This window comes from Boleophthalmus pectinirostris, unplaced genomic scaffold (assembly GCF_026225935.1).
Source record: "Boleophthalmus pectinirostris isolate CB_2022bp ecotype Guang Dong unplaced genomic scaffold, ASM2622593v1 HiC_scaffold_23, whole genome shotgun sequence".
Taxonomy (NCBI): Eukaryota; Metazoa; Chordata; class Actinopteri; order Gobiiformes; family Gobiidae; genus Boleophthalmus; species Boleophthalmus pectinirostris.
Window position 1 is genome coordinate 12,014,230 of NW_026571207.1, and position 568,099 is coordinate 12,582,328.

The 568,099-nt window shown below is 37.1% G+C and overlaps 10 protein-coding genes across 15 annotated transcripts; 6 read left to right on the forward strand and 4 right to left on the reverse strand.

Moving 5' to 3' along the window:
- The first annotated feature begins 33,248 nt into the window (after nt 1-33,248).
- Nucleotides 33,249-49,866, forward strand: qdpra (quinoid dihydropteridine reductase a). Its single transcript, XM_020917638.2, has 7 exons — nt 33,249-33,484; nt 33,599-33,691; nt 35,245-35,341; nt 35,888-36,028; nt 43,935-44,043; nt 47,175-47,258; nt 48,033-49,866. The coding sequence occupies exons 1-7, from the start codon at nt 33,401-33,403 to the stop codon at nt 48,133-48,135; spliced, it is 711 nt and encodes a 236-aa protein (XP_020773297.1). The 5' UTR covers nt 33,249-33,400; the 3' UTR covers nt 48,136-49,866.
- Nucleotides 49,867-137,622: 87,756 nt separating this feature from the next.
- ldb2a (LIM domain binding 2a) lies at nt 137,623-310,658 on the forward strand. 4 transcript variants are annotated; one of them, XM_020917635.2, is made up of 9 exons: nt 137,623-137,992; nt 186,416-186,518; nt 243,736-243,908; nt 262,560-262,682; nt 271,207-271,290; nt 284,653-284,776; nt 289,296-289,349; nt 292,096-292,232; nt 308,656-310,658. In XM_020917635.2, exons 1-9 carry the CDS (start codon nt 137,861-137,863, stop codon nt 308,884-308,886), a joined length of 1,161 nt encoding a protein of 386 aa, XP_020773294.1. In that variant the 5' UTR covers nt 137,623-137,860; the 3' UTR covers nt 308,887-310,658. The 4 variants fall into 4 exon arrangements, with proteins under 4 accessions (XP_020773294.1, XP_020773295.1, XP_055015494.1 ...); XM_020917636.2 differs by having other exon boundaries at nt 292,096-292,226; XM_055159519.1 differs by having other exon boundaries at nt 289,296-289,348; nt 292,083-292,232.
- Nucleotides 310,659-312,101: 1,443 nt separating this feature from the next.
- On the forward strand, nt 312,102-342,648 carry tapt1a (transmembrane anterior posterior transformation 1a). Its single transcript, XM_020917653.2, has 14 exons — nt 312,102-312,429; nt 314,280-314,410; nt 319,750-319,868; nt 322,916-323,078; nt 323,579-323,714; nt 324,053-324,150; nt 324,588-324,657; nt 324,739-324,819; nt 325,706-325,815; nt 325,949-326,008; nt 326,976-327,044; nt 327,130-327,206; nt 330,805-330,980; nt 337,095-342,648. Exons 1-14 carry the CDS (start codon nt 312,234-312,236, stop codon nt 337,424-337,426), a joined length of 1,818 nt encoding a protein of 605 aa, XP_020773312.2. The 5' UTR covers nt 312,102-312,233; the 3' UTR covers nt 337,427-342,648.
- A 5,040-nt stretch (nt 342,649-347,688) lies between these two features.
- Nucleotides 347,689-468,835, forward strand: prom1a (prominin 1a). Its single transcript, XM_055159627.1, has 30 exons — nt 347,689-347,801; nt 348,035-348,306; nt 348,426-348,662; nt 391,303-391,361; nt 392,817-392,843; nt 406,776-406,981; nt 431,862-431,982; nt 432,834-432,897; nt 433,881-433,970; nt 436,664-436,893; nt 438,899-438,973; nt 439,046-439,109; nt 439,182-439,341; nt 440,530-440,682; nt 440,759-440,882; nt 441,019-441,122; nt 441,805-441,889; nt 446,720-446,866; nt 451,391-451,462; nt 452,552-452,644; nt 454,668-454,721; nt 455,597-455,677; nt 456,492-456,560; nt 456,915-457,004; nt 458,007-458,122; nt 459,084-459,107; nt 459,422-459,490; nt 463,881-463,966; nt 464,546-464,578; nt 465,843-468,835. The coding sequence occupies exons 1-28, from the start codon at nt 347,689-347,691 to the stop codon at nt 463,948-463,950; spliced, it is 3,069 nt and encodes a 1,022-aa protein (XP_055015602.1). The 3' UTR covers nt 463,951-463,966; nt 464,546-464,578; nt 465,843-468,835.
- A 1,622-nt stretch (nt 468,836-470,457) lies between these two features.
- On the forward strand, nt 470,458-472,053 carry fgfbp2a (fibroblast growth factor binding protein 2a). The gene is made up of 2 exons (XM_020917662.2): nt 470,458-471,291; nt 471,735-472,053. The coding sequence occupies exon 1, from the start codon at nt 470,610-470,612 to the stop codon at nt 471,282-471,284; it is 675 nt and encodes a 224-aa protein (XP_020773321.1). The 5' UTR covers nt 470,458-470,609; the 3' UTR covers nt 471,285-471,291; nt 471,735-472,053.
- Nucleotides 472,054-476,967: 4,914 nt separating this feature from the next.
- On the forward strand, nt 476,968-477,537 carry fgfbp1a (fibroblast growth factor binding protein 1a). Its single transcript, XM_020917612.2, has one exon. It carries the CDS (start codon nt 476,968-476,970, stop codon nt 477,535-477,537), a length of 570 nt encoding a protein of 189 aa, XP_020773271.1.
- Nucleotides 477,538-495,888: 18,351 nt separating this feature from the next.
- anxa5a (annexin A5a) lies at nt 495,889-513,387 on the reverse strand. Its single transcript, XM_020917611.2, has 12 exons — nt 513,374-513,387; nt 510,163-510,247; nt 507,760-507,854; nt 505,474-505,587; nt 504,519-504,609; nt 501,497-501,576; nt 501,161-501,211; nt 499,506-499,599; nt 498,663-498,758; nt 498,452-498,510; nt 497,952-498,074; nt 495,889-496,006 (listed from the first exon to the last, which is right to left on the reverse strand). Exons 1-12 carry the CDS (start codon nt 513,374-513,376, stop codon nt 495,947-495,949), a joined length of 951 nt encoding a protein of 316 aa, XP_020773270.2. The 5' UTR covers nt 513,377-513,387; the 3' UTR covers nt 495,889-495,946.
- Nucleotides 513,388-521,880: 8,493 nt separating this feature from the next.
- On the reverse strand, nt 521,881-524,665 carry ccna2 (cyclin A2). Of its 2 annotated transcripts, none has more exons than XM_055159482.1 (8): nt 524,173-524,665; nt 523,587-523,737; nt 523,402-523,508; nt 523,117-523,340; nt 522,835-523,039; nt 522,633-522,746; nt 522,431-522,564; nt 521,881-522,365 (listed from the first exon to the last, which is right to left on the reverse strand). In XM_055159482.1, exons 1-8 carry the CDS (start codon nt 524,371-524,373, stop codon nt 522,314-522,316), a joined length of 1,188 nt encoding a protein of 395 aa, XP_055015457.1. In that variant the 5' UTR covers nt 524,374-524,665; the 3' UTR covers nt 521,881-522,313. The 2 variants fall into 2 exon arrangements, with proteins under 2 accessions (XP_055015457.1, XP_055015456.1); XM_055159481.1 differs by having other exon boundaries at nt 523,587-523,812.
- Nucleotides 524,666-524,801: 136 nt separating this feature from the next.
- bbs7 (Bardet-Biedl syndrome 7) lies at nt 524,802-532,740 on the reverse strand. The gene is given in 20 exon segments (XM_020917660.2): nt 524,802-525,450; nt 525,529-525,652; nt 525,730-525,833; nt 525,943-526,052; nt 526,432-526,596; nt 526,720-526,859; nt 527,160-527,225; nt 527,300-527,374; nt 528,149-528,341; nt 529,560-529,662; nt 529,748-529,832; nt 530,152-530,282; nt 530,367-530,474; nt 530,952-531,024; nt 531,110-531,198; nt 531,201-531,295; nt 531,793-531,968; nt 532,063-532,125; nt 532,199-532,264; nt 532,359-532,740. Coding segments are annotated over 20 exon segments (2,136 nt in total). The 5' UTR covers nt 532,395-532,740; the 3' UTR covers nt 524,802-525,316.
- A 284-nt stretch (nt 532,741-533,024) lies between these two features.
- On the reverse strand, nt 533,025-536,880 carry tmem33 (transmembrane protein 33). Of its 2 annotated transcripts, none has more exons than XM_055159637.1 (8): nt 536,770-536,880; nt 536,185-536,257; nt 535,191-535,285; nt 534,914-535,101; nt 534,748-534,815; nt 534,442-534,575; nt 534,287-534,370; nt 533,025-533,912 (listed from the first exon to the last, which is right to left on the reverse strand). In XM_055159637.1, exons 2-8 carry the CDS (start codon nt 536,233-536,235, stop codon nt 533,783-533,785), a joined length of 750 nt encoding a protein of 249 aa, XP_055015612.1. In that variant the 5' UTR covers nt 536,236-536,257; nt 536,770-536,880; the 3' UTR covers nt 533,025-533,782. The 2 variants fall into 2 exon arrangements, with proteins under 2 accessions (XP_055015612.1, XP_055015613.1); XM_055159638.1 differs by having other exon boundaries at nt 536,185-536,254; nt 536,770-536,863.
- Nucleotides 536,881-568,099: the final 31,219 nt, after the last annotated feature.

A 568,099-nucleotide genomic window follows, 5' to 3' on the forward strand; every position in this document is an offset into this window, starting at 1 on the left:
GGTTCTGGGGGGTTGGAGAGTGTTAGTGGCTGCAGAGCGGAGGGTGCGTGAGGGGGACTGGGGAGTGAGGAGTTCCTTAAGGTACTGGGGGGAGTGACCGTGGATGAACTGGTGAGTGAGGAGGGAGACCTTATACTCAATCCTGAGTGTGATCGGGAGCCAGTGAAGGGATTTCAGGATGAGGGTGATATGGTCAAATTTTCGCACCCTCATCAGGATCCTGACAGCGCAGTTCTGGATGTATTGCAGTCTCTGGATGCTCCTGCCAGGTATCCCAATGAGGAGTGCGTTACAGTAGTAAGTAGTTTAAAAAAGTGTCTCCGACACATCTCCAACACTCACTAGGAAATGAGGCCCTATGTCCAAAATTCCGGACTGTCCCTTTAACATATTTACATATTGAGATCACTGTGTTACCTTTTATTGTTTTGAAAATGCCATATTCACTGTAAACAACATATTAACTTGTTTAATAAGTTTCATTACTGACATTCTGAATCTCCCTTTGCTCCCCACGCTAAGTCACTCCCCCTTCAGAGCACTATTACAACACAATCAGCGAGTTCCTCCTGATGAAAATACTGCACATCGAATCAGTTTTGTCACATGTTTTTGAATATTTATGGAGAATTGTGGCGTGGGAGCATGGATAATGGATAGGCTTGTGGACTGAGTATTGTCTGACTCTTAAAACTAACCGTAAAGAGGGTTCAAATATTGCATGGGAGAGATCACTAAATTACTGAAACGTGCATGGATGACATCAAAAGTCTCATATGGAATGTTTTTGATGAAGCAATATTATATATAACATGGTAGAAAGCTAAAAGAATCAATTTTGCATGATACCTCCTCTTAAAATATTCTTTTTATTATCTTCTTTTCTTTGGGTTTGTCCAGGATTTCAGAAACAAGAAATTAATATTAGCTTTGTTGTTTGTTTCCATCAAAACCTCCTACAAGTTTCTATCAATCCATGTCTCAAATTCTGTTTAAATTCATTTTGTATCCTTTGTCTTTGTGTTTTGTTTAGTTACAAAATTCGGGGCGCTTTCAGGGTGAGAAATAACTCCGAGTTTGGTGAATTCAAATGTTATCTGACCTTTTTTCTTTTGACGTGTATGAAAGGTGAACAATCAAAGTAGTAGGAACAATGCCGGCGCTAGGCAACATGAATAATGAATGTATTCAAATGTATTCAAATGTGGTAAAGTTCCACACTGCTGCAGAAGTTTAATGGGAGTTTGTGCGTGAAGCCGGCCATTCCGATGTCTAGTTATGAGAATCAACCAATTCACTTCTAAAATGGAAAAATATATTGATACAAAAAGGCAAGGACAGACACATAACCAGTCAAAAGTTTGGACACACCTTCTCTTTCAGTGTTTTTTTGTTTTTTTCTCCTTATTTTATATACATACAGGACACATCAAATCTATTAAGTAAGATGAATGGAATTATGTACGAATAAAAGAGGAAAACAATTTTAACAGTCACCAACCTTGGCATCACCTTACAGTGATTTTAAATTTGACAAGCAGATAAATGGCATTTTAAAATCAAGTTTTTATCATTTGTCAAAGTTAAACCTTTTTTATCTTTTAAACTTTTTTGAACATGCTTTTATTTCATCACGCCTGGACTCCTGTAATGCACTTTATTCCAGCATCTCACAAAACGCACTTTACCGACGACAGTTGGTCCAAAACTCTGCAGCGCGACTTTTAACAGGAACCAAAAGGAGAGAGCACATTACCCCAATCCTTGTGTCTTCGCACTGGCTTCCTGTTCATTTTAGAATTGATTTTAAGATTTTATTGTTTGTTTTTAAAGCTTTGAATGCACTGGCCCCACAGTGCGTCTCAGACCTCATCCAAATTTGGACAGCTGTACGTGCTCTGCGGTCTGAGGGCCAGTTCCAGCTCTTGGTGTCTAAGACGAGACTTAAAGGTTGTATGGAGGATTTTTTTTTTGTTTCAAATTGTCAATGAAAGTTTAAAATACCATTACAGAGACGCAGCAGCCTTGTAATTATGATGACCAAAAAAAAAAAAGAATGAAAATTTATCAACTGTGGACGTGTTGAAGCCAGATAAACATCAGCCAATAGAAAACGAGGCTGCCTCTTTATCTATTGGCTGTCAGGTCATCAATCAAACTCCCTACGTTTCTAGTGTAATTGACTCGTCGGGATGCGGGGATCACGTGGTTTATGCAGCGGTTCTTAGAGGCTTTTTCAAACTGTCGCTTCCTCACATTTCGCACAAAGTTTGTTGCGATGGCGAACGAGAATCCACGACCAGTTTGCCGCAAAAGAAAGTCGGTTTTTGAGGTCGCTGAAAGAAGAAGAGAAGGGGAAAAGGAGCGAAGACAAACCGAGGTGATTTTTGGAGATTCCTTCCAGCGATTGCGCGAATGAAGCGGACGAAGGGTCTAAAAACTGACGCATCGGTTGCTAAATTATTTCTAGACAGGTCATTTCAACAGTAATTCTGAACGCACACTGGCTGTAAAAAAAAACGTGATTTTTAGAGTAAAGAGGCGGGAGGAGGTGTTTCTACTGAGGGAGCTGTGGAGGATGAAGGTGGTGTCACGCATGCACAACATTTGTAAAAGAACTGTCACTGTGTTTCTCTTCCCTTAAAAAAATCCTCTATACAACCTTTAAAACCAGGTGGACAGGGCCTTCCCTGTGATCGGCCCTAAGCTCTGGAACGCTCTGCCCCTCCATGTTCGAACAGCCCCGACAGTGGAGGGTTTTAAGTCTCGTCTTAAGACCCACTTTTATTCTCTGGCTTTTAACACCGCGTGAGTTGTGTGGTCCTCTGTGTTTTTTATTTATTTTATTTATTTTTAATGTATTTTTATTGGTTTTATTTATTTATTGCTATTCTATGGTTTTGCTCTTATTTTATTTTACTGGTTTTATCATTTTAAGACTAGTATGATTATTTTATCATTTCATTGTTGTTGTTATTATTATGTATTTGTGCAGCACTTTGGAAACTGTTTGGATTGGGTAAATGTTGTGTTGTTTTTAAAAAGGCAATGCGGCAAAGTGTCTTCCCTAAGGACACAACAACAGTGGCACCTGATATTCCCAGCAGTCTCCAAATACTAACCAAGTCCAGCTCTGCTTAGCCTCTGACATCTGACGAGATCAGGCTTTGACAAGGAGGTTTGGACATAAAAACATGTGGACCCTCTCTCTGTAACTGCTGCTGTGAGCCTCGTCATTTTGGCCTTAAAATGTTCGTATTAACCCCCTCAATGTGATCCTGGTGTTTTTATTTCACTATTTTGTCCATTTTAAAAAATCTATTTTAACCGTTAACAATCTAACCGTTAACATCGCAAGCTTCATTTGAGTTGAGACAAAAGCTATGAAATGAACATTGAAATGAACAATGAAATTTAAAATGTAAGCTATGATTTGACAGTAATGTTCAGTCTTATTTCGACTCAAGAACAAGTAAATATGAAGCGCCTTCTGCTACATCAAACGTGTCATAGATGTAGCTGGCCGCATCATCGCTGTAGCAGACCTTAGTTCGTTGTCATGTGGGAGGGTGGCAGAAATACGCTGCAATTTGTTTAAAAAAAAAAACGCTAAATCAATCTAAAAAACACTTCGGCTACATACACAAGGCCCACACATCACTCTTAGGCTACGTTCAGACAGCAGGGCGTAACGCTCAATTCCGAAATCTGATGTTTTTGCGAGGTCGTTCACATTTCCAATTAAATGCAACTTGTATGTGACTCCAGTGTGAACAGTAAACGGCTCAAAAGTGTCCCGCATGCGCACTGGAGGACACGATGACGTCAACCGCAGCGAGCGTGCTCTGTGTTTACAGAAGTTGTCCAAACATGGACGCGAGCATTGAGCACCTGGCGATTTTAAAGTTCCTCTTGTACCAGAGCCAGAACATGAACAATTTACTTGTTTTAAGGAGGAGACTGAGAAGGAGAAGGATGAGGTTTTTGGCTGTGGAGTTTTGTGACACTGAGTTCATTAACAATTTTCTCCAACTTCAGCGCAGAATAGTGATGTTTGTGGCTTGTTGATAACGTGTAGGTCGAATGAATGCGCTTTGGCCGTTCACACTGAAGTCGCATGTCAAAAGATCGGATATGTATCAGTTTCAGGACCACATATCCAAGTGGCCTGGGTCGCATTTGAAAAAATCTGATCTGTGTCGTTCAGACTGTCATTAAAAGATCGGATACAGGTCACATAGGGGCCAAAAAATCTGATTTGGGTCACTTCAGGCTGCAGTCTGAACACAGCCTTAGAAGGTAGAAAGCTCTGAAAAGTTTATTTTGCATGAGATGGGCCCTTTAAAGTGCATACTTTGTACTTTTACTTCACTGCATTTGAGTGAAGATATCTGTACTTTCTACTACAGTACATTTTTGAACAGGACTGAAGTAAAAGTGTTTTTATATTATTATTTGAGATCTGATGAAAAGTGTGAGGGTTTATTTTGAACACATTTGTAGTTTGAGCAAACAAAATATAAAAAGACAAACAAAAAGTCAACACAAAATCTCCTGTTTAATTTTTACACAGGTTCTTTAATATTTTTACTTTAGTAGATTTTTTTCATATGTTACTTATATATATATATACATTTACATATACATTTACATGGAAACAAACAGGTGGTGGACCCTCCTCTAGAAACACAGAAGAACTTCTGAGAACCTCTTCCCGCACTGTCCCCAGGAAACCAAAATCATGTTTTAAAGGGAATTAAAGCCAAGAGATTCATGATGTGTTTTTTCGATGTGTCTTCTTTAATTATGTCCAACTCACTTGTGACTCTCAAGCACCTGTCTCCTGTCTCCCCCTCCACACCTCCCACTCCTCACACAGACGTATCACTCTAACACCCCTCTCTCTTCTCTCTCTCTCTCTCTCTCTCTCTCCACTCCCTCTCTCCATCTCTCCACCCCGGTCCTCTCTCCAGCTCTTTCTCTCCCCCTCTCTCTCCACCCTTCTCTCCCTCTCTCCAGCCCCTCTCTCTCTCTCCAGCCCTCTCTCTCTCTCCACCTCTCTCTCCCTCTCTCCAGTCTCTCTCTCTCCCCCTCTCTCTCTCCTCTCTCTCCACTCCTCTCTCTCTCCCTCTCTCCAGCCCTCTCTCTCTCTCCAGTCTCTCTCTCTCTCCTTCTCTCCAGCTCTCTCTCCTTCTCTCCAGTCCTCTCTCCTTCTCTCCAGCCCTCTCTCTCTCTCCCTCTCTCTCTCTCCAGCCCTCTCTCTCTCCCCTCTCTCTCTCCATCCCTCTCTCTCTCTCCAGCCCTCTCTCCTTCTCTCCAGCCCTCTCTCCTTCTCTCCAGCCCTCTCTCCTTCTCTCCAGCCCTCTCTCCCTCTCTCCTTCTCTCCAGTCTCTCTCCCTCTCTCCTTCTCTCCAGCCTCTCTCCTCTCTCTCCTCTCTCTCTCCACCTCTCTCTCTCTCTCTCTCTCTCTCCAGCCCTCTTCCCCTCTCTCCACCCCTCTCTCTACCCCCCTCCCCTTCTCTCCTTCTGCCTATCCCTCTCTCCAGCCTTCTCTTCCTCTCTCCAACTCTCACCCTCTCTCCACCCCTCTCTCTAGTCCTCCCTCTGCCCCTCTCTCCTTCTCACCAACCTTCTTTACCCCCTCTCCTTCTCTCCACCCCTCTCTCCAGACCCTTCCATTTGGATAGTTTCCCCGGCAGCTCAATAAACACCTGCCTGGGTTCCATTCCCTGGGACTTCACCTGCAATCTCCCTCTAATCACACTGTCTCCTCCGAGCTTCCCCCTACGCCCAGCCTCCCAGCTCTGCTCTCGTCTGCCTTATTACTCCAACTTACCACAGAGCCAGACCCACTGTAGCCTCCAATTCATGTTTTTCACCCGAGGAAGATTTAAAGGGCCCATATTACTCTACTTTCTGATCTATGTTAAAATGTAGTTTCCTTATCAAAAAGAGACCTGGAGTTGTGTTTTGTTTCATTCGCGCCTGTTTAACACACAAATCCTGCATGTTTAGGCTGAGTTCTTCTCTCATACTCCACATTGTGATGTCATGTGGTGATACGGGAAGTGCTCCACTGTGTTTTTAAACTGTATACACCTTTACTAGATTAATTTGGTTGATTTCAGCACTGGAATTGACAATCTCTCCTGAAACTAAAGGTAAAAGAAGCTGTTCACTTAGAAACTAGTACTGCGTCATGACATCACAAGGTGGTATTTTGAGTTTTGGAGATGTAGACAGACTGATAATAAAGGTTTACTCAAACATGTGAATGAAAATGAAATGAAATGAAAGCTCAAGAGTCAATTTTTGATATATACACAGCAAAAAGTGGAGTAACTGACTCTCACCGAATCAAATTTAACATTTTCTCAGGGTTTATATTTATATCAAATCTGTTCTAGAGTTAATTTAACATTTTTGGAAATGTTCATTAAGTATCACTGGACCAAAGTTCCTGTTTAACCCCAAAATCAAGAGTTATATTCATGTTTTGAGAGTAAACGGATAACACTTTGTATAGGGTTATCCTGATTTAGCTAAACAGCACACAGTGGTGTTTTATTTTTACACTTTATTTTAGTTAATTTAAGATGAAATTATGTACAAAACTGGTTCAAACTGGTCTTCTCTCACGGAAGTCGGAAGTGGTGGGTGGGAGGTACCAAATTAACACTAAGGGAAGTTCAATTAACACTAGCAGAAGTTGAATTATACATTATTAATTCTAGCAAATAACCCCAACTTGAACCCCCATTTAACTCTCAAATTGTTAAAATAACACTTTTTGTGTTAAAAACAACTCTGTTTGCCAGGAACGTTCCGCTTTGTTAAATTGATTCAAATTGTTTTACAGTTTATCATTTCTTTGTCTCTTGTAAAGTCAAGGTGCAGAACTGGGGGCTCGTCCTGGATTTGACCAGTAAGAAAATATAAATTTTTTTATTATTCCAAATTCCCATCATGTTCCTATCAATCCATGACTGATTTTTTTGTTAAATTAATTCATATTTTGTTTTGTTTTTTGGCTTGTTTTCTCTTTTTTTTTTTGTTGTTCTAGGGTGAGGCTCATCCGGGATTTGATTTGTGAGAAATTCTCCTCCAAGTCCTCTTTAGTGGAAGGACACCAGCTGCTTATCTTCATAGAAATGTTCTTTTATTTGCCAGGAATGTTCCACTGTATGGCATCACACAAGCCAGCAGGTCAGATCTGTGGAGAGGCAAACTTGCACACAATAAGATGTATCATGGTACTTTTTAAGCACAGCTCCAGACAGCGGTCATGAGGAGAGGACATCATAAAAATATTACTATTAATTTCTTAATAAATTAAACCTAAATCATACCTGAATTACACTTTTTAATCATAAAGCAGAAAAAATGTTGAGTAATTCCTCGTTTGTGTTGCTGTGAAATGTGGCTAAAGCACAAAATTTATCGTCAGCCTTTTATTGCATCTTCTCTGCTCCTCTACTCCATGTTTTAACGTCGCTTTATGTAATGCGTTGGGTTGGGTTGATGTTAGATACATTAAGAACTGTAAGACTTTTGACTTCCTGACTGATGCTTTTAATGTAGATGGTCTCTGTTTTCATTTTCTTTGTAATGTCTCAGATGTGTTCATGTGAGATCATATCATGTGTCTGTCTTTTGTCTCAATGTTTCACGTCTTGTAATGTCAGGTCATGTGTCTGTTGTTTAATTCAACGATTTCAACAGTTTTCAACAATACGTGGACACGTATTGTGCTAACTCCTGCATATTTACATTGAGGCTGCTTGCTGACACATTGATGAGTACAAACCCTATGCCGCCTGTGCACTGCAACACAATTATACCAGATTCTTATTAAAATGTGTAGTCTGCACTCTCAGTTTAAAAAGGAAGAACAATTACAGCTGAACCTGGGTTGATAGTGTCTAAACCTGCAGACAGACTGATCACTCTCAGTATATGGACATATATGGTGATATATTTATGTAAAATTGACTCTTTAGGACAGGGGCGTCAAACTCAAATTCACAGAGGGCCAAAATTAAAAACTGGGACTAAGTCATGGGCCAAACTAAATATTTATTGAAAAATTTCAACAACATCTGCTTGTTTTCTCTTCTTTCGAGATATGTAATGTTAAACTTTTCTTATTAAAATAAATGTTTAATAATAGTTTTGCTGAAACATTCAATCCAGAACAAGCATAATATAAAATAATAACTAATTTTTAAATAAATAATGTCTTTATAACCTGTATATATTTATAACCTGTAGCCAGCAGGCCAGCTCTGATACATATTAGTTATAATCTCGCTGGCCAAATATAATGGTATAGCAGGCCAAATTTGTATGCCATGTTCTAATGTTGCTACCTCCTCAAAAACATACTTAAAGTTGTGTTTTGTTTCATTTGCATGTTTGTCTACCTCTCCAGAGTTCAAAGTTTTGTGAGGTCATCAAGTGGTAGTTTTCAAGTTAGACTTATAGACTTAGACTTAAACTTAGGCAAAGTTTATTGATCCACAAGGGAAATTATTTGGACTTGGATTAGCTCACACATCACAATATTTAAATCTAAATAAGTAGCAGTTTAAAAAAAGACATAAATTATAGAAATGTATGTACAGTAAACACAAATCATATCGTAATATAAAGTTAACACCTCCTTTTAGCTGTTTAGTAGAAATTGGCATTTCCAGGGCTGAAATCACCCAAATGTTATAGTGAAGGTATATTGACTTTAAAAACACGGTGGAGCACTTGTATTACCACATGACATCACAAGGTGGAGAGAGGGATTTTCCGTTTGAGAGAAGAACTCGGGTTTGTGCATTAAAAACTGGTGAATGAAACAAAACACAACTCCAGATATGTTTGTGATGAGGAAACAACAGATCAGAAATAGTGTACACGCTGATTAGAATCTAATATCTTAATTCAAATAAATGAAATCAACAAAAGTTTGATCTTGACGTGTATCGATAAACAGAAAACAGCTGTTGTGAACGTAGTAGCTTTATTTTTCTAAGCATGTCAACTCAACATATAAATTGCCATCACAGTAAATATGGAAGTTAAGCCAAAGATCAAGTCTGCGTTTGGAGAGAAATTCTTATTGACTGTTTATATCTGCTTTTTGTCATCTTGTTTTTGCCTGAGTCTCCTCTCTCTCTCTTCGAGTCCTTGCACCGGCTCTTGTCAAATTCCAACACCAATATCTAGTCTATAATCCACTATTTTGGAGCAAGATTTGACACTCCCCTACTGCACGATTTAATCCTCTCCGATGTGGAACGCCTGGCTTGTACAGACGCAGGATTTGGGTTGCAAAGCTCTCCTCAGGATGACTGAAAAGCCCTGACGCCCCGGTGTCCACACACTCATCACTGTCCAATCTGCTTAATCTGGTCATTTACATCAATGTTATAGGGCCATGAATCAAGAGCGGGTAATAAAAAGCATGTTTATGGACATATAAAATGGGCTGGCATGCAGGGAGGATCATAAAAGAGTATGGTATGGAGAGAGGGAGGTACACTGCGCTTGAGCAAGTTCATGAGGACATCTAGTGGCCGCAGAAGGTATTGAGCTATATGAGATAGACAACCCGTTTTTTTTTTTATATGGTGAATGAATTCTTCAATCAAGTCAACGGGCCACTGGTTGCAAAGTGATTTTGTAAATAGTTGAGAAGATGGGAGGGTGTGTGTTTATTATATTACACTGTGCAGAATGAAATTTGTATACACAGAAAATAAATCAACAACACGGATTAAAGTTAAAGACCTCAAATGATTCTAGTGACGGTGTTTTTATGTAGTGAATGAATCATTTGTGAGATATAAACATCATTAGGAATCATTACCACAGATTAAAAAAATAATAACTAGGATAATTAGTTTTTATGTGTAAGTAAAATGAAACTGTAAATAATTGAATGAAGAATTATCACACATATTTCTAATAGTACAAAGTAAAGTGGCCTTGACCAAGTATGCATCATCAGGTAGAATATCAAACAGTCAAACATCAGATTAGTGTGAGAAATTGAACACTGGCATTCAATTATCAGCCAGAAAGAGCACTCTGCCAACGGAGCTACTGTTGTTTTATTTTTATATTTACTATTACGCTCTATAACATACACTGTAAACTGGTCAAAGTAATTAAATAGATTAAGTTGTGTATTCTCAAAGTTTAGAAATAGTCCTACTAACTTCATTATGTCAAGTTGCTGTAACATGTTCTTCTTTTTGAGTAATTTTAACAATTTTTTTTTTCAATTTAGGGAGCTATTGTGCGTATAAGTGAGAACAACTTAAAAACAAACACAAAACTTAAAAACAAAACAACATAATGTGTGTACAATGTACTATGTGTATACAATAATGTGTAATGTATGTAAGTATGCATGTGTTATGAAACTATATACGTATTATATAATATTGATTAGCCTTATTATTAGTAGTCAATCCCCTGACTTTCACATGGGGGACCTGGGTTCAAATCCCCCTCCTACGGTGTGTATAATGTGTGTATACTATGATGTGCCTATATGTATACTATAACATGTAGATAAAGCTGTATATGTTGGATTGTGTGTGTACAAAAATCATGTATTACATATAAAACAGAAAATTTTGGACTATAAGTTGCACTTTTATTCATGGTTTGGGTGGTCCTGCGACTTACACTCAGGTGCAATTTATATATTAAAATGTTCACACTATGAGCCACAAGAGGGCGCTCTAGGCTTGTGTGCAGTATCTGCTGCTCCTACTACTCCTGTGCCACTGTCACATCGCTCTACGCATGTCCCCTGCAGAAAGAGCTGCTGTCCTGCTGCAAGAAAGTTTGGAGTGAGCGAGAAACTTGTGGGGATGGAGAACACAGCTTCACTGCAACCAGAAGGGGGCATGCATCATTCAACTTTCCTGAAAGTCACTGGATGGATCGAGAAAGCCTGGACTTCAGTGACAACCAAAACCATCCTGTCGGGATTCAGAAAGGCCGGAATAATTCTAACTGGAACTGATGCTGAGTCTGATGACAACTACGCAGAACAGGAAGCAGCTGCTCTGTTTACCTCCAGAGGTTGGGGAGTTTGCTCAGAAGTGACATGATTTAGTTATTTTGGAGTGAGATGGAGAGTTTGGTAAACTTGTTCTGTTATATTGTTTATGCTATAGTTATCTGAAGAACTGTACAGTTCATGTCAGTTCCTGGTCTCTGATTTTATAAAATAAATTTCCCCTAAAAAGTGTGATTTATAGTCTGGTGCGACTTATATATGTTGCAAGCCATCCAGCCTTTAAAGTTCTGGAAGATTGTGATTTTTAAGTTCTTCAACTTAAAATAATTGTCTCGATTTTTTTGAGTTCTGGTAACTTAATTATTTTATTGCACTTAAGTAAGTATCAGAGGGCCGAGATAGGGAGTAGCTGAAAACGAACATTTTCTGAAAACTCAAGTCTGTTAAGTGCAAGACAAAACAGGATTATTCAAACATGCATGAAGCAATTAAAATACATGTTGAGTGCGGTAATGATGACGAAACACTATTGTAAGATGATTAAAAACATATAAAAGTCGATTTTACGTAATATGACCCCTTTAATCTTTAGACATCTGGTTTGTGGTGAAGTAGGTTAAAGAGATTGAACTTCACTATGAACTCTACAATCTCATTGCCATATGAGAATTAATCCAGTAGGGGGCAGCGGATCAGGACCACTTGTGATATAATGACTTGTCTGCACTCAATGTACCTTCCACCAGAACAGCTGCGTAGCCATGCCATATCTCTCTCTCTCTCTCTCTCTCTCTGTCTGTCTGTCTCTCCTCCGTTATCTCTCCCTCCTCCTTTCTCCCAACCCTCCTCTTCCTCCTCTCCTCTCCTTCGATCGCACCCCACCACCGCCACCATCATCAAACACATTTACAAGTCATAAAAAGCAAAGCAATCAACACAAGTCACGACTGCGCGGGGAAAAACACAGTAGCAAACCAGTGGAAGGATTGAGATGCCAAAGTGGTGGTCCGGGAGGTTTGGACAGATGATTGGAGTAAATCTTTGGAGGATTTGTGTCTGAAAAGCATCTAACGGTGGCTCCCTGGGGAGAGGAGAGAGAAGTCAAGATGGAAGGAAACAGCTCAGATAAAAGGCAAAAGTGCAGCACGATGGAAGCATTACTTACAGTGTCGGTAATGAAATCCCCCGTCCAGGTTCGGAGGAGCTGAACGGAAAGCTGATTTCAAAGTAAAAATGCAGTGTGAGAAAACAACAATGGTATACATTTTGAAGCAGTATACTGGTGTAGTAAATATATATTACTTACCATAAGGTTTAAAGGTGCTTTTTAAGGGGTCTTGTGACCAGAGGTTCGATTTGCAAGTTGTGACAGACTCGAGTCAGACTTCAGTCACCAGTGTTGGGGAGTAACGGATTACATGTACCGCCGTTACGTAATCAGAGTACAAATTATGAGTAACTGTATTCCCTTACAGTTACTGTTTCAATGAGTGGTAATTGGATTACAGTTACTTTGCTGAAATAAGTGGATTACAAGGCGGTATTTTCCTGTTTTCACATTTTGTGCTACATCCCATTTATTTATTTTTTTATTTCGGTAATTCCACTCATTGCCGGAAACCCAAACAGAACGCGACAGTAAGAGCGATGTAAACGTCATGTTAAACGTTGGCGGTGTCAGTCACACAGTGGAAGCAGCAGTGCATTGGTAAAAACGCATTTGTGTCTTGGAAATTCTTCTCCCGATGTGAGATATATATTAAAAAAAAACAAATATAAAATCGAATACAACTTAAATGTGAAACAGGAGCTACTGGCACTGGTGAAAACAACCTGCATAGACTCATAATATCTGCACTACTGTCCTATAGTGACCTGCCACATGAGGGGACGTGCACACAAACACACACAAACACACACAAACACACACCTTCATCATCGTCATCAACCTGAGAACGTGCGGACCACGTCTCCTTCCGTAGTTACTGCGCGGACACCGACGTCTCGTGCGCCGCGTGTGGACTATGTTTTCTCGCGTAAACCGCGCTTCCTCCTGTGCGCCTCTAAACCAGAACTAACACCAGGACTAAACCAGAACTAATCCAGGACTAAACCAGGACTAAAACCAGGTCTAAACAACATGACACCTAACAGTAGGTTGACATAATTTAAGGTGATCTCATATAAAAAATAATTTCTCTATCAATAATATGTTTTAATATGGTGAAGGAAAGGACTGATCTTGTTTACTGTCTTTTAACAGACAAAACCTCTTATATTAAGATGTCGTGGTCTTTGTTTCTCTACAGCAAACAGTTGCTTATTCATGGAGACTTGGGCTCAGACAATTTGAAGACAACAAACAATAATTTTCAGGATGTGGTTGCTACATTCATGTCGTTTAAAAAAACATGACAATATCAAGTAATCCAAAGTAATCAGATTACGTTACTCATTTTAAGTAATTTAATGGATTACGTTACAAACTACATTTTGGGTGTATGTAATCTGTAATCTGTAGGGGAATACATTTTAAAAGTAACCTTCCCAACACTGTCAGTCACTATTTTCAGGACTTGAGTCTTGACTCGATAAAATGGACTAAGACTTGGGACTCGACTTGGACTTGAAGGTCAGTGACTTGGGACTTAACAAAGACTGACCCCACGGGCCACATGACAGTACAGGGAAGTCTTGTACGGACTGTGCACTAGTTGCATTAAATATTATAGATTATAGATAGATGTTTAATGCCATACCATGGAAGATTACAGCCAAAAAAAGTTACAAAGATCCATACTGCTGCAAGTAATCTAAACATTATGTTTTTTGACAAAACATAGGCAAAATATATGATCAAGTGTCAAAACTACAGCGAACAATACAGACAAGAATCTGAAACTCCATGCATGAGATTGGTGAACATCCATTTATTACATTTGTAGCAATGTATTTCACCTAATACAACTCCTGTATTTTGACTTGCTTAAAAGCACAGATTTTTACTGTCTTAAAAATGAGTCAAACTGAACTAGTTCATTTTAAATCTGCCGCAGTGGTCCAAAGTTCCTGCTCACCTTATGCACTCCAAGCATCCTAATTATTCACCCATGATTCACAAGCACTTTTCAACTTTGAGGCTACATTTACACTGAACTAATCACTATATCATCATATCGGAAATGATTTGCGTCCACACGTGTCGTTTTTGTGTCTGCAAGCCTTCCCTATCCACACACTTTTGAGCATATTTGTTCACGTTTTACAGAAACAGAACTACAAAAACTCCACAACAAAAACGACTCGAATACATACTATTGTGGACGGGGCTTTAGAGATCAGAGCAGAATTCAGGTGTGGCAGTAAAGCTAATAATAACTAGCATGCTAATGTGCACTTCCTTATTAACAATTTTTAGTTAGATGCAGACATATTTTTACCTCGGTATATCTACACAATATAACTCATGGGGAAAAAATCAGGTACAGGGCCTTTAAAAATGACACGTGGCAACACACACGCTTTTCTTTTCACATTGCCACATTCTAAACTAATCTATCTAATGATATTTTTGGGTTTATACTCACTACTGAAAACTAAATTGTGACTGATCTGTCCCATTATATTGCTGTATACAAGAGTTTACAGCGCTTACCTGTAAAACCCCCAAACTCTCAAACAATACAGCGCGTCGCTATAGCTGGCATGACCGGATTTGACAAAGAGATTTTCAGCCTTTTTATTCACATCTGCGCAAAGTGACTGGGATGAGCCGCGATAAATTCCGAATGAAAAATGCATTCACCTTGGCCTGCTCCGGCTTCATACGGGCAATCGTCGTGTCATTGAACTGTGATGAAACAATATTTCACACATTGATTTTTGGAGACTTTTCAATGCAAGGTCTTTCCGTAGCTCATTGGGAAGAAAGACATCCATTCTGAGCTGAAAGTGTTGTATATACTCAGAAACACAAAGACAGATGATTGCGCATGTGAGAGAAGCAACTAAAATGTGGTTCATCTTGTGGAGTTATAGTGTTTTCTTCGATCCAGTCAACGGGCCACTGGTTGTGAAGTGATTTTGCCATTGTAAATAGTTGGGAGATGAGAGGGTGGGTGTTTATTACATTGTGCGGGATTAAATTTGTGTACACAGAAAATAAATCAACAACATGGTTTAAAGTTAAAGACCCCACAGTTTTCAGCTTTAGAAAAGAACTCAGCTTAAATATACAGAGTTTATGTGTTAAAATATAAGTGAATGAAAAAAAGCAAACTCCAGATATGTTTTTATAACATAGAAAAAAAGTAATATGGACCCTTTAATGTTTGATCAACAACATAGTTTAAAGTTCAGAAACAGATGAAGGTTTGAGCTTAGGTTAAGGTTTGGCAAGTATTAATTATGGATAAGGTCAGGATCAGTTTCCAGAAAATGAAGGTAGCCTAAGTAAAGTAATGTCCCCGATTCATTCATTCATTTCATTTATTTATTTATTTCGGTCACAGTCATATTTAACATATACAGACCGAAAAGGTGCAGGCTGAAGCTTAAGCTTATTATGCCTTTACCCTTTATTCCTTTGTCAGAGCTTCATCTTGACACCAGTTCATCTTCATAAATACAGCAGGAAGAAACAAGCTAATCAGTAACAGAACAACAAAGTATTACAGCACAAACTAAGTCTCATATTTCATGTATCTGTCCAGAGTTAAACATTTAAACTTCTTTATGGTGCACAATTTTAGGTTTTCTGTACAGTTGTTCCAGAGCTCCACCCCTTTAACAGATATACAAAATTTCATAATGTTTGTTCTGATTTTCTTTTTAATAAACATGGTCGTGCCTCTGAGCTCATATCGGCTCTTTTGGATTTTGAACATGTTGTGTAACGATTTCGACAGGAGATTGTTGTTTACTTTGAACATGATTTTAAGAGTGTAAAGGTCGACTAAATCATAAAATTTCAGTGTTTGAAGGTTTATAAATAATGCATTGGTTGGTTCGTTATAAGTTGATAATGTGATTGCTCTTATTGCCTTTTTTTGTAGGGTAAAGATTGGCTTTGTATTAGTCTTATATGTATTGCCCCAAATCTCAATACCGTAGGTTATGTAGGGCATTACCAGCTAAAACCTGGAACAGTCTTCCTGAACATGTGAGACAGACTCTTCTGTGACGCTGTTTAAATCCAGACTCAAAACATTTCTGTTTAACTGTGCATATAACTGAAAGGTTTTCATTCCACACTCTTCTCTCCAATTTATGTCTCTCTTTTTTAATTTTAATCTTCATGATTATTTATGTTTTGATTTGTTTTTATTATGATTTTAATGTATTTCTTATTCTGTAAAGCACTTTGAATTACTTTGTGTACGAATTGTGCTATACAAATAAACTTGCCTTGCCTTGCCTTGCCTTACCAGCGAGTTATATATAATAAAAAGACTGTTTTTATCTAGGGTATATCTATATTTATATATAATTGCGATCACTTTGGATAGTTTGTTCCTAATTGTATTTATGCGTGATTTCCAGTTTAAATTATGATCTATGGTTATTCCTAAAAATTTATTTTGAAAGACTCTTTCTAGTGGTGTATTATTGAGCATAATTTGTACATGATTTTGTACTTTTCGCTTTGCAAATACCATAAATTTAGTTTTTTTCTATGTTTAGCGATAATTTATTAATATCAAACCAAACTTTAATTTTCTGCAGCTCCCTCTCCACCATTTGAAAAAGCTGCCTTTGGTCTTCACCTGAGCAGTAGAGGCTGGTATCATCTGCGAAGAGCACATAATTGAGCATTTTTGATGCCGAACATAAATCATTTATATACATAATAAATAGTTTTGGCCCAAGCGTCGAGCCCTGTGGAATTCCACAATTTACTTTCACAATACAGATTTTTTATTATTATTTCAACATACTGGTATCGGTTTTGTAGATAGCTTTGTAGCCAGGCATGCACAGGTCCTCGCAGTCCATATCATTCTAATTTTTGTAATAATATATTATGATCGAGGGTATCAAAAGCCTTCTTAAGGTCAATAAAGATACCCACACTGTATTTCTTTGAATCAATTGCTGTAGAAAAATTTTCTACCAATTCCATAACAGCCATTGAGGTGGAACGATTTTTCCTGAATCCATATTGATGGTCACTTAGGAGCTCATATTTTTCTATGAATTTATCTAATCGATGAAACAAATATTTTTTCTATTACTTTTGAGAATTGAGAGAGTATTGAAATTGGTCTATAGTTTGAAATATATTTTTTTCCCCATTTTTGTATACTGGAAACACTCTTGCTATTTTCATTTTATCTGGAAATTTGCCCATTTTAAATGACTGATTACATATATGTGTCAGTGGATCTGCTATGAGCTCTATTGTTTTCTTGATTAGGTTCATGTCTAGGCCAGCTGCATCTTTGGATGTTTTTTGTTTGAATTGTTTTACTATTTTAACTATCTCATTTTCATTTGTAGGATTCATATAGAAGGAGTTTGGATTTCTACAGACTGTATTACATGGAAGAGAGTTCCTGTGCATTTCTATAGATTTTGCCAAGTTATTACCCACATTAACAAAATACTGATTGAACCCATCTACAATCTCTTTTATAGTTTCGAGTCTGGTATTATTATGTGTAAAGTGTATAAGCACAGAAATCAAACATAATGTGAGTTGCAGTAAAACAGGATTTAACTGAAAAAACCCTCATCAGAATTCTAACTGAGTGGCAGAAATAATTGCAGCTACAAAATACAAAATGCTTATTTTTTGTTTGTGGAGCTATGATCTTGATCAAATGTGCTTTTAGGCCCTGTTTACATGTACACGGGTCAAAACATTTCCCTTTGTTTGTACCATCTTTTACACGGAAATGGTGAATTTGCCTCTGAAAATGAATCTTCCTAAAACTCCAACTAGAGAGGAGATTCTGGAAAACTCCGGTTTGACGTTTGCGTGTAAAGTGAGATAAACAGAGTTTTAGGAGCCGACGTGCCAAAAGTGCGACCAGTGTTTACCTTTTGCTCTGATAATGATGATGATGAAGCATTCAGACCAACAGTCACATTTCTTCTGTTGCAAACACTTTTCATGTGTTTGCATTTGCACACACAGCTGATGGATCACATCCATGACCAGAGACGAATGAGGCTTGGAGGACGGAGGTCAGCAATTTTGCCACTTCTTTAACAGATCTGTGGAGAGGCGAGCCCGCACAGTAATGCACGCTTTTTCAAGGTATTTTTGAGTAATACTTACAACCGTAATGAAATAAATGCTACAGGTTTGAATGTAATACAGGTGCCGCCCAGAGGCTTGGTGTAGTTACAATGGAGCTTGATGGTGTATTTATGCGGGTTGATGTAAAAGAAAACTTTTTGAAAATGATGCTATATGCTATGTGCAAAACCAAGTGATGGTAATATCAAGAAAAAGGAACACGAGAAACTTGAGAAATACTAGGGGCTCAAGGAGGAGCTGGAGAGAGCCTGGAAAGTAAAGGCATCAGTGGTGCCTGTGGTGATCGGACACTCGGGGCTGTAACCAACAAACTGGAAGAGTGGCTACAACAGATACCAGGAAAAACAACGGACATCTCAGTCCAGAAAAGTGCAGTACTGGGGACAGAGAAGATACTGCGCAGAACTCTCAGGCCTCTGGTAGAGGACCCGAGCTGGATGAGGGTGAGAGAGACCAACCACCGTGGAAGGTGAGAAACATATATATATATATATATATATATATATGTGTGTGTGTGTGTAAATGTGTAAATGTAGTCTTAGTTTCCATTTAGCCATAGGAAGTATTTTTTCTGTTGTTGCTTCCAGAGTGAAGAGCTAGGCTTAATCTACAACAATTCATTTCCTCAAGTCATGGACGCAGAATTATTTTATTTAAGGAGCCAACAGGAATTAGTCCAATAGTATCATCCCAAAGTCTAGTTTTCTACTATTATCCAGCTAAATATTAAAGAGTTGTGGAACTGTATTATACTCTGTACTCACCATTGACACTCATATTTTTGCTCCTCACTGTGACGTTATCTGTGTAAACTCTTTACATCAGCAGATGGCACAATAAAGAAGATACCCATAAAGAACAGCTGATAACTTTATAGCGAGTTAGCTGCGTAGCTGCGTAGCTGGTGCATATGTAGACTTCAAAAACTGGCAGAAGGCTTCTTTAAAAATGTACAGTCAAACATGTGTGAATGACATAAAACTCTGCGTGTTTTTTATGTTTTTTACACTGTAACAGCTTAATTCAGTTTGCATAATACAGAATCTTTAAACTGCGTATAGAATGACAGGTTAGACAACTTATTTCACCAACGCATAGTTCATCGTTATCAGTTCATGCTGGACACGTGACCTATACCACTCATGTAAACAAATGTCAACGCCAAAGAAAATATTCACAAACTACTCAAACCAAATATCCAAGAAGTCCTGATCTGTACAGTCAGCTGTGATGCAGACATTTATATTGTACAAAAATACAGCTGCATTTTAAAAACCCGGCTTCTTTGCAGTGAGATATTCATTAAATGCTAATGAGTGATTAGCATTTGTGATTAGCATACAGGTCAAATATAATGGAGTGTAAGAAATCTTCTCACCGCTGAAACGTGGCTGCTGAAAGTCTGACACTTTCCTTATGTGTGGTGATTTTGCCAAACTATCACCAGGTTGTATGTGGTGATAAAGCCAAACTAAATATTAAGTGTTCAAGTTGCTTTGATCGTCTGGTGTTTGGATTGTCTCATTATAAGTCTGTAAAGCCTCAGAGCCTCTATACCTGCACCTGCTGCCTTGTGTGACATTTGGCCAAAAGTAGCGCATTTCGCAGAACATTTGTAAACCATTTTGGTGTGTATAAAAAGGCAAAGTAGAAAGACAAAATTGCTTTCTGTAGAAACATTATGGCTCTGAACAAACACAATTTAATTCTGTCATGAACGTGTGATGCACAATGGCATGAACGGACTGAATCTGAACTGAAGACTTTACTAAAAAAAATCTTGCTTAGGTTTTTTTCAATTTTTTTTATTATTATGGCTTAAAATTGTGTATTTTTTCTTCCTGGTTGGACATGGACAGCAGATATGACTGAGGTATAGGTAATTAGACTAATAAAAATAAATAATAACACTTTTTAATATGTTAAATGAATGTTTAAATTGTCAGAATGATGCAAATTGTCTCTGCATTTCAGATAGAATTTTGTATCTTGATGACATTGGTGGAGTTTACTTCTTTAAAACTTAGCGCTACTTCCTGTTTATTTGTACTTTTTGTAAGAGAATTTTAGTAATTTATCTTCCACATACATCTCTCAGTTTAACAGTGACTTACAAAAACTATATTTACACCATGATCTTCCCTTGGCGTACCATTGGCATACCATTATCTAAATTGTGGCATATTGCTGTCTAAGCGGTGTCTAGTGGCCTTCATAGTCTCACCACACTTGCTTTATAAACCTCCTCCTTTGGAAGCAGAGTCAAGAGGATTGAACACTTAAAGATCATTCTATGTTCACTTTTGAAATCATACTATGTTCATTTTTCATGTCCCCCCAGGCCTGTATTATTGTTGGTAAATAAATGTCTCCTTCTTAAGACATCCAGTGGGTCTCCAGCCTTTTACTTCCACCCTTTCCTGGACAAGCTGAAAACTTCTACAACACTTTTCTTCTCAACTTTTATTTTCAAAACTATGATTAATCACAGGTACAATCCCACCAGCTCCTAATTAGAAAAAAAACATGAAACCCTGTCATATGCACTTTAATTTTCCAAAAGCTGCATTTAGTTTTCATCTAACTGAAATTTTAAGACTTCCTCCAGGAAACCAGACGTGACAACTCACTTTCTTTATCTACAAAATGTTATCCAAATGTTAAAAGACCTTTTCTTCCACTATGACGCCTAAACTAAAAACTTTTCATAACAGAAGCCTCGAGACTCTTCAAAGATACAGCGACCCAAAGCATAAAAAATGTATAAATAATGTTTTCTGTAGAACTGAGACACTGTTTATACACGAAAGTTCTACATCTACTCTTCTGCTACCTAGTTTTATCTTATTTAAAGTACACAATTTTTTTCTGAGCAAAATGTGTCTTGCCCCTGTACAGATACATTGTGTAAGCAGCTCTTGAGGTCAAAATAAGGCTGTTGCATCATTAGAAAGCAAAAAATCAGGAAGTGTGCATTGCTTGGTAGTTGTTATTAGCTTTACAGTCATGACAAAACTCTGCTCAGGTTTCTGAGAGTTGTGAAAAGCCTCATCTTGGTGAATAATTAGTAAAGATGCACTGATACAGATTTTTCAGCTCCAGTCCCAATATCGATACTTAGACTTTAAGTATGGTCTGAGAACAGCATTTTCCCCCTAAAAAACACACTTAACTTATTACAAAATTGACCCAATTCAGACCAAATTGGGGAGATCTTATCAAAACCAGGCATTTTTTGAAATGATTGTCAAAGAAATGGCCAGTCGGCCCTGGCTCCAATGTCAACAAAAAATAAAGAGCCTGTGAGCCAAATACAAGGAGACTAAAGACTCAAACAAATGAAGCTGCCTTGGACATGTAACCTGTCCATTTTACCAAGGACTGGACCATATTTTGGGAGACAAGCCCAGCATTTAGGCGACTTCTGTAAACACTGAGCATAATCGCTGCGTGTGATGTCGCCGTGTCCTCAAATGCATTTAAAGTTCACAATGGGGATCACATACAAGTTGCATTTAACTAGAAATGTGAACAACTTCACAAAAAAATCCAAATTGAGTATTAAGCCCTGCACTCTGAACGTAGATACTAGTAAGTCTAAAGTAACTACTGATCAGCTTTGTATGAATTAAAGTTCAAACATTACGAGACCTCCTAGACCAGGGGTGTCAAACTCATTTTGGTCTGGGGGCCGTATCCAACCGACTTTGATCCCAAACGGATTAGAAAAGACATATAAAACCCCAAAAATAACAATAGTTCAAATATTTGTACGCAAATCTATTACAGAAATCTTTTTTAATTAATGAACTGTATGTATGTATGTATTGTATGTAAATAGGAATAAGTCAGTTTTTTGTTGTAAAATCCTGCACTCGGCTACTTTTCTCATTTTTGACATTTTGCTGTATGAGTCACTCAACAGTCAAAACGATCGTCCTTTAAGAGCGTTTGGAAAGAAAACAAGTCTTCATTTGTGCTGCTCTGGTTACAGAACGCTACGCTGATATTAACATTAAACGTAGAAAATCTACAGATTAAAGGTCTTGGAGGGCCGGATCTGGCCCCCGGGCCGCATGTTTGACACCTGTGTCCTAGACCAACATTAGCTAGTAAATATTCTTATTACATCTAATTAAAGGCTCAACCAGGATTTTGTCTGAACAGATATGGTGGAACCTATTTCCGATCCAGTAAGATTTCCTGGATCAGCCCCGATATCCGAAACTAGTATCGGTATCAGTGCATCTCTAACAACTGGAATGCTCTCAATGCATAAGGTAAGTGAGGAATAACTTTCAGACCACTGCGTTTAAAATGAACTAGTTCTGTTTGACACATTTTTACATCTATTAATTATTATCATGACTCGATGTATTCTATAAGCCTCTCAAAATAGAACAGAAATACCACATGGACAAGGTTGATACAGGCCAGATGAACAATAGGAGCAATTGAGCTATTAAATTCCAGTGTAAGGTCTGTGATTGGAGCTTTTCACTTGAAGAATAGCATATATTTTAGTGGGCAGCACTTATGAACAGGGGAGCAGTGGGTCACAAGTTGAATATTTAAATGGGAACAAAGAGCTTTTCTGAGTTAAACGAACCAAGAACAAAGCAAGTGCAAAATAACATTCCAGAAAGGTGTTGATGTAATAATTTGGCTATGACTTTTTTTTTTTCTTTCTTTCTTTTTCTTATTATTTGTTGGGTGAAGGAATGTCAGAATTATTTAGTGAATTGTTAACAGTGATTATTCAGGTGACTTGTTAACCATAAGAGCTAAAAAAAAAAAAAAAAAGGAATAACTGTGATAATTTTAGAAGAATTTTAGAAGTCTTTATATTTCAATCTATAGGCTTATTCTAAAAAAGTAATCAGTAAGCTTATTTCACATTAACACACAAATATTATGCACTATTTTTATTGTTACTGGCTTTTAAACATGCACTGGAGTACCATTACTTTGGCATCTCATGATTTAGAATTTAAAATAATGACAATTGATAGAACAAGACTTTATTTTCCATCTTGCAATCCTCAATCAGGAGCACGTTTCTACCTGTGACACAACAATCCTGGAAAAATACAAAGTGTGTATTATCTGAGGTTTAGAGGCAAAGGAGTTTTTACAGAGGATTACTGAAACCAATGCATAAATAACTCCAGGTATGTTTTTAATGAGAGAACAATTTTATAATATGGTTAAAAGTTAATTTTGCATGATAACGTCTTTTAATTCAAAAAAGTTGAACTGACATGCTTGAGGAATTGTACTGTTTTAGACAACACATTTATTCTTACTTTACTTCAGACACAATAATGGTCTATAGTAGGGTTGTCAAAAATATCGAACATCAACTAGTATTTAAACTAGATACTCATTTGAGCAGGTACTGATACTAAAAAAGTCAGATTCACAGGATAGAAATGAACCTTCCCTGAACAGCTTTAGAATGATCTTGAGCTGTATCTGAATAAGTATAAGAGCACTTAGATTAGTATAAGTCCATGGACCATTATGGAACCATAGACTGTATAAAAAAGTGGACTAAGTGAGTGTGACATCACCCATAGCGTTCAGAGCCACAGAGCCAAATGAAGCTCCCGATGCTAATGTTTACAGGAGCGAATCTGGAATCAGGCTCCATATTTGAAAATCCGACTGCAAGTATCATATAACCACAAGAGCCAATCAGGATTGAGGTCGTTAAATGTGCCCCACCTTCTCACGGGAGAGCGGCAAATACTCTGCTCCACACCGTTCTGCGTTATTCTTGAGAATAATAATGTAACTTTTAGCTTTTATCATCAAGCTTTAAATAGTGTAAATAATATCAGATTAATTTAAATAGGGGGCTTATTTAGCAACGAAACGAGTTAGCTGTCAATCAAACCTGTTAAATGCTAGTGGGACAGCCTCGGGGAATGAAGGCATCTGACTGGTCCGTTATTTATGTTCATGTCTTGATTAAGGAACAAAATAGTGAAATGAAAAATTCATGATCACGTAGAGCGGATTAATACGAACATTTTAAGACCAAACTATGACAAGGCTCACAGGAGCAGGAACAGAGAGAGGAGCCAAAAGATCCCAATGTACATCAATTCAAGCCAGGGTCAGAAGGAGCCGGAAGAGCCTCCTGAACACTTTCTTTTTGGAACACGGTGACTAATGCATTAGCTTTATCCGCTCATATATCCAGTCTATGTAAGGAACCTACCCGAACAACTGACGCATTACATAGATTTAAGGTCACATGATAATATGAAGTACAATGATTTAATATTGAAAATGACACTCTTTTATTTAAATAAAGAGTGTTTTTTTTATTATTATCATTGTGGTATTGAATATTGAATTCCATTCTTTAGTATCAAAATCAAGTTTGAAATCTAGTCTATAAAAAAACACATACAAATGAAACAGCTATTGTTGTAGCTATGACAGAGAGGATATCAAAATATGAAGCCCAAAATCTAGTTCTTTGTACAAAACTCTTCACTCACTCTAAGCCTATTGAGTCCTGCTAAAACCTTGGCTAACATACAAACACTTGACATAATAAACAAGCCTTTGATACTAGATTTCAATCTTACCTCAAGACGATCTCCAAAGCTCTCTATTCAGTACTCAGTGAAGACACAAAGTCCTTAAAATGAGAGGCCATTTTGTTGGCATAATTCTTGTTTTTCAGAGCCGCTCCTGCCATTGAACCACCGAAAGCAACTCTTCTCTCATTAAAAAGTATTCTCAGAGTAAACAACTTCACGACTCTTGCGTAGTTATGGAAGTTTGGGGTTGATATGGTATCTAATTCAGCATTGTCGCGCTGACAGCAGGCGGTGACACTGGGGACTGGGAGAGATGTGACACAGAGCGCTATAGTGCTGTGGACGTCTGGGGGAGTGTGGGGAGGCAAAAGTTTCAGCTGCAGTTTTGGATGTAGTGTGTAAAATGAGGGCAATTCCTGCAGACATTCAATCTGTGAGCAATTACTACAGTCATGAAAAACCACTTTAAAGGGGTTGTGAAATGTTGATTCTAAATTTGAGGTTCTTATTTTTTTTTAATGGCGTTTACTCAGGATAAACATTCTTTCATTCTTTATTTCAGACATAAATATTATTCAGTCCATAGTTAAAATATACAAGGCAACCAAATTAGTCCATAAAGTTCATTAAAGATTAAACAAAAAGTCCTTTACAAACAATATTTTGTGCCATATGTCTCTCAGTTACTTTAAAACTCACAAGCTATAACTCACTCTACAGGTGCAAGTTTCTACCTATGACGCAACAATCCTGGTAACATTTAAAACACGCATTATCTGAGGCTCAGAGGCAAAGGATTTTTTACAGACTGTGTGTGATTAGGAGGAAAAATAAATAAACGTATCCAAATGAGGGCAAGTGCTGGAGACATTCGAACTGTGCGCAGTTACTACAGTCGTGAAACAATATTTTAAAGGGTGGTGAAATGCTGATTCTGAATTTGAGGCTTTATTTTGTTTTAATGGTGCTTGCTCAGGAAGTACATACCTGTTCTTCCATTTGGCTTTATTCTAATCCATCATCTAGTGCAGTGGTCCCCAACCTTTTTTTGCACCACAGACCGTTTTTATGTCTGACAATATTTTCAGGGACCTGGGGGAGACAATATTTTCATGGACCAGCAGCATGTAGGAGGAGTACGCGGACCTCATCTCCACTCGTTAGCCGTGATCTTTGCGACATGGTTTACTGCTTGTTAAATCCTGTTTTAGTCCTGGTTTTAGACCTGGTTTAAACCTGATTTAGACCTGGTTTAGACCTGGTTTAGACCTGGTTTAGACCTGATTTAGACCTGATTTAGACCTGGTTTAGACCTGGTTTAGACCTGGTTTTAGTTCTGGTTTAAAGGCACCAGAAACAAGGGAGGAAACGCAGTCTGTGAAACATGGTTTAGTCCAGGTTAAATCCTGTGGTTTATTCCTGGTTTTAGACCTGATTTAGACCTGGTTTAGACCTGGTTTAGAACTGATGTTAGTCCTGGTTTAGTCCTGGTTTTAGTTCTGGTTTAGTTCTGATTTTGTCCTGATTTTAGTTTTGGTTGAGAGGCACCGGAAACACAGGAGGAAACACAGGAGGAAACACAGTCAGTGCAACATGGTTTATTCCCAGTTTTAGACCTGGTTTTAGACCTGGTTTAGATCTGGTTTAGAAATGATTTTAGTCCTGGTTTAAGTCCTGGTTTAGTCCTGATTTTAGTTCTGGTTTAGAGGCATGGGCAACACGAGAGGATTCACTGTCTGCACAGTATATGGGAGGGGGGGTTTGCGCTTTCACAGCCCGGTACCAGTCCACGGCGCAGAGGTTGGGGGACCCCTGATCTAGTGAATCCATTCCATTCTAAATATCTCAGAATGCACTGCTGATGTCATCTTCACTGGACTAAACTGGTTTTAGTATACATCATGTAAATCACATGGAATATAAATGTCACTAGTATTTTATTGCATTTTAATAGTCACTTGACCAAAAATTACTTTATTTATTGGGTGATTGATTTTCACAGTATCTATTTATGTTATCCCTACAAACTTTATTCCCACAATTTTCAAATTTAACGAGCCCACCCCACACTGCAGTACGACCCTGTACTTACCGCTGCAGCGATGTTAAAGTTAGTTGAGTTTTCCTTCCTGCCACTTTTCCTCCTCAGGCTCCCTTCGCTCTCCCCACCTCCCCTCTGCCAACCTCTCAATCAGGGCACAGTTATGTCGGAGCTCTGGGTCAGGCCTTCTCCGGCGATATCCATTATAAACCCCCCACCTTGCCCTTCACCGCACGCACACCGAAACTTAGCTGACACATACACACCCGGGTCATGGTGCTCCGATTTGATGGTGTTTGTGGATTGGCAGTATAAACCGTAGGATTCTGGGAGCACAGTGGGGCTTGATTATGGTGTGTCTCTCCGTGTTGGAGTGAGGGCGGAGGGAACGGTGAGCCGTGTTACTTGTGCACTGGGCTCACTGAAATTTAGCTGGAAAGATAGTCCGAGGAATGGGTTAACTTGTGTATTTTTATTTTTTATTTTATTTTATGTTTTTTGTGATATATGAAAAAAGTATATTGTTTCAGAGATTATCAAGTTAAATTTTGTGCAAGTAACTGTTCTTGAGCAGATTTTCTTTTTTTTTATTCTTTATTTCAGACACAAATATTATTTGGTCAATAGTTAAAAAGAAAAAACAGGATACAAAAATAAAAGTGGTGTCCTTTACAAACTATGACTTTAAAACTTGATATAGCTCACTCTACATATGCAAGTTTTTACCTATGATGCAACAATCCTGGGAAAATTCAAAACATGCATTATCTGAGGCTCAAAAGCAAAGAACTTTTTACAGACCTCATGTGATTAGGGGAGAAAATAAATAAAATGATCCGTTTGGAATATCTGTGTGTATACGAAGCATAATAGTATAAAAGAAAAATGTATTGCAAGTTTTTCATCATTGAATATTTTCCTACAGAGTCTGGGAAGGAATGTCAAAAATTGCTATGGAAATTTGCAGTTTTTGGCAGTAGTGCAAAAAGTGTAAAAGAGCATTGGAATGACCTGATAAACTGCTGAGCTACTACTGGTGAATATATATGTTAGGAGATCACGTGCCACAAGATCTCACGAGGCAAAATAGCTACAAGATTATGCACACTTGAGAAGCCCTGGTCTAGGTCACTGAACACAATGATCCAAGGGGGTGTAGATATAGCAACTTAAGCACAATATGTGTTCTTCAAATATAATTTAAAAAAAATTGTGAAGCCAAAGTTGTGAACTGGATCAAAACATTTATTCATTCAAAATTATGTTGGACCTCGTGTTTTGTCTCATCTCTTTGAAACTGTGTCTCGTTCCATCTCTAACATCTATCTCTCTATAGCTAAGTTTCGTATTTAGAATCTTAAAATCTCCACTGGTCTAACATTAGGCTCACTGAAATTTCTTTGAGGTGTGGCGTCACAATCCCAAGCTCTATAAAAAGGAGACGTTTTATGTGTACAATTTTCCAACATTTCCTGTAAAGACATGATCTTTTTGATAAATCTTTTGAGATATGAGTAGCTATAGATGTTGCTAGATAAACATAAGATAATATAAATTCCACCTCAGTTAAAACAAATTGTTAATAGTTTAATTTTTCATTTACCGTATTTTTCTGACTATAAGAAGAAAAACATATATAAGTCGCGCTTTTTGGGGGAAATTTATTTTAGAAAATCAGAGACCAGGAACCAACATTTCATCTTGAAAGGCAAGATATAGTAACAATAGAACAGAGAACAACAGGCTGAATATTATGTGTCTGGTATGTTGACGTAACATATTAACAGTTATTCTTATAACTATAGCATAAACAGCAGATAATCATCTGCATAGTTGTCGTCAGACTCAGCATCAGTTCCAGTTAGAATTATTCTGGCCTTTCTGAATCCTGACAGGATGATTTCGGTTGCCACTGAAATCCAGGTTTTGTCGATCCATCCAATGACTTCCAGGAAAGTTGCATGGTGCACCCTCCTGCAAAATATGATTTTCTTTTTGGGGACATTTGTGTTTAGTCTCCTCAGTTGTCAGTGGTACGGAAGTAAAGGTGCGATCGACTGACATGATCCCAGGCAGGACAGTGGCTCTTTCTGCAGGAGACATTCGCAGTAGAGTGAAGTGACAGTGGTACAGGAGTAACAGGAGTAACAGATACTGACACACAAGCCTAGAGCACCCTCTCGCGGCTGTCAGTGTGAAAATTTTAATATATAAGTCGCACTGGAGTCGCAGGTTCACCCATACCATGAAAAAAGTGCAACTTATAGTCCAAAAATACGGTATTTGGTTGACTTATGAGACAAAAACAACACAAAGAACACTCACAAAGTGTGAGAACAGAATCTGCAGCCTTCACAATTGGAATCAGGAAATTTTAATTTTAATTTGAACAATTTTTATTTTCATTTTGGATATGCACTTAAATCACACTACATTAAGGATTCACCCACATGTTTTCCCATACCTCACACTGACAGCCAAGCATGTGAATTGTCTCGCTCGAGGACACAATAGCTTGTTATTTTCTGAATGGCAGATGTCAGGACTCCCTTGTTTACCTGTACGTAAACATGTATACTGTGTTTGCACGGAGCGGTCATCAGACAAAGCAGCAGTGTGTCAGTCGCCATGGCAGCCTGCCCGGTGTGTGGTGAGGAGGTGGGGGTGACAGATCAGAAGCCCGTACCCTGACAGAGGGAGCCAAAGCTGGGACACTTGTTTTATTCATGAGGGGTAGGCTGGATGGATGTATCGCTAGCACTCTGCACTCTGCTCGGGCACTGCTCTGAAATAATGGGATGTTTAGGAGTATGATGTGAGCACCGTGTGTGGTGTTTGGGCAGCCCCTGGTGGGAGAAATCGGCACTGCAGATCAGCCAAGGTTGCAGTAACACATTTGGGATAGTGCTAAAAGAGGCGAAGGACATTGTATTTTGTATTGTGTCCTTGAGTGCTCTATGGGTAACTTATTGTCCAGAATGGTTTGTTTTGGTGTGGGAAAAAAAGTATTGCAGGAAAGAGGCTATAGAGAAAATGCTGTAGCGTACTTACTTTGAATTAATGAAATCAATTCTCTTGCAGCATATTCATACTTTAAATTACTTTATTTTGTGTAGCACATTTCAAAACAACCACAGCTGACCAAAGTGTTTAACAATACAACAGTAAAACCCAAATACACAATGCTTGTCTGTCTCTTGGAACATGGAGACAGTCACATGACTACAAATGAAGCTACTAGGACCAAAAAAAAAAGGTTTTATTAGAGAAAATCAACCTATCCTTCATCCCCCCTACTGGGCAAAAGCTGATGTGGTTTTAAATGGTTTGATAACATTGGTGATTTCTTTTTATATCTTTTTATATTCCTTTTTTATTAACAATTCTGTAGCGGGGTATTTCTTTTGGATGAAACCAAGCAAGCCACTAGGCGACATACCAGGATCATTTCAGCACTCAGGAACCTTTTTTTCTTCTAACTTAGCCAATTTATTTCATCTAAAACCTGATATAATCCAGTGCGTACAATATTTTTTAAAACCTAAACATTGCTGTAACTTGTTTTACAATAGAAACAGTAAGGTAGGCCATGCCAGTTAATATGTGTTATACACCTGTTTCGCAATAAAAACTTGACCATAATAATATTTGTATGGACTGTAGCAGAAAACATGATGGTGATATTTTATTATATTTTACCGTGCTATGTTATTGATAAGCTAAGTTTGTCTTATAATGTAATAGATATTTTATTGTGAGTTCACCTGCTGAGGGACAGATGGAAAGTAGCAGTAGTCAAATCTGGTACAGTTAAAGGGCTCATATTGCACTATTTTCTGGTCTATGTTATAAAGTTGTTTCCTCATCAAAAACAGACCTGGACTTGTGTTTTATTTCATTCACACATGTTAAATGCACAAACCCTGCATATTTAGGCTGAGTTCTTCTTTCAAACCAAAAGCACTGTACCATTACACCTCCACTAGAATCATATAGATAATGTCACCCCTAGAATTGCCCTCTATTGAACTACATGTTAAAGAATTTGAAAACTACTGCTTCGTGACATCACAAGGTAGAACAGAGCATTTTAAGCTTTGGAGATGCAGACCGACTAATAATACAGGATTACTGAAACACATCAGTGAAACAAAACACAACTCCAGGTTTGTTTTTGAGGAGATAACAGCATATGAACATGGCTAAAACCTCACAGAAGTAAGTGCTGCGTAATACAGGACCTATAATCTTTTATTTTGTAAGATTAATACATTTGAAAACTACATTTTCCATAATGACTATAAATTGTGTTCACCTTAGCCTTACTTAGACTTTATTGATCCACAAGGGAAATTATTTGGACACAATAGCACACACACCACATCCATCCATTTTCTTCCGCTTATCCGGGGCCGGGTTGCGGGGGCAGCAGCCTAAGCAGGGACTCCCAGACTTCCTTCACCCCAGACACGTCCTCCAGCTCCTCCGGGGGAGCCCCAAGGCATTCCCAGGCCAGCCGAGAGACATAGTCCCTCCAGCGTGTCCTGGGTCTTCCCCGGGGCCTCCTCCCAGTGGGACATGCCCAGAACACCTCCCGAGGGAGGCGCCCAGGAAGCATCCGGAACAGATGCCCGAGCCACCTCAACTGGCTCCTCTCGACGTGGAGGAGCAGCAGCTCTACTCCGAGCTCCTCCAGTGTGACTGAGCTCCTCACCCTATCTCTATCCACCCTGTGGAGGAAACTCATTTCAAGTGCTTGTATCCGCGATCTTGTCCTTTCGGCTCACTGACCCCAGAAGTCCTCCATGACCCATCCATCCGGTGCACTCGGACTTAGAAGAGCTGATCCTCATCCCAGCTGTTTCACACTCAGCTGCAAACCGCCCCTGTGCACATTGCAGGTCCTGGTTCGATGAAGCCATCAGGACAACATCGTCTGCAAACAGCAGAGATGAAATCCTGTGGTCCCCAACCCGGACCCCCTCCGGCCCCTGACTGCGCCTAGAAATTCTGTCCATAAATACAATGAATAGAACCGGTGACAAAGGGCAGCCCTGGCGGAGCACACACACCACAATATAATATAATAACAAAGAACAAAAATATAAATGGTAATAATAAATTCAAAATTAGTAGCAAAAAAGATGGCAGATGCTATTTGCACCCTGGGTGTAAATAGTTAACATTGTTATTCACACATAGGGCAAATAGCCATTGTTGCTATTTACACCCGGGTGTATTTAGCGTGGCACATAGAAGGGCACTCGGGTGTTCCTAGACAAAAATGCTATTTACACCCAGGTTATTTATTTAAAAAAAAAAAAAACTCACTGACAGTACAAACAAAAAGGCACCAGCCCAGTGAAAATCAGTAATATTTGATGGTTTTTTTTTACTCAAAATGATGCGGAATCATCGATCAATTATTTGCAATCTGCACCTAATGGTTTAGTCCCGATTAAATCCTGTTTTAGTCCTGTTTTAGTCCTGGTTTAGACTTGGTTTTAGTCCTGGTTTAAAACTGATTTTAGTTCTGGTTTTGGTCCTGGTTTTAGTCCTGGTTTTAGTCCTTGTTTAGTTCTGGTTTAGTCCTGGTTTAGTCCTGGTTTTAGTCCTGGTTTAGTTCTGGTTTAGTCCTGGTTTTAGTCCTGGTTTAGTTCTGATTTAGAGGCATGGTCCACGCGCTGTACGGGAGGAAACGTGGCTTATGGGAGCAGCAGGAGACACATACGGTCTATGGGTCCACGGAGCGTATGCGAGAAGGGGTAACGTCAAGGTAAGGGGCCTCTATTGGTTTACGAGGCCCTATTCAATGTGCATACTGCGCGTATTGGGTGAACTGGTACTGACACTGTATCATGCATTGTGACAGAGTGGAGCCATGTGAAAAAATCCACGATAACCAACGGGTCCTTATACGTCCTCGTACTCTTTCGCAGCCGCCATGACCTTAGCGTCTTTGAACTTTTACTGTCTGTTTCCAATCTCACCACCGGTATTTTGTCGTGAAGCGGTCCCTTCGTGGTCGCCGGTGTTGGACCCGTTCGTTGCTCACTGTGGTGCAGGGTATGAAAGATGAGACAGTACTTCGAGCATTTCTTCATCTAATTTAATAGCCAACCTAAATCTGACCATTTTGATAGCTTCATGCGACTGCTGAAGAAAACTGAGAAAACCACACTCCCGCTGAAAAATAAACAACCTAAACAAAAAAATAAAAAAAATATATTAATAAATTTAAATAAATAAATAAATAAATAAAAAACCTCCAGAAAAAAACAGGACATGCGCGCCCTCTATGGGAATGGCGGTGCAATTACAACAACACCAAAACTCACGCAGGGAGCATTAGTTCCCGCGGACCTGTTGCACAATCCGTGTCCGCCCCTCCGTGTGTCCGCCCCCCGCTCCTCTCTGCCCGCTCCGTGTATTTAGCCCGTGCTCCTCTCCTCCAGCCTCCATTCAGCCGCTCTCCACCCCGCTGTCCCCGCTGCTAAACCCGGACAACCATGGCTGCTAACAGGGTCATCGTGTACGGAGGGAGAGGGGCTCTGGGCTCCAGGATCGTGCAGCATTTCAGGTCCAAAGGCTGGGTAAGCTCGCAGGCTGAAGTCCCTCATGCTAACACGATGCTAAATGCTAACACATGTCACTTTTCTACTTTTCCGATCAGCTGCGAGTATAAACTAAATTATGTTTGTTTGCAGTGGGTGGCTAGCGTCGATATGGCAGCAAACGAGGAAGCAGACGAGAATGTCATAGTGAAGATGAGTGAGTCTTTTATGGAGCAGGCTGGACAGGTGAGTTGTGTTGGCAAATTGACAAATGGGATGTTTGCTTTTTTTTCTTCTTTTTTTTTTCCTAGTAATATTTTGACAGCCGTGTGTATGCGTAGGATTAAACAGAGCATGCGTATGAGACATTTATGCTACTGCGATCAAGGTCTGTGATTGTTTAGTGCTTTTCTGTGCATTGATTTGAGTGTGGCACGAGGACGAAGTGCAAGCTTAGACTGTTTAAAGTGTGTGTGTCGAGTTTAAAATGTGTCAATTTAATCCACAATTCATGACATCACAAGGTAGAATAGAGCATTTTGAGCTTTGGAACTGTAGACTAATACTGCAGGATTACAGAAACGTGTTAGTGGAACAAAACACAGCTCCAGGTATGTTTTTGAAGAGATAACAGCATATGAACATGGCTAAAACCTCACAGGAGTAAATACTGCATAATATAGGACCTATAATCTTTTATTTTGTAAGATTAATATATTTGTACAATACTTGGCCCTGGACAAATAAAGAATAATCTAAACTACATTTTCCATAATGACTATAAATTGTGTTCACCTGAGGCTTACTTAGACTTTATTGATCCACAAGGGAAATTGTTTAATGCTTTTCTGTGCACTGATTTGAGTATTGCGTGAGGACAAAGTACAAGCTTAGACTGTTTAAAGTGTGTGTATGTCTATGTATTAAACTTAGTAGATTCTATCCACAAATGAGCACTCTTAATAGTATGTGATTTAAATTTGATAATTCTGCTTTGATTTAAAAAAAAAAAAAAAAAAAAAAAAAAAAAAGCATGCTCTTAATGTGAGTTCCAACATGTTTTATGTTATTTAGCAATTTGTATGTTTAACTTTCTGGAGGTGGCACATCACCTGCATGATTCCATGGAAATAGAGAGTTAAAATATTCTCGGTGAAGATAGATGTATGTTTTATGTCACACTATAGACAATTATAGCCAAAGAACAACTTTTCCATGGAAACAAGCAGGAGGAGGGCTCCTCCAGGCCAAATAAGAGTCAGGTTTGTGGAGATGCAAGCTCGCTCACAATAAGTTATGCAGGTTTTTATGTATTTTAGAGCAATAAACACAACCCAAAAAAGACCCAACTCTTATTTTAGTCTATGTTTTGGCTAAGAAGATACATAATTAAAATCATGATTAACTTAAACTGTTCTTTCTGTAGTGTCAAACGGTAACAGCCCCAGACTTAGAATTTATTAATGTTTTTAAATAATCTTTTCAGATTTCTTGATTTTTTTTTTTTTTTTTTTTTTGGTGGGGACACAACAAGCACCCATATACATGCAGAATAGGTGTTTTAAATTGTTTTTAATTTATGCAGTTTATGTAATTGAATGGAGCTGTAGTTGTTACCAGTATTTGTTAACATCGCCCTAAATGAGCACAACAACATTTGCAAATTGCAAACTCATTTACAAGTGCTTCCATTAAACAATATCAGGCTGCTAGTGTTATGAATGACTGCCCTGCCATGACGTAATTTGGCTGTTCCCTTGCCTTTATTAAACCGATGATATCTGTGCTGTGCTGAGCAGGTGACCGCAGACGTGTCTCAGTTGCTGGGGGAACAGAAGGTGGATGCCATCTTGTGTGTGGCTGGAGGCTGGGCAGGAGGAAACTGCAGCTCCAAAGGTCAGACTCTCAACATTGTTTACTGCTGTCATTATCTGTGGCATTTAGATCAGACTCGTCATTTATTTCAAGCAATGTGCACCAAAACATGTCCAGTTGGCAAGTGTTTTAAAAATAAAATACAAAAATTGGATATCGCTGATTTGTTTTTGTTTTTGCTTTTGATAACATTATACATTATATATTTTTGTAGATGTAGTCTTTATTTAATTAGGTATATTTTAAATTCAACTAACTTTTAGAGAGGACTGAAGAGTAAACTATTTTAAGAATCACAGGCATTTTAGCATAGTGTACCATAACCTGAGAAACTGTAAAACAAAATATGAAAGTACAATGAGAGTCTAGTAATTGTATCCTTTGCTTTTTATGATACATGTTTTATTTTGGCAATGGATTCAAATATTGTTATAATTTTAATCACTAATTTTGTCATAGCTGTTGTATTTTACCTTACACACAAGCACCCAAGACAAAATGACCTTTATTTTTATTATTCTTCATTTTTATTTTATTTTATTATAATTTTTTATTTTTTTTTTTCAGATTTATACAAGAACGCAGACCTGATGTGGAAGCAGAGTGTGTGGACATCCACCATCTCCAGTCACTTGGCCGCTCTGCATCTTAAACCAGGTGGACTGCTCACTCTGGCCGGCGCTAAAGCTGCTCTCTCAGGGACTGGAGGTTTGTGTTCACTCCCCACATCACAATCACCAAAACCAGACGGACATCTCCTCACTTTCCCATCTAGACGTATAAGTTATGTTCTCGTTTTAAAATTTGAAGATGTCCAGGGTTCCCACAGTCATGGAAATCCTGGAAAATTCATGGAATTTTAGTATCTCATGCACCTAAAGCATTCTGTTAAGTTATCTTTAGGCTATTTTGATTATTTCCAAAAGTATGCGCCTTTTGTTTAAAAGAGACGACAATAAATGCACTGACAGTATTTTGAATGTCAAAAACTGTAATACCAAACCATAAAGTGAGTGGAAAGGGTTAACATTTCATATTTAGCCTTAAAAGTCTGATCAATTCTACACATGTAGGGTGCCAGAAAGTCATGTAAAATTCACTTTAGTTCATGAAAAAGTTTAGAAATTCGCCCCTATGCGACCTATATCTGATCTTTTGATGACAGTCTGAACAACACAGATCCAGTTTTTTTCAAATGTGACCCAGGCCTCTTCGATATGTGCTCCTAAAACAGATACATATCCAATCTTTTGACACGCGACTTCAGACTGAACAGCCAGGTCACATTCATCCCACCTGCATGACAGGCTCAGAGTCTAGTCAATGGAGAGAAAGCGAGGTTAGCAAGTTCATTAATATTTAGGGGGATTGCTGTATTCAGGCCAAATTGGAGGGGTCTTATCAGAATCGGGCGGTTTTTGAAATGATTGCCAAAGAAATAGCCGAGCTCGGGTACATTCGATCCTGGCTCCAATGTCAACAAAAAAGAGCCTGCAAGCCAAATACAAGGAGGCTAAAGACTCAAACAAACTAAGCTGCCTTGGACGTGTAACCTGTCCATTTTATGAAAAACTGGACCGTATTTTGGGAGACAAGCCCAGCGTTTAGGCTACTTCTGAAAGCACTGAGCACACTCGCTGCATGTGACATTGTCGTGTTTAAAGTTCACAGTGGAGATCACATGAGTGACCTCTCAAAAAAATCCAAATTGAGCGTTAAGCCCTGCAGTCTGAATGTAGCCTTATATATGCTCACCTTAGTGTATTTAAATGTTGAACTTTGTTATTAGTGAACCTATGAAATCAAAACTAGCACAGAGATGAGCTAGAGAACAGAGAACCAGGTCAACAAATCTGCAATCTGGCAATTAACAGCCAATTCTACCGGATTCTGACCTGTCCTCCCGCTCCATGTTAACATAGGGATTCTTCTTATTACACATACTGGACACTACATTGCGCATATAGGTTGCTGTCTAAACTGTCAATTCGAATAACAGAAGTGAGAGGATGCGCTGCAGGGTTTTGAATGAGGGATGGAGAAGCTGAAGGGAAATGTCGATAAAATGGATCCTTGGAATGAAATAACAAAGGATAGAAGTGAGAAATGCTGATATGTTGTGCAGGAGCAGACAGTCAGCATTCACACAGCCGCGTGGACTAAACGCTGAGCAGTATTTATTGGTTCAGTTATAGCTTCTGTCGCCTTGAACGAACCTGTCAGACGTCACAATTTAGACAAGAACATTTCAGTACAAGAGCCCGATTACTTGTTAGTTGTTTAGAGCAGATAGCGATGTTAAGGCACTCAGAAATGCAGATTACGATTAATTGTAAGACTGTAGTCGACTAAGGAAATTCTTGCTGACAAAAGCTGTGTCATCTGTAGCTTTTGCACAGGAGTTCATGCTAAAGAATTTATGCATAAAAAACATTTCACAATAAATCAAAAGAGCCTCTCCATAATGTACACCATGAGACTGACTTGAGGCCTCTGAACTTTGGCCCAGGCTGCCTCCGTTAGCTTTTGGTGAAGATCATAATACTGTGTTTTGCACAATGATCAAATGTATGTGTGGATTCTGGAGGCTTTGAGCTAAAAATGAGGCCTGGCATTTCCCTTTTGGCTCAAATTGGCTTATAATGTTGATTAAAATGTGTTTCCGACCTCTGGCTGCTTTAAGCTTCCATGACTGTTGAATCAAAAACACATGTATGGCTTGTCAAACACACTTTAAAAATGCTTTAAAATGAAGTATGGCATCTAGGGGTGTGCAAAAATATTGAAATATCGATATATATCGTATCGTTTAATGTGATGATACAGTATCTGTTTTGGGCTGCTGTATTGATATATCACTAAGAGTATTTTTTTTTGGTATATCTTACTAAATTATTTTGTTACAGTGCTACAGTTTTGTTGCTTGTTCAGAGGAAGGAACACATTTGACATTTTCACTGTTTTAATTATTAAAATGTGCATGTTTCATATGAACTTTGCACAATAATTGGTTTAACAAAGACTTTTAGTATCACAGCCATCTTTTAGCCTTTTTATTGAACTGTATCAAATTAATTTGAAATACATCATCAAATCGAAAGGTCTCTGTATCAAGATATGTATTGTATCATGGCCTGTGTATCGAGGGATGTATCGTATCGGCAACTTCTGAATGATACCCAGCCCTAAAGGCATCTAGGGATAACACATGTTCCTCCATGCGTGCCGTGTTGTCATTTAAACCGTTAAAGTGGCGTCCTCCTCTGATGCAGTGAGTCAGTTGCGTCTGCAGGGGTACACCTGTACACACTATCTGTACCTTGGATGTCCTAAGACGTTACGCATGGAGGAGCGCAACAGTGATTATTGACCAAACTGTTCACTTTTTTCCTGAGGGCAGGGCTGTAAAACTAAAAACCATGTTGTTTCTGAGTAAGCGGCTCCACTTTTATTATCTGGCTTGTAATAACACGTGAGTTGTGTGGTCCTCTGTGTCTTTTATTTATTTTTAATGTATTTTATTGGTTTTATTTATTTATTGCTATTCTGTGGTTTTGCTTTTTTATGTTACAGGTTTATTGTTTTAGGACTAGTATGATTTAAATCTGAGCATTTATTTTACCACTTTTTTGATGTTAGTACTTGTTGTTGGTAGTTGTTAGTAGTTGTTGTGATAGTTGCTGTTAGTTGTTGTGGGTGTTATTAGTTGTAGTTGTGGTTGTTGTGGAAGATGTTGTTGTTTGTTGTTTGTTGTTGTTGGTAGTAGTTGGTTAGTAGTTGTAATTGTTGTAGTTGTTAGTAGTTGTTGGTGGTTGAGTAGTTGTTGTTTGTAGTTGTAGTTAGTAGTTGTTTGTTGTTGTTAGTAGTAGTAGTAGTAGTTGTAGTTGCTGGTAGTTGTTGTTAGTAGTTGTTTGTTGTTGGGTGGTTGCAGTTGTTGTGGGTTGGTGTGTGGTGGTGGTTGTTGGAAGTTGTTGGTAGTTGTTGTTACATGTGCTATATAAATAAAGTGAATATTTCAGCTGAAAGCCTCTTTCAATCCAATCCAAACATCGTTCAGTCACTTTATTTTACGTTGATAAGCAGGAATTACAAAAATATGAACTTTTAATGCTGTAAACACACTTTTGGCTTTACTCAGACTTACAAATCCTGTCACTGTCACTGTCACATGATCAGAACCCACCCGCCCGCTGCTGTGTGTGTGGCCCTATAGCCTTTGTCGTCTGTCACATGTGAAGACCAGCTCACCTCTTACCTCCCTCCCCTCCTCCCCTCCTCCCCTCCCCTCATCTGCCCCATGTGACCAGCTCAGGTATAAATCAATGCAACCCCTGTCTCAGCAGAGGGCCTCAAAGCTCATTGGATGCGGCTTAGACGCCATGACTCAGCATTTACAGCCCCACACTTCATCCATATGGACAGGCTCTGTTAACTAAAAGTGTTCAGAGCAGGGCTATCCATTGTTCTCTTCGCACTGTACTAGGCTTACAGTACGGCACAACAGCAGTTTTAGACAAAAGAGGCTTCAAGGAGTGGTCAGAATGCGGTTTAGTACAGAGAGATTGATAAAATAAGCAAATTGTAAAGTGAAGTTGGAAAATTAGAATCCCTGATATTGTAGTCCTTGTTGAATCTAATAGCAGTTTATCAGTCCTGTTTGAAATGGAAATGAATAGTGGTAATTTGAGCCTCTTTGTGGACAGAAGATGATATCGTAGGCTTACATAAAAACAGCAACCATCACAATCACATTAAAGAAAACCTATTATGCACAATCGACTTTATAGAGCTTTTAAACATGTTATAATTTTTCATTCCCATTTATATTCTTGGAGGTTTTGTGCGTGTTTGAGTAATCTCTACTCTCCTGTTTTCAAGACGTCATTGCTCTGATCTACCCGTTTTCCACCCGCTGCTCTCTGCTTACTTCATTCTCTAATTTTATTTTCTTAACTGATGATACACTTAGGATTCGGCAGTTACTTAGTAATTTTGATACAAGTAAAAAAAAACTCTGCCACTATCCATAGGAGGAGCTGACAGCATGTGGCTCTTTGTTGTGATGACGTTTAGGGACATGTACATTTCAATTTAAAATATGCAAATTATAGTATAATGATACAACTATACTGCAAACAAAAGCACAATGTCTTCTTTAAGCAAAGCATTTATGTCATTTATATTTATTAGTTGTCTCCAAAGAGATAAACATGTAACAAAACATTACATAGTGCACCTAAATAAATATGTGTAGCTCATAGGGATGTAACTATAACCAATCACAATATATCGAATTACAAGTCTCTTTGCTTAAATTAAGAGTTATGAAGTAAGTAGCATATTCACACTTTTGTTTGCCTCCACAAAAGATTGCAATAAATATCGTACCGTGAGATTTATATCGTGAAAATATACAGAGAGATTTGGATATTGTAATCGTGAGCCTCCTCACCATATCGTGAGCTTTTCCACGATATTGCAATAAATATCGTACTGTGAGGTTCATACTGTGACGATATCGTATCATGAGTCTTGGATATCGTTACACCCCTAGTAGCTCAGTATTTCTGTTTTGTAAATTAAGTTAGATGAGGATCCAGTCTGTGTCACTTAGGGTCTGTGTCTAAAAATACACTGTAATGCTGTTTTATGGGCAGCAGGACGGCTAATCCAATCCTTTCATTTAGATTTATGGCAACACTGTTACCAAGGATATATTTAGTGTGCAAAATCTAACATCTAATCATTGCAAATGTGTATGGCATTTCCTTTGGCCAACATAACGCATGGAAATGAATAGTGCTTTAAAATCAACATTGTGGTTTATTGATTTTTGTATTGATTCTCACATTACCTCACACCACCTCCAAAGTAGCCAATAAATGCGGGTGCCATGTCCAAATGGATAAAGTAATCATTTAAGCAATTTCAGTATATTTGACTTATAATGCCTTTTTGTGCTCGGACACGCCTTTAAAGTTTATATGACAGGTTTACTTGTTTTTTTGGTGGAATAGTACCTGTCGTAAATATTGATCATAGTTTTACATCAGTTAAGTGGCAAAATTTTACTTATCTGTGCACAAATATGTATTATATAAATTGCATATAGTTTTAGAATGAAGTTGTGTGTCATTTCTTTGTATTTTAACACTAAACACTCAAATGTCCTGCAGTGTGACTCTAACACTGTAACAAAAATTTAGAATGAGAGTTTTGTGTGATGGTTCATAAAGGAGTAAAGGGCATAAAGGGAAGCTTGTGTACATTATTTAATAAGATTTCACCTTTATCGCTGCTCTAAATCTAAAATTTAGATAGCAGTTTATTGCTGTAATCCACAGGGTAATATGAAAAATCACTGACTTAAAGAGACCAGAAGATTCTCATCTGTCTTTTATGCACAAGGAAGAGCTCTGGGGTTAAGAAAATGATAAGTATTCAATTTGACGTGCATCTTAAACCCTTATTTTTGGAGAATCCAACTTTTCTGAAAAAATTTGAACTTCCACCAGTGTGATGTCCTGTGGTGTAACAAAACAAAATACTTTTCTATTTGTTAAAAAGATCATCTTCCAGTGACAGGAGAGGTCATACCGCAGGGCATGTTCAAATGTCTAAAATGAAAAGAGTTACACAAAAAAAATAATGTGATGTTTGTGAAAAGGCTTCTTTACAATTAGTTTTTGAAAATGTTTTGATTTAGCTACAGAAGGATGTCACACCGCAGGACAGAAAAAAGCATTATACCATACATCCACCATGTCCAATCAGGAAGTCAAAAAATTATTACACAACAATAATTTACTATAATGAATAATAATTTGAACTATGTTTTTGTGAAATTAGTAGTCTGTCATATGCAACTTTAATATCAATTTCAATATCTTTTACTTATGTTTTTATTTTTTTATGCTCTCAGACGCCTCTCAGTCTAAACACTATCTTCACCTTTTGTCTAAACCCAGATTTAGCCAAAGCTGGTAGAAAAAGTCTCGTCACCACCCCTCGCTCCTATTGGCTGCTTGTTGGTAAGACTGTTTAGCACGCTTGTCATGTGATTGGTTTAGGGAGATTGGAATTCTTCACTAAGGTTTTATTAGAGTAGAGTAGTGGTTCCAGATGTGTAAGAGGTAGTTATGGTACTTGTGAATGACTCGGTGACTTTACAGTTTTAAAGATTACACAATCAATGTAGGTTATGATTTCACCTCAGCTGGGTTCAAAAGTCTGCTTCAACTTTGCACAGTCAGAATGATCAACTCAAACAGTACAGTGGAGTTGCTTGGGATAAAATGAGAACAAATCCATTGCTCTCGAACATATATATTTAATGTAGTTACCATAGGGCTGGATACAGGCCTGTCAGAATAAATGCTATACTGACTTATGTATGTATATTTTCTTTGCACTGGTGAGAAAATGTTGGTTTTTTTGTTTTTTTTACAATGAAATTTGAGCTGGTTGAATTTTGAACTTATAGATCCATACTAACTTCTTAAGAGTAGCATTCTGGTTTTGTTTTGTTTTTTGTTTTTTTTAATTGCAGCTCATGTTTTTTTTTATTATTACATAAATTTATGATTTATGATTTGGTTTCAATATTATTGTTTATCATCTGTACTGGATTTACTTCAACAATATATTGTACTTCAAAATGTGTTATTGTGAAAGGTCTAGTTGGATTACATATCGCTATTACTACATACTACATACTACATACTACATACTACATACTATTTCTACACACAAGGGATGTAACAATAACCGAAATATCGTGATATCGTATCATCAGAGTTCTCACTATAATATCGTGGACCATCACAATATATCGAATTAAAAGTCTCTTTGCTTAAATTAAGAGTTATGGTGCAGCAATAGCTATAAAAAAGACAGAGGGAACTACACTGACCATGATCCTTTGCTCCATTTCAGTGTAGACGTCAAGAAGAAATAACCGTTCTAAACACTTTTAGTCTTGTCAAAGCATTTTAAGAGGAAAAAGTAGCATATTAAGTTTCACCTTCACAAAGTATCGCAATAAATATCGTCCTCTGAGATGTATGTCGTAAAAATATCGTACTGAGAGATTTGGATATTGTTACATCTTTAATTGTGAGCCTCCCCTCGATATTGTGAGCTTTTCTACGATATGGCAATAAATACAGTGACTATATCGTATCGTGAGACTTTGTGAGATATCATTACACCCCTACTACATACAGTACTTATTCTTATTTGTTCTCCAAATATTGTATTAAACATTAGGTAAATAACAAGTAATATTAGACGGTCATGAAAGTGGAATATTAACTTAGACTTAGACTTTATTGATCCCCAAACGAAAATGCTCGTGCATCACAATAAATTATAATGACATGAAAGCGAAAAAATGTAAATGGTAAAAATAAATTCTAAATAAGTAGCAAAAATGGTACGAGACTGGTGTCCAATAAGTCATTAAGTTAAAACATGTTTTCATTTTATGCTTGTAAAGGACTGAACACGTATAGTTTAAGGGTATTTTTGCAATATATTTTCTTGAAACGTGCGTGGATAGTTCTATACCGCTATAAAGTGCAGCAGCTTACTTAAAGATTGCATGTGATTCCAGGTATGGTGGGTTATGGAATGGCCAAAGCTGCTGTCCATCAGCTGTGTCAGAGCCTGGCAGCCAAAAACAGCGGGATGCCATCAGAAGCTACAGCTGTCGCAATTCTACCGTAAGTACTGCACACAAACATGACTATATTCTCTAAATGTTATCTTGTACTGAGATGAAAATAATTGCACTATAAAAGGCTAGATGAATCTCAAAAGTAATATACAACTTTACAGAAAGGGGGAAGATGCTCACTAACAACTGTGGACTTTTCATTTGTGCGTAAAACCCAATTACGAAGACAATCCACATGAACGCCTCGGGGTCTCAGGCTGAATTAGTGATAAAATGTATCCAAAATCATTAAAAGTTTACTGTGTCATCTGAACGCTTAGTTTCTGAGGGGTTTTGCTTTTACAACTATTACTAAATGCTTTGAAAAATGTATTTTGGAAGGATTACATATGAACTTTATGAGCAAGATTTTAAGTTTTAAGAGATATAACGTGGGAAAAAAAAGTGGTGATAACATGATGTCCATGGCAGAAACATTTGTTGCTAAAATATGTTGTTTAAACTTGTAAAACTGGACCTTTTTAATATGTACGTAACTGTAATCCAAACAGAATGAAAGGTGCACTATGTAAATCTCTGCCACCTGATATGGTCCTATGTTACATGCAGCTAAGTTACTAGTCAAATCTTTGGAGAGGCAAGCCCCCCAACAGTAAGAAAGCAATAAAAACATCTAAGTTAGAATGATAACGTTGATGCCAAATGGTGGAACATTACTTACTAGGGATGGAATAAAGGGTTAGGTGTAGGTGAGTTACATCTCTTAAGGCTGCCACACACTACAGGAGAGTTTTGGCCGATTTTGGCTTTTCTCTGAGTTCGGGAAGGGGAGACCTGACTTTTTGCTTTCATGTGCGATTTTGAAGCCGCTGCGCTCCTCGTGTGTGTGGTGTCCGTGTGACTCTGAGCTGCTCTGTCAGATCCATTCGCACAATTAGCAACACTATGGCAACAGCTAAAAAAAACAGCCATCAGGGGCAGATGCAGTGATGGACACAGTGGCGCAAGATACAAACTCTGGATATAGCGAAACATAGTTGGAAGACTTTTTTACTCGCCTCTCGTTAAGTGTCAAGTTTAAAGTGCAGTATCTCATCCACATTATCCATAGAATTTGTCCTTCGCAAATAAAGACATCCAGTTCACAAAACAGCGCTGTTAATCCAGCTTGAGGCGTTTAAAAGTAAAAAGGCATGAGTAGCTCCTCACGTGTGTCTGTTTACATCCACACAGCGCATGCATCGAGGTGAAGTTGCAAATTAGCGATAGTAACTCTACTTCCTGTGGACTTTATCGCCAATCTTTTATGCTTTCAAAATTATGTATCCGAAGTATTGCACCACATTTCACAAATAATAACACAGTTTTGACGTGTGTCTAAACTAGAAGTGCAATGCTCTGATATTCTGAACACTTAAGAGTCTCAAAGCGAGTGGTTTTAAAGTAGACAGGAAACAGCTGACGCGAGCTGTGGTCCAGTCTTTGTAGCTCGCCACAGTCTTTGTGATCAGAGATTTAAAATTTCGTAAGATTCTCCTCGTGTCTGTGGTGTGTGCTTTTTGTTGCACGTTTAAAAATCATTTAAGACCGAAAAATACTGTAGTGTGTAGCGGCTTTTACAGTTCCAAAAAGCCATACAAAGATGGAAAAAAAAACATATGAAATTAAATAAATAAAAAATTGTGAAGTTAAAATTGAAAACTGAACCATTCAATGTATGCTTTAGGAATTATGTTAACATTTTTGTTTCACTCTGGTGGACCCAATCTCATATCTCGTCTTGAGGAAATTGTGTCTTGTCCCAGCCATATTACTTACCGTGCCAACTTTATTTATAAAGGACTTTAAACACTTTACAGCTGGACAAAGTGCCGTGCACAAATATAGAATAGACAAACCATCATTCCAAGCAAAGCAGTAGCATCTCCATGGTAAACAAGCAGGCGAGAGACCATCCATAAAAAAAAAATGTGTTTTTTCAAACCTTTTTTTAAATTCCATTATATCTCTGTACATAGATATGGATGGGTTTGGGAACAGCCTGTAAATACAGACCCAAACATTCAAAAGACAACACATTACCTCCAATTCACTCACCGGCTTTTTCTCGCATTCAAAGATCCACGATGAGAATAAACCTGACAGCTTATATTGACAATTCTCTTACACAAAATCCATTTCAATATAAATCACGTGGGTGTTTTTTGAATGGATTTTATTTATGAAATTGCCTAGCTTTATTTGTGCTTGGTCACGGTGAGAATGCCAGATTGTGTTCAGTGGGAGTATGTGTCTGTTGGGCTCTGTTTGGTCGTGTTTACTCCATCTCTCCTGTCACATCTGTTTAGCATTAGACCCATGACTTGCATTTTCTGCTATAGCCTCGACCGCGCGGTACTGTTGTCACGCCACACCATCACGTACCAGCATTTTTAGACCACAAAATTACAGAAATTGTTAAAGTGTTAATCGATTAGGGCTTAAAAGAGCAGAAAAGAGAAGTGGGTGAGTTAGTGGAGGAATTAATATTTTTTGGTATTTTTAGTCTTGTGAGTGCAGTTTCGGTCAGATACATAGAAGTTTTGAGCGCTTTTTTCACGCTGCTTTTTAGTCTCTAATTTAGGCAGGACTTGTCTTTTAATCAACCAAGAGTTTCTTTAGTCAACTACAACTAGGCCTGTAACGATAACAGATTTTGCTGGACGATTAACTGATGAAGAATTTATTGCAATAAATGATAATCTTGACATTTTGAGACCATTTTCAACTATTATAATGACCATGGAATAAAAATGCAAATGCACCCTTTCAAAGATCAATAATCTTTACTTTCTAAATGAGAAAACGAACAAGCATGCAAATAACTTTTCTGGCTGCGATAAATTCTATCGAGCTCGTTAAAATTTATCGTACGATTAATTGATTTACTGATTATCGTTGCAGGCCTAACTACAAACCTTGAGAAAAGCAGGCACATGCCAGACCCTCTACCAAAAAAGATGCATAATGTAATGTAAATTCAGTTATACAATAAAGTCTAAATTTAGATCAGTGTGAATGATGTTAGCTGATGTGATTTGTCTGTCGGTCTGTATTGTCCAGACCGACAGCCATGTGCAGTGCTGTATGCAGTCCCCTCCTCCTCTGCTCTGACTGTTACTTGACTTGGTTTGGCAGGGTTACCTTGGATACACCTATGAACAGGAAGTTCATGCCTAAAGCCGACTTCAGCTCGTGGACCCCACTAGAGTACATCGCAGAGTAAGTCTTAAATCTTTTTTAGGCGTGTTTTAATGTGCTTTAAGTCTTTCAATAAGTTGTATGTTGCAACATATCTTGCTATTTTCTTGATTTATATTACATTGTTATCTCTAAGTAATTGCTCAGACAACAGTTGCTGATGATTTCTTCAAAGCAGCGATTCCCAAAGTAGGATCCAGGTATTATTAGATATTTCCACGGAATCATACAGGTGACTTGCCACCTCCAGAAAGTTACATACTGTATCAGATGAATGTTGAATGATGTACGATATGTAAAATGTAAAATGTGCAGAAATGTCACTTCTAATCTTATTTGAAACACTGCAGACAAACAACAGATTGTTTTGTTATTGTAATAAACAATCTACTCAATATTTCATATTTCAGATTAACTTTGTCCCTCAAGTGGGAAATCAGTCTTTTGACAATCCACCTGTGCTGCCATCACTGCTGTGCAATATATGAAAATTAGTCAATAAATACAGTTCAAACTAAAGTTAAAAAGTTAATTACATTTCATCAGTCCATAATTAAGTGCAGTATGCAGATCAACAATTGCTACCTATTCAGTAGCCTTCATTATCTGCCCACATCTACTTGGACTGCACCTTGACTGAAAATGTCCCAAAGTAAACCCTTATTAGGTTATTGTTCATAGAATTACTAAAATATAATGCGTACCAACTTTACAGACATTTATCTTTTTATATGGTTAAGAACTACAGTATATAATATTAATAAGCCTTCTTTCATTCCCCTCCTCTTGTTTCAGATTGTTCTTCAACTGGGCAACAGGGACGGACCGCCCGGCTTCAGGCAGCCTCATGGAGCTGGTGACCTCGGCAGGTGAAACCCAGGCAATGCCAGCCAAGTAGAACCAGGCAGAGAGAGAGAGAAAAGGACTGAAAGAGAGAGGGAGAGTATTGACAAAGGGCACAGCTCAGACAGGAGTTGGGAGAGGGAGAAACAGAGGGGAGTGTGGTGGTAAGCACAGCTCCACAGCACCATCTAGCTGTGGAAAATGGTCCCTTCAATTCATGCCACAACCTAAAAGGGCCTGTACCTGATTTTCTTTTATTTTCGTCAAGATAAATCTACTTTACATGATCAATTGTATGGTGAAAGCTGCTGAATAAGATATTAATTGAGAAAAATAAACCGTGAAATATTAGCTGTTCATTTTTCATAGCGTTTTCTTGGGTTACTAATACAAAAGCTACTGACATGGTCTTCTTTTTCATCCAATCAGGCACATTGTTACTGAGATTAATGGGAAACCAACTAACACTATCTCAGACACTTGTTTCTCTGTCATAGTGGAGTATTATAGTGGTAGGAAAAACTACCTGAGTTGGGGTTAAAATTCAAGTTTCTTGGCTCATGGTTTGAAATCAGGTATAGGCCCTTTAACACTACAGTACAAATTCATGTTTTATTTTCTGGTATACTGTTGTCATGACTGAAACACAACTGTGTTATATGCTTTAATAAGTCTTATTTAAAAAAAAAAAAAAAACTTTTTCAGATACGAATATTTAGTTTCATATATATTTTCAGATATCCTCTATTAGTAAAAATTACAATCAGGTTGGCTATCATGGTCCATTGATAGTATCGTAGCTGGTAACTTTTGTGTTCTTATGTCTAATTTCAGAACGCTCAAGCAACTCACAACATTGTACTGCTTTCCATACTTTAAAGGGGCACTATGTAACTTTTCTGGTGGGTTTGAAACGTGCATATCTTCATGGAAAATGTACTGCCTTGGCTAGAATGTTCCACAGTATCTATCTTGGATTTATTCAGTTACAGGTGTTTTAATTCCTTGAACAAAAAACCCAAACATCTTGTCTTACTGTCTGATTGTTTTTATGGAGAAAGATAAGAAAGATACTTTGGAATATTCCAGAAAAAGCAAAAAGATCTGTATTAGCTTTGTCAGATACTAATCGATACTAAAACTAATATCAAAATTAGATACTCATTTGAGCAAGTATTTATACTAAAAAGTCACAATCATAGGGCTGAAATTAACCTTTCCTAAATAGCTTTTGAATGGTGATATGAAAGAAAGTACTATTATTTAATGTTGAGAAGCACATCCTATTGTCCAAAGAGTGTTTTTTTTATCATCATTATAGTATGGGAATTGGTATTGAGTATCGAAATTGTGAAATTTTAGTATCACGGCTACTCTAACTCATCAGAAAAGTTACGTTGTGCTGCTTTAATTGTAGCTGACCTATTCCTATTAATAACATGGTTCTTGAATCTTTTAGGCAAAGCTTGATTTGCATTGCAGAGTTGAGTGCATTGCAGTGACTAAACCAAATGTTGAATCTTTGATGTGTTAAATGTCTACCAATTGTCTGTAAAGTGCTGGCCATACAGAAAACCATTTGTCTGTACTCTTTTTGCTTGTGTTGTTTTCTCCTCCGTAACTTCACAACTTGTCGAAATGCCGCTGTCTTCTCTCAAACGGACAATTCTGGAAGCGGAGTGGCCTTATAGTCTACCAAGTGTCCTTGTGTCCGATGTCCTCTGTGGGTTTATATATTGTAACTGTGTCAAATTGAAAATGAATAAAGCCTAAGTGTGTGTTTGTAGGACTGAGCTCATTCTTGACCCTGAGAAGTAGTCCGCAAAGTGAATTCTGCCTCAAGGTCTGTTTTATGGCGTGGTTGGAGAAGTTGGACTTGAGGAGAGGAGGCACTAGAGTTTGATAGTGAAAATATAGTAAAATATAGAGATTTTGTGAGAGGTTTTCTGAAACTGCTGTCTGGTACGGTATGACTCCTGTCTACTCCAACTGGGTTTGTACAATGGAAGATTTTATTATTTTTGTAAGGAGTTTCGCAACACGACTCCACTTGTTGTATACAGAATTCACAAAAGCTATTTAAATTGTACAAATTTAGATTAAAAAAACAACAACATAATGAAGAATATGGAGAAAAAAAAAACTATATAACAATGTGTCAAACCCAGTATTACAGAATTCACAATATTTCATTTACTGTAGTTCCCTTATGTTCGGTTTCTTTCCAACCATGCCGCTTGCATCCACTAGATGGAGCTCTTGCATCACCGCCTCTCTGATCCTTTCATACCTGCAATAATCAAATGGCTGAGTCCTCATGTGGATCAGAATATGCTATTGGTCCCATGCTAATACAGTATACTTGCATCAATAGCTCGCATACACATCTGACCCATTCATTCTTTTGTTCCAATTACTTAAGCAAACCTCACACTTTGGCAAAACTCCATATCCGGTAAGACATCCATTTAAAACTTTATGATCAATATATTTTTTGTACCTTTGTGCTATGTGGCTGTTTTTAAAGCCAGACCAGTCGTACATCCACTTGCCTTAGCCTTAAACAACTCTTGCTGTTTCTCCAATGGTTCCTGGGGACTATATGGTGCTTGACAAGCACGGTGTAATAAATCACCATGGCTTGGATTAATAGGAAAGAGTAAAGCGCTCCCCAGCTCAATGTAGCGGCTATGTATTTATTCAATGTGGCACTTCTCAGTGGCTGTGTTTACATGCACACCAAACATTTGATCTGAATTCTGGACATATCAGATAAGTCAAATGTGTTATGTAAACAGTTATATCTGATGGGAGTAATCAGATTGGTTATACCCAAGTGTGCTTAGAAAGGGGCAAACAAAAATGAGAAAAGACAAAAAAAAAGTCATTTTAAAATTCAGTGTACTTTGTCGTGTCACTAAAAACAACTAGCATGCAGTCCATGCACTTCCTGATTATTGGACAATATATAGACATATTTTCAACTCAAGAACTGTTTATACAATATGCAATTTTAGAAAGTTAAAATCATGCTGCAGTATATTCACCATGGAGATAGATAAGCTTATTTATTTTTTATTTATGTTTATTAAGGACATCACAATTGCATTAGACAAGCCAGATGCATTGCTTTGAGTGTTTTAGTACAAGTACTAGTTTTCAACACTTGTCCATATAAGGAAAAAAAAAACTACCTACATAAAAACAGACAAGACAAGACACATAAGTTACATACAGATAAAATATATACAGTATGTTTTGATTGGAAACATACAATAATTTTAACTTACTTTTAAATTTATGCTTTTGGTTTCCAATTTTAAATCATCTGGTAAACAGTTCCACAGTCTGGCCCCTTTAGTAGAGTAAAAGGACTGACCAAGAGTTCTCCTGTACATAGGAACAAATCAGTAGGTACCATTATTATAGTCAAAAGAACAACATTTCCATGGGGAAAGATGGACAATGCCCTCCTCCAGGCCTAGTAAGAGTCAGCTTTGTGAAGATGCAAACCTCTTCAGAGTAAGGATAATTTTCATTGCAATAAACATGTTTAAAGTTTTAGTCTATTTTTGGCCAAAAAGTTACACAGTCATGTCACAAGGTGTTTTGGATGATTCTTTTTTGCATGTTAACACACACTGAAAGTCTGATGTAATGAGTGTACCCAGTGTTCTTTGTATGCACTTACAGGAGGATGCAGCGGCTGATACGACGCGTACTCTATTACCTCCCATGATGCCCGGGCGGCGTGGAGTGGATCGCCTGTGGGGACCGAGTCAATGTTTATCGCACCGAAGCTGATCAAAGATTACCGGCGAGACTCCAAAGTGTTGTCACAGATAAGTTGTCTAGCCGAGTGTCACAGATGCTATTGTGCGCTTATTTGTGTAGTGTAAAACCTACGAGGGCCTGATGATTGGGGATGACACAGGTGCGGCGGCGTGCTAAAGAGAATTTAGCAGGGCCGCAGTGTGTTATTTGGCATCTGAGCTCCGAAGTGACAGGCGTAGTAGTGGGGTGGGGAATAAGTGATTTCATTTAACCACGTCTGCGTGCTGTCGCGTTCAATAATGGTAAACAAGGGGGAGAGGCATCCAAGGTCACGAGGTCCATATAAGGTAATGGGAAGGGGAAACCTATATGTAATAAGAAACGTTTGGGTATAGGCTGTTCGTGGTGTTAGAGTGATGAGAAATTAGGATTGTTGCCATAGCGATTAACAGGTAAAAATCTTTTAAATGAACTAAAATATTGATTATAACAAAACACTGAACCCCATGCCATCATATCATTTTAGAATCCTTTAGTGTTAAGAGTAAAAATTCTATGGTAGGGCATGTAATGTTGTTTCCTCTTCACAAACAAAGATACGTGTAGTTGTGTTTTGTTTCATTCCCACACGTTTAACACACAAACTCTGAAAATTTCCAAAACTTAAAACACTGTTCCACCTTGTGATGTGATTACTCAAACACTGTGATCACAACAACAGTGTGAATGAAACAAAATACAACTCCAGGTATGTTTTTGGATGAGGTAACAACATTTTAACATGGCTTAAAGCTCACAAGAGTAAATTTTGTGTCATATAGGACAAACTGTTAGACTGCAGATTTGTTGACCTGATTTATGGTTAATAGGGGTGTGCAAAAATATCAAAATATCAATATTTCATATTTTTTGGTGTATTTTACTAAATGATTTTCTTACAGCGCTACAATTTTGTTGCTTGTTTAGAGGAAGGAAACTCGTTTATGCAACACATTTGATATTTTCACAGTTTTGATCATTAAAATGATTGTGTTTCATATTAACTTTGCACAAGAAATGGTTTAACAAAGACTTTTAGTATCACAACAATGATTTAGCCTTTATTTTTTATTGAAGCGTATCAAATCAATTTGAAATATATCGTATCGTACCGAAAGTGCACTGTATCGATATCATGCCCTATGTATCGGGGCATGTATCGTATCGGCAACTTCTTAATGACACCCAGCCCTAATGGTTTATATCTTTGAAATTAAAGTTCAACATTTAAATACTATAAATTATGATTAACACAATAGCCTCAGACAGCGGTGCCATTGAAAACAAATCCATTTTAGTTTCATCAAATCTATTTAGGATATATCTTCAATAACAGTAAATCGCCGTTGGAGTTATAGTCCCCTGCCCACCATCTGACATTATGGTATCATTCAATTCTAGACCATGAAGGCAGCCTATAGAAGCTTTCTGTACAGTTAATGAATGGGCTTTTTCTTAAAACTCATTTTATATTGTCACATGCAAACACACATAATTACAGGCATTTTATTTGATCACTTTTATTTCAGCAGTTTTCCTACCTCTTGGACATGTTATCAATGAGCCTATTCACACAAACATTCATACAACAGTGTATGTAGACAATGTAGGGATTGTCGGCTAAGCATCTTGCCCAAGGACACATGAGCAGTATGCACAGACGGGAGTAGGGATCAAACCAGCAACCTTCAGGTCAGAGGGCAAATGATTTGCCAGCTGAGCTACTGCAATATAAATAGTTATTTGTAATGTCCCTGTTAAATGCTAGCTTTGTTGGATGAAAAATGTTTTGCTGTACGAGCAGTGACATGACAGCTGTAGCATATGCTACACAAAGACTCTCTCTTATGACCAGAAATAGATTTAAATGCTACATACACTTTTTTTAGCTTTTTGCCAAGCTACTTATGTAATATCAGTTTGAATAATTTTTGTGGCATCATCTGATGGCAATCCATAAGGTGCTCCTCTGTGTTTTTACAGACAATATACACTCAACCCTAGGGATGTAACAGTAACCGAAATGTTGTGATATAGTATCGTCAAAGGTCTTTCAGTAATATCATGGGCTGTCACTATATACTGAATCACAAGTTCTGTTGCTTAAAAAACATTGTTTTATTTAGTAACAGCTAATAAACATAGGAAACGACATATCCCATGATTCATTTCAGTGCAGACAACATGAAGAAATATGTTTTTTACTTGAATTCTTGGGATTGTGACAGTAATGATTCACACCGAAGTCTTGTCAGAGTATTTTAAAAGCAACAAGTAACCTTTCTACAATTATATTAGCCTCTCCAAAATATCGCAATAAATATCGTACAGTGAGATGTATATTGTGATAATATCGCACCGTGAGATTAGGATATCGTTACATCCCTACTCAATAGCGATGCTAGCAGCTATATTGTTTATAGCTTATTAACTGTAGTAAGGTAGCACAGAACAAGTTTTTGCTCCCAGTACTGGCAACTGTGGAATCTTCTATTCTTAAAAAAAGAAAGATTGAATTTTGCAGTAGTTTTTGAGTGTTCTGAAAAAGGTATTTAAACTAGGTATTTATATCATGTCATTCCAACTGAAATATGTTAAAACACGTCATTGCCCATGGGGTGCAGGAAAGCATTATTTAGAATTATGTGAAATCAAGCATTTTAAAGTAGCTTTTAGGTTACAGTTTAATCTAAATATGTTATGTGTTAGCAGTTAATACCCCATAGAAGTGTAATCTCTGTGCAGTGTTTCAGTAGTTAAACCTAATGGCACCTGTAATTTAGAATAATAACATTTTGCAGAATGCATGTGGAACACGTATTTTTGACAACAACATCGTCCCTTTTTCTTCTTGTGTCTTACAGCCACCGTTCTTTTAGCACAAAATCTAAGAGGTCAAACTACCTCGTGACCTCCTGCTCATATCTCCAACTCAACACTACTATTCTCTTATCACCCATTCATTCTTAACCAGAAACCACTGTCCAAAGCCACACTGTTTACTCCAACCCACGCGTATTTGTTGTTTTGGTTGTTTTTTATCGGACTAGCTGTTAACGCCTTTTATCCGCCTGCTGCATATGGGGGTATATAATAGATTACATAGCTGAGGGAGGAGCTGTGATAGCATTAGCTTTATTGACAGCGGGGTGAGGGCTTTCAACTGCGCGCTGTCTGGGTGATGTATGGTGTTAGCGCACGGAGAATCTAGCGTCCACGCCGCTGCTTACATGAATCCGCTGGAGGTGAATTTCCTGATTAAACCCCCCCTCCACCACCACCTCCACCTCCACCGCCGCCGCTGTCTCTCCCCATCCCCCATAAATGTTCCTGGGAGCGTGCACGTGGGCTTGTGTTGTTTTTGTCCATGCAAGTGTGGAGGTACAGAGTGGTGCATATGGATGGAAAATTCAAGCAGTGGATGCGTGGGCGGAATGCATGTGAAAAAGTTGAATACAGTCAGTGTTGGTTTGTAATTATGTTGTGTGCATAGAAAAATATGGCTGGTTTGTTCGGTGTAATACTTTATAATAACTACTTTAATTAGCGTGATCAGACGTCCCTGTTTACGCGGGATATTTCCAATTTTGAGCCTTGTGTCCCTTGTCCCAGCAGATTTATCCAAAACCAGTGATTTGTCCCAAGAAATGTCCCTGTTTTTGACCAATCTGATCCCTGCCAACTGTAAAAAGAGTCATGAATTGTCATTTGTTTAGGTAAAATACAGAAAAGCTGCTTAAGCACAACCAAAACACAAAGAAAATGTGACCATACTGACTCACATGTTAACAATTTTCCTTCATTACGCACAATTTTATTATTCCCAACCACCAGTTTTTTTAATTTTGAAATCCTGGTCACCCTAACGTTAATTGGACTTAATAACTCATGAAGTAATAATGAAAAAATGGTTTATTAAAGAGCACATGTTACACTATTTTCTGATCTGTTATAATGTTTTGTTTTGCTTCACACATGTTCTTGTTGCTTCACAGTTCTTCTCTCAAACTGAAAACCTTGTGATTTCATTCAGTAATACAGGAAGTGCTCCGTACACCTTTACTAGAATCATCTGGATAATTTCAGCTCTGGATTTGGTCATCTCTACAGAACTAAAGGTAAAAAAGACAGCTGTTAACTTGAAAACTACCGCTTCATGTGTGAATGAAACCAAACTCAACTCCAGGTGTGCAATTTTGTTTTAAAAAGGACCTTCAGGAATGATAAGCTAGCTATAATATAGTATATTGATTTATATAACTGCCCTGAAGGAGTAGATAAAAAAGGAAGTAGTAAATAATATATATATTTTTTTTAAAAGAATGATAAGCTACTCATCTGTAACACATAATAACCACATCTTATTTGGCGTTAATAACGGATGAAGTAAGAGGCAAAAAGAGAAATTCAATTTCTCAACTGAACAAAAGTTTATTATATTATATTATATTATAGGGATGTAACGATATCCAAGTCTCACGATATGATATCGTCACAGTATGAACCTCACAGTACGATATTTATTGCGATATCGTGGAAAAGCTCACGATATGATGGGAAAGCTCATGATTAGGGATGTAACAATATCCAAATCTCTTGGTACGATATTTTCATAATATTCATCTCACAGTACGATATTTATTGTGATATTTTGTGGAGGCTAACAAAACTGGATTAAGTATTGTCAAGGCATTTTAAGAGGAAAAAGTTGCATACTAACAAAGAACTAAAACTTAGAACTGTTATTTCTTCTTGTAGTCTGCACTTAAATGGAGCAAAGGATCATGGTCTATGTTCCTTCTGTCTTTTTTAGCTGTTGCTGCACCATAACTCTTAATTTAAGCAAAGAGACTTGTAATTCAATATATTGTGACGGTCCACGATATTATTGTGAGAACTTTGCCAATACGACATCATGATATTTCGGTTATTGTTACATCCCTGTTATATCATATCATCACTTTTGCTCAGTTGACAAATTGAATTTCTCCTTTTGTCAGGGATTCTACCTGGACAACGCACAGCAAGAAGTAATTCATAAGAAACAAATATATTATTGAGTATAAGTCAGGCTTAGTAGCTACTTCATACAGGAGTTAGGAGTTAGCCTTAAGATTTTAATTACGTAGTTACTAAACGTTGCTGTATATATATATATATATATATATATATATATATATATTTATTTATTTTTTTTTTTTTTTTTTTTTTTTTTTTTTGCTACTGTGGTATAATGTTGCTCCCTCTTTGATAACATGCCTGAAGAAGTTTTACATGTCATCCTTGCATGTTTAAGTAATCTAGTGATCTCTCCCAGGCCCTATTCAAACCCTCTTTACAGTTACCAGGTTAATGTTCAATGCTCCGCCCACGAGTCTACGTCACCCATGCTCCCAAACGTCAATTTTCCATAAATATACAAAAGCATGATACAAAACAATTACTACAGCTTGACAAACGTGATCCGATGTGCAGGAGTTTCATTAACAGGATACACACTGATTGTGTTTTGATAGCACTCCGAAGGGGGAGTAACTTCATATTTACCCATAGACAATTATTTCTAGCCACAGCTGCCTTGGGGCTAACTCACAGAGATGAGACTGATTTGGCTGATTGCGCTCCAATATAAGCAAACTAAGTAAAAAAAGAAAAGAAAAAAAAAAGTAACTCAGAGCCCATAAAGTATGCAGTATAGTAGTATATTGTCAAAGCTGAGCAGTTTATGCGTGGGTGGACAGCATATGAAAAGTAGCATTATGAAAACAATGCTGGTTTGTAATTATGTTGTTTGCATACAAAAATATGGTTGGTTTTGAGGTAATTGAAAACAACAATTTTACAGTAAGAATCTACATAACTCATAGTAAGAAAAAGTTGGTATGGCTGATTACGCCAAAATATAAAGCGACATTTGTAACTGTGTTTTATGTAAATATGGAATGAATGGAAAACAAGAAAGTAACTCCGAGCGTACAGAAGGTGCACATTGGTTAACTAGAGTGAAGCAGTTGAAATTAGGTTCAAAACATTAGCACTAATTGATTCAAAGTTGAGCTGAGGTGAACTAATGTCATGATAGCAATTTGAGTGATGAAATGATCAGAATGTGCCAGGCCTGGGTTACCACTTGATCACAACATGGAAATTGAGCTCTGGAGATGGTCATAGCCAAATATCAGCAAAAATTTAAGAACGAAACAAAGCACAATTCCAGGTATGTTTGAATGATGAAACAACACTGAAACACAAATGGTTTAAAGGACCAATATTGTGCTATTTTCTGATTTCTGTTGTTGTTTCTTCATCAAAACATTCATTTTTTTCATGGATGTTTAGGTTGATTTCCTCTCTCAAATAGATAACACTTTGTTCCACTTTGTGATGTCATGTGGTAATACAGAAAGTGCTCCACTCTGTTTTTAAACTCACCTTCACTAGAATCATATTGACGATTTCAGCCCTGGAATTGCTCATCTCCACTGAACAAACAATAAAAGGTAGCGGTTAAATTTAACACTACCACATCCTGACATCACAAGGTGGAACAGAGCATTTTGAGCTTTGGAGATGTAAACAGACTAATAATAAAGGATCACTCAAACATGTATAAAAGAAACAAAACACAACTCCAGGTATGTTTCTAATGAGGTAACTTTAACCCTATGTCCTATCAATCATCATATCATCTTCCTATGACCTCTTGTATATAGCTGAGATTTTTTTCTATTTTATTTTGACTTGTACATATACATTTATATAATTATGCCTTATTTGACACCTGTCTTTTTATCTTTTTGCTACTCAATACAACCTGAGTGGTCAAATGAATTTTGAAAAACAATTCTCTTGAACCACTCTCAAAAGCATTTGTGTTAGCAGACCTGGAGTAGACTTATGGAATAGTTTAGATGACCATATCAAAGACTGTACTAACTTGGTGCACTTTAAAAAACAATGTAAAAAGCAAATCTTACAGAAATACATAGAAGATTAGATACATTGTCTTCACAAGTAAACCACGACTATTAACTAAACACATGCTTTTCTTTTGCATTACCTTTTATTTTGATACGATTTTGATAAATGATACATTTTGTGCCTTCTTTATCATTATTATTAGCTTGTACAACCATAAACTAAAACCAAATGAGCATCTTTAAAAAATGAAGATAAGAACAAAACAAAAAAAGTGATTGTATTTCTTTTAGAGGGGTTAGTATATGGAACAATCTGAGTGATGATTTTAAAAAAGTCTAACAGTGTAGAAGCCTTTAAAGCTTTTAAAGAGTATAAAGCGTTACGTTTTGAAATATATAGAGCTCTGGAATGAATTAATTATGTATAATATTTTGTTTGTTTTAAGTTATATTATGTTTCTTACATATACAGGAACTCGCAAGTGAAATTGTAAATGCAAACTTGCTGTTCTTACAATGCTTTTCTTTCTTGGAATTTTGTCGTTGTTTAAAATGATTAGGCTTTATAAGTACTTTTGCTTCAGCCTGAACCCTTTCGGTCATGATCCATGGGGTTGTAATCCATGTTTTGTTTTGTTTTGTAGTGCTGCAAAACAAATAAAACGGCTACTACTTATTTAGAATTTATTATTACCATTTATATTTTTACTCTATACTTTACTCTTTACTCTTTTTACTTTATATTTTGTTATTATATTATATTGTGATGAGTGATAATTTCCCTTGGAGATCAATAAATTTTGTCTAAGTCTCACAAGAGTCAGTTTTGCATAACATAGAATCTTTAATTGAACAAAACAATTAGCCAAGCTTTCATCCCACCACTTACTATTAAACAAACCCATTACCACTTAAAGCTACACTGCAACATTCCCCAACAGCCACATGTGTATAGTCTCTCCATACCATGAGGAGGTTATGTCTGGTACACTATAGGGGGGGTTGCATTGGCATGTGGAAGACATTCAAAACTCTGAGCAGTAACCCTCTACGACTACAACTACTAGCGGGCACAGCTGTTAGCAGTTAGCCGCGCGGGTAACCTGAGCGCCCCACCACCACATGTTGTTGCGTGAGAGGCATGCAGTCACCCAAAACCCCGGGACTGCCCCCTGGCTCCTCCGACGACCGCGATTCTCATATACTTCTCATGGGCGCTCTGTTTTTGCAAAGCCACCAATCTAAAACAACAAGTGCGGATCAGACAGGAGCGAGTAGAGGAGGTTCAGACAAAGTAGCATGCTTGTAAAGATGGTATCGTATAGGATATAGGTTCAGGTGGGAGTAGGGTTCTCAAATATTGGGTTATGGTGTGTCTCTGTAAAGAAATGTGAAATCAAAGTGTTAGTAGTGTTTATAAGGGTAGGAAAGTTTTGTGTAGTAGTAGTAGTAGTAGTAGTAGTAGTAGTAGTAGTACAACTGAACAGATTCAAATATTCTTTTGTGCCATTAGCGGTTAATCTGCTAAATTCAGTCTAGTTAAAAAATTTAAAGTAAAAGGCTTAGGGAATGTGCAATCAAAACTGCACATAAGATTAGGGAATGTGCAATCAAAAACTGCATATAGGTCAAGGGAATGTGCAATCAAAAACTGCACATAAGTCAGAGGAATGTGCAATCAAAAACTGCATATAGGTCAAGGGAATGTGCAATCAAAAACTGCACATAAGTCAGGGGAATGTGCAATTAAAACTGCACATGGGTCAGGGGAATGTGCAATCAAATCTGCACATAAGTCAATGGAATGTGTAATCAAAAACTGCGCATAGGTCAAGGGAATGTGCAATCAAAAACTGCATATAGGTCAAGGGAATGTGCACTCAAAACTTGCACGTAGGTCAAGGGAATGTGCAATCAAAAACTGCACATAAGTCAGGGGAATGTGCAATCAAATCTGCACATAGGCTTAGGGAGTATGCAATTATTAATAGAATACAAGATTGTGAAGAGGTTGCCTGTAAAGAGTGACTTAAAGGTTTTGCTGGTGCATCACTCGTGGTCATACTTTTTTTTATTTTTTTTTTAACTTATTTGAAAAGGGACAATGCACATTAATCAACATCAAAACAATGCAAATGTGCCCGAGTTAGCTGATAAGAGCTAATTTGCATCGGTAGTCCCTTTGCCAGATGTCAAAAAGGCATCCTAAAAGAAAATACACTTAAAAGTTACACATCAAAAATTACACAAATGTACAATAAGATTACAAAAATACAACTAAAGTTTTAGTGTTCACACATTTGCGTTTCTAAAAGCCACTTTTTAGCATTTTTTAGCAGAGAATGAGGGAGATGTGCTTCAGGCACAGAGTTCCACTGATGGGAAGCTCTGACGGAGAAAACAGACTGACCAAATACAGTTTTTCTATGAGGAATAATGCAGGACTTGGTCTTCTTATTTATTTATGTTCTATAATGGATGTTTGTTTGGTGCTTTTGTTGTCATGTTGTCCTGTTTTTTGATAAAGCATGTGATCCCCTGTCCCAAGACAATAAAGGACTATCTTATATTATTGTTAGGGGTCTTTCTATAATACAGCGAGCCTCCATTGCAGCATTAAACACACTATAATGTTGTAATATACTTTAACAATTTCATGTTGTGAGATTGAAATATTTTTACATAAAGTGATGTAACCTTCTGATTTAACTTTCATTGGGCTCTAGAGACCAGTACAGTTCACCAGCTTTTCTTTTTCTCTGCTATGGTGAGCAAAAGTACAAAATAGTGTGTAATAAAGTAAAAGACAAGGCAACCCTTTATGATCATGAATTTGTCATTTTATCAGTAAGTTAACGTTTTAAGGTCATGGCTTGATTAGAAGTCTCAAACAAGTGATATTGTCCTACTACTCTTCAGTTTTGTGCAGAAAAAAACTTGAAGCTACCATCTGTAATTAGACTGACCAACCCACCGCTGTTGTATTCTCATTTATCACCACTAGATGCCGTCTACATTACTGCAAATTTATAGTGTGCACCAGTGAGTCTGAGCATAGGCAGTACAGGTTTAGTTTGTGGTTTTAGCGGTGCACTATGTAACTTGGTGAATGTTTTCAATATATTCTAGAAAGTCAAATGCTATACTGTGGAACATTCCAGGCAAAGTAACTAGCAGACCCCACCATATCATAAATTATATATAGTGTGTCTTTAATTTTGTTGAGGAATTTGAAAAAAAATGCTTTATTTCACTGTTTTGTGCAACACATACTTTGCTTTACGGTAAACAAGACTGCTAAGTAAATGAAGGGTATTGTCAGTAATTATTCTTGCCAGAAATTAACTATGAACAAAACATACCAAACATTTAAACAATACATTTCAGTGATTTTTAATATTGCAAATTGAAAAACAAAACTACATTCATGTCTAAATAAGTGTTGCTGTTGTACCAAAACTTCCTATACCTACACTGGCCTTTAGATGGCACTATTTCATAACCAAATCTCTACACTGGCAGCGTAATTAAATGAATGATAAGTCTGTGATTTAATTACAGTAGCCCTTCAGACTTGCACAGTGAGGTCAACATGAACAATGCTTTTTTTTTCCCTTCCCAAATCATAACTAACTTTATCTTTTTTATATGAACTCAACACAGACAGATATGAGAAGTATTAGAAAATCCATAAATGAATAAACGATGTCAGCTCAACTCTTGATATACTGAATGTAAAATTAACAAACTAGGATTCAATAGGTGTAGGTTGTACCGAAAATACAGCTTATATATTTGTCATTATAGCCATATTTTGACAGTGGCTGCTTCCGCTCACTCGTTTTGTACATTCATCAAGTCCTTTTTATACATTTTGGCTTGTAGCATGACAAAAATATTATAAAGTAGGATATTTGGGCATAATTCACTACACCGGATTCACTGTGAGACACTGTTGTGTTAGCTATGTTTAAGATCCTCAAAATTTTGAAGGCATTCAGAGAAAAAAGCGTGACCTAGTTTATAAACTTTAATGGGTGTAAGTTAGCTGTGTTTTAGAGCTTTGCAATTTTGCAGTAAGGCAGTGAGTGATAATCTAGATTTCAAATTATAAACTAGAAATTAATAAGTGTAAGTTGTTGCAAAAATATATTTTAACTGCATGTAGCCTTTTTTTTTTCCAAGCTTCATTATATCTATATTTTGACAGCAAATGTTTGCTACCTTTTGCAAGCTGTTTGTGAGCTCATTTTGTAAATTTTTTGTCATACACATAGGAAAATAGTGTGTACTGTAAGCTATTTTAGACATATTCACTACGCTGTATTCGCTGGATATGCTGTTTGCATGTCGCAGCATATCCTATGTTTTAGAACTTCTAAAATTTGAGCTGAAATTCAGGGTCCACTACATAACTTTTCTGATTGAGTCCTAGTCCTTCTTATACATTCTGGCTTTTAGCATGAGAAAAATATATAAAATAGATTATTTTGGACATGATTCACTTCATTGTATTCACTGATATGCTGTGACATTCTGTGAAATTCAGTGAAAATTTCTGTTAACTGATATTCTTGCTCTAAATTTAATAAACTATAATTTAATATGTGTATGTGGTTGCAAAAATACAGTGGTGTAACTGCGTGTACAATTTTTTTTCTTACAAATTCTCAATATACTATTCATATTTTGACAGTAACTGGTTGCTACCGCTCGCTCATTTGGTAAATTTTTGTTTTACATCTAGTTCTTTTACACTTTGTCTTGTAGCATGAGAAAAATATTACATAGACTATGTTTGATCCTGAACATAATTCCTTACACTGAATTCACTGGATATGCTGTGACGTGTTGGCTATGTTTTAGTGCCTTAAGTTTTTTTTTAGGAACATATGAATTCTTTTATCTAAAACAAATAAACTAGGATTCAATAGGTGTAAGTGTAAGTTGTTGCTTGTCAGTATATCCCTGTTTTGACAGTATGGCTGCTGCCGCTAGCTCATTTTGTAAATTTTTTGTCATTCACCTAGTCCTTCTTATACATTTTGGCCTTTAGCGTGAGAATAATATTATAGAGAGCGGTTAGCTATTGTGGACATCGCAACACTATATTCATTGTGACACGCTGTTCTGCTATGGCTATGTTTAGCGCTTCGAAATGTAGGAATTCGGCTAAAAATGTACACGCTGATATTCTTGATCTAAAATGAATACACTAGAACTGAATGGGTGTAAGTTGCTGCAAAAATACACCGGCATAGCTGTGTGTACAATTTTTTTTACAAGTTGTCACTATATTATCCATATTTTGACATGGCTGGCTGCTAACGCTTGCTCATTTTGTACATTTTTGTCATACACGCAGTCCTTATACATTTTGGCTAGTGACATGAGAAACATATTGTATAAAGTAGGCTATTTTGGGCATAATTCACTATACTGTATTCTCTGGAGCACGCTTTTTTGCTAGCTGTGTTTTGGAGCTTTAAAAAAAATTGTGTAATTTTGGGGAAATTTCTATGAACTTATAATCAGTTGAGTAGGTTTAAGTTGTACAGTTGTGTGTAAAAACCTTGTCACTACAGCATTTTGACAGTACTTGTTGCTAAAAATATTATATAGAGCAGGCTATTTTCAACATAATTCACTGCACTGTTCACTGGATCTGCTGTGACATGCTATGTTTTAGAGCCTCGAAATTTTGTAGGAAAATGTGTTTATTTTTTATCTAAAATACATAAACTAGGATTTAGTAGATGGAAGTTGTTGCAAAAACAGAATTGCATGTACCTTTTTGACAAGCTTGTCACTATATCCATATTTTTACAGTAATCGTTGCTACCGCTAGCTTTTCTTTTACACTTTAGCCTATAGCATGGGAAAATATTATATAAGATTAGATTATTTTGACAAATTTTGTAGAAATTTGCAGGAAAATTGTATATAAATTCTTGATCTAAAATAAATATGAATATAATAGGTGACAATAACAGGCTACTACCACTAGCTATTTATTTTTTTTATTTTTTATTTTTTTGTCATACACCTAGTCTACATCTTATACATTTTGGCTTTTAGTGAAATATATAGGCCTTAAAAGTTGCCTAAAGCCTATCATTTTTGGGTCATATTTCACTGTAGCCTACCGTATTCACTGTGACATGCTGTTATGCTAGCTGTGTTTTAGAGCTTTAAAAATGTTTAGTAACGTTGGGGAAATTTCTATAAACGTGTTATCAGTTGAATAGGTTTAAGTTGTACAGTTGTGTGTAAAAAGCTTGTCACTACAGCATAGTATTTTGACAGTACTTGTGGCTAAAAATATTACATAGAACAGGCTATTTTCAACATAATTCACTACACTGTTTACTGGATCTGCTGTGACATGCTAGCTACAGTATGTTTTAGAGCCTTGAAATTTTGTAGGAAAATGTGTATTTTATAATCTAAAATACATAAACTAGGATATAACAGGTGGAAGTTGTTGCAAAAACACAGTTGCGTGTACATTTTTAACAAGCTTGTTACTACATCCATATTTTGACAGTCATTTTTACGATTGCTAGCTCATTTTTTAAGTTTTTTTGTCATGCACCCAGTTTTTCTTTTACAATTTAGCCTATAGCATGGGAAAATATTGTATAAGATTAGATTATTTTGACAAATTTTGTAGAAATTTGCAGGAAATTTGTATAAATTCTTGATCTGAAATGAATATGAATATAATAGGTGACAATAAGACTACTACTACCACTAGCTCATTTTATTTTATTTTTTTGTCATACACCTAGTCTACATCTTATACATTTTGGCTTTTAGCGAAATATATAGGCCTTAAAAATTGCCTATAAACCTAAAGAATATTTGGGTCATAATTCACTATAGCTTACTGTATTCACTGTGACATGCTGTTATGCTAGCTGTTTTAGTTAGTTGTTTAGCCGCTATCTTTGTTGTTGTTGTTGTTTTTGTTTTTGTTGCGGTAGTAGCAGTAGTAATTAGAGGATTTTTTTTTAAATAAACTTATATTCTTAAGGTAAAATGTATAAACTAGGATTGCATAGGCATAACTTGCTGTACATGCACATCTATTTTTCAAGTTTGTGACATGCTAGCTAGAACTAGCTCATTTTAGATGCTACATTTAGGCATTTTTGTAGCATGAGAAAACAATATTTTGAGAGTGTGATGCTAACTGGAGGCACTGCTCAGTCTGAGGCTCTGTTTGATTTGATTGTGAGATTTGATTTAAAACAATTTGGTCCGACAGAGCTTTTTCACACATAAAATTACCGTCGCAAGCTAGTTAGCGTTAGCAACAGTTTTTAGTTAATCGCTGTCATTAGGTTGACCAAACGTCTCTATTTCCCTGGGACAGTCCCAGTTTTCAGCCCTGTCTACCCTGTCCCTGCAGATTTATCTAAAACCAGAGATTTGTTCCAGTTTTATACAAGAAATGTCCCAGGTGTCCCTATTTTTGACCAATTTGATCTCAGCCAACAGTAAAGAGAGTCATGCATTATCATTTGTTCAGGTAAAATGCAGAAAAGCTGCTTAAAAATGACCAAAACACAAAGAAAATGTGACTATACTGACTCACATTAGTAGGCTACCGATTTTTCCTTAATTGCACACTCGTTTTACAATTTTATTATTACCAATCAACTCAAAGCAGGGGTCTCCCAGTTTTTTATTTTGAAAATCTGGTCACCCTAACTCTCACCCTTTTGTTGAAAATTGAGTTTTCAGCTTTTTTCCCTGTGTTTGCTAATGTATGCATCGTGTCACCATGGTAACCGCTGAACATTCCACCACAGATATACATGTAGAACAGCTTGATATCACTGCAAAGTATCAGTAGGCTATTTTGGGCGTAATTCACTATACTATATTCACGGGCTACGCTGTGACATGTTAGCTATGTTTTAGACCTTGGAAATTGCGTAGGAATTTCGGCAAGAAAAATTGTACAAGCTGTCCCAATTGTATTGTCAAATGTGAATGTAGCGTTCCTGTCATGTTATGGTATCAGTGGCAGCGTCATTACAGCCTGCTGGGCTCATCGCGCTCTATTACATATTCATGATTCTCCAGCAAAGATGTTCCTTAGACGCAGGAAAATGTCAAAAAATAAAGTCGTATTTTGTTGACTAAAATAAACTTGCTCAAAAGGTCAAGCATGGCGGCACGTACTTGGTTTTGTCTCAACATGTTTTGCGTCAGCTCTAATGTAGCGTTGTATGTTAAATTCATTTAATCATGTATACTGAACAGTGCAATGAACAATTAATATAACAAATGCATAAGTTAGAAAAATGCTGAAAGCAGATGGATGAATTTAAAGTGTAAACACAAGTTAAGCCTATATTACGCTATTTCCTGATCTATGTTATAATCAAAAACATTCATTCGTGTGTTTATTTGGTCAGTGTTTAACTCATTACTGTCTACATACATTATATTCAGTCTGATGTCATAAAATAAAACATATTCAGTGTAGGGCTGTGCAAAAATATTGAAATATCGATATATCGTATTGCTTAATGTGATGATAGAGTATCGATATTGTGGGTTGCTGTATCGATATATCACCAAGAGTATTTTATGGTATATTTTACTCTATTATTTTGTTACAGAGCTACAGTTTTGGTGCTTGTTTAGAGGAAGGAAACTTTTTTATGCGACACATTTTACATTTTCACTGTTTTGATGATTAAAATGTTTGTGTTTCATATGAACTTTGCACAAAAAGTGGTTTAACAAAGACTTTTAGTATCATAGACATGATTTAGCCTTTATTTTTATTGAACTATATCGAATCGATTTGAAATATATCGTATTGAATCGAAAGCTCACTGTATCGAGATATGTATCGTATTGTGGCCTATATATACCCAGCCCTAATTCAGTGTGTAGAACAATCAAATACTAAGTAAATACCCATTTCTCCAACGACAGCACATTCATGGACATTAATCTCAGAATGAATATGTCATTAATGCAACATTTTACTACATCATAATTTTTTAAAAATCAACAATTATTGTAATTATAGCAAAAATCTCTTTACTGTCGTTATTCTTTCAAATATTTTTCCATTCCAATTCTCATACATAGAGTTGTTTTGTTTCATTCGCACATGTTTAACACACAAATCCTGAATATATACAGCAGTTTAATTCTTCTCTCAAACAGAAAACACTTGTGATTTCATGCGGTGATACAGGAAATGCTCCACTTTTAAACTCTGTAGACCTTCACTCGAATCATTTGCACACTTAAAGGTAACAGGTAGCTGTTAACTTGAAAACTACCGCTTCATGACATCACAATGTGCACCGGAGTATATGAGCTTTGGAGATGTAGACAAATTCATAATGCAGGGTTACTTAAATGTGTGTGAATGTAACAAAACATAACTCCAGGTTTGTTTTAAAGGATTATTACACATGACTACTCACACCTCATGGTGAAATGTTGTTCCATTTCACCATATAAAATCCGATATTATGCCAGAAATTTGACCCATAACTTATTTTAAACACATCACCTCACATCTTAATCTACTAATTACACTGATAACACATGCTGCTTATCACATTTAAGTGTTTGTGATGAAAAAATAAATATATCTTTCCCCGCTGGAGCCCATGTAGGCGTATATGCACGGTTTCCAGTCAAATCCAGGTCAGAGGAGAGACAGCAGCAGCAGCGGCGGCGGCAGTGGTGGTGGTGGTGGAGGAAGGGAGGGTGGTGGTGGTGGTGTGGGGGGCGTCCCATACAAGTGTAGAAGTGTAGGCGTGGGCGGACGAGGGAGGGGGGTGCATACTACTGGCCGGACAAACGATGTGACCAAGAACAGATTTTTTTTTCTCTCTTTTTTTCTCCTTTTTTTCATACAACCATCAAGATAAGCCTCTCGGGAGCGAATGGGGGATTACGGCTCTTTACTGTAAGCACATCTGTCCACATCTGTCCCATTGTTTTTGCTGTTAGAATTTTTTTTTTTTTTTTTTTTTGAGTGTTGGAGGATTGGAGGAGTGTTATTGTACCACAACTACTACCCCCCCCCCCCCCCCAAAAAAACATACAACTATAGCATCATATAGGCCTACCTCTGCTGGCTTACTCTCCACATCTGCTATTCATTTCCATCGCAAGGTTAGGTTCTGTTGCAAAAAAAAAAAAAAAACTTGGGGGTGGGGGTTGTTGCGTAGCAGTTGGTGGAATGGTGTGTTGGGGGGCAGTGGGGTTAAAAGGGGGGGCTGGATGCAGAGAAAACTACATCTTGGTCCATATGGGGTTTTCCTTTACATTATAAATAAGGAGTGTTTTCTGTATGTGGGTTTACGTTGGAGAACTAGACATCGACATGGGTTTTTCCATGGCTGATGCCAATAAGCTCTATCGATATTTAGGGACGATATTCAGGGGCGATATTTAGGGCCTCTTGGAGTACCACCAGTCACACACCCATGCGTGGAGAGTGTAAGTGTGTTGCCCAATGACACAATGGAGTACGGCATTTGACTGCACCATATTAGCCACAGGTCTTCAACGTAAACAATGTATTTACTGATTATATCTAACGTGTTTACATATTAATTTTCAGCTCTGCTTTCAATGAAAAAGCAGCTACACCAGCGATCCTTTTTGAGGTGACAGTTACATCTTCCATAATGGTTTCTCTACCTCCTCCTAATTAGGCACAATTTGAAGTGGAATTAAACACTACATCTACAGTACATTTTAGCTACGAAACTGTGTAAATGATTTTTGTTTCTTTTGTAAATTATTTGTTTTAACATTATTGTCTATTGTTCCTTGTCCCTTTTTTGTAATGTTAGTGCAAACCACATAAATATGCAGCTTTGTGTTCAAAAAGAGTCAAAAATGTAGTATACGCTGATGCCAGAGGCCATTGCGATTTCAAGTACTATGTGACATCATACAGGACTTCCTCAGTGTGTCACCTGGCTGCAAGGGCGGAGTTTGAGGTGTGGATGTCAGTTAGACCAATCATACTGTTCCTTATTCCCTCAAACCTCACTCCTCCTCCCTCCTCAATCACCCCTACTACTGCCCCTAATTATAGTTCTGCATCGACTCAACGCACACAACCGCTGTCACCTTTTCGCAGTTGTTTTTGCTTTTCTGGATCTGTGTTAAGGTCTATGCGCTGCAAAGTAATTCACCACCACAATGCTAGGAGGCTAGGATTGCGGTCATGTCTACAAAATGAAGCGGGAAAGAGTATCAGAGTCCATTTCCGGAGAACCGGAAATATATGTAGAGCAGTGATAGAGAGGACCAATCACAGGCCTTATTGTCTGCATCGCTTTCCCTCGCTGTCTGGATTGGTTCGATGCGTAGTTACAAATTTTGGGGGGTTTACAGCGACGCAGACTCTCTCTATGTCACAATGCAGACGATTTGATGCACAACCATAAATTGGGGCTTAAGTACTGCGCAGTTCAGCAGCTCTATTTTGAAAAGTGGTTATCTGGAAAATGCTGACCCTATACCAAATAATTAAGAGCTATTATTTCTTATTCTTATTATTTGTATGGTCACATTTTTAATATAACACTTTTCCACTTTTAAGCAAGGAACCACTCACTTGTTCAGACACTGGGGGTGAGGTGGGGTTAAGTGTCTTGCCCAAGGACACAACAACAGAATTCATCTGCGGAAGCCAGAATTATACCAGTCAACCTGTGGGTCAGTGGATCTGACCGCTCAAACAATGATTTTTATGTCGAAAGCAGGATTTGAACCACCAACCTTCAGATCAGTGGACAAACGCTCTACTAGGTGAACTACTGTCACCGTTATATAGCCGTTTCTTAATTTACTTTTGGTTTGATTTCATTTATTTATATTCCTTCATTGTGCTTCATTTATTTATTCATTTTTGCATTTTCAGTATTGATATTTGCTGTGCCATCATACCGGGGGTGTTTTACGTGTATCTCTAATGGTTTTAAGATCATGTGAAAAAAAATACAAAATTGATTTAAACAACAACCATTTCAGGAGGCTGTGATCAATACAAGCGTTCATGGTCCTTATTAGGAGTTTGATTTTCATCTCATCTTGTTTAACAGCAGAAATCAGCTCACCTGTTGTAGTTCCAACTAAGTCAGCTCTTTCTGGTCAGATTGTGTTCAAATAGAGCTCAGATTAAAGTCGTAAAAGTCTCAGATAGAGCAGTGCTTACAGTTAGCATCACACCCCCAGGGAATGTTGACGACATCATCTGCAAAATATCAATACTGTAAACTAATCTACCTGAAATAACCAAGTTCAAAATACCTACCTCCTCCTCCCATTTTTAGTTTTATTACGGAAAAATCATATTAACTTTGCGCTTTTTTCCAGAATCTCACCAGTCCAGTCTCTTCTGATCCGAATAGCTGCGTATGTGGTTCCTGAGTGTATGTCTGCTGCCGCTCCAAATGGTCAGTCTAACCCTGTGTGAGTGTGCGCCTGATGCAAGCGCCTGCAATGCATTGTGGTCCAACAAAGCAGCCAGTGTTGTAGACTGGGACCACAACAATGGACGACGTGGAGCCCAGTTCTAGTGACAGGCTCATTCGAACATAGGTGGAGATGACATGACACCGTGCGACATTTTGTTAAGGAGGACCACCAGCTCAATCACAGACATTTTATTACTATATTACACTAAGCCATCTTATAATGCTGCTCAATCTCCTCAAAAACACAAAAACATACATGGAGTTGTGTTTTGTTTCATTTATACATGTTTGAGGAAGCCTTTTGTTCAGTAGAGATTGGCAGTTCCAAATCTGAATACCATCTAAATTATTTTTATGAAGGTGTATGGAGTTTAAAAACACATTGGAGCACTTCCTGTATTACCACATGGCATCACAAGGAGGAACAGAGTGTTTTCCGTTTGAGAAAAGAACTAAATATGCAGGGTTTGTGTGTGAAACATGCATGCATGAATGAAACAAAACAAGGCTCCAGATATGTTTGTGATGATTAAACCACATTATAGCAAAGATTAAAATTAGTGCCTTAAATTAGCCTAATTCATCAGACGGTTTCACTTTGTCGAAACCGTCTGACCTCACATCATTAGGATTCATTCACTTGATGGTAGGCGGGTACTTTTTTTTATTTAACCAATCGCTGCTATTTGGTTGTGACGTATGTAATGCACCGCTAACAGGGCTAACTGGTATATTAAGCTTTTCCCAAATCCCGTAGGAAGAAGGGCAAAAACATCTTTCCCTTTGATAAAATTCACCAAACATTCTCTTTGTTCCAGCCTTAAATCCTCGATCTTGAGAATCGTTGCCAACACAGAATGTATGGCGCTTCGCTGATTGGCTGGTGCCTGAACTTGCACTTCCAGGGTTTTTGTGAACCGTAGACTCTAGTGTCCAATTCCTGACCTGGTCGCTGGAGAGAAATGAAATTGAGCAGAGGCGCGAGGTGGCGCCAGCCTGGATAGCCTTAAATATCCTATTAAATAATGTTTTACTATGTCTTACTAATGTCTGTGTTTGTTTTTCTTTCACATAATGTAAAGGTGTATCTCTGTGGAAATGTTATCTCTTTTCCTGGAGTGATACATGACAGAATGGTTCTAATGTATCTATCTCCATGAAGACAAGCAAATGGCTCCACCAGGCCAAGTTACAGGTGAGGTCTGTGGAGAGGCGAGCCTGCTCTCAATAAGAATGGACGTTTTAATTTTGTTAATCACCTGTAATTGGATAAATGCAGTATAAATAAGTTTAATGCATAGACTGTATATAAATGCGGGCTCTTCCGGCTCCTTTATCTCCCGTTGACTTACATTGGAATATTGTCGCCCCTCTCTCTGTGACTGCTGCAGTGAGCCTTGTCATTTTGCTCTTAAAATGTTTGTATTAACGCACTCTACATGATCCTGCTGTTTTTTTGTTTTTTTTTTACTGTTTTGTCCATTAAAGAAATCCTATTCATAATATAGCTTCATCTGAGTGGAGCTGAATGCTATTGGTGACGTCACACTCGCTTAGTCAACTTCTATCATTTAATACAATAATGTGGAATATTTCAGGAAAAAACAATAGCTACTAAGACAAGCAGGTGGCAGACACTCTACCAGAAAAAAAGTTATTTAATACCCTCTAAATAACACTTGTATCAGGTATCTGACGCCCTCTTCTGGCAGTATTGGGGAGTGAAACATTTTGTAACAGCAGATTAGCAGCATGGCTAACATTAAGATAATAAATAGATTATTTGTAGTGAATGTTAAAGTCGTCTGTTCAAATGCACAGTGACACTTTTTGGTGTTGCTTTCTGTATAGGGTTTTGAAGAAGTTGACTGAATGTCCCGTGTTTTTATAATACATCATGTTTTTGAATTAGACATGACCAAATTGATAAAAAAAAAAAAAAAGACAACGTGAATATGTTTTGCCACTCATCAGTGTAGTTTCTTCAACTTTGATGAAGCTCCGACAGGGGCCCATTCCTTTCCATTTTACCAATATCTGTTGCATGTTGTGACTCATGTCCAATAACTTCCTGTGTTTAGTCATTCCGCTGTCCAGACGCTGAGCAATATTCTTGAAACATGCACAATCATTTACAATGATTAGTTCCTGTGTATTGTGGTTCACTTTCTGACTAAACTCCTAAACTGAATACTCCTAAAAAAAATAAGAATTTATTTGCGTGTAAAGAATTCTGAGTAGTGTGGCCAAAAGAGATGTTTTTGCTTTTTCTAGAATGTTCCACAGTATGGCATGAAACTTACTTTATCTCCATGGAGACAAGCCGGTCCCACAACAGTCAAATAGAAACTCACCTCAAGGACATATGGTTGTTCTTGACATTTCTCTTTTTTTTTCCTTTTTCTCAATCATAAAACATTGACTATAGTTGTACCAGGAAGTCAGACACTTTGTAAGACTCTGACAGTGAACATTTAACAATATTCTAAGTGATCTTGATTTCTTTTGAAAATAACAAAATGACTTGGTGATACAACCTTACATTAAAACGAAATTGCTATTGGCTGTCTTACTTATAGAGTCACAACTGCACAGAACCAAGGCAGTGACTCATCTGTCCGTGGTGTATGATTTAGAAGCTCAGTGATTGTACAAAATTGCATGAATTTGAAAGATGAAATAAAATTGCAGGTAAAGCCAATTTTGCAGAGAAAGCCTTGAATTCAAATGCTTTTCATCAGCACATCCAAATTTGTACCTTATTGTATGTTTCTTTATCTGCGCACTGACAGTTAATGAATAGATCTCCAAAACAAGGTCCAACTTAAAAATATATTTAAAGGCACATATTAAGCAAGATTGATTTTTAAGCCTTTGACCGTTGCTTTACCTTTCGGCTTTAATGGGTGAATTATGCATTTGTAATCTTTTTTTAATTTTATTTTCCTCATTGTAAAGGTGCTGTACCTGATTTTTATTGTCTTAAAAAATTTGAAAAACTGGACCAGTGCAAATAGTTTTTGTTTGTTCTGAGTCATTCCACACTTTCCTAACATCCTAATTATTCATTGCGATTACTTAAATAAAATAAGTACTTTATACAACTTTCAGTGAAGAGAGTCAACCACTTCCTGGAGGATAAAAAATAGATATACACTACTGGTCAAAAGTTTTAGAACACCACACTTTTTCCATTTTTTTTACTGTTTATTGTGTCATTGCACTTTGAAATGAAAGCATAGAATAAATAAGCAATTGGAGTTGAAAAATAAATCATGGAATCAATTTATAGATCAAAACGTATTCTAAACTTTTGATTCCTGAATGTGTCCACTTTTGGCAGATATAACAGCTGAACACACTCGTGGCTCGTTCTTTTTACAATAGAAATCAAATATTTTTCAGAAAGTTCTTCCCAAGTCTGTTCCCATAAATGTGTGGCACTTGTAGGTTGCTTGGCTTTCACTCTTCTGTCCAGTTCATCCCAAAACCAGCTCAATGGGGTTTAAGTCTGGAGACTGTGCTGGAAACTCCATGTTTTCAAGTTCACCATCTTTTTTCCTGAGGTAGTTTTGGCAGAGCTTGGACTTGTGTTTTGTTATCTGTTATCTTTTTTTTCTGGCTGTTCAGTTCTTACCTTTGTGTCATTTCAAGCTCTTCATTGGACTTGCAAGATTTGAACTGCAATAAATAACTAGAAAATTAGGGTGTTCTAAAACTTTGGACCGGTAGTGTATACATACAGTAAATATAAGACATTATTTTGTTGCAGTAGCTCATGCTTTTTAATTATATTCAGATAACACACAGCAGTCTCATTTTGACCTCAAGATCTGTTAATACAATATATCTGTACTGGGGCAAAACAAATTTTACTTTATTGCAAAGAATTGGGTGCAGTACCTTTTAAGACACTGATAATTCCTTTCTACCCCTACCCCCCATACATATCAACTGCTATGCACTTACTGTGTTCTCCCGTGCATCACCATTTAACAGTGATCTCAAAACTTTTCAAAGACGAGTGGGTCTGGAGCTGTATCCTGTCTCCCTGATTTCAGAGGGTCAATCAGAGAGACACATGGTTCATTTGCATCAAAAACAAATGTGGCTGCTTACACGTGTAAAGGGGAAAAGATGACATAAAGGTAGATTTTTGCACCAAACTATTATTTATCTCGGGTAAAATAAGTTATATATCTTGAATGTTATGACAGTTTTCTTCTTCATTTGAGAGACATAAAATTTAGCAGCTGTGGTTGGATCGTCTTAAGTTTGGACAGAGGCTTTCCACAATTTAGAGGCTCTATTCACACTTACGTCACAAACAAGGAAGATGTTTGGAAACATGCGATTACACCTTCTGGCGGGCTCTGTTCACTGTAGTAAGTCTGACAAAATCTAGTAAAAATGAGAAAATGGCCCAGTTTTCTTCATCTACATGTCATCATAGCATTTCGTTATGTTCGGCTAATCAATAATTACAACCGTACCTCAGTTTTCATCATTTTCTCACTGACACACAAGTCCGAGAGCACTGGGTACATGCGATTAGAAGAGATGAGGGCACCAAATTCAAGATTATTCCAAGATTACATAACATGTTTTACTTCAATGGGTTTTATCTCAGTCTGTCGGTGAGCCCAGTGTCGGTATCTACATCGGAAGTTGCCATCGCATGTTTCCAAACGTCTTCCTGGTTTATGACATAAGTGTCCCTATTCCTCCTGGATTCAGACAGAATGTAGAAGAGAGTGACTGTTCAGGTTTAGCCATTTTGGAGAAAAAAATCCATGGCTCACTACTGTGAACTGTAACTATCTGTATGGGAAGGGCTGTCAGCATGGAGCAGCAGCATGTCTGTTTGTTATGATGACAGTTTTCAAAAAGAAGTCTTTTATGAATTATTTTGGAGCAATATTTTCATTTTCAAATATCCAAAATATATGTCAATGAAGTATAGCTGACAAATAACGTTTTTTGTTTTGTTTTGTTTTTTATCTTACCGATTTTTATGTGCTTCCCACTCCTGTGTCGACATGCTCAATCACACAAGGACAGGCTTTGCTATGCCCCAAAATGAAAGACTTACAAAATGCTCCTTGCCTGATTATTCATGTTAATTTATGCATGCATACCTAACGAACACTGTTTTGGAATATGTGAATTTGCCCTGGTCTGGCCTAATGAGATGCCAATAATCATATGCAAATGAGTCGAATTATTGAACAGCCATGACGGAGAGCTTCTTATTTGTTTGCACGTGTATGTGAAAAATCTGTTTCCTTGCCTCCTGTTCAATAAGTAAACCTAATCAAATAGAGGGATTGATAACGTGGATGCACAAACCTGGTGTCTATATAGTTAGAGATGTAACAATAACCAAAATATTGTTATAATGTATCGTCAAAAGTCTCTCAATAATATCGTGGGCCATCACAATATGTCAAAATTCGAGTCTCTTTGCTTAAAATCATTGTTATGGTGCAGCAATAGCTAAAAGAAACTACATATACAATAATCCTTTGCTCTGTTTCAGTCCAGTTTACACAATGAAATAACTTTTAAATCTTAACTCTTTGGTTTATGACAGAACCAAAGGCTTGTAAAGGCATTTTTAAAAGAAAAAGTTGTATAGTTTTTACAGTATATCCCAATAAATATCGTACCATGAGATGCATATTGTGAAAATATTGTACAGACAAATTTGTATATTGTTACATCCCTAGTAATAGTTCTGTTTGCAGGTTTGGTGAGACGCGTTGTTTACCAGTGTGATCTGTATAAAGTCAGGATGGATCTGAAATCAATACAGTTTATCAAGCGCTCGATAGTCATTACAGCTAAGTACTTATTTTAATTACTCTGTCTCGGTGTCTCAAATGCTAAAAAACACTGAAATTCAAGTTTAAAGATGTTCTAAAAATGTGTAAAATTGACTCTTTTGATTGAGCTTAAGCCAAGTTAGAACGCTGTTACCTCCTCAAAAACATACCTGGAGTTGTGTGTGTTTCAGTGGCAGATGTTGGAGTAATCCTGCATTATTAATCAGTCAACATCTCCACAGCTTGAAATGTTATCTTCCACCTAGTGATGTCATAAAGCAGTAGTTTTCAAGTTAACAGCTCCTTTTACCTTTTGTTCAGTAGTGACTGGTAATTCTACGGCTGAAATTATCCAAATGATTCCAGTGAAGGTCTGTGGAGTTTAAAAACACAGTGGAGCACTTCATGTATTACTATATGACATCAAAAGGTGGAATAGAGAGCCTATAGTCTCAGCCTAAAACACACAAACTCTGCATGTTTGTGTGTTAAACATGTGTGAACAAAACAAAACATACCTTCAGGAATATTTGCATTATGGCATTGAATTTACTGTATCTATATTGCATTTATACAGCTTCTTGAAAAATATACTGGACATTCTGTGAGTGGGCTCCTCTAGCCGTAGATCTGACCTGTAACTTACCTTGACAGCAGATGGTAGACCCTCCATCAGAAACCCTGAACAGCCAGTCCCTCCTACTTCCTGACAACAATGCCATAGGTACAACCTTGTTTTGTGAATTCCCTATCGCACCCTTGAAACAACGTATAATGCAAAATAGACTCTTTCGAGCTTTTATTTTTCAGTTTCTTTATGTCCCTGTATTCAGAATGTCATTGCTCCAATTAACCCCTGTTTTCACCTCCCCCAGTACACATCCACTTCTCTCTACTTGGTGTTATACGTAGGATTTTGCTAGCCTGATCCATCAGCTGGTTTCACTTCGTGGAAACCGTCTGACCTAGCTTTTTTATTTGATCGATTGCTGCTATTTGGTCGTGATGTATGTATTTTGCCAAATCCCATAAGAAGAAGGGCAATAACATCTTTCCCCTTGATAAAATTCACCAAACATTCTCTTTGTTTTGGCTTTAAATCCTCGATCTCGGGAATTGTTGCCAATACCAAATGTCTGTCTTCATCTACATCCATCTCGACCGCTTTGTTTACTGTTGTGCTGTACCACAAAAAGGACCAAGACAGGCGCTTGAGTCTGACGTCATGGCTTCACAGTTCTTTACTGATTGGCCAGTGCACGGTCTACAACTTCCCTGGGTTCTTGCAAACCGTCTAGTGTATTCTTATTCCTGACCTAGTCGCTGGAAAGAAATTAAATTAAGTGGAGGCACTAGGTGGCACCAACCTGGCTAGGATTCTGTAGCAATGAATAGTTATTTTGGTAAAAATGAAAAAAAGTTGCGCATCCATCCATTGGAGGTGCAGACTACTGGATGACTCTTTGTTGCGTTGATGTTACAGCGGGTCAAGCTTCCAGTACTACAGTTTTCTAATGAGGAAGTTAGCGGACTTGTTTCCTTGTTTCATCTTTGATCAACATAACGTAATGATCCTCGTGTGTCATAGATTATAACCAGATACAAGCACAATATGTGTTCTTTAAACAGTGTTAAATGCTTAATATGGGACCTCACCTTTAATATCAGAAAATGACAAAGAAAAAAATGGAGAATTATGGTAGTAAAAATAAGTTAACGGCTTGCACACACACAGTACACTATAGTATCTGTTTTGGTACACTATAGTATCTGTCTATTTGAAGGCGTCCCTGCTCTGTACTGTAAACGCACACATAGTGATAAACGTGTAGAAGCTCAGCACGCTCCTTCCTCCTCACTCTGCCTCCTCTTCCTTGCTCGCTCCCCTGCCTCATTTGCAATGATTATGTTATCAGGGCAGCCAGGCAAAAGGGTGGAGCAACCATAATTTCAGCGCGGGATTAGGCAGAAATAACGAGGTCACCAAGTTACAGTTGCCATGGCGACCACACATCCAAGAACACAGGATGCCATTGCTTAAAAAAAAGAAGGAAAAAAAAAAATGGGCCTATTTTTTTTTTTTTTTTTTTTTTTTTTTTGCTTTCTCTTTTCTCTCTCTCCATCCTCTCACCAACAATGAGGAACGGGGGGTTGCAGTTCAATTCTTTTTTTTTTTTTTTTTCTTTTTTTTTTTTTTTTTGTTTCAGAGAAAATTCTGAATAATAAACTCACAGTCGGAAAAATTTGCATTCTTCTAGTATTCATATTTTGGGGAGGTCTTTGTGGGAGGTCTGTAAAGCTCATTAGAAACCAACTTTTTTCATTTTTTTTTTGACTACAACCTCCCACCATCTTGTAAAAAATAAAATAAAAAATAAAGAAACAAAAAAAAGTGAACTTGTAGTATTTTTTTCGACTAGATTTTCTGTTTAGAGCATATGAATCGAAGAGAAAAAAATCTTTAAAAATATGAAATAACTGGTTTTCTTTTGAGCAAGAGACAATTCATACCTCTTTGGCCTTAGTATTGATTGGTCAGGAGCTTTGGGCAGAGATTCAAACAGATATCCCATGTTACACCTGGCTGCTGGAACAACTGAGGATGTAACAGAATAAAATAAAATAAAATAAATAAATAAACGTCTGGATCTATGCAAAGTCCAATAATCAGAAGAAAGGAGTTTGTGGTGTTATTGATCAAACCTGGGACGGTGTCTATTCCACAAAAGGGGTAAAATATAGCGATTGTTGCTCAATGGGGAACGGACTGTGGCTGAACATGGGAAAAAGGTCAGAGCAAATGGTCGTGTCCAGTTGGGTTTGGACCATAGACTGTATAAAGAAGTGGACTAAGGGAGTGTTGTGTCACCCATAACATTCATTCCAGTCAAACGAAGCTCATTGAGGCTGCAGTGGCGCGAATTTGGAGTTGAGTTCCATATTAGGAATAGGAATTGATTTAAGGACAAAATAACGAAATAAAAACACCAGGATCACGTGGAGCAGGTTAATATGAAAATTTTAAGACCAAAATGAGGAACCTGACAGCAGCAGTTACAGAGATAGAGGCGACTTTGTTTCAGTACAAAGTGAATTGGTGCCAGAGTCGATGGAGCCAAAAGCGCACTCATGCTCACCATTTGGAACGCTAGCAGGTTAGCTTTATCCATTTATATCATAGAACTATAATAAAATCTGAAAGATGAATCTAAGATGGCACCATATTTTTTTCAAGGCCCAAAATTTTTTTTTCATTTCCACATTTACGTCTTCAATAGGGGGCTAGCTCCTCCCACCTATTTGACATCTGTAATGTGCACAGTGTGGAGTGTTTGGACCAATCAGAGCAAGAGCTGCTCAAGCAGAGCTAGTGCAAGCTCAGGCTAAGCCTTACAAAGGTAACTTTTAGGCGCTTTGAGGAATCTAAAATTTTAAAAAGTTTATGTTGTGAAAATAGAAAAAAATCCCCACAAAATCCAACCTTTGTGAAAGTTGTGGATGCCCTGTTAGCCGAACACAGGCAGTTAGAATTCTCAAAAATGCTTTGTGCTTCTATGGGAGAATTCTTTGTGAGCCCATGCTCCCGGGAGCTGCAGTACCTGGAGTGGCCACTAGTCTTTCTCGAGCCTGGAGAGAGTGGGAGTGCCTTGTCCAGTTTGTATTATAGATCCATATATATATATATATATATATATATATATATATATATATATATATATATATATTAGGGATGGGCATGATTAATCGATAAGAATTTCATCGATTACATTAATTTTAATCAACAAACCGAATGTAGGTTGCTGTGCGTAGCGTGACCAAACAGGGGTCCGTACATGTGTCTCTCTGCACTCAGAAGGAGCGGGCAAACACAAACAGTCGGTCAGCCTGCAGCGTGCCGAAGCACAAATGTGTATTTAACGATTATTTGTACAAGAAATTCCACGCTTTCTGTTGCGTTCGGGACAAGTGTGAGTCCATGTGCACAGTGTACAAAGCAGCACATATGTTTCGGTGTCCAGTGGGAAAAAGCTTTACCAGGTGAGAGTCGCGCAATGTCGATGACGAGTCCCCACCTCCCACGGTGTCCTGGTTTTGACAAACGCAAATATGGTCACACTAACCTGTATTCCACTGAATCATGTATTTTAATCCGACAGAAATTGACCGCATATCAGCGACACAAGAGCTGTAGTTTTATCTTCGCTGAGTTTATGCAAATTAGCGATGCGATTTTAAGTTTCGTTTCTGTGAGAGTTGCGCAAAACTGAATTAAACACATTATAATGTCAAATGGATTGATGTGGCTCTAGAGTCGTTATGGTTTATATGTCATAAAGTTGAATTTATTTATGCAGATTAGTAGTGCAGATAGTAATAATAATGATGATCATTTTAATATAAAAACGTTAATGATTCATCTTTAATCGATTGTTAATTCTTCCGACGATCGATTAAGAAAATTTCATCGAATGCCCATCCCTAATATATATATATATATATATACAGTCTGTGGTGTGGATATTTGAAAAACCTTGAAAAATGAGCGTAATAGAGAACTAGCTATGAATTTTCTAATACAATAAAAAAAAAAAAATTTATTAAAATTTAAAAAAACTCTATCAAGCCGCAATCACGGCGTTGTTGTTAGTGTTGTGTCCACAACACAAACATACCTGGTGTTGTGTTTTGTTTCATTTACACATGTTTGACAAAGAAATCTTGCATATTTAGGTGTTCATTTAGGAGTTCTTCACTCAAACAGAAAACACAAGGTCCACCTTGTGATGCTATGTGGTAATACAGGAATTGCACCACTGTGTTTTTAAACTCCATAACATTTAAGCTCTGGAACTGCCAGTCTCTACTTGAACATATAGACCAATAATAAAGGGTTACTCAAACGTGTGAATGAAACAAAACAAAACCATGTATGTTTTTGAAGAGGTAACAGCATTGTAGCCCGGCTAAAGAATCAATTTTGTGTAATATGCAACATTTAAATAAAATCGTATTTGCCCCAAGTCTGCTTCTTTACTCCTCCACACATGCAGGTCAAAGAACTGAAAGGGGGGCTACAAAGTGTTCAGGTGTTTCTAGAAATGTAGTATTACCATAAAAATTTTGCATCTGTTACTGCTGATAAAAACGACCATACATACAACCTCACTCTTGGGAGACAACATCTCATTTACTTTGAGCATTTTGTTTTCAGACATGTCACATTACTCACAGGTTCTTTGCTCTCCGCCACACAAATAGCCCAAACACACTGAAGCTCTGGTAGTTTCCACTAGAGCCCGACCGATATGGATTTTGCTGTGGCCAATATGAAACCGATATAATGGGAGTTGGAGCTGCCGATAGCCGATATAATCGCCGATATATTTAGTGATGTAAAAATTCACTGTAAATGTTGAATTGTTTAAATTTGCCTCTTTACATCATATTTGCAGACAGTAGGTTGACTTAATGGCATTTCTGCATCACATTCTAGACACTAGTGATGGGTATTCCAGTTCTTTTTAGAGAACCGGCTCTTTTGGCTCAGCTCACTAAAAGCTGCTGGTTCTTTTGGCTCCCAAGTGGCTCTTCAGATTGTTTTGTTGCAAGCAGGACTAAAGCACGTCTAAAAGCAGGACTGAACCAGGTCTAAACCAGGACTGAAAAAGGACTAAACCGGGACTTATTTATTTTATGCTAAACTACAGTCAAATATGCTCGTTTTTTTTTTTTTTTTTTTTTAATCCTACGTACACGCAAATTTCTCGAAGTTTCGTTTTTAGCCGCTGCCGCTGTCAAACCACGAGTCTGCACGCGCCGTGAAGAGAAAAAAAGTGAGAGAAAGAGAAAACACGGCTCCCAATAAGGATCAGGCTCCCGTCGTTCCCTTCAAAGAGCCGGTTCTAAGAGTCATTTTGTTCGCGACGGACCCATAACTAGTAAAGAAAGTAGCGCTATTAGCCTTTAGCCGTAAATACGTGCGCGCCGCAGTAATTAATTATATGTGCAAATGTCATAATTCACACGTCTGTTCACAGCTCATTTACATATCAGTGCAGGTCCAGTAACAAATATACAGCCAATATAGTCACTTTAGAACAGACCAATAGAAAACAGTCTGTTTATGTGCGGGAGCTACAGCAGCTAACAAATAACAAATGACAAAAACTAGCTTCAGAGTCGACATATTTCCAACACTCACCGCTCATACAGGCTCCTCCTCACATCACAAATCTGCACTAATAAATGTCCTTTTAATCCAGACTCAAACCGATTGTCCGTAAAAAGAATATAATCTCAGTGTTTGGATCTGTGTCTGCAGGTGTAAACAAACACACGTGAGTGACGCACTCTGTGGTGTGTTCAGGGACAGTACGGACACACACAGACAAATGACTCCGTAGATAAATACTGATGTGGAGCCACATATTAGGACATTTATCTGTCTGTAAATTGGATTAAATGAACTAGAAGTCTAAGTAACGAGTATAACATGCCCACGTGAAATATCGGCCGATAGCCGATATGCCTAAAGTTGCCCATATCAGCCGATAATATCGGCCAACCGATATATCGGTCGGGCTCTAGTTTCCACTTTTACTTAAACGCAGTGGACCAAAACAACACGTTAGTTTGCGGTGAAGGGACAGTCATCTCTGCTAATCTAAAACAAACATCCAAACGCGTGTCATTTTTGCCTGATTGTTTCTTACCTCTTGCAGTTGAATGCCTTATGTAAATCAGAGTGCACTGTTAGTTGCAGTGGGTATCTGAGTACGTACAGACATGTCTCCAGATGTGTTATTGTGACACCTCAAACGTAGTTCCCATGTGTACTGTATACACTGTACTGTGTATATATATATATATATATATATATATATATATATATATATATATATATATATATATATATATATATATATATATATATATATATATATATATATATATATATATATATATATATATATATATATATCTGTCTCTCACTTACAGCTTTGCAGAGGTTAATCCTGGAGCTCAACAGTGACAGTAACTCAAAATTTTCCATAATTTTTCTTTTCCAACACGGAGCCTAAACAGCTATTTAGTAACTAATATCCATAACACGGTTGTTTTAAGTCCAAAAAGCACATTAAAAATGAAAGATTCGTGCAAAATGCTTTAATAACTTTGAGGTTTATAAAGAAACAGAAACAGACTTTAAGTAAAATTATAGGTCTTGTGGTCATTAGTTACCACATAGCTCATTAGCCCTGAGCGAGCTTTGAAACTTTTAATATGCTTTTTTTTTCTTTTTTTTTTTTTTTTTCAGAAAGTCTATGAGAAAAATTAATGTGAAATTTACTACTGGAACTGGTGGCAAGCTGTCATCGTTGTTGAGCTCCATGGGAAAAAGTGCCAGTGTTTGAGCAGACAGCTTCCTGTTTATACGATGCTAATTATTTCATCATTCTGAAACTCTTAAAGCTTATATAATCGATATGTACATTATGGCATAGTCTGATATCAAAGTGCACATACCCAAGACAAAAAATGCAATACAAATATCGCCAATGGTTTTCCTGTTTTTTTTTTTTATCATATAAAGAGTAAACTGACCAGCTGGCATGTACTCACACAAATACTATTTACAATTTTTCTATCTATATATTTCTAATACAGTACCATAACTTTCTTTTCAACTATAAGCAGCGTTGGTAACCCGCTGGCTGACCTGTGTGTTTGCAGGTGTGGGAGGAATTTAAATTACCACCAAGCTACAATCTAAGAGTCCACCACACCCAGCGCTGTGAGCCTGCAGATGCATGCTTCCATCCTCATGACAAACAGATGTTCAGCCATGTTTGTGTGGGAGAATCACAAACACAATATGGACTGAGCTAACCTATTGTCATCCCAGGCATAATTGCAGTCTATTTGATATATGGATGTATGGCTGAGTGGTTCTCAAAGTGTAGTGCACGGGCTTCTCATTGTTGTGCTATTGAGAAGTGGAATAATACTTTTGTAGTAGAATATTGGTGGAAGATGTACTCACTTTTGTTACTTAAAAAGAAGTAAAAGTACAATATAAATATACTTAAAAAGGGGGTATTTTAATTCTATGTAGTATTAGCTCCTAACACATAACATGTTTCGTTCACCAAGTTACCTTTTATTGTTTTGAAAATGCTAATCTGTGAAAATAATGCATTAACATCTTTTGTAACTTTCATTTTTGATGCTCCCCTCACTTTGCTCTCCATGCTAAGTCACTTCCCCTTCAGAGTGGCATCATAATACCATCATAATTGATGTCCGTGCCATTAATGAAACTACGGCACATCACATCAGGATTTTGAAGTTGTTTTCTACAGTTTTGAATAGGTTTAATCATTCATATTAAAGGGACACTTTATAAAATATTCTATCCAGTCCTTGTATTTGCAGAGGTCACTGGTGCTAGACTAGTGCGTTTCAATGGCCATAGTTAGCGTGCCACTAAAAACAGTCTTACCCACTCCACAAAACACCCGAAGCAAAACTATTATTACACCAGACTGTCGATGTAAATGTCTGTGCTGGTAGAATAATTTTAGAAGTAAAACCAATCTTGTATTTGAAGGATTTATGTCTGAGCTGCAGCAGTGAGTTGTACTTCCTGATAGAAAGCTTGGCAGCAGCGGACTGATGTGATATGAGAAAATAGTCCCTCAACATGCGGCGATTCAGGTAATGCAAGGTTGGTTTTATTTCAGACATTATTCTATCAACACAGACATTCACATCAACAGTCTGGCGTAATAATAGATTTGATTTGGGTGTTTTGTGGAGTGGGTAAGACTGTTTTTAGTGGCAGGCTAACTATGGCCATTGAAATGCACTAGCCTAGCACCAGCGACCTCTGCAAATACAAGGAGTGGATGGAATATTTTAAAAAGTGTCTCCATACGTCTAGGAAATGAGGTCTTATGTCCAAAATTCTGGACTGTCCCTTTAAACCAAATAAAGTACAAAATATTGATAAAAAAATATTTTACCAATCAAAAATATTGATTGGTAAAAAGGCATTCACGACTTAATTCATGTCCGGTTTGATTAATGTTAGCTGCTAGCCTATTTCGCTGCAAAAATCCACTTCTACCTTCAATCTGGAGCTTTGTCAATCTGGTAAAAGGCGCAGGGTTTCTTTTATCTTTGCTAATGTATTGATCCTGGTGTGCAACAATAATCCACAACCTCTGAAAATCCGATAAAGTTTGTTTTTGAGGACTACGCATGGTCCACAACATTAGTTTCTATGGGAGTTCTCAGCCGCAGCCACTGCCAGTATAGGATTTGGAGGTGCATGCCGGGACTGTGTTATGACAACTGCAGGAGCTCTGTTGTCCTGTGGGAGCATGGGTGAGTATAAGACAGAATCCTACAGCTAACGGTAAGGAGGGATCGAATACGGCCTGGGAGAGATTGCTAAATTACTCAAACATACATGCATGACATCTGAAACCTCTTTAAGCATGTTCCGTGAAATGCTTTTCTTCATGGAGATGTTATTGCTTTGTCTGGAATGTTTCACGATATGTTATTAAACCTTTCTATCTTCATGGAGACCAAACAAGACCACGTTACAGGTCAGATCTGTGGAGAGGCGACCCCCCCTCACAGTCAGAATGCCTGTTTTTCTAGGTATTTCTGAACTATAAAACCACCTGTAACTGAATAACTGTAAGGTAGAGATGTTTAATGTCATACTGTGGAGCAAATCAACACATTCATAGACCAACCAAAAAGTTACATAGTGCACCTTTAAGTTAAAAAAAAGAAGAAAGAAAGAAATATGTGTTTTAAAAAGATATAGATATAACAAATATTCAGAACTAATTGTCTTGAACGCGCTGAGTAATATCTTCTCAGCCATTTCAGGTGGCCATAAAGAAAGTAATTTTTTTTTTATTTTTTAGTAGTAGTGGAGCAGAAAGTGCATACACTTAAGTAAAGTGTAGATAGGTGCTCTCAAATGTATTGTAGTAAGAGTTTCCACTGTAAAATTCTCATTCAGTAAAGTACAGGTATTTAAAATGTACAGCCTTGTTTTTTAGCAGGTATGCCAAATAAATATCTGTTTGTATTATGTTTGTCCCTGCGGAGCTGCCATACCCAAAATGGCCAACTAACCAAGCATGCAAATAGATGGCACATTTTACAGCACGATAGTGGGTAAGTTCACAATTACAGTGACACATAACTTAAGGAACTTTTTTTGTAAACTAAATCCATATATTAGTACAGATTCTCAGTCATCCACCTTAATATCTATGTATGTATTGTAAGTACTTTACTGCTACTGCTTTAACCAGATCAACTACTAGCAAGTGTTTAATTCCTTACCACAACTAAGCATTGTAAGTATTTTGTTTTTTAATTCAGTCTTTGTTATAATAGTATTCTGGATATGGTGTATGATGCATGCGACCATAGTCTGTACAAATAAAGGTATCTTGGATATTTAGAGTAGTAACTATGGCGGATATGTCCCAGATATGGCAAGGAGCTAAACATTTTTGGTAACATTGCTAATTTAAGACTTTTAAGCCAGTTTTTAACAACAAAGGAACGAGATATACTTAAAATATATGGCACTGAAAGGTGGTTGTATTGGAATAGACTTTTATTTTCCTTATAGGTTTGAAATAATATTACTTCTGGTAGAGGTTTGAGTCATTTGAGAAGGTTGCCGCTCTTATCACATTTGTTATTTGAGTTTGCACATGCTCAGTACAGCAACCAGGATTAGGGGTGTGCAAAAATATCGAAATAGCAATATATTGTATTGTTTAATGTGATAATACAGTATTGACATCATGAGCTGCTGTATTGATATGTTGCCACAAGTATTTTTTCGTATATTTTACTAAATTATTTTGTTACAGTGCTACAGTTTTGTGTTTCATATTCACTTTGCACAAGAAGTGGTTTAACTAAGACTTTTAGTGTCAAAGCTGTGATTAGGCGTTGTTTTTTATTTAACCGTATTGAATTGATTTAAAATATATCGAATTGAATTGAAAGTTCACTGCATCGAGATATTGTATCGGCAACTTCTTAATGATACCCAGCCCTAACCATGATACTTTAAAAACCTGATCATAATCGGGATACTTGTGTGCATGTAAACACAATCTGTTTCAAATCCAACATTCAAGTTGTATACATATTTTTAAGCGTTTGAAAATAAATTGTGCCATGTTTCCAAACCATGGCTAAAGGTGATAACAATAGGTTGATTCCTCCACTGGTAAAAATACTATAAAATCATTAGTTGGACAGGCAAAAAAACTCCACACTTTTTTCCAAACCACTTCTCAACTTTATACCTGATCTGCTTTATCGTTACTTCCTCAGATATAAATCTTTTCCTCACAACGTAGCACAGGCCTTCTTCCTGTGTTATTTTGACACATCCTGACTAACAGTCTCTCATCATCATCCATCTCCTCACAGCTGCATGTATCCTCCTATAGTATATTCTTATGAGAAATGGACATTCTGTGGTGTTTAATTGCTCTTACACATATACAAACATGTGTGTGTTGCAGTTTGTAGCAGTATTGCAGAATTAAACTTAATGGATTAATGCAAACATAGACATTCATTCAGTACCTTGAAAAACATCCTTTCTTATTGTGAGTGGAATCACTTCTCCACACATCTGACCTGTGACTTGGCCTGGTAGCATCACCAGCTGGTCTCCATGGTGATAAATGCGCTCAATGCCATACTGTGGAAGATTTCACGTAAAATTACATAGTGTACTTTTATTTAGGGATGCACTGATATGATTCTGGCCTCTGATATCAGAGTCAATATTGAAAATTTTGATTGGGTATCTGTTCCAAAATATCGGTTCAGTCGGGGGGGGTAACTTCTTTAGTTACTTTTAATGATAAATAACAGTTACAAAACACATTCTTAAAACAAAAGTATCAACACTGGTATCAGAACAGTAAAAGACTGGATCAGTGCATCCCTACTTTTAATGTCACAATATTGCATGCTATTATAGCAGTTGTGTTTACAGTATGTATTGCAATATTTTCCTTTCAAATGCCCTACCAAGTATTTTGTGTATTCTTTAATGTCACACTATGCCAAAGATAAGAGCAAAAAAAAAAAATGCAATTTGCTTGTTGTAATAAATTGAAGCAAAGGATCAGGATCTAGTTTCTTTCACTATACAATAAAACAAAACAAAACAAAAAAATGCAATTTAGCTGAAAGAGCTTCCTTTTTGATTTTGTAAAAGTTCATTCTATACTTTAACGATTACATTACAATTCATTTATAACATTTGCAAACCCGTAGACACCAAAGCCTCTATTTTAACTTTCATTTTATGTTGGAACCATGTCTGGATAGCTTCATTGTGTGTTTGCTTGCTGGAATATTCGCTCGCATCAGGTAGAGCCGAGCTGGTGTGTGCGTTTGTGCGTTTGTGTGTGTCTTTGTGTGTGCGCCTCTGCTGCTCTGTCGGTTTGTGTGGAGGGCTGCTGCCATGCCTACCAGATGGGGGAGGGGAGCCCGAGCACACACAGCCAGCTATTTTTCTTTCTTTCTTTTCCTCCTCAACATCAAGTTTGGTCTCCAGCCTCCACGGAACAGCCATGTCTGCTTATACATATATAAAGATAGTGCCGCACAGGCGATGGAGAGAACTAAATGAATGTATGGATTATGGATTATTGATACAAAGGTTACAGCAGATCACAGTTGTATTGACAGATGTTCAATGTTTACATGTTGTCAGGGAGGAGCAGAAGAATCCTCCAGATGTTGCTTGGTAATTGACAGTTTTGTGTACATAGATATTCGGTAAGAAAAATAAGATTTGCGGAACACTTACCATAGTTCATTTTTGATTGAAGTTAGGCTAAGATGGGGTGGAGTGACCGATCTGTGCAAAAACTACCATATTCAAACAGAAAAAATTGGTTTAGTATTAGAGATAGTCTGATATTCGGACTTTTAAGAGTATTTACCTTAAAAAATGTGATCTCCAGCACAGGCCAATATTTTGTTTTTGTCAATCTGTACTGCTGAAAGTGTAGTAAGTGTAGTAAAAAGGGGCTGTGGGTGAGTTTGTAGTAAATATAAATTAGATAATTTGGGGAAAACAATCACATCGGTATAGACATATCAGCCCAAAAATAACAGCGGGACTCATCGGCCATTGGTTTCTCTTGATTCTAAACAATCAGTATCGGCATTGGCCATGAAAACATCCATATCGGTCAATCTTTATTCAATGATGATACTATATCAATACTGATCATTTGCAGTAACATTATGGGGTGTTTTGAATGTATATCTATGGCAGAATGCTTAGCAGTTACCATAGCACACATTAACAAACATAGCCAAAAAAGTTTTAAGATTGTCTGAAAGTATCATAAAATACAAAATGGGTTTAAATGACACATTTTCAGGAGCTTGTGATCAATACAAGCTTTTAAAAAAGGTGAGAGTGACTCACTGGAAAAACTATTTTCTAATGCTAGCTAGCTTGTGACCGTGATGTTATTTGAGACAGTACAAAATTATCTCACCTGTTGTAGTTCAGTTGTAGTAGTAGTTCTTTATGTCAACAAAGCTTAGATGAAATTCTAACTTGAGTAACAGACGGAGCAGTGCCTACAGTTAGCATCACACCCCCAGGAAATGTTGATGACTTCAGCTACACAGTGTCAATAATGTACTAATTGCATCTGTGATTCAACGAACTTTTGGTTAGAGGGTGATCATTTTGACCCACTGCAACAGTTAAAGAGCCTATACAATGAAAAATATATGTGCTTTTTTTGTTTGTTTGTTTGTGTTTTTATTGCAGCTATGAATTTTCTCTTTATTTATACTGGTTTCCTGTAAATTGTAAATTGAAATTACTAGTTAGAGTTATGGTCAGGCAAGCTATGAGAATACATATTGCATGTATTATTATTATATATATATTTTTTAGCAATAATACCACAACTGAATAAATGAGTCCTCATAAGTCACCCATCATCTATTTAAAATTTGAGTCACTAAACTAACTTCAATACTTCGATACTAGGGATGTAACAATATCAAAATATTATGATATTGTATCGTCAAAACTCTCACAGTAATAGCTGTCACAATGTATCTAATAACATAATCCTTCGCTTAAATGCATTGTTTTATATTACCAGTAGCTAATAAACATCAGGGACTACATATCCCATGATTCATTTTAGCATAGACAACGTGAAGGTTTTACTTGAATTCTTGGGATTATGACAGTAATAATTCACATCAAAATCTTGTCAGAGTATTTTAAAAGCAAAAAAGTGACCTATCTGCAATTATATCAGCCTCTCCAAAATATCGCAATAAATATCGTACCGTGAGATGCATATCGTGATAATATCGTACCGAGAGATTTTTATTTCGTTACATCCCTATTTGATACTAAAACATTCTTTTTTTAGACATGCAGTGTAGATAATGTAAATTTCCACATTAAATCATAATACTTTCTTATATTTTAACTTGTGACCTTACATCTGTGTAATCTGTTAGACGTCCATTTTAGTTCCACAGTGGTCCATGGGTGTATACTAGTCTATGTGCTCTTATACTACTACTACTTGTTCTGATACAGCTCAAAATCGTTCTAAAGCTGTTCAGAAAAGGTTAATTTCTGTCCTGGGAATGTGACTTTTTTGTATTTAGTGTAATATTTAGTTTTGATACTCTTTTAGTCTCGATTAGCATCTGATTTTTGATACTTTTGACAACCCTACTTGAAATAATAATTCTTTTCTGGTGTAGAATGAAGAATTCTGGAGAAACAGAACTTTCCCAGTTTTTATTTTTTGGTTTTGGGTAGTTTTCTCGCAGGCTTGTTGTGATGCCCTGCCATGGAGAGGGAGAGTTAATGAGCTCCCGGGTTCAGCCAAAACTCAAACTCTGCTCCAATCCCTTCAGTAAATGTTTGGTGGAGCAAAAGTCACAGAGCACTTCTGTGACGGACTACATGCATGGACACTACTGACAGCGTCACAGCAAAATAACTGAAATAATGGTTAATTTCCTTATTAAGAACTGCTTACCATTAAACAGAGTTTGGTAGAGTGACCAAAAATGTTAAGTCAAGTAAGAGTAACGTTACTTCAAAATAATTCAGAGGTCCAAACGTAAAGGTTGAAGTTAAACAAAACATTAAATAGTGCACAAAATCTGGTATTTTCAAAGGATCAACCACAAAAACAAAAAAACGCTGTGTTCAAATCACTCAGTATTGTCAACATAAAGCTTTTTTTACTTGTAAACTTACTTACAGTGGGAAGAGTAGCCAAAATTAATAACAAGAACATGTTACTTCAATAAAAATATTACTCAAATAGGGGTTCGTCATCTACTGGCAAGAGAGGGAATTACCATGAGGAAAACAATTAAATGAGGAACATGCCCTGACAATAAAAGCATGCAGTTGTAATAACAGAAATGCTTAGAATGAGTCTGGCAATGATTTATGGACTTAAAAACTGAGCAGAATTTCTGTCTGTGACATCACAATCCTGGGAATTTCAAACAAGAGCATTTACAGAGGATTAATGAAACCAGTGTGAACAAACAACTGAAGTACAACTCTAGGTATGTTTTTGATGAGGGAACAAAATTCTAGCATGGTTAAAAGTTCAAATAAGTAAAATTTGCATAATATTTAATACACATATTGTCTAAATTGACCTGTTCCAGTTGTAAGCATGTATCTGTCTTGTTTCTATTAGTTGTGCTGCAGCTAGACTGAACGAATGCCAACATTATCTGTGCCTGCAGTAACAAGTACCACCATTGAATCACAGAGACCACTGAGATCCACAAACAAGGCCAAGGAGCATGAATCAAGACGAAGGAGCCTACACTTAGTCACACATGTGGGATGCAGTCCTGGAGAAGATGCCAGACAGTAGGGGGAGCAAGCTTCGCCGCACAACATGTTAGCCGTGTACAAAACACGTGACGCTTCTGGGAGGGCTTCGGTATAGGAATACTGTGAAGCAGGTAAGATAATAGTCCTGTCTGACATCACATTCTGCATCATTACGTTTAGACATGAGCACGAAATCACATCTTGAAGTAGTTAAGAACAAGAAGAAAAAGATTTAGATTTTATTTGAAGGAACATAATAAAATCAGATCTGGCAAATGTTTTAAATACTGAGGCTTCCCACTCTTTTTCACTGACAACATTTCAAAACTTTTCCATGACTTTTTCATGACCTAAAGTGAATTTTCCATGAGTTTACAGCACCTCCATGTGTAGAATTGATCATACTTTTTGGGCTAAATATGAAATGTTAACCCTTTCCACTCATCTTATGGTTTGGTTTTATAGTTTTTTTTTAACACTGAAAATACTGTCAGTGCTTTTATTGTTGTGTCTTTCAAACAAAAGGTGCATTTGTTCAGAAATAATCATAATAGTCTAATGATAACTTAATAGAATGCTGTAGTTGCGTGAAAGAGATACTAAAATTCCATGACTTTTCCAAAACTTACATTGAATTTCCAAAATTCCATGACTTTTCCAGGAAAAGAAAATTACATTTTCAATTTCCATGGCTTTTCTAGGATTTCTGTGATCGTGGGAACCCTGTTTATAATTGAATACATAGGATAAAACATTATTAATTATTAATACATGTAAAGGTATAATATTTTTACATAAAATTGTTGTAATAAATGCATAACTTTTATTAACCATTTCAGTCAGCTTGTCACAATGCAGCACTAGTGTACTTTCTACCATTGAGTTTAAAGAGGAGGTGTTATGCAAATGTCCCTACTTGGGCCCTATTCAGACCCTCCTTATGTGTAGCTGCAAGATTCTTTGCAAAGCTCACCCCACAAGCCTACGTCATCCATGCTCCCACTCAACTATTCTCCAAGAATATATAAAAGCATGACACAAAACTACTTGATAAATCTGATGCGATGTTTGGTAGTTTCATGAGCGGGATGCACACTGATTGTGTTGTGATAGCACTCTGAAGGGGGTGAGAGCAAACGGAGGAGAGACTGAGAGCGTGAAAAACAAAACTGAAACCTATAAAACATGTTAATACATTCATTTTTTTTTAGTATGGTGTGTATGATCAGTGAACGCGACTCTGTGCATTGCCCACCCGCCACCACTGATTAGAAACTAGAAAAAGTAAGTAGTTCTCTGGTAATTATTACTGCCCTTGAGCCTGTTCTAATGTGTTTTTATGGTAACTGAGTAAAAGTTGTTAGAGTTGGCGGTGGTGACGGCGGCTGCTTCAATCGCCTCCCAAGCCTCACGCAGAGCCAGATTTTCACAGTGCCAGGTAAATGCCCTTTATGTTGTGTATTTGGTTTGGTGGTTGCTAATGGCATTCTGGAAGTAACCTGTGTTTTTTGTGTAATAGATTGCCCTGCTGATAGTAAATTTGCTCTCAAATTAGTCTCAAATTGCTCTTAAATTCATCTTAAATTTGTGTTATTGTAGCTTGTGACTGCAGTTGTAGTGCTTCTTTATTTCTTGGTCAGGACAGTTAATAATAAAGGGTAGAGGAATGCCTGATTTAGGGTCAGCGGTAGCACAAGACATTAAAGACTTGTTGGTTGTAGGTTCATAGCACTTTGCACTTTATACATCTAAACCTCAACGCACCTTAATCCTTAATCATTCATATAGGCATTTTACACATTAACTCCAGCATTTTATATTGCATTTTGCACATGTTGTTATTATACCATAAAATAAACTCTTTTAATATGATTGTCTAAATAAAAAAATTACAATTCCCACTATATACTGCCTTTGTTCTTTGTTTTGCCAGACTTAGATTAGTGAACACCCTAGTCTTTAGCAGCAAAGTTTTACATGTGTAAAGACAAGCAAAATCTTTTTTAACAGTCTTGCCCAGTGGTGGAACATAACAAAGTAACAGTGCTCAAGTACTGTACTTAAGTATAAAGTATAGGTATATGTATTTTACTTGGATAAATGTTAAAGTGGATACTTTTTTATTTTTACTTTACTGCATTTGAGACCAGGTATCTGTACTATCTACTCCACTACATTTTTGAGCAGAATTGAAAAGTAAAAGTATTTTTCATTATAGTTTGAGATCTGAAAATCTGTGTGAAATACTTTTTTCCTCTGTACGTACATTTTAAAGCAGGTACTTTAATACTTTTTTTTTATGTGATACTTTTACTTTGCCTTTTTGCTCTTGTATCTGTACTTTTTCTTAATTGTCCGCCACTTACTTGTCTCCATGGAGATGTTATTGCTTTGCCTGGAATGTTCCATGGTATGACATCAAACACATTCATCTGGCATTTATTAATTACGGGCGTTTCTATTGCTCAGCTCTCTACACATCTGAAATGTAATGTAGCTTAGTGCTGTAGATAGATAGGTTTAATCTATACTGTGCAACATTCTTGAGAAAAGCAATAACATTTCTATGAAGACAAGCAGGTGACAGACCTTCCACTAGAAATGTTATGCAGTGCACCTTTTAAGTAACAAAACTGAGTACGTCTACTTCCACCACTGGTCTTACATAACCATAGATTAACATAGCACTACTTCTATGCACCTTTTATTTATTTATCTATATCTATATCTATATCTATATATAAATAAACTACATATATATATTCTTCAACTTCTGTTTTAATGCGTGTAATTATAAAGCACAGCCACTGGGCCTAACCTCTCCGTGACCCTACTGGAATGTTGGCAGCCTGTCTGACTGCGTACCACCCCCTTTCTACCGGTACGCAACCGGACCCACATGCAACCAGCCCCGGCTATATACGTACTGACACCCTCCCAACCCGGCCAACCCTCCCCCCCGGCCAATGCTAAGCTAAGGAGAGGCTAGGAGGCAATTGGCAGTTCGTGCATGCTTCGCTTCTATAAGAAAACGCATCCAAAACATCTGCAACGCAGTGCGAGGAGACCAAAGAGAGAGGGAGACGAGAGAGAGAGGAGGGAAGGTGGTTGTGGTGATGAAGAGGAGGAGGTGGAGGAGGAGGAAGAGGAGAGGTGGGGAGGGGGGGGCAGAGATGAGGGGGCGGTAAAGGCAAAGGAAGGCAGGCAAGCAGGCAGGCAGAAGCAGCAGAAAAAGTAGTATATACGAAGATTTTTTGAAAGGCTAAAATCCCAAAGAGAACGCCGGTGCAGTTCGCAAACAAGCTAGCGTTGAGGATTCGAGACAGCCATGGTTTTTTTTTTTTTTTTTTTGGTAAAGTTTTTATTTATTTATTTGTACAGAAGCACGGGTTGAAATAATTAGAATGATAACCTGGGTACATGACAGGGAGGCTGACAAGCTGTTGGGAATACGGAATAATATTTACAATGTAGAAAGTGTATCTCTGTACCAAAAGTGTCACCGTGTTATTATTTGGGAACAGTTTTCATAGCTTCAATGCAAACCGACATTTCATCATTTCATGCTCGAGTACTCCATGATTTTTTACTCTGAATTTTCAGAATCTTTTTTTTTTTTTATGTTTTAAAAGGGATGTGTACAGATTACGTTTAATTTCGAGAAAGAAACCCAATCTGCAATTAGGCCATTGCTTTCACTATACCTCTATCCACACTCACTAGTGATGGGACTTTTGGCTGTTTTATGGCATCCAAATCTTTCAGATCCATTCATCTCAAAGAGCCATTCAAAAGACTGGCTTTTTTATATTTAATTATATGACAGACTCCGTGTAAGAACTTATTTTAACTACAAAACTAATCACAAATGGTTCAAACTGAGTGGGGTGTGTTTACCCGTTTCAAGATCCTGTATTACTCTTGTGAACTTTAAGTCCTGTTAGGTTGTGGGTACTTCATCAAAAACATACCTGGACTTGTTTATTATTAGTCTGTCTGCATCTCCATGGCTCAAAATGCTCTGTTCCACTTTGTGATGTCATGTAGTAATAGTTTTCAAAGTAACAGCTACCTTTTGTTTAATACAGATTGGCAATTCCAGGTCTGAAATAATCCAAATGATTCTAGTGAAGGTGTGTAGAGTTTAAAAACCCAGTGGAGCATTTCCTGTATTACTGCATGACATCACGAGGTGGAACAGAGTGTTTTCCATTCCACAGGATTAGTGTGAATGAAACAAAACACAAATCCAGGTATGTTTGTGATGAGGAAACAACATAGATCAGAAAACAGCGTAAGTATGGACCCGTTAATTTATGCAGAATATAAATTAAATGTTACATTACAATAATAATAAAACTAATTGCCAGATATGTTTTTTTTGTTTTGTTTTGTTTTTTGTGCACAAAGCTCTGACTCGTGCTGTCTCCTTTGCTTTTGTGCTGATTCTTGTTGGTTGGTGTGTTGGTTCAGCATAAATCAGCGTAAAAATGCATAAAAACTAGAAAAATTAAAGAATCTGTTCTTCTTAGTTCCTCTCAGTTCAAATATGCAAATTGTACTTGCATATATATATATATATATATATATATATATATATATATATATATATATATATATATATATATATATATATATATATATATATATATATATATATATATATATATATATATATATATATACTGGGATCTGTTTTACTGATTTTGCATATGATTAAAACTGAATTCTGTGTGCCAAAGTAGTAATTTTTTTTGTGGTATTTAAAGCTGCAGTGTGTAACTTTTCTAGTGAAGAGTCCAATGCTTGTTTGACTCCATGGAGATGTTATTTCTTTGGTCTGGAATGTTCCATAGTATGATATTAAACTTATTTATCTCCATGGAGACAAGCAGGTGACAGGCCAGGTTAAATTACAGGTCAGATCTATGGCAACATAAATACAATTTATTTTGCTTTTCAGTACATTTTTAGCAATAAATTGACTGTTTTTAAAGTTCAATAGGTAACTTTTATGGCAACCTGCTTGTTCCCAGATAGATGTTATTACTTCGGCTGGAATGTTCCACAATAAAGTATTACATGTAACTAGCATTTATCCAGTTATACTCTCCTTATTGCTCAGAAATATCTTGAAAAACATTCTTTCTATGTTCAGCATCATCTCTCCACAGATCTGACCTGTAACTTTGCCTGAGGGAGCTGTAACCCGTCTCCATGGAGATAAGTTAAATGCAAAACATTTCAGGCAAAGCAACAACGTACTGTATCTATGGAGATATTCTTAGTACTCTATGTTGGGGTTTTTTCTACTTTTTTCATGCAGTTATATTTGTTTTCGACACGAATGGGCCATGTGTCTCTCCATGCGTCTCATTGGTTAATCCACCTGTCAGTCAGACCCTCTGAAATCAGATCTCCACATCCACTCGTCTTTGTAAACTTTTATCCCGTACTGTGGCAGGGAAAGCAGTACATCTCCAAGGAGACACACAAGCATCAGACCCTGCAACAGTAAAGTTCACCTTTAAAGGGACAGTCTGGCATTTTGGACATAGGACCTCATTTCCGAGTAGGGTTGCCAACTCCCTGAAAAATAAATAAGGGACCCCTCAATGAGCTACCAGTGTGATTTGAGCGACATAGTGCTACTGTGCATGCGTTGTTCCAGTGTAAATGCCGTTGATTTGAGCTCCAGAGGCAGAAGAGGAGTAACAAGTGAGTCAGAGTGTTGGAGACGAGACACTTTTTAAAATTTTCCATCCAGTCCTTGTATTTGCAGAGGTCGCTGGTGCTAGGCTAGTGCATGTCAATGGCCATAGTTATCCTGCCACTAAAAACAGTCTTACCCACTCTACAAAACACTCGAAGCAAATCTATTATTATGCCAGTCTGTTGATGTGAATGTCTGTGTTTATGGAATAATTTTAGAAGTAAAACTACACATTGCATTTGAAGGATTTATGTCTGAGCAGCAGCAGTGAGTTGTACTTCCTGATAGAAAGCTTGGCAGCGGCGGAATGATATCACCAAAATAAAATTCCACTGCTGCTGAGAAAATAGTCCCTCAACATGCAACATTTCATGCAATGCAAGGTTAGTTTTATTTCAAACATTATTCTATCAACACGGAATTTACAGTCTAGCATAATAATTGTTTTACCTCGGGTGTTTTGTGGAGTGGGTAAGTCTGTTTTTAGTGGCAGGCTAACTATGGCCATTGACATGCACTAGCCTAGCACCAGCGACCTCTGCAAATACAAGGACTGGATGGAATATTTAAAAAAGTGTCTCCGCACATCTCCAACACTCTGGCTCACTAGGAAATGTGGCCCTATGTCCAAAATTCCAGATTGTCCCTTTAATCAGTATATTTAAAATAAAGTATGTATGTATGTGTTTTTACGTGCTATATATTTATGAGTTTTTAAAAGAATGACCTCTTAAAGTTGAGTCACGTACAGATTATTTGCGTAACCACCTTATGTTGAGGTAACTAACTATTTTCTTGTTTTAGCAACAACTTTAAAGGTCCTAAATGACACAAAATTGACTCATGTTAGAATGTTTTTACTGCCTCAAAAACAGACCTGGAGTTGTGTTTTGTTTCATTTGAGTAACCCTTTATTATTAATCTGTCTACATCTCCAACCTTAAGTTTAGTAGAGATTCCAGAGCTGAAAACATGTGTAAATGAAACAAAACACAACTCCAGGTATGTTTACAATGAGGAAACAAAATTAAAACATGGATTAGAAAATAGTGTAATATGGGCCCTTTAAGATGCTAATTGCAAACTTGAAATATGCAGCTAAATTTAACACACAGCCTTCCCAACACCATCTAAAGCTTGTGTTATTTTTCTTTTGTGTATAGTAGGTCCAGTGGCCATTTTTCTTTCTTTCTTTCTCTCTCTCTCTTCCGTTGGAGACATGAATCATCGTCACTATATGTCTGGGTAAAATGATTCATCAGCCCTCTGCCCCTGCCTCCTAAATCTCCCCAAATTCACAAACATATTGACGGACAGGCCAAAAAATAAGTAAATATATAAATAAAAAATAAATAAGAAATAAGAAAAAACATCTTATTTACAATCTCACTATCACATGTCAACATTCACAGCTGTAAAATGTTGCTTCCTGTTGTGCTATTATGCTACACTAACTTATTTTTTTTATTTTTTTTTATCCTCACTCCAGCTTAAATTACTTAAAGCTTTATGCACAATGTAATTTTTCAGGCCGGGGGTACACGTTTGTGTCTTTATGCTCTGTATGTTCTGCCTGAAATGTTCCTCAGTATGGCATTAAACTTATTTCGCATGATTTAAATTACAGATTTTTAACTACAAAAAAAGAAAAAATAAGAGTAATCTTGAAAACCACACGTTCTTACTGTGAGCTGGCTCGCCTCTCCGCAGATCGGACCTGTAACTGTCTGGCTAAATGCCATTCCACACAAAGCAATGGTGTTTCCATGGAGACAAGCATGCAGGTGGCATACCCTTGACTGAAAAATTACATAGTGCACCTTTAAGGTAATTTGCTTTTCGGTTTATGGTTTGTATGTTTGTAATTACAGGGCCTTTGCACATGAAACAAAAAGTTCAGTGTCTCTCCTCCCACCACAAATTAACAAATGAACTTTTATTTATCTTTTTTATATATATATTTTAAATTTTGTGGGATTGTTCAAACCCAGGCAAGATTGTCAAGTGAATAAACTTTACACCACAAGATTAATTTGGCAGATTAAGATTAAAGGTCTTGTATTACACAGAATTGTCTCTTCTGAGCTTTCAGCCATGTTAGAATGTTGTCACCTTCTTAAAAACAAACTTGGAGTTGTGTTTTGTTTCATCCACACATGTTTAAGTAACCCTTTATTATTAGTCTGTCTACATCTCCAAAGCTCAAAATGCTCTGTTCCACATTGTGATGTCATGAAGCAGGATTTTTCATGTTAACAGCTACATTTTACTTTTTGTTCAGCAGACATCGGCAATTCCAGTGCTGAAATCCTCCAAATTATTCTAGTGAAGGTGTATGGAGTTGAGAAACACAACAGAGCACTTCCTGTATCACAACATGACAAAATGGACAAAGTGTTTTCTGTTTTCCGAAGAACTCAACCTAAATGTGTAGGCTTTGTGTGTTAATCATGTGTAAATAAAACGAAACACAACACCAAATATGTTTATAATGGGGAAACAAAATGATAACGTGTAAAATGCTCTGTTCCACCTTGTGATGTCATGAAGCGTTAACAGTTCCCTTTTAGCTTTTGTTTAGTAGAGATCGGCATTTCCAGTGCTGAAATCATCCAAATGATGCTAGTGAAGGTGCATGGAGTTTGCAAACAAGGTGGAGCACTTCCTGTATCACAGCATGACATCACAAGGTGAAACAGAGCGTTTTCCGTTTTCCTAAGAACTCAACCTAAAAATTAACGCTTTGTGTGTTAATCATGTGTAATTGAAGCAAAACACAACTCCGGATATGTGGTAGTTTTCAAGTTAACAGCTACATTTTACTTTTTGTTCAGTAGAGATCGGCAATTCCAGCGCTGAAATCATCCATATGATTCTAGTGAAGGTGCATGGAGTTTAAAAACACGGTGGAGCACTTCCTGTATCACCACATGACATCACAAGGTGGAACAGAGCGTTTTCCGAAGAAATCAACCTAAAAATGAAAGGTTTTTGTGTTAAACATGTGAGCACAAAAACACAAAAAACACAACTCCAGGTCTGTTTACGACGAGGAAACAACATTATAACACAGATTAGAAAATAGCGTAATATGGACACTTTAACAAAAATAATATAGTTTAAACATTTATGCATATTCTTACTGCTTATTTCAAAAACAGCAGATCTCGGATTACGTTAAAAATAGACCCCTGCCGACTTTCTTTCTGTTTCTATAGCATCAAATACAAATATCACCTACAGTATCTCTCCATGTTTATTAATACATACACGTTCATTCTACCCTATGCTGGCTTTTCGGTACCACGCCAGCACCAATAGATGGAGCTGTGGATTCGGGGAGGAATAAAAACTCAAATAGGCTGGAGGATGGGGGTTGGTGTGTGTCTGTGTGCGTGTGTGTGTGCGTGTGTGTGTGTGTGTGTGTGCGTTACTGCTAACTGTACGCCTTCCCTGCCTTATATGTGAGGCAGGCTGTGCAGTGGAAGTTTGTGAAGCGAAAGTGAGAGAGAGAGAGGAGAGGAGAGGAGACGAAGAGCGCGAGAGAGGGGGAGAGGAGGAAGATTCGTAAAAAAAAAAAAAAAAAAAAAAGGAAAAAAATGTACGGGGCAACTCATTAGTGGAGCTGATGTTGTATTGAGAAAAAGGAGAGATGGGGAGAGAGAGCGAGAGTGTGTTTACATGGTTTTGTGCAGCGAAGACTATCACTGCATCTCCCCCAAGACTGTGTCGCTATTAAGTTAATGATGGCTTCTTGATGATTCAGGGGAAAAAAAGAGTGATTTTTTTTTCTCTTTTTTTTTTTTTTCGCGAGGTAGTGGTCACTTTGCGTAGAGAGGGAGATGTCTCTGGAAAGGCACCCACGGGAGCAATGTACGACGTTGTGTACAAAATTGATGTGTTATGTTTGCTTATGTGGAATATACAGTGTCTGATAAGTTTATTTACATGTAAATTTTTAATATTTGCAATGAAGTATTAAAAAAAACTGAATTTAAAGGTGTTACTTTATATCTTACATGTATTCAAACCTGAGTAACTCTTTAATAAACAAACAAACAAGCAAAAAAAAGATCAAAATCAAAGCATGTTTTTTCCTTTTTGTTAGTTTTGCACGTCGTCCTTACAGTGAGCCGACTTGCATCTCCATAAACATGACTCTTGTGTGGCCTTGAGTGGCTCTTCCTTCTTGTTTCCATGGAAATCTTGTTCATTTGGCTATAATTTTCCATGGCATAAACCGCGTCTACCCTCAAGTATTTCCGTGAGTTGCATTGTGTTTTGCTTTTAAAATAACATCACCATGAGCGGGGTTGCCTCTCCGCAGATCTGACCTGTAATTAGGCAACACAAGTTTAATGCCTTACAGTGGAACATCCCCGCAATAGCAGGTAATAGCAGCTCTGTGGAGACAAGCAGCTGGCAGACTTTCAACGAGAAAAGTTACCTATTACACCTTTTAATTCTGAAATAAGGTATTGTTATGAACATATTAACATTATATTAACATAAATTATCTAACAGCACAATAATATTTTGTTTAATTTATGAATTGTTGGAACATAGGACTGGTTTATTAATGAACACGATAAGATCAAGTCCTAATAAATAATGCATTTCAGTCATTAAATATGCTCGAAACATCATAAAAGACAAAAACAAACATATAAAGTTAAAATTTAAAAGGTTACAAATCTCCGGAAGTAGACATACTTTGTAAATAGTAGTACCTGCAACAAAGTTTACACATAAAAGAGCAAAACAACCACAAAGATGAGAAAGGAAACACAGTAAAAACAAAAACAACACACAAAACGTAAACAGTGTGAAGGGAAAACAGCTCAACAAAAACCACAACGTGCAAACAAAACTACACAACAACTTGAAACCTTTGAAAACTAGGAAACAAAAATGAAAAAACAAAAATCCAATAGAAAACATCATTCTCTTAGTTGAAGTTTTTATAATATTTTATGTTGATTGTTAATACATGATAGATGGGGGAAAAAAAAAAAAAATCTCAATACTTTTTCGTAGTACTAGTTTTTTGTTATTTTTCTGTTTTACAATTAGATTTGAGTTGTACAGGGTTGAATTTCTAATAGTTTTTTGGGGATAATCCTGCTTTAGGGTTGTTGTGTCAGTCGTATAAATTAGGTTAGAGGGAAGATGAAAACTATAATTTGACGATAATGCAGCATGAATAAAAATACAACTTTAAATGACCCATAGTACACTATTTTCTGATCTTTATGATGTTATAATGTGTGAATGAAAGCCATATAATTATAATTTTGTTGATTATAATTATGGCTTAAAGCTCTCAAGAGTAAGTTTTGAGTAAATTTTACTTAAAACTCAACAAAAACTACAACGTGAAAACAAAACTACCCAACAACCTGAAACCTTTGAAAACTAGAATAACAAAAATGAACAAAAATCCAATAGAAAATGTTGTTCTCTAAGCAGAAGCACTTAGTTAGCTGGAGGTTTTATAACATATTTTCTTTAAAATTAGCTTTTCCTAGTACTAATGGGGAACTTTTTTTGTTGTTGTTATTTTTCTGTTTTACAATACGATTTGAGTTGTAGAGGGTTGAATTTCTAGTAGTTTTTGGGGGATAATTCTGCTTTTACAGGACATTTAATTGTAAAGTACAGTTCAGTGGGCGGGGATAGAGGGAAGATGAAAACTGGAATTTGAGCATAATGCAGCATGAATAAAAATGTAAATAAAAATAAATAAATAAATAAATACAAATTGTGACGATTATAATTATGGCTTAAAGCTCTCAAGAGTCAGTTTTATGTAATAAGTAAATTTTACTTAAAAGTCAACAAAAACTACAACGTGAAAACAAAACCACACAACAGCTTGAACCCTTGGAAACCTGGATTGACAAAAATAAACAAAAATAACTAAAAATCCAATAGAAAACGTTCTCTAAGCAGAAGCACATAGTCAGCTGAAGGTTTTATAATACTTTTTTTTGTTATTTTTCTCTTTTACAGTGAGATTTGAGTTGCAGAGGGTTGAATTTCTAGTCGTTTTTCAGGGATAATCCTGCTTTATTGTTGTTGCATCAGTCGTATAAATTAGCTACATGACATTTAATTGTAAATTAAAGTTCAGTGGGTGGGGATAGGGGGAAGATGAAAACTGAAATTGCAGCATGAATAAAAAGCAGCTTTAAATAGCCCATATTACACTATTTTCTGATCGTTATGACGTCTAAATGGCATATAATTATAATTTTGATGTTTATAATTATGGCTTAAAGCTCTCAAGAGTCAGTTTTGTGTAATAAGTAAATTTTACTTAAAACTTTACATGACCTTTACATTACTGGTCAAAATACAGAATATTTTAGAAATCCCAGATACCGTTAAACTATATGTCCATCTGTCCATCCTGTCGGAGTGTGTGTGTGTGTGCGTGTGTGTACGTGCATGTGTGTGTGGGGGGGCGTCCCGCTGTGAGCCCCGCGCGCCCAGGGTAAAATTCCATTCTCTGGACGGATAAGGCATTTCTGCATGAGCCAATTCCCGGGAGACAGCGCTCTGCATGTCCTCCAGACAGAGAGAGAGAGAGAAAGAGAGAGGGACGGAGAGAGAGTGAGAGAAGCAAGAGAGAGAAGAGAGAGAGGATACAGGAGAGACGGACAGAGAGAGAGAGGAAAGAGAGAAAAGGACAAAAAGAAAGAGAGAGGGATGGAGAGAGCGAGAAACAGAAGCGCAAGAGAGACAGAAGGAAGAGAGAGCGAGGGAAGAGAGAGAGAGAGAGACACACACACACACACACAAGCGCACGCACATACACAGGCTGAGGCGCGCTTATTAACTGACCTGAGGGGGGGAGGGAGGGACGGGGGGGTAGAGATGGAGAATGAAGGAGGAGGGAGGGAGGGGAGGAAGAGGAGAGAGGAAGAGGAGGGAGAGGGGGGGTTATGGTTCGGTGTGTGTGCGTGTGTGTGTGTGTGTGTGCGTGCGCACTAAGGCTGAGTGTGATCAGGGGTGATGGGTTGTGGGGATACAGGCTCGTGTGTGTGTGTGTGTGTGTGTGTGTGCGCTCGTGAGGCCGTGGTGCGTTTGTGTGTCAGAGGCAGAACTGGTTGAAAATATTAACTCTTTGCTGCCCGCGCCGCTGCTGCTGCTGCTGCTGCTGTTTGGCCGGTGTAAGAGACTGGAGCTGGAGAGAGGAGCGGTGGATGTGAGGATAGGCTTAACAAGCATGGGGGATATGTGTATACGGGTGTATGGGGTAATTTTGTGGCATCACTATAGCAACTGAAAAGATAATGATTTAGAAAAGCATGCTGTTCCAACGACAGTGATTAAAGGTGCGTTGTGTAACTTTCCAGGTGGAGGGTCTGTCACCTGCTTGATGTCAAGAGTTTATGTCCAAGACTGACAAAGAACGTAAACTTTTCCATGAAGAATTTATCCACATTTATCAAGGTAAGAAAGACAAAAACTTAAAGACGAACAACGACTAGCAATAGTGAAAATACTACTAAGCAATTAAGTAATTTGTTTATAAGTAACTTGGTAATTCAGACTATTTTTAGACTTAAAATCAAAAATCGATTTCATGATACATGATTGCTCTGCCTGGAAAGTTCCACAGTATGACATTAAACAGATCTACCTTACATTTATTCAATTACCATGCATTTACTATTCAAAAATACCTAGAAAAACTGGTATTCTGACTGGGAGCAGGGTTGCTTCTCCACAGATGTGACCCGTAACTTTGTCTGGTTTGGTCTCTCTGAAGATAGAAAGGTTTAAAGCCATATTGTGAAACATTCTAGATGAAGTAATAACATCTCCATGGATAAAGGCATTTGACGGACCCTCCACCAGAAAAGTTACACAATGCACTTTTCAAAATGGATTGTGATTAGGGCGAAGGTGCAATATAAACGTGCGATATTCAATAACTAAAAACTTACAAACCAGTACTTAGCCTTTTACTTTCCAAAAACATTACACTTCTGTAAAATGGAGAAATTTGCAAGAAAATATATAGATCGCAACAACGCAATTGTAATTACTGTCTCAGCCAACACTGCAATTTGGATATTTTCATGATATGACGTGGTATTGTGAGGCCCTATTTGAAAGTATGCATCCTGTTTTAGGAGTGGCTTAGTGGTTAGAGAGCTCGTTCAACAACCAGGAGGTGGGTGGTTTGAATCCTGCTTGACTCAGTGCATGTTGTTATTCTTGTCATAAAGATGGTTAGTGTATGAAAGTTGTGTGTGTGCATAAGTGATGCTGGTGCTCAGAGGAGCTGATGGCGCAGACTGACCTTTTTCACTACAGCTTGAAGTCCCGCCCTGTAGGGTTACGGAACTTCCAGTTAATGTTTTTCTATGGCAAAATATTTGTGGAAATGTCTCATGTATTTCTCCACCAGCTTCAGAAATCTGCCCCATCTCCAAATCTTCAAACAACAAGGTCCACAAAGAATATAAACTCTTCCATGAAGAATTTATCCACATTTGTCAAGGTAAGAAAGACGAAAACTTAAAGGCGAACAACGACTAGTATTAGTGAACTACTCCTGAGCAAAACTGTTACTAAATTGTTATAGTAATGACTAACAGAAGTAATAAGTAATTCATTAATAAGTAACTTGACTCAGACTGATTCTAGAATTAAAATTAAAAATTGATTTCATGATGTAGATATTAGCATAGACAGATAGATCTGTGTAGTGTGAATGCTACAGATGTTCACAGATTACAGTCTCACATTCAAACTGCACAAATCTCTCTGTTTATGCTAATAACTACATTATTTAAATTTTAGAGTCAGTCTGAGTTCACAAGTTACTTATTACTAAATTACCTATAACTTATGTTATTCATTACTATAGTAATTTAGTAACAGTTTTGCTCGGACCGTGTGGACCTTGTTGTTTGAAGATTTGGAGATGGGGTAGATTTATGAAGCTGGTGGAGAAACACACGGGACATTTGCACGAACATTTTGCCATAGAAAACAATTAACCGGAAGTTCTGTAACCCTACAGGGCGGGACTTCAGGCTGATTTGAAAAAGGTCAATCTGCGCCATCAGCCCCTCTGAGCACCAGCATCACTTATGCAGTCAGAATTAACAAGTTACTTATATTTTATTCATTACAATATTGTTAGTTCCATAACTCTATCAGGCGGGACTTCTGGCTGTTATGAAAAAAGTTTAAAGGTCTATTAGCAGGTTTGCTTTTGTCTGCCTGCCCCGGGGCATCTGTGGCTTATAATGGCTTACCACCACAGACACTGTCACATACTCAGTGGTGGTAAACGACATATAAAAAGACAGGCATATGTAAATGACTGAAAAATGCACAGAGCGTAAAGCAATACGACTTTGAGCCTCTAACACCCAACTACATACTGCAAAAACTAAAAACCAGCCGAGATGACTTGAATTAAGAAAGTTTCATCATGATTTGAGTAAATTTCGCTTGACAAGTAAAAGGATCTACAAATGGAACAAAACTTTATGTACTTAAAATATGAAAATAAATCTTGCCACACTTAAGATGAGAAAACAACAACTCTTTGCATAAGACAATCAAAATACAATCTAATGTTGTTGTTGCTTTTGTGTTTATTGACTTATACAGAATTTGTACAACATTGACGTTACATCACAAATAGTTAAACAAAAAAGGCTTTTGTTTAACTGTCTGTACAAACTCCTTTTACATCAAAATGCTGCACACACAAAAAACAAATCAACACACTCAGTCTAAATTTAAAAAAAAATAAAAAATGTTACCCATCATGATAATCCTTACATTACATGCCCAAATAAGATAAAAGATCATATTGAACGGAAATCCCATGAAGCAAAATCAGCTACTAGGCTGTCAATTAAGTAAATAAGTAGATAAAAGTGAGGAAAGAAAGGACCTCCTGAAAGAGTTTATCGGGAAGAGAGGGGAAGCTCATTTGTTGTACTATTTGGAAGATGGGGGGCAAGAGTCAGATTTCCTTATTGATTAGTCTGCACTTCATGATGAAATATCCTAAAGGTAAATTCACAAATGTTGAATCTGGTATTTTCAATTACTGACTAAACCCAGAAAATGATTGTATTGCAAGATAATTTTGCGTTTTTGACTATATTAATTTTAACTTTTATTAAATAATGTTGGCCTATAGAATGCTGTGATGTCCTCTGAAACACAACTGTGCCACTTTGTGAACGATGGAGTCTGCAAACTACTTTCTTGCGTTGTTCTACCAGCTTAGCAAGTTTAAAACCAAATGGTGTTAGCTTGTTGTTTCTCGTAACTCCTCTCTCTTTTAATAAACTGGTGAGTCTCTTTCTCGCTGTGCAGAGGTCAGGGGTTAGTTTTCTCTTACGGTGCCAAAAACTTCACTCACAGCAGGACGCACCAGACACACTGAGACAGCATCCTCACAAACACGGTCTAAATTGCAATTTGCAATGCTAACTCCATGAACAGTATTTACATATAAAAACAGGAAGAAAAAACATCCTGCTTAGTCACCTACTGTCACAGATGTTTATAAATAAAAACCAAACTTCATCTCAAACTCTACTTTGAGTATTTATTAAATGTTTTCTGCATTTGGATTACTTGAAATATCCAAAAGTTTAAGCCCGAAAATGTGTACAGTGGTCTCTCGTTTATCGCGGGGGTTACGTTCTAAAAATAACCCGCGCTAGGTGAAATCCGTACAGTAGTCAACTTTATATTTTACAATTATTATATCTGTTTTAAGTCTGTAAAAAACCCCAGCAGACACTTTATACACTTTTCTCAGACAAGACAGTTAACCCTTTTTGCATCCTTCTTAAAACTTATTACTGCTGTCGTTCTTATGTTGTTTTCCTCCTTTATGTAACGAACTGAAAATTAATTTATTCCATAATGGAGCCCTACAGCACAGAGTCCTGCACAGGTCCATTTTTGGAGACCCATTCCCTCGCAGTACAACACCGCACCGGCCTGTTAACCCGAGATTATATCAACATTTTGCACTGCATAGGCCATGGCTGAACCAAGACTAGACCAGGACTCATTGAGTGCGTATACATGCACATCAATAACCCGGTTATGATCGGGTTTTTTGAGTATCCCGGTTTCTTGATGGTGCATGTATATGCAGTAACCCGGTTTCAGTAACCCGGTTATGGCAGTATCCCGGTTATTAGAAACCGGGTTACTGTAGCTGGTTTATTCCGATAGTAACCGGGTTACTTGTGGCATGTATACGCAGTACCCCGGTTACTGCAACATAAAGTTGAGTGCGCATGCGTCCAAAAGACACTTTCCAGCCTTTCACCACAACAGTAGTCACATAAATAAATTGACCAACATAAATAAAGTGACCAAACGAGTGAAATGACTGTAAAATTAAGAGCTGCGCTAAACCTGCACACGTACAATCTGCACTCGTACGACCTGCACTCGTGTGATCGCTGAAAAGCTAAAACATGAACTATCTCCTATACTCTATACGCACGGAACACACTTACCATCATTAGCGCCTCTTCTGTCACAGAAATAACACACATAATCCACAGAGTCGTGTCATTTAGTCCAAAAGAAACTGATCGCATCAGCGGCGCAAGGAGCGAGTTGTTTTTATCGCCGCTAACAGTTTATGCTAATTAGCCTACGGTCTTAAGTTTCGTTTCTGTAAAACGTAAACAAATGTGATCACAGCTGAATTATCTGATCAAACGGGCTGATGTAGCTCTATAGTGTTTATGGTTTATATGTTGTAAAGTTGAGTTTATTTATGCAGAAGATTTTAATGAAGAATCTGCACAGTGGATTGTGGGAGATCTCGTAGCTCCTTAGCTTCTTATGCTAAAGGAGCTCACGGTTTGTATTTTTCCTGGTTTATGAAATTGATTTAAGTAAATTTTTGCGCCTGCGCATTTGTAAGATTATGTCAAGAAACCGGGATACTCCATTTGATCATGTATACGCGGATATGAGTATCCCGGTTTCTCAGTGCGCATGTAACGCAGTAACCCGAATACTGACATAACCGGGATATGGCTAATAACCGGGTTATTGATGTGCATGTATACGCACTCATTGTTGGGACAGGCTCGGAGGTGACCGCAGCAGAAAGGACTGACGGAGAGCTCCGCACTGTAAGCACAACTGTCGCCAGATTGCGCTGCACTTCAGAATCACACTGCTAGAGATCGAACATTTATGTAAATTTGGCGAGGTGGGCACATTCTGTACTGTACAGGAGACACGGCACGGAGGAGATTGATTGACAATGGTCTACAATCCCTCAGCCAATCAGGACGCAGGGGGAGGAACACAATACTCCCCCATACGCAGTAAAAAAAAAAAAAAAAAAAAAGCATGCAAAATTGTACTAAAAATATCCACGAAACTGCAAGACCACGAATGGTCAACAGCAACAGAGCGAGGGATGACTGTATATGAACTAAAAGGTAACTCATTGACAATATGTGAAAGATATATCTAGCCACAGCCCTCATTGTTTTCGTTTTTGTTTTTTATTTTATAGTTCTTTTATTATCCCTATAGGGAAATTGTCTTCTGCATTTCACCCATCCTTTCAGAAGCAGTGGGCAGCACATGGGGCGCCTGGGGACCCATCTGCACCATCTTGTTGCTAGGCTTGGTCAGGACCTTAGCTGGAGGATTTTATCTACACTGTAAACCTAAACGTTCAAAGTAATTAATTTGTGCATACTCAATGTTTTAGAAATAGTCCGACTAACTTAATTATGTTAAGTTGCTGTAACATGTTCTTACTTAAACTAATATTTTTTAATTAAAGGGAATTATTGTGGGTATTAGTGAGTGTAACTTAAAAACATAGATGAGTACAACATAGTAGAATTAAGTAATTAAAAAATATATGTATAATGTAATGCAGCAAACCAAGTCAATCAACATTATTCATAAATCACCAAATAAAGGTGGATTCGACCATTATTGAATATTAATGAGGATGTTTTATTGTTGATTGAGTGATTGTGTCTCTCTGAACAATTAGTATTTAAGTTTTAAACAATGAAAAACAATCACTGAAGGATCCATAAGTTGTCTATTTAAATTAAATGTAGTCCATTTCTTTTTCTTTTCAACATTTTAATTGAACCAGAAATACTGGAGCAAAATAGTCAATAAAATAATTACAAAATGATTAAAAATTAAACAAAACATGTCTTTACATTTCAACATTTCTAATGAGATAGGTGGGCCTGTCTGAGTTTTTGCAGCACGTTCCAGTCCGGGCTGCAGGAGGAGAACGCAACACGCAGATCAGTGTCAGAGCTGTATATTAGAGATCTACAGGCAACCCCCAAAAAATCTCTTGTGACCCAGCTGGGAAACACTGTTATAATGAACTATGTGTATTACGGGTGTAAGGATAGCCAAGTCTCACGATATGACATCGTCACAGTATGAGCCTCACGGTACGATATTTATTGCGATATTGGGGTAAAGCTCACGATATGGTGGGGAGGCTCACGATTAGGAATGTAACAATATCCAGATCTCTCGGTGCAATATTTTCACAATACACATCTAACGATATTTATTGCAATATTTTGTGGAGGCTAAACAGCTAAAACTGTTAATATACGACTTTTTCCTCTTAAAATGCCTTCACAAGACTTAATCTAAAAAACTACAACTTAAAAGTGTTTATATTAGAACTTATTATTATTATTATTTCTTCATGTAGTCTACACTGAAATGGAGCGAAGGATCATGGTCTATGTAGTTCTCCTTTGTCTTTTTTTTAGCTATTGCTGCACCATAACTCTTAATTTAAGCAAAGAGACTTGTAATTCGATATATTGTGATGGTACATGATATTATTGTGAAAACTTTGATGATACGATATCACGATATTTCAGTTACTGTTACATCCCTAATGTGTATTGTATATGCAAGTATGTATTTTTTAAACTATATACATTAAAATTGATTAGAGTTTAAATGGGTTTAAATCCCCCTCCTAGGGTGTGTACAATCTAATATATGTATACTGTGTCTATATGTATACTATCATGTGTTTATAGTAGGGATGTAAGTAACAGTTCTAAGCACTATTAAGTCTTATTTCTTTAGATTAAATCTTGTGAATACATTTTAAGAGGAAAAAGCAGCATATTAACAGTTTTGATAGCCTCCACAAAATATCAGTAAGGTTCATACCGTTTGGATATCGTTACCCCCCTAGTTTATAGTGTAATATATGTATACTATCATGTGTGTAGACACAGATGGATGTACTGGATTGTGTTATCAAAAGGTACAAGTACTTTTAAGTTCTGCAAAACTGTGACTTTTGAGTTCTCGTAACTTATTTGGGTTTACAGGGTATGGTGCATGTTTTGGGTTGATGGAAAACCCACCCAGACACAGGGAGAACATGCAAACTCCACACAGAAAGGCACAGGCGACCCGGGGATCGAACCTAAAACCTTCTTGCCGTGCCGCCACTTCAGTTCATTTAGCAATTTGGTCAAACTTCTACTTTACTCCAACTTCTCGCTCTGTACTCCAACCTCTCTCTTCCTCTTCTTCCTCTGCTCTCTCTATTCCTCCTCATCCTCCTCCTCCCTCTCTCTCACTCACTCTGTTCCCTCTGTCTTCTTCTACCCGCACTTGCACTTTCCTCTCCCTCTCTTTCTCACACTCTTTCTCTCTCCCCCACCACCCTTTCTTCCTCCTCTCCCTCCTCTCACTCTCTCGCCCTCTACTCCCTCCTCCCTCTGTCGTTTTCTCTCTCTCTCGTCCTCTATTCCCCGATTTCTACCTCCACTTCCACCTTTCTTCCTCTACTTCCCTCTCTCCCTCCTCATTTGCCTCCTCTCTCTCTTCTCTTACCCTCCTCCCTCTCTCTCACTCACTCTTTTTTCCTCTGTCTTCTTTTACCCGCACTTACCCTTTCCTTTCCCTCCCTCTCTCACACCCCATCTCTCTTTCTCTCTCTCCCTCTCAATCCCTGTTCCTCTCCCCCACCACCTTTTCTTCCACCTCTCTTTCTCACTCTCTCTTCTTAGACTACTCCCCTCCCCTCTTTCTTCCCTTCTTCTTTTTTGTCTCTTCCTCTGCCCCGTCTCTCTCCCCCTCCTCATCCTCCACTCTTTCTTCCCTTACCCTCCTCCCTCTCTCTTACTCACTCTTTTTCCTCTGTCATCTTCTACCCTCCCTTACCCTTTCCTCTCCCTCCCTCTCTCCCTCAATCCCTCTTCCTCTCTCCCCACCATCCTTTCTTCCTCCTCTCCCTCCTCTCTCTCTCAATCAATCTTTCTCTCTCTTTCTTTCTCTACCCCCTCCCTACCTCTCTCTCACTGCCTCTTCCTCCTCCTTTTCCCTTCTTCTATCCCCCTCTACCTCTTTTCTACCTCCTCTACCATCTCTCTTTCTCACTCTATGCTCCCCGCTCTCCCCCTTCTTCTTTTTCTCTCTTCCTCTACCCCTCATCCTCCTCTCTCTCTCTCCCCTTACCCTCCTCCCTCACTCTCACTCTTCTTCTGCCCTTTCCTTTCCTAACTTTTCCTCCCCTTCCCTCCTTCTCTCTCTCTCAATCCCTCTTCCTCCTCTTTCTTTCTCTACACCCCTCTCTCTATCCCTCTTCCTCCTCTCTCTCTTCCACTGTCCCCCTCTGCCTCCTATTTCTACCTACCCTTACACCTCTCTTTTTCACTCCCTCTACTCCGCTCTCTCGCCCTACTTCTTTTTTTTTGTCTTTCCCTCTACCCCTTCTCTCTCTCCCTCCTCATCCCTCTCCCTCTGTCCTCCTCTATCCCTTCTCTCTCTCCCTCTACCCTCCTTCTCCTCCTCTCTTCCTCTCCTCTCTCTCACTCTCAGCGGGCTTGAGTCACGGCAGCGAGCCTCCTCCTCCTCCTCCTCTTCTTCTTCTTCTTTCTTTCACTTTAGTTCAAAAAGCGGCGCAGCAAATAAGATTTTTCCACTCCTCCACTCCTCCATTACCCAAATAGAAGCAAAACCCTACACTTCCTCTTATTAATCTATTTACATTAATTCATCATCACCGTGCGCAAATATGAGTTTGTAGTTTTACGAGGCGGGCCCGTAATTGCTTGACACCAGCGTGCGATCCGTTTGTCACCGCCATGAGGAAATCGCGTAATTGAAAAGTGCCTTTCAATTACAATTTGTTTAACTTAAATAATGAATTAATATATAGTACATTAAACTTTTTGTATGTTTAATGCCGTCTAGCAGCGAGGAAAGGAGGGATGGAGAAGAGGAGAGTGAGGAGAGTGAGGGAGGTGGGAGACTAGAGGACGAGAGAGGAGAACGAGGAGGCGAGAGAGAGGGGGAAGAAGGTGAAAGAGAGAGAAAGAGGGAGCGAGTGAGGGTGTGAGAGAAGGAAGGGTAGAGGACGAGAGGGGAGGAAAAGGGAGTGAGAGAGGGGGGGTGAGAAAGAGAGAAAGAGGGAGAGAGAGGGGTGGGGGTTACAGGAAGACGGGTGAGGAAGAGGAGGGTGAGAGAGGGAGAGGGGGGGAATCACTCACGGCAATATGCAAATGAGCCTGGAAGCTATTACAATGCTAATGAGATTCTACCACAGAAGTTGCAGCTCCGCCGTGCTGGCGATATTTCATCCATATTTGGAAAACAGTTGTGTGCACTAAACGGGACGTGTTTCTAGTGTTTAGACGCTTTGAACTCTGCACCGCCAATGTCACAGCCCACTCTGGAGTCTCACACAGGAAAAACAAAAGATGATTTTTAAAACATAATTGAAGTATGCTGTTGCTATATCATTAAGCTTTGTTAATTTAACTAATAAAATGTATTTGGGCTTGATATACTGCTGTTGTGTCCTTGGGCAAGTTGCACACAAAATAAGCATGCTTTTGTTTTGTATTACCTTGTAGAAAGAAAAAGAATCACATTATTTGAATATATAATATTGTATAATTAAGCCGTGAATATTTAAATAATGAAATGTGTTCGAGACTTGTCTGTTTTGCTGTGTTGCTGTTGAGTCCTTGACCAGGACGCAGTTTTACGTTTTACAGTTTTATCGACACAAGATTTTGTTGTGTAATACCTTGTGGGGAAGCTGGCCCGATGGTCGTTATAGGGGGCAGACTTCAACCAAAAATTGTCTTTACCAGACAAATGTATTAAAATAAACCACCGTTGTTAATGTAAAGTCACTTAATTACAAAATAAACTGTTGAAACAAATACAGAGAAAATAAGTCACTTCAGTTAAATCAAACATAAAAACCCTGTGCACCCGACTACACAGAAGTGTCTCCCTCTGTGTCCCACAGGGAAATACCATGTTCCTTTGACAGGTAACAGGTGCACATGTACCTGTACATGTAGCAGTATTCAAGGCAAACATTTTAAATTATGAGGGCCTACGTCTTTCTAAACACATGTTTAAACTAAACTAAAAACTGAAATAATTAATTCAAATACACAAAAATAATGAAACAAAAAGGAACTGAAACCAATTCTCCTCTCCATGTGGAGGAACAGGTAAGTAGGTGAGATGTATAATTGAAAGGAATTAACAAACAAAGTATATTTCAATTAACAATGTGATAATTTAACTGAACTAACAAAACAAAACCCAAGATTATATGTACTGGTGGGATATGGTAAATGAGAAATGAACTAATGTGTTAAATTAAATTAATGGTAGTTTAATGGGTCATAAGCCCACTTTGTCACATAACTTTAGCAAAATTAAAATATATATATTTTTTAAATGTAGTAATTTTTTTTTTCACATTATTAATGAATAAAGGTATAAAAAATATAAAAACTCTGCAGATTGTATTGCTGTTGTGTCCTTAGCAAGACACATTAACCACACTGCCTGTCGCAGTAAATTATTAGAGCCAAGGCATCTGACATAAAGTAAACAAATCAAGTAAAGTATTTATTACAATTATAATTATAATTTTTGTGGTAGTTAACACATGACAAAATATACATCAAATCTGATGTATTTGAGCAAAATGTGTCTTGCCTCAGTTCATACATGGTTTACCAGCAGCTCTTGAGGTCTGCTGTGTTCTGTCTGCGTCTAACTATAAAGCATTTTATTTTAAGTGTTAGCATGCTAGTTGTGGTTAGCTCTGAAAGTTGTGAAAAGCACTTATAAACTCATAGCGGTGGATAATAAGGATGCTCAGAAAGAATAACGTACGTCAGGAATAACTTTGGACCACTGCAAATAGAACAGAAAATGAACTAGTTCTGTTTCTCACATTTTGAAGGCAGTAAAAATCTGATACGGCGCCTTTAAGTAATATGATATGATTGATTGTGTCTCCTTGGGGCCTTGTTATATTAAAAAAGAGAGAACATGCTCTGAATTACATGTGATCCAATCTCAATCAATAATGTGTGTCTATAATACTGATGGTTATAAATGTCTGTGAATTCACTGTATGATCACCAAATTAGTGACACATGTCCAAGGTTAAGAATATATAATGAATACAGAGCTGCTGTACAAGTACTTACTGAATCTTACACAACAGAAGCCCTTTAGTAATGTCCTCATTTAAACATTAGACAAATCAAGACACTGTAAATGTGTATTTGGTTTTACACATCTTTAACCATTACAGTATTTCAGCACCAGTAAGCCTGTTGCAACTTTACTTCCTCTGCAGCAGCTCAGTCTAAATTTAGCATCTCAATTGTCAGTCCTTGTCAATCTCTACAACCCCTCTTTTTAATAACATTGAACCGTTCAGTCTTTCTCATCACATCACGATTTGATCATGTTCCATTTATGAAAGAAACCATGTAAAAAAAATCCAAACATCCTTCACGACAATAGCAAAAACAACTTTACATTTAGCGGCAGGGCTGTGGAAGAGGATAAGACTTCAGCGTTGGTGCATTCAGGTGCGAAACCTGTGGCATACACGACTGTACCGGGTGTGTAGTTATAGCGAAGGCGAGGGGAGAGAGAGCAGGCAGGTAGGGAGCGAGATAGGGCCCGTTTCTATGGTAACAGCGAGGAGGGAACCCAGCCAGAAGAAGCACAGTGTCTATATGTGTCCTGACCCAAATCCATTCTCATCCACAAGTGTTTTGTCTGCCTCTCCGCGCCGCCCGGTCACCAACTAAAAAGCTCCTCTGCTTCCGACGCATCCTTGGTTTAGCAAATGGGAGCAACATTCACAGGGACATAGGTGTGTACAAGGAAAAAAAAGAGAGAAAACTCAAGGTAAATTAAAGGCACTGTACCTCTTAAAAATGGGCTTAAATAGTTTGCTGTAACTATACATTTAAATATCCTAATTATACACGGTGATGAGTTTATAAGCACTTTTCACAACTTCACAATAGAGTTTTATTGCCAAAATGACAACTAACAACAACTATCAACCTGAACGCACATGCACTTCCGGATTCTAGGACCTGAATTACATGGTACATGGTGTTTAAGTAATATTTCAATAAATATTACTTCAGTAAAATGTAATAATAACTACTTAAAGCTCCTTCACTTCCAACCGCATCCTTGGTCCAGCAAATGGGAGCAACATTCACAGGGACATTGGTGCGTACAAGGAAACAAAAAAGAGAAAACGCAAGGTAAATTAAAGGCACTGTATCTGATCTGACTCCCTTAAAAATGTGAACTAACAGAACTTAAATAGTTTGCTGTGGTTCTGCATTTAAGCTGCCTAATTATTCACAGTGATGAGTTTATAAGCACTTTTTACAACTTCACAACAGAGTTTTATTGTCAGAGCAACAACTAACAACAACTATCAAGCTAAACACACATGCACTTCCTGATTCTAGGACCTCAAGTACATGGTACATAGTGTTCAAGTAATATTTCAATAAATATTACCTCAATAAAATGTAATAATAACTACTTAAAGCTGCTTCGCTTCCGACGCATCCTTGGTCCAGCAAATGGGAGCAACATTCACAGGGACATAGGTGCGTACGAGGAAACAAAAAAGAGAAAACGCAAGGTTCATTATTCACAGTGATGAGTTTATAAGCATTTTTCACAACTTCACAACAGAGTTTTAACGGCCAAAATGACAACTAACAATGACTAGCAAGCTAACTGCACACACACTTCCTGATTCTAGAGCCTCAATTACATGGTACATGGAGTTTAAGTAATATTTTTCAATAAATATTACCTCAATAAAAAGTAGTTTTAACTACTAAAAGCTCCTTTGCTTTCATCCTTGGTTTAGCAAATGCGAGCAACATTCACAGGGACATTGGTGTGTACAAGGAAAAAAAAAGAGAAAACTCAAGGTACATTAAAGGCACCGTATCTGATTGTTAATCTCTTAAAAATGTTAATTAACAGAACTTAAATAGTTTGCTGTGGTTCTACATTTAAGCATCCTAATTATTCATGGTGATGAGTTTATAGGCACTTTTCACAACTTCACAACAGAGTTTTAATGTAAAAGAAAACTCAAGGTACATTTAGCCCATTCTGTTTTTCTCCCAAGTTTGTGATGTAAGTCAAGACTATTATTATAAAGATTATAAAGCATCTTAATGTCCGAGAGTCAGGAAGTGCATGGCTGGTATGCTGGTGGTTGTTGGCTTTAGGGTTGTCGTCACTGTGAATTCTTTGTGAAGGAAGTAGTTTCTATTTTTCACATTTTTAAGACAGTAAAATGTATTCAGGAGTCAGAAAGTGCGCAGTTAGTATGCTAGTTGTCAGTGTAACCTCAGGTAGGCTTTAAAATAGAGGCAAATCTGGCAAAATAAAGGAAAAACACGGTAAATAGTGGATTTGTACACATTTTTATTTAATCCGTCATATTAAAAAACGGTCAAATATAGCATTTAAAAAGCACAGTTTAAGCACACAATGAACAACACAACAAATTGGGACTAAAATATAGGATATAACTAAACAAAATTCAATTAAATCACAACCAAAACCAAAATGAATAATGCAAAACCAAACGTTAATCCTATATTTCGATAACCCAAAGTGCTACTGCTGTGCAAAATACAAAATAAAGTTTTGCTGTTTTTTAAGATGTAAAGTGTATGTGTTCAGGATGAAGGTGCTTTGAGTTTTAGATGTTGAAAGTGCAAGGTGCTAGCAGCCTACATGGTCTTAAGTGTCTTGCGCTATTCCTGATCCTAAAGCAGACTAACCCTCATTGCACAACTGTTCCGACCAGTAAATACTGTACAGAAGCACAACTAGAGTCAACAGCTACAATGATAAAAATGGGATTTGAGAGCAAAATCTGAGAGCAAGATTACGAGCAGCAGGGCAATCTATTACACAAAATACATATATATAAAGGGCATTTACCTAGAATTTAGAAGATTGCACCCTACATGGGACTTGGAACGCGATTGGAGCAGCCGCCGTCACCGTCACCGTCACCGTCACCGTCACCACCCCGAACTCCATACGACATCTTTAATCCGGTTATCGTGAACACCACAGGTTTTAACAGCAATCACGATCAGAAAACATAACTCCAGCTACTTGCACGTGCTGCTTCCAGCTCCCCGCAGAAAACCCCGACACTCACATTCTGGCACGCTCACCTTTTTCTAGTTTCTAATTGCGGGCGCACTGCGGTAGGAAATTATAGTACCTGTGACCACCTTATTACATCAGCTTGAGAGGGACATGTACTGTATGTACAAGAAAAAAACTGTAAACTCAAGGTACATTAAAGGCGCTGTACCTGATTTTTACGCTCTTAAAAATGTGAATAACAGAACTTAGTTCATTTTAAACAGTCTGCACAGCTGCAATTCCTTAGCCAAGCTGGCGCCACCTAGTGACTCCACTCAATTTCATTTCTCTCCAGCGATTAGGTCAGGAATCGGAATACACTTGACGGTTTGCAAGAACCCCGGAAGTTATGGACCGCGAAATCAGTCAGAGCTGTGAAACCGGCAATTACTCGGACACCACTGAGTGTTGCGGCACTTTACATACGTCTCGACCAAAGCAGTGATTGGTTAAATAAAAAAAGTACCCGCCTACTGTTGAGCAAACGAATCCTGATGCTGTGAGGTCTGACGGTTTCCACAAAGTGAAACTGACTGATGAATCAGGCTAGTTATTCCTCACTTAACTTATACTTTCCAAGCATCCTAATTATTCGCATTGATGAGTTTAGAAGTGCTTTTTTTTTTTCAACTTTCAGAGGCCAGAGTGGAGTTTTGCTACAACGGAAAAGCTAACAACAACTAACCGTGCATGCACTTTCTGATTCTTGGACAATAAGATGTGTTATAATTAGATGCAGACAGTACACAGCAGACTTATTTTGACCTCTAGTTTGTGTATTCTTTAAAAGGTCCATATTACACTGTTTTCTGATGTTATACTGTTTTTTCCTCATCAAAAACAAACCTGGAGTTGTGTTTTGTTTCATTCACACAGGTGTTCTTCTCTCAAAGGAAAAACACTGTTCCACCTCGTGATGTCACGCGGTTGTACAGCAAGTGCTCCACACCTTCACTAGAATCATTTGGATAATTTCAGCCCTGGAATTACCGATCTCTACTGAACTAAAGGTAAAAGGAACTTGAAAACTACCGCTTCATGACATCACAAAGTGGAACAGAGCATTTTAAGCTTTATAGATGTAGAGAGACTAATAATAAAGGAGTTGTGTATAAGAATAACAACTCCAGGTTTGTTTTTGATGAGGTAACTGCATTCTAACATGGCTTAAAGCTCACAAGAGTCCATTTTTGTGTAATATACGACGTTTAACAAATGCAGAAACACATACAGAGGGCCAAAGTAGGGGGGGAAAAAATTAAACCAATATGAACAGGTTACATGTTATATTACTTTGCCACACTCCATCTTGAAATAAACCAAACACCAAAAGAAAAAATACAGATGACTAGTCACAGTGACTCACCAAAACATGATACCAACTGGATATTCACCAGTAACACAGTAGCTATGTTTAGATGCACATCAAAAATCTGATCATTGTCTGATTTTTGGAGTTATCACATTATTGAAATGTCATGTAAACAGTTACATCTGATGAGAGTAATCTGATTTCTTTCTCATAGTTCACACCTGTGCAAGGAAATTACATTGTCTTCCAAAAACTACTAAAACTTTACCTGGTATTTTTGATTTTCTGATTTCCTTTGTGCATGTAAACAAACCAAAATCAGCTCTAACTATTGTTTTGTTTTTGTAAATTATTATTCTAGTTATCCATGTTTTGTTGGCCATATAAATTAACCCACCCTCTCAGGGGTGACATTTTCTTTATTTTTACTACTTTCTATATTTTGTATACGTACAGAAGACATCAAATATAAAGATTTAAAAGTAGCCACCCTTTTTTTTAGTAGAGTTATTTAAAGTTTTCCTTTGCTACATAATTCCATATATCTTACTTCAGGTATTTGATGTATTCGAAAAAATGTAGAAAGTAGTAAAAATAAAGAAAAAACACTGAAAGAGATATTGTTTTGACTGTACTTGACTGTTCCAAACATTTGAATCATTTCCAACAAGATTGTCGTCAGAAGCTGCTTGCGTGATTCACTCTTTAAAGGTGCACTGTGTAACTTTTTCTGGCATCACCCTTATTTATCCATGTGGAGACGGCAGGAGACGCCACAGGGCCAAGTTACATGTCAGATCTGTGCAGTGTTGGGATGGTTACCTTTAAAATGTATTCCCCTACAGATTACAGATTATATACCCCAAAATGTAGTTTGTAACAGAATCTATTAAATTACTTAAGGTGAGTGACGTAATCTGAATAATATGGGTTACTTGATATTGTCGTGCGTTTTAAAACTTCATGAATGTAGCAACCACATCCCCCACACGAGAGGACGGCGGTGTTTTTGCAGTACAGAAGGAGACGTGGTCCACACGTGCTCAGTTTGATGACGATCATGAAGGTGGGTGTCTGTGTGTGTTTGTGTGCATGTCCCCTCATGTCTCAGGTCACTATAAAACAGTACTGGAGATATCATGAGCCTGTGCAGGTTGTTTTCACCATTGCCAATAAGCAGTGTTGGGGAGTAACGGATTACATCTATCGGCGTTACATAATCATTGTACAAATTATGAGTAACTGTATTCGGTTACAGTTATTGTTTCAGTGAGTGGTAATTGGATTACAGTTACTTTGTTGAAATAAACAAAACCAAGACTAAACCAGGTCTAAAAGCAGGACTAAACTAGGACTAAACAAGGACTAAACTAGGACTAAACCAGGACTAAAACCAGGTCTAAAACTAGGACTAAACCAGGTCTAAACAGTATGACACTTAACAGTAGGGTCGACATAATTTAAGGTGATCTCATATAGAAAACATTTCTCTATCAATAATATTTTTAATATGATTAGGTAAAGACTGGGCTTTTTATTGTCTTTAAGCAGACAAAACATTTTACATATCCTAGTCTTTGCTTCTCTACAGCAAACAAATGTCTGTTCATGGAGTTTTGGGCTCAACAGCCAATTTGAAGAGAACAAACAAGAATTTTCAGGATGTGGTTGCTACATTCATGCAGTTTTAAAAAGCAAACTACAAACTACATTTTAGGGTATGTAATCTGTAATCTGTAGGGGAATACATTAAAAGTAACCTTCCCAACACTGCCAATAGCTCCAGTTTGACATTTAATTTGTAGGCAATTTTATATTTGTTATTTTTTTATATGTCACGTCGGGAGAAGTGGGTGGTCGGCATACCACGTCCATCACATGCCCGTCCCTCTCTTCTTTAAAGTGATGTCTGAATTTCCAAGACACAAATGCGTTTTTGCCCGTGCACTGCTGGCTCTGTTCTACTGGCTCCTCGACCTTGTCCATTGTGTGACTGACGCCGCCAACGTTAACAAGACGTTTGCATCGCTCTTACTGCACGTTTCCGGCAATAGTGGAATTACAAAAAAAAAAAAAGAAATATAGCCCAAAATGTGAAAAGAGGAAAATACCGCCGTGTAATCCATTTATTTGTACAAAGTAACTGTAATACAATTACCACTCACTGAAACAGTACCTGTAACTGTTACTCATAGTTTGTATTCTGATTAAGTAAGACCAGTACATGTAACCCATTACTCTCCAACACGGGATCTGTGGAGAGGCGAGCCCACTCACAGTAAGAATGCTTGTTATTCTGTAAATGCTAAATGCACACGTTTAAAGCCATACCAGGACATTCCAGGCAAAGCAACATCTCCATGGAGACAAGCAGATTGCACACAGAAACATTACACAGTACTATCAACATTTTCCTGAAGTAGCCTTTTTTTTTTTTTTTTCATTTATTTTTATTTTCATGCTTTCTCATTCAAAAAACCCACTGCAATCCGCCATGTTTTCCAATTAACGTATAGCTTAGCCGCTAACGCTGTGTACTGTGTTTGCCATAGTCGAGTGGTAAGCGCTTTAGGCTAGCAACCAAATCCTGTTAGAAATGTCAATTGAAAAGGTCTTGAGATATTAAAAATGTAGTTTTTAATTAAAGCTTTATTAATAGATTTTTCAAACTTTTTTTTTTTTTTTTAATTACCCGAGCGGTTGCCTGAGGCGCTTGGATTACAACTTTTATCTCGCCGTATTCAGCCTGCCGCTCCACATTCGGGATTAAAAGTCAGACTTCATAAATGCTCTTCATTATTCCCGTACGGCCAGTTAAAATGCAATGTTTTGGTTTATTTTTAGAAGAGTAGTACAGTGGAGAGCTCGGGTCTAATCGACACGGCGATGAGCAGAGGTTTGTAGCGTCACCAGAATTGTACTCAAGTAAGAGTAATGTTACTTCAGAATAATATAACTCAAGTAGAATTACAAAGTAGTGGTCCAAAAAATTACTTTTAGAGGTCTTTGGGAAAACTGCTACTCAAATAAGAGTAACTTTAACATCTAATTTACATATTGAAGATAATGATTCAAAACATAAAATACAAAATTTCATATTGGCAACATAAAACATTTGTCTTTTGATAGTCACATAGTCTTACTCACAGTGGAAAGAGTAATCAAAACTTTTACTCAAGTAAGAGTACTAATACTTCAAACTACCTCAAAGATATTACTCAAGTAGAAGTGAATGTATGCAGCTAGAAAAGTATGGTCTGATTTATCAGCTAGTTTCACTTCAAAGAAACCGTCTGACCTCGCAGTGTTAGGATTTGTTCGCTCGACAGTAGGAGTGTGCTTTTTTTTATTTAAACAATCGCTGCTATTTGGTCGTAACGTATGTAATGCGCCGTTAACAGGCTTAACTGGTATATTAAACTTTTCCCAAATCCCATAGGAAGAAGGGCAATAACGTCTTTCCCCTTGATAAAATTCACCAAACATTCTCTTTGTTCCGGCATTCTGAAATTCACAGATTGCGTATGAGCTAGAAATTCATCCACCCGTAACTGAACTTATGCCCAAATCCTGTAGGAATAAGGGAAATAACGTCTCTTGATAAAATTCACCAAACATTCTCTTTGTTCCAGCTTTAAATCCTCAGTCTCGGGAATCATTGCCAACACAGAATGTATGGCTCTTCACTGATTGGCTGGTGCCTGAACTCGCACTTCCGGGTTTTTGCGAACCGTCTAGTGTGTTCCGATTCCTGACCTAATCACTGGAGAGAAATGAAATTGAGTGGAGGCAGGTGGCACCAGCCTGGCTAAGAAAACTACTCTGAAAAGTAAAATCTCTTTTAAAAAGTAACTGCGCAAATGTAACTGAGAACTCCCTGAATAGAAAACATAGTATTTTGGTATGACACAAAGTAATGGTAAGGCATATCTGACTCCATGGTCTCTGGTTCTATTCCCAGACTGGCTAGATTCTGTAGAGTTTTGGGTGAACAGTTTAAGAGGGCATAGCCTGCCATGCAAAATCGTTTTGTTTTTTTTGAGCTTTCAGTCATGTTATAACATTGTTTTAGATGTTATCCATGCACGTTTGATTAATTTAGAGATCTCTCCCGGGACCTGTTCAAACCCTGTTTAAGGTTAGCTGTAACATTCTGTATAGTGAGGCAACAATAGCTCAGTTGAAAAGAGCGTTTGTCCACTGATCCGTAGGTTGGCAGTTCCAATAAACATCTCGACTCTTGACATAAACATCATTGGTTGAAAGGTCAAATCCACTGACCCACAGGTTGGCGGGTGCGATTCCAGCTCCCACAGATGAATGCTGTCGTTGTGTCCTTGGGCAAGATGCTCAACCTCTGCGTACACTGGTGTATGAATGTGTGTGTGAATGTGTGAGTGGCTCTTTGATATAAAGTGCTTTGAGCGCCTCGAAGGTGGAAAAGCTCTGCATAAAAATGTGACCATTTACCAAAGGTCTGCCCACAAGCCTACATCACCCACGCTCCCACACGACAATTCTCCATAAATATACAAAAACATGATACAAAACTGTACACAGCAACTTCAAACAAACCTGATTAGATGTGCTGTAGTTTCATTAGCGCGGACGCATGCTGATTCTGAAGGGGGAGTGACTTAGTACAAAGCGCAAAGGGAAGAGTGACTCAGAGCGTGAAAAAGAAAAGTGAAGCTTATAAAACATGTCATTATGTTGCTTTCACTACAATCTAAATCTAAATACCCTCGTTTTTATAATGCTTTAATGTTTGGGTTTGCGTTTTATTTTAGAGATGGGGTCTAATCGTCACGGCGATGTGGGAACATGGAGTGAATCTGAATGTGTCACGGTGTTTAGACGAGAGAGGAGGCAGCGGCGTGGAAATCCTACATGCTACTGGCACATGTCATGGTTAGCGCTGGTACAGATGTATGCTTCTGTTAGAGTCATTCAAACAGCCTATAAAGAGTGAAACATGGAGTAATGGTCTGGAATAGTTTAGCCAGAGGATTAGCAGGCTCGCCTCATGGCAATAAGGTCACTAGTTCTATGCCCTAAACTGGGTAGGGGGTTTAGAGTTTGAAAGTGGGTTTTGTACGTATGATGTCTATTCACCCATCAACATAAAAAAAAACATGCACAATTGTCGGCTAATCCTCCAGCTATAGGTATTCTGGACCAAGATGCTTGTTCAAAGACTGCACTACAAAAAAGCTTAGCCACAATTTCGGATATAAACACTTAAATCTATCAGAAAATGACTTAAAAATAGTGAAATTATCCGTCCATGCCGCAAAATCATTTTACTCGACAAGTTATCTTAAAATAAACGACCTCTAAACTAGAATTAATCAGTCTCAGAACTAGTAAGTAAATGATAAATCTGAAATCAAGATAAATAACCTCATATAAATTTTACAATCCTGGCCAGATCAGAGAAATTTGTAGTTTATGGATGCACTGAAAAAAAAAATCTAGCCAAGTTAAGATGGCTTGAATTAAGAAAGTTTTATCGTGATTTGAATAAATTTCACTTGACAAGTAAAATTATCTGCCAGTGGAACCAGACTTTTTGTACTTAAAATGTGAATGTACATCTTGCTACACTTCAAATAAGAAAAACAACAACTTTTTGCACTTAAACTAAGAAACAAAATCTAATGTTGTTTGAATTAAGAAAACTGTTACTGTTACTGTTACTTGTCAAATTGAATCTACTCAAATAAAGTAAAATGTTCCTAATTTAAATCATTTTAATTTAGATAGATGTTGTTTTTTTCCAGTGTGCGGACGCCATCTACTCCTCACGACTGGTTGAAGAATGGGTCAAATGCAGAAGGCAAATCTCAAAGAGGACTATAAGATTTTGTATGTAAATCATTTTGAGATAAAAAAAAAAACAAAAAAACAACAACTTTGAAATATGCTTTTTGAGAAGGTATATGCCAGAGGTGGGGACTTACAAGTCTTGAAGGTCATTGACTTGGGACTTGACTTGGACTTGAGGCCTGTGACTTGAGAAGACTTGTGTTTCTCTTTACAGTTGATAAATGTGGTGCTTAATTTTACAGGAACAAACTGGAACATGTCCCTCCCACTTCTGTTTGTTACTTTGGATGTAACTGAAGTACTGTGATGTGGTATCCTCAACTGTACTACAGTAGTATACAGTAATATACAGTACAAAACAGTAATATACAATACAAAACCGTAATACACATTAATATACAGTAAACTTTCCATTTCAGTGCAGATTACATAACAAAATAAGTATATACTAATTACTTGGCACTTCCTCCTCTTCTCTTCTGACCGTAACAACTCACAATGAGATCATGACAAGACATTTAAAAAGGAAAAATGCATTTCTACTCATATATAAATATGTGACCGTGACTTTTTAGTACAATTTTAGTTTAAATTTCATATAAACTAGAAAAATCTAAGCTATAAATGACTTGAAGCTCAAAGCAGACAACTTGGACTTCACTTGGATTTATGGGCCAGTGACTCGAGACTTGACTTGGACTTTCCTGGCTGTGTTTGACTTGGGACTTAACTCGGACTTGAGGTCAAAGACTCGAGACTTGCAAAACACCAACTTGGTCCCACCTCTGGTATATGCTCTGGTGGTACGCTGGCACCTCTTCATTTCTTATCTGACCATCCAGAGTCGCACTCTTTGACAAAACTTTACAAATAAGAGTGGATCTGGAACCATATCCTGTCTCCCTGATTTCAGGGGGCGTGAATGACAGGTGGATTAACCAATCAGAGAGAAACGCATGACTGCTTCCATGTTAAAAAGAAGAAAAAAAAAACATATTCATCTTATCCTGCCCAGCCCATTTTTGTGTCTAAGCTCCTAAACAGTGCTTTTTGTGTTGGCACTTCTGGTTAAATGGGGATCCCATTCACGTCAGTGGAGAATCTGAGACAATTTTTCCGATTAAATCTGACATAAAGTAGGTGTGATGTGTTGAGTGTTCAGGTGCATGGCTTTATAACGGCTTTCTAATCCGTATTGAACTTATTTGCTCTTAGGATCAGCAACCCCATGCAAAATAATATGACCCAAATGATGACAGAGGCACCCACAGCAACTTCCAGAATGAGGTGAATAGAGCTGAGAAACAGTGCAGATTTTTACAGAATCAGGAATCGATGCACCAAACTATTTATTTTATTATTTATCTCAGGTAAAAGGGTTATATATTTGTTCTGAATGATACAAGAGATGTCTTCTGCATTTGAGGGGCACAGGCTACAAATTAGCAGCTGTCATTGAACGGTTTGGATGGAGGATTTCCACCATCTTTGGTTCGGTTTGGGTCCCTTTGGATTCAAACAGAATGTAAAAGTTAATCAGGCAATTTAATTTCTAGTAATCACTTATAGTACAGTACATTTATCCACATATTTTGGTTAGAACTACTATCTCAGTAGACTATCATTTGTGACATGGTTTAGTCCTAATTTAGACCTTTTAGTAATCCTTTTAAAGACCTGGTTTAGATCTGGTGGTACCTAGAAAGCCAGACCCCTTTTTTGGTGAAATTTGAGGAGCTACTTTTCACATAATCTGGTGACTGCATGTTTTTTTCCTCTCTGTTTTTAAAGTTCACTTCTCAGACTCATTCTGATCATTTAAGCGCTCCATTTTCCTTCACTACACACCTTAACAATTTATAATGGACTGAACTAGTTAAAATGGCTTTACTCCTCAGAGCTACAGGAGTCCTTGCGCCCTCTGCTGGCTTTTTTTTTTAAACAAATCTTGGAAAATTTCACTTTTTACTACCATAAACAATATAAACTATAGTGAAAATTCCAGATTAAGATGCATCAAAGTAGTTGTCAAACGCAGAATATTGCAGTACCTCAAACTATTTTTAAATACAGCCAGATCTCACCAAATTACGTATTAATTGGCAAAAATTAAAAGGAGGCCAATTATAACCCATCAAAAAGAAATCTGCACATGTCCAGGTCAGTTTGACAAACGCAGTCAATTTGCACACCGCCGTAATTAAGCGTCACCTTGTTAATTTCACTGATCTCAATCTTAATGGATTTCAGAGCACTGTTCCACTCCAATGGCCCTCATTCAAATATCATTGTTTCTGTGGCGATAGTGTTTGGACAATACAGTACTACCTTGTTTATTGTATTTGCGCAGGGCCCATTGATAAAGCAGTTTAACTCATTTATTTATACGGAGGTATTACACGCAGAGTGCAGTGAGGTGTAAAAATAAATACATTAATCAACATTTACATACACACACATACATACACATACATACATACATACATACATACATACACACATACATACATACACATACATACATACATACATACATACATACACATACATACATACATACATACATACATACACATACATACATACATACATACATACACACATACATACTTACAAACATACATACATACACACATACACGCATACATACATACATACATACATACACACATACATACATACACGCATACATACACACATACATGCATACATACATACATACACACATACACGCATACATACATACATACATACATACATACATACATACATACACGCATACATACACACATACATGCATACATACACACGTACACGCATACATACATACATACATACATACATACACATACACATACATACATACATACATACATACACACATACATACATACATACATACATACATACATACATACATACATACATACATACATACATACATACATACATACATACATACATACATACATACATACACATACATACATACACATACATACATACATACATACATACATACATACATACATACATACATACATACATACACACATACATACACGCATACATACATACACGCATACATACACACATACACGCATACATATACACATACATGCATACATACATACATACACGCATACATACATGCATACACACATACACACACACATACACACATACACGACATACATACATACATACATACATACACACATACATACATACATACACACACATACATACACACATACATACACACATACACACATACATACATACACGCATACATACATACATACATACACACATACATACATACACACATAAATACACACATACACACATACATACATACACACATACATACATACACGCATACATACACACATACACGCATACATACATACATACATATGCGCATACATACATACATACATACATACACACATAAATACACACATACACACATACACACATACATACATACATACATACACACATAAATACACACATACACACATACACACATACATACATACATACATACACACATACACACACACACACATACAAACAATATCCAATCCAAACCACTTTATTTATATAGAACATTTCACAAACAGTTTCCAAAGTGCTGCACAAGTACATAATAATAGCAACAATAATAAAATGATAAAATAAGATCTAGTCATTCTAGTCTAGTCATTCATTAATCATTCTAGTCTTAAAATAGTAAAAGCAGTAAAATAAAATAAGAGCAAAATCACAGAATAGCAATAAATAAATAAATCCAATAAAATACATGAAAAATAAATAAAAGACGCACTACTGATCAAAAGTTTTAGAACACCCTAATTTTCCCAGTTATTTATTGCAGTTCAAGTCGTGCAAGTCCAATGAAGAGCTTGAAATGGTACAAAGGTAAGAACTGAACAGCCAGAGGTTAAAAAAATAAAAGATTACAAAAGACAAGTCCAAGCTCTGCCAAAACTACCTCAGAAAAAGAACAAGATGGTGAGCTTGAAAACATGGAGTGCCCAGCACAGTCTCCAGACTTAAGCCCCATCGAGCTGGTTTTGGGATGAACTGGACAGAAGAGTGAAAGCCAAGCAACCTACAAGTGTCACACATTTATGGGAACTTCTGCAACAGACTTGGGAAGATCTTTCTAAAAAATATTTGATTTCTATTGTAAAAAGAACGAGCCATGAGTGTGTTGAGCTGTTATATCTGCCAAAGGTGGACACTTTCATGAATCAAAAGTTTAGAATACGTTTTGTTCAACAGTAAACCGTAAACAGTAAAAAAAAAAAAAAATGGAAAAAGTGTGGTGTTCTAAAACTTTTGATTGGGAGAGTACATACATACAAATACTAGAAGTTGGGATTGTGTCATTACCCCTAATAGAATTTTCAGCTGGGTCAATGTTCAAGCAATAGAGAAGCTAAATACTAAATTTATTTCAAAAGTATTATGACACTAAACCTACCTGTAGTGACCCATATTTAAAAGCAGACGTATTTTGAAATGACAAATGACCAATGCTATGTGGGCCAGCACCAGCGTGATTTTAAGGAAACAAAAAACTAAACCATTAGGGATGTAACAATAACCGAAATATTGTGATATTGTATCGTCAAAGTTCTCACAATAATATCGTGGACCATCACAATATATCGAATTACAAGTGTCTTTGCTTAAATTAAGAGTTATGGTGCAGCAATAGCTAAAAAAAGACAGAGGGAACTACATAGACCATGATCCTTTGCTCCATTTCAGTGTAGACTACAGGAAGAAATAACAGTTCTAAGCACTTTTAAGTCTTAGTTCTTTGGATTAAATCTTGTCAAGCCATTTTAAGAGGAAAAAGTCACATATTATTAGTTGTAGCTGTTTAGCCTCCACAAAATATTGCAATAAATATCGTACCGTGAGATGTATATCGTGAAAATATTGTACTTGTACTGAGAGACTTGAATATTGTTATATCCCTATCATGAGCCTCCCCACCATATCGTGAGCTTTCCCACGATATCGTAATAAATATTGTATCGTGAGGTTCATACTGTGACAATACTGTATCGCGAGACTTGGATATCGTTACACCCCTATAAACCATACTTAGTTAATTAGATAATTTTTATTATGTATCATGTAATAAAATCAGGATCAGGAAGTCCTCCAAACCAAATAGGAGCCAGGTTTTTGTTGTTGCACGTGTGACACGCATTTTTCAGTTTTTTTGTGAAATAAAAACATCTAAATAAAAGATTTAAAAAATGTTAAAAGTTATATGGTAGAGCTTTATAGGCAAAACAAAAAAAATTTTGCTTAGAGGCGTCATTTAACAAACTAAATGGCTGCCTGCTTGTTTCCATGGAGATGTTATTGCTTTGCCTGAAATGTTCCAGGATATGACATTAAAAATATTCATCTAGCATTTATACATTGCAAGTGTTTCCATTGCTCAGAAATTCAAAAATTCCTTCTGTGAACAGGGGTGACTCTCCACAGATCTGAACTGTAATGTAGCTTTGTGCTGCAACCTCTTTGTCTACCTCGTGATAGTTAAGTTTAATCTATACTGTGGAACATTCTAGACAAAGCAATAACATTTCCATGGAGACAAACTAGACTGGAAAAGTTGCGCGGTGCACCTTTAAATCATCTTTACATTTCTGACTTTCTCACGTAACCAACAACTGCAGCAAACTTTTAATATTCACTATGTAGGCTGAGATAGAAGAAAGAATCTGGAACAAAATGTGAAGTGTCTGGCCTTAGAATCAAACTCGTAACCTCCTCAGTAAAGGGCAGTTGCACTAACCGCTATGCCAGTGTGGAAAGTGTTTACACAAATAATCATGATAAGTATAATTCAACATTAATTATTCTACTGTCCTCAAATTTGCCTGTGAGGTCAAACTGAGGGCAAAGAAAAAATGTTGTATTCTATGATTTTAATACATTGTCTCCCATAAAGATTTAAGAGATCCATGGAAAGAGAAATCAATATATCAATATGTTCACTTGGTTAGCATGTCCCTTCAGGGCTACTGTAGATGTTCACAACTCAATTCACTTTATTAATCCCCAAGGAGAAATGTAAGGCTTATGTGTTTGTGGAATTGCAGTTGCGACTATAGATTTGGCTAAAACACAAAAGCATAAAACATTTACGCAGGAGCCATTTTCATATTGTGTTAAAAGGTTTTGTCCCCTGTATCAAATTATGAACACTTTTATATTGTCTGAGAATCAGGAAGAGCATGTTAGCTTGCTAGTTGAGGTTAAAACTCCAATCTGGGCTCTGAAAGTTGTGGACAGCGCTTAGAAACTCATTATGGTGAATAATTAGGACGCTCGAGATGCGTAAGGTAAGTGAGGAAGAATTCTGGACCACTGCAAATAGTTTAAAATGAACAAATCCCGTTTTTCGCATTTCATTTTAAATGCAGTAAAAATTGGTACAGTGCCTTTAAAATTAGATACAGAGGAAAAATGTCCATTGTTGTTGCAAATATTACTTTATTACAGGATGACTGGCGTAGACTGTAATACATAAAAATATTTCAACTTTTGTGAATTTTCTTGTGAATATAATACCTGCCTTGAATATAACCATTTAAACATATAAGTGATAAAATGTTATTAAATTATGATAAAAACTATATACAAATGCAGTTCTATGTATTACTCATTATACTTCCAGACAACATTAAGAGCATAATCTGATCAATACAGGCGTCTTATCTTCTCCTGCAGTTCTCAGTTTGTCCTCTTGGGGCAGTGGTGCTGCTCTTCTGAAAGGTTACTGTAAATCTACTGTCTGAACTGTAACTTTTCAGGAGACTATTTTCTGCACTGGCATTAACTCCTTGTCTCCATGGCGATTTTATTGTGCCTGCTGTTTCACTGAATGGCATTAACTCATCTCTCTTCTTGCAGACAAAGCGGTGACGCCACCACTACCCCGCTCACAAGTTACGAGTCAGATCTGTGGAGAGGCAACCCATCAGAATGAGGCATTTTAGCAATAAAAACAGCAATATGAACTGAACAAATGCAAGATGCAAATTGTTTATTTAAAGGTGCACTGTGTGACCTTTCTGGCAGAGGATCTATCACTTCGACCCCATGTTGTTGTTTTTTACCCTGAAATGATCTACAGTGTCACATTTAATTTAACTATCTCCATGGAGGACATCACTGGGCCAAATCACGGGTCAGATCTGTGGAGAAGTGGACCTGCTCCCAGTAATAATGCATGTTTTTGAGGTAGCTCTGAGAATCAAAAACCCCTGTAATTGAATAAATACAACATATATTTGTTTAAACATCCCAGACAAAGCAATAACATCACAAGAAAGGTCAATAATCAGGAAGTACACATTTCAATGCTAGTTGTTTTAGCTTTTGATCCCAGAATTGTGAAAAGTGCTCATAAACTAATCACAGTGAAAAATTAGGATGCTCAAAACGCATAAGGCAAGGGAATAAATAACTTAGGACTAAATTTTTTATAAGAAAACTCAGACATACTGGACTATTACGCTATGTTGTTTCTTCATTGCAAAAGCATACCTGGAATTGTGTTTTGTTTCATTCACACATGTTCAGGCCGAGTTCTTCTCTCAATTTGAAACCACTCTATCCCACCTTGTGATGTCATGTGGGAAGCACTCCACTCTGCTTTTAAACTCCATAAGTCTTCACTAGAATCATTTCAATAATTTTAGCCTTGGAATTGCCAATCTTGACTGAAAAAAAAATATAAAAAGTAACTGTTAACTTGAAAACTACCACTACATGACATGACAAGTTGAAAAAGGGAATTTTGAGCTTCATGGAGACGGATTCAGATGGCAGACCCTCCACCAGAAAAGTTACACAGTGCACCTTTAAAGTGGTACTGTGGAACATTAAAGGCAAAGCATGGGAAAAAGGAAAAGCAGCTCTATGGAAACAAGGAGATGATGGTCCACAGCATCCGCATCAGATAGGTTACATTATGCACCTTGGTGAAATTGTCTTCCATCACTCAACCTAAGTTTTTGATTAAATATTTATTCCTTCCTCTTCCTTATTTATCTGTGTTATTCTGAATAACATTTATGGTGATAGTGCAATCATAGCCAGAGTAATAGCCCATGGAGGGAGATCTTACAGAATATGGTTTAGATGGAAGTTATAGGCTATGTGCCAAAATACCTTGATACTCCTTTAAAGGGCCCATATTTCATTTTCTGTCTATGTTACAGTGTTATTTCCTCACCACAAACATACCTGGAGTTGAGTTTTGCTTCATTTCCACATGCTTAACACACAAACCCTGCATATTTAGTTGTTGTAATATCCAATCTTTACTAAACGAAAGGCAAAAGGACAGCTGTTAACTTGAAAACTATCACTTCATGACATCACAAGGTGGAACAGAGCATTTTGAACCTGAGAGGCATAGACAGTTAGCCTGATTCATCTGCCGGTTTCATTTCGTAGAAACTGTCTGACCTCGCAGTGTTAGAATTTGTTAGCTTGATGGTAGGCAAGTACATTTTTTTATTTAACCAATCGCTGCTATTTGCCTAACTGGTATATTAAGCTTTTCTCAAATCCCGTAGGAAGAAGGGTAATAACTTCTTTCCCCTTAATAAAGTTCACCAAACATTCTCTTTGTTTCGGCTTTAAACACTCAATCTCGAGAATCATTGCCAACACTGACTGTATGGCTCTTCGCTGATTGGTTGGTGCCCAGACTCGCACCGGTGTAGTTGCAAACCGTCTAGTGTATTCCGATTCCTGACCTAGTCGCTGGAGAGAAATGAAATTGAGTGGAGGCAAGCAAGAAGTTTATTTGTATAGCAAATTCGTACACAAAGTAATTCAAAGTGCTTTACAGAATAAGAAATACATTAAAATCATAACAAGGCACTAGGTGGCGCCAGCCTGGCTAGTAGACAGACTAATAATACAGTAATACAAAATTTCGGGTATGTTTTTGATGAGGTAACAGCATTTTAACCTGGCTTAAAGCTCACGTCAGTCAATTTTGCCTTATACAGAACCTTTAAATACTGGACCAATTAGTAATATGATTTCTTCTAATTATTTTGTAACAACCATATTACTACTACAATTTATGACTATTTATTTAATTATTTGTATCAAGGATTTTTGAGCACTAGAAAGTTTTATTCAGGAGATATGCAGAAGACCCATACAGGCAGATAAAGACACTTTCATAGGTCCTTGCTGGTCCTAATTGTCATGTGCCCAGGCTAACCGCGCTTCTTGGACTTCAGGTGAGCAACGAAAATAAAATGTGTATGTTATTCCTTTCTCGTCTTGATATTTTCAACGTTAAAGTCGAATAACTACATATAAAATAAATATAAAGTATACCCTGGATGAGAATTGCGTTTTTTTTGGCTATATTTCAGTGCAGTAAATGGAAGAAAGTAGACCCTCAACTTGGCGCCATTATCCGACCACACGTGCTCCAAGAAAGTAAGTAGGCCTACATTTGTCACTTTAAAAAGTTTTTACATAGAAGTTTACATTGGGGTAACAATTAATTTACCTTTTTGTTTTTGTCAGTTTAGGTGTTATGGAAAATAGGTTAAACTTAAAATACGTTTGACATTTTTTTCTTTCTTGCTGTTATTGGAAAACCATTGCGCTTTTTTTTTTTTTTTTATTCTAAGCCTTCAATATCAACAACAGATGTAGCCCTAGTTTTTATGTTATTGCAAGAATGAACGTTGCATGTAACTTAAGTCCTATTGCAGTGCGTTTCACACAGAAAACACGCACTTTGACGATATGCAAGCTCGGTTGTGCTACTAAAAACCAAAGCGACATTGTGGTGCGCGACGCAGAGCAGAGCAGCCTTCTCTTCCGCACATGCAGCGCGCACTCACTCTCTTCGTCTCGACTTGAACTTTGCAGGAGAGCTCCGAACAACCGCGCGTGGGTCTTCGGGGAACAGGAAACTCTCCCTCCTCCTCCTCCTCTTCCTCCTCCACCACCACCACCCCGCACCACACCACATTCACTCGGCCCCCCCTCCCTCCTCCTCCCTCCGGTCTCTCCCTCCTCCTCCGGGCTCCACGCTATAGCGGCGGAGCGAAGGGGCCAGCCTGGCACAGTGCAGCTGAGCCTCGGCGACTGCTGCTCTCCTCTCTCCGCGGTGGAACTCCAATCTCGCTCTCTCTCTCTTTCTCTCTTCCTCTTTCTCTCTGTGTCGTTCTCTCTCTCAGCCTTCCCTCCGTTCGCCAGACCTGACCCGACCGCCGCGCTCTCCGCTCCCATGCGCTCCTCCGCCACGGCCGTGCCCGCTTCTGGATGCTGAAACCCCGACGAGCTCCGCGACCATCTCCACCGCTACTACCACCATGTCCAACCCGAGCCACGACCCCTTCTACTCGTCCCCGTTCGGACCGTTCTACCGGAGGCACTCGCCCTACATGGTCCAGCCGGAGTACCGGATCTATGAGATGAACAAGCGGCTGCAAGCGCGCACCGAGGTAGGCAACTCTGCACCGACACAGCACCGGGGCGAACGAGGCTGTTTACCGGGGGAAGGAGGCTGGGATGCGGGGAGAAATTTAGGCGCAAAACTGACCTGGAGACGTGGTGCCAAAAGTGCCAAACATTCTTGAAGTGAGAAGCGGTAACGTGAACTCAGCGTGCTGCCAAAATGCGTGTGTGTTTAGAAGACGTAAGCGTAAAGATGAATTGATTGTTAATAAGTGTGCTATTTCACGTGGCAATGTTTTCAAATGGGATGAAGTTCGCAAAGACACGAGTTTGATCGGAACTTTGACGTGACTTCTGTACTATCTGTGCGTAACGCGTCTAAATCAGTGCTACGCATTAATTAGCGATTGGACAATGATTAAAATCCATTATTATAAAAATACTGTTATGTGGCATGAAAAGAAATGTGTTATTATAGGTATTGAGCAGATATTTTACTTAACAATTAATTCAGAGTAGGTTGAAGTTTTTAACCTCAACTCTGCCATGACTTTTATTCATTATAATGGATGCATTTTAAGTAATTTTCTTTATTTCAGTGTCCTCATTCTCAAGAGATTAATTTAAAAACAAAATGTTCTAACTGTGAATTAAGCTAAGTCATGTGGTGCACATTTCACATTAGATTCTAGGATGCAGTCTCAATTGTCTCAAGTATATTAACCCAAAATGAGAAACTATTTTAGGTTGTATGGATTTGTTAAATAGACTAGCATGTAATTTTTACTCTTTCGTTTCATTTTTAAACTCGTCTCAACATGTTATTCTCACAAAACAAAGGAATTGTTAAAGCATTTAGGTTATTATTTAAAAGCCCTTAGACCCTTAGTACATATTGAATATCAGGTGTAGTACGTTGTTGTCATACATAATTTCTCTTTCTTAAATCAACAGACACATATAAATAATTTCTAAACATTTATTACTTTGAATAATAAGACATTTCCTTTAGAATAGCTTTCCTTTATTTGTCCCACAACGGGGAACGTTTAGGATCGGAAAACAAAGTATAAGAACATTAGAATAAAAAAATATGCAACAAAAATACTACAATATTTAAACGTACTTTTAAAATTAAGACACACAAAGGAGTAAAAATTATAATAATACTGTCAAATGCAACATTGTGCAAGCAGACTGGAACTATAAGATTACAAAACTGCTCAGTAAGTGGGTATAACTGGTTCTACAGTACAGCATATTGACAGAATAAATAAACAAAGTGACTTATAAAGAAAAATGTTCATAGATTAACTCACAGTATGAAAGAGGAATATACTAAGCTCATTGTCAACTCTTTTCTGTATAAACAACAATATTGCAGTTCCTCATACAGTACAGTTAACCAGAAGTGCAGCATGCCTGTGCCATAGTTTCTGTAAATGTCACAAACCTGCTATGCAAGATTCTGCCAGACTTTAATATTTGATTTTCACCTTGTACAAGCGCAATTTACTAAGATATTATAAGAGGATACTGTACTATTTATGTAAAAATTTAACATTGCAGAGAAATAGCTTGCGAGTAAAATACGCAAAGTTTCCATATGCAGCAAGCATTTGCATTTGTTATCACATAGAGGGATGTTTTTGCATAATTTTACATACGCTATTTACATAAAAGCTTAAATTCAGCAAAAGCTATTCAGCGTATGTTATTGATGGTGTGTGAGGTGCTTTATCAATATGTTTTGGTTGACTGGTTTGGTTGCCTTGTCGTAAAGCTAGCAATTATTTTGGATTGAGAAGACCTGATTTTCATATTAGGAGACAAATTTGGGAAAAATGTGAAATTGTGAAGTGAAAAAGAGTGGTTTAGTGTTGTCAAAAGTATCAAAAATCATATACTAAACAATATTAAAACTACTATCGAATCTAGATAGTTGATGATTCACATTCACAAGACAGAAATAAACCTTGTCTGAACAGTTTTAGAATGATCTTGAGCTGTATCAGAGCACATAGACTAGTATATGCCCATGGACCACTGTGGTGCTTACCTGGATCACTGATCTGATTTCGATTCTTATTACGAGTAGACAAATTTAGAAAAAATAAGCCAGAGTTTAGTCCTGTTTTTGTTGATGCCCTGGTGATACTTGTAGCCAAAATATTTTATGACTCGTTTGTACAAAAACACATGACAACACTTGAAGCCTTTGTGATTTGCTTGTGAAACTTGAGATTGTAATTATTTATAAATTGATTGACATATTTCACACCAACTTAACACTATATTTAATCAAATGTTATCTTCTCAAGACTATTAAGTTGTCAACTTGTAATAACTTGTCATGTAAATATATCTAATTATGATTTGGCTCATGAGTAGTGCAGTCTTGTCTTGTATAATGTTAAAATCCAGATTCAGTTCACAGTTCATATTTTTAACTTGGCTACTGGCATTCAGATTTGTTTCCTATAGATTTTGTCTTTTGTCTATGATTTAAAAAAAAAAAAATCTTATTCAGTTTGTGAAGTTTAAATGTCACTCACTGTGTATATTTAATTTTTAAATAGTAATTTTTTATCCAGTGTAGTCTCTTTTATTAGTTTATAGTAATGCCAGGGTTTCCACGGTAATGGAAATACTGGAAAAGTCATGGAAATTGACAATGTCATTTTCCAGGCCAAGAAAAGTCATGGAATTTTGTAAATTCAATGAAAGTTTTGGAAAAGTAATGGAATTTTAGTAACTTTTTCATTCTGATGAGTTATCATTAGGCTATTATGATTATTTCCGAGCGTATGCACCTTTTGTTTAAAAGAAATTACAATAAATGCACTGACAGTATTTTGAATGTCAAAAAACTATAAAACCAAATCATAATGTGAGTGGAAAGGGTTAACATTTCATATTTATCCCTAAAAGTATGATCAGTTCTACACATGTAGTGTGCCGTAAAGTAATGGAAAATTCACTTTAGGTCATTAAAATCATGAAAAAGTTTTTGAAATTTTGTCAGTGAAAAAGAGTGGGAACCCTGTAATGCACTGAGCAACAAAGTCTAATTTTGCTATGCCAATATGTAGTCCAGTTTATTTTAGACTATGCAGGACTATTTTAGAATATGTGGGGTCATCGTCTTCTCCTATATGTAATGTGAAACACTGGAATGTTTTACAGTACTGCATGATTCACGTCTGTTTTTTCATTCGTTCACTACTCAGGACATTATAGTATCTAAACAATTGCAGCCTTTTTGACTTGCAAATTGTTACTATTCAAATTGAGATTTTAATTTGATATTTCATTCATTTGAGTGCAGAATATGACTGACAGATGTACACACTAATTGCTGAAAAACTAAACAATTATAAGTAAGAAACTACAGTGCTCTATCAGGAATAAGGAATTAAATAGTTGCCTAAAATGTATTTGGCTTGACTGGGCAACATAGTATTTTGATTGATCATGATTTTCAATTCCAATTTTGGTCTTTGGTCTAAAAAATAAAAAACTTTCTATTTTCATTTCCTTAAAATAAACAATACAGCCACATTGCCATCGCTGCCATTTTCCTACTAAGTCTAAACTCTGCTCCAAACCATATCTTTTTACTAACAGAGGATTGACTGTAGACCTCTCGATTAAAAAGGCCCAAACTAATCATTGAAAATTAGAAATGACTGAATCTCTGTCTCAATTAAAATTTAATAAAAAGTGCTCTACTGGATTTTTATTTACTGTCCAGACGGTTTGCAGTGGTCCAAAGTTAATGCTCACTTACCTTACGCATTCTGAGCATCTTAATTATTCACTGTGATGAGTTTATAAGCACTTTTCACAACTGTCAGAAGCGAAGTTTTAACGGTAACAACAACTAGCATGCGAACAGTTGCACTTCCATGATCGAACAATAAAATGCTTAAGATGCAGATATTACACAACTGGGGCTTGCCAAATTATGCTCAATTACATGGAAAAAATTGGGTACTGGACTCTTAATTGTTCAACCGTATACTGGCCTGTATGTCCAAATGTCTATACAAAGAGTTATACACCCCCCTTTCCCCGTGCTTTACAGGGGCAGTTGAAGTTGCTCTAATTCTCAGGCCAGGGGTCAATGAAGATGAGATGTTTCTATATGCCTCCATTAAACACTAATCATGTAATATTTATCCAAATCAGCCGAACGTGACCCGGCCACTTTGAAAACACTGCCCACATGGCGGAATTTGCATGTGCCTTTAAATATTAATACACTCCGCTTAGCGTTGGCAGCCAGCTCAGACTTGTTCCTTATAGCATGCCGGTTAAGGACAAATTGAGAAATTAAAGTGTCTGTATCTGCTTTTTTTTTTTTTTCTCCCCATGTGCGCTATTTGTATTGCCCCAGTACACATGTATTATTTTAGCAGCTCTTGAGGTCAAAATATTAGTGATCGATTGATACAAATTGTTTGGAATCCAGAGGAAATGATAAGCTCTGCCGAAATATTGGACCAATTTTGATTATTATCCTCAAATTCTGACATTTAAATTCACTACAAACTCACCCACAGCCCCCTTTTTTCTTACCACAAACTTATAAAAGAGCAGGATAGTCACATTTTGTGCAGTTATCTCTTCACATTAAAGTGTTCAAATAAAGCTTTGTGTGTAGTTTTTACGCAGCAGACCATACAAAACAAAATATTGGCCTCTGTTGGAGATTTCAGGCCTCTCTCTACAAAATATGTCAGAATCATAAAGTGCGTGTTAGCATGGTAGTTGTTGTGAGCATTTAGTAGTGTGGTTTCGGAAAGTTTTGAAAAGTGCTCAGAAACTCATAGTGGTGAATAACTATGATGCTTAGAATAAATTCGTACGACTACAAACTGCTTAAAATGGAGTAGCTCTGTTTTAAGATGGTAAAAATCTGTTACGACATGTTTAAAATGTGGACTCGGGCAAATTGTTTATTGTTGTATATTTGTTTTTGGAGAAATTTGTGATCTAGACTTGCAGTGAGTCATTTCAGTCAGGCCAAGATGTCAGTTGTTGTAAATCCTGTTGAACCAGTTGGGACAAAGCCTAACCCTAACCCACTCTAATATATAAAGTTTTGATGAAGTTGTTGTTGTACTGACATACTCTAAGCTGGAAATGGCTATAGTAATCCGAAATACATGTAGTGGGTATTGTGTACTTTGTGTCTGTATCAGAGTATTGTTACTGTATTCACTTCATAGATTATTATTTATTGAGATGTCGTGAGAACTTTCACTGTATTCTAGAAAAGCTGCACTTCTTATTGTTATATGTATGAAGATTTAAAAGTGTTAAATAGCTGTAGCTTTGTTATGCAAGATGCTGAAACAGAGCAAAGGTTCCCTCTGAGTTTTAGCATAATGCTGCAACATATTGTAATAGTCAACGAGATTTTTCAAGTATAGACCCATGGTAAATATCATTGTATATGGAATAATGATGTGTTATTTGTCATTTTTTAAAATATTATTATTCTTTTAAAATATTTTTGTTTGTTTGTTTCTGTGACAGTACAAGCATTCGTCCACTGACCATATTGTCGACTCAAATCTGCCTGAGGGCTAAGTCACGTGGCTGCTTGCAATATGTGCTTTCAGTGTAAAAAACAACAAAAAACACGTTTCAAAGCAAGGAATAATCTCAGAGATTACATGTATATTTAATCCATATCGAACTTGTAATGAAATTCTAGGTTAGGTTAGGTTGCCTTATTCATACCTGTAGTTAAAATTGTTATGCAGATTTGAGAGGCAGGTCCAACATTTCACCTTTAATTCAGCCACATTATGTACAATAAACACATTAAAAACAAAATTACAAAATAAAGTGTTACAGTGCTCCAGTGCAGAATGGTTTGTTCCATAAACAATTAGTTAAATTCATCCATCACGCTTGGCTGAAATCACAAAATATTACATATATTAAAAACACACAATCTTTACACAAATAGATTACAATTTATTCATAAGTATGATAGATTCTTACCTTTCTTACGAACATTTTGGACATTTCTTATAATTTTATCTATTCCTGCAAAGTTTCAGGTTCAAATCCTAAATTAGTTTTCTCATTGTAAACATGCATGATAAATATTGAAATATCTATATATCGTACCGTTTAATGTGATGACACAGTATCGATATCGTGGGCTGAGTGACTATTTTTTGGTATATTTTACAAAATTATTTTGTTACAGTGCTACATTTTTGTTTGGAGGAAGGAAACTCCTTTATGCAACAGATTTGACGTATTCACTGTTTTGACGATTAAAATGGGTGTGTTTCATATTAACTTTTCACGAGAAATGGTTTAACAGAGACTTTTAGTATCACAGCCATGATTTAGATATTATATTGTTTTGAACTGTATCAAATCGTTTTGAAATATATTGTATCAAATTGAAAGTGCACTGTATCGAGATATGTATCGTATCATGCCCTATGTATCGAGGTATATATTGAAGTATGTATCAAGGTATGTAACTAAGTATGTATCATATCATAGCCTATGTATTGAAGTATGTATCGAGGTATGTATCGAAGTATGTATTGATGTATGTATCAAAGTATGTATCGAGGTATGTATCGAAGTATGTATCATATCATAGCCTATGTATTGAAGTATGTATCGAGGTATGTATCGAAGTATGTATTGATGTATGTATCGAAGTATGTATCGAAGTATGTATCGAGGTATGTATCGAAGTATGTATCGAGATATGTTTCAAAGTATGTATCGAAGTATGTATCGAGGTATGTATCGAAGTATGTATCGAGGTATGTATCGAAGTATGTATCGAAGTATGTATCGAGGTATGTATTGACGTATACAATGAGATATGTATCGAAGTATGTATTGAAGTACGTATTGAAGTATATAGCGAGGTATGTATCGAAGTATGCATTGATGTATGTACCGAAATATGTATCGAAGTATGTATCGTATCATGGCCTTTGTATCAAAGTATGTAATGAAGTATGTATCGTATCATGGCCTATGTATCAAAGTATGTATCGAGGTTTGTATCGAGGTATGTATCGTATCGGCAACTTCTTAATGATACCCAGCTCTAAAGATAAATATTACCGTTGATTGGTGAATCGTTTTGCTCGGCCGCTCCAGCTGAGGTAGCACAGGCCTATAAGTGCTGCTGACTTTCCTAAGTTTAAGGAGCAACGAGCAAGTGAGAGAATAGCGGGTGAGCAGTGACAGTGAGGGAAAGAAAGAGAGGAGCGAGTTAGAGACTGAGTGACGGGGAGAGAGGAATGAGAAAAAGAGAGGGAGCGAGTGAGTGACCGAATTAGTGACAGCGAGAGAGGAATGAGAGAGTGAGAGACAGAGGAGTGAGTGACCGAGTTGATGAGAGTGAGTGAGAGAAAGAGGAATAAGAGAGAGAAGAGTGACTGAATTAGTGAGAGTGAGGGAGGGAGAGAAAGAGAGGAATGAGAGAGTGAGAAAGAGCTAGGGATAGAGAAGCGAGTGATTGAATTAGTGAGAGCGAGTGAGGGAGAATGAGAGAGTGAGAAAGAGCTAAAGAGAGAGAGAGAAGTGAGAGACTGGATTTGTGAGACCGAGTGAGGGAGAGAAAGAAATGAGAGAGAGTGAGAGACAGAGGAGTGAGTGACGGAATTAGTGAGAGTGAGTGAGAGAGAGAGGAGTCACTGAATTAGTGAGAGTGAGGGAGAAAGAGAAAAGAATGAGAGAGTGTGAAAGCGAGAAAGAGCTAGGGAAAGAGAGAGAGAGAGGAATGAGAGAGTGTGAAAAAGAGAGAGAGAGAGAGACAAGTGACTGAATTAGTGAGAACGATTGAGGGAGAGAGAGGAATGAGAGTGAGAAAGAGCTAGGGAGAGAGAGGAGTGAGTGATGGAGTTAGTGAGGGGGAGTGAGATAGTGCAAGAGAGAAGTGAGTGACTGAATTAGTGAGAGAGTGTGAAAGAAAGCAAGAGCTAGGCAGAGAGAGAGAGAGAAGAATGAGAGAGTGAGAAAGCGAGAAAGAGCTAGGGAGAGAGAGAAGATTGAGAGAGTGAGAAAGAGCAAGAGCTAGGAAGCGAGAGAGGAGGGAGTGAGCGAGTTCGTGAGAGAGAAAAAGAGAGAGAGAGGAAATGTTGCTGAGATGCAGCGGGCGCTCTCATGCATTATTCATGTGCAGTGGTCTAAGCCCCAGTGGACCAGACTCCACCAGCACCACTGCACCCCCCCCCACACACACATACACACATACACCACCTCCACCCCCTGTGCGCACACACACGTGTACGCACTCTGTAACATACACACACACGGAAACAGTCACGCACACACACACAATAACAATTACATGCACACACATAATGACACACACAATAACATGCACACACTCACACATGCACACACACACACACACAATAACATGCACACTCACATGAACACACACACAATAACATGCACACTCACATGAACACACACACAATAACATGCACACTCACATGAACACACACACAATAAACATGCACACTCACATGAACACACACACAATAACATGCACACTCACATGAACACACACACAATAACATGCACACTCACATGAACACACACACAATAACATGCACACTCACGAACACACACACAATAACATGCACACTCACATGACACACACACAATAACATGCACACACACACATGAACACACACAATAACATCACACTCACATGAACACACACACACATAACATGCACACTCACATGAACACAACACACAATAACATGCACACTCACATGAACACACACACAATAACATGCACACTCACATGAACACACACAATAACATGCACACTCACATGAACACACACACAATAACATGCACACTCACGAACACACACACAATAACATGCACACTCACGAACACACACACAATAACATGCACACTCACATGAGCACACACACATAACATGCACACTCACATGACACACACACAATAACATGCACATCACATGAACACACACAATAATAATGCACACTCACATGAAACACACACAATAACATGCACACTCACATGAACACACACACAATAACATGCACACTCACGTGAACACACACACAATAACATGCACACTCACATGAACACACACACAATAACATGCACACTCACGTGAACACACACACAATAACATGCACACTCACATGAACACACACACAATAACATGCACACTCACATGAACACACACACAATAACATGCACACTCACATGAACACACACACAATAACATGCACACTCACATGAACACACACACAATAACATGCACACTCACATGAACACACACACAATAACATGCACACTCACGTGAACACACACACAATAACATGCACACTCACATGAACACACACAATAACATGCACACTCACATGAACACACACACAATAACATGCACACTCACATGAACACACACACAATAACATGCACACTCACATGAACACACACACAATAACATGCACACTCACATGAACACACACAATAACATGCACACTCACGAACACACACACAATAACATGCACACTCACATGAACACACACACAATAACATGCACACTCACATGAACACACACACAATAACATGCACACTCACATGAACACACACAATAACATGCACACTCACATGAACACACACAATAACATGCACACTCACGAACACACACACAATAACATGCACACTCACACACACACACATGCACACACACACAATAACATGCACACTCACGAACACACACACAATAACATGCACACTCACGTGAACACACACACAATAACATGCACACTCACATGAACACACACAATAACATGCACACTCACATGAACACACACAATAACATGCACACTCACATGAACACACACACAATAACATGCACACTCACATGAACACACACAATAACATGCACACTTACATGAGCACACACATAAACACACACACACACAATAACACACACACAATAACATGCACACTCACTCATTCTGCATTGTACCTGATCAGATTCTTGTTGTGGACTTGTAATATTGAATTATTTGCTTGCATAAATTTCACCTTTCTGTCGTTTGCCAGTGTCTGCGTGGGGAAAAATGCAAAATCATTATTTGACTGGTTGCTCAGTTATGGTTTGAAAGTAGTGCTGGACGATATGGAGCAAAAATATGTCTCGATATATTTTGCTGCATCTCGATATACGATATATATCTCGATATCTGTACGGGAAAAATAACCTGCCAAATTTACTGCAAAAACAGATATGTCAAATTCCACAAGGTCATTTTTTATTGAATTTTTTTATTGAATTTATTGAAAGAGGCTGTTCATGTAGGAACAAAGTGCTTCTGCGACATTTAAAAAAAATCCCGGTATACAAAAATAATAATATAACTGTTAAATAAATAAATAAATAATACATGTTGCCTTGTTTTCAATAAAAAATAAAACAACTCAACTCAAGCTCACCTTTGCATTAAATCGGCGAAATCAGAATATACGCATTATATCGATATATACGATATGTCAGAATACATTTTGTGTTTAAAAAAAGTCTTGATTTATTTAAAGTTGAATCTAGTTGAATGTAATACATGTATATTGCATTTAAGAAAAAATAAACTGTTTCTGTCCATACACTGATTCATTCATTCAGAGCTTGGTAGAGGCTGATTGGAGGTAGCCAGACTGGCGCCACCTAGTTCATTTCTCTCCAGCAACTAGGTCAGGAAACGAAGTACACTAGACGCTTCGCACAAACCCCAGAAGTGTAACTTTGGGCACCAGCCAATCAGTGAAGAGCCATACAGTCTGTGTTGGCAATGATTCCCGAGATCGTCAGATTTAAAGCCGGAATAAAGAGAATGTTTGGTGAATTTTATCAAGGGGAAAGACGTTATCGCCCTTCTTTCTACTGAATTTGGGAAAAGATTAATCTACCAATTAGCCTCGTTAGCGGCGCATTACATACATCACAACCAAATAGCAGCGATTGGTTAAATGAAAAAAGTACCTGCCTACCATCAAGCAAATGAATTCTAACACTGCGAGGTCAGACGGCTTCCACGAAGTGAATCCGGCTGATGAATCAGGGTGGATTGGAGGAGTAGGTGCAGAGAAATGCTACATTTATTATAATATTGTGAACAGAGCTAATGACTCTATAGAAATTCTACTTCCCCCCCAAAAAGCTTTTCATCATGCCAACTATATACTGAAACATTGCACTGAAATTGAATTTAGAAAAACAGGCATCCTTATTCTTGAGTGGGTTGCATTGCATCTCCACAAACCTGACTCTGATTTGGCATGGAAATATTGTTCCTTTGGCCACAATCATCCACAGTATCTCATAAAATCTATCTATGTCCATTAGGGCTGGGTATCATTAAGAAGTTGCCGATATGATACATACCTCGATACATAGGCCACGATACGATACATATCTGGATACAATGAATTTTCGATTCAATGCGATATATTTCAAATCGATTTGATACGGTTCAATAAAAAACAGGCAAAATCATGGCTGTGACACTAAAAATCTTTGTTAAACCACTTCTTGTGCAAATTTAATATGAAACAAGCATTTTAATCATCAAAACAGTGAAAATATCAAATGTGTCACATAAACAAGTTTCCTTCCTCTGAACAAGCAACAAAAATGTAGCAGTGTAACAAAATAATTTAGTAACACATACCATAAAAATATATCGATACAGCAGGCCATGATATCAATACTGTATCATCACATTAAACAATATGATATTTCAATATTTTTGCACACCCCTAATATCCATGGAGAATGTTCCAAAGTATGGTTTTAGCTTGGGCTCATGACAAGTGTTTGACTTTATCTGAAAGCGACTCTAACCAGTAACCACTATATTCCCATTATCTTACAAATCTCATATTACACGGACATAACGTATGCATCCACAGACCATATCTCACAAGAGAAAAGGCATTTTAAAGGTACAGACTGCCCTTACCACAGCCATTATAGCCACCAATTTTCCTCTGACTAGCACTAAATCATATAATTACATAATCATTTCATATGCTTTCTGCTCGCCAGTGTTTGGGTTGCCATCTTGATTCGGCTCTGTGCTGTGGCGTAGACTGTAATCTTGCTTCTCTTTAGCGTTATGGTTATTGTTGCATTAGATTGCAGGTGGTGTATTTAATGAGAAGGAAATGGTGTCTTATAGCAGCGTGGACTAAATGCAAGCAGTTTGTTTGCATCCAGATGTGTGACACCGCGAGCTTTTAACAAAATTATACCCTAATTATCTCTGTGAATGTGCAACTGTAGCTGACAATTTACAGCAAAAAAAAAAAAAGCTTGTAAAATGAGATAAGAAAAAGGTTGAAAAATGGACATTACAAAGCGGTATATATGTAATTGTGAAGTTAAATACAAAGAAAGATGAATCATAAATCACCAAGGCCAAGAAAATAGAAGAAATATATAGTAGACCAGGGGTGTCCAAACTTTTTTCATCAAGGGCCACATGATGAAGCAGAAGGTTAATTGAGGGCCGTAGACTGGTCCTCAAGACAGTGAATAATTGAAATATGTGCAAGTTTATCACATTAGAATGAGCTATCAGACTTTATTCATGCCAAGATCCTTAAAACCACACACTAAATTAAATTGAATTAATTATATATCAGCTTTATCGAGGTAGATTTTCAACAAACTTGCAGTAAAAAGTTAATTTTTAATTGATGCAAGGTAATTTGGGCCAATTCACCTGGAAGCCCGAGGGCCAAGAAAAATTTGTCTGAGGGCCGCATTTGGCCCACGGGCCATAGTTTGGACATGCCTGTAGTAGATGGTATTAGGTAATTGTTATCTGTCCTAGAGCTAATTTTAACAAAATATTTGAAATTTATATTAGTCTTTGGACTAAAATAAGTTTTGGTTTGGGCAAGATTTTGTAAAATAATTCTTAATAAAAATTTAGTCAGTGGAACTTGGATCTAATCACTAGTTCCTTTTATTACTATTGAAATTATTAGTTTTATTTAGTTTTTTTGTTTTTCATTTTCGTGAGCAAAAACATAACAATGATGAAAACTATTATAATATTATAGTTGATGAAATGAACTCTTAATGACAGGATGTCGTTCCTCATTCTTATCTTCTGTCTGTCACTTTCAGCCAATCACAGCCTGCCACCGTTGCCTCATTTTATGGAAATATACCGTTTTCGTTTTCCTATTCCAACAGTTGTGTGCTACTCCTTTGCCCCAGATATCTTACGTTTAATCATCCGCTGAACTATTAATCTGCACCATGGAGTGAAAAAGATGCTACAAACAATACTTTCATACTTTAATTTTGTTGTTTTTGTGTTTCAAATTATGTAGAATAGGCCTGGTGATGGTGTAGCTTTAGAAACTTGGAGCGATACTTCCTGAATTACCAAACCGGTCTAGTGATGCCACGAGGCTGTACAGAACTTTCTTAAACATGTTTTCAGGAACAGCCTAAATACTCATAATTACTCAAAGCATGTATGGATTTCACCAGCGTTTCTCTGCCTCGTGGTACACAAATAAGTCATAATATATTAGTGTTTCTGTCCTGTTTTGGGTTAATATAGTTATTAATATTTTTTATTATTATTTACTGTGTTTAGTCTCATTTTAGGCCATGTTAAAACCATATTTACCCATGACATTCTATTTGTAGATATGCTGAAAAGTTTGTGAACTAATGAGTTAAACAAAAACAACATCTGTGAACAATAGGAGGTGTGCATTGAGTCTGACGATACGGTACATATCATGATATGCATGTCACGATTCGATATATCGTTAGCCTAATAGCATAGTTGCCTAAGTCATATTTGAATGTTTTTGGAAAAGAAGAAAAAACTAACCTTTTTAGCAGGCACATTGTTATTTTTTTTAATTGATATTGTATAGAGATGACTAAGGCAGGCAGTGATTTTAAACTCTAACAAGCGTTTTGATAGGCTGAGGACATAGGCAATAAGGCAGGGTGATGCAGCAGTGGTCGGATAGTAAAGTTAGGCAGATGTCACAATTTGGCCAAAAAAATAATATATCCTCATACTAAAACAGTGGCTTATATATTGCAAATTATCAGTTATTACTTCTAATAATATAGTCATCTACACCTTCACGACAACAAAATCGTATGAAAAAAATATACTAAAAGTTTTAAATCATGAGAACAGTGAATGTATATAATGAATTTTAGTGAAAAATATTATTTAAAAAATCTATTCGGATGCATTTTGTATCGATTTAAGAATTGTGCGTTGTGTATTTTTCTTACACCCCTGGTAAACAAAGTGGCATTATGCCCAAAACAGTAATTTTATGTAACAAAACAGTCATTTTATATAACAACAAAATGTAAGATGAAACAAAAAACTCTTAATTAGTCTACAAAGTAGAAGTAGGGCTGAACAATTTAGGCAAATATTCAAATTGCTATTTTTCTGACAAGGATTCCAACTGCAATAAGATTTGCAATTTAAGTTCAGAATTTATACGTGTCCAGGAGAATTGACTAAAAGTTTGAGGGAGTATCTGACAAACTCTGCCTGTGGTTTCGATCTGTCCAAACATGTTCTGAAATGTGATTCTAGTTTTCATTTGTCAGATCCTATTTCAGACTTTTTGTCAATGCTCCTAGACGTGTTTAAATTCTGAACTTAAATTGCAAATCTTATTGCATTGGTCACAAAAATCCCAATTCAAATTTTTCCACAAATTGTTAAGCTCTACTTCTGCTTTTTATACTAATTAAGAGTTTTTTTTTTTGTTTCATCTCACCTGTTGTTGTTATATGTGGCCTTTTATATGTTATATTAAGTTGCCTTTACTTGCTAATTGTCTGATTGGGATTAGATTTGCGGTTCATGTTTTAATTAAAAGGATTCTGTTCAACGTTCGCATTTTTGACGTATCCAAGACTGAAATCTGAGCCGACAAAGTAATACAAGAAGAATGTTTAAACAAATCTAAACTACAGAGTTAGTTTTTGTGCAGAATAATCAATATATTTTGTTGTTTGTGTGGGAAATTAAGGTATGGTTTTGGTGATTTGCTAATTGCGTGCATTCAAATTTAAATTTTTCACGTTTATGTACATTTCTTGAGTTTAAGCCAACTCTGTCTCACAGTCCACGGTCCTTTAACATTCTGCACACTTGAACATGGGGCTATGTCGACATCCACGCGGGGTCAGGCCAACATTGTTTCAAAACAGGAAGTTTGGAGTGAACTAAAAAAAAATCTGGATTCCATTAGAAGCAAATAGTTGAATGGTCCTCCTGGATGTTTCACTGAATATTTCATCAAGAGGTTTGCTGCTAGCTGTTTTGCCAAATCCGTACCTTTATCCACATGTACTCTGTTGCTAGTGCTACTTGAAGTTGTATTGGTTTTTATATACCGTCTGAGGAAAGAGGATTTGGTGAATTTGTGGACTAGTTTTTGTAAGTTGTAAGAGTTTTGTAATGTACTATTAATAAAAAAATATATATATATCAAATTAGCAATAAGATTAGTTATCCACACAGTTAAGAGTTTAGAAAAAATATGTACTATAAGCACTGCGTAAAAAACAAACAAACAAACAGACAAAACAAATACATACTTTTTTTTTTTTGCCACGATAGGCTAGTTCACAGGTGCCCAATGTTTTTTGAACCCCAGGAGGACCAACTTTGGCTTACTGACCCCACAAAAGTAACTTAAATTATCATAACTTATAAACTGCTTTTAAATAATTATAGAATAATAAAAAAAACATAAATATAATAAACTATAAAATACATTTTAAACAATTCTGCAGTGGACCTCATTTTCCTAACACATTCCTAACATCCTAATCAACCCTGAATGATGATTAACCAATGAGTTTATAAGTGCCTTTCACAACAACAACAACTAACATGCTAACAGTGCACTTCCTGATTCTTGAACAGTAAAACACTTTATATTTAGATGGACACAGCACGGAGCGATCTCATTTTGAAAATACGTCTGCACTACTACGTTTTGCGCGACTAGATGGACAATAATTGGGTACAATCATTTTAAGTTTTGCACTGTAATTTGTCCATAAAATGCTCAACATTTTTACAAGAAACTCATATTTTACAAAACATCAGAAGTTTAAAGGGCCCATTTTACACAATTTTCTCATCTCTGTTATAATGTTTCCTCATCACAAACATACCTGGAGTTGTGTTTTGTTCCATTCACACATGTTTAACACACAAATCCTGCATATTTAGGTTCTTCTCTCAAACTGAAAACACTTTGTTCCACTTTATGATGTCATGTGGTAAGAAAAGAAGTGCTTAACTGTGTTTTTAAACTCCATACATCTTCACTAGAATCATTTGGATGATTTCAGCCATGGAAGTGGCATCTCTACTGAATAAATGGTCAAATATAACTGTTAATCATTGAAAACTACCTCTTCATGACATCATAAGGTAAAACTGAGCTTTTTGAGCTTTGGAGATGTAGACAGACTCTTAAGTAGTAGCAGTAGTTTTTTTATTCAGTCTTTTTGCAGCACTACAAAACAAAACAAATCATAAACGACAACCCCATGGATCATGACTGAAAGGGTTTAGGCTGATGTAAAAGTACTTATAATGCTGAACCCTTTTAAAGGTTTCTACAGTGTTAGACTGTGCACAGTGTTACTCAAACATGTGTAAATGAAACAAAACACAACTCCGCTATTTTTTGGATGAGGAAACAACATTCTAACATGTCTTAAAGCTCACAAGAGTCAATTTTGCATAATATAACCTTTAAATCATATCCCCAAAACTGTACAATTTAGCCAAAAAAAATTCTAATACAAAAAAAACATGTTATGCTCAAAGAAAACAAATCCAGCATTTATCAGCCTTGCATTGTTGTTTTTCCTCTGTCTCTAGTCACAGTTCAAGGTCTGCAAACTCATCTGATCACTACCCAAGTAAAAAAACAGCTAATATAGTGGAAGAGCCGCCATTGTTAAGGACAAGAATAGCTCCAAGTGTGTTTAACATTCTGCACACTGGTAAAATGACTCAACGAGCTCGGGATATGAACTGATGAAGCCCAGTAAGACACCAGCCCCGAGGAGAAGTCAACTCCCCTGGTTACAGCCTCACAGTGCGGAGTGGGTTGGTAGTTCTGTTGCTGTAATTTTTTATTTTTTTTTGTCAGGGAAGAGAATCATCTAGATCGATATGTACTTTTCTGTATGCTGTGGACCGTGTTGTTTTGGTTGTCTTAATCAATTAATCAATTCAGGTATAATTATGAGATTTTTAGAGGTATGTTTAAAATAAATCTTAACGGTATTTTTTTTGTTTGTTTAATTCATTCTAGGGACAAGTGTCTTACTCGGGGACATGAGACAGAGTTTAAGGAATAGTTAACATGGAAATGAATGGAATACTTACTTAAAGTTACGCAAAATAGACTCCTGTGCGATTTAAGCCATGTAGTAATGCTGTCATCTTTTCAAAAACATGCCCAGAGTTGTGTTTTGTTTCATTCAAACATGTTTGGTAATCCTTAATTATTAGTCTGTCTACGTCTCCAAAGCTCAAAATGTCTGTTCCACCTTGTGATGTTATGAAGCTGTAGTTCTAACATCTCATTTTACCTTTTATTTAGTGGAGACAAACCACAACTCCAGGTATGTTTTTGATGAGAAAACATTATAACATAGACAAACAGATAATGTAATACAGAGCCTTTGAATAAATAGATACTTTTCAGAGTCATTTTTTTTCTTTGCTACTTGAGTATATTTCCAGTAGCAGTACTTTTACACAAGTTAAAGTTCTGGTTAGTGTGAGTACGTGGGCAAATGTCACTGTGTTAACATTTGCGTTTCTTCCACTCTTCAAACGTTAATTAAAAAATCTACATATTTTTGTTGACAATCTTTTTTGCGGCAAATACCAGACTTTGTACATTATTTATTGTACTGCGTTTCAGTTTATATTAATGCTATAACCAACGTCTAGAACTTGTATTTTCATTCAGATATTTTTCCTGATTGAGCCATTTTTCAGGTTATTTCTTTATAATAGTCTGTTTTTACTATTTTATTATTATTTTACCAGTATTTTCTTAATGTATTGTGTTTACATTCATGCTATAACCAACGTCTAAAACTAGTATTTGCATTTATATTCTTTTGTTGATTTAGTCATTTTTCAGATTGCTACTTTTTACTAGCCAGTTTTTACTACTTTTGTAAAAAATAATAAAACGTATTTTAGTGTGGTTGTTACATGTTTGTGTAAAAATACGACCACTTAATGCTTTGACTCAGTAGTCTGTTCAGAAAGGGCACTCAGAGACAAGGGCAGAGTGAAAAAATATCGTTAGTGAATATCAGTATCGAGAATCTCATCAATTCTGTCTCATTTTGTCATTTTTCAGGTTATTCTTTTTTACAATTTTATTATTATTTTACCAGTATTTTCTTAATGTATTGTGTGTCAGTTTACATTAATGCTATAACCAACATCTAGAACTAGTATTTTCATTCAGATACTTCAGATTACTCCTTTTTACTAGCCTGGTTTTACTATTATACTAGTATTTTTACCAGTATTTCCTATATATCTTCATTTTTATACTACATCATAATCCATCTTCCTCTGCCATGACTTGCACTCTTCCATCCGTACCTCATTGCAATCCCATGTGTTTTCACCACCTGTCTGTATCCCTCCACTGTATCTAGTCCCCTCCCCTTACCTACTCTCCACTCCACCCGACCCCTGTATGACCCCTACACAATCTAAACGTGCTTTGATGCCGACTTAACGGCAGCGCGCTGTTGTTCCTGTGCTTGTGTTGGTTTGCTAGACCCGGGCATTGGCCTCTAGCGTGCCGCGATGATTTGTAGGGGAATTTGACACTTAAGCGTATGCAAATGAGGCGGAGCGGATTAGCATGCAGAGGAGGAGCTAGCTCGACCTCAGCCGGCGTAGGGCCATTTGCATAGACGGCATTAATATTCAGCGGTGAGCTAGCGGAGACGCCGGGCAAAATAACAGTATGAGGAAAAGTGCAACGGAAAGGAACAGTGAAGGTGCAATGGAGAGGAGAAAAACCTGTAGAGAAATGTGTATGGTGGGTTATAGGGGCGCTATGTAACTTTTCTAGTGGAGGGTCCGTCACTTGCTTGTCTCCATGGCTTTGTCTAGAATGTTTCATAGTATGGCTTTAAACATATCTATATTATATTCAATTACAAGAGTTTTCTATGGTGAGGAAATTGCATAAAAACATGTATTATTACTGTCACTGAAGTCGCCCCTCCACTAGGGGTGTGCAAAAATATCGAAATATTGATATATCATATTGTTTAATGTGATGACACAGTATTGATATTGTGGGCTGCTGTATCTATATATCACCAAGAGTATTTTGTGGTATATTTTGCTAAATTATTTTGTTACAGCGCTACAGTTTTGTTACTTGTTTGGTGAAAAAAAACTCGTTATTGCGACACATTTGACATTTTCACTGTTTTGAGGATTAAAAAAAAATCGCACAAGAAGTGGTTTAACAAAGACTATGGTTAAACACAGACATGATTTAGACATGATTTTTTTTATTGAACCGTATCGAATCAATTTGAAATATATCGTATCGATCCGAGAGTGCATGACCTATGTATCGAGGTATGTATCGTATCAGCAACTTCTTAATGATTCCCAGTACTACCCTCCACAGATCTGGCTCGTAAGTGAAGTATTGGTAGATTTTAGTGGGACTTTATTCTACCATTTGCAGCAACAGAAAGCAGAATTACTGTGGAACATTATGGCTAAGAGATAAGATGACACCCATGGAAAAAAGAACCTGAATTGTTGTTGTGTTACCACATGACATCACAAGGTGGAAAAGAGTGTTTTCTGTTTGAGAGAAAAACTCAGTGTAAATATCTTTGTTAAACATGTATTAATGAAATAAAACACAACTCCAGGTATGTTTTTGATGAGGAAACAACTTTATATCATAGCTCCAAAAATAGCGTAATATGGGCCGTTTAAATAGACAAATATGAACAAAATTAGAACATGAGTGATAAATTTCATCACATAACATTCATGTCTAAAGCCATTCATTAGACAGCTTCATTGGAATGCAGTTAAAAAATTATGTATTCCTATAATTCTGACGGTTCTAAAATATTGCCCAAATGAATGATTGCCAAAGTAAATGCTCTGTTTGATGCAAAGGACTTTGAAAGAATAATTTACATAATTAATTGCATGCCACCTCAACTCCGCTTATGTGTTAAAGATTATAACTGTGTTCAAAAGATTGATGAAACTACTGACAATGCTGAGGTCAAATACTTTTTCTTTTATTAACTTTTTATATTTTATTTATGTTTTTTTTTTTTTCCATTAACATTTGAGAGAAGACTGAAATCCAATCTGACAAACTACTACAAGAATCATATGTGTTACAGAACACTACAATGTTACCAAGTTTTCATTTTTGTTTGCAGAATAAAATATTTTAAATAATTACAGTCTTTGGAAATTGCTAATTGCAATTCAAATTGCAATTTTCATTTGATTGTGATTAGGGATGGGTTGATATTAGGGATGTAACAATATCCAAATCTCACGGTATGATATTATCACGATATGCATCTCTCTGTACGATATTTATTGCGATATTTTGGAGAGGCTAATATAATTGTAGATAGGACACGTTTCTGCTTTTAAAATACCTTGATTAAGATTTTGGTGTGAATTATTTCGATCATAATCCCAAGAATTCAAGTAAAAAACATATTTATTCATGTTGTCTGCACTAAAATGAATCATGGGATATGTAGTTTCTGATGTTCATAAGCTGTTGCTTCTATATAACCATGCATTTAAACAAAGGAACTTGTGATTCGATATATTGTGACAGCCCACGATATTATTGTGAGACATTTGATGATACGATATCACGATATTTCGATATGGATTTTTTATTTTTTTTTTGGAGCTGATACAGATATCTAATATTTGATCTAGCACTGTGGCCGATAACCGTTATTGATATTGCCCATTTAAAATGTATAGCAAGGCCCACAAATGTACCTTAAGTTAAAGTAACAAGCACAAATAAATTAAAAATAATCATAAAATGTATTTTAGTGGCATTGTTACATGATTGTGTAAACATACAACCACACAATACTTTTCTATTTCCATTTTGACTTAGTAGTCTGTTCAAGAGACAAGGGCAGAGCGAAAAAATATCAGTAGTGAATATCGGTATTGAGAATCTCATCAGATTATTATTACAGAGGGGCTCATTCTCCAACAGGCTCCTACAGCTCCACTCAAACAATGAGAGATACAGGACTACATTCATATAATACTCCCTACAACTGCACAACTGTTTCTCCTCATGACCTCTTGTATATAGCTGAGAAAATATTTCTATTACTATATTTTACTTGTACAAATATATTTTATATAATTATGCCTCATTGACACCAGTCTCTTATTTTGAATGCATTATTAGCACTTTTTTTTTTTGCTGTTTGTTATTATAATATATTGTGATGTGTGAGCTACTGTATCCAAATAATTTCCCTTCGACTTTTAGACTTTAAAACTTTATTGATCCACAAGGGAAATTATTTGGACACAGTAGCTCACAGCATATTATAATACAAAAGAGAAATTGCATAATAAATTTGAAATAAGTAGCAGAAAAAGCAAGAGACTGATGTCAAAGAAGGCATAATTATATAAATGTATATGTACAAGTAAAAATAAAATATAGCAATATAGTAATGCGTATATATCTCAGTTTTATCCAAGAGGTTGCAAGGAAAACAGTGCAAAAATGATAAGATGATTGACAGGACATTGGTTTATCTGTTACATAAAGGATCAGTAAAGTTAAATATATCGGCTGATACTGTTACCGATAAATATCAGCCGTCCTGCAGCCCGACTAAACTCCCGTACGGAGTATCTTCACTGAAGTCATCTGCTCTATCCTCCACACCCCTTCCAGCTTCCGTGACTGACAGTTCCCTCATTGGATCCTATTGCCCGCACTTAGTCGTATTCTCATTATTCAAATCCAGAGCCCTAGACTGCGCCTCCCCTTGTGAACCGGAGAAGTGCGGCGTGTTCATTATGGCCCAATCCCCACGTCCCTGTCCGGGTCTAGTGGCAGTGTTCCCATCTGCTGCCCTGTGTCAGATCAACGTGAATAGGCTTATGATGCCGAGGTCAAGATGGCACGTTCACACCGCTGGATTAAAAAAAGAGAAGAAGGAAAAAAAATCAGTTTGTTTGCCGAGGATTGGCGTGCAAGGATCTCTATAGTTATCCGCTGCTGTACGCTGGAAGTTATTGTGTGTTTTTTATTTCTCAAGATAACATATACAAGTAGATGGTATGTTTACAGTGCTGGATTAAAAAAAGAAAAAAAAAAAAGAAAGGAAAAAAAAGAAAAATCTGTTTCTTTTCTGGGGTTGGCATGCAAGGATCTGTAGTTATTTGCTGTTATACTGCTCAAAATTATTATGTTTTTATTTCTCAACCAAAAATATACAAGTACATGCGGTACATTTACACTGCTGGAGTAAATAAAATAATTTGCTGAGGATTGGCTTGCGAAGATCTCACATTTTTTTGGCAAAAATATTTAAAAAGAAGAAATATAATTGAAATTCATCTAAAAAAAAAAAAAAAGCCACATATTTCTGGTATATGATTTTTACCTCAAATATCTTAATATTAGGGGTGGAATGAGATACAATTTCCACAAGATGAGATGAGACACGAGACTGGATCTACGAGGACGAGACAAGATGAGATTTTACTTTATATAATATTTTTTCTATAGCTTTTTTTGACTACAGCATCTCAAAAATGTATCCACCAATACTTAACCTTTTAACCAATCTGAACGTAAAAACATGGGAAAAAATCTCACAAGATAATTTTCAGCTTGTGTGCAGTTTTGTCTCGCGAGATCTTGTCCCATCCTTACTTAATATGATGTTAAATATAGTAAAATCACAGGACTTTTTCATGATTGAAGATTTTTGAGGTGCAAGAACACATTCTTAGTATTGAATGGCTGAAATTAGCAACTTATTAATTAGCAGCAAAACAGTAGAAACTGTTAATTGCTTGAATTAAGACTTTATCAGGATTTGAGATTTTGAATAGATTTGAGTTGCTTTCACCTAGTCACTTCCCAATTAAATATCCTGTACATGTTTACACAAGAACTGCAGTAAGCGAGTTCTTATAAGTAAGTTTTTATTTATATAGCACTTTATGTAGAATATAACGTCATTTCTAACCTTGATTAGTCAAAATCTAGGCCTATTCAAATCAAGATATTATTTATTTAAAACTTTGTCTAGTTTAAAGGGCCTTTGTGTAACTTTAATGGAGTTGTTTACATGGATATGCCATTGCTCTGCCTGGAATGTTCCACAGTATGACCTTAAACTGGTGTAATTTGGTCTCTATTATTCATTACAGGTGGTTTTATTGCTCAAAAATAGCTAGAAAAAACAGACATTCTGACTGTGAGTGGGGTTGCCTCTCCACAGATCTGACCTGTAACTTGATCTTTATAAAGATAGAAAGGTGTAATACCGTACTGTCAAACATTCCAGACAAATAAATGACACCTCCATGAAGAAAAGTTACACAATGCACCTTTACGCGGCTATAAAAAATGCATTGGATCGACTATTGGTAAACTCTTAATACTCCCACACGGCACAGCACTCATGTCCTTGAACCGGGAGAACCTATCTGGGGGATTGGGCCAATGTCTAAATTTCATAATAATTCATTCCAAATGACTTTTACCACCTTTAAATTCACGTCTTTTTCCAAGCCATGCATTTCCACCTTATTGTAAATATCGCATTAAATACTTTTTTTCTCCTAATCGTTGAATGGACTGCAATTAGTTAGTGCAGTTGTTAGTTAACTTTGCAGCCCACACCATCCACCCTGCTCTCAGAAAATAAGAATCATAATAATAATAGGTCTAAAAGCTTCAGACATGGGCAGGCGTTGAGTCAAAAGAAAGGGAAAAAAGATATGGCCAAAAGGCTGTGGTCATTAGCATTGACTTAGAAGCCTGTCTTTTATAACGAGGCTTTGTGACCGGACAAAGAGGCTGGAATTAAACAGAAGGTGGATGTATAAAGTTTTATAAAAGTTAAAAGATGTTCTTTCAATATTAATAACTTGAATGCTGTGTTAATTTATTATTTTAGTCTAGCCAAAATTCTAGTTTTACACTTTTTAATTAACAAAAACAGCTTGCAAATTTAGTTGACTAAATTCATAATAGTTTTAAAGAGTAATGTCTTTTTTATTTAGTTTATAATAGATTGTATTGCCCTGCTTCATAGGACATACATTTTGTTTGTACATCTTTGTAATTACTATTGCTTCACTCCACAGAGCACACTAAGTTATTGCACCCTCAGCTCATTTTTTAAGTTAGCTGATTTTCTACACATCCCGAGCATAGACTGTATTTATAAATGGGCATAACTAACCTGCTAGTCGCCAAGTCCCAAATAGGAAGTGAGCACGGGCGCTCTTCCAGTTCCATCGACTCCAGTTCACTTTGTCTTCTTATTCTTCTCGTGAGCTTCATTTGACTGGAGCCAAATGCTATAGGTGATGGCACACTTTTTAGTCCACTTTTTTATATAATTTTTCTGGTTGGAGTTCTGCCATCCGCTCGCTCCATAGAGATTCTGTAGTAAAGCATTACACCTACCTATCCTGTATTTATGATATCACAGGTGTACTCTTAGCTAAAAACCTGTAACTTGTTTTTTCATTAACATGAGACTACAGGGGAATAGGAAAAACAACTCCTAAAAAATTAAGAAACGTGACCGTAAATCTAAAATCTGAAGTAAAATAAAAAAATTGCCTGTTAAGTCCAGAATAATGCCGTTATTTTTTATAGAGAGAGATATCAGTCTGGTTTCCACACCCTTTGTCTCACCTCGAGCCAGAACCAAACATGTTTTTACAATCAGCTTCTTTTCTTTTTCTTCAGTAACAAATGTGAAAAGGAGCTCATTGGTCACCTATCATTTAGAATTTTAATGAGTTTTGTACCTAATGTTGCAAAAATTCATTGCAAGTTTTCTTTTTTTTTATTAGATATTTTATGTGTAAAAATGTAAAAAAAAAAAAAAAAAAAGGTGTATTTCTAGCTAAAAACCTGTAACTTGGTTTGGCGGCGTTTCTCAGTGGATTCAAGGCAAATCAAACATCTTCAGGGAGACAAGCAGGTGACACTCCTCCAGAAAAGTTACTTAATGCACCTTTAATGGGCACAAAAGTAGGTTTAAAAGTAAATGGTACATATATATTTTAAAAAGCAGCTCTTGGGGTGAAAATGAGATGATTGTGTTGCAGTGTGCAATCTGTAACTGTTGTTAGTTTTGCCATGTGACAAAACACCGCTCTGACCTCTGAAAGTTGTGAAAAGCTTGTCATGGTGAATAATTAGGGTCTTTTAAAATGAACAAATTCTCTATTTCAAAGTGGTAAAAGCAGATACAGCACATTTGATTAGTATTTGTTTTAGTGTTTTAATTGTAACCTTATTTTATTATGAAAACAATCACAATCCACATCACTAATATTTATGTTTCTTTAATATTGAAACCCTATTGTCTTTCTGTGTAATGTCATCCCCTTCTCACCGCTCTCTGGAAGGATGTCCGTTTGAGGGGCCGCTGGTACTGGTTGGGCCGGGGCGGGAGGGGTCCGAAGGGGGCAGGATGCGTGGACAATGCCCCCACCTTTTTCCTGCCTCTTTCCAGCGGTTCCTTCCAGGCTGCGCTGTGACTCGCTCTAGCCCAGATAAGGCTCTGCTCCGGGGGCTACATGTCCTGTTGTTCCTGGCCTGTCCGTGCGTAGACTGGTGGTCCCTGCAAATTATATCTGTAGGGAAACTATCTATGCAAAATGCCAATTATAATTTGAGTTACGTTATCAAGGAAGGGAATATGAAGTAGCAAGTGGCTTACGCTGTTTAGAATCATTTTGGACACCTTTTACTTCTATGGGGTATTAACTGCTAACACAGCATATATAGATCACCATGTTTTTTGTTTTGAAAATGCTATATTCGCCAAAAACAATGTATTGACATTAGGGGTGTGCAAAAATATCAATATATCGATATATTGTATCGTTTACTGTAGGGATGTAACAATAACCTAAATATTATGATATTGTATCGTCAAAGTTTTCACAATAATATCGTGGACCATCACAATATATATCGAATTACAAGTCTTTTTGCTTAACTTAAGAGTTATGGTGCAGCAATAGCTAAAAAATGACATGGAACTACATAGACCATGATCCTTTACACCATTTCAGTGTAGACTACATGAAGGAATGACATTTCTAAGCACTTTTAAGTCTTGTTTAGGCTTTTTAAGAGAAAAAAGTAACATATTAAAAGTTTTGTCAAAACACAAAATATCGCAATAAAAATTGTACCGTGAGATATATATTGTGAAAATATTGGACAGAGCGATTTGGATACTGTTACCTCCCTAATCGTGAGTCTCCCACCATATTGTGAGCTTTCCCATTGTATTGTATTAAATATCGTTCCGTAAGGTTCATACTATGAGGATATCGTATCTTGAAACTTGGATATCGTTACATTAACGTAATTACAGTATCAATATTCTGTATTGATATATCTAAATTATTTTGTTATTGTTTGGAGGAAGGAAATATGCAACACATTTCACATATACTGTTTTGATTAAATTATCTGTGTCAAATATGATTAATTAATTAAAGTCATATCTATGGTTCTAACTTTACGTATCGAGTTGATAAAATCGATAACCCGTATGTTACTATCAGTTTAACGCAATGTTACAGTATCAATATCTAAACCAGAACTAACACCAAGACTAAAACAGGGACTAACCCAGTTCAGGACTAAACCAGGACTAAACCAGAACTAAAACCAGAACTAAAATCAGGACTAAACCAGAACTAAAACCAGGTCTAAACCAGGTCTAAACCAGAACTAACACCAGGACTAAAACCAGGACTAACCCATTCCAGGACTAAACTAGGACTAAAGTAGGACTAAAGCAGGTCTAAACCAGGACTAAAACCAGGACTAAAACCAGTGATCTCATATATAAAGCATTTCTCTATCAATAATATTTTTAATATGGTTAGGGAAAGACTGGACTTTTTATTGTCTTTAAGTAGACAAAAGTTATTATGTTCAGATTTCCTCGTTTTTGCTACTTTACAGCAAACAGTTTCTTATTCATGGAGACTTGGGCTCAACAGCCAATTTGAAGAGAACAAACAAGAACAACATTTGCAGGATGCGGTTGCTACATTCATGTAGTTTTAAAAAACATGACAATATCAAGTAATCCAAAGTATTCAGATTACGTTACTCACTTTAAGTAATCTGTAGGGGGAATACATTTTAAAAGTAACCTTCCCAACACTGCAGATTAGTAATAGTAATAATAATGATGATACTGTGGAATGTAAGTGACTGCATCTGTTAAAGTTTGTTAAACAATAAATTACTTTATAAAGTCACTTTTTTTTTGTTCTATATCAGTCTTTTGATCTGCCATAGTAATGTAATAATGAATTTAAATGAAAATACCTCAAATTGAAGGCTTTTCTCAGCAATTTTTATGTGAGATTAAAAAGAGATTAATTAGATTAATTAATTACAGATCATAATTAATTAATCTCTAATTTTTTTAATCGCATGACAGCACTAATTAAAATACTCATGTTTCATATTCACTTTTCACAAGAAGTGGTTTAACAGAGACAGCCATGAGTTAGCCTTTATTTTTTACTGAACTGTATCGAATCGATTGAAATATTGAATCGTACTGAATCGAAAGCTCACTGTATCGAGATATGTATCATATCGTGGCCTATTTATCGTGGTATATATTGTATCACCAACTTCTTAATGATACCCAGCCCTAATTAACGTGTTTTGTGAGTTTCACTTTCGTTTTTTAATGCTCTGAGTGTCCCTTCCCTTTGCTCTCTGCTCTATCACTCCAGATCACAGAGCTCTATCACATCACAATTAGCGTGCATCCCTCTAATCCCTCTAATGAAATACTGCAAGGTGTTGTGTACAGTTTTGTATCCTTTTTTTTGTATATTCATGGAGAATTGTTGTCTGGGAACATGGATGATGCTTGTGAGCTGCGCATTAGACACTAACTGCAAGAAGGGTTTGAATAGTCCTCGGGAGAGATCGCTAAATTACTGAAATATGCATGTATGACATCTAAAACCTTTCCGTCATGTTTTTGATAAGGGAACATCATTGTAATAATAATTTTGCATAATAGCCCATCTTTAACAGTTTTCCCCTGTCAACACTAAGATCACTGCTTAGATTCCCAGACTGGGTTGGGTCTTTTTGTGTTTAATTTGAGTTTTCTTCCAGTGTTGGGTTTCCATGGTGCTAGGTTGTCCCCGACCATTAAAAATATCTACAAATCCTAATTATAATCCGTAGAAATGTCTTATCTCATTGGCTAGCAGCAGGAGGAGTGTGGAGTTTAAATGAGGCAATAAACATTAGCTGCATTTTTTAAGTTTTAATAGTGAAAACAATTTTGAGAAAGACCTCTCAATACTAAAGTCACAGGTTCGATTCCCTGATTTGGTGCGGACATGAAAATATGTACAGATTCTGATGATAATCCAAGCTTTAAATGTTTCTGCGTGTTAGGCTGATAACAGTGAGTGATTCAGTGTAATCCGTGTATCATTTGTTCATTCATTTTTCAAAATAAAAACAAAAATAAGAAAACGAAATAACAACAATTTTCTCCATTATTTGGCTCCAAAACCAAAATGAAAAAAGGATAACGATTTGTGAAACTTAAACTGCGATGCCGGACTTTTGCGCTGCATTTGGACTGAACCAGGACTAAAACAGGACTAAACCAGGTCTAATCCAAAACTAAACCAGGATTAAATCAGGACTAAACCAGTACTGAGTGTCGGGATGGGCCCGGAGGTAATCAGGACTCAGACCGGGACCAGACTAGGACTGAGACAGGTTTAGTCCTGTTTTAGTCCTGGTTCAGTCCGTATGCAGCGCAAAAGTCCGTTATCCGTTTTTTTCCATTATTAATTTAAACACAAAATCGAAATCGGAAAAAAACTAATTGTTATCTGTTTTTTCAGTTTGGTTTTTGAGCCAAATAATGAACAAAATAGTTATTTTTTCATTTTCTTATTTTAGGTTTTATTTTGAAAAACAAATGAATGAATGATACATGGATTCAGTGTGTCTCAGTTTTTCAAAGTTTTATTGTGGAAAAAGAAAATGCTTGAGGGTCTACTGAACAGTGAATTGAAATGAAAGGGAGAATAGGAGATTATATGCATTAATCCTATGCAAAATTGGCATGACTTATTTATTCAAAGACTCATGTCTCAATATATCTAATATCAGCTATAAAAAATATTAAATTAAAAATAGTATTCTACTTCATTTTTTAATTAACTACGAGAAATATGCATCATTATTTTTATACACATTTAGTTTCCCTTTTTATTTTGCCTCTCCATGCTTCCCAGCGCGTCCACTTGTCTTATAGCCTTGCTCATGTACACAGGGAGACGCTATAGATGATTCAAAGTCCTTTCATAACTCTTTCTGTGCTCATTATTTACCTCCTCAGTCAGCGATCTGCTTCATAATGCCACGAGTGTGAACACAAAGCGGTGATGTGCGAAAGCCCTTGGTTCAACACAGTCTTAATTGTGAGCTGGATCCGGGCTGTTTGTTACATCTTCTGCTCGTCCTTGTCTCTTCCACGGCGCGGTGAGAAAGAGGCGGAGTTCATTACCACCCAGTCACAAAGACGTCTACTTTATGCATTTTTTTATGTTTATATTATTGGTAAGATGAAACACTGCAGGTGAATTGGAAAAAAATAACTAGTAAATTAAGAGACATGGACATAAATCTAGCAAAAAAATAATTTAAAAATGGTAATTGCCAGAGTCTGTATTTTTTTTATATAGAGAGATATCAGTCTGGTCTTCACCCCCATTTGTTTGTGCTTCGAGTCTAAAAATCTGATTTTTATTTTTCTTCATTGGTCATCGGTCACTCATCATTTTGAATCCAAAGCCATTGAAGAGTTTTGAGTTTTGTGTTTAGCTTTGTGAAAATTCACTGCAAGTTTCACAATAGTTTTTTTTATTTTGAAAATTAGATGTTTTTTGTGTAAAAAAGCAAAAACAAAACAAACAACAAAAACATTGAAGTATATAGATATAGTAAGATATTTTTATTTAATTTCATTGCCATAATATTTGCTAAATATTTCAGTTATTTCTTTTATTGTTATATGAATAAATCATTTTGCCTTGTTTTTTTTTTTTTTTAACATGCGATTTAAATGTCAACAAATCCTTCAGTACAAACCTTCAAAATATTAAGTGCAAGAAAAAAATGTGTGTTCACGTGCTAATCGCTATGTAAGTGTGATAAAAATGCACGTAATTGTGATAAAATGCATTTTCATAAAACAGGCTTAAAAGTTCCAATTTCAACCATCAGTCTATGGGTGGACAATTACTGGAATATTGTGTAGATGGCATTTTTTTGCTTGTTGGTAAAGGTCTATTTTCGAGAGAACAAACTGACCCAAAACTGAGACTGAAAGTAGAAAAATACACTTTGTCTGTGGTGGCTCCAGTAAATCCATCAGCAGAGCACATTTAGTGTAAGTCAATGATGTATTCTGCAGCTATTTCATCATTAGAAGCAGCGATGGTACTTTCTCATCCCAGCGGTGCACTTCCACAGGGAAACACTGGGGCTCCGTTTCAGCTTGTTTCATCATTTTGCTGATCGGCCCCTGCTCGGACTTTAGCGACTTCATGCTATTGTGCACTGGAATGAACTGTAGCAGATTCAGAACTAACCGAGGTCAAAAAGTTGCCTAGTTGTTTTTGTCAGTATTCAGAAAAGTGCATTTTAAGGTATCTGGAAATTGAATAAATGTGATGTGAGATGCAGCGGTAAAGACGAGCCTGGAAGTTATGGGTTTAATCCCTGTTGAGCAATGCTTACTGGAATTGTGTCTTTGGGCAATACACTCAACATATTTTGTACTGTAAGGCTGTGCAGTTAATCGAATTTTGATCGCAATTTCGATTTGTGTGCCAAACGATCTCCAAACTCATATAATGGAGTTGAAACGATAACAATATAGTTTATTTTGGATACATTTATGATTTTCTATGCTTTATTTCATGTTCAAAATATATTTAATCTTTTTTTTTTTTTTATTATACATTACAAAACTGCTCCAAAGTACATATTTGTAGCCTATATTTATTTGCAGTTTGAAAGTTTTGTGTAAATTATCAATAACCAAGTGCTTTTTTTTTAGAGAGAAATCCTGAATAAATGCATCGTGTAACTAAAAAAAAATTCATTTGAATAATCGTGATTTCAATATTGACCAAAATAACCGTGATAATCATTTATTCCATATTCGAGCTGCCATATTGTACTGTATGTCTGAATTTGTAATTTGAAAAAAAAAAAGTGTTTGAGCTTTCAATTGGAAACTTGATGAAAGTTTTTAAAGCTGCACTACTTTGCTTTATTTAGTGGAGGGAGGAGGTTATTGCTTTGTCCGGAATGTTCCACAGTATAGCATGTATCTATCTCCATGGGGACATGTCAGATCTTTGCAGAGTCATAAGAATGCATGTTTTTAGCATTACAAATTGAATACATGTAAGATAGATGTGTTTATTGTCATATTGTGGAACATTGGAACAGGTGGCGGAAAAAGTTACATAGTGCATCTTTAAGTATTTAGTTTTCAGGACAGAGGTTTGCCCATTAATATGAATTATGTTGGTTCAGTTCCCCAAAAACATAATGCATCTTCTTTAACTGCAGTAACAACAAACAGCTACTTCTTAACCCAGAAATATCCTGGACATGTCTACACGTTAGTCAGTAGGGGGCAGTGGCGTGTTGACTGTGCATGTTTATAATTAGCTTCCATGCAGATACTGTTGCCTTGTCTTAGGAGCGTGTCTGAGTCAAATCCTCACCTCATTCTTTAATTTCTCCTGGGTAATTCCACTCTCGCCATTCATGCATTACTTTGTGTTTTTATCATCTCAAATTATTGACATTTCGTTGTGTGTCTTTGCTAATATTGACTATTTTCTGTTTGGCTCCATCCGCGTGAGACAAAGTTTAAGCTCCTTTGGTGTTTATTTTTAAGCTGGGGAACAATATTATTATACATTTTTACTCTTTTATGAAAGTGATTGCAATGTGTCGTGGGGCCGCAACGGTTAATTGACTAATTGTGACTATTTTGATATTTTCATAATTGTTATCTGGACTAGTACAGACTTTAGTATGGCTGCTGGCCTTCATTCGATTAATCGGTTGATGGAGTCTTAGTCAACCAAAATTTGCATTAGTCGACTAAACTAAAATGCAGAAATTTAGGTTATAATGACTTACATAGGACAAAAACAGAAAGAATTTAGTGCGTGAGTAAGAGAGTTAGCTGAGGATTTGGGATTTTTTGGTATTTATATATAAAAATTCTGATTGAATTCATACTTTACAAGTTCAATTTACTTAAAAAAAAAAAAAAAAAAAAATCATAAATAGTTGAACTCCCGTGCAGTTGTAGTCTTGTGAGGGCAGTTTGGGGCAGATACATAGAGATACATAATTGTTTTGAGAGCTTTTGCCACGCCTTTTTGTTGTAGATATAATTGAACAGTCTTTAGTCTTTAGTAAACCAATAATCGCTGACTAGTCAACTACTAAAATACTCATTGCAGCCGTAATTTGTAGCACTGCATATAGTGACAGATAGAGAGTGTGTAGGATGCATTGTGAGAATACAGGTGATGTTAAAGTTTGTGCACTTTGCCATAGGCGCTTTGGCAGGACAGTGGCAGTACAGGAGTACACGGATCGATGGTGCGGTCTGTTGGGTAAACTGTATGCATCTCAGTAAGCAGGGATGTTATGTTCTAAGTGTGCATTTTAGCCTGCTGTCTTCAAGGAAAAGTATTGATCTTAGGGGGGGGGGGCTTGTTGGGCCTTGTTGTCAGTGTAACTTGGTGTAATGTAGCATTAATTTGTAATTCTGCAACTGCTTTTTGGGTTTAATTTGAACTAGAATGAACTAGTATTGCCACTACTGCTGCTGCTGCTGCTACTACTACTGCTACTACTACTACTACTATTACAACAACACTTTACGAACATATGAATATGTTCAAGACACTTTACACACTTTGCTTATGAATAAATTGGGTAAATTGTGATTGAGTGATTGGTTAGTGGTCGAAATGGCTGATGGTGCAGATTGGCAGAAGGGCTGGGTATTATTAAGAAGTTGCCAATACGATATATACCTCGATACATAAGCCATGATACGGTATGTAGCTTGATACAGTGCACATTCGATTCGATATATTTCTAATCGATTAGATACATTTAAATAAAAAATAAAGGTTAAATCATGGCTGTGATACTAAAAGTCTTTGTTAAACCACTTCATTTGCAAAGTTAATATGAAACACAAACATTTTAATCATCAAAACAGTGAAAATGTCAAATGTGTTGCATAAATGAGTTTTCTTCCTCTAAACAAGCAGCAAAACAAGTGCTGGAACAACATAATTTAGTAAAATATATCAACAAATACTCCTGGCGATATATCAATACAGCAGCCAACAATATCGATACTGTACTACTTAAACAATATGAATATCGATATTTCAATATTTTCGCACACCCCTAATTGACAGCTACCCCAGGGCAGCTGTGGCTACAGTGGTAAACTACCACTTGGTGTAGAGTGAATGACTAATACTATATTAAGTGTCCTTGGAGCCATTTGGAGCCATACATTTAAAATGCATTGTTATTTTAATAATTACAGTACTTGTTAAGTCATTTAGCCTTTCGTCTTGTATTCCCTTGTGGTGTAGATACATATAATTATCACTAAATTCAATCCAAGTTTATTTGGATAGCACATTTTATAAACAAGATAGTTTCCAAAGTGCTGCACATAATAGCAATATAAAACAAACATTAATCTCTAAAAGTCAGCAGAATTAATAGAACTAATTAAATTAAGTTAAATACTTAAAGAGCCCATATTACACTGTTTTCTGATCTATGTTATGATGTTATTTCCTCATCAAAAACAGACCTGGAGTTGTGTTTTGTTTCATTCACACACCCTGCATATATGTCATGTGCTCCACTGTGTTTTTAAACTCCATACGCCTTCACTAGAACCATTTAGATAATTTCAACCCTGGAGTCTTTACTAAACAAAAAGTAAAATGTAGCTTTTAATTTGAAAACTATCTCTCTGGGTAGTCTCCAAAACACAACTCTGGATATGTTTTTAATGAGGTAAAAACATTCTAACATGGTTTAAAGAGTACCTTTTTTAGACCTTTAAGATACTGCATACATTATATATCACCTCATCTGAATTTACACTAAAAAATCTTCACTGTAGCTCCCCTAAACAAACTGCCTATTTCTACCTCCCCTGTTTACCCACATATATAACCCAGAGTGGTGTGGCTTGTGTTAGCGTTAACCGTATAAATTCTTTGGCGAGGCAGTGGTCCGTGTTTGTGAGGGGGTTTCGGAGGCTGCGAGCGGGCCAAGGTCAGAGCCCAGACACGCCCACACTGTTGGAGGCTCTCTGCAACAAGAGACTGCGCGCTATGGCTACACACTCCCACGGACAAAAGCAGCTAGCCAGGAGAGAACCGCTGCTAAACATAGGGACATTTGCATTTTACATTCTGTGAAAAGACTCTGCAAGTAACTAGGACTGAAATCTAAAGTGTGGAAATTGGCAATACTGTGTAAAGATTATGTTTTTTTAATAGACAGTTAACTGATCTTTTCCTGTGTATTTCAGAATTGCTCCAATACACATTTATTGCAGTCAAAATAAGTCTACTTTGTGCATCTAGTTAGGAATCATGTTATTGCCTGATCAGGAATTGAGCATTAGGATACTAGTTGTTGTTAGAGTGATAGTCACAGCGAAACTCAGCTCTGTTTTCTGAGAGTTGTGGAAACAGCTTATAAACTCATCGCTGTGAATAATTAGGCTGCAAAGGGTAAGTGCGGAATAACTTCTGGAGCACGTTTTTAAGACAGTAATGAAGGTGCGTTAGTCACTTTTCATTGTCTAATGAGAGAATAATGAGTTAAGAGTTTGACTATCTTAGTAAAACAACCCGATATTACGGCTTTTGATTAGGGATTTGCATTCAATAAAATTTTCTTAATCTCAACTCAACTCAACTTTACACAATATAAACCATAACCACGTCAGCCCGTTTGAGATTATAATATGTTTAATGCAGCTTTGCCACATTTGTTTACTTCTTAAAACCGCGTGGCTCATTTACATAAACTAAAAGCGCTGCTCTTAGCTCTTAGCGCAGCTCTTTACTGAACAGTCATTTCACTCACTTCATTTATGTTGGTCACTTTATTTATTTTGACTACTGTTGTGATGAAAAAACTGAAAAGTGTTTGTCTTTTGGACGCATGCGCACTCAACTTTATGTTGCAGTAACCTGGGATACTGATGTGCATGTATACGCTCTCATCGAGTGGTAGAGTGGTCTTCAAGGAGTTGTGCCATAGCCTAAATGTGGGACTGTGAGGCCACTATGCTATGTACTGCAACCTACATTCGGTTTGTCGATTAAAAATGAACGTGATCGACAAAATTCTTAATGATCAATTATCAATTAGTTGACTAATCATGCCCTTGCCTACTTTAGATATCTGCCAATACCCGATCAACCGATAGCAGTGCAGAGACTGAAAATAAACACCAATGGTGTATGGAAAACAATTATCCTAATGTGTTTTGTAAAGTAATTACAGAACAGCTTTAAAAAAATACAAGTTCAATATCACAAGGTGTTTTGGGCCAATATTGGTAAGTAAATTGTCTTGTTACACCAATTTATGTACCAAACTGGGATATCACCTGAACAGAAAGAACCGTTAATATTCTTCCACCAAAGCCTGAATGCTTCTCCAAACCACATGCTTTTACTGACTGAGAACTGGCTGTAGACTTCTCCATTAAAAAGCCCCAAGCTGATCATAGACTGTTAGTGATGAAACTTGATCTTGATTAAAATTTGATTCATGGCATATCCCTAATTTGTTTACATTATGAAATCTAGAGAACAGCCCCACTTCCCCAAATCTTCCCCAACACTACACTACACCCCATCTCTATGTATGGACATGCCTAGAAAGGACTTAACCCTTCGCTGTGCTGCTATTTACTGACAATCCTTCTTGCTTTGTCTCCCGATGCTTTGGAAAATCCAAAAATCCTTGAAAATCCAGATCTTCGGCTCTTCCTGCTGATTTGTGGTTTGTGGTGAGGCCATTGACACATTGACAAATCCTCCCTTCGATGGTGTGCGATCTCTGGGAATCAATAAACGTCCTTATCGGAGGAGGGCTGTCTCGTCTGGGGGCTTCTCCGGTTCACCTCGGGATCCGGGCATATTGGCGCACATTTGTAGCTTTGACAACAAACATGGATACGGCGCGTGGTTCGTCACAGAGTCCAGAGGCGGAAAGGAAAAGCAGGCCAGTGAGTGACAGGCGGAAATACAATGGAGAGATATGCAGGTCTGGAGAAGGGGAATCACAGACTAAGTTATTCAGGGCACTCCTCAATACCTAACCAGGAAAAATGACATGTTTTTAGTCTTTTGATGATTACAAAATCCACTGGCAGATAAGTAAAAAAAAGTTGTCATAATCTGAGCAACATTTTAAATAAATGAACTAGCAGATCAAATGATATTGTTAAAAATGGCATGCTCGTCTATCAGGTTTACTTATGGTCACTCTAATCCTTTTATTTATTTGGCATTGTCAACTTGTATATGTTTGAGAAATGACTGAAATTGTCTGTGCCATGAGCCCCAGCTACAGGTGCACTGAGGAGTGAAGCAGTTAAAATCAAGACTCAAAACAACCAAACTAGTAAAGTTTCAACATTGGATAGTTAGACTTAGACTTAGACTTAAACAAACTTTATTGATCCACAAGGGAAATTATTTGGACACAGTAGCTCACACATCACAATATAATATAATAACAAAGAGTAAAAAATATAAAAAGGTGGTGTATAAAAGACATAATTATATATATAGTTTGTAGGGATGCAACAATAACCGAAATATTGTAATATTGTATCGTCAAAAGTCTAACACAAAAGTCTCAAATTTGAATTACAAGTTACTTTGCTTAAATGCATGGTGTTATAGAAGCAACAGCTTATGAACATCAGAAACTACATATCCCATGATTCATTTCAGTGCAGACAACATGAAGAGATATGGTTTTATTTGAATTCTTGGGATTATGACGGAAATAATTCACACCAAAATTTTGCCAAGGTATTTTAAAAGCAAAAAAGTGTCCCATTTTGGAGAGGCAATTATATTAGCCTCTCCAAAATATTGCAATAAATATCGTACTGTGAGATTTGGATATTGTTACATCCATAATAGTTAGTAGTAAAGGCTATGTAGGTCAGGTGTGTGGACTTTAAAAACACGAAGGAGTTCTGGACTTCTGGGACATTTTTACTTCTGGAGAAGGAGACTTCCTAAACATAAAGGATTACTGAAAAACAGAGATTATTTAAACAAAACACAACTTCTCTTCTTAGGTGTGCTCTCAATCAGCAAACATTACAGCACAATAGGGATTAACACACAAACCCAGCCTAAATATGCAGGGTGTGTGTGTTAAACATGTGTGACTGAAACTAAACACAACTCCAGTTTGGGGTGACCAGACGTCCCTATTTACCCGAGACAGTCCCAGTTTTGAGCCCTGTGTTTGCCGTCCCAGCAGATTTATCCAAAACCAGTGATTTGTACCAGTTTTATACAAGAAATGTCCCAGGTGTCCCTATTTTTGACCAATCTGATCCATGCCAACAGTAAAGACAGGCGTGAACTGTCATTTGTTTGGGTAAAATACAGAAAAGCTGCTTAAAATGACCAAGACACAGAAAATGTGACTATCATGGCTCATGTTCGTCATGAATGGGCCGAGTGCAGAACAGTTTCCCTTAACGAGGCACTTGAATCACAATTTTATTATTACCAACCACCCCGAACTGAGGGTGTCCCAGTTTTTCATTTTGAAATTCTGGTCACCCCTCTCCAGCTATGTTTGTGATGAGGAAACAACATTATAACATAGAGTAGATCAGAAAACAGAATAAATTGGTCCATTTAAATTGTCATATTGTCATAGAACTTTTTACAACGGCTGGAAGTGCCACGATGTAGGATAAACGTCACTCCCGGTTAATGCTTTCCTATGGCAAAATATCTATGGAAATGTCTTGTGTATTTTCCACCAGCTTCATAAATCTCCCTCATCACCAAATCTGCATCCAACAAGGTCGATACAGGACATATTCTGTCCAAGAAGAATTTATCCACAACTATCAAGGTAAGAAAGATGAAAACTTAAAGGCCAACAACGACCAGCATTAGTGAACTACTGAGCAAAACTAACATTATGGTCATGAATTAAACATAAGTAACTTGTGAACTCACATTGACTCTAGAATTAAAATAAAAAATTGATTTCATGATGTAGATATTAGCATAGACAGAGAGATTTGTTTAAATGCTAGACGTGCAATTTGTGAACATCTGTAGCATTCGAACTGCACAAATCTCTCTGTCTATGCTAATATCGACATCATGAAATTGATTTTTTATTTTAATTGTAGAATCAGTCTGAGTTCACAAGTTACTTATTAATGAATTACTTATTACTTATGTTTTATTCATGATTGTAATGTTTGTTTTGCTCATGTTGTTCACTAATGCTCGTCGTTGTTGGCCTTTAAGTTTACGTCTTTCTTACCTTGATAGTTGTGGATAAATTCTTCATGGACAAAATATGTCCTTTGTCAACCCTGAAGATTTGTTGATAGGGCAGATTTATGAAGCTGGTGGAAAATATGCCCGGAGTGACGTTTACCGTACTTTGCGGCACTTCTGGCCGTTGTGAAAAAAGTCTGTTGTTATAGTAGTTACAAACTTTATAGGTGTTACCAAAAAAATAAATAAAATCACAATTATTGACCAAACAATCTTCACATCCCTTCACAAACAAAAAAATCACTTTCGTACATACTTTTTACAGTGTGATCATTTGCACCAAAAGAAATACATCTTTCCCTTTTGTTCTCTAACACGATTAAGACTTCACACACACACACATGCTCTCTGAATGGACTCACCCTCGTAGTATTTGGCACCAGGCTCCCCGTTCCCATGGCGGCGATCCAGCGTCCAGACTGTTGCTGCACGGTCTTCCTGGCTCCCATCCACCCCTTATAACGTCTTCAAACCCGCTCGCTTCGCCCTGCTCCGCATACAGACGCGTTTCTATCTTTGGCCAGACACACGGTGAAGAAAAAAAACAAAAAAAAAACCCCAAGAAAAAAACACTCCCCCATTTGCGCTGGATTAATGGCAAGCGACTCACGTGAACTCCCCGGCAGAAATAATGGAAAAGTTAGCTTTATTAGCGCGCAAGCTAAATGTGCATTTCATTTACTGAATTTGTAGCGGAGTAATAAAACTGCCAAGTGCTATTTTGTTTGGCGGCGGAGCTAAATGCGATTGGGAGCGCGGTGTGTTTTGCTGGGCTGATTGCTGTGGCGTCTGGGCGAGAGGCTTTTTAACATGGATACTAGCATGTGGGTTAGCATCTGAGGCCGAACCAGGAAGCGCTAATGGACACGCAACAATAGGAACGGCCGCTGTCAAAATGGTCTATTATGAGATGCTTGTCGGCATGAGTGAATGTGTGTACGAGTGTCAAAATAACTACTGGAAATCACGCATGTAAATGAATTAACAGAAAGGTGGTCAGTGGTGAAAGATGGGCATGTGATTGGTAAGGTCGCCCCGTAACTACAGTGTTTTCGGTTCAATTCAAAAACTGTGGGAATGTTTTGGATTTATTTCTTTGGATTCCCATCAACCTAGAATATGAAGAAGGCAATGATTCTAGTTGATTCCGATAACATGATGATAATTAGGGGTGTGCAAAAATATCGTATCATTCAATGTGATGATACAGTATCGATATCGTGGGCTGCTGCATCGATATATCACCAGGAGTATTTTTTTGGTGTATTTTACTAAATTATTTTGTTACAACGCTACAGTTTTGTTGGTTGTTTAGTTGAAGGAAATTCTTTTATACGACACTTTTGACATTTTCACTGTTTTGATGATTAAAATAAGTGTGTTTCATATTAACTTTGCACAAGAAGTGGTTTAACAAAGACTTTTAGTATCACAGCCATGATTTAACCTTTATTTTTTGTTGAACCGTATCAAATCAATTTGAAATATATCGTATCGAATTGAATGTGCACTGTATCGAAATATGTATCATATTGTGACCTATGTATCGAGGTATGTATCATATCAGCAACTTCTTAATGATACCCAGCCCTAATGATAATAAAAAAAAAAAACACTTTATTTAGACAATGGAAAGTAATTTTCAAAATTAAATCATTGTACTTTCCTATATTACCATGTGGTGTTATCCTTCAATCATCCAGGTAGGTTCCATAGTGGTCCATGGGTGTGAATTGTTTTTGTATACTTGCTCAAATGAGTATCAGTGAGTTTTTATTCTATTTTTTGTATTTATTAGTGTCTGATTTTTGATACTTTTGACAGCCCAACTTCAAAAAGACACTTTTATATAATTACGTAGGTAGATGTCAACCAAAAATCTCTATATTTTTAAGCCCATAAACCATAAACAGGCTAATTCGGAGCTGGTAAACGCTTTCCCAATTTAACATCTGCCCTTTAAAACAATGTAAAGATATTACATTTAAAACTAGGGACGCACTGATAATGGTATCAAATATCAGTAACGATACTGAGAAAACTGGTGGATCAGGCTAATTCTGAGCTGGTAAAACACTTGTCTTATTAGAAACAAACGCCTTATCAACTTAACATATGCCCTTAAAAACAGTGTAAAGATACCTCAAACACATTTAAAATTAAGGATTCACTGATACTGGTACTGAATATCAGTGACGATACTGAGAAAACTGGTTGACCAAGCATAGGGGTGTGCAAAAATACTGAAATATCGATGTATCATATTGTTTAATGTAATGATACAGTATCGATATCGTGGGTTGCTGATATATCTCCAACAGTATTTTTTTTACAAAATTATTGAGTTATAGCACTACAGTTTTGTTGCTTGTTCAGAGGAAGGAAACTCTTTTATGCGACACTTTTGACATTTTCACAGTTTTGATGATTAAAATAAGTGTGTTTCATTTTTGCACAAGACTTTGCACAAGAAGTGATTTAACAAAGATTTCCAGTAGAGCCCGACCGATATATCGGCTGGCCGATATTATTGGCCAATATGGGCACATGGAGACATATCGGCTATCGGCCGATATGCTTGCTGATATGGGCCGATATTTCACGTGAGCATGTTATACCTCGGTATAAAGCTTAGACTCTCATTTAATCCAATTTACAGACAGATAAATGTCCTAATATGTGGCTCTGCATCAGTATTTTTCTGCGGAGTCATTTGTCTGTGTCCGTACTGTACCTGAACACACCACCAGAGTGACGTCACTTCACTCGTGTGTGTTTGTTTACACCCGCAGCGGTGCGCAACACTGAGATTATTTTCTTTTTCGGACAATCGGTTTGAGTCTGGATTAAAAGGACATTTATTAGTGCAGACTTGTGATGTGAGGAGGAGCCTGTGAGCGGTGAGTGTTGGAAATACATCGACTTTGAAGCTAGTTTAGGTTTTGTTAATGGTTAGCTGCTGTAGCTCCCGCACATAAACAGGCTGTTTTCTATTGGTCTATTGTAAAGTGACTATATTGGCCGTATATTTGCTACTGGACCTGCATTGATATGTAAATGAGCTGTGAATAGACGTGTGAATGATCCACATTTATGCATATAATTAACTACCGCGGTGCGCAGCATTTACGGCTAAAGGCTAATAGCGATAGTTTACTAGCTAGGAGTTATGGGTCGGTTGCGATCGAAACGGCTCTTAGATCCGGCTCTTTGAAGCGAACAACGGGAGCCTGCTTCTTATTGGGAGCCGTGTTTTCTCTTTTTCTCACTTTTTCTCTTCATGCCGCATGTAGACCTGTAGTTTGACAGCAGCAGCGGCTGAAAATGAAACTTTCAGAAATCTGCGTGTGCATAGGATAAAAAAAAAGTGCATATTTGGCTGCAGTTCAGCATAAAATGAATAAACCAGGACTAATCTTGAGCTCGAGTGCAGGAGAGAGATAGAAACCGAGTCCCGACACTCAGTCCTGGTTCAGTTCTGGTTTAGTCCTGGTTGCAACAAAACAATCTCAAGAGTCGCTTGGGAGCCGAAAGAGCCAACTGCTTTAGTGAGCCGAGCCAAAAAAACAAAAAACAAAACTGGAATACCCATCACTAGCAGCTAGAATGTGATGCAAAAATGCCATTAGGCCAATCTACTGTATGTAAATATGATGTAAAGAGTCAAAATAACAATAAATGTTGCCTAAATAAACCCAATTTAGAATTCCACTAGAGCCAAACCTAAGTTTTTTAATCAATTCAAGATTTACAGTGAATTTTTACATCACTAAATATATCGGTGATTATATCGGCTATCGGCAGCTCCAACCCCCATTATATCGGTTTCATATCGGCCACAACAAAATCCATATCGGTCGGGCTCTAATTTCCAGTATCATAGCCATGATTTAGCCATTATTTTTTATTGAATCGTATCGAAGCGTAAGCTCACTGTATCAAGATATGTATCGTATCGACATATGTATCATACCGGCAACTTCTCAATGATACTCAGCCCTAATCAAGCATCAAGTTTCATGATATCGGTTAAGCTAATGGTTTGGCCTTCAAATGGATGTAATATGACAGTTTACAGGCAAATTTTGGCCTAGAATGTCTCATAATGATTGAACTTTTAGTCAGATGAAATTTAGTAGTGATTTGAAGGATAAATAACAGTTACACAAAACAATTGGATCTCTTGTATAATACGTTAACTGTGTTTTAAGGAAATAAGTGCCATTTTCCATTCCTACTCTAATATCGAGTATCGGCAGACACTTAAAATCAAAGTATCGAACTGAAAGAGCTGGATCGGTGCATGCCTATTTAAAAAACACTCCAATGTATTAATAATATGTTCACTGTAAATTCTTTTTCATAGTCACCCTCCTCCTCATTGATTATACAGCCTACCTATAGTTTATATTCGTAACCAGTCGCCAGTGTCTTTTGTCCCACTTTGTCTCTCCACTCTCACTCTGCTCTTAAACAGATATATTCCGAATGAGACAGCGTTCCGACACCTGCTGCTCTCTTCGCCGGGCTGGGTGAGGGTGAGAGCGGGTGAGGGGGACTGGGAGGAGGAAGGAGGGGGTCTCGGTGGGCACGTGGGGGCACTGGGCTGTGGAAGACTGGCATCACGGCTCCAAATGGAGACTTCAGAGCACCGGCTGTCCGCTTGATTGCTTTGCCACCTCTGCATCTCTGTGTCAGTTTTATCCTCATATCAAACAAGCAGCGGCTCATACGCTCCTCTGTGCTGCAAATGCAATACGGGATTCTGGCATGGGCATGTTTTTCATTTAGGAATTTGTGTTGGATTTGAATTAAAAGATTTTTACTGTCTTTTTACATTTTAGATTCTTTGCAGCAGTTATTCCTCACTTTCTATTATCTTTTATCTGTTTTTATTCAACACAATGAGTTTATAAGAACTTTTCACAACTTGCAGAGACATCACATTAATCTAACAATAAGCATGCCTACAGTGCACCAGCCTTACTTCCTGGTTCACATACTATAAAAACACTTTATAATTAGATGAATGAGGACATGAATTAGGTGCTTTTACAGTATATTTGTATTAGAGTAAGACACATTTTACTTTAATACCTGAAAATAATTAAAGCTCCCTTAATTTAAATTTGCCAAAGTTTGTCAGGAAATTGTGGTAGAGTTATAATTGGAAAAAGTTGGTAGTTTTATCCCAGTTTGATAAGAGCATACAGTTTATGTGTCCTTAGGGAAGACCATTTTTTCCGCGTTCACTGATATAAGTTACTTGTAACGCTGTAGACGACCAAGTATATTGCATATTTTTTGTGTTCATAGTCAGTCAAAGTCTATTTTTATTTAGTTTATTTTTATTGCATGCCAGGTCTTGCAGTTTTTATTGTATCATAGTTTATATTACTATTATTATTCATTGTTTTATGTTGCACCATAACGCTGAAGTAAGTTCCCAGTTTGTGAATTTTGTTCCCTGGCAATGGCAATAAAATTTATTCTAATAAATTCTTGGTCGATTGAAGACACGCTTTGTCCATCAATTATTTGACTAAAAGAGAACGTGGTGTGGTACTACTTGAACAGAGTACTGAAAAGACAGATGACACTGTCCAGTTATTCCCAAATATGTACTTTATTCACTCCATACCTTCTCCTGGTCTATATAAATCTGATGAGCTTAATAAAATAATTCATTGCCTTAGCTGATTCACTGACCAATGAATCAACTAAGCACCAAGTTCTAAAGCCCTAGTTATTTGTTTTGTTTTGCCATTGTGGCTGATATTTAATGTAGATGGGAAGATTTTATGATATGTTGTATTTTTAGACACCTCTTTAGCTTCATTGCTTTTCTATTTCCATTTGAAATCACTTGTCCAAGAAGAAACTGTGGGTACAAAGAGACTATATTTGCCAAAAAAGCACCAATACAGATTTTTCTGTTCCTATACTTTAACTTTAAGCATCCAGCACCAGGGTATAGACTGAAAATATAATTAATTTGTGGTGATCCGATCCATCAAAATGTTCAATATCAGTCCGTGATTGGGGTGATAGTGTTCCCCGCGGCACTTTATAGTTAGGGTGCCCGCCTTGACAAAAATTGCCCACCGCCTTGACTACATCCCTCTGAACTACACGAATCCTTGCAAAACTACTTTTGTTGCGCCCTGGTCATTACTTTCACCTTTCGCTGGCATGGAATCTCCGTACATACCGAACTGTGATTTTTGTGTATCGTTACACCCCTTGAAAATACCAGTATTAGCTCTGATGTACTGTCCATGTTTAGACGGTAACAACTCCTTTTTGAACTACTTACCTCTCCTCCTCTCTGTTTGACTACTCTGTTCCTTGACCCACATTCGCCGTCCATTTGCCCCTAATCAACCAGCTCCTCTCCTGTGCCCTGTGGCGGTATGACTCTCCACGGTTCAGTCCCGGTCGTGTTTGCGTGGAGGTAAGGGGAGGGGTGAGGGGGGGTGAGGGGGGGCGTGACCTGCGGGGCATCCGGGCACTGGTTGTAGCGGGTTATTGGCTTTGACGCTGGCCAATAGTGACAGGGCTAATTGTCACCATGTGGGGAGTGGTTCCATGCCCCCCTCTGCTCGGGCTCCAGCGACCTGGTCATCTGTTGTATCATGTCATGGGGAATTAGAGGCAGATGAGAGCGAGAGAGAGAGAGGGACATGGAGAAAGGGAGGAGATAAAAAGGGAGAGAGAGTGGCGGGGCATAAGAGTAAGAGGGGTCGTCCCACCTTTGTAACTGAGGGCAGTGTTCTTTTCTTTATTTAGTTTCAGTATTAGTAGTAGGCCGATGGTCAAAAAAGTTGACTTGAACTTGACTTGAATCTCGAGCAAGACATATAAAGACATATTTTGGTAAATTCTTGATGCATTGTTAAAATTTTAGGTGTGTAACAGTACACAAAAATCACAGTTTGGTACTTACCTTGATTTTGGTTTGGTTCATTTTCTGTATAGAATGGGAACAAAATGCAAAACCATTTGCTTTTTGTTTATTTGTGTTTTTATTAAACCAACAATTTGTTTTAACATTGTACAAACAGGAAAATAAAATAAATGCAAAATGCAGCTTGGTCATACTAATAAATTAAATAAATGATTCTCAAATAAGCAACAAATGTATGCAATATTATAAAAAATGAATTCCTTTTAAACAGTAAACAAAACAAAATTGTTGTCAAGGCGGCGCCCTAACTATAAAGCACTTCAGAAAACACTGCCACCCCAATCACGGACGACTTCCCTCGTGAATACTAAAGAGCCAACCCTTCCGTGTAGCTGCATATGTGGTGGCGGAATGTAAACACACACAAATTGCATGAATTCACTCATGTACACCCGCACACTGAACCGAACGTCCTGTATTGAAACGGTTCGGCAGGAATACATGTACCGTTACACCGCTATAAAATATCATCTGAGTATCAGGATCAATATAATAGAAATAATATTGTGTTATTCATCTTTGTCAATATAACCTTTTACATTTTACATTCCATTATGCAGCTACCCTGAGATTTAAAGTGCATTGTGTAACTTTTCTTGTGGAGGGTCCGTTTAATAATTTTCTCAGTGGAAATGCTATTACTTTGTCTGGGATGCTTCACAGTATGGCATTAAATCTTTCTATCTTCATGTAGACTGAACTAGATCGAGTTACAGGTCAGATTTGTGGAGAGGCAGCCCTGTTCACAGTCAGAATACCTGTTTTTCTTGGTATTTTTGATCAATAAGAAACGCTATAATTGAATAAATGTAAGGTAGAGCTGTTTAATGTCATACTGTGGAACATTCCAGGCAGAGGAATAACATCTCCACAGAAGCAAGCACATAATGCACAAGTTACACAATGCACCTTTAAGGCTGGGCAATAAGGCAAAAAAATAAATAAATAAAAAATCCTCATACTGATTGATTTTGATTTAATTTCTTCTTCTCAAAAACACAATGATTTCATGGACAATAAAAAGGCTTTAAATCAGTGCCAGTTTACACAAAAGTAGCCAAATGTATTCCACTAAAGTCCAAACTCTGCTCCAAAACACATGCTTTTACTGACAGAGGATTATCTGTGGACCCAAGCTGATCATTGACGATTAGAAATGACTGAATCTTGATCTTGATTCAGATTTGACTCATTTGCTCGGCCGTACCTGGAATAGACTGCTGGAACAGTTCTACCATTCCACGGACATTCGCTCTGACTACCAATCAATCCCAAAAGTCGTGCTCAAACTGTTTGGCCTTAATGATACATGAAACCCTAGTAGTTACATAAAGAATAACGACATGACAATAGAGATTTAACAATAACCAAAATATCGTGATATCGTATCGTCAGAAGTCTTACAATAATATCAAGAGCTGTCAAAATATATAAAATTATAAGTTCCTTTGCTTAAATGCATTGTTCTTTAGTAGGAGCAGCTTATAAACACAGGGAACTATGTGTCCCATGATTCATTGCAGAACAGACAACATAAAGAAATATGTTTTTTAATTGAATTCTTGGGATTATGACGGAAATAATTCACACCAAAATCTTGACAAAGTATTTTAAAAGCAAAAAAGTGTCCTATCTAGAATTATATTGTCCACTCAAAAATATTGCAATAAATATCGTACCTTGAGAGATTTGAATATCGTTGCATCCCTACTGATATCGTATCGTCAAAAGTCTCACTATAATTTCACTGGCTGTCACAATATATCAAATCAAAATGCATTCTTTTGTTGCAGCAGCTAAAACAAACTGAAAACTACATAGACCATGTTCCTTTGCTCCATTTCAGTGCAGACGGCAGGAAGAAATAATAATATTGTTGATAAGCACTTTGTTTTTTTGGATTATGATTAATAATGATAGTAGTATTGACTAGTGATTTGCACCTAAGTCATGTGAGGGGATTTAAAAAGGCAAAAAGTAGCATTCTGTTAAAAGTCTTGCAATAAATATCGTACTTTGAGATGCAAACCGTGGTAATATTGTACTGTGAGCTTTCGTTATGACAATAGAAAGAACATTTTAACATTGACATATGCTTGCTCACAAAATATACATTTAAATGATACCCATAAATTGTATGAAAAAATGGTGGAGAACATCAAGACCTGACTTCATATCAAAATCACATTTGTCTCATATTGAAATCTTGCTCATAATATTGTGTCTTGTCTTATCAGAGTACAGAGGTATGACCATATTGGGTTTATGTAAAATGCAATATGACCAGTTATGAACTACATGGATATTAAATTAAAGAATCACATGTTGTTTTTGCCTCCTGTTTTTAATCCCATTTGTCTTTTCATTTTTCAGGAAAGCGATAACTTGTGGTGGGATGCCTTCGCGACTGAGTTTTTCGAAGAAGACGCCACCCTCACGCTCTCCTTCTGCCTCGAAGATGGACCAAAGAGATACAGTAAGAGCGTCCTCCTATGCTCCTACGGTACTCGGTGCACAACAAATGGCAAATGGAACTACGCAATCATTTTTTTTTTTTTTTTAAGAATTTCATTTTCGCTCTACTCGTCTGCTTTTGATAAGCGGTGCGCTCTAATGATGATAAATGGATGTGTAGCCGTTGTGTCATAGAGGCCCATCAAGACAAATTATAGTGTGGTAGTTACTGAAGGAAGTTGATGATTTGGGGGAAGAAAGTTTGGCTTTCAAGGAAGCTTTTAAAATGACATGTTCGTTTACATGAATTTTGACTAGTTTTTCTAATTTACATTGTTAGTACAGTTAGTAGAGTTTGGGCAAGTATAGGACTGTCACGATATCAACTTTGAAGTCTGATATGTTGCTGAAGTAAACGAAAAACCCACGAGCAGATTTAAACTACAAAAAATTCTAAATGTACAATATCGTAAAAAAATAATTTACCTGTAATAAACTGTAATGAATAAATAAAAATCCCTCAGTGAAATCCCTCAGTGGTCCAGGTAGGATCCATAACAAAGAAGAAATTAAATTCTGTCAACTGGACTAAAGTTTTTTGATCGATGTAAATAGGGTGTACATTCTTTGCTATACAAGACCTGTAATTGTTGCATATAATTATAATATTTTAGTCAGTCTTATCTAGGGATGTAACAATAACCAAAATATCGTGATATCATATTGTCAAAGTTCTCACAATAATATCGTGGACCATCACAATATATCGAATTATCAGTCTCTTTGCTTAAATTAAGTGTTATAGTGCAGCAATAAAGGGCACTACATAGACCATGATCCTTTGCTCCATTTCAGTGTAGATTACAAGAAGACATAACAGTTCTAAGCACTTTTAAGTCTTAGTTCTTTGGATAAAGTCTTGTCAAGGCATTTTAAGACGAAAAAGTCCCAATTAACAGTTTTGTTTAGCTACATAAAATATCGTACCGTGAGATGTATATCATGAAAATATCGTACTTAGAGATTTGGATATTGTTACATCCCTAATCGTGAGCCTCCCCACCATATCGTGAGCTTTTCCACGATATCGCAATAAATATTGTACCGTGAGATTCATACCTTGACAATATCGTATCGTGAGACTTGGATATCGTTACACCCTTAGTCTTATCTAAAGATAAAATTCAGGTATAATTTTTTGCCACAACTATTTTTCTGAATATGAGGTAATAATATTTTGTCAGAGTAAACTAAACAATAAAAATAGGTAAAAACTCACCAGGCACTTTTTACTAGATTTAGGTTTCATTTATTTTTCACTTTATTTTCGCTCTGTAAAAAATAAAGCTTATTAAATTATACAATAGAATGTGATGGATGGTTACCAAAAACCCTCAAGGGGCTTAGCACGTGGCAACCGCCATATAAAACGACTATATTTATCTCTAATAAAAACCGTACAAAATACACATATTTGGAAGCATTTTAAAAACTCATTGTGAAAGCTATATAATTATTTGAGCCACTAATTTTTGGAGAGAAATTTATTACAGTTTAGCAAAATATCTGGCTACTCTACTCACTAAGAAACTCTTTTAGTTAGAGGTGTGCTCAGTTACTTTTTTTTGAGTAACACTGTAAAGAAATTGCACCATTCTAGAGGATACTTTTACTCCTATTTGAGTAATATTTTTATTGAAGTAATAATACTCTTTATTTGAGTAAACAGTTTGATTACTCTTCCTTCTGTGAGCAAGTTTACAAGTGACAAAAGCTTTATGTTGACAATATGACACGATTTGAACATTTTTGTGTCTATCCTTTGAAAATACCAGATTTTTGTGTAGCATTTAATATTTAATGTTTTGTCCTTCAAATTACACCACATTTTGAACTCAGATTTTGAATTATAAATCAGATGTTATGCCCTGAAAGTTATGCTTTAATTTACTTTTACTTGAGTAGTAGTTTTTAAAAATCTCTTTGACCACTACTTACTTCTACTAGAGTAATATTTACTTAGTAATAATATTTACTAGATAGTACAATTTCTCAATTTAATCCACCTCTATTTAACCACTTCAAACTCGCTGTACTTGATTAAAATGATTGTGTAACACGACACTAACTCCACTTCTCAAACACTTCTTTCTCCTAGCTTACATTTGTCCCTTTAACTCCACTTATTGTCCGCGTCTTTATCCTGCTTTTACCCATCCAGTGTCAGGCAGAAAATTGCTATCTCTCTCTCTTTTAACAATAGTTTTCATTTCGAATGTGATTGTTGAACAAGTGTGCGGTATCACACGTAACTACCGGCAACCTTCTTGTCTGCATTTCATCAGAGGGCTCTATTGTGGCTTTTGAAATAAATGTACCTATAAACTCTCAGCGGGGAAAATAGTCAAATGATTGGGTATATCTGCGCCGGTACACTTAACAAAACATTGGCTTTGTGTCAGTGATAGTGCAGTGGACAGGAGGGAGTGTGTGGGTGGGTTTTTATAGTTACAGAAATAGAAAAGAATACTGTAAATGTGGTCGAGTTCATGGTTAATGGAAGCAAAAGTTTGTCCGACTTTAAAAATGAGACACGTATTGTGCATATTCATAGCAGTACTAAAAATAAACGTACATGTAATTAAATGGGGTGTGATAATGACAAAAAACGAAAGGTGCACTGTGTAACTTTTCTGTTGGAGGGTCTGCTACGTGCTTGTTTCTATGGAGATATTATACCTAGAACAACGGAAAAAATGTGTTTCAATCAAAGGTGTTGCTTGTAAAACAGACTGAGTGAAAAAAATCTTAAGCTTCAAAATGTGTTTAAAATAAATGCTAAAAAAGTACAGACCTAACCCTGTATGATTTGTGCACATGTTTAATATCATAAATGCACTGATAAGACACTGGCCACGTTTACATGATGTTTTTAATTCTGTATTAATTGTTCTGATTTAAATAGTTCGAAATTAAAATATTCTCATTTGAGTTTACGTGGAAATAATAATTCCAAATTGAGGTTTACATGGAAAACACGTTAAATCGCCTTTATTTAATTCCGCTCCACGTCTGGGGGTCGGGAAGGGTTCTGATTGGACAGGGACACAAATGAATTTACATCTACCGGGAGAAAACACACACTTCAGTTGCTACAGGCTTTTTTTTGTCATCTCGTTTGCCGTTACGCCACGGACACAAACATGACACAAACTTTTTTCATAGTCGTTCTGATGATAATTAGTTACAAGCTGGAGAGAGAGGAAAAAGCCCTCAGCCCACTCCCACATCCCGCTCGCAAATCCAAAGAGCAGTGGATGAAAGTCCGAAGCGAGGACTGGTGGAGCCGGTATTGTCAGGATCACATTAGAAGGGCGACCCAATGAGCATGTGATGAACGACCAGAATTATTTTTAAGAAGAGTCAACATTTACATGATCGGGGAATGAATTAATGTGGTTTTAAAAAATTGAAATAAACCACCCACTTAGTTATGAATTAAATTTAATTCCAAATAATCATTTTCATTAAGTGTTTACATGCTCTTTTTAAAACTGAATAAATTTTTTATCTGAATTAAAACTCTCATGTAAATGTGGCAAATGTGAATCTGGGTGGAACAGTGCAGGAGCTTCGGAGTGTTTTCCCAAAGTTTCTGTATGTGATGAAAATTGAAGAAAAGTAGAGAAGGAGAAAGTGAGAGAGAAAGTTGGTGAAAGATAGCGAGAATGAGTGGGGAAAAATGCAGAAAGTGAACGATGAAGGTAGAGAAGAGAGTGAGCGAAAGACAGAAAACGAGAGAGAGACAAAGAGAGATAAGGGAAAAAGAAGGTGAGATGAAGGTAGGAAAAATATAGGAGAGAGAGAGAGAAAGGAAAAAGTGGAGAGATAAAGAAATTTAGAGAAGGAAACAAGGAGAGAGAAAGAGAGATGGAGGAAACGAGACAGACAGAAATGAAGAAAGAGAGAAAGAAACAAAATGGAAAGCGAATGAGATGAACAGAGTAAGAAGATAGGGAGAGAGAGGTAGAGAAAGATAGCTGGGAATGAAGCAAGAGACAAAGAGGGAGTTAGACGGGTTAGAAAAAGAAAGAGTGTAACGGAGAAGGGAAGATAAAAAGAAAGAGAGAGAGATGAGCAGAGAGAGAAGGAGAGGCGGAGGGTTGTTGTGCGCTTTTCAAATGTAAAAATCAAAATCCCTGGCGGTGCAGAGCTGGTATCCCAGCTCCGGGCTTAGCTCCATGGCGATGATGAGTCACACAGATCTGTAGCCGTTCTCATTCAGGTGCACTAATATCCAACAGACACATGGAAAAAGGAGCTAACCCTTTGTTTGTGTAGCTTTAAATGTAGGACTGTAGAGTGGAAAATATCTGATTGTGTTTTTGTCTGACAAGCATTGCGATTAGATTTGCGACGTATGTTTCCATTCCAAGTTCACATTTTAAACGGCCAAAAATACTGATCCAACAAACTAATACAAGGACATGTTGGTACAGACGCACACCATTGCAGCCTTTGCGATTTGCTAATTGTGATTAATCTTGTAGCCCTACTTTAAAGGTCCATTATTACGCAAAATTGACTCATGTGAGCTTTATTAAACCGTGTTAGAATGTTGTTACCGCCTTGAAAATATCAAGTTGTGTTTGAGACATAGACTGTATAAAAGAAGTGGACTAATGAGTGTGACTTCACCCATAGTGTTCAGCGCCGCTCAAATGAGGCTCGCGATGCTCATGGTTACAGGAACGAATCTGGAGCCAGGCTTTATGTTATGAATAGATGACAGACAAAATAGCGAAAAAAAAAATTCAGGATCATGAAGAGCGCATTAATACAAACATTTTAAGACCAAAATGACGAGGCTCACTGCAGCAGGTACAGGTGTGACAAGATCCAAATGTAAGTCAATTGGAGCCAAGGTCAGAAGGAGCCAGAAGAGCCTCCTGGTGAACTTCCTATTTGGCATGCGGTGGCTAAAGCGTTAGCTATGTCCACTCATATATGCGGTCTATGGTTTAGGTGTGTTTTGAGTTTTTATTTTTAGCTTTTCTACATCTTCAAAGGTCCAAATACTCTATTCTATGGTAGTTTTCAAGGTAACAGCTTCATCTTTCCTCTCTAGTGAAGGTGTATGGAGTTTAAAAACACAGTGGAGCACTTCTGTATTACCACATGACATCATAAGGTGGAACAGAGTGTTTTTTGATTGAGAGAAGAACTCAACCTAAATATGCAGGGTTTGTTTGTTTAACATGTGTGAATGAATCAAAACAATTCTGGTATGTTTTTAACGAGGAAGACTACATGCGTCATGAACTATGTTAGAAAAGCAAATAGAAGCGGGTTAATTTCAGCAGATTCATGCTGTATACAGATAAGAATTGAATTTTAACATGATCAGACCACTTTTGTAGAGAGAGTTAAAACTGTTTAAAAAGTGATACAATGCGGCACTATTTTTACTCAATATATCGACTAGAAAAAAATCTGAAAGTTTTGCACTGTTGAAAGTCGAACCAAGGTCGACAGCTTGAAGACATGAATTGTTCAGTGCTATTTCTATAGTCCCGACTCCTGCTCAAAATCTCCAGACCAAGACAAAATGTTTCAATTTTCTTAGGTTGGTCAAACCAGATAAAACTTTGAAATGATTGGAAAATTGTTACATTTTGAATAGCTTTAAGATAATAGTATAGTAATAGCATGATGTATCACTTGGGCTAAAAGGACTAAGAATTTGAGTTTGTTTACTGTACTTAAAAATCTTGAAAAACACGCAGCCTTGCTTTGAGGGGGCTTGTTTCTCCACAGACCTAACTTTTCTGGTTAAGGGCCTACAACCTGCTTGTCTCCATGGAAATTCTCTTAATTTCCTTCATTCTAAACTAGTGTGGTAGTACTCGAGAATGGTCTTTGTCTGGAGACCGATCTCGAGACTGTTTTTTTGTGGTCTTGGTCTCGTCTCGAACTTGAGTTTGAACTCGGTCTTGTCTCGGTCTCGAGGTCTGACACTCAACAAGTGATAAAACGGAGATAGATTTATACAAACATTGATATATGTGTTCCGAAATAAAAGTAAAATACAAATAAATGTAGAAAATTTCAAAGATGGTTTCGATTTGGTCTCAATGGGCCATGGTCTCGTCTTGTCTCAGTCTCGGCCTTTAAAAGTCTTGGTCTTGTCTCGGTCTCGACCCTCAGAGGTCTTGGTCTTGTCCTGGTCTTGGGACTCTGTGGTCTCGGACAGGTCTTGGTCTCAATTAGCGCCGTCTTGACTACAACACTATTCTAAACACACTGAAGTATAAAACTGATCTATCTAAGTTTAGTTAAGACTTTCTATCTCCATGGAAACGTTCAGGTAATGCACTTGCCACCAGGAATATTACACAGTGTTGCTTTAAATAACATCGGAATTGATACAATTTTATTAGTCACTATCTGTCTAAAACCTCTCAGTCTGATTCCATTATGAAGCTCATTCTCCGCTGTTGCAATTTCACAGAAGGAAAAATTAGCGTCCTAATTGCTTATATGTTGCTTATTTGTCGCTGTGCTCAGCTCCTCAGAGGAATTACTGACTGTATTACAAACTCCAGTGCCTTCCTCCATTGCTTTTCATTGCACCAGCCTACTTATATAATCTCTCACACCATCACAGATCCTTATATTATATCAGATTCACAGTAGCGACCTCGTGCTTATGGTCGTGCCCTGTATTAAACACAATTACTTCTGTCTGTGACCTCAGAAACAATTACCATGTTCAGCATTGAGAGAAAATGAAAGAAAGTCTGGATTTATTCAGTTAACATTATTGACCTTAGCTGGGCCATACATTTGAATAGGCACCTTCCATAATAATGCATTGAATTGGTTTTCAATAGAGGTACATGTGCTCTTTGTGCCGTCTCTGTAGGTGTTTTTTATTTTACAGTCAGAAAAACAGAAGTCGAATTTTACATGGTTTGCGGTGCAGTTATTCCTCACTTACCTTATTATTCACCACAGTGAGTTTATAAGTGCTTTTTTCAAATTTCAGAGGCCGAAGGAGAGTTTACCATACCATACTATACCAACTTTCTTTATAAAGCACTTTAAAAACTTCACAGCTGCCCAAAGTGCTGTACACAAACACAGGACAGACAAGGACAGTCGCAGTACAACACAATGCACAGTACAAACACAATACAACTACTAACAAACTTGGAAAACAATAAGATACTCAACAACAAGAAATGCACATCTCACCTGTCAGTGAAAAAGGTGCGTTTTTACGTTTTTACAAAAACTTGCATGCTATCCCTGAATTTGTGTATCAAAACTAGATACTTACTTGGATAGTTATCGATATAAAAAAATAAATAAATTACAATCACAAGACAAAAATGAACCTTTCCTGAACAGCTGTAAAATGATCTTGAGCTGTATCAGAGCAAGTATAAGAGCACATAGACTAGTTTACGCTTGAGGGATTATGCAAATAACAACCCATGGTAATATAAAGAAAGTTCGGCTGCTCGATTATGGAAAAATGGTCAATATTGAAATCACGATTATTCAAACGATTATTTTTTAGCTACATGCTGCATTTATTCAGCATTTCTCTCTCAAAAAAACACTTTGTTATTGATAATTTACGCAAGACTTTCAAATTGAAAATAAATATAGGCTACAAATATGTACCTTAGAGCAGTTTTGCGATGCATAAAACATAAAATTAATTAAATATACTTTAAACGTGAAATAAGGCATAGAAAAACATACAAACATGTATCTCTATATTTGAAAATAAAATAAATATACTTATATATTATATGAGTTTGGATATCGTTTGACACACAAATCAAAATCGCAATGAATATTCAGTTAATTGCACAGCCTTAAAAGAAAGTACTTTGATTTAATGTTGAAAATCAGAGTCTGTTCTTAAGTATAAAAATCAAGTTTGAAATTTTAGTATCGTAACAACACTAGTCTGTAGAAAGAAAGAAGAATTTGTTGAAGTTTGTGTTTTATTAATACGTACACTTTCAGTAAGAATTCCACTTAAAAGAACCATATTAATCTGTGCATTGTTTTTTCATCATCACAAAACATACTAGTGTTGTGTTTATTTCATTCACACATGTTAAACACACAAAGAGTTCTTTTCTCATACTAAAAACACTGGCATTGCCAGTGTATACTGAACAAAAGGTAGAAGGAGCTGTGAACTTGAAAACTACCACTTCACAAACTGGAACAGAGCATCTTGAGCTTTGGAAATGTAAACAGACTAATAAAACAACTCAAGGTATGTTTTTGAGGAGGTAACTAAATTTTAACGTGACTTAAAGCTCACAAGAGTTAATTTTGTGTATTATAGGACCTAGGTGCTTGAAGCCCTGTGTCAAAGGTAGCTGTAAGAAACTGTTGTAGCTGGTATTAAAACATGAAAATAAAGCAATATGATGAATGCAAACAAGCCTTTTACAGAGCATTTTCAACATGGTTTGACATTTAAAAAATAACAATCGAGCAATTAAGTCACTAATTAGGAACACACTAATTCGATTGAGTGATACGGCACAATGATGCATGCATAATCCAGGAAAACCAGATCAGTTGTTTTGGCCCATTTGTAGCTTAATTGTTTCCAAAGCATTGTTGTGTCTTTCTTTTGTTAGAATGTTAAATACATACAATTAAATTCTTTTTACAGGTTTAACATGAACTCAATCTGGAAAACATTTTATAATTTTGTCAAATTATGTCAAACCTCATATGTTTTTACAGTAACAATATTCGTGCGCATATAATATTCAGTCATTAAAATGGTTAATAGTGATGTGGAGGGGAGAGAGAGTGTGTTTATGGCTTGAATAGACACATATGAACATTGTAATATTCTTTTTAAGTGAATTGAAAAGATGTCAAAAAGCAGTTTGCACGTGTTCTGTGCAGATATATAAAAATTTACAGATGCCCCTCAAATTTGTACACTACACGCAAATATTAAACCTTTATTTATGTTTTAAAAATCTCTGATGACCGTCCTGTCGCCAACATTCTTCTGTGTGAATTCTCAGAAGAAGCAGTTAGATTTAGTTTAATCTTAAGGCAATATAATTTTAGTAAAGGTACTGTACTTGATTTTTACTGCCTTAAAAAATGTGAAAAACAGAACTATGCATTCTGAGCATCCTAATTATCCACGGTAATACGTCTAAAAGCTTTTTTTCAACTTTCAGAGACCAGAGTAGAGTTTTGCCATCATTTTAAAGCTAATAAGAACAGGCATGCTAACCACGCACTCCCTGATTATTGGACAATAAAATGCTTTCTAATTAGGTGAGAACAGAACAGACTTATTTTGACCTTAATATCTGCTTAAATGATAACACAAATTTTGGGGAATAAACCTTTTAACTGTAAATTGTGATAAAAAATGAACTTGAACACAATATTCAGAACGATTATTTTAGAGCTTTCCTTTCTTCAAATAAGCAACAGCATTTTAGAGCTACCGCAACTTAGTCCTAATTATAAACATACTTAAAAAAAAATCATAACATTTAATCAATACAGCAGGTTGCAATATCGATTAGTTTTTTTTTCCTGTATTTTGTCACACCCCTAGTACACAAGTATGAACAGTAAGCAGTAGTAATAGTAACCGTGTATCTGGCTGCATGTTTCGTGACACAGTAGGCAGCCCCTCTCAGTGCAGTCCTCTCATAAAGACTGATGTGAGCGCAGAGACTCTCCGGCACCTCGTAATCTTTATAGTGTCTTTGGAAATAAAAACGTATTAAACCCCGGCATCACCTACAAGATTGCTTCCATAAAAGTTAATATTTCTAATGTCTGTCATCGGGCCTCATATTCCAGCTGTTACCTTTCCATTTGTTAGCCCCTTGTTTACTCCCAAACTTGTGAGATTATGAGGGCTGCAACCAACAATCATCTTTGTTGTCGACTAGTCAGCGATTCATTTTTTCATTACCCCACTTTTCAAATCATTATTTTTGTTATACACTTTTAAAATACATTATTAACCAAATAAAGGTTGGAATATAGAGTCTGAACGATTCTAGATAGCTGTTTTTAACAAATAAAAGTGTAGGAAATTATTGATGAAAATCTCAAATTCCTTATTCTGTTTGACATTTTGGTTTAACAGAACAATATGTCCAGAGCTCTAGACTAGCACCGTTCCGGGGACAGTAAAAATTGAGGCGGGGACAATCTCGGGATGGACACACCCCTCCCCCGCCTTTCTAACACTGTCACACAGGTGTTTGAAAGGCATGCGGCATCAGTGCATTTACTACCGTAATTTTAAAGAGCTTCACACTGCCACAGAGCAAATATCGCAGTGTTAATGTGAGCCCTGCGTTTGTGCCCGTCAGCCAATCTCTGTCCCTCCTCTCACTCGCCTAGGAGCAGAGGGACACACAGGACAGACTGCTGTGCGTCTGTGTGCTGCACTGCACATCAACCCACTGGAATATGTATTTATCTCGGACCTATCGGAGGCTTTATTTGATTCACTTTTGCGTTTCCAGGAAAAGATGCTCACACGCGACAGCTCCATTAACTTCTTTCAAAACTTTAGAAGTCCTCTGCAGACTAATCATCTGAAAAGCAGCTTTAGTGCAAAATGCTCTAAAACCCCTTTAAACCAAGTCCAGGCTGTATCCATGCAGAGGACAGAGGCGCGGGGGCTTTTCCAGTCATTAAGTTTGTCCAGGAGGTAATAGCATGTAGCGCTGCTAACACAGAGCTAAACTGAAGCTGCTGTTATGTCCCACCTGCATTAAACCAAACACAGAAAAACAATGCACTAATAAAAACCCTCAATTAGGGCTGAGCGATATGGAGCACAAAATATCGATATACAATATATCTCAGTATCTCTAGGAAAAATACTCCTCAAAAACTACTGCAAAAACAAATATGCCAAATTTGCAAAAAGTGTGAAGAGTAGGAGTGTGCAAAAATATTTAAATATTGATATATCATATTGTTTAATTTGATGATACAGTGTCGATATCAGGGACTGCTGTATCGATATATCTCCAAAAGCATTTTTTTGTATATTTTACAAAATAATTTTGTTACAGTGCTACAGTTTTGTTGCTTATTTAGAAGACGGAAACTCATTTATGTCACACATTTGACATATTCACTGTTTTGATGATTAAAATGTGCTTGTTTCTTATTAAGTTTGCATAAGAACTGGTTTAACAAAAACTTTTAGTATCATAGCCATCATTTAGCCTTTATTTTTTATTGAACCGTATCAAATTGATTTGAAATATATCGTATTGAATCGAAAGTGCACTGTATCGAGATATGTATCATATCAAGGTATGTATCATATTGGCAACTTCTTAATGATACCCAGCCCTAGTGAAGAGTTAGGCAGTTCATGTAGGAACAAAGTGCTTCTGTGACATTAAAAAAAATAAAATAAAAAAATCCCTGCATACAAAAATAATAATTTAACTGTAAAATAAAGGAAAAAATAATACATATTGCCTTCTTTTCATTAAAAAATAAAACAACTCAACTCAAGCCATCATTGCATGAACTCTGCAGCTCTGGTCCTTACTCGAACTAGGAAGTACGAGCACATAAGTCCTGTGCTCAGGTCTCTGCACTGGCTTCCTGTGCCTCAAAGAATAGACTTTAAAGCAGCTCTGCTTGTGTACAAGTCTCTCCATGGCCGAGCACCAAAGTACATCTGTGACATGTTAGTGTCATATGAACCATCTCGCACTCTGAGGACCTCAGGGACCGGCCTCCTGCTGGTGCCCAGAGTCAGGACTAAACAAGGGGAGTCAGCGTTTCAGGTTCATGCAGCTAAAACCTGGAACAGTCTTCCTGAACATGTGAGACAGACTCTTCTGTGACGCTGTTTAAATCCAGGCTCAAAACATTTCTGTTTAACTGTGCATATAACTCACTCTTCTCTCCAATTTCTGTCTCTCTTTTTTAATTTTAATCTTCATGATTATTTATGTTTTGATTTGTTTTTATTATGATTTTAATGTATTTCTTATTCTGTAAAGCACTTTGAATTACTTTGTGTACGAATTGTGCTATACAAATAAACTTGCCTTGCCTTGCCTTGCCTCTGTTAATTATACGATAACCAGAACCTTGAGCTTCAGCACAAGAAGCTCAGGAGGTTCCTTATTTTAATAGATCCAGCGGGAAGGAGCTATGAGGCATCCCACAAGCCACTGTGCAGATCAGACCAAACGTTTCCAAACACTATTGTACAAGTTCTACACTGCAGCAGATTATAAATTAAAATCTTCTGCATAAATAAACTACATTACTAAACTTTACAACATATAAACCATAACTACTATAGAGCCACATCAGCATGTTTGATATTATATTGTGTTTGATGTAGCTTTACGCACATTTATTTATGTTTTACAGAAACGAAACTTAAAACCACATGGCTCATTTGCAGAAACTATAAGGGCTGGGAAAAAAAAAAAACAGCTCCGTACTTGTGCCAGGCGAGCGGGGGCGAGTACAGAGAAAGCAAACAGACAAAGCCGCCATATCAGAATATAACCATGTCAGAATCCATTTCATGTTTAAAAAATATCTTGATATATTTTAAATATTGAGATATCGCCCACCCCTACCCTCAGTGTCACTTACGCTGCAGTCACAGACAAATCAAAAACTTTCAACAAAGGGCAAGTGTAAATTAAAATAAGGTCAAACTAAAAGTAAAAGTGAACTACTAATAATGGGGTAGATATTAATTTATACTTGTAGTGCAAGGTGTAGCAGAAATGCACTGGAAATAATTAAAATATTAATATTAATAATAAACACAATTTATTTGGTCCAATTTGAGATGGTCCAATCTGGGGTTTGGGACAGTTTTGGGATAGTCCCTAAAAAAGTGAGTCTGGAGCCCTGCCTTTGTAGCCTGCGCTCTTACAGTTTTAAAAATAATACCATAATAATCACAGCTGGACCTTGAATGCCGCTGTGTTAACCTGCAGATAGAGGATACAGAGAGGCAGAGGCTGCACTAGCACGGCTGCTGGGGTTTAGGTAGTGACCATTCAAATCAGAGTCTCTTTAGGCTTAAACCCAGAGGCAGTGCTACCATTAGGCAAAAGTACGCAGCTTCGGAGGGCCCCCAAACCTGGAGGGGCCCCCAACCAATTGCCCTCAGTGCTACTAATGGCCGAGGCCGTGGAGCAATTTGATTGTAATATAACTTTAAATGAGAGTAGTTTACCTTTAAAAAATAATCATAAAATAATAATAATAATAATCATATGTAATGGATGTAAAACAAAAATGTAATTGTACTAGGAAAAAAAGCACATGTTTCCAGTCCACCATCATTCAAATAAATAGAGATGTGCATGTCTCAAGAACAATGGGGGAAAACAGACAATAAATACAGTTAAAAAAAAAAAAAAGGTGCATTATAATGAGGACCCTAAACTCAAATTTGCCCAGGGCCCCCAAATTGCTAACTCCGCCACTGCTTAAACCAACTGGATTTCAGCTTTGAAATTGGCAGCGCAAATGAAAGACTCGTGAGGCTGATTCTGCTTTTGATTCAGTATCACCTTGACAACCAAAACATCAAATTACAACATAAACAACTTGGCCATCGTGTCCAATGTTTTTTATAACTAAGAATAAATCAGCATTAGAATTGTTATCAGTAAGAGCTATATTTGTTGTGTTTAACTCATATCTGGGAAAGTTAGGTCATGCTTATGGAATTTAAAATCAAAATAAGTACATACAGTTCCTTTTAATAATAATTAACGTCCAGATTACGTTGATCAAAACACAACTACAATTACTTTTAAGAGCTGAATACTAACGATTGGTCTAGTAATTGTTGCAGTGCTCGCGATAACTATTTTGTACAGTGAATTTTCACTCTAGTCAGGCTAATTATTCCCAGGATTTTTTTTTTTTTCCTTTTTAACCGCCTTAGTGTTCGACCCTATTCCCTTAAACTTGTCTGCATGCGCAATCTCCCAGGCATCTGATGAAAGCCCTTCTCTGATGCAATCAAATAGCAAGACTCATTTTGTACAAGAGTTCAAACATGCATGGGGAAAAAGCGGCCATGTTTAGTGGGCTGGTTCGGGGCTAAAGAGCTCCGCGAGGTGCTCTGCTTCTTGCATCGCAGAACGCAATAATTGCAGCTGTAAAAATGACCAGCGCTAATAGCCTTTAAGGTAGCGCAAGGATGGAAGGGTTGGTTGGAAGGCTTGGGTTTAGACTGGATCGAGGGCGAACGAGGAGTTAAGAGTGCGCAAACCAGCAATTTTATAATGAGCGGCGGTAGCTGGCATAAGCACATAATGTGTATATACAGGCTACAATCATTCTTGAGGTTTTCTATGCTTCAAATCAGAAGGTGGAGGTGCCCAGAGCGAACCTGTGCTATAAAGGGAGTTTACACAAAGAGGTGGAGTTTTCTGAAGACAAACGAGAATTCAAACCAGAGTTAAATCAGAATTAAACCAGAATTAAGCCAGAATTAAACCACAGTTAAACCAGAATTAAACCAGGACTGAACCAGAACTAAAACGGGACTGAACCAAGCCTGAACCAGGACCAGAATTTAAGACCAAATCAGGACTAACTCAGCAACAACCAACAGGATCACAGGATCAGATCAAACCAAGACCAAACCAGGGAAGAACAAGATAACCCAGAAGTAAAACCAGGACTAAACCAAGACCTAACCAGGACTAAACCGGGGAATAAAGCTTGCATAAACACCACATTCCAATTGCAGCTAGTTGGGGACTAAACCGAGAACTAAACCCAAAACTAAACCTGGACTAGACCAAGTGTGAACCCATCCGAAACAGTTTAAATAGGACTGAACCAGGACTAAATCACGACAAAACTAAGATTGAACCAGGAGTAAACCAGGACTGAACCAGGACTGGGCCAGGACTTAACCAAGACTGACTTGAACCAAGTGGAAAATTTTCAAAATGTTTGTGAAAATTTGAGTAAAAAGTCTAGATCTGATGCAATGTTAATTTTGTTGGTTAGATTTTGTCAGTTTTTGTCACTACAATAAACAAAAAAAGCTACAGAAGTGAGAAGTTTAGGTACTTTCTGTTAAACGTTGGCGAGTTAACATTTTGAAGGGCTGTAATTTCAAAAATCTGTGGTAAAAGTGGCAAAAGTAAGGGGCAAAATTGTGAACTAAACCAAAATCTCGTGGACTTAATTTCACTTCTTTTTTCCTCTTGTGGGAATTCTGCCTCACCCCTAGTACAATAGATCAATACAACACTATATAAATATAAATAAATTCAACATGTGACCTTATATGAAGACTAAAACCACGACTCTCTCCTGACCATGCAGCTAGATCAGTACTGAGATGGGTGAGGTGTGCCTGGGTGCTTCTGACCAGTCGTTGATGGGTCAAATGCAGGGCAAATAAAGGACAATAAAGTTTTAAGCTCAAAAAACAAACAAACAAACAAAAAGCTGCTATCATTTTATAATAACACCTCATTAACACATTAATTAGTGTGACAAAAGCCTTAATTCATAATGAACAAATAGTTTATTAATATTAATTATTCTTAGTAACTTTTTAATTAAGGGTTTAGGATCAGGACTGAAGGTTAGGGTGTTATTTAAGTAGTTTCTGAGCCTGAATCATTCTTAAAGTTCCTTTATTACACGAAACCCACTCATGAGCTTTGAGCCATGCTATAATGTTGCTACCTCATCAAAAACAAACCTTGTGAGTTGTGTTTTGTTCCATTCACTCACACATGTTTGAGTATTCCTTTATTATTAGTCTGTGTACATCTCCAAAGCTCAAAATGCTCTGCTCCACCTTGTGATGTCATGAAGCTGTGGTTTTCAAGTTAAGAGCAAATTTTTTACTTTTAGTTCAGTAGAGATTAGCAACTCCAGGGCTGCAATGAACCAAATGATTCTAGTGAAGGTGTATGGCTTTTAAAAACACAGAGAGAAAAACTGATGTAGGATTTATGTTAAACATGTGTGAATGAACTTAATGTTTGTGATGAGGAAACATTATAACAGATCAGAATAGTGTAATATGGGCCCTTTATTAAACTCTTTGTGCATTATTAAGGCTAATAAAACTGCATATAAAGTGTTACACTAATCCTTTACTTGTCCGAGTTACTTGCAAACACAATCCATTGCATAAAACTATGCTGACAAAGTACCCAAAATGTGCCAACCCAATTTCCACACGAATTAACACCCGTTCATACCATTCTGTACAATGCCCAGTCTCCGAACCTCCTATTTCCACATAATATAGTCCCTTCCCATGTTTACACCCTGGCCAGCATGTTTACAGCCATATCAGGCGGAGAGTGACGGGAGATGCTGCTGCGCCCGTCTTCCCACTGAATAAAAGATTGACAGTAACGGGATAGAGCTAGTGACGGAAGGGGTGGGGGGTGGTTGGTGTGGTGGGGTGTTATTGAATCGGGGGGTGCTTTTGGAGGGGGGTGGTATAGAGTGGTAAAGGAAGGAGGGTTTCTGAGCGGAGGTGTAGAGGTATCGAATAAGGCTGCAAGACTAATCGCAAATTTGATCAGACACAATTAGCAAATTGCAACCCAAAAAACAACAAAAATATATTCTGTCTTAGTTATTCTGCATAAAAACTGCTAACCCTGTAGTTTAGAGCTGCACATACATGTTCTCAAATGTGATTATTGTATTTGTTTGACATTTCATGTTTCGGTCTTTTTGTCATTCTCGAGTTTAAACATGCATTGTGTAACTTTCCTGGTGGAGGTTTGGCCAAATTCTTTTCTCCGTGCAGATGTTATTGCTTTGTCTCCAATGTTTCACAGTATGGTATAAAAGCTTTCTATCTTCATGGAAACCAAACCAGACCAAATTACGGATCAGATCTGCGGAGAAGCGACCCCACTCACAGTTAAAATACCTGTTTTTCAAGGCATTTTTGAGCCATAAAACCACCTGTAATTGAATAAATCTAAGTTAGAGCTGTTTAATGTCATACTGTGGAATATTCCAGGCAGAGCAATGACATATCTATAGAAAAAAGCAGTTACAGGTCAGATCTGCGTAGAGGCGACCCCCCTCACAGTTAAAATGCCTGTTTTTGAAGTTACATTTGAGCAATAAAACCACCTGTAATTGAACAAATGTAAGTTAGAGCTGTTTAATGTCATACTGTGGAACATTCCAGAGCTGTGACATATCTATAGAAACGAGCAGGTGACAGAGCCTCAACCAAAAAGTTACATAGTGCAGCTTTAAAATGTAAAACCAATACAACAGAATCATATTATTAAAACAGAAATAACAATGCTTATCAGAGAAAAAAATCACAACTATATTATTTATATATTTTCCCCAAATCGTTCAGTTCAACCTGGTATGGAAGCGTTGCAGTGTTGGCAAATCTATTCGTTTGTGCACCAGCTTTGGGCAGTTTTTTTTTTTTTTTTTTTTTTTTTTTTTTTTTTGCAGGGGAGAGTAGAAAAGGGGGGGATCTGGAAGCGGAATGGTGGGCTGGGGGGAGGAAGAAGAGGAGGAGGAGGCAGGGGGGAGAGAAGAGGTGAAGGTGATTGGCAGGCGCTCGGCTCAGCTGCTGTGTTGCGATGTAGGCTGCTCCAGATTTGATTGACAGCAAGGAGCCTGGGAACCACAGACATTATAGATTTAAAGGAGGAAGAGGTTTTTTTTTTTCTCTCTCTCTCTTTTTTTCCAAAGACACGGATTTCGGATGGCGAGGCTGCACCAGTGGTTCCACACTGCCATCTATTGTAAGCTACCTCTATGGGAGCGAGGAAAAGGAGAGAGTTTAGGAAGACAGAGCTCGGAAACATGGCAGGCGTTTTAGCAGATAGGATATGGAAGATTATAATATGATTTTTTAACGACTTGTGTAATATATAACTTTTTTGAATACAAATACAGACTTTACCAATTACACATTACTTGTCAATAATAACCATTAATCAGAAGTGTGTTCAGTAGCCAAAATATTACATATAATATATGTAAGGGTAATGTTACTTAAAAATATTATTTATTTATACTTAGTTGTAAGTAGTAAGTAAATAATATTGAGTGTATAAGTATCCCCAGATTATAGTAACAATAATTACTCAAGAAAGAGTAAAAAGTATTTAGAGAAATACATTTTTGAGTACTGAGTCACTTTGGAGCTAAATCCATTTAAAACCTGTTTTCTGGTTTTTGAGTTAATATAATCAGACAGACTAAACATTAAACATTAACATCATATCTGGGTAAGGTGTAAGAAGTGCAAATGCTTGAATCATTCAAATGTAACTCTAAAAAGGAGAAGTTCTTCTGAAGTAAACGTAACTAGACTTAGACTTAGACAAACTTTATTGATCCACAAGGGAAACAATTTGGCCACAATAGCTCACACATCACAATATAATATAATAACAATGAGCGGAAATATATACGGTAATAATAAATTCTAAATAAGTAACAAAAAAGAGCAAAAGACAAGTGTCAAATAAGGCATGATTATATAAATGTAAATGTCAAAATAAAAAAGAAAGATAAGTAATAAAATATAAAATCACAGCTTTATACAAGAGGTCATAGGAAGACAGTGCAACAATGATATTATGACTGACAGGACATACTACTACTACTACTACTACTACTACTACTGCCTTTGTTACATTAGTTGTATTCAATTTGTGTCAGAAATGAGAACATTTTAGAGACCTTTTTTTTGCTGTAGTGTTAATCAGTACAGGCTACAGTGCTGGATTTCAGTATCTTGATCAAGAGTACATGCATGATTTTAGTCTAAAGTGGGATCCCCGTGTACACAGACACAGGGAGAACATGCAAACTCCACACTGCACACTGTCTAGAAATCGAGCCTCAGACCTCTTGACGAGTGTACAACCACGCCATCGTAAACAATTAGGGGCTGTGATTTCAAAACAAATGTTGTGTTTTTCAGATGATGACAGACTTTGCACACTTGAGCCGCACTAATAATTTCTCTCTCCAAATCTTGATTTCCACTTTGGCTCATTGTTTCAACAGCCAATTAAACTGTGCTTGTGTGCCGCTCGTCGACATTTGGCTAACTGTCGGGGGCACGGCTATTTTTGAAGCCTCTCAAGTCTGGCAGAGCTGGAGAGCCCAAACTTCTGTCCACTCCGTTTCATATTGCCTGCCAATATGTCTGTGGATACTGTCTAGGATTTTTGAATTAGTTATTTTTCTTCATTAACCTATGTATTATTTATTGTTATTCATGTTTTTTATATATTTCATTGTATTATTTTCATGCTACATTCTACATGCTAAGTACAGATTTCTGCCTTGCTTTTGTATTTGTCAAGTAAACAGGCCTAAATGAAAAGTTGAAGTGAGTGTGTCATTTTTTTCGATTATTTTGAGGGACAGTGATAATGAACATCTGTAATAACAGTGTAAATATGTCAGATTTCCATCAGTTTCCATCTGCTGTTCCTAGGCAGATGACGCAGAGACGATTACAAAATACAAAACAATTACAAACAAAACATGACACGGACTTGAAAAAAGGCCAGATTTGGTTTTCCTTCGTTTACAGTTTATGGTGCAGTTTGGAAGTAGATAGTGATAGTGACTTTCTCTTATTGTCAGATTAACTAAAGAGTTAATAGTTTTGTGGTAGTTTGGTAGAAGTGTTTTATTGTCCAATAATCAGGAAGTGTACAATTAGAATGCTAGTTGCTCTTGGCTTTACCGTCATGTCAAAACACAACAACAACACGAGCCACAAAGAACAATACAAAAATCATAAAAATACCATACAGAAGGCATACAAAAACAGATGATGCAAATAATTCATTTAATTATAATAAATAAATAAAAAGAAATAGAACAAAAAGAAATAAGGAATACAATCTGGTTAAAGGAAATGCTTATAAACTCATTACTGTGAATAATTAAGATGCTTGTAATGTATATATTAATGAAAATATTAAATAATGACATCATACACTTAAATAAACTCAGTATCTGTATATTTGTGTGAACTTTATTATTGTTTTTTGTTTACTTTTGTTTTGTTTACACGCATGCTGACGACATACTACTTCAATATTGCACACAAATTATGCTCATCCATTCTCAAAATCTATCTATGAAATATCTGTTTGCTGTTGATTTCATTTTTGTACCCTGAGTTTTGGAATGTTGTAACTATTTGAAAATGTGTGAAAAGGTTTAAAAGGTTGCACGCTTGTGACCTCCGGATTTGACAAGCCACTTTTTATTAATTTAATTATGTTTTGCCAAAGTGTTGTGCCCTGGTTCAATGTTACTGACCCTGGTTTCGCGTCCTTGTGCTTTACCCTTGGGTTTAGCAACTTTTGAATGCTATTTTAAATTTATTTATTTTTCAATTTATTCTGTTAGTATTGGAAATTTCATTGAACGTGGCAACATTTTGAAAAGCTCATGGCACATTTTTTATAAGTGCTTGACAGTATTTATCCACCTTTGTCTCTTCGGTCTTATTGAATTATTTTATTTTTAAAGGTGCTATATTATGATGAATTGACTACTGTGATTTTGTAAGCCATGTGAGAATGTTGTTACCTCCTCACAAACATACTTGAAGTTATGTTTTGTTTCACACACATTTAAGTAATCCTTTATTATTTGTCTGTCTGCATCTCCAAACCTCAAAATGCTCAGTTCCACCTTGTGATGTCATGAAGTGATACACAGCAAAAAGTGGAGTGTTAAAATTGACTCTCACAGAATAAATTTGAACATTTTCTCAGGATTTATATGAGTCCAATCTAGAGTTAATTTTTGGAAATGTTAATTATGTAACACTGAACCAAAGTTCCCGTTTAACCCCGAAATCAAGAGTTGAGAGTAAATGGATAACTTTGTTGGGTTATGCTGATTTAACTAAATGACATACACAGAAGTGTCTTATTTTTACACTTTATTTTGGTTAATTTAAAATGAAATTATGTACAAAACTGATTCAAACTGGTCTTCTCCAGCTGGAGTTTGATATGGTGGGTGGGAGGTGCCAAATTAACACTAGTGAAAGTTGACTTAACTTCAGCCATATCACCTCTGGCAAATAACCCCAGCTCAACTCCCCATTTAACTTTCAAATAGTTAAAATAACACTTTATGTTTTAAAAACAAATCTGACATATTTGACCCTGACATTTTAACCCTCCAGTTTTTGCTGTGAATTTTTCAAGTATCAGCTATCGTTTAACTTTAGTTCAGTAGAGACAGGCAATTCTAGGATTGTAATTAATTCTAGTGAAGGTGTATGGAGTTTAAAAACACAGTGGAGCATGTTTTGTATTACCATATGACATTACAAGAGCTCAGAAGAACTCAGCATAAATATACAGGGTTTGTGCATTAAACATGTGTGAATGAAATAAAACAAAACTCCAGCTATGTTTTTATAACATAGATCAGAAAATATGGGCCCTTTAAGAAATTTTGAACATGTTGGTGTTCAGGTAGCGGTAGGGTCAATAAGTAAGCACTCTCTTCTCACAACAAGAAGGTCCCATAATTTGGTAGCCTTTACGGCACTGGGGCTCTTTCTATCTCCAGTTAAAAGAAAACAAGCACAGTGTACAGTCTAATCCCCCAGTGATGTACTCCTAACCAACATGTGGGCAATAACACTATTACACATTTATAATCATCTCATGTAGCAACTGACAATGCTTTATTAAAGGGGCGCTATGTAACTTTTTGGATGTGGGTCCACCTCCGCTTGTCTCTATGGAGATGTTTTTGTGTTGACTGTAATATCCCACAGTACGACATTAAACTTACCTATCTTGTATTTATTCAAGTCACTGGCATTTCTATTGTTCACAGTGGTGTCACGTGGTTGTTTCCATGGAGACTGATACGTTTAATGCTGTACTGTGGAACATTTCGGTCATAAAAAAACACATCTCCATGAAGATTAGTTACAAAGTGCACTGATAGTAGATGTACAGCTTTGGATGTGATTAGTTAAACCTTTCAAATGTGCATGTTTTGTTTTGATGATGGCTGTATATTGAACTTTAACTTGAACTTTATATTTTTATACATCTAATAACATTTCATGCATTTGCTAGAAGTTTGCACCGCATAACGTTGGAAGGATGAGTTGTGCGTCATGTAAAAATCGCTTCATTTTTACTGTTACTTGTTTGGACATCCAGTTCGGTTTATAACAAAAACGAAAACCTTGCTGATATGAAAGGTTTTGTATACGCACTTGAACTTGTAAAATCTGACATTGGATATGGTACTACAGTGGTTCAGTTTCTCTCCTGTGTGACTGAAGAACACTTGTGCTGTCTATAGAGCTGCCCTCCCCAGTCTGTCAGCACGTCTCTGGAGAGGGCTAGATACACACAGTCCACTCACTCCCATCACTGTTAGACCACTTTAACAACTTATTCACCAGCAAGTTAAACCCAGAAGACTTGCACAGATAAATGAGGGTTTGGGTTCTTTGGAAGTTGTAATATTATGAGATGACAAGTTTATTGGGTCTATTTTCTGATCTATGTTATAATGTTTCCTCATCAAAAACTTACCTGGAGTTTTGTTTTGTTTCATTCACACGTTTATCGCCCAATTCCTGCATATTTAAGCTTCTCTCAAACAGTAAAAACTTCACGCTCCACTGTGTTTTTAAACTTCATACACCTCCACCACAATCATTTGGATGATTTCAGCCATAGACTTTCCAACTTCTGCTAACTAGGATCGAAACATATTTAGGAAGGACACGGAAAACAAAGGGAAGGATTGAAGATAACGAGCTGGCTCAGGGTTTGGACAAGATGGAGTTCACACATGTTTAAAAAGGGTACAGAAATAGATATTTATTTAAAAATAAGATGCAAATAAAGTTGTGTCCGCATGGTGGAGAGAAGAGAGAACGAGAGAGAGGACAGAGTGCCGCTCATCGCTCATTTAAAGGCTCCTGGCGGAAATAAGGAGCAAAAAGAAACCTTAACCCCCCCCCAAAAAACAAAACAAAAAACAAAACAAAACAAAAAAACATAAGAATAACTTACAAAAACAAAACTAGGAAAGATACTTCAAAAAATAGACAATAAAAAAACAGGAAAAACAAAAGGTGCCCAAACGTAATAGGATGCTGTTAACTCGAGAACTATCACGACACTATCACTATATGACATCACAAGGTGGAACAGAGCATTTTGAGCTTTGGAGATGTAGACAGACTAATAATAAAGGATTACTCAAACATGTGAATGAAACAAAACAACACCAGGTATTTTTGTGATGAGGTAACAAGTTATAACATGGCGTAAAGCTCACAAGAGTCCATTTTGTGTAATATAGGACCAATTGTTTTTGAATCATCAGTGATCAACTTTGGTTTTTTAATCAAGTTCTACAGCCGATCTTCTTCCATAAAAAACATGTGGTTTAGAGTGAAGTAGAGTTTTGTGTTAAATGGTAATGATAAAAAGTCTGTTTATTAAGATTGATAGCTAGAAGTAATTGAAGTAGCCTGAGAGTGTAAAGAGATTATTGCACATTCAAGCTTTGTTATGCTTCATTTGTAGGGACTATTATAGTATTATAGGGAGTATTATTTTATAACCTCTGTTAACGTTGTCCAGATCTCAAGAGTTAAGTGCTGTAGGTGTCCTTTGCTGTACAAATTTTCGTATTAAGAGCTATTGTTATTTAAAAGAGAAGATGAAAAAATTTAAGATGGTGCATTCCAAATCTTTATAAAAATATAGACATGTTAGAGTGTCGGCTCTGAAAAAACACATTCTGTTGTTGTGTCATTGGGCAGGGCACCTCACATAGATTGCCTTCGTATGAATGTGATTGGTAGTGGTTGGAGGGGCCACAGGTGCAGATTAAAGGTGGGACGATTCGATTCAATTTCGATACACGGGTCACGATTTTATTTTATTTAAATTTTTCTTCAGCCCCAGAAGAGCCTAACCTTTTTTTTTTTTTTTTACTTTTAATTATTTGCTCAATAAAACTGAACATTTCAGTAAAAAAAAAAAAAGGCATTGGCCTCCCGCTTGAATGTAGTCTATATGTGATTATTATTATAAGTCTGGGCTTTATTGGATTTGCATCTATCACATCTTTCAGTTTTCTGCATTTATTTATTTTGATCAAAGTCTCTCTGCTCCTCCTGACTCTCATGTCTGTGTATCTCCACATTTGTACTTAAAAGTTCACATTTTTGTCTATTTTTTCTCAATATTGAGTCTTTTTTTCCTCAATCCAAAAATAAAAAGTGACTGAAAGATAAAACTCATCTCTGTTAGAACTTAGGAGCAGTGAGCGACTGCAGAGCTGTTTACTTTCTGTGTCTAAGAAAGGACCCCAGGCTTGACCTTTTTGCTGCCTTTGCCAAAAACACCAGAATTGAACGATTTGATCTTTGTTTGATAATCGTCGCATCTCTAGTGCAGTTGGTAAGTCTACCCGAGGGCAGCTGTGGCTTCAGAAGTACCCAAACACTACAATGTATAGCGTCCATTCCAACTACGAGTCCTATTTCATTAAATGTGTGGTCATTTGTTAGGCTTTTGGCACATATACTATAGACACCTGTTTCTCCTATGACTCACACAAGAGTACAATCATTTATATCCCACATTTTTCCACCGCTAAACCGTCGCAATTAACATGAAGCACAAGGCGTAGCATCAAAGCTAGCTCCGCGTCTCCTCTGCAGCCGACATTCTCTTTCCCTTCTCCTTATTAACCTTTCGCAGACACGCCACTCAGTAATACACACACTCCCGAATTAATGCGAAATACATTTGGATCCTGGTATGATTCCTGGTTCCTCTGGCGACCATATTTCTTTTTTATATATTTATTAATTTTATCGTTTTCCGAGTCAACACATGTGAACCGGTAGGTAGCTGGCGGCGTGTTTTATCTGACAGTGGTAACGGAAAAGCAGCGGGTTTTGGCTGTTTCCCTGTTTGACCGCACAAGAAAGAGATATGAGTTTTTAAAGCCATGCTACGCGTCTGACGATTTCCCTCTGAAACATTGTACAATATCAGGAATAATTGACGCCTACTCGCCCAAAAAGTGAAATAAAAGAGCTGCATAATGAGAGCTTAGTGAATTTACATTTTTACAAATACAGAAGTGGCATTGTGTTAGCATATGACAGGGCTGCTTTCCAGGAAACTTAAGAAGCTGCAAGTCACTATTGTTTTATGCCTGAAAATGAGTTGGTAATGCATTATAATGACTACATTTTTAATAGCCTTAATAAAGCATGATCCAAACTTTAATTCATAAAAAACTAATACTTCAGAAAATTATTAGGTTTAATGAATAGTAATGATAATAGTAATAAATCCTTACACTTATAATGTGCTTGTGTGTTTTGTGTATGTGTCGTCGAAGCCTCCCCACTGTAGTTATTACTCATTCGCTCCATACTTGCTGATGATAAATTGTGAAGCCAATCTGTGCCATTGGCCCCTCTGGGAATTGATCCTCAGACCTCCGGGTTGGCGGACCACTACTCGAACCACTGTTGTTAATTCATACACTAATGCTAATGCCCTAATGCCCTACCCTATGCTAAACCTTAACCCCTATTCAACTATTTGCTAAGCCTAAATCATTCTTAATAAACTATCTAAACTCATCATGAATTAAGTCTCTGCTCATCCTTTATTAAAGCTAGTAAAGGTGTAGTTGTGATGAAGTGGCATCATTCTCTATCCAGAAACTAATCAATCAATGGTTATAAAGAAACTAATTAAATGTGTTGAAAATTACGTTCAGTTTTTTTTTTTTTTTTGTTTAGTATTGAAATTGTGTTGAACCGAATGTTAGAATCGAGTTTACTGCGATAATGTGTGCTTCTCTTTCTAGAGTGACATAGTAGACTTAAGTAGTGACTAGGGATGGGCATTCGATGAAATTTTCTTAATCGATCGTCGGAAGAATTAACGATCGATTATCGATTAATCATTAACGTTTTTATATTAAAATGATCATCATTATTATTACTATTTGCACTACTAATCTGCATAAATAAATTCAACTTTACGACATATAAACCGTAACGACTCTAGAGACACATCAATCCGTTTGACATTATAATGTGTTTAATTCAGTTTTGTTCAACTCTCACAGAAACGAAACTTAAAACCGCATCGCTAATTTGCATAAACTCAGCGAAGATAAAACTACAGCTCTTGTGTCGCTGATGCGGTCAATTTCTGTCAGATTAAAAGACATGACTCAGTGGAATACAGGTTAGTGTGACCATATTTGCGTTTGTCAAAACCAGGACACTGTACGGGGGTGGGAGATGGGGACTCGTCATCGACATTGCACGACTCTCACCTGGCAAAGCTTTTTCCCACTGGACACCGAAACATATGTTGCTGCTTTGTTCACTGTGCATATGGACTCACACTTGTCCCGAACGCAACGGAAAGCCGTGGAATTTCTTGTACAAATCTTCGTTAAATACGCATTTGTGCTTCGGTACGCTGCAGACTGACCGAATGTTTGTGTTTGCTCGCTCCTTCTGAGTGCAGAGAGCTACATGTACGGACCCCTGTTTGGTCACACTACGCTACGCACAGCAACCTACATTCAGTTTGTCGATTAAAATTAACGTAATCGATGAAATTCTTAATGATCAATTATCGATTAATCGATTAATCATGCCCATCCCTAGTAGTGACATATGCGCATGGTTTTGACTGGGCTCACTGGTCAGTGGTTAGTTACAGGTGGTCTGTTCTGGGTGGGAACCATTGTGTGGCGGGCAGGAAGGGGGACAGTTATCGGAGGGCACAGTTGTCTGTGAGGATGGGCCTGTCTCTGGACTTCCTGTTTCTGTGGCCCGCTGCTTCCTGCTCCATACTGAAACAATAGTGTGAAAAACAGTTCCACCTCTGCTCTTTCCGGCATCACCGTCCTCTATTTTGGACACTTCTCCGGAACATGTCTGTGTCAGCTTTTAGGAAGTAGATACCTACTTCTTGTGTATTTTATTATGTATTTTTGAATTCTGGCATGATTTTAAAGTTACACAAGCAGGCTAGAATTTCAAGCTTATATCATTAATAATTGTTCTGTTCTTATTTCTTCACTGTCCTGTATATACTAGTAAACAGTCATTGCTTATATAATCTTTTTCCAGATGGTCAGATGCAATTTCATGCATTGTTCATTCACTAAACATACTTCTGTGACAGATAAACACAAGTCTGTCTATCTGTGCCATTCACTCACTCACAAACTGCATTCATATAAAAGTGGTGAAAGGGCTTGCTCAAGGACACAATGATTCAGTCTATTGTTGTGTGTAATGTAAGTGAGATGCTTTGCACAACGACATAATAGAATAGACAAGGTTTGAAACAACTACCCTCTGATTAGCAGGTGGTTTAACCCACTTCACCACTGTTATTCCAGCAATGGCCAGTAATATTGAGTATTCTGACGTAAGTAGTTCTAACTTAAAAAAATTTGTAGAACATGACAACATTTTAACTTAAAGATGCAGTTTCACTTTTCTGGTGGAGGGATGTGCTACTTGCTTGTCGCCATGGAGATAAACATATCTTTTTTGCCTCTCCACAGGTCTTAGCCATGACTGTCACCCAATTTTGACTTCCAGTCTTTATGTATTTATGCATTTTAGTTACAAAACTATAAGATCACTAGCTTTTCACATGTTTTTTTTTTTTTTTCAGTTTTACCATTGCATTACATCCCACGAGGAATCTTACTGTACACAACTCCGATTTGTCTCCAGAAGTCCTGATGACAAACATGCACATCATAAAAAAATAACCACGTAAAGTGCAACATGCGCTTTTAACACTAGTGCATTCCAGAGAGGTCAGAAAGACAGAGAGAATCTGTATCAATAATAGATTATGCAGAGATAGAGGAAGCTGCTATGTATGCAAGTCCACTCCAGCAATGTTAAAAGTTAGGCACAAAATACTAGCCAGGAGTACACACAACCAAGGCAGTTATTGACAGAAATCCATGTTTATCTATAATACAGTAAGGTGGGGTCTCGATGGTCTATGGAAAAGCTGTGGTCTTTACTTAAGATATGAAATGTTTATGTGGCTGTTTGTTCGTACCTCAATAACTTTGGCCATACTTATTTACAATGGCAGGGATACAGTCAGACTTCAGACATCATATGTGTGAGGTCAGTGTAAATGTATTGTGTAAATGTGACGGGAACTATTGAGTTATATTGATGAAGTTGAATTAAAGGACTTTAGAAATAATCAGATTTCTGTTCTATGGAAATTCATCCTCCAGTCATTTTTCTTGTCCTTTTGAACATTTTTACTTTATTGACCAAAATATGGTATAAAGTTCTGCAAAATTTACTTTATTGTCCTGTGTGGGAGGGCTTTACTAGCCTGATTCATCAGCTGGTTTTACTTTGTGGAAACCGTCTGACCTTGCAGCATTAGAATTCATTCGCTCAACGCTAGGCGGGTACTTTTTTATTTAACCAATCGCTGCTATTTGGTTGTGATTTGGTGCCTGAACTTGTATTTCCGGGGTTCTTGCAAACCGTCTAGTGTATTTCGATTCCATAGACATAGTCGCTGGAGAGAAATGAAATTGAGCGGAGGCACTAGGTGGCGCCAGCATGACAAGGGCTTTACACACCACATCAAAATTTTGACTAAACATGGAATAGACAACACTGCAAAAAACAAAATCAAAAGTTAAGATTACTTGAATTAAGAAAGTTTTATCATGATCTGAGTAAATTTCACTTGACATGGAAAATTATCTGCCAGTGGAATAAGACATTTTGTACTTAAAATCTGAAAATACTAATATTTTGCTACACATAAAAAAAGAAAAACAACAACTCTTTGCACTTAAAATAAGAAACAAAATCAAATGTTGCTTGAATTAAGAAAAACACACTTATTCCATTGTTAGGTAATTTTACTTGCCAAGTCCTATCCACTCAAATACAGTAAAATGTTCTTACTTTAAGTCATTTTAACTTACTTAACTAGATATTGTTTTTTTTCCAGGGCAGGACTATCAGGAAACATCCACCAGAATCAAACCAAGACAAGAGGGAACACAGATATACTCTAGATCCAAATTCAAGTAATTGGGGTGGGCCAAAAGGACAAAACTAACGTCTCAATACATTTTAAAACTTTTCTGATAACGATAATAATCAAACACTACTTTTGCTATCCATTCAAAATGTGCCTGTAAATGTCAAATCCAAAAAAGGTCTTGTGAAATGGTTTTGTTCAAATATGGTGATGCACAAAATCAATAGTTAAACCATACTTCTTTTTATTTTGTAACAGTCTCTTTTGCTCTTTTTTTGTCATTTCTCTTATTGTAGATGGGATACTCAAGTTTCTAACCATGCATATCTTTAAACTCTGCATTTGACCCAACAAGTACCACTGGATAATTTGTCTGGAGCGGTGACAGAGCACAGTTTTACCCCCATGTCCCATCTCTAGATCTCCAGCTATGATCTTGGTCATGAGTAGCCTACCGTGCATGTTTTAGTTTCGCTTCGTTTTTCATTACGAATCTTTTAATTCTGTTTACATTAAATAGTGTCTCCATAAACCTTACACTGTCTATTTTAAAGTACCTTAATTTAAGCCCAATTTTGTGTTGACTTGCAAGAGAAAAATTGTCTTATTTCTCCAGTCTGGACAGTGCTGAGGTGTTGTAAAATATAATGCTCTCCTATGCAAAACGGCACAGAACTGCATGTACAGAGAAGCCTCGGTCTTTGCATTTGAATACATTCTGAAAATATGCACTTCTTTGTGGATTATGTAATGTTTGGATTTTAATGAAGCGCTAGCTAGCATTTGCTGAGTGACAGATTTGATTCCCGGCTTGTTAGCACATTTCAAACAACTTGGAACTTCCATATGGGTTTTGGTGCATATCCAATTTGGTGTGACTAGAGATTGCTTGTAAATTGGAACAAATTGAAATTGTAATTCTTTATGTTGGTTAAAGTGTAATACAATTTTTGGTAGATTTTCAGGAGGCCAGTGTTGTTGAATTAGGAGAGAGACATGTTGTGTTATAGATTCTAATAAACAAAATTCTTTGATTTGGGCAAAAAATACAAAATAGAGTTCTTAATTTAATCGATTCCTATACCTACTGCGTAAAATATTATCAAATATTAATGTACTTAGAAGACGTGACACTAGATATTTAGTTTCACAATTATTGATACCCTGAAAATTCTGAATTCTATTTTTTACTGCAAATCAAAAGAGATTTTTTAATGCCAGATGCCCTTCTTGTCTCCACCAGCCAAATTACTATCTGCTGTATGTTCAGTGTTAAATGTGACAGATTTTTTTAAGATACATCAGTAGGCATCTTGGCCCGGCAATGTTTAAGTTAAATTATCGACTGTGCCACTGCTGAACACAGTCATTTCATTGATTGGGGAACAGATTATATCTAAATTTGTTTATATACTTGTGATGTAACGATATCCAAATCTCACGGTACGATATTATCATGATATGCATCTCACTGTACGATATTTATTGCGATATTTTGGAGAGGCTCATGGAGAGGACACATTTTTGCTTTTAAAATACCTTGACAAGATTTTGGTGTGAATTATTTCCATCATAATCCCAAGAATTCAAGTAAAAAACATATTTCTTCATGTTGTTTGCACTGAAATGAATCATGGAACATGTAGTTCCCGATGTTTATAAGCTGTTCCTACTATAAAACCATGTATTTAAGCAAAGGAGCTTGTAATTCGATATATTGTGATGGTCCACGATATTATTGTGAGACTTTTGACGATACGATACTACAATATTTTGGTTTTTGTTACATGCCTATTATATACATTTTTGATCCAAATTGCATGATGATTTTTATTATATATTACATTGTTTCATGACTATTGTTTATTAAATTCACAAAAACTTACTTGACAATTAAAGGTTTGGTCAAGCTTCTATTTTACTTCGTGATTGAAAACGGGCAGCACACCAGGTATGCTTAAACTAATAAAAAATACCTTTATTTTTGTGAATTAATGTTTAAACTGCCTGAAAACATTTCCCTTGTGCATAAATTGTAACCCTACATTTTAGATCTACTTCAAAATTCCTACAACAGTCTGAATATATGTATAATAAAATGTATTGTGTAAAATTATGCTAAATGAAGTCATGTCCGTCTGATTTCTATTAGCCTTCCTGTCTGCGTCCCAGACTCGTGCGTGACAGTAACATTGATCTCCACACACCGCGGGGGAGGCCCGGTCGCGTACGTGAACGCTCGTTAGCCTGCGTGTTAGCACGCCGATCCACCCCATGATCAAGTGTAGCGTCGGCCGTGATCACATGACCTCCCGCTGCGAGGAGAATGCTTAAATGTTTTCATGACTCCGAGTCCTGGCTTGTGTCGGGGTATTTAGGCGAGCACGGAGGGAGGGGGGTGGTCTGGAGGGGGGGTCCCAGCGGAGGGCGCCCTCGGGGGGATTGGATGGGGGGTTATGGGGGGGGTATGGGAGGTGGAAGTTGTTGCCTGTTGAATTATGGATGGAGGTGAAAAGGGGATGAGGGCAAGTCTCCGGAGGGGAAAACGCATCCACGGAGCTTAGTCCCTCCCCCCACTTGATTCTGTTTTTTCTATTCAAGGTAGCTTTTTATTTATTGATTGATTGATTTATTTTATATATTTATTTGATTTGAAATGCATTCTGTTTCATTTTAAATTATTATAAATTTCATTTTCATTCCCCACGGTCATCAGACTGTACAACCTCTGAATGATCCCTGACTATTTTGCACATTTAACTGAAGATCATAACAGTTTGTACATTTAAAACTTTTATTTACCTGAGCAGTATTTTATTATAACTTTTATATGACATGATAGGGGTGGTAGTGTGTTTTTATTGTTTTTTGCATATATTTTGGATATATTGAGGATCAATAAAGTATTCTGATTCAGATTATTATTATTATTATATTATTGATAGCTCTATTTTAAATATTTTCCATGTTTTTGTGTGTGAATTCTGAACACCTTCTTTTGTGTCACTATTTCACATCTATAGGGGCAGAAACTGAATACTGCAACTGTGTCCTTGAGCAAGACATATAGGCTAGAGGTGAATATGAACAGTTTTTGATGAGGTAGGGTAGGAATAAAAAGTATATGGTACAGTAATTTTGCTTCTTCCATTGCAGTCGCTTAGAGCAAACTGGAAAAGCATGCGTATTAAGTTCAGCACATTTTCTTGCAAACAAATTAATCTGAATAGATAAAAAATTGTAAATGTATTAAACATATTGTGATCGCTATGCACACGTCTGGAAACACTTGTTAAATGTTTCCTGGTCTTTTACTGCCTCCTAGCTGTCTTCTTCTCATCTGGCGCACTCACATTGGTTCATCCATCCCTCCGGAAAATGCCCTCCTCTCTCTCTCTTCTGCCTCTCCCTCCCGCTTTCTCTCCTGCTGCCTCTTGGTCTCTCTACCTTTACGTCTTTGCTTTTTCTCTCTCTGCCTTGTTACACCCCTGTCTACGTCCAACTCTCTATCCCCCCCCCCACTTTGTCTCCTTCTCTCTCTCTCCATCTCTCTCGCTCCATCTCGTTACACCCAAATCCTCTTCATCTCATCCACCTCCACTCCTCTCTCTTTGCCTCTCTACCCCCTCTCTCTTCCTCATCCTGTCCTTATCTTGTCTTCCTCCCTCTCTTTATCTCTCTCTCTCTTCCCGTGTCTCTCCCACCTTTTTCCCCTCTAACTCTGCGTTCTTACCTCCCTGTCCTCTTTATCTGGTCATCCTCCATCCCTCTCTCTCCACCTTTGCCTCCTTCTCTCTCTCTCTCGTTAAATCCCCATCCTCCTCTCTTTCTCGCTCTCTCTGTCTGTCTTCTCTCTCTCCTCTCATTCTCAACTCTCTCCCCCTCCCTTGTTCCCCTCCTATCCCGCTCATTTCATCTTCCTGCATCTCTCTCCCACCCTTTCCCTCCCTCTCTCTCTCTCTCTCTGTCTCTCTACACCCCCCTTTCTCTCTCCTTCCCTCGTTCCACCCCTCCTGTCCTCCTTATCGGTTCTTCCTCTGTCTCCCTGTTATTTCAGAGGAACAGTGTGAGTGATAGAGGTCCACTCAGCCAGAACTGCTCTGCACATGTGTTCAGTACAAAGACACAGACACACATTTTGACTGGTGCCGTGGAAGAGGCTCTGGGGTTTTCACCGGTTTAAATGGCTTCATTGGAGATCAGGTTACATGATGTTTCCAGATTGGAGCAGGAGTCAGTATTCCTGTAAAGTATATGTACTGTATTTGCAAGAGTAATGTCTAAAGTAATATCTATGTATTTAATGTATTGAAACACAACACAAAGTCTTTACTCACTATGTTTATTTGTTTGTTTTATTTTATTTAAGTATAAAAAGACATCAACAGTGTCACAACATCAAACATACAAGAAATGAATAAAAAAGAGCAGAAAGAAGAGTCATCTTATGTGCATCTTATGTTTTCCTCCATTTACAGACCTATCAAATATGAGAATCGTGAGTTAATAAAAATCTAAACACAATTGTTGTTTTGAAAATGTGTACATTTTGAATATTGAGTATATCATCTATAATTTCAACTTTTAAAAATTACAACAAAAATATTGAGATATTCATTTTTGTCGATATCACCCACCCTAGCTGAAATAAAGTTGTTGTATTCCAGTACTAATGAGGGTAATATTTTAGCCTGATTCATCAGCCAGTTTTACTTCGTTTTACTTTGTTTCACTTCGTACAAACCGTCTGACTCGCAGCCTTAGATTTTTTTTTGAAGAAGGACAATAAAGTCTTTCCCCTTGATGAAATTCACCAAACATCTCTTTATTCTGGCTTTAAATCCTCTGAATATCAACACTGAATATATGACTCTTCACTGATTGGCTGGTGCCTGAACTTGCACTTCCGGGGTTTTTGCAAACCGTCTATTGTATTTTGATTCCTGACCTAGTTTCTGGAGAGAAATGAAATTGAGCGGAGGCACTAGGTGGCACCAGTCTGGCTAGTAATATTTATGCAGAAGCAGTAATTCTCTAAACCCATATTTTTAAATTTCATAAAATTTGTAATCATGTAGTAAACTGTAGTTACCTTCAAAGTTATGTAGCTCTCACGTTATTAAAAATTAAGTACATAAACAATCAGAGCAAGTATGATGGAAAACTACGGATTTTAAAAACAGGGAGGAGCTTCACGGATAACCACCTTAATATATAAAATTGTAATAGAAATAGTAATTGCAATAGCAGTCTTTGTCATAGTTGAACCATTTCCTGCACATCCATATTATTTATAATATATTGACTTGCATGTATTATTAAAACAACTTTGATATGCGACAGGGATCCCCTCTGGCACCCTTGCTTTTCGTTTTCCAAATGTAACTTCCGAAATACACGTCTTAATGATGTACTTTAAACTCCGGCGTTTGGACAGTTGCGGATGAGAGTTAGTTTGTTATTGTTTTTGTCACCACGGGGCGGAGGGGGCAGTGTTTACCTCACCAAATGGAAAACAGCCCAGCCTAAAATGACAGGAAATACAGCGAGAGGAGTGCGCGCGAGAGATTGAATTAAACTTTTATGACTGATGCATATTTCATGTGGTGGGCAGTGATTCCCATAGTCGTGTGTGTGTGTGTGTGTATGTATGAGTGTGTGTGCTCACTTAAGATGTGCGGCCTGGTTTGCATATAAGTATTTTTAACCCTTTCAGTAGCAGTATAGGCTCAGTTTGTGGATGGATTGGATATATTGTAAACTTGCTGTGCTCTTGAGCTATGATTCAATGCATTGTTGTGCAGTTGAGTTGTTGTCAGGCAGTGTAATTTGATACTTTTATAGATAGTTTGACAATTAAATAATTTGAAAATTGCCAATATTAAAAAAAAACAAAAAACATTGCATCCTTATATATGCATTACAAACACAAAACATATTTAGATCACCCTGTTATCTTTTATTGTTTTGAAATTGCTATATTCACCAAAAAAAATATCTTAAAAATGTTTCAGTTTGCATCCCGCTAATCAAACTACTGCACATGGCATCAGGTTTGTGAAGTTGTAGTGTGTTCTTTTGTATCCTGCCTTTCTATATTTATAGACAAGAATGCTCAAACATGCATGGATGACATATTAACCACTTCAGGCATGTTTTTGATGAGGGAACAACATTATAACATGTATTGCCATTATGATTATATTTGCAATTTATTCATATGTTTTTTCATTTATGTTTTATTTATACCAATATACAATTCACAGTGCATATTTTCAACTCATCCAGAAGTATTCACGTTTGAGAAAGCACTGAAATAGGAAGTGAGAAACCAGCACATGCATTTCAGAACAGAGATGTAATCTACTGGCTTGGCAGGTTTTTGGTATATTTTGTTGTTTCCAGATGATGTTACAATTTCTGCTAATTGTGACCCTTCACATTGCAAGTTCAATTCCATTGGGATTAATCTTGCACGCTCACAGTTGGAGAAGGTTCAGACAGACTGTGATAAGTGGAGGACATGGCCACTTGAGGGCAACCTAAACAAGCTGTGCCACAAAGGAGGGGGCTGGGAAATGGGGTCAAGAAAAACACAGCAGTGATGTAACACTGGAAATCATTTCTTATCAAAATTAGATAAGTGAAGTACAAATTTTTCAATATATGCAATTGTTAGTCCCTCTTTAGTGGCATGGCAAATAATGCAAGGACTTTCAGGTCTTTTATAGGCTCTGAATCTTTTGAATCTATTCATGTCAAAGAGCTGTTCAAAAGAGTAGCACTTATATTTAATATTTAATTATATAATAATTATAATATATACTCAGTTAATTACAAACTAATCACAGAGAGAAATGACAAAAAGATCAGATTTGTTTAAAATGGTTCATAGTGGAAGTGTGTTTACCCTTTGAAATTATAATAATGAAACTAACTATTATTATGATGCCAAATATGTTTTTTGTGCACAAAGCTCTCGCTCGTGTTGCCTTCTCTGGTTCTGTGGTGATTCTTGTGTTGGTTCAGTGTTAATCAGTGTAAAAATGTATACAAATTAGATTAGTCTCTTTTCTAAACTGAGATCTGGTTCCAATCGCTCACGTTAAGGAACTGTTCAAAAGAATTGTTCACTAATGGCGAATAACTTTTCTTTGGGTTTGTACAGCCAGTTTAAAACAAGTCAAATATTTGTCTTTCACCATTTAAATATAATGGCAATAATTTCACCAAAGGATAGTTAGAATTTTAACAATAAAGTTTCTCTTTCTGCAGTTGTGAAATGAACCTCTAAAATGCTACATTTGAATATCAATATCACCCATCCATCTATTTTCTATCATTTGCTATAAAATATGACGTGTTTTTTTTCATTATTATATTGTAATAAGTGTGATTTTTTTCTTTTTTCTTTCGTATAGTATAAAGAGGGATCAGGAGAAGCTGTGCAGTATAAAAGTAGTAGATTTTATTTACAATATTATTAGTTGCTACAGAAGTACTACACTATACTACAAATACAACTTCAACTCAAACTGCTACTACTAATACTACAAGTTAGGGCTGTGCAATTTTAATCATCATTTCTAATCTAATCATTTCTAATAATGATCAGCTTGAATCTATTTAATGGAGTTGTCCGCAGCCAATTTTTTGTCAGTAAAAGCATTTTTGGTTTGGAGTTCCAACTTTTGATGAAGTAATTTGACTATTTTTGTGTTAAATGGCAATGATTAAAAGTATTTATATTCGGGAAACTAATATTAAAAGCCATTTTTATTTTATTATTATGTTTTATTAAGACAAACAAACAAAAAATACTTGATTGCGCGATAAGATAAGACCCCTTTTATTAATCCTGAAGGAAATTCTTGTGCCAGAGAAGCCATTAAGACAAAAAAAAAAAAACAAAACAAAACATAAGAAGTTCTATGAAGGCAACATTAAAAAAAAAAAAAAATCTGATTACGTTTTTTTTTTTTTTGGCCAAATTTCCCAGCTCTACCACAACCACTACTAATAAATAAATAGTATAAATTAACATTCCAACTCTTGCAGCTTTCGTCTCAGCATTCTCCTGGTATATTTGCTTCTCTGCTCATCCATTAAGCCCTCTGCAGCAGCCCTGTTTGTGCACGGCTTGACAAACAGTTAACTGGAGTTGACTTAATCAGTTTGCCAATGCTCTCACGCACTCGCTCACTCACTCCGACGACGCGCTAATGCTAACCAAAGCTAGCTCCCGCCGCAGTTATAAGTCAATGGGGGCCACATGTATGTTTGCTAAACACTGTAGCGCTTTCTTCTCATCCATTGATTAGCTGCGCGGGTCGATGTGTCAGCTCAGGTTTTATCCGCGCGCAACACTGGCTCACGCAGAAGAGTAATAATCAATATCAATAGCATTTTTATCCTAACTTATTGATTACAGCCCAAAGTGTAAGTCTAAGCAAGCAGTGGTTTATACACCGCCAGGGCAAAAATCAATAGGCGTGTCTGTCCAGTACTCAAATACACTAAAGGGCAGGATTTAGTCTAACTTTATGTACAGGTTATAGGAGCTTTTCCGTGGTGTTAAATGGATGTGAAATACAAATGCTGTACTGTAACAAGAGGCCTGTTTGGGTTATATTTGTTAATGATAAAGGAAAGGAAGTCTTATTAACCTGCACCTGTTTAAAGAATGGTATTGCAATCACAAATAAACCAGGGAGATAGAAGACAAGACAAAGTCCTCATTCTTAGTATGTGGACAGCATGTACTGCAGCTGGAGAGTCTGCACTAGCACGGATTAATGGTTGGCTGCAGATGTTAGGGTTTAAGTAGTGACCAGTGACCAGATCAGAGAGAGGCATTTTAGGTTTAAACCAACTGGATTTCAGAATTGAAACTAGCAATACAATACAATGAGAGACTCGTGAGGCTCATTTTGCTTGTCTTGAAAACCAAAACACCAAATTATAACTTAAACACAATTGACATCATGTCCTATGTTTTCATAATTATGAATGAATCAGCACCAGTGCCAGGTTTTACCAGTAAGAGAGTCATGTTTATGGAATTTAAAACATACAGATACATACATACATACATACTGTTCATTTGGCCTATTATGCATACTAGGGGCAAAAATATCAAAATATCAATATATCGTTTGTCAGTGTTTCCTGCAGCACTTTATAGTTGACAAAAAGTGGCCCCCGCCTTGACAACATCCCTCGGAACCATGTGAAAACTACTCGCAAAACTATGGTTGTTGCACAGAATATTTGCGCACTCCGCTCCTTACTTTTTTGGGCAGCACCGCCTTGCCTAATCAATTTTCACTGGATGTGCTGATACAGTATCGATATTGTGGGCTGCTGTATTTTTTTTGCAGCGCTACAAGGAAACTTGTTTAAGCAACACATTTGACATTTTCTCTGTTTTGATGATTAAAATTGGTGTGTTTCCTATTAACTTTGCAGAAGAAGTGGTTTAAGAAAGACTTTTAGTATCACAGCCATGATTTAAAACAACTGTATCTAATTTGAAATATATCATATCAAATCACTGTATCGAGATACATCGTATCGTGGCCTATGTATCGAGGTATGTATCTTATCAGCAAATTCTTAATAATACCCAGCCCTAATGCATACATACCAGAGAGCAGATACTATGCAGGTTACTATTTCCGTGTACATACATAGCACCACTGAAGCCTGCATTCTGCAATTTTTATTTATTTTTTAGTTGCCTTGCCTATCACTGGGGTCAGTGTAAAAAAAAAAGAAAAGGTAATTAAAATACATATGGCTATACAAAACAAAATACAACTGTGTCAAATACACATAACTTAAAATATTATTACAAAAATATATGTATATACAAAATAATATATGTGGCTAATTTGCTATCACTTCTCTAGATTTTAATAAGCATCATCTTTTGTAAAATATGCTTTTTTGTTGTTTAGACCAAATTTTATTTTTATAATTGTATTTTGCACCCAATCATGCTAGTGCTTCATTTGTCATGTTTATTTACTTTACGGTTTACACTATGCAAAACTATCTAATATTAAATGTGGCCCCATGACCTTGAAGTTGTGTCTGCCACCCCCTCTATCCTTCTGACCTTTGAACTCCAGGACGTCCTCATTGTGCTGTAGTCTAATAAATCTAATATAGTGCGTTTTTATAATGCAGACATTTTGGATCAACCCCCACTTGTCCTCCCTCTCCCCCTCTCATCTCCATGTTCAGCTCCTGCACTGCGGAGCGCTGTCTCTGCTGCAGCATCATCCATAGAGGAACCTGTCTTTCCATACACATATTTCTGACTATTTAATTTTATATAGTCTATTCGCTTCATCACTGAACGAGTCTATGACACATTGAAGTACTCCAGATATGATTCGCTTCATTCCAAACTCAGATAACGTCATTCAGTTTGTGGTGTCTTTCCTATTATGATTGATAGCACGGAATTAGTTTCATTTAATAATTGCCAATGCCGTCATCACGCTTTAAACACAACTCATTACGAGGTAGCTTAGAAAGATGGTTGCTAGTTCAGTTCGTGGTCAATGCAGTGTCAGTTTTCTCTGTACTCTATGCTTCTTCGCAATAATACAATAATTTTACCTCATGCACAATTTACTACTCCTTCAGCTAGGTACTCCTGAACTCTTTGTAAGTTCATTATGCTCAGGCACTTGGTCCAGATAGGTGTCCCCAGTTGCTTTGAATGCTACAAGGAACTGTAATATATGACTCAACTAAAAGCAATATTGTGCAAGAAAGTTATCCTGGTATAATTATATTTGATTGATTTTGAAACTTGCATTAGGCTGTGGCTGGGTTTCAGATGACATCACAACATCCTATATATATCATATATAATAATACTGATGGGTGCAGTTAAAAAGAATATTACTAAAATGCAGATTGTTTGTTGTAATACACTTAGTTCTAGGTTCACTAATAGAAATGATCAGACACATTTGTATGGAGTAAGAAAGCTTTCAGAAATATTTGTGTGCATAGGATGGAAATCTGTGCGTATTTGGCTGTAGTTCAGCATACAATATGTTTTAGTCTTAGTTCAGTCCAGGATTAGCCTTGGTTCAGTCCTGGTTTAGTCCTCCTGGTTTAGTCCTGGGATCAGTTGTGGTTTAGTCCTGATTTAGTCCATATGCGGCGCAAAAGTCCGGCATCTCGATCGATGTTTCTTCTGCTCGATAAATAATGCCTGTGAAGTATTGACATATTTTTGACAGTAAAGTCGCATCTGTGAATTTGTATTCGTACTAAAGAAAGCGTAATTGCAAATGTTCATTTCAAGATTGTAATTCTTGATGTCGTAACTTCTCAATTCATATTCTGATGGATAAAATACACACAACACATTTTATGTACGACTGGACTCATTCGAGAGTTTACAAATATTTATTTTACGCTCAACTACAGCCAAATATGCATGGATTTCTATCCTATGCACACAAATATTTCTGAAAGCTTTTTTACTTTATAAATTTGCCTTTCAGATATTTCCTGGCAAAATATAATGTAATCAGTAGGAGAATTTGGCTCTTGCTCTCTAGAATCTGAAAAGTCATTGCCAAATTTCTTTTTCTTTTTTTTTGCATCTTAATTTTTAAATTGATTTTTTAAAAACATACCAGAAATGTATTTACTTTTGCTAGCTAAATCTCAAAATAACTAGACTGCGGCTTAATCTCCTGCTAGTTCTGCTAATTTGTTCCTTTTTAGCATAGTTGTGGCAGACTAGCAGCTAATTAGAAACAGATCCTTTTAAATTTCGCCTCTTTTAACCTATGTCATTTAACCTACAGTATATATCCACACTTCTTACATAACAAATATAACAATCTCTTTAATTGTGTGCATATATGTTGTTTATGGCTGTGAAGAATTGCTGGTCTCTTACGGATTCATAATGACAACACATGCTACTAGAGTAAATGTGAAAGGACCACAGTGGCCCTGGCCTCCTCTATACTCTCACAGCACACTGATAGAAAATACTATACAAGGGCGTCATCCATTGGCCACGGACAGGCAATATCCTACATGTACTGCGTGTCCATTTAGAGACCATATATACAGTCATCCATAAGTGCCATAAAGAAGTATAGAGGTGAAATGTCTTATTTATGAGTCTATACCGCCGCTATGCACAATGACAGCCATATGTTCACTGTGGCAGATGTTTGCGAGCGGTACACTGGGGATCTCCAATCTGTTCTTTGATGAAAACTTCCCATTTAGTGTAGTATATAAAAAATAGTAAAAGAAATATTCATTGTCAGATTTTAAACAAATAGTTACGTCTAAAGGTTGTGAGGCACTCAACTACTGTGAAAATGTATGGTGGGGTTTCTCAGATATTATTGTTATAATATTTACATTTTGTTAGAAGATAGACAAGTATATTTTGCTTTATTTATCATATGAGTTGAATTTTTCAGACCTAAACATTTGAATTCTTCATTTCATACATTTTTTTCATTGTACATGTTAAAACATCTTTCTGAGTTTGTGAATTGTAACTGCTTACATTATTTCACAATTCCAGTTCATCTTATTATTTTTCATTCGGCATTGATGCGTGTTTTTCAGACTATAAGGCGCACCAGATTAAAAAGCACAATATCAGTAATGTTGAATTCTCTTGTCTATTTTCATACATAAGGCGCCCCAGATTATAAGGCGCATTAAACGAAACAAACGGACAACACTTGAGACTGATTCCTTAGCCCAGGCGTCCACAATCCATTGGCGTAATTCGCCCGGCATTGCCTCCCTGTCTTGGTCAATATGTATTATAATTGTGAATGTGGATAGTTTAAGTTAGTTTTTTTATTTCCTATGTGGAGGACTCAAATATACATTGAGTAATAATGTGTTTAATGCATCTTTGCGCACGTTTGTGTACGTTTTACAGAAACAAAATTTAAAACAACATGGCTTATTTGCATAAATGATAAGCACTGAAAAAAACAGCGGTCAGCTTCTGTTGGACTAAGGACCTTAAATTGGGCTTTACATCACGAGCCTCTTGACTACGGTAGACGTAATGCTCCGACAATCCATTAAGCGGTGCGGCTTCGTAATTTACCAAAGTCTTACTAAAACATTTTGACAGATTTTTGAGCACCGTGTACCACATAAAATCGGTTTGAGATCAGTAAGCACAACCAGAATTAGTACATATGGCGTACCAGATTATAAGGCGCACTGTTGATTTTTGAGATTTTTGCGCCTTATAGTCCGAAAAATATGGTACTTTATATCAGGGGTGGGCGATATATCGATATTTTTAATATATATATGAATTCTGACATATCGTATATATCGATATAATGCTTATATTTAATTTTGATTTCGCTGCTTCGCTTGTTTGTCTTCTCTCTCGTCGCCTCCGCGCCCCCGCCTCCCTGATTTTGTTCGCTCGTGTCTCCTTCTCTCCTCACTATCGCCTTGAACGCCGAAAGTTGGTGCCAGTGAAAAGCTTCAAGCACCACGAACCTTTTCCACCATTTACAGACAAAACCATCAGCAGCACATCCTCATATTCCACCGAGTCGCGTCCTTTAGCCCAAAAGAAGCTAAACGAGCTGAGCTGCATGAGAAGTGTGCGCTGTTTATGCAAATGAGCCATGCGCTTAAGTTTCGTTTCTGTAAAATGTAAACACACGTGCGCAAAACTGCATTAAACACATTATTATCTCAAACGGGCTGATGTGGCTCTATAGTCGTTATCCTTTATATCTTGTAAAGTTTAGCAATGTAAAGTTTATTTATACAGAATATTTTAATTAATAATCTGCTGCAGTGTAACTTGTACAATGGTGTTTGAAACGTTGGGTTTGATCTGCAGTGGATTGTGGGATTAAACCTCAGAACTCCTTACTGCTGGATATGAATCTATTAATATAATATAATATATATATATATATATATATATATATATATATATATAATAAGGAATATCCCAAGCTTCCTCTGCTAAAGGAGCTCATGGTTCTGGTTCTGGTCTGGATAACAGAGTTAATGCAAAGATGAGCTTGTGTTGTGTTGTTTTATTTATGAATGAAAAGAAGGAAATATGTATTATTTCTTTTATTTTACAGTTAAATTATTATTTATGTAATTAGGGTTTTTTGTAATCTTAAATGTTCCTATATGAACTGTCGACCTCTTACACTTCAATTAAAAAAAAAGACCTTGTGGAATTTGGCAGATTTGTTTTTGCAGTTTTCAGTTTTAGGGGGTTATTTTTTCTTGAACATATATCGAGATATATATCGTATATCGAGATATAGCAAAATATATCGAGATATATTTTTTGATCCATATCGCCCAGCCCTACTTTATATCATGTTTTAGCAGTGAAACTTTTTTCTCCATTGAAATAAATGAGATACCTGCAATGCCACCGCGAAGAAAGTCTAGTAGCATTTAGAGGCAAAAATGAACTGGGGAGAATAAGGTCAATACTTATAATACTTGCCATATTTATTTATTTTATTTGATGGTGACAGTGCATTAATTGATCATCATTTAACAGTGTAAATATGACAGACTAGCAAAGGTGTTCATCTTTTAAACAGAACAGAATGAATTTCATACAAACATCATGTACTAAAATGTTGTAGGTTTAATATTATTTTTAATATTTTTAAGAATATAGTCAGTTTTTTTGAAAATTAATCAAATTTTTGTTTCAGTTTGTGCAGCCTCCCCATATCCCCATAAGAGGCAGCGGTGATTATGAGCACGCATGGATGTTTTGTCAGCCTGAATTAGCCTGCTTTGTGCTCCCGTGTGTTCCCCAGCCAGCGGACATTCTTTCATCCCCTCTCCTCCATCTTTTTTTTTTTTTTTTTTTTTTTTTTTTTTCATAACACAAATGGCTCTCACCGTCTCGCTGGCTGTGATTGGCGTTGCTGGCAGGATTCCTGGGGCCCGCCGGAGAAACAATCCCTACAAAGTGGCATGAATTAATGTGACTAATTAACACGGCGTTAATTATTTGTAAATTGCATGTTTGGGTACACATTACTTGAGAGGCATATGCTGCTTGTCGTCCTGCCCAAATGCTTGCCAGCTAATCTGTATCAGTGGAGAGCCCCCCCCCCTTCCTCTCCCCTCTGATCGTCGGCCAATCAGAACAGAGCACACGTGGAGTGAACTGGAAAGGCTGGAAATGAGGGAAGTCAAAAAGAAATCAAAATTGCCAAGATTTGGTTCCAAGTTGTTGCTTTACAGTTTCTTATTCTTTCTGGCTTATTTTTTTCCCCCAAATGTTAAATTTTCACGGCACAATTGAGTGGTCCAAAAAATATTGAACAAGTTTTGGAGAAAAGTGAGTATCTGCGCACTGTGTGTTTTTGCTGTATCATGAAGTTGTGGTTTTGTTCTTGTAAAGGTGCACTGTATAACTTTTATTATCTTACTTTTATTCGATTCTCGTCTCTCCATAGATCTGACCTGTAACTTGTTTTGATGGTGCCACTGTCTTGCCTCCATTGCCTGGCAAAGCATAAGCATCTCCATGGAGACAAGCAGGTAGCAGACTAGAAAAGTTATGAAATAGTTTCTGAAAGACCTGCAGTTGTTTTTCGACAGCTGAATAAACAATGGAAAAGTGACAATTTTCCATTATGCTTAAATTCTTAAAAAACATACTTGTATTTTGGTATATTTTTTCACATTATAGCCCACTCAGAAATATTCCATTTATTATTTCTGAAGGTAATTACTCTTCATATCCTTCAGATTTGCAGTATTTTTCAGTTTTTCCCCCCCCTGTCTTTTACTCATGTTACCTTCCCGTTGTAAAAACCTGAAAATACTCAAAGAGCTTTCATGATTTCAGTTTATTTCTAAGAAAATGTTACTATTGTACATTTTTACTCTGCAGGGATGACACAAGGACGCTCTCTTGGCGCTCTCTAGGGTCTAATACAGTATATCTCCTGTTATTGTGCATATACTCACTAGCAGTCTTCTATCAAGGCTATAGGAAACATCTATTGTCCTAACTTGCCACACCTACATCGTACCTATAGAGAAAACATTAGTAATCTCATTTGCAAACTTGTAACCATGCCAACAGTCTGGGATCTGGCTATAAAATGCAACTGATGCTTGCAAAAACACACGCAATCTAGTGTAATCACGTTTATTTTAATAGTTTCTTTAAATGGACCCAGTATATTATGCAGTTATTAACAAAAAAAGTTAAAAGCACTATCTATCTATCTAGCCTTCTTGCAACCTCTGCTCCACGAACCCCTGCTACATGTGAAAGTTCAAAAAAATTTTGTACCATGTTTATCAGCCTGTTGTTGCGTCTTTGGACCCCAGACTTGCCACTGATTTCTGAATGAGAAGATATCTGGACTGTTACTGTAGCGATTAACATTTTAAAACAAAAATATTATATCTTTTTAATTTGGAAATGTCCTCAAAATATTGCATGTGGAACTAGTGATGTCACGATATCCAAATCTCTCGGTACGATATTATCACGTTATGCATCTCACGGTACGATATTTATTATGATATTTTGGAGAGGCTGATATTATTGTAGTTTGGAAACTTTTTTGCTTTTAAAATACCTTGACACGATTTTGGTGTGGATAATTACTGTCAAAATCCCAAGAATTTAAGCAAAAAACATATGTCTTCATGTTGTCTGCTCTAAAATGCATCATGGGATATATGTAGTTCCCCATGTTTATTATCTGTTGCTACTATAAAACCATGCATTTAAGCAAAGTAACTTGTAATTTGATATATTGTGACAACCCATGATATTATTGTGAGACTTTTGAAGATACGATATCACGATATTTCGGTTATTGTTACATCCCTAGTTGTCATGATAGTAAACATGTAATAGACTCGATCCCGATCCCAATACCACAATGATAATAAAAGATTATTTGAGCCAGTATAATGGGATTTTCAGCATCAAATCTTAGTACTTTCTTACCATGTTGTCTTATATCAGTGTAATTCATCAGACGTCCAGGGAGGTTCCATAGTGGTCCATGGGTGTATACTAGTGTATGTGGTCTTATATTTGTTCTGATACAGCTCAAGATCATTCTAAGGCTGTTCAGGAAAGGTTCATTTCTGTCCTGTGAATGTGACTTTTTGTAGTATCAATACCTGCTCAAATGAGTGTTCAGTTTCAATACTAGTTTTAGTCGATTAGTATCCGATTTTCTATACTTTTGACAACCTTAGTATCCTTACCACCAATGTTCTGGAAATATCCCAGACCATATAGCGTTCCCAATACTTGCTCTCCACATTTCCCCATAACATCTTGAGGTAGAACATGCACCCTGACTTAAATTGGGACAGCGCTGGAGAAGATGACACTTCCAGAGCCCCCCTCACCCACCATCCGCCATTACCACCCCCTCACCTTTCACCTGTCTCCTCGTATGACTCCTATTATGCACCCCTCCTCCTGCCTCCCTCGCTCCTACCCCCCTCCTCCTCCCACTGCACTGACAAGCTCTCATTTTTAAATTTTTTTTTTTTCTTTTTTTGCTACCATCTCTCCTTCTCGCTCCCCCTCTCTTTCTCTCTCTATCTTGGATCCTTTGCTCTTTCATCTCTCGCTCATTTTTTCCCCCTCCTCTCCTCTCCTCTCCTCTCCTCCGTGTCCCAATCGCTCTACCCCCCCCCACCACCACACACACCCCCTCTCTTCCTCCCTCCCTCCCCTCCTCCCTCCCCCCTGCCACCCCGCGTTCCCTATCTTCTCCGGGCGCATTAGCAGTCAGCTCCAGTCCTCGGCGTACTTTGTTTTTCAGGCGAGCGAGAGCGAGGTAGACCCCTAGCTAGAGATGGGGAGCAGAGAGAGAGAGAGAGAGAGAGAGAAAGAGAAAGGGAGAGAGAGAAAGCAAAGATCATTTATACAAGCTTGAGAAATGGAAGGATATATGGGTGCAGGTTGGGGGTTCAATTTCGGAATGTATACGTACGGGCATACACTTCTTCGGTGTGTTTTCAACTCACAATATTCGAAAAGTGAATTGGTATGCAGTAGGGATGTTTGCATTAGCGCGATGTTCCAATATTAGTACATGTGGGTTTAAAATGCATTGTTTCGTGTGCAGCAAGTTAAACAGGAGCTGGGAACTACAAAGACCATGATCCTTTGCTTCATTTCAGCGTAAGCAATATGGCAATTACTGCCGTCTCTGTCTGCCTAGTTTGAATCGTGATATAATAACAGTGAAGTAACTATTGCTTTGCTTTGCTTTAAACTCAAATTTGACACCACCAGGCCAAGTTAAAGGTCAGATCTGTGGAAATCCTTGCCCACTTACAATAAGAATGCATGTTATTCAAGGTTTTTTTGAGTATAAGAAACACTTGCTATTGATTAAAGCAAGATAAGACATGTTTAAAGCCACACTGAGACACCTTTCAGGCAAAATAATAACATCTTAACTAGGGGTGTGCAAAAATCTAAAAATATTGATATATCGTAGCGTTTAATGTGATGATACAGTAATGATATCGTGGGCTGCTGTATCGATATAACGCAAGTATTTTTGGTATGTTTTATTAAAATATTTTGTTACAGCGCTACAGTTTTTTGCTTGTTTGGAGAAAGGAAACTTGTTTATGCAACAAATTTGACATTTTCACTATTTTGATTATTAAAATGGGTGTGTTCCATATTAACTTTGCACAAGAACTGGTTTAGCAAAGACTTTTAGTATCACAGCCATGATTTAGCCATTCATTTTTTATTGAACCCTATCAAATCGATTTGAAATATATCGTATTGAATCAAAACTGCACTGTATCGAGATATGTATTGTATTGTGGCCTATGTATCGAGGTATGTATTGTATCGGCAACTTCTTAATGATACCCTGCCCTAATTTTAACTTAGGCCACACTAGCACAACCTCACATAGTGCATCTTTATGTTTAGGGTAATTTGTGTAGGGATTGATAATTTGAATGAGTCAAATCAATAACATTTTAAGATACAGTAACATATTCTGTATAAAACCAGACATATTTTTTAGATTGTTAATAGAAAATGTACATATACTTAACGTTTTACTGTACTATTTTACTCATAATTATGTCTGTTAAATGTGGAAAGGGTAAATATTACGGTGAACAGTGCCTTGTGTTTTGCTTTGTACTGCAATATAATAGCATAATAGCAGAGCATCCCATGGGCATTTTAAATACAATTTTAATATCAAATTCTGGGTTAGATAACAAAAACCTTATTGCTAGTAAGATTAAAAAAACATTAGTCTCTTGACATTACTGCATTTGTAAAACATCCCCTCCTTGCCCACCACCACCACCACCAGGCTAGACTGTCCACCATTTTGTATTTAGAGTTTGTCAATTTGGTAGTATCAGGTTTGGTCCTTGTTGATTCAAATGAAGTTTTCATCTCGCACACCTCTCGTCTCAGCTCAGGGCCTGGTGTACAGTGATGTGGGGTCTACAGGGACATTCGCCTATAGCGCACAGTCAGGGCAAATTTTAAGGAACTTTTTTGCTGCTATAGGACTGTACACATGATTTGAAAGTCACAGATACTCTGACAAATTGCATATTTATATACCGTATTTTCCGCACTATTAGGTGCTCCGGAATATAAGGCACACTGTCATAGAATGGACTATTTTCGAACTTTTTTCACAAATAAACTGCACCAGACTTTAAACGAAACACAACAGTTTGATGGGTCAGTCGGACTTTGTTTGACACGTTCACGGTGGCTCTCGGCTTTGTTCAGTTGTGGCGTGTAGGGAGGGTGCTGTCTGGGACCGCTGGATTGTTGGCGTGTTCGCAGTGACTCAGTTGTTCAGTTGTGGCTAGAAGTGGCACATTGCACTCGCTTTTTCGGTTCGTTCCTCCGTTCCGTTCCTCGTCGGCGTGGAGTGATGAGTGTGGCTGTGGGTGTGTTTCACTGTGCGGTCGCTGTCTGCTCTGTGTGTGTTTGCGTGCACTGTGGGTGGTGCGGATTTGTAGTTTACTGAAGTCGTGCTGGGACACCTGAGTGGATTCGTGTATAGGGCGCTCTAGATTGCGGGGTGCCTAGTCGTTTTTTCATGGGTTTGGAGGCTTGTCAGTGCACCCTATAGTGTGGAAAATACAGTACTTTTCTTGTGCTCCTGAACAAGACATCTTACCCATGGTCACTGTGTATCCGGGTGGTTTGTTTATCTGGTATAAAACTATTTATTAGAATAAAACTACTTATTTAGAATTTATTATTACCATTTATTTATATTTTTCACTCTTTGTTATTATATTATTTTGTAGAGATGTAACAATAACCGAAATATCATGATATTGTATCGTCAAAAGTCACAATAATATCGTGGGCTGTCGCAATATATCGAATCACAAGTTCCTTTTTTTAAATGCACGGTTTTATAGCAGCAACAGCTTATAAACATAGGAAACTACATATCCCATGATTAATTTCAGTGCGGACAACATGAAGATATGTTTTTTAATTTGAATTCTTTGGATTATGGTGGTAATAATTCACACCAAAATCTTGTCAAGGTATTTTAAAACCAACAAAGTGTCCTATCTACAATTATATTAACCTCTTAATATATAGCTACTGTGTCCATATAATTGCCCTCTAAGTCCCTCTAAGTCTAAACTGCATTTATGTATTATTAATGTAAAGACTTATTTAATTTATATTTAGATGCAGTTTGGTTTCCTGTCCTGTATCATATATTTTCTGTAGTACTGTCATCATACAACAGTAGAATTTCCAACTTGATTTCAATACTTTCCATAAAAATGATACCGCAATGATGCATTGTTAATTATTTAGCTTTTATATTGTACTTTATATTGTAGCTCCACTGATCTTTGTGGCATAGATCAAGTCCAATTATGATGCTTTTGATGAGTATTTTCTATATTTTATAATTTTTTTTTTTACAACCCTACTATGCACATTTTTCACTCTTTTCACTCTCTTCCTCTCTCCCTGCAACTTTCTGCTCCCTCGTCTTTGCAACCTCTCCTTTAATGAACTTTTACATCCCTCCCTCCATCTCATCCTCCATCTCTTCTTCCCTCCATCTCTCTCATAATCCCATCCAGTGGAGTGTTGACGGTACGGCGGATTATTCCTGTTTGAATCGGGGGTCCGTGTGCGTGTGGATAATGTGGACTGGCTGTGTTCTAATGATGGAGATTTGACGGGCAGAGTGTGGCGTCAGGGCTCAGGGATTGTCTTGTTTGGATTTAACAGTGTTCAACGCACGACTCAAGGCAGCGGCACTTGTCCGGATTAGCGAGGGGAGTCCCAAAAGAGCTAACAGTATTACAGCGATGGAGTTATGTGGGTTTTAATAAATGACTATGCAATGAAAAACTTATGTAACTATCTATGGTGTTTGAATAAAGTTGACAAGCTGCTTAGTACTACTACATACCAACATGTTTAAAGTATCATATTCAGTCATATTTCAAAAGATTCAAAACATGTCAGCGATTACTTAAAGGTACCTGACTTTTTCGATCTTAAAAAACATGAAAAAACACAAGTACTGTAGTTCATTTTAAACAGTTTCCAGTGGTCCAAAGTTGTTCCACTCTTACCTTATACATTGTGAGCATTCTTATTCACCACCATGAGTTTGTAAGCTCCTTTCACAGCTCTTGGAAACCAGAGCGGAGTTTTGCCGTGACAGGAAAGCAAACAAGTAGCATGCTAACACGCAGTTCCTGATTATCAGACAATTCAGTGCTAAATCTATAAATGCAAACAGCATGAATCTGACATATTTAAACCTCATCTGCTTATACATTATATCTGTACTGTGGCAAGACACATTTTTGCTGAAATACATGGTAAACCTATTAAGTGCTTAGTTTAGATCTTTGCTTCTTTGTTTCTTTTGTTTGTAAAGTGTCTTTGAGTGTCCAAAAAAGTGTAATTTATTATTATTTAGTGGTAGTCAGAAAACCATCTTTTTCTAGATGGTACTTCCTGTGACAAGTTTGAGAACTGCTATACTAACATATCATATTTGGCCTAAAAAATGAAGGGAAAAAATCTAAATTTAAATGAGTAATTACTTAAAATTGTCAATGAGCAAAGGATTATGGTCTATGCAGTTTCCTCTGCTTAGACTATTCCTGCAATAAAACATTGTATTTTGGTTCCAAAAGATTCATATTTTATACACCGTAAACATTCACAAAATAGATTTCATGTTAACTATATTGTCTGTACATATGTATTTATTGTGACAATGTGGCTTAAAGTTGTTTTGGTCAGATGCTACATTACATTTAGTTGGGGTGTTATCAAAGTAATGTGTTGACTTTAATATTCATTACAGTTGGTGGAAAAGTCTTCCATTTGAAGTGGTAATTCTACTCATGTTTTAGCATATTGCCAGTATACTATTCAATTATTTTCTTGCCTGTCAGTTGTACATGCACTTCTCTTTCTCTTTAATTGCTTTTGTCAAATATAAGCTGTTGACAATGTTGTTCAAGTTCTGTCAGAATGATGGAGAAGTGTATAAAACAGGGTTAGTTTTTTTTTGTTTTGTTTTTTTTCTCTATCTGATACAACACACACAGGCTAAACTTACTTTTTGGAATTTCTAAATGCTTACACTTCAGTTCAGTTTTGTTTTTGAGGGTCATAGTCCCCTGCCCTTTTGCTCTCTCTGCTAAGTCACTCTGCCTTTAGAGCACTATCACATTACAATCAGCGTGCATCCATTTATTGCAACTACTGCGCATCGCGTCAGGTTTGTGAAGTTGTAGTGCATTGTTTTTTATCATGTTCTTGTATATTTATGAAAAATGGCCATCTAGGAGCATGGGTGGCGCAGACATTTTCGACAGAATTTGAATAGTGACCGAGAGAGATCGCTACATTACTCAAACATGCATGGATGACATATAAAACTACTTCTACTACTTCATGTTTTTGATGAGGGGACAATGTTATAAATTGGCAGAGGCGGCAAAAAGTCCGTTTTACTTTATACCCCGTCTTTAAAGTCCATGTTTCCTGCAGTTACATTTGCGTTAGAGCTCCTTTTGCTGACAGGAATAGGCAGGAAATAGAGGGAAAAGGAAAAAAAAAAAAACTTTTAGCAGCCACGTAGGAACATTGTAACCACTGTCATGTATTTTTAGATTTTTAGTGATCACAATTTGAACAATTTGCTCTGAACAAGTTTGGTGACAGTTTAGAGACTTGAAACCTACTTAGGGGATTTCCAGGTTTCAAATGTATTACTATAATCTGGAGGAAACTGCAGTAAATAAATTGTGTATTTATAAAAAAAAACAAAAAAACAACAAAAAAACAACAACAACCTCGGGAACATGATTAATGAAACGAGTATGAATAAAGCAAAATACAACCCAGATATATCCAGATATGCTTTTATGAGGGAACATCAATTTTGCATGATGTCCCCCCCTAAAAATTGTTATAAAATGTGTTTTGATAAGTAACTGTAGCTGTGATTAACATTATTGAATTACTCATTAGTCACGTTCATCTATGGAAATTACATCTGTTACTATAGCTGCCTTGGGACAGACTGGGCTGGAGGTGGCATCAATTATTTTATTTCCTTTTAACCAAGACAATCCTTATATTCGCACACCCAATCTGATTTGAGGGGATTGTCCAAAAACACAATATTGGGCTGTACTGATAGCAGGTTTAGAGGGCGTGTGACAGTTCCCAGCTGTAACCATTTATATGCAACCAATCACAACTTCCTCTTTGTATTTGTTTCTTTTAACTACGTATCATATTTTAGTGCAGTTAATGTCATCTCAAACACTGCCCCCTACTGTTTTTTTTTTTCTTTTCCATGATTAACAGCTCATACCATTAGCGATATACATTCTTCTCTGGCATGGAGCCCTATCCTCGGCAGCTTCTATAGTATGTGCATGAGCAGTGTGAAGCAGTGCGTTTGTGAAAATGAGACAGACCCTATAGATGGAAAAGTACTGCAGCCTCACAACACAACGCCTCTTTTAAGAACAGGGAGAATGTGGCGATTACTTTAACTAAAATACAGTCATTTAGATGTCCTCAGGGAACAGGATTTCTGCGAGTTTTACATTTTAATTGTGTTGTAAAATTGTTTTTGGAAACACAATTTTTCAAAGTAATTGTAAAAAAAAATAGTAGTAGTAGAAAATGTGGCACTAGTATTGATATGTAAGTTTTAGTTGTATTGTATTCAACTTTTCCTTTATTATTTGATGTAATGAAAGTAACTGTTATCAGCAGGTGATTATTAGAGCATCTGAAGTGGTTTTCTAATATTAGAAGGGGGTTATTTTAAAGAGTCTGAGTAGTATGTAACTGTGGGGGTTGGATGTTCAAATATTGACTCCAGGCCTGTCACAGCTCCTTTTAAAGGGTGATATATAGCTACAGAAAATATCACAATAAACCATCATATTAAAGTGGGACTAAACATCTTAACTCCACCCACAACCACATTTCGAAAAGAGCTGCTAAACGGGCTCTATTCACGCTTACGTCACAAAACTGGAAGACGTATGGAAACATGCAGATGATGACTTCTTTTGGACTCTGTTGGTTGTAGTAACTCTGACAATATCTGAGAAAATGGCCAAGTTTTTTTATCTAAATGTCATTGAATTCTTTCTTTTTTTCCTTTTATAAATTGGCTATTAATTTGTGTAATTAATATCGTGATATCGTATCGTCAGAGTTCTCAAAGTAATATCGTAGACCATCACAGTATATCGAATTACAAGTCTCTTTGCTTAAATTAAGAGTTAAGGTGCAGCAGTAGCTAAAAATAGACAGAGGGAACTACATAGACCATGATCCTTTGCTCCATTTCAGTATAGACTACAAGAAGAAATAACTGTTCTAAGCACTTTTAAGTCATAGGTCTTTGGATTAAGTTTTGTCAAGGCATTTTAAGAGGAAAAAGTAGCATATACACAGTTTTGTTAGCCTCCACAAAATATCTCAATAAATGAAAATAATGTACCAAGAAATTTGGATATTGTTACATCGCTAATCATGAGCCTCCCCACCATATCGTGAGCTTTCCCACAATATCTCAATAAATATCGTACCATGAGGTTCAAACCGTGAGGATATCGTGTCGTGAGACTTGGATATCGTTACACCCCTATTCCGTTATGTTCGGCAGATCAACAGTTACAACCAGTTGCCTGTAAGTGACGTCGAAGATGGGATTAGAGTCACGTCCCCCATGGAAAGCTTTGGCAGGTTATTAAGACCGCTGCTGCTAAAATCCATGGTTTTATCACATGCCCAGTGTCGGTAACTACAATGGAAGTCGTCATTCGCATTTTTCCAAACGTCTTCCGGTAAGCGTGAATAGGAATAGGGCCTACTGGGAGAAGAGGGGTGGGGTCTGGACAGGAACAGTGTGATTGGTCGAACAGGTATCCACACTTCAAACTCCGCTCCCTGCAGCCAGGTGTTTGTTGTAATCAGGGTAGTCATGCATGATGTCACATAGTACTTCAAATTACAGTGGCCACTGAGCTGCAGTTTTACCTAGCATGTCCTAAAATTGCCAAAAAAGGTCCAGAAACAGTAAATTAAAAAGATATACACAGTTTAATAGCAAAAAAATGACTACAGTATACAGGATAATCCCAATTAAACCTTTTTAAATGTGTAATAACATTTTTAAAACATGAGCTGCAATAAATATATAAAGCCAAACGAAACACTTACTATCTATAATTATTAATTTAAGTTATTTAAACTGCTTAAATCTTACTATTCATACTACTCATACTAACAGTGGTAACAAAGACATTTACACAAGATAATTATTGAGCCCCAAAATGTTGTTCCTGCTATAATTAATAAACCATATGTCCATAGTAATTATCATTGCAGGCCTAATAGAGTTGTGTTACACAGGTAGAGCAGCTTTCAGACAGAGGAGGCAGTAAGCTGTGAAGCACAACCGAACTGTATGTTAGCATACAGTAGCAACATGGCCGGTTTTGTTTATATACCATGAAAAATGAGACAAGAAATAATTAGAACTTCATGTGTGAAATGATGTATAAAATGTATACCAAAAATGCTCCCCAATTAGTATTGTAAACAGAAAGAAGCTCCACAAGTTGGCAATTTACATATGACATAATCAGATCTAGAGTTGTCAAAAGTATCGAAAATCAGATATTAATCGATACTTAAACTAATATCAGAACTAGGGCTGGGTGTCACTAAAAAGTTGCTGATATGATACATACCTCGATACATAGGCCTCAATATGATATGTTTTCGATATTGTACATTTTCAATGCAATATGGTTTGATACGATATATTTCAAATCTGTTTGATACAGTTCAGTGAAAAAAAGGCAAAATCATGGCTGTGATACAAAAATTCTACTAAGTTTGTTCAAGTTAATATGAAAAACACCCATTTTACTCGTCAATACAGTAAAAACGTCAACAGAACTGTAGCTCTTGGACAAAATTATTTATCAAAATATACCTAAAAATACTCTTGACAGTATATCGATACAGCAACCCACGATATTTGATGCTATATCATCAAATTAAACAATATGATATATCGATATTTCAATATTTTTGCACACCCTTAATCAGAACTAGAGTCGTTCGAGCAAATATCAATACTAAAAAAGTCAGATTCACAGGACAGAAATTAACCTTTCCTGAATAGCTTTAGAATGATCTTGAGCTTTATCAGAACAAGTAAGAGTAGTTTTGAGTATTGAGCCTATTCCTTAGTATCGAATGTTTGACATTTTAGGATGACAGAACTATTCAGATTAATCTCATGTCACCATATTTCTAAAAGCACTGTATGCAATTAAACTAATTAAACTTTGTCAATTACACATTGTATTTAATCTTTGGGGATCTGTACAGAGGAAAAGTTTTTTTCCATGGCTGGCAGCTGGGTTTATTGGTATCTTTCTGAAGGCCTCTGGATCCCAGCACAATCCAATGTAGATTGTGTAAAAGAGTATTGTAATACAGCACCGTCAATACACAGGCATACATATTTAGTACTCAATTACACCAGAAGGAAAATGCTTGTAATTCATTGATATGTGTGGGATGTTGTTAGTTTCAAAGACAATGGTATATTTATGTTAATGAGGAGCAATAAAAATAGCCATATTGATTAACATGCTACACAATCTGCATATTTTCTTGTTTTTATTTGTGTAGAAAGTTACTCTCTATATACATTTTCTAAAAGCATAGTGACCTCTACTAATTCACATTATTTATGGCTATAATCAGTTTAATTTTACAAACTGAAAGCAACATGCATTACATATTCCAATTAGTAGAGACAACCAGAAAATGACAAATGAGAAAAGTTTACAATTAATAATTTGGTGCTTAGACACAAGAGTTGGAGTGGAGGCAGAGAAAGAGGTGGAAGAGAAGATGGAGAGGCTGAGGTGGCTGGCGGTTTTACTTTGTTGGAGGTATTTCAAAGGAGAGTTTAACCTGAAACAGCACGATGTGATTGGTTATGATTGGATAATAATAATACATTTTATTTATTAGGCGCCTTTCTGGGCACTCAAGGTCGCCTTACAACAACATAAAAGTTAAATACTATTAAAACACACATTTAAAAGCATACAGTTAAAGTGGCACAGTATTTTAATTGATTGATTGTATTTAATTGACCTCCATTAACTATCAGCTATTCTTCCTTGAGATGTATGTAGCATATTTTGGATTAACAGTAATTGACAGGTTATTGTTTATTGTTTTGTCTGGAAAAGACATGTGGCATTAAATGTAGCTGTTTTCATGGAGATAAGCAATAAGAATGCATGAAAGCTGTTTTTTTAGATGAGTTTAAAGCCATACTGTGAAATATTCCAGACAAAGCAATACCATTTCTGCATACCCCCAACCAGAAAGTGACATAGTGTTTATTTATTATGCTACTGTCTCATGAACACATATACTGTTCCTTCATCCCCAATCATTTCTCTCTCTTGACTTTCTTGTAGCGATCGGCCGGACATTGATCCCTCGCTACTTCAGCACGGTGTTTGAGGGCGGAGTCAGCGACCTCCACTACATCCTCAAGCACTCCAAAGAGTCCTTTCACAACTCCTGCATCACTCTGGACTGCGACCAGTGCACCATGGTCACCCAGCACGGCAAGCCCATGTTTACAAAGGTATGTCTGTATTTGGTTAATTACATGCCTATTACTATTGTACACGTATCATTTTGAAGCCCGACTTTGTGCACTAACAAATGGACAATGGTTTATGTTTTATAAGCAGCTAACAGTACCCCAAGGCTTGCCCTCTTTCTTATGATCATCTCAATTTCTTGCGGCTGCTAAAATGAATAGCTCTCTGGCATTTTTGTTTTGTAAAGGTAGCTCACCAGACCCACTGACCCTCTGGACCCACTGACCCTCTAGACCAATGCACCATGGTCACCCAGCACGGCAAGCCCATGTTTACAAATGTGTACCCCCACACATACACATACATATCCCTTAACATGCTCATACACAGACACACACACACTCACACACCCATATACACACATACTGGTCCCCTAAACCAGTGCACCATGGTTACGCAGTACATCTAAAACATTAAAGTTACGTTTACAAAGTTATATTCCCACACATACATGCTTATACACAGTCGCCTACACGCACTCACAAACTCACCAACAGATACACACCTGAATCCCTTGGACCAGTGCACCATGGTTACTAGGAATGCAACAATATTCTACATAATATTGAATCGTTCAATACTGGTCTCATGATTCGATACACGTGTTCGGTCGATATGCATGTCTCCCTTCATGCATTGTTGTAGTTTGTTTTGGTCCAAAACAGAAACATTTATCGCAGCGTTCTCCTCAGATGGAGCAAAAAAACCCCAAACAGCTCCATGGGACTTACAGCTGAAATATTCCAACAGTGGTGGGTTTTATCTTTCAGTTACTTTTTCATTTACATTAATAGACCCAGGAATGACAAAGATATTAACTTACTTTAGAATTGGTTTTGGCTTTACATTGGCTTTATCAAATACACTCTTAAATGCACATGCAACGTGACTCGCGATATATGTGATCTTTTTCTCAGACTCTATGTAATAAATTTTAGTCAGAAAATGGTCTGTTGAGACATTTTTATGTATATAACATAGTTTTAGTGTCCAGAAAGAGGATGAGAGAGCACAGTGTGTCTGTAAGAGCACAGACTCTAGCAGGGCAGTGTGGGAGGAGCTACGTACTGCCACTGTTGGAGGGAGCAAAGCAGCGTGGACACAGGCATGTGCACCCAGTGAGAGGAGAGACAGACTCAGGAGGAAAAGAAATCATCAAATCATCATCAAAGATGATAGTGATAGTGTAACTCCCCTACCACTCTATATTAAGAGTAGACTGGCTATATTATAAAATATAAAATAGCCTGAGAAAGCTCTTTTCTTATTTTTAATTAATAAAAATTCTGAGCTGTGAATCATTGAACCAAATGAACTAAAACATTTCACATATAAACTACCACAGAAGTTGTACTGTAGTGTATTATATGTAATGTATGCAGTGTTTCATTAACATTATAGTGTTATTATGTTATACTTATTAGCAAAAAAATTGAATGAGATATTTTTTTTGCTTCTCAAACATATTGAAATTGGAACGATATCATGACCCATGTATTGAGATACGTATCGAATCGTGGGAAAACCATATCGTTGAATCCCTAATGACTACGCAGCACGGCGAGCCCATATTTACAAAGGTACCCCCCACATACACATACGATACGTGCCCTACACATACAAACATACCCCCTACACTCACATACTGACCCCTCCACACTGACCCCTGCATAAATAAATGATCAGAGGTTGTGATAATGCAGCTTTGAGACCAGTTAAAGATCAAGACTGGGTGATTTCACCAGTTGCTTTGCTTCATATGAGGGAAAAATAAGTTCCTTCATAATAAGTTTTCCTTCGTTAAAAACTTAGCAGACGAGAAAGGGAGAATCATGTGGTAGAATTTACTGTGAAACTCGCTTTCCCTGATTTTTGTCATTAAATTTTTTTTACTGTTACTTTATTACTATTACTATTATTATTAAATCAAGGACAAGCCATTGTTGTCAGTTTAAAGGACTTAAAAGTTAAACATTTCTGGTTCTTTCAAAAAAGAAAAGAAAAAATATATATATTATATAAGCCCCTGCCCTCCATCTGAAAATGTCTACGCTAGCTGGTATCGCGAATAACGTGGCAACATAATAAATGATTGTGCCCGTATTTGAGCTTTGGGGTTGCAGTGGCGTAGGCTGGTGTACGCTGTTATTGTGTCCTTGGGCAAGGCATGTCATCCTAATTGCAAAGCTCAGTCACAGTAATACAGCTGCTTGCAAGAAAGACATAGGGCATAAAAAAAGATGTGTCTGCTCTAGATGAAAATGCCCTATACGTTTTATTTTTTAGTTTTAAATCTTCATTAGCATGTGTTTTTTCTCCTCTTCTGTGTTTACATACTGCAGTATATAATATTATTTTGTATATATTTAAATTTTATAATCTGGTGTGAATATTCAAAATCTGTGATAGGGAGATTTTGTTTATCTCTTAAAAAGTTTTTAATGAAATGCAACCAACATCAGTAGCAGCTGATTTTATGTGTTATTTTTATTCAAATGACATAGTAGGAATCTTGGATGTGCATGGGGACCTCTAGTGGTGCATAGTTGACAAGACACCGTTGAAAGTGAAGTACCAGTTGTTTTCTACGCATTAAACAGAGACAAAATAATAGGTTATGCAAATTCTTATAACTGCTTAACAGAAATTGGGTTATTAATTTGTTAAGATTTACACCACAATAAATTGTGAGTAGATTTTATATGTTTGAATTTGAATTGTTCATCTTTATAGAATACTAGACAAATTTATATTAGCAAAGAAATTTAGAGTTATTTTATTGTTAGCAAAGGTAAAGGTGCTCTACATAACATTTCTGGTGCAGGGTATGCCACTTGTTTCCAGGGATATATTGCTTTGCCTAGAATGTTCCACAGTTGAGCATTAAAGGGCCCATATCACGCTGTTTTCTGATCTATGTTATAATGTTGTTTCCTCATCACAAACAGACCTGGAGTTGTGTTTTATTTCATTTGCACATGTTTAACACACATTTTTAGACTGAGTTCTTCTCTCAGACAGAAAATATTGTCCCACCTTGTGATGTCATGCGTTAATACAAGAAGTGCTCCACTGTGTTTTTAAACTCCATACACTTTCACTAGAATCATGTTGATAATTTCAGCCAGAGACTTATAATAAAGGGTTACTCAAACATGTGTGAATGAAACAAAACACAATTCCAGATATGTTTTTTTGGAACACTCCAGAAATAACATCCCCATGCAGACAAATAGCAAAGTTGCGCATCTCACCTTTGAATCTGCAAACTACTTAAATCAAGATGGATTTTCTGATTTCAACCTTTACTACGCCTTTATTAGCACATGAAAAAGTTATGCAAACAATTCCAACAGGTGTCCTCCGTTAAGTTACCCACAATCCCTTACGCCTGTCAGAGCAAATCTTGTCTAATGCGTTACACAGCGGGTAGAGCTACTGCTGCTGCTAATAGCCCACTGCTGAGGAAAAGGCCAGCCACAGCGAGCTAAATACAACATTATTTTTTTTTATGTCCAACTCAGAACGAAATTATGTCTCAATTATGCTTTTCTATAGATGCATTATACTGGATTTGAAACTTAAAATTGACACGACAAGTATGTATGGTTCCTTTTATAAAGAGGGGGCATTTTACTTATTTACGTATCCACTATAGGGATGTAACAATAACCGAAATATGGTGATATCGTATCCTCAAAGTTCTCATAATAATATCGTGGACCATCACAATATATCGAATTACAAGTTTCTTTGCTTAAATGAAGAGTTATTGTGCAGTGATAACTAAAAAAAAAAAAAAAAAAAAACATAGGGAACTACATAGACCATGATCCTTTGCTCCATTTCAGTGCAAACTACAAGAAGAAATAATAGTTCTAAGCACTTTTAACTCGTAGTTCTTTGGATTAAGTCTTGTCAAGGCATTTTAAGAGGAAAAAGTCGCATATTCACAGTTTTAGCTGTTTAGCCTCTACAACATATCTCAATAAATATCATGAAAATGTTGTACAGAGATTTGGATATTGTTACATCACTGATCGTGAGCCTCCCCACCATATCTTGAGCTTTCCCACGATATTGAAATAAATACAGTGACAATATCACCACCACATTACCTTTTATTGTTTTGAAATTGCAATATTTGCCAGAAAACAACATATTAACATGTCTTATACATTTAACTTTAGTTTCTGATGCTCTCGTTGACCTCTCTTTGCTCTTCACACTTAGTCACTTCCCCTTCAGAGCTCTATCACAGTACTATAATAGATCCTATTAAAGAAACTACCATACATCACATCAGGTTTGTCAAGTTGTTGCACAGTTTTGTATTGTGCTTTTATATATTCATGGAGATTTGTCATGTGGGAGCGTGGTTGACGTAGGTTTGTGGACGGAGCATAGGACAAAATTTTCCAGCTAATTGTAAGGAGGGTTCAAATTGTGCCTTGGAGAGATCGCTAAATTGTTTTAAATTTATTTTATTTGTTTATTTATCAGGGACAGTGCACATAAACACATTGAACTACACACAGAAGTCATATGTTTGTGCTAGGTTACAGCAAAATTGCTATTTTCCACCTTCAGTCTGTGGACAGGTTGATGTCATAAACGGCGCACATGCCAATAAAATAAAACACAATGTATATTGATGCAATCATTCATCCACTCAATCAATAAGTAAAACTAGTCCCATTCTGTCTCAGTCACCACATCCATACACTATTTACATATTTACAGTTCATATTGCAGCATTGATACAGAGCAGATTAATGTGTACAGGTTTGTTAATTACTGAAACATGCATGCTTAACATTCTAAATCTGGTAGAAAGCTAAAAAAAAAATAAATTTTACATAATACCTCCTCTAAATATTTCTGTATGTTTGTATTTTAAAGTATTTGTATGCATTGTATTATGATTTAGTTTTAAATACACTTGTTAATTTAGCTTTTCTGTCTTTTGATTGATTTAAATGTATTCCTTACTTGAGTACAAAACTGAACAATCCAAGTTTACCAAAAGTAGAGGGAATGGTTTCTGGCATATGTCATTAATTTAAAATGGAGGTCACCTTTATGGATGGTCGAGCTGTTGGTGTTCGGGGGTTCGGGAAGGAAAGGGGAGGGGCATGTGTGTGGACGGGTACTCATCTCAGTGTGTGGACTGAACGCTTTATACACCCTCACATCATGGGGACCTGCAGATCACCACATCAACAACAACATGGTATAAAGTTACGTTATGGCTTAAAATATGTTTAGGTTAAGATTACACAAGTAGTTACTGTGATTATGGTCAGGCTTAGTCCCAAAGAAATGAATGCATGTCTGTATAATTTCCCAAAGAAGCAAACTCAATATGTGTGTGTCTTTGTGTGTCTATGTGCGTGTGTGTTTGCATTTTATATTCCTATGCATGGATGGCTGTTCAGGTCAAAAGGTCACAAGTTGTGGCATAAGGAGTTAAAATATGTAAGTGTAATATTTAAAATATGAGGCAGTAGTCTGTAATTTTCAAAAAGTAAACACAGCAGCACCATCTTGTTTAACTTTTTAAAGATGCACTAACTTTTCAGGTGGGGGGATCTGCTACTAGGGTTGTGTCTTAGAAATCATTCCAATATCGCTGTACTGTACTGCAATTATTTTAATATATCACAATCATTTCAGTTATACTAAAACAAAAATATAATAATTTACTAGCCAGACTGTGTCAAAATCAACCAAGACTAAATTAAGCCTAATAAGAATTAATACGGAAAATCATGAACTAAATTTTTAAGAAGAGAATTTTTAAAAACAGTGCATTTCTTTCAGATGTAGTACCTTGATGTTATTACAGTGTAATTTAACAATACTTTAACTATATTTTGTGCAGCCCTATTTACCACCTGACTGCCTCCACGGCAATGTCATTATTATTTGGAATGCTCCACAATACGGCATTAAACTGTCTCAAATTTTATGAAGCAGATCAATCCAACACGCTTAATCGTCTTTGTGCACTTCCTGCGTATAAGCCATGCTCATTATCCGGAATACATGTGTAAAAGTTCCCTGACAACACTCAGCGGAAATGTCTTTCTGTGTCACCCCTTGTTCTGTTTTGTCAACACCGCTCTCCTCTCTAGACACTAGATGCAAAAAAAAAAAAAAAAAAAAATCCCATTATACATTAATACAAGTGTCCAATATTAAGCGTATACAGAGGAGAACCAAGCGGCACGGATTCGGTCAACAAAACACTAAATTTGATGCTTGGGGCGCCGCTGGCTTTTCATCTTCACCTAAATTGGACGAGAAGAATTAATTCATTAGAAAAAAATGTAAAAAAAAAAAAAAAAAAAAAAAAAAGAATTGGAATAAGTACGTGTTTTCCGAGAAGAAGAGAGAAAGAGAAGGAGAGAGGAGGAGTGGCGGTGGTTGGGTGGCTGGTTGGCGGAAGGGGGGGTGAAGCCTGGAGCTCTCAAACCCGCCGAATCTCAATCAGCTCTGGTTCGCCTCGCTAGCACAACCCCCCTCTCCTTCCACCCCCCCTCCTCTCCTCCTACCCTCCGTACCTTCGCTCTTTCTCTCTCTCCTCTCATCTCCCTGCCCTCCTCCTCCTCCTCTTCCTCCGCTCCTCCACAACATCCTCCATCCCCCTAGAGAAATCATCCCCTCTGCTAGCTGCCTGCCTGCCTGTTTGCTTGCCTGGGTTTGGGTCCTCTTTTCTTTCTCTCCCTTCCCCGGTTTATATATTCTTGTACGTTTTTTTTTTTTTTCTTTTCTTTTTGGTGAAATTTTCAGAGTCAAATTGGCTGCCGCGTATAGTCGGTCGACACCATCTCAACCCATGTAGCAATTCGAGAGTTGTCGAAGTCGTATTTTTGGATTGTTGACTTTTTGAAATGATAAAGACTTGGGTTTATTAGAGGAATTGAAGAAACAGAGTAATAATTAACAAAAAAATAAATAATAATAATAGCGCAGTGACATAACAGTTCCAAAACAAAAGCCAATTAACGTAGCTGCTCCTGTCAAAAGTCGCAAGTTGTAATTGTTTTTATATTTAAATTATTGTTTTTAAGCCTACTGCAAAATGATAGAATTTCCACAAGAGTGTATTTTTAGCATGTGATTCCCTATATCCTTTATTTTTACTGTTTAGGGGTGATATATCAATATATCTTTTCGTTTAATGTGATGATACAGTATCGATATCGTGGGCTGCTGTATCGAAGTGGTTTAACAAAGATATTTATTTTATATCACAGTCATGATTTAGCCATTATTTTTATTGAATTGTATCTAATCAATTTGAAATATATCGTACTGAATCGAAAGCTCATTGTATGGAGGTATCGTATCATCAACTTCTTGATGATACCCAACCCTATTACTGTTTGTTAGATTTTTTCATGGATAACTGCAGCACAGCACTGGCCCACTTGTCAGAAGCTTACCGGTTCAAGTCATGCTCACCAAATGTGTCTGTGAGCAAGACACTTCAACCACATTGCACAGTCCAGTGACAATGTACGTGACTGGTTGTGAAAGGAAGGGCATCTGGTTTTAAAAAAAATATTCAAATTGTTAGGAGATGGATCCTACTTAGATGACTGAGGGAAGGTTACCAGTTCAAGTCATTTGTAAATGTTGTGTCTCTGGGCAAGACTTCACGCGCTTTGTACATTCCAATAATAATGTATGTGGCTGGTTGTGCGAGGAAGGGCATCTGGATTAAAAAAATAATAAAATATTCATATTGTTAGGAGATTGCTTCTTCTGCTCTTTTGGATGAAAACTTCCCTTGAATTTTAAGTGTTCAATGAACTGATAATTCAAAAACACTGTGCTCTTGCATACTTATTAGAAAGTTACCAGATAAAGTCATCTTCAGATGTGAGGTGGTGTTGTGTCTCTGGGCAAGGCACTTCAACAACATTGCACATTTTAATAAGGATAAATGTGGCTGGTTGTGCGAGGAAGGGCATCTGGATTTAAAAAATATTCAAGTTGTTCAGACACTGCTCTTCCATTCTTTTGTGATGCCTTGAATTTTAAGTGTTCAATAAACAGATTATTCCAAAACAGTGACAATTTAAAACACGCTCTTAATGATCATTTTGTCCAACAAGATTTAAATGTTAATCTTAATTATTGTTGAACAATTCGTTTTTTAGGTGCATTCTGTAATTGATTTCCAAATAATGACTGTTAATCATTAAAATGACAAATATAATAATAGAGCCAAAAATCACGCTAATTAACATTTTTCAAACACCTCAATTGAACTTTCATAATTATGTTTCATTTTTAAAAATCAAATTCATCAAATTTTTGTGACAAGAGGCGAGTTGTTTTAGCAATAATCAAAATTGTGTTATTTTTATAGCATTCTTGTGACAAATTAAACATTATTTATGAGCGCAGGTTGTTTACAAGTAATAGTAAGTAGTAGTAGAAGTAGAAGTAGTAGTAGTAGTAATTGTTCGTGCTGACATGCTAATAGCAATATAAGAATAAATGTATACCGCGAAGTGGTGATTTAACTGGAAAGATCTCGTGGAGAATATGTGACACATTTTAATGGCTTCTCACTGCGTCGTGTCAGAGTGTGAGGGGGCGGGGCCAGTGTGCGCTCCCTGGGGTGCTAGCTAGCGGCCGTCCTGGCTAACGGGTGCTCCCCGGCTCCGCTGAGGTGTTGACAAGGTGAAGCGGGGTGCCAATTTGACCAAAAGACCCCCCCCTTCCCCGCCCCACTGCCACCCGCTCTCACCCAGGGGCCCCATTGGCTCCCCAGCACAGCCCCTGCCCGGTGTGTGCTCTGAGGTCGGGGCCCTTGTTACCGGTGCCCAGTCGGAGCGCTGGCACAGAGAAATGGCCGGTAGTGACATGGTTGAGGTCCATTTTTATTCTATCATTTTAAATTGCAAAAAAATACAGTTTGTTTACAATATTATTTTTGAACCTTGTTTATATTTGTTAGAAAAGACACTGTGTTTTGATTTACCTTTTTTTTTTTTTTTTTTAAAATGATGCTTTTCTTTTTTCCATTTTATTCTTTTTCTTTAGCCCTACATGTACACTCAAAAGTAAAATTTAAACTGAAGACAGAGATTTGACTAATTTAGCACACCACTGTAAATGACACATCAACTTTCTGTTTCTGCAGAGCTATGCTGTTGACATATACAGTACCAGTCAAAAGTTTCGACATACTACATTTTGTACAGAAAATATAAAGTATATAAAATAAGGTATATGGAATTATGTAACAAAGAATAACAGGTAAATAACATTTCATATATTTTATAAGTAACCAGCCTTTGCTTACATCGAGTATGTACCAAACTTCATATCTTACTTCATATGTTTGACATCTTCCAAATGTATAAAATAAAAAATAAAAAATTGAATGAAATGAGATTTTGTCTAGTAGTGTATATTGTTTACATACCACAAGTAGGGATGGGCATGATTAGTTGACATTAAGAATTTCGACAAACCAAATGTAGGTTTCTGTGCACAGCTACGAAGTTGCGTCCCAAGTTTACATGCACATCAGTGTCACGGTTGGTTTCATCATGGTGCATGTATATACAGTATCCCGGTTACTGCAACATAAAGAGTTGCGCTAAACCTGCACACGTACAATTTCTGAAAACATGGACCATCTCCAACGCAACACACACACAGAACAGACTCACAATCATCATCAACATCCCTCTGTCACAGAAAGAACACCTATATTCCACTGAGTCGTGTCCTTTAGTTCGACAGAAGCTGAACCACATCAGCGCACAAGAGCTGTTTTTTTTTTTCTCCTGCTTTGTTTATGCAAATTAGCCATGCATTTTTAAAGTTTCGTTTCTGTAAGATTTGCCCAAAGCTGCATTAAACACATTATAATGTCAAACGAGCTGATGTGTCTCTATAATTGTTATGTTTATATGTTGTAAAGTTGAGTTTATTTATGCAGATTAGTAATAGTAATAATAATGATGATACTTATTATATTAAAACATTAATGATTAATCAAAAATCAATCATTAATTCTCCCGACAATCGATTTATACAATTTCATCGAATGCCCATCTCTAACCGTAAGCTTCAAACTAGTTAGTGTAAACACTACAGATTTAGTTGATATTTTGCATTATATTTTTCTGAATGAATCTTTGTCACTCCAGTAGTTCTTCTATTGCCTCTCCATTATTTACCATTCAAACCATTCATATAAATCCACTTTCTCTCCCTTTCCTCCACCGCACCTACCAACCATATCAGCCTCTTAGTCTTCCTCACATCGCACTAGGGCTGTATCAAAAATCCTAAGATTCGATAGATCACGATCTCTGCTTTGGTCGATCTCGATGATAAAGCATGCAGATTTTAATCGACAGGTCTACAGCCAATCATGTGGCAGTTTAGTGTTTAGGAAAAAGCACCTGAGCCACAGCACATCTCTTTGGCTACGTTTAGACTGCAGGGCTTAACGCTCAATTCCAATTTTTTTGTGAAATCCGATGTTTTTGCGAGGTCGTTCACATTTCCAGTTAACTGCGACTTGTATGTGATCACCAGTGTGAACAGTAAACGGCCCAAAAGTGTCCCGCATGCGCACTGGAGGACACGATGACGTCAACCGCAGCGAGCGTGCTCTGTGTTTACAGAAGTTGTCCAAACATGGACGCGAGCATTGAGCACCTGGCGATTTTAAAGTTCCTCTCGTACCGGAGCCAGAACACTTACTTGTTTTAAGGAGGAGATTGAGAAGGAGAAGGACGAGGTTTTTGGCTGTGGTGTTTTGTGGGACAGCGGCAGCGACGTCCGTTGAAAGGAACATGTGGATGTGGAGACGGAGCCAAGAGTGGTGAGTGGAGATGTGCTTCGCTTCAGTGACACTGAGTTCATTAACAATTTTCACCTACTTCAGCGCAGAATAGTGACGTTTGTGAGTTGTTGATAACGCGTAGGTCGAATGAATGCGCTTTGGCCGTTCACACTGAAGTCGCATGTCAAAAGATCGGATATGTATGGGTTTCAGGCCCACATATCCAAGTGGCCTGGGTCGCATTTGAAAAAATCTGATCTGTGTCGTTCAGACTGTCATTAAAAGATCAGATACAGGTCACATAGAAGCCAAAAAATCGGATTTGGGTCACTTCAGGCTGCAGTCTGAACGCAGCCTTTGTCTCCTGATGTGTTCACAAGTTTTGACTTAAATCTCTGTTTGTTTGCGTCTGCCTTTGTGTGTGTGCGTCAGCCTATGTGTGTGTGCACCTGCCTCTCTGTGCCACTGTGTGTGTGTGTTTGCCTCTGTGTGCCTCTGTTTTCTCCTTTTTCTCTCCTCTTCTTCTGAAGTTACAGAAAGTTAGCTTCTCACTATGTATGAGTGAAACTTAAGTATCGAGCATGTGCATGTGTGTATACCACTAACAGTAACATGCGAAAATCAAGATCAATCAGTATGGGAAATACAAATTATCATTCTTTTTTTCCCATATCACTGAGCCTACATCACAGGTACACTATCGTGATGTTATATCTCACAGTTGTAATAATCAGTATAAGTGAGCAATTCCCTGAACTCCATAGACTATCATGTTGTTCACTTCTTGTTACACTGTTTTGAGCTTGGAAATCTGGAATTTTCTGATTTATGACTCTGCGCTTTAAATCAATGTAGGCTCACTGGGAGGGGATGGACTGTTTACTAGACCAACTTTTAATTCATTATTATCATTATTATTCATCTTAAAAGAAAAAAAAAAACAAATAAAGCCATCATCAGACATTCAATTCAAATCCAAGAATTACTCCACTGACCCCTCATACACACACTAGAGCAGGGGTGTGCAAAGTTTTTGACTCATGGGCCACAAAGGGTTCTATAATTTGACTGAAGGGCAGGACCAGGAGCACATGGATGGAGTTTTTTGGTAATCCACCTCATAAGAGAAAAAAATTACTTGACAATTACTGAAATATCCCATAATTGATAATCATTACAAAGCATCACAACAAAATATCTGTCTTTAAAGTCCCACGGTATTTACTATTTATTGAAATGACTTTTAAAACACTGAAAATTATTATTATTAATATTCAAGTTTGGAGGGCCGGATTAAAAAGATTAGAGGGCCGCATATGGCCCCCATGCCATAGTTTGCCCACCCCTGCAATAGAGGCTACTTGAAGTGTCTTGCCAAAAGTCACAATAGCAGTATGCGTTACTAAAAGAGTACCTCTAATTTTTGTGTTATAGGTAAATATCTGTTATAATTTGGCTACTAATTATATCGTAACAAATTGAATGCACAATTACTTGCCATTTGAAGTGTCTTGCCAAAGGACACAGCAGCATTATGCACTACTACAAATGGGTTCAAGCCATATAACTTTGTGCTATATGTACATTTCTTGCCTAATTGTCTAATCTAAACCTAGTTCTATCCTCAAAACACCTCTCCACTGTGTTTTTAAACTCCATACACCTTCACTAGAATCAGCTGGACGATTTCAGGCCTGGAATTAGCACTCTGTAATAAACAAAAAGGTAGCTGTTAACTTCATGACATCACAAGGTGGAACAGAGCATTTTGAGCTTTGGAGATGCAGACAGACAAATAATGCAGGATTACTCAAACATGTGCGAATGAAACAAAATACAAATCCAGGTCTGTTTTTCGAGGAGGTAACAACATTATAACATGGCTTATATCTCACAAGAGTCAATTCTGCACAATATAAGACCTTTAAAGTTGTCTTGTAAAGAGAGTGCATGTTACAAAGCAGGACAAAGAAAAAGGGTACAGAGGAATGAGACTGCGCTTGGCACGATATGGAAATCAATAGTGTTTTGACTGTAGGCTCTTGCACCTGGACAGCAGCAGAGGATTGTGGGTAAACACCATAAATCTACCTGACTACTGTTAAACTACTGATGGCCGGGATGACTTCAGAATTTCAATGCCCTTTGTTGTTGTTATGAGTAAGGAGTAAAGTATTATAAGTAAACAGAATAGAAGTATGAGGTGAGATTACTTTTATGGATCTTGTATGTACAGGATCTGATTGGAAATGTAATTCAGTTCTTGGATTAGTGTTTCAAACTCGATTCTTCAAACTCTTTATTTAGACAATAGAATGTGATTTTCAACATTAAATACAAATAAAATAATCTGTCAGTCATCCAGGTAGGTTCAGTAGTGATCCAAATAATTCTAAAGCTATTCAGGAAAGGTTCATTTCTGTCCTGTGAATGTGACTTTTTCAGTATTGATACTTGCTCAAAAGAGTATCTAGTTGACCTGTATCTGATTTTTGATACTTTTGACAACCCATGCAGAAATAATTGAAATGTGTGAGAGAGAGACTGTTTAGTTTTTTGCATTGTGTATATAAATGCCATGTCAGATTTTCTACACTTCCTCAGTAGTTTTTCAAAAATAAAATAATGACTACAATAAAATATTTGTCCATTAAGCAGCATTACCGGATTATTTCTAAATGTTGTTTTGTGTAATCCAGTCTTAACCCGGACAAGCCCATTTGGCATTTACGCACTTCACAAGTCTGAAAGGATATCAGACGACAATTCAGAGAGATTAAAGCTGACTATTTAAACTTTAACTAATGATTTTAACTAGTGGAGTTTGGGCAGTAGTGTACCGTAGTGTACTTTCTAAGACCACATGGGAGCTCTGAATGATCCACAACTGTAGTTTATTTTAAAGAGCCAATATTGCTCTATTTTTGACTGTTGAGTTGTATTTCACATGTGTTGAAAAGCAACTTTAGGTTCTTTTTGAGTTCTTCTCTCAAACAAAAAAACACTATGTTCCACCTTATGATGTCATTAAGTGCTAATGCAGGGAATCCTCCACAATTTGTTTAAATTCATACACCTTCATTAGAATCGTTTTGATCATTTCAGCCCTGCTTTGCCTAACTTTGAAGTTACAGCTATTGTTTTAGCCTCACTGAAACTGTTTCTCTCCTCAGTGCACCATCAAATATTAGAGACTTTCTATGGACAATCTCAACTGTACAAAAGCTAAAACAAAAATCCACAATTTAAGGTTATTCTAGAGTGTCGGTGAGTACAGCAATTTTGAGCTTTAGGGATGCAGATTACTCAAAACTACTCAAAATTACTCAAAACTCTAAATGTGTAAATGAAACAAAACACAACTCAGGGTATGTTTTTGACTGCATGAATACAGGACCTTTAAACATTTTTGTTTTCAGACATTGTTCCACGTTTGACCACTTCCCTGGCATTGTGCAGTTGGCTTTTCGGAATACATTTTCTTCTTCATCCTGTAGTTAATGTTGGGTCACGTGGTTGTGGTTGTAGGGGTGAGGGCGGGGGGAGTATTGGGTGAGGGGGGGGTGAGATAGGAGGGGGGGTGGGGGGTGGCTATGGCCGCTAGCCTCTTTCTTGTTGATCCTCGGGAGACCATCTGTGCTGGGGGCATTGATTAGAGTGTGTCTACTGGGATTACATTTCTCCCGTTGCCATGCCAACTAATCAGCTGATTTTTTTCTCTCTCTCTATCTGTATCTGACTCTCCCTCCACCTTCCTCTCTCTCTTTTTACTCTCTCACTCTTTCCTCTTTTATCCCTCTCTCTCTCACACTGACTCACCCTCCTCTCGTTTTTCTCTTTGCATGTTTCGCTTTCTTTTGTCCTCTCTCTCTCTCCCTCTATCCCCTTCACACTTTCTTTCTCTCTCTCCACCTCTCTCTCCTTCTCTCTTTGTATCTGTCTCTCTCTCTCTGACGCTGCCTCCACCTCTCTTGATCTTCTCCTTTTTTTTCTTTGTCTTCCTCTCTCTCTAACTTGTCTTTCTCTTACTTTATGTCTCCCTCCCTCCACCCTGTTCTCCCCACTTTCTTTCACCCTCGCTCTTTAGCTTCCCTCTCCGTCCCTTTAACTATTTCTCTCCCTCCACCCCCTCTGTTTCTCTCTCTCTCTCTCAGACTGTCCCTCCACTACCCTTTAACTACCCTACTTTTCTTTTCTACACTTCATCTATCTTTCTTTGTCTCTCTCTTACTATCTATCGCTCTGTGTCACTCACTCTATCTATCCCTTTCTCCTATCCTTTACTCCCTTTATCTATTTCTCTTCCTCCACCCCCCTCACTCTGTCTGTTTCTCCTCCCTTTATCTCTCACTCTTTTCTATTTCTCACTCTATTTTGGTTGTCACAGCAACCGAACAAGGCCCGGGCGAGCTCTGGATTCAGCCAAAGGGACCAATAGGAAAAATGTAATGTTTTTTTTTTTTTTTTTTTTTTTCTTTCCTAATTGGCAACTCTCTCTCTCTCCCTCTCTCTCTCTCTCCCCCTCTCATTCTCTCTGACCTAAAGTTCTTTCTGTCTGCGCCGTAAACACTAGCCTCTCCAGATTACATTTATTTTCGCATTTTGCCAATGAGCTAGAATGGTGCAAGCCCAAGGACACAGCCACTGAATGAGGAGTAAATATAGTGAGAGTAATAGTCCTTGAGAAAATTCCAAACCAGGAAAGAAAACCTTGCAGGGATTTTTATGGAAATGGGACAGGCCGGGTTCAATAAACATGCATTTATGTGCTGTTTTTGTTGTGGTGTAAAGTAGCCGTACAACACACGTAGAGATCCAATATAAAGAGTTGAGTCACGTATGTTATATACCATGGATATTTTAATTGTTTTTTTCATGTTTTATTATTTTATTTATTCATTTATGTATTTATTTTTGTAAGTAGGGATGTCAAAAGTATCGAAAATCAGATACTAATAGATACTAGGGATCTAGCAATAACTGAAATATTGTGATATCGTATCGTTAAAACGCTCACAGTAATATCGAGAACTGTCACAATATATTGAATTACAAGTTCCTTTGGTTAATGCATGGTTTTATAGTAGCAACTGCTAAAAACACATCAGGAACTACATATCCCATGATTAATTTCAGTGCAGACAACATGAAGTTATATGTTTTTTACTTCTTCTTGAGATTATGATAATAATGATTCCAACCTACGTCTTGTTAAGGTGTTTTAAATGCAAAAAGTATCCTGTCTACAGTTTTATTAACCACTCCAAAATATCACAATAAATATTTTACCGTGAAATGAATATCATGATAATATCGTACTGTGAGATTTAGATGTTGTTACATCCCTAATCGATACTAGTTATAGTATAGTAGTGAACTAGATTTGAGCAGGTCAGTACTAAAAAGTCACATTCAGAGGACAGAAATAAACCTGAATAGCTTTAGAATGATCTTGAGCTGTATCAGAACAAGTATAAGAGTCATAAACTAGTATACGCCCATGGACCACTATGAATCCTACCTGGACAAATGAGGGATTACATAGATATAAGGTAATACAAAAGAAAGTACTATTATTATGTTGAAAATCACACTGTATGGTCTAAATAAAGATTCGAATTATCATTGTAGTATCGGAATCAGTGTTAAATATCAAGTTTATACCTTAATATTAGGGGTGTAACGATATGCAAATCTCACAATACTGTATCGTCACGGTATGAACCTCATGGTACAATATTTATTGCGATATCTTGGGAAAGCTCCCGATATGGTGGGGAGGCTCACGATTAGGGATGTAACGATATCCAAATCTCTCGGTTTTCACGATATACATCTCAGGGTACGATATTTATTGCGATATTTTGTGGAGCTAGCAAAACTGTTAATATGCAACTTTTTCCACTTAAAATGCCTTGACAAGATTTAATCCAAAGAACTAAGACGTAAAAGTGCTAACAACTGTTATTTTTTCTTGTAGTCTACATTGAAATGGAGCAAAGGATCATGGTCTGTGTAGTTCTCTATGTCTTTTTTGAGCTATTGCTGCACCATGACTCTTAATTTAAGCAAAGAGAGAAGAGTCCACGATATTATTGTGAGAACTTTGACGGTACAATATCACGATATTTCGGTTATTGTTACATCCCTACTTAATATTGAAATCAAGTTTGAAATTTTAGTATCATGAAAACACCATTTGTAAGTCAAACAAATAGTACTTTTCTATTTCATCTCAGATCAGTATAATGCACCTTCTCATGTACACTGCTTGTTACTTTGGCTTTGTATGAGTTTGTATTTGCTGCATAGTATGGGACTTTATTAAAAGAATACATTAAAATCGTGCTGTTTTAATGGAAGCTTGAATCCAGTCTCCAGTCTACATTTTTGTTTAGTTGTACTTTTGGTAAAAGTTGCAGACTTTTTCTGTATTCTCTGGCGCCAGGGTTCTGGTATTCATTCCAAGCAATGCCCAATCAATAAGCTTTCTCTGTCTTCCCCAGTATTAGCTTGTTGCTTTCTCTCTCTTTTTGTAAACTATATACAACATAAAAGTTCAGCTCTTAAGCCTTGGGTTAATGGTTTAAAGGTCTTATATTAAACAAAATGGACTGTAAGCTTTGAGACATGTTGTAATGATGTTGCCTTATCAAACACTGACCTGGAGTTGTGTTTTGTTTCATTCACACATGTTTAAGCAGTGGTGTGGTAGGGATTTTTTAAGTGGGGGTGCGCGATTTGTGACGTCATCGATGTGATGAATCCCGCCCACCCACGCCATTCATAATCACGTACAGATCATAAATTATAGGATACAACACATGTGCCCAGGACTGAACCACTGAATTAAACCAGGTCTAAATCAGGAATAAACCAGAACTGAACCTGGACTGAATCAGGACTAAACCAAGATTAAAACAGGAATACACCAGGACTAAAACAGGTCTAAACCGAGACTAAACCAAGACTACACCAGGTCTAAACCAGGTCTAAACCAGGTCTAAAGCAGGACTAAACCAAGACTAAACCAGGACTAATCTTGGACTTGAGAGAGAGAACCCCGAGCCCATAGAGCAGGGTACACAAAGCGTGAAGGGGATGGCTACGCTTAGCCCCATGGAGCATGGAGCTCTGCGCTGGTCCTTTCACCTGTGGTCACCCAACAGTCTACGCAAGTGCACCTTCGGGTCCTTCCAGACACTTAGTCCTGATTAATTTCTGGTTTAGTCCTGGTTTAGTCCTAGTTTAGTCCTGCTTCAGTTCTCTATAAGACAGTACTGGAGATACCATGAGCCTATGCAGGTTGTTTTCACCATTGCCAGTATCTCCGGTTTGACATTTAAGTTGTAGCTATTTTATATTTATTTTTTTTATATCTCACGTCAGGAAAAGTGGGTGGACAGCGTACCCCCGCGTACCACAAGCACTTGAGTCACATGACCTCACAATGTCGAACAGAGTGTTTTCTGTTTAAGGGAATACAGCCTAAATATGCAGAGTTTGTGTGTTAACATGTGTGAATAAAACAAAACAAACTCCAGGTATGTGTGAAGAGGAAACAACATTATAACAGATCAGAAAATAATGTAATATGACCCTATGAATGAAATGTTTACCCTAATCTTTCTGTTATTTTATATCACTTAATGATGATGAAATGTGACAACCAGTGACCTTTGATAGTCTTTGTTCATCTTTTTATTCACTCCTGGATGTATGTTTTGCATTTTGCAGCATTTTGCGTAACCACAGTGTCATTATGTCAAAGTATTTCTATCACATTATTGTTTTGTGTTGTGTGCAGGTGTGTACAGAGGGCCGTTTGATACTGGAGTTTGCCTTCGATGACCTGATGAGGATCAAAACGTGGCACTTTACCATCAGACAGTACAGAGAACTCATCCCCCGCAGCATCCTGGCCATGCATGTGAGTGATAATCAATACTCAGTATTTTAACTACACAATTTTTTTTACACCATTATTGATGCCATGACCGAGCAACAGTGAAATACTTATTTTTTTCATAATTTTTCAAACTATAGACTGAGGCTCTGTCCGAAAATGAGCAAAAATACCTCCTTCTTTGTCCTTCCTTGTCCTTCTCCTTTTTGCTGACCTCTGAGAGCGACGTCATGAGATCAACTATAAGGACCAAGGAGGAGGAATTAGCAGTGAGGAGACTACAACAAGCACAACATCCCCCACCACTTATGAGAGTTATTCACACCTTTCACTCTTTACAGTCAATGTTTTTAGTGCAGCAGTAGCCAACATATATCAACATATAAAGTGAGAGTACGTGAATGAAATGACTGCTGTTAAATAAAGAGCTGCTCTAAACCTGCGCACTTATAATAAGCACAGGTATAATCTCTGAAAAGAAAAATTGAACCATCTCCAACACCATATACGCATGGAACAGACTCACCATCAGCAGCACATCCTCTGTCACAGAAAGAACACACATATTCCACTGAGTCGTCTCCTTTAGTCTGACAGCTGACCACAGCTTTTTTTTTTTTTTAATGCTTATAGTTTATGCAAATGAGCCATGTGGTTTTAATTCTTGGGATTTTGACAGTACTGATTTGCATTGGGTCTTGTTAAGGTATTTTAAAAACAATAAGTATCCCATCTAGTATCTTCTCTAAAATATCACAATAAATATCATACCATGAGATGCATATCATGATAATATCGTAGCGTGCGGCTACAGACGTATTTTAGGAGGCTGTTTGTATGCCTGGAATGTTCCACAGTATGGCATTAAACTTGTATATCTTGCATGTGTTTCAAATACAGTTGGTGCTGATAGACTGATAGGTGACAGGTTTAATTAGCCAGGCTGGCGCCACCTAATGCTTTCTTCAATTTCAGGTCAGGAATCAGAATACACTAGACGGTTTGCAAGAACCATGGAAGTGCGAGTCCGGGCACCAGCCAATCAGCAAAGAGCCATATATTCTTTGTTGGCAACGATTCCCGAGATTGTGGATTAAAAATTGGAACAAAAAGAATGTTTGGTGAATTTTATCAAAGGAAAAGACTTTATTGCCCTTTTTCCTATGGGATTTGGGAAAAGCTTAATATACAAGTTAGCCCCGTTAATGGCGCATTACATATGTCACAACCAAATAGCAGTGATTGGTTAAATAAAAAAGTACCTGCCTACCGTTGAGCGATCGAATCCTAACGCTTCTTTCCAAGAAGTGAAACTTAATGCCATACTGTAGAAGATTCCAGGCAAGTAATAACATCTCCACCAGGAAAGTTCTGAAACCGCCACCAGAAAAGTTACGTAGAGCCTCTTTAACTTGACAACCCACGCATTCTCCAAAAGTCTTAAATTTAAATGTAATACTCATTTTTGTCTGTACCCTTGCAGAATCCAAGTTTATCACATATATTGTAACTTTCCCAGGACTTTTTATTACTTTGAATCAATTCTAACAAACTCCAGAGCTAGCGTTCCTTATCTAATGACATGCAGACTCGAATTGTTGCACACATGGTTGAATATATTTGTCCAGTAAAATCCTTATGATATAAAATGTGAGGCAATAAAACTTTAATGTTTCTTGCGCAAATCATTCCCACTTGCAACCAAGTATAGGGAGCTTTAGGTAAACTGACTATGCATATTATATTCTATACAGTAACAAATATAGATTAAGATGAGTGAAACAGTTGTGATGATATCATGTGTAAGTTCCACAGCCAGGTCTCTTGTGCTAACGAGGGTCCGCGCACTCTGCCGGGCCACTTTACGAGGCATTCATGAGCGTATGAAATTTAAACGCCAACAAAGCAGTCTGGAGGGATTTCTGCAAACCAATTTATTTTCCGACTTCAAAGGCCACCCAGGATAAAAAACGAAACAGGCCCTCATCTGAAAAAAGACGAAAAAAAAAAACAAGGTCGAATGAATAATCTGCTTAATTCCACTAAGTGTACAGTGGCTGAACCGTGGGGTCTCGGAGTCGGAGCAGGCTGTACTCTGCAGGGAGCACGACTTTGTGGAGGAAAGAAAGCAGCTGGTTCAATGTGGCACAGTTTAAGTCTATTTTTATAAAACATTTTAGAAGCTAACAATGAAGAAATACAACAATAATGTGGAGTGTACAACAGCATGCATTTGGCTGAAATTAGCAGTTGTGACGTTCTTAACCCTTAACCTTTAAAAAAGTTGACTTTGAGTAACCGACTTTCATTTGGCTATAAAAAGAATCAGAGGATTAACATTTTTTCAAACTTTTTTTTTTTCACCTTATAATTGAATTTGCATTTTCAAATATTTTTAACTTTTTAATTGCCGACTTTCTTTCATAAAGTCAACACATTTCTTACTTAAAAATCACAAAGTGAAATATCTTCCACATGCTTGATGGAAACTGGGATTTTTTTTGGTTCCATTTTAAGTGCCTAATGTAGGTCAAAGTTTATCAGCCATAATTTTTCAAAATCTTTTTTTTTTTTGGCAATGGCATAGTTAACAAAAAAAAAGGTATTAGAGCGCATTTTTGTACACTTGAAATTCATTTGGCTATAAACAAAAATCAGAAGATTCATGTTGTTTGAAACTTTTTATTTACTCAACCAACATAATGATAATTATTATTATTATTTTAATGTTTTAACCCTTTTTATCTACATTTTTTCATAAAGTCACTGCATTAAAATATTGTAAAATGTGCATTATTTACACTCATTTTGCAGAGTAAAATTTTTCATCAAAAAGCACAAAAATTTGCATAAATGTGATAGATGGTTAATATCACTTTAACTCAAGTAGTTTATTTCACACTGGATACTGTTATTGGTGCAGCAGATTGATATTGATATAATGACACAACATTATTTTACTCTGGAAAAGACATAAAAGAGGTCACAAGTAAAGTTAACAAAGAGCTAAGAAAAGTAAAATATTGGTTTGATTTAAATGGATTGATTATGAATGTTAAAAAAACAAATTTCATTTTATTTAATGATAAAAAGAAAAAAGACAACATAACTTTAGAAATAGATGGGATACAAATTCAAAGAGTAAATGAAACTAAATTTTTAGGAGTTATGATTGATGAAGGTCTAAACTGGAGATCTCATATAAAGTACACAAAAGGCAACATTTCCAAAGCCATTGCTGTTCTGCATAAAATAAAGTTCTCACTAAATAGTACAGCATTATTAACTTTGTTTAACTCTATAATTGTACCATATCTGATGTACTGTGTGGAAATTTGGGGTTCAACATGTAAAACTTACCTACAACCTTTATTTATTTTACAAAAAAGGGCCTTGAGAATTATCACCAGCAGTCATTGTAGAGAGCCATCCAACCCAATATTTGTTCAACTTAAAGTGTTGAAAAGTGCAGGATATTGTTGACTTAAGTATCCTCAAAGTCATGGATAAAGCAAAGTGTAATTTATTACCTGTAAATATTCAAAAACTGTTTGAGATGAGAACAAGCCACTACAATTTAAAAGGAACCTACATGTTTAAAAAACCCAGATTCAGAACCAAGGTTATGGAGCGAAGTGTCGCTGTGAAAGGAGTTCACTTATGGAATAGTCTTGACAAAGAAATAAAAGAATCAAGTACAATGATGACATTTAAAAAACATATAAAATCGAATGCACTGTGTCTGTATAAAAAAGAAAACTAATTTGTGTATAATAATGAAGATTTACTGTTTGCAATTGATCAGTAATTGTGCCTGAACTGATATGGAATGTTTAGTGACGATCAGTGTTGATGTTTTGTCTTGAAAAAGGAAAGGGGGGCAGATAACATAAGATTTTTTCTTCTTTCTGCTCCTTTTCATTCATTTCTTGTGTGTTTGATGTTGTGACACTGTCGATGTCTTTTTATGCTTTATGAATGAAATAAATAAATAAATAAATAATATTACATTTAACTACTGTGTTTGCTGACACATTGAACTGTATGTACTGTCTTACAACTGCTCCTACATAATCCAGTATGAGGAACAGTGTCTCTACTCTGAGTTTAACCATACCTAAAGAGATGCCCCATTAAAAAACTGTTGCCTGATTATTTCTGTAAAATTCTAGGTTGTAGAACTTGTTCTCAAAGTTATAATTCAGTATAATAGACAAAAAAAAGCAAATGGATTGAATAAAGACGGATAATTAACATAAACGTAAAATCCTATATATTTTTATCCCATTGGCTAATTAACATTAATATTTGAGAACTTCTAGGTTATTATAATATACATATGAACAACAGGTTAAAATTCCTCATTATGTATTCTGTAATGAAGTAGTTTAAGTGAATGGCATGCTTTGGATAGGATCACTATATGGCGTCATCTACTGGGACCCTGTGTTTCGATACATGTTTTTGATAGAGAAGCCTTAAACCATTGCTTAACCCTCAAAAAAGTCAATTCAACACAATACACCTTAAAATGTGATGTTACATTCACTGTTCTATCGGATTTACCAGTACTTTTATTTACCTACACAGACTAAACTAAAGGTGTGTTCGGAGCATCGTCGCATGAACAACCTTTTTTGAACCTTTTTTTTTTCACTCTTTGTCCAAATCTTCATATGAATTTCACTGGTCCATAAATTGGCCCCTGTGGGTATTGGCTAATTCCTGGAGAAAGAGAGACTGGGAGAGCCGGGCATGGCATTGTGGAGGAGATGTGTTCTGATTTGAGCGAGTGTGCTTGACTCTTTTGATCGTTGCCTAGACTAATGAAAGCGAACGGGAAAGCGCAGGGGAGAGGAGATCTTGCATACGCTATGGAGCAGGCAGGCAGGGAGGCAGGAGCTGAGGAGAGCCCAGTTTTGAAGTGCGCTTGCTGGACTATAGCGCCGGTCCTCTGGGGGGTTGGTTGGTGGTGCTGGTGGTAGTAGATGGGGGAAAAGAAAATCTGGTTCAGTCTTATTCCACTTATTTCTCAAAGTTTACGAAGTTAAAGCCCAGAATGATGCATGAATCAATTATGAGTGAGGAGCGCGGGCCGGTAGGGAGGGAAAAGTTTCACAGAAGTTGAATAAGTTTAATCTGGGTTGAAGTAGAGCAGTTAGCATATTTGAAAGTACAGAATTATAATATCTCATAGGTCAGTGTTTTTTGTTTTTTTTCCATTGATTTTTTTTAAATAACTGCACTTAAGTAGCCTCACTAAACCATGAAGAAAGACTTAATTTTCAACAAATAGTTTATTTACATTGATTCAGGCTTAGTAACTCCTCAATTAAGTTGTAACTAATCCTGAATCATACATACAAACAATTTCTTCTTTATAAATGAAGTATTTCTTTCTGTTTTATTAACACTAGTTGTTATAAAGCGCAGCTGATGATTTAGACTTATAGACAGGGTAGAATTAAGTAGAAAATTAGGGTGAAGAGTGAAGAAAGACATTCACTAATTTACCAGAGCAGGTCATTGATTCACAGCCAACCACATGTATTTTGATTTGGTCAGTAGGGGAAATGTCTTGCCCAGGGACACAACATTATTAGGGATGGAGATTAACTTTTACTTACCTATTTTTAAAAAATACTTGTAAGGTTTAAGTTTATAGCTGTAACATGCCGCCTTACTTGTCATGAAACTACATCATATCAACTGATTTTATTAGAATTTGGCAACTGAAAGTTATAGAAGAGCTAGGGTTGTTCAAAAGAAAAAACTGAAGAAAAAAAAACTGAGAAAAGAGCTGTGAAACGCTTTGGGTATCTTGAAAGGCGCTATATAAATGCAATCAATCAAAAGTATCGAAAATCGGATACTTGAGTATGTATTGATACTAAAAAAAAAAAAATCACATTCACAGGACAGAAATGAACCTTTCCTGAAGAGTTTTAGAATGATCTTGAGCTGTATCAGAACAAATATAAGAGCACATAGACTAGTATACGCACTTGGATCACTATGGAAACTTTGTGGACCACTGAGGGATTACACAGATATAAAACCACTTAGTATTATAAAAGAAAGTACTATGATTTAATGTCTATTGTTTAAAGCAGGGTGCCCAATACATTGATTGGGATCTACCAGTTGATAGCCAAGGTATTGTGGATAGACGGCTCGTCACGGACTCGATTGCGTTTGGACTCCGTCTTTTCTCTCACTCAAGGGCTGACACGAGTCAGAGTGTGATCATATTTCATTACGGCCGCTGCTGTCGGCAATAAACTTATACTGGCGTGCGGGAGCATCTCACTGCAGCCTGTGCGCTCATTTGGAACCCGCGGATACTCTGCTACACACCACAAACACACACACTTCGTGCACGTGGCTTGTCCGTAACAGCGTGTACCAGCATGTATCACAGAGCAGGTTAAACTTTTTAGAACATACTACCTGTCCATCTGCCTCACTTCAGCATGCCGCTCCTCTTTTTGTGGTCTCTCTCCTCCCTGCGTACAGCGCACACAGGCTCCCTCCTCAATGTGTTAGATTACAGTTAGGAACTTGAAAAAAATGGTTTAAAAATCCTTTCAGTTTTGTGTAAAGTGCCACTGGAAGTTCTCTTAAAGAAGGGGTTCTCAAACTGTGGGTGAGGGTACAAAAAAAAAGGGTGCAGAGTGTTTAAGTACAGTACAGTTTGCTTGGCTTTGTAGTAGGCAGATCATTTTGACTTGGTCATTTTATAAGTAGCTCGCATGATGAATAACTGTGGGCACCCCTAGTCTAAAGAAAGAGTGTTTTTTTATTATAATTGTGGTATCAGAACCAATATTGAGTATTGAGTCTATTTCCGTATTGTGACAACACTACATGAAGTTCATTCTGCTTTCTGATTGGACGACTTAAGAACCAAAATACAAAACATTACTGCCATTTATTTACTTTTAATTGTCAAATCATCATTACAGTTGTCATCATTGTCAAGTTCATATTCAGTTTGAACGTGTGAACTTCTTACCGGTCTTTCTTGACATCCTTATTTTTGTCTCTGCTGTTTTGAAATATTTATCCATTTTTGGCCACCACCTCTTTCCCTTCACTGTCTATCACCACATCAACCCAAATCATAGTCCCATACGTTTAGCCTAATTCTACCTGAGAGAAGCCATTTTGATTGTGGTGCCAATAATACCGAGTGCTCCGGTCGGGCTGTCAATCAAACTCCCGGCTTCCCTCTTGACTTTCTTTCCTCCGCAGCAAGAATAATGCATTTTTCATGAGCTGCTGAATCTAAGAGGGCTCCTTATACCCGCCTTTGTTTTTGCACTGTCAATATCAACCACTTTTTTCCATTGTCAGATTATTTTGAAGAAGTTTGTAGAGATATGGTTTTATAGAAGTTTTTAACCAGCAGCTGTCATTATATTATATTAATGTTTGTAGTAGGCTCTTTGTACTTTGTTATGGCGTATTGAAACTTCACATTTAAATCTTTTATTTTACAGTTCTAGATTCTAAGGTAGCGTGGATGTTACCTGTCAGATGACTTTGTAGTTGTATTGAAATGCAATAACAATCAGCTTATATCATGGGCTTGAGCTGTCATGTTATTGCCATCATTTTGAGGACTTTCACCATTCAAAGATAAAATATTTTCCGTTAAATTGTTAATTACTATAGCAACAGATCTAATTTTTCATCATCCTGAAGCCCAGGAAAATATAACAATGACATAGTGACACTTGCAGATCTATTCAGAAGAGATTTACAAACTGGGTGGCTGTTCAGAAAAAATGTTTGGTCTTTAAATAAAAGGATTCTGGAAAATTGGAAGAGGAACAAACCAGGAATTGCATTTTACTGTAAATGTAGGACTAAAATGACCAACTATGACCAAACCCGGAGCAAACCAAGACCCAAGTTATCCCCATATCACAGGTTGAGAAACGTGATTCAAGTCAAAATTGAAGTAAAATTGATTTGCAACTACTTTTGTTTTTGCAGATTTTTGCTAAATCCACCAAAAACAATATTTGACTTCAACTGCAATTTTTAAAGTGTGCAAGCACTTGTAAAATGATAAAAGGCAGATATCAGCGGTGAATCTGTTTGCTAGATCAGATATCAGTTTCCAAATATCGTTTCACCTTATATCCTGGTTGGACATATAAATTGATGACTCTTTAGCGGTCATAGTTGGCCCAGAAAGACTCAGAATGTTTAGGATTATGATCAGTTTTGTCTTATTTCATTCTGGAACTGAAAAATCTGGATTGTTGCATGCCTAAATTATGCACCAAACACAGCCATTTATCAGACTTAGAGTTAAACTAATTAACATGATGAGAGCATCAAATTAGACTTGCAATTATCATAAATGTCAATAATACTCAGTTTGACTACAGCGTGTTTGTATGCTTGGAACAATTAGTTTAATCGTGTGCACAGAATAAAACAATACAATTGCAAAGTAAAAATGTAAAAACCCTAGTACATTGTATTCTTTTAACATTGATTTTAATTTCTGCTGTGTTTCTGTGCTTGGCTTTAGGCACAAGACCCTCAGGTGCTGGAGCAACTGTCCAAAAACATCACTCGAATGGGTCTGACCAACTTCACCCTCAACTACCTCAGGGTAAGACTAACATGTCAACAATGTTTACATGTGACAAAATCTGTGACCGTCAGTGTCTCTGTTTATTATATGTTTGTGCTGACAGAAAGAAAATAACTTTGGTAGTTTGTAGGTTTTCTATATATATTATTTGGAGTATTCTCTTTTGATGTTAATGTTAAAGGCAGTCAGGAATTTTGGACACAGGACCTCATTTCCTAGTTAGCCCTAGTGTTGGAGATGTGTTTAGGCACTTTTTAATATATTCCATCCAGTCCTTGTAACTAGGAAATGAGGTCCTATGCCCAAAATTCCAGACCGTCCCTTTAAGGAACATTTGGATTAGGTGTCTGATGCCATCTTCTGGTACATATGAGGATTGTGGCAGTTCGAAATTACAAATTAGCAGCATGGCTAAGATAAGATCGTCTGTATAAATGGAAATAGCTATCCTCCTAGTTGCTGCGTTCCAAATAGAAAGTGAGCATGGGGAAACTTCCGGGAACTTCCATCGGCTCCAGTTGACTTTACATTGAAAAACTGTCACTCCTCTCTCTTTGTAAATGCTGCAGTGAGCCTCGACATTTTGATCTTAAAATAATAATAATAATAAATCTTTGTTCATAAAGCACTGTACAAGCAGCAAAGAACAATACAAAAAAGAATAAAAATAGCATGCAGAAGGCTTACAAAAACAAACAGTGTTGCAAACAATCCAATAAATTATTAAAAAATAAATAAATAAATACAAATAAAAATAAATAAGGAATAAGATCAAGTTAAAGGAAGGCCAACTGATAAAAATTTGTCTTAAAAAGATATTTGTATTAACCCGCTCTGTAAGATGCTGTTGTTTTGCAATTATGTCCATAAATATATTCCTATGCCTAATATGGAACACAGGTCCAAATTAACTCTATAACTGCAGGCCTCTGTGAGCTTCATTTGACTGGACTCGAGCGCTGTAGTGACGTCATACTCATTTAGTCCACTTCAGTGTATGGGTAAGATAGTGCTGCCCTCTGCTGGCACTAGAGTGAAGTGTTCTTAAATGACTAATTAGGAGTGTGGCAATTATGAAGCTTCCTCTAAGATAAATGCTCTGTACTAGAAGGAAGGATTAAGTTGTGGGAAAACACAGAGTACACAGACTAAACCTCCTCGCAAATGCCTGAACTCGTCTGATCTCTAAAGCTAAGCAGGATCGGGCCTGGTTAGTGCTTGTGTGGGGGACTGCTGGGAATACCAGGTGCAGTGGTCATTGTGCGTAGAAGTGAGTGAAGGGGTCCCGATAACAAATTTTGAAGCACAATATATCGCTGCAGAAATATTGTGATAAACGATAATATTGAAACAACTTTTTGCCATTGACACAATAACAATAAAGCTAAATAATTCCAATATACTGTTTTTTAAATATACTGTACCATTAAAAAGTAAATAAGCAAAGCAAATAAACACCAGAATTAACCAATAATTAGCCATGGAAGTTGCTTATTCTTAGCCTGATTCATCAGCCAGTTTTACTTCGTGGAAACCGTCTGACCTCACAAATTAGGATTCGTTTGCTCGACAGTGGGTGGGTCCTTTTTTTATTTAACCAATCGCTGCTACTTGTTCGTGACGTATGTAATGCACCGCTAACGGGGCTAACTGGTATATTAAGCTTTTCCCAAATCCCGTAGGAAGAAGGGCAATAACGTCTTTCCCCTTGATAAAATTCACCAAACATTCTCTTTGTTCCGACTTTAAATGCTCAATCTCGGGAATTGTTGCCAATACAGAACGTCTGGCTTCGGATACATCTTTCCAAAGTTCTGGGGTTCCTTGCAAACCATTCCTGACCTAGTCGCTGGAGAGAAATGAAATTGAGCAGAGGCACTAGGTGGCACCAGCCTGGCTAGCTTATTCTACCCTCTACAACTCAAATTTTATTTTTCTTACATAAACCACTTTTGCAAAGAAATTGTATAACTGATAAATATTGCACACAAATGTATTGATATATGTATTGACAGGCCTACAGAGCTACAGTGTGGAGTGAATAGTGAATAGCAAAGTGTTTTTTTGGTGTCTTGACGGACGCTATATAAATCCAATGCGTTAATTTGACTTTTGGCAAATTATGTTTTTTAAGCATTTTAAAACACATTAGTGCATTGTAGTAGAAGAGGGTGCTGGAGATAGGAAAAGATAATTTATGGAGCAGCCTTTCCTCAATTACTTGAATATCCAATTTGTCTTTTCTCAATTATATAAAATGTATGTTTGTTTTTTTTTATAAATCAAAACATTATTTCTTCTATACCATACATGTGATATTTCCAGCTCGTGCTCACATTATTTTAGTGGGTTTGTATTTTGCGGCGCCACACTTGACTGACGGCTCTGATTTCCAAACGGGGGGAGAGAGAACGCGAGAGGAAGAGACGGCACAAGCGCTGGAATTAATTGGATACAGAAAATTAGCATAACATTAATGAAAGCTCCCTGCAGAGACTCATAATTGTGAAACGGCGCGCGAACCTCCACTGCTTATAATAAGAGAGAGGGGACAGGAGAGGGGAGAAGACGGGGAAGGGGGGGCTGCCTGGTTTTGTTTTCCACTAACAATGATTTTTTTGTGAAAGAAAGTGTTGTTGGACGACGATAAAGCACATAATTCAAGTATTTGTAATTACACGCCGAAGATTGTGATTGCGTCGTATTATTGGGGCTGTTCCGATGGTCAATGCTTTGTGGAGGAAGGCGCAGGACTAGATATTCGACCATGTTTGTACACAATGGTTGTATTTGTAATAATTTTAGACCATAAAGACATTTTATCAGCCACAGCTAAAATAATATTAATGAAATGCATAAATTATTGTTTGTTGTGAAATGTGTTGTAAAGATATAAGCCATCAACCGTAGACTGTAGGAGGGGTGACGCAGTTTCAAGTATCAAACCACCTGCTTGTCTCCATGGAGATGTTATTGCTTTGCCTGAAATGTTCCAGCTTTTTATATTTTAAGTAATGATAAACCTGTTGTTGAAGTCAAGTGTAATGCCATACTGTGCAACATTCCAAAGAAAAAACATAAACATGGAGACAAGTATGCTGTGTGGCAGACTCTGCACCGGAAAAGTTACATAGTGCACCTTTATTTACATGGGCAAAGGCTTCATCTTTATATCCAGCCATCAATTCGTTACAACAGTGGTTCTCAAACTCTTCACACCAAGTACCACCTAACTTAATATTTGGTTTTCCAAGTACCATCAGGACTAGGCGTGTACAGAAATATCAAAATATCGATATATTGTATTGTTTAATGCGATGTATCACCAGGAGTATTTTTTGGTATATTTTTTACTAAATTATTTTGTTACAACACTACAGTTTTGCTGCTTGCTCAAAGGAAGGAAACTCGTTTATGCGACACATTTGGCATATTCAATGTTTTTGGGATTAAAATGAGCATTTGTCATATTAACTTTGCACAAGAAGTGGTTTAACAAAGACGTTTAGTATCACAGCCATGATTTATCCTTTATTTTTTATTGAACTGTATCAAATTTTTAAATCTGACTATCCCAGCTCTAAGATTAATTAACTAAATAATGGATAAGGTAGTTCTGAATGGTGGTTAACCCAAATGAGGGCAAAAAATATTAATATATTTATCTCTGAAACTAAAATTCAAAGTGCAGAGCGTCCTGCATGCCACCATTTACAATATTAAACTAAACTCAGCATTGTTCTTTAATCCTACACATTCAAATATACAGTAAGGTTCTGCTTCACTTCAAAATCATCATCACATTTTTTGCCTTTTCTGAAAACCATTATTTCACTTACTTTATTTAACAAACCAATGAAGCATCACTAGCACTTCTTACATCTGGCTTTAGTTCCCTTGCCAAACATTGAACAGCTAGGATAGGTTGATATGTTTTTGTCCTTTTATATCCTCCTCTCTCGTCTGTTATTCCACAAAAATACTTCTGAATACAAATCATATTTTCCTTGTCCGTTATCACGGGCTGTCAAGGCAAAAATACACCCTTTTCCTCACCAATAATACAGTTATTTTTCCCACAACTTCTTCTGCACCATCACTATACAAAAACTCCTGATCATAAGGTTACAATGGGCTTTGCAAACAGTATTTTTCTCTATGTTGAGTATTTAAGCCGTTCCATGCTTTGGGGAGGGAAGCTTCCTTGTATTCATCCCTAGAAATAGCAGTTGTTTTGGGGCAGGGAGCCAGAGCTGGTTGGCTGGTATTACGGGGCGGAGGGGAGGAGGGGAGGGGGTGATCACACGAGTACATGGGATTAGCGCTGCTGGGTTGTTAGCCGTCTGAACCACGAAAACACTGGTATCCAAACTCGCATTATAATGGTGATAGGGTTGTAAAGTGCAAAGCAGTGGTAGAGGTTAAAAAAGAAAGTAGCATGCCGTGCCCACTCAAGAATCCAAAATATTAAGATAAAATATAAGGTCTGATGCTGTGGTTAAGTCACATTATTGGAAAATGGACTGTAATGGGGAGCTTGAAATACAATAAATTCACATATACAATGCAATTAATTCACAATACAATTAAGTCACCTTCAAGGCACTCAAAGCTCTTTACATAAAGGAATCACTCACCCATTCATACACCAGTGTACGCAGACACTGGGGGCCAGGGAGGTTAAAGGAACAGTCCAGAATTTTGGACATAGGGCCTCATTTCCTAGTGAGCCAGAGTGTTGGAGACGTGTGGAGACATTTAAAAAACTATTCCATCCAGTCCTTGTATTTGTAGAGGTCGCTGGTACTAGGCTAGTGCATGTCAATGGCCATAGTTATCCTGCCACTAAAAACAGTTTTACCCACTTCACAAAGCACCCGAAGCAAAACGATTATAATGCCAGACTGTCGATGTGAATGTCTGTGTCAGTGGAATAATTTTAGAAGTGGCGGATTGATATCAACTAGCATATATTTTACCGGCAAAGTAAAATTCCGAGAAAATAGTCCCTCAACATGTGACAATTCATGTGACGCAAGGTTAGTTTTATTTCAAATATTATTCTATCAACACAGACATTCACATCGACAGTCTGGCGTAATAATTGATTTGCTTCGGGTGCTTTGTGGAGTGGGTAAAACTGTTTTTAGTGCCAGACTAACTATGGCCATTGACATGCACTAGCCTAGCACCAGCGACCTCTGCAAATGCACGGACTGGATGGAATATTTTAAAAGTGTCTCCACATGTCTCCAACACTCTGGCTAACAAGGAAATGAGGTCCTATGTCCAAAATTCCCGACTGTCCCTTTAAATGTTGCCCAAGAACATGACGGCAACATTCATCTGTGGAGAGTGGGATTCAAACCACTAACCTTCAGATAAGTGAAAAAACGCTATACCGACTGAGCCACTGTTGCCCCATAAAATATGTCTAAATATGTCCAAATGGGACTTAGGCACCACTAGATTTTTTACATATACAAATTTATTAAAAATATAAAGTGACAAGCCTTTTTATCATCTGTTTTTTCTATTTGACCATAACTGTGATGTTGATTGGTTATTTGAAATTGCTTCATCTGTTTTCAGTTTCAAGGGAGTGTTATACAAAATTGACTTTTCAGAGCTTTCTACCATGTTATAACATTCCCTCATCACAAACATGCAGTTTTATATGTCCTCCATGCATATTTGAGTAATCTAGTGATCTCTCGAGCAGTATTCAAACCCTCCTGACAGTTAGCAGTACAAGCCCATGTTCTTGTACAAGACTCTGACCACAAGCCTATGTAACCTATGCTTCTACACAGCATTTTTTCATCAATATCCAAACACAGGATATAAAATAAACTATAACCTGACTAACCTGATGTGATGTTCAATAGTTGCATTATGATTGTGTTGTGATAGCACTCTGAAGGGGGAGTGACTTAGCACGGGGAGCAAAAGTAGGGGTAACTTAGAGTGTAAAAAACTAAACTGGAACTCTTTAATACATTGTTTTTGGCTAGTATGGCATTTTCAAAACAAGAAATGGTAACATGCTATCTAAATAGATAACTTGAGAGCAATTAATAAGTGTAATACCCCCTTCTTTAAATACTTTTACTTTTCAAAATTGGAATCTGTTAAAAGCATGCACCTGATCATAAATATTATTATTTAAAAATCTGTCTAAAGTGTAGCAGGGATGATATGCGTGGGTTTAGAGACTTGCTCAAGGGCACATCGACTGTGGTTCTTGGATGACAAAAGCTGGTCATCACTCACTGTTCTCTGGCAGGATGACATGTGACCTTGGGTAAACCTGATGCCCTACAGCTGAGAATGTCCTCATCAAAATGCTGCTCCTGCGCCACTGCACGGCATCATTGGAGAGTTTGACTGGGCTCTATACAGTATATACAAGAGTTTTTGCTATACATGTATCGTTAGTAAAGAAAAGGTGATTTTAGACCCCTGTTTAGACCTGATGAAGTTTTGTTATAGACATGGCTTAGATCAGGTGGTACAGAAAGCATTTTTTGTCATATTTGGGAAAAAATTTGTGAAAAGTTTGATAGCCTCTGTTAGGGCTGAGTATCTTTAGGAAGTTGTCGATACGATACATACCTCGATACATAGGCCACGATAATATACATATCTCGATACAGTGAGCTTTCGATTCAGTACAGTATATTTCAAATCGATTTGATACGGTTCAATAAAAAATAAAGGCTTAATCTTGGCTGATACTAAAAGTCTCTGTTAAACCACTTCTTGCGCAAAGTTCATATGAAACACCCCATTTTACTCATCAAAACAGTGAAAATGTCAAATGTGTTGCATAAATTAGTTTCCTTCCACTAAACAAGCAACAAAACTGTAGTGCTGTAAGAAAATAATTGAGTCAAATTCACCAAAAAGCCCATGATACTGATACTGTATCATCACATTAAATGATACGATATATCAATATTTCAATGTTTTTGCACACCCCTAGCCACTGTATAGAAGATTGCATTAAAAGAAATATTTATTTTGATCACATCTTCTTACAATTTGTGCGAGAAGAATTAGAATCAAATATTACTGTACTTGTCTTGGCCCAGTACAGATCTTGAGGTCAAAATGTGTCCGCTTTGTGCTGTCTACATGTAATTAGAAAGAATTTTATTGTCTGATAATTAGGAAGTACATTAGCATGCAAGTTGTTGTTACCTTTACTGTCACGGCAAAAGTCTGCACTGGTCTCTGAGAGTTCTGAAAACCACTTATAAACGCATTGCGGTGAATGCAGAGGACAAATTTCCCTATGGGGACAATAAAGTGTACCTTACCCTTAATAAATAGGATGCTCAGAATGCATAAGGTCACTGAGGAATAACTTTGGACCATTGCACTCCGCTTAAAATGAAGACAGTAAAAATGAGGTATAGTGCCTTTTAATTGACATTTTTTCTGAGGTGCCCATAAATAAACTGCCCCCTCTTGATGAGCAGGAGCAGCAACTCTAGTCTAAGATTTTTACTTTACTGAGAAACAAGACACTAAGATACAGGCAGTGGTTTTAATTCCTGGTACGCAATGTTATATTTGTATATGAAAGATGCACATTATAAGCACTACCCAGAAAAAAATAATAACTATTTTCATTCTAAACGTACAAACAAAAACACAGACTATATAGAGGGCAGCTATAGAACTGTCTGCCTCAGCTGTGATTATATGTTTTTATGTGTGTGTGCGTGCGTGTGTGTATATGTGTGCGTGTGTGTGTGTGTGTATATGCGCGGTGGAGTGAAACTTCTCTCTGTCTGAATGTCTCAAATAGAAGGCATGCGAGGAAACAAGCGCTGTGGGCGATTTCTTTACAGACACCTTAATGACTTTTGGAAGATGCATCGCTACAAAAGCTCAACATTTTTATATTCAGCTGGAGATAAAACGGCTGAAGTTTCTAAGACTGTCAGACAATCTTGCTTTCTGACATAAACAAAAACTTTGCTAGCGTTTTTGCCTAAATAACTAAATCAAGTTATGGTAGGATTTGGAAAAGAACTTGAACAAATGGAAAAAGTCTATTGGCCCATGTGATAAAAAATACTGTTGCTACCAGGTCAGGATACAAGTCAGATCTGTGGTGAGGCGGCTCCACTCCGAGTTAGAATGTCAAGGTATTTTTAAGCACTAAAAACATCTATAATTGAATAAATGCAAGAGAGATCAGTTAAATGCAATACTGTAGAACATTGCAGGTAAAGCAATAAAAACCCCAACCGCAAAAGTTGCAACGTGCACCTTTAGTTTATGGCAGAAATTTGAAGAAAATTAGGGCACATGGTAAAGTAATTTGGCACATGTTAACTGAAGGAGAAACTGAAAGATTGTCTGAAAACTCAAGACAAAAAACAAAATGGTTTTAAACAACACATTTCCAGGAGCCTGTGATCAATACGCTGGTTTGCGATTAGGGGTGTGCAAAAAAAAAAAAAAAAAAAAAAAAATCAATATATTGTGTCATTTAATGTGATGATACAGTATCAGTATCATCGGCTGCTGTATCGATATATTACGAGAGTATTTTTTGGTATATTTTACTCAATTATTTTGTTACAGCTCTACAGTTTTGTTGCTTGTTTAGATAAAGGAAACTCATTCATGCGACACATTTGACATTTTCACCGTTTTTGATTAAAATTGTCATGTTTCATATTAACTTTCTGCAAGAAGTGGTTTAACAAAGACTTTTTTGTATCACAGGCTTGATATAGCCATTATTTTTTTCTTGAGCCGTATTGAATCGATTTATTTAAAAAGATGAGAGTGACTAATTGTTGGCTAATGCTCGCTACTTTGTGATTGTAATTCTATATTTTACTTACTTACTCATTATCTTCCTGTGCCTCTGTTGAAACATAAGGCAGAGAGCGTCTTTCACCAATGGACCCAGTCCTCGACACTGGTCTCCCAAACTATTCTATTTCTGGGAGACTTTAGCACAAATCAGCTCTCCTGTTATAGTTCAAACTACGTCAGGCTTTTTTAGTCAGTTTGTAAAATTTAAGGCGGGATTAGAGTCTAACAGGAGTAGTAGAGGTTCAGACAGAGCAGTGCTGCCTGTTAGTATCACACCCCCAGGGAATGTTAATGGCATCAGCTCCAAAGTATCAGTATTAAGTCTGGAGTCTAATAAATTCAAAATGTGTTCAAAAGTGAAAAAAGATGTAAATAGTTTATACTTTTTATTTTCCAACAACAAAAACACATTAAAATTAATGTACCAGTGAGTAAATAGGCAGTTATTTTGTTTTTCTAAGTTTCTTTTATTTTCTAAGCTGATGCCACTTTTATCATTGCATATAAATCCACGAGGACACTATAATGACCTTTGAGAAGACAGAAGGATCCATTTAGGGATAAGAAAGCTCAGCCGGTCTGGCGTTTGATCCTAGTGCCTCCTCGTGATTGGACCATGAAAACGCCAATCACATCTGTATCCAATCCCGGCGTCCCAGCACCTAAATGGTGTTTTTAGACGGCTGCTTTAGTAGAACAAGGCTAGGAACCTGGTGGTAATGTTCTCCAGATGTTTGTGGTTGTGTAGGCTGAGTCTGATGGATTGAAAATGACAGGCCGACCCCCGGTTCCTCTCCCCGCACCTCTCTAAGGATTTACTGGCCCAAAACACAGACCAAACCAGACCTGGAGATGGTGGAAAGTGTGGGAAAAAAAGATCGGAGTTTGTCTAGCCATAAAAAATGCAGGGGACGAAGTTGTACTGTAAAGATATTGGCCACGTTTATAGCAAGACATTGGCAGCTTTGGTTGCTTGTTAATGTCAATGACTACAACAGAAATTTGAATGCACACAGATTGTTACCAGATTCTGTTTCAGTCATTTAAGTTTTCTTTGTCCAGTGTTTTTATATTTCTGACTTATTGAGAAATGGTAAAATATTGTTCCAAGTTGTTCAGAGAATCAATCTAGTACAGAAAATTAATCAATACTTTGAAGAGTTTGGGAAATTCTGTAGCATCCATACTTTCTTACATAATTTCTATATCTAAAATGTTATTATAATTGCAAAATCATGCCAAATGTGTACACATGTATGTTAATTAACTGACTAACGCTATCAAATAGACCAACATTGAGACCAAAACCTAGTATGTTTTTACTTTTCTCATGATGCTGAATTTGGTTTATTCTATTACCATTTTATATTTACAGTAATACATTTGTTAAAGGTACATTATGTGACTTTTCCAGAGGGAGTTGCTGTTATTGCTTTGCTTGGAATGTTGCAGTATTAAACATCTGTTTTGTTTTTTTCAATTAGGTGTTTTAAATATAGCCTCATAAAGCATTAGGGGTGTAACGATATCCAAATCTCTCTGTACGATATTATCACCATATGCATCTCACGGTACAATATTTATTGCGATATTGATTTGAGGGCAGAGATAGATAGGACACTTTTGGTTTTAAAATACCTTGACCAGATATTGATGATTATTTCCCTCATAATCCCAAGAATTCAAGTAAAAAACATATTTCTGCATGTTGTCTGCACTGAAGTGAATCATGGGATATGTAGTTTTTAATGTTCATAAGCTGTTCCTACTGTAAAACCATGCATTTAAGCAAAGGAACTTGTAATTCCATATATTATGACAGCCCACGATACTATTCTGAGACTTTTGGCAATACGGTATCACGAGATTTCAGTTATTGTTACATCCCTATAAAACATACATGCTTACTCTGAGTGTGGGTCCCCTCTTAAGCTGTCCTATATCTTGGTCTGGCGGTGGTGAAATATAAGTTTAATGCCATACAGTTGAAAGTTCCATCTCCATGGAGACAAGCAGGTGACAGTCCACCACCAGAAAAGTTACATACTGCACCTTTAATCATGAAGTAATATTAAGTAGTCATTGAAATTCTCACTTTCAGCATCTTGTTATATGCAACAATGTGTGAACTTTTCCCATTTATAAGATATCATATTTTGTTTGAAATTGTTAATTGCTATGGCAGCGGTCCCAATTGCTCATCATTCTGAAACCAATGCATAGATGCTGCTAGCTGCTCACTCTACGCCTGCTCTTTGAATGCTGGAACCCTTTCATACTATAAACCCACATATGATTTACATGGTGTGAACCGTTCAAACAAAGACACATAACAGAAGATTGTATCCCGCTGTCCGTCTCTTCTGTTTTATCTGTGTACTCGTCCCCTGGGTCATAACTCAGCTTTTAGAGGCTCTATATTAACAGTGTGAGAGAAACAAGTGGCTTTACCTCACTGTTAATCACTCACTGTCTGTCTGGAGGTAATTATTGGAGAAGCAAAATCAGCCTTGTTTTAATAGACAATGTTTTGTTTTACGTTGATAAGAGAAGGAGTGAGAATTGGGCAGTGTCAAATTTAACTTCAGTTGCTCTGTACTTTGGGTTTTTGTTCATTCTTTATGGTTGACAACACAAAGATTGGTGGTTCAATTCCCACAACTAACAATACATAATGTCCTTGTGCGAAACACGTCAAATCTGTGCCAAAAGTCAAAAGATCATATAAACTTTGGTCGATTGTGATAATAAGACAAGCACATTTTAATCGACAAGTCTACAGCCGATCATGTAGCAATAAGTGGTACTGAAGAGTGGGGCTGGGTATCATTAAGAAGTTGCCGATACTATATACTTCGATACATAGGCCATGATACAATACATATCTCGATACAGTGCACTTTCAATTCGATACTAGGGGTGTACAAAAATATTGAAATATCTATCGTTTCGTCATCTTTTAATGTGATGATACACTATCGATATCATGGGCTTCCGTATCGATATATCACCAAGAGTATTTTCTTGTATATTTTACGAAATTATTTTGTTACAGCTCTACAGTTTTGTTGCTTGTTCAGAGGAAGGAAACTCATTTAATTGACATATTCACAGTTTTGATGATTTACAGTAACTGTTTGTGTTTCATATTAACTTTGGTTTAACAAAGAATTTTAGTATCACAGACATGTTTTAGCTATTATTTTTTACTGAATCGAATCAATTTAAAATATATCGTATTGAATCGAAAGTGCACTGTATCGAGATATGTATCGTATTGTGGCCTATAGTTCGAGGGATGTGTCGTATCGGCAAATTCTTAATGATACCCAGCTCTATTCGATGAAACATGAGACACACCTTACTCATCAAAACAGTGAATATCTGAAATGTGTCGCATAAACAAGTTTCCTCTAAACAAGCAACAAAACTAACAAATTATTGAGTAAAATATACCAAAAAATACTCTTGGCAATATATTGATACAGCAGCCCACTATATCAATATGTATCATCACATTAAACGATACGATATATTGATATTTTGATATTTTTTGCACACCCCTATTGAAGAGGAGTCACCGCTCACTTGTTTAGGAGAAAGATCTGAGTCAAAGTCTGGCTCTGTGTATGCATCTCCTCACATGTCCTTGTGTTTCAGAAATTTGAAGTTAAATCTACGCAATTTAAACATCCTGTGCCTCTGCCTCCGTTTGTACATCTGCCCCCGCTCCCCTTCCCTCTCTCTGATCCCCGCCTTTTCTCCTCTTTCTGTCCTTTTGTGCTTTTTATCATTATAATCCAAGTTATGTGAAGTAAGTGTCTATTTTCTCACCGCTTCTGAGAGAAACGTAAGACCTCATTTAGCGCACGGACATCACACGTATTTCTGGTGATAGTGCGTGCGTTCTCGTGTTTCTGCCGACAGTGGGTATGCGTGTGTGCTTTTAGGCTTAATATATTCTATAAACTCATTCCAAACTTTGAATGTGGATTTCCCCAGAATTATTGGTTATATCAACAATAAAAAATGGTATGCTCTTTATAGCTGTCTATGGTTTTAATTGAAAATTGATTGATATAGATTAATATGGCGGGAAAAATTGTGATTCTTTTTCTCTCATATCACCCGCCCCTACGTCAAATGTTAAACCGTCACTGTTACTGTATGCTTTGGACTTTTGCTCATTCTTTATAGATGACAATAGCTGACTTAAAGGGTATGTTATAAAAACTATTCTCCTCAAAAAGCACAATTCTTGTTTCACTTCTGAGCTGTAGATCATTGAAGTAAAGGAACTAAAACACTTCATATATAGAATACAGTAGTTGTACTCCATTGATTAACATGTACATTTTCATGTTAATATAAGTGTTCATGTTTTACTCATAAGCAGAAAAATAACTAATATCGTTTGTCTTTCACACAATCTCTCATACCTGTGTTACATTTTACAGGTCATGACACTGTGGTTTACATTTGGGATACAAATACAACCTAATACATCATGTTTTGTTGTTATATTTTATTTGTGTGCAGTTGTGCGTCATCCTGGAGCCCATGCAGGAGCTCATGTCCCGGCACAAGACGTACAACCTCAGCCCCAGAGACTGTCTGAAAACATGCCTGTTCCAGAAGTGGCAGAGGATGGTCGCTCCACCAGGTAACTACCCTCTGCTCACACACGTGTTTTCAACCAGGCAAATGTGCGAAGACAACTTGACATCGCAGAAAAAGATTTTGAATTTTCATATTACACGTGCTGAACATTTTGAAATATTAGAAAAGTAATTGAAACTAATCTTGGAAAGTAAAAAAATATATATATATAATATTGAAAGAACTAGTTTGTTTCACCTGTTTCTGCACACACTATAGGGTGCACTATCCAAATTTAGAACGTGAAATTTGAAAAGTAAGAGCAAGAGTGCTGAAGATTTTCAATCATTCAATCAATCAAACTTTATTAATTGAGCCCTGACTAAAGTGCTTTATTTTAAAATCAACATGACATAAACGTGCAAAAATCTTTAACGATGAAACCATTTAGAATTACGTTCTAGAAAAAGAAAATACATTTACTAGTTTGGTGCACTATGTAACCTTTCTAGTACCTGCTTGTTATTGCCTTGCCAGGAATGTTCCACAGTAGGGCATTTAACTAATCTACCATTTTTTTAATACCTTGAAAAACATTCTTTTCATTAGTGAGTCACCTCTGCATAGATCTGACAAGTAATTTGGCATACTGGTGTCATCTGCTTGTGTCCACGGAGAAAGGCAAGTTTTAGCCAGTCTGGAAACAATTCGGGCAAAGTAATTACATCACCATGGAGACAAGCAGGTGGCGGACCCTCCTCTAGAAAAAGTTACATAGGGCACCTTTAAATAGAAAGTAGCATAATGATAGAAACGCACATAACTTCCAAAAAGAAAACAAAATTACTATTAAAAAGTTACTGTAAAAAATAAGACATGCGTTTTGACTTTTGATATTGATTTTATTTGTTTATTTTTTGATCACTATTGTATTGCGATGTCTATTTCAATTGTCCCCAAGTGTGCCTCATTATGCATTCATACTTTTTGTTATGTAAATCAATGTTCAAATAACAGGATAAAGTCATCGTCCAACACTTTTCATGTCAAGTGCTTTTAAAGCCGTCCTTTGAAACCAGCTTTGATTCATTGAAATTCTGCACCATCTGTCACTCGGCGGGAGCAGGGATATTTTCTTTCCCCTCACTGTTTTTATTGCATCATTTATGTAACCAAATTGCCATTATATGTCTTAATCCCGTAAATGCGTTTTGCCTGTCAGGTACGTGAAATTAATCGGAATTCCTGGCTGCGGATCCCAAACCGCTCCGATTTTTTTCTACGATTGATGTTTTAAGGGAGGTTTCTGAAAAGCAGTAGCAGCCACAAATTGGCATCACCGGCAGGATTCGTAAAAGGAATATGATGATTTTTTTTTTTTTTTTTTTTTTCTTTTGCACACGTCGGAGTGGCTGCAAATTACAGTAATGCTTAGCCAGGCGTGATGAGATGTCTTTAAAAAGCAACAGCAGTCAAAAAACCTTTGATTCGACCTGGGTGTATACGTTTAATTAAAAGCAGTGTAATCAGGCTGCCTGCTCTCCGTCCGCTCCAGAGCTCTAGAATACAGAAAATACTTGTTCGATTGTATGAAAAAATAAATAAATAGATTTGTATTAAACAAAGAGAGTCCATATGGTGTAACGTTTAGCTATTGTTAGTAGTATAGATTAGAAACTTAGAGTACTTTATATGTATGATTCAAATTCATTGCAAGTTTGATACAGTTTGTATAGTCGGGGTAAGTCTTCTTCCTTTAAATGTTATTTTAAATTTTATAAAATACAGGATTTTAAAAGTGCACCATGTAACATTTGTGCTGTAGGGTCTGTCACCTGCTATAGACTAATATATGACTGGAATGTTCCACAGTATGTCATTAAAGTCAGCTATCTTGAGGGAAAGCTGGTGACACATCCTTGGAGAGGCAACCCTGCTTTCAGTAAAAATGCATGTTTTTCAGTTTAGTTGGAATATGCAAATATATCAGTTTAAAACATTAAATTCAGACAAAGGCAATAAAATTTTCATTGAGACAATTGGGAGACTCCACCAGAAATGTTACTTAGAGTACATTTAACTGTACAGCACTGGCAACAACAAACCAACAAATTCATCAAACTGAAATTCCTCACCAAATATTTCCAATTTGAACATAATGTAAAAATGAATAAAGAATCTACAATATTATTCACTAAATCTCGATATTTTCTCATGCCCCCACACAGAGGTCACAGACATGCCCTCTGTCCCTCCTCTCTAGTTGGACACAGTTAGTCTGATGTTTTGCGCTTTAGCTGGAATTGCGATTTTCCTTGTCGGTTTCTTGTTTTTCCCCTTTTCCTGCGATTCTTCTCCTGCTTGGAAGCGGTTTGGGATTGGGCCAAGGAAGGAAGGTGCGGGTGTATTTCTGCTCCGATAAGTCCTTTTGGTGGAAATGGAAGCAACTCGGAGTGCGTCACTGCAAGAGGAAACCACATGGATAACACAAATGACAATAGTGTACGCCGGAAAACAATAGATTTTTGCACACGTGTCAAATTCACAAATTAAACCAGGAGAGAAAGTGAAAAATAAGTTATTATTAGTAATTACTGGGGTTGTCAAACGTATTGAAACCCAATATTAATTGAAAACTAGTACTGAAAATAAATACTCATTTGAACAGGTTTCAGTACAGATGAAAAAAATAGTAGGATTTTAAAGATTATTATATTTTTTAAAAGTACTACTGTTATGTTGTGCTGGAAATTTAAAGGCACACTTAAACTTTTGTAACTCCACTGAGACAGGTAGTTGATCGCGCCAAGACAAGTTACAGGTCAAATCTGTGGAGAGGAGGCCCCGCTCACAAAAAAAATGCATGTTGTCTAGCAGTAGGAAAACCAGTAATGGAATAAAAGCTGGATAGATTAGTTAAATGCATTTCTGTGGAGCATTCTAGACAAAATAACTAACGTCACCATGGAGACCAGCAGGCAAGTGACAAGTTACATGGTCCACCTTTAATTATATAGTCTAGCAAGGAGTCTTTCATTTTATTATTGTGATATAATAATAATAATATAATACTACAAATCATCTTTTAAATTGCATTCATGTGGCATCAGAGCATTTTACACGGCACATAGTTTAATATGGAGACAAAGAGGAGGTCAAAACACTATGATAGTATTTATCTTTTAATTCATATTTCAACATTTTGACCTGGTTTATAATTAGCATCCCTGTACTCATTTTGTACAGCTATATGGAAACAGTACACCGTCAAATTTGTGAACCCCTAACAAAAAATATTAACTCCAATATATGTACATTTTCTGTATGGATATAGTGAATAACCCATCGAGTTATACTGGAACTTACCCTCTGAATTAATGACACCAATTTCTACAATCTTGTTAATATGCAACCTTTTAATTTTTTTATTTTTTACTTTTTTGTATGGCGGTTATATAACACATTTTCCTTGGTGCAAATGGAAAGCACTGAAAACAAATGTATTTCATAGTTTCCATCTCTTGGGATTAAAGCAGTAATAATTTATAGCAGTTGTTGGCAGATTTACAGTATCATATATTTATACATAAAAACATTAAGATCTCGATTACACCTGCTTAGATCTCTCTAATTCCAATGACTGCGTTTATGATATAATTGCCCCTTAAGGGATTGTGCCTGGCGTCTTTAATTGGATAAACATCTTTGAACAGTTTCCCAGCGGTCTATACTCTTTGTATGCTTATAGATGTTGAAACATTTCTTGTTATTTTTCACTGTGTTAAAATATATGTTTTTTGGGTTTTTTTTTCCCCAAATATTGTATTCCTCATGTCCACTTAGAGCAGGGGTGTTAAACTCAAATTCACAGAGGGCCGAAATTAAAAACTGGGACTAAGTCGTGGGCCAAACTAAATATTTATTTCTATCTATTTATATCTCTTCTTTCGAGATATGTAATGTTAAACCTTTTCTTATTAAAATAAATGTTTAATAATAGTTTTGCTTAAACATTGAATCCAGAACAAGCATAATATAAAAAAAATAACAACATTTTTAAATAAATAATGTCTCTATAACCTATCTGTAGCCAGCAGGGCCAGCTCTAGTACATATTTGATGTGATCTCACGGGCCAAATATAATTGTATCGCGGGCCAAATTTGGCCCCTGGGCCTGAGTTTGACATGTCTGACCTATTCTACATATAGGCCTATTCTATATATATGGCCTATTCTATTCTAAGTTATTTAAGTGTTGCAAGTTTAAAATCACATTCAAAGCATTAAAAATATGCTTACTTATCTGTGGTCTCTGCCATATATTACTTATGAAAGTATGTTGGCTTATTATTTGACTTTTTCCAAGAAGCAACGTCAAGTAAACAAGTAACAACCAGAGCTCTGCCTGTAACCCATACAAAAATGCAATACCCACCTTACAATACAGTCTTATTCTGTAACTAATCAATTAAAATGTGTGACTGCAGTTTTTGTTTTTGTTTTTTATCAACTTTTTTATTTTTAACTGAATGACAAAATGTTTATGAAGATACTAGATCTAAGCGAACTATACTTGTTGCAGCCGGACACCCACAGAACTTCAAAACGGAAATATTCCCCACGAATCACAAAAAAGGTATCTTCCCTCTTACATTTGCACGCGCTCTGTTGCTAGGCTCAATGTGGTGAATGTTGGCATGTGTTTTGAATACTCAACTTCATGTTATGTGGCTGTACTAATGCTTTCTCTGCATATAGTGCATGAAACAACTTGAGCTCACCGTTGCAAAAAGGAATATGCGAAAGTAATGATGTCTTGAATTCAGAATAATATTGATTTGAGTCCTTATTCTGTAGTTTAAGTGTTAATTTCTGTGTATAATTGATCTATGTCTATTTGTAAGCACTACTAGTACGAGAGAAAGAGGGAGAGAGATACTTTATCAATCCCTAGGGAGATTCAAGTTTTGCTGCAGAAACATTTACACTTTGCTTCTCAGTCGCCTTTGTGTCTCAGTTAAAGGTCTCAGTGCAGATTAACTGAACTGGTCAGCAGATCCAGTGTCAGGGCAGTTTGAGGAGGTTAAGAGCCCCTCTGGACAAAAGTGTCCCTCCTCTGTGTCTTGATTTTTATTTTTTTTGCTTTCCAGTGGGGTGAAGAAAATTGGAATTGTAATTAGAAATAATTTCAGATAATTCTAAAAGGAAGTTGGATAATCTATTCAGAGTACACGGAAATTGGTTCTAATTGACCAACCTGGTTAAAAATGTTTTAAAAAGTCAAGAAATTTATGGGGAAAAAACCCTCAAATCCATAATATTCTGAATTCAACTGTTTTACCTTATTTATTCCTTTTTCTAAACTAGCCTTATATCAGTGTTTTCTAACCTGCTTGAATCATTACGTCTGGCTGTTTGTTGTTGAACGCTCATGCAGATTTCAGCTCTGTTTTACTCGTGCGTTTCTTGGGAGATGTCCACAGACGCACTGTCACCTCTGAACACTGCAAATCCTGGATGGAGCGCTGGAGATTAGCTGCTTTTGTGTGTCTGCTAAACACATTTCTGTTTTCTTCTGTCTCCTGTCTGCTTGCATCACTTTATGTAGAATGGCATGTTATTCAGTAGGGAATGATTATATTTTGTGCTCAGGTTGGGTGGGGTAAAATATAATATTGTTTTACATAAGTTACAATAACTTTGAAAATTGTTCATTGGATATGTTTGGGATATTTCAAATGGTGTAAATGATAAATAATAATAATTATCTAGACATTTGGATTTTAGAAGTTGACAGACTGTTTATCTTAAGGAACCAAGTTATAGAAAGTGACTATTCTTAAAAAAAAATAAAAAATCTAAAAAAAAATACAAAACTAGAAAAGCACTCAGAGAGCGCAGACCTCCGCCAAGGACTACCCCCATTTTTTATATAAATTGCGATAAAATCAGTCTTCTGGATCAGATCCGGATCAGCCTTTGGGATATGAAAGAGGATCCCATTGTCCATCCCTGAGTCAAATTTCATGGGGTTTGGTCAATAATTAACCGAGATATTGAGAAACTACATTTTTGGCCCCATTTACCACAATGTTAACTAAAATTTCAAAGTGATCCAGAATCCAGGATTTCTTCCAGATCACCCCCAAAATGAAATCAGTTCCTCCTTTTCACATTTCCAACAAATCCTGAAAATTTCATCAAAATCGGTCCATAACTTTTTGAGTTATGTTGCTAACAGACAAACAAACAAACAAACAGACAAACACCGGCAAAAACATAACCTCCTTGGCGGAGGTAATGAGGAATGAGACTGAAGTGCTTGACCCAATGACAGAATTAGAACTGGGCACTGGGCACTTACCAACTGTGCCACCATCATCCCAGAATAAGTAAGGATGCACCAATCCAGCTATTCCGATTCTAGGGATTTAAGTATTTGTCGATATCAACTGATATCAGTACAGAGACTGAAAACATTAATCTATTTCCTTAAAAGAAAAATAAAGACAAAACTGTTCCAAATGTATTTATCACTCATGTAAAGACAGAACACAGGGTTCCCACGGTCATTGAAATCCTGGAAAAGTCATGGAAATTGAAAATGTCATTTTTCAGGCCTGGAAAGTCAAGAATATTGTAAATGCAATGAAAGTTATGGAAAAGTCATAGAATTTTAGTATCTCTTTCACGCAACTACAGCATTCTGTTACATTATCATTAGGCTATTATGATTATTTTCTAATGTATCCGCCTTTTGTTTAAAAGCAAATGCAAAAAATACATTGACAGTATTTTGATTGTTATAAAACTATAATACTAAACCATCAGATGAGTGGAAAGGGTTAACATTTCATATTTAGTACTGAAAGTAAATTCTACACATGTAGGGTGCTGTGAAGTCATGGAAAATTCACTTTAAGTCATGAAAAAGTCATGAAAAAGTTTTGAAATTTTGTCAGTGAAAAAGATTGGGAACCCTGAGAACAGCTTTGCATAAATAAAAATGCTATCACTATGAGACTTTCTGGGCCAAAAACGACTAGTTAATTGTCTTCATACATCCATTAATACTTTCAAGCAGGCTGAAGCGATTTTGGAAGCTGATATCCGATACAGCAAATTTTTCAGTATCGGCGCTGATATCTGATACCAATAGTGGATCGGTGCATCTCTAAGAATAACTATTTCTATATTGGACATTTAAAATTGAACATGTAAAGGGCAGCATTAATATAGAATGAACTGATGTAGTATTTGATTTAAACTATTGACCCCAGCCCTGGCTTGGCCCCCTGCTCTCCTCCCTCATGCCCCCCTTGCCCTGTCAGTATGCATTATGTTGTTGGTTTGTGTGTTTGTGTTTGCTGGTCGTGCCAAAGCTGAGCCTGCCCGACAGACCACCACCAAGAGGAGGAAACGGAAGAACTCTGCCAGCAGCGCCAACAGCAGCCTGGGCACAGCGGCCAGCAAGAAGCGCAGTCCAGCTACCAACTTCAGCCTCTCCAGCCAGGTACCTGTAAGCATCAGCTCCTCCATCATTTATGCTCTTTTTGATATTTTCTGATCTTTGTTATAATGTTGTTTCTTCATTGAAATCCTACCTGGAGTTGTGTTTTATGTCATTTGCACATGATTAACGCACAAATTTAGGCTGAGTTCTTGTCACAAAGTAATTCAAAGTGCTTTACAGAATAAGAAATACATAAAAATCACAATACAATACAAACAAATTAAAACATAAATACTCATCATAATCAAAAGGGATCTGTTAACTTGAAAACTACAACTACATGACATCACAAGGTGGAGCAGAGCATTTTGAGCTTTGGAGATGTAGACAGACTAATAGCAAAGAGTTATTCAAACATGTGTGAATGAAACATAACACAATTCCAGGTTTGTTTTTGACGAGGTAGCAACTTTCTAATCAAGCTCACAAGAGTTAACTGTGTGTAATATAGGGCCTTTAATCTGTTTTTTTTGGTGTGTTTCAAGTTGAAATATGTAACTTTTCTGGACAGGGGTAAACCACCCTCTTGTATTGAGTTACTTTGACTGTTAGAATAAATTGAAGTAGCCCAAGAGTCATTAGAAGAAACACGAAGATGGAGTTTATTTACTTATTTATTCAGTAGGGGACCTGGAGACTTGACCTTTTAAAACATTGTGACAGCATTGTGCATTTGATTGTGGTTATGCTTCCATTGTAGGGAGTATTATACCTATTATACTTGATGGTTTAGGGTGAGCATAGTAGTGCAATAACATCTCAGTAAAGGCAAGAAGGTATTGGCTCATCCACCAGAAAAGTTGCATAGTGCACCTATACTGTGTGTGTGCGTGTGCGTGCGTGCGTGGTGTGTGTGTGCGTGCATGGGGGTGTGTGTGTGTGTGTGTGAGTCAGACCTATGCTCTCTGTCAGCAACATCGGGCAATGTGAAGTAGGTTAAATGAGGCTGATATTTTCGAACTTGGTAATTAGCTGGTAATGAATGTTTGTGAAGGTAATTTGAGCAGCAAAATCATCAAAGCAGGTCCATTGAAGGTGGCGGAGTGGAGGCCGAGTGGCCGGCACGAAGGTTGTGTGTTCGATTTCCATGTGGAGTTTGCGTGTTTCTCCCTGTGTCTGGGTTTCCTGCAGGCAATCCATTACTGAAGGATGGTCAAATGCAGAGAACAAATTTCCCTACAGGGACAGTAGAGCAATGTTTCCCAAACTCTTTTTGACCATTATTGAACATTAAAGAGAATATTTTTTTGTTGACTGAGTGATCGTGTCTCTCTGAACTCAAGTTTTAAACAATGAAAAACAGTAATTTAACCAGCAATTAAAGGTATATAGGTAAGTCGCCTATTTGGACATTAAATATAGCCCATTTCTTTGTCGTTTCAACATTCAATTGAACCAGCAGTATTGGAACAAAATAGTCAATAAATAAATAAACATAATAACAAAAAGATTAGAAATGATACAAAACATGTCTTAACATTTCAACATTTCTAATGAAATAGATGGGCCTGTTTGTGTTTTTGTAGCTCGTTTCAGTCCGGAGTGCAGGAGGAGAGTGTAACATGCATATCAGGCACATATCAAAAAAATCTCTTGCGACCCACCTGTGGGTCACGACTTAGTCTTTGGGAAACAATGCAATAGAATGTACATTCACCTTATAGAGGGTGTATCAGACTACATCACTAGCCTTTATTTATTAGGTTCTTTTTTCAGACCAACAGTTTGTTTTCATACCTCACAGTTTCAACTTCTCACTAGCGGTCTTCCTCAGAGTGGTCACATGATGTTCCTGTGATGTGTCCAGTCAGCTGATTTGTACAGGTTTTGGTGCTGTCTTCCTACCGGTTGAGGCAGGAAGACAGCGCCATCTGCAGTCCGACTTCCTCAGGACAGTATCCCAGGTATGTGAGAGTAAAAAAGCTCCCTCGTCCTAGTTTATAGACAATGTTTGTTTTTTTTTACTATGACTTTTTTACTCAGGTATGAAAACAAACTCTTGGTCTGAAAAAAGAACCTATTAACAAATTACTGTAAGACCAAATGAACCTTATTTGACTAGTATGTGACTAGCTACTCAACTTTTCATTCACATTTTTACTTGTCATTTACTCACTTACCTGCATTTAACACAAATGAGTCATTAAGAAGTATCCCATTCACTATTGTTCATTTATAACTTGTTTTACCTCACTGTTTTAGTGCGCTGATAATACATCATTAGCTAGGGTTGCAATCTTCATGTTAACAGCACAAATGGCTGCACTTGCTGCACTCAGTCTATAGACTTTAAAAGCACAGCAGAGCTCAAGCTGGAGAAGCCAAGGAGAGGATTTCAGCTCTTAAGGAGGAGATAGTCCGGGTATGCTTTACTTAAACACACTGGCGGTAAAAAATGTAAAACTAAGTATGTTTTTTGATGACGGAACAAACTGCAATAAGCTCAAAAATCAGTTTATGCATGCTCTTGATTTTCTGTATAATAAATAGAACCAGTTTATCCATACATTACCTTTTTTATGTTTTTGTAATTGAATAGAGGTAACACAAAAGTTCTTATGAAGCTCGGAATAATTTGGACCCAATATTACCCCCACCCCCCCTATGGAATCTTACAAAAAGAAAATTCCTTGTAGTATTGTGGTTATTAGCTTTAATTTATTTGCACAAATGAAAAAACAAAATTACCGGCAGCAGGAGGAGAGTGGAGTGCAGTGAGACAAAGAAAGCCCAGAGGAGCTGTACCAAAACATGGGGAAACAAAACAGGGCTTACAAGGAAAGGGGCACAAATGGCTTTAGAAATGATCAAAAGAAGAAAATAATATGAATGCATTTATAAATATTACCAAGAAGCGACTGGCTAAGTGTTGTTTGGATGTGATGCTAAGTAATTGCTATTAGCGTGTTGTCTGTCACGAAATGTGTTTTTTACAATCACTACAGTTTTAAGATTGAATATAATTGAAGAAAAACAAAAGAATATTCTGTATAGTTTTGAACAGATTCATGTTATTTACAGACCTGTAAACTTGTCGGGAAGGGTTCTAATTGGACAGGGACATTAATCTATTTAATGTCCAGGACAGGACAGGACAGGAGCTCAGGAGCACATTCTCACTTTCTCCAGCACGGAACCGCTCGGACCCATTCCATTTTGCACTGGTCTTGCTTGCCCCCATCTGGAATTTAATTCAGCTTTAAAATTAATAAACCACCCACTTTATTTGGATTTAAGTTTAATTCCGAATAATCATTAGGAATTGTTTACATGGTCTTTTTAAATTGAAGGCATGACATCACAAAGTGTAACAGAGCATTTGACCTTTAGACATGTAGACAGACTAATTAGACAGACTAATTAAAACAAAACACAACTGCAGGTATGCTTTCAATGAGGTAAAAACATAACATGTCTAAAAACTCAAGGAGTCAATTTTGTGTAATATAGGATCTTTAATATATTGCTGTACATTTAAAAAATATTCATATCTTCTTCAAACCATTTTACTGACCATATTCTTACAGCCTCCCATTTCTCATGAGACCAGCAGTTTTGTTACCACTAAAAACCCAATGAGTTTCACCCCATATACTTGTTCATACATCTCATTTAAAATGTAAAGAGACTTGCCTGTTATAGTCCAAAGTACACTGGAGACCATTATCTTTAATTGACTGCATTTACCGTGTTAAAGTGCTATTCCAGTCTCTGATCACAACCCAGTGCACACACACACACACACACACACAGCGCTGCACAGACTTGCCATCAACCGCCTCTAGATGCCCAATGTCTTGCTCAAGGGCACACTGGCACCAGAACAGACGCATTTTAACAGACCCGTTTGGCATTAACTTTATTATGTATTCATTATTGACTATTTGAAAGAGTTATTAAAACAAGATTGTCCACATTTTCACATAAATTAATAATTATTTGAAATAGTACCAAATATCCCAAAGGTCCATCCTGCCACAATATTTTGTTTAATTGACTGAACTTGTACTAAGGAAGCATTGTTTACTCGTCAGTTCAAAGTAGGCGTTTAAAGGGTGCTTAAAAGCTTTCACTGAATTCAGTTTGCTTTCAGCTTGACCCATAAAGCCAAAATTTGAAGCTTGTAAAAATTACAGTCAGTATTGCCATTTCAAATAGCGTGTGTCCACTGCAGGTAGTGTCTTGAAGTATGTTTGTAAATGTAACTGCAGACGACAGTGTTAATGGGCGTATATTACACTGTTTTCTGATTTATGTTCTAATGCTGTTCTCATCAAAAACATACCTGGAGTTTTGTTTTATTCACACATGTTTAACACACAAATCCTTCATATTTAGACTAGAGCCCGACCGATATATCGGCTGGCCGATATTATCGGCCAATATGGGCTCCTGGAGACATATCAGCTATCGGCCGATATGCTTGCTGATATGGGCCGATATTTCACGTGAGCATGTTATATCTCGTTATAAAACTTAGACTCTCTACATTATGTTAATTTAATCCAATTTACAGACAGATAAATTTCCTAATATGTGGCTCCGCATCAGTATTTATCTACGGTGTAATTTGTCTGTGTCTGTGTCCGTACTGTCCCTGAACACACCACCAGAGTGACGTCACTTCACTCGCGTGTGTTTGTTTACACCTGCAGTGGTGCGTAACATTGAGATTATATTCTTTTTCGAACAATCGGTTTGAGTCTGGATTAAAAGGACATTTATTAGTGCAGACTTGTGATGTGAGGAGGAGCCTGTGTGAGCGGTGAGTGTTGGAAATACATCGACTTTGAAGCTAGTTTAGGTTTTGTTAGCAATTAGCTGCTGTAGCTCCCGCACATAAACAGGCTGTTTTCTATTGGTCTATTGTAAAGTGACTACATTGGCCGTATATTTGCTACTGGACCAGTATTGATATGTAAATGAGCTGTGAATAGACGTGTGAATGATCCACATTTATGCATATAATTAATTACCGCGGTGCGCACGTTTTTACGGCTAAAGGCTAATAGCGATAGTTTACTAGCTAGGAGTTATGGGTCGGTCGCGATCGAAGCGGCTCTTAGATCCGGCTCTTTGAAGCGAACAACGGGAGCATGTTTCTTATTGGGAGCCGTGTTTTCTCTTTTTCTCACTTTTTCTCTTCATGCCGCATGTAGACCTGTAGTTTGACAGCAGCAGTGGCTGAAAACGAAACTCAGAAATATGCGTGTGCATAGGATAAAAAAAAGTGCATATTTGGCTGCAGTTCAGCATAAAATGAATAAACCAGGACTAAACTTGGGCTCGAGTGCAGGAGAAAGATAGAAACCGAGTCCCGACATTCAGTCCTGGTTCAGTTTTGGTTTAGTCCTGCTTGCAACAAAACAATCTCAAGAGTCGCTTGGGAGCCGAAAGAGCCAGCTGCTTAGTGAGCCGAGCCGATTCTCCAAAAAAAAAAAAAAAAAACTGGAATACCCATCACTAGCAGTGACAGTAACAGTAGCTAGAATGTGATGTAAAAATGCCATTAGGCCAATCTACTGTATGTAAATTTGATGTGAAGAGTCAAAATAACAATAAATGTTGCCTAAATAAACCCAATTTAGAATTCACTAGAGCCAAACCTAAGTTTTTTAATCAATTCAAGATTTACAGTGAATTTTTACATCACTAAATATATCGGCGATTATATTGGCTATCGGCAGCCCCAACTCCCATTATATCAGTTTCATATCAGCCACAACAAAATCCATATCGGTCGGGCTCTAATTTAGACTGAGTTCTTCTCTCAAACAGAAAGCACTCTATTCCACCTTGTAATGTCATGTGGTAATACAAGAAGTGCTCCATTGTGTTTTTAAACTCCATACACCTTCACTATAATCCAGGGTTCCCACAGTCATGGAAATCTTGGAAAAGTCATGGAAAATAAAAATGTAAATTTCCAGGTCTGGAAAAGTCATGGAATTGTAGTGTCTCTTTCACGCAACTACAACGTTCTGTTAAGTTATCATAAGGTGATTATGATTATTTCTGAACGTATGCGCCTTTTGTTTGAAAGAGACAAGAATAAAAGCACTGACAGTATTTTGAATGTTAAAAACTATAAAACCATACCATAAGGTGGGTTGAAAAAGTTAACATTTCATATTTAGCCCTAAAAGTATGCTCAATTCTACACATGTAGGGTGCTGTAAAGTCATGGAAAATTCACTTTAGGTCTTGAAAAAATCATGGAAAAGTTTTTAAATGTTGTCATTGAAAAAGAGTGGGAATTCTGAAAATCATTTGAATAATTTCAGCCCCGGAATTGCCAATCTGTGCTGAACTAAAGATAAAATGTAGCTGTTAACTTGAAAACTACTGCTTCATGACACCACAAGTATTTTGAGGTTTGAGGATGTAGACAGACTATTGATAATTACTACAGTTGGTCATCGTTAGCTCATAATAACTTCAGATGATTTTGTATAGTAATATTGTGACTTTTCTATTGTTCTTAAAGCAGACGTCAAAATAACATCTTTTATATCTTCCCATGGTTGGTCTGATAATGTATGCTATCTCTAAGCCTCTCTAACTAGCCACTTGACACAGTTCAGGGTTAAACAGCCTCTTCAGTCACTTCACTTTCTCTCCTCTCATTCATATACAGACTCATTACAAAACCTACATATAGCTCTCCCCAGTTTATTATTCTTTACCCACAATGCACCGCTGGAGCTGGGGTCATTCTGGTCCAGCTGAAAGTCTGCTGATACGGACTAGACCAGGGATTTGTCCATGTTAAAGGCTGGCTGTTTGGCTCTAATGCGAGCGGCGTAAACAAAATTCATTCAGGGTGATGGGATGTGTGCGCACATTGCATTCTGGGTAGTGGTTATACACACACAGCACGTCTTATTTTGGTGCATAATATTAACACAGGCATAGATTTTGACTTGCAAGTTCATGATAATGATTTTATTTAATGCAACGTGTAGAGTTTGTGAATTGGCTAGCGTTAACTTGTTTTTAGGACTGCAAACATCTACAAAAATGTAAACTGTAATTTGCTGATTTTTTATTTATTCAGAGTAAAATAAAATAAATATAAAAAATAAAATAAATGATACCATAATCTTTCAAGCATGTAAGCAAATATGGCGGCCCAAAATGGATATTTGTGTGATTATTTGTAGGTTAGAAAATTATAAAGGAAAATAATGTGAGGTTGAGTTCACATGTTTTTTTTTTCATAAAACCCAAGTCATTTATAAATAATTTCTGATATTCCCAAAAATGGCTCAGAAATCATAACAAAATAGAATAGGGGTTTTCTTTTTTCTTCTGTTTTTTCTGAATTTCCTCCTAATATTTTTTTTTTCCTTTTAATATTTTTCGGACAAGAAATAGCGAATGGTGGCACTTCAAATGTTTTCCAGGTGTGTAATGCTAGGTTCGTGCTGTTTTACATTATATTTGTCGAGCAGATGGTTTGAACGATAGAGCAGCCTTATGTACACAATGCACAGTCATCTGCCCAGCCAGATTGCCACCATCCATTAGTCATTTCAATATAAAAACAAATCGTTAGTCAGCACTGGATCCATTATACAGTCATGCATTTTTAATATGTCAGATATTAAAATATGTAACAGCGATCTGCTGCTGTGTAATGTTTGTCGATGACAACTTGTGTGAATGAGAATCAAGATGGCAGTACACGATGTTGGGTTAAGTTTTGTGAAATTATGAAGATCTTTGAGTTTGAATACAAATGTCATATTTTCAGTACAGTACTTCAGTTGCCAGTTCAGTTGGTGGTTGAATCCCTTCTATTGGCTTTATAAAGGTGTCCTTAAGCAAGACATTTCAGCCAACTTGGCGTTATAATCAGAGAGATGTTTTGATCAGACAACACTGAAGTGAAGTAGCTTGAGGACATCCTAGTGGAACATATTTACAGAAAAAAACACTACATTTATACTTTTCCTGTCATTTATATGTAATTCCTGATCTATCTGAGTCATAAAACTCCTTCTGTTAGCTGAAGACATGTTTTGGAGCATATGTATGAACCAGGTTATGATTAATTTATTTCTGAAATAGTAATTGTTGATAGCCTCTATCCTCTGCTGTGTAATATCAAACCTTTGTTCATGTCTGAACTAGTGGCCAGCCCATCCCAGTTTTAACTGTCGCCTGAAAAAATATGTTCTAAAGCCATGCACCCGACCAAAGCCACTGGAGGCAGCACACATTTTTTTTACCAGAAAGCTGCAAATGTACCTAGTTTGCACTACCAATACCAAAAAGGACTAGTAACAGTAGCCAATGCTACTAAAACTATAAACATAGTTAAGATGAAAACAGAAAAGAAGACTCAGTGCTTAGCTCCACTTTAAATATCCTATTCTTCTGTGGTGTGAAAATAAGATACTCCAGCTTTAAGTTCTCTATACAGTACAAATAAGGCACAATACATGTCCTTTAACTTTATAGTCAGACTGCTGCTTTCTTGTGTGTTTCCCTTGAGCTGAACTAGATGTTGTTGTGCAAAACTTGTTAATAGCAACTCCTGTGTGACTGGAGATGGTGGAAGAAGCCGATGGAGCAGAATTATACCCACTTCTCTGCCTATACTATGAAGCTTTGAGCTATGAAGTACACCAAGTCCTGCAGTAAGACTGGGTATCATATTACATACTACATTTTAATTTAAATTCTGATACTTTTGCTTTCAGTTCAACAGTGTTTTTAACCATTTTTGAGTTGTCGACATTTTGTGGTTGAAAGGATCCTGCACCACACCACCTACTAGAACATTACCAAACCTTTTAGCCCAAAATGTGGTGGATAAAGTAATGAATATTGTCTGTGCCATTGTTCTTTAAATGTGGCTTTGGTGATTGCTTTTATGTCTTTTTTGGTGCAGAGGTTTCCCCAAGACAACTTATTTAATTAAATGTGTGAATCTGTTAACTGAAAGGCAGTGTACCTGATTTTTATAGTCTTATAAATGTGCAAAAACAGAACTAGTGAATTTTTAAATGGTTTGCAGTGGTTCAAAGTTATTCCTCACTTGCTTTATGCATTCCCAGTGTCCCTGCCTTGCTTGGTTTATGAGATCTAACTAAAGCCTGATCTTGTCAAATCTCAGAAATTAAGCAAGGCCTTAGGCAAGACACTTCATCCACATTGTCTAGAAAGGAAGTGGTATGTATGTGAGTGTTGCTGGTGGTTGGAGGGGCCGATGGTGCAGATTGGCATCCTCGCTTCTGTCAGTCTTGAGTGAATAAGTAATGCATGAAACTGTTAAGCGACTTTGAGCGTCTGGAAAAGCACTATATAAGACTAATGCATTATTATTGATATTATTATTATTTATTATTTTCAGCAAAATGCTTTTCACAACTCTCAGAGACCAGTGTGGACTTTTGCCGTTATGGTAAAGCTAACAGGAAGTCCTATTGTGCATTTCAGACATTAAAATGCTTTCTTATCACAGATGGATTCAGGCATTATGCAGCAGACTTATTTTAACCTCAAGAGCTGATTATAAAATATAATTGTACTAAGACAAGACAAATTTTGACGAAATACATGAGAAAAAACTGGACAGAGGACCTTTAGATAGTTACAGCTGTCAATACCTCTTCAGCACACTGTTTTAACATTAAGTCTCTTTTCTATGCACACAACACATACTTGTTACTGTTAGTTTGGCCCCGTGCCAGCTCTCATTATCACCAATATCTATATAAGCAACACACATGCTTTTCGCCCACCCATCAACACGCGTTCTCTCCCACATGTACACCACAGCCCCACCCACCACCACCACCTCTACCCAGCACCCAGCCCACCCCCCGCGGTGCCTTCACGTGCCTCCTAAAGCGCGGGAGAACACGGCGCTTACATATGTTGCGCGTCTGCCTGTCTTTGTCTGAGAAGTTGCTGGTTCGTGGCTGAGTCGACGTGAGCCCAATGGTAATAAGCAGTGGACTTTGGATAAGGGAGGGGGAGAGGGAGGGGGAACAGGAGAGGGTGGAGGAGAGGGAGTTATGTGCCGAGCAACAGTGACCTCTAGTGATTTGAGCGTGGTATTGATTGTGAATTGATTTTGGTAAAGTGAAATGAGCCAAGGGTTGTAACAATCTGATTTTTTAGAAATATTACAAAATCACAATCAGTCCCACCGATGTTTCTTTTATTTGTCAGTTTGACTACTAGGGTTGACAGAAGTATTGGAAATCAGTTACTAGTTGATACTAAAACTAGTATCAAAACTAGATACTCATTTGAGCAGCTATCGATACTAAAAAAGGCACATTGGTAAATGGTCACATATTTATTTTGTGGTTTTCCACCTTCAAGGCATTCAAAGCCCTTTACATCAGGGAACCACTCACCCATTTACACACACATTCACAACAAGACAAAAAATAACCTTTCCTGAATAATCTTGAGCACATAGATTAATGGACCACTATGAAATATACTCGGTTGACTGAGGGATCACACAGACATAAGACTAGATGGTAAAAGAAAGTACTATTATTTAATGCTGAAAATTACATTCTGTTGTCTACATAGTGTTTTTTTTATTATCATAGTGGTATCAGAATCAGTATTGGGTATCGAGTCTTTTCCTTAGTATCGAAATCGAAATTTTAATATCATGACAACATTATTGGCTATTTTAATTATTATTATTAAAATACATTTACATTCTGCTGGCTCAGTACATTTCACATTTTATGTAATTATTTATATATGTATTATGTAATAACATATATAACCTATATAATTAGTTTAATAGCATAAACTGTATTATATGTTTTCATGTTATGTTGAGATAAATGAATATATCACTATAAATATTAAAATTCAAACTTGAAAATTTTTCATGATGTTTATTTAGCCACTAAATGAAAAAATAAATAAATGCACTGAAAATGTGTAGTCACTTTAAAAATTAAAAATAAAAAGATTTTTTTTTTTTGCCCATAGAAAATACAATCCAGATTTTATTTTATTTTTTTATTTTTTTAATGGACTTACTGTTTTTACCTTTGAGACCCTCCCTGAGTGTCACACCACATTCCACTTGTTGTCTGGGAGTCCCTGACAGTCAGAAATGGCCTCCAAACATGTGACTGTTAATCCCTGCAAAAAATATGCTAATGACTCTGCTAAGCAGCAAATAAAGCATGGCTAGCCCCAATGCTAACTCTTAACGAGATGAGTAGACAGTATTAATTAGCTCACAATTAGCGCTCCCTGGTCTCTGACTAGCCACCAGCTGTTTGCTATGTACAAGATTTTTTTCCTTTTTTGGCTGCGATGTTGGCCAGAGGTAGGTTGACAGGCCTCCTTGCAGGAACAGATGGCAAATGCATGGCTTGTTGGCAATCAGCGCATTTTTAGCTAATGACTTAATTAGCTATGCAAATTGACAAATCAGTGTGGATATTGTCATTTAGTTGAAAAGCTCACCTAAATTAATTAGCGTGATTAAGGCATAGTGGGGTGTACAAGTGGTCGCCAGGGGGGAGGTTTTTTTAGGATTTCAATGCAGATAAATAAATGGCATTCATTCAGAAGAATGAGTAATAATTAGTAGAAGTGATTTGATATTTTTAGAGTGCGTTGTTGACTTCATGTGTTTGTATGTTGACATGGGGCGTGCTGTGAAAGATTAAGTGTCTTGGAGCATGGCTTTCCTATAATGCGGTGCAAATGAAAATCAACACTAAAACTGCTTATCATTCACAAAACTTAAATAAGAAAGTAAAGTACTGTACATGTAATTAAAAAGTCTGTATGCAAGTAAGATGGCTGGCTGATAAAGGTTGCTGGTGACTTTAGCTGTGTCATTGGGCAAGATACTTTACCCACCTTACGTGTATGAATAATATAACAGTGGTAGATTGCCACCGAAACTTTCAAGCAGATGAAGTTGACACATTGAACACAGTAGTGGAAATAGAGCTACGAGCCATCAGAATAGTCAATGAAATTATATGATTGAGCTACTAAATTAGTGTTAAAGAACATGAATATTCAACTGTAGATGTTGTTTTTCAATTAGGAAATTAACAATCCCAAACATGAAATGAAATGTTAACCCTATTTAAAGGTGCACTATGTAACTTTTTGATTTGGGGTCATCACTTGCTTGTTTCTATGGATATGTCATTGCTCTGACAGGAAAGTTCTAAAAATGTTTCAGCCTGGCTAACATTAAACAGCTCTACCTTTACATTTATTCAATTACAGATGGTTTTATAGCTCAAAAATACAATCTAAAATATTTACTTTGCATCAACATAAAATAATTAAGCAGAAAACTGACATCAACATAAAAAAAACCAACAAGTGAATATTTCAGTTATCTTAGTATCAGGGCAAGATAATAAATAAAAATAAGGTTGATTAGAAAAGGGACTAAAACAGCAGAGCAACACATTTGGAAATACAAGCATGCAAAGTATTGGTTAGTATGACTTGGCATGACTGTGGAGGAAACTATCATAACCATTATTTATCAGACCCATGCCCCCCCGTCCTCTCATGTATTCTCCTGTATTCCCATGTCCCAGGTCCACAGCACACAGGTATATGGCGTGTGTGATTGCAGAGGGCTTATCAGTCCCAGAGCTGTGTGCACACTGACACACATGGCCAGTCAAGCATGGGCTCCAGCTAACTGTACAGCTCTGTCCACAAGATCACCACTGCGACTGGTGGCATGGGGCTGTGTACGCAACGAAAGGTTCACTTTAAAGGTCCTATATTAAACAAAATGGATGTCTGTGTGCTTTTAGCTGTGTTATAATATTGTTACCTCATGAAAACTTCACTTAGACGGACTTTATTGAGCCACAAGGGAAATTATTTGGATAGAGTAGCTCAAACATCACAATATATCATAATAGCAAAGACAAAAATATAAATGGTCATAATAAATTATACATATTTTTTTAAAGGACCTATATTATACTATTGTCTGATCTATGTTAGACTTTTGGTACCTCATCATAAACATACCTAGAGTTGTGTTTTGTTTCATTCACACATGTTTTGAGTAATCCAAAGCTCAAAATGCTCTGTTCTCCTTGTGATGTCGTGTAATAACTACCTTTTTGTCTTTAGTTGAGTAGAGATAAGAAATTCTTGGTCTGAAATCATCCAAATCCAAAGTTTAAAAATACACACACTTCCTGTATTACCACATGACATCACAAGGTGGAAGAGAGTGTTTTCTGTCTGAGAGAAGAAGCCTAAATATACAAGGTCTGTGTGCTAAACATGTATGAATGAAACTTAACATGAGTCTGGTTATGTTTTTATGAAGAACCAACATTATCAGGAAATAGTATAATATAAGCCTTTTAAAGAAATATGTCATCTTATTCCACCCAAATGTTTTATATTAATAAAATTTGCATCTTCAAGTAACCTGAAAATACTTTGCTCCACCTTATGACCAGGGCTGGGTATCATTAAGAAGTTGCGATACATATCTCGATACAGTGAGCTTACAATTCGATACAATATATTTCAAATCGATTCAATACGGTTCAGTAAAAATAAAGGCTAAATGATGGCTGTGATACTAAAAGTCTTTGTTAAACCACTTCTTGTGCAAAGTTCATAAGAAAGACAAGCATATTAATCATCAAAACACTGAATATCTCAAATGTGTTGCCTTTCTTTCTTTCAATATATCAATATTTCAATATTTTTGCAGACTCCTACTTACAACATCATCAGGCGGTAATACAAATTTTGCTCCTCCATGTTATTAAACAACATTATACAACTTCACCAACACTCTAATTATTGTCACTGTGATACATTTCAGCTTCGAAACAGCTATGGAAATGTTCTTTCAACAATTCAATAAGTGCATCTTGAGATTTCACTGGTTCTGCTTGGTTTTTGCCTTTATGGATTTTGTAAGAATGAAAAATTTAAGTACCATAAACCATAAATCCACCTTATCCAACCAACCTATTGATCAGGATGCAAGTTTCAACATTACACCTATGAGTGTAACAAAATCCACCCAGGTTACCAGGGGTGAGGGAAGACTAAATAAGACATGAGTGAACGTTTTATGCTCACATTCCTTTACATTGCTACATCAGATAACTTGGATAATGGATAAATCACAGTCCTTCCCCGCTGTGACCTGCTGCGAAGGGCTAGTCTGATGAAACATGATGAGTATTGATTTGGGGTTGGGCTCGGCGCAGGGGGAGTCCACTGTCTGTAGGCTGCTTTTGCACACACAGGATTGGCTATAGGTTCAGCGGATTTGCAGATTTGCAGTTTGTGGAATGGTATGGCTCAGTTAAAAGTGGTACGGCACATTTTGCTTCAGTAATCGCAACAAAGTCTGGCAAGCTTGCTATTGTGTACATTGGCGTGATGTCCATTTGGAGTTTAATGAACCAGAAATAGATACACATTTTGTTGGTTTGTGAGATATTGTATTTGTTGACTCAATAACCTGCATACATTTTTTTTGCCAAAAAAGGGAAAATAATATCTAGGCTACTTAATGAAATTGTTAAAAGGGACATACCTACCTGTTATCTCCTAGATTCAGCTTTAAAAAGTTCTGAAATGTAGCATAAACATTTTCAAAGATTAAAAAAAAAAAAAAAAACACAAGTAACTACTCTTTTGAAAAGTCAATATGAAGGAAGTCACTTGACCTATTTCTATTATTATACCATTTTAGATTAATATTGTGGTTCTCAAAATATAAAATATTGAAAATTCTGTCATTTTAAAGTTCAGTTGTTGAAAATTCAGAATCATTACCTCACAGAATTGTAATAAAAAAGTACTCTCATTAGGCTGCCACAGGGGTCCCAGTATTTCTTTCTTAAAAATGTTTTTAAAATGTTTTGTTTTTTGTGTTTTGACATGTATTTTTGTACGGTTATAAAGTCTGATATTGCTGTAGCATTTCTGTTGGTTGTCATTTTGAATTCACATATGATTTTAGATGTTTCTGTGGATTAATGGAAATAAATCTTTGAACCATTCCCAAATTTGTCCAAGAAACTACACAAATATGAACTGTAAAGACGTCAGTTATGGGACTCATCTTGTAAATGTTAATAAGCATTTTGCCCCGTCTTTCAAAGGCGCTTGATTAAATACTATTCTTCTAAGGACAGAATTATGAGGAGCAGACGGCATGCATACTCATTTATGTGAAGCAACACAAACTCTAGCTGGTGTGCACATGGGGCTAGCTGCGGCTCGTTCGCTTGATATTCACATGGTGCGTTGGTCTGGAATTAGATGAAACAGATATGCATTCATTTCTTCTCTGCTGATTTCTCACTCATTTGAGCATATTAATTTCTGAATGTACCCAAGGCTAAACACAGGCAGTCCAAAAACAAGGATGAGCAGTGGGCGATGCATGCTCGTTTTCAGAACCTTGGATGTGGAGGTGGAGAAGTTATGGCTAGGTTATACAAGTGTGTGTCTCACTGCAAAAAAGAACTTCAACATCTTGCAGCTAAATTAAAACTTACATTTGTAATATCTGACATATAAATTACAAAGATTTTACAGGGAAAAAATCTTGACAATGATCGGGTTAGGACTTTATTACAACAGTGTTTCTCAACCTAAAGTGGTCCAAACTAGACCGCTTGAATAATGGATAAATGTTGCACTGTGAATTGAATCTGGATTTCAGAATTAAATCAGAAATTTAATCGCAATCTCTATTATAAAAAAATTAAAACAATTCTAAGTGCAACCCTTGTTAAATCAATATTGCTAAGGAAATAAATACAATTTTCAAAAAGTGCAATTTTTCTGAGAATTAGTACATTTTTTTTAGATTTATGTTCAAAAATTAGGATTCTGTGTGTTCTGTGTTCCAAGTGCATGTTGTAAACAACTCCAGGAGAATTAAGATTCAAGAGAAGACTAAATATGAACTGATACTAATACCAAAATCCTATGAATTTCAGAATATGTATAGTATAGGTTTAGACCACAGGTACAAGATTTTCTCTAAAATATATTGTGCAGATTTGTGTTTTGATAATTACACCAGTTAAAATAAAGCAAGATGGAGATACTTTATTGATCCCAAGGGAAATTCAAGATTTGCTGAAACAAATTTCACTTTCCTTGAGATATATTGTACAGCTGTAGTTTACAAAAGAGAAATGTTGTTTTTGTAATGCTAGCAGATAAAAACATGCACAGCCAATAAAAGTTGCGACTGGGTTCAGAGGCAAAAATTGTGCAAAGGAAGAAAGAGATCTGCATTACAGTTCTTTGAAGCTTCCAATTTTTTTTATTTTTATTTTAATGACACCACAATGTCACGTTTCAGGTCAGGTCCTTCTTCAGACATTTTTTTTGTAATGTTCACACCACATTTGCATTACATAACCTCTTTTTTTCTTTCCTCCAGGACGTGATGGTAGTGGGGGAGCCGACCTTGATGGGAGGAGAGTTTGGGGATGAGGACGAGCGTCTGATCACACGGCTGGAGAACACGCAGTACGACGCTACCAACGGTCTGGACGATGACGACGACTTCCACAGTTCGCCCGCCCTCGCCAACAACCCGCCCTGGAGCACCAAGCCCCCTAGTGGTCCGGAGGGGAAGGCAGAGAGCACAGCGCCGCAGCCCACTCAATAAAACTACACGGGGAATGGGAAAACAATGTCAACAATTCCAGAATGGGACTTTTTGGACTCTCCAGAGTGGATGTTATGGATTTATGGGATATGTGCTGCATTAAAATGATAGCTACATTAGTTGACATAACATTTATTGAATGTTTGAGAAGCAAGTAAGTAATAATAAGCGGTGTTAATTTCATCAACTAAAATATTTCATCATAGTTTTCGTCAGTGTTATATTTTTGCTGACTTAAACTAAATTAAAAACCTAAAAAGTCATATTGGCTGAAATTATGAGAAAAGGAACTAATAGAAACTAGATACAAGTTGTACTTTTCCATCCCAAACCAGACATAAACAATAAACATATGTATATACAAATGCAGTACAATCTATTCTGTATTATGAATTTAGGTGAAGATTAAATACATGACCTAAAACTATAAACATAAACGTAATTTGACTAAAGCTTGACTAAAACTAAAAAACAGTAATAATTCGCAAAGTAATTAACAATAAGAAAATTAGTGGCTGACTATTCATTCTTTCTTAACATGATCGATCCAGACTTTTTAGATAAGACCTTGAAGATTTATTTACAATATTTCTGATTTATTTTATTTTGTTTTTGTTTTTTACAATACTTTTACAATGTATACTCAACTATATATACTCAACTGGTAAGAATTACATTATTACGTTGAATGAAACAAATCATATAAATTGATACACTAATCAAAACTACTCTAACTTGTTTTTTAATCTGTATTCAAGTCATTTCAATCACTGTAGCTATCCATTTTTGCAGCGAGAACTCAAATTTTCAACTTTTCTCTGGACGTTAAGAATTTTGGGAGAAATCCAGCACAGCAATACCCACAAAGACTTGAGCGCATACCAGTGTGTGTGACAATATGTAAAAATATCAACTTTTTTTCCTCTTCAGTGGACAATGGGAGAATTAATTCAACGTTGGATCAATACTGGATTGGTTGAAGTCGTTTCGGAAGCCAGCGGGGAGAACATAGAATAACAAAAAGCAAAAACGTCCAAAATGGCAAAATTGCAACAGAAAGCAAAGAACTTTCTTCAAATGAGAGATTGTTTTGGAGGCAATTTTGTTTTTATTGCGAATCCAGTGGGTTTGTTTTCGACCGCCTCTTGCTGCTTATTTCAATTTGCAATTAAGGAGGGAAATAAAAGTCCACACAACTGCTCCGACCAACTACGGACTCCTTTTCGAATGAGCTTTTAGAGATTGTTTTACGGCGGCGCATGGTCACACGTGGTGATTTCATGCCAACCGTTTTGATTGTGTTGTAGTCTTATCGCTATTTTTCTCTTTACAAACCCCAATCATGTAGTCATTTTTGTGATCCTTGCCTTTTATTTTGCCCTTCTCAGAAAATTTGGTCCCTTTAAAAACGACCTATTCCCAAACTGATGGTAAAGCCTGCATGATTTTGTTCCGTTTGTCATATGTAATTTTCCGGAAAAAAAAAAAAAAAAAAAAATCTGAATTTTTTATAATCAGTTTGGGAACACTGTTAAAAAGGTTTGTAGCTATGTAAATATAGTGGAAAATGAACTGTCGGCTAAGAAAATGTTGGCGATATGGCAGCTGTAGTTTTGTATAGGAGTTGCATTTCTGTTGGATGGTATGGACAATAATGATATTTCTATAATAATTAGCAAATGTATTTTTTTCAGTGCGGAACCAAAGCCACAATTAATAGCCAATTTAAGTTCATGTACATTCTGTAATAATAATTTTGCCACCAAGTCCTGTCCACCCAACAGAAATGCTCGGAGATATCTGTAATTGTGTTCTTTATTCTTTCTCGATAATTTTTCCTGAGATGTTTTTGTTGTTTGAAAAAATGAGCAAAGAGGACAAACAATGGGAATCTTTTTACAATTGGACCCCGGGTATTTATTTGTGCATTTGTAAGGAAGCTAACACATTTTTAAATATGTTTGAGGCTAGTAATATTAGACACCATTTGTACATTATATAGCAGAGGTGTTCAGTGTCATATCTGATGTCTGGTATGTATGCTTTACCATTATCTGTGCCAATAAACCGTGCTTACAACTTTAATACTTGGGTTTGACAGAATCATTGTGTTCTTGGGCAAGACACTTCACTCACCTTCCTTGTGTATGTGATGTGTGAGTGACTGGTGGTTGAAGGAGCCAATGGAGCAGATTGGCAGCATCGCTTCCGTTTGTCTACACCAGGACAGCTGTGGCTTTACCATCATCGGGTGTGAAAAGAATGAAAAATGCACTGTAACATGCATTTTGTTGTCAAAAAATATATGTAGAATTAACTACTTATTAGCTTTAAGATCATTATTATCTCCTCATAGTTGCCTATTGGTGTTATCATGTAATGGCAACTGGTCTATAAACATCTCCAAAACTATTATGAGTATAGATTCAATTATTAGAGCAAACTGACAGACCATTATGCGCACGCAGAGCCTAAAACTAACCAGTATGAAACCAGATATAGCCTACAATATTTAAATTGTGCTCCATAAATAAATACCTGTCACAAAGAGGTTGTGTATCAACTCAGTAAGTCTGTATGGGTTCACCTGGTAAAGACTGTAATCACCATTAAAAGATCAGAATATAGAATGGAATAGGTCTGCAATTACAATTGTAATTTTTGCATGACAAAAACATAGAACAATGTGCACATATAAATCATTCTATGATATTGTCACCTATAGAGGCATTAGCAAAGACTTGGCCTGCTTATATAGGATTTCTGTATGTCATGTTAATGGTTGTGGGGAAAGAGCTCTGTGAAAGAGCCACACAAGTGGATGGACCTTTAGTGCCACCAAGTGGACAGACAGGAAAAGGCACTGAAAGAAAATTGCTATTTCATCGTGAAACACGGATATATTTCACAGCTGGTCAAAATTTAGAGTAAAGTAGGCCTAAATTCTTTTTTTTTTCATGTTTGACATAAAAAATAAAATAAATATTTAAGCATTAAAAAGTAACACTAGTAGTGTTTGAGACCCTATAAGCTACACAATATATGCATTGTGAGTAAAATAATTATAATACTGACACAACCAGAAAGTTTAATGATGGTATCTAATACATCATTTGAATAAAGTGACCGCAGTCCAGATCATAAACAGTACGGTCCAGACCACAGACATAATGAGAGATATCCTTCTGGATTTCCAGGCAACCAGATCATAGACTGTATGGTCCAGACCGTAGACTGTATGGTCCAGTCTTATACTAGACTTTCACACAGTCTCTGGTCCTGACGCTGATGACGTTGAGCAGCGCGCGCACGACGCACCGCGCACGGCGGCAGCTTCTAAAGTAAAGATGGCGGACATGATGAGCTCGGAGCTGTCAGAGGAGAAGGAGCCTGATGGTCGAAGGAGGAGGCACACACGGCCGTGGGATGACTCATATAAGTCCGCAGAGATGCCGCTAACTCCGGGGAACCCCGAAACTCTGGGCTTTTACGACGTTAGCCACGTTGGCGACTTGACAAGTGATCAGCAGGAGCACTCCCCAGGTAAGCCGTGGTGGGCAAGGGTACCTCTGCTGTTGACGCCTTCATCTTTTGCTAATTAATGTTTCTTTTATATATTTATCACTCCGTCTATTTTATGGTCCAAGAGTTTAGCTTTCAACTTGACCAATGTACCTAATCAAGTCTGCTACCACGTTGTGTTCATCGGCTGGAGAAGCGCAATGTTTTGTGGTGGTAAACATCTGCCAGATCTGTAACACGCCTACAATGCTAGCTCCTTTATACAAGCTAATGTACGATAATTAATATTCTGCTAACTTAAAGTTCATCTTAAAACGATTATTCTTGATCATAGTTTGAATAACCCGGAAAAGTTAAAGTGAGCCTGTGTAGATCTGTGTGTAAAAATGTCAACAAACTCTTTTCCATGTTAGACTAGAGCCAAATACTTTCTAGGCATTTTACATGGGTTACATTGCTACAACCTGTGTGACCTTAGCTACAAATTAACTATTAACTATCTCACTATTATGCAATATTTCCACTGTAAACACCAAGTAATTTTGCTCTACAGTAAACTTACATCACTGTCAAAATGTAGCCTAGTTGGAGCTAATACTGCAAATATAATGTCACCAGGTTAAAGTGCATTTGTTGACATACATTGTGGATATGGGTGAGATAAGATAACTGTTGGAAGTTACAGAATACTATTACTACAACTACTACTACTATTACTACTATTACTGCTACTTCTACTATTACTGATATTTCGACTACTGGTACTGCTACTTCAACTACTACTACTACTACTACTACTACTGTGACTGCCACTAACTTATTTTGAGCTCTAGTTCATGGTGCAGCTGTTGTGATTTTGACCCCATGTTTAGAGGACGGCTATATTTACTAACTGAAACTGAGGACATCTTAACCCCAACCCCAATTAACCCTGATGCCCCTTCTCAGCACATGCAGCACATATTTTGAGTGTCCAGTCTGTTCAGCTTTGTGTTTGGATAATGATGTTTGACAATTTACAGTTTTCTAACAAGTGAAGTGGAATAATGTTCAGGACAGTATGGGGTCATTCGTGAGTTAGAATGCAAAAGGGGGCAAAAGCTGTTGAAGTTATTAACAAGTTAGTCCTGTTAGCTGTCAATTGACTTCAATAATGGATACAGTATAAATCAAATATAGTAACAGATTATGCTTGAGTCGTCTACTGGCAGTCAGACTCCAATTAAATAGAAATTCAACAAACCCATTATTATTGATGATTATAATAAGCAAATAAAATACCACCTTAGAAAATATTGGTCTATTACTCAACATGAACTATACAAAACCAGTTTTAGTGTTTCCTCTTAATAGACACAGCGATTTAAAACAGGTCTAAACAAAATCTGAACTTGGACCAAAATGAGACTTGACTGGGATGAACCTAATCCGAGACTAAATTTGCAACAAACTTTTATCATTTTAGAACGAAAACAAACAAAAAAGAAAAAGAGACTGACACTAACAATTATCACTAACAGTTTTTTGTTTAAATTTTTTAAAGCTACAGTATGTAACTTTTAGCCAAACAAATGCATAATGCATTGGAAAATGTAGAGCAGCCTTACTTTGAGCAAGCTTGCATCACCACAAACCTGACTTTTATTTGGCCTCCTGCTTGTTTCCATGGAAATAATGTTCCTTTGGCTATAATCTTCCACAGTATATCATAAAATACATCTCTATGGAAGTAAGGTACTTTTATTTCCATGGAATCAAGCAGTTTTACCTTTTTAATAATTTCATGTTTTCCCCTTCCATCCCCTTTTATATTGAAGGAATTGTTTTAAGAGAAAGGCCCTGACTGACTGACTGTTGTCTGTGTGTTCCAGATCCATCGCTGTCACGCTTCATTTGTACAGAACTCACCAGTGGCTATTTCCTGGAGCACAATGAGGCTAAATACACAGAGCAGCGGGAGAGGGTGTATACATGCATGCGGATACCCAAAGAACTGGAGAAGGTACAGTATATAAACGGATACATCGTGTACATCGATACCACAATACAGTCTGCGATTTTGTTGTTCATTAAATGGGTGGGTGTATTCCAGATTAACCCTTATGCGGTGTACGTTTCGTGTTTACAGATTTAGTGCTCAGGGTCACAAAAGGACCCGTGACTTTCAATATTTGGTTGTTCTATTTATTTTTGGAAATTTATCTAGTTATTATGAACCTTATAAAGAGAAAAGTATATCTAAAAATTGCTAAAAACTGCATAACTTTCAGCAACAAACATTTTTTGATGTGCAAACACACGTAAGAGTATGCTAACTTTTAGTAGAAGTTCTGTTTGGAATACATTGTAAGTTTTTGCACAAATAAAAAAAAAGGACCCATCCATCACTTTAGACTTGCCTTAGGCACATATAGTGTAAGATAATTGTGAGTTTTCCTCTTGTAATGGCTCTCAAGACGAACACACTGGTGTATAGTTTAGTCATTTTTCTATTAAAAGAAAATGTCAAATTTGTGTGTTAAGATGACACTAAATAAAGCATAAGTTTTTTTCTGTAGTTATTCAGAATGTAATATGTAGTGATGTATAAACGCACACTAGGCTATTTTGATGTTTTGTAAAAGTTCAGTTTTGAAAGCATTGTGATTTGTTTAGATGGGAGCCTCACCCCAAAAATGCTGAACAAATATAATTTATTGACAGTCATGTTTATATAGGTCCATATAGTGTGCGTCCACATACGACTGCTTTGCTCTCACATAAAAAAATACTATTATCCTTTTTGGATGAAATCTTGTTTAGCACCTCAAGAACATTTGTCCAGTGTGTCATTCTTGTATTTTCATAACAAATATATTAACTGTTTTGGTTAAATATTGAATTGAATATGACCTTATTTGCATAACATAAGCCATGTGGCCTGCACATTGTTCCTACAGGTACAAAACACTTTATTTCCATGAGCAGTGCATACATTTCCATGAGCAGTGCATGCACACTTTATTTCAAAGTTCTGTTCATAAAGTTTTACATGTTACCTTTGCATAGCTTTTATTCACAATTATGGGCACATCTGAGTAGATTCAACCTAGTGATGTCACAATTACATGTTACTGTTTCCAAACAAATGATCAGACTTCATCCACTGTTTTGAAAGCACATTGTTGGATGATAGAGAGAGAATCTACTCCATCTGTAGATGGATGAGGAAGAGTACATGTGTTCATTGTAATGTTCAGGCCACAGATACACTGTGTGGACTGTATGTTTCAGTGTTTCGGCAGGAAACACCCTTTAACTCTAATTCTTTTGACTAAACAGACAGCTCCAAACTGCCCCTCAGGGGTATACACAGGAGCAGCTCTTATGTATGTGCTTCTGGCATGGGTGTATGTGTGTTTTGCTCAAACAATCTAAATATTTGATCCATAAGGTTCATGTTGTTTGTGTATCGGGGGGAAGGTGGGGTATGATTCTGTTCAGTGAGATGTCCTCTGTGCTGTGGATGTGTCTGTGGGACTTTACAGTTTGAAAACACTGCAAAATCCACTCTGTTGTGCTTGGTCTGTGGTCCAGGACACAAAACAAAAATGTAATTGTAATTCATATATACAGTTATGAAAACATTTTAAATTGATTCTATCTTTAGAAAGTGCAGAGGTGCACAGATGGGCAAAAAATTCCTGAATTTCATTAATGTTGAGTCAACTTAATCACAAGATGAACATGCTTTCAGGTCTGTAAAGGACAAAAACACCACATAAGGGTTAATACATTTACAGACATCCACAGTGAAGTTATGTAAATGTCATGGTGAAAAATAATATTTTTAAAGTCTCTGTACCCGATTTCATTCCCCATGTATTTGAGCAAAATCTGTCTTGCCCCATTACATATATATTGTATAAACAGCTTTTAAGGTCAAAATATCCCTGCTACATGCTGTCTGCATCTAATTATAAAGCTTTTACTATTTGATAATCAGTAAGTGCACATTAGCATGGTAGTTGTTGTTAGCTTTACTGTCACGGCAAAGGTCTGCTCTGGTCTCTGAAAGTTGTGAAACGCGCTTATAAACTCATCACCATGAATAATTATGATGCTCGGAATGTATAAGGTAAGTGAGGAATAACTTTGGAACCACTGCAAATTGTTTAAAATGAACTAGTTCTATTTTTCAGTTTTTAAGAGTATAAACCAGGTGCAGCGCCTTTAATGTATATTGGAAATGGGACAAAATCTTATGAGATAAAATTGCCACAAGATTGTGCATGCACAAATAGATTTTTAATTCCATATGTTTACATTTAGGTTTAACAAAAAGAGCAGTGGAACAGAAAATTGTCTGGCCAAAATTGAGAACTCATCCACAAAATGTTTTTTTTATCTCATCCTGTTAGATCCAATCTTGTGTCATGCCTTGTGGGAATTGTCCCATCTGTAATGTGTATAATTTTACATTTCCTCTAACATTCCCTCATAGTGCAATTATTGTGGAGTTGCAAAATTAACAAAAATGTTTTCACAAGAGTAATTTCTTCATTATGACTGCACTCAGATGATGCAAAGGACCTATGTAGTAAGTAGTAACTCCTGGTTTCTCATCTTTCTGCATAAACCAAAGTGTAAGAGACAAAGAGCATCACTGAGAGTAATACTGAAAACATACAAAAACACAACTATATTACTTTTATAATTATTGTCTTGCACCTATTAAAATGCAAAATAAATGATGTATTATAACCTTACAGGTTTTCATTTGAGTTGAATACCCAATAAGGTAAACATTGAAATAATGTGTTTATGAGGCGCTATTTTTGTTGTTCCCTTAAAAATCACTAGATGGCAGTCTTTACTCATGAGTCCTATTTTGTCTGTGCAAGAAATTGGCTCTTCTTAGTATTTATACTGCAGCAATTCTGTCAATAAACAGAAACAACATATAACACATTTGGATATAATTTGAGGCTTTTGTCTTAGGGGAAATGAAAACAGAAGAATTGCATCCTTTTCTTTTCTTGTGTCACCAGCCACGACCAATCACATGGCCTGCTCGTTTCCTCATTCCTTTAAACTCTGGTGTAGTCTGCACTTTTGAAATAGTTTGGAGTTGGTCAAAGAAAATTAAAGAAAAAAAAAGACTATACAGAATAAGTGTGTGAAATGTAGAAGTGAAGAGCAGGTGTTTTCAAAAACAATTAGGTTTAGTGTGTTGGATTAGTTGCCTTTAATTCAGATAATAGTAATAGTAAAAAATAATAATAATCTTGCCTCCAAATTATGATTTAAATTTAGATTTTGCATGATTGGTCAGATTCGTATCCAAAACACAATTTGAATAGACATGCAGCAAGTAGGGTTGTCGCTTTAACCACAATATTGCAGTATATGTATGATTGATTGATTGATTGCATTTATATAGCACCTTTTAAGATACCCAAAGCGCTTTACAGTTCATTATTCAGTCACTCCACACTCAGTGGTGGTAAGCTACTACTGTAGCCACAGCTGCCCTGGGGCAGACTGACAGAAGCGAGGCTGCCAATCTGCGCCATCGGCCCCTCCAACCACCACCATCACTCACACCCAAGCCACTTTCATACTAGGCAATGTGGGTGAAGTGTCTTGCCTAAAGACACAACGACAGTTTTTGCCACTGGCGCCCCACTGTGGCACCTGCAATTCGTAGCGGTCTCCCATCCAAGTACTACCCAGGCCCAGCCTGCTTAACTTCTGAGATCTGACGGGATCAGGCTTTTAATGAGTCTCCATGCACATGATCTGCAGAATTTTACAATTTTACTATGAACCAATTAATGTTTACACGGCTCTGAGCAAATGGGTTCAAATACTGGGACCTGACCTGAACCTGCGCACATTTAAACTAATGGCGAACCTTGCAAACACGTGGTTTTGTTTGCGTAAAGTGTTCAAGTCACCCTTCATTTTACTATTTACACTAAAGTGCACTCATTGGATATACCGCACATAGAAGGTTTTAGTTGAGTTTGGGACTAAAGCACCTGGACCATGGAGCGAGTAAGACAAGCCCTGCTCTGCACGTGCCCTGAACATATCCAGGTGAGGAGCTTTGCCTTTTCACTGTGTTCGCCTGTATGATTCGTGAGCTGTCTCATTCACGCTGGAACATCGTTTGTGTAGTTTTAATGAGTAGCTATAAAACTATTCATAAACTGTCTCCTGTGTGTTCAGGACACTACGCGCTTTTTTCTTGTCTCTTGCTGTTTTCATTTTATAATTGCATAAGGAATAAAGTTGTCCTCTTTGGACAGGTAACACATGCAAATACAGAAAATAACACTCAACTGCAGGATTTATCACTGTGGCACTCCTCCATGCCTAACTTGGGACCTCCATTTAGTTTCAAAACAACAGAATAGTTCAGGTCATATGTCTCAACATGACAAAGCCTAACCAATGGAGTGGGTGTGGAAAGTGACTGATGCAGATCTATAGTCAAACAAACATCAAAATTATAAATGAAATGAAAAATAATACATAAATAAATTATATTATTATTAAATTATAATATGTATTTATTTAAATAAAAATAATAATACATTAAAATAATTAATCATCATAATCATAATAAAGTTTAGTAAAAGCCATTCAATTACAATTTTTTTTATTTGATTTTGGACTCGATGTAAAGTAGGGCTGGGTATCACTTACCACTTAATACGTTACGTACCTCGATACATAGGCCATGATGCGATACATATTTTGATACAGGGCACTTTTGATACGATATATTGATACAATATATTTCAAATTGATTTAATACGGTTCAAGTAAAAAAAAAAAAAAAAAAGCCTAAATCATGGCTGTGACACTAAAAGTCTTTGTTAAACCACTTCTTGTGCAAAGTTCATATGAAACATCCCCATTTTAATCATCAGAACAGTGAAAATGTCAAATGTGTTGCATAAACGAGTTTCCTTCCTGTGAACAAGCAACAAAACTGTAGTGCTGTAACCAAATAATTGAGTAAAATACACCAAAAAATACTCTTGGCGATTGATACAACAGTCCACAATATCCATACTGTATCATCACATTTAAGTGATACAATATATCCATATTTCTGTGTTTTTGCCCACCCCTAATATAAAGTAAAGTGTATTTTGGTGCAGTGGTAAGGTAATCAAAAGATTTAGAACTACATCGACCATGATCCTTTGCTCCATTTTATTCCAGTCAATAAGAATCCATTATGTAAAACAATAATGGTTGCGAGTTTTGTCAGTGCATGTTGTGTCCTAACTGTGTATGTGAGGGTTTAACTTGTATCTGGCCTGATGTTGTGCCTGTGTGTTGTAGCTGATGCTGTTTGGCTTCTTCCTGTGCATGGACGCCTTCTTGTACGCGTTCACCCTGCTGCCCCTCAGGGTGCTGCTGGCCACGCTCCGCCTCCTCACACTGCCCTGCTGCGGCTTTAGGTAAACTCTCCACCTTCACAACTTCTCCACTACCAGATTCGTTCACTGACTTTCTCTGTTGGCAAAAGTTCTACAGAAATTTAATGTTAGATTCTGTTCTTTTGATGTATAATGGGGGCATTGAATTATAGATATTGTAGAGCGCAAGATACAGAAAGTAAAGTTTTGTAAAGATTGCTATTGACTATCATAACTTCATTTTGGCCTATTTTTGAATTAATAACATTATTAAGAATTAGATTGTGAATGCCCATTGTTTAGTATCAAGGACAAAGCACATAAAACATTGACCTACACAAAAGAGAAAGTTTGTTTGAAAAGCAGATACTAATCGAAAACTGCGATTGAAACTAACAAGTATCGATACTAAAAACGGAAATTAACCTCTACTGTATAGCTTTAGAAAGATCTTGAGCTGTGTCAGAAGAAGTATAAGACCAGACAGACTAGTATACACCCATGGACCACTATGGAACCTACATAGATATAAGATCACATAGTAATATAAAAAGAAGTACCGTATTTTCCACACTATTAGGCGCTCTGGATTATAAGGTGCAGTTTCATAGAATGGTCTATTTTCAAAATTTTTTCACAAATAAACCGCACCTGACTTGACCTGAAAGGAAACACAACAGTTAGATGGCTCAGTCGGACTTTGTTTGGCGCGTTCACGGTGACTCTGGGCTTTGTTCAATTGTGGCGTGTAGGGAGCTTGCTGTCCTGGACCGCTGGATTGTTGGCGTGTTTGCAGTGACTCAGTTGTTCAGTTGTCGCTAGAAGTGGCACATTGCATTCGCTTTTTCGGTTCGTTCTTCCATTCCTCGTTCACGTGAAGTGATTAGTGTGGCTCCGGGTGTTTGTCGCTGCGCGGTCGCTGTCTGCTCTGTGCGTGTTTGCGTGCGCTGCAGGTGGTGCGGCTTTGTAGTTTTGCTGAAGTTGTCCTTGGACGCCAGAGTGGATTTGTGTATAGGGCGCTCTGGATTGCGGGGCACGCAGTCGTTTTTTGATGGGGTTGGAGGCTTATGAGCACGCCCTATGGTGCGGAAAATACGGTACTCCGATTTAATGTTGAAAATTGCATTCTGTTGTCTAAATAAACAGTGTTTTTTATTATCATTGTGGTATCAGAATCAGTATTGAGAATTGAGTGTATTCCTTTGTATCAAACACTACTACTTTGAGATGAGATGTACATTCATGTCTTTGGCCTGGCTGTATACAGTACATACACACCAATGTGTTGTTCCCTCTTGTGTGAGTTCTCTCCTTGCCTCCTCCCAGCCGCACACACGTCTGTCCGTACTGCCACAGGACCAGGTAGGCTCAGAGCATCTCTCACTGCTCTACAGCTCTGCTCCATCAGATCTCCACTTTTTCATTTAAAAGGCACCATTCATTCCTCCTTTTTAAAGTTTATTTTTATTTTATTCTGAGCAGCATCCGTGCTCATTATTGTTGAGCTGATAGTGATTTTCTTTTGCCTGTGCACACCCGAGGGTTTTGTTTTATACCATGAGTTTGTCATATCCTTCCATGTTTACATTTAAAGAAAGAAATGTGGAATAAAGCAATGCAATTCCCCTTGCATTTAAAATGGTAATAACTATGTCCAAAAACAAAGCTATCAGCGATGAGTATGAACCTGTATACCTAATAAAATAACTGTCAACAGTTCAATAATATTTTTTAATCTTTGAATAAAAAAAAGGTCTTAAATCTGTCTTGTACTGAACTTTTTGTAGCAGCCAATAGGACAATTAATCAGACCAATTTTGGCCCATACAATATATTATAATATTTTTTATATCATCATATGTATTTACAGTAAGCCAGCGTTCAACCAGACTCGATTATTTTTTTAGCAGACCAGCTGATCTCTGTGCTCGAAGTCCATCAAGGTTAAAACTACTACTTGAAAAGCCTGACAACCAAAATACAATGACAACTGTTCTATTAGTTGAATAAATGACAAAATCAGTTACAATACCTAACCATACCACTAGATGGTACTCCAACCTCAAACATTTTTTTCATGATAAACAGTATTCCACATTAATCTTTTTTAAGCACAATTGATGGCTAAAGTGTTCGGCTAGGCTCATTTGTATATTATTGTCTAAATCACAAAAAGCTAATAATTTCTTTTCCCTTTTTAGGTCAATCACAGTGTAGTCCAATCAGTATCTTTTATCGTGCACACAATGAGCCCCAGATGTGAATGTCTTCCAGTGCGACGATCAGCTGCGCTCTTATTCGCCAAACAGACACTTGATTAAGCTCATTTAGTCGCCTTGTTCTGTGGCCAAGCAAAATTATAGCCACTTAACGATAATCTTAGTTTTTCTCTCATTTGCATATACATGGGTTTCACAGTAATGGAAAACTGGGCCCGGTACCATTGCAATTAACACTTCAAAACTATTTTTAGTGTATCTTGCAAATGGCCAAAAGTCCTCCAAATGGCAGCCATAAACATGAGCCTGAAACATGTACAGGCTGTATATAATGTTTAAAATAGTTTAAAATATCTATGCTGACCTTTGTTTTGAGATCTGTTCCAAGAAATGAAAAAAATGCTGGACTAAATGCGATGGGCTAATGAATAAAATATAGATAATTACTACAACAACCAGAAAAATCCCTTGGTTTCTGTCACATGGCATCTTCCTGTTTTGAAGAACTTTTTGAAGAATCTTTCCCATGACAAAAGTGTAATAGCTGGATTTGTTTAATCTTTAATTGCTTTGGCAAAGGTCTCCCATTTACCATCACCGTCAAAATAGTTTCTTCAGTTCTGACAGCTATTTGGACGAGTGGAAAAAACGTAGTTAAAATGTTTGGTCAGTTGACGATATTCAATTTTCTTTTTGTTATGGAACCTACCGTCCATAGTGTGTAGTTTTATTTCTTGATGTTTTGCATGATGAGCGCAGAACCATTTAAACTCCATACAATCACTATCCATGTAAAATGTCCAAAGGCTGCTCATGTTCTTCAGTTGTAGTTTTATGTGGTTGAATAAAAATGTGTGTGTGTTGTTTCAGTGGGAGTCGACTGCTGCAGCCGGCCCAGGTGTGTGACATGCTCAAAGGCCTGATCCTGCTCCTGTGTTACTATATGATGCACTATGTGGACTACGCAATGATGTACCACCTGATCCGCGGGCAGTCTGTTATCAAGCTCTACCTCATCTACAACATGCTGGAGGTAAACATGGATCGTTTAAAAGACACGTGTTATGCAGAATTTACTTCTCTTTAGCTCTTAAAAGGACTCTACCTGATTTTTACCTCTCAGTCAGTCCGCCTAGCATACAACATGTTACAACCACAAAACAGAAGTTCATTTTAAACCATTTCCAGTGGTCCAAACTTATTTCTCAGTTACTTTATGAATATACAATATAACAATATATAATGCAGTTTGCCCAAATACATGGAAAATAATCGGGTACAGGACCTTTAACCATGTTATAATAAGTTTGTTACAACTGCAGGCTTACATTAACATGTCAAGGCATTTTTGTTATTAGAAGAGGAAGTGTAAAGAAAGTGAATTTATTTACTAATGAGAGCTGAGAGGTGATTAGTTGGGAGCCAATTTCAAATTGCACCTTGCACTCGGCAGTGAGAAGCAGTTGATACAACAATAATCTGTAAGTAGAACAAGAAGTGTCATTTTTAAATGTCCTGTGTTCCTGTGTTGAGGTGGCCGACCGGCTCTTCTCCTCCATCGGTCAGGACGTCCTGGATGCTCTGTACTGGACGGCCACTGAACCTAAAGCCCGAAAGAGGGACAACATCGGAGTCATCCCCCACTTCATCATGGCTCTCTTCTACGTCTGTATCCTTCAGACTCTAACAGTTACTCTAAAGCTGCTTGTTACCATTTTAATTAGGACAGATATATATTGTCAAGTAGTAGGAGTAAGTGGGGTAGTGAAAAAGTAGGAGTGGTAGTAGGAGTAGTATATAAACCTTAAACGACAATAGAAAGGTAAACTATGCACATAACTATTCTACTGAATTGTTTTTAGCATATTTTTTAAGTAAAATTTGTAGATTATTCTCAGGCTGTTACAATTAATTACAAGAATTGTGACAAGTCAACAATAAAAATAATTGTAATTGTATTTTGAAAATAGAACAGTCTTGAATGTCAATTTCCTGAGTATTGTCCAGTTCTCCACGCTATCCTCATCATGGTGCAGGCCTCCACACTCAACGTGGCCTTCAACTCCCACAACAAGTCTCTGCTGACCATCATGATGTCCAACAACGTCAGTATTGCCCACACGGCCACACACAATACACACACAACAAGAAGAACAATCTGTATGAGTTACAATAGACTGAATTCAGAATATTAAGTTGTCAAAAGAATTTAGTTTGTTGTAAGACAGTAAGACATTTGTTTGAGATAAATAGGTAAAAACGTATTACTTCATGAACAGGTACATTTGCATGAACCAAAAAAAGTTTATAGAAACTTACCTAAATCTAAATCTAAATCTAAACTAGTCAAAAGAAAAACTGTATTGTCAAAATCACAAATCTATTCAGTCAACAACAGACGAAATATAAAATCTTATATCAAATTTTGCATAAGACTGATGAAACTCTTCTGATGTAACTGCAACAGGATTGTCTTCTGAATAATTTATGGATTATGTTAATTATTCCCCTGTTGTTGTTGGGTTTTTGTTTGTTTTTTTAGTTTGTGGAGATTAAAGGAAATGTTTTCAAGAAATTTGGGAAGAGCAATTTATTCCAAATGTCAAACAGTGGTAAGACACGGTTAAAACGTCTTTTGTAACTAATAGTTTGTGTGATGTAATTGAAGTGTAATTGATGTGCTTTGCGAGCAGATATTAAAGAAAGATTCACCAGCTATATCCTGCTCCTCATTGTGGTTCTGAGGAATATGGAGCAGATGGCGTGGAACATGGGTGAGTATTTATTTATTTTATTTTTTATTCATCCACTACTTATTGTTAAGTTCATATTTATGTACAATATACAGGTATACTATTTGGTAAACAAAACGCAAAAACACAATGACCCCGAGACACGAGACAAAAAATAATACAATTCATGTCAAACTTACATTAAACCTTCTTTTTTTTTTTAAAATCTTCTATTTTCAGTAATGATGTTATGAGCTATTGTTTAATTAGTGACACTTTCAAGCCACTTTTCACTTGTTAGAAGATCTTAGATTCAAGCATTTTAGTACCTGACTCGATGCAACAAAGTAATTTTAACATTTTAAGATTCCGCTTTTCTTTTGTACAATGTAATTTGTTGTTTAAGTTCCAGCAAAAATATCACAATTATCCTTGAGCAGTTTATGCATATTGGTTTAATTTTGTTTACATTGCTTTGTTTACTGTGTGTACGAATTGTATTAGACAAATAAACTTAACTCGCCTTGTGTTGGTGACCAGAGGCAATACAGCACAGAGTAGCAAAAATGTGTAACGTGGCAAAAATGGATTGCAATATATGAAATGTTTTCAGCTTACTATTTATAGGTGCCATTTTAGCACTTTGCACAATTTAAAAGATATAAGATTTTGTTTTGAACTGTCTTTTTATATGACAACAGTGCTTATTTTTCATCATGCTGAAACCTGTGGATAGTTCTGACCAGGCCCGTTGACAGGAATTTGGGGGCCCGGGGCAAGAAGCCTTACATGGGCCCCCTTTTGATGTAAATTAATAGGAAGAGTGTCCAATTCTGGGCCCCTAAAACCTTGGAGCCTGCGATAACGGACCCCTTTGCCCCCCCTTTTCCTGTCTACTTCCCCCCTTCTAACCTGTATGCCGTTTTAGGTCATCTGTGGAAGTTGATTCCCACTGTCGTGATGGTGGTCATATCCGAGGTTGCTGTGGACATTATCAAACACGCTTTCATCACCAAATTCAACAACATCCGTGCAGAGGTAAGACGCTGCTTCATCATCACCATTGTAGTCATCATCATTATGTGTAATCGTCCATCAGACAGCCGGTGTGAACACTGCTCCAGATTAGTCACAGGCTTATATTTCCATAACATATCCCCTCTTTCCTCAGGTGTACAGCGAATACAGAGCCAGCCTGGCCTTTGATCTCCTCAGCAGCCGACAGAAAAATGTACGTTTGAGTTGATAATGACTGTTATGTAAGCCACAGTTTGCCTACGCAGCTAATCACGGCGCTTGTATGGGATGTACACTATAAAAAATGTATAGAGTAGGTTTAAATGAGCTGTATTATGCAAAATTGACTCTTGAACGCTTTAAGTCATTATCTTCAGAAAAACATACCTGGAGTTGTTTTGTTTCATTCATACATGTTTGAGTAAACCCTTCGTTATATTACATAACACTCTGTTTCAGCTTGTGAAGAAGTAGTTTTTACATTAATAGCTACGTTTTACCTTTAGTTCAGTAGAGATTCCAGGGCTGAAATGATCCAAATGATTCTAGTGAAGGTGTATAGAGTTTAAAAACACATTGGAGCACTTCCTGTATTACCACATGAACTCGTGTTAGCTTTTGTTAAATGTGAGAATGAAACAAAACACAACTCCAGGTATGAATTTGATGAGGAAACATAACAGAAAACAGTGTAATATGAGCCCTTTAACAAGTTTAAATCGTTTACTTGTTAGACCTCCTTGGCTTGTTTCAAAGTATTGCCTCTTATTTCAAACTATACTTTTTGCCAATTTGCAAGAAAACTTGTATACAGCCCATTGACTGATTTTGACAGGTTATTTTGAATGCAGTCAGAAAAGCTATGAAAATAGGAACTGCACCTGTTTCTAAAGAACAGGAACAGAACAAATTTATTTTAAACTGTCTGTAGTGGTCCAAAGTTATTCCTCACTTTCCTAACGCACTCCAGGCATCCTAATTATTCACCGGGATGAGTTTATAAGCGCTTTTAACAACTTTCAGAGGACAGACACTAAGAAGATGAACATTCTAACAGCGTACCAGCATTACTTCCTAGTTTCCAGACGATAAAAACAGCCCTACCCAAGATATATTGAAATAATTTAAACTTATGTTGAGATTTATTTGCAGTATTCAAATTGCTTTTGTCTGTGTTATAGGCTTATACAGACTATAGTGATTCTGTTGCCCGCAGGATGGGCTTCATTCCTCTGCCCTCTGCTGTTCTGGTAAGAGAGACACAACATATACACAAACTTTTAATTGTTTGAGAAAAAAGATCACCATTAACATGGAGTGTGACTGTTTCTGCAGCTGATCAGAGTGGTCATGACTTCAGTGAAAGTACAAGGAGCACTGGCATACACTTGTGTGTTCCTCTTGTATCTTGGGTAAGTATTTGGAGCAAAAATATTTGCTTGTGTAGTACTTGTCTTGCTTGTGTTCAAAATACTAACAATACAACAGTGGCTCAAGTTGCAGAGTGGTCATTAAGTTTGATGGTTAGATCTACGGTTACCGCACATTTTTCAAGTATCAGTATCGATGAGTCCTCAGACAAAATCACTGTCCGATACCAATGTGTAGTTTCCTGAATAAGGACCCATAGATGCGAGCCGATGCTGTTTACCTCAGTGGTTAATGCTACCACTAATGCTCAGAGGAGATTAAACACAGATTCTTTTCTGCAGACACTTAAAACACGCGTATAATAACAGAAAAGACATTTGTGTAACCTCTTTGATACCTTAATTTAGCCTTTAGTGTGGACGCTCAACTTGGTAAAATAATTAGGAGTGCAGCCCGAGAACAGCAGCAACAACAACAGGGCTAAAACGGACTTTGTTTACTCTGCATAATTGGCCAATGTGCCCCAAAGATGAGTGTCTTTTTACACGCCTCACTTTTGTTTTTATCGACCTTGTGGTAGAAAGTGAAACTGCTTAAATCTGCTTAAATCAGCTTAAATCTTATTGTCAAGATCATTATACATTTCACCAATATTTTAGTCCTCAAAATCTGAATTATTCCGGCATTTCTTTAAAAATAGCTTTTTAGAAGATTTATTTTTGTTCTTGTATGTTACAAAATCAAGTGGCCTCAGTGTACTTCTTCACACTATAGTATCAGCAGGTATCGGTATCGGCAAGTATACCACAGCCAAGTATCAGTATTGGAACAACACTAGTTAGATCCTAGTTCTGTTGAGTACATACTGCTGTTGTTGGCAAGACACTTTGCGTTCCTTGCCTATGAAGTTTGCTTGTGAAGTTGTGTGAGTGATTGGTCACTCACTGGCAGTCACATTTCCATCAGTGAACCTTTTGAGAATCTTGTCGCGGGCTGCACAGTATTGGAAAAGATTATGATATGATACTGTGATATTTTAATATACTTTTTTGCATACTTGAGAACCATGGTATTAATGTGATAAATTTGGTCGGTTGCAATACCGATTTGTCGTATCACTTAATGTGATGATACAGTATCGATATTGGGGACTGCTGTATGGATACTTCACCAAGAGCATTTTTTTGTATATTTTTCAAAATTATTTTGTTACAGCGCTGCAGTTTTGTTGCTTGTTTAGAGGAAGGAAACTCGTTTATGCAACACATTTGACATTTTCACTGTTTTGATGATTAAAATTGACGTGTTTCAGGTTCACTTTACACAAGAAGTGGTTTAACTAAGACTTTTAATATTACAGCCATGATTTAGCCATCATTGTTTTATTGAACCGCATCAAATCGATTTGAAATATATCGTATTGTATCAAAAGTGCACTGTATCAATGTATGTATTGTATTGGCAACTTCTTAATGGTACCCAGCCCTAGTTACAATATTGAACAATTGCTTCAGCCAGTTTTACAATATGATTACTTTGGTGATACAGTGTGCAGCCCTATTTGTAAATCTTGATATCATACCCATTATCATAATTATATGAGATATTTGAGAATATTTTCTAGCTATGCTTTATACCACTAAATGAATAGCTTTATATACATTGATTTCTCATTTCCACTGCTCTCCCCCTCTCTCATACTACACCACACACCCAGGATCACTTACATAACCATCAGCCTTGTCCTCACATCTGCGCAGACCCGATTGCCCCACGCACCCACGTCCCATTGGGTTTGTACCATTCAACATTTCCCCCGGGGGCAGACAGTACACAGCATCATCATCTCCATCGCAATCTGTAGTCTTACGCGTGAAGAAGCCATGACTTTAAAAATAGACCCAGTGCTCCACCCTGTCACAGCCACACTGCTCCATAGACCCCAAAGTGTCTTCCTGCCTCTCGTCACATGTAAGCCACAAGCGCATCAACATCCCGGGCCTGCGTCGGACAGAGGCAGGGAGCAGTGGGAGATGGTGCTAAAGATTCAGTATTCTGTGAGCTAAATGCAAAGCTCTAAACATGCTGATGAGATGGGATTGTTTTTATTACGTAACTTCACTCTTTCAGCATGATGTTGATGGAAAATAATTAACCCGGTTTGTTCCAGTTGTATCAAAACAAATGTTACGTGGTTATCGCAAATGAAATGCACTGAAAAATCCGCAATGAATGGAATACATTACCATTATAAACATAGAAAAGAGAGGCACTATGTTGCTTTTAAATGATTCATATAAATAATATTAAAGGGCCTATCTTATGCAAAAAATACTCTTGTGAACTTTAAACCATATTATAATGCTTCAACCTCTTCAAAAACATACCCAGAATTGTGTTTTGATTCATTCACACATGTTTGAGTAGTCCTTTATTATTAGTCTCCATCTCCAAAGCTCAAAATAGTCCACCTTGTGATGTCATGAAGCACTTTTTTTCCAAACTAACACCTACCGTTTACTTTTTTCTTACATAGTGCTTTTCCAGACGTTCAGATTCACTTTACAATTATTACAATTATTCGTTCACTTGATACTCATACTAGATAATGTGGGTGAAGTATCTTGCCCAAGAACACAACAACAGCAGTTTTTGCCACAGACGCCCAACCATGGCACCTGATATTCCTATTGGTCTCTTTCAAGTGCAAACCAGGTGAGATCAGACTATGACAAGGAGGTTAGTTAGTCTTAGGCTCTGCTCTGTTCACTTGGTTTGGTAGTTCCTGGTTTGGCTCTTAGACTGGGTTTAGTCTTGGTCTTGTCCAGGTTTAGTTCTGGGTTCAATCACAGTTTAAGATGTGGTGAGTGCATGTGTGAACACAGTCTTATTGGTACATCATCATCATCAATCATATTTAATCTCTTACTTCATTCCATGGTAACTGTGGCCCTAAGTGTAGAAGTAGCCATTGAGTGTCCCGAGGGAGTGAATAAATAATGGCCTACTGTAGCTCTAATAAATGTTATGTGAATCTTGCATAATTGAAAAGGGAGACAGCAATTTAACAGTTTTAACTATTCATGTAAGTGTTATATTGGCCTCTCTTACTGATACATAAGTGTATAGAGGTGTGCAAAAATACTGAAATATCGATAACGTGGACTGCTGTATCGGTATATGTCCAAGAGTATTTTTTGGTATATGTTACTAAATTATTTTGTTACAGGGCTACAGTTTTGTTGCTTGTTTAGAGGAAGGAAACAGGGTTATGCAACACATTTGACATTTTCACTGTTTTGATGATTAAAATGGGCGTATTTCATAAGAAATTTGCACAAGAAGTGGTTTAACAAAGACTTTTAGTATCACAGCCATGATTTAGCCTTTGTTTTTTATTGAACCGTATCGAATTGATTTGAAATATATCGAATTGTGTCATGGCCTATGTATCAAGGTATGTATCGTATCAGCAACTTCTTAATGATATCCAGCCATATAAGTGTACCAGAAATATTTGAAATATCTTATCAATAACTACTGAAGAATTGTAAAATTAGTTTATTGGGTCATAAAATTCTCAAAATCCATGACGACAAACGGTAAATAACTTTTGTGTCTGTTTTTCTCTTTTCTTAGACTCCTCACACTCAAAGTTCTCAACAGTATCGTGCTGCTGGGGAAGTCCTGTGTCCTCATTAAGAGAGCCAACATGGAGGACAAACTTTATGAGCAACCTGCAGCTTCAGAGAGCACAGCCACCACAGAGGCAACACAGAATGACACAGAGCCAGCGCCGTGTTCTACTCCCACAGGTAATCACCATACACACTGAAAACCATGGCATTGTAGATGTTTTTTTATGCTGAGAATATCACAGTTTTCTTGGAGCCACAACCATTTTGATTATATTATGACTCGTGCACATTAGTATATATTGGCTTGAAAAGGTAAGTAAGATCATTATGCTTCGTCTGCCCACATGCGACATTGCCATAACTAGTAAAATTGCTGTAAATTCTAAATATCATGAGAAGCTAAACTAGTTAAGTTCACATTTTGCTGTGGTCCAAAATGATTCCTCTCTTACTTTATGCTTTCAAAACATTCAAATTAATCACAACTTTCAGAACACTTTTCATATTAGAGCGGAGTAGATAAAGCAACCAACATGCTAACGTGCACTTCCTTTATAACAGGGTGCAGACAGTATTCGTCTAACCCGGTGTTTCCCAAACTTTTTTTCTGCGCACCCATATTTTAAAAGTCACAAACCTTTGCGACCCTAGTCAATAGACATTATTTGTAAATCACAAAATAAAGGTGGACCATTATTGGACATTAATGAGAATATTTTATCGCGTCTCTCTGAACAATAAGTATTACTTAAGTTTTGAACAATGAAAAACAGCAATTGAACCAGCAATAAATTATATCCATAAATCGCCTATTTGGGCATTAAATGTAGCCCATTTCTTTTGAACCATCAATATTGGAAAAAAATAGTCAATAAAATAATTACAAAAAGATTATAAATTATACAAAACATGTCTTAACATTTCTAATGAGATAGGTGGGCCTGTTTGCGTTTTTGTAGCGCATTCCAGTCCGGGGTGCAGGAGGAGAGTGTAACATGCATGTCAGTGTCAGAACTGTATATTGTCGACCTACATGCTGATCGTGGCAAGGCAACCCAAAAAACATCGCAAATCAGTCTTTGGGAAACAATGGCCTAACCTATTTTGACCTCAAGAGCTGCTTATACAATATATCTGTACAAAAATCATGTATCAAAAGGCTGTTTAAACTCAGAGTATGACAGTGACTGACCAATAAGAGAAGCAGGTGGGGAAAAAGGCTGTGATCTGCCTTTTTTGGTGAACCTGACATGTCACGATTGACAAATTTTCTGTTCCACTCAAACAATTGCATTTCTGTTGTCATATTGCCCAGCCTTACCTTAAAATTTCTCTACACAGAAAGTGAAATAGTCCCACCATACGGTCATATATTCACTCAGAAGAGGCAGTTATTCCTCCCCTCACAGCTGTGTCCCAGTGGGAGAGTGCTGTGCTGGGATCCTGATGGTGCACTCTCTGTATGGTGTGGCATCAAATATCAAAGCTCCACCGAGCCTCTATTGATACTTTGCAGTTGATGTCGTCAACATCTCTTGGAGGTGTGACGCTAACTCTGGTCTCTGCTCTGTCTGAAACTTTGTTTTAACCCAATCTGACCAGAAGGAACTAAATTAGTTGGAACTGCAACCGTTGAGATTATTTGTGCGGTTAAACAAGTCTCTCACACATCAGATTAGTAAATTTCAGGTTTGTCACACTCACCTTTTTTTTGTTGAAAACCAAGTACCTAAACAGGACCATGAACACTCACATTGATCACATGCTCCTGAAAATGTGCTGTTTAAATGACTTTTGTATTTTTTTCTTCAGTTTTCAGACACACCGCCATAGAAATACATGCAGTACACCCCCGGTATGGTGTTACTGCACAGTATCAATTCATATTTTCTGCCTCTGCACAAAAACTGCCCCACTATAGGCTGAAGGCTTCAACATACTCATGGATAATGGGCACTGAGCTGGGGTTACATTAGGAATTCCATTATCTGTCATTATGTTTTAAGGAGGCCATAATTACAGTTTCACAATTAGTTTTTGACACCATGACTAAATAACAGGCTCTAATAGTCTATTAGACCTGAATAGATCGTCATTCTTCCACTATATGTAACTTTTCTGAATGATAACATGTTAATATGATATACACAGATATGCTTTTTGTCTTTGTGGTGTGGAAGTAGAGTGAAAGAAATTACTTGTTTAATTTTTAAGATAAAAAATACACAATATTACCACAAACATGCCAAAGTATGGCTGGTGATACGACAGAAAAATGTATCAGTGTAATGTATGATTTTTTTTTTTCCTCTTATTGATCAATCACAAGTTTAAAGTAAAAATAAATAAATACCTTTTTCAATATGAATTTCCTGAACTTAAACAGTACAGACTTTTTATCATTTGATACTTAAAGGTCCCATATTATGCTATTTTCTGATCTATGTTATAGTGTTGTTTCCTTATCAAAAACATACTGGTTGTGTTTTGTTTCATTCACACATGTTTAAAACTGGAGCCCTGCATTTTTAGGCACTGTGTTCTTCTCTCAAACTGAAAACACTATGTTCCACCTTATACAGGAAGTGTTCTACCATGTTTTTAGACTCCATACACCGTCATTAGAATCATTTAGGTAATTTCCATCGTGAAATTGCCAATCTCTACTCAGTTAAAGGTAAAAGGAGCTCTTAAGTTGAAAACTACCACTGCATGACATGACATTGTGAGCTTTGGGGATGTAGACCAGTGTTTCCCAAACTTTTTTTCTGGGGACCCATATTTTAAAAGTCACATACCTTCGCAACCCAAGTCAATAGACATTATTCGTAAATCACAGAATAAAGATGAATTTGACCAGTATTGGTCAAGTAACAGTCCAGTAACATTAATGAGAATTAAATGTAGCCCATTAATTTTTGTTTTCAATATTAAATTGAACCAGCAATACTGGAACGAAATAGCCAACAAAATAATTACAAAAAGATTAGAAATTATACAAAACATGTCTTAACATTTCTAATGAGATAGGTAGGCCTGTCTGCGTTTTTTGTAGCGCGTTCCAGTCCGGGGTGCAGGAGGAGAGAGCAACATGCAGATCAGTGCCAGAACTCTATATTGCAGACCTACATGCAAATTGTGACAAGGCGACTCAAAAAAAATCTCTTGCGATTCACCTGAGGGTCATGATCCGGTCTTTGGGAAACAATGATGTAGACAGACTAATAATAAACACTTACTCAAACGTGTGAGAATATGTTTTTGATGAGGTAACAGCATTATAACATCGCTTAAAGCTCAGTCAGTTTTGAGTAATATAAGACCTTTAAGAAAGTATGTGTGAGTATGTGAACAAATGAGAGAGAGACAGTCAGTTAGTAATTGTTTGGAAACCACTTTTATAGTTGCGTGTAATCAAAGTAACTAATTTTCTCCAAACCATGATTTATTTAGCGTATCAGATTATTCAATAAACCATGTTAGCTACAGATCCTTCATATCGTTGCTCTTTTCAGTGTGCTTGGGAAATAGCACAGTTGTCCCTTTTACAATAACAGTCACACAACAGTAGAAATGCCATCTGCTGTGATACCCCCTGAGGGCAGACAAGACTTATGAGCGCTCCTGCTTTAACATATGGTGAATAGGTTTTAATAAAGCTTACACATGTTTTTCTTACAAACTACTGAACCCAAATGACTCCATCTCCACTCCACTGCAACAATATACAACATGACAGCCACTTCTTGCAAGTTTGAAGTTTGAAGTTGTTGTGTCATGCTCCAGCTACTTGCCAAAATGAAAGAACAAAACTTAGCAAAATCATAAGTCATTGATAGCTGTATATGTGAGCAACAGCCTATTCAACCTCTTGCAATAGGCGACATTTTGAGGACTTTTGTCAGTTCAAAAGATAGAACTAATTTCAGTGTTGCTAAGTTTTCATCACTCTGAAACGCTTCGAGATTGTCTACAAGAACTATTGAAATGAAAGTATACAAAATGAATAAAAAAAAATGCTAAAACGTGTATTCATAGTTTTCAGTTTCCAGATTATATTTTTAATTGCTATGGCAACGCTGCTTATTTTTCATCACATTGAAACCTGTTGATATTGTCTGCAAGAACTATTGAAATGGTTGAAAAAAGAGTTGATTCAAATAACAAAGAAAAGACAGATACATGGGTTTCAGCTTTCTGTTTATATTCTTAATCGCTATGGCAACGGTGCTAGATTTTCATCACTCTGAAGCCCATTCGAAAATGTCTGCGCTCTTGGATTAATTTTACAGTCTTGGGTTAATTTTACTGTCTGTCATTTAGTTGTACATCTATGATCAACAGACCCATTTTTATGACACATGAACAGAATTAAGTCTTGAGTTTCTCCACAGTTTCAAGTACTACGTGACACCACACAAGACTGCCCTGATTAAATGTTTCTGATTACAGACACCTAACTACAGGGGCGCAGTTTGTATGTGAATACCTGTTTGAGCAGGGATGGGCACTTATTTTTTCCATGGGGTCAGAAACAGAAAATATTGTGGAGGGCCAAAAGTCTTAATTCAATTCTACATAATATTAACTGTATTTCTTTATAAAAAGCAGTAAATAACATTGTTTTGACAAGTTGGTAAGACTGGGAAGAGTTTATGTTATGACTAAGCAATGAAAAGTGATGTTGCCTTACAAAAAATGTCATTTAAAAAAACCTCTAAAATAAAACCAATGCAGCTTTAGTCCATGCATGAGATAAAATAATAAAATATGTTTATTTTTATATTTTGTAATTCCAAATTAGCTTAAACGGTCCAGTCGGTTTCAACCAAAACTGTACAATGCCCAGGTCTGATTTAGACCCATTACGCTGTTCTTATACCTCCAGACCCCACCCCTCTTCTTCCCTCCTGAATCAGTTGGTTAAATGGGCAAGTAAGGTGTTTGGCCGTCCTCAGAGCAGCCTGGACTCCCGTTACTCAAGACAGTTAGAGGATGTCTCAGAGTATTTTAAAAACGTGCAACATCCACTAAATTCAGAGTTTCAGGTGCTTCCCTCTGGTCAGAGGCTTTTAGTCCCAAGATCTAGAACGAAATGTTTTAAAAGGAGCTTCATTCGAGCTGCAGTTGCACTTTAACCTGATTCATCAGCCGGTTTCACTTCATGGAAACGTCTGACCTCACAGCATTAGAATTCATTCTCTCGACAGTAGCTGGGTACTTTTTTAAATTTAATCAATCACTGCTATTTGTTCATGACATATGTAATGCGCTGCTAACGGGGCTAACTGGTATATTTAGTTTTCCCCAAATCCAGTAGGAAGAAGGACAATAATGTCTTTCCCCTTGATAAAATTCACCAAACATTCTCTTTTGGCTTTAAATCCTCGATCTTGGGAATCTTTGCCAACACAGAATGTATGGCTCTTCGCTGATTGGCTGGTGCCCGGACTCGCAATTGCAAACAGTCTAGTGTATTTCGATTCCTGACCTAGTCGCTGGAGAGAAATGAAATTGAGCGGAGGCACTAGGTGATGCCAGCCTGGCTAATCGTACATATGAATAAACTGTAATCTATTTATCAATTTTAGCACATTGCATTGGAAAAATCATGTTTTTTTATATATATTTAATATTTATTGTGATTTTAGCCAAGTGTGATAGATTAATTTAATTAATTATTTATGGAACAAAGCCATTTTGCACTGGAGCACTGTAACAATTAATTTTGTAACTGCGTTTTTATTCGTGTTTATTGTATATAATGTGGATGAATGAAATGTGAAATGTGGGACCTGCCTCTCAAATCTGCAAAACAAATTTACCTATGAGTACGAATAAAGCAATTTGACCTAACCTAACCTTTAGTCCTCCAGCTACTGCCTAGTTTAAGTTAAAGGTGCATTGTGTAATTTTTCTGGTGGAGTGTCTCTCACCGGCTTATTTTTGTGGAGATGTCAGTGCTCTGCCTGGAATGTTCCACAGTGTGACATTAAACAGCTCTACCTTATATTTATCCAGTTACAGGTAGTTTTATAACTCAAAAATACCTAGAAAAACAGGCTTCTCGCTGTGAATTGAGTGAGCTCGCCTCTCTGCGGATCTGACTTGTATTTTGGTCTGGGTGATCTCCATGAAGATAGAAAGGATTAATACCATATTGTGAAACATTCCAGACAAAGCAATAACATTTACACAGAGAAAAGCTTTTGACGGACCCTCCACCAGAAAAGTTACACAATGAACCTTTAAGTTCTCTCATTTCTAATCCCTCTCGTCTGTCCTCCGCAGCCGAATCCGTGGAGGAGCAGCTGCCCGCCACGCCCCCCAAACCCCCCATCCCCATCTCCTGCCAGCCCACCCCGCGGACCGACCTCTTCCCGCCTCCCCTCATCGAGGTGCACGTCCCCGCCGTCGCCGCCACCTCCGCCATCACCATCACCGCGACCATTCCAGACAACCGGCCCTCCACCCCGCCGCCGGAGCCTGAGCAGCCCATCCCCTCGCTGTCCAAGGAGGAGGAGGGGGAACCAGGCGCCGACTCCGAACTGAGACAGAGGACTTCTAAGAAAGAGCTACTGGAGATAGATCGCTTTACTATCTGTGGGAGCCGCATTGACTAAAACTGAAGAGGGATGGACAAAATGTAGCGCTTAACCACTCAGGGAAGCCTGCCGGCAGCGGATTACAGTATTTATTATTGACAGTATCGGCAATACATAAGTTATTGGGTGGGTGATGTTGTTGAACTTAACTAATGGGTGAGAATGGTGAAAAAGGGTGTGAATGTGTAGCAGCTTTTTAACATAGATTTAAAGGTACACTGTGTAACCTTGTCACCATGGAGATAGATGTATGGCGTTGAACTAATAATATATCTTGCATTTATTCAATTAGGGATGCACCAATCTAGCTTTTTCAGTTCTGATTTTGAAACTATAGACCTTTTTCACAAAGGCCAGAAGTGTCGCAATGTAGGGTAACTGTCACTTACTTTAATGCTTTTCTGTTGCAAAATGTCTTGCGTATTTTGCACCAGCTTCATAAATCAACAAATCTTCATCCAACAAGGTCGACAAAGGAAATGTTCTGTCCGTGAAGAATTTATCCACAACTATCAAGGTAAGAAAGACGAAAACTTAAAGCGAACAACGACGAGCATTAGTGAACTACTCCTGAGCAAAACTAACATTATGGTCATGAATAAAACATAAGTAATAAGTAATTCGTGAATAAGTAACTTGTGAACTCAGACTGATTCTACAGTTAAAATTAAAAATCAATTTCATGTTGTAGATATTGGCATAGACAGAGAGATTTGTGCAGAATGAATGCTACAGATGTTCACAGATTACATGTCCAGCATTTAAACTGCACAAATCTCTCTGTCTATGTTATTATCTACATCATGAAATTGATTTTTAATTTTAATTGTAAAATCAGTCTGAGTTAACAAGTTACTTATGTTTTATTCATGACCATAATGTTAGTTTTGCTCAGGAGTAGTTCACTAATGCCAGTCGTTGTTCACCTTTATGTTTTCGTCTTTCTTACCTTGATAGTTGTGGATAAATTCTTCATGGACAGAATATATGAAGCTGATGGAAAATACGCAAGATATTTTCACAGATATTTTGCCATAGAAAAGCATTAATCGTAAGTGACGTTTATCCGTGCCCATATCCGATACTAACAGATACCAGTGTATGGATTGAAAACGTTTTCTCTCTAAAATGTTAACAAATGTTATCAAATTTTTATGCAGTCTTATTTATCCTGCAAGTCACTACTGAATAGCTTTGTATGGATTAAAGTTCAAACATTAGGAGCTGCCCTTGGCCTATATCAGTCAGTACATAATACCAGTATCTGTATCTGTGCATCCCTATATTCAATTATGGGTGTTTTTGTTTAGTTTTTTACTGCAAAGAAAATCATATATTCGTACGGTAAGCAAGACTGCCTCTCCAGTCTCCAGGGATAGTTTAATACTGTATTGTGGAACATTCTGGGGCAAAACAATAACGCCTTCATCTAGACTAGCAGGTGAGAAAAGTTACATGGTGTACCTTTAAGTGCTTGGTTAGTGGTGTTTTGGACCAGCAAAATGTGACACTTGAACTATGAGTAACTACTTGCCATGTTCAAGTTAAGTTTATTTTGACTCAGCGGCTTGAAGTGCAATATGCCTTGTACGGAGCTCTGTATGATTTTTGCACTTAATTTATTAACATGGCAAAAAGAATCTATTCAAATGAGCCGTCTCATTTGGATTACTTGGTCAACATTATTTCCACAGTGGTTCAAAGTTGAATTATAACATGAATAATCATAAATGCAATGCAATTCCTTTATATCTAATATGATATAGGGAGCAAAACTTTATTTTTAGCTTCAGAAATGCAAAGTAGTTTCGCTTATACTTCACACAAAAAAGAAAGACATTTTAGACTTTAAATAACTTTTGGTATACGTTTTATACTGAATTACTGAATTTTAAAATGTATGTATGGTATTCAGTGGAGCTCAACAGTCTGACCCACTTCGATGTCTGAATTCCTACATTTTCCTCATAGACTTTTCCAAGAAAATTTGATATTAATAGTTAAAAGGCATCGTGGTGGCTAAGCAGCAATGTACAAACCAATATCGTAACGCAAACTACAAAGTTTAAAACACAAAATTCTGTGAAAATGTTAATAATTTTGCCATTTATAAAGATTCACTGACAGAGTTTACATAAAAGTATAAGTCCTGTGGTCATTCGTTACCACGTAGCGGATTAACCCTGAGCAAGCTTTCAAACTTTTAATATCATAATTATTTAGTGTATGTAGAAAATGGTCCGTTTACCATTCGTCCTTTTGAATTTCAATGAAGAATGAAAAACAATAAAATGGGAAAACAGTTTGAAATCGTCTCAATTAAATTAACTTTAGACTTAGACAAACTTTATTGAGTCACAAGGGAAATGATTTGAACACAAGCGCTCACACATCACGATATAATAACAAAGAGTGAAAAATATATATGGTAATAATAAATTTCAAATAAGTAGCAAAAAAGATAGCAAGAGACAGGTGTCAAACAAAACAAAAAAAACTTTAATTCTGTTTTTTTTTTGTTTGACACTAAAATGGAATAATGAAATAAACAGTTTTCCCATTTTATTGTTTCCCTTCTTAATTGAAATTCAAAAGAACGAATGGTACACAGACCGAAAATGAATTGGAAATGTATTTCTGGAACCAGGGCGTGCGTGGTCACTGTTGAACTCCATTAGCTTACACTATTTAATGACAAGTCAAAACTTCATTTGTTTAAGTTTAATGTTGCTGAAAGAACAGATCTTCTCCATTCCACAAAGGTGAAGAACAGAGTGACCAAAAATGCCACTGCAAAATAATGTGTAAAAATGATTGAATGACAAAATGGTGTGCGTGAGCGTGTGTGTGAGTGATAGAGGGCACTAGCACTTCAGTACATCTACACAGGGAACCTATTATTTATAAATTAATGACTCAGCTTCTGCTAATTCAAATGTGCCACCTGTGACAACCCGTATTTACACATTTCTGCAAGATTAAGAATGTCATGTTTCAACTTGTTTTAATGAGAGTGGTGCCAATTTAACGTTTTTGCCTTAACTTCTTCAGCTGCCGAGCTTGTTGTAGGTTAAAAATGGTCTCAAACAAGTAGCTTCAATTATAATCTAAACTGTAAAATGTTCTAAAACTACAAATATGACAAACAATATGATGTAGCATGTTAATTAACACACAATTTATACCTGGATCGTTTTCAGGAAGTTTTTCCAAAGTATTCAAGATGCACTATGTAACTGATGATGGAGGTGCCACCTGCTTTTTTCCATGCAGCTGTTATTGCTTTTCCTGGAGTCCAATTCAAGCAAAGCAATAACATCTCCATGGAGACAAACCAGTAGCGAGCACTTTACTGCCCTACAAAGGCAAAAGACCTTAACTCATCAGAGTGGGAAACTGAGAAAAATGACTTCAAAGTTTCTGTTTTGTCCAGACAAAATTATAATAAGCAGGACTCCCAAAATTTGATAACTAGTTGCTCTAATGAGTAAATATTTGTATGCGACAGATACTGAGCTCAAAATTGACCTTTGACCCTTATTTGTCAGTTCCTGTTCTCTGCCTTTGTATCATGAACCAAAAATAAGGAGTCGTGCAAAAGGCAAAAGGCAGGGACTGACATGATCATTATTTGCTTGATTTTCTCTAGACTTCCATTCATTTTAAGAAAACCTCGCCAAGGTCGAGCCATCATGGTGTTTGTTTGAAATGATATAGAAGACCTTTGGATTTCATATTTAGTGCTGATCAGGATCGTGCGGTGACAATTACACAGTTAAACAGTTTGACAGATGAGTTACTTTGCAGTATAGTGTGTACAGTATGAGTAAATACATCAAATACTTTCACATTAAAGATAATTTAAGTATAATTGAATACAAAGGTTTATTTATTTAATGTGTTAAGACCCTGTGCCAAGGTCGCAACAAAAAGAAAGAGGCTAGAGGTTGGAAATATTTTATCAACTAAATCACAAACAAAACAAACACAGTCACTGCCTTTTGTCTTTGCACGACTCCTTATTTTTGGCTCATGATACAAAAGCAGAGTACAGGAACTGACAAATAAGGATCAAAGGTCGATTTTGAGCGAAATATTTTTCACGATATTTATTCACATGACAAAGGACGTCTCAAATACAAACAAAATATTAGGGCAGTATACCAGTAAAGTTACAGAGTACATCTTTAAGCAAGTTCAAGCCAACAAGCACCATTGCATATTAACTGTAAGAAGAAATGTACAATCAACCACAACGTTAACAGTCACCACTAAACCCAAAACTACCCATACCGAGAAACCTGAAATAACATTAACAGTATTTTCAAATGCGATTCATCAAAGTGTATAGAAGAACACATTTGGAGTCATGTTGTGGTACAGAGATGATGGCGGTATTGTTTACACAGATAAACACTGAGCCGTGTAGAGCGATAAGACACAGACGCTTTTATCTCTGTCACACATGGGATACGTTTCATTACATTTCATTTTGTGCTCAGAATGTTTTCGCACTGAATAACCGCTCTGTCTTACATCAGTTTTGCCATTAAAGTTTACATAGAAGTGATGGGAGCGATATATATGTACCTACAGGAATGCCTTTACAATATGCTTCAAAATACTGAACCGCATTTCAGTTTCTACAGATTTCTAACAGCAGTTTACAATGCCAAATAGTTATCATACAATATGTCATTGATGCTAAACTGCCAAATGTTCACTTCACTACACATTTGTGTTTACTAAACTCTTTAAAAGTATTATGTAAGCATGTACTGCATGGCATAAGTGCATCTGAAATCACAGTAGTCAACATTCTGCAAAAGTTCATGGAGAAAAAAAAATGCTCTGTGCCAAAAAATCTGAAATTTGGGGTAGAAATTTTGTAGAATATGCCGTTTTTAGAATGAGATTACTGTTTTAGATTGATGACACTAAAAAATTAATAAATTACATATAAAATACATTTAAATGCAGACGATTTATTTAGCATTGTTGATAAAAAGATGTATATACTTGTAAGTGGTTCTGTTTTCAGAGCCTTGAGTGGTCTTCTTTACACAAGTGTGGCCCTGGTTTCATGCACTTTTATGGGGTTGTGTTAGCGGTGTTCCTCAGCAAGTTCTCACACACTGCCTGCTTTTTATCTGCTTGGTTTACTGTGTATTTAATTAATGACATTTATATTGTGTAAAGTATTTGTTTATTTGGATTAATTAAAGTTGGTTTGTTAATAATTAGTGTGTTCTTTGTGAATCCTGCACATCATTTGACAAATTAGGCTCCATCTTGGCTTTGGGGTGAATAACCTTGTGGGACAGTAGTTGGTATGCCTCACAGAGAAGAAAAAGAAGGTTGTGAGTTCAATTCCTAGACCATGTGACTGGATGGCTTTCCTCTTAGTTTCCCCCACCAATCTCAAAGTACATATATGTTTTATGTTTTCTAATTATTAAGGCAGGTACGAAGGGCTTTTTTCTGGCAGCTTGAACTTTTATTTAAAAAAAATAGTCTTACAGGTTACAGTTAATTACCTCTGCTATGGAAGATAATTTGTTTCCGTCAGATTTAGAATTTTAGATACCATTCAATTTTTCACTTTGAATTTTTTAACTCTGAAAAAAACATGTTTGAATTATTTTAATTCTGAATGGCAGCTGATGAAATTTTAAGTGTACATTTTCAAAGTGTTTAAAATTCAATTTTTAAAATGAAAAAAAAAAAAAAAATTCACCTTTTAAATATTCAGCACAAGCCCTCTAATTCATCATAAAATTTGCAACAAAGATCCAAGATGCCAAGGCAAAAGCAATCGATTCAAAGTGATCAATCTAATTTTGTAACAAGTAGGAAATGATGCAGTGAACCGATCTGATTGGTCAGAATTAGCCTCATCCAAACATCAAACCCCGCCCACAGGTGAGACTGGCCAATAGGAAACTGCCTCTGTCCTCCTCACTCACACATTGATTGCTTCTACCTTGTCATCTTGGATCTTTTCACTGTGAATTTCACACTCTGAATTTTGACTGTTGAATATGAGGGCTTGAAAATATTTGTGCTGTATATTTAAAAAGGTAATTTTTTAAATGTATTTATTTATTTATTTACTTATTTTTTTTATTTAAAACATATTTAAAAAGTATACTTAAAATTTCAGCAGTAAAATTCAGAATAAAAATCATTCAAACATCTTTTTTCAGAGTTAAAAAATTGAAAGTGAGAAATTCAATGGTATTTAAAATTCAAAATCTAATGGAACAAATTATCTTCCATACTGTGACATGTCATGTTTTTTGCCCTTGTCCAACCAGGCAGTCAGATTCTATATTTTACCACAGGTCTCTGCACTGGCTCCTGTGGCTCAGAGAATAGACTTTAAAGCTGTCTATGCCCCAGCACTGTCAAGCCCGGGGGCCAAATTTGGCTCGCAATATAATTATATTTGGCCTGCAAGATCATATCAAATATGTATTAGAGCTGGCCCGCCGGCTCCAGATAGACTATAGCGATCTTATTTATTTAAAATGTTGTATTTTATATTTTGCTTGTTCTGGATTCAATGTTTAAGCAAAACTATTATTAAACATTTTTTTAAATAAGAAAAAGTTTAACATTACATAACGTGAAAGAAGAGAAAACATGCAGATGTTGTTGAAATTTTTCAATAAACATTTAGTTTGGCCCATGACTTAGTGCCAGTTTTTAATTATGGCCCTCTGTGGCATTTGAGTTTGACACCATTGCCCTAGCGCCAGGGTACATCTCTGACATGTTAGTGCCATATGAACCATCTCACACTCTGGGGAGCTCAGAGACCAGCCCAGAGTCAAGACTAAACATGGGGAGTCAGTGTTTCAGTTTTATGCAGCTAAAACCTGGAACAGTCTTCTTGCTATACAAATAAACTTGCCTTGTCTTACCAAACATACAATAAATGGAAAGATAAGCAATTTTGTTTAGTGAAATCTTTAATACAGTGATGTTAACTATGTTGTGATGATTTGAGTAGTCTGATCTGTCATACACACTTTAAGTAGTACAGTAGGACTCCTGAGAAAGATTTGGAGCAGCGGTCATTCACTCTCTCCTGACAGCTCATCCCGTGTGTTATTGTAGGTAGGGTTAAATGACATTGTGCTATGGGGAGCACTGTTAATCCTTTAGACAGCAGCTCTGACCTGTCCCAGAGAAGTGTGCTCAGAATATCCACACATTCTTAGAGCCGTAAGCTGCTTATGCTGCAGACAGAGACAGTGGAGACAGCTTCGAGCAGCTCTCAGGCACTTTTACCAAGACCAGTCTGGGGGATGGATCAGGGAGTACCAAGCTCTGAGTGAGGGACCACGAGTGAACAGGAGAAGAGTGCGGCTGTTAAGAAATGTTTAGTTTTTCAATATAATAAAAATGTACAGAAAATGAAAGGACCTTGCACTGTAAGAAGTTGTGCACATGATAAAAAGCTGCTAACCGAAATGAAAGGCAATTTGAATGTGAGTCGTATGATCATAAAATACTAGCATTTATAATAAGTTCAAATCATTTTATTGTAGATAGCAGCTGATCTTCAACATTCCCTGAGGCTGAAGCTAACTAGAGGCACTGCTCTGCCTGAAGCTCTTTTACTCAAGTTCGACTTTAATCTTTTTTTTTTTTTAAACACCTTTTAACTAGGCATGTAATTATAACTGAAATATCGTGATATCGTATCATGAAAAGTCTCACAATAATATCATGGGTTATCACAATATATCAAACCCCAAGTTCCTTTGCTTAAATGCATGGTTTTATAGTAGCAACAGCTTATAAACATAGGGAACTACATATCCCATGATTCATTTCAGTGCAGACATTAAGGAATATGTTTTTTACTTGAATTCTTGGGATTATGACGGAAATAATTCACACCAAAATCTTGTCAAGGTATTTTAAAAGCAAAAAAGTGTCCCATCTACAATTATATTAGCTTCTTCCAAAATATCGCAATAAATATCTTAAAGTATATACATATATACATAGTAGTAGTAGATTATTTGGTAATTTTGCAGCACTACAAAACAAAACAAAACAAAACATAGACTACAAATCCCATGGATCATGACCAAAACAGTACTTATAATGCCAAACCCTTTTAAACAATGACAGAATTCATTTACAATTTCACTTACGACTTACTGTACATATAAGAGACAAAATATAAATTAAAACAAACAAAATTTTATACATAATTCATTCCAGAGCTCTATATATTTCAAAACATAAAGCTTTATACTCTTTTTGAAGGCTTCTACAGTGTTCATCACTCAGATTGTTCCATATACTAACCCCTCGAACAGAAATACAATCACTTTTTTTTTCTTAGTTCTTATCTTCATTTTTTTAAAAGATGCTCGTTTTGTTGTTGTTGTTTTTCCATTTATGGTCGTAAAAACTAATAATAATGTTAACAAAGGCACAAAATTTATCGTTTATGATCTTATCAAAATTTTAAAAAAAAGTATTGTTAAAGAAAATGTTAAAGAAATACATACATACGCACTAGATAGATAAGTTTAATGTCATACTGCAGAACATGCTGTATCCATGGAGACCAGCAGGTGGAAGACCCTCCATCAGAAAAGTTACATGTTGCACCTTTACACTGCAATAGAACACATTTTACACATGAGGGTATGATTATATTTCATCTATGTGTTATATTGTTGTAAATAAATGTAGATATAAACACAATACAACATCAAAACTAATCAAACTTCTTCTGTCTTCAAACTTCAAAACCTCAAACTTCTTCAAACTTCTTCTGTCCTATATTGACGATAACATGAGAGAATCCACCATTTTGAGTCCTATACATTGTGCATTGACATTTAGGTTCCTCCCTCTGTAATAAATGATCCGGACCGCCGTCATGGCCGTCCCATCAGAGCGGGTCAGCCTCCACAGCGCAGGTCCTGTACTCCCACTGATCAAAGGCCCCTGCATAAAGGGCCCCTGTGTGGAGGAGCCGGGGCCCCATCTGCTCCATACCACATGACACACAACAGTCTCTTTGTACAAACAGGGAAAAGGAAGACTGGCGCCCACCTGACCACCACTCGGCCAATCGGAGCGTCTGGCTGCAGCTCAGGTATGCCCTCAGGTCAGAATGGAGGTCAAAGGTCACGAGGACAGTGCATTATCTGTTGTTGTTTGGGAATGGTGGGGTAGGAAGTGAATTGTGTAAAACTATATGTTTTATTTAATAGACAATGGCTAGTAGGCTTTTACTTGGCTATTGCTTAGAGATGCACCTTTGGGTTTAGTCAGTGTGCTCTGCTTAATGCTCTAGAGGATCAAATTTGAGTCAGTAAAGTGAAGCAGTAATCATTTAAAACCAGTAGTGTATTTGCAGTTACACTTAACATGTCCGGCTAAAACTGAGACTAACTTGCTTCTGGTCCACTTGAAAACAGAACTATAGGAAAAATATTTAATAAAAAAGCGAAGGAGATTAATTTGTAATTTGTAATATTCTAGTTTTAAATCACTGATCAACTTAAAGCTGCAATATGTAACTTTCTAATTGCATAATATTACATAATTAGAAAGAAACCATAGGCCTACCCTAGAAAATTCACCACGGAAATAGATTTTATGCCATACTGTGGAAGATTATAGCCAAAGGGATAAAATGCAGGAGGAGGGCCTCCTCAGGCCAAATATAAATCAGGTTTGTGGAAGCACAAGTCCTCTCAGATGTATGTTTTAAATGCAATCAAAAAACAAAATGTTCGAAAATTTCATTCATTATTTATCAAGTTATGAAATAATTAATGAATGTATTATCATATTATAATAATTACTTCTAGCCATGTTACCTGAAATATATAATAGACTCAAGTTGCAGAAAACGTGTGACTTAACGTTGAATAATTTAATGTTTGTTGGACTATAAAGCAGTTTGTTATTAGATTAGATTTATTGTCATTGTATAAAATACAATGAAACTTCGACAGAGCAAAACAGCAGAAGTAAAAATGAACACACAGTGAGACACATTCTCACATCCATACCAATAAAAATATTAAATAAATAAATAGATTATTGCACTGAGTCCCTTCAGGCCTTTTATCTGTGCCTATGTGCTTGGAGCAAGTCCACTGCTCGTGGGTAGAAGCTGTTGCACAGCCTTTTTGTGTGTGAGGGGAGTTTGAAGCCTTCGAGTGGGGAGAGTGCAGAAGAGGCAATTGGGGTCCTGCAGGATGTGGGAGGTGCGTGTGTGAATAGGTGAGGAACAGATGGTGGCCAGGTCCGGGATAGAGGATTCCACCACCATCTCAGCTGTTCTCACCACTCGCTGCAAGTCCTTCTTTTCAGCAGCTGTGCAGACTCTGTACCATGATGTGCAGCAGTATGTCAGAATGCTTTCGATGGTACACCTGTGGAAATTGATCAGCAGCTTCTGGAAGGGCCTATTGCAGTGGAGTGTTTGCAGAACAATATTATTTATTAATATGGTTGATTTGGGATTTATATGATCATCATGGACTTCTTATTTCTCATAAAAAATAACAGTAATTTACAGTTTGCAACCACACAATACATATGCTTATATATATATGTATGTACATATGTGTCCAGCAGGAGGAGCCCTTCCATCTGGACCGTCCCTCTCTCTCAGAGCGCGCTCACGACTCACTCCAATGACGCTGCGCGCTCCCGTGGCCCACACACAACAGTCGCTAGAGACGCTGCTGGAGTGGAGACAGGACAAGTGCACTCAGCCACTACATCCAACCTATATGGGACCGAACAGCGACGTGGAGCGAACACCGAGAATCCTCACCACACCAGCCCGCTTTGGGAGGCTCTGAGCTCGGGAGAGACGATGCTCAAGGCGGGGGTCTCCCCGGGCAGCACCACGTAACGAGCTGCTAACTGGACTTCACATCACGACGTCGGTTTTACGCATAATTTCTCGATCGAACCAAAGCGTAATTCTTCGGACTCCACTTTTACGCACGGGTGGAGTGAGCTGGGCACGATGTGGAGGTTAGGTGTGTGGTGGTGCTGTGGGGGCTGGTGGTTCGCGGGGAGCTTGAATCAGAGACGGACTTAGGGAGACTTCCCCCGCCGGAAAAGTTGGATTTCGGCTACGTCCCCGCGGGAGTTTACGAGACTCTGGCCCATTACGAACCGGGACCAATCGGGATTCTGTTTCAGCTGGTGCACGCTTTTCTACACGTGGTACAGCCCAACCCGTTTCCACACGGTAAGAATTTATTTCATTGGCTATTTTTGGCGTGTTAATTACCGTAGGTTTCAGTGAAAGTGTGTGGGGATGTTGTGGTTTGACTGGACTTGCCTACTTGGCACCAAATAGCGTGAACTTGACCCGAGGCTTTAGAAGTGTGCCACTGACCAACTGTGGCTGTGCGTTCTGTCAAGATAAATTAACATATGTGAGCTCCAAGTATTTACGTACAATACTTATGCACCAAAATCAAAACTGTCGGGCTAAATGTGTTGTCTTCCAAGTAAACCAAATTAAAGTAGCATCACTTATGTTAAAGGTGCATTGAGTGACCAAATGTCTCTATTTACCCAGTACAGTCCCAGTTTTGAGCCTGTGTCCTCTGTCCCATCAGATTCATTCAAAACCAGTGATTTGTCCCAGTTTTATACAAGAAATGTCCCAAGTGTCCCTACTTTTGCCTTAAACTAAGATTAACCAGGACAATATCAACTCCAAAACAGGACTATCACAATTTTTGAATAATCTGATCCCCGCCAACAGTAAAGAGGAGCATAAATTGTCATTTGTTGAGCCAAAATACAGAAAACTATGTTTGCGAATGACCATAAAGCAAATTTTAGAATTTTGGTCACCCTAAAGGTGCACTATGTAAATTTTATGGTGGAGGGTAGAATACACCTGCTTGTCTCTGTGGCTTTTTTAACAATGTTCCTCAATATGACATTACACATCTCTTGTATTTTTCCAGTAACAAGTGTAAAAAAAGAACGCCTCTCTTGGTAGTGTTCTCTGCTTGTCTCTGTGGAGATGCACACAGGGGAACTTTTCAGGAAAAAGCAATAACATCTCCAGGGTGACAAGCAAGAGGCAGACACCACACCACCAGATATTGTTACATGATAGTGCACCATTAACTCGTTTCCATGGTATCAAAATATTATGGTGTTAAATCACTGATAAATACAAAATTCATTTGTATATTAAAGCAGGCATATGTTGATTAATAGTCTTTTACACTGCATCACCTTGCTAATTTTCTATCTTTTAAAACAATTGCTATTTTATGATTGTAGAAAGCTAGTTTGAATCATCTGTGTGGTGAACCAGACCAGATGAACCAATGTGGGGCTGCAGACTCTGCCAGGTTTGGCATTACTGGACCACACTATCCACCAGTGATGAAAAATGGGGCTTGCCATAGCAAAAATCAAAACAAAAATTCCAATCTTTGAATCAAAAGGCCTCAAAATATCACCCATAAACTGAATGGATGAAACCTTTGAATACAATTTGTAATATTGCACAGTTGTTGCTTGGTTATCTATTTTGCTTTGAAGGCTGTTGTTGTTGTTGTTTATTGCCATAGGCTGCCATATAGAAAGTGAGCATGGGTGCACTTCTGGCTCTATTGACTCTGGCTCCAATTGACTTTATATCAAAAAAAGTCATCCCTCTCTCTGTAACTGTTGTTGTCAAGCTTGTGTTTTTGGCCTAAAAATATTTGTATTAACTTACTCTATACACGATCATGCTGTTTTTATTTTGATATTGTGCCTGTAAATAAATTCATATTCCTAATATGTAACTCAACTCCAAATTCACTCCTTTAACTGCTAGCCTCGTGAGCTTCATTTGACTAAAATATGAACATCTTCTCAAATCATGTCTGGGGGGTTGACTCAGCTACTATCTGCAAAACATTCTTTGACTGACTAGCGTACTAAAGTGCTCACACGTAACATTGGTGCAGTGGGTCATCCAGAGGGTTATCAGTGCTAACCTCACACGAGCATGCTGCTGTTGTATCCCTGAGCAAGACTCTTCACATTGCAATGATTATCCTCCAGTTTCAGTACATGTAGCATCAAATCCCTTTACTTCCACAAATCTCCTGTCATTTCAGCATTAACCAGTTAGCTTCCCATGTCCAAAATTAGCGTCTAGAATCATGTTTTCAATACAGACATTTTGCAGATTAGCTGTGCCGCGAGTCACCTTGTTAATGACCTAATCCCATAATCCTTTGCTCCATATGTTGTTGGCCCTTTAAAGTTCTAGTTACTCACCAGTGCTGGCCTGTAATCCACTGCCCATTCAGAGAAATGGGAATCTAAGTGGAAATAAAATCATGCGTCGAGTCTGCTTTTCGTCATCTTGGGTTCAGCGCCTCGGGGATTTCGCTAATAATTTTGAGTTCATCAGCAACTTGTCAGCAAAGGTCATGTTTATTCATAGTAAGCCTGCACAATCTAGGAAATATATCTACAGTATGTTTTAATAATAGGATTCTGTTCAAAGCTCTCCTTGAACACGCATCCAGTATTGATCAAAAGACTGAAATATGAATTGAGAAACTAATAACATTTCAGAATATGTTTGTACAGATCTAAACAGCAGGGTTAGCAGATTTAATATGAAACAATGGTACTAAAAAGTTGCTAGAATTGTAACTGAGAAGAACTGAGTAAAATGGGCAGTTGCTTTGTAGCATTATTCATCCACCAGTTTCACTTCGTGGAAACTGTCTGACCTCGCTGCATTAGGATTTGTTTGCTCGATGGTAGGCGGGTACTTTTTTTATTTAATCAATCGCTGCTATTTGGTTGTGACGTATGTCATGTGGCGCTAATGGGCAAACTGGTTATTAAGCTTTTCCCAAATCCTGTAGGAAGAAGGGCAATAACGTCTTTCCCATTGTTAAAATTCACTAAACATTCTCTTTGTTCTGGCTTTAAATCCTCGATCTCACTTTGTCTACTGTTGTGCCGTACCACAGAAGGGATCGAGACAGGAGCTTGAGTTTGACGTCATGGCTTCACAGCTCTTCACTGATTGATTGACTGATTGATTCACTGATCAAGAAATGAACTTGAGGCACTAGGTGGCACCAGCCTGGCTTGTTGCGTTGTAGGGTTGTGGACAATGTTCGTATTAACCCGCTTTACATGATCCTAGTGTTTTTATTTTGCCTTTTGTCAATAAATGTAGTAGTTGGCTAAAAATCAATTAGTTGATTATCATTCAGGCAAAAACAACTATTAATGCAAGAAAAAAAATTACTTGGAAACACTATATTTATATAAAGACAGATTAAACTTGTGAATCATGAGTTTAATCTGCCTTTTAACACATAAATACCAAAACTTATCAAATCTTCAGCTAGCTCAGTAACTAACTTTTTCTGTTGTTGTCCAATATAAATCCTTCGAATCAAAATAAAAAGATTAGTTAACCAGTTAATCGACCAAACAACTAAAGGCCTGCAGTGCTATTACGTTGTGTTTTGGTGCTTAGTTCCAATGAGAGTTTTTGTAACATCAAATTTACAAATGAAGTACTTGTTAAAACACATTTATTTGCAGTTGCATTTATTTTATTTTTATTTTGAAGAATTTGTTCTAATTTCATTGGTTTAAATGGAGGACAATGTGGACTTTTTAGAAATGCTGTTGCTTTGGTTACTGTTTGTCATATCAGAGAAACAGTTATATAAAAGTGTGTGTCCTTGGGTGTAAATCATTTGAAGTGTTTTACTCATTGTGTTTAGTGGACAGTGCGTCCTTCACTCAAGAGCACAGACTAATGTAACAGCTTAAGAACAGAACACTCACTTGAGTTCTCCAAGCCCAGCTGCTTTTCTGATGATATGGTCCATTTTGTTTTGGGATTGGAGAACAGGTGGTTTTTTTTTTTTCCATTTTGGATTTTCTATTTCAAAATGGAAATGAAATGGACAGCAGGTAAAAGGAGCTACAGTGTGGTAAACGATTGAATTGATTTAGGCCCTTGTATTAACACTTTTAAAGAACACACATATGGTGCTTTTGTCTGCTATATACCTTAGTACTGGTGCTTTTCTTTGCACAAAATACCCTGATATTTGCTTGCCTTGTCCAATCCATTACTGTACACTAGAGAAAACCACTTGTAAACATCAAACATGCAAACACATCGGTACCTAACAAATATATCTTAATTTTTATGAATCAGAATATATATGCAAGCATTTGGTAGGACACTCCGTTCAAATGCTAAGTTTAGATGAATAATTATAATTATTATCTTACCTTCACGTGTCCTTCCCATTACGACGACAGGTATGCTATCCAGCTATCCAGATAATTAGCTTCTCTCCCGATTAAAAAATAATAACTTTGGATGAGCAGACAGTAGAGCAGTAACATATTTAACCAACAGATGCTGTTATTAAATCACAATATTTATCTAAAATGACTTAATAAAAGAAACAAGTCTGCTGAATGGGAGCTGAAGTTGCCGTAAACATCATCACAACAAAGAGCTGTGCTGCTGTCAACACCAGCGATGGATATCTCCACATCACACTAGTGAGCAGCAGATACTTAAAGCCACAGTATCAAGTGTAATTTCTAGTTGTAGTAAACACTAATATGTGATTCCATCCTTTATTCTTCATTACAAAACCCAGTTGCTTTAAATAGTTTGTTCTTGGTAAGCTGCTGTGTTATATTTTAAATATATCGAGATAGTTTTTAAACTCGATATGAATTCTGACATATCGTATATATCGATATAATGCTTATATTAAATTTAGAATTCGCCGCTTCGCTTGTTTGTCTTCTCTCTCGCTGATTTTGTTCGCTCGTGTCTCCTTCACTCCTCACTATCGCCGTGAACGCCGAAAGTTGGTGCCAGTGAAAAGCTTCAAGCACCACGAACCTTTTCCACCATTTACAGACAAAACCATCAGCAGCACATCCTCATATTCCACCGAGTCGCGTCCTTTAGCCCGAAAGAAGCTAAACGAGCTGAGCTGCATGAGAAGTTCGCTGTTTATGCAAATGAGCCATGCGCTTAAGTTTCGTTTCTGTAAAACGTAAACACACGTGCGCAAAACTGCATTAAACACATTATAATGTCAAAATAGCTGATGTGGCTCTAGAGTCGTTGTGCTTTATATATTGTAAAGTTTAGTAATGTAAAGTTTATTTATGGAGAAGATTTTAATGAATAATCTGCTGCAGTGTCACTTGTACAATAGTGTTTGGAAACGTTGGGTTTGATCTGCAGTGGATTGTGGGATTAAACCTCAGAGCTCCTTACTGCTGGAACATGGATCTATTAAAATAAGGAACATCCTGAGTTTCTTCTGCTGAAGGAGCTCATGGTTCTGGTTCTGGTTTGGATAACAGAGTTAATGCAAAGATGAGCTTGTCTTGAGTTGTTTTATTTATGAATGAAAAGAAGGAAATATGTATTATTTATTTTATTTTACAGTTAAATTATTATTTATGTAATTAGGTTTTTTGTAATCTTAAATGTTCCTATATGAACTGCCGACCTCTTACACTTCAATAAAAAAAAAGGACCTTGTGGAATTTGGCAGATTTGTTTTTGCAGTTTTCAGTTTTAGGGGATTATTTTTTCTTGAACATATATCGAGATATATATCGTATATCGAGATATAGCAAAATATATCGAGATATATTTTTTGATCCATATCGCCCAGCCCTATTATCCAGCCATAGCAGATCTGATTCATGAAATTGTAGTGAGTGATGGTGTGGCTTGCGACACATATCTTGGAGGGACAGACGCTAAGAATTCTGTGACAACCGATACTTAAAAACGTGGTGTCATTTGAGTTTTGTGTCCTGGAGCAGCTGTAGGTGTGGTCCCAGGAGAAGAGGAACTGACTAATGAGGAAACATTTTCTGGAGGGACCCATATGATGAGATGCACAGGTCCCACAGGGCGGTCCATCATCAGTGAATAACATAGGCCTACCTGCTAATTAAGAGACTTCTAATGAAATCAGATCTTTTCTCAGAATTTGAATGAACTGATTTATGTTTTTAGATTTACAAAATTATCAAAATAAATCACCAAGAAGGATGGTTGAAACTTTGAATATAAAAAATGTATGGTTTACAATTTTGTTCATCAGAATTAAAAAATAAACATTGCATGTTTTCAAAAAAATAAATCACAAAAATTTACAAAAAAAAGTTAAAATCTAAAGCAAGGTAATCATTTGTAACCTCCAGAATCCATGTATCATTTGTTCATTCATTTTTCAATATAAAACCAAATATAAGTAAACGAAAAAACAACTGTTTTCTTCATTATTTGTCTCCAAAACCAAAATTAAAAAACAAAAATTTTTTGATTTTCTGTTTAAATCAGTAATGGAAAAAACAGATAACGGCCCTTTCCTGTTTCCATGATTTTAAACTACGATGCCGGACTGAACCAGGACTAAACCAGGATTAAACCAGGACTAAATCAGGACTGAACAAGTCTAAACCAGCTCTAAACCAGAACTGAACCAGGACTAAACCAGTTCTCAGTCCTGGTCTCAGTCCAGGTCTCAGTCTTGGTCTCGTCCCAGTCTTATCCCAGTTTCCTGATCACCTGACAGTCACGGGTGCATGTTCAGGCCAGTCCCGTCACTCCTGGTTTAGTCCTGGTTTAGGACTGAGACCGGGACCGGACTGGGATTTAGACTAGGACTAAGACCGGTTTAGACCTGGTTTAGAGCTGGTTTAGACCCGTTGTAGTCCTGGTTTAGTTCTGTTTCAGTCCTGGCTCAGTCCAGCATTGCAGTTTAAGTCACGGAAACGCGAAACCGCCATTATCCGTTTTTCCCATTATTCATTTAAACACAAAATCAAAAAATTAAAAAAAACTAATTGTTATCCGTCTTTTCATTTAGGTTTTGGAGACAAATAATGAAGAAAACAGTTGTGAATGATACACAGATTCTCCACATTGTTAGACAGAAAGAATTGTGGTGTTAAATCATCTGACATATGTTAGAAAGTAATAAATTATATTGGTCAAAACTCAAATATTCAGTTTGAAAGAAAAAAAAGATAAAATTTTTGTCACATTCGTCTGCTACTCCCTATTATTAATTCTGTCAAACTAGATAATAACATTTATTTGTGCATGTCTAATTATAACTTGAGAACTCTTTTGTTGAGTATCTTTGTAGTGTGATGAAGATGACGCACTCTGCTGTCAGGGGGTGGTACTGTATGAACAACCAAAGTGTCCATCACTGTCTCCCACTCAGCCAGCTGCAGTACATTTATTCTGCCACAGTTAGACAGTATGCACTCTGAGCTGTGTACACTAGATTTATGGAGTAAGCAAAACGCATCTGCAATACAGCTGTTTTTCCATCCAAAAGATATTATATTTTGTTTTAAACTGTCCTAATGTTTCATAATTCTGAAAGCCATGAGTAAGAGAATCTTTAGCATCCCCACTATAACAAAAACTATGACAATTTCTATAGCAGTTGTCACAAAAACTGATACAAATTTTAAAACTCTTAAAGTGGTCTTGGTGATTTTGAACTACTATGAGACCGCTTGCTATTATTAAAGTAAACCTCTTATGCAAAACTGACTTTTCATGAGCCATGTTATAGTTATTTACCCTTCTCAGTTAAAAATCCAATCACAGTTGCAGAGTGTCTTTTGTGATGATGTTTATGATGACTTCAGCTCCTGTTGGACACCGCAGTTTTCTAATACAAAAGTCAGTGAACTTGTTTCATTTATTTAATTGTTTTAGTTGAATATTGCGATGTAAAATATTTTTTAATATTAACAAATCTAACATAATGATCCGTGGGTGTCATAGATTATAACTATATAGCAGGCTCAAGCACAAGTGTTCTTTAAATAAACAATGACAGAAAATGGCCTAAAAATAAAGATCAAGATAAAACTTGAGATATAAGAAGAGATAAACCAGATAAACCTTAGAATTAAAATCCAGTTTAAAATGTTTGTATCATGACAAGACTATAGTCCTGTCATTAACAATGACAGCACTTGGAGTTGTTTTAATCAAAATGTTTGAATAATTATGAATATTTACTGCCCTAAACTTGAGAATTCAAATTTCTTTCTCCCACCTCTTGATTTAGATTTATTGGATGGTGATCCAAAAATACTCGTCAATCTTCTCTCTTTTGTTTTTATCTCACTATAGACCACTGGCTTGTCAGTTTACCAACCCATAAAGTCTTCACATGTAAAAGTTGTAGTTCAAAATGACACCCAATGTTGAGAACAAGAACTGTGCATCACCAAGATTAAACCATTGTACTGTAAATGTTAGCATGCTTGGCTGACCACATCCTCTTGCAGTGTTCTGACATCAGCTACAATTTCCTGCCCATTGGACCAGAAGTCTTCACATTCTGTCTACACTTGTCTGGTACATAGAGCTTTTTCTCTCTGCAAACTGCACTGAAATACTACTACAAAAGTACATGTGTACTGCTTGATTAGAGTAGTTTGGGCTGGTTTATATTAGTTCAGAAGATATTACATAGAAACTTAAAACTACTGCACATCACATCAGGTTTGTGAAGTTGTAGTGTATTGTTTTGTATCATGATTTTGTAGATCCATGAAAAAATGACTGATTCATGGATCGATTAAAATAACTGGATAGAGTTTGGCTAGCTTAAACTTGTTGCGAGTTTAAACTAGTGGCCAGTTCATTGGTACTGCAATGAAGAAATCCCTTCCAATCCAGAATGCAGTTTACCAAAGATGTAACACAAACTGGCCGTGTTCGGATGACTGGGCACCTACAGCTTTCAAAAAGGCTATTTGTAAAATTTTTGCTAATTTTCCAATCATAATCTTTTTCTCAGCTCAAAATTCTCCAGCCCTCTCACTCTAATTTGTCAGAGTGGCCACATCATAGTATGTGAGACCATGTTCCCTGTGGTCTCGCGTGCAAACAGTGTATAAGATGAGAGGGCATATCATCCTCAATATAGGACAACCTATCAAAATGGTTGGTGTACAAATGAACATAAAAAAGAATTTTAGAAATCAATCAACCAAGATCTAATCCCCAATGTTGAGTTCACAACCAGAAAGCTAACTTGTAACTGTAAAATTGCTTTATTTTCTGTCCTTTTCCCACTGTTCCCAGCAGAGAACAATGAGCACCTTGGCATCTATGTTAAAAGATGTTTCACATACATAACAGAACCATTATTTCAAAATTATAGGTGTAATACTGCAATGCTGCATGGATGTCTACGTTCATTTACTATAATATAAAAATGCATATCACAAGGTGAAGACATACAGTGTCAGATTATATGTTCATTTGACTTAATCAGTTCTGTCAACACATTATGTGCACATTATTAACTACTGCAGACAGGGGGGTGCTCTCATTATTTATTGGCTGTTGTTGCTTATTTGTCCAGTAATGAACGTGATATAATTATGAATCTGCTCGTCAAATGCCAACAGCCTGTAAACATGATTAGAGCTCGTTAGACAAAGTATTATCCACATTATGTAGATGAATCCTAGTGAGGAGAAAGTTGTTTGTGCTGTTGACACCGCAAATGATGATCACCCAAGTCAGCTGCATCCATGTGTTATATGGTTGAGTGAAAATGTAATAGAGTATTTCACCAATGTACCAAAAGCAAATGCACTAATATGGTCTCTGTATTGAACTGTTGTGGTTATGAAGAAGCTGAATCAAAAGGCAAAGATCTAAATTTACCAGTCGATCTATGTTCCTACATTCACCAATGGTTATGAGCTTTGGGCAAGTGGTTGAAATGAGTTTCCTCTGCAGGGTTAGGGTGAGGAGCTCAATCACATGGGCAGAGCTTGGAGTAGAGACGCTGCTCCTCCACGTGGAGAGAACCTCCCATCGGAAGATCCAGGACACTCTGGATGTACTATATCTCTGGGCTGGCCTGGGAACACCTTGAATCCTCCCAAAAGAGCTGGAGGAAGTGTGTGTGGAGAGGGAAGTCTGGGTCTCCCTGCTCAGACTGCTACTTAACCCTGGATAAAGCAACAGATGAATGGATGACAAATGGGATATTTCCTTTCATTACTTTCTGCCATTCTTTATAGTGATTTATCTATGAAATGTCATAAGTCTTAAACAGTCTTATAACAACAGTTTGTGCTTGAATAGTTTAGGCTCAAACTGGCAACCTTCTGGTAATTAAAGCAGATCTAAATCCTTATGCGCAATTGCAACCTCTGTCCTCTTTGACTCTATGTAATAATTATTATTTTTTGTCTAAAATGTTTTACTCCTCCTCCTTCACATTTTGCAGATAGAGTTTATAGAATTTGATCACACTCCTGCTGACATCTCATAGTGCTTTACACAGAGGAGCCTTTAGCTGGAAGCCCACTTTTCTGCTCTGTTATATGATGTAGATGAAGAAAGAATGCCCTTCAGCTCTGAGTGTGCCTTTGTTGTGTCCCTGGGCCAAACACGCTTTAGCACAAGTGTGGCAGTGCTGCTGACCCTGCCTTGACTCCTCTTATTCACACGCCGCATGTAACAGATAACAGGAGAAATGAGTCATGAATGTGTCAGTGAAAATCTTTTTTATTGGTTAAAGCAGGAAGCAAAAGTTTAGTCAGGTCTAAGAATCAGACAATGGTGAGGAGGAGAAGGAAATGCTGAATTGGCTGATGGTTTTGGTGCTGCAGTTGAGGTTTTATGGAGGAGAGTTGAAAAATGGGAGAAAAATTAAAGATATATTAAATGTGGTTGGTCAAAGATGATAAACAGTGTGACACAGACAGAAATCAGCCCTCTCACCTCACAGCTAAAAGGTCCTGGCTTCGATTCCTTCCGTGTGGAGTTTGCATTTTCTATCTGTGTCTGCATAGGTTTTCTCCACTCTCGGTTTCCCTTACCGCTTAAATCTACTTTAGGCTTCCTTCTGGGGCCAGGACCCCTCCCCTAAAAATTTGATTCCAAATTTCTAATATGTGTCAGTAGATCTTAAATGTTTCTTTAAAACATCACACCATAGAGCAGTGTAACCTTTGAGAGCAGAGTTCAGGTGTTTTTTTTTTTTTGGTGTGCAGCTGAAATGCCAGACCCATGTGAACCTGTGTAGGCTGACAAAAGGTCCAGCTCAGAAAGGTATAGATACACAAGGTAAGTCAAATTTTCCACACAGGACTAAACATATTGAAGAGAATACTTACATTTATTGTAATACCAGTTAAAAGCCTTTAAATATTAATAGATTTATGTAAAATTTCTGGAGTTAGCAACTGAAAATGAAAATGGCACAATTTTTCTTTCTTCTTTATGATTTGGAGATAGTCATATTCTAAAATTCTCAAATCTGAGTGCAACCTATACCTAAAAGCTATACCGCGAGAGTATCTTGACTCATAATGCATCACAATGCTAAACAGTTATATAGATGATTTACTCTATCATACATGCTTACTGTAAAACTGAAACCATCCCTCCTCTAAAAGGTCTTATATTACACAAAATTGACTCTTGTGAGCTTAAAGCCATGTTAAAATGTTATTACATCCTCAAAAACCTCAAAAATATCTGGAGTTGTGTTTTGTTTTCACACGTGTTTGAGGAACCCTTTATTTTTACAGTGTTACCACAATCAGTGCAATTTTCTATGCATGAAAAAGTCATGGAATTTTGTAAATTCAATTAAAGTTTTGGAAAAGTCATGGAAATTTAGTATCTCTTTCACGGAAATACAGCGTTAAGTTATCATTAGACTGTTATAATTATTTCTGAATGTATGCACCTTTTGTTTAAAAGAGACGACAATAAATGCACTGACAGTATTTTGAATGTTAAAAAACTATAAAACCAAACCATAAGGGGAGTGGAAAGGGTTAACATTTCATATTTAGCCCTAAATGTATGATTAATTCTACACATGTAGGGTGCTGTAAAGTCATGGAAAATTCACTTCAGGTCATGAAAAAGTCATGGAAAAGTTTTGAAATTTTGTCAGTGAAAGAGAGTGGGAACTGTCTAACATCTGCAATGCTCAAACTGCTCTGTTCCACCTTGTGATGTCATGTAGTGGTATAGTTTTCAAGTTAACAGGTACCTTTTATCTTTTGTTCAATAGAGATTGGCAATTTCAGGGCTGAAATTATCTAAATGATTCTAGTGAAGTTATATAGATTATAAAAACACAGTGGAGTGCTTCCTGTATTACCACATGACATGACAACATGGAGCACCTGTGTTATATGTATATGCAGGATTTGTGTGGTAAACAAAACACAACGCCAGGTTTGTTTGTGATGAGGAAACAATATTATCGTTACAACATTACATTAACAGATCAGAAAATAGTGTTATATATGTCCTTTAATGTTTGCCCGCTGTCACTCTCCGTCATGTCACCACTCACCAGAGGCGGTGGGCAGGGGGCAGAGGGAGGTTCAAGACGTACACTTGAAGAAGCCTGTGTCAGCTGATTGACCTATATCCACTGTTTGTGCAAGCAGAATTGGAATATAGATCACAATAGACAGGAATAGTGTCCTTTTTCTACCAGAAACTTTTGAAATGTCTTGTTGTAGATTGTCTTTACATGTATTTCAAGTTTGTCAGAAATAATAGGCTTATAAAATGTCAATTGCTCAATGTGAATACAAAGTGGTTGGATTTGATTGACAGGCGGTAGAATAATATGACAGCTAATGATTAGTGAAGCCTGCCAGAAGAGAAGAGCAGAGACAGAAGCTGGAGAGAGAATGAGAAAGCTGTGCTCAGTCAATGTAAATTACTTCTTTAGGTAATTGTAAGGTATTATGAGTCAGATATGGTGCATGGTGAGTACGGTATAGGTAATTTGAGATGCTGAGTTAAGTTGAGATGTTGGCAATAGTAAGAAGGAAAATGGGAATCTGGTACATATAGGATTTTGTGGTACTGTCCAATTTTAACATCATCAAATTCGACTGTTAAACTTATTAAACATATTACTCTACTGTAGGGCTGAATGATCTAATGTTTTGGACTGAAAATCGTGATCTCCGACAACACGATTTTCTGTGTTTTTTTGCAGTGCTCCTAAAGCCCAATCTAATGGAGAAGTTTAGTTCTGCGTCGACTCAACACACACTGCCGCCGTCGCCTTGTCGCCATCGTTTTTGATTTATGGGTCTGCGTTGAGGTCTATGCGCCGCGAAGTAATTCACCACCACAACATTAGGAGGCAACGGCGTAAACCTGGCATTTGTCTAAAATTTAACATGAACCATCTCCAACGCGATAGAAGCACAGAACAGACTCACCATCATCAGCAGCACATCCTCTGTCACAGAAAGAACACACATATTCCTTTAGTCCGACAGAAGCTGACCATATCAGGGCACAAGGAGCGAGCAGATTTTTTCTGCTCTCGTTTATAATTTTTGCAAGTTATTCATGTGGCTTTAAGTTTCTGTAAAACGTAAACAAATGTGCGCAAAGCTGCATTAAACACATTGTTACTCAGTGTGTAAAGAAAGAAAGGAAAGCGGAGTACAGGAAATGTAAGTAGAGCGGTGGTAGAGGCGACCAATCACAGCCCTTATTGTCTGCGTAAATTGGGGTTCATGGTTCAGTGCCAAATTGTCGGTGCAGGCCTCTGGTATGACATAAGTTTCTGTGATGTTGAAACTTGATTTAAAAAAAAAATTGTGGTTAAAATCGAAATCGCAATATCTGCCAGAAAAATCGCCATTCAGTTTTTTCTTAAAATTGTTGAGCCCTACTCCACTTTGTTTTTAAACTCCACACACCTTCACTAGTAGAATCATTTTGATAATTTCAGCCCTGGAATTTCCAATCTCTACTAAACTAAAGGTAAAAGGTAATTGTTAACTTAAACTCACACTTCATGACATCACAGGATGGAGCAGAGCTTTTAAGATGTAGACATACTAATAATAAAGGATTACTAGTACCAGTACATGTGTGAATGAAATGTATGTTTTTGATGAGGTAACAACATTATAACATGTCTAAAAGCTCACTAGAGTCTCTTTTATGCAATATGGGACATTTAACCGAGACTAAACCTGGATGAAAATGTAGTTAAGAAAATCATGACTAAAACAACATATTTTCAGTGAAGGCTCTTTTTATTAGGAAACTTGCATTTTTGTAAGATAGAGTACCTCTTCTTTATCTCTCATAAGCTGTCATGTTTGTTTTGATACAGACCAGGCATTTTTCTGATTGGCAAATACCCCCGTCAAGGGAGATAAGACCGGGCTCAGACTACACACTTTTGTACAGATCGTGTAAATGGTGCATATATGTTAAATCTTTCAAAAGTGCAATAAAAGTCTCACATGTAGCGTGTCTAGCGTCCTAGGGTCTATCTCCTCTGCTTTGTGACAGAAGATCACACTGTGTAATGAGTACATGAAGAATGGGTTAAAGCGCTGGTTAAATCTTGAGCTGCAGCTTGCCTCTTGGCGGGATCAGTAGAGACTTTAGCCACATGTTTTTAATCTTGGAACACAACCACAAAATAGACCAGCCAGATAAGAGGCTAAGTGCAAATGATGTGCTCCCACTCACAAGCAAGAAATAAACAAAACTAGTTAAGCAGTTAAGGCTTTGGATTGTGAGAGTAACAGAGTGTTCACTATGCAGATTTGTTTTGATGATCAGTTTATTGTAAAATGTTTTCCTCCTTTCACTCACCACACAATAAATACAAGCACATTTGACACCAGATTCTTTCTGTATTACTAACATGTGCACACTTCCAAGGCCACAGTTCAAATACTTTATCTTGTGTGCTGAATTTAAGGCCATGTTCTATTGTTTTAGTTGCGTCATTGAAACTTTTCATCTTGTTTTAATGTCTGTGTAATCAGTAATGCAGAGAATGTTCCACATAAACATTAGGCTAGGGCTGGGTATCATTAAGAAGTTGCTGATACGATACATACCGAAAGTGCACCGTATTGAGATATGTATCATTTCGTGGCCTTTGTATAAATAGGCCACGATACGTTGCATATCTCGATACAGTGCACTTTCGGTTCGATACGATATATTTCAAATCAATTTGAAATGGTTCAATTAAAAATCATGACTGTGATACTAAAAGTCTTTGTTAAACAACTTCTTGTGCAAAGTGAATATGAAACAGAAACACAAACATTTTAATCATCAAAACAGTGAAAATGTCAAATGTGTCGCATAAAAGAGTTTCCTTCAACTAAACAACCAACAAAACTGTAGCGCTGTAACAAAATAATTTTGTAAACTATAAATAATTTTGTAAAATATACCAAAAATTACTCTTGGTGATATATCGATACAGCATTCCCTGATATCGATACTGTATCATCACATTAAACGATACGATATATTGATATTTCTATATATTTTGCACACCCCTACTTTAGGCTACTTCAGTGGGCCTCTGCCTGATTTTCTTCCCATATATTTAGGGAAAATGTGTCTTGCCCCATTATTTTATGAAAACAAATTAAATTTTATCCAAGAAAATACATTTTAATTGATGTATTATTATTATTTTTTTAAACAAAACTGCATTTGATTTAGCCTTTCTATTGCTTGTCTTGATAGCGGTAAAATCACATTTTTATACAGCACTTCTCCACCTTCAAGGCACTCAAAGCACTTTACATCAAGGAACCACTCACCCATTTTCACCGGAGGCTGATGTGGATTATGTGTCTTGCCCAAGGACATAATGGCAGTATTCATCTGCAATGGAATCACACTTTTAACCTGTGGGTCAGTGGATCTGACTGCTCTACCGATAATGTTTATATCGAGAATAGGATTTGAACCGCCAACCTTTGGATCAGTGGACAAACAACTGAGCCACTGTCACCCCATATATTGTTTTTGCTGTGCACCAAAGAATACAGGCTTTCTCAAACAGATAAAAACAGAATGCATCTCCAGTCAATTTTGCATAATATAACCTTTTCATCAATCAGTACTAAATGCAGTATAAGGCCAGATCAATACACAGCTCATTTCTTCTCCAAAGTGCGAATTGCCTCTGATTAGACAAATCTGTTTTAGTGAAGCCTGGGATATTAGCAAAGGAGAAAGTGGAGATAACGGCTATGACATTAAGAGACTGCCATGTTGAGGCGTTTGGAGGTAAGATTATAATGCCACCTAAGCTTAAGCTCGTGCACATTTGACAGGCAAAAGAGGAGAGGTGCCATAGACTAGGGAAGGAGAGTCTAGAGAAGATTTTCACTGGGGAAAAGAAGTGCAACTGATGTATAAATTTAACCAGGAAGACAGTATTTCCTTCCTCTTGTCACTCTCTGCAGCTGTCAGACAATGACTGTCTACTGCCTTAGCCTGTCGACCAATCAGTCATTATGCATAGTCATATTCCATACGTTTTTTTTTTTTAACGTTTATTCTGATCGATCTCCCTCACTGCAGCAGAACCATGAGCCTCCTCAGCCTCTCCAACTCTTCATCTTCACTATCTTCTGGATCTTCTGGGAGATGTTTTCCAAATATGTTCTTGATTGTTTCTGGTTCAATCCCAGCTTTGACCAGGTCATGTCCTTTCGCAACACACTTCACTCACTGATTTCTGGTGTTTTGGGTGCGTTCGTAGAGACATGACATATATCCATATATCAGTCCATCAAGCCTAGATTTGTGAAGAGCAGTTCTTGATGTAACAAGTAACTCATTATGTAAAATATATGATATAATAATGGCATATTAAAGAAGCAAAGCAACAGTAGCTCAGTTGGTAGAGCGTTTGTCCACTGATCCGAAGGTTGGCGGCTCGAATCCTGCTCTCGTCATAAACATCATTGGTTCAGTGGTCAAATCCACCGACCCACAGGCCGGCCTTTGTGATTCCAGCTCCCACAGATGAATGCTGTTGTTGTGTGCTTGGGCAAGACACTTAACTCCCCTCGCTCCCATTGTCTGTGTACACTGGTGTATGAATGTGTGTGTGAATGTGAGTGGTTCCTTGTTGTAAAGCGCTCTGAGTGTCTTGAAGGTGGAAAAGTGCTATATAAAAATGTGACCTTTTGTAACCATTTCATAACATAAATACAGTAATGGTACATAAAGCAGGTAATGGCATAAAGGCAATTACATCTCCACATATGTGCAAGTATGTTAGCTTATTGTAACTTGAAAGTGGTGGTATAGAACATATTTACCAATTTGTGTCATGGGTCATGATTAAACCAAAACAAACTTTTGGAAAATATTAAGTCTTTGATTGCTCTGCAAGGAAATACTTGGGTGTTATTACAATAATAATACATAGCCAATCTCTAATGATGCTTCTATGACATTATAGTGACACACAGCAAAATGGATTCTTATGATATTTTTTTGCATTTGTGGACAGGAAAGATTTCTGTGCTTTTCTCTCATCTGGATGTAACAAAAATTACGCTTGTTCCTTTGTTGTGAGTCCAATCAGATTCAATCGTCCTGACATTATGCATACTCAATTCATATTAACACGCATATCAATCTGGCGAGGTTACAATTTTTGTCCATGCAGTTAAGCACATTTTTTTTCTAGTTCAAATTATATTGTAAAAGCAGCACTCAGGTTGTAAATGAGAGCTCTGTGTACTGTTTGTGTTGTCTGAGAACCAGAAAGAGTCTTATTCTATGGCCTCTGAAAGTTGCAAAAGGATCTTATAAACTCAAGAAGGTGAATAATTAGGATACTAGGAATGCCCTAGGAAATAACTTTGTGCTAATGCAGACTGTTGAGTGAACTACTTCTGTTTATTTTCATGTTTTAAAGACAGAAAAATCAGGAAGCAATGGGTCAAGTGTGCTTCATGTGTGTCAGTCATATTTGGGTCAGACTTGTTTGTATGGAAGCAGGACAAGTGAAGCAGCCTCAGTCTCTTTAACACGCTCCATTGAAGAGCTCATGGTTGTACCCAGCCTCCTCTGCTCTGTGTGGTGAACGCAGACACAGGGAGCTACAGGAATGGTTGACAACACTGAGATGAGAGACTATAAGGTTCTACTGAGCAATATTAGTGCTGATCTATTTCCTACAACTGAACGCATGAAACATGTATCAAATGTATTGTGACAGAGCCTACTTTAGGGGTAATCCAAGCACTGACCCTTCATGTACGAATGTCACGATATCAAACTGCAGATTTATGTTTACTATAAGATACTTCACCATTTTACTCACCACCATTTTTAATTATCCACAATTATTAGCATTATCACAAAAAATATAATGAAAATATTAATTATCCATTCACTGCCATTCATTGCCTTATATATTACCATTTCTTTATTATGTGAGCAGTTTTATGAAATCAAACTTTCTGCATGTAAAAAGTTAAGTCAATGTGACATGAAGTAATAATGACGGACTTTACATTTAGGCTTATTTTAAAAGCAAACTGAAATGATTTCAGTTTGCTTTTAAAATGCATGAAATTTATTTCTTTTTTGCCTGGGATCCTGAATACACACTGAGTCTGTTTTCAGGTGGGCGTGATTGACAGGTGGATTAGCCAGGAATGTGCATTTCTCCATAACAAAACAAATATGACTCATTTCGAGGAAAAAAGAAAGGGAAAAAATATCACAGGGGAATGAAAAATATTGCAGATTTCAGCAGAATGAATGAGCAAAGCACCAAACTCTTAGGCCTGTCATGATAACAAATATTGAAGTATGAAGAAAATAAAAAATAATATTGAAACTAATTTATGCCACTAACACAATAACCCAAAAGCAGATTTTGGCAATACTATTCTACAAAAGAGATTGAAACACTTTAGTACTTAGCTGCCATGTGTATTGGCTCATAGAAGTCATTAATTCAACACTGAACAGTTAAAATTGTAGCCAGGCCGGCGCCACCTAGTGCCTCCGCTCAATTTCATTTCTCTCCAGTGACTAAGTCAGGAATTGGAATACACTAGATGGTTTGCAAGAACTCTGGAAGTGCGAGTCCGAGCACCAGCCAATCTGTGTTGGAAACGATTCCCGAGAGAGAGGATTTAAAACTGGAACAAAGAGAATGTTTGGTGAATTTTATCAAGGGGAAAGATGTTATTGTCCTTCTTCCTACAGGATTTGGGAAAAGCTTAATATACCAGTTAGCCCCGTTAGCGGTGCATTACATACGTCATGATGAAATAGCAGCGACTGGTTAAATAAAAAAAAATACCTGCCTACCATCGAACAAACAAATTCTAATGCTGCGAGGTCAGACGGTTTCCACGAAGTGAAACCGGCTGATGAATCAGACTATTAAAATTGTATTGTATCGCCAAAAAATAAGCATGTAAACATGTCCGCATGATAAATAGTGATCTAAAATATCTCGTTAACTTGATATAGTAATTATCGTGAAGATGGGTGACCAGTGAGCTCCTTCGTGCCACTCAGTGAATCTGATCTGTTTGGTTCTGACTGGAGGGCGTGGTGACCAGACTGATATTCTTCTATAAATTACAGAGATCATTCTGGATTTTCAAGTTGTCTATCTTACGACTTTTTTGATCATTGACTGTTTAGTTCTGTCTCTTTATCTTCATGTAATACGAGTACATTCACCATCACCAGACAGCTTACCAACTTAAACGCTAGCAGATGTTGTAAAATGGTGCATTTAAACAGCCTCAGTAGAGTATGGCTCACATGATTGTGGTTAGGGGTATCCTTGTCATACTAATGCTCTTACAGACCCCCTAAGTAGCAGAAGTGCTCACTAGTGAAATACTACAGTGCTAATTGGTTTAGGATTGATGCAGCTTACCACAAGATGGACATTGACTCAGAGGATATAGCCAGCCCGTATAAACTCGATGTGTTTCTATTAAAGCCAACACATATTAATGCAGGATTAACTTTTGTAAGATAATGTAACCATATATGAATGACGTTCCCTCATGACTAACTTATAATTGTATTTTAATTGATTCTTGTATGTTTGAATAACTCTTTGTTGTTCTGCATTTGAGGCTTGAGTGTTCCATTTTCACTTACCCCATATCCCTGCCCATTTTTCTGTACTTAATCGCAATTGTTCATAAAATATTGACTTTGCATTATGCATGTAGTTCCAACTGTTTGAAGAGGAAGTTGCTGTTTCTATATAAAGCAATTTTTGATCAGTACCTGAACTTACTATGAAGAAAATGTAAAATAAGAATCTACATAGTTTAAAACCAAAAAAGCAAAATCATAATATGGTTCATGATTATCACTGTGGGATTGCTGTGGTTGAAAGAGATCAGAGAATAAAGACAAATATGGTGACAAAAAAAAACAGAGACATCATTCCCTTCCACAAATTCAAAAAGAGATTCCCTCTGCTCTGAAAAAAAAACAAAACAAAAAAAGTGACTGTTTTCATCATGTTTGTTTTGGATCATTTGAATGCTTCCCCTTTGGCCTTGCCCAAACTACAAAAGTGCCTGTTCAAATCCACCAGTGAATTATCAGAGCTCTAACCCAGCAGCTGGAGTTGCTCAAGGTGGATTCTTGTGATTTTGTAAACTGAGCAAAACTTGTAAATATTCAGCCCTTTTACACTCACAAATTATGTCATGATCATTATTTAACCCATTTTGTTTTCCATGTAGTTGAGTATAATTTGTCTTGCCCCAGTGCAGTTACATTATAAAAGAAGCTCGTGGGACAAAATGATTGCTGTGTAGGAGTGTGTAAAAATATTGAAATATCGATATATCGTATTGTTTAATGTGATGATACAATATCGATATCGGGGACTGCTGTGTCAATATATCGCCAAGAATATTTTTTGGTATATTTTACTAAAATAATTTGTTACAGCACTACAATTTTGTTGTTTGTTTAGTGCAGACATTTCAAACTCAGGCCCAGGGGCTAAATTTGTCCCGTGATATCATTATATTTAGATAGATAATATGTATTAGAGCTGGCCCGCCGGCTACAGATAGACTATAGACATTGTTTATTTAAAATTTTGTTATTATTTCATATTGTGCTTGTTCTGGATTCAAAACTATAAAACTTTAATAAGAAAAGGTTTAACATTGTCTATATCGAAAGAAGAGGAAACATGCAGATGTTGAAATTTTTCAATAAATATTTAGTTTGGCCCACAACTTGGTCCCAGTTTTTAATACTATGAATTTGAGTTTGACACCCCTGGTTTAGTGAAAGGAAACTTGTTCATGCAACAGATTTTACATTTTCACTGTTTTGATGAGTAAAATGGGTGTGTTTCATATTTGTTTTGCACAAGAAATGGTTTAACAAACACTTTTAGTATCACATCCATCATTTTGTCATTATTTTTTGTTGAACCGTATTGAATCGATTTGAATCGTATTGGACTGAATGTGCACTGTTTCGAGAATGTATTGTATCGTGGCCTATGTATCGAGGTATGTATCATATCGGCAACTTGTTAATGATACCCAGCCCTACTGCTGTGTGCTGTCTGCATCTAATTATAAAGAGTTGTTTTTTTTTTCATTATTGTTGGCAAAAATCTGCGCTGGCTCGTGAAAGTTGTGAAAAGCGCTTATAAACTCATCATGGTGAATAATTAGGATGCTGGGAATTTGTTGAGAAAGTGAGGAAAACTTTGGACCACGGCAAACCATTTTAAATAAAGTTCTGTTCTAGTTTTGTTAGATAAATTTGGAACAGGGCCTTTAAATCTGCTCCTGAAAGAGATACTCCAGACACTCAGCAGTGACAGGTGAAAGGCTCTTGACATAGTGCAAGTGTGGGTGAGATGGAGCCGTCTGATTGGTGGATTGGGTCACTCCCCGGTCTGTCAGGAGCAGACAGGAGCGCACTGATGAGCTGATGGTAATCTGGGACACTGTTTACCTCAATCCTCTCAGTGTCACCGGGTCATTGTGCGATTGTCAACTTAACACGGCACCGTGGTTTGGTATAATATGTGTTTGAAATATTCTGTCTCAAGAGTATTAAATAATTTACCCCCTCTACCGTCATAGTATCATTTACCCCATGGAAGTTGTATTTGTATCACTTATGCCCTGTGTTCACTGCCATCATTGTAAGACCACTGGTCCGTACTAATTTTATTCTACAATTTTATTTTTTCAATCAGTGATACATTCAGTAGTGTAGCGTAGTCATTTTGGTATGAATGAAAAAAAAAACTTGCTTGCGTGATGTTCAAAATCCAGATCTGTTGGTGGTTATATGTCAACATGGGGCGATGTGGGCGTGCCTTGCTAGGACCCAGCTTTAATAAACCTAATATTTTGTTGTAAATGTGTTGTTGGTGTTTCTTTTGAGTGCATTTCACATTATTAAATCATCCCAGGGGTACATATGAGGGAAAGTGGGTGTGTCAGAGCGTTTTAGCATGAATGTAGCGATAAGTGGTTGCTGCTCCAAAGATATGCATTGACTCCAATGAAGACATGAAATACTGGCTCTGGGTCACTGAAAGACAAACCTCTCACTGCTTTCCTTTAAGTCGGGCATACACTGTGTGATTTTTGGCCCTTTTGAGATGATTTTTCACTCGTGTGACTGTTTCTGGGATCGGGCCGAGTTTCATCGTGTGTCGTGCTTCATGTAGTATACATGAAGTAACGAGAAGCGATTAATACCTCACAACCAGCTCCCAATCGGCAGTTGTAGGTGGCAAGAATATCAAACCTGTCTGAAATCCTCTCATGAGGGTTTCGCACTGTTGAAGTAGTTCGTATAGTGTGAGAACATGAGCTCACATCGTGAGCTGTGAACTTTTAAACCTTGCGATTTGGTCGTACAGTTTTAGCTGAGGCTGAGTGAAACAATCAGAAATATAGCACAGTGTATGTCCGGCATTAGTGTGGACAAGTACGTAAATCCACATCTCCAGTTCAGACAGGACAAAACTCCATTCTGGCCTTTGAAAGATGGTACTCTGTGGTATTTTCACATTAAATATCCAAAAGAAAAAAAAAATCTAACATGATCACTTTTCAATTTTGGTCTATTATCCGTGCCCCTTTACCGCTAATCATATAGTCATGGCAATTTTCATTTATCCAGAGACATCACAAAAACTGGTAGGCGCCTTTAGTGTTGTCACAATACTTAAGTCAATTTTGATCTTGATAATCAGGTATTGCTTGTTAGCATGTTAGTTGTTGTTGGCATTACCTTGACGGCAAATTTCGCTCTACTCTTTAAGAGTTGTGGAAAGCGCTTACAAATTAATTGTGGTGAATAATTAGGATGCTTGAAATGCACAAAATAATTGAGGAATAACTTTGCACCGTGCTTTAAACCATTTTAAAACTAGAAAAGCACTCAGAGAGCGCAGACCTCCGCCAAGGACTACCCCCATTTTTTATATAAATTGCGATAAAATCAGTCTTCTGGATCAGATCCGGATCAGCCTTTGGAATATGAAAGAGGATCCCATTGTCCATCCCTGAGTCAAATTTCATGGGGTTTGGTCAATAATTAACCGAGATATTGAGAAACAAAATTTCAAAGTGATCCAGAATCCAGGATTTCTTCCGGATCACCCCCAAAATGAAATCAGTTCTTCCTTTTCACATTTCCAACAAATCCTGAAAATTTCATCAAAATCGGTCCATAACTTTTTGAGTTATGTTGCTAACAGACAAACAAACAAACAAACAGACAAACGCCGACAAAAATATAACCTCCTTGGCGGAGGTAATAAACTAGTTCTTTTTTCACATTTTTAAGTGCCTTTGATATTACCACGTGGTCTCCAATTTGACCTGTTTATATGATTGATATTTGCTATTGATATAATCTTTAGTTCAGGTTTAATATAATTTGGGCATGACCTTTTCCCCCCAAGCACCTTATCGCATCTTCTCATTGATTGTTTATTATTAGCCATAGCAGGCTATAATTCAAAGTAAACTACAAAAGTCACCTTACGCATTACTTATTCTCTATACATTTTGATGTCAGTGGACTCTTATTACAAGTTCCCACACAGTCTCCTCCCCCTCCTCTCTGTAATCTGACAGTGTTATGTGAGCAGGTCTTTCCCATTTGCAGCCTATTCATCTCCTCAAAGCTGACATCTTATCTATATCACCCTCACTTTGACTCCTTTCTTCCAAGCAATAATTCAATACATTCTCCACCCACACTTTTATGTAACGTGATTGTGCGTTAGCAGTGCCTTTATTTCAAATCAAGTTCATTTTATTTGTAGAGCACCGTTCATGCACACAGACTCGAAGTGCTTTACACAGAATGAAATCACAAAAACTGTTTGAAATGTAAAAGTTCACATAGTTTGCGAAATGTGAGTTCACATTACACATAACCCATTACACATAATTTTGTCATTTGTCAACACAAAATAATAGTATTTACTATATGTGGTCTTACACTAATTCAGGCAGGGCAAAATTTCATCCAGTTATGTGATTTTTTATTTTTATTTATTTTTTGATACTGACTTAAATGAGTATCTAATTTTGACTTTTGATACTTTAGTAGGACTGGATATCATTAAGAAGTTACAGATACGATACCTACCTTGATACATTGGTCATGATACGATGCACATCTCAATACGTGGAGCTTACAATTCATTACGATTCAAATTAATTTGAAATATATCATACTAATTTGATACGGTTCAATAAAAATAAAGGCTAAATCATGACTGTGATTCTAAAAGTCTTTGTTAAACCACTTCTTGTGCGAAGTTCATATGAAACACAAACATTTTACTCATCAAAACAGTGAAAATGACAAACAAGTTTCCTTCCTCTGAACAAGTAACAAAACTGTAGTGCTGTAACAAAATAATTTTGTAAAATATACCAAAAAATACTCTTGGTGATATATCGATACAGTAGCCCACGATATACTGTATCATAAACGATACAGTATATTGATATTTCAATATTTTTGCACACTCCTATACTTTCGTATTGATTACTACTACTTCTACTACTACTAATACTTTTGACAACCCTGTATCAAATTCAAAAGACATGATGTGACAGTTAAAGGGCCCATCTCATGCAAAATAACTCTTTTCACATTGTATCTTATGCACATATACAAGCACAATTTGGGGTTTGGAACATCCATTACACAATAGTTATGAAATCTTACTGATTTCCTGGAGGCAGTCACAGACCAGGAACTATGAAAGGCCGACTATTGCTCATCCCCCCGCCCGTCCTGAGAAAGCACAGGCTCCGCCCTCCAAACGTGACGTAGGCTCTCTGAGTGAGCCGCCCTTCCTCCGCCCATCTCAGGGAGGGAGGGGGAGACAGGTGTGCACCCTGTAGCCACACAACCCCTTTAGTGGTCTGATAGCCGTAGGAATAAACTTTTATTCATCATGGTGATACAGCATGTTCAGCCTTATGTGTTGGACGCGGAATTGGACGAGGACTTGGAGGTGCACGAAGAGCAAGCACCGCGTCGGCATCAGCTGAACATTACTGATTGGTAAAGTATTAATAAACGCTAGTAGATAAACTTATTATGTCATGTACACTGCAGTGTAGAGCAATTAGCTTATACTGTCGCTTTTGTTTAGGTGTTGATGTGGGAATTGTCAGCCGATGCGGGGTGGAGGCGGAGGTGGTGGAGCGGGGGAGGGGCGCGGGTGCGAAGCGCTTTCTGCTACGTCAGATGCGTCATAGGTGTAGCTGGCCGTGTCATCGTTGTAGCAGGCTTTAGTTCATTGTCACATGGAAGGGTGGCAGTTTGTTAAAAAAAAACGCCAAATCAATCTAAAAAACACTTTGGCTACATATACAAGGCCCACACATCACTCTTAGAAGGTAGAAAGCTCTGAAAAGTTGATTTTGTATGAGATGGGCCCTTTAAAACTTTCCAGTCAATAAATATGAATTCATGAATAACTTTGCCATAAATATTCATAAACAATATTAAAAATGTGTCTTTAATTTTGATTTAAAACTATTTGGTGTTATTTCAAGGTTTGAATTTGGATATTGGAAATTAGGTTATCTACGGTATCTCCCACCTGTACATTCTCTGCATGCATATTGTGTATATTGTAAATGTCTCTCTCCCAGCAGGAGGAAGGAGAGGCAGACGGCAGAGGACTGAGATGTCAAAGGCAAATCTCAGTGTCACAGTGTGGCACATGAGGCTTGATGTTTCCATTCTGACATGACACATTAGACAACCACAGCCGACATATGATCTACTTGTGTGGGATTGTAACCATGTATGAATGTTGTTCCCTCATCATTAGCTTTCTCAGAGTTGTATTTTGATCGATTCAGGCATGTGCTGATAATCCTTTATTGTCCTGCACTGAAGTTTGAGTGCTCAGAAAATTTCTATTTTCACTTACCCCTATCTCCGCCCACTTCTCTGCACCTTTATGTAACATTATTATGTGTTAACGATGCCTTTATTTGAAATTGTGTGTACTACCACATGCATATTTTTTGCGTGTATATTCTGTATATTGTCTTACACTGGAACCTCCTCCAGGTACAGAACCATCCCAAAATTGATTCCAGACCCTCCTGAATTCAAAAAGAAAGGCAAAGCTGCTCTATTGATAATAAAATAAAATAAATGTAGCTTATATTTGTGCAGGTAAGTGTGCCATGAGCCAGAATGTGGGTCTTGAGTATAACTGAGAGATATGTAGTCTATCATACTGTACATGTTTGTTCATTGTTGAAGGATAAACACAGGGAAAACAACGATGGTCCCACTCAGTCTAGGAACTGAACCCATGACCTTTTTACTTTCAGACACCAGTGCTAGCCCAGCAGCTCTGCCAACTTTTCAAACAGTCCAAAACTTTACCATTACCTTGACTTTTTCTCGGTTGTTGGTTAAAGCTGCAGATTTTCAGACTGTGACTGAGGAAGTTGGTATTTAAATCTATCTAACTTATCCCTATATCTCACTTGCCCCCAGTACATGATTTTTACGGTCACCAACACACTTTTAGAGCTGCTTTTTTCCTGATGGAGTAAAGCAAAGTGAAGGAAAGTGGACCGCCAATCAGATGATCAGCGCTCATCCCAAAGTGTCATATAGGTTTTACAATATACTTATAACTAAATTTACAGATTTAGAAGAAAAAAGCTGCGTCCTTCAGCTTTAAAGGTCCTCTATTACACAAAATGTACTCTTTGTGAGCTTTAAGCCATGTTTGAATGTTGTTACCTCCTCAAAAACATACCTCGTCTCATTCACACATGCTTGAGTAACCCTTTATTTTTAGCCTGCCTACATCTCCAAAGCTCGAAACTCTCTGTTCTAGTTTGTTAGTTTTCAAGTTAACAGTTACATTTTACCTTTAGTTCAGTAGAGATTTCAGGGCTGTAATTATCCAAATGAATATAGTGAAGGTGTGTTTTCAGTTTTTGGAGAATAACTCAGTCTAAATATAGAGGGTTTGTGTGTTAAACATGTGCGAATGAAACAAAACACAACTCACAACTGAAACTAATCAAATAATACCTTGAAATGTATGCATTCTACTGTAAGCCCCCCTCTCCATAAATGGGACTTGTAAATTGGCTTGGTGCTTGTGTCCATGGAAATAGATAGGTTTAATATCACACTGAAACATTCCCGGCACCTTTAACATCTTAAAATCGCCATTGGTTTAACATTAGACTTGCTGAAAATCCGTCATAATCCTGAGGTCTACAGAAAGATTCAAAAGCACGTATTCATTTAACAAGATGTTTTTTATTGCTCTAAATAAACTTGAAGAAAGGCAATTCTATCCTGGAGTCTTAGGTTTTTGTCCAACTTTCTAATATGGCCCTGTCCACTTTCTGCTGTCCACTTTCTGCGGCTAGCAAGTGTTCTCTTTTGGCCTCGAGTTCTGAGATGATTTTCTCTGGAGCCTGGCTTTCTGCAGTCATATCCTCCCTCTTCTGCAACCAGTGTTGGGGAGTAACAGATTACATGTACCGGTGTTATGTAATCAGAGTACAAATTATGAGTAACTGTATTCAGTTACAGTTACTGTTTCAGTGAGTGGTAATTGGATTACAGTTACTTGTTTGAAATAAATGGATTACACGGCGGTATTTTCCTGTTTTCACATTTTGGGCTATATCACTTTTTTTTTTTTTTTCACTCATTCCACTTTGCCAGGACAGGTCTCAGGTCAGGTCTAAAACCAGGTCTAAACCAGGGGTCTAAAACAGGTCTAAACCAGGTCTAAAAAAACCAGGTCTAAAACCAGGTCTAAACCAGGTCTAAACCAGGCAGGTCTAAAACCAGGTCTAAACAGGTCTAAACCAGGTCTCCAGGTCTAAAAGGTCCAGGTCTAAACCAGGTCTAAAACCAGGTCTAAACCAGGTCTAAACCAGGTCTAAACCAGGTCTAAAACCCAGGTCTAAACAGGTCTAAAACCAGGTCTAAACTAGGTCTAAAAGGACTAGGTCTAAAACTAGGTCTAAAACCAGGTCTAAACCAGGTCTAAACCAGGATTAAACCAAGACTAAACCACATCCAAACTAGGACTAAACCAGGACTAAACCAAGACTAAACCAGGACTAAACCAGGTCTAAACTATGCCTCTAACAGGATTTAACAGGACTAAACGATGCTGTGCGGACCGTGTCTCCTCGTCTTCTATCAATACTTTTTAAATTTGGTTAAGTAAAGTTCGGGCTTTTTATTTTCTTTTATCAGACAAAACATCTTATGTTACGATTTCCTCGTCTTTGCTTCTCTACAGCAAACCAAGTAATCCAAAGTATTCAGATTACGTTACTCACTTTAAGTAATTTAATGGATTACGTTACAAACTACATTTTGAGGTATGTAATCTGTAATCTGTAGGGGAATACATTTTAAAAGTAACCTTCCCAACACTGTCTGCAACTGCTCTGGTTGGACATTCCTCCTCTTCTGACAAGGTTCAGTGGTCTCTTGATACTTCTTCAGCAGGTCCTGTTTCCAAGCAGCTACGAACTGAAACATCTTGATTTTCACCACTGATTACATTACATTTAACTGGACATCTAAATAAACTTGAATATATTAGTCGCCATCTCGGCTTTAAGATCTCTGACCATTTCTACCTTAATCTCCTGAAGTGCTTTTATGAAATCACTATTGAAACTTTGTGAATTTCATCTAGCGTTAGGGAGTCTTCTGCGTTGCTCGCGACTTCTTCATTAGCACTTAGCTCGTCACCAGCAGGTAGCTCATAGCCATCTTCTACTTGGGTCCGGCTCCGTGTCCTTCTTCGGCATATCTTCATCCATGTCCACTTTCTTCGTATGATTCTGTCCTCTTTTTGATCGGCCCCCACTCATCGCTTTTTCTAGACCTTCTTGTGGTAATTTTGAGTGTTAGGGGGATGATTTTAAATCGGTTGTGTGGCAGATACTCAGCTATGCGTCCATGCGCTGTCCGTGTTCCCCCCTGTTTGTATGTCCTTAATACAATACAGTTGTTTGGGATTTTGTTATGTTAAATATAGGACCTGACTGATAAGGATTTTTATTTGTGGCCGATATGATACGGATAAAATGGGAGCTGGAGCTGCCGATGGCATTATAAAAGCTGGTATATTTAGTGATGTAAAAATTCAATGTAGATCTTCAATTGATTATAAAACTTAGATCTGGCTCTTCTGGATTTTAAATTGGGTTTGTTTAGGCTACATTTATTGTTATTCTGCTTCTTTATAGTCATATTTAAAGACAGTAGGTCGGCCTAATAGCATTTTTGCATGACATTTTAGCCAGTAAAGAAAGTACGTAAACTACCTTTAGTGGTAAATGCATGCAAGCGCGGTCATTAATTATGTGCGTAAATGCTGATCATTCTCATCCCTATCCACAGCTCATTCACATATCAATGTACATCCACCACAGTCACTTTACAATCGGCCAATGTAAGAGGCTGTTTATGTGTGGGAGATGCAGCAGCTAAGAGCTTAAGAGCCAAAGGTAGCTTCAAAACCGGCACATTTGTAACACTACCGAGCTTGAGTGACGTGACTCTGGGTGCGTTCAGGGGCAGTACGGTGTCACACATACAGGCAAATTACTCCGCAAATTAATATTTATGCAGGGACACATATTAGGACATTTTATCTGTCTGTAAATTGGATTAAATAGAGATAATATAGAGTCTAAGCGTTGTAACGAGGTATAACATGCCCACGTGGACTATCGGCCCATATCGGCAAGATTTAGGCTGATACCCGATATGTCTCCAAGTGCCCATATCGGCTGGTAATATTACATACATTACATTTAACTAGGGCCCAACCCACATATACTACCACTCACATATACTACACTTAACAGGTAGTCCACCTGTCAAATGATTTTAAGCAATTTATTGATGAATGAGTAGTATCACATGACATCACAAGGTGGAACAGAGTGTTTTCAGTTTGAGGGAATAACTCAGCCTAAATATAGTTGTGTGTTAAACATGTGTGAATGAAACAAAACACAACTCCAGGTATGTTTTTTTTATGAAGAAGCTACATTAAAACATATATCAGAAAATAGCATAATATAACCCTTTAAGCAGTATTCAACCCAGCCCCTATCGGCCTTTGCTACCAGTACAAGTTATGAGGCAATACTAACATGTAGTAGTAGTAGAGTAGTGACACATGTTGGAGTTGTCCTAGTCAATATTTAGCTTGTACTCCCGCTTTTGCCTGTGTAAAGTTTGTCCCCATTCTCTCTCCATAGTGACAGATTCTATGGCTACATGTGTTTACCTTCCTCTTCTCTATACATTCATGCCCCCCACGAGAAACACACATGTGTGCACGCGCATACACGCTCACTCCGCTTCATTAGAAAACATTGCACTTAAATGTCAAACTCCAGCTGAGTGTTCTCCGGATCATGATTTATGTATGGGATGGATAGAGGGCTGTGTAAACAGTAGCATTTGTGGCACAGTGTAAAACATTAAATAAAAAAAATATGAGTGCAGATAACAGATGAACAGATGTTTGTGCGGAAGAAATAAAAATAACAGATTTGATGGAGCAGAAGTACGGTGTTTAGTGAGTGAAATTAGCATCTTTATGGCTCTATATTACGCAAAACTGACTCTTGTGAGCTTTAAGCCATGTTAGTGTTGTTAACTCCTCAAAAACATACCCGGAGTTGTGTTTTGTTTCAGTCACACTTGTTTGAGTAATCCTATTATTATTATTTATTATTATTAGACTGCTGCCCCCGTGACCCGGCCGGCCCCAGATAAGTGGAAGAAAACTGATATACGGATGATGATGAGGATGATGATGATGATGATTATTAGCTAAGCCTGTAATTGGTCAAATGCAACCTTCTCTAAAACCTTAGACAAAAAGTAGAACTTTGAGATAGGTCTAAAATTACAAAGTACATTTGGGTCAAGATTAGACTTTTTTTTTTTTTTGGTCAGCTGAAGTTGTTTTAAATGTGCTATATAAATAAACTTGAATTGTATTGACAACAGTCTGCTCCACCTTGTGATGTCGTGAAGCTGTAGTTTTCAAGTTAATAGCTACCTTATACCTTATATTTTGTTCAGGAGAGATTGGCAATTCCAGGGCTAAAATGATCCAGATGTTTCTTGTGAAGGTGTATGGAGTTTAAAAACACAGTGGAGCACTTCCTGTATTACCACATGACATCAAAAGGTGAGAAAAACTCAGCCTAAATGTGCAGTTTTTGTGCATTAAGCGTGTGAATGAAGCAAAATTACAGGTATGATTATGATCAGAAAATAGGGTAATATGGGCCCTTTGAATAATGTTAGTTTCCAACCTTACAACTATAAACTGGAAGCTCAATTATTTACTCACATTGAAACTTAAAAATTGTTGAAATTGGAAAACTAGCATTGCCTTTTATTTGCTTTTATAGATGGACAATGGTTGATCATTTCCACCTCCTTTCTGCGGTTTCCTTGGTTTGAATTTCCCAGTAAAGCCGTCCCAGTGCTCACCGGTTTTCCTGGAATCATCTGTCTGAAAATATTCATAACTTCTGTTTCTTAGCAACAGAGAAACGACAGTGTTTGTGTTCCCATGGATCTCAGCTTTGCCATCTGAGATTGCGCGAGATCACACTCTGCAGACAAGATCCGTCTTTTCCTCTACACTCCTGGATTGCTTCAACAATGTCCCATAAAACACATACCTTAAGAAATACAAGTGCTTATCATGTTAAAGGTGCATTGTGTAACTTCTGGTAGAGGGTCTGTCACCTGCTTGTATGGATATGTCATTGCTTTGCCAGTATGAAATGAAACAGCTCTGCCTTACATTTACTCATTTACAGGTGGTTTAATAGCTCAAAAATACTTAGAAAAACAGGCATTCTGACTGTGAGCGGGGTCGCCTTTCCACTGATCTGACCTGTTAACTTGGTCTGGTTTGGTCTCCATGAAGATAGATAGGTTCCAGACAAAGAAATAACATCTCAGAGCATCATGGGAAAAAGCATTTGACAGACCCACCATGAGAAAAGTTACGCAATACACCTCTGAATCATCACTCTTATCCCATTTTATTAATTTTTTGCTCAGTATGTCAGCCAAGTAGACACAAAAGCAGCCAACCACTTCTTTGTCATGTATTAACCATGGTTAAAAAGTAAACAAAAGAGCTGAGAAACTGCTGGGGCACTACTAGTAAATGTATCACTTTATAATGTCAGAAAACAAGTTTAGTATTTAAAGGTGCACTATGCAACTTTCCTGGGAAGAGTCCAGCACCTGGTTGTGTCCATAGAGATACGCTGGGAGACTGGTTTTAACTGCATTGTACCATCATATGTCATTAATTCTAGGTGTTTTTAATAAATAATGCCTTGAAAAATATGCATTCTACCCACCTCTCTACAAATCGGACCTGTAAATTGGTTTGGCGCTTGTTTCCATGGAAATAGATAAGTTTAATATCACACTGTGAAAAATTCCAGGCACCTTTAACATCTTAAAATCTCAATTGGTTTAATATTAGGCTTGCTGAAAATTCTGTGAGGTGTAACATCACAATTCTGAGATTCAAAGATTCAAAAGCACTTGTTCATTTAACATGTTTTTTATTGCTCTAAATAAACTTGAAGAAGGCAATTCTATCCTGGAGTCTTTTAGCTTTTTGTCCGACTTTCCGAAATGGCCCTCTCCACCACCTAAAATATACCAAAAATACTCTTGGCAATATATCGATACAGAAGTTCACAATATTGATACTGTATCATCACATTAAGCGATACAATATATCGATATTTCAATATTTTTGCACACCCTTATTCAGAACTAGCCTGGTTCATCAGTCGGTTACACTTCGCGCAAACTGTCTGACCCCACAGCATTAGGATTCATTCACTCGACGATAGGCAGGTCCTTCTTTAATTTAACCAATCGCTGCTATTTTGTCGTGATGAATGTCTTTCCCCTTGATAAGATTCACCAAACATTCTCTTTGTTCCGGCTTTAAATCTCAGGAATTGTTGCAAACACAGAATGTATGGCTTCGTCTACATCCATCTTGACCACTTTGTTTACTGTTGTGCTGTACCACAAAAGGAACCCAGACAGACGCTTGAGTTTTAATGCCACAGTATGGCGTTAAAACATCTATTTTGTATTTATTCATCAACAGGTTATTGTTTATTGCTGAGAAACACCTTGAAAAACACTAACAAAAGTATCTCTATCTCTCTCTCTAGCCTCTGCTTTTCCTTCGTTATCTAGCAAAATATTTATTTTTGACACGTGCAACACTCCATTTATCAAAGTGTATCCATACTAGCTTGCATTTTAATAGATTCCAAACAACTTGTAGATACACCAGTTGTAAATCCATAAAAAAAAACTATTGAGATATCTTCCATTTTCACACGGCACCTTCTCTGCTCCCTCCCGCTTAAACTCTTTTACCAACCGTCTCCATGACTACACAGCTCTGTTCAAACTGCTCCAAATCCAAAAGTAATTTAGAAAAAGACAGTTGCAGAAAGGTTAATATTCTCCGCCTGCTCCGTGGCTCCTGACAGCTCATAACAGCAGGGAAAGGCCAAGCACAGTTCTCACGCAGCCTCTCTCCTCGGATAACTCTGTGAAAATTCTATAAAGCTAAAGAAATCCTCCTGACTCGTCTCTTTGTGAACTATAGTGGCCCTAATAACAAGTGAATGGAGGTTGTTGGTGGGTATGAGTTGATATTGGGTTTTTAAGCGTGTTAGATATGGCTATAGAGACAGCAGGCAGGGTTTAGCTGGGGAGTGTATTTGGGGTTAGAGGAGCAGTTATGGTGCAAAATAATGAGAATTTATCAACCTTTTGGGCACTTTTTCCCCTTATTGTTTTGTGAATGGAGATATATAGTCATTATTTATTGTTTGACTCTATTGTTGGGTGATATGGCAATAAAAAATATATAATGATTTTTTTGAAGTCAGATTATAATTATATTATTATTATTATTATTATTATTACTATTTGACTATATTGCTTATTTACTGTTATGTAAACAGTCCACATTTATTAATGCAATCCACGCACCCAAATTATTCATGATTCACTGCAACAGTAGGGTCAGGGGGCAGTAGGGTAGAGTGTTTGTCCACTAATCCAAAGGTTTTTGATTCTATTCCAGCTCCCACAAATGAATACTGTTGTTGTGTCCTTGGGCAAGACACTTAACCCCGTGTCTGTGAACACTGATGGTGTATGAATGTGTGTGTGAATGGGTGAGTGGTTCCTTGATGTAAAGTGCTTTGAGTGCAGTGAGCGTGCTCAGTGTTTATGGAAGTCTGTAGAAAGGAACGTGTGGGTGTGGAGTCGCAGCCAGGAGTTCATACACAATTTTCGTAAGACGAGAAGAACATTTGTGTACATTTATGACGTGTAGGTGGGATGAATGTGACCTGACCGTTTAGACTGAAGTCACATGCCAAAAGATTGGATATGTATCAGTTTTGGGAGCACATGTCCAAATGGCCTGGGTCACATTTGAAAAAAATCTGATCTGTGCCATTCAGACTGTCATTAAAAGATCACATACAGGTCACATAGGGCCGAAAAAAATCTGTATTTGTGTCACTTTAGGTTACAGTCTGAACATAGCTTATAACTCTAATGTCTTATTTTCATCCTAAGGACAGTTTTCACTAAAGGCTATTTGGAGAAAACTCGTAATTACATTAATTTTTTTTTTTGGAGCTGAGTACCAATGTTGATGTTTACTTTGTTTTTAATGGTATTATTTAGCATGCACAACCATATTAATTTGCTTAATTATTACACTAACTAGAGACTGAAAAACATATGGTATAGATTTTTTTATTAACTTAATTTCATTGACAAAACAGTTTCAGAATCGCATAAAATATATCTCTTCTTTGCACCTTACCTGACCTCACTTGCATTTATTTCCCCATATGTCATTCAGAAACATAGCCATTGGTCATGCATGGCCGCGTGCTGTATGCTATGGCCAGGGTCATGTTTAGATGAACCTGTAGAATGGACTGCAAACAGATAAAGTGCTTATTATGAACAGAGACCCCACTTAAATCTATGTCCACAACTCATAAACCAGTCTAGTGTGTTATCTAACCTACACAAGCAGTAGCAGCAGAATCAATTCTACTACAGCTGGTTGTAGAATTGACAGGTTGAACAAACATTGGGCTGAATTAGTTTACCTGGAAAAGAGAGCTAGTACAGTAATCCTTTGGGTATAAGATTTTATGCAGAAATTATGGAAAAAATCATTTGGAAAGATGCTGTTTTGATCCAACCTAAGATTCCAGATTTTTTCCCCCAGAAATATTGATGTGCATTTTTGCTGACTTGTTTCTACACTTGCCCCAAAGACACACAATTGTCAGTGTTGATTTTTTTTTTTTTTTTTTGACATTTCTGCTTGGAGTCTGCATTTTCTCTTTGAGATTCTCTCATGGCAAACTTCTCTGACCAAAAACATGCATGTATCAATACAACAGTAAAGCCCTGTTCGCACTGGATTAGTATTACCGGTGGACCTTTGATGATTTGTAATAACTGCAGAGGATGCCTGAGATCTTAATCTTGTACGAATGCTCCATGTCTGTAATTTGTAGAGTAAAATTCCACCACAAATTACCTACTATATTTCACCAAACACAGACGTCCGGTGATAATACTAGTCTCCTGAGAATGTGCATCTCATCGTTTGTTGTTGTAATTGCGCATCTTTCCTATCTCTTTCTTTTCTTTCTGTGATCTTTTCCCTTTCAATCTCAGTCAGTGTCAGTAAAATAGAGTAATTTACAGACTTTGCTTATCCTGTGAGAATAGGGTTAAGTCAGAGTTCTGTGTAACGGCTGCCTGGCATATCCTGAATGATATCTCTCTGTATTTTTTATACAGATAGATATCAGTCAGGTCCCCATACCATCCACCAGGTCTCCTGCAATCAAATTTGTTTATTTCAGTGATGCATGTGAAATGAAGGAACTCATTGGTCACATATTTATTTATCATTTACAAATAATGACATCAATAGAAAATGCATGTTTATCAGTCCCGTGTGATATTTTTTTCCTTAAAGGGCCCATCTCATGCAAAATCAACTTTTCAGAGCTTTCTACCTTTTAAGAGTAATGTGTGGGCCTTGTTGGGCATGATTAGTTAATTAATCGATAATTGATCATTTAGAAGTATCATAGATTACGTTTATTTTAATCGACAAACCGAATGTAAGTTGCTGTGCGTAGCGTGACCAAACAGGGGTCAGTACATGTAGCTCTCTGCACTCAGAAGGAGCGAGCAGGCACAAACAGTAAGCCTGCAATACGCCGAAGCACAAATGTGTATTTAACGATGATTTGTACAAGAAATTCCACGCTTTCCGTTCCGGTCGGGACAAGTGTGAGTCCATGTGCACAGTGTACAAAGCAGCACATATGTTTCGGTGTCCAGTGGGAAAAAGTTTTGCCAGGTGAGAGTCGCGCAATGTCGATGACGAGTCCCCACCTCCCACCCCCCGTACGGTGTCCTGGTTTTGACAAACGCAAATATGGTCACACTAACCTGTATTCCACTGAGTCGTGTCCTTTAATCCAACAGAAGTTGACCGCATCAGTGCACAAGAGCTGTTTTTTTTATTCGCTTAGTTTATGCAAATTAGCCATGCGTTTTTAAATTTTGTTTCTGTGAGAGTTGCACAAAGCTGCATTAAACACATTATAATGTCAAACGGATTGATGTGGCTCTAGAATGGTTATGGTTTATATGTTGTAAAGTTGAATTTATTTATGCAGATTAGTAGTGCAGATAGTAATAATAATGATGATCATTTTAATATAAAAACGGTAATGATTAATCAATATTTGATCGTTAATTCTTCCGACGATCGATTAAGAAAATTTCATCAAATACCCATCCCTAGTCAGTATCATGTCTGTTTTCTGTAGTTTGTATTTTTGTATTTGGTTTCTTCTGTTTTTTGGTTTTGTTACATTAAACAACTAAAGTGCAGTCCTGCATTTTGGGGCCTCTTCTGTTTCTTCATGACTGCAGGACACAGAGGAGGGACACTTTTGGTTCTTCCTTTCCTCAGACTACCCTGAAATAAATCTGCTGACCCTCCCTGACCAGTGCTCCTGTTAAACTGCACTGAGACCTTTGACTGAGACACAAATGACCATTGGGATGTGCAGTGTAAATGCTACAACAAAACTTGAGTTTCCCTGGATATCAATAAAGTATCTTTCTCACACAATGCTTTTTAAATTTTAGTAACAAAATCGAGATGCTAAAACTAGTCTAGTAAAACCTAAAAATGTTTATAAGGCAGTCAATGTTTCTGGTTCTATATCACATAACATAATTCTGGTTACATAACTGTAATTAGTATGTTGAAATCCATTCATTTGTACCTTGGATAACTTTTTGTTTTGACATCTCTTTTCAATAAACGTACCAACGTAACACAAGCGTCCATTCACCAGCACAGTATGGGGACAGATAGGATGTTGTGCGGATGAGAAGTGATGATTGGGACTTTCAGCACAGGGGCAGATCTCCGGAGTGTCTTTGAATGCCTCACAAAGATCTATGAGAACTGTAGCAGAGAAACAGTATTCAGTCTTCTGCTGCACTGCTCGGGTCACTTTACTTGAAATTACGCAGGATTCAAAAGGTACTGCTTACACTGTTGGTACCAAGCAAATAATCATGAGGAAATGTACTACAATAGAATGTCTGCAAACTGTACATGGAAATTGAGGTGATTCTTGACTTTTTCCTGTTCATTTAAAGAACTTTTTACCATTTGCAGATAAAATACTTGGCTTTGAATTGTTAGTTTTCTATGGCAACAGTCCCAATTTTTCATTATCTGAAATTCATGGAAAAGAGTGGTGTGCAGCATATCTGATCCATGGGTTTCAGAGTAAAGAGAAATTGGAGCTCTTACCATAGCAATAACCAATTAAGTAATATAGCCTACTAGGGGTGTAACGATATCCAAATCTCATGATATGATATCGTCACAGTATGAATGAGTATGAATGAGGAGGCTCACGATTAGGGATGTGACAATATCCAAATCTCTCTGTAGGATATTTTCACGATGTACATCTCACTGTACAATATTTAGTGTGATATTTTGTGGAAGCTGCAATCAAAACTGTTAATATGCTACTTTTTCCTTTTAAAATGCCTTGACAAGATTTAATCCAAAGAACTAAGACTTAAAAGTACTTAAAACTGTTATTTCTTCATGTAGTCTACACTGAAATGGAGCAAAGGATCATGGTCTGTGCAGTTCTGTCTTTTTTTTTAGCTATTGCTGTGCCATAACTTTGACAATACGATATCACGATATTTCGGTTATTGTTACATCCCTATATCCTACAAATTGTGAAAAGTCCCTAAAATGGGACCTATAAACAGGAAGCTTGAAAGATATGAATGATTTTGCCTGCATCTAATCATACCATTGATTTCAGTTTTTGGTTATGACTTTTGCCCAACATAAAGTCTCACACTGGCACATAGACAAGGCCTTGCTCAAGAACACAATGGCAGTATACCAGTCTCAATCGCACCAACTTTTCGATTACGGTTAGTTAGCTACAAGATAGGAAATAGTTTGAAGTCCATGTAGTTGTTGTAGTGATTCTGCAGATCTCTTTGGTGTGTTTTTTTCTAACGTTGTGCTAATATAGTGTGAAGCATAAAGGGACTAGCCCACATTATTCTTGAGTTTATTGTAAGCAGTGCTGCAGGCTGTACTGTTGTTTGTAAGAAGGTCAGTCTTTGTGTCTGTAGGTGGGTCTGTTAGATTAAAGGGAGACGGTCTCTGGGGGGTTCAAGTGTCTGGGCCACAGCCAGGTTAGACCATACAAGCTTGTTTACTTGTGTTTTCATTATAATATTTTTGTGGTGCCTTGTTTTCTCTGACGCCTCCCATATGTCCAGTTGTTATTAGTAAAGTGCCATGTCCCATGCAAAATTAGTAGATGTATGTTTATGATCTTTGACCAGTTTTCCCTATTGATAACATGGTTTTCTCATAAGCAATAAAATAAATAAAATTACCAGTATTCCAGCAGATTTTTGTAACCACTTTGTTGTATTTTTTAGGTATTGGTGATATAGATCCCAGTGCAGTTGTCAGCCAGTATCGATGTTTTTCGGCTCTGCTCTATTCTCTGTGGCCATGTGTCATTCCCAAATTGTCCTCAGTGCTTCAGATTTTTCTGACTCATGAGTAACAATGGAAATAGAAGAGACATATGAGTCATGAGAGAAATTATTTTATATCTCAGATCATGTAATAGTCTTACATAATGCTTTTTCAGACATTCAAAGTCGCTGTAGATTCTCATGCTTTATTCCTTCATTCCTTATCCGGTGGTGGTGCCCTGGGACACAGACAGAAAAGAGGAGGCTTGCCTGCTCCATCAGCCCCTTCAACAACCACCAACACTCACGCACACACCACATTCATACTTGGCAATGTGGGTGAAGTACCTTGCCTAAGGACACAATGACAGTTTTGCCACTGGCGCCCCACTGTGGCACCTGCTTTTCCCAGCAGTCGCCTATCCAAGCACTAACCAGGTCCAGCCCCGCTTAGCCTCAGAGATCTGGCGAAATCAGACTTTGACAAGCCAGTACAGCCACAAATACATTTAGTTATTAGTTTTGCAAAAATTAAGAAAAGGTCAGTAATCTTTACTTCAACTTGAGATAAATTCATGGGGCTTGCTATGGATTTAAAAAACAAAATATTGGTATCAGCAAATATCGGTTATCAGCCACAGCAATGGGACAAATATTAGATATCGGTATTTACTCAAAAAAATAAAAGTCCATCTCAAGCCATCCCTAATTATTTTGCTGAGTTCTAACAGTCTATTGCTCTTTGCTCTACTTTTAGAACCCAACAACTTCTGCAGTTGTCAGTGTCATTTTCGTCAGTCACACCTCAGGATGTGAAGGTGTTCCAACAGTCTGTGTGTGAGGAGACTGTGGATGCTTTTTTCTGTCTGCACTGAATGCTTAAAAGCCAAAGAATTCAGAGAAAAAAACTCACTTGGATACACTGCAGTTCCTTCTAAACACCACCTCTAATTGGGTGAAGTACAGCCCTGAAGGTTGCTCCTCCTAATAGGGATTTCATGCTCAGAATATAAAATAACAAATAAGGCTCTGTTTCTAACTCTGTGTGGGTCTTGTTGTGTTTTTGTAGTCTGTGGGTGAAAAGTACACAGCAACAAAGAGATGTCTACATTATGTGAACAGACTCAAAACTGAACTGAAACTGGACTGATTTGAGTAATTTTGGCGTAATTATGTGGTGGGTCTTGCCTTGAGTCTAATGTTGTGTTCAAAATAGGGACTAAACATAGAACTAGACCAGGACTAATCTAGGACTTGAACAGGATCAATCAAGTCTACATCAGGACTAAACTGGGCTTAAACCAGGATTAAACCAGAACTAAACCAGGATTAAACCAGAACTAAACCAGGACTAAACCAGGAAGTGTGAACAGGGTATTTAGACCATATTTAAGTTAAGCCAATAATGTAAAAAACAAAACAAAACCAAAAACAAATTCTAACTTGTAAACTCAATTATGTAATTATAGGATATATATATATATAGACTAAAATATAAATTGTGTAAAAAGGGCACAGTGATTTTTTTATATTAATAATAAATAACTATAATACAAAACATAATCATAATATTAAATAAAATATAGCTTAGTTTTATTCACTGTGCAATAGGATAGATCAAAAAAAGGAAACAATGCAACAAACTTGGTGGTGGCAATGATGGAATGTAACGAAGTAAAAGCAGCAACATGCTGTATACATTTTAGGTATCTGAACTTTACTTTAGTGCATTATTATGTACTAAAGTGAAGTTATTATTGTTTAAGAACTGCTGATAGGGCTGAGGGGTTTATTTTTAACACATTCATAGTTTGTACAAAAATAAACAAATAAAAACTACAGGATGATTGTTTCAGTTGTTTCTGTTGAACAAAATTCAGCCCAAATCTTTTTCAAAATCACTACATTTGAAGATTTATTATGGTTCGTTCAGACTGGGGCATTAAAAGAACGAGCTGGACGCCTCTAGTTGGACATCTTTGCATTTGAGTTTAGACTCGCCTGACGCTCGTCTTTGACACCGTGGACGAATGGGAGAAAAATATTTGACGCATGTCCAGGGCGTCCGTTGCCCTGGAAACAAGTGCCATTTTCTGATCGTTTCCCTGAACGATGGCAGAGAGTGACTTTAGTGCATTTATTACATAAAACCATCAGTGGAGGTGATCAGTTCAGCGGCTGTGGCGTGGTATATATTTATACTCCGCTAAAGACACGTTAATGACACTGGTTTAGTCCTGGTTTAGGTCGTGGTTTAGGCGTGGTTCAGTCCTGGTTCAGTCATGTTGATGTATTGTTAATGTAAAGGGAAGAGGGGGCAGATAACATAAGATTACTCTTCTTTCTGATCCTTTTCATAAATTTCTTGTATGTTTGATGTGACACCGTTAATGTCTTTTTATACTTTATGACTGAAATAAAATAAACAAATACATAAAAAACAAATAATAATCTGCTAATGACACAGCGTAGATTTCTTGTTCTGGTGTTTATGATTTTTTTTTCTATGGATCTGACTTTGATTTGCCTGGAATGTTCCACAGTATGACATTAAACATCTTTACCTTACATGTACTCAATTACACATGGTTTTATAGCTCAAAAATACTTAAAAAAAAACAGGCATTCTGACTCTGAGCTGGGTTGCTTCTCTACAGATCTGCCCTGTAACTTGGTCTGGTTTGGTCTCCATGAAAATAGAAATGTTCATTGCCATACTGTGACAAAGTAATAACATCTCCACGAAGAAAAGCATTTGACGGATCCTCCACTAGAAAAGTTATAAAATGTTCCTTTAGGTAAAACTACATTAACTTTTACTTGAGTATTTCTTTGCTCTGGTAAGTAACCAAACTGAGCACTTCTTCCACCACTGCTTATGGGAGACTTAAAACGGTGGCCAAAGTTGGTTAAGTGTTTGCCCTCTTGCCATTCCAGCCTTGCCCAAGCTCAAACATTCACTCAAGTCCCAGGATGTTGTTTGTGATTGTGGTGCTGTGGCATTTTCACTGATTCTCAAAGCGCCCTCGGTGTCGATCTGTAACAATATGATTCTGTTATCATAAGTTCATTACGGAGCCTGACATTTAAGTATGTAAATGGCAGCTTGAATGTATTATCTAATCTCTGGGGTCATAACGATAGCGTTGCACTTTGCAGCTATTAGGCTCAGTTTTTAATCAGAAAGACAATTACGTCATAAACAAATAACGTTTAAACTAATAATGTTTTTATTTTTTTCTTTCAGATCTTGCTGTGACATTGGCCAAGGATAAGTTTGTTGCTTTCCAGAAGGAGTATCGACAGGTAAGCTCCGTGCATCTGTTGTGTGTAACTATTGTGGCGTGAATTAATCGAGTTATAGATACTTTGCAGCTGATGTAATCAACATTTCCTGGGGGTGTGACGCTAACTGTAGGCACTGCTTTGTCTCTAACTTGTACTAGACTTTAATCCAAGCTTTATTTTAACACAATCTGACTACAAAGAACTGATTTAGCTGGAACGACAGCAGGAGAGATGATTTGTGCTGTTAAACAAGTCATAAAATTACACAAACTAGCCAGTATTATCCAACAGTTTTTCAGTTTGATTTTCAAGAAAAAGGTGAACGAGACAAACACCTAAACTGGACCAAGAATGCTTGCATTGATCAGAGGCTACTTACATTTTTGACAGTGTTTGCCGCTACCATAGAGATGCATGTAGAACACCCCCAGCGTGTTCTCACTGCAAAGTATCAGTATCTGTCCAGAACACTTTAGCTTTTTTCATTTAATTGTTAAAGGAGACATATTGTGCAAAATTGACTTTTCATCTTTTGACCATGTTGCTATCGTTTTCCCAACTCGTTTACCCTCTCAAAGTTGTATTTAGTGATTTGTGCATGTTTGAGTCATCTTTATTTTCCTGTATTCAAGACGTCATCGCCCCTGTTTTCACCCCCACCAATTTTATTTTCTGAATCGATGGTACACCTTTGATTCAGTAGCACCTAAAAGATATTTTGGTACAAGTGAAAAAAAAAGCTCTCTAGCATGATCTGCACAATTACTTTGGATCAATTTTTTAAATGTCCAAAATAAAACATAATAATCCACCGCTGTCATAGATAATAACTATTGACAAAAGCACACCATGTCTCCTTTTAAAGCTTCCAAGAACTTATTTTATGTTTATTAGTTCTTGTTCTGGTTCTGTTTTTTTTTTTATGTTCCAGGTCATATATTGCACAAAATGTATTCTTGTGAGCTTTAAGGCCATGTTATAATGTTGTTATCTCCTCAAAAACAAACCTGGAGTTGTGTTTTGTTTCATTCACATGCTTGAGTAACCCTTTATTGTAAGTCTGTCTAAAAGTTATGTTTTACTTCTAGTTTAGTTGAGATAGGCAATTTCAGAGCTGAATTCATCCAAATCAAAGGTGGAACAGTGTTTTCTGTTTGAGAGAAGAACTCAAATATGCAGGATTTGTGTGTTAAACGTGTGAAACTAAACACAACTCCATGTATGTTTGTGATGAGGAAACAACATTATAACAGATCAGAAAATGCCGTAATCTAGGCCCTTTAAACTTCTATAAAGCTCTTGGTCAGGCTACACATATGATCATTTTTGTTTATATGCATGTCTGCTCAATGCTTGACTTGTCTCTTCTTTTCTCCTGGCTCGTATTTTTGTCTGGCTATGCTCTTTCTTTGGCGCTGGGTTCTGCATGCCTTCTCCATGTGATGCTCTCTGCTCTGCTCTGGTGATCTACAGCCAGAGAACATAGTGCTGACCCTTCAGGTAAAGTCTGTCTGCTGGACTTTGTCTATTTCACCCCTCCCCTTGGTTCATGTTTTGGAGCTGCTGCAAATGGCGTAGTTGGCAGGATTCCACATCGAAAAAGACTTTTAAGTACTAAGCTTAAATTAAGTTGACATTATGAGTTGTGACACATTTTCAGAGCTAAAAAAGGGTATATAGAAAGCTTCCATAGCATACTAACATAAATAATTACAACACTGGCATCTTTTTTGTGAAATAAGGTTCTCTGTATTATTCTGTACAAAAATGTCAGAAAAGGTGATTCATAGGACATCTTTAGTCTTAAATGTCACAATAATGCTTACGATAAAAGGTTCACTATGTAACTTTTCAGTGGAGGGTATGCCACCTGCTTGTCTCCTGAATGTTCCATAGTATGGCATTTAACCCATCCATGGAGACAAGTAGGTGACTCCAACAGGTCAATTTACAGGACAGTTCTGTGGAGTGGTGACCATGCTCACAGTAAGAATCTACAGTATGTTTTTTGTTGTTGTTTTTGCAATAGAAGTAATGAAATGCAAGATAAAATCATTGCCACACTGTATAATGTACATTCCAGGCAAAGTATCAACATCTCCATGAAGATAAGCTGGTGATGGACTCTCAAGCAAAAAATCTCTCCTCTAAGGCTTGTCAAGTAGGGCTGTCATCAACTAAAGACATTCTCAACTGAAGAGATGTCCTGCTGACAGAAGCTCTTAAACAGGATCTCTTTATCTACAATGTGACCATGTACCAGCAGTCAAAATACTGCAAAAACAACTATTTAAACAGAAAAATGTAAAGGGTATTTATAAGTGTATTTATACGGAAAGAGCCAGATTAAACACGACTTACTCCCAACCCTTCTAATAATCCACTCCCTACATTCTCCTTTCTAAGAATGTGTGCACCAAAATACCTTTTAAATAAAATAATTTGTCAAAATTTGGTCGCCTAAGACACCACTGAGCGATGAATCGACTAAACCACTACAGGCGTTCAGCCCTGTTGTGCAGGCAACTTAAAGGAACTGTTGCATTTGTACAACATAAAAATGGTACTTATGAAAACAAACAATGGCACAACATAATCAATATTTCAGAATGTTTTCCCATGCCTGAGTATTCCCAGCCCCTCTGTGCACTCTCATAGACTCTGATCATACAGTGGTTTGATTCAGCCTCTCTCTCTCCTCTTTCATGAGCTTTGTCTGCCACAGAAAGTGGGACTCTGTGTCCTGGCCTGGTCCCCTGGGTGCAGGCTCTTTACACTGTGTGGTGTTTATTACACTGTCGTCTAAGGACTGTACTCTGCAGTCTGCTGGCCGCTGTCATGACATTTTATTGTAACTGCGCTTTTGTGCATCTAGACTCTTGACCAGACTCCTTAAAGACGCTCTAATACATTTTAAATAGTTTGCAGTGGTCTAAAGTTATTCCTCACATACCTTATGCACTCTGAGCATCCCAATTATCCACTGCAATATTTTTTTTTCATAACTCTCAAAGACCAGAGTGAAGTTTGCCGTAATGTCAAAGCAAACAGCAATCTTGGACTGTAAAATATTATATGCAGACAGTAGACAGCAGACATATTTTGACCTCAAGAACTGTTAATAGGGATGTAACAAAAGCCAAATTATTGTGATACTGTATCGTCAAAAGTCTTTCAATAATATCATGGGCCATCACAATATATCGAATCTCAAGTGTCTGTGCTTAAATTCATTGTTATGGCGCAGCAATAGCTAAAACAAACAGAGGGAATTACATAAATCATGAGTTTTTGCTGTGTTTCAGTCCAATTTACACAATGAAATAACTTATTTAAATCTTAAGTCTTTGGTTTACGACAAACCAAAGGCTTGTCAAAGCATTTTTAAAGGAAAAAGCTGTATATTCACAATGTTGTTAGCCTCTACAAAATATCACAATAAATATTGTACCGTGAGATGCATAATGCGAAAATATCGTACCGTGAAATGTGGATATTGTTACATCCCTAACTGTTACCACAATATATTTGTACTCACGGTTATAATCACACACAAGACAATTTATTAAGACAACAAGCCAACACAAATCATTTTAGCAAAAAATTTACAGCCACATGTACAAAATACACTCAGTTTTTGTGAGCTTTTCCCCCTTAATTTTCATGTTGCTTTCTCATCAAATACAAATAATATACTATACAATATACTAACTTCCTAGGTAGCTTTACACACATACTGTAGTTCTTAGTAGAAATAATTGCTTGTATTTTGTTGTAACTTCATTTAATTATGTTGCCCACTTGCACAGAGCCTTTAAAATGTGTCGGAGTATTGTTTAAGAATTGCCTCTAATGCTAAAGTGCACATTGGCGGTGCTCTCCCACTGCGCTCAGACTCATATTCTGAGATAATGGGGCGTGACACCAACAGCTGATCACAAGTTGTTTTGCAGCATCATTAAAACAGATGGATAATAATAATTACAGTTTTATTAGATGCAATTTAAAACCAGTTTACAGCAATTCAGAAGAGTCAGTCCCACATCACTGTAGCTTAAAATGACTTATCTCCATTTTCTATTTTAAGTTGAGTCTAACTTTTATGCCACCTTATCTTTAGGGAAATGTTATTGCTTTGCCTGGAATGTTCCACAGCATGGCATTAACCCTTATATTGTGTTAGGGTCAAAATAGACCCGTTTTCAAGTTTAGGTATGTAAAAACTGCCATTTGCTTTTTTGTACCGGAATGAGGCTTCATCTAATCCTCAGACACAACTATTTTAACGCAACAAAATCAATTTTCACCATTTTAGTAAATTGTAAAGGTCTGAAAAAAAAAAAGTGACATCTGTGGTGTTACGGGTCAAAAATGACCCGGCAGAGAATAGTGGCTGTTTTATGCATCACTTACAAGCTGTAGGCTGCTCTGTGGATCAAATATGGCTCAGTGTGTCCACACACACACACACACACACACACACACACAAAAAGGTCGTCTTCACCCACGTGAACTCTTCTCTTTCTTGCAGCACATTGATACATTTTGAATCTAAAATAAACATTGTCATATATAAACAGGGTTTTAGTGAGATATTATCAGCTGATTCTGTTGCAGCATCAGTCAACATGAGCAGGTTCACTGTTTATGAGGCGCTGGATCAGATCTTTGGTCATGACAAGTGATTCTGAAGACAGAGAGGAAAGTGAAGTTGAGGAAGATGTGTCTGAAGATGAGGATGAGGACACAGACTGAATAAAAGAAGTGGACTAAGTGAGTGTGACGTTACCCACAGCGTTTGGCGCCGCTCAAATGAAGCTCACGGTTACAGGAGCGAATCTAGAGCCAGGTTATATGTTATGAATAGGATTTTTTGGACGGACAAAACAGCCAAAAAAAATAAATAAAAATCAGGATCATGTGTCGCAGGTTAATACAAATATTTTAAGACCAAAATGACGGGGTTCACAGCAGCAGGTACAGAGAGAAGGACGACAAGATCCTAACATAAGTCAATTGGAGCCAGAGTCAGAAGGAGCCGGAAGAGCCTCCTGGAGAACTTTCTATTTGGAACGCGGTGGCTACAGCGTTAGTTATGTCCATTCATATATACGTCTGTGGATGAGGATGAGGTTCAGTATGACCCTGAACAAGAGCACACATGTGGTGAGGAGAACCCAGATGTCACAAAGACTGAAAGAGATGTCTTCAAGTCAAGAAAAAGTGACAGTTCATGGTCACCAAGCCTCTTGACACCCAATATAATTATACTTATATAAATTAGATTTATATTATATGTATTATATATAAAATTATTATGATTATAGTATAATTATATAATATAATTACAAATTTTATCACTATAGGAAATATAATTAGTGAATTTAAGCAGTTTTTGTAATCAAAAACGAGTGGTATATTTTAAGATAAAAGGTCTGTGCAGCCAAAAAATAAAAAAATAAATAAAAATGTTTCCATGGACATGAACACATACTAAGTTAGTTATGAGGGGAAAAACAATATTGGATGATATCTAGTGTTTTTAAGTATTTTCAGGCTGAGTTAAATCACGGGTCAAATTTGACCCGGTAACACTAAAGACGCGTGTAGCTTTCTAACACAATACAAGGGTTAAAGTAATCAATCTAAAATTTATCCTATGTAACTAACTTTTTTTCTGGCGCTTCTTGCTTGTCTACTACAAGATTGATGCGTTTAAAGGTGCATAGTGTAACTTTTCTGGTGGAGGGTCCGTCAAATGCTTTTCTTCATGACGTGTTATTGCTTTGTCTGGAATGTTTCACAGTGTGGTATCACGTTACAGGTCAGATCTGTGGAGAGGCGACCTCGCTCACAATCAAAGTCAAAATGCCTGTTTTCCTAGGTATTTGTTAGCTCTAAAACCACCTGTAATTGTAAGGTAGAGCTGTTTAGTGTTATTAGTGGTTTTCAGATTCTAGACTGTGATGATTTCATTCTCTCAAATTGGGGGGCAAGAGACAAATTTCCCTATAAATAACATTCCCTATTCCTAGATTAATAACATTGTACTCATGAAATATCCAAAAAGTTTATTCACAAATCTTTAATGACTAAACGCATTAACTTGCTGTATTACAACAAAAGCATACATTTTAACTGTGTTTACTTTAGCTGCCCCCATCTGTATTAATGCTGTGATGTCGTCTGAAGCCGAGCAATACTGTGGAACATTCCAGGCAAAGCAATGATATCCATAGAAACAAGCAGGTGACGGCCCCTGAACCTCCTTTCATGTCATATTGTGGAATATTCCAGACCATCAACACAATCAGTCGGCGTACCATCCAACAAAAAATTTACATATTGCATCTGAGAGTGTTTCAGACCGTGCACTAGTTTGATTTGGCTTCATGCCTGCTCTGATATCTGTGCTGTAGCAAGTATTAGCAGTGAAAAAGGTAAATGGTTGCATAAATAAAGTTATGCATTAGTCAAATTTTACATGCGACTTTAATTGCTGCTCCAATCATAAGAAAGAAGAACAAGAAAAGAACTGAAGAACTGAAAAACTAAAATAAAGAATACATTTTCCGATTCTGTTCAAAATCATAACCAAACAATGTTGTAACTTCAAACACATAAAAAAAAGTTCTGTTGTCTGAGCTGACCCAAATTTGTATTAGTTGACTAATTATTTTATTGGGATCAAAAGGATTTATATGGAGTAGCAAAAATGAGTTACGGAGCAAGTGAGTTAGCTGAAGGATCGTTCTTTTGAATTTCAATTAAGAACGAAAAACAATAAAATGGGAAAACAGTTTGTTATTTCATTATTCCGTTTTAGTGTCAAACAAAAAATCTGATTTCGACCTTTATTTCCCACATTTAATTTAAAGTTTATTTCAGATAACAGCAGTCAACAAACAGTCATCGTGCCTCTTTCAATTTTGATATTTTTATATGCTGCTTAGTGCGCCACCTGTGAATTCAGTGTCAACTAAGTAAAGGAGATTATCACCTCGCTGCTTGCTGTTTCTCGAGATGGAGTTCAACAATTAATTACTAAGATGTAAAAGTAAACGCGTCGCTATAAAAGAAGAGGACATGTTTGTCTGTTTGATTTTTCAAGTCCTTCTAGCTGCATAACTTCCGGAGCAAATAAACCAGAGAGAATAAAATATGATGTATCTTCTTTTTGATTGGCGTTATTTGAATGAAATAAACTTTAAATTAAATATTGGAGATAGAGGCCAAAATCTGTTTTTTTGTTTGACACTGAATGGAATAATGAAATAACAAACAGTTTTCCCATTTTATTGTTTTTCTTTGTTCATTGAAATTCAAAAGAACGAATGGTACACGGACCCTGAAGATTTGGTATTTTTAGATATCAATATGTAAACAAAAAGATTAAACTAATAATTCACAAATTTCATCTTTTTATATAAATACCTTGTTTCCTATGATTTTTTTTTTTTGCATGAAGGTGTAGTTTTGTGCAGGTCCATTGCTTTACATGGGGAACATTTCTCTCATTTGTACTATACCTATAGATTGGAGATGAGACAAGTTTATGGCAGGTTAAATGTCTTGCCAAAGGACACAACAGCAGTATACATGACCAGCAACGTGGATCATTCTTCTATCTTTTACCCATCTTCAGCCTCATCACTGGCAAATGCTCTGTTCTGTGATAAAATAGTCCTTTTATCCTGCGTGAGCCCGATTCAAAAAGACCATTTGGCTTGAGGACAGCTTTTGACACGCTGCCACCACTTCCCTTTTTATCGCTGTAGTAAGGTCATGGTTTTCCTCTGGACAGTTGCCATGACGAGACGTATGCTAAAAATATCCGGCTACGCTAGCTCTCGGGAAATACTGAGGAAGCATTTTTGACCTTTTTTGGTGAAGAATCAGCCTGAAGCACCATGACAATAGCAATGTCCATCTTTGCGTTTTCATAACACAAGGTGCATGCTACTGTCTGTTTCACTCGCATCCTCCCCAAATCTGCTTTGGTTTTGGGCTATTCTAGTCCAGTGTGTTTATGTCTAACTTTTGGCATCTTGAAGTAGGCCTCGTTTCAAAGGGTGTAACAATAACCAGATTAATAATACTGTAATAGTAATAGCATAGATTATGTGATAGATGATAGATATCGTTTCTTAACTGGGTAATAACTTGTCCCAATTTGTCACCCATATGCAAATCTTTAGAAGATTTTACTTATTGTGCATGCTTTGGGTGGATTGGGAAACAGGAATTTCTTCAGGAAACCCACCCTGACAGAAACATGAAAACAGGAGTTGAACCCAGAACCTTCTTGCTGTGAAGTGAGAGTGCGAGCCACTGTTTAGTGGTTTAGTGTAGCAGTTCCAGGACTTAAAATGCAAGTCGCAATTGGAATGCTCACATTATTATTTTTTTTCAAAACCACCCATCCCAAAATGTTTTACCGTTTAATACGGTTTGCAATTTTATTTGTAATAACAGTTTTGTTTAAGTTTTGCTTCAGTGCATTCAGAGCTGCAAATGGAATAAAAAACGCTACAACTCCACACTTGAGAAGTGAGGTCCATAACTTGTAATGCGTTTGAGATTAGTGAGAGTGACTTGGGGATGAGAAGAGGAGGCACTGGTCCTTTGAGCGGTGATGATAGCAGTTCTGTTTGATCCTTTTATAGAGAAGAGCATTCAGAGCAAACGTGACATGCTCCACACTCAGAGGGTATTACAGGCCTGTGAGTGTGCCCCAGAGAGAGCTGGGCTTCAGATAAGAGCAGTACAAGTACAGGGGAGATGAGGAGGGAGTCCCAGTATGCACCCAGCAGCACTTTACACAGGGGGAATACATGTGTGCTGACTGCAGTCAGTCACTTGTTTAGATCACCATGGTCACCATGGAAAATAATATTGATCTTGATTCATTTAATAGTGACATCCCTGGAGATATCTTTGAGGTGCAGGACATCACCTGCTTGTTTTAATGGAACTGTTATAGTTTCATTTAGAATATTCCACCTTATGGCATCAAAGCTACCATTTGTAATTATATTGGCCGACCCGACCCTCTATTCTCACATATCACCTCTAGATGCTCTCTACGTAATTACTGTATGATAGTGTACCAGCTTTGGTGAGCCTGGACAAAGGTGCCCCTGGTGCCCCTCTGACCACCACAAACACTCATGCATACACCACATTCAAACTAGGCAATACTGAACATGAAGTGCCTTGCCTAAGGACACAATGACAGTTTTTGTTGCTGGCGCCCCACTGTGGCACCTGGGGTCTCTCATTCAAGTAGTAACCAGGCCCCACCGTGCTTAGCTTTTTTTGTTTGAAGTATTTTTGAGAAATAAAAATGCAGTACATTTACGTCCATACTCTAGAACATTCCAGGCAAACAGGTAGAGTACATTTCACCTTTAACTAAACATTTGCATCAGAATGCTTTTATTGTCATAGCACAATCTGCACAACAAAATGTAAAAAGCAGCTTCACAGTGGTTCTATTACATCACACATGCAATAATTCAGTGAATTCATAAAAGCACAGACAGATCAAAAGGCACTGTCACAGAAAAACACAGAAATGAACGAACCGTTAAATAAATGTTAACACAGAGAATTGTTTAATAGAATTTATTTTTCAATTCCATTAGCCAGCTATTTCTGTAGCTATGGTGCAATATAGCAAATGCTGTGCTGGCATAGCTAACATTCACATTGGCAATTATTAAGAAAAAAATAAATAAATAAATAATAATAATCAATTTGCTACAACTCTCAAATCTGCTGGTTATTTCCAAAGTTCTTTATTCCATCTGGCTCAGGCTTATTCTGGACCTTATGAGCAGATTTGTAATTTGTATGAAGGAGAATTCGGTGATCAAAAGCTCCAGTGACACCCTTCGCCTCTCTCCTCCTCTAGGCTCTATAATGAAACACACTCTTCATCCCAAATGCACGGCCTCCTCCTCCTCCTCCTTTTTCTCAGAACACTGGATGAGCCCTGTGCCTGTACCTCCCTGGGGACAGTCCTTTCTCTACATCAGCTGTCTCCTCTCTGCATGTAGACTTGTGAATCTACGGAGGAAATACAGATGACAGGCTGAAGAGTGAATAGAACCAAAACAGCGCATGTGTGAACGTTATAGAATTTACAATGTTGAATTATAATGTCAGTGAAGTTAATATTGTGCAGTGAGTTGTCCACAATGTAACACGAGTAAGAGTTGAACGAGATTTGATTCATAGTTTGTCTTTAGTTCTTGAATGTAGTGGTGCAGGAAGTTATTTTAAAGGTGCACTGTGTAACTTTTCACCTGCTTGTTTCTATGGATATGTCATTGCTCTGCTTCAAATGTTCCTCAGTATGTATGTGTTAAACAGCTCAACCTTACATTTAAATAAACTACAAGTGGTTTTATAGCTCAAAAATACCTCGAAAAATAGGCATTTTAACTGTGAGGAGGGTTGCCACTCCACAGATCTGACCTGTAACTTGGTCTGGTTTAGTCTCCATGGTGATAGAAAGGTTTAAAGTCACACTATGAAACATTTCTGACAAAGCAATAAGTATTTGGCAGACCCTCCACCAGAAAATGTACACAGTGCACCTTGTAAAGCCTGAGATACTTAACTTTTTTCTCATGGAATGAATTAAATCTGTTTACCCTCAGATTACAAAGCAGAAGATTGTAACAGAAATCAGACAGATAGAGGCTTGAGTCTTCATCAAATTAGAAAGTATTGAGTTTATTGCAAATCTGAGCCATGAGACAAATAATGACGCTGTATGACACTTTGGGATGAAAGCTGATTGGCTGTTTAAGGTTAGTCCAGTCAGTTTCACTTTTCTATCTAAAAGGCTGTTTTAAAGCTGTGCTAGTTACCAAATATTTCTTGCATGTCAATACTAATGATGTAGCAAAAAGTTTGTAAAAGCTAAAAACAAATTTTAGATTTACATTCTTCATTTTTTTTGAAAATGAGATACCCCAGCTTTAAGGTTGGTTTCTTGTAGGGCTTTAGGACTTCATGCGTTTAGTCAATTCATTGGTCGATCTTAATCAACCAAAATTTTTATTTATGCAGGGTAGCCGCGGGGTCTTAAAAGTCTTAAAAAGGTCTTAAATTTCATGTTCCTAAATTAAGGCCTTAAAAAGTCTTAAAATTCTGTTGTCCAAGTCCAAGTCAAGTTGTCCAATGTATTTTTTTCACAAAGGTCTTAAATTTCATTAGCGTATTTTTTTGTAAACTCAACCAGGAGCAGTGCAATGTTAAATGGAAGGAGGGACAAAAAAACTAAGTGAAATAATGTAATGTGAATGAACGTCTAATTTGGAGCGTGCGCAAACAATACTTTGGTTTTTGGCGGCAACGAGTAAACAATCAGTTCCGTCTACACTGCCCAAGACGCAAAACTCTGGTCTGATGTGCTCACGTCAGGTTTACGTCACATACATCACCACCGAGCGTCACCGAGCCGCCTGACATGCACCCAGTCGAATTCCAAACAGTTTTGCGTTACCGTAAACACGCAGATTTCCTCCTGAAAACACTCGTCTAAACGTGGAATAAAAAGTGAAAACACAACACCACTTTTGTGTTCTGTTCAGACCCTCATCATATAAACGTAACCTTAGATTCTAGATATTGTACCGGCATTTGGTTGGTCATTATTAGAATTGGATCTGGTGTTTTTCACCCACATAATGGGCGTGATGTTGGTCTTAATTTTCATTTAAGTGGTCTTTAAAAAGGTCTTTAAAAAGTCTTAAATTTGGGGCAGTCAAACCTGGGGATACCCTGTTATAGATTTAGCATTTTATTTAGATTTTAAGAAAGGAGAAGATAATGGCACATAGCACTTGTGCAACATACCCAAATTTCTGTTCATTTTTTTTTTTTTTGCCATAGTCAAAGTAATAATTTCAATTTAATTTGCCGTTTCCTTAAAGGCAAAAACAGACATGTCTTTAAAATTCAAGTGTTAAGGGGCTAAACTAAAGGTAAAATGTTGCTGTTAACATTAATACTACACAAACAAGATGTTAAGTGAGCTAGCTGAAGATTTGGCATTTTTTTGGAATAAATGTATGTAAAACGTCAGATTAAACTAGCTGTTTTTCCATGAACTTCAAACTTCAGGTGCAGCATGGCTCAGATACGTTTTAGAGTTTCTGCCACACCCCTTTTTTGGTCAAGAATTTTTGTCAACTACAGCCTTAGTTTCTTATTATACTTGACTTTTCTCTATCCAAAGTAATTGTTTCACATTTTTGTTTATTTATTTTTTACACATTCTGATTTAAGTGCTCCCTTTTGTTTTGGCAGAAGATCCATCACCTTCTTGTCTCCATGGAGATAAAAATAAAATAAAATAAAATAAAAATTAAATATGTATATGTGATTGTAATAAAGTACACAATGTTTTCTGGCACCTAGACTATGGCTATGTTCAGACTGCAGCCTGAAGTGACCCAAATCAGATTTTTTGGCCCCTATGTGACCTGTATCTGATCTTTTAATGACAGTCTGAACGACACAGATCAGATTTTTTCAAATGCGACCCAGGCCACTTGGATATGTGCTCCTAAAACCTGATACATATCTGATCTTTTGACATGCGACTTCAGTCTGAATGGCCAAAGCGCATTCATCAAACCTACGCGTTATCAACAAGTCACAAACGTCACTATTCTGTGCTGAAGTAGGCGAAAATTGTTAATGAACTCCGTGTCACTGAAGCGAAGCACATCACCACTCACCACTCTTGGCTATATCTCTGCATCCACACTTTCCTTTCAACGGACGTCACTGCCGCTGTCCCACAAAACACCACGGCCAAAAACCTCGTCCTTCTCCTTCTCAATCTCCTCCTTAAAACAAGTAAGTTGTTCATGTTCTGGCTCTGGTACGAGAGGAACTTTAAAATCTCCAGGTGCTCAATGCTCGCGTCCATGTTTGGACAACTTCCGTAAACACAGAGCACGCTCGCTGCGCTTGACATCGTCATGTCCTCCAGTGCGCATCCGGGACACTTTTGGGCCGTTTAATGTTCACACTGGAGTCACATACAAGTCGCATTTAATTGGAAATGTGAACGACCTCGCAGAAACATCGGATTTCACAAAAAAAACGAATTGAGCGTTAAGCCCTGTAGTCTGAATGTAGCCTATGAGTACTTGTAACCTACTGTAATCTGTTACTAGATTTGTTTTTACATTTTCCTTTTTTTAAGCTTTAATTTCACAGTCACTTTATTTGTATATTTATTTGCATACAAAAACAAATCTCCATACAAAGTGGTTGTGGTTTCCTTCAGGATCTGCACTAACAGCCTCAATAGCCATTTGCTTCTGTTACCACATCTTGTGTGTCTTGCCCCGGCCCATTAACTTGCCTGATAGTTTCTCTCTCCCCTCACCTCATTTAGCTGCTGTTATCGTCCTGTCCTCCCCATCACTTAGCCTATTTCACTGCTAATTCACTCTCCTCCTGTTCATGGGTATCTGCTTCCTGTTTATAGGTGCCATTTTGACGACTTTTTCACATTCAAATTACTTAATATTTTGTATGTCAACAATGCCAATCAAAAACCCTTGGATAGATTGAGTTTGTGTGAATTTACAACGTTCTAGTTTAAAATTGAGCTGGAGGACTCGTCAGAATAATGTATAATTTGCTGTTGAACTCTCAAATTGCAGATATTTCATTTGTTTTTTGTTAATAATCAAATTACTGCATTTATTCACATGAAACAAAAACTGTCCCAAAGATTAAAAAGTATTTTCTTAATAATACCGGCCATTAAGTTACATAAAAAAGGCTCAAAAACAGTATCAAAAAGCAGGTTGTTAAGGTATTGGTATAGGAAAATTTAGAAAAAGAAAAGAAAAGAAATGGCCCTGTCTTTCAAGCAGTAATTTTCTCATAGTGTTACATTGGTTGCATTCATGTTCTAGAAATTATGTCATTATTCCAGATGTAGGGGGTCTAATTAACTGAATGGGAGATGTGCTGTTTTTGCAGGAAATATCCAAACTGAAAAATCTTGAACCTTAATCATTATTTGTTAGGGATTGGCTCCACAAACTTGTCATATTAATATGTTTATTAACAATTTTAAGTGACAAAAATCATGTTTTTGGGGTTGAATAATGGCGTTTATGAAAACAATTTCACTTTTGTTTATTTATGCTGACAGAGGAGATTGAACTTTGTGCCAGTTTTGTTCCATGTGGATAGGCTCACTAATTAAAGAGATATTGGCCATAAACCAGGCCAACAAATCTGCAAGAGTGTAACAAAGTACAAAAGTAAAAGTATAATATTTAAGTATAATTTTAGGTATTTGTACTAAGTAAAATACAGTGGATACTTTTAACTTGAGAGCGGTTATCTGTACTGTCTACTCCACTACATTAATTTAAAACAAAGTACTTTTCATTGTGGTTTGAGACTTGCTGAAATGGGTGACACTTATTTTTAAAAGAAAATTAAAAAAATGCATAGCACACTGAGATGTTTAACGTTAAATAATGTTTCAGCAAAAAAGCCTTTGTCAGATCATTTTTCTTGCTTTGGACCACAGTATGGCAAAGCAAGAAAAATTATCTGACGAAGGCTTTTTTCCAAAACATTAATAAAAAAAAAAAAAAAGCTTTTGGACATCGGCCATCTGAGTGTGCTATGCGTTTTTCACTTTTATTTTACTGTTCCTTGCATTTGCATCTCTACAAGAACCTTGTGTGTGTGTTTCCTGTTTCATTTGCCACTTATTTTTATCACATTTAACATCCTTTAACGTTACCATCCTGACTTTGGCAATGCAAATGCACAAATACACAACAACTGCTAGAAAAAATAAGAAGTCAATTGATCACATTTGATACTTTAAATATTCTCTGTAAAATACTTATTTTTTTTACTCTTAAAGTGTAAACAGGTACTTCAGTGGTTTTATCTAAGTAGATTTTTTTTTCATGTGATACTTGAGTGATCTTTTGCCCCCTGTATTTTTACTTAAAGGTGCACTGTGTAACTTTTCTGGTGGAGGGTCTGCCACCTGTTTTCTCCATGGGGATATTTTAAACTTATCTATCTCCATGGCGACAAGCAGGTGACACATTTTACAGGTCAGATCTGTGGAGAGGCTAGAGCATCCACACTGAGGACTGTTTTTTAAAAGTTTTGTTTACCTGTAATTCAAAAAGAGCAAGACAGAAACGTTTAATGCCATACAGTGGAACATCCCAAGCAAAGACATAACATCGACAACCAGAAAAGTTACATAATGTACCTTAACACCTTAAGTAACAAAATGTAGTACTTCATCCACCACTTTCATCAGTTAACCCCAGCCCTGAAATTATGACACCATCAAATAATAGATAGAAAATAAAGTATGTGCCTCCTCCTCTGACTCTCCTCTGTGTGCAGGTGATCTACTATGAGATCGGCTTCGTGGTGTGTGCCGCCCTGGGCCTCCTCTTCACCGTCCTGGTTCCGTTGGTGGGCCTGTTCTTCTGCCTGTGCCGGTGCTGTGATAACTGTGGAGGAGAGATGCACCAGAGGCAGAGGAAGAACGCAGACTGCAGGAGGGGGGTGCTGGGGACCCTCCTCTTCTCCACCTCGCTGGTCATCACGTGAGTAATGAGGGGCGGCAAGCTTTTAGACGTTTAATTGGTTATTGGGCGATAGAAAAGAAATGATTGTTTATGCACCATAACAAAAAAGAAGGTATGGGGTGAGATAGCTTTGTCTTGGTTTGCTGGAAATGTATGGTAAAAAAAGCAGGTGCAAGTAGTTACATTAATGTTGTCAAAATGAAGAAATTATTGTTATTAAAACATTTTTTTTTTATTAGTTAATTTTAATGAATTGATTTCACTACTGATGCTGGCCCCAAATAAATATTTTTGACCCTGATAGAAAGAATAATGCATTGGATTTATATTATTTATATAACATTTACCCTGTATTATTCATTCACTTGACACTGATGAAAAACTATCGTACTTTCCGGACTATTGCGGGCACCTGAATAGACACCGCATCAACAAAATTTTAACTTAATTTTAAACTTGTACATATATAGGCTGCACCTGAATATAAGCCGCAGGTGTCCACATCTTCAAGAATGTTTTCAAGTTCGGGCCGTCTGCTTTTATCGCCTCTGAAAGCTTTTGTCGTCTGTTTGCATTGAGTCAGTTCGTCACGCTGCCGTCGCCAAAATCTCATAGTCAACTCATTGATGCCGAGCTCACGTGCAGCAGCTCTATTTCCTTCTTCGACATTCACATCCATTGCCTTTAACTTAAAAGCTACATCATCTGTATTTTCCATGAGGAGGGTGTGTGTATGAAGCGCAAAATAACTGTTCAAAACAAGCATCTTCCCTGGCACATCACCCCCATCTCTCCCCGGGCTCTACGGCACATGTCTCCTGCAGAAAGAGCCGCTGTCCTGTCTGTATCATGTCAGTGTCTTGTAGGATTTCAGTAGATTTCAGGCTCACCTGTATTTAACGCATATGGGTCATTAAGCTGTATCCCACTCACTAATGTTCATTTAGCATCATAACTTATTTTATCACACGACGATAAACTGTTGGAGTGTGCTGACAATATCGCTAGGCAGTGTTGCAACTTCATGTTAACCTTAATCCATGTGTTACCTGCACAGACAGCAGCATTTTCTACACTCAGGCTGCGTGTGCATCTGCTGTGTTGCCAAACCATAGCCCGTATATATGAATGGACAAAGTGCCAAACAAATAATCTGTCCATGTACTAGCCGCATTGTTTTATTAGCCTCAAGGTTCAAAATGTGAGAGAAAAGTAGCGGCTTTTAGTAGCCACAGCTGCCATGGGGTAGACTCACAGAAGCGAGGTTGCCAATCTGCACCATGCATCTCTCTGACCAACTCTCACACACACCACATTCAAATTAGGCGATATGGGTGAAGTATCTTGCCTAAGGACACAACAACAGTTTCTACTAGAGCCACTGCTGCTCCACTTCTAGAGATCAGGAATTGAGAAGCAGGTATAGCCACCCTGGTTATGAGCTGTATCATTAAATCATCAATTCCTCTATATTAAGCTAATATAAATATTTAGTTTTAATAACACACTCTAGTTTTATCGTACTGGCATTTAAAATCAGCTGTATCTCCCTCACATTTGCCTCTTCATGCCCAGTGCACATGTCCAGGCTGTGTACTACTCCTCTGGTCATCTTCTGAGTCGGAACGCATCATCCCCCCCTCCCCCAAACACGCTCACCCGCTCAGGCTATTTATAGGCAAACTCTACACTGGATGTGATGTTATGGACGACTGCACCGGTCACATTTATCTCCACGAAATTAGCACCCATTTTCAGTCACTTACAGAACTGATCAAGCCAGAAAAATATGCATAAGCTGTATTCAGTTTGTAAAGATTAGAGATGTCACATTATTATTACAGTTTTAAAGGTGCACTATGTCACTTTTCTGGCACTGACACAGAGAATCTATCAAGCCTTTATTTTCTGAGGTGCTCTTTATTTTTTCAGGTGTTCGTATTGTTCAAAATTACATTGAAGGGTAGGTGTTGCCTCTCCACAGATCTGACCTATAACTCGGTATAACACCTGGTTGCCTCCATGGAGTTTAATGCCATACTGTGGAGCATTACAGGCAAAGCAAGGAACCATTTTCCATACAAGCAGGTGGCGGACAATCTCCAGAAAAGGTGCAAAAGTAGTTGGTAGTGTTTGTCCACTGATCTGAAGGTTGGCGGTTCGAATCCCCCTCTCGACATTAAACATCAACAGCTCTCACAGATGAATGCTATAGTAGCTGTGTCCTTGAACAAGACACTTAACCAACCTGTGTGTGAGTGTGTGAGTGTGTGAGTACCGTATTTTTCGGACAATAAGTCACTCTGGAGTATAAGTTGCACCAGCCAAAAAATGCACAATGAAGAAGATAAAAACATATATAAGTCACCCCGGACTATAAGTCGCACTTTTTAGAGAAATGTACTTTGTAAAATCAGAGACCAGGAACCAACATTTCATCTTGAAAGGCAAGTTATAGTAATAACAACAGAATATGTTAACTGTTAATATGTTAATGTGTATGTAATTGAATTCATCCTCTGCGTCACTTCTGTTCCTCTGGAGATAAACCATAGATCCATGATGTAAACAGAGCGCTGCTTCCTCTTCTGTGTAGCTGTTGTCAGACTCATCATCAGTTCCAGTTAGAATTATTCCGGCCTTTCTGAATCCCAACAGGATGGTTTTGGTTGTCACTGAAGTTCAGACTTTGTTGATTCATCCAGTGACTTCCAGGAAAGTTACATGGCGCACCCTCCCACCTTCTCCACTTTTTTCCGCCAGTCAATCACAAGTTTCTCGATCACTCCAAACTTTATTTCTGCTGCTCGATTACCATTTTTCAGCAGAATATTTCACTATTTGCAGCGAGACAGCGGCTATTTTTACAGGAGACATGCGCAGTAGAGTGCGAAGTGACAGTGGTACAGGAGTAACAGGAGCAGATACTGACACACAAGCCTAGAGCACCCTCTCGCGGCTTCAGTGTGAAAATTTTAATATATAAGTCACACTGGAGTATAAGTTGCAGGACCACCCATACCATGAAAAAAAGTGTGACTTATAGTCCAAAAAATATAGTATGTGTGTGAATGAGTGAGTGGTTCCTTATTGTAAAAAGCTTTGAGTGCATTGAAGGTGGAAAAGCGCTACCAAATTTACTCAATGCACTTTTAATTTTAAGGTGCAGTACTTAATACGTTCTTATGGGGCTTCTGTATGGACTAAGAAAGCTTTCAGAAATATTTGTGTGCATAGGATATCTGCATATTTGGGAAATCTGTGCACATTTGTCTGTAGTTGAGCACAAAATAAATATTTGTAAACTCTCAAATGAGTCCAGTCGTACATAAAATGTATTGTGTGTATGTTTTATCCATCAGAATATGAATTGAAAAGTTACGACATCAAGAATTACAATCACGAAATGAAAATTTACGATTATGCTTTCTTCAGTACAAATACAAATTCACGGATATGGCTCTACTGTCAAAAATACAAATACAAATACACAGGCATTATTTATTGAGCAGAAGAAACATTGATCGAGATGCCAGACTTTTATCCCGCATACGGACTAAACCAGGACTGAACCAAGACTACACCAGGACTAACACAAATATTTCTGAAAGCTTTCTTACTCCATACTTCTGACATTGGAGACATGCTTCTAATGAATTTCACAGATAAATATACAGTTCAATCAGTATTGTCGTATGTCAAAATAATCAGGACTGTAAAAATGGATCTGGTGTTTATAGTTGCCATGTCAGTTATAAAAACAGCCCATTTTTTTATTAGCTCATACTTTCAGTCCACAGTAACAATAATCATCCATGTTGTATATTAGATATGCCGATTTATCAGGCCGATATCTGCACTTTTGGCTAATATTTTGTTTTGGCCATCCAGCTACATAAAGAATATGCATAAAGCTTTATTTGAACTTTATTTGAACATAATGATACTATACAGATTGCTTAAAGATTTATGATGACAGAGGCCTGTGGGTGACTTGAAATTACAGAAATTGGGGAAAATAAGCAAAATCTCCTTACATTCCTTACATATCAGCCCAAAAATATCTTCAGATCTTATCGGATCTTGTCCTCTGAATTATTAAGAGTTGGTATCGTCCATTCAAAAACTCATATCTGTCAATCTCTAGTATATATTACATTGCGCGGAGCACTGTTGCTGTTGTGCTTGGAAGATAAATAGCAACTGGATAAGACATAATCTGCTCTATGGATATTACGTAACTTTGAAAAGTAAAGAGGCTGGTTTAGTCAAGCTTTCATGACCTAACTTTGAGAAGCTCTATATTTGAATACCAAATGACCAAAAACACATTCTAGCTTTTAATTTTTTTCTTATCTTTTAAAAAAAAAGTTAGATGTATTTGCTTTTTTTAAACAGATATTCGTCATCTTACTTAAAATTTCCTCTTGACAAGGTTGACAAAACCATAAAACGTCCGACCACTATTGCAGAAATGCTTCCAGTATTACTGTGAAACCGTGCTCTTGTGGTTTCATTAGAGGATAACAGATGAGCGCAGACTTGGCCAAAAGCTGCATCTCTGGCTTTTACAACATTATTACATTTTCCTCTTTCCTCTCCAAACTCCTCTCCCCAAAGTGAATACAAAGACACTAAAAAAGTAGCCAGTTTTTTCATGTAATAATGTAATATTTATTTTCCCCCAGTATAGTTCCTGTATTGTAAAAACAGCTCTAAGGCGGGTCATCTGCATTTGCTTTATAAAGTATTTTTTATTTTCTTTGAACCAGGAAGTTCTTCTTGTACAGCGTAGTTGTTGTGAGCAGTGAGCAATAAGAAAGAAAGTGAGGAATAAGTCTTTAAGTATCAGTTTAAGACACTGTGCATCCAGAAGACTGTAAGATATAGATAGATAGATTTGAGACACTTAAATCTATCAGAAAATGACTTAAAAGTAGTGAAATTATCTGTCCATGCAGCAAGATAATTTTACTTGACAAGTTATCTTAAAATAAACTACCTCTAGACTAGAATTAAGCAGTGTCTGAACTATTAAGTAGATAATAAATCTGAAAACAAGATGAATAACCTGATATAAGTTTTAAAATCTTGTCCAGATCAGAGACATTTGCAGTGTATAAGTGGACTAAGGGAGTGTGATGTCACTCATCGCGTTGCAAGGGGCCCAAATCCGAGCATGAACCCAAAGAGCCAATCAAGAGTGAGGCTGAAGGTTCAGGGGGGTGGCAGCGTAGAAATGAATCTGTCAGTCAAACCTGGATTGGTCTGTTATTAATATTCATATCTTAACTTAGGGACAAAATTGTGAAATAAAAGCAGGTTATTGCTAGGGGTGTAATGGTACATAAAAATCATGGTTCCTCGGTTTTGAGGTCACGGTTCGGTTCATTTTTGGGACAGTATTGGAACAAAATGCAAAAACATTTGCTTGTTGTTTATTTGTGTGTTTATTAAACTAACAACAGAGCGGAGATTCTGTGCTGGCAAAGGTGAGGACCGGGGCGTGACGAGCGTAGTTTTGCGACGATTCACGTGGTTCTTAGGGACGTAGTCAAGGTGGGGGGCAATTGTTGCCAAGACGGCCGCCCTAACTATAAAGAAATGCAGGAAACACTGCCACCAATCACGGTTGAGTTCCTTCGTGAATATTAAAGAGCCAAGCCTTTCATGTAGCTACACATGTGGTGGCAGAATGTAAACACACACAAATTGTATGAACTCATTTGTGCACAACCCTGCACCAAACAGAACGTCCCGTACCGAAATGGTTCGGCACGATTACACGAACCGTTACACCCCTAATTATTATGAATATTTTAAGGCCAGAATGAGCAGCCCCATAGCAGCAGTAACAGAGAGAGAAGGAACCATTTTGTGCTCATTCGCACTTCCTATTTGGAATGTTGCTTGGAATGTTATTTGGAAAGTATTAGTTATGTCCATTACAGTGTATGGGGCATCCAGGGTTCTATTACTCTCTGCTGCCAAATCTGACCTCTGACTTGTCCTGTCGGTGTGACCTGCTTGTCACCATGGACACACTTCAGATGTTTTTTAATGCCATTCTGTGGAACATCCCAGGCAAAATAATGTCATCTTATAGAGACAAGCAGTTGATGTCCCCTCCATTAAGCAGCGCTGAAGTAGAAGAAGAGCACATAGGCCCACAGGTCAGTTTTTTAATACTCAAGCTACTCATTTATTCTTTGCATATAATGAAATTACAGTCTTACCCAAATAAGAGTAAATCTATTGCATGTGAAAACTATCAAAGTACAATTTCTTCTTGTCGAGCTTTAGACCGTGCAACGCCAAACGCCTGTGAACACCGACTCTCTCTGACCAGAGGGATGTTCTGTGACTCCTGTGGCTCCTGTCGGCTCTGGAATCCCACATTATTAGAAATTCTCCTGCAATATCCAGGCAGCCCCTCTGTGAGCTCTTATTAAGTCTGCCCAGAGACCGGGCCAGTACAACAGTACAAGGACATAGAGGCTCTCCAACAGAGCTGACAGGAACGACAGAGAGAAAGAGGGAGGTGGAGAGGTGCAGGGAGAGAGAAAGAAAGGGAGAGCAAGTAAGAGAGAGGTAGGATGGTAGAGGGAGAAGAGAGAAAGGGAGAGAGAGCAAGAGATGGGTAGAGGGGGAGAGAAAGTAAGATGAGAGAAAGGGAGAGAGAGAAAGAAAGAGGCAGAAGGAGGGAGAGAGAGAACGAAGAGAGAAAGGGAGGAGAGAAAGAGAGAGGTAGAGGGAGAGAGAGGGAAGGAGAGAGAAAGGGAGCAAGAGAAAGAGAGAGGTAGAGGGTGAGCGAGAGAAGGAAGAGAGAAAGGGAGAGAGAGACTGAGGTTGAGGGGTAAAGGGAGGGAGGGAGAGAGAGAGGGACAGAGGAAGAGAGAGAGAACAAAGAAAGAGTGAGGTAGAGGGAGAGAGAAAGAAAGAAGGAGATAGGGGGTAGAGGGAGAAAGAGAAAGAAGAGAGAAAGGGAGAAAAAGCAAGAGATGGGTAGAAGGGGAGACAGTAAGATGAGAGAAAGGGTGAGAAAGAAAGAGGTAGAAGGAGGGAGAGAGAGAGAGAAAGAAGAGAGAAAGGGAGAGAGAAAAAGAGAGAGGTAGAGGGGTAGAAGGAGAGGGAGAGAAAGAAGAGAGAAGGGGAGAGAGAAAGCGGGAGAGAGAGAAAGAAGAGAGAAATGAGATAGAGAAAGTGAGGAAGAGGGGTAAGGGGAGGGGGAGAGCTAGAAAGGAGAGAGAGAGGGAGAGAGAGAATAATGAATGAGGGAGAGGTGGAGAGAGAGGGAGAGGAGAGGGGGGTAGAGAGATATAGAGGAGAAAGGGTAGGGAGAGAGGTGGCGAAAAAGATGGAGAGGGTTGGGCATAAAGCGAGAAGAGAGAGAAAGAGGGAGAGGCAGAGAGAGAGAGGAGAGGGGGTAGAGAGACAGAGTGAGAGAGAAAAGTATGGAGAGCAGAGGAGGGAAGAGGGAGAAGAAAAAGGGAAGGACCTAGAGAGGAGGTAGAAAGCGAGATCGAAGAGAGGAGAGAGCGAACTGAGAGAAGAGAAAGAGGCAGAGAGAGAAAATGGAGAGAGAGAAGATGAAAAGAGGGGCATTGGGAGAGATGGAGAGCGATGAGACGAGAAGAGGCGAGAGGGTGGGAGAGAGACGGGGCAAGAAGAAAGGAGAAGATGGAGGGGGAGAGGGAGGAGATGTTAGAAAAAAAAGAGAGATGAGGAGAGAGACGAGCTATATAGATTTAGAGAGTGAAGTGTAAAAACAATTTGGACCAAAGGCAAAGGTGAGCACTACAAAATGTCACCAGGGAAAGACAGAGACCTGAAGATTTAACAGAAAAGTTTGCACTGTCTGGTATTTGAAAGTGGTAATATATATAAGGTAAAAAAAAAAAAAAGGGGGAGAATTTAGGAGGCTTTTGGGACTTGGCGCACTCTCTAAATCAGGGCTACTTCATAAAGATCCTATTGTCCTAAACAAATTTTTTTTCTTAGCTTTTTGGAGTGTAATTATGTTGTTTTCAATTGTGCATTAACTAAACAACCATGCTAATTAAGTCAAATTTTTACCTTTTCAGTCTTATTAGATTCATCATTAAAAAGGTGGTGGTATTTTAATTCTATGGGGTATTAACTGCTAACACATAACATATTTGGATCACCATGTTAACTTTTATTGCTTTATTCGCCAAAAACAACGTATTAACACTAGGGTTATGCAAAAATATAGAAATATTGATATATCTTATCGGTTAATGTGATGATACAGTATCGATATCATGGGCTGTTGTATCGATATATCGCCAAGAGTATCTTTTGCTAAATTATTTTGTTACAGCGCAACAGTTTTGTTGCTTATTTAGAGGAAGGAAACTCGTTTATGCAACACATTTGACATTTTCACTGTTTTGATGATTAAAATGTTGGTCGTGGGTGGCTGGAAATGTGAAATTTTTATTCTCTGTAAAGTGCTTTGTGTTGCATTTTTTTGTATGAAAAGCGCTCTATAAATAAATTTGATTGATTGATTGATTGACTTTTAGTATCACAGCCATTATTTAGCCTTTATTTTTATTTGAACGATATCGAATTGATTTGAAATATATTATATTGAATCAAAAGTACACTGTATCGAGATATGTATCGTATTGTGGCTTATGTATCGAGGTATGTATTGTATCGGCAACTTAATGGTACCCAGCCCCAATTAACACGTTTTATAAGTTATACTATTGTTTTTTATGCACGGAATCACGCCCCCTTTAGAGTGCTCTTTAAACTAGTGCACATTGCATCAGGATGTTTACAGTTTTCGATCATGTTTTTGTATATTTATGGATATTTATCCTGTGGGAGCATAGGCTTGTGGGCAGAATCTATTGCTAACCATAAAGAGGGTTTGAATAGGGCCTGGGAGAAATCATCAGATTACTCAATCATGCATGGATGACATCTAAAACCTCTTCAGGCATGCTCTTGATGAGGGAACAACATAAATGCATAATACCCCCTCTTTAAATATTTTAATGATCATGAACTGTTATCTGGACTAATCAGACGTGTCTAAGGCTACATTCAGACTGCAGGGCTTAATGCTCAATTTGGATTTTTTTGTTGTTGTTCACATTTCCAATTAAATGTGACTTGTCTGTGATCTCCAGTGTGAAATTTAAACGCCCCAAAAGTGTCCCGCATGTGCATTGGAGGACACAGTGATGTCAAACACAGCAAGCGTGCTCAGTGTTTACAGAAGTCGCCTAAATGCTGAGCTTGTCTCCCAAAAGACGGCCCAGTTCTTCGTAAAATGGACAGGTTACACATCCACGGCCGCTTCGTTTGTTTGAGTCTTTAGTCTCCTTGTATTTGACTCGCAGGCTCTTTATTTTTTGTTGACGTTGGAGCCAGGACCGCCTGTAGCTGCGCTCGGCCATTTCTTTGGCAATCATTTCAGACACTGCCTGGTTCCGATAAGACCCCTCCAATTTAGACTCCGAGCCTGACGTGTAGGTGGGATGAATGCGACCTGGCCGTTCAAACTGAAGTCACATGTCAAAAAATCTGATATGTATCGTTTTAGGAGCACATTTTCAAGTGGCTCAGGTCGCATTTGAAAAAATTGGATCTGTGTCATTCAGACTGTCATTAAAAGATCAGGTACAGGTTGCATGGGGTGAAAAAATTGGATTTGCGTCATTTCAGGCTGCAGTCTGAAACTCAGCCAAAAGGTGACAAAGATAGTGGCAGTATTTGTCGCTTCACTTGTTTGTTTTGACAGTGATAGATATGTTTATTGCAATACCGTGGAACATTCTAGGTAAAGAAATAACATCTCCATGCGGACAATCCAGTGGCAGACCCTCCAACAGAAAAGTTAGTTACAAAAGTGGGATGTGTACCAAACCAGTGACACAATCTGGGGCAGAAAATGGAGCATGCATGACAATAATAAAAGTCAGTTTGAAAAAGATGCTGCTAACCACTACCACTGTTTGGTAAGAGCTGTAGAACTCATGGAAGCAACTTTAAAGCCCCGTAGTTACTAGTTTATCTCAATTAGACTACACTGGGTCTTGATGAATGATGGTAATAACAAAGTCCCTTCGTTCTTTGGCTGTGGGACTCAGAGCAGACTTATTAGATCAGTTCTGAGAAGGATGGAACAGTCTCTCTCTAACAGCTTTTTCTTGGAACCGAAAACTAAACAGAGATCTACGGAGTAAACTTGTTTTGGTGTTTTGGTCTCTAAGGCTTAAAAATTAAAAGAAAATTTTATTGAACATTGACTTAAATGTGCAATATGTAGTTTTTCAGTCTCCATGGAGATGTTATTACTTTGCAAGAGATGTCTCCAATCTCCATGACGACAAACAGGTCGTTCCACAAGGACGAGTTACAGGTTAAATCGTTGGAGAAGAGACTCTGCTCAAAGTAAGAAAGCATGTTTTTCAAGGTGTTTTTGAGCAACAAAACACATGTAATTTAATAAATGCAAGCTAGTTAAAAGTTAATGCCATACTGCAGAACATTTCAGGCCAAAAACATGTCCGTAGAGACAGAACCAGAAAAGTAACATTGTGCATGAAACAATTTAAAGAATATTACATTATGTCTTTTCTTTGGCAAAAGTAGAAATTCAATTTGTCAACTGGGCAAAAGTTTATTTGGTTGAATACGTTTCGCAGCTCATCCAAGTTGCTTCTTCAGTTCTAGTCATGAATGCTGGTGGACACTTCCTTATATCTTATATTACGACCAAAACTGAAGAAGCAGCTTGGATGAGCTGACGTGTTCGACCAAATATTAAATTTCTTCTTTTGCCATGTATCCTACCTGGACGACTGAGGGATTTTACACATGTCTATTCTTTGGGATGTTTAGTGCTTATATTTTATGCAAAAAAAAAAAAAAAACATAAAGCATTATTCACACTTATAGACTCCATAATATAATTTCTTCAGACTTTTAAAAATGCCTTTAAACACCTATCCCTCAGCACAGTTTCTGATAGAATGCTTTTAATAATCTAACGCTCTGTACTGGCAATAGTGGGTACTGATTCACTTCAAAACACAAATTAGCAGTAGGGGTATATAAAAATATTGAAATATCGATATATCGTATAATTTAATGTGATGATACAGTACTGATATCGTGGGCTGCTGTATAACTGTATCGAGAGTAGAGTATTTTTAGGTATAATTTACTAAATTATTTTGTTACGGCACTACAGTTTTGTTACTTGATCAGAGGAAGGAAACTCTTTTATGTAACACATTTGACATTTTCACTGTTTTGATGATTAAAATGGGTATGTTTCATATTAACTTTGCACAAGACATGGTTTGACAAAGACTTTTAGTATCATGGCCATCATTTAGCAATAATTTAATTAAATTAAACCGTATCGAATCGATTTGAAATATTCTGAATCGAATCAAAAGTGCAATGTATTTTGCTATGTAACATATTATGGCCTATGTATTGAGGCATGTATCGTATCAGCAACTTCTTGACACCCAGTCCTGATTAGCAGCATGACTCATTTTTACACAGATACCTGACAAAAGCAATGTAGTTTTAATCATAGTTACAATTAATTACATAGAATCCAAACTTTTACTAAAAAAAAATCACGATGAAACAAAACACTTTTTCAATGATGAGAGCATAACTTGTCTCCTTTAATAGCAATAGTGTTAGCATGGGAATCTCCTAATAATTCATCTTTCTTATAGATTTATGCATAAATGTATAGAGCAATATATATAGAGTCATAATTATTAGATAGGCATCTCAAGTAGTAGCCCATAACAACACAGAAATGTCTGTGAAAGCGTGACTTACTTACTTACTTACTTACTTACACGGGATATTAAAAACTGGACTTCGTTCTCATCAGAGCAAACTGAACTTCTAGCTTCTACAGATCCATAGATAGTTATTCATAGAAGATCGTTTCTTTGTTGAGGAGACCCCTGTCTATTACCCAGCATGCAGTGTAGCAGAACGCTTATTAAAGTTTCAGCATGACGAGCTTACAGCCTCCATGCTAATCCTCTGGGCTCTCATTAGTTTACATGGAGACGTATCATAGTTGTACGGGTTAAGCTAAGGGCTACTTCATATCATCTATTCTGTGTTATGTAAAATTATGACTTTAACTTTTCTGTGCCAGCGGTGTTATGCAATAATACGATTACACTATTAGGTTTGTATGAATAAATTATGATGTAAATGCAATTATTTAGATAGATTTCTATAACTTATCTATTATTAAAGGGACATTAAAAGGTATTTTTTTTGTTGGGGGCTCTGGCACATGCTTGTTTCCATGGAGATGTCGTTGCTTTGCCTGGAATGCTCCACAGTACGAGACAATATGTGTCTGTTTTGCATTTATGAAATTACAGGTGCTTTTTTTTCTTTCTTATGAAAAAGATTCTTACTGTGTGTGGGGTCCTGCTTGTCTCTATGGAGGTAAAATGTTTTGTATAGCATTTTTCTGGACACTCAGAGACGCTTTACAGATCATTATTCCATCACTCCACACTGGATGGTGGCAAACTACCGTTGTAGCCACAGCTGCCCTGGGGCAAACTGATGGAAGCGAGGCTGCCAATCTGCACCATCAGCCCTTGTGACCTAGCCAGGCTGACGCCACATAGTGCCTCTGCTCAATTTCATTTCTCTCCAGTGACTAGGTTAGGAATGGGAATACACTAGACGGTTTGCAAGAACCCCCAAAGTTGTAGACCGCGCACCAACCTATCAGTAAAAAGGTGTGAAGCCATGACGTCAAACTCAAGTGCCTTTTTGGGTCTTTTGTGGAACAGCACAACAGTAAACAAAGCGGTCGAGATGAATGTAGACGAAGCCATACATTCTGTGTTGGCAACAACTCCGGAGGTCGAGGATTTAAAGCCCGAACAAAGACAATGTTTGGTGAATTTTATCAAGGGGAAAGACGTTGTTGCATTTCTTCCTGCGGGATTTGGCACATTACACACGTCATGACCAAAAGTACCCGCCTACCATCGAGCGAATGAATCCTAAGGTCAGAGGTCAGACGGTTTCCACAAAGTGAAACCGGCTGATGAATCAAGCTACTTCCGACCACCACCATCACTCACGCACACACCACTTTCATACTAGGCATTGTGGGTGAAGTGTCTTGCCCAAGGACACAACAACATTTTTTTTTTTTTTTGCGAGTGGTGACCCCCTGTGGCACCTGATTTTCCCAGCGGTCTCCTATCCAAATACTACTAGGCTTGCTTGCTTGCTTAGCATCTGAGATCTGACAGGATCAGGCTTTGACAAGACCATTTAATCAAGTATGATGCCTTACTGTGGAACATTCGAGGCAAAGAGGTAAACAGGCAAACCCTCCACTGTGTGCCTTTAATGTCACATCCCTTTTTTAAATTTTTATGTATTTGTTAATGACACCTGCAGGTTTTTTCATCTAAAAATTGTAACATTGCTAGTGCAGGTAATTTTGAAAATATGGCAAGATACATTGTAAACTCAAAGATTACTTCCATGTGCTGTGGAAATGGTTGCGTCGAAATCAAATGCCCCTTCAAGCACACAGACCACACCCTCCTGCAGGCCTGTGCGGACAAACAGTTCTGTCTCCAGTTGACCGATGGGACTCTGAAGCTGAAGAGGACCCACGCGTACTACAAGCAGGTCCAAACGCTAGGTTCTTTTTTCTGCACATAGTTGCATATTTTTATAAGTAAGATAAATCTTTCTTTAATGGCTTACACTGCAATAACCTTTAGTAACTGCCAACTGGACTGTGAACACTGTCGGCAGTTTGGCTCGCACCTAAATATTTATATCCATGTGTTCACGTTAATGTGGAGTTAATGGGCTATTTTCATAAACTAATGTAGGCAGAATTTTCATAGTGGATAAAATATGCTTTGAGGGGAAATGAGTCTCTGCTTGTTCATGCCAGTCGCAGTCTCGTAGTAACTTTTAATGGGCTATTTATAGGTCTATATATTTATATTTATGATGCATTTTAAAGTCAAATTAGATCAAATGATGTGAAGTAAACAATGTATGGAATGTATAGCAGGGTATATAACAAACAGTGGTGGGTAGTACTCAGTTACATTTACTTTAGTAGCTTTTAAAGAACTTGTAGTGTTTTTTATTGAAGTAACAGTACACTGACTTGAATCACAGTTTTCGTTCCTCTTCCCACTGCATAAAGCAGGGGTCGGCAACCTCAAATACTCAAAGAGCCATTTGCTAACACACAAAAGAAAACACCAAGAGCCACAAAACCCTTTTGACTCTGAAATGAGGAGAACACTGCATATATTTTTTTTACCTGTATGCTCTGTATAAAAGACTGTAGTGTGTTGTATTTATGAAATTAATGAAATGCTACAGAGAACACGGAATTTTAAAGTTTTGACGAAAAACGTTTTGAACGCCAAAAAAAAAGACACTTGGTAGACAATTACTTTTAAATAAAATACTCAGTGTCTGTTTCACATGAAATAAAAATCCAAACTTAAATTCTCCTCCCACAGTGAACCAAAAATGCCGTCTGCTTCTGTGTTCCGTCATCATTTTATCACGTGTAAACCAGTCTCATCAGCCGTGAATGCAAATGAATCTGCCCGTGCATTAAATGTTCTGTTTTCTTCCGAAATTTTCCTTTTCTTGGATTTATCCATCTTTTACTTATGATGGGTCGAAAAGTTCAATAAATCATGCTGCTGGTGTAGGTGCCGGTGAATCCAGGCTGCAGATCTGTCACAGCTGCCGATGTGACACTTATTTTGAGTGACAAAAATATTTAAAAAAATATATTTTAATATTACAAGATTATCATTGTCTACGAATTACGAACAAACTAAATTAAAAATACAGGGTAATTAAATACTCATTATTTATTTTTCAAAATCAGAGGGAGCCACAGCAGAAGGATGAAAGAGCCACATGTGGCTCTGAAGCTGCAGGTTGCTGACCCCTGATCTAATGTCTACAAGTGACCGAAGCTTTATGTTGACTGTATGAAAAGATTTGAACATTTGTTTCTTGTACAACTCGTTCAGATATAATGTAGCTTTTCCTCATTTTTTGCATATATCTTTTGAAAATTCAGATCAGATGTAACGTCTCAATGGTTACTCTTTAAGTTACTTCTGCTTGACTATTTTGAAGTAATGTTGTGCAAATTTTTTTGGCTACTCTGCTCATGTTTGCATAGACAATATATATGTATGGAAACAAGTAAAAGTGTTTAAATCTTGAAGACATTATTGCCTGCAGACAGAGGATTCAAGGATCGCCCTTTGCTGATGCATTATGTATAGGAGCAGTAAAAATAACGCTGTAAACAGTAGCTGCTAGCTTCAAAGTTGAAATGCAGCTTAGTCAATGTAATTAAAGTACTGATAACACAGAGGAATAGTTATGGGTTACCTCTTCGATCAGTGCAATAAACTGTAAACCCTAGATAGGGAGACGTAATATGCATATAATTGGCTGAAGTGTCTTGCCCACTGACACAACAACATACCAATTCAAAGCAATGCAATTCTATCTATATTCCTGATGCTCATTTCCCAGTAGTCTGAGTTATGACTAGGGCTGGGTATCATTAAATAGTTGCTGATACGATACATACCTTGACACACAGGCCATGATACGATACATATCTTGATACATTGAGCTTGTTGATTCGATATGATACATTTAAAATCGATTCAACATGGTTAAATAAATGGTTAAATCATGACTGTGATATTAAAGGTGTCATCATCAAAATGGTGAATATGGCAAATGTGTTAAACAATCAACAAAACTAGTGCTGTAACAAAATAATTGAGTAAAATATACCAAAAAGTACTCTTGCCGATATATCGATACAGCAACCCACAATATCGATACTGTATAATCACATTAAATGATAAATGATATACTTCGCTGTTTTTGCACACCCCTAATTATGACCCTTGAATGTGCTAACATGTTGGATTTTCAGTAAATTGATGGCTTACACTTAAAGCATGGGGCGTGAACTCGCAGTTAAGTTGATCACACCCAAGGAGCAATGTGGATTCATGCACAAGAAGTGGAATTTCCAATAATTTTCCTATATGTCCTTTCCTTATCTTTCAATTTGAGAACAACAGAAATGAGCAGAAAAGACTGGTTTAGATTACTAATATGCTCTAAGCAGGGTATTCAAAGATCGGGAAGTATACATGGGAGTACCAGGATACGTTGTTTTGTTTTGTCTATGTAGAGCTATTCTTAGTTTAGACTTTGACATTGTGTTTCATTGTGTGAAGCCTGTAATATGATAGTGGCCTCATGGGCGTATAAAGTACAGGTATTCAGATGAGTTAGGGAAGTGTGATACTAATCTTGACTCATTTATAGGAAACAAGGATGTAAACGGCTTGCATCAATTCCCACACGAGTTTGAAAGAAGTTGTTTAGGCCTGTGCATTTTGAAGGTTATTAGTATAATTTATTGTCCATTGCTCCATCTGCAAGCATCCAAAATACATTCAAATATTTAATGTCCTACGCATGAGACATCTTGTCATTATACTATAAATATGACAGAATTTTACAATTTTTGCAACAAGATATTAATTAAAATAATATATGAAAATTGTTACATAATCTACTTTTTATTGGATGTAAACAAAGAATTGAGCTATGTTCAGACTGCAGCCTGAAGTGACCCAAATCTGATTTTTTGCCCCTATGTGACCTGTATCTGACCTTTTAAAGACAGTTCAAAAAACACAGATCCGATATTTTTCAAATGTGACCCAGGCCACTTGGATATGTGCTCCTAAAACCGATACATACGTGGACGTGTAACCTGTCCATTTTACAAAGAACTGGATGTATTTTGGGAGACCAGCTCAGCGTTTAGGCAACTTCAATAAACACTGAGCATGCTTGCTGCGTGTCACGTGGTTGTGTCCTCAAATGCACATGCAGCACACTTTTGGGGCTTTTAAAGGGCCCATCTCATACAAAAATAACTCTTTTCATGTTGTATCTTATGCACATATACAAGCACAATTTGGGTTTTGGAACATCCATTACACAATAGTTATGAAATCTTACTGATTTCCTGGAGGCAGTCACAGACCAGGAACTATGAAAGGCCGACTGTTGCTCATCCCCCTGCCTGTCCTGAGAAAGCACAGGCCCCGCCCTCCAAACGTGACGTAGGCTCTGAGTGAGCCGCCCTTCCTCCGCCCATCTCAGGGAGGGAGGGGGTGACAGGCCTGCACCCTGATAGTGGTAGGAATAAACTTTTATTCATTATGGCGATACAGCGCGTTCAGCCGCATGTGTTGGACCTGGAATCGGACGAGGACTTGGAGGTGCACGAAGCGCAAGCACTGAGTTGGCATCAGCTGAACATTACTGATTGGTAAAGTATTAATAAGCACTAGTAGATAAACTTATTATATTGTGTACACTGCAGTGTAGAACAATTAGCTTATGCTGTTGCTTTTGTTTGGGTGTTGATGTGGGAATTGTCAGCTGATGCGGGGTGGAGGTGGGACGGAGGCAGTGGAGGGGGGTGGGTGCGAAGCGCCTTCTGCTGTGTTGGCAGAAATATGCTGCAATTTGTTAAAAAAAAACGCAGAATCAATCTAAAAAAACACTTTGGCGACATATACAAGGCCCACACATAACTCTTAGAATGTAGAAAGCTCTGAAAACTTGATTTTGAATGAGATGGGCCCTTTAAAGTTCACCCTGGAGATCACATACAAGTCACACTTAATTGGAAATGTGAATGACCTCACAAAAAAAATCGGATTTCACAAAAAAATCTGAATTGACCATTAAGTCTTGCAGTCTGAACATAAACTTATAGGTATAGGGGTATGCTAACAACAACTAGCATGCGAACAACCCACCCAACCTTATTTCCAGTAGATAAAAATAATTTCTAATTAGGGGCAGACAGGAGACAGTATTACTTAAGTGCCTGTATTCCCCCAATATTGAACAGACATTTTGAACCTTATTATATGAAAAAACTGGTACAACCCTTTGGTATACACTGGTTGAATTTATATTTATTTTCTTTTAAAGCAGAACAAAGTCATTTTAGTGATAGTGCTTCCCCTGCAGTTGCTCTCGGTTTTGTGATATTCTGTAGATGATAAAAAACAGTTTTTAACCACTTGGCTACAGTCACCCTCCAAAGAAATTGATTTGATTTTTAACAGTGGACTGAACTGAGGGGCCCAGTGATTCGAGCTGATCCTTAATTAAAGTAATTTTCTTTCATCCGACACCAAAATCAGCTTCTGTTTTCCCATCATTAAGTTGCAAAAAGATTTCAGCACGCCAATTTTTGATCACGTAACATTGCCAAACGGAAATAGCGGCCCCAAAAATACATACTTAACCATCACAGGGACAAAAGCGTTTAAGAGGGTAAAATGTTACTTTCTTCTGCTTCGAGGCAAGTGTTTTTTCGTTGCGCATGAAAACACTTCTTTTATCCTCTTGATGGCCCCACTCAATGCCTGCTCCGAGCTAGTCTCACCCCTCCCTATAGCTGCTTCATGACAGCATTTTATTACAGACCGCTGGGGACAATTCAGGACATATATTTTGCTCCATCGACTTTAAAAAGCGCTATAATTCAAGTTTGAAAACTGCCAAATGACATGGATTTCTCCCCAGAGCAGAGCAGCAGCTGAAGAGGGGCTCGTGGCCAGCGATGCGCCCCAGAATGTAGGCCACTTCTGGGGGTAGGGCTGCCGGGAGTGCTCCATGGTCTGGTGCTCTCTGTGAACCACAATGGGCTGTATTCAGGATGGTTGTACCAGTGAGGTCGGGACATTCACACGAGATACTGGACCCTATTATACTAGAGGAGAATGGGAAGAATAACAAAGAAACAGGAATGATAACAATATTGGACATGTAACTATTGATAGAGGTAGGCCTGTCACGATAATTACTATATGGGCTCTATTCACATTATGTCACAAACCAAGAAGACGTTAAGACACATGCGATAACAGCTTTCGACGGGCTCTGTTCATGTAGTAAGTCTGACAAAATCTGTAAAAAATTAGAAAATGGCCCAGTTTTCTCTCTTTTTTTTTTTTTGCTGCACCATAACCATGAATTTTAAGCAAAGAGACTCCAGTTTCGATATACTGTGACAGCCCACGACATTTACCATTTATATCGACTTATTAGCCAATATACAAACACCGGAACAATATGTTTTGGGCTCATTATTTATTGTGTGAGCAATTTCTTCACAAATGTGTGAAAATGTTGGCAATTTTTTATGTAACAAGGTACTTTTTTACCTCTAGAAGGTACAATAAATAATTTCTGTGGCTTATTGTTGGTTAATCCTGCCCTTTATTTGTTACAGCTCAAACCTTTTAATAATGATCTTGCTTTATGTTGGTGGAATTATGTAGTTTCAAGATTAATGTTAAACTGTTAACACTATTTGTAACTTGGCGGTCACAGATGGTCTATCTTCTATTATATTATAATAGGTTGTCCACAGACTCAAAACCTGCTTACACCATTGCATACTGTCATTGTGTCCTTGGGCAAGATGCTTAACCCCTTCCTGCCTCCTGTATGTGTGAAAGAATGAAGGGTAAATATTGGTTGCATTATTGCATTTTGATGTGAATATCATTTGAATGATTGCAGGACATAAAGTTATTTGAGTTCTTGAGCAAGGAAGTTGTGGGTACAATGTCCGCCTTAGTGTGGGTCATGTCTCAAGGTTCTCCACAAAAGCAAAACAGGAAAGGGAAGTTGTGAAGAAAGTATTTTAATCAGCAGATATTTTTTATAAGGTTCTTTTTTTTCTCTTGGTCTGAAAAAAGAACGTTATAACATAATGTCATTATAACTATGCACACCCACACACCGCTCTGCTTATTTGATCAGAACTAAAGGCAAGCAAAACGGCTACATCACCACAGTAAAAATAGCCTACATGAGATTTCCAATAACAAAAAAACTGGAGAACGAAGTTAGTACAGAATAGTGGGCGTATGGTGCTGTAAACTGGGGCTGATCAGCAACATGACGTCTTAAAAATAAGTGATTAAAGACTGCTCAAACATGCACAAATCACTCCAGATACAACTTCAAGAGGGTAAATGAGAAGGGCAAACAACTTTAACATGCATCAAAGCTCTGAAAAGTTGATTCTGAGTTCTGATTTCAGTTTTTAGAGGAAATTACTGAAAGAAATCAATACATTTAACCTTATATTTTTCAACAGTTTCTCTTGACTGTTAATAATGCTGAGATATCAACTATAAACCAGCTCAAAACATCTTCTAACATATAATTCTAACTTTGCCTTAGGTCTCTGGGTTCTAATCTATAGCTTTAAAGGCACTGTACCTTTAATTTTACTATCTTAAAAACATAAAAAAAACTGGTCCAAAGTCATTCAGAGTATTCTAATTATGGATCATGATGAGTTTAGCACTTTTCAGGGACCATAGCAACTGATTATCGAACATCACAACGCTTTCTAAGAGCTGCTTATATGTACAGGGGCATGACACATTTTGCTCAAACATACAGAGGAAAAATCGGGTACAGACCCTTAAAGTTTATCATTAATGTTACTGTGTATAAACAAACACTATCACACACATTATTTATTACATTACAATAACATGGGACCTAATACCCATACTGCTTTGCGTACCACACCTTCCTGCACTTCTTATATAGTCGTTGAATATTCCATACTGCTCCAATCGGCTTATACAAATCTCCCAGGCTCGGTAAATATATTTCTGTCACACGCGCTATAAAAGTGGTATTAAATAAAGGTGAAGTGATGGTGGAAGTGTGCGGTCTATGGGGGAGGCTGCTTCTTAAACTGAGAGGAGAACTCTACGCTTAAGTCAAACGCTTTGTGCTGCCAGAGAATGAAGGAAATGCCTTTTATGTGGGGGAAATCATGATGGATAAGTGTGCAGAGAGAGAGTCTCAAACAATGCAAAACAGGAAAATCTTTGTCACATTATGACCACCTGCTTGCCTCCTTGTTTATATTAATGCTGACATAGCTTAGAACATTCCTCAGTAAAGGCAAATTTACAGGTCGGATCTGTGGAGAGATAACTTTGATCACAGGAGGAAAACATGTTTTTTCAGTATAATTTTGCAGCAATAGGAATGATTAATTTCAGTATGTGTATGATAGAGGTTTTATGCCATAATCAGTGATGGGAATAACAGTTACTAACAGCATTACTTTTTTCAGTAACAAGTAATCTAACTAATTACCTTTTCTATCGTTATAACACCATTACCATTACCAACATGCCATTACTGCGCCTTAACAAAGCTACTCATTGAAGCTGTCATTTGACTGGGCTGTCACTCATATGATTAAACAATGAATAAAGTCCTCTTTAAAACACACAGCGAAGTCACACTTACTGTCAAGGACTGTAGACAGTGTCAAAGGTTTTGCAGCCTCCTTTCCGGCTGTTCTCACAGCTCCGCACTGTTATTATATCCATGAACTCACGGATGTGCACGTAACGCAGCAGGACTCATATTTGCGTCACTATTTACTAGATATTTCCTGTACACGAATCCACTTGGGTGTCCCAGCACAACTTCAGTAAACTACAAAGCCGCACCACCCACAGCGCACACAAAAATGCACGAAGCAGATAGCGACCGGAAAGCGAAAAACACCCGCAGCCACACTCATCACTCCACAGCGGACGAGGAATCCAACGGAGGAACGAACCAAAAAAGCAAGTGCAATGTGCCTCTTCTAGGCACAACTGAACAACTGAGTCACTGCGAACACGCCAACAATCCAGCGGCCCCAGACAGCACCCTCCCTACACGCCACAACTGAACAAAGCCCAGAGTCACCGTGAACATACCAAACAAAGTCTGACTGACCTATCGAACTGTTGTGTTTTGTTTAAAGTGCGGAGCGGTTTATTTGTGAAAAAAGTTTGAAAATAGACCATTCAACGAGAGTGCGCCTTATAATCCACAGCGCCTAATAGTGCGGAAAATATGGCACACTAATTACTTTTATTCACTTACTTTTTGGGAGAAGTAACTATAAATAACTATAACTAATTACTTTTTCAAAGTAACGTGCCTGACACTGGCCACAATGACAAACTGTTGGCAAACCTCACATCACCATGGAGACTATCACATTGCAGACACCTTCCCAAAAAGTTACGCAGTGCATCTTTTAAAGCTACCATCTGCAAGTAGACCAGTAGGTAGCTCCCCTCACCTGACCTCTGGTCTTCTTCAGTCAGAATAAAGCTGACACACTCAGAGAGTAGTTACACAGGTGGTGTCTAGTGGTGTTATGTAAGAATGCAACAGTGGTGGGTCGGCCAATCTAATTACGGATGGTAGCTTTAAGTAGTTAAAATTGACTTACAGTATAAACTCAAATCCTCTTAAGTCTATGTATGTACATGTATAGCATTTAAATATGTTTTCCTTTTTTCAGTCTTAAAAGACCTATATTATACAAAATGGGCTCTTGTGAACTTTTAACCATGTTACAATGTTGTTACCTCTCCAAAAACAGACCTGGAGTTGTGTTTTGTTTCCTTCACACATGTTTGAGTAACCCTTTATAATGGTGGTAGTTTTCAATTTAACCATTACATTTTATCTTTTGTTCAGTAGAGATTGACCATTCCAGGGCCGCAATAATCCAAATGATTCCAGTGAATGTGTATGGAGTTTAAAAACACAGTGGAGCATTTCAAGTCTTGCCACATGACATCACAGGGTGGAACAGAGTGTTTTCCATAGTCTAAACTTCAAGCACGTTTTTAATGAGGAAACTGCATTACAACACAGACCAGAAAATAGCATAATACAGGCCCTTTAACTTATTCAAATACAAGTCAACACAGCATGTAACCTCTGGCTCTATATCTCTTTTCATCAGTCATCTTTGTAAATTCCACCTCCTCTCCTCCTACCTCTTTATTCAATGACTCACTCCTCCTCTCCACTGATCCTACCCTCCGCGCTCTACTTTACATTGCATCATTCACAAAGTTATGGACATCAAATAGACTCATTAATAACAAAAACTTACGAATATTTGATGTACTTTTTGCTGTAGGGTGGTGCGATGAGTCATGGAAAGTGAATATTATGGTCTATATGTGCCTATACGTACTACATGGGTGTATATTTGTGGTATGTTCAGTAGTTACCATTGAGACGCAATGCACACATTTGCAAACACAGCCAAAAAAGTTTTAAGAAAACCTGAAAAAAAAAAAGAAACTAAATTAAACAACACATTCACGTTTAGCTGCAAAGTATCAATAGTTAAGTCTCATTTAAGATAAAGTAAAATGAATTTTAGAGCAGATTGGAAGCTCTGAATTGTCTCTTTTGTCTTTTTTTGCATTTAATTTGAAGATATTTACAAGATAAAATTTATGTCCATTTTGTTGTATGAAGATAAACATATGGAATTATCCCAAAATGCTGCTGTTAACTTCATTTTTGCTATTTAGTGTTCTTCAGAAATTACTTTTAGGTCGTCTTTAGTAAAAGTGCTGGTTCATACTGACCTCTACTGCCTGTCCGATGTTACTACTTGTTAATGCAGATTAATACAATATTACTATATTTATGGGCTGCTTTAATCTAAAACGTCAAAATTCATTCATAAATATTTCACAAACCAATCTCTGTCCTTGGATATGAAGTAAACCTGCTCAAATCTAATGCTGATATTACAGATTTTCTAAACAAGATATCTTACGTTTGAAGATATGACTAATTATTTTTGATAAGGTTGTATTTCCATAGTGTTTATTTGTTGTATTTGTTGTTGTTGTAGGTTTATTAATCCAACCACAAAGCTGAGTGATCTCTTTACTTTTTGTTACAGGATCTGGCAACCTAGTTTACAATAAATTTAAAAAGGCTCTCTTATGATAAATCAACTTGGTAAACTTGAACTCAGTAGTATAAGACAGGTGCTATTGTCATTACAGTGCCATTGCAGAATTATTATTCTTATTCTTTTTGTTACTTCTAAATACGACTCAATGATTATTCTAATTGCAATTTTGATTTGATTGCGATTAAAGTGTGTATGGTTTTTATGATTATCTAATTTTGGCTTAATCTGATGGGATAATAATTGTTGTAAATATAAATTATAATTTTATACCAATCAAGAAGCAATTTGCGAAGAAAAGTTGAAAAATATGTTGAAAATTAAGCGAAGGAGAGTGTTCTGTTTAAAAACTCAATACTGATGACATTACACTGGGGAGAAACCTGTCCAAAACGTTTGTCACAATTTGCACTTAACACATTTTTCACTTTGAACATTATTTTCAAAAAAGGTGTTTCCTCGTATTTTTCTTTGTCAAATAAAAATATCCGTGTTCATTAGAGAGTGCTGGCCTAGTCTACTACATGGTTGCTAGGTAACAGTAATATCATTCCTCAACAAATTGGCCAAACTGGGGAAAAAAAGAGAAATTTCATCTTAAATCTTAAATGTAATGATTTTAACTGTGTTTTGGTCATTAGGCATTTTTTTTTTTTTTGCGATGTATTTTATTTGTTTATTTTCCCATAAACTCCTACTACCCTCCCCCAGCCCCATGCCCGTAAACATAACAGACACTGAAAAAAAAAAAATGCAAAAACAAAATATGTAAATAAAATCTATGTATATATACATACACATGTCATATGTACTTTAATCTTGCAGCCCGACTCATTACAGATTCACAGATTTGTCAGAAAAGATCTTCATATCCAATTAATATATTATATAATATATAATAATACTGAAGTACCTAAATATCTGTTTTCTGTGTTGCAGGATTGGAGTTTTGTGTGCCTATGCCTCCAACCAGACCCTGAGCTCGCAGGTGAAGAACATCCGCAGATTGGTCAATACCAACATGAGGGACCTGCACACCTTTGCCAATGATACACCAATGGTACTTCTGTTTTAATAATAATAAAGCTAAATAATCTGCTTTGATATGAGTAGTCTCTGTGAAATACTAATACACATGTCAATTATTTATACTTCCTTGTTGTCTATGTTGTATTAGTATTACTCAATAAGTACCGTATTTTCCGGACTATAGGATGCGCTCTTAAGCCTCCAACCCCATCAAAAATGACTGCGCGCTCCTCAATACAGAGCGCCCTATACACGAACCCACTCGGGTGTCCCAGCACGACTTCAGTAAAACTACAAAGTCGCACCACCTGCAGCGCACGCAAACACACACGGAGCAGACAGCAACCGCGCAGCGAAAAACACCCGCAGCCACACTCATCACTCCATGCGGACGAGGAATTCAACAGAGAAACGAACTGAAAAAGCGAGTGCAATGTGCCACTTCTAGCCACAACTGTGTCACTGTGAACACGTCAACAGTCCAGCGATCCCAGACAGCACCCTCCCTACACGCCACAATTGAACAAAGCCCAGAGTCACCGAGAACGCGCCAAACAAAGTCCGACTGAGCCATCTAACTGTTGTGTTTCGTTTAAAGTCCGCAGCGGTTTATTTGTGAAAAAGTTCAAAAATAGACCATTCTATGACAGTGCGCCTTATAATCCAGAGTGCCTAATAGTGCGGAAAATACGGTAAGATGGGAAAGTGTTATTTGGGCTATCAAAAGTGTCACAAATCGGATACAAATCGATGCTACAACTGGTATCGAAATTAGAATTGAGCAGATTTGTTTTTCAGTCTTTTTCACACAGAACCAGAATAGTTAAATTTTAAAACCTGAGATGTACAGTAAATAATTCCTTTTGTGTTTTGTGTTTACAGCAAATCGATTACCTGATCTCCCAGTACGCCACTGCTAAGAACAAAGTCATCTACGACCTGGATAGTGAGTACCGCTCAGAGCTCCTCTCATGTTCTATTCAATCGACATGAACGGCTCATAGAATATTCTCATTATGTGCACTTCCTGTTTAGTCTGCACTTGTTTACTCCATGCACGGGTGACAGAACTGGGGCTAGGCTGCAAACTCTGTACACCCCATGTGTTTTCAACCTACTTATAGATAAAAAAAAGAAAACAAAGCCAAATTATAAAACAAAAACTTAAAAACTATTAAACGTAAAAACATGAATAATAGATCTAGTTTTTTAAGCAGTTTGCAGTGGTCCAAAGTTATTTTTCATCCTAATTATTCACCACAGTGAGCAAGCACTTTTCACAACTTTGAGAGATCAGCGTGGAGTTTTGCCATCACAGCTAGCATACAAATGCACTCTTCCTGATTACTGAAAAATAAAATGATATTGAATTAGATGCAGACACCACACAGCAGGCATATTTTGATCCCAAGAGCTGCTGGTACAATTAATCTGTACTGTGCGAGACACATTTGTTTCAAATATATGGAAATAATTTAATGAATTTTAATGTTTTCTTTATTATAATTTGTTGACCTTCTATATCTAGACTGTAAGATATGTGGACTGATTTAGCTAAATTATTTGACAATAGACTAAGCAAGTTTATTTATTATTTTTTTTAAGTGTCTTTAAGTAGTTTAATGGATAAATAGAAAAAGACGTAAAAATTGTCAAATGTAGTCATATTAAAACTAATATGACTAACTATTAAAAGTAAATAATTAATACATTTGTATTAATACAAAGTCAGACTGTATTAAAGTCTCAATATGTCATTAATAAACTTGAAATCTGATCATACAAAAGCATCAGCAATAACATTCATATTCAAAAACATATAACTTATAAAACTGACTTGCATTTCCATTTTCTTTTTTATTTTCTCACTCATAAATGTAATAAAGTTTCTATTGATATGACGCTGACGTAGGACTGTATCTTGTGCAGACATTGGCCCATTACTCGGGGGAAGGATACACGGTCAGCTGGATAAGGAGGTGCACCCCGCCCTGAACCGAGTGCTCAATATGGCTGGAGGTTCGTTCTTCATTTCCTCTTCGTGATAGCATCATAGCATCGTCACAAAACTAATAAAGTCACATAGAATCCCTTATAAGAAGATATCAGACTAATGCCCAGAATAGAACCTAATATAGTTTTCACTTTTGTTCATTTCTAACAATATTTAGATTTATTTTAATATGTTTATATTATTATTTACATACATTTTCTAAATAACATTATTTAACAAAGTTTTTTTTCACATAAGTTATTTGCCTTTATTTTTTCCATAAAGTGAGAATTGAGAGAGCCCTGAAAGGTAACAGCTCTGTATGACCCCTGTGCCCAGTCACCTATTTGCTGTGATCTAATTGCTCCTTTGTTTTCCCTTTGTGGTAATTTTGAGGTGCCTCTCCTAAATTGTAAAATATGTTGTAATATACGTATATACACTGCTCCAAAAAATTAAAAGAACACTTTGAAAACACATCAGATCTCACTGTAAAAAAAAAAATATATATATGTTGGATATCTATACAAATATGGACAGGGCCATTTCTTCGAACCAAAAGGACAGAAGTGAAAATTAAAAAAATCAGAGTGAAATAATGATGTGGCTGGCTAGTCCATTTTGCCAAAATTGAATTTCTGCAACTCAAAATGCTTGTCAATATCTTGTGTGGCCCCCACGTGCTTGTGTACATGTTTGACAACCTTGTGGCTACTAATGAGACGGCAGATGGTGTCTTGTGGGATGTTCCCCCAGATCTGGGTAAGGGCATCACTGAGCTCCTGTAGAGTCTAAGGAGCAACCTGGTGGCGTCTGATGGACCCAAACATAAGGTGCCAGAGGTCCTCTATTGGGTTTAAGTCAGGTGACCATGAGAGACATTCAGTTGTATCAGTCCCTTCATCCTCCATGTACTGCTCGCAGACTCTTGCCACATGAGGCCAGGCTTTGTCGTGCATCAGGAAGAAACCAGGACCTATTGCACCAGTGTAGGGTCTAACAGTGGGTTCAAGGATTTCATCCCGATACCTAGTAGCAGTCAGACTGCCGTTTTCCTTCATGGATATACCTTCTCAGACCATCACTGACCCACCATCATTCTGTTCATGCTGAACGATGTTGCAGGCAGCATCCTTGTTTTCTCCAGACTCTTTCACGTCTCTCACAGGTGCTCAGGGTGAACCTACTCTCATCTGTGAAAAGCATAGGGCACCAGTGGCAGACTAAATGCCAATGGAGCTTCACAGTGCTGGGCGGTGAGCACAGGGCCCACTATAGGACGTGGCCCTCAAACCACCTTCATGAAATCTGTTTCTGATTGTTTGGGTAGAGACATCTACACTAGTGTCTTGCTGGAGGTCATTCTGTAGGGCACGGGCAGAGCTCAACCTGTTCCTCCTTGCACAAAGGAGCAGATATGGGTCCTGCTGTTTTTTTTCACATTGAGATCTGGTATGTTTTCAAAGCAGTGTAGATCAATGTCAGTCGGGAAAAAACAAAACAAAACACTTTCAGATCTATTAACATATGTCTCTGGGGCTCTGTTATTAAGTGTACAGAGTTACCTCAATTCAATCTGACCCAGAAGAGAACATAATGAGTGGTTCAATGCTAAAATTAAAAAGTGCAGCTGTTTATGTCCTTCATAATATTAATTCAATTCATTAGTTATCTTCAGTTCATACCTTGAAAACTTTGTGTCTATTCCACTTGTGTTTTCCCAGTGTTGAGTTGTATCTTGTATCTCTTTTATGATCAGTCTTTCCAGTGTGTATCTGACAGACAATCCTATGTGATTTTACTCCCCTATGACCTGAGCCGAGCCAACAGCAGTACACATGCTTCTTCATCTAAATATTTTGGACAGCATCATTTGAGTAATTTAAAACTTTTGCTTATTTTGATAATTTGTACTTTACATTTTAAGATGACAAAACAAATTTCGACTAAATGGCAAGTGTGATAATCTAATTTTCATTCCATGTTTATGAATTAGCTCATGTATTATTCTAAACTACATGATATAATCCATTCTATATTAGCCACATAATGCAGTCATGCTCGGTTCAGGCCCCTCTCTCTCTAGTGTGCCCCCTGGCTGTGTCTTTGTGAAATGTGTTAAAATTCAGAGCAATAATGTTGAATATGGAATAGTCTAAATCTTCCTGCATATGTATATCCTCATTAAAAAGGACCATCAGCCCCTATATTCACTGTTTTTGGCCAAAAGCTTACCGTAATGACTGGAAAATGTTTTATATTAGATGACTTAATGCAGTTTTTTCTCCCTTAGGAGTTAGTTGTTTATGTGAGAGAATTGTCTACATTAGCAACAAGATACAATGAAAAAAAGAGGGGCAGCAAGAACTATTCAAATTAGTTGCGATTTATTCATAATTTCATTTACAGGTGACTAACTTATCCACAGAATCTTTATATGACCTATCCTCACTCTCCAAAACATGCCATCTGCTGAGAGAAGAGATAGGAGTAGAAATTAAATCTATGATAATTCATAAATCCCTTTTGTTTTTACTCAAATAAACAAAACTCTTCCTTGTCTGTAAACACACTTTAAACAGAAGTCATCAGGTGGCATCATTATAGTTTCACAAGGTTAAAAATAAAACTTATACAGAAGAGTTGTGTTAAAATAAAAATAATATATCTGTATTAATGTTTTCTAATGATAATTGCCCTCCCCTGTTTTCCTCCGTAGCCATGCGGGAGACTAAAGAGGCTCTGGAGAATGTGAGCGGCTCTCTGGTCATATTAAAAGACGGCACAGGTAAACTAAATTTTAACCTGAGCCTGGTACGCACCAGTATAAACCGCACCCTCAACGACCCGGGCTGTTACGATGAGGGGTCTGATGCCACCACCGCCCAACTGTGCCGCAACATACGCCAGTCTCTGTCCCAACTGCAGATCAGCGCCAACTTCACACGGGTAAGTTTGGATTAGGGTACAGGGAAAATGTAAAGATGGGTAGTAGTCTGTTTTAGTTTTTCTGCTACGTGTCTACTGGGGTTTGGAGCTCCACAGTTGAAATATTTCCCACTTCGAAACGCTCCCATTCTGAAAGTAAATTTACCATTCATTTTTCCCATAAACTTTTAAAGAAATTTGCATATAAAGAGCTCAAAGGCATCCTAGAGGCTAAACAGCTACTTATCTGGTAAGTAATATCCATAATCTGGTTGTTTTAAGTCCAAAAAGCACATTTAAAACAAATGATTGGGCAAAAAGTTTTTTTTTTTTTTCTTTTTTTAACTTTTATTGCCACAAATCAATTCACATCAACAGTGTTATGAGACTGGGCCTTCACACAATTTATATATTTATTTTTTTCCCAATTTTTTTGGCAAAAATTTATAAAAAAATAAAAATAATAATAATAATAATAAAAAATAAGGCATGTTAGGGCATACATGTCTTATTAGAAAAAGTCATAACTGGACTCCACTTCTTATCAAAAGTTGGCACCTTGAGCTGTAGTTGAGCCGTTAACAGTTCCATTGTATAAACTTTTCTGATTTTTGATATCCACTGATCAATGGTCGGTGTTTCAGGTTTCAGCCAGTAGATAATGATCATTTTCCTTGCAGTCATCAGAAGAAGATGCAGCAGAAAACACTGATTATGAGAGAGACCATCAGGAAATGTATCAAGCAAAAATATCTTTGGGTCCATCAACAGGTCCACAGCCAATATATTTTGTAGAACATCTTTAACATCAATCCAGAAACATTTTATATTGGGGCAGTCCCAAAATATGTGAGTCTGGTCGCCCACAAGTCCACAATTCCTCCAACATGGGCGAAATGTTTTAATAACTTTGTGGTTTATAAAGTACTGATGCAACCAACACAATACTGATTCGGATTTTGGCAACAATAATCATGATAATATTCAACTTGCATTTTTACAAACGTGTTCAGTAGTTACAAAACACATCAGGATCATTTTTTACTTCATGCTGTTGATGTAATAAATTATACTTTGTCTTTGCCTTAACATTGGTTGATATCAGCAGATACTTAAAGCCTGACAAAGTACTGACATCGATATTGGAACAGAAAAAGCGTGTCTATATTTCAGAGACAGATTTTAAATGATTAGTCCTGAGCAAGCTTTCAAACTTTCAGTATCTTTTCTTGGAAAAATTAATGGGAAATTTACTTCCAAAACTGTGGAGTGGGCAGTCACTGTTAAGCTCCATTACGCATTATGCTTTTTTTTTTTACATAACACTAAATTCACTAACAAGGAACACGGCAACAACGACATAGTGCGAAGAAGTACAAGGCGGGACAGAGATGGCTGGGTTGAGGATCTAGGTGGGGGCTCCGTCTCAATCTTCAGTTGGCCCAGCAGGAACGGGACCCCCCAATAGGCGTCTTATGGCTGAAGGACGAACACGATAGGTGGTGCGAAGTTGGGGGCATATTAGCCGAGACAAACTGGGATGATGGCAAAGGCTGCCACAAATAGGCTTCTCTGATATTAGAGGTGTGGTCAAAGTGAGTTGTGGTTTGCTGGTAAGGAGAAGAGGGCGGTTGAGGTGTGGTCCAGCTCCTGAATCTCAGTTAATCATATTAAATCTACGTATTCCAGTTATTGTTCCCACTGTGAGTAATTCTGTAAATGGGACTGGAGCTGGTTGTCTCACAGTTTGGTTGTCACGTTGTTTCTACAGCCACACCAGGGGGCCACAATATGACATTGCATCTATTCAATTGCAGGAGTTTTGTGGGTAAAAAAAATACCTGAAATAACACTATGAGCAGGGTCGCCTCTACACAGACCTGGCCTGTAACTTGGCTTAGTGGGGTCACCTGCTTGTCTCCATGGAATTTTGATGCCATATTGTAGAACTTTCTAGGCAAAGAGACATGGAGACAAGAGGGTCTGCCAGAAAAGTTTATTTATATTTTGTGTTTTTCTAATCTAGTTACCCAATGTCAGACCTCAACTGGAAAAGGTGAAAGAAGTATTAAAAACAAACCTCAGTGAAATAGTCCACAGGGTAAGTCCAAATAGAAAGGATTAATAAATTATGTGGTAAATTTGAAATAACTCTCAATATTTGCTTTTCCAGGGGTACTCATCTTTAAACGACACGCCCCATATGGTGATAGAGCAGACCAGAAGTGTGGTAGAAAGTAAGTTGAGGATATTTTGTTGCATTTTTTTATAGTTCTTAACAATGGGATAATAAATGTTTTGTGTTTTAGGTGTACGGAGTTTGGTGGACGACATTGGCAAAAACATCACAAAGTTTTCCAAAGTGTTCCCGGTACAGAGCAGCCTGTCCAACTTCACCATCTTCATAAGCCACGCCCACGCCAAAATCGAGGACTACTACCCGGAAATCGATCAGATGGACTTTTACAGGTACAGCGGGTTCAAATCCTGGGTTTTTGGTTACTCTTCCCATTTTAAGTAAGTCTGGCAGAGGTGGGACCAAGTCTTTGTTTTGCAAGTCTCAAGGAAGTCTCAAGTCCGAGTCAAGTCCCAAGTCAAATACAGGCAAGTCCAAGTCAAGTCTCGAGTCACTGGCCCATAATTCCAAGTCCAAGTCATCTGCTTTGAGCTTCAAGTATTTTCAAGTCTTTAAACCAAAATACCAAATATAGCTTAGATTTTTGCAATTTATATGAATTTTAAACTAAATTGTACTTTAAAAAAGCCATGGTATATTTATATATGAGTATTTATCGAGTATACAAGAGTTCTAGAAATTGATTTAGTTATTTTTTCTTTTTAAATGTCTTGACAAGATCTTAGTGTGAATCATTATGGTCAGAATAGAAAGAATTCAAATTTAAAAGTGCTTCTCAAGTCTTCTCAAGTCACAGGCCTCAAGTCTGAGTCAAGTCCCAAGTCACTGACCTTCAAGTCCAAGGCGAGTCCCAAGTCTTAGTCAATTTTATCAAGTCAAGTCTCAAGTCCTAAATATAGTGACTCAAGTCTGATTCAAGTCCAAGTCATGGTATTGACAAAGCATTATGCAGTCAACAGTTAATGAACATTTACATTTTATGCAACACTCCAGATAAGTTTTTTAATGTATTGTTTGAAAAAGTATTAAAGTAACTATCCTTCTTGAATACAATTTATGCACCAGTCCAGCTTTTTCAGTTCTGATACTGCTATTGATACTGTACATTTAAATATCTGCTCATTCCTGATATTAATCGATACTTAATTATACTTATTACACAAGAGATCCAATTGTGTTGTCTAACTATTATTTATCCCGCAAACAACTTCATAGGAGTAAAAGTTAAAATATTATAAAAAGTTAAAATATAGATTGTATATTTGACATCAGTAAGGGTTCGATTGCAAAAACGGATATCACCATTTTGAAGTTTTTAACAATTGTCATCTACAGATATATTACCACTGAAAATAATGTGGATGTTGAGTGGATTTTATTGAGGAGAGATGTGATAGTAATCTAGCTACATTTGGATTTTGAAAGTATTGCTGTATGAGTAACTGCAAGACATTTTCAACATAACACAGAATAGTTTTTTTTTTTTTTTTTTTGCAAATAAACTCTTTTTTATGTTTCAGATGGGCTGCGTGCATTGGCCTGTGCTGTATGATAGTTCTGGTGCTGGCCTTTAACTACCTGGGCCTGCTGTGTGGAACTCTGGGATACGACAAACATGCGTCTCCCACAACAAGAGGCTGCATCTCCAACACAGGAGGAACTATGCTCATGGCGTCAGTAACTCTGCATTTTAAAACATGGCTGCTTGATTTAATACTAAACCTAAAAATATGTATGATTGTTTCACAGTGGAGTCGGCTTCAGCTTCCTGTTCTCATGGGTGCTCATGGGAGTGGTCACCGTCATCTTTGTGACTGGAGGGAACATGGAGAAACTGGTGTGTGAAGCCTTCCACACCAAAGAGCTCTTTAAGGTAGACCAAGCATAACAATAAGAGTGCCTAGATCTGAACTGGCATCAGTAGTGTTACAATATCTTCATCAGATTTTGTTTATTTCTAATTTCATTTGCAGTTTAGATCTTTTAAATATGACTTCACTGTGTTTTAGGTGGTGGACACTCCATATCTTATCAACCCCGAGTGGAAAAACTTCCTCCCTGGATACATCTACAGAGACCCTGAGCTGGATCTGACTGTGGAGAGCTTTTACAGGCAAGAAACAAATCAGGACAAATCCATATAAGTAATATTGTTGCATTGTAATTAGGGCTGGGTGTCATTAAGAAGTTGCGTATACGATACATACCTCAATACAGTGCTTTTTTGGTTCGATACGATTTATTTCAAATAAAAATTAATGGCTAAATCATGGCTGTGATACTAAAAGTCTTTGTTAAACCACTTCTTGTGCAAAGTTAATATGAAACACACTCATTTTAATCATCAAAATGGTGAATGTCGAGAATCCTTCTTCTAAATGAGCAACAAAACCGTAGTGCTGTAACAAAATTATTGGGTGAAATATACCAAAAAATATAGCAGCCCACGATATCCTTACTGTATCATCACATTAAAGGACATGATATATCAATATTTAGATATTTTTGCACTTCCCTAATTGTAATCAAGTTTCACGATAGTGTTAATATCAGTTGCTTTTAAAGTACTACTTGCACAATAATCCATTTGTGTCTAACTACACTTTCCATTTCTTTGTGATTACATTATTATTTAACGCAGTCCTCCAAACTGTGCATTGTAAAGAGTTATGTCAGAGGTAGTAAGCATGCCAAAACACAATGTATATGGATAAAGTGCACTCCCAGTATCTGTCACTGGGTGGCAGCAGATGACTATCCTCCTCACAGATTTCCCCTTTGTGTTGGCATTTCAGCACCTGTAAAGAGAACAAAGGGATCTACTCGGCTCTGCGCTTGGATAAACTTTTCAACATCACCTCCTTCCTCAACACTTCAGATGTGAGTGATCAGGACACACACATTTACACTGTGTTTATGGACCAGTCCAAATACCACACTACTACAGAGAACCGGGCTTTGCTGGGTTGAATTTTTCTCGTTATACGGTCCTGTAGATTAGTGACCGGCCATTGTAGGCTTATAAGACACTGTAAACAATCTTCACAGATGGTGCGGACAAAAATATTCACTTTGATCAAATATAGTGAAATACTAATAGTACGGTATACAAAAGGAATAATGCTTTTTAATCCGTCAAACACATGACTGCCTGTTTTTACATTATATAATTGAAGATTTTCTATATTCTACCAAATTAGACATTATAGTTTTAGCTTTATTTGTACCACAGTGGGGAAATTCTTGTGTTGCAACATTCAAGAACAGCAAGAGAATAGAAATGGGAACTCAAAAGATAAATTTAAAAAATCCGTAAAATAAAGTTATAATAAATTAGTTCACAGCTAATATGAATATGAATTATAATATAGATTAGGGTGGTACAATTTTTTTTTTTTTTTAGATTCTCTAGATTATATCCCTGCATTTGATTCCATATCTGGACAAAATATTTGGTTCAAAATTAATTAGTATTTAGAGGTTGCTCAACTGCAAACACAAACTGAAACACAAACTTTGTTCAGCTACAGTTGAAATCTTGAATAAGCGTCACCCCTTTTCAGCAACATCATTCACAACTTTCCTGGAATGCACCATTTTAGCAGCCAAGGGTTCTAATTGAGGTTATCTGAAACTTTATTTTTTACCATGCTTTGTTGGACCACCCTAATAAAGATATTCAATTCAGTTTAATTCAATTCAACTTTATTTATATAACACATTTAAAACAACTTCAGCTGACCAAAGTGCTTCACATACAAGTCAACAAAATAGAAGAAACAGTTACATATACATATGTACAAAAAACATATGAAAACTACAATACAAACACCAAGATAACCTGACTAGCTTGTACTAAATGCCAGGGAGAAGAGGTGAGTTTTCAGTCTCGTCTTAAACTGCGTTACAGACTGAGAGGATCTGACAGGAAGAGGAAGGCTGTTCCACAGTCTGGGCGCTGCCACAGAAAAGGCTCTGTCACTTTTTGTCTTGAGCCTAGTTTTGGGCACGACCAACAGGAGCTGGTCAGCTGATCTCAGGGCTCTGGGCGGAGTATAGGGCTGCAGTAACTCCAGTAATATAAAATATTAATAATAATAACTCAATCTATGTAAACCTATAAACATAGCCTAAAACTTGTATGTATGTATTATTTTGTGAGAAGAAGTTATAGAGCTTTACAACAGAAACAAAGTCAGTCAAATATGATTTCTCCTTAGCCCCACTATAGTGCGCCAAAGGCAGTTTTCATGCATCATTGTCAGCTCATGTGACACGATACAGCACCCTTTTCAAGCTCCAAGATAAGTAGCCTAAACCTATTTATAAATGTGAAACTCTTACCTGTTAGTATTAGGACTAAATTCATATATTCATGTATTAGTAGTCTTCTAAACTCGACCCCATAACCTCTATTATGTAATGCTGATCGTATTTTTTGCATTGATCTCACCGTCTCCTATTCATCAATGTAATCAATTCATTCTAAGTTCCTGACCGGTTGCCAGATTAGCAGATTTACCAGAAACTCTAGTTCTTCTGGTGCCAGTTGGCCACTCTGCATCTTGGCTTTCATTTGCTAACAGCTGATTAATCCTGGGCTACATCTGCCGGGTACTACAGTCATTTGTCTTATTTGAGATGTTTGAAAAAGTGCAAAGTGCTCTGAGAATTAGATTGTACTTACCTCCTCTGAATAAGTTACAGGAAAATGACTGATGGCGTGCTCCTTCACTATATTACAGCTCTGGCTTTATGGCTGTTGAGGTGCTTAAGACGCCGGCTCACAGTAAAACAGAATACATAAAATTAGACATGTTTGCAGGAATTTATTTGGGAGAACAGTGAAGTATTTACAGGAAAACTGTCAATGATGTGAATTAGAGCGTCACTTACTGAAAAGGTAATGCTAGCATTACATAGTAGCTAAATACTTTGGTAACTAGTAGCTTGAAGTTCTTGGGTGACGTGTTAAAATGACCTCTTATCTATTTGGTTGTGAACACCCAGTTCACAACCAAATAGATAAGAGGTCATTTTCGATAAGAGGTCATTTGTCATACATTTGAATCTGGCATTTTTAAGTGGATTTGGCAAAAATTGTGATGCTAAAGCAGGTTTCAAATATTGTCTCATTTAAAAAATATGTATTAGTATAAGTTAAAAAAAATCATTATCATGTTTATTTTGGTCAATATTGAAATCACGATTATTCAAATGATAATTTTTTTTTTTTTTGTTATTGATAATTTATGCAAAACTTTCAAACTGAAAATAAATACAGGCTACAAATATACACCTTAGAGCAGTTTTGCGATGAAAACATAAAATTAATAAAACATAAAATTAATAAAATATACTTTGAACATAAAATAAAGCACAGAAAAACATGAATGTATCCAAAATTAGCCATACGTCCAGCTGTTCTACAAAATAAATATACTTATTTTTATAAAAAATACCCCAAAATAAACTTTGTTAAGCTTAAATTGTTTCAACTTGATTATATGAGTTTGGAGATCGTTGACACATGAAATTGAAATCGCAATTAAAATTTGATTGCACAGTCTTTCATCATGCGTGTTTTTATGGCACAGAAATACCTTGAAAAACTTACTGTGAGTGGACTCGCTTTACCACCTATAAATTGATCTGGCCTTGGCTCGTCTCCATGGAGATAAATTAACCAGGCTGGCGCCACCTAGTGCCTCCGCTCAATTTCATTTCTCTCCAGTGACTAGGTCAGGAATCAGAATACACTAAACAGTTTGCAAGAACCCCGGAAGTTGTAGACTGCGCACCGGCCAATCAGCGAAGAGCTGTGAAGCCATGACGTGAAACACATGTGCCATTCTGTGTCCCTTTTGTGGTACAGCACAACAGTAAACAAAGCGGTTGAGATGGATGTAGATGAAGCCATACATTCTGTGTTGGCAATGATTCCCAAGATCAAGGATTTAAAGCCGGAACAAAGAGAATGTTTGGTGACTTCTATCAAGGGGAAAAACGTTATTGCCCTTCTTCATATGAGATTTGGCACATGACATACATCACAACCAAATAGCAGCAATTGGTTAAATAAAAAAAGTACCCACCTACTGTCGAGCGAACAAATCTTAAAGCTACAAGGTCAGATTCCATGAAGTGAAACCGGCTGATGAATCAGGCTAGAGATAAATAGGTTTAATGGCATACTGTGAAACAATCCAGTCAAAGCAATAATCTCTCTATGGATACATGCAGTTGGCAGACTCTCTACCCAAAAGTTTACATTGCACATCTCACCTATTTTCTGATCTGTTATAATGTTGTTTCCTCATCACAAACATTACTGTGTTTTGTTTCATTCTCACATGTTTAACACACAAATCCTGCATATTTCAACTGAGTTCTTCTCTCAAACAGAAAACACTCTGTTCCACCTTTTGATGTCATGTTGTGATACATGAGGTGCTCCACTGTGTTTTTAAACATCATATACTTTTGCTAGAATCATTTAGATGATACCACCCTTGGAATTGCCAATCCCTACTGAACTAAAGGTAACCCTATGGTAAAGGTAGCTGCTAACCTGAAGACTATCACTAAATGACATCACAAGGTGGGACAGAGCCCTTTGAGCTCTGGAGATGTAGACAGACTAATAAACCCGGATTACTCAAACGTGTGTTTTATAGCCCAATTAATTTATTTCTCGATCATGTAAATGTTTATTCTTCTTGAAAATAATTCGGGTGGTTCAGCGCACGCTCGTTGGGTCGCCCTTCTGAAGCGATCCTCCAGTCCTCGCTTCGGATTTTTTGGATTTGTGAGGGAGATGCAGGAGTGGGCTGAGGCAGAGCAGCCATTGACTCAGTTTGTCTTCTTCCTCCCTTCTGTGACACTCTTCATGTGTGAATGAAACAAACCACAACTCTGGGTGTGTTTTTGATGAAGTTACAGCATTATAACTTGGCTAAAAGCTCACAAGAATCCATTTTGTGTAATATAGGACCTTTTAATGTAAATGCAAGTAATTTATCTCAAATGCCTATGACAGAGAACTGAAAATTGCTAACGTGAAAGTGTGCGCAAAATGGCTATTGGAATAGTTTTTTATAGCTGTAAAATGAGACCTATTATGCAAAATCGACTTTTTAGAGCTTTTAACCAAGTTGTTTTAGATCAATATTGTGATTTAAAATGTCCAAAATGTAACATAATGATCCATGGGTGTTATAGATCATAACTACATCACAGACAAAAGCACAGTTTGTTTTCTTTAATGAACCCAGTTGTCACAAATAGATAGAAAAACTGAACATATTAAATAGTACAAAAAAGACTGACCGATCTTAAGCCAACCAATCTGAATTCTTAGCCACACGAATACACATGGTCACTTTAAAGCTTATTCCAACTCCTCCAGTTTTGGCCGCCGTGGAAACATTTTGTACTTGTTAAACCCAAAACTTTTGAATCCACAAATGTCCCGCTACGACCTCTGAGCAGCAAACAACTCCCCTGCCAAAGTTTTTCCTGTGTTCTTGTTTCTTGTGGCGCAAAAATCATCCCATGTTTTTCTTTTTGCTGTCAGAATTACACATTTACAAGACATGCTCTGAGAAAACTTTGTTCTAGTTTGGATCAAATTTTATTAGCCGAGTAACCATTTTCAGAACACAAAACTTTATTTACACAGAAATATTTAACATTTTTGTGTGTTTTCAGTTTACTAAGGATGTGGTGGAGGAGCTGGACACAGTGAAGATTGACCTGAGGACCATTATGCTCTTGGAAGCAGAAGGAAAAAGGAATCTTCTGGATTTTTCCGAGGCGGGGCTGTCTGAAATCAACCATGCAGACTACCTTGAGGAGGTGACAACAGATAAAAGTTGTATCCATAGTTTATTTATTTATTTATTATTATTTTGTAAAACTTTATAAATGGACATAGTTAGAACAGTGGAAAGTGAACATAGTGATTTGGCTCCATTGACTTCTGCTGAGCTCCGCCCCCGGCCAAACCATCGCTGGAAGAGGCGAGTACCTTCAACAACCTCGCTCCTGATTGGCTCTTTGGTTGCTATGATACACGCACTCAGATTTCCAAATTAGCTGCTATAAAGCTCTGGTTTTTCAGTGAGCCTAATGTTAAACCAAGGGAGATTTTAAGACACTAAAAACTAAACTTAGCGCTGATTCAAATGTTTTATGACACTGTAGAGTGACCAGTAGTGACCCAGCATTTTATTGCAGTGTTTCCCAAACTTTTTTTCTGGGGACCTAAAGTCACAAACCTTCATGACCCAAGTCAGTAGTTATTATTTGTAAATCACAAAATAAAGGTGGATTTGACCATTACTGAACATTAATGAGGATATTTTATTGTTGACTGAGTGATCGTGTCTTTCTGAACAATTAGTATTTAAACAATAAAAAACAGTAATTGAACCAGCAATAAAAGGATCAATAAGTCGCCTATTTGGTCATTAAATGTAACCTGTTTCTTTTTCTTTTCAACATTCAATTGAACCAGCAATATTGGAACAAAATAGTCAATCAAATAATTACATAAAGATTAGAAATTATACAAAACTTGTCTTAACATTTCAATGTACATGCAGATCGTGGCAAGGCAATGCAAAAAAAAATCTCTTGCGACTCACCTGAGGGTCACGACCCAGTCTTTGGAAACAATGGTTTATTGGGTTCTCCCATTACTTTTTAAACCTGTTTTGGCTAGTATATTTCTATGAGAGTTTTGCATTACTAACACAAATATGGTGGATTTCCACTGTAGCGAGTGTTTTAGAAATATAGTTTAGTGATTTTTAATTCAATTCTAACTTGAAAATGAGAACATGTTTATCAAAGATGCAATCATCGTTTAAAATTGATTCTGCTTTAAAAAGGCCATGTAAACATTTACTTCCTAATGAAAATGTTTATTCAGAATCAAACTTAATTCCGAAGTAAGTGGGTGGTTTATACCGATTTTAAAGCCGAATTAATTTATTCCTCGATCATGTAAATGTTTATTCTTCTTAAAAATAATTCCGGTCATTCAGCGCATGCTCATTGGGTTGCCTTTCTGAAGCCATCTGGCCAGTCCTTTTTTGGATTTGTGAGCAGGACACGGGGGTGGGCTGAGTTAGAGCAGCCATTGACTCGGTTTGTCTTCTTCGACACTTTTCCCTTCTTCTGCTCAGCTGACAGACATAAAGCGTGATGATAGAACTCTCGAGCCGCTGCTTAATTATCTTCGGAAAAAGTATCAAGGTTTGACAGAAATATTAGTATGTCCTGAAAATCATTGTGATCAAGAAAGTTGCCACAATACCACTTATTCCAAATTAGCTGCTATAAAGCTCGGGATTTTCAGTGAGCCTAAAGTTAAACAAATGGAGATTTTAAGGCACTAAAAACTAAACTTAGTGTTGATTCAAATGTTTTATGACACTATAGAGTTTACCAATAGTGACCCAGCAGTTTACTGAGGTGTTCCATTGTGCTTTTTAAACCTTTTTGGACAGTATTTTTCTGAGAGTTTTTCACTACTAACTCAAACATGGTGGATTTCTATTGTAGCGATTGTTTCCGAAATAAAGTACAGTGAATTTTAATTCAATTCTAGCTTGAAAATAACAACATGTTTATCAAAAGATGTAATCACTGTTTTAAATTATGCAGTTGTTTATTACATTGGACATTGCCCATTCAATTATATCATAGTTACTGGGTAGGACAATGTGTTTTTACAGAATTTAATGTTTCAGGTCATTTGTTATGTAAGACATTAATCTCACCTTCTTTCTCTTGATTATGAGAGGTCACAATCTACTGAAAGAAATTATTTTTTTAGCTATTAAGATGCAATGCCATATGGTAAAGGTGCACAGTGAAACTTTTCTGGAGAGGGTCCGTCACCATGGAGATGTTAGGCCCGACCAATATATCAGTTGGCCGATATTATGGGCCGAAATAGGCACTTGGAGACAAATCGGCTATTGGCCTAAATCTTGCCGATATGGACCGATAGTCCACATGGCCATGTAATACCTCATTATAAAGCTTAAACTCTATATTATGTCCATCAATTTACAGACAGATAAATGTCCTATTATGGGGCATGTTACTGGACACGCATTGATATGTAAATGAGCTGAGAACAGAGGTGTGAATGATCGGCATTTACGCATATGACTATATAAAGGCTGATAGTAATAATTTACTTACTTTGTTTACTGGCTAGAATGTCATGCAAAAATGCCGTTAGGTAGACCTACTGTCTTTAAATATGACTGTAAAGAGGCACCGTAACAATAAATATAGCCTAAACAAAATCAATTTAAAATCCAGTAGAGCCAAACCTAAGTTTTATAATCATGAGAAGATTTACAATAAATTTTTACATCACTAAATATATCGGCTTTTATATCCGCTATCGGCAGCTCCAAAGCCCGTTTTTAGAATTTTATATCATATCGGCCTTCAAAAACATCCATATCGGTCGAGCCCTAGTTTAAATTGTCCACAGTATAGTATTAAACAAATCTGTCTGCACCTGCATTTATTCAGGTGTTATTTATTGCTCAAATATATACATAAAAAATCCATTCTTGCTGTGAGTGGAGTCGCCTCTGCACAAATCTAACCTGTAATTTGGCTTGCAAGTCTCCACGGAGATTCTCAAGTTTATGGACATACTGTGGAGCAATACAGAGTTGTTACACAGTGCACTTTTAATTAAACTTAAGAAATAAAGGTAAAGTTTCAGACATGGTTGGACTCCTGCCTGACTGTCACTGGCTTAACACTCTCCGGGCAACTGTGCATTACCTGATAAGAACCGTGGCATTGTACAGACACTATGTTTCTATACGGAGCCCGAAAAGAGATTAGATCAAACCGCTGGTGCCAAGGTAAAGACTGTGGAGGGACATATGGCACGCTGAGTCTCCTTCACGCTGGACTGGTTTAGGATTAAGGCTCTAGAGTACAACATGTCCTTTTGGATGTCTTAAACTGACAGAAATACTACATTTTTACTACATTGCAAAATCATTTACATTTACGTATTTATTTTCAGTGTGTACGATTGTGTAAAGCCCTATTCGTATGGGATTAGTATTACCTGTGGATCTTTAGTGATTTGTAATAATTGCGGAGGATGCCTGAGATCTTAATCCTGTGTGAATGCACCATGTCTGCAATTTGTGAATTAAACACTCCACCGCAAATTACCTACTATATTTTGCCAAACACAGACGTCCAGTGATAATACTAGTCCTGTACAAATCTGCATCTCAGTGTTTGTTGTTGCAGTTGCGGCTTTTTCTCGTTCAATCTCAGTCAATATCAGTAAAATAGAGTAAATTACGGACTTCACTTATCCCGTGTGAATGCGCTGCAAGTAACACAGAGGTGAGGTGGTAATTTGCAAATTACCAGACGTCCCCAGGTTGTACTTATCCTGTGTGAATAGGGCTTAAGTTAGACTACCCATTTCATCAAAACCTTTCCCAGTTTTAATTAATTTTACTTTATTTTACTTTAGGTCTAATTTTACTTAACTAAAAATTTGAAAAAAACTAACAAAACAAAAACAAGAACAAAAAGCTATCAAATGCACTTTAATTTAATCAAAATTGTTGTGGTTATGATCTTCAAACATGAAATTGACCTATATTTTTTTCAGAATTATATGTGGCCTGGGCTGTTTGTGTTATAAGTTACCATCTTAAAGGTCATGCACCTGATTTTTCCATGTGTATTTGAAAGTAAAAAAAGCCTGCTGCAAGCTATGTGCATCTAACTGGAAAACATTTTGGTATCCGATAATCAGAATGTGCATATTAGGATGCTAGTTGTTGTTAGTTTTCACTGCCATGGCACGGTCTCTTGATAGTTGTGAAAAGCGCCTATAAACTCAGAACAATGAATAAATGTGATGCTCAGAATGCATGCCTTTTTTGTACAGTTCAGGTATAGTGCCTTTAAATTGCTAAACGTAAAAGTATGGCACCAAACAAGATCGTGATTCTTTTCTTTATAATTTGGAACAAAATTCTTGGCATGTCTGAAAGAAGAATACTGTATACTGAGTGAGTGATGCCTCACCCTTGTTCCTTCTTTCTTAACGTATAATTACATATAGTTATGTATATTATGTATTATGTTTGACTAAATATTATAATTATACTTTTTATCCTTTGTTAAAAGTGCCTTGAATCAGAGTATGAGACCAGACTATTACAATAAATTCATAGTTTAATGACCCCACAGATGAGAACTTTTGACTAACCTTACACAGAATTGTAAACATATATTTCTGTTACTTGGGGATAAAGAAAATATAAGCATTGTTATTGTGTGCTATAAATTCTATTTCATCAACAGGTCAACAAAGGAGTCACTGTAGTGGATGTACTATCATATGCAAGAGAGTTGGAGGCCCAAACAGACCTGATGGTAAGAACATCTTATATCTATTTTTCAAAAAGTTTTAACCAAAGTAAACTGTTTAGTAATGAAAACCTCATTTTACCCTGAAGCAGCATGAAACAACAGTTTGACCCACTGTAGTGATGATGCTGAGTGAGCGTACTCAGGGGAGTGTACAAGTGATTATCAAGTCAATTTTCATAATATTTAGTGGCTTTAGATTAGTATTGCAATTTACCATGACCAAATGTAAAATAATTGTCTGGAGCTATGGCATGTTCTCAGGATATTACAGGATTCCCACAGTCATGGAAATTTAAAATGTAATTTTCCAGGCCTGGAAAAGTCATGGAATTTTTTGTATCTCTTTCACACAACTACTGCGTTCTATTAAGTTATCATTAGGCTATTATGATTATTTCAGAACGTATGCATCTTTTGTTTAAAACGACAATAAATGCACTGACAGTATTTTGAATGTTAAAAACTACAATACCAAGTCATAAGGTGAGTGGAAAAGGTTAACATTTTATATTTAGCCCTAAAGGTATACTCAATAGGGTCCTGTAAAGTCATGGAAAATTCACTTTAGGTTATGAAAAAGTAGGAAAAGTTTGGAAATTTTGTCAGTGAAAAAGAGTGGGAATCCTGATATTAACATTTACAAAATTTTCAAAAATGTGCAATTCTTGAAAAGCTTGATACAGAAAACTGTGATACTCCCTTCAGACAGATATAAGCAAGTGACTTACCAGTAAACAGTAATGAGTGACAAAATGTATTCACCCCAAAACTTTTCGCTGACAGAATTACTGCCCTTTATATCACAATGATGGTAAAACACCCATTTTTATACAATGTAATAGTTGCTTCTTTTATATTACCACGTGGACATGTTCTGATATAGTAGATCAAATATTCCTAAAACTATTTTTGAAAGACCAACATTTCTTTTGAGTATCGAGTTTTGACACATTAAATCTGACACACACTGAAAATCACTGTGAACCAGAAATTACCACAATACCACTTACTCCCAGTGGATTCTACCAGCCCGATTTGTGAGACTTTAAATTTCTTATTGGATTGTTTCTTTTGGTACTTGTGATATTACAGCCTCGTAGCCCTCTTCAGAGCTCTCTGAAGGGCCATATCGGAACACTGCGTCAAATCCACACTCAGCAGATCGTCCCTATGGAGCAGACCATGGTAAGATTTCTTCTCAAGCACAGTTTTTGCACCAAAACATTGTCATTTTCCTATTACTATGTCAACCGCCAGAGATATGCTAAGATGGATGCGCTCACAGACACATTTTGGCAGAGGCTGTGTGGGAATAGGATACTGGCACTTGGTCCTATATTGTCTAATGATTTATGGGAGCCAGAGTTAATCGTCCAGAGAGCATCAAGTAAATAAGTAATGAAACTAACAAGGCACTCGTAATTAAAGTGATCTATTGTTATCTATTATTGAAGTAGACATTTTAAAATAATAATTATCAAAAAGTAAAATATATTGTCATGTTGTCTTTTTCTACTTTCAACTTCAAGAAATATGTTAGAGCGAGGGTAAGAGCTGTGTCCCTGTTGTGAATGTTTATCCCACAGAACTAGTATAACGAACAGATGACTTTGATATGGTAGTTAAAGGTGAAATGAGTAACTTTTCTTTCTGCTTGTCACCATGGAGATGTTGCTGCTTTGCCTGGAATGCACCACAATATGGCATTAAAATGATCTGTTTATTTATTTGTGTGTGTTTTTATTGCGGAAAATTGGAATACCTTGAAAGTGTTGAAAAATAGCTGTGAGTGGGGTCGCCTCTCCACAGATCGGACCTGTAACTCAGAGTCCTGCACGGGTCTATTTTTGGATACCCATTCCGCCCAGCCTATTAATCCGACAGCCCAATAGTCCAGGACTAAACCAGGATTGAACCAGGACTGAACCTACGCTCTGTCATTAGGGGATTATAAATATATACAGGTCGCAACTGCTGAGCCGATCACCAGGACTACACCAGAACTGGACCAGGACTAAACCAGGACTGGACCAGGACTAAACCAGGTCTAAACCAGGACTTAACCAAGTCTAAACCAGGACTTAACCAAGTCTAAACCAGGACTTAACCAAGTCTAAACCAGGACTAAACCAGGACTGAACCAGGACTAAACCAGTGTCATTAGCATAAATATATATACGCCACAACTGCTGAGCCAATCACCAGGACTACACCAGGATTGAACCAGGTCTAAACCAGGACTGAACCAGCACTTAACCATGTCTAAGCCAGGTCTAACCAGGACATAACCGGGAGTAAACCGGGACTGAACCAGGACTGACCCAGATCTAAACCAGGACTAAACCAGGCCCGAACCAGGACGAAACCAGGTCTGAACTAGGACTGAACCAGGACTTAACCAGGACTTAACCAGATCTAAACCAGGACTAAACTAGGAGCATAGTCGCCAAGTGCAGGACTCTGCTGTAACTGCTCATGGTGGCGTAACTGTCTCTATGGTGATAGATAGTTTTAATGCCATATTGTGAAACATTCTGGACCAAACAATATCTCCAAGGAGCAGGTGAAAAGTTACGTAAAGCACCTTTAATGTTGTCATTGTGTTGTAAAATTGCATAAAACAGGTCATGCATGTAAAGAATTTTGTGCTAAATTGTACATTAATTAAAAGGTTCATGGATTTCTTACATTAGGCTAAGGAAATGTGTCAGCTCTTGGTTGCTATGTAACAGCACGTGTAGCATCCATTGTATTGTATGTTTCTATTTACTGTATATGAGAGTCTATTACAATACTGTTCATTACATTTCAATACTGCCCTGTTTGTATTATAACATTTTAAAAGGCCTGTAGCTGATTTTTTTCCTATTTGTATGTTCTCTTCATCTAATAAGAAAGCATTTTATTATCCGAGAATCAGAAAGTGCACGTTAGCATGCTCGTTGCTGTTAGTTTTCACTGTCACGGCAGAACTCCCCACTGGTCTCTTGATAGTTGTGAAAAGCGCCTATAAACTCATCTCACTGAATCGCTGGGATGCTCCGAATGCATGTTTTTTCTTTTATAATTTGGAACAAAATTCTTAAGCATGGCATGTCTGCCCCCCCCCGTTCCCCCCATTTTATACGTATAATTATGTATAGTTATGTAAATTATGTATTATGTTTGACTATAAATATTATAATTATACTTTTGATTCTCTCTGAAGAGTGCCTTGAATCAGAGTATGAGGTACCTGGAGAGAACGACATCAGACCTACCAGTAAGTGTATGATTTATTTGTCTGTGTTCCAGAGTTGGGGACTTGCAATTCGTGACTTGGACTCGAGTCAGACTTGAGTCACAATTTTTAGGACTTGAGACTTGACTTGATAAAATAGACAAAGACTTGGGACTTGACTTGGATTTGAAAGTCAGGGACTTGGGACTTGGGCCTTGTGACTTGAGAAGAATTGATGCTTCTCCTAAAAAATATATGTTTTTAGGAATTACTTTTCTCTTTACAGTTTATAAAACAATGCTTAATTTTACAGGAACAAACTAGAACATGTCATTGTTTGTTTGTTACTTTGGTTGTAACTGAAGTACTGTGATCTGGTGTCTTCAAATGTACTACAGTAATATACAGGACAATACAGTAAAACACAGTGAACTACAAGGAACACGATCCTTCCATTTCAGTGCAGTCTACATGACAAAATAACTATTATTAAGCACTTTTAAATCTTAACTCTTTCTATTATGACCATAATAATTCGCACTCTTGTCAATTTGCATTTCTACAACTCCCAAATAAATACTCATATAAATATACCATGGCTTTTTAAGTATAATTTATCTTAAAAGTCATATAAATAGCAATAATCTAAACTATATTTGGTACTTTGGTTGAAATTACTTGAAGCTTAAAGCAGATGACTTGGATTTCACTTGGATTTATGAGCCAGTGACTCAAGACTCGACTTGGACTTGCTTGTATTTGACTTGGGACTCGACTCGGATTTGAGTTTAAAGACTCAAGACTTGCTTGAGACTTGCAAAACAACTTGGTCCCACCTCTGCTATGTTCATTCACAAATCTACTGCTAAACTTTATTTGGGAATTGGTAAATATGAAATGTTTATGTTTTTCTACAGAACAAAGTTTTAGCTGTTCTAGAAGCGATTGACACGGCTCAGTTCCTGATCTCGCAGAATGCTTCAAACATGATCCGCCAGGTAAAACTATTTGCATTTTGGTTTCAAAGTTAACAAAACAAAATTAATAACTTTCTTTGGAGTTGAATGTCAAATAATTATACTGTGAATTAACTTAATTGCTGAAGTTTGTTAAATGTTTTATTCATACATGTTTAAGTAATCCTTTATTATTAGTTTGTCTACATTACCAAAGCTCAAAATGTTTAGTTCCGCTTTGTGATGTCATGAAGTGGTAGTTTTCAAGCTCCTTTTACCTTTAGTTCAGTAGAGATGCAATTCCAGAGCTGAAATCCTCAGAGTGATTCTAGTGAAGATGTATGGAGTTTAAAAACACAGTGGAGCTTGACAAAGTTTAACTGTTTATTTTGGGATTTTTTTTTTCTGTGCCTTTATTTCATGTTCAAAGTATATTTTATTAATTTTATACATCGCAAAACTGCTCAAAGTTACATATTTATAGCCTATATTTATTTTCAATTTGAAAGTTTTGTGTAAATTATCAATAACAAACTGTTTTTTTGAGGAGAAATGCTGAATAAATGCATTGTGTAACTAAAAAAATAATGGTTTGAATAATCGTGATTTCAATATTGACCAAAATAATCGTGATAATGTTTTTTTTCATAATTGAGCGGCCCTATCTCCAGGTATGTTTTTGATCAGGAAAGAACATTATAACATAAATCAGAAAATAATGTCCTTTTGGATCCTTTAATTCATTTATTGTTTACCAGAAAGGACAAACTTTTTGAAGTATTTATTGTATCCTTGAGATGATTGTAATTCACTCTTGCTGAAATGCTGAAATCCCTGAATAACTTTTGTTTTTCAGGAAACCAAAAAGTACACAGCGACCATTGTGGGCTACTTCAATCAATACATAGAATGGGTCAAGATGTCCGTAAGTGTTCATTTATTAGTATTACTTTTCCTCACCTCTCACTAAGTCTCCATTCAACTGTCCACAAGTTCTCATTTAGCCTATTAAACACGGCACCGAGTTGTGTATTGGCAAACGATCATTCACAAGTTTGGCTGCAATTATAGTTAAGACGACAAATATAAATGTTACAACCTCTTTAAATTGAAAGAATTTGCTTTGAGGCGAGTGGTTTGCTGACGTAGGCGCTAAGGAATGCGAAAAGAATCTGAACCGTTAAGATGTTACGTTAGCAATGTCAACGGTATTTTGTTTACTGAGAATTTCACAGTCATAAATGCACGTCTGTGTTTTTTCTTGTTTTTTCATGTACAGCTAATGGAAGAAGTCGCACAGTGCAAGCCTTTTAGCAACATCCTGGACACGGCTGAAATTTTTACCTGCAGTTTCCTGGTTGACTCAATGGTAATGGCACAATACGTCTGCTAGTTTATTTATATTTTTAGCCAATACAGATATTTGTGTTTCTACTGTAGCAATAACCGATATTAAAGTTTCAGAATCCATAGCCAGCAAGACCCACAAATGTATGTTAAGTTCAGGTTTCCCACGGTCATGGAAATCCTGGAAAAGTCATGGAACTGTGTAAATTCAATGAAAGTTTTGGAAAGGTCATGGAATTTTAGTATCTCTTTCACACAACTACATCGTTCTGTGATGTTATCATTAGGCTATTATGATTATTTCTGAACGTCTGCGCTTTTTGTTTAAATGAGACCACAATCAATACACTGACAGTATTCTGAATGTTAAAAAACTATAATACCAAACCATAAGGTGAGTGGAAAGGGTTAACATTTCTTATTTAGCCCTAAAAGTATGATCAGTTCTACACGTCAGGTGCTGTAAAGTCATGGAAAATTCACTTTAGGTCATGAAAAGGTTGTGGAAAAATGTTGAAACTTTTTGGGAACCCAGTAAGTTTAGCCAAGTTCACAAATTAATTTTTTTCTTTTGTAAAAAGATAAAACAAAAACAAAACAAATCAACAAAAGCATTTTAGTATGGGATATGAAACAATTTATTGCATAAGTCTGTAATTATGTAAACATATAGTTAGGAGTAGGTCATTTTGACAGAATTTAAATCACAATAATAGTCAGGAATGTGCTAAAATGTGCAAATATCACTTACTATCACTGAACTAGATATTTTTGCCTAATTTTGTTCTCACTTTTAATAGTTGTGACATTATACATTTTTAAATATATGTCCCTTTACATATTGACATATTTTTAGCCTATTTGCTCTTCCACTTCCTTTATAACTCACTAGTCTGTTTAAAAAGACAAATCTGATGCACTGAGGACACATTGGGGCAGCTACATTTTCAATATTTAACCGATACCAATATCTATGAAACCCTTTCGATATCACCGATAATAATACTGCTGTTATTTTGAGTAGAATGCATTCTGGATGGGCCTGGGCTGCAGTACTCTGTTCCTGCTCCCGAGTATCATCCTGGCTGTCAAACTGGCCAAGTACTACCGTCGCATGGACACAGAGGATGTTTACGATGAGTAAGTGACGAATACTAGCATTTTTCTACTACAGATATTTTGTTAGAGTTTGTCAAACAGCGACTTCATACTGTATATTATATTTATTTGTACTTCAATTTTGAATTAAGTGGTTGCAGGACTCTTGTGTAAAGCTGCCAAAGGAATCTCAGACTGGTCTCAAATTTGAAAATACAAAAAGTGCGTATTTTTTACTAATACAGTTAAGGCTCTGTACCTGATTTTTACTTTTTGTTTTCTCAAATTTAAGACACTACCTGATTTTTATCTTTTACGTCTTAAAAGGTTTATAAACACAATGAGTTTATGAGCTCTTCTCACAACTTTTAGAGGCCATAGTTTGTCTAGCACGATAACAACACACTTCCTTGTTCTCAAAGATGAAAAAAAGTAAATAAATAAAAATTAAGCTGATGCAGACATCACAGTGATCACATTTTCACCTGAAGAGCTGCTTTTATGATATAATCTGTACTTTGGAAACACATATTTTACTTCATGACTTGAAAAAAATTGGTACAGACCCTTTTAATGTGCATTTTTTAACAATAATCATCAACATGGTCCAATTGGCTCAATTTCTTTTTTACTATAAATTCAAAATATTGACCAGTCGAGAGTCTTTTGCAAAAACTCTGCTCTTCTCTCAGTCTCTCTAAAACTTTAACTTCTCTCTTTCTCCTCCTCCTCTCTCATAGTACCTCTGTCTCTGGGACTTGGCATTTTACTTTGTGATAACCATTTCTACCATTTCCATTTCCCATTTCATTCGTCCTTGTAAGCACATTGCACTTTACAAAATTTTTTACTAAGTTCAAATCCCTCCCCTTTCCTTTATTTTGAATTTTTTTAGTATTTTCCAACCATTCTCATCAAGGACCTCTCTCGTCCTCTGCCTCTACTGGTGCTTTGGGTCAATCTTTCTAGACATTAAATCTGATGTTTTTGTTTATTTTTTTAGCATTGAAACTATTCCCATGAAAACGTAAGACCACCTACATTTCCTTTCCTTTATATTTTTTCTCTTTCTCCTGTAAATACAACTGTTTACTCAATTCTTGGTGCTTGCTACTTTTTTGGTGGATGCCGTGGCTCTGTGTGGTGTAAAAGTGCCCCTTACTTGTACCAAAGGGCTCTTGCAATCATTAACTTAAAAAAATCTAACTTTATTTTATATGTAAATACTCACGTTTATTTTCAAAAAACTTCTAACATCCATGTAACTCTCATTCATAATTTGAACTAAAACGCATGCCTTCTCGTCATACATGTCCATCCTTGTTTATGTTGATTTTTCAGTATGGAAATTGGTAATAATGGTTATCAATGCGAGCTTGCACAAGGTATCCCAAACCCAATGATGATGAGGTAAAGTGGGTTGGGGTTTGTGGGTTGCATGTTCACTGGAGTGGGAGCATGGAGGTGGAACGGGGGATTTTCAAGACCAAGGTGATAATGCATGTTTTTGTTTTTGGGCAGCGGTGTGGGAAAGTAATGGGAGATATTGCAATGTGTTGAAAACGGCGGCACTCTTACAGTTTTAACAAAGACACAATCACAGCTGAACCTGGGTCGCCAGTGCCTTAACCTGCACACAGGAGACACATACAAGTTTGTCTCATTCTCCGTTTGGCCTGTCATGATAACACATTTTGAAGCGCAATATATTGCTGAAGAAAATATATAGACGATAAACGATAATATTGAAATTAATTTATGTCTCCCTCTGGTACTTTATGTTTAAAGTACTAAAATTATCACCAAAAGCTACTCTAAATGTATAATATGTAGGGATGTAACGATATCCAAATCTCACGGTGCAATATTTTCACGATATACATCTCACGGTACGGTATTTATTGCGATATTATGTGAAGGCTAACAACATTGTGAATATGCTACTTTTTCACTTTTTCCTCTTAAAATTCATTTACAAGACTTCAATTCAAAGAACTAAGATGTAAAAGTGCTTAGAACTGCTATTTCTTCATGTAATTTGCTCCAAAACGGAGCAAAGAACCATGGTCGATGTACTTCCCTCCGTTTTTTTTAGCTATTGCTGCAACATAACAATGAATTATAAGCAAAGAAGCTTGTGACTCGATATATTGTGATGGCCCATGATATTATTGAGAGACTTTTGACGATACGATATCACGATATTTTGGTTATTGTTACACCTCTAATAATATGGTTAAAACACAATAACTGCAATAAATAAATAGCAGAATGACACACTTCTGTTTGTATCTATATATATTGATTTTACTCTCTATAAATCAGATCTTATTGTAACAAAAAGTTCCCCAGTATTACTGGGGAAAGGAAATGCAAAAGTACCCATGATAAATATTGACCTCCATAAAGTATTGTTGCATCTTTCATATATTGAACGTAATAGTAATTATTGTTGCAATTATTATTGGAGGCCTATTCTCAGTATATGGACAGGTCATATCTCATGTGAAAAAGAAAAAATATATAAGGCTACGTTTATATGATGACAGTCTGAACAGAAGACGCAAAAGTGGTGTCGCGTCTTCACTTTTTATTCCGCGTTTAGAAGAGCATTTTCGGGAGGAAATCTGCGTGCATATGATGATGCAAAAATGTGTGGAATTCGATTGAATATGCAAGCCATCCGACATGTTTGTTTCTGTGTACTGTACATATGTGACGTAAATGAGTTTAAGACGTGTGCAGCTCTGACAAGAGTTTTGCATCTTGGGCAATGTAGACACTACAAAACACTACAGCGGAGCGTATTCAGCTTTTCCACTCTGGAGGGTGGTTTCAGATTTTTGCATTTTTAAGTCCCCAAAATGCCGTCACCGTCAAAGGAAAGGCACTTGCGAAAATATATTTTGTCGTTTTTACCCGCAGGCATTCTTATATAAACAGGCCCTCAATAGATACCCACAAATCTCATTGACCCAAAACATGCTACATAGGTCTCTAGGAAGAACAGCTGATAGCTAAGGTCAATTAAATACAATCAATCAATGAACCTGCCTAGGGACTACAGGTGGAAATTAGCACTGGTGCTACAACCTGGTACAATGCATCTCTCCTGTTAAGGTTAATGTAAAAATTGTGCACTGTCCCTGTCTTATTAAATAAATAAAAATAAATAAAATAAATAAAAATTGACAGGCCAAATTGGACCTCCTGGAAGGCCAAATTGTGGCATGCGAGCCTCACTTTGTAGTCAACTATCTGCCTAGAACAGTTAGAGGAGCCCAAAAGCTTTAGCAAATCAAAGTTTCCTGTTCCAGTATTTTATTGAAGTCTATTGGCCAAACAAAATTACTTCTTTTACCCCAACTTGCAAAAAGCAACGTAAAAAACCCAAACCCTTACCATTTTGAACACAAGCTCTAATGCAATCTCCCCAGTTTATTTCGGGTCAACCATTTACTCCCATTACTTTACACATGACTTCACTCTTTGCATGTCTCCTGTCTCATTTAGAGTCTGCCAGAGCCCCACCAATGTCCACCTGATTATTGTGTTCAGAGAGAGGCAAGCATGTCCAAGCCTAAGAACGCTACTGCTTCTTTTCCATTGTGTTGAACTAACCAAAACTTCAAACTGCATGGGGTGTATTTTTAAGTTGCATCTGGATGCGTGTGGAGCCAGCCTTCTGTAACAGACCTACAGGCACAGAGCAGAATGAGGAAATTACAGAGAGTATGCTGGAGTGTTAGAGGTTGTTGGTTAAAGTTCCCTTAGGATTTCATGAGTCAGAGGGAGCCAGTGCTTCTGAAAGCCCAATTAATCTGATCAACCAAGTAAACAGAATAAAACTGTATTATTATTTTGGCTAGTGTGCCAGAACGCATCCTGCCAGCACATCTTTGTCCATTTTAATTTCTTGTATTAATGCTCTTGTATTATGCAAAATGAGCTTTCTACCATGTTATAACATTGTTTCCTTGCCAAAAACATGCCTGTTTTTACATGAGGTTTTAGATGTCATCCATGTATGTTTGATTTATTTATTTATTTTGTTCCTGTACAATATTTTTCCATAAATATACACAAGCAGAACACAAAACAATATAAAGACAAGGAAAACTTATAAAACATTTTCGGCAATAAAGACAATAATAGAAACATGGTGACCTATTTATGTTATGTTAGCAGTTAATACTTCATAGAAGCAAGTGATGCTACCTGACCAATTTACATGTCAGATCTGTGAAGAGGCATTCCCGCTCACAGTAAGAACATGTTTTTCAAGGTATTCTTTTAAACCAATTGAAACAGCTGAAATTGAATACATGCAAGATGGATAGATACTGTACATACTATAGGTACAGTAACGTATACTTCTTCAATATGTGGCAAAATTGTAATAAGATCTCACTGCTTACGCTATTGGGCTTTACAGATAAGCACTGTGCAACCAGTTACATTTATATAACATTTAAATCAACTTGTGTATTCTGGCTGGTTTAAAATTAATAAAAAAACTAAATCTAGTCAAGTTAAAGGGACAGTTCCGAATTTTGGACATAGGGCCTCATTTCCTAGTGAGCCAGAGTGTTGGAGACGTGTGGAGACACTTTTTAAAATATTCCATCCAGTCCTTGTATTTGCAGAGGTCACTGGTGCTAGGCTAGTGCATGTCAATGGCCATAGTTATCCTGCCACTAAAAACAGTCTTACCCACTCCACAAAACACCTGAAGCAAATCTATTATTACACCAGACTGTCCATGTGAATGTCTGTGTTGATAGAATAATTTTAGAAGTAAAACCAACCTTGCATTTGAAGGATTTATGTCTGAGCAGCAGCAGCAGCGAGTTGTACTTCCTGATAGAAAGCTTGGCAGAGGCGGACTGATATGAGAAAATAGTCCCTTAACCTGCGACGATTTATGAGATGCAAGGTAAGTTTTATTTCAAACATTATTCTATCAACACAAAATGTACATCGATAGTCTGGTGTACCAGACCAGACTATCGATGTAAAGGCCAGATTTGCCTCGTGTGTTTTGTGGAGTAGGTAAGACTGTTTTTAGTGGCAGGATAACTATGGCCATTGCAATGCGCTAGCCTAGCACCAGCGACCTCTGCAAATACAAGGACTGGATGGAATATTTAAAAAAGTGTCTCGACACGCCTCCAACACTCTGGCTAATGAGGAAATGAGGTCCTATGTCCAAGATTCCAAACTGTCCTTTTAAGATGACTTGAATTAAGAAGGTTTTATCATGATCTGAGTAAATTTCACTTGACGAGTAAAATTACCTGCCAGTGGAACAAGATTTTTGTGCTTAAAATATAAATATACATCTTGCTACACTTAAAATAAGAAAAACAACAACTTTTTGCACTTGAAATAACAAACAAAATCAAATGTTGCTTGAATTAAGAAAAATACACTTATTCCATTGGTAGATAATTTTACCTGTCAAGTTGAATCTACTCAAATAAAGTAAAATGTTCTTAATTTAATTCATTTTAATTTAACTAGATATTGTTTTTTGCAGTGAAGGCATAATCATAATAATTTCTTTAAGTGACATTCTCCGTCCTGGTGTGCTACTATATTTATCAGACTATAAAACCAACACTTTTGACCACCCCCATCTTAATTTAACCTTTTAAGACTTAGCCATTTAAAACCTAAGGATACTGCACTGTATCATCCTTCAGCTCTCTGCCTGGTGCCCTCCCCCGTTCCCCTCCTCAGTACCGTACCCCCACTGTATTTGTGATGTTCACTTTGTGCCCTGTGTTCTGTGCTGTAGCATCCCCTCCTATGACACTATGAACAGGTTTCCCCGGGCCTCCGCTCCCCCCAGACACATCGACTGGTGAATAGTGCTTCGGAAAGGTACTGCAAATAGCGAACAATTTTTATTTTCAGGAACCTTCTTTTCAGCATCTCTCCTTCACGTTCTGATAATGAATTTTTAGATTAATGCCTTCAATAAGTTTTCATTTTAATAGACTTTCAGTGCGTTGCTGCAGTTTGTGGTGAGATTGCAGATGGCTTGTACTTACAAATCAAAGTTTATTACAAGTAGTATTTACAAATTATTATTACTGCTGACTAGACGCCTCAGAGACACTGCTTGTGCTTACTGCGTCAGTTCGTATTGTTTGTTTTTGTCTGATAAATGAGGCAATTCTATTATGAAAATTTTACTAGTCACATAATGGTATTTATTAAGACTCCTCCCAGAAAATTATTATTATTCAATTGGGAATAAACAAGTTGTGGTGCATTCATGAAATTTGCAAAGAGTAAAAAGGTATGTACTGTATATTAGAAAGAAGGCTATGAAAAAGAGTGAAAGGGTGAGGAGGCTGAGGGTTCTGCTGCTGCGATGGAGACGGAGAAATAGTTACATGTAATTTCTTCAAGTAAGCAGTGTATTTACATTTATTTACATTATGTTATGTTTTTTAGGGCCCCGGAAAACTTAAACTAAATAACACAGTGGTAAGTAAGACTATACAAAATTACTTTAAAGGTGAGCTATGTAACTTTTTGGGTGAAGGGTTCTCCACCTGCTTTTTTCCATGGAGATGTTATGGCTTTGTCTGGAATGTTCCACATTATGATATTAAACATATTTATCTCTGTGAAGACACGCAGATGGCCAAGTTATAGGTTAGATCTCTCAAGAGGAGAGCTCACTAACAGATACAGGTCCTATAAGGCAGTGTTTGCAAAACTTTTTTTCTGGGGACGCATATTTTAAAAGTCACAGACCTTTGCGATCCAAGTCAATAGACATTATTCGTAAATCACAAAATAAAGGTGGATTTGCCCATTATTGAACATTAATGAGGATATTTTATTGTTAACTGAGTGATCGTGTCTCTCTGAACAATTAGTATTACTCAAGTTTTAAACAATGAAAAACAGTAATTGAAATAGCAATAAAAGGATCCATAAGTCACCTATTTTGGCATTAAATGTAGCCCATGTCTTTTTCTTTTCAACATTCAATTGAACCAGCAATATTGGAACAAAATAGTCAATAAAATAATTACAAAAAGATTAGAAATTATACAAAATATGTCTTAACATTTCAACATTTCTAATGAGATAGGTGGGCCTGTCTGCGTCCAGTCTAGGGTGCAAGAGGAGAGTGCATCATGCATATCAGATGTATAGGCAGAAGTGTATATTGCAGATCTACATGCAGATCATGACACGGTGACCCCAAAAAAAATCTTTTGCGACCCATCTGAGGGAAACGGTAAGGTCCTTTAAGCCATGTTATATTGATGTTACCTCCTAAAAAACCTCCCCGGATTTGTGTTTTGTTTCATTCACAAATGTTTGTTGTTAGATTGGCAATTCCAGAGCTGAAATAGTACAAATGATTCTAGTGAAGCTGAATGGAGCACTTCCTTTATTGCATTTAACATGGAAAAATATGCAAAGTTTTTGTGTCAATCATGTGTGAATAAAACAAAACACAACTCTGGTTATTTTTCTAATGAGGAAACATTATAAGATTGGCCAGAGAATAGCATAATAATGGGCTCTGTGCATGTTCCAAGTATTTTTGAGCAATAAAAACACCTATAATTGAACAAATGCAAGACAGAACATTTTAAGCAAAGCAACATTTCAATGGAGACAAGCAGATAGCAGACTCAAGCTCAACAAAAAAAGTTACATAACGCATCTTTAATAGCAAATTGCTTCCTATGATATCCAGAGTATCAATGCGTGTACTTTTATGTTCTAGCTTTTTACCTTGGAAGACATGACACCAGAGAAGTCAGGACTTAAAGAGGACACTCCAAGTAATTTTAGTAACACTCCACGCTTCCTCCAAACCACTCCACAACTGGATAACTACTATTATCCAAGACTTTGTAATTGGAACTCATTTGGTGTCGATCTGAGCCAGACTGCTGCATTTACATCAGCGATGGATTCAAAAGCACCTGAAGCCACAAGAGAAGACTTAACTTTACACAGACACTCAAGTTATGTGATGCAAGCTTATAGTGGAAATGCGATATTTTTCAGGACAAACTTCTGGAGTCAATGGACTTGTTGGACACACTGGAAATCATAGAGAATATAGCGTGGTGGCACAAATGTATTCACTACATTTAGCAACACATGATGAAATGTTTACAATGTTAGCTTGGACAGAGCTAGTTTGGGGCTCATGTAATAATGTCTGTCTGCCTGCTGAACCGGATTGAGTTCAGTGGACTGGTATGAACCTAGACTAGCAATGTAAACAAAATATATACAGTTATTGTATATATTTACTGGTTCAAATAAGTTACTGAATTTCTATCCACAAAGACGCATTCAATATTAGGGAGGGTATAGCCTACTAATCAAATAACAGCATGAGTACGTGGTCGTTTTTAAAGGTTTTTCTCCTTATCATTTTTACTTGACCCTAGAACTTGGGTTAACTGAAAGAGTTTAAGTGTTTAGTCCCTAAACACTTAAACTCCACCCACAACCACATTTCAAGTAGAGCTGTTTCACTGGGCAATACCTGGAGGACTAAACAAAGGAGTGAGAGAGCAGGAGGGACAGCGTGGCGCGTGACAGATACTTAGATTTAGGCTTTTTTTTTTTTTCTTAACTAGAAAGCCACAAATTGACCTAGTTTACACTAAAGTTGCCAAAAATTGATTGCAAGTAAATGATGCTATAAAACCTTTTTCCTCCAGTGAGCTTCTTCTAAAAAATGAAAATGCCAGAGAGCTACTAGTTTTAGTAATCACAAGAAATTGAGCATATAACAGTGTTTCCCGCAGGGCTTTATAGTTAGGGTGGCCATCTGGACAACAATTGCCCTCCATCTTGACTACATATCCCTCCAAACCACATGAATCCTCGCTAAACTATGGTCGTTGTGCGCTGGTCTTCACTTTTCACCTCCCCCATAGATGCCTATAAAACATAAACCATGTACAATAGTAACAGACATTTAATTAATCAAATTTTACTTATTCAGCACAATAAGTATAATTCAGAAATCCCTTGGTGAGCTATTTGGAAGGGGGTGGAGAGCACCAGTAGCTCCCGAGCTACAGGTTGGAGACCCCTGCTGTAAAACATTGTAAAAAGTGGATTTAGTGCTTAGTTTAGTTCCACTTTAAATCTTGGTTATAAACTAGCAAATGTGTTGAAGGTTATTGAAGCTCCTGGCCAGTTTTCTTATATATTATACCAACTGAGCACAAAAAGCAGCGCTTATAGACAAACCTGTCAAAGACTAAATGGAAAAAATATGAAACGTCCATCTCACTGCTGTGTTTTAGGTGCTTAGTGTTAATTTCACCAACACACCAATATTGCAGAATAATATTAACATAATTTTTAAGACTTACAGGGGGTCTCAGGTGTTTAGTTCACAATCCTATTATGTGTTTGTTATGGAAGCAGCTTTACACAAATCTGTTGAACTTCTAAATTTATTCAAAGCCATTGTGTTTTCTACTGCTCTGATTGTGTTAGCTGGGCTTTGTATGCTGAATCGTATCTGTAACGCATTGGGGAAAAAAAAACAAACAAACAATCTCGCCAGTCCCTGACCACGCCGTCTATGTTTACAATCTACATTTGTAATTACAGAGGGAAAGTTGACAATCCATTTGATGTGATAGTGTTGTCAGTCAATCAAAGAGGACGCTTGTAGAAATATGCTTTAGCTTCACATGTGATGACACTGCACACAGAGAAAGCATAGCCATACTTTTTCATTATGTTATACGGTGATTTATCTTAACCAAGCTGACCTATTTTTTTAGTTACACATTTTATTGTAGCAACATTAAAGGCCCTGTGACTGATTTTTGTTCCATGCAAAATTTGTCATGTCCCCGTACAGATGTATTGTATAGCAGTACTTGAAGTCATAATGTCTGCTGCGTGCTGTCCATATCTAATTATAAAGCATTTTATTGTCCAAGAATCAGGAAGTGGTTAGCATGAGTTATTGTTAGCTTTACAATAGGGGCAAATTTCCGCTCTGGCCTCGTGGTGAATGATTACGATGCTAGGAATGCATAAGGTAAGTGATGAACAACTTTGGACCACTGCAAACTGTTTAAAATGAAGTAATTCTGTTTTTCACATGCAGTATTTAGGATAGTACAAATCGGCTTTAAGCCATCACTCAAAAAAGTAGGATATTTTTATTTGTTTCCATAGCGACTAACATTAACTTTCCGATTGGTATGTTTTCTCTGTGTGCCATGAGTAGTCACAAGACGATAATGTAAATGTTTTATGAAGTGCTTTACTGTAGATACAGGGAGTATCCACATGCTAAAGGACTGCCACTGTGTTGTGTGGCTTTCTGTCATAAATGGACTGAAAAGTGCAGCTCCAAAGCTCAGCACTAGAGGAAAAGATGTATATGAGGAAGGAAAACTGTGCAAATTGTGAATAAAAAAAAGAAACATTTCATTCACTACAGAAATGTGTGCTTTTGTTGTTGCCATGCCGTGTAGAGTTGTGAGTTTGATTCCTGTCCAAAGCAAATACAGTCGACTGTTATGTTTTACAAAATGTCTGGATGGATGGTTCACTGCAGTCCAGTTATTTTAACACCACTTTACTACTGTTATTTTTTTTACTACTGTTATTCATGTTGGGTTTAAATATCTAATGAGGACATTACATTGATATTAATTTCTTGAAAACTGATCCTACTAATATCCAGGACCTGATTTTTGTCCTCATAAAAGGAGGCACTGCCCACAAATTGAGTTTATACATTTTAGTTCCCACAATATGATAAACACTCGCCCATACACAATGTACAAAGTTAAATCTATATGTGTGCAAAATCCCCTTGGTGAGCTGAACATCTGTCTGCTGTTTATACACAGACAGAAGTTGGAGTACTTCATCATGTCATATCAGAGAACATTTGAGGTCTGTACCACAGACAGTGTGTACAGTACATTATGTAAGGGCGTGTGGTTCAGGTGCCATATATGTAACACATTATACATGCCATATAACACAGTCACTCTATGGCCCTTTGTGGAGGCAGAACATTCCTGTGTGGCACCAGCAATGGACCAGAGCACCAGGCCTGTCTCACTGCTCTGCTATTTATAATAGAGATGATTACATCCCCATAAGCTCCACTCTGAGGTCTGCACAGGCGCGGGCTAACAAGTGAATAAGCAATAGCAGCAAAACCACTCACCAGTGTACTCCTGCTCTTAAATAGACATGTGTATGAGGCTGAAATGTGGCTGTTTTTTTTGTGTCATGATGTGCTGAAAAGATGATTTAAAGGTACACTATGTCACTTTTCTGTTGGAAGGGCCACCACCTGTTATTGCTTTTCCTGGAACCTTCTACAGTATGGCATTATGGATATAAACAGGTAACACCACCATGTCCAGTTATGGCTCAGAGATTGGTCACAGTAAGAACGCATGTTTTCAAGCAATAACATCTCAGTTGGGACAAGCGGGTTAGGCTTAAAGTACACTTTATTGTCCCCGTAGGGAAATCTGTCCTCTGCACAGCGCTGTGGCATCTGGGGACCCATTTCCATCTGGACGGTTTTACCATTATACATGTTTTGTGTTTTGGATTGATGGGGCAAACTGGGCAGAAACGTGCAAGCTCAGAACCTTCTGGCTGTGAGACAAGAGTGTTCACTCAACCACAAACACTACTGCAGTACCTTTATACACTGACAAAACATCAGCCTCAATGGTTGACCTTGACAGATCAAACATTATTGTTGCATCTGACACACAATAACCGTGATGGCACCAGGATGGAACACACAGATGCCACCGTACATAGATGCTCACAAGTACATGCACCTGCTGCACGTCAGGTGCATGTGACACCTTAAGACACCTGCCATCTCTCACACAACACAGCAGGTGCACATTGCATTAATGCACTTCTCCTAGAAATGAACAATAAACAAAACTTAACCTTAGCTGACCCGTTCTGGACCATGCCACTACAAGCACTCATAATAAACACTTTCTATACTCTTCAGCTTCAGCAGCAGTCTGTACTTTAACTTTATGTTCCAACGTCAGACGTGCCAGTGCCATGTGTGAGCAACCTCCCCTCACGCTCCTCCATTTCGCTGTCTAAAAGTGTTTTTGTTGAGTACTAAATTATAACTTTGGCTGTACGGTGCATAGACTTCACTGCCTGCAAGTACAAGCGAGCTCTTGATTGCTCAATATAGTAAATGATTATAAAGTCTGTCATGCCTTTTTGATTGAGGTGTACTTAGTAGAAGAATTTTAAGGTATTGCCACTAGGGTTGTAATTTGCAATTTGCCACTGGCTGCAAAGTACTCTTCACGTGCTATTCACTTATTACATAACCTCTAGCTTTGGTTTTCAATGTGTTGGCTGACTTGACATGTGACCCCAACTTCCTCCAAAAGCCATAACTGGTGTTTTTGGTCCTCCTCCTGTCTGTACATTGTGCTTTTTTTCCTCCAATCTTCCATTCTGTCGCAAATAAATAGCTGGGAGGATCATGACCCTGAGCAGTCTAACTTTCCAACTACCAAGTGACAACATGTGGACCCAAGCCAGCTCCCTTCTCCTCCTGCTTTTCGCCTGCTCCTTCTGGGCAACCAACGCTCAAGACAGAAGGCAAAACATTTGGAACGACCCGATAACGTTCAACACCAAAGCTAAGGACAAATGCACCATGGTAATTACTGGGCATGGGGAGACCACCAAGCTTAGATTGTCCTGCCAGGGTCCTCAAAGATCCTATTGGTGTGAGTATGTTGGTAAACCGTACTTGTGTGGCTCATTCAACAAAAACCCTCGCCACTACTTCGTCCAGATGATGTGGGGGCTTCGAAAACTCAACAACGCCTGCCAAGCTCCGAGGGTGATCAAGCCGCACATGTGCCGGAAAGCCACCGACGAATCTCAGATGGTGTTCTCCGCTGCTTCCTTTCCTCGGCAACCGGAGAGGCAAAAGGAAGTGAGTCAGGCAAGGGTGCAGCAGAGGCCCGCTCCGACCAGACCAGAGTGGCACAGGTACCCAGAGAGCGGGCCCATAAGGGAGATGCAGAGGAGCGGGCACAAGGAACCAGCGCCCACTCCGGAGACACACAAGAAGAGGATGGCCAGGCTCTACTGCTGGAAGTCCATGCAAGGGGTCTGCGCCTATGTCATTGGGCTTTTTAGGGACTAGGAAAAAGGTGAGTGAGTGAAAATTTGTGTTTTAGATGACTAACAATGAAATTTAACACATGCTTGAAAATGATTTTAATAGCACCAAAAATAAATACAAAATTGATAAAAAGCCAGAGCCAGAAAATAATAACATTTCTGAAAATTGTATTGTCACTTGTAGTTGTGTTGTAGTATTTTAGTAAACTTTGATAACAATAGTAAGATCTGTTGTGTAATTTCAATATGAATTAAATTTTTATATAAATCTGGACAGTCAAAACTGGATTTTTAATAATTACTAGGAGATTGTAGGAGTACAACAAATTGTACGTGAAAATAGTTGCACACAAAAGCAGTGCGTACATGTGAATGAAATGTAAAAAATTAAGTTGCTTTTTTTTAAATCTATTTTGAAAACTATTGCATACTTTTACATTGCATTAACATTCAACTAATTTCCCTCATGCAGCTCCACAGTGAACATGCTGGGAGAACCACAGCGCTCTCTTCAGGGGGACCGAAGCATTGCTGGGACTGTTCCAATCTAAATGAAATGTCTGGCTCCCCACTCTCCTGACCAGCCAAGCATGCACAGCACAACCACCTCCCGCCAGAGCTATCCACACAAAGCCAAGCACGCCCGCAGAACACCACCTCACCGCCATCTCCACTGCTACTCTGACCAATGAGGTGAACAGAGCCAGCCATGGACGCGTATCTTGTACCATATTTGTTTACTTGTATATAACTTGTGTAATCGTCATGAACACTATGAATAAATGAAATGTACTGAATGATGTGATATGTTTACAAAAGATACTAAATAATGTTATTAAATAAAATACATTATTTATCAAATGCCTGTCTTAATTTAAAGAGGGACTGAATACTAAATCAACCTTTTCTTTTTGCTACTTAACTGTAAATGGCTTTTAAATGCCGCTGTTTAAAGTTCCTAGTCCATTTTGAGCAATTTTAGCTTTGTGGTTTAAAAAAACATACATAAAAAAGATTGTTTCCTGGCTCCAGTGACACAATTTCAAGTAGTTGGTAACATCACATATGACTAGTTTAGCAGTTAATTATGTCAATGTTTACAGCAAAAATCTGATCATTATCTAATTTCTGGAGTTGTGGTTTACAAGCCATATACAATCTTCAATATTAATAAGATTTTGGTGTGCATATGGACACAGACAGTGATACAAGTCAAGGCAAAAGGTGTGTTTTTAGCTTCATTTTGACCACTTCTACAGACATGAAAGGGCAAGATGTCAGGAGATGTCAGTCAGGAAGAACTGATCTGTAGATGGGGGCTCTGGGAGAAGACTAAAGCAAGTTCTAAGGAATTCAAACATTTAAAAACAATAAAATCAATCAATAAAATGCTAAAACTTATCCTAAAAGCAACTGGGAGCCCTTTCATTATGTTCAACCATAGTAATAACATGTAAGTTCCACTCAAAAAAACAAACAATACTTTGAAGGGCTCGAATCACCATTTTTCCACTGGGTCTTCTGGACCACATTAAACGTAACACCAAAATGCACATTAATATGTTTTCGAAAATAATGATGCTATATACTGTAATTATACACAGCTGCATGGAAAAACCCAAATTAATCCAAAGAAACACAGAATTACTATTATGAACTACTTTTACTGTTCTGAAATGCATAAATAATACAGATAGTAAATACTGACTGTAAATTCTTATCCTTTTGCTATTATTGCTACAACTACAAAACTCTAACAACGCCACTACTACTACAAGTACTACTACTACTACTACTACTGAAACCACTACTACTCATACTCCTACTACTATTATTGTTTTTATATATAAAAATGCAATCCTTGAATTATACATTATACATCAAAAGCAATAACTACCAACTCTATCACTACTACTACTAATACTACTCTTACTAAAACCATCACAACAACCACTACCACTACTACTACTACTACTACTACTACAACTACTACCACTACTACCACCACTACTACTAGTACTAATAATATTACTGCTACAACTACCGCCACCACCTCTACTACCATGAGTCATAACACTACTACTACTACTACTACTACTACTGCTACTACTACTACTACTACTACTGCTACTACTGCTACTACTACTACTACTACTACTACTGCTACTACTACTACTACTACTACTGCTGCTGCTACTACTACTACTACTACTGCTGCTGCTGCTACAACTACCACCACTACCTCTACTGCCACTACTACTACTACTATTACTATTTTTTTAATGTATTTTTATTTTACACTGTACAGCCATAAGTGACAACTAGCACCTCTACTACTACTACTACTACTACTATTACTACAACTATAACACCTACTACCACCACCAAATCTACTACCACTATTACTACTATTACCACTGCTACCTTTACTACTACTACTACTATTACTACTACAACATGATTTTTAGATTTGCAGATTAAGAATGCAATGAATTATACACTGTACAGTCATACGTGACAACTACCACCTCTACTACCATTACTACTGCTACTGCTACTGCTGTTATTATTTTTTCCATGACCAGAATTTTAAGATCTGCAGTATAAAAATGCAATCCATGAACTGCATAGTCGAGAGCACATCAATAAGTCTCATTTCTAAAGGTTATTCTATAATCTATATCTATAAAAGTGTCTAGTTGTTGTAGTACCATAACAAACCTGCGGGTGCCACTAGTACAACACCCCCAGACGCTCGTACTGAACTACAGTGATTTTGTCCTGCCTAGACTTGAGTTTTTTCCCAACATTTTTCCCCCTTTCCAGCCACTTCATCATTGGCACAGTGTACTTCCAGATGGTCCGGGGAAAGTCCTAGAAGGCTCACAGTCATTTGCATCTTTTTATGAAAAGAAAAAAAAAAAAACCTTTAAAAGTCAATTTACTGCAGACTACTTCAAGAATTCTTCAAGAAATCAGTGCAGTCTGTCACTTAAGATTACCCCCGTGCCTCTACTAAGAAAAGGTGAGTACTTACATGGTAATTCTATGATAAGGCTTGATTACATGCTAATTTTATTACTTAAAACGTGGTCGCTGGCAAAGTTTAAGTTATGCACGTACAGCAAGTTGTGATTCATTTCTTCCACTCATTCATTTGGATTGGGGTGTTTAATCTGAAAGGCTAATACTGCATGAGCTAATTTATAATGTATGTTAATGGAGATCCGGCCAGTCACTTGTGGGAACCACTTTAAATTGCATATATGCATCAAACTAAGGCTACGGGTACATGATGTATTCAGGCTATGGATTCTTTGTCATTACTTTGTTTATGTTGTGTTTGCATTGTCAGTCTAATCTCCATGGCAATTCCATACGAGCCCATAAGATCCAGGATTTCTTGAGTGGGTTAAATTGAGCTTGTGATATGTGACTGGCTGGTTAGGACTGTTGCCAATGGAGTAGAAGTGAACATTGGTTTCTATTTATGTATGTGCATATAGAAAGTGAAATGTTTCAAAGGTCTCCAAGGTTGTTGCATGTTGTTAAAAATGCAACTATGCAAAGTTCAAGGGTTCTTATTTGGTGTTCTAGTGCAAATATCTAACATAAAAAAAACCAAAAAACAATATTTTACTTTTTAATTATTTTTAAATTTTTATTCATTTATGTATTTATTGTTTTTTTTGACATATGACACATATGTATGTAAACAACCCAGAGCTATTTCTATCTGTTGTTTATTTGTGTGGGTGTAACTCATTGCTTTTCATAAGGGGGAAATCATTTAAGATACTTCAACCTTAACCTTACCGTGAAGCATGTACAAAGGAGAAATATGTTCAGAATATAAAGCTAATTATTTTTACGCAAACAGTTCTCATAGTTGGTTGATTTTTAGTCAATTGTATCTGCTTTTTATTCCTCCTTTGGGTAATTTCTTGGTTAGAAATAGTGCAGCAATGATGTAGCCATAGTTTAAACCTGGAACAGTTCTATTAAATACTTGGTTTGGATTTCGTGGTACTCGGAAAGCCAGTTCTTTCTTTTCTTAGGTGATATTTGGTAAGAAAAAGTTTGAGAACCAGTGGGCTTTGACATTTTAGAATGTAATAAAAAGGAATCTAACACTTATTATTAAAGGTATCATATAACAGCTATCCATGGGCTTCAGAATGATGAAAAGGGTCACTGCCGTTGCTGTAGCAATTAACAATTTAAAATGAATCTGAAACCCATGAACAGAGTGGAGAAAGGGCTTAAATCGGCATAAGTGTATTAATATTTGCAGCTAATGTCATCAACGGGGGTGATGCTAACTTTAGGTACTGCTCTCGGCTTGGTAGACTTTAACAGGATTCCCACTCTTTTTCGCTGACAAAATTTCAAAACTTTCCCATGACTTTTTGATGATCTAAAGTGAAGAAGTTTCCATGACTTTAAAGCACCTCCATGTGTAGAATTGATCATACTTTTAGGGTTAATTATAAAATGTTAACCCTTTCCACTCACCTTATGGTTTGGTATTATAGTTTTTTAACATTCAAAATACTGTCAGTGCATTTATTGTCGTCTCTTTTAAACAAAAGGCACACACATCTGGAAATAATCATAATAGCCTAATGATAATTTAACAGAATGCTCTAGTTGCGTGAACGATACTAAAATTCCATGAGTTTTCCAAAACTTTCATTGTATTTACAAAATTCCATGACATGACATTTTCAATTTACATGACTTTTCCAGGATTTCCATAATTGTGTTTTAATCAGAGTTTTACTTTAACACAATCTGACCATAAAAAAATGATTTAAATGGAACTACAACAGGTGAGATGATTTGTGCTGTTAAACAAGTTTCTCACACATAAAATTACAAGTCACAAGATAGCCAGCATGAGTCAACAGTTTTTCAGTTTGACACTGTCACCTTTTTGTTGAAAATCAAACACCTAAACAGACCCATGAACGCTCATCAAAGACTCCTGAAAATGTGCTATTTTAAATCCATTGTATTTTTTCTTGAGTTTTCAGACAGTCTTGCTACCAACTTGTTTGGCAGTGTTTGCTAATGTGTGCATTGTGTCACCATGGTAACTGCTGAACAGGCCATAAGATACAGATATATGTAGAACACCCCCAGAGTAATGTCATTATAAAGTACCAATAGGCCAAAGGCTATTTGAATTGTGAACATAGACAATGATGAATTTATTATTGCATACTTAACTACTGTATATATAATTATCGTCCTTATCAAAAAAATATGCTTTTAAGACTGTTTTTTTTTTTTTTTTTACCTTAAAGGTGCACTGTGTAACTTTTTATTTGGGAGTCCATTGCCTGCTTTTTCAGTGGGGATGTCACTGCTCTGCTTGCAAAGTTTCACAGAATTAGAGGTGGTTTTATAGCTCAAAAATACCCAGAAAAACAGGCATTCTGATTTTGAGTTGGATCGCCTCTCCAAAGTCCTGACCTGTAACTTGGTCTGGTTTGGTCTCCATGTCTGTGAAACATTCCAGACAAAGCAATAACATCTCCATGCAGAAAAGTATTGCACCTTTAAGCCTATAAAGGTACCAGAATGCAACTTTCTAGATGAGCCCTATAACTGTCCAAGAATTAAACCAAAGAATGAAATGTCTACTGGGGTCACCAACCTAAATCCCTCCTTATCCGCTTGCAGGTTTTAGCCCAGATTCCATGGCTTTCCTCACCAACGCCACCATCCTGCTGATCCTGGCCTGCGTCTCCCACCAGGCGCTCGCCAATGCTCGCAGGACTGCCAGGACACCCCGGCAAGCCAGGTCCCCTCAGCCCATCAGGGGAAAGACTGTGACCAAAGACAAAGCCGAGTGCACTTGGGCTGCTACGGGCGACGACGTCTTCACCTTGGGCGTGACCTGCAAGAAAGCGGGGAAGAGAATTAGCTGTGATTATGTAGCCCGACCAAATCTGTGCGCGCAGTTTGCCGGCAATCCCAAACTCTACTGGAGGCAGATTGCGCGGAGTCTAAAGAAACAGAAGGATTTGTGTCAGGATAGCAATGCGTTGGTAAAAGCAGGGATGTGTAGAAAGGCTCCGAGAGATGCTCATTTCAGGTTGGGGAAGGCAGACAGCAAGGCCGGCCCACGTAGCGGTCCCAAGCCGTCACCCCCAGCTGTCAGGTCCTGTCAGCCGGCTAACAAGAAGCTAGCACAAGAATACTGCAAACACGCCTGGTCAACTTTCTGCACTTTCTTTTTCACTATGGTAAAAGACCAAGACTGTTGATGGATGTGGACTATGGAAGAGTGAGGCTTGTCTAAAGAAATTTATGTTAAAAAAACTAATTCTGCTATTTTGATATGGGTAAACTTTTTAAAGATGCATAATGTAACTTTTTCTGGAGTAATGGGGGCTCTGTCACTTGCTTGTCTTCATAGAGATGTAAACAAATCTATCTTGCCGTTTTTGTTCAGTTACACAAGTGTTTTGTTGCTTGAAAAAACTTTAAAAACATGGATTATCAATGTGAAAAGATCTTTCCTGCAACTCGGTCTGTTTGTCTCTATGGAAAAATATAATACCATTTTGTGGAACATTTCAGACAAAGCAGTAATACCTTCATTAGGGGTGTACAAAAACATTGAAATATCGATATATCGTATCATTTAATGTGATGATACAGTATCGATATATCGATATATAGCCAAGAGTATTTTTTGGTATATTTTACTAAATTATTTTGTTACAGTGCTACAGTTTTGTTGGTTGTTTAGTTGAAGGAAACCCTTTAAGCAAAACATTTGACATTTTCAATGTTTTGATGGTTAAAATGGGCATGTTTCATATGAACTTTGCACAAAAAGTGGTTTAACAAAGTATCACAGTCATGATTTTTTTACTGAATCGTATCAAACCGAAAGTGAACTGTATCGAGGTATGTATCGTATTGGCAACTTCTCAATGATACCCAGCCCTAATCTTCGTGATGACAAGCAGGTGGCGGTGGACCTGTTGCCAGAAAAGTTCCATAGTGCACCTTTAACACTGTACTGTTTCTATTATGGTTATGGTATACCCTTGTGATTCAGTATTTATTATGCAGACACCCCCGATGCATTTTGTCAACTAAAAGATTGTATCATTCTATATCACGATAACGTCCAAGAATTTGTACACATTTATTTTCTTAACGGTTATGCTACTGTAGACATGCATAAAGCAGAATTGAATTAGCAATGTGTCACCAATCAGTTCAAGTAACACTGTAAAGGCAATAATGCAACACCAAAAACAAACAAATGTCTTAACTTTGAATATAAGAGTAACCAACCACTATAACCTGGAATTAAGTTGAACAAAATCATTATTTTTGCAATATTTTATACAATGTTTAAATAAATATCTATATTTTAAATTTTACTTGTGTGTTGTTGCTTTTTTATTTTGGTAGAATGAAGTAAGGACAGTGTTGGGAAGGTTACTTTTAAAATGTATTCCCCTACAGATTACAGATTACATACCCCAAAATGTAGTTTGTAACGGAATCCATTAAGTTACTTAAGGTGAGTAACGTAATCTGAATACTTTGGATTACTTGATTTGCTGTAGAGAAGCAAAGATGAGAATATCTTCACAAGATGTTTTGTCTGTTAAAAGAAAATAAAAAGCCCAGACTTTACTGAACCAAATTAAACATATTATTGATAGAAGAGGAGGAGACACGTCCACACGGCATGATTTAGTCCTGTTAAATCCTGTTTTAGACCTGGTTTAGTCCTGGTTTAGTCTTGGTTTAGTCCTGGTTTAGACCTGGTTTAGTCCTGGTTTAGATCTAGTTGAGACCTAGTTTTAGACCTGTTTTAGACCTGGTTTAGATCTAGTTCAGACCTGGTTTAATCCTGGTTTAGTCCTGTTTTAGTCCTGGTTTAGCCCTGGTTTTAGGCCTGGTTTTAGACCAGTTTTAGACCTGGTTTAGATCTGGTTTAGCTCTAGTTTAGACCTGGTTTAGTCCTGGTTTAGACCTGGTTTAGAAAAAAAAAAGAAAGGGGGGGTATAGCCCAAAATTTGAAAACAGGAAAGTACCGCTGTGTAATCCATTTATTTCAACAAAGTAAGTGTAATCTAATTACCACTCATTGAAACAGTAACTGTAACTGAATACAGTTACTCATAATTTGTATTCAGATTACGTAACTCCGGTACATGTAATCTGTTACTCCCCAACACTGAGTAAGGATCTATTCAAACTTGTTTTTACGATACATAAAGAAAAACATGAACAAAACTTGGACTAAACTAGGACTAAAAATGGGCTAAAACAGGAGTAAATCAAGTCTAGATTCATTATGTATTTTAATCCACTTTTCACTTTAACCATATACCCGCTTGAAGACCAAACCAAAATCAAGAAACCAAACTCTGTAACACCGTAAAATAACCTCTTTTTTTTTTGTAGTGATATCAAATAAAGAATATTTTCCATCCACCCAGTGCCCAGCTGTGTGAGATGCAGATCACGGAGGGTGAATAAGCAGACGAGCGGCTGGAGCATATTCAGTATTGACACAGTAATTTGACTAGAGCCACTCAGGTTTTCTAAGTGCATACTTTGGCAGTGACAGCCCCAAAGAACAGCATTCTTCTCATAAAACAATCACATGCTCTGCTCCACTTGTGAAATCAAAGCTAAACAATTATGGATAGTTAGGGTGCTATAATATCCATCCATTTTGAGAAGAAGTCTGCAGATTTGTATGCACCTGGTTATAAGTTTGAACAGCATTTGGCTGCATAATCACACATTATTTTGTCCTAAGAATAATTTTAAATTTGTTGTGTATTTGATTTACATTTGTCAGACTTTATATTTTGGGTAAATCACCTTTTATATAGCACTTTTTCACCTTCAAGCCGCTCAAAGCTCATACATTCATACACCAGTGTACGCAGACACTGGGGGGCGAGGTGGGTTAAGTGTTTTGCCTAAGGACACAACAACAGCATTCATCTGTGGGAGCTGGAATCGCACTGCCAACCTGTGGGTTAGTGCATCTGATCACTCAACCAATGATGTTTTTTTTTTTTTATGTCTAGAGCAGGATTCGATCCGTCAACCTTCAGTTCAAACACTTTTACCAACTGAGCTACTGCCGCCCCTACAAGTTAAGTATTATCTACTAAAGGGTAAAAGTCAATCTTGTCTCAAGTTGAAGTATTTTCTGAAAATTAAAGTAATATTTCTGCTAGAGGGCATGGAAGCATGCTTGTCTCCATGCCAAGTTAAAGGTCGGATCTGTCAGGGGCGACGCCGCTTATGTTGAAAATGTGTGTTTCAAATCGTAAATGGTCATATTTTTATACAGCACTTTTCCACCTTCAAGGCATTAAAAGAACTTTATACCAAGGAACGACTCACCCATTCACACGCACGCAGGCACACACACACACTCACACACACTCACTCACCAGGGGGTGAAGTGGGTTTTGTCCAAGGACACAATGACAGCATTCATCATCTGTGGGAGCTGGAATCACATCGCCAACCTGTGGGTCAGTGGATCTGATCACTCAACCAATTCTGATTTTTTTTGTTTTGTTTTGTTTGTTTTGATTTTTTTAGAGCTGGATTCAATATACCAACCTTTAGATCAGGGGACACTCCTGCTACTGTTGTCTAATTTTTATATTTTTTTTACATTTAGCAAAACACCTTTAATTTGATAAATACTGATAAATACAACATATTTATCTAGTGTCATAGTTATCTTTTTTATTTCTTGTACACAAACTTATCAGCATCACATTCCGAACACACGTGCAGAAAACCTCTTATCTTTCACAGACACATCTATCACTTTTAATTTGAACACATGACCATTGGACTCTCTTGTTCTCTTATGTGCATTATCTGTGGACCATCCTCTGGGGAAAAAAAAAACAATAAAAAAAAAAAAACTTCAACTAGCTAGATTATATCCCACTACACAGAACACAACTGCCAAGCCCTCCAATTATTTACACGTTTGCAGGAGCTTTAACTTTAACAAGCGTAAAGGTTGCTTGAGAAGTTGAAAAAAAGTGTCCTTGAAGGTGCCACCTTGTCACATAACGTACATGAGTGGAAAACAGAGCTAATGCACAAACTACTGTACAGGGTCCTTCCATAGGTTATTACATGTCATATAAAAGCGGGCAGAGCATTGAGAGCTGAACATGGTAACTTGGGAACAAAGGAATGGGCAAAGTAAATCATCTGCTAGTTCAGAGGTCCCATATTGCACACAAGGGATTCCTGTGAGCTTTTAGTCATGTTATAATGCTGTTACTGCATCAAAAATGTACTGGGAGTTCTGTGTTTACAGTCTAAATATGTGTGAATGAAACAACTCCAGGTATGTTTTTAATGAGAAGACAAAAAACAAAACATTATAACCTAGATCATATTTTATATAGGCTCTTTGATTGTATATTTTAGTGCTATATTTGGATGCTCAGTCAAATACTGGGGAATGAGGAAAAATATCTGTATGATCACACATTAAATCCCCACTGCATAACTTTTTACCCCAAAGTGTCTTAGTCTGTGCATTTCCACAAACCTGAATCCTGCTTGTTAAAGAATAATGTAGAAATGTTTTTCCTTTGGCTATAATATTCCACAGTCTGGCATAAACCTTCTATCTCTATAGGGAATGTTCAGAAGTATGGTTTTAACTTTCTATTTCTGTGGAATCATGCAGGTGTTACACAGTGTTACTTTAAGCCAGTCCTTCTCAAATAGTGGGACGCGCCCATAGACCGCATATATAAATGGACTTAGCTAACGTGCTAGCCCCCGCGTTCCAAATAGGAAGTTCACATTTGGGCTGTTCTGGCTCCTTCTTACCCTGGCTCCAATTGACTTACATTGGAATATTACCGTCCCTTTTGCTGTAACTTCTGCTGTGAGTCTTGTCATATTGGTTTTATAATGTTTGTTTTTTCGCTATTTTGTCCATCAAAAAAAATCCTATTAATATGGAATCTGGCTCCAAATTCACTCCTGTAACCGTTAGCATCGCGAGCTTCATTTGAGCTTAGTCCAGTTTTTTATACAGTCTAAGGGTGATGCAATGTCAGGGGGGGCACGTGACCTTAGGGAACATGCTTTTTTTTGTCGTACTAGAATAAAGTGTAATTGCACATCCACTACAGTAGTTGGCAGTGACGCTCTCATTGACGAGTGTGTCGGAGGTTTTTTTGCACCGAGCACACACATACATGCAGCACAGAGCAGGAGATATGAAGTGCAGTGAACAAACTGTATGTAAAGAGTAGGTAGCACTTGGCTTCAGTGTGACTACGGTGGGAAACGAGGAAAGACTGCTGTGTTTACTGTGCCTAAAAAGGTTGGCAGTGGACATTAAGCCAGATAAATTACGGCGTTGCCTCAAGACATCACACTGACAAGCTGCTTGAGTTTTTTCAGCGAAATCATGCCACATATTGCCAACAATAATCCTGCTTTGTGAGCGCTACTTTAGTAAACCATACGCCATATAAGGTGGTGTACCAAACTGCAGAGGAGCTGACACTGCTGCAGCATTAGACATGATTTATGTCATGCTGGATGATGCAAGTGCCTTCAACTATAGCACAGACATCTTTAAAGATGCGGAGGACATGGGAGCGGACCGCCTCATGATGCAGGTGAGCGCAGTGTGGAATACACACACACACATGCACCGTGTGTCCTGGGAGTCACTTTGGAGATGAGGCTAAAAGGTTTGCTCTCGTATGTAGGCAACTAAAGACGAGGGTGTGATTTGTCCACATTTGGTAGTGGTTCTGTGGAGTGGAGGGGCACGAAATGTTTTCTTCTTCCTACGGGGGGCTTGACAAAAATTAATTGAGAAGCATTGCTTTAAGCAAAAGTTAATTGGAACTAGAAAAAAAGATTGTATATACTTATACTTATATATATATATATATAAACCCCAAGAGTTCGATCAGTGTATTGCTAATGCTGTCACAAATTGTAAACAAACAATAAAAAGTATTGTAACCATTTCAATTCTCCTTTAGTTTGCATATTTTTCATAGTTGGCAAATCTTTGAGGGTCATAAAATATCACCAAAATGTCATGGAGCACCCTTCTTTTTACAAGAGATTAATGTTACAAACCAGGCAGATAATAGACTAGAAACATATGTAGGGATGTATTGACAATATGATGATTATGTAAGCTCCTGGGTCTGGTTTTGTTGTGTATAATGTGTTATAAATGCAGATGGTACAACAACTATGATCTTTTGTAATGCATCAGTCATAATTATATTATGTTGTACATACTGTATGTTCTGGTACACCACTTCATGTTAAGTTATTTTTTTCCTCAGCGTCAGAAACTATACTGTACTATATTGTGTAATATATTGGTATTTCATATAACTTTGTTTTGTTTTTGTACTATACATTTCATTGCTCAAATAAGCCCCTTGGTGAATGCACTCTCTGTCCGCCCTCCTCATGAGAAAACAATTCTAATCTCTTGTCTTGCTTCTTATTTTTGCAATGTTTAGGTGGTGTTAAACCTAACATATGTTATTACCTCCGCCAAGGAGGTTATGTTTTTGCCGGCGTTTGTCTGTTTGTTTGTTTGTCTTTTAGCAACATAACTCAAAAAGTTATGGACCGATTTTGATGAAATTTTCAGGATTTGTTGGAAATGTGAAAAGGAAGAACTGATTTCATTTTGGGGGTGATCCAGAAGAAATCCTGGATTCTGGATCACTTTGAAATTTTAGTTAACATTGTGGTAAATGGGGCCAAAAATTTTGTTTCTCAATATCTCGGTTAATTATTGACCAAACCCCATGAAATTTGACTCAGGGATGGACAATGGGATCCTCTTTCATATTCCAAAGGCTGATCCGGATCTGATCCAGAAGACTGATTTTATCGCAATTTATATAAAAAATGGGGGTAGTCCTTGGCAGAGGTCTGCGCTCTCTGAGTGCTTTTCTAGTTACAAGTGCAACTTTAAAGGGTCCATAACTATTTTCTGATCTATATTATTATACTGTTTCCTCATCAAAAACATACCTGGAGTTGTGTTTTATTTTATTCACACATGTTTAACACACAAATCCTACATATTTAGACATATTTAGATGAAATTCCTCCTTGTGATGCCATGTGGTAATACAGGAAGTGCTCCACTGTGTTTTTAAACTCCATGTTGATAACCAATTACTGTATATATAAATGGACATAGCTAACCTGCTAGCCGGCTTCATAGATTCTGACTTCCATTTCACTTTGTTTTAAGAAAATGTCATCTCTCTCTCGCTGCTGCTATCAGACTCCTCATTTTGGTCTGAAAATGTTTGTATTAGCCTGTTCTACATGATCCTGGTGTTTTTATGTTGTTATTTTGTCCGTAAATCAATTCCTATTGCTAATATGGAACTCAGCTTCAGTAACCGATAGCCTTGATAAGCTTCATTTGACTGGAGCCAAACACTAAGGGTGACGTCATACTCCCTTAGTCCTTTTCTTTATACAATCTATGTTGATGTCATAGGTAGAGGTATTCCAATTTAGAAATCTTTGCTACGTCTTGTATTTTTGGAGCCTGATTCATCAGCCAGTTTCACTTTGTGGAAACCATCTGACCTCGCAGCATTAGGATTCATTCGCTCGACGGTAGGTGGGTACTTTTTTAAATTTAATCAATTGCTGCTATTTGGTCGTGACGTATGTAATGTGCCAAATCTCATAGGAAGAAGGGCAATAACTTCTTTCCCCTTGATAAAATTCACCAAACATTCTCTTTGTTCCCGCTTTAAATCCTCGATCTCGGGAATCATTGCCAACACAGAATGTCTGGCTTTGTGTACATCCATCTCGACCGCTTTGTTTACTGTTGTGCTGTACCACAAAAGGGAAACAGACAGGCGCTTGAGTTTGATGACATGGCTTCACAACTCTTTGCTGATTAGCCGGCGCACGGTCTACAACTTCCAGGGTTCTTACAAAGCGTCTAGTGTATTCTGATTCCTGACCTAGTTGCGGGAGAGACATGAAATTGAGCCTGGCTAGTGTTTTTGTCCCTTGCGTTTAAACATTTTTTCCTGATGTAAAAACGATATTATAATATGTATATGTCATATGCACTTGAAGACATCCCTATTTAAGTTATTATATGTAACTAATGTTATTATATGTAACCAAATTACCTTATACATTATACTGACTCTTGTAGTATTTTGTATTGCTTATTTTGGCAGAAGGAGCTTGTCAACGCTTTGTGTCTGCAACAGAAAGGAAATTACAGGGTATAGTTGGAATGCTACACAGAATACTACCATATAGAAGATGTATTTTTAGGAAGGATGAAAACATACCAGAGGAAGTTTGCATCCGATGTCCAACTCCGCAACACCTGCTCAAACCTGAAATGGGCCTGTAATTAAGGCAGAAGCAATCTTTTCAAAGAGGTTTCACTGGAAATACCATTACCTCCTCCATCAAAGACTTTATTGTTGGTAATGTTTTCAAATAGCGCTACTTTGCTCTATTCATTTGCTTTAATCTAGTCTTATGTAACAATCACTATTAACTGCACAGGGCGGCCATTCTGTGCCTTTAGAATTAGATATGTAGACACTAAAAGCTACACAGCATTGCCGTGTTTGTGCAACTGCAAGCAACGTAATGTATGTGTTGGGGAAAAATGAGGTTCTCATGTAGGCGCTAACCAAATACTGAAAACATTATGCTGTGTTATAAGTTAAGGCGAGGCACTACAGGTGAATAGGAAAAAATCTTTCATTTAAAGATATCATTTTGAAACTCCTCCTGCAGTTTACTCACATAAATGTAAGAAAAATGTATTTATTTGTATTATAGGTTTTTCATCGAGTAATATTTTTATAAGGCATTTTATGTGTAAAAAAAAATTTGACATTCAAAACAGAAACATGGAAAGAGTAAGGTTTAAATTTCTTGCTTCTTTTTGTTGACATTAAATACAAAAAAAAAAAGTATTAGTATTTAGTATTTGTGTAAACTAGATCTGATTTAAATGTCTTTTTAAAAATGTATATTACGCTTTCTGACCTTATAAAAATTTATGTAACTTTAAACATAAAAAGGCTGGAGACGCTTTAAAAGTTTCTAAACAAATACATTTGAAATTTCAATGGATAACAATGTGGTTTCAATGTGATTGGAGAAACTTGGAATTTCAGTTTTGACACATTTCTCTATTAAAATTTGCAAAATCCTAAACACAATTTTAGTTTTCCAAAAGTAAATTTTATCTCAGCAAAATGCCAATTTTCATTCAACCTGATCAATCATCTCCCAAAAGCAAGTTTGATCATTAAAACTTTCATCAAAAGATTCATTCATTTGTTTTTCTGTGCTCTTTCATTCATTTGGCAGAACAGCTCAGAAGTCAGAAGAGAAGAGAATCACTGGTTTAATGCTGTTTCCATTGGGTGCCACACTTTACACATATGAATCTGGGGCTGGAAAAGCTTAGATTTTTGTCTATAACTGTATTTTACATATTATATTTGTAAATAAATGTACATATTATCCATTACCCAGACTAGATTATACAGTATTTCATATAAAAAAGAAATATGCTGAGAAAAATTGAATTGAATGAAATGCATAGCAATACATCAGCACTACCTTTGTAATTCAAGATTTGTTATGTAAATGTAAACAAAACATTTACATTTCAATAGGTCTATCCTGTACGTACAATGTTTTTATACAGGCCTATTCATACTGTCTGTGCTCACAGCTGAGTCCAAAACAAGGACAATCCATTGATCATGTGTGTTTGTGAATGAGCGCTGTGTCTGACAAAAGAATCTGAAAACTGTGTGAAGTGATGAGAAATGTTCCAAATGATTTCATCTTTGATTTGATCACCGGTGCACCTGTTCAGATATTTTTTGAACCAAAAGATCAAACTAAACCAAGTTTCAGAAATGTATTTTTTCTGTTCTTTTAAATTCCAGAAGCAAACTAACACAATGAAATTTTTATTGTAGCTTGTAAATTTTGTTGCAGTTTGTTGTAGTTTTGCTACACACTTGAAATTTTGTCCATTTAGATCTGAACCTCTATTCTGAAATTTTTAACCTTCTGATGATAGAGCGTATTAAAGGGTCTGGGAATTCAACATTTGTGTCCTATGGCAACTAGAAAAGTAAACTTCCTTCCTACTATTGTGACTCTGACGCAGATTTGTAGTGGTCTGATTATGTGTGGGTTCTGATTGGCTGGGAGAGGAAGGCAGGTCGTGGCAAAGTATCTGGTGACTCTAAGAAGATTTTGAGTTAAGAACACAGGGTTCTGTTGATGCCATTGTGTGAAAAAGATTTGTAAAATTATGGTTTAAAGGAAGAATGAGATTATAGGAAAGCTACAAATATTTACTGTATTATATGAGTGTGATAAAGTCTTTAAGGGCTCATATTACTCTACTTTCTGATCTACAGGATGTTATAATGTTATTTCTTCATGAAAAACATACGTGGAGTTGTGTTTTGTTTCATTCACATGTTTAACTCACAAATCCAGCATATTTAGGCTGGGTTCTTCTTTCAAACAGAAAACACTTCCACCTTGTGATGTCATATGGAAATACAGCAAGTACTCCACTGTGTTTTTAAACTCTATATACCTTCAATGGACTCATTTAGATCATATCAGCCCCGGAAAAGCCCATTTGTACTGAACTAAAGGTAAAAAGTAGCTGTAGGTAATTTAAAAACTACCACTACATGACACAAGGTGAAGCTGACTATGTAGAGCTTTGGAAATACAGACAGGGTTACACAGACATACACAGATGCGTGAATGAAACAAAACACAACTCGAAGTATGTTTTTAATGAAGTAACAACACTATGAAAACACGGCTTAAAGCTCATCCAGTCTGTGTAATAGGACCTTATATAAATATTGCTTTGTACTAACATACGGTGTCAAAAATAAGTTTGGAACTAACTTGGACAATTCTTCCTAATTAAACATTTCCTGAATCCTTAGACCCTAATTGTGTTTTTGTTTATTTCTGTTTCCTAATAAGATTTTTGATAAGGTTGTTTATCTGTGTAGGTAAAATCCACATACTGTAAGCCAATTAAAAGTTGATATTCAGTACACACTATACTGTACACTGTTGGTATGCAAAACATTTTTGACTCTCAGACCCTCAAATCTATTGTTAAAATGTCTTCTATTATGCATCGTTTAGGCTTACGTTGCTAGCACTGGGTGTTTCAATTCCAGTAGAGGGCGCATGGACACAGTTTTCAGGCATACGGGGGAGTGGAGCAATTGGAATCAGGTTGAAACAATAGCTGCTTATTATGAAGTTGTTAATAGCTATGAACGCAAATGTCAATATTAGATCAAAAACAGGTCAGGTGAAGGTGTATGAACTTTAAAAACATGGAGGAGCTTTTGTTGATTACCACCTGATGACATCAAACAAAAACACAAGTAGGCTATATGTATTTTTGAAACAATCTACAGTATGTAATGGGTTGCATTTGAATTTGACAATGTCTTGATTTCAGACAGAGGACAGGGGCCTATGTATCTATGATTAACTATCAGAAATTTTGAAGAGAAATACTGTCTCTTAAACGAGCTGTGAGAAAAATGCTAGCTTACTCGAAAAATACGAGCAAAATGTCCTTCAGAGAATAATTGTTGTGTAAATATGTACATCATTGTCTCTTTGTTTCATTGCTGTTCAGGTCTGTTGCTGTCCACTTCAAAATCTGCACAACCTTTTGTTTAGTTACTGGCAGAGAAGACATTAAACTTTGTGCCAATTTTTGTTTCATGTGGATAAGCCCAGTAGTTACAGAGATATTAACCAACAAATTTGCAATCGGACAATTAAAAGCAAATTCCACCATTTGATTCTGACCTGTCCTCAATTTAAAGGTCCTATATTACACAAAATTGACTCAAATTTGAGCTTTAAGCCATGTTATAATGTTGTTACCTCCTCAAAAACAGACCTGGAGTGGTCTTTTGTTTCATTCACACGTTTGAATAATCCTTCATTATTAGTCTGTCTACATCTGAAAGCTCTTTTTTATTTTTTTATTTTAGTAGAAACAGGAAAGTCCAGAGCTGTAATTGTCCGAATGATTCTAGTGAAGGTGTATGGAGTTTAAAACCCTTCCAGACTGACAGTATTTTTTACATCCAAAAAGTAGTTCATACGTTTGCTGTGTGTTTTGTATGAAAGAGTGTGAATTTTATTTCCATTTTAATTAAATTATTCATTGATTTATTTCATATGTATTTCTGGTCCAATAGCTTTTTGTGGTGGATACCTCTGCCACCACTCCATAGTGTCAGTATAATTTAATTTCATTTACATTAAGTTAATCACATTACACATAAGTTAATTCCTTTATTTAGACTTATATTCTAATTTGACTGCATGCATTTTAGTTAATATAAGTCTGATTTACTTACACTTGTTCTTTTTGTTTTTTGAGCACCGGATGGAGGACCCTCGGAGAGACCATCATGACTCAACGGGGGGTTTTGTTCTGTTCAGTTTGATTTGAGTTACCCCAGTTGTGCCTGGCTTTTTTTGTTAATAATTTGCCTAATTTGAGCCTTTGTTAAATGATATATATTTTTTTACTTATTAAATTTAAACTTATTTTTATACCTTGTCTTTGCCTTTCTGTTTGGTCCACTACAATTTCATTACAGTCATATGACACAACTATAGCATATAGATTGTGAAATAATAGGTTGTGCTGAAAAAAACGATGTATGACAGTTCATTAGGGGGTAAAAGGGGGAGTTTTTATAGTAAAATTAAGAAAACAATCCAGGCTAGGAAAAAAGGACTAAAATAGCCTGAAATACTTCCTGTATTATCACATGACATCACGAGGTGGAAGGTGTAGTGTTTTCTGTTTGAGAGATGAACTCAGCTTAAATATGCAGGTTTGTGGTTTATGTGTTAAACAAGTGTGAAGGAAACAAAGCACAAGTCCAGGTATGTTTTTGACAAGGAACAAACATTGTAACATCAGAAAACAGTGTAATATGGGACCTTTAAACTATAGGCGGTCTAGCATATTGTGATCTGACGTGAACCCAACCCACTGTAATTAACAATTAAATAATAGTAGAATATTATGCTAGCTATTTGTCATCAAGATATTTTTGTAATCTCAAAACCGTGGAAAGCTAGGACATAAGGACCATTACTTGACAAAATGCTATTCCCTTGACAAAACACAGTTGTGGAGTCATTGCTATGCGAGTATGTGCACTGGGAGTTGGGGCTTGTTCACAGCGTCTTCTCGCAGCACACAGCAGCAGTGATTTATGGCAGGCTAAAGTCCTAGCCGCAGGCCGCGTCGATGCTAAGTCACTCGTAATGATTAACAGCTATATCACCCTCCTGTGATGTAGGCACACTGAACACTGTTGTATCTGTCAGAGGAGGAATGCAGTACTAAACTAAATGTGACTGTGTAAGCCAAGGTACAGTATTTAGTCCAGGGGTAAATGCTTGTTCATCCTAAACATCTATTTCTTGCAGTGATCAGTCTATGAGCAATAGTTAGTCACTGTTTTCTTTTATAGATGGTTTGAGTTAGAGATTTTGTGACTTTTTCCAACAATGAGAATCAAACCAATAACTTTCTTGTGGAGAAATTTGCATTGAGCTCATTTGTGTAAGTTGTGCTTTAAGTTATTCAACTGGTAGTTACAGAAAAGTAAAATAGATGGTTCTATTTAAAATTTTTGTCCAATCATATTGAAATTACAAATATTGTAGTACTGTTTTAATTTAAAAAAAGAAAAAAAGAAAGAAAAAAACGTAGAAATAATTACTCATTTGTAAAAATAAATAAATAAATACATACAATTAAAAACTAAAAACACCAAGGAACTATCATCTTTAGTTCCATGGCGTTTCTTTTGTACAGTGCTCTACAAGAAAAAACAAAACAACGTATCATATGGGCCATTAACCCATTAGTGCAGGGGTAAATATGTTATCATTTAATGTTTTTGGTTTTTTTTCTTCATTAAATTGGATTTGTTCTTTAGTATGGAAACGTATAAAGGGTAAACAAAAAGCATCATAACATAACAGAACACACAGATTCCATGTTAAGAACAGAAGTAGCATAAGGAGTCTTATTTAATCCTGACCTCATCTCATTCTCTTCATAATAAAATAAACATAGATGGGCTTGTGTGTATTCTGGTTAAATTAAGATTTTTTTCTTACATTTATACTTAAATTGGATAGTAGATGAACAGTTCTGAAGTTCATTGCCCCCAAAATTAACAAAAAACTGAAAAGTTTAGTTCTCGCAAAAGACAAATTTACATCTGCCACTCTCACTGTTTACTGAAAATAGTTAGCAAACTTTAAAATATACAATCATTCAACAAATAACTGGCAATCATTGTTTCTTTACCCCTTGTGGCTACTGGCTAGACAATAGATTGAGATTTATATTTAGGTGACTTGCGAGAAAATGTTTGCTTTTGTCGTTTCTTCTTAGATAACAATCCAACCACATTATGAATGGAGTATCTTCTAGGATGAATGAATTAATATTGCATACATAAATTACACAAAATTGTCTCTTGTGAGCTTTAAGCAACGTTGTAATGTTGTTACCTCATCAAAAACAGGACATGGAGTTGTGTTGTGTTTTACTCGCACATGTGTCTACACCGCCCATGTGGTAGTTTTCAAGTTAACACCTTTTACCATAAATTCAGTAAAGATTGGCAAATCCATGGCTGCAAATGATAACAGTGATTCTAATGAAAGTCTATGGACTTTAAAAACACAGTGGGACACTTCCTGTATTACTATTTTCTGTATGAGAGGAACTCAGCTTAAATATTCAGAATTTGTGTGTTAAACATGTCTGAATGAAACAAAACACAACGACGAGGATGTTTTTGACGAGGAAACAACATTATAACATCAATCAGACATGAAACGTGACCTGGAAATGTACCTATCATTTTTGCCAGATTAGGGTCATGTGTGAACAAAGCCAGAATTAAACAGAACTAATTTCTAATTTCCTGCATTTTTATCAGGCAATTTCCCAACTAAAATACTTGGAATATGCAGGGAAGGTTTATGTGTGAATAAATAATAAAACATAACAGGTTACATGTGACCAGAGCAGACCCTGCAATGTTCTGTGGCTGGTGCGCATGTGTGGTATTGCTAAATGTCTTGGCATTTTGTACCTGGCAATTTACTTGGAACTAAGTGTGAACAGGCTTTTATAGAAATGAATGTAAGATTAATAGCTTGAGACAGACAAAAATGCAATTGTGCATCCCTTAATCAATGTTTGACATGAGCTGAGGTGAAATGGGTTGGAGGGGGAAGCTAGTGAGCCATCAAGAATGCATGTCAGTGCTTGCAAAAATATTCACCTATAACTCTTAGCAGGTGTCGCATAAAAACTTGTATTTAAATAAATATGCAAGAATAACCAAATAACACCATACAGTTTTATCTGTGATACTCTGAAAAGAAATTGATGTTTAAAGGGGACATATTAGGTACAATTAACTTTATGAACTTCATGTTCAATCATGTTGTTATACTTTTCCAATATCAATAGCCTACTCAAAATCCCATATTGTCCTACATTGAAGCTTGGAGTGCGTAGGAAATGTCTGTTTTTACCTACCCCCTGTCCCCACCCACTTCACTATATTTATTTAGAATTATTCCAAAAAAAAAACTAACTCCAGGTCATACATGTACAATTAAATTAAACTGCCAATTAAATTAAATAATAAAAATGTGCCTCTTGTTATGGTAAAATATCAATATGAAGAGGTGGGGCCTGTCAGTCAGGAAGTCAATTCACCTGTTTTTATAGCTGGGTTTCAAATTACGTCACAACATTCCACAGGCCAAAAATATTTAGATACAGAAGGGGGATAGCTAAAATTAATATTGTTAAAATGCAGAGTCCATCCATTTTCTTCTGCTTGTCCGGGATCAGCAGTCTAAGCAGGGACTCCCACACTTCCTTCACCCCAGACACTTCCTCCTGCAGGACCTCAAAGTGTTCCCAGGCCAGCCGATAGACATTGTCCCTCCAGCGTGTCCTGGGTCTTCCCTGGGGCCTCGTTCCGGTGGGATGTGCCCGGAACACCTCCCAAGGGAGGGGCCAAGGGAGGCATCCGGGACAGATGCCTGAGCCACCTCAGCTGACTCCTCTTGATGTGGAGGAGCAGTGGCTCTACTCTACTACTGACAGCTCCTCATCCTATCTCTAAGGGAGCGCCCATCCATTCTGCAGAGGAAACTCATTTCGGCCGCTTGTATCTGCAGTCTCGCTTTTGCCTTTTGGATATTTTATGGCAAAATACAGTTAATTAATAGGGGAAACTGGCTCTTGCTCCCCATCTTGGAGTATGACACATTACATTCTAAAATCTCACCATAAATTATTAAGCTGTTTTAGACCAATATTGTGATTTACAATGAACAAAATGTTAAATCACGATCTATAAAGGTTGTAGTTCCATACTAAATACCCCACAAAAACATCACACGTTCTCTTTAAACATTCCAACACGATGACATTACTAACAACGCTACATTCTGTTGTGTATGCTTTGAGTTTTAGAAAAAGTTGTACTGTGCATCATACTGGAACCTTGAAATGCTTCACAGAGCATCGGAGTAGAAGCCCAAGAGGATCACGGGAGATGGAAGCCTCCAGCACCAGTAGCTATTTGATCTCCCAGCACCCACACAGCACCCATAGGTCCACAAACAACAGCTAGACGATTCAACCCTGGGGTCATATGTCTGTCTGCTGCTTCTTTACAAATACCTTAGGCTCGTATACCTTACAAATCCACTTTAAGTCTATGTAATACAGTGAAATGGAAGGCAGCATATTACAGTAGACGTAACTCAAATAGAATTAATAGGGGTGCAGGTATTGGCAAACATTAATGTAGCTATTTTTTGTGTATCCTGATAACAATAAAGAAATGTGCTACGTCTTTAAATGTTATGTAGACATGTGAAATGACAGATTGTAGAAATATATACCCTTTTTTTAATCAGCTCTTTTTGGTAGTATTTTTATTGTTTATATTATGCAAATCTTCAAAACAAATTGTAATATTAATTGTTTTATTGTTTATTGACTATGTTCTCACTTCTACATTGACATAGAAAACAAAACTTTGGACTTTAAATGAAGGGACAATACTACACATTTACTTTTCCAACTAATTTTATACTAAAGATATACTTACACTACTAATACTTACTAGAATAATACTTGGAGATGATACTTCTACGTGACAATTTCGTTATTTAATACATTTTTGTTTACATTTCCTATTAAAATATTTGGATTGTACACCCCTGAGTAACAAATTAATCCAAAAGACAAGTTTTTTTTTTTTGCAGTTTTTCTCTCTATATAATTACCCATAAGGCTTCGTAGTGAGATCTGCTGCCACCTTCTGGGCACCGTCTTCTAAATAACCTCCACGTCAGTCTATCGATTTAAGGGCCAGCGCTTCTTACATTGAGAGACATTGAAGGGATGTCTTTATATAGTCAACAAATGTCTATTAGTATCCCATTACTTATTGATCACTGACAGATGTTTCGCAACATGTCCACGCGCTTTGGTCATTGGGAATTAATGAGAGTGTGAGTCGTGGTAGCATGTCTCTTTTTAATTATTCATCGGGAGGATTGTATTTTGTAAGCTGCATTTAACTCAAGAAACAGTGAGCAAACAAGTAAACAACTTTTCACATAGCGTACATGAGAGTGAGGATTAGCCCAATTCTAAAAGGTTGTGGCATAATTCTAAAAAAATAGAATGACTTGATTTCTCAACATGACAATTTTGAATGTTTGTATTATTATGTTGATTAAAATGAATATTGTATTTTTCTAAGCTTCTGACACTTTCAATTTTAAATGAATATATTTTTTGTTTTTTTTAGATTTACACAACATTTTTAAGTCATTCTTTTTTGTTAACATTTAAAGGTGCACTATGCAACATTTTGGTGGAGGTCCAACATCTCCTTGTCTCCATGGAGATGTACTGCTTTGCCTAGAATATTTCACAGTATGGCATTAAACTTATTTAACTTATTTCTTTTATTCAATTACAGGTGATGTTATAGCTAAAAATAGCTCGGAAACGTTATGGTCTTACTCTGAGTGGACTTGCCTCTCCATAGATCTTATCTGTTACTTGGCTTGTCTCCATGGAGAAAGATAAGTTTAATGACATACTATAGAAAGCTCTAGCAATAACATATCCATGGAGACAGAAAAGTTACTAATGCACCTTTTAACAACACCTTCCAAGCCAACGTTTTATGGATTTGGGCTTCCATTAAATACAGTATGAACACTTAAAATTCAAGTAGTGGTACCAGTTTAATCAATACATAGGTTTCTCTTATGGGCCGTGGTTCTGAGCTAAGATAACGCCATAAGTCAAAAATGACAAGCCACGGTAATTCACACTAATTCAATCGATAGCATGCTAAAGTCATAAAGAATCAACAACTGTAAATCGATAACCTCATCTGGGAGTAGCTTTGTCTGGGAGCAGTTTGCGGGTGGGTCATCGCTCAGAGCTGCCCATTAATCCTGGCCCCCGCACAGGTACAGCAGAGCCTTCTGGTAGTCGCCCGCTGTGTCCTCCTGCAAATACGAAAGAATGTCCACACAAATTGGTTTCAAAATAAATTAATAAAAATGGAAAAAAAAAAAAAGTCTCTTGTTGCAAACTGTCACGTCCATGGGCTAACTCATGATTGATAATTTAAAAAGTACGGGGTCAAAGATAATGTGGTGTTTAATTATTAAAACATATTGTGAAGTAGAATTCATCAAAAGTAGCTAGAAGCAACAGTAAACACAAAACATGTTTTTTTTTTTTACGGCGTGTTGACATACAGTGTGTGCAATTATGACAGAAAATCAGCATGATAATTTACATACATTAGGGAAACACTACTGTGGGATTAAACTGTGTTTATAAGCAAATAACCCACAGTATGTCTGATTTGAGTGCCAGGTAGAGAATATTAGAGAGGCTTATCGTGTGTGTTTTATGTATGGGATCAATGACAGCTATGTAGGCTTAATGCTACATGGTACAAATCACACAATTTCCATGTTAAGTAAGAGTAGTTAGCTACCAAAACATGTCTGACCACAATAGAAGACACTATATAAGACTTTTTATTTTTTATTTAAGGAGGGTTCAAACCGAATATTTACTGGCTTTGTTGGGGCTAATTACACCACATCTAGTTTGGCCTGAGCCTTTCTAGCTCCTGCTTTTCTCTCTGCAGTAGGTCCAGTTTGTCCTGGAGCTCTCTGACAGAGACAGATTGCAGATTTGCTTCAGCAAACCTTCCTGGGAGGCCTGGTTCTCCTCCTGTTTCTGGGCCTCAGGGACCTCACTTAGGACCTGTTGAAGGTCCTAACTGCAAAGGGCCTCAAGGCTCTCAGTTTGTTAGACATCTGCTTGCTGTGAAGTACTGTAGATGTAGAAGTACTACTTTATACTACTTTATATTAATACAATATACATGCTTACAAATGAATTTTATGACGAATTTAACAAAACTTATTTTTGGACAGTGATAGAGTTTAATTCCTAATATCCTTCCCTACAGTACTAAAAGAAAAACACATTATGCAACACAATGTTCCAATATATAAAATATATTCTTGGGTGCCAGTCATGAGACACCATTAACAGCGCCGTCGCATCTTTTTTTGTCCTTTCACCAACTACTGTCATATATTTTTATTTTCAACTTTGCAAATATTTATTTCAGGACAGTAGGCGCAGTTACTGTCCATAAACTATCACTGTGTTTAACTTCCACACCGAGTCCATTTACTCCTATGTGTCCTTTCTAACTTTCTATCTTGTTTATCTGTTGTGGCCATTGGGAAATGCTATTGAAGGCTGGTAATGTATTTCTGCACTGTAGGAACATCTGGCCTCAGAAGAATAGACACATGGGACCCTATGAAAAGCAGCCTCATTACGATAAACAAGGCATTTAAAGAAAATCATTATTCTCCACTCCTGTGCTGCACTTCCATGAATAGCGCATAAGCAGGCTCAACATAGCACGCCCGGATGGTGAGAGTGACTGGATTATTGGGAGATTTGGAGTGCAAAAGATCACTGGTCGCTGCGAGGATCCCATTAGCACATTTGACATCTTAAATTGTATATGACAGGTTTTATGTTTTTTTTCTAATTATTACCTGGTTTGTTAAGATAGTGCCTGTGGTAAAAATTTTGTAAGTGGCAGTTTGTGGATAAAAATAGAGACGAAAAGTACAAAAAATGCAGAAAGTAGCAGTGACTTCTAAAATGGAATACCTCTACCTTCGTCCTCAATACTGAAAATTACAAAAAGCTAATTTTTTCAGATGGATTAAACTTTGATTTTACATTATGTGCAAAGCCAGAATGTAATATTACAATCAAAAAAATCTTATGTAAACATAGGTAATAGGTAGTAAAATATTAAATATAATTTATGTTCACAATATTTTAGTAAAATGAGTAGTCCAACCTGTCTAATGCAGTATTTCCATTACTATAAATGTACTACACCTGAATAGTGGTGTACAGGGATGCTCCGTACTTCTTCTTGAATGCTGCCCGGATGTCCAGCATGTCCACTTCGCTTCTGGACACCATTACCCGCATTAAGGTGTCATCATCAGTTCCTGCACGCTAGAAATAAATGTTAAAAAGTCAATTTTAAAGGTAATGGGCCATACACACTTCAGTCTTCAGCTCTGGTCGCACCCAATTGCTTTTTTATTGACGACTATGTTGAAACATAGACCAATTATCCCACAGACTGATTGGGAGTAATTTGTCACGTCGTAAAATCTTTAAAATTTCCTAGTGGTCACAGATATATCACTCTGTTGTGTAAATCTTTGGGGTGAAATTTGCTATGTAATTCTATTAGATTTTTCTTATATTTATTTTGGAAACTTTTGAAATTCTTTAAACATTTTTTCAAATTAGAGAGAAATGTCATTTTTAGTTGTAATAAAATTGCACACACACATTTTCTTATACTTTAAGAGGCAAACACTTACCCTCATTGAGTGATACAGGACTTCAGCAAAAAAGGCTGGAGTACTTTTGATGCATTTCACTGTAAGGGAACCAGTTAAAAGATGATTGATTACCAAGAGAGATTTGGCTCTAAACATATACTATAATGCTGAACTGATATCTAGAGCTTGTACAGTGTGAGATAATAGTGTTTTTGTCTTGGAAATTACTGTCTTAAATAGAAAGTCTTACCAACAGCAAGAAGCAAATTCTCCAAATTCCCTGTGGTCTCGCCTTCGATGCTCTCCTCAATATCACAGCCGGCAATCTTCTTGTAGGCGGCAAAGACTAGAGAAATACACGCACAAACAAACATAATGACAACAAGGTGACATAACAGAGCTCGCTGCTAAAAGGCTCGTTCTTTTGTCACAAAAATGTTATGATCGCAGAGATAATGGTTCAACGCTGCTTTCATTTGGTTCCCATTTAAATAAGAAAAAAACAATGCTATTCTATCACAGTGGGTAATTGCACCATAAGCGTTTATGCACGTCTGTCACATAAAGTCTTCCAACAATGTCACAGCACTGGATCAGAATGAGTGACTTCAACAATCAGTGTTGGTTTGTACTTTTAGACTCTTTCTATCACCTATAAACATGTGTGCCCAACCAGGTTATGGCCCTTGTGAACTGTACCCATAACAACCTGTATTAATGTACGTAACATGTCTGACACGTGAGTCCCATGGAAGCAGGTGTGCACTCTGAACACTATGCTTTCAGAATGCCATGGGTTTGATCTCATGTCCAAAATCAATACCATCCATCGACATGACAACCACAGTATATACCCAGACCTTCCAGATTGGCGGCCATTAAGATCAAGCTGCGTTTTCTACCCCCAGGAAATGCAACGAGCAGGTGCAACATGTTGATCCCATCACTCTGCCAGCAGTCACCAAATGACTTCCCACTCCTTGCTTGGCAGTTCTTGGTATTTGAAACTAAGCTGTTCTGCTAAATAATACATGGATTAGCCCGTCCGTGTGAGGTGGAATTATAAACTAAATCGTGGCAGTAGACAAGTTACCTTTTAGCAGATGCTCGGGGCTGCGGTTTCCAAGGATGTTGATGAATTTTTCCTCATCTGTGCCAAACTTCCCCTCACCGGCAGCGTACAAGTCCTATAATGGCAGAGAGACAGTGCAGCAGCTGTGCACATACACTAGCGCACAGGGCTTATTGGGAGCAATGACAGTGCTGATGTAAGAGCTTGTACAGAGCCCAAGCAAAGCAAAGGAACTTTTGTTTTTCTCACTTTTGTGTCTACAATGCCAAAGAAAAATCACAAAAGTGAGAATTCCACTGATTTCGAATTGACAAAATATTGCCTTATTTATTTATTATTAGATTACATGGAGGATGATTTGTGGGGGTTCATTCGTCAAACCTTTCTATTGATTTTTATGACCTTTTTCTTAATTTAAGTAAAAACAAATTTTACAATTGCAACATTATTGACATTTGGTGATAGTAGATTATCTGATGTAATCCTTATTGATCAGTGAGCTAGGTTTAGGTCTCTCTTATTCCATTAAAACAGTGTGGATGCTGCAAAACAGGGAACAAGAAGTCGATAAATTACTATGGTTTAGTTGACCATACTTTAAAATATAAAGCAGAGAGAATTAGGTTTTAATCAGTTAGTGGCAGTAGCTTAGTTGCTGGAGCCATTAATCCTCTAACCTTGCCTGCTTCAGTGTGTTTTTCTAACTGTGGGCAGCTGTGGCTTTTGAAGCATCTTACCACCACAGGATGTCTGAGGAGTGACTGACTAATGGAGTTGGTAAGTGCATATGACATTTACAAAACACTATATATAAATTGTATCTGTGATTATTTTTTACCATCACTAGTTGTTCTTGACACACACAGGCCACTAGCATTGCTTACTGCCACTCTACAAGTAAGGTGTTTGGATCTGCTCCACATGGGAAGTCTTTTCTCCACCTTCTGTTCTTTTTCAGAAAAACAGCACTCATTGAAGATTTGGAGGTGCTGATTTATAATTTAAGTAATAGTGAAGTGGCCTGCAGCCCACCAATTGCAGCCAAACAAAATCCCAAACACAGATAATGGGTGAGGGCTGTGTCACAAAGAACCTTCATTTAAATCAATTTGTTAATCACTAAATCCAGTTAGTTAATCCCTCTTTTGAAGTGAAAGTTTTTGAAATCAACACGTTTTGACACCTGTCCATTTCAGTTTGATGGTATAGGTCTGAGACACTAGGATTTACACTACCCCAAAGGGAAGAGTTTTAACCTGAAACTGCCCTTGTTTACATGCTAGACTCATTATGGGCCATTCTACCCCTATTGTGGATTGCACGACTCACCTTCACTGTAGCATTTGATTGACTTGATCTTTCACTTGACCTAGGTGTGACGATACCACTGAAAACAGCACACCAATTATACCTTAACCTGCTGGAATTTCAGTTCTAAGAACAATTCTCTTTTCTTCACAAGACAAAGGCAGGACCTATTCAGTTCGTTTATATACAATAACAAGAATTATTGTATTTTTTATGATCAAACTAAAGGTTAAAGTGTAAATATGACTGCAAAATGAGTATTATTTGTTATTGAATTTCGTAAATAGAAAGTAAATAAGACTTCTATGTTAGATACTGTACATAATTCTCTTTGTGGAGGTGCATCAAGCTGTACCATTTTGACTTACCTTAGCATCTTTCTCAATTTTTCCTTCATCCACATCTTCCTCCCTGCTCGCCTACACTCCCACACAAATGAGGTGTCAGGCGGTGAGGCAGGCAGACAGACAGGAGGACAAACAGAGCAAAAGTAGGTTAGTGTGGATGGAAACTGTGAACTCCGAGACTGCTTAACTCTTTCACCCCAGAAGAATACATCAGTGTGATTATATTTCTATGTGGACTATGTGAAGAAGCATTGTAGCGTCCCTGGCCCCAGCAAACACCTGAACCTCTCATGACTTTGTAATGGATTCACCTGGGCTCTCATTATCAGGAAAGGGAAACATAAATCCCCTGTCTACCTGCAGCAGGATCACCAGGAGCTTCTGGTAGTGTCCCGACGTGTCACCGCATATATCTTTCTCCAGTTTGTTGCTGAACTCTGGAGGGACAGAAAGAAGAGAGGAGAGTCACGTGGTGTTTACACTTGCCGCTCATTACGTATAGAGAGAGCTAATAGATGTGTATTGTTTTAGCTGTAAGGTCTTTGGCAGGGGAGATTTGATTAGTGGGTTAAAGGACAACATGGCCTTTCTCTTTGGAGGAGATCAAATAAATGTCCTACTTTGCCCTCAGTCCTTCATTGTGGAGTGGTTCAATTTAGGGTTGACATGTTAGAAAGATTCCTGCAATAACATTTATGCCATGGGTCACATGAGACAAAGGTGTAATATGTATACATAGCACAATAAAGCTATTTCCACATGATAAGGAAAATCATATTAAAACAAAATATCCGGTTGGCTAGTATTTATTAGGTCAGTATCTGCACTTTCTGACATATCAGCTGTTAGGATTAAATCTCCAACATAAAATGATATTTTGTTTGGATCAGTCAAATGCTTAAATATGCACAAAGAATATTATTTTTGCGTATTTAGGCATAAAGCTTTATTTGATCACTTAAGTCCAAAGAGGGTACTGCAGACTACAATGCTGTCTTATCCAGTTTGTGGTAAAACAAGGTCAAGAATTTGAACTGAATACAAATTATATAATTTAGGGGAAATTTCCAAAATACATATCATCAGACCTTATTGGCCATTGCTTTCTGTTCATTTTAAACAACTATTATCAGTTGATCACAATCTTTGAGATATTAACAAATTAGAGTTGTCAATAAATAACATATGCTCTTTGTTTCTTATTTACCTCAAAGCTTGTTAGATTTACAATCATACTAAAGCAATAAGTAACTGTAATAATGTATAGTGAAGGCTCAAAATGTCAGCGTATTATTGTTTTAATGTTGCACTGTGTAATCTGCCATAACCTGCTTGTGTACATGAAGATATTAATACTTGGGCTGGAATGTTCCATAGTATGGCATTAAATTTATCAGTCACTTTGAAAAACATACATTCTTACTGGGAGCAAGGTCACCTCTCCATTGCTTTATAACATATACCCTGCGTGTGCCTGCCTTTCTGTATGCCGATAAATATGTTTAATGTGGAACATTCCGGTCATTACTTCTCCATGGAGACAAGCAGGTACCGAATCCTCAATCACAGTAGTGCATCTTTAAAGTGCTATTTAACTGAAGACTCATACAGCTGATACTTTACAGCTGATGTCATTAACAATCCCTGCTAACTGTAGGCACTGCTCTGCCTGAAGAGCTGTTACTCAAGTTAGACTTTAATCTGAGCAGAGAATCTAGAAACATTTGCACAGTGTTTGCTAATATGTGCTTTGTGTCACTATGGTAACTGCTGACCATTCCGCTGTAGACAAACATGTAGAACCCGCCAGCTGAATGCCACTGTAAAGTATCAGTACATGCCACAACAACCCACTGGATCCATGCTTTAGGAACTCCGTGTCACATCTGTGGCAGACCACTAGAATATTCTGAAGGCGATCCCCTGACATCATTGAAAGCCACAACCCTCTGGAAAATGTACACCAGACTAGAAATCCGAGAAGACTGTGCTGTGGCCCGTGCATGTAAAAAAGGCCAATGCTGCAGCAGAAATATGCTTCCAAGTCTATCATGTCCACATAGCATACTGTATCATACCTGCAGAAATGGGGCTCAATAATTCTACATGACTGCGAATTACAATATTGAATTATTGTTCTGTAAGGAATAGATGGAACAATGTCACTTCTATGTCTCATTATAAATACAATCTACAGATACTAGAATAAATGGCCTATATCATGCTTGCTTATTTTTTTTTAAAATCTTTGTCATAATGTTGTATCCTCATGAAAAATATACCTGGAGTTGTGTTTTGTTTCATTGATTCACAAATATTTGACACACAAATCCTGCATACTTATGTGGTCTTCTTCTCTAAAACTGAAAACACTCTGTTTCACCTTGCATTGTCAACATGTGGTAATACAGGAAGCGCTCCACTCTGTTTTTCAACTCTACACCTTCACTAGAATCACTGTATAATTTCAGCACTGGATATGCATCTTTTAGCCTTGTTGAAATGTCTGTGCTTCTCGGTGCACCAGGAGATACTGTAGACCACGGGAGTCAAACTCAAATTCACAGAGGGCCAAAATTAAAAACTGGGACTAAATCATGGGCCAAACTAAATATTTATTGAAAAATGTCAACAACATATGCATGTTTTCTCTTTTTTCATGATATGTAATGTTATACCTGGTCTTATTAAAATAAATGCTTAATAATAGTTTTGCTTAAACACTGAATCCAGAACAAGCATAATAAGAAATAATAACAACATTTTAAATAAATAATGTATCTACAGACTATTTGTCGCGGGAGGGCCAGCCCTAATACATATTTAAGACTTTCTATGGCAATCTCAACTGAATAAACGGTAAAGCAAACATATTTTTTGAAAAGGCAATCATTTAAGGTTATTCTAGTTTATTCCAGTTCAGTCTAGGCTACAAACAGCTGTTAACTTTAAACTATCACTGAATGACATCACAAGGTGGAATAGAGTGTTTTGAGCTTTTGACATGTAGACAGACTCATAATACAGGATTTCTCAAATGTGTGAATGAAACAAAACACAACTCCAGATATGTTTTGATGAGGTAACAACATTCTGATGTGGCTAAGAGCTAACAGGAGTCTATTTGGCATAATGCAGGACACTGAAACAAAATTGTACATTTAGGATAGTAATATAAAAGGATAATCCTTTGTTAGGGTTGTTGTGTTGGTGTAAATTAGTTTCAATATTATCGTTTATTGTGTCTATATTTTCTTCAGCAATATATTGCATTTCAAAATTTGTTATCATGGCAGGCCTATGAGTCAGCCTTTCAGCAAACAGCCCACAGAAAGGCACAAACTACTATTTATCGTTTTTTCTCATTCCACTACGTCACCTTTCTTGTACACTTTGATTATATCTTTGATTTCGTCTGCAGTTCTGGAGGCCAGGATTTCGATCAGCACATCGTCATTAGTCCCAGCGCCCTGAGAAAACAAACACAATATCCAGGTGAATCATGTGGTCTCACAGCAATCTCCCTCCATGTTCATATTCTTTTCTTTATAAGAAAGAAGTAATACACAATATATTGAAGAATGTCACACGACTCTGCATACAAGTTTATTTTATTCAACTTAAGTAATTACAAAATGCCAGAGATTCACAATATTCACAATATACAAACTGGTGAGCTCAGACAATCATTCACTATTTTCATATGGAAAACATGAATGTGAGCAGTGCTTCAGATATTTCCTTATAAGATAGGGCTAACGATTTGGACATATACTGTATTAAATTGAGCACAATTAGACTTGTGATTTATGTTTTAATAATAGGATTCTGAGCAAAGTTCACATTTAAAATGCATCCATGAGAACTGACAAAAGGACTGAAATATGAACTAAAAAAAGTACATTTCTGAAAGTTTGTACAGATCTAAAGTACTTGGTTTAGCAAAATAAGACAGGATATTTTGTAGTTTGTAGTGGAAATTGTGGTCTTTCAAAAAATGCTAATTGTGTTCTTTCAAATTTGATTTTGGAGCTACAGTCAATCTTGTACCAAGAAAAAAAATCTAATTTCCACTAAACATTTACGAGATTTCCAGCCAAAGGTTTTTGTAACCACTGTCAAAAGCTGTGACAACAACAGCCCAAAACACATTGGTACAATTAGACTTTGTGAATCAAATGAATTATTGTGTTTGCTCTTGCATGAATAGTCTGAGAGACACAATTGGAAAGGGCGTTTACAGTTCATAATATTTGTCTGTTCTGAAAACATCTGAATTTACATTGTTGGAGCTGTCACCAAACATTTCTCAAAAACACATTTTTTGTTTTTACCTTAAGGGCCTTGTGCAGCAGAGTAGCATCGTAGAGAGTGGGTGGGGTCATCAGAGCCACTATAAGATCCTCGAAGAGTCCGCCCAGTTCAGATTTGAGGGCACTCACCAGGTCCTGTAGTCACATGGTAAATGACAGTACACCCCATTAGTATAAAGCACTGGTTTAAAGGTCCTCTACCGCAATTTGAGCAAAGCTGGTCTTGACCCAGTACAGCTAAATTGTATAAGCAGCTTTTGAAGTCTAAATATGTCCACTGTATTTTTTGCACATTTATTGACTGATGATCAGGAAGTGCGTGCTAGCATTCTAGCATTACCATCATGATAAAACTGCATTGGTCTGTGAGAGTTATGATCAAGTGCTTCTAAACATATTGAGGTGAACAATTAGGATGCTTGGAATACTTAAGGTAAGGGGGTAATGACAACAAACTGCTTAAAATTAACAAGTTGTGTTTTTTTAAAACAGTAAAAATCAGCTATAGCACCTTGCAAGGAAAGAGCAAAATGAATAAGCCACTGTAGCGTGTTTATATTGATCTTGAAGTGAGAAGTCACTAAGAAGCAAACGGTGTGGGCACAACATTGACATTCACATTTCTAGCTATTATGTACTTCAGAAGAATACATAATTTCCACTGTTTAAGATGTGCTTATAAGAAATAATAAAATGCACTGCAGTAGCTTTATGTTTTGTATGACTCATCAATCCACCAACTCCAAAACCAAGAATTTAAACTAATGAAGGTTTTTTTTTTTTTTTTTTAAAGGTACAGTATGTAACTTTCTGGAAGTAGCAAATGGAAAGTTATAATAAAAGTCTTACAGAACATGGTCCAAGGAGATATGTTTTATGCCATACTGTGGAAGATTATAGTCAAAGGAACAATATTTCCATAAAAACAAGCAGGAGAAAAGTAAGAGTCAGGTTTGTGGAGATGCAAGCCCACTCAGAGAGCATTTCAGTACAACTCTTTTTTATTTAATTCATTAAAATACTACATTGGTATTTGTATTTTTATCATATCTTCTGTACTACTTTTAAAAATGGATCCTGGTATGAAAGAACATAAATATATATCGCATACGATAAAAATAGTGTCTACCTTTTTCCTCGAAGCCCTGTATTATTCAAAGATATTTCAGGAGGCACTTTGTGATTCTCTGATGTCCTTTCTCCTCTCATGCCACCTCATCATTTATTCTTCTGGTGACAATTACGTTTGGTCCAGCGCTTTTCAATAACCTCAGCAGAAAGCAAATTAACTTGGTGCTTTCAATCCACAGGTGGTCATAAAATAACCTGACAGAGCAGATGAATGGCAGGGGAAGGAAAGAAGCTCACTGTGCACACAAATATTCATTCAGAGAAAATTAGAATTACTGAATGCGATGACATGTTTACATTATACAAAGTTCTGATTCAAAACGCAGGTTGAACCAATCAGGGTTTGAAATATGAGCTCTGAGTAATCCCACTCAGACCAGGACTTCTCAGTTTACTGTGTATTTTATGTAATTAGATGCCAACCTCAACTCAGGATAGCTGGCTTTAATGATGGGCATACGTTTTTTTGAAGTGCTATCAATTAATTCATTACCTTTCTATGTAAATTGCTATATTTTATTCACAATTTTAAAATATCAAAAATAATAAGATTTCAATATATTTACCATTTTTGTTTTCGGTAGCAAGAGACACAATTTTCCATCAGAAACCAGAATGAGTTTCAGAGTTTCCCCTGTTTATCTCCCTGATCTCTCTTAGATGGATGTGATTGACAGGTGGATTAGCCAATCAGGGACAGGTATGGTCTGTTCATATTGATGTGATTTTGTTCAAAGTGATGGGTGACCAATGAGCTCCTTCGTTTCACATGTATCTATGAAATAAACAAATCTGATTGGGCAAACATGTTTGATTCTGGCTGAGGGCGTGGCAGAGGGAGTGGGAACCAGACTGATATCACTCTATAAATAAAATATATCATACTTGACATGTCAAACAACCTTTAACCTGTCCTCAGTCATGAACTACTCCAAAGTTTTGGTGTTTAGCATGCTCCAATATGTTTTACAATAGACATTTATACGTTAATTAGATCCTAGCTGGTGTTATTTTTTGTATTGTCTTGTCTAAATGTTTTTAGACAGGATAGTAGTCTGAAATGGAGAGAGAGAGAGAGAGTAGTGAGACATTAGGTAAATAGTACGAACTACTCAGAGGCAGACATGCTTGGTTTAATCATGACAATTACTCGACACTCCAGGGAGATGTCCTTACCTTTCCATATGCCTTTTTGTAGGCCGTCTTAATTTGCTGGCGCTGATCATTATTGCGCGCTGTCAGCAGCATCAGGATGGCATCTTCATCCGTGCCTGAATTCAAACAAGCACAAAGCACCGCCATATGTTAATATTATAGCTTCCACACGCCAAACACATCCTGCACAGAAGATGGAAAAATCTAAAGGAGCGCTAGCCAATAAATTATCCGCTTAGCTTAATGAAATGTCAACCCCTTAAGCCAAAGATGAGGCTTCTTAATGGACTTAGAGCCAATAAGCAAATAATCAATACGTTTGAGCAGGATAAAGCTCATGAGAGAATGGCTTCAATAAAAATAAACAAGAGCTATGTCGTAGATATGCAAATTAGCATCCGTGATTATAGAGCCTGCCTGGACAGCTGATGTACAGTAATGCAGTAACAGACAATGCTCTAGTCTACGTGACATATAATCTTTTAGTATGGCTTTTACTGCCTTCATTATTCCCTGCACCTGTTCATTGTGCTCACATGTCAATGATGTGCATTTGCAAGATTTATTTAAATACTAAAACTTGCAAAAAACAAAAACATGATTTTTGATAGTGGGTGGTCCGCTCCAGTTATGTTGCAAATTTGAGCTGCATGATAGAGACAAATTATTCCTAATTCAAGAACTGTTGGTCTGCATCAAGGTAGATTAAAAACTGATATGCTGTTTTATTTTGTTCTGTTTTACCTAAATGCTTTATTAGTCAGCACTGCAAGCAGTGTTGAATGCAGGTAAAGAGTTGAAAGAGACATTCAAGTAACTGTACAATAAATATGACACTGGGATAAAAAGATTTTAAAACATTAAAAGAAATGTGCCTTTAAACATCTTCACTATTACAAAGTTACTGCCAAATTACCTTTTTCATTGTTAAATACTGACATCAAATCTACTCAACTTCTGAAGCAGTGCACTTAACAAATGTGAGCCAAACCTCCAAACAAAATTTGTTTTTGAGGTTTTGGGTTACATTTAGACTAGAGCAAAGGCTAAGAATACAGGCAAGAGTAGCATTATGGTAATGAGCTGTCTGCTAGAGTTTTGAATGGCAGGCTGACCTCTATGACTGTACAGTTTACATCATTTTACCGTGAAGTCACAATCTTAAACAAGCCCTCCTTTTGTCCATCTATGACAAGATTTATAATTGTATTGCCAAAGGATATGCCAAACGAGACGGATTAACAATAATTAGAAGAAGCTAATTAGAACTATCTAGCTAAATATTATGTCTGTTTTCATTTGGCGTGGAGAAAGTAGATGGTAGATTAAGTATTTATATGGGTTGTTCTCAAAGTGGAAAAAGTCTCCCTAAACAAACACATAAATAATGCAGAGTGTCAAATCTTATGAGATTAAAGATGGTTATGTTTTTGCTCAAGGCAGTGATCCTCTGACCTTATTTTTCAAAACAGTTGCTAGTTCTATCTAAAAACACATTAAAGGTAACACTAAGGTACACATTAAAGGTACACTATCATTATGAGTATCTAAGGTTTCAGGATTCTTAGACAGTTTTCTTCAGACATTTTAGTGAAGAGAATAAAATGTTTTTAATTAGGTTCCAGGAAATGTCAAGTGATTTCCAAAACATGTCAAAAGCTTTCCTACGTGTTATAGTGATACTAAATTAAAAAGGTGAAAAACAAACGTAAAGTATTTTGTCACATAATGGTTTGGTGTAATATAAAGAGGCTGTGCAATATTTATAATAATAATAATATAATCAAGTCATATTCAGTCATTTCAAATTCAATGATGCGTGGGTCTTTTTAATGGAAAACTACAGGCCATCCTCAGTGAGTAAATGCATGAGATTTGGAGCACAGTTCAAACTTTGAAGGAAGAAATTAGACTTTTCTTAGTTGACTGACAACAACTTTTGACATCTCCAAAGCATAGTTTGTACTGTATGTAAAAATGAACGTGGTTAGTCCGCTAGCCTTCGATATAGGAAGCGTGGAGAAGCTTCCGGCTTCATCAACTCTGGCTTCAATTGACTTAACACTGAAAAATTGTCACCTCTCTCTGTGTAACTGTGGTAGTGAGCCTCGTCATTTTGGTCTTAAAATGTTCGTATTAACCCACTCTACATGACCCTGGTGTTTTTATTAAACTATTTTGTCCATAAATAAATTCCTTTTCGTAACATGGACCTCGGCTCCTGTAACTGCCAGCCTCTGTGAGCTTCATTTGACTGGCGCCAAACGCTATGGGTGATGTTACACTCCCTCAGTCCACTTCTTTATACAGTCTATGCTCCCAACCCTACAGTATGATATATTCTAGAAACTGCCTACAGCTTCAGTAATCATTTGTATGACATTCATTTTGTAGAGCGAATAAAGGTCATCATGGAGCACTGACCGATTCCCTTCATGGCCTTATGCAGGATTTCAGCATCATGTTTTGCGTTGAAGTTGACGTATGGTTTCACGCTGCCTCGGTAAGCCTGCAGGGACAAAGTAATATTACCATTAGACTTACAATGAATTTTAATTGTACAATATAACACTGTCAAGCACGGAGCCTTGAACCTTATAGCAAAACTCTGATTTCTGAAAGTTGTGAAAAGCGCTTATAATTAAAATGAATTATTGGGATAATGAATAATTAGGACGCTCAAAATGCATTAGGGGGGAATAACTTTAGACAACTGCAAACCATATATATGAAATTGTTGTGTTTTTCATGTTTTTAAGACAGTAAAAATCAGGTAAGGTGTCTATACAATTTCAGCAATACTTATTATTATTTTTAGCATACCAATTGCGACAAAGTGTTGCAGAACTTCAAACTCGTAAAATATTATCTTTCATTTGCAGCAGCAAGTCTTTACAGCCAATATATTGCTAACCACATTATTTCCATAAACGAAAAAACCCGAAGCAGATATACATTTAATCCCCTCTCATAAAAATTTCAGCATATGAAATATAGCTGTCTGAAATGGCTGCTGCAATGTTAGCCAAGACATTAGGGTCTGCCCCGACTGTGTGTGGGTACTTCCAAGTGTACAGTAAATCAAGTCCAGCTGCTGTCATTGTCACAGGCAATTTAAACAAGTGGGACAGGAAGCAGCTGGAATTGTTCTCCAGGTAAAATGTGCTCAAGTGAAAGTAATAAGGCTGGGCTAGTGGGGGACTGACTTTCTGGGTTTTGTATTTTTTTCTGTTGGATTGAGATGGGTCTGTTTACTCCAGAATCCAGAACTTCCTGGCACTGTGGCAAGGTGTACTCTCAAGAATAACCCCTAGTGTGATAGTGGGAACACAGTGTCTGTCAGGTGCCAAGTTACAGTTTCATAGTAGTCATTAGATGAACTGGGATAGAGAAAGATTTTGAGTGTCATGCTGTGTCCTGTGCTAATAAGATTTCTGACATTTAAAAGATTGTTAGCTATTTTTCAGAAAATTTTAATTTAAATGTTTTCACATATTTATTGTAGCTTCATAAAATAAATAATTAAATAAATCCTGATCTTTTTTCATTTGTGAAATATTTTTTCACAGATTTACATAACTTTTTTTCTTCCTTTCTTTAATAAGCCATATTTTAAGTAATCAATAAATATGTGTGTGCCTCTGTGGTGTAGGTGGGCATACATCATATTCAGGGGGATTCAAGTTTACATAATATGCCTATAGAGACTTTCTGCTGTGTTCCCCACAAGGTAAATACTTCAATATAAGATCAACTACAAGATTAGGTTTTGGGTAAGTACTAGTGAAGTAGTAATTAGTTTGATCAGTCTGCAGAAAATGAATGAAGTCAATGTTATATCCTCACAAATCATGGGAATTTAACATGTGTGTGTTTGCAGAAAATCTAAGAATAAGGCTTTTAAACACATAAAATACAAGAAAACAGTAGTGTTTATTGTTTATCTGAGAACCAAAAGATGTATGGCTTTATAGGAGAAAGTGGCTTTGGATCTGTTTCTCTGTAACATAGATAGACTGTCACAAAACTGCTTAAGAAAGTTACATCAGTTTCCCCCAATTAGCCAGCAAAGTGAGCTCATTGAAAAGAAATATTAGCCAATAATAACCCAATAAACTACACAGTAAATGGTGAAATGTAAAATTAGCATTTGTCCTAAAGTTAGAATGCTCAATGAGTGCACACCTAACACTTATTTTAACACCTTTAATTGGACTCAGGCTTTGGGACTGTGTGTAATTATGCAAGGTCCTAATATGGTTGATCCCTGAAAAGGTGTTAGTATTATCTAGGCTCTCACAATCCCCCGCTTTTTAAGGAAATGCCATTACTGCTTTTATTGTATCAAAAGTGTCTCCTGGCAGTATTTTCTCATTAAACTCCTCATGGGCATGAAAGTGTAACCGTATGAGGTGACAACTGGCTCCCATATCTGCAGTTTCCGAACACGGAATATAATAGGGTTCAATTTAGACCTCTGTTACCATGAAACGGAGTAAGACTGAAATCTACGTCTCCTCATCAGACAGTCTGAGGACCAAATCAAATCAATGATATCAAATGAAGTGGCACTGTCTCCTTTTGGTGCCAGTGTGAATACTACACGCGCGGCACTAATGTTTTTCTAATGAGTGAAAACATTTTCGACAAAGTCCCCTGGGTGAGTCACCACAGCCCTTCACAGCAGGCACAAAGGCAATGACAAAAAAACAACAAAAGAATGGATGATGTGATGAGAGCATATCTAAATATATGGACAGATGTTTAGACTTGTATACAAATGTAACAGTGCTTTAGCTTGTTATTGGCTAAAAGTAGTCATGTACGATCTGCACAGATGTGGTTGAGGCTTGTAGAAGCACTGACCTTTTCAGTCTAATTGTACACTTCATTAAACAAACAGGATATAAGCTCCCACACTGGGAGGACTCCACCAGGTGGTATGGCACAGGCCGGATTAGCACAGCTTGTTATAAGAAAAGGTATTTTTTTTAAACATCCAAAAAGTATATTTGTGGGATAGTGGCATGTATCACTACATTGAAAATTGGCATTGACTGGCAGCCATCTGCCCCAGGACAGTTGTGACTACATCAGTATCAGTACAACCAAATGTCTTTTTGGAGGGGGCATATTATGGAGATGGATAATTTTTATTTTATACATTTTTATAGTGTGGAATATTAAAGTTAAAGGAATTACATTTCCATGGATATAAGAAGCAAGAAGCCCTCAGGTTTGTGGACACTCAAGCCTGCTCACAGTAAGGATGCATGTTTCTCTATGTCTTTCTGTGTAATAAAAACATCCACAATGAACATACGGTACATGCTTTTTTTTGTCTATTTTTGACACAAAAGTTTCATGTTTGGGTTTGTTAAAAACAATTTATACTTCTGTCACACATCACAGTCAAACATCTATGCTCCAATGTTGATGAAGAACATACCAGTCACTTGAGACCGGAGGGCAAATCCTTGGACCTCAATTTAGTGGCAGCCACACTACCGGACCCTGACCTGATCTTTACCTGGAACTAGGCTAAGTGGATTGCCCCATCTCGGATCAAACACACCAAGCAGGTAATCCAATAGGTGAAAGAAATCTAAAGTCACAATTTTCTAAAATAACTTACCATTTTCTTCCAGATCAATGCCTGCAAAAAAACAAAAAACACAATATGATGATCAGACATGTTCAAAGTAGCCACTTCCCTTTATATATACACAGTTAATTACTCACCGACAGAAGTGTGACTGCTCTCTCCTCTCCTGGGATGCTCTGTCTAACTGCAGTCTTGTATGTCTCTTCTTGGCTTTTGTGGAGGCTGTGGTGTGTCTGGGGACAGGTGGAGAGATGGACTTCCCCGTAGAGAACACAGTGTCACCTTACAATCGGCATCAGTCACAGACTCACGCGCTCCGCCACGCTTTGTCGCACCTGCAGAAAAGACAAGGGTTTAAACGCTTCTCAACTTCTGACACTTAATGGCTTTTCCACTATATTGTTTCCATCAGTCGTAAAACCATCGTTTTTAAATCATTCATAGTATTAAAAAATTGTCAAGGTAGATTACTAAACTGGAACGTATGTGATTGCATCAATGATTTAGTCAATGATCAGCTTCGGTGTTTTTAATGAGGGACGTTTACAGCCAATTCTTTGTCAATAAAAGCATGTGGCTTGGAACAGAAGTCAGACTTTGAAGGAAATTTCAATAATTTCTGTGAAAAAAGGCAATGAAAGTCTATATTGTTTATTTCAGTGGCTCTCAATTTTTTTTATATCAAATACCACAAATTTGGCTAATATAGGGCTCAACCAGGACTAAAAGAGGACTACATCATTCCCACTATAGTTTAAAGCAAGATATGATCCAAAGGAGAACAACAAGGTGGAAGAAATTAACTCTAAATCAGGCAGACCCACATACTGACCCTCTGAAACACGATTTGTGAAACAGTGGTTAATCTCATGAAATCCATACTGAAAGCTATTTATATAGATTTTGAAAAGTAAATAAATCTGAATCAATCAATATGAGAGATTGTTTTCCTCGCCAGCTCTATTACCAAGATTTGTCTCTTTTTGCTATCAGTGCCAGTGGGAAGTCTGAGAATTGGTGTAATGTTCAATTGTAACACAGCATTTTCTTTCTTTCTAAATAACTTCTTCTATATAAAACTACTGTCAACTCATTTTCTTTAAAGACGTGTCAGTGTTTTTCTCAGTGTCTCACTCATTTAGTAGTGGAAGTTTGCTCATAATAGCGAGTAACTGGGTATATCAAAGAGCAGAAACCATGCAACACACTGCTCATTTTTCCTTACAACAAATCTTTTTCTTTTTAGTTCACCATCTCAAATGCACTGGTTTGTAGACACTTAAGACTTAAGACTGCATCATTGTGATAGACATGGCTTTAAAGTGCATATGACAGGTTTTCATGTTTTTCTAATTATTACTTGGTTTCGTAGGATAGTACCTGTGGTTAATATGGATCATAGTTTTAACATAGGTTAAGTGGCATTTTCACAACTTCATCCAAAAAATAAAACAAAAGCCAAATATTAAGTAATAGCTATGAAACATACCTGAATGACTGAGGGATAACACAGATACAACATATAACATACAGATATAACATTAGTATTGTGAGTGCCCATACTACTAACCTGTCACAAGCACCTTAAGTTATTACAGTTAAAAAAATCAATTTCAACTTGTTTTTTCGACTATTATTTTAGTTAGTCTTGCAGGGGCATTTGTTGTACTGGGATACTCAGTTGGGGGGCAAAATAACTAGTTTGGAAAGTCAACACCTGTCATAGCATGTAATGGTTTGTTTTGCTGTAGTAGCCCCTAAAAACTTGGCCAAAGTTTATCACCACTCATTTTTAAAACAAGAATTTTGTGTCCAGGGTTCATATCACTGGGAAGACTGCAGCTGGAGACAAAAGTTGAAAATATTTTTTGGCAGTTTTCCAAAAGGCCGTTCATTAACAAACAATTGGGTAGACCTGAACAACACACAAGTAAGAATAATGCAAGGACAAATGGGAAATTGCATGTTTTCGTTACTAACTGAATGTATATACTGTTTCTCCTAAAGGATTTTGCAACATTTCATGACGTTATCCTGTGTAAACCTATATGTTTATAAGACGGACATCCCTAGTGATACTACAGATCACTTAATAATTAAAGACTTGTCACTTTTGCAGATTAAATTTACATTAAGTCCAGTAGCCATGGTCTACTACTGTACATGAGGGGGTATCACTGGAGCATATCGCTACGCAGGCCTCTTGTATCATCATCATCGCCGGCATCTTCCTCGGAAACTTTAATTAAGCCGAGCACTTGTGAGGAGATGAGAGAGTGGTGAGCACAAGCACCCAGGTTATCCGGTTACAGGCGCTCCCAGTTTCATTTCTTCCAGGATGACGCCACCGGACCAATTTCCTTTAATGGATATAAATAAGTGCAAGCTCCTAATGATCCGCAGATCTGATCAGGGAGATAGACCATTAAGTACCTTATGGATCGCGCATTTCATAATCAAAACAAAATGTCAAGCAGAGGTTTAATTTAGATGTTAGTCATGCATATGATTATTGCATTATAACTTTTCTGATGAGGGTCTCAGTGGAGATATTATTGCTTTGAAATGTTCCACAGCATGACATTAAATAAATATTATATCCAGCATTTATTCAATTACAAACATTTTATCATTTAAAAACTATATCTCATGTATTCTTACAGTGAGTGGGCTTGCCTCTCTACAGATCTGACCTCCAGACTATGTAACAATCCAGGCAAACTATAACATCTCTATGGAGACAAGCATACCAGAAAAGTTACATATTATTGCACTTTTAAATGCAGTTATTTATTTTGTTAGAATGTCTCATTTATCTTCTTTATTGCAGTACATTATGCTACATTAGAAGTTATGATATAAATTACAACAAAATTAGACAATTATCTGGATTTTAAATCTACTGCTATTGTATGTCTTTTGCTTTTATTTGCAAATCAAAATTGCAGTTTGAAGAGATGCAATAAGCAAATTGTTTTGAACTACACATGATTCTATTATTGGTTTGTCAGTTCCATATTTCAATCAATTCTCCAAATTTTACCTTTATAAATCACAAATCTAATATAAACTGCAATGCTTGTGAGAAAAATCGCAATTAGATATATTTCCCAAATAAACGCACTAAAGCATAAATTATTCAGATGTTGCCTTGTTGATATCTCCCATCAACTTAGCACACGGCCATGACTCTGGTTTGCACTGCTGTTTTTCCATATGTGCTGTCAGTTGTTTGCTGTAAAATGTCTATCAAAGTTACCCCAAGGATGAAGAAAAACCGCTGACTCCAGTTCGAGCAATCAGCATTGGCAATTTCCAAACTGAATCTGGGTGCTTTTAATTCATGAGCTATGGGACAATTGAGTATATAAAAATGTGAACAGCTCTGTTTGCTATGGCCTGACTGACAGACAGTAGGCCCATCATTACACAATAGTACTCACCAGACACCACTCACCTGTTTGCCTTGCTCCTCAGAATCTAGAGCAGTGCTTATCTCATGCATTATGGGTCAGGGGGGCAGTGAATATGAGCTGGACCTCCGGAGGGTATCCATAAAATCACATTTTATCAGACAATGCAATCTGGTAACTTGGGTTCTGTGAAAGAAAAATAGGTCCGTTGTAATAAAGGTTTCATTTCAGATGAATTATGTATGAGAAACCGTTCTGTACTTCTTTATTACTCCAAATAAATGTTATTTATAAGGGACATTGACCGAGAGTAGCCTCAGATAGCCTGCAATATTGTAACTGCAGGCCATCAGTTTATCAGTTTGTAATTATATGCATTTCTGTTATCACAAGGCACAGTAACTACAGAAAAGCCGATCTTAGGGTGACCAAATGTCCCTATTTACCCGGGACAGTCCCAGTTTTGAGCCCTGTGTCCCCTGTCCCTGCAAATTTAACCAAAAACAGTGATTTGTCCCAGTTTTGTACAAGAAATGTCCCAGGTATTGCTATTTTTGACCAATATGATCCAAACCAGGTCTAAACCAGTACTAAATCAGAGCTAGAAAAGGACTAAAACAGGACTATCACAATTTTTGACTAATCTGATACCCACCAGCAGTAAAGAGGATCATAAATTGTCATTTGATAAATTGGTCACCCTAGCCTATCTATACAATTAAATTATAATGGATGGTTTTATTAGCATGTTGTTGTCTAGCCCAGTCTAATCTGTAATCTAGCTAGTAGCCATTTAGTTAGCATTAAAACTAAGCTAAATCTAGTAACTTCACTATCATTATTGACACTAACTGTGCTAAAAAAAAAGTCTAAAATAACATTAGCATTTAGTAGGGTGACTAGACGTGCCCCAGTTTTGAGCCCTGTGTCCCCTGTCCCGGCAGATTTAACCAAAACCAGTGATTTGTCCCAGTTTTATACAAGAAACATCCCAGGTGTCCCTATTTTTGACCAATCTGATCCCTGCCAATAGTAAATTGCCATCTGTTTAGATAAAATACAGAAAAGCTGTTCAAAAACAACCAAAACACAAAGAAAATGTAACTATATTGACTCACATGTTAGTCATGAATGGTCTCTGTAGAACAATTTTCTTTAATTACGCGCTCCTTTCACAATTTTATTATTACTAACCACCAAAAAAAGGGTACGTCCCAGTTTTTTATTTTGCAATTCTGGTCTCCCTAGCATTTAGCAAAGTCCCAGTTAGCTCAGTCGATCGTGTCCCTTTAGTTTAGAAGAGAAATTAGCATGTTTAGCCAATTAGCCAGATTAGCAAAATACACGCAAAGTAACAAATTTCACGATGTGTGTTAACTGATGCATAAACGGGACAAATATGCATAAGACTAGATCAAGTGTTTAACAAAAGTTGTATGTTAAGCAGTCCTAATCACCCCAGACCACAGACTGTATTCTTTATATATAAGGTCAGTGTTGGGGAGTAACGAATTACATGTACCGGCGTTACGAGTACAAATTATGAGTAACTGTATTCTGTATATTTTATATTCTAAACCAGGACTATCAGGACTAGTTTTAAAAAGCATAACAATACACTTAATCCAAAGTATTCAGATGACGTTACTCACTTTAAGTAATTTAATGGATTATGTTACAAACTACATTTTGGGGTATGTAATCTGTAATCTGTAATCTGTAGGGGAATACATTTTAAAACTAACCTTCCCAACACTGCATAAGGTGACTAGATTTTCAGAGTTCAAAACTGGGACACTCTCTGGTTGGGATGGCTGCTATAAGTAAAATTGGAAAAAGAGCGTGTAACATTATGGATTTTTGTGTCAGTCATAATCTTAGGGATTTCTGTTGATTTTGACTTGCAAAAATTGATTTCTTTTACATTTTATACTCCTCTTTACTGTTGGTGGAGATCAGATTGGTCTAAACTTAGTCCTAAAGTCCTATTTTAGTCCTTATTTAGACCTGATGTATTCCTGGTTTAGTCTTGTTTTAGTTCTGGTTTAGACCTGATTCAGCTCAAATTGGTCAAAATAGAGACATCTGGGACATGTCTTTTATAAAACTGGGACAAATCACTAGTTTTGCATAAATCTGCTGGGACATGAGACCCAGGACTCAAAACTGGGTCTCAGGTAAATAGGGACATCTGGTCACCCTATTTATACAGTCCAGAATGTTAATTTCTTCTGCCATTTAACTTGAGGAGATAAATATTAGGATAGCCTATGCTTTTTGCCTATGCTAAGCCTATTTATATTTTACATTTCAAAACAATGTTATTTTAGAAAGTCTATAACCTAGTTTGGTTATTATCAATTACATGGGCTGTCTGTAGAGTGCTGACTTGTTCAGGTGTTTCTGGATACTGCTCCATGAAACATTAAATTAAATCAAATTTGATTTTTATGGATAATTCTGATTTATTGCTTTGTATTCTATTCTCAGAAGAGGAAACAGTTGCATTTGAGGAACTTGCTGGCTCAGAATAGCCTATGCCTGATTTAATGGAGCCTGGTCTATAAATAGTAGTGATTATTACAACTGTACCCACACCAGCAACAGCTTGTAATGGATGGATCACCAGGACATTGTTAGGGCTTCAGGTCTATTTCCAATGCAGATTCCCCCATTATTTCCCAGTAGAGAAATCCTATTCTGACTCAGCTCTTTTCAGTCATCATTATGGGCGTATTTATTAATAATTTTATTAGATTTTTTTAGTGTTGTATACTTGTGGGCCTACAGTACTTTAAATATATATATGTTTACAAAGAGAAGCGTGCAGGATTACAGACAATTTGAACTCCACAACAAAAGGCAGTATGATATGGGGATGTGATGACAGCTCTCATCTATTTCTAAACATAGGGCCTGTACCTCAAACTATGAGTTAGATTTATTATACTTCCATGGTCAAGAACATGTTTTAGATTGAACTTTTAGCCCCACCCACTCAGTCTGCCATGATATTGCACCATGACACAGAAACAACTGTCTCGGAAGAGTGTCATGAAGTTGTTCATGACATCATCTCCAAACTCTACTTAGTATTTGTTTTAGTTACCATTAAAAATGCATCATGGCAGAGAATCAAGTGTCTGTGATAGCGTCAGGAAGTTGTTTCTCATAATTCCTAGTAACAATGTTCCTGATTTGTGGAAAAAGGAGACCCTGTCAGCTTCTATGTGTATTAGTTTACCCGATTAGTTACCAGAGAAAATGCTATGTAAAATTAATATCTATATATATTATTGCTGTCTCATTTTTATTTATCTTGACAAAAATAAATTTAAAAAAGGTACAGACCCTTTAATAACCGAAAAAAAAAAAAAAAACAATAATATGAATGATGTTTACTTTTAAGTTAAGTTTACTTTCATTTATTTATATATATTTTAAGACCTGATACCAATCTGATATGCAAAATAGCCACCTAGAACTGCTGAAGACAAACAATCCTGTATGGTAATTTGCTTTCGTTATGGCTATTGGCTCTGTCCCCACTGGGCACATGGCTGTGTTTACAACCATTGAGTAATATTAACAATACTGGGGCATCATGAGAGGTGCCTGTCCCTGGCATAGCAGATTCTGTTATTGTGAGGCTGTATGAGACGCTGCCGAGCTCTAATTAACATTCTTCCCAGAGGGCCAAGAGGATATTGATTCTTCTAACATCATTCAGTCAAAGGTATAGCATGCCACTTCTAAGCTCAATGTCTGTGAAAAAAAAAGTCAATTATAATAATGGATTGAAATAAACAGGAAATTAATTCTTCAGCCTTAATAAACAATACCAGGCAGCAGATTAGTGATGTCGGTCTTGTTTGTTTGCCCTTTGATACCAACACTTGAAATGGAAAACCAAGTGGTACATAAGTCCTTTTATGATTGGTGGCATATGCTCACTGTTGCTTCAGCCAATTCAGCAATGAGATGAGAGACAGGTGCAAATTGCCACAATGAATGCACTGCTTTAATCAGCATGAATCAAGATGCAGATTTTGATCCTGGCTTTTGCTCTTACAGGGCAATTAAACATGTTTTTCTTCACATTTGCGCAAAGAAATAAAGCTTTATAGCACTATTAACAGTTTTCTCATTACTGCAATGGATTACCTTTAAAATAAATTATAAAAAGACCACATATCTGTAATGTAAATAAGAACAAACATATTTTATTATGTTGCAATGGGATATAAACAGATGTCCATACAAAAACAAGTATCTTACATGACTCTATGCAAGTCCTGGCAGTGCTTGGGTCAAATCGTCCCATTTTTCACAACACATGCTGAAATCTGTGCTCCAAGCAGGGCTGTCTGAAAGAGCGCACTGGCTGCAGTATACTCTTTGACACGGAGTTCCTTAGCTGTTTCATGAGCATCCACAGAAGCAAAATCATCAGGGTCAATAGACCAAAGAGCATGCCCAAATACAGGCTAATGTTCCAGCCCCAGCCCAGAGCCAAGGGCAGAGTGGTGGACGCCACAAGAAATTTCCTGGGGGCAGGCATGGGTCATAAGGCAGAAAGCCACTGTCCCTATATTCCCCAGTTCAAACGCAATTCCACATCTCAGCACTGTTCACAGATTTGACAGATGCTGTGTCGTAAGAACAAGAGCCATGGTTTGAACAAGTATCCCAGTAATTGACAGAGCAGATGAATTCCCATTTGTTTCCATAGTAATATCCGCAGGTTAGTTGAGAATGAGCTGGAAAACCTGTTGAAGGTGCGAGTCTGGTGAGGAAGTGGTCCATGTTGCAGAGGTCTGCAGCTGTTGTGCACCCCCTCTCTACACAAAGCCTGCCTCCTGGTTTATAAGAGGAGGAGCAGGAGATGCCTCTAACTTCATTGGTTTCTTACATTCAAGGTGAAAAAAAAAAAAAAATCTGACAACTACTCATTTAACACCTTCCCAGAGTGCCTAATTTACATCATTAGGATTTAAAAATAAACTCACATTTTATAATAACACTTATCCCATAAGATTCCAAAAAAAAATTGACTTCAGCCTATCTGCGTAGTTTCCTATCCTCTGCTGCCCCCTATAGCCCGATGTAGACAATACAGTCCAGTCTTATTAAATGAAATTTATTTACAAGAGCCATTTTTACAGTGCAGTAGTGTCTAGGGAAGACATGAATGGGATGACACAGATTACTTGGACAGACGGTAAAGTTTAATTGCATTCATTGTAGCAATATGGATGAAATGCCAATATTTTAATCTGCAACAACTGCTTGAAACTCCACCATTTAGGGAGAGAACATCACAAGTCCATTGTTAAGCTGCAGCAAAGAAAGCTGGCAGATATCCAGTTGTCCGATACCAGTAAAACAGTGTGATTGACACATAAGACTCAGGATTTTGTATCAATATATAAAAACATTTAAGAACTCTCAAACATTATGCCGGACTCCAAAAAGAGCAGGTCATGTCCTTTGAAAATGTGGCAGTCATTAAAAAAAAAAATTGAAATGGGAAATCTACAAGGGGGTGGGGGTTGAATCACTTCAGGAGCAACTCTGCTGGAGCATCGATGAGAGAGACTTCATGGTACCTGGACATGAAGATACATTAGTACTTTATCATTTTAGTGACTTATTGATATCATTTAATGCTTACTTCTGACTCTTGTACTTTTCCCGTATGGACTGCTGTGCGTGCTGGGAAGCATTGAGGTAGATTCTGTGCAGATCCTCGACACATGGCATCAGATCTTCTAGACTGTAGCCACTCATTTCTGTTAATGACTTTGGCTAATAAAAAAAAAAAAATAAATTACCATTTTAATTCCTAGACAGTGATTTAATCAAATTAGACATACCCAGGAGCCTTTAGTCAGTGTGTGGTTAGCCAGAATGTAAGCCGCAGCAGCAGTTTGTGATGGTAGATACTTCAGACATGGTTCTAAATCTATTAGACTGAGTTCACTGAGGTACTGTGTGGGGGGGAATAAAATTTAAATTTATTTATTTATTTTTTTTTTTAGATAATTTGGTCAAACATTAGATAAATAATTAACTCACCATTGCCAAACTCTCCACTTGTTTGCTGACCGACTGGTTGAGAATATACTGGGTGAGGAACTGGTTAACAGTGGGGGCAGCCAGGTCAAACGAAAGCACCTTCAGCACCAGATGTTCCATTCTCAACACCTGCTTTCTGGTGTAGGTGTCATCTGTAATGTAGACAAACTCTGCCACCTCTGGAGGGTAGATTTCCTCAAATTTACTAAAAATAAGTAAAAAAAAAAAAAAAAAGTTTATACATGCCATTATGTGTAGTGAAATGACACATTAGACACTTACGAAGCCAGCAACATGGCAGCAGTTCCAACAAGCTGAAGCTTTCCCCTCAGTACAGACATTGACGACAGGAAGCGGTCAATGTAATTTACAGCAAGGTATAGTGTTTCATTCTGAAGTTTGTACTCCTCTCCAACCTCGACAAGCCAGTCTACCAAAATAGACCTCATGCTGTTGGTGATGTCTGGCTGCTTCTTCATGTAGCCAGCTTTTGGTCGGGTTTTTACCTACACAAAAGAACCATTTAATATCAGGTAAAGTGAGGCTACAAATTTGTTTCACACTCACCTCCATTTCCCTCAGATAAGTGTGGATTTCAGCAGCATACTCCGGGACTTCATTTACATTCAGAGTCTTTTCTTCACCCTCAATTACAGACATGTCCATGGGAGAATCTGATCAAAGACAATACAAGAGGTTACCAGGAGGCATGCTGCAAATCATTTACATGCAAATTTTAACAAGGAGTTTACCAAGCAGGCTGACGTCCATTGCAGATGGAAAGTCAATGGTGGCCAGTGGTTGCCGGAGTTGTGCCACTGCATTATTGAGTACTAGAGGGGAATCCTCAGCTGCTGGCAGTGGCTTCTTACTGCAGGCACTATCAGGTTCATCCACATGGATCTGAAAAGCAGGCTTTTTTGAGGGTTTCTCAAAGCAGCTCTTGCTGAAGTCATCATTTTTACAAGACAGGTGCTCCTAGAAATGGAGAGGGGGATATCTGTAAATAAGCTTAAGGTTCAATTAAAAATTCCCTCTATACATGTAATGTGTAGAGGAACAGTCTATGGTCAACAATTTAAATTATAATAGATAGTGGAGTGCTTCGCTCAAAAAATGGCGGACTAGAGTAATTCTTACGTCAGAATAATTCAGAGGAAATTAAAATCATGATTTTGCATTTAATATTTAAAAAGAGATGTTCTTGACTAAAGCTTGTCGTTTGGCTTAAGGTATAGATTAAGAGTTTGCCTCCAAAAAGTACAATGAAAGCACGTTTAGCACGTAGCATCTCCGAATGGGGGAGCTGGGGAGCAGCACATAGTAGCCCAAACAAACCTGTTTTATGCCGCGCTGGTTGTTAGCCTTTGTCCTCTGGTTGTTCTGGAGGGATCCCAGGACAGTTCTGTTGGCGGGTTTGGGTGGGATGTTCTCCTGGTCCTCTGCAGGAGCAGCTTTGCCCCTCAGTCGTGAGAGCATGTTTTCTTGGTTGTGAAACTCAGCAGCCGCGCTTCCCTGTCCTCGGTTAGCTCCAGACATTGTTGCAGGAATTTAGCCGATTCCTGCTAAGATTAAAATTGTAGTGTGCTCTAGGAGTTCAAAAGGCTGTTTTAGTTCAAAAAGCTTGAGACTGAACGTGGGACAAATGTGCTGCCGTGTCGTGAAAGCATTAAGAATCGCCCAATCAAAACTAAGTCAAAAAGAGAAAAAAGGCACACGATTCAGCATTTAATGGCCAATCAGTCGAACGTCTCCATACTCCGAAAATAAAGAGTTATTTCCAAACCTGCAGCCAAGACAACCAGCATCAGTCCCTCCGCAGGAACATGTAGAGGAGACGCTTTCTTTCAGTTCAAGTAGCCCGCGAGGCTTGAAACAACCAATCATAACGCGCTCTGGCAGTGACGCGTCACAGGGACGGTGGCCCCGCGCGGACAATATTTATCTGATTGCAAATTTTAAACCGGTTTGTTTTCAACTTACACATTTATGACAACCAACACGGATTCATAATCATAATAATAATAAGCCAAATACAGCAATAAACAATTGTAAGTGTAACTCCCTTTATACAAACTCATGTTTATGCCAGTGAATTAAAATAAAAGTTTTATGGGTTTTTCGTATATCAACAACGAAAAAGAAATAGAAAACTTTCTCATGCATTTTTATTTCTGTAATATTGTATTTAGTGCACTATATACTACATTCGTTCTGTTATTAATAATTAATAGGAAATGTTAAATGATAATTTATTTCCAGTATACTTTTGTATAAATATACAAAAAGCATATACAACCTTAGTTACTTACAAAACAAGGAACTACAATCATTCTTATTTGGCTCTGAAAGGTCAGTCAGCTTTGCTAATCAAATAAATATTATATACAAACATTAGATGACATTAGATAACAACAATTAAATAATTACAAAACTTTACATTAAACAGAGGTATACTCTTTAAAACTATTTTCCTTTTATCTTAAACTTCATTAAAAAAGTCCAAGAGAGAATTCAAATCATAATTACCAAGTATCTCCAACAATGAGGAGACCTTGGTTTTCACATTCTGTCCTTTGAATTTGAATTTGTCGATAAAAAGGTCCGTGATCATACCTAGGAAACAAATTCTTATTTTCATTTTGCACAACCAGCAGCCAATTGAAATATAAAATGCACTATCTGCTGCCCTACCATAAAGCCTCTCAAGGTGTGTTGGCTGTTTTTTATACTCCTCCAAGAGATTAGAAGACTCATCCAAAATGCTGCGGTACTCTGGGATGAGAAAGTCAGCATTTCCCTCATGAACCTGGAGCTCCTACCAACCACAGATGGAAAAACAAATGGTAGACACAGATATATGTACAAAGCTGGTAAACTAAATCAAAATCTTACTTTAAGTGCATCAATAAGCTGGACTTTCCTTGCCAGCAGTAACTGGTATTCTAACTTTGGGTGGATCATCCGTAAAGTGTGACTAACTGATTCATCGTTTATCTCTAAAAAGAAAAAAAAGTACAAAACTTATATTCATAATCCTTAAATTTTGAATAATAACTGTGCATTAAGATAAGACATGTCAGTGCAAGGCTGTTGATGTCAGCTTACCATATGATATATTTAGATTAATTTTTCTTTTAGTTGCTTCTTTAGAAAGTACATCGCTGAGTATGGAAATAGTAGAGATGTTGTCTGACTTGAAGTGTCCCTCTCCTTTGCTAAAATTAAAAGAGAAAATTTAGGTTAAAAATAGTGAATGCATCACACACTATATCCAAACATTTCAAATTAAACCTTATTTCAGGATTTGTAGAAAGTAATTCTAACTAGGGGTGAAAGATTCTGACAAAAACTTTGAAAAAAAAAAACGTGAAAATTATGTGGATTACAATCAGGTTATATTTATAATTATTGTTTTCAAGTATGTGAGTGGACTGTAAAAAATGTTTGTATAGTTTTCTTCGGACAACCTTTGCATTCCTTAAGTAAAGCTGACATCTAGTCCCTAGCCCAAACCAACAGCATATTTCTAAACCATACAGACAAATGATTCAAATTTTTAAAAGCTCCTAGCATTTTGGCAGATTCTGAATTTACCAGTAGGTTGCCTCGAGTTGAGTTCCCAGAAAAGTGTTGTGAAAGTAAAAGGTGATGGTGTCTCCCGCTGGGGTTTTCTCTGGAACCTCTGGCAAACAAAACACAACCCAAGAGTGGATCTCTGCAAAACTGAACTGTCCCACCAGACTCAGACGGTTCATGGGCCTGTCAACAAAATAAATAGAAAAAAAAAACACACATACATTTGAATTGCACTGAAAATGCTATGATCAGACATGATTATATTTCATGCAAGACAGTAGTTATTATTTAGTGTGTGGTAGTAACCTGTCCTGGTCGAGCGCGTGGATCCTCTGGTGAAGGGACAGCGGTTTGATTTGATACTGGCGGACTTGGCATGTCTTGGGCTGCAGTCTCGGGGTAATGTAGGCCTGCAGAGTGCCGTACTGCCCTTCAATTGACCTCACCTATTGGAAAGGTAAAAGATGTCTGAATTAAAGCGTATTGTCACAGGACTACATAGCACAGGCTTTACAGAGAACTGGACAACAACTAACAAATAGTATTCAGCAAGTGTGAAAGTTAATGAGTGTCTGTGTGCCAAGCAAAAAAAAACAAAAAAAAAAAACAAAACAAGAAAACTAAAAAACAAAGGGCAAAGTGTGATGTGAATCATACTTAAAAACAGTGATTCTCAAAAAAAAAAAAAATATATATATATATATATATATACACACACTTAATTCTAAACAGTAAACACAAATTACCTTTAGTTCAAGTCTAGTGGTATTGGCTTGACATCTGTAAGTAGCCAGGAGAAAGTTCCCATCGTGCTGTTAATAGAATGCACAAGTCATGCATTTGAAAAACATGTATATATTATGAAATGTGTGTAGTAGTAACTCACATCCAAGTCACATTCACTGAAACTGACCACAGCAGAATTCTTATCCACATCCAGCAGGTCAATAGGCACATCACTCTATAGAAAGAGAAATGTTTATTATCTTGGCAATGGCACGATTACATTATACTACAAAAAATTTAAGCACCAACTGAGCGCGTGTTATGATTCACATTTCAGTCACTCAGTCTTGCAGTAGATGTTTATTAGAAAAGGAAGAAAAAGACAGCTGCCCATTATACCAAGAGTTGTTGTTTGAGACAGTATTATGCCAACTTATAATGAGTGAAAGTGTAAAAGTGTTGCTACGAGAGCTGCACTGTGTGCCACTGCCAACTTTTAATTCACACAAATACTGAATTCTGAACTGATGCCGAATTTGCAAACTTTTTCTCTAACAGTAACAGTAGCGTATTGGTAATTCTAGGAAATGTAAATCTAAGTAAATGGTAAGCTAAGCTCTGCTAAATTCCCTAGAGATGTTGTTTTGCTTGGAATATTCCACAGTTTGGCCACTTGCTAAACTTACAGTAGAATTGCTATGGAAGAATCTTGTGATACAAGATCTCACAAGATAAATTTGCCACAAAATTGTGCATACAAGTGGAAACATATTTTAGCTATAATTATTATTAATTATGAACTAATTAATATTTTATATTTAATGTGCTTATATTTACACCTCTTGAGAAGCTGTAGTTTCAAAGCTATTTCATCAGGACAGCATATAAAAAAGTGTGAGTCAGTCTTATGTCATTGCTCCAATCCTGTGTCTCATCTTGTGGGAATTCTGTCTCACCTCACCCATACACAATACACAATAATAAATGCTTTAGCTTTACCCTTGCTTACCTGGAGCAGTAGGTTGTCGATGGCTGTTTGCACCTCTAGAGTGAGGCTGTAGCTGGCGTCGTCCTGGCACAGGGTGAACTTGTCGTTGATGCTGAAGACGGGCACAGCAGACACGGCTGTGCTGGACTGAGACGTCTGATGGTACTGCTCACGGCCCTGCAGCACTTTCACCTGTAACTGCTCTAACTCAGCTCTGCCAGAAGAGGGAGTTATGAGGAGTCAGGATTAGGAGTCAAGTCAATTATAAAAGACAAGTATAAATAAAAAAGTAGAGATAGTAAATGAAAATAGAATAAGAATTAAACCCTAACAATGGAGTGATTAGTTGTTTTTGTGGCTCCCTTGCCCCCAGAATGAGCAGAATGATTTTTAAAAACTTTTTGTTTATTGAGCTCAGCTTTTACCAGCACATCATGGGATTTTAACCAGCTAAGAAATGTAGCATGAGCAGTTTAAAGGACACTAATAAGGGACCGTTGGATTTTGTGAAATTAGCTGTTTGTTTTTGCTGTATCTCTGGAGGATCCATGTACCGAGCAAGAGGCTAGCAAAGGAGAAAAGTAAAAAGCATGGGCATTTGAGATGCGATAGGCTTTTTACACCATATGTAACAGCAAATGTGACAGAAGAGCTTCAGAGGAAATATTGAACCATTTCATCACCAACTGAAACACCAGGGTGGAGGAAGAGTGAGGCCTTCCCCCTGAACACTGCTGTAATGTTGCAGGACACAGAGGAAGGACGCATTTGCCTCTTGCCCTGACACAGATCTGCAGACCCTTCCTGACCAGTCCTCCTGTTAAACTGCAATGAGACCTTTGACTGACACACAAAGGCAACTGAGACGCTCAGTGGAAATGTAGCAACAGTTTGCTGCAGCAAAACTTGAACTTCACACAGGATCAATAAAGTGTATTTCTCTCTCTTTCTCATTTTAAAATGTGATGGTGTCTTACATTTTGATTGATTTTAAAGGGTCAGTTTTGGATCTAGCTGTGTAACATTGTCTGAAATATGAAAACTCTACTTCTACTCTTACCAGGTTCTATAATTAACAAAGCTAGGAAGTGCCACTAAATACTATGTAGAAATACACTATTGTATTTTATTTGTAAAAAAAATTGCACAGCTTACTGATTTATATGTGAATATGACAAACAATTTAAGTGCATATGACAGGCAATATTTAACTAAAACATGGTGAACATAATTTTGTTGCAAGTATTTCCTAGTTTTTGCCTACTTTGACAATTTGGGTGTTTAGAATTTTTCTTCCTGATTGGACATGAACAGCACATGTGACATAAGCAGACATAATTCAACTCAGTTCAAATTAAAAGCAGCTGCTTTATTTTCTTAAATGAGTCTTGAAATTGCCAGACAAATGTGTTCCTTTCCCTGCAGTGCTTACCTCAGTGCTTCCACTTTAGACTGCATCTCTTTGCTCATCTTCACTTCATCACCAGGACCAACTTCAGCTCTTTGGGGCTCAGTGGTCAAACCTGTCACCCATCCTGGACACAGACATTTACAATTTTACACCTATAAATGCTTTACAACATAGAAGAGCTGTGTTTATAACAATTTTAAGAGTCAAACCTGTATAAGTAGCAGTTAAAACTTCATTGTAGGACTCTTTTCCAACACAGCCACCTTGAATTGAAGTCACACTCTCAGATAGCACCTAAAATGTGAAACGGTTTAAATCATGAGTTCCAACCAATTACATAAATGCACTGTGTAGTAGAACTAAGTGATATAGCAGTACTCTCCTCCTACTGGTCAGCCGCTATATGACTATGAGTGATTGACAGATAGATCTAACCAATTACAGTTAAGTATGAACTCTAAGAAGAAGCAGATGACTTTAGACACAATTAAATGCATTTTAAAGATACAAGTTCTACATGAATCATAACAAAGATCTAAATTGTGATCTGGCTTAATTGTGATATAAATTCTATGTCATATTGCCTGTCCCTATTGTATATTGTCAAACTTACATGCTCAAAGCGTAATGAGGGGTCACCAGCACTATCAAAACCATACACCTCCACTGTTCCATCATCTCTGCCCACCAACACGTCGCTCACTCCATCCCCAACGATGTCGTAGGTGTCCAGACAGAGAATTCCTTAAAAAAAAAAAATTTTAATGATTGGTAGTGGTATTGAATAATTCTTAAATTGTTACATATGGTACTATATTAGGCAGATACCTCCTTTCTTTTTGTCGTAGTCTATCTCCCATTTGATTGAGGCAGACTGCTCACCAATCTGGACTAATCCAATTTTACCATCAGTGGTTCCATAAAGTATTTCATCACCTACAAAAAAAAAAAAAAAGTATAAATTAGATATTCATCATTGCCAACTTTAAAAGGTGCAAAAAGTAACTTTGGTGGTGGTGTGTCCAGCATCTGCTTGTCCCCATGGAGATGTTATTTCTTTGGCTGGATTGTTCCATGGTATGGTATTAAACGTATCTATCTTGTGGAACTTATTCAATTAAATGTTCTTATTGCTAATAGCAGCTTGAAAAAAAAACCTTATTGTGAGCAGGCATGCCTCTCCACAGATCTGATCTGTGACTTGGCCTGGTGATGTCATTTGTTTGTTTCCATGAAGAGAGATAAGTTTAAGGTCATATTGTGGAATATTCAGTGCAAAGCAATAACAATTGCATGGAGACATGAAGATGGAAAATCCTTTCCTATAAAAGTTATGCAGTGTACCTTTAACATACATTGTATGAACTATGATAATTGTTAGGTTTTAGACAGAGATGTACACAGAATACATACCTCCATCTTTGTTGTACAACTCCAAAACAGAAGGAGGGCCAGGAACTTCAATGCCATATGCAAGCTCAGAGCCCTAAGAGAAAAGTTATAAAATCACATTATATTGGATTGCCAAGCTTTATATTAAACACACTGGTAAAGCTATATAACTTTCTGACCTGTAAGACTCTAAGAACTCTATCTTGGCATGCCAGAATGGGGAAAGGGCGGGTCAGGTTTTCAGATGACAAGTATATAACATCATTTATTTGTCTCCTGATAGGAAGTAGTCTTGATCCTTGCAGTCGAGGTAATGGTTGTAGATGTAACTTGCACACAAAAAGAGATCAGCTCCAGAAATGTGCCTGAAAAACATTTTATTAAGAAATCAAAATAATTAATTCATAAAAGGTTATTTACAGAAATGAATGTAACAACAAAATATGATTCAAGATCTTTGATATCTGGATTCTGATACAAAGGATTTTCTTTCTTTAGACAACAGAATGTGATGTTCAGCATTAAATATCTGTGTAATCCCTCACTCGTCCAGGTAGGTTTCATAGTGGCCCATGGGTGTATACTAGCTTGTGCAATCTTATAGTTGTTCTGATACAGCTCACGATCATTCATTTAAAACTATTCAGGAAAGGTTCATTTCTGTCCTGCTCAAATCTATACTTGTTTGAGTATCACTTAGAATATGATTTTTGGTAGTTTGACAACCGATAGTTTGTTTACCCTTTTATATCAATTGAGTATGGTTTTCTGTATTGATTGTGTGTAAAATTGTGAACATAATTCTCTAAGGCAAAACCTCTAACTAAACTAAAATAATATAAATTAATAAATGAGAACTTACATGGCGTTTATGTTTTCTGTGAGGTTGGCTTCGAAGGTCAAAAACTGTTTGCCTTTCTTGGTGAACCCTCGGACTTGAGACCCAGAACACACAAAGATTTTCTCTTGTGGCGTCCCAGCTGCTCCTCCAAGATCCATTCTAGAGATCTTTGGTCCTGGGAGGGTTTTGAAGACAGGCTGGGGTGAAAAACAAGATGGCATTGGTGTTAATTAATTATACAAAAAAGTAATAGTGCTTTATTTCATTTTATGAGTTAAAGTCAAGACCCACCACTGCCTCTCCCTTCTTCATCCCAAAACATGTGAGTACCCCATCATGGTCAGCAATAGCAACCTGAAAAAAGTCCATGCAATGTAAATCTAATGGAAGATAGAGTTTGTAGTTGCTATGGGTCTGGCTGAATTACCTTCTGAGTGGCTTTTTTGCCCAGAGGTGGGAGCAGCCTCATGGTTTTCTGGGATGTCACCCCAACCTATAAAATGAAAAAATAGAACGAATGCGAAATTATCAAGAAGTAAGGACATCAAATATCCTGGAGAAATAAAGATTACAAAACGTATTGATACCTGTGTGTAATCAACGCGGTTAAGATGGAGCTCCATTGTGCTCGCTTGAAGAAAACTGCAGTGTTCAAAGCGTTACGTCGATTTGTCCTGTGTTAAATTGTATGTGAATCACAAAATGGTGATGTCAAAGAGAGAGTGGGATTATCTGCAGCAAGAAGCTTAGCTACACGAGCTAACCTTAGCTAGCTGGCTAACTGGTTAAAACGATTTCTCGATAAACTTGATTGCGCGCACAGACTTGTGCATTTATGTGTTATCATGCGCTACATAGCAATAAAATTCTCATATAGAAATGGACAACTCTCGTCAAAGATCATTTTTCAAAGACGCACTGAAGTCAACTCGTGAGAAACCGAAGAGACGTTGTCAATAGCAACGTGGTCTCAGCAACAATCTGGAATCTCATTGGTGGAAAGATTTGGAGGACGAGAGAAGAAAGCTGTGTAATGATTGGTTGGTTTCGTGAGCAAACGCGTAGAAGACAGATTTATTATCATAAACATGTAATATTAGTATTAATGACTGATTAGTTCTGTTGATGTATGTATGGTGAGTTGGTTGAAAATGAAAGTAAGTAATTGTTTCCAATTAACTGTAGTTCAATGTTATCTCTGGTATTACAAGCACACAAGTCAACCAAATATTAAACCCAAATCCTACAATTAATATTGTTTTAATATTTTATTAGTTCAATTGAGATTAAAGTTATCATAAAACTAGGATTGACAATAGGCAAATAATTAACATGGCAAAATTTCAGCATGCAATATGCCAGGAAACTACAACAGCAGAAAGGGACATTTTTATCTGGGCACACGTCCTGAATGCACTAAGAAGCAGTGTGTTAATAACTACTGCATGGTGACATGCATTGTGCGGTAAAGTCTGAGAATGTATTTTACAGCAAAATATGTTATGCTAAAATATTCTATAAAACACAGCAGACCTTTTCTAAATTTAACAAATTTTACATAAGACATTAATGGCATTGATAGAAAACAAAATCAGGGTAGGCAATCAGAAATAAAACACAGACTAGACAGAACTGCACATAAATTCCACACTGCATCATTTCAAGCATCTTGTGATTACAAAAAATAAATGCTTAAGTTATCATTATAAGTAGGTTATCTTCTAAATGATAAGACCTGAATAAATAATAACATGGAAAAACATCTGTGAGCATACAAAACTCTTCATCTCAAGTGAACAGACAGAAGGATGTTCACTGCTTGGACCAGGTCACAAAAAGAACAATGGGCAAAACATTGGAAATCAGTGCATAACTGGTTGGTCTTGACCTGGACTATTCTGAACAGCTGAAGTACAAAGTTGACATTCAGAAACAGTTCCTTCTCTTTGGAGTACTGTTGGCTTCCATAGTAGCAGAGTCTTGTTTGAGCTATAGACTTGATGGGAGGAGCTTAGACCCCTGTCGGTGCTAAACGGCTGATGAAGGCGATACTGCTGAGGCACATGCGTCTGAAGATGACAGGGCAGGCAGGCTTCATGGCAAAGTGCTCCAAGAGAATCCGCAACTCTGTAAACAAGGTGCTGGGACACACAAACAAACACAAAAATAAACATGTCACTTTTCTTTCTATAATGAATGAAGAAACTATACTATTTTTTTGGCTTAGATGGGTGAATGAAAATGAGAAGCAAATCAAGAGTGTTCAAAGCAAAACTGAACTATATAAACTACACTGAATCACTGGCTGCAGTTACAAATCTCATTATTAGTTTGACTAATAAAATGACATGTAAACAGCAAAAGCATCAGATTTCTTTCTGGTCATGGTCCCTCAGATTACTCACGTCGGATTTTGAGATTTGCATGTCATTTAAATAATTTAAAAGGTCAGAAATCAGAAAAATAATCAAATGTTTGTGTAGCCACTGACACCAACGGCAATTTTATAGCATACCGGCAATAAGGGTTTCTTCTGGATGTGTAGCGGAGAGTGAGGAATCGGTAGTAAATGAAAGGCAGCAATAAACTTCCTTGGCCACTGCAAAAGACAATTTATATGTATGAATTAAAATAAAACAGGCATCATTACACATTACAAACACAGCTTACCTAAAAAGCATGAAAACAGTAGCAGGCATGAGAAAGATCTCATTGCAGGCGATGAACTTCAAGATGTTTTGTTGGTTTGCTGTCAGTTTATCAAGAAGATTCCTGACAAACATGAGACTGGTGGGTCCCATGGACTGTAACAAAAGTAACATAACATTACTACAATCATGTGACCACTAGATGCCCAGATGCCTTGTCATCATACCAAATGAAATTTGATTCACTGTCAAGTTTTTGCCTTCATCTTGATACCATGTTACTAGCAGGAATAACAGTGTTATAATGAGATGTGAGTCAGTTACTTACATCCAGAACTTTCTTTGTGTAGGTAGTTGCATGAAGTAAAGAAAAAAGAAAGACTGGAAATATGCTCACTGATCATACAGTTAAGGACATACAGCAAAAGAGAAATTTCTTCTATGAACACATACGATGCATAGACCACAGTCTGCTATCCAATGGAAAAGGATACTAGTGATGGGGTACGAGTTGACCAAAATAAGTGAATAGAGCAGATAATGGCAGCTGTCCTCCTGGAGAGCCTGTGCCAGGAACGCCCGACTCAACTGGAAACGTGGAAGCCTTTGGTGCAAGCGCAGGGCACTGGTGAGGGCGTTTGCTAGCAAGGCTCTCTGGTAGAAGTTTGCAGCTGCATAGGGGCTGAAACACAAAAGGAAAGAGAAACAATGCATGGGTTTTCATTATGATCCCTGAGAATAATTTATCTGAGCAATTATATGATTACTTACCCCAAAATAGGAAGTATAAACATTACTGAACAATAGACTGTGAAGAGTCTGGACAACCACATTGCAGTTTCCAACTTGTTACTTAATAGAAATTGCTATGGGAAACACAAGTATAGTTAGAGAATTAAATTTAAAAAGTTATATTCAGAGAACTTACATACTACATATTACTTCACTAGGAAATGGAACTGTTCCGACTCAGAATGGAAATGTTCCGGTTTATTCAACAGATCTAAAAAGATCTGCATCAAAAGTGAAATCATATGCTTGAGTAACAGTCTTCAGCTGCCGGCATTAGCCCAAGAGGAAAACAACTTAATGTAATCTTGTGATACATTTGGGAACTGATCAAAAGTCAGATGACAAACAGCCCACAGTCAGCATGCTCCGTGTATACATGTTCACTGACAGTTTTGTCTTTTGTCACTATGAAAACACTAAATGACTGCCTCGACTAGAGGTGGGCAGAGTATCACAATATTGATAATACTGTGAATGTTGTTTACAAGACATGCAGGACTTGAACATCAATTATATCGTTTATTTTCTTTTAAATGTTGCTAAAAGAGCAGATTAAAATTAAAAAAGGAAATGAGTTGAACATTTCTAAACAAATTAAAATTAACCAAAAAAGTTTAGAAACATCAGTCATTTCACATACGTTTGATACTAAATCCTGTTCAAATACACTGGAAGACTCAGTAACACTTCTGTAGGATTTGATTATTATGATGTCAATACTATCAGAACATAAAGACAAAAAAAGACACATTTTGGTCAATATTGCCCACCCAATCTTTGACAATTTAAGATTCCCTCCTGTTGCTGAATATGAAACACACAGTCACTCATCAATTAGTTTCAACAAAACGTGGAAATACCTTCTCTGTTCTGTAAGATTTTATAACAATACACTGCAGATATACTAGGTGCTCACTGTCAAGATTACCAAAACAAAGGAAAAATAAGAGAGTCCTTTTAGTAAACAACTCACCACAGGTCCCTGTGTCGGCGGAGGGGGAGCTTGTTGGTTGGTGTCTGCCATTTTTGTGATGTGGGGGAACCTGCTAAAAAAACCAAACATGATTGTTAATCAAGATAGGCAAAATGACATAACTCCGTTTATACCTGCAGTTATAGAGAAATTAAGAATTAGAAATATAGTCAGAAATTTTGACTAAAACCCTAACATAAAAAGCTAGAGTAGAGAGAGGAGACACGAGCTCGCAGCGTAGCCATGAAGCTTTGGAGAATACAAAATGAATAGGGATGAATAGGGGTGAATATAACATACTAACAAATACTATAAAATTCATCCAAACGACTTTTGACAACCAAACTATTAAATAACACCCAAAATCTGCGATAAAACAATCATATGAGCGGGCAACAAGGCAGAAGGTGGCTCTAGAATATTCTTGTGTTGCCATAGTTAGCCTTTAGCGTGCCAGGCTAGCGCAGCAATTGCCGGGTGAGAGAAATTTCCTGCCTGTGAGAGCGTGGACTACACGGGTAACCTTATAAATAGAGTGTTATCATAAAATAGAATGTAAATAAAGTAGGAATGCGTGTAACATACCGCGGTGATAAGCGTGATTTCCGTACGAGGCAGATAGAAGACAGAAAGTGACAGGCGGCAGCTCACACACGGATGCGTAAATGATCAGCTGACCTTGTCCCGAGCGAGAAGTGCAGAGTCTCGCGAGATTTGGGAACAGCGCCTCTGATCGGCAAAAAACACCTCTACCTCATATTATTTATTTTAATTATTTATTTTAATAGATCTACATCTAGTAGTCAAGTATAGAAATCATTCCTAGTGTTTTTGTTATACTGTTTTCCTTATAATGATGAATGACTTGAAACAAGAAATCGAGCGATATATTTTATGACTTATTTTTCTCTTTTATTTGGACTTGTACATATACATTTATATAATTATGCCTAATTTGACACCTGCCTGTTGCTATCTTTTGCTGTTTATTTAGAATTTATTATTACCATTTATATTTTAAAGTCTATGTTATAATATTGTATTGTGATGAGTGAGCTGCTCTGTCCATATAATTTCCCTTGTGGATCAATAAAGTTTAGTCTAAGTAAAGTCTAAGTTCATGTAATGTAGAATACACTTTTTGTTTTCGTTTTAGGCCTATAGCATGCCAGATGATGGAATCTTTTGGTCTTGGGACTAGGTTACTACTGCTGTACCTTATTGCTGTGCCTGAATCTTGTATTACCTTTAACGTGCAAGCTTTGTCTTTGGTTTGTGTTCACCTTTTATGTGATTTAAAAATTGGCCACCAGAGGGCGCACGAGACCAATCTACCAGATCTTTGGCCGCGTGAGATAATTCTTTTATCTTAAAGTGCACCTTATTTGGTCCAAACATGTTTTAAAATGTTACATCTTGTGCCAGTGTGATGCACATATCCGCACAATATTGGCAAGAGTGATGTGTTTGCCGCAGATGCCATTTGAAAATATAGGCAGTGTAAGCACTGTAGAATCTAATTATTTCTTTGCAAAACCTAATTAGGCATTAAAAAAGGTTAACGCCAGCGCCTGAAACGTTTTTGTTTAATAATCCCATTACTGACGGCTCATCATGTATAAAATGGTGCAGGAGGACACTAAGTTTTCACTTGTTAAAGGGAATCTCTGAGAAATAGTCGCTGCTTTTTGACACGAAGTGCATCCGGAGATTAGACTCGAAAATAAAGCGTGGATTCCGTCCGGCACAGAGTAAGTTGGCTGCTGCGTCCTGCATGCATTTTCTAACGATATATTGCCTGCTCATTAGAAGTATTCTCTGTGGTTTATGTGTAGCCAGTATTATCATACGGGACTGTTGTTGACCGAGAGGAGTGCATCTCGATATGGGAGAGTGGGGCTTGATGATTTTTAGGCGTCAGCTCCACTCGGACAGTTAGTCACTAGAGAGTCCAAAGTGAGAGTTTAAATTGGCTTTGTAAGCGCATATCTGTTCGATGAACAACAGCCCAATCAAGAAAAAACAATGCGCAATACTGCGCATGGAACAAATAAGCATGTGATGTTAGTAGCAGTCAGCCTGGAGACGATCAAAATTTCTGTGTCGCATCACTTTGCAGATTCATAGAACTCGTTTTTCAAATGCAACAAAGAGACTTTGCACATCTCATTAATGTCGCTAAAGTAGGCACATATTTAATCCAGGAATAATGGACAAACCCGGTAATTTTTACGTACAATGCCAAAACGAACTAAGAAACTCTATTATTATTATTATTATTATTATTATTATTATTATTATTATTATTATTATTATTATTATTAGCTTGTAGGTTTAGCACGTGCTGATTGGTCAACTAACACCAATTCCCATTATGTGTCGGCTACTTTTTAGCATGCATGTACGAACAACTGAAATATTCTACTGGATCAGTATACATTTCCATCATTATTATTTATGTGTTGATAGTTACAAGGTGTAAGTATTTTCTATGTGACGTGCTTTCCATATCAGCACTAGTGCGCTTTTACGCACAGCCGTCCGGCAGTTACCAACAGGTCTAAAATAAATGGTTCTTCTCTATGGATCCGTTCACACACATCTGTCTGAACAAAACCACCGTGCGCTCATTTACTTCGCTTTTTAACACAGCCATTGCACCAAAAGTCTCAGAAGTAAAAAAGAACTGAAAGAAAGGCAAGTGAGTGACACACCAAAGTGAACTTGTAAATGCAAGAGACCACTTTAAGGAATGCGCTGGTAATGGCTCTATCTCGGTTCAGAGCGCTTTTGGGCCCAAACAAACGGGTGTGGAGAATCACGACAAGCGCGGAAGACGGCAGAAGAGAGGAGCGGGCTTTGGGGACGAACGGAAGGACACGCTGGATTTCCCTGAGAATCCTCCCGGAGACAAAGGAGCCGGTTTTCTACAGGCCCGCGCCTTTCATGTCTTTGTAGATGGATGTTCGGAGGCGTTCACTGTGTGATCTCCACCACAATATCAGCCCCTTCTCTTTGGTTTACAGTGGATTCAACGGCCATTTATTTCTCACGTCTTTGAATGTCACAATAGCTCTAAGTAAAACAAGGCGTTTCCTCTTCAAATTTACATGCATTAAAACAAGATTGTATATTTTAGCCCAACAGGTTTGCATTATTTTTACGCATCCTCATATGCGCAAAACGACGATCATTTAGGTTAGTTTCACTGATTGAAATAGAAAATGTCTATACGGATAATTTGCCTACTTAATTTTATATAGGTATATTTTAAACATATTCTATCCATTTTGTCTGTCCATATTTGTTTGTTTATTTGGATCTCCATTAGCCATTGCCTTAACAATGACTATTCTCCCTGAGCTTCACATAATTTTTGGTTATTTGATTTAGTAGGCCTACCCGAGAAAATAAAATAAATACATATTAAAATAAAAAAAAATTAAAAAATTAACGAAAATGAATGGGATAAAAATATTTCAACTAATGATAAAATTAAAACGCTTTTTTCCCTTTCTTTTCTTTTTTTTTTTATTTTTTTTTTTTAAACAAAGCAATAAGCGAGTAACAAGGAAACAGGTATTGCCTATCGTATTTATTTATTTATTTATTTATTTATTTATTATTTTTGTTAAAGGTGAGTGGTTCCTGTAGGTGATCCCTTCATGATCCAAAAGGCACAGAGCAAAAAGCTGACTTGTCTTTTGGTGGAGCGGGGCCATGTTTGTTTGTGCCTTGAATAGGGAAGCTTATAATGGCAGTGATGGCTTCAGGATTGTCACCACAAATGGTCTGGGCGTTGTGCGGGCCACGGTGACACAGGCTATTATGTCATTGGTCACGTCCCTCCACTCTTTGCTCCTCACCGGGCTTTGAATGGGAGAGAATTAATCAAATGGTTGGAGAGAGAGGGATCAGCCAACTTAATGCACTTTGTGTCATGGTCTACAGCAATGTTGAGACCTCCGGCCCTGTATACCTGCGCAGAATACAGTGTGGCAGCAGCGGTATTTTCGTATGTGTATCCAGTCGTATAGTGACCTTTGCTTATAGACTTAGATGAGAAAAAGCTCTAAAGTAATGGATACCCAGTTTACATGTGTTCAGACTATTAGGGGCAGAAGCAATCAGACATGAGTATGGGTAATTTCTGTGCTTTTACGTGGTATTTTTATTGTTAGACTATTAGTAAAGGTTGTGGATGTAAACAGTAGATACCTGTATTTGTGTTTATGCTACAATGATTGAAAAACAAAAACAAACAATTCGTTGCAGACCCTTTTGCCTTCACATTTTTACTTATAAAATAAAAGGTATTTTCACATCTTACACCCACAATTAACCTGGATTTACAGTGAGGTGACAATAAAGAAGGCAATGCAATGGCACGTAACATAAACATAAACATAAACATAAACATAAACATAGCTGTAGGTCTGAAATATAAGGAACACTCATGAAAATACAAATTTTTGGATAGTTCACACATTTAATTTAGTCAATATTTGGATGCTGTCCAGAAATGCTGGTTCTTATAGACGTGGCTCTCTCAGTGATATCTTCACGGCCTTTTTTCCCTTTTCCGCTTATTTTTTAACAGCGTAACTCGCCAATAATGATACTACCTTTAAATAACATCATTATAGCCTAAATATTTTCCCACATGTTGTTGAATAAAACCTATAGCAAGCCTTTACGCATCACTTGGCCACCAAACTATTCAAAACGTCTCATGGGAGCCATACCCAAACACCCATACTCAACACGTACCACATCCTATTTTACAAATTGCTTTTATTTAGCTGGAGCACCTGCCACTCAAATATGACATATCGCAGCGTGGATATAATTGGCGGATATAGAGAAGCGCTTGTGTTCGGTCGGAATAGGCTGAGGCTTGTGTCTGGAGACCGGACCCCGCTCTGCGCTGAGAACTCTCCGTGACCTTCGCCCTGGGCCCTCACAGTTTCTCAGCAGTCGCCAACAACTCTTGAATTCCATATTTCTTCTGCCCCCAAAAAAACACTATTAGGGACAGAAATCCTTCCTTTTTGACAATTTAATAGTGCAAACTAATCATCTGTTTGACATGGGCCATTCATCTCCGCGCGCGCAGACAATAACGCGCCTTTTTCCATAGGTTCGTCTGGATTCTGCCGTCAGACCAGTCTCTATTTTCAGATCAAGTGCACAATAAAAGCATTGTGACTGCTTAATGGCTATGTTTGTGAAGCCACCCAAAACCCAAATGCGTCTCTGCGTAAAGCCTGAGATATGAGCAGAGTAGACAGACGGTAGTGCTTTGCCCGCGGAGCAAAGTGCTTGTTTGAATCTTAAGGCAATCAAAAATAAAACAAAAGAAAGGAATATATCAGGCTGCCTCAAAATGACTTAAACCCTCCAAGTTATGAATTCGTCTCTGAATCAATTTAGCGGTGCAGGCATTTTCCCAACATCCTCAAGCGGGAGTAACAAGACAGGCAAATTGATCCGGGGAGACCTCACCTCTCCGTGCGCCTCAATAAAAGAGACATCAGCCCCTCTCATGCCACTGTATAATTTTTAATATATATGCAATAAATGTTCAATTTGTTTCCAGAAATGACGGGAAATAATAACGTCAAAATTTAAAGCCATCCATTACGCACAAACAATGCCCATGCAAAACGAGCCTCTGTGATTAATTCATGGTTGAATTGTGTTGGATAAAGCAATAATGTCTTCCTATAACGCGTCACCTCAGACCACTCCACCAATTTTCTTTTTTCTTTATGGTTTTGTTTTTACAATTAGCTTGCGTTATGTTTACAGTGGATGCAGTTGAAATGTTTTGTTCATAGCCCATCGTTTATAAGAAGAGCAATTTACTGTTTAGTTACAGTTGGCTTTTATTTTAAAAAAGGCAGTGGTATTTTGGTCAGCTATTTGAATGAATGTTTCCACCTGATAATATTTACTATATACTATAATATGCACAATACAGAAACTCTGTTCAAAATCATATTGTTATGTTACAAAATAAAATCTTAATACAAGTTTCTTATGTATATGTGGGGAAAAGGGGGAGGTGCTTGTCTACGCACTTGCCCAACCGCAGAGAGTTGACTCTTCAGATTATCGCAAATGATCCAGACACCGTGTATCCGTGCGTAAAGGCTGATGATAAATAACGCGTGGAATGATCGCGTTTGTCGCCACATTTCTCCACACTGCGGCTGTCATGGCGGTCCCACACCACACGGGAAATCCCCGTCCATTCTCCTCGTCTCTATTCTAGTGCCAAGGTTTTGTGTTAAATGTTAACAACTTGGCCCGATCCATTTAATCGCCAACAACAAATGTGTGTTGACTCGAACACTCGCCTCCATTGTGCCCATTATGCGCCTGCCCTCACTTGAAGATTTATGTATTTTTGATATTAAATTCCTTCTGTCATCAAGACTGCACTGTTGTTGACTTTTCTTGACCTGCTGACCCCTTTCCCCAAACTTTCCCATATTTAACGCGGGAGCCCTCCCACTCGTTTTGCGCGGCCGCAGCTCGGCGCTCTTTGGGCCCTTTTGTTGGCATGTGCTGTTTGCACTGTTCTTGAACTTCAGTTCAGCCCTGTCCCCGCGCTCTCCTCTAAAGCCAGTGGAGCCATCTTCACAAAGTCAGTGATTGTTCACTGTGGTCTGGAGACACAAATCAGAAAACATTTTGGCACCACAGTTTCCCATACCAGACCATAGCGCATTTGTATTTTTTATTTTTATTTTTTTTTAAATCTTTGAAATAAACCTTGTAATGTATGGGATAAATGTGGGTCAGCAGTGGAAGAAGCTCAAAGGCCAGAGAGAGCACCATCCCAGGATCCATAGTCCACAGTAATTGAACAAGATACATGGCATTACATTTTGAGTTCAATAATGAGCCTATTATTGGCTACAAATTATGTAGGTTAAATAAAAATTTAATAATAATAACAATAATAATATAATGATAATGACAACAACAACAACAACAACAACAATAATAATAATAATAATAATAATAATAATAATAATAATAATAATAATAAAAGACATACAGGACACATGTTGAAATGAATAACTTGCAAGAACTGTTTTATTTTTAATGACACACACTCAGTATGTATTGGAAGATGGCACATATAGTCTTGCAGCTCTTTTTGAATGAGGTAACAGTTCAGTGGTTGGTCGTGGTTGTCGAATCATAAAATAAGAGAAGCCTTTAATGTCTTCAAATGGAGAAATCTATCTTGGACATCAGGGCACAATGAAAATAAGCAGCACATTTTCATTAGTAACACAATGCTCAATTCATCCTGTCTGTGGCCAAGAGCTGCACAATTCACAGAAAAAAGACATTACACACATTCACTTGCCTGACCATCCAATTTCTGCTGCATTCTGTTTGAATCCTGAAGGGTCTGGAAAGAGTGAAATCCTTCATCCAAACTTGTGATGGTCCAACCACAGCAGCTAATTTGTATCACATGTCTCTCAAAAATTCCAGTAACATTTAGATCAAAATATATAACTTATTTTACCTGAAATATGGAATAGTTTGGTGCTTAGATTTTTGATGCTGTAAAAATTCATGCTGTTCATGTTTGTAAACAGCCATGTTTGTTTTTGACATGAGCATATGTCTCTATGCCACCTGTCAATCACACCCTCTGAAATCTGGGAGACAGGATACTGCTCCAGATCCACTTATCTTTGTAAAAAAAAAAAAAAAAATGTTCAAAGGGTGTAGTTCTGGCTGCAGTAACATATTCACATAAATTTGATATTGCTCGACTTTCCCAGTTCTATCAAATCTCTACTGTAACATAATTCTTCAGATATGTGATGCCCGTCCCATGCCACATCTGCCTGTCCCTTGCCCCTTACACAGCTCCCTCTGACTGCCCAGTGCGATAATTAGTTAAACAAACGCAGTTACTAATGATCCCACAGGCCTGTCGTGCTTTAGCCTTTTTGTTCTCTGGCTCTGGTTGTCCGGCAGGAAACTTGGCCTCCCTGACCCATGCTATCATGGCTGCGGTGGGGATGCCTGGACCGCCCTGTCCGGAGTCCAACCCCCAGGGGTCAAAGGGTAGCGGGAATTCACCACCAGCTGCTGGCACTGACACTGACCACAAAGAGCCCATATAGACAGCCTCATGGGGCTGTCAGTGTTGTGACAGTGTGTGCTGGGGTTTATTTACTCACATGGCATCCACAGGTTACAACATACTGTGACATTGGGGGTAATTTAATGATTACTAATGTGTCTTTCTTTTGAGTATTTTCTAGATTGGTGTAATACAGTTCTTTAGTAGTATTTTTTGCAAAGATAAAAACCACAAGCAAGAATTTAGAAACCTAACAGAATATATTCAGACCTCATTGTGTGTGTGCAGTGCAATAGCATTATGAAATAGTTTCTATTCTGATCTCTTGCTGAATGTCTCTTCCCACTCTTTGTCCCATTTGGCAATTGCAATCTGTCCTTAGGATGCCAGACATTGCCTTTCATTTTATTCATAATTTATCATATGTAACAATTTATTTATAATGGATAAGCCACATGTTTTGATATTTTCAGATCTACTATGACCTGAACAGAACCATCACTGTTCGCTCTTCTACTTCAGAACTTGATGATGAAGATGTTGCTGATGAGGTACTCACTGTGTTTAAATGGAGAATACAGACAGGTGGTTTTGTATTGTTTACGTTAAATTAGAGTTTCATTCACAAGTCAGCAGTGCTGTGTTCTTGTGTTGTGTACAGATGCCTGGATATCCCCTACAAACAGCACACTGCGGTTAACTTGGCCCCATTACGCGCTGTCATCCGTGCAGCTCTCGGTGTTATTCGGACAATGTTTGGCCACTTAGGCAGCCAGTGTGCGCGCGCTCTCGGAGGTCTGGACACAAATGGATACTAATTGCGGGGACTGTACACTGGAGGCTTGGTGTGGCGCCCGCGGCCTCTCCATGAGCCGCTTGTCACTGTCTAATTGACAAGGCCGTGTCTGTCCGGGGAGCAGCTGGTGCTCCTCTGCGCGGCGCGCAGCAGCCACTGCCCCGAGGAGTTTGGAGGGGAAGCCGTTAAGGGCAGATTTATTGAATCTCCCTTTGGGTACGCGGTATTAAGTACGCAATATTGGCTTATTTCCTCGGGAGCAAACAGGAGTCACACTGGTGGTATTAATAACGCGAGGTGCCAATTAGGGCAGACAGGTGACATTTCCACTCGCGTTATGAATCACCGCAAACAAGACAAGCATGGGTAAATAACGCTTCTGTAAAACACAAACATTTAGCTTTTGGTGACAATCTGTGCGCACAAAGTGGATGAGAACAGGGACCAGCTATTGAGAAACATCACAGTAAAATAATCGCTTCATTATTGTGGCCTGTTTCCATCAAGCCATGCCTTTACGCACTGAATGCACGAGCAGGAAAAGCCAAGCGCGCATTGTCTCAGAGTGCAAGTGGAAAGGATTCTGCTGCACTTTCCCACTGCCTGTAAAGAAACGCTGTTTTTCTGCGCCTTTTGAACTGAAATCGCCACTTTTTCCCCTGGTGTTCTCCGGACGCGCTCTTTTCTTCGCGGGGAACAATGACAACAGTGGAGCACCCCGCCGGTGCGCCACAGTTGGGGATCCCCCGGGTTGTTTTGGACATCTTTGGATTTCATCAATCAAAATGACTGCAGTTTTCCATAAAAATGCAGAATTTGGTCGTGGAACCGAACAGGCAAGGTAGAAAATACGAAGCTGTCCTTCTCGATGATAAATGGCCATCCTTTGATTGAGCAAATAGAGAAATACGTGCCACGGTAGTGAGAACCAAGTGCGTCTGATCCAATGAATCGCTACTGCACTTAACTCCACTTCCCACAATCTGAGAAAGCCATGAGGCAGCACATCCAGAGTGGACATGCCAGTAACTTTATTAAGGTCGTATAGATCTGGGCCTATTTATTGGAAAAGATTATGTAACTCACATTATGTACCTCAGCAGTGTATCACTCTGCTCATATCCCGTGATAAGAGGAAGACGCGCGCGTGAGTGACAGATGGAGATGCTGCGGTGAACTTGTGATTCGGTAACGTTGCCCTTTACCGGGTTACTGCAGGTGTAAACCACATCACAGCCATAAAGATCACTCCGCGTTAGGAGAAGGCGGAGAGAGGATGAACTTCAGGAAATATCATATTGACCAGACAGTGTTTTTCATTTAGTCGGTGTATGATGGTTTGTGACCTTATTCAAACCATCTGCTATCAAAATAAAGCTACTCTTATAAGGGCTCTTGGGTGCCTGCCATAGCGTAACACTTCGAATATGCTTGTTTTACCCATACGAAAATGCTCTAGTTTACTTACACTTAATAAAGCATGAACAAAGACTTAATTCATAATGAACCATTTTTTTAAAAGAATGATTCAAGTTTAGTTAGTATTTAATTGGTTAAGATGAGTAGTTGCTAAGCTTGGTTAATACAATATTTGTTCATTATAAATTAAGTGTTTATTACATAATTGTTATGAAGTGTAAACAATGTATTATAACCATCCTTTGCAAAATAAATAAATTACATTCAAGTGCTGCTTTTGCATATGTAATCATGTTCTATAAATATGGCGTTTTTATAATAACAATCCAACATCTGAGCAAAATTCCTCCATTGCTTTTGAGTTTCGAGTGAAAAAGTGTTTGACTTTGAAGGTGTCTTTGTAAAGGACACTAATGCTGAGGATAATTATCCACTATTGACGTGCGGTCCCTCCTCTGGTCACAGGTCAACTCTGCCTGATTTATGGTGATGGAGGAAGCACAGGGCAAGATATCATATAAGCACAAGTCTGTTTTCCATATATTTGAGATTCATATATAGTCCAAACAGATTTATGACTGTGTGTTGCTTATAGACCTACGCACATTTGAAAATATATATAAAAGGTTTAAAGAGTTCACCGAATAGAAGAAAACTAGCAATTCAAAAAATATGTAATACAATACTTTATTTGATTATATATACATTTTATTACCATCACTTTTAAAATAAATGTGTTTTACGCTGAAAAATACAAGACCAACATTGAATAATCAATTGAAAATTGATAGAATTAAGCAACAATCTCTCATGAATGTAGGCAATATTACAGGTCTTACATATGAATTCTTGTCAAAACATTCAACAAAACATGACTAGATTAATGTTGACTTTACTCATGTTAAAAACAGTAGCTCAGGTGGTGACCAAAGTTGTGTCTTTGGGCAAGACGATTGGAGAGGCTTAGAATAAACTGTATTAATGCCTTGGTCACTCTGTCTCCAGGCAGTGTGGACAGTGAATAAGAATTAGTTTAAAACTTCTTTGAGAAGCATTTCAACCTTCAATCTTGTAAAATGTGAATTTGAGTTTGAAAACAATAATGATTCAATAAAACAAGTAAACCACATTCATTCTATGTACATCCACTCAACACTTTTATTGGATCTGGACCACAGTCTTTATATCACTACATTCAATGCTAATACAATTATGTGACCTTATAGTAGACATCTGCCAAAACATCAATATTCTTTGTGAAGGGCTCTTTTGCCTCCCTATATGTCATTCAAACATTTGTGTTGTCTATACACCACATAATAATGTTATATTTAAGAAAGTGCATATGACAGGTTAGACAACTCAATAAAACATAGTTAAAGACGAAGGATTTTACTTCTAACTGCTAACACATAGCAGATCTAGATCACTATGCTACCTTTTATTGTTTTGAGAATGCTATATTCACTGAAAACAATGTGTTCTGCGAGTTTCCCCTCTCTTTGCTCTCCACATTAAGTCACTCCCCCTTCAGAGCCTTATCACAACACAGCATGCATCCAGCTACTGATACTATTGAACTCTGCATCAGGTTTGTCAAGTTGCTGGGGATTTTTTTTTTGTATCATGTTTTTGTATATTTATGGAGAGTTGCGATGATGTAGACTTGTGGGCTGAGCATTGGACAGAATCTTACAGCAAACTGAAGAGAGATAACAAAAATATTAAAATATGCATGGATGACATGTAAAACCTGTTCAGGGAAAGAAATCAAGTTTGCACGATACCCCCTCTTTAACATAATTATATTTAAGAATTTACTAACAATCTTGCCTTTTTCCATTTTTCTTTTTTAAAATTTTGGTGAAGTTTATCATTTTACTTCTTGGTTGAACATGGGCAAACAGATCTGATGATGTGATAGATCTTCAATCCTCCTAACTCTCCTCCTTCTCCAGTTGTTTTTTACATCTCCAGGGTTTCTACAGTCTCTTCAGATTTGGAATCCCGTAGATCTTTGAAGGTTGTTGGTTGAATGTCACTTTGGAAGTTCAAAGTTTTCCTGCCTCTTGCATCTGCCCATCACTGGGTTTGGTTCTTTGGCTTTGGGCATAACTTGAATTTTCTTTGCTGATTTTGTGTCCTTACTTTGCAATGTTGGTGGTTGAGCCGCCATCTTGACTTTAACTGAAGTCACCTCAGACATGTTAGTTTGTGTTGCCAGTGAGGTTGGGCTTGACCTGTGTCTGCTTTGGCAGGTTTGTCTCCTCTGCAGAAATAGTGCAGACTTCTCATGGACATTGTATTTAGTCTTATTGATTGAGACTGAACTTTAACTCAAGGTTCCTCAGTTTTTGTCAGTGGGTCTGGTTCCTTCAGTTCTCCCTGTTCAGTTTGAGACTCACCAGGTTTCGTGTGCCTCTCCTCCACTGCAGCATCTTTTTCTGTGACTGCAACTGTAGGCTCCTCAGTCGTGAGTATGAGTGTTGTCAATTAGATCTCCATGGTCATTTGGAACATTCTATGAGATTAGTGATCGTCTCAACTTCAGCTATTTTACTGGTGTTTTCTGCTGAAGGTTTTTCATCCTAATTGCTTTTAGGTCCCAGTGGTGCAGGGACGAATTTCTTTAACATCTCCATGTCATAAACCTGGAGCTCAGCTTCACGGATCTCAGATTTTTGAGGAGGATAAGGAAATTCTGCCAGTCCAGTAAGTTCCTGCTCACAGATATCATTGACCATGTCAACTTCAAACACTTTTTCTCCTCTTTAAGATGTTTTCTTTTTTCTCTTCATTGGTTTTAGGTACCAGTGGTGTCCCAGCTGGTGGAGGGACATCTTTTTCAGCATTACAATAGAGAATTTGTGGTTCTTCTTTTAACTCTGGAGGTTCTTCCATGTGCCTGTTGTTGTGCATTGCTTATTTCCTCCAGTTTCAGTGGTGCAATAGGATGCAATTTGTTTGATAGTATTTCATTTAGATTTGGAAAAATACGGTGTTTTGTTGTGATTTATGCTTAATTTAATTACTAAAACAACAAACACAATACATTATAGTGGAAATGCATATATGTTGCATTACTCATTTCACTAAAACTTTAGTGTTCTTTCTGTTTTTTTTTTTTTTATTAATTTTAATTTTAATTTATTTTTTTTGGTGAAGTTTATAATTACTTCCTGGTTGGACATGAGCAGAAGATATGATATGTAGAGGTAATCCTATAACTTTACCTAGCAACCTAGAACAATCTACAAAAAGAAATGTACTTTTTATGCATTTTATTGTGTCTAAATTGAACAATATTTAAAATTACAGCACATTTTTCTTATGAAATGAGGTTTAAACTGACTTACTTCCTGTATTTTTGTTCAACCTGCCACGTAACTGAAATAAAACTATGATAAATATTTACCACAGGTACTACCACACCAACCCAAGTCATAATTACAAAAACATGAAACCTGTCATATGCACTATAAGACAACCCGGGTACATATAGCTGCAGTGGAGTGGCTTGTCTGTCGTCTTGAAGAATTGTTTAATTTCAGGGCCCGGGCATTTCCTGAGGTGAGCTGCTAATAGACACCTAATTGATGGTCCGAATGGCGTTTCCGTGCTCTCTCCCTTTATTGCGCCCGGCCGTCTGCTGTAAAATAGGCCTGTAATCTGATTTGGCCTATTCCTCCTGGAGCTGCATGAGAGCTCTGGGCTGCGTATGAGAGACAGGGGGGAAGAAGACAAGAGGGAGAAGAAATCGTTATTAAAAAAGTTAGGCCCGCAGTAGAAATTCGACATAGTGTTGAGGTTTGATGAAAAAGCGCGTGCGGGTTTATCAGCTCCCATCCTGCCTTGCTCTGTAATGGGTTTCTATGGCAACTTGTATGTTATTATGTTACGTGTGATTTTGGATATAACAGGGCACTCCGTTGGGATATGCAGTCTGGAATGTAAGGTGGAATTGTAAATAAAAATAAAAGAAAGAGTGAGGATTAAATATTTGATGCGTCACCTGGGGCAAACAACACAGTACACAGCAATATTCTTTGGAGCTATAGGTTTGGATGGCCAGATTGATTATTTTAGTTCTGATCCAAAATCTTTAATCTGTGTAGACCAGTGGAAACACCTGCAATCATCATTAAAGTTTCAGATAATTAACAATATAATGATGGAAAATAATTAACATTTCACATTAAGACCAAATATGCAACATGCTCAAATTTGTGAGCATAATTCATAAAAACTCATTACAGCATATTAGAATACATGCATAAGGGTATGTGCAATACACTTAAGGGTATGTGCAATACATTTTTAGAGTAGTTTTAGGTTATGTGTAATATATTCAGCACTTTAGGGTTTATGCAGTACTTTCAACACATTAGGGTTTGCAGATTACATACAGCATTTTAGGGTACGTGCAATAATTTCAATATAGGTTATATCCACAGCACTTATAGGGTTCGTCTTTTGGGGTATTTTTAGGGCAGTTTTCCCCAAACTTTTTTCTTGGACTAGTGCAGTCACAAGACTTAATTTCAAGGACCAGTTGAAATGGGTAGAACCAGTAGCATCAGTGCAAAATTAGTCCCTCATCCTATGTTTTTACTCATGTTTGCTGTTTATTTGGTTAATTCTATATTTTCATTGTAAACACAGTGATATAGCAATAGACTATAAACTAAAATAAACTATATTTTACCAGTTTTGGACCACGGACCGCTGGTTGGGGACTCCTGTTTTAGGGTACAAGCAATAAATACAGTACTTTAGTATATGTGCAGTATATCTGCTTATTTTTATTTATTTATTTTTTCTAATAATACACTGTAGCACTTAAAAAAAAAGACAAGAAAAAAGAAATGACTGAAATGGGAATTGCAGTTGCATATCCATTCTGAGTGTATGGTGGTCCTGCCTGTTCTTGTCCAGCACCAGCTTTGTCTTCTGTCTGCAGTTTTTTCTTCTTGTTTGAGATTCCAGTGTGAAATTATTGTTGTTTGAGGTCCTAACATTTGTGATACTGTTTTTGTGTTTTATGGTAAGTGTGACTCTTAATCAGCCTGATGGAAAAGTCAGTATGTTAGTTTATTATGTCCCTTTCGTTAATGAATAAAATAGCTGCTGTAACAAAACTAGACTCATGCAAGAGAACCATTTCAAGAAGTTCTTTTTAAGCTGGTCCACGCACAATAATCTTTCTGCTATTTAATTATTTTTACATCACAATACAATACCAAAACCGGGAGACTGAAATTGACCGACCCTAACACCTCGCAGTTATTGCTCCCTCAAAGTCCGTCACTTTAGTTATTACTGCAACTTTTAACAAGGTTACGTCCGCTTTCATGACTCCCCAATTCATGTCCCAATAAACTCCCTCACATGAACCAATACTTGTCAAAACCTCCACTGAGATGTCAATCACCCACCCTCACTCTCTCCCTGTTCTTCTCCCACAGACTGCGCTTCCTGGTCGGGCTGCGAATGACTGCAATTGGCTGGTTGTCCGGGCGCACTCCTGGCAGCCCTGGATGATTGATGATGGCGGGGGCAAGGTCCGAGCACCGCCAGCATAAAGCCCCATAGACGCCTTCAATAAAGAGACTGGGCTAGTGGAGAGCCGGGCCCCGCTCAATAGGACCCCCACGCCTCCAAGGACCCCCGCACTACAAGAGGGAGAGAGAGAGGAGAGACAGGGTAATCCGGTTATCCAAGGCAGACATCGGAGGCTGGATAAGAGCAGGGAGGCGGTGTGGTGGCGGCGGTGGGAGCGTGTTGGGGTGGTGGAAATATAGCAGGGATCGGTTGGTGCAGGGCTGGGTTGGTTGCAGGGCTAGAGGGGTTAGGTGGAGAATGGCATGAGGAGAGATGGATTACTGTATAATGTAGAGAAAGGGGGAAAATGGAAGTTGGAATGATAAAAGCAAAATGTGGAAAATTCTGCCATATAACTCTTAAATGTCCTAGATTTAATGAGATGATATTGGCTTCTTATGTAAACCAAAAATGCTCTTATTAACATAATACAGATAGACTAACTTTTTTGCGTGTAATATTTGTTCCTACAAGCAATGAATAAGATACTGGATTATAAATTCTTCCTCATTTAAAGTACACCATAGTACACCATTTTCTGATCTCTGTTTTAATGTTCCTCATCACAAACATAGCTGGAGTTTTGTTTTGTTTCATTCACACACGTTTAACACACAAACCCTGCATATTTATGCTGAGTTCTTCTCTCAAACAGAAAACACTCTGTCCCACCTTGTGATGTCATATGGATCAAGTGCTCTCAAGGAAGTGTTTTTAAACTCCAAATAACTTCACTACCATAGAATCATTTGGATAATTTCAGACTCGGTATTACCAGTATCTACAAAACAAAAAAGAAAATGTAGCTGTTAACTGGAAAAGCACTGCTAAATGTTGCATGGTAAAACAAAGTATTTTGAGCTTTGGAGATGAAGACAGTCTAATAACAACAAAGGATTACTCAAATATGTGTGATTAAAACAAAAAGACAACTCTGGATATGAGTTTGATGAAGTAACAATATTCTAAAATGGTTTAAAGTTCACAAGAATCGAACTTTAGTATAATTTAGGACCTTTAAAATCTTCCCAGTAAGTCAGTCACATGCTTATTTAACATTTTTATGCCAGGTGCCCTTCCTGCCACAAATCTACAGTTTTATTGTGCTTTTCTTGCCCATGGAATCAATGACGAAAAACGTTGACACTTCATGCAGCTACTTTCTAGTTAGACTGCAAACATATATCTTCATTATGTCATTATAATCCAGCACATTAAAAGATTTTGATGCAGAATTGGTGGAAAGACTAAAATAAATAATGCTAAGAAACAAAACAAAAAAAAACAAAAAAAACATTACTTGACAGTCTGTGAAAATGCATGTTTGACCCCGGCATTGTTGACCTCTCCAGTGGTGGTCATCCTCTCCCCCCTCCCCTCTCTCTCTGTCCCCCTCACAGCCGTGTCCTCGTCAATAGGCCCTGTCCTGGCTGGATTCCTTCAGAGGCCCTTCCACCGCTGGGTCCCTCCTGTCCATGGCCCTCTGCCCACTGCGGCCCTCAAAAGCACAATTAGGCTCCAGTGTGCTGCATCTGCATGGGCACACATAAGGAGGCCTGCCCCTGACAAGTGTCCTGGAGCCACTGTCTGCAAATACGAGACGGGGAGGAGCACGGCAGAAACTGAAACGTAGCCAAGTTAAGATGACTCAAATTAAGAAAGTTTTATCATGATCTGAGTAAATTTCACTTGACAAGTGAAATGATTCGCCAATGGCCTATGGAACAAGTAAAATATGAAAATACTAGGGACGTAACAATAACCAAAATATCGTGATATTGTACCGTCAAAAGTCTCACAATAATATCGTGGGTCATTACAATATATCAAATTACAAGTTTGTTTGCTTAAATTCATAATTATGGTCATTTTCATATGTGTCTTTGTGATTGTATTGTGCTGTACAAGTAAACTTGCCTTGCCTTTCCATGGTGCAGCAATAACTAAAAAAAGAAAAGAGGAAACTACACTGACCATGATCCTTTGGTGTTGTCAATGCAGTGTTAACTTTTAAATCTTCATATCTTAAATAATTCACAATATATATCTCAAGGCTTTTGCAAGGCTTTAAAAGGAAAATGTAGCATATTCACAATTTTGTCAGTCTCCACAAAATATCGCAATAAATATAGAACCGTGAGATGCTTAGTGTGAAAATATTGTATCGAGGGGTTTTTATATCGTTACATCCCTAGATAATACATCTTGCTACACTTAAGATGAGAAAAACAACTGCTCTTTGCACTGAAAATAAGAAACTAAATCTAATGTTGCTTGAATTAAGATTATTCCACTGGTAGATCATTTTACTTGTCAAGTTGAATCTACTCAAATAAAGTAAAATGCTCTTGATTTAAGTCATTTTAACTTGTGTAGATATTGTTTTTTGTAGTGACGGAGGAGGCTATTCCAATACACTAGACCAAAAGAGGAAAATAGTACTGTGAATTGTGTTTTTATGTACAATTACTATTACGGTACTTTCAAATGCATATGGTAGCAGTAACACCGTACATTTCTCCCAGTCCAGTCAAAGTCCAGTTTCTTTCTTTATTTTCATGATTATTTCTGTTGTACATTCTCACAAAAGGCATCAAAACTATGAATGATGCATATGGAATGTAGTAAACAAAAAATAAACTTCAAGTAACTAAAAACATGTATTCAATTTTAGGCACACCGCTTTGGTCACTTCTTTACACTATTGGCATTTCTGACAAGAGATGTGTCCACAAAGCAACGTGGGACTGGGAATGGGATATAGAATATAAAAAAAATATATTTAGTTGAGTTATTAAACTTTTTTTCTTTGCTATAATTCCATACGACTTCCATCATTTACTATTTGATGTCAAAAATGTAAAACGTGACACAAAAAAATGAACGTTTGACTCAGTGTACCTAACATTTGATGGCTAAATGGTATCACTTTTCTATTACCACTTTACTTACAACCTTAATAAGCATGAAGAAAGACTTAAATCATGATGAAAAAATATAGTTTAAAAAGAATTCAGGCTTGGTAAAGGTGCAGTTCGTAACTTTCTGAAGGTATCACATCACCTGCTTAATTTCATGGAATATTCTTCTTGAAAATAGATAAGTTTATATCATACAGTGGACGATTATAGCCAAAGCAACAACATTTCCATGGAAACGAGCAGACCAATTATGAGTCAGGTTTATGGAGATGCAAGCTTCGTTAAAGTAAACACTCAGAATAAGGATGAATGTTTTTCTAAAATATTCAGTGCAATAAAACAAACACACAAGCCATTTTTGGGGCTTTTTTGGTTACATACTGTGGCTTTAATCAAGAGAATAGAAGTTAGTGTCATGATTTAGGCGGTGATTAATTAAGTCTTCTTCATGCTTTATTAAGACTAATTAAGGTACAGTTATTATAAAGTCTTACTGACTATACTGAGACTCCTGGTATTGTACAGATTCTCTTAAATGCATGGGGCTTTGTGCAATCATAAATCATGTCATATTTCAAAACAATAAAACTAAGACTAACAAAATATTGCGTTTTAGGGCCAGAAAAGAATGACATTGAAAGCACTTTATTTTTGGTCTGTTGTCTTTATTAGGACTGTTGCAATATCCATTTGTAGTGTTTGTTACATTTAGAAGAAACCAGTTCACAATTACTGACACAATGGCCAAAATGTTGAACTCCTTCACTCACCGTTATTCACATTTTGTAGTATGTGACCAGCTAACAAACTTTCTGAATGATCAATTATAGGTGCACTGTGTAACTTTTCAGCTGGGGTCCTCTTGTTTCTATGGAAATGTCATTACTCTGCTTAGAATGTTCCACAGTTTAACCTTAAACAGATCTACCTTACATTTATTCAAGTACAGATAGTAGTGCTCGAGACCAAGACCAAGACCTGAGATTTTTAAAGGCCAAGACCAAGACAAGACCGAGACCATGACCCATCAAGACAAAATCGAGACCATCTTTGTAATTTTTGACATTTATTTGTATTTTACTGTTATTGTGGCAGATATATATCAATGTTTGTACAAATCTGTCTCCATTTTATCACTCGTCAAGTGTCAGACCTCGAGACCGAGACAAGATCGAGTCCATGCACCTTCAAGACCGAGACAAGCTCGAGTCCAAATGCGGTCGAGTACGGGACGAGATCAAGACCACAAAAAAACGCTCTTGAGAACTACGATGCTAACAGACAGTTTTGATGATCAAAAATACCTAGAAAAACAGGCATTCATACTGTAAGTGAAGTTGTCTCTCCACAGATCTGACCTATAACTTGGTTGGTCTTGGCCTGGTTTGGTCTCCATGATGATAGAAAGGTGTAATGCCATACTGTGGAACATTCCAGACAAAGCACTACATCTCCATCTCCACCAGAAGTTACACAATGCATTTTTAATATGAATGTGGCATAAACAGAAGAACGTGCTTCACTTTTGATTTGATTTTGGTGGAATGTAGATTCTATTGAAATTAGCTGATTTTGCTTTTCAAAGTATATCACAATTATAAATACATTTTGAGTTTTAATTAGTTACCTGAATAAATGCAGTTATCAATTAATCCACAAATCTTGACATTCCTATGCTCTGGAGACCCTGCAAACTGCACTAAGGAACTGTAAAATATTCATGTACATTAAACAACAAATAATAGTCAAGTAATGTTAATATTGTATTTTCAAATTTAAATGTATGTATGTTAAATATAAGTATAACAAGTGTTTTTTGAATAAACCTTTCTTTGAAGCAGTGTCTCTTGGAATTATTTAAGTTTTTAACTATGACGTAACTAATCTAGCCAGATGTCAGTGTGCCTTTTGAGCCAGAATTGATCCCAGATTCTATATTACTCAAAACTGACTCTTGTGAGTTTCAAGCCACATTATAACATCACCTCCTCAGAAACCTGGAGTTGTGTTTTATTTCATTCACACATGTTTGAGTAATCCTTTATTAGTCTGTTTACATCTCCAAAGCTCAAAATGCTCTTTTCCACCTTGTAATGTCATGAAGCTGTAGTTTTCAAGTTAACAACTTTCTTTTACCTTTTGTTTTGGCAATTCCAGGTCTGAAATTAACCAAATAATTCTAATTAAGGTGTATGGAGTTTATAAACACAATGAAGCACTTTCTGTATTACCACATAAGATAACAAACAGCTTTTTATCAGTTTGAGAGAAGAACTCAATCTAAATAAGCAGGGTTTGTGCGTTAAACACGTGTGAATGAAACAAAACAAAACTCCAGGTATGTTTTTGATGAGAAAAGAACATTATAATCAGAAAATAGCATAATATGGGAACATTAAATTTCACTTATTTTAGCTACATGCATACATATAACTGTAATGTAACACTTATGCTACAGCTACAATGGCAATAATGGTGCAGTATCTGATAAACAAGCTTGCTGGTGGGCTAATTTTGAAATTAAGTTTGTAATTGCAATCAACGACTTGCACTATTTACTAATGAAGCTAAAACTGCCCGTCTAACAACACAGTACATGTTATTGCTTTAAACACGATTAGATGCAGGTAAATGTGCGAGCAGCTAAAGAAAAGTGGTTAACAACAGCTACGTCTCCATTGATTTGATATTAGTGCGTACACCTATTCACGGGGTCTCTATAACTGGATTCTGCCTCACGTTTTAATTGCCTAATTGAAGGATTATTTAGCAATAGGAAAGCAAGGCACCTGTTCACTGCAAAGAGTAGCCTAAAGCTCTACTTTGACACCATTTAACTGGGTATTTAAAGGGCTCATATTACAGTATTTTCTGATCTGTTATAATATTGTTTCCTCCTCAAAAACAACAAAAACATGCCTGGAGTTGTGTTTTGTTTCATTCATACATGGTAAACACACAAACCCTGCATATTTAGGTTAGGTTAGGAGTTCTTCTCTCAAACTTAAACACTTTGTGATGTCATGTCAAATACAGCAAGTGCTCCACTGTGTTTTTAAACTCCTTACACCTTCATTAAAATCATCTGAATTATGTCAAATTTGGAATTACCTCTCTGTACCAAATGACATGTAAAAGGTAGCAGTAAACTTGAAAACCACCTCTTCATGATGTCCCAAGGTGAAACAGAGCATTTTGAGCTTTTGGAGATGCAGACAGCCTAATAATGTAGTGTACTCAAACACGAGTGAATGAAACAAAACACATGTTTTTGATGAGGTAACAACATCATAACATGGCTTAAAGCTCACAAGAGAAATGTTTCCATAACACAAGACCTTTACAACGATAATGTGTTATAAGTAAGCATTTGTTGAATACTTAGATACTTTTGATTATCTGAGTAGAAGTGGATCTCAATCCCAGCACATATCATCCTGTAGTCCTAAAGTATGTGTTGCAGCATGAACATTGGCAAACAGCAGCAAATAAAGTAATGAGGAAAAGTGATGGACTTGTAGAATGAAGGATTTTACACAGTAATGTACTGGATTGTCAAGAGGCTATTTTGTGACTAGGCTATAACATGCCAAAACTTTATTTCAATTTGTGTTCACTGTAAACCGCAGTATTGATCTAAAACAGCTAAATAATAGAAACTGACTTCCTGTTCAAAACACTGGAACTGATTCTCTTCTGCTGGCCCTAGCTCTTCATTTCATTCATTTTATCCAAGCTGCCCAAGCTACAGAGCAGACCTGGGCATTGTCCAGCTCCAGGGCCACATAAGGCCCTTTGGTTGACTCTGACCGGCCCATTTAAGATAATTTGGAATGACAAACTGAACATATTTTATAATTTTACCTCATGCATGAACTAAAGCTGCACTGGTTTGATTTTAGGTGGTTGAGGTGTTTTAATTACTTTTTTTTTTTTTTTAATAAGGCAGCCTCACTTTTTCATTGCTTAGTCATTACATAAACTCTTGCCAGTCTTACCAGCTTGTCATAACAATGCTATTTACTGCTTTTTATACAGAAATACAATTAATGTTATGCAAAATTGAGTTAAACATTTTGGCCTGGCCCTCCACAATATTTTCTGTTTCTCACGTGACCCCATGGGAAAAAATAAAAAATAAAAAATTGCCTGCTCCTGCTATAGAGAGAAGGTGAAAGAAAAATTTCTGTCAGTCAATCATAATTTAACTTTGAATATTTGAATAAGCTATTGGCAAAGTAAAACCACTGTAACACAGCTGAAACATCAAATTTAGAATACACTGTGGCAAATATGTCAAACCTTTGCTACCCCTCCTCTTCTAAGTAGTTTCAAGGTGACTTTGAAAATTTGCATTTTGATTTAACCTGTGAAAACCAGTTGATCGCCAGTCTTTTGTGTACAGTAACAAACAGAAGCAGCTGACGTGCTAGCACTAGCTGTTCCACTGACCCGGCAAACATCTTGTATGTGCAGAATGGACAAATTGAATCAGTCCGGGCTGAGGCTGCTGCACGGCCCATTACGGGAATTATCTCATCTGGGCCTGTTGTTGTGTGCATTGTCAGTGGGCAGAGGTTAACAAAAGGCCAGGCCCAATCCAAGCTACCGGCACTGGCCACATGGGGAAATGTTGGCAACCGCGCCGCAGAATAATCATCGGCTAATTGGATTTCCAGCTCCGATAATGGAGGCCAGGATAAATAAGAAAAATTCCAGGCAAATTTGTGCAGATGAAAAAGGATCAGGACTGACGTGCGGCGGTGCGAGGCAGGGTCTAATGAGCAATAATAAGTAGGAGAGTGTGTGCCCGAGCGTCCATCTTGAATTTCCTCCCTCTTTCCAGTACAGCTCTGTAAACCCAGCGGTACACAGCAGTGTCATTTTTGAACCCCACTGAAATTTTCCAGGAGATGCTGTAGAGCAGTTTTATATCAAAGCTTAGTATCGGTATAACTAAATATCAGTTGATCGTATTAGTATTATTAAAGAATCAATATCGACCCATCTCTGCAACTGGAAGTATGGGTACTCAAACTTTCATGATGTAGTAACAAGCAAAGTACCTGTCTCAGTATAATATCTGTTTTGTGATTCCTATTTCTTGCCCAAACTGTTGAAATCCAGGTCCTAAACATTCTAAAATATGTTATAGAGCATTTGATTCTGATGGTTTATGGACTGGACCACTTGAAAATATATGCTTTATTGGCCATGGTGTAGGTGTCGTTGTGTGTTTACAGTTCAGGCATACTAGTACCGTATTTTTCCGACTTTAAGGGGCACTTAAAATCCTTACATTTTCTCTAAATCAACAGAGCTCCTTATTATCCAGTGTTCCTTATGTATTAATTCTGGTTGTGCTTACTGATCCCAAACCGATTTTATGTGGTACAAGGTGCTCAAAAATCTGTCGGAGCATTATGGCTACCTAGTCAGGAGCCTCGCAAGGTCGTGTTCTTTAAGTAAGTAAGTAAGTAAGTAAGTCTTTATTTATATAGCGCTTTCACAGACATTTTCTGTCCCCAAAGACGCTTTACACAGCATTATTCATTCAGCATTCATTCATACAGCATTATTCATTCACTCTATACCCTGGTGATGGTAAGCTACTATTGTAGCCACAGCTGCCCTGGGGCACACTGACAGAGGCGCGGCTGCCATGCCACTCAGCGCCATCGGTCCCTCCGACCACCACCATCACTCACACACACACACACCACTTTCATACTAGGCAATGTGGGTGAAGTGTCTTGCCTAAGGACACAATGATTGAATTGATTTTAGTCCAATAAAAGCTGACTGCCTCAGCACATAAGAAACGAGCTGTTTTTTCACACTTATAGTTTATGCAATTTAGTCATGTGTTTTTAAGTTTTGTTTCTGTAAAACGTAAACAAATGTGCGCAAAGCTGCATTAAACACATTAATACTCAATGTATATTTGAGTCTTCTTCGTAGGAATTAAAAAACAAACTTAAATGATGCACCCATGTTCATGACTGTGGGCTAAGAAATCAGTCTCAAGTGTTGTCCGTTTGTTTCGCTTAATGCGCCTTATAATCCAGAGTGTATGAAAACAGACGAGAGAATTCAACATTATTGATATCGCGCCTTATAATCTGGTGCGCTTTATAGTCCAAAAAATATGGTATATTGTGTAAATGGGTAAGGCCTAACCTTCTGTAACCTATTTCTGAAAAAAAATAACATGTTTTGGCCTGTAGATATCTGGACTAGTAGATGTGTGGTAGTTTAAACATTCACATATCCAAATAAATATGTTGCTATTTATTTTTATTCATCTAATCATAACTTGACTTTGAAATGTTAGTACCATAACAATGCTAGACTGGAGTCTTAATTTTTTATTTTTTTAAATAATGGCTAATAATAACGGCTTGTGAGTACAGAACTGTGGGCAGATATAGGGGGTAGGTTAAAGCAGAAATTAGAGCACTCAAACCTAATAATAATACAGGATTACTCAAACGTGCATGAATGAAAATTAAACTTTGAGTAGGCTAATGATGAGGCTATTGATAAAAGTTAATTTAGCAGAATTTCAATAACTATTACTGTGCTAAATAACCAAATTCTTTGCCATAAATGCACATTAATTACAAGTAATGTGTCTTGGCTTCACAGTGCTGTCTTGTCTGTGTACACCAGAGTTACTAAATGTAATTCCATTTGTTTCTTTTCTTTCAATGATAATAAACTAAATGGACAAACACATATTGTCTTAAACCAGGATGCCAAAACACAACATTAAAAGCTTGACAAAATCACAGTAGACTCTTTACAATTCATTGGCTTGTAAGCTACTGCTCCAAAAATGGCATTGATTTCTATGGTCATTTTTTGGACACTGTGCCAACACTGATCTAATACCATCATCGTTCCTTGTATACAGACCTGTCAATAGAGGCATGGTTTATTCGACTGACAACATTCTGCAGTGTATACGAACATGTGATCTGTTACAGCGCAGTCACCACATCATTTATTTCATTGTGGCATCGATAACGCCCCATGTTTCCAGTTATTTAGATGTAACTCAATTTGTGACACCAATTTCCCACAATTACACCCAGTTTCAGTCGATTGCTATGGTTTAGGCTTATTGTTGGGTTGGGTTCAAGTAAGGCCTGTGACAAGGGGGGCATTACAAAAAAAACAAACTCTTTACTCCCCCTGCTGGCTTATTGAAACATATATGTGACTTCTACATATTAAATGGATGAAATGGTAAGAGATTGGTAAATGGTTTTATTTTACTTATTTTATATAGCTTTTCCACCTTCCACTCAACTACTCAAGGAACTACATTCATACACCGGTGTATGCAGACTATGTGTCTTGTCCAAGGACACAACAACAGCATTCATCTGTGGGAGCTGGAGTCACACCACCAACCTGTGGGACAGTGATTTTTAACCACTCTAGCACCAACGTTTATGTTGTTGTACTTTCAGATCCGTGGACAAGCACTCCGCCAACTGAGCTACTATTGCCCTACCTGATTCATCAGCCGGTTTCACTTCGTGGAACCTCGCAGTATTAGGATTCATTCGCTCGACATGTAGGCAGGTACTTTTTAAATTTAACCAATCGCTGCTATTTAGTTGTGACGTATGTAATGCGCCGCTAACAAGACTAACTGGTATATTAAGCTTTTCCCAAATCCTGTAGGAAGAAGGGCAATAACGTCTTTCCCCTTGATAAAATTCACCAAACATTCTCTTTGTCCTCGATCTTTGGAATTGTTGCCAACACAGAATGTATAACTCTTTGCTGATTGGCTGGTGCCCAGACTCGCACTTCCGGGGTTCTTACAAACTTGCAAGTGTATTCCGATTCTTGACCTAGTTGCTGGACAGAAATTAAATTGAGCGGAGGCACTAGGTGGCACCAACCTGGGTATTACTGCCCCCCAATTAACAATTATTTACAACTTGTTATCCATGGGTTTCACTTTCAAGCACTGTTGCCATAAACATAAACAATTCAAATCAAGATACATGTTTTTGAATGGTGATTATTTGAGGCTATAATAAGCTGAAACTCATGAATAGATAAAAAAAAAAGTCATATGTATGTATAAGACATATGTATTTAAGTAACGCTGTCATAAAACTTAAGTAGGCTATATTTAGTTTATACTGTGACTTGCTTATGTCAATGGAGATGGTGTTGCATTGCCCAGAATGTTCCACAGTATGGCATTAAACTTAAATCTGAATGAAGACAAGCAGGTAATGCAAGGGCAAAGTTACGGGTCAGCTCTGTGGAGAGGCAACCCCGCTCTTACTAAGAAAGCGTTATTTGAAGATATTTTTGAGCAGCAAAAACGTTGTAATTTAATAAACACAAGATATATCCATTTAATGCTATACTGTGGAACATTCCAGGCAAAGCAATAACATCTCCACCCTTGCCATCATAGAACTTACACGGCACAGTTTTAACAATTGCTATGAAAATACAAAAAATAAAAACGCTGCAGACTTGTCAACAGCACATCTCTTCTAAAACAATTACCAATCAATATTTCATGACATTGTTGCGGAGTAGAATACAAGCTTATTTTAGATCAACCTCCCCCTCTTACTCTATCTCTCTTTCTCTCATTCCTCCCCTTTTCTTCCCTCTCCCTCTCCTCTCCCTTAGTGGCAGCTCGCTCTCTGCGTTCCTGACAACTTCCATAAATTACTGTATATTTTCATATTTCAAATTTCATCTGCATTCATGCGCTGGAACGGGTTGGGCGGGCTGGTCAGCTGGTTGGCTGGGTCGGGTGCGGCTCGGGGGCCCGGTTGTCGTGTGGAGCTGGCCCCTCGCTGCTGCATGCATCGCACACTGCCACCGGCTGCTCCTCGTGGCCCCAGAGACCCCCGCTAATTGAATTGCGTCCCCTGATTCGATTATCCTTGCGGCTGCTCGCTGCCAATCTGAAGTATGGGTGCCTTCTATCCTACTTAACCCCTCTGCCCCCACCCGCTGCTGTTTCTGCCTGCCTGCAAACACACAGAGTGCCCATATATTCAGGCCCATCAAAGTTGGACGCTTTGGATATTTTTCTTTTGCATTGTCGGGACTTGTTAAAGGGGCCATATTTCAGCGCCGGCCCTCACCACCGCCGCCCTCTGTTACCAAACACTCGCCTTGGCACGCTCGCACTCATTAGTCTGCGCTGGGCCCGCTGTTTTCCCTCTCCGATGTTGTTCTTCACTCAAGGTTGTGGTAACTTTACAACAGAACTGAAGCTTTTTTTTTTTTTTACTGTGAAACTATCTTACTCCAATGCACTGAAATTGTTACGTTATAAGTAAAAATACATTAACCGCAATAAGTATTTACATTTTCTTTAAGGTAGTTTGTTAAAGGACTCGTGCTATTTTTTGTTTACTCATCACAAACATACCCAGAGTTGTGTTTTTTCATACACACATGTTTAACACACAAACTCTGCATATTTAGGCTGATTTCTTCTCTCAAACGAAAAACACTCTGTTCCACCTTGTGAGATCATGTGGTAATACAGGAAGTGCTCCACTGTGTTTATGTGTTTTGAAACTCCATACACCTTCGCTTCAATTTTTTGGATGATTTCAGCCCTGGAATTGCCCATCTCTACTAAACAAAAGGTAAAAGACAACTTGAACATTACCACTACATGACATCACAAAGTGCAACAGCGCATTTTGAGTCTTGCAGATGTAGACAGACTAATAATACTACATAAAGCTCACAGCACGGCCTAGTGATTAGGAGAAAAGAGACATTTTGGTTACTAGAAGCTGTTTTTTTCTCATGTAATAAAGTAACATTATTTTATTGTAAAAGCAGCTCCAAGGAAAATGAGACATCTGTGTGCTTCCTGCTGCCTGCATCTATGATTAAAAAGTGTTTTTATCAACCGCAAACCAGGAATATTGCATTGCCAAAACTTTACAAATCAGATACAGTGACTCAAACATGCAAAACAGAACTCCCTCTGTTTTTGAATAGGGAACAGCATAACAACAGAAATTTGTAAAATGTGATGATGGTGGGCAAGAGACAGTTTTCCATATTATCTACATTGTATTTTGTTATGAAATATCCAAAAGATAAATTCAGAACCTGGTAACTGGTGACCACAATTCTACAATTTAACAATATTAATTTTAGCTGCGCCCTTTTGCTTTGATCCATGAAGCAGTAGTTTTGAAGTTACCTTTTACCTTTAGTCCAATACAGACTGACAATTCCAAGGCTGAAACTATCCAAATGATTCTAGTGAAGGTGTATGGAGCTTAAAAACACAGTGGAGCACTTCCTGTATTGCTATGTAACATTACAAAGTGGACCACTGTGTTTTCTTAGAGAAGAACTCAACCTTGATATGCAGGATTTGTGTGATAAAAATGTCAAAATGAAACAAAACCCAACTCCAGATATGTTTGTGATGAGGAAACAACATTATAACACGTCAGAAAATAGCACACAATGGAGTCTTGAAATATTATTGGCCTATACAATGTAACACAGCAATACCACTTCAATTTACTAATATTATGAGCTTGTAGTATGAAGTATAAACAGCAAAGTATCTTATAAAGTAAAGTTCAAAGCCTGTCCTCATGACCTAGCATTGACTCCACTCTACCCCTCCAATCTCCTCCCTCTCTTCCCTCTCCTCCCCCGCCTCTCCTCAGATCCGATCCTGTGCGGGAGCCGGCGGCCATGTTTTTTTCTCTGTCTGCTCTTCGCCGCATATAACCCAGATGAATGCAAGCGTACGCTGAGGAAAACGTCATGTACTGATGCAATTATCATCTATTGCTTCCTGTAATCATATCAGAGCTCTTTTGAACAATAATCCCGTGGCCAAATGTCTGGATCCTGCCCCTATACTCCTGCCTGTTTATTGTTCTCCACTCTGGTAAAACGCAATTCAATTTACCCAGTGAACTATTAGATCTTTTGCTCTGTAGAATAAACTGAAATCGTATTTTTGCCGGGAAATTATCAATACATCTCGGTGAGCCCCAAAGTAAGATGACACGGAGCAAAAGTAGACCCTGGGTGGATGGAAGGATGGAGCAGATGAAGGATGGAGAGGGGAGGATGAGAAGACTTTCACCAGCTGGCAATGGGATTTATTGACATCTAGAGGTCGGATGTATGCACTCCACTTTGGTGAAATCGCATCAGAACTGTAAAAGAGTGGGGAGGCACGCTGGATACTTTATTGTGAGCTTGTTATAAGAGTAAACCGGTTGTATATTGAAATGTCGGATGAATGCGGCGAAGATAGAGCACTATAAAAGAATGGCGAGGAAAACATGAGAAAAACTGATATCAAAGTACAGTTTTTATCATGTTAGTGTGGTTTGAGCTGTGAAGGTTGTCAATCTTGATAGCTCTATATTGGGAGACTTGGTCATGTAGTGCCAAAGAAAATCTACTGTAATTTTCATGTAACATTGTTTAGTTAGAACTTTCAAGTTCAAATGACACATTTTTCATACATTTTCCCACTAATCCTGACATAAACCAGAAAGTTTTGTTGTTCCATTGGGCAAGACACATCATCCAACCTACCTGCAAACATGATTTTGTGATTTGCTTTGCAGGTTGCATGCCCAGATTTTAACAGCTACATCACTGCTACTTTAACTTCTTTTTCTTAAAAAAAAAAAAAAAAAAAAAAATATAATATATATATATATATATATATATATATATATATATATATATATATATATATATATATATATATATATATATATATACATTTTATAGAAAGAACATTGATTAAAATGATTTCTCTGCACATTAACTTTATATGAACTAAACTAACAAATTATTTGTAGTGTTGTAAAAACATGGAGGAGTTTCATAGATTAACATAGACACACACCAGCTGGCAATGGGATTTATTGACATCTAGAGGTTGGATGTGTGCACTCTGGCGAAATCGCATCAGAACTGTAAAAGAGTGGGGAGGCACGCTGGATACTTTATTGTGAGTTTGTTATAAGAATAATCCGGTTGTATATAGAAATGTCAGATGAATACGGCAGAGAGAGAGCACTATAACAGGATGGTGACGAAAACATGAGAAAGACTGATATGAAACTACATTTTAAAATCATGTTACAATATGATTTGAACTGTGAAGGTTGTCAATCTTGATAGCTCTATATTGGGAGACTTGGTCATGTAGTGCCAACAAAAATCAACTTTAATTTTTGTGCAACATTGTTGGATTGGAAACTTGAATTTGTGATTTGTGATGGTCTGAAGAGGTTTTTCAAGTAACTAGGAAGTAGTTTGATCAGATTTTATAGAAAGGACTTTTGACATGACTTCTGTAGATCTTTTATATGAATTAAACTAAAAATGTACTTATAGTTGAGATCAAGTAAAAAGTGTACTTTAAAAGCAAGGAGGAGCTTCATGGATTAACATAGACGTACACCAGCTGGCAATGGGATTTATTGACATCTGGAGGTCGGATATATACACCCCACTTTGTCGAAATTGCATCAGAACACTAAAAAAGAGAGCAGGCTATGAAAGGACGGTGAGGAAGTGTGGTTTGAGCTGTGTAGGCAGTCATCTTCATAGCTCTATACCGGCTGACGTGATCATTTGGAAAATCTACTGTCATTTTCTCGCATCAGTGTTTAGCTAGAAACAAATTAAAATTACAGTTTTTTCATATATTTCCTCACTGATCCTAACGTTGCCAGAAAGTGTTGTTGTTCCACTGGGCAAGACACTTCATACCCTCATAATTTTTTTATTTATGGTGATGTGAAGTGGTTGATGGTACAAATTAGAAGCTACATCTCTGTATCTTTAATAAAAAAAGAAAAAAAAAGAAAAAAAAAGACATGGCTGAAAATTGTTTGGTGACACGCTGTATAGAAAGAACAGAACACGATATATTATTGCTGCTATACAATGACTTCTATACAGCTTTAACTTTATATTAACGAAACTAATAATTTATTTGTAGAGGAGAGCATGTAAAAAGTGTACTTTAAAAACACAGTAGAG

What these genes read in the sequence shown, in the direction of transcription:
- fgfbp2a (XM_020917662.2), top strand. Translation starts at nt 470,610, where the DNA reads ATGACCCTGAGCAGTCTAACTTTCCAACTACCAAGTGACAACATGTGG.
- tapt1a (XM_020917653.2), top strand. Translation starts at nt 312,234, where the DNA reads ATGGCGGACATGATGAGCTCGGAGCTGTCAGAGGAGAAGGAGCCTGAT. An exon ending in CATGGCTCTCTTCTACGTCT is followed by an intron (nt 323,715 to 324,052) that starts GTATCCTTCAGA and finishes AGTATTGTCCAG; the next exon opens with TTCTCCACGCTATCCTCATC. An exon ending in CTCTGCCCTCTGCTGTTCTG is followed by an intron (nt 327,045 to 327,129) that starts GTAAGAGAGACA and finishes CTGTTTCTGCAG; the next exon opens with CTGATCAGAGTGGTCATGAC.
- tmem33 (XM_055159637.1), bottom strand. Translation starts at nt 536,235, where the DNA reads ATGGCAGACACCAACCAACAAGCTCCCCCTCCGCCGACACAGGGACCT. An exon ending in CGCCGACACAGGGACCTGTG is followed by an intron (nt 535,286 to 536,184) that starts GTGAGTTGTTTA and finishes TGTTTCCCATAG; the next exon opens with CAATTTCTATTAAGTAACAA. An exon ending in TTTATACTTCCTATTTTGGG is followed by an intron (nt 535,102 to 535,190) that starts GTAAGTAATCAT and finishes TTTGTGTTTCAG; the next exon opens with CCCCTATGCAGCTGCAAACT.
- ldb2a (XM_055159519.1), top strand. Translation starts at nt 137,861, where the DNA reads ATGTCCAACCCGAGCCACGACCCCTTCTACTCGTCCCCGTTCGGACCG. An exon ending in TCCCCACGAATCACAAAAAA is followed by an intron (nt 289,349 to 292,082) that starts GGTATCTTCCCT and finishes TTTGTGTTTGCT; the next exon opens with GGTCGTGCCAAAGCTGAGCC. An exon ending in GCCTCTCCAGCCAGGTACCT is followed by an intron (nt 292,233 to 308,655) that starts GTAAGCATCAGC and finishes TCTTTCCTCCAG; the next exon opens with GACGTGATGGTAGTGGGGGA.
- prom1a (XM_055159627.1), top strand. Translation starts at nt 347,689, where the DNA reads ATGGTGGCCAGGTCCGGGATAGAGGATTCCACCACCATCTCAGCTGTT. An exon ending in ACATAGTGCTGACCCTTCAG is followed by an intron (nt 392,844 to 406,775) that starts GTAAAGTCTGTC and finishes CTCTGTGTGCAG; the next exon opens with GTGATCTACTATGAGATCGG. An exon ending in ACTGTGGAGAGCTTTTACAG is followed by an intron (nt 441,123 to 441,804) that starts GCAAGAAACAAA and finishes TTGGCATTTCAG; the next exon opens with CACCTGTAAAGAGAACAAAG.
- anxa5a (XM_020917611.2), bottom strand. An exon ending in TAAGGCCATGAAGGGAATCG is followed by an intron (nt 507,855 to 510,162) that starts GTCAGTGCTCCA and finishes GTTTGAATTCAG; the next exon opens with GCACGGATGAAGATGCCATC. An exon ending in TGCTGCACAAGGCCCTTAAG is followed by an intron (nt 504,610 to 505,473) that starts GTAAAAACAAAA and finishes TTGTTTTCTCAG; the next exon opens with GGCGCTGGGACTAATGACGA.
- qdpra (XM_020917638.2), top strand. Translation starts at nt 33,401, where the DNA reads ATGGCTGCTAACAGGGTCATCGTGTACGGAGGGAGAGGGGCTCTGGGC. An exon ending in TTATGGAGCAGGCTGGACAG is followed by an intron (nt 33,692 to 35,244) that starts GTGAGTTGTGTT and finishes TGTGCTGAGCAG; the next exon opens with GTGACCGCAGACGTGTCTCA. An exon ending in ACAGCTGTCGCAATTCTACC is followed by an intron (nt 44,044 to 47,174) that starts GTAAGTACTGCA and finishes TTGGTTTGGCAG; the next exon opens with GGTTACCTTGGATACACCTA.
- fgfbp1a (XM_020917612.2), top strand. Translation starts at nt 476,968, where the DNA reads ATGGCTTTCCTCACCAACGCCACCATCCTGCTGATCCTGGCCTGCGTC.
- ccna2 (XM_055159481.1), bottom strand. Translation starts at nt 524,373, where the DNA reads ATGTCTGGAGCTAACCGAGGACAGGGAAGCGCGGCTGCTGAGTTTCAC. An exon ending in ACCAGCGCGGCATAAAACAG is followed by an intron (nt 523,813 to 524,172) that starts GTTTGTTTGGGC and finishes CTCCATTTCTAG; the next exon opens with GAGCACCTGTCTTGTAAAAA. An exon ending in AATGGACGTCAGCCTGCTTG is followed by an intron (nt 523,509 to 523,586) that starts GTAAACTCCTTG and finishes GTCTTTGATCAG; the next exon opens with ATTCTCCCATGGACATGTCT.